Here is a 576,716-nt window from a genome sequence, read left to right on the forward strand (position 1 = left end):
AAGGGGTGAACCAGATACCATGTGTGTCTTTGGGAAAATACACGAGTCTCGGTTCAGTGAAGGATGTGTAATAAAAACCTTGGAAAGAGGAGGATTTTGGTTCCTCCTGTCAACTTCTGCCCATCACACAAATGTGGGGGAAAGAAGGAGAGAGAGTGAGGGAGAGGGCTAGAAAGACAGTAGGAGAAGTGGAGATGGAGACAGCCATAGATAGGGAAAGCGGGGCAGAGAAAAGGAGACAGAGAGAGAGAGAGAGAGGGAGGGAGGGAGGGAGGAGGGAGGGAGGGAGGGAGAGAGAGAGAGAGATGGAGGGGAGAGAGAGAGGGAGAGAGAGAGAGAGAGAGAGAGAGAGAGAGAGAGAGAGAGAGAGAGAGAGAGAGAGAGAGAGAGGGAGGGAGAGAGAGAGAGAGAGAGAGAGAGAGAGAGAGAGAGAGAGAGAGAGAGAGAGAGAGAGAGAGAGAGAGAGAGAGAGAGAGAGAGAGAGAGAGAGAGAGAGAGAGAGAGAGAGAGAGAGACAGAGGACAGAAAGACAGAGAGGTGAATGACTAGGTTACATGATTCCACCAGATGTGGAGATGTAGTCTAATGAAGGAACCATGAGGACTCTCCTCCAGCCGTGGGTAAAATCTGGGTCGGACTGTTCACACACACACACACACACACACACACACACACACACACACACACACACACACACACACACACACACACACACACACACACACACACACACATAGCAGCCAAATGAATGCTCTACTAGCATACATTCAAATGAATGAATGAACATAAGAATGAATGATGAATGAACATGACTATGCTGTGGCCTTTCTTTCTGCACTCATTGTTTTTCTGCACTCATGTGAATAGCTCATGTAAAATCACAGGCCCATGATTTATTAACTCACAGCTTTTAACAGTAATCACAACTAGGTTAAGAAAACTAGGGTAATATTAACACTCTGAGTTACTCTAAATTGTAACTTGGAGACACGTGAGGCTAAATCTAAATCTTATGCATAAAGACATTGTCATAAAAAAAACAGCTCCGCGAGCAAATCACTGTTTCCCAAATGGTGTCTCGGTACTCTGGATGCACTGGTGGGTAGTGGCAGAGTTCTCCTGTGTAGTGGCTTAGATATACAGTATACGTAATCTAGTGGGTAATGACTGAAAGCCTTAGAACAACTGGTATAACTGACATATAACTGTATAACCACTGACATATAACTATCTGTATTAACCACTGGTATAACTGACAACTGACAGTGGCCTGGCGGCTAGCATATGTAATGACATAGAATAACAGACAAGCTAACTTAAAGTAAAATGATCACTTGACGTGAAGATTTTTGACTTAACTTGACTCACTTGACCTGGCAACCTAACACACACACACACACACACACACACACACACAATGACACACACGTTAACGGATATGCTGCGTGACAGACAGTTGTTCTGTCTACTTCTGCTACATGACTTGACAAACATCTCCCCTCTCTAAAATATTAAAGAACCCCCTCCACCCCTCTATCGCCCCCTTAACCCAGACCCCTCTCACCTTTAGCATGAAGTTAATGTGTGTTATGAAGCAATTATGCATACATAACATAGACACACAGACAAAAGACAATTCATTCACAAAGTCACGCAAGCACATATACACTCGAGAAGACAACCTTGCATGTAAATTAGGACATAAGCAGCCACTCACACAAAGTACATGATGCACCTTTATTGAACCCATTATAAACTGGCAGACAAGCCTGGGCATCACTAGGATGACACCTGAGAGAGAGAGAGAGAGAGAGAGAGAGAGAGAGAGAGAGAGAGAGAGAGAGAGAGATATGCTCCTTCCTAACACTTCAGTACTGGTGAGATGTCATCCCTCTACAGGAAAACACTTCAACAGGAGAAGGTCTATTCATATACCTGTCAGACACACTAGAAACAGAGATGGCATCAAGACCAGAAAATCAGAGACCCAGAACCAAAACACGGCCCAGACAATACCCGTTTAAGAACCTAGACCGAAGCCCTCGAGACACAGACCACATTTGAAGACATACACACACACACCAAGACCATGAGATGGAGACTTCCATCTTTGCTATGGGAAACACTTCCGCTTTCAGAGAAGCCAGCTCTGGAGGACCCATAGTACTGAGTGAGGCAGAGACTGGTTTAGTAACGTCTACAAGAGAGGAGGCCTACAGCTCTACACTGACCAAGGAACAGAGGGATGAAGGTTAAATAAATGGATCTAAATACATCCAGGGGCATATGGAGCTCTACTATATAAACACAGAAGATTCGAGCTGAACTGTGTGTGTGTGTGTGTGTGTGTGTGTGTGTGTGTGTGTGTGTGTGTTGAAAAGGGCTACCTAAAAAACAAAGGCATGGCTCCATTCTAGAAACCAAATAAATGAGAGGGTTTGTCTGGCCCCTGTCTGACTCCCTCTCTCTCCCGCGCTCTCGCTCTCGCGCTCTCTGAAATTCCCTTTCTGCCTCTCACTCTCTACTTTATCTCTCCTCTCTGCTCATCCTGTCCCTGTCTCTCTTTCGTTCTATTCCTTACGCACTCCTTCACTCCTTCTTTCTCCTTCTCCCTCCTTTCCACCTTCCCTTCGTCTCTCCATCTTTCTCTTCATCCAGTTTCCCACCATACTGTCATTTATCCCCCTCTCTCGCTTATCCCCCTCTCCCTCCCTCTCTCCCTAGCTGAAATGTGAAAACAGCCCAGCAGCTCATTATCACATCTGGGTCTCACTTCCTCCTCCCCCTCTCCTCCCGCCTTCCTCACCTCAAGTCCCACTTCATCCAATAGAGAGAGACCTGGTCGCCAAGGCTCCTTAGCAACAGCCCCACCAAGGGGAGGCTACCCCCAGCGGGAGTGTGAGGCTGGAGGTGTGTTCCCCATTATCAGACGTACGTGTGTGTGTATGTACGTGTGTGTGTGTACGTACATATGTGCGTGTGTGTATGTGTGCGTGCGTGCGGTACAGAGAAAACATCACCTGCTCCTGACTCAGAGACAAGGTACACTAAACAAAGATTGCCTCCAGTCATGTCTGGTTGCCGAGGTTACGACTGAGGAAAGATCCAACAAGTAGCAAAACATTTCCTTTATCTCTCAGACAGACAAAATCCACTGCCTGAAACAGTCAATATACAGTATGTTACTGATGCTAAACTGACTAAAACCAGGCAGAGAAAACAACATTGATGAACGTAATCTACAGATTTATAGTCATCCATGATCTCCAGTGTGTTGATCATACATAATGAATGAAGATATACACACAGGAGCATGTCATGCAAAGTGCAGAGTTTTTCTTTCTTGATGAACCCAGTTATACTGTAGTTCTATATCCAGCACCTGCTCTAAGCTAACTGACCGATGTGTATGTTCTACCCCTTTGTCTTACAGTTATTATTTGGGATGATAATGATACTGTAGGCTACGCCACACAGAGAGTATGTGCATGTGAGTGTTCTCTGTATGGCATTTTGAGGTCAAGAATAGGCCAGTCATGAATAAGTAATGAACCTCCCTCTGAGGCTGCTGCTCCATTTGAAGGGACCATAGAGTATGTAACACACACTTAGAGGGACCATAGAGTATGTAACACACACACTTAGAGGGACCATAGAGTATGTAACACACACACTTAGAGGGACCATAGTATGTAACACACACACTTAGAGGGACCATAGAGTATGTAACACACACACTTAGAGGGACCATAGAGTATGTAACACACACACTTAGAGGGACCATAGAGTATGTAACACACACACTTAGAGGGACCATAGAGTATGTAACACACACACTTAGAGGGACCATAGAGTATGTAACACACACACTTATAGGGACCATAGAGTATGTAACACACACACTTAGAGGGACCATAGAGTATGTAACACACACACTTAGAGGGACCATAGAGTATGTAACACACACACTTAGAGGGACCATAGAGTATGTAACACACACACTTAGAGGGACCATAGAGTATGTAACACACACACTTATAGGGACCATAGAGTATGTAACACACACACTTAGAGGGACCATAGAGTATGTAACACACACACTTAGAGGGACCATAGAGTATGTAACACACACACTTATAGGGACCATAGAGTATGTAACACACACACTTAGAGGGACCATAGAGTATGTAACACACACACTTAGAGGGACCATAGAGTATGTAACACACACACTTAGAGGGACCATAGAGTATGTAACACACACACTTAGAGGGACCATAGAGTATGTAACACACACACTTAGAGGGACCATAGAGTATGTAACACACACACTTATAGGGACCATAGAGTATGTAACACACACACTTAGAGGGACCATAGAGTATGTAACACACACACTTAGAGGGACCATTGAGTATGTAACACACATACTTAGAGGGACCATAGAGTATGTAACACACACACTTAGAGGGACCATAGAGTATGTAACACACACACTTAGAGGGACCATAGAGTATGTAACACACACACTTAGAGGGACCATAGTATGTAACACACACACTTAGAGGGACCATAGAGTATGTAACACACACACTTAGGGGGACCATAGTATGTAACACACACACTTAGAGGGACCATAGAGTATGTAACACACACACTTAGAGGGACCATAGTATGTAACAGACACAGGGAGGGACCATTCCTACTGCACCAACACAACCAGCCAGGGAATTCAAACTCAGTCCCACACAAAGGACTTGGATGAATTGCATCAATGGCAAATAGTGTTTTGCAGTAAAATGCGTAATATAAAATGTGTAACCGTACGTGTGTGTGTAGTCCCTTACCACAACCAATGTGAGTTTGGCAAAGCGAGACCAGTGTGTGTGCGTGTGCATGCATGTGTGTGGGCATGGCTGCGAGGCCTAATTTACCAGTGTGGGCCCATCTGCCTGGGGTTACCGTGGTGATTAAAGCCATTCTGGAGTGGCTGGTGAGTCCTGCAGTTTTACCTCCTCCTGGGACCTCCTCCCTCTCTCCATCTCTCTCTCTATCTCATCCTTCTACAAAATGCAGTTTTTCAGATGTAATTTGGTTAATTCTGGTGAGAGCCTGGTGGCTGTCGAGTTGTCCTATGTTACATTCTCTTGGGACAGACACATCCCCCTCTCCCTCTCCTTCCCAAATGTTCCTCTCCATTTCTTCCCCTCTTCCTATGTCCCTTTCTCTATTGTTTATTCCTCCCTTATCTCTCTCGAACTCAGATTTTCTGTCTGTTTTTGCATTTTTTCTCTCCCCCTCTCTCCAGGGCTCTCTCTCTCTCTCTCCCCCTCCTCTCTCTGTGATAACAGACTGGGATTAGAGAGGAGAGAGAGAGGAGAGAGAGGAGAGAGGTGTGATTAGAACCCCCAGGGACTCTGGTGCTAAAATGTGCACATGATTATGTTCATCTGCGATGGTTGTGAAGTGGTTAAAAGGTGTGATTTAGAGTGTGTGTGAGAGCGTGTATGTGCGTGTGTGTACGTGTGCTTGTGGTCTGTGCAAACAAAAAGAGTGAGCGTGTGTATGTGTGTCCATCACAGGAGGTTGGTGGCACCTTAATTGGGGAGGACGGGCTCGTGATAATGGCTGGAGCGGAATCAGTGGAATGATAGCAAATACATCAAACACATGGTTTCCATGTGTTTTACGCCATTCCATTCACTCTGTTCCAGCCATTATTATGAGCCGTCCTCCCCTAAGCAGCCTCTTGTGTGTGTGTGTGTATGTGTGTGTGTGTGCCTGTATGGAAGTGCCTGTGTGTGTGTCCATGTGTGTGTGGTTAATAATATGGTGAGAGGTTTTGAAGCTGCTAACAAATCCATTAATTAAAGGCTCAGAAATCTATCAGCGGAATAATAACAAGCCCCAGAACCTCCCCTTACCCCCTAACCCCCCTCACCAAACCCCAAGATACACTCACCACTCCTCCCCCTGAGCTAATTAAGGCCACTAGGCACATCTCTCCTCTACTTTTACCCCCCACCATAGACTTGGATAGACGGCTCTTGTGCCTCAACGCTGCCCATGCTGTCACAGAAGCCATGCATTATGGCAAAGAAGAGACCTCTATCCAACTCTATGCCGCACACTGTCTTTCACTCACAGCACACCATCATCAGCACACACACAAAACCAGCCAGTAAACTCGAATAAGATAAAGTGGGATGCGGCAGAGATGATGTCATTAAGAGACCAGGAAGTATAGGCCTATATATGGAGCCACCAATTCCAGTAATTTTTATCCGTTCCATTCACTGAGTGTTCTGTTAGACTCTGAGTGTAGATGTACTAGGAGAGCCCTGTATATAGAACACAATAGAGCGTAAGTCTGAGTATGCGTTCCAAATTGTACCCTATTCTCTATATAGCACACTACTTTTGACCAGAGCCCTATAATAGCATATATTCCGTATATTATAGGGAATATAGTGCCATAGGGCTCTGGTCAAAAGTAGTGCATTATGTAGGGAATAGGGTGCCATTTGGGAAACAACCTCTCAGTCTGCCACTAAAACACTGTCTATGAGCAGGCTTTTGTTCTAGCTGAGGAGGATGGACTGGCTAGGGTAAATGTGATTACTTCTGTTGACGCTGCTTTACTGCAGACCAGACGACAGATGACTGACACCAAAGACAATCAAATCCTGAGTCCAAGCCTGAAGCCACTGACTGTGTCATTGAGCGAAAGGGAAAAGCACACTGGCTAATATTAAATAAGATAAGATCAAATCAACTTTATTGTCCCCGAACGGTAATTTGTCTTGGACAAATTTCACCAAATGACATTAGTTTAGCCTTTGGATAAACTGTTGTGTATATATAACATAGTCTATGCAGTAACATCTCTGGTTACCAGACATTCTGACTGTAACCTTTTAATGGAAATTCACACAATCTAAGGAAGGCTAGGATCTTTTGATGCTAAAATACTACAGTATCTGTGTACATTAACCTTTCACTTATTTTAAAACATTTTTTCTCCCAGATAATGGTAGGCTATATTTCCTTTACTCCAACTGCAGACATCAGTGTAAGCATTATTCGCAAAGTTATTCCTTAACCGCAGGCTCATCCGACCCTGCCAGGTCCACAGCTCCAGCCGAATCCTAGCAGTACGGTGTGTGTGTGTGTGTGTGTGTGTGTGTGTGTGTCTCCTGATGCCAGGAGGGGGTGGGGTGGGGGGGTGCTGCTACAGTTAGTCAGGAGGACGGCTGGGAATAATATATGCGCATTCTGATGAGCTGCTCTTTCTTAATGCTAACTGTCTGTTTGACTTGAATATCATCTTAAGACTTAAGTCTCCCCCAGCCCATCCTAACAGACAGAGAAGCTAAACGTTGGCTGTGGTTCCTCTCAGACACAAAGACATTAACAGATGACCACTAAGAAAACCCTTCATTATGGTCACCATGTCACAGTAATTAGCATAATTAAGATTAGTACTAAAGGAGTACCCTAGCAGCATCAGTCTTGAAGACCAATGTACAGTATTATGTTTACCCAAAAAGTAAACTCATAAAGCATCCTTACTCAGCCTCAGATGTTTGGTGGAGAAGAGAGGGAGAGGAGTGAGGAGAGGAGAGGAGAGGAGGGGTGTTGATATATTGTGAGATTTAGCAAAGCAGTATTTGTGTCATGATAAGTTAGCTCACACACACACACATACATACACACAGACAGACCGGCAGGCAGAAATGTAACCTTAACAAACCCCACAGTATGCTACATTTTATTAACCTTATAAAATATATATGTGCCACAATCAGAAAGAAAAAGAGACAGAGAGTGAGAAAAGAGAGAGAGAGAAACAGAGAGAGACAGAAAGAGGAGACAGTCTTATGCTGAGGGCCTTACAGTAGAGATATAATTGATGCACACACACACACACATCTGGACAGTCATTGAAGCTATGTAGGTTATCACCATGCTGTCTGGGCCTTTTAGCACGTGTGTTACAGTAGACTATGCTACGGAGTGTAAATGTTTGATAGTGTGTCTTACAGTAGCAGCCGTATCCTAGGGGGCTTTGAGTACGGATAACACAAACATAGACAACACACACACACACACACACACACACACACACACACACACAGATGGAGTAATGTAGGTTAAGCGCCTGGCTCACAGGCACAGCATATGGATCCCATGGGAACAGAAGACTGACTTCCTGCTCTCCTCCTTCATCCCCCTCTCCTCTCCTCTCCTTATCAATTCCTTTCTCCTTTAATATTTTCTGTTGCTGCGGTTAACCTGGCTGTATCAGGGGGTTGCCAGGTAATGAGAGTTACCTTCCTGTGTTCCCCTGTGTCACACAAAACAGTTCTCTGGAAGATTCTAGAACATTCACTAAGGAACATTCACTGCAACTCAGAAGCTGATGGTCAGTTAAACCTCTAACACGTGGGATAAAACATGGCCTTTTCTCCGACTGGCCTTTTCGCTGTATATGGTGTTTTTTATTCTGCTGATGGGTTTATCCCACAACACACACACACGTGCACGCACACACACACAAGCACACGACGATCAGTGTGATGGGACGGAAACGCTTAGCGGGTGTTGTGACACAAACACACACGAGGTGAAAAGCTTAACTTTACATGACAGAAGAGGAGAGTCATCAGCGGCAAAAATCTGTTACATAAAATAGAGGGCTTAGAATGGCAGGGATGGAGGGATGGAGAGGGAGGGATAGAGAGGGGAGAGAGGGATGAGGAGAAAGGGAAAACAAGAGGGAGGAATATGTGGAGAGAGAGCATAAAAGGTTAGAGGAGGTAATTGAGAGACAGTGAGACGTGAACTCTCACACAGGCATATAAACACATGAACAAAATATGCCTACAACATTCTGTGGCCATGCAATACATCATATCACTGTGACAAATTGAGTCCCAGTCTACCTCAGACACTATGCATACTGGACTGACATCTACGGTCTCTTTCCCCTGTCTATTGGAGAGAAAATGGCCAGTCCTATAGTGAGAACATGTTCGGATCTGCCCCCAAGGGTACTTGAGAAGGGGGGATGGAGGAATGGAGAGAAGGAGGAGCAGAGAAAGGGGGGATGGAGGGGTTGATTTGAAGGCTCCAGTCCAAATATTAACAGTGAAAGGCCGTCTGTATCCATTAGGCCTCTCCTCTCCTCTGTCCTCTCTCTCTCTCTCTCTCTCTCTCTCTCTCTCTCTCTCTCTCTCTCTCTCTCTCTCTCTCTCTCTCTCTCTCTCTCTCTCTCTCTCTCCTCTCTCTCCCATCTCTTTCCCCTCTCTCTCCCCTCTCTCTCCCCTCTCCCTCTCTCTCTCTCCCCTCTCTCCCCCCTCTCTCTCCCCTCTCTTTCCCATCTCTCTCTCCTCTCTCTCCCCTCTCTTTCCCCTCTCTCTCCCCTCTCGCTCTCCTCTCTCTCCCCTCTCTCTCCCCTCTCTTTCCCCCTCACTTTCACACTGTGTGCCATACGCTGAGCCACTACTCCCAATGTACGCAACAACCCTCCCACACACACAGTGTCTAAGAACCCATCTGTAACACTGTAACGCTCACTTACACAAGCACACACACACTCACACACGCAGAGAGACACAAACACTACCCCACTGTGCAGTGCACACACACCCCTCTACCGTGTCAGTCCTACCCTGGCACAGCCATGCTCTTGTTTTCGTGTGTTACTTGATGAATAGGAAAATATAGGATGTAGAGGGAACCCTGTGGATGTAGAGGGAACCCTGTGGATGTAGAGGGAACCCTGTGGATGTAGAGGGAACCCTGTGGATGTAGAGGGAACCCTGTGGATGTAGAGGGAAGCATGTGATGTGCCACATCCACCCTACCTTGGAGTAACGTCATTATCGAGTTTGATGGACAGATAAGTATGACCATTAGTATATGCATACAAATGTGAGAGTGTGTATGTGTAGGTATGTCTGCATTATGTTTTCTTGTGTGTGTCTGTTTTCGGGTGTGTGTTAACCTGCTGATGGATACTTGTCTCTTCCAATAATGATTGTCTTTCCCACTGTGTTTGGTGTGTGTGTGTGTGTGTGTGTCTGTGTCTGACTAACGGTCAGCTAAGGTGAGTTCTGACACAAAGAACGGCTCAAAGCTGGTACACCGCTGACATCACAGAACACACACCAATACTGACAGGAGACAGCAGCATCACCACATTACCAAACACACTGGGAGAGACAAGAAGCCATAGGCAGATTACTGTAACACACACACAGACACACAAACACACAGAAACACACACTCATGTGCACACACATGCGGGGGAGTGGTATGACAATGGCATCACCAGGTTTCTAACAGAGAGGTAGATGGAGTAGCCATAGACTGTACACACAGATCACAGGGGGCTGCTGAGGGGAGGATGGCTCATAATAATGGCTGGAACGAAGTGAATGGAATGGCATCAAACACGGAAACCCTGTGTTTGATGAGTTCAATACCATTCCATGTACTCTGTTCCAGCCATTACTATGAGCCTGTCCTCCCCAATTGAGGTGCCACCAACCTCCTGTGACATAGATACACCAGACAGGCAACACACAGACACACTCACTCAGTACAGACAGACAGAGTATGAATGACCACTGTTAGAGAGAAGAGTATGATGGGCAATGGGCAGCAGTGACATGTACACTAGACTGATATGGTTGATAGAGACACGATATAGCCTGTGGTCCCAAAGACATGATCAATACCAGCAATCAACTGTGTCAGACAAACCGATCAGTGTGTATGTGTGTGTGTGTGTGTGTGTGTGTGTGTGTGTGTGTGTGTGTGTGTGTGTGTGTGTGTGTGTGTGTGTGTGTGTGTGTGTGTGTGTGTGTGTGTGTGTCTGGTAGTATTGACACCGCACACGCTGTTATTCTTCATTTTAACTAGCACATGAATCATGATAAATGTCCTTTCTACCTCACAAAGCTTAGAATACAGTAGAATGTCCTTCTAACAATGGTGCACCAGACAAATCTGATAACTAATTAGATACACAAACTAACTACTTCAATGATTTGATGATTGATTAGGCTACATTCTGATTTGTAAAAATAGACAAACACCACAAGACAAATGGAGCCATGTATGACAAGTAAACATTGTTAACATTCCTCAAAAGAGGATTGTAAGTTTTGAATATAAATAAAACATATTTGTTATAAAAGCGTTTTTTCCCCGCCAAAGCACGGTAGAGTGAACATGCGTAGCCACGAGATCTAAATATGAATTAAACGTCCATATGCAAACACACACACAGCGGCAAACGCTCGCTCTACAAATGAGAGCACACACACACAATTACCATCCCTATGTCTGTCTTTGAAACAGACAGAGTGGAGCACTCTAACAAAAGCCTCTTTCCTCCACGCACAGACAGCGCACCACACACACACACACACACACATACAAACACAAACACACACAAACACACTTCTCTAAAGAGAGACAGATTACCTCTCAGTGGAGGGTTCTTGACCAGGTGAAATTATGCTTCCCTAGAGAATACTGCTTCCCCATCACAGGAAGTCCTACTCTGGTCCTCTGGGCTCAGTGTTGTGTCACGAAAAGTCCCCCTGGTACATCCAGATCCAGGAAATAAAACTGACTGACAGATTGTCCTCCAGATCCAGTCACACACACAGGAAGAAACAGAACACAGGGCAAGTTGATTTGATAACGCTACAGAAGGACTGATGCCTCCTCTCACCTCTCTCTTTCACACTTTATTTTCTCTCTCTCTCTCTCTCTCTCTCTCTCTCTCTCTCTCTCTCTCTCTCTCTCTCTCTCTCTCTCTCTCTCTCTCTCTCTGTCTGTCTGTCTCTGTCTCTGTCCTCCTCGCTCTGGTTCGTTCCACATCCACACACACACGCTCACAAACACAGATCCTCCATCTGCCGCCGCCCCCTTGCCTTCTCCCTGCCCACCTCATGAATAATTAATTAGCCCCAGAGCATACACCCTCCCCCCACTTGCTCGGAAACACACACATGGACACTCGTTCACACACACACTCACACACACATAGAGAGAGACAGACAAACACACACACACACACACACACACACACACACATAGACACAAACTCATACACGCGGATGCACTATCACACACACACAGCCAAAACCAGTCAAAGACACACAAATGCATCTACACACAAGCGCGCTCAAGCACACACACGTACATAGATGAAGACATAGAAGCGCAAACACACACATCATCCATGCGTGAACACACATGCAGAGCACACTCATACATATAAGACACAGTCAATCATGCATGAACACACACATCACGAACAAACACACACACACACACACACACCCAGGCTCGTCCATGCGTACTGCTCCATCCTCCCAGACGTAGCTGGGGATGTAGCCCACCGAGGTAGACCCTCAGCTGGGGAGGATTACAGCGTTATTATGGTCGATCCTGCCATGGCTGGAGGTGGGGTCAGGCAGGCCAGAGATAGAGGGAGTGTGTGGTGTATGTTTGTCAGGAGAGAGTGTGTGTACACGTGCGTGGTCCTGTGTGCATGCGTGTGGAGAGGGGGAAGTCAGGGTGAAGAATGTGTGTGTAGAGGGAGTGAGGGTGTGTGTGTGTGTGCGTGTGTTTGTGTGTGTGTGTGTTTGTGTGTGTGTGGGTGTGGTTGTGTGTGTGTTTGGGTATGTATTGAGCGAGGGGGGGTGGGGGTCATAGAGAGGCCTCAGGGATATGTTAAATATCCCCAACAGCGTCTTGAGTAGGCTGGGGGTCACAGAGGAGCAGCTAGAGGAGAGGGGGACAGGGAGTGGGGAGAGGGGGACAGGGTGGGGTGGGGTGGGTTTTAAAGAAAGCAATAGTGTCTTTTTTAATCAGACTGGAGGGTGAAGGAGATTGGGGGGGAGGCGTCTGGGTTTGACCTCCTCACCTCGGCCGGCATCTCACCTCCCGTCTGTCTACCGCTTGCTCAGCCCATCCTCACCCAATCACCCAATCAACCACTCCGGAACACCCTCACCCAGCCAATCAATAACCCCCTCCCCACCAGTAACATGCTAATGACTCTCCTTGCATATGATTAAACCATCCGCTAAGTCGCTAACCCTAACAACAGCTCACCCCCAACCACAATAACAACAGCTCACCCCCAACCACAACCCCCCTCACACACATACTTAGAGATACGCACAAACAGAGACACACTTACACACGTGCACGGACACAGATACACAAACACACTTTCTCTTGACTGACTGATGCTGTTGCTGCACCCAGAAACACACACAAGAAGAGACAAAAGCACTCACAACGCACTCCAGAAAATGGCGACAGTGGCTGATAATACAGAACTATGGGAGACTTGAGCGTACTTTGAACAGCTTTGATGAAAAAATGCATTGGTTGTTTGTTGTTATCACAACCACTTTTTTGGAATGTCCATCTTCCTCCAAGAGTTTGTGTCTATCAACAACAGAGTTTAAGAAGTTATGTTAGTAGCTGATTCATGCTGTAGCTAGAGTGGTAAAATTAGACAGTAGTAGTAGTCTATGATATTAGTGTCTCTCTCTAACTATGAGTGTGAGAAAGATGGACACATAATGAAGGATTTATCCCAGAAAGAAGAGATATGGGGGGGAGAGAGAGAGAGCGAGAGAGAGAGAGACGTATAAAGGATGACAGATCTAAAATAACTGAGCTCACTTTATGCCAGGGACCAAGTGTTAATTAACTTTGTGGTCGACCCCTTTATCACACACATACACACACACGTTACCCCATCCCATGAAATCTGGCATATCTTCCGGTTACTGAACCCTGTATGGGTCCATTCACCCTGGGCGATTTATACTACAATTCCCTTTAATCAACAAAGACAAGTCAGCACAAACAGACACACACAGACACACACACACACAAACATGCACACAACATTTGCAGGCCTCTGAAAGTGGACCAAGGTGACTCATTATTATCCTTATTTGAATGTAAAAATAAATATATATTCAGATGAACAGATCAGAGCATCTCATGATTATAATGATGATCTGGGGCAGAAGAATGCTTTTTGCTTTCCCACTCTGACCCTGTCTGATGACTCAGGTTTTGTTTGTTTCAGGGGCCAAATAAAAGGTGAGATATATAGAACAAACTCATGATTTATCTGGCTAATAGAACAGAAAGGTTATTAAAGGTTCACTCTGCAAGTCCCAGTGCCCTAGTCTCTCTCTATCTCTCTCTAGGTCAACAACCAACAGTGAATGGACAGCAGTGGTATACATACAACTCCAGTCCTGCCTAGAGGGCCGAAGCAATCTCTGTCTGCTAGTTCTCACTACTCATTAACACAGTCAATGGGAGTAATGTAAAGAGCTTTGAACACCTGGGAAAGTTACAGTGCATTCGGAAATTAGTCAGATCCCTTCCCTTTTTCCACATTTTGTTAAGTTACAGCCTTATTCTAAAATGGATTAAATTAAATGTTTCCTCATCAATCTACACAGAATACCCCATAATGACAAAGTGAAAACAGATTTTTTGAAATTTTTGCAAATATATATGAAATATTCAGAAATACCTTATTTACATAAGTATTCAGACACCTTGCTATAAGACTCAGGTGCATTCTGTTTCCATTGATCATTCTTGAGATGTTTCTACAACTTGATTGGACTCCACCTGTGGTAAATTCAATTGATTGGGCATGATTTGGAAAGGCACACACCTGTCTATATAAGGTTCCACAGTTGACAGTGCATGTCAGCTTAAAAACCAAGCAATGAGGTCGAAGGAATTGTCCGTAGAGCTCCGAGACAGGATTGTGTCGAGGCACAGATCTGGGGAAGGTCCCCAAGAACACAGTGGCCTCCATCATTCTTAAATGGAAGAAGTTTGGAACCACCAAGACTCATCATAGAGCTGGCCGCCAGGCCAAACTGAGCAATCGGGGGAGAAGGGCCTTGGTCAGGGAGGTGACCAAGAACCCAATGGTCACTCTGACAGAGCTCAAGTTCCTCTGTGGAGATGGGAGAACCCACCAGAAGGAAAACCATCTCTGCCGAATTCCACCAATCAGGAATTTATGGTAGAGTGGCCAGATGGAAGCCACTCCTCAGTAAAAGGCACATGACAGCCCGCTTGGAGTTTTCCAAAAGGCACCTAAAGGACTCTCAGAACATGAGAAAAAAAGATTATCTGGTCTGATGTAGCCAAGATTGAACTCTTTGGCCTGAATGCCAAGCATCACGTCTGGAGGAAACCTGGCACCATCCCTACAGTGAAGCATGGTGGTGGCAGCATCATGTTGTGGGGATGTTTTTCAGCGGCAGGGACTGGGAGACTAGTCAGGATCGAGGGAAAGATGAACGGAGCAAAGTACAGAGATCCTTGATGAAAACCTGCTCCAGAGCACTCAGGACCTCAGACTGGGGCGAAGGTTCACCTTCCAACAGGACAACGACCCTAAGCCAAGACAATGCATGAGTGGCTTCGGGAGAAGTCTCTGAATGTCCTTGAGTGGCCCAGCCAGAGCCCGGACTTGAACCCGATCGAACATCTCTGGAGAGACCTGAAAATAGCTGTGCAGTGACACTCCCCATCCAACCTGACAGAGCTTGAGAGGATCTGCAGAGAAGAACGGGATACAGGTGTGCCAAGCTTGAAGCGTCATACCCAAGAAGTAATCGCTACCAAAGGTGCTTTAACAAAGTACTGAGTAAAAGATCTGAATACTTACAGTACCAGTCAAAAGTTTGGACACACCTACTCATTCAAGGGTTTTTCTTTATTTGTACTATTTTCTAAATTGTAGAATAATAGTGAAGACATCAAAACTATGAAATAACACATATGCAATCATGTAGTAACCAAGAAAGTGCTAAACAAATCAAAATATATTTTATATTTGAGATTCTTCAAAGTAGCAACCCTTTGCCTTGATGACAGCTTTGCACACTCTTGGCATTCTCTCAACCAACTTCATGAGGTAGTCACCTGAAATGCATTTCAATTAACAGGTGTGCCTTGTTAAAAGTTAATTTGTGGAATTTGTTTCATTCTTAATGCGTTTGAGACAATCAGTTGTGTTGTGACAAGATAGGATTGGTATACAGAAGATAGCCCTATTTGGTAAAAGACCAAGTATAGCAGCTCAAATAGCAAAGTGAAATGACAGTCCATCATTACTTTAAGACATGAAGGTCAGTCAATATGGAACATTTCAAGAACTTTGAAAGTTTCTTCAAGTGCAGTCGCAAAAACCATCAAGCGCTACGATGAAACTAGCTCTCATGGGGACCGCCACAGGAAAGGAAGACCCAGAGTTACCTCTGCTGCAGAGGAAAAGTTCATTAGAGTTACCAACCTCAGAAATCGTCAATTAACTGCACCTCAGATTGCAGCCCAAATAAATGCTTCACAGAGTTCAAGTAACAGACACATCTCAACATCAACTGTTCAGAGGAGACTACGTGAATCATGCCTTCATGGTCGAATTGCTGCAAAGAAACCACTACTAAAGGACACCAATAATAACAAGAGACTTGCTTGGACCAAGAAACATGAACAATGGACATTAGACCGGTGGAAATCTGTCTTTTGGTCTGATGAGTCCAAATTTGCCTTTGTGTGACGCAGAGTAGGTGAACGGATGATCTCTGCATGTGTGGTTCCCACCATGAAGCATGGAGGAGGAGGTGTGATGGTGCTTTGCTGGTGACACTGTCGGTGATTTATTTAGAATTCAAGGGACACTTAACCAGCATGTCTACCACAGCATTCTGCAGTGATACGCCATCGCATCTGGTTTGCGCTTAATGGGACTATCATTCGTTTTTCAACAGGACAATGACCCAAAACACACCTCCAGGCTGTGTAAGGGCTATTTGACCAAGAAGGAGAGTGATTGAGTGCTGCATCAGATGGCCTGGCCTCCACAATCACACGACCTCAACCCAAATTGAGATGGTTTGGGATGAGTTGGACCGTAGAGTGAAGGAAAAGCAGACAACAAGTGCTCAGCAAGTGTGGGAACTCCGTCAAGACTGTTGGAAAAGCATTCCAGGTGACTACCTCATGAAGCTGGTTGAGAGAATGCAAAGCTGTCATCAAGGCAAAGGGCGGCTACTTTGAAGAATCTCAAATCTCAAATATATTTTGATTTGTTTGTCACGGTTTCGGCCGAGGCTACCTCTCTCCCTTGTTCGGGCAGGCTTCGGCGTTCGTTGTCTCCGGAGTACTAGCTGCCACCGTTGTATGTTTCATGTTCGTTTGCTTTTGTCTGAGTGTTGTCACACCTGTTTTCAGTTAGTGTCATTAGTGTCCTATTTAGTTCCCGTTGTGTGTGTCAGGTGTTGTGTATTATTGTTTGTTGTCAGACGTGTTTTCGCTCGGTTGAGCTTCTCTCCACTGCGCTGGAGTTTTCGCACCTGTTTGTGCGCTGTTTGTTTCCATTTCGCCTTCGTGCGTATTTCGCCTTCGGGCAAGTGTTGTCCGTTTGCCGTGTTTCGGCTCAATACAAGTCTATTGGATTATCCGTCTGCGTCCTGCATTTGATTCCGCCACTGCACCTACAGCACGCCTTGACAGAATAATACACCACCTATGGAATCAGCAGGAGCCGCAGCAGCCCAGGCGACTCTGGAGGACAGGGTCCGGGAGCAAGGGGACCAAATCCTGCAGATGGGGACTGCACTGCAGGAGGTGATCACCACCATCCGAGGCTGGGGGACGCCTCCACCGCCACCCTCCGTGCCAGCACCATCGGCCAGTCAGCCTAGTCCCGCACCAGAACCCCGAGGAGTCCGACTCTCGCTCCCGAGGGCTTACGAGGGGACCGCGGCCCGGTGCCAGGGTTTCCTTCTCCAGGTGGAGCTGTACCTGACCACCGTGCATCCGGCACCCTCGGGACATGAGAGCGTGTCCGCCCTGATCTCCTGCCTGTCCGGGAAGGCGTTGGAATGGGCCAACGCGGAGTGGAGGAGGATCGACGCGGACACCAAAACGTTACAACGAGTTCTCCCGCCGCTTCAAGGCGGTGTTTGACTCATCCCCGAGGGGAAAGCGGCGGGGAGCGTCTGGTCTTCCTCCGGCAGGGGAGGAGGAGTGCTCAGGAGTTCGCCCTCGAATTCCGTACTCTAGCGGCAGATGCAGGGTGGAATGACCGGGCCCTCGTCGATCACTACAGGTGTAGTCTACGAGAGGCGTCCGTCGGGAGCTGGCCTGTAGGGACACCAGCCTCACGTTCGACCAGTTGGTCGACATGTCCATCAGGCTGGATAACCTGCTAGCTACCCGCGGGGCGTTCCGAGGGGGTCCGTCCATTTCACCCTCCAGCGCTTCCGAGCCGTGCCCCATGGAGCTCGGGGGCGCTGGCGCTAGAGAGAGGAGGGGTCGGCTTACTAGGGGGTCCATCCCTTGCACCAACTGTGGTCGGGGAGGACACACCGCGGCTAGGTGCTGGGGATGGCCTCCTGGGGAGAGGACGACAGGTCCCGCACTGGGATTCCCTCCAGGTGAGTAGGCGCCCCACTCACCCAGAGCTCTCTGTTGCACATTTTTGTATGCCTGTGCGTTTTCCACAGGTAGCACCTCATTCCCAGCATAAGGCGCTGGTAGATTCAGGCGCGGCTGGGAATTTTATTGATAAAAAGTTTTGTTTAGCGTTAGGGATTCCCCTTCTTCCTGTTGATGTTCCCTTCCCCGTTCATGCCCTAGATAGCCGTCCGTTGGGTACGGGCTTGATCAGGGAGGTCACGGCGCCACTTAGGATGTGTGCGCAGGGGGGTCATCAGGAGATGATTCAGCTATTCCTGATTGACTCTCCTGCGTATCCGGTGGTGCTGGGCATGCCCTGGTTGAGTACCCATAACCCATCCATTTCGTGGCAGGAGAGGGCTCTGATGGAGTGGTCTGCTCAGTGTGTGGGTAGATGTTTGGGCGTTTCCGTAGGGGCTACCTCGGTGGAGAGTCCAAACCAGGTGCCCGCATTGCACGTTCCCCCTGAGTATGGGGATTTGGCTATTGCATTTAGTAAGGCGAGAGCGACGCAGTTGCCGCCCCATAGGCAGGGAGATTGTGCGATAGACCTCCAGGCAGGAGCTGCGCTCCCACGGAGCCATGTGTATCCTCTGTCTCAAGAGGAGAAGAAAGCTATGGAGACTTACATAGACGAATCTCTGAGACAAGGATACATACGGCCTTCCACTTCCCCTGCGTCCTCGAGTTTCTTTTTTGTGAAGAAAAAGGATGGTGGTTTGCGCCCGTGCATCGATTACCGTGGTCTCAATCAGATTACGGTGAAGTACAGTTATCCACTCCCGCTGATTGCGACCATGACTGAGTCGTTGCATGGGGCGCGTTTCTTCACTAAATTAGATCTCAGGAGCGCGTACAACTTGGTGCGCATCAGGGAGGGCGATGAATGGAAGACAGCCTTTAGTACCACCTCGGGCCATTACGAGTATCTGGTCATGCCATACGGGTTGATGAACGCTCCGTCAGTTTTCCAATCATTCGTGGATGAGATCTTCAGGGACATGCAGGGGCAGGGGGGGGTGGTTGTGTACATTGATGACATTCTCGTGTACTCGCCTACCCGTGTCGAGCATGTGGCCCTGGTGCGTAGAGTGTTGCGGAGGCTGGTGGAGCACGACCTGTATGTGAAGGCAGAGAAGTGTCTGTTTTTCCAGGAGTCTGTCTCCTTTTTGGGGTATCAGTTGTCTGCGTCAGGGGTGAAGATGTAGGTAGACCGGGTGTCGGCCGTGCGTAATTGGCAAACACCAACCACTGTGAAGGAGGTGCAGCAGTTTTTTGGGGTTTGCGAATTACTACCGGAGGTTTATCCGGGGTTTTGGACAGGTGGCAGCTCCCATCACGTCTCTTTTGAAGGGGGGTCCGATGCGTCTGCAGTGGTCGGCCGAGGCGGACAGGGCGTTTGGGAGGCTGAAGGACCTGTTTACCTCGGCCCCGGTGCTGGCGCATCCGGATCCCTCTTTGCCGTTCCAGGTAGAGGTGGACGCGTCAGAGGCCGGTCTAGGAGCCGTGCTTTCACAACGGTCTGGCGCGCCACCTAAACTCCGCCCCTGTGCTTTTTATTCTAAGAAGCTCAGTCCGGCGGAGCGGAACTATGACGTAGGGGACAGGGAGCTGTTAGCCGTGGTACAGGCCCTAAAGGTGTGGAGGCACTGGCTTGAGGGGGCTCAACACCCTTTCCTCATTTTGACGGACCACCGTAACCTGGAGTACATCCGGGCGGCGAGGAGGCTGAACCCTCGCCAGGCAAGATGGAATATGTTCTTGACCAGGTTTACTTTTAAGATCACGTACATCCCTGGGTCACAGAATGGTAAGGCAGATGCGCTGTCTCGGCGGTATGACACGGAGGAGAGGTCCGTGGAGCCCACTCCCCATACTGCCGGAGTCGTGTCTGGTGGCACCGGTAGTGTGGGAGGTCGATGCTGAACTCGAGCGGGCGTTCACGCACCGACCCTAGTCCACCACAGTGCCCGGAGGGTCGGAAGTACGTTCCGCTCGAGGTTCGGGATCGATTGATCTATTGGGCTCACACGTCACCCTCCTCTGGACATCCGGGTATCGGCCGGACAGTGCACTGTCTTAGTGCCAAGTACTGGTGGCCCACGTTGGCAAGGGATGTGAGGGTTTATGTTTCCTCCTGCTCGGTGTGCGCCCAGTGTAAGGCGCCTAGACATCTGCCTAGGGGTAAGTTACTACCCCTGCCCATGCCACAACGACCATGGTCCCACCTCTCGGTGGATTTACTTACTGACCTTCCTCCTTCACAGGGGAATACCACTATACTGGTCGTTGTGGACCGGTTTTCTAAGGCCTGTCGTTTGCTCCCCATGCCGGGCTTTCCTACCGCCCTGCAAACTGCCGAAGCCCTATTCACCCATGTGTTCCGGCACTACGGGGTACCCGAGGATATTGTGTCTGATCGGGGTCCCCAATTTACCTCCAGAGTCTGGAGGGCCTTTATGGAAGCGGTTGGGGGTCTCGGTGAGCCTCACCTCGGGTTACCACCCGGAGAGTAATGGGCAGGTGGAACGTGTAAACCAGGATGTGGGCAGGTTTCTTAGAACATACTGCCAGGACCGGCCGGAGGAGTGGGCAAGGTACGTTCCCTGGGCCGAAATGGCCCAGAATTCCCTACGCCATTCCTCCACTAACCTAACCCCTTTCCAATGTGTGTTAGGTTACCAGCCGGTTCTGGCACCCCTGGCAGCAGAGCCAGATCGAGGCTCCTGCGGTGGATGAGTGGGCGAGGCGCTCGGACGAGACATGGAACGCTGCACACGTCCACCTGCAGCGGGCCCTCCGACGTCATAAGGCGAGCGCTGATCTCCACCGCAGTGAGGGACCGGTGTACGCACCTGGTGATCGAGTCTGGCTCTCTACCAGGAACCTGCCCCTCCGCCTGCCCTGTCGGAAACTGGGTCGGCGGTTTGTAGGGCCATTTAAAGTCCTGGGAAGGTTGAACGAGGTGTGTTATAAATTACAGCTACCTGTTGAATATAAAAGTATTAACCCCTCGTTCCATGTGTCCCTTCTCAGGCCGGTGGTAGCTGGCCCACTCCAAGACAGTGAGATCAGGGAGACTCCTCCGCCCCCCATTGGACATCGAGGGGCACCGGCGTACTCCGTGAGGTCCATCTTGGATTCGAGACGTCGGATGGGGGTCTCCCAGTATCTAGTGGAGTGGGAGGGGTACGGTCCGGAGGAGCGGTGCTGGGTGCCGAGGGGAGACATTTTGGACCCGTCTCTCCTGACGGAATTCCATCGTGGGCACCCGACGCGTCCGGCTCCGCGTCCTCCGGGTCGTCCCCGAGGCCGGAGTCAGCGCACGTCTGGAGCCGCGCGTCAAGGGGGGGGTACTGTCACGGTTTCGGCCGAGGCTGCCTCTCTCCCTTGTTCGGGCAGGCTTCGGCGTTCGTTGTCTCCGGAGTACTAGCTGCCACCGTTGTATGTTTCATGTTCGTTTGCTTTTGTCTGAGTGTTGTCACACCTGTTTTCAGTTAGTGTCATTAGTGTCCTATTTAGTTCCCGTTGTGTGTGTAGGTGTTGTGTATTATTGTTTGTTGTCAGACGTGTTTTCGCTCGGTTGAGCTTCTCTCCACTGCGCTGGAGTTTTCGCACCTGTTTGTGCGCTGTTTGTTTCCATTTCGCCTTCGTGCGTATTTCGCCTTCGGGCAAGTGTTGTCCGTTTGCCGTGTTTCGGCTCAATACAAGTCTATTGGATTATCCGTCTGCGTCCTGCATTTGATTCCGCCACTGCACCTACAGCACGCCTTGACATTGTTTAACACTTTTTTGGTTACTACATGATTCCATATGTGTTATTTCATAGTTTTGATGTCTTCACTATTATTCTACAATGTAGAAAATAGTACAAATAAAGAAAAACCCTTGAATGAGTAGGTGTGTCCAAACTTTTGACTGGAACAGTATGTAAATGTGATATTTCCATTTTTATTTTTAATACATTTGGAAACATTTCTAAAAACCTGTTTTTGCTTTGTCATTATGGGGTATTGTGTGTAGATTGATGTGGAAAACAAACTATTTAATCAATTTTAGAATAAGGCTGTAACGTAACAAAATGTGGAAAAAGTCAAGGGGTCTGAATACTTTCCAAATGCACTGTATATCCAATCCATTATCATTATCATTATATTACTGTAGGTCTAGACATCCATTAGCTTCATAAATCACACTGGACCGTTTAAACCCCTTGGGAGGTCATAGTAATATTGACAGAGGAGCGTGTATTGTTATTCATGGTTAAAATGTTTGAAAAAAAGTACTGTAGTATATTGGAGTCCTTGAAAGAAACAAAGAAAAATGTGCTGTAGCCCAACACACACACAGGCGCGTGCACACGCACACACACACAGATTCACACAGCTGGTTGTGTTCTCTCTGTGGGTCTGTCTAAAGGCCACAGTAGGTTTTCTCTACTGGTGGAGGAGAATGTATCACATTCCTTCTCTTCTGACGTCTGTAGTGTGGGCTCCTGTGTTAGCCAGGCCAGAGGTTATTGGGGTGGTCAATGGGGGCTCTGTGTAAAGGCTTTGCATACAGAGAAGAGAGAAGAAAACACATGGGGGGCAAAGGGACTGACCACCAGTGTCCGAGTGGCCAAGCTTGTTTTGTTGTACAGTATGTAAAAGTCTAGCAAAGAAGCTAAGGCGTGCACGCGCACACACACATACACTCACACACACAGATGGTCGAACATAAAAGGCCCCTTCTCTCATTGGCATCAGGTACCACGCTAATTGAGCTGTTTAAATATTTAAAGCGAGAGAGAGAGAGAGAGAGAGAGAGAGAGAGAGAGAGAGAGAGAGAGAGAGAGAGAGAGAGAGAGAGAGAGAGAGAGGGAATAAAATAACAGAGGGAGGGGGTAGCCTAAAACGAGGGAGGGTGAGAGCCGGAGGAGAACAGAGGGACGAGAGAGTGAGAGAGCGAGAGAGAGCGAGACAGAGAGCGAGAGAGAGAGAGAGAGAGAGAGAGCGAGAGAGAGAGAGAGAGACGAGTCCAACATCAGGGTTTTAGAGGAAAATAGAGAGCCTCTTGTTGTTTTCGTGCAGAGAGAAAGAGAAAGAAAAGAGAGAGACATGATAAAGGAAAACAAGTGATAAAGAGAGCAGAGAGGAAGAGAAAAACAAAAAATTGGAACACTAGCTAACAGCATTACAGGGTTTTTAACCCGCCGTGGACCCCTGGAGCGGAACACTGAGGGACAAACAGGATGTCCCAGAAGCTATTGTTTCTCTTCCAGTAACTGGCCAGAGAGGGGCTTCATTAGCAACTAACAACAGGGTTAGGAGATACGCCAAGTGTGTGTGTGTGTGTGTGTGTGTGTGTGTGTGTGTGTGTGTGTGTGTGTGTGTGTGTGTGTGTGTGTGTGTGTGTGTGTGTGTGTGTGTGTGTGTGTGTGTGTGTGGCCTGATAACACTACAGGGGGACTGAACCATAATTACAAGAATGCTGATGAACACGTGAACCACAAAAGAGTTCTAGTCACGCTCAGAATTGGCATACATACAAGCTTTATAACACTTTACAAGCCCTTATAAAGGATGACATAATGGGTGTCTACGCATTCAAGTACACATAGGTTCCTAATGGTGATGCTTGAAAGGTTGAACCACAAAATCACCAAAATCAATTTCCACAGTACATGTGTAGCTAGCTGCTCAAGGCTACTGTGACTATGACTGACTGTCAAAACATTTACACAACATCGATGGTTTAAATAAGCATAAACCATGAGGCATTTTGCCTAGACTCAGTGACACAATGAATTCCAACAAGATCTCAGAGTTTCCCTTCGAAATTTGACGTATTATAAATGAACATCTAATTTTGACCCATTAATTCTGCGTGGTTACAGGGTTTTAACAGAAACAAATTAAAGGTTAACAGTTTAGGCATTAATTCCCAGTGGTTAAGGTTAGGGCTATGGTTTGGGGTGGTCTTAAAACAAAATAATTAAAGACAATGCACTGTTTCCATCAAGTATCATCAAGTATTCTCACTTGCATTTGAGTGCGTATGGTCTAAGCAGCTCATGAGGCGCCAGTGCGGCATTTGTCATTTTTTGAGTATATCAATGTTCTGGGGACCTTTTCAAACGTCCGAAATCGAAGTCTAATTCTAGTGATCAGGCTGCTGAATTCAGTGTTGGGTAAATCCATTTAAGTTCAATCACTTTTTGACAGCACCACTTTTGATTTGAATGAAATCTTCCATACGTATTTGACCATTATAGAAGTACTCAGAAAGTGACTTTTTGGACCTGAATGACAAAACATTCAAGAGATAAAAGTGCTCAAATGTTACCTCTTTTGCATAACCCACCATACCATGAGACATCCATCTCTTCATCATTGGAAAAGATAAACGGTTGAGATTGATATCATTTAAAAGCTTAAGAAACAGGGTTGTCAAACTATTTCATTCTATATTCAGAAAAAATTATTTTTTTAATGTAAAACCGTCAATTCTAAAAACATGTAAACTCATATTCCCATATGTTGTAGCTAAGACCCTATTTTACTTCATCTGAGGTTTTTGTGTTGTGCCCGCCATCGGTTGAGACACAACATGCTCTTGAATACAGGGTGGGTGTCATGTTTTGGCTGATAAATGCACTAAAATGGGAAACAAATTGAAATGTCAACTTTCAAATGGTACCACAAAGATGGTTGGAGGTCCAGACATAAGTACATGACTTGAATGGTGCCATCTTTGTGGTAGTAATTAGACATTAGAAATTATAATTTCAATTCAATTTACATTTCAATGGTGTACCAGATAAATTGGTCTGAAGGGATAGGTCCATTCTATGAATACAATTTCTATGATTGAAATGGGTCAACTTTGAGCACCTCTATCTCTTAATGTTTTGACATTCAGGTCCAAAAATGCACTTTCTTCCATTAGCAAACATGGAAAGTATTGTTTAAAACAAAAGGGATGCTGTCAAAAAGTGAATGAATTTAAATGGATTTACCCTGTGTGATGGCTTGTCATGTAACATCTAGAGTAACTGGTAGGTGTGTGGCTGCAGTATGTGGTTGTATATCATTTTAAAGGACTGGTCATTTGTTCAAGTGTATTATCCTAACATGGCTGTAGCTCCAGTGAGTCTGACTTTAAATCTTTATTGAGTGTAGGCCATGCCAAATAGCCAGCACACAGCCAGAGATGAAACAGCATCATTAACTAGCGTGCAGCACTATCACCCCAGGACACTGACCTCCAGGGCAGCAGGGCACAGGTCAGCGGGCTGAGCCCAGCGTAGAGAGCCCTAGGTGGGGCTGCTGGGCAGCTGGGCAGCTGGGCGCTCTAATGGAGGGTCTGGAGGGCTGCCCTCTCTCCATTCAGCTCTAGGGATTTCTATGAAGCGCCACACTGGGCAGGAGGACGGCCAAGGGACACATGAATCATACACACACAGACGCAGGCAGGCACACACACACACACACACACACAGCATAGACACACACACTCATGCACGGAAGTAAGCAGGCACAAAAATAAACACAAACACTCTCTCTTCCATGTCAACTAAATGAGGCCATAAAACCTGTGAGTGTCCAATCCACTTCCTTGTTCTATTAGATGATACTGTATAACAGACCTGTGCTGGAAAAGGAGCATCCTGTCCAGGCTTCTTTAGATCAATGCTACAGTCACATGTCTCTGGGCAACGACCACCACCGCTTCAGGACCAGGACATTCTGACCTGGCTAACCGGGTTGACTGATGCTGTTTGTGATTGAGACATGACCGCTCACCAAAGGACACAGTGTGCTCAGCTGGCGTACATACACACACACACACACACACACGTCTTCCTGAGGTGTGTTATCACACTACGCACAATCAACCCTCCCCACTCCTGTTGCATGAAAACCACAGATCTACTAGGATTAATAGAAAGAGAAAGCTGACAAAGACAAAGAGAGAAATGATCATGTAGTCCAGACAGAGAGAGAGAGAGAGAGAGAGAGAGAGAGAGAGAGAGAGAGAGAGAGAGAGAGAGAGAGAGAGAGAAGAGAGAGAGAGATAGAGAGAGAGAGAAAGAGAGAAGATAGAGATGGAGGGACGGAGCAAGCCTAACAAGTAATTGGGTAAGCGTTGTCGTGACTACAGTGATGCTCAACACCCACCTCTCACAAACGGCTTCCTGTTGATCTGTCAGCAGCAGCAGAAGGTCCACAAACACAGACCTGACAGACACAGGACAACAGATGAACGTGGAGAGGAAAAACTCTCACTAGACTCTTTGTTCAACCCATGAAAGAAAAGGCTCATTTTAATTTGCTGTCTTGCTATCTTAATGAATGTGGTGTAGGCCTAATGAATTGTCAAGAGCCATTTTCAATTGGATAAATGTCAACGTAACTAACGTAATTTAGACAAACCGCAAAACAATCAACTTACCCGTTACTATAGACTGAAAAACACTATGTGAATTGAGCAGTGAAACACAATAATACTCCAGTAACACATGACACCACAATGACCATGTCATCATCAGGCAGTTAGAGAGGAGAAAGAGAGAGACAGAGAGACAGAGACAGAGAGAGAGCAAGACAGAGAGAGCGAGTTAGTTAGTAAGTTAGTTAGTTGGGAGGTAATTTGATGCCAGAGAGCGAGAGACAGAGAGAGACAGAGAGAGAGAGAGGGAGAGAGAGAGGGGGGGAGAGAGAAATAGAGAGAGAGAGGGAGAAAGGAGAGGATAGGAGAGAAAGGGAGTGAGGCAGAGTGAGGCAGAGAGCGGGAGAGCGTCCCACAAGTGCGACACTGCAGACATGTTTTACACACTCACTCAGTGACAGCAGGCCATGTCTGCCAGCATGTGTGTTTGTCTTGAGACTGCGTGTCAGTCAAACACAAGCTGTCACGCGCCGCCTTATTGTCTGACCCTTAAGAAGCAGCCCCCACCACACACACACACACTAGGGATGGGCATTTGAAATTATTTTACTATTCAAATAATATCATGAAATTTTTTCAGATATCCGGATAGTCAAAGTTCAAATATAAAATAAATGAATAAAATATTTTACTATTGACAATCTACCAATCAGAATGACGCAAATGCACATGGCAGAGGTAAACAGCAGACACGCTGCTTTCTTTAGGTAGTTTGCCCCACAGAAACAGCGAACGTGACGTCAGATATTTTTGCCATGATAGAACAAATTCTGTTACAAAAAGCTAAAAAGCTTTTCTGGCATGTGTTTTGCATTGATCTGTGTCAGGTATTGTGGAAACGACATGGCTTAGCGCCTGTAATTGACATTTGAAGTGGGGGAAATAGCATACCGATGTCAGGGCAGCCTGGAGGGATAAATGCACAACAGTAGCCAGCAGTAGCTCATCGCACCATTATAAAAACTACATTCAAAAGTTTGTTGTTTTATTAAATTAAGAATTTTGAATGTCATAGTATACCTTTGTAGGTAAAAATGTCACAAGGATTATTTAAATTAGACAAAGCTTTTTCATTAAAAAAATTGGCATACAAAAATTACTCTTAAAAAATTAACGCTCACTCAAGTAATCGGATACTAACGTTTGTATATCCACACACACACACACACACACACACACACACACACACACACACACACACACACACACACACACACACACACACACACACACACACACACACACACACACACACACACACACACACACACAGCATGTCTTAAGAGGCCAAAGAGCAACAGGAGGTGCTGTTGTTTCGTCAGTTAATAACTGTCGGGCCAGAAGGCCAGGAGGTGGGCAGGGTCAGAGCGGAGGGCCAGGGCGCCTGCCAGCATGCTTAAAAAAAAATGTGTATTACCCCTCCTCCCTTTACCCTCCTCCTTACCCTCCTCCTTACCCGCAGCTGACATAAGGATCATAAGGATCATATGAACACAGGGTCATACACATACGGTCATACAACACATTTTCTTGCCTCCTTCTCTCCCCATTTCTTATGCTCACATAAACACTGGCTAGGTTACACACACATTCACACCGACTCACACACACCTGCTAGAGCTTTCTCAAACACATAGGCCTACGTGTGCACCCATACACACACAAACACACACACACACAAATATACACACACATACCCCCAGCAGCAGTGTTTGAAGGAACAATGGCGGCAGTAGCAGCTGGGGAGCAGGAGCCTGAGGAGAGCAGAGGAGAGGAGAGGAGGACAGAGAGAGGCCTGCATGTCTAATGATCAGCCAGCCAAGATAACACAGGACAGGACTGGACTGGACCGACTCTGACAGGCCATCTGTAGCATGGGCCATCTGCAACATCTGCCCCAATCAATTTCACATTTACACACACACATGCACACACACACAGCCGGTGGTGAGTACGGCCCAGTACATCACTGGGTCCGAGCTTCCTGCCATCCAGGACCTCTATACCAGGTGGTGTCAGAGGAAGGCCTTAAAAATGGACAAAGACTTCAGCCACCCAAGTCATAGACTGTTCTCTCTGCTACCTATTTTTTTATTGTGAAGATATCTTTTTTTATTGCAGCTGCAGAGTTTTAAAACAGCCTATCACTCGAATATCGTTGCTTTAAATCAGTTTTATAATAACCAACCTGACAGTAAGCCATGATGTCTTTCTCAACCTAAAGTGCAGACTGGGTATGAACCGTTTAGAAATTACAGCACTTTTTGTACATAGTCCCAAAATAATTGGGACAAATTAACTTATGTGTGTATTAAAGTAGTCAAAAGTGTAGTATTTGGTCCCATATTCCTAGCATGCAATGATTACATCAAGATTGTCACTACAAACTTGTTGGATGCATTTGCTGTTTTGTTGTGTTTCAGATTATTTTGTGCCCAATAGAAATTAATGGTAACTAACTCTTTGCACATTTCACTGGCTGTCCTTCAGGTTGTGGCAGGAGGACACATATTTGGCTGCCAAAACTGCACATTTTGGCTTTTCACCCACTAAATATTTTATCTTTCATTCATCTTTTATAGTTTCAAATTCTTTGTACTGAATGATAATTTTGGGAAAGAAAGATTCTCTTATGTCTGAGTATTTGTCACAATGTAATAGGAAATGCAACTCTGTCTCTACCTCTCCCCTGGGGCAGAGTGAGCACAGCCTGTCCTCTCTGGGCAGCCAGGTTTGCCTGTGACGACGTCTCTATAGCCAGACTGTGCTCACTGAGTCTGTACCTAGTCAGTGTTTTCCTCAGTTTTCTATCAGTCTCAGTGGTCAGATAGTCTGCCACCATGTACTGTCTGTTTAGAGCCAAATAGCATCGACGTTTACTTTGATTTTTTTTGTGGTGTCTTTCCAATAGGTGATATATTTTTATTTTTGCTTTGTGATGATTTGGTTGGGCCAGATTTTCTGAGTGCTGTCCTGAGGCTCTATGGGGTTGGTTTGGGTTAGTGAACTGAGCCTCGGAACCAGCTGGCTGATTGATTTAATAACATCATGTTTTCTCTCCAATACCACTTTCTATTGGTTTATAAAAAAGACCTTAGTGCCAAATTGAATCAAATGCTTTCTTGAAGTCTACAAAACACAAGTAGATTTTGCCTTTGTTTTGGTTTACTTGTTTGTCAATTAGAGTGTGGAGGGTGTAAATGAGGTCTGTTGTATGATAAACATTTTTTTAAATCCAATCTGGCTTCTGCTCAGGACCTTGTGTTCATCAAGGAAATTATGTAGTCTGCTATTTAAGATACTGCAGAGAATGTTCCCCAAGTTGCTGTTAACGCAAATTCCGCTCTGTTAACGTAATTATGGCACCTGCTCGGCCTCCGACCACAAGGCACTACAGAGGTTAGTGCGTACGGCCCAGTACATCACTGGGGCCCAGCTTCCTGCCATCCAGGACCTCTATACCAGGCGGTGTCAAAGGAAGGCCCTAAAAATTCCAGCCACCCTAGTCATAGACTGTTCTCTCTGCTACCGCATGGCAAGCAGTACAGGAGCGCCAAGTCTAGGTCCAAAGGGCTTCTTAACAGCTCCTACGCCCAAGCCATAAGACTCCTGAACAGTTATTTGCATTGTCCCCCCAACACACCCAACCCCACCCCCTCTTTTACGCTGCTGCTACTCTCTGTTTATTATCTATGCATTGTCACTTTAACTCTACCCAGATGTACAAATTACCTCAATTACCTCGACTAACCTGTGCCCCCGCACATTGACTCTGTACCGGTACCCCCTGTATATAGCCTTCATACTGTTATTTTATTTTTCTGCTGCTCTTTAATTATTTTTTATTTTTTACTTATCTATTTTTTACTTAACACTTATTTTTCTTAAAACTGCATTGTTGGTTAAGGGCGTGTAAGTAAGCATTTCACTGTAAGGTCTACACCTGTTGTATTCAGCGCATGTGGCAAATAACATTTGATTTGATTTTAATTATATGGGTCAAATTTGTCTCCGTTTTTATAGATTGGTGTGATCAAGCCTTGGTTCCAAATATCGGGGGAAATACCTGCAGTGAGGATAATGTTGAAGAGTTTGAGTATAGCCAATTTGAATTTGTGGCCTGTATATTTGATCGTTTCTTTTAAAATACCATCAGCACCACAGGCCTTTTTGGGTTGGAGAGTGCATAGTTTTTCCAATAATTATTCTTCTGTATTTGGGGTATCCACAGGATGATTCAAGGATTTTAAATTTTTCTTGTATATATTTTTGTTCTGGGCTCTTTGTTATATTGCTGTAGAGGTTTGCAAAGTGATTTCTCCACATATCCCCATTTTGGATAGCCAATTCCTCATGATGAGGTTTGTTTAATTTATTCAAATTCTCCCAGATATTTATTCCAATTCCATAATTCCATCCACCTGATTTCTAATGTGCTGTTCCTTTTTTGTTCTTAGGGTGTGTTTGTATTGCTTCAGTGTTTCCCCATGTTGAAGGCGTATATTTTTGTTGTCTGGTTTTCTGTAGATTTTTTATTAGATATACTTTCTTAGATTTTTGCAATCATTATCAAACCATTTTTCATTATCTATTATTTTTGGTTTGCTCTTATGTTTCTTTAGATTAGCCAAGAAGGAGAATGTTAAGGCTAAAACGTTGTCCAGGAGAGATTGTATTTTTTGGACACTAATTGCTTTTTGGTAGATTTTTGTACTGTTTGCACTCCATCTACAGGCCTGTTTAGTACCATGTAATTTATTGGGCCGTGATACTTCATGGTTGGATTCCGCTCTTCTCAGATACACTGTGATTTTACTGTGGTCTGAGAGAGGTGTTAGTGGGCTTACTGTGAAGGCTCTGAGAGACTCTGGGTTGAGGTCGGTGATAAAGTAGTCTACAGTACTGCTGCCAAGGGATGAGCTGTAGGTGTACCTACCAAAAGAGTCCCCTCTTAGCCTACCATTGACTACGTACAGACCCAGTGTTCGACAGAGCTTCAGGAACTGTGCTCCATTTTGTTTTTCACTTTGTCATAGTTGTTTCTGGGGGGGTATGTGGGGAGGGAAAGGTTGTTGCTTCCCGGTAGGTGTTTGTCCCCATGACTGTTAATCGTGTCTAGTTCTTCTGCTGTTCTAGCATTCAGGTCTCCACAGACCAGCACATTGCCTTGGGCCTGAAAGTGACTAATCTCCCTCTCTAGAATGGAGAAACTCTCTTCATTAAAGTAGGGTGACTCTGAGGGGGGAATGTATGTGGCACAGAGGAAGACGTTTTTATCTGTTAAGATAGCCTCCTTGTTGATTTTTAACCAGATAAAGATTTCTCCTGTTTTGATCAATTCGATTGAATGAGTTAGTTCAGATTTATACCATATTAGCATTCCCCCTGAGTCTCTGCCCTGTGTGATTCCTTTTAATTTGCTGGATGTTACGATTATCTCCCTATAACTTAGTGGACAGCAAGTGGAAACATCACCTCTGCACCATGCTTCCTGTAGTACTACAATATCAACATCATCAATTTATTTCAGGAAGTCTGGGTTTCTGCTCTTTAGCCCAAAAGCAGAGGACTTCAAACCTTGTAAATTCCAGCATGCAAAGTAAAAAGATTTCATAACTGTTTTTATTTTACCTTCAAAATTAGATAAACACTCACAATCCAACAAGAACTATAAAAAAATATTTTTGCAATTCACGTAAACTCGTATTATGCAAATGTGATTTGTTTATCATTTAAGATAGCATTTGTGTCATGCCACTTGGGTGGATGTAGTGTGAGGATGGTGGAGTTCTTGTGCTCATCTTACCATGACCGTGAACGTGCAGCAGGCAGGGCTGGGGAGGCCTGGCTGGTTGAGGTGGGCTCCTCTGCTGTGTGAGGGCAGGTCATAGAGTGGTGATCTAGGTGATCAGCCTGTCCTCTGTTCTCATTCTCGTCTCTTAGTGTGGTCAGCTCGTTTATTACTGCTCTGCCTGTCTTTTTGGAGCTCTCTCACCTCCTTTGTTAGATCAGCCAGCTCTCTCTTGAGTCCGTCTCTCTCTTGCTGAACCTCTTTCAGCTGTGTTGCAAGGCTGCTGTCCTGCTCTGTCCGCACCTTGGTTAGGAGCTCCTCTAAGGTGTGGATGTCTGGTTGCTGTTTGCTCACGCTCTCCCTGAGCAGGACCACCTCCCCCTCCAGTTTGGTGAACTCATCCCTCATGGCAGCCATGGTGGTGAGGAGGGCCTGAGCCTGCTCTGCACTGAAGGGGTCGCTCTCCTCCTGGGGCGTGTCATCCACTATGGTGGTAAGAGAGGTGTTGGATGTGCCTTTTTGGGTGGGGATAGGGGGGTTTCTCTTGTGGGAGGGCATGTCACTGGTGGTGTCCTTCTCTCTCTCTAAACTTCCCTTAATGGTCTGAAAGTCTGTTTCAAACAGCCTAAGATTACCTTGCACCATGACAGTCCCAGTCTTGTAGAGGTTGATTGTTATCATGGTGCTGTCAGGGTCGTCTGTCTCTTTGACATTCAGCTTCCACCCATTACAGATTCCCTCTTTCTTTATGGATGGGTGGTGAGAGCAGACTGCTGGGCGCCATGCATTTGGCTGGTCAGTGAGAAAGATGAGATTACTCACATCACCGTTTTTGTAGAGGTCTGCAAAAAGGGTTTCTGGCCTCCCCTTTAGTAATTTCTGTTTAAAAGCTTTCCTCATTGTGTCATTTTTGGCCTCTGGAGGGTAGAGAATGGACTCAGCACTGAGGGGGAGTGGGGACATGGTGCCTGTGGGCTCTGCTACTACTGCTGCTGCTGCTCTGTTCTGCTGCACCGTTCTGCTGTTGCTAGCTAGCTAGCTATCTCTAATTTAGCTCAATAAACAGCAAAAAGAGCGAAAAATCTTCACACAAAATAACAGAAGATTTGTTTAACATTAGAGTCCGTGCTCCTTTTTGGTTTACTTACTCAGTTTGGTTGTTTGATGTAGTTGTATTAACTCCCCTTGTTAGGTTTGTTCTAGCTACATTTTCTGGCTAGCTTGTTAGCCTGCTGGCTAGGTTTATGTTGTGTAGCTAGCGAGAGTCCAAACTTTTTTAAATATTCTGATTGAATAGTGTTGTTGTTCATCACTCTTTTCAGATTTGCGTGTTTATCTCATTCTAAAAACAAAGAAACAGATAAATAAATCAGGAGCTCATGTTGAGCATGTCTGTAGCTCTCTCTCTCTCTCTCTCTCTCTCTCGCTCTCTCTCTTCCTGAGAAACACCTGCAGGCTTATTATTCCGGGAACAGAACACTTGTGCCTGGACGAGGTTCACACATCTAAAAGCCAATTAGCCAGAATGGAACACACACAATCTCTCTCTCTCTCTCTCTCTCTCTCTCTCTCTCTCTCTCTCTCTCTCTCTCTCTCTCTCTCTCTCTCTCTCTCTCTCTCTCTCTCTCTCTCTCTCTCTCTCTCTCTCTCTCTCTCTCTCTCTCTCTCTCTCTCTCTCTCTCTCTAACACACACACACACACCACCAGCACCAATGGTGCTTACCTGCCTTGACAAAACACCCTTCTTACTACTAACTCTTCACTCTAAACCCCTCAATTATTATGAGTAAATTAACCTATCCATTCCTGGGAGAGAGAAAGGTTGAGAGAGATTTAGAGAAAGACGAGAGAGAAAAGAGACAGAAAGGTCCCTGTCCATGGATCTATATTGTATATGCTGTGAACCCTCCCTCCACCCTGGCATATTATAAAGGGATGATTGTTGGTCTGAGAAGCAGTCTTTCAGTCTGGCCCGAGGCAGTGTCCAGTTACCATCACTAATTACACATGCCTCACTACAAACTAGGGCTGTCCCTGACTTTCAAAAATCTTGGTCGACCGAGATTTGTCTGTTCTTTCGACCAATCGATTGGTCAACATTTTTAAACGTGTATTTGTCCATATATTGACACACCCTATGTTTGAATAAAATCAACTATATGTAGGCTACTGAGCTTGTCTGATGCTTTACGCACTGCGATTAAAAATGAAGAACACAAATTACTAAAGAGGGAGCCACAGATCAATATAGGGTAACCAGAAGAAAAAAACCTGTTCCTGACCCAACCCGCTCCTCCCATTGCCCGCTGCTGCTGGCCTTGGCAGATTCCTGAAGTTGCAGGTAATAGGCTACACCAGCAGTTGGCAACCGTTTCCATTTGGAGTGCCAAGATATCCTACCATTTCTACTGATCTGCGTGCCAGCTATGATTTTCATATGCACATTTTCGTGGAACAGTTTTATTCTCAAAATTCTATCTAAATGAAAATGATACAAATCTAAAAGTAACTTCTATTGCCATTGCCAATATGTAAAAATAGCCTACATAAAGCCAACAAATAAAAACATTGCAGCCCGCAGGTAGAAAACTATCTTGATAAATATCCTATAAATCACATTGGCTATGCATGGCCTGTCTGCAAGGAACTTGAAACATTGTATGAACTATTAACTTGGTCCGGGCCGAAGCTGGTGCTAGCAAACTTGCAACATTGTATAAAATATTCTGGGCACTCAGTGTTTCCAGCGCCAGTGAGCTCCTGACAGACAGACACAGATGTAGGCTATTTACACAAGGGATAAGAAGAAATCAGGTAGGCCTATTTTATGACGCTTCCACCGGATCAGAGCATGACATTTTGTTCCCCTATCATGCTGAGTGGTTATTCAAAGGGAGAGAGATGGAAAGATTCTTCAAATAGGCTACGTTCAGGAACTATTGTCATTCTTGATGGATATAAAAATACTTTTTTACTTGCTGTTTGACGCAAAGATTTTTTTTATTTGAGAAGCTCCACAGTGATGTTGAGTTAAGACAATCAGAAAGAGTATCAGATTCCCAAATGGGCACATTTATAGGCCTACATTTGCACGCAGGCCATGTAGCCTAGGCCTACTTCCATGCACAATCAGGTGCGTGTCTTCTACCGACCACAGCCTATTTCTCCAAATGACAGGAGCGCTCCAAACAAAAGACAATGAATAAATTGACAACTCGTAAATTGAATGAAGTGTGGCCTAGGTTGTGCGCTCTACAAACACTGTGTCCACTCCTACAATGCCAACGGTAAGACTGTAATAATAATATATTGAATGCATTAACACGTGTGCCTTCTTAAAAGTTAATTTGTGGAATTTCTTTCCTTCTTAATGCGTTTGAGCCAATCAGTTGTGTTGTGACAAGATAGGGGGGGGTATTCAGAAGATAGCGCTATTTGGTAAAAGACCAAGTCCATATTATGGCAAGAACAGCTCAAATAAGCAAAGAGAAACAACAGTCCATCATTACTTTAAGACAGGAAGGTCAGTCAATGCGGAAAATTTTAAGAACTTTGAACGTTTCTTCAAGTGCAGTCGCAACGATGCGCTACGATGAATTGCTGCAATGAAACCACTACTAAAGGACACCAATAAGAAGAAGAGACTTGCTTGGGCCAAGAAACACAAGCAATGGACATTAGACCGGTGGAAATCTGTCCTTTCTTCTGAAGAGTGAACTGGATATGGGGGAGAGAGAGAGAGAGCTTCAGAGAAATACAGGGATGGACAGAAAGAGAGGACAGAGAGAGAGGACAGAGAGAGAGATGGTAATAGAGACTGTAGTAATTTCATGCCTCATTATTTGTCTGGGCATTGACCTGTATGAACAAGGTTAGGAGACCGGTGTGTGTGTGTGTGTGTGTGTGTGTGTGTGTGTGTGTGTGTGTGTGTGTGTGTGTGTGTGTGTGTGTGTGTGTGTGTGTGTGTGTGTGTGTCTGTGTGCGTGTAGTGAGGTGGTGGGGTGACCTACATGCATCAGTACACTGCAGGAGACCCCTGGGCCTGGACTATATAGACAGACAACTCTACTCAACCAGAAGGGAAACACACACTAAAACCCCAGAGGTCAGAGATGACCAGACCAGACAGGATTATGTTCCTAACACACACACACTCTACTACAGTATTAATACACCTGATTAAACTAATCCCGGTCTAGATTGAGGATTAGTGGAATCAGGTGTGTTACTGCTTGGTTAGAACAAAAGCCTGCCCTTCCTGTAGCTCTCCATGACCAGTGTTAGCCACCCCTGCTCTCCAGGTCCCTTTCATCTGAATGAAAACAGTTCCAAAATAAAGAAGTTGTCCCTGAGAATATTTCTTAGGCAGGAACATTCTAACGTGAAGGGTACTGTATGTATAACTTGGTGTTCAAAGTTCTGTGTACTCAATTAACCTTTCAATTAGTCTTTACTCAGTTAAACAAAAAAAGAGAGTAGTACTCTTCAGTTCACAATATACTGTTACAATTGCACACTCCCCCAATCAATTGGAAGCAGTTAAAATGTTAACAAATGTTTCCCTTGCACGCTTGAATGCACCTGGCCCATCTATACATAAAACCATGATGCGTATTGAATTACAAATCCCTCCCTACAAATTTCATTACATGAGAGATATCAGTTTATTAGAGCCAAAGGTCCATATTCATCACCTACATAAACCTGTCAACACGACCACTCACATCTGTCTGTGTGTGTGTTTAGGACTTCATAGAGCCTAGAAGGTCCATTCTAAATGTCAGGGTTCATATCATAGTCAGGAAAATCAAGGACATTAAAACCAGACAATCACAGTAACCCTCAACACACACACACACAAATACACACAGCCGTCAAGGCCAGTTTTTGTTGAATGAGGCTTGAAATGCCTGACCACCCATTACATAACATCACTCCACCTCTCATACAGAATCATTGACCTTCAGGGTAATAGCCTTGAACTTCACCATGCCTTCATACGGTTCAACCCAATCTGAGACACTTCATAACACCATTATGAGCATTCACAATGACACATCAATCACAATGACAAGCCATGTGGTGTGTGTGTGTGTGTGTGTGTGTGTGTGTGTGTGTGTGTGTGTGTGTGTGTGTGTGTGTGTGTGTGTGTGTGTGTGTGTGTGTGTGTGTGTGTGTGTGTGTGTGTGTGTGTGTGTGTGTGTGTGTGTGTGTGTGTGTGTGCGTGCTTGCGTGAGGTTCTGTGTGTGTGAGCAGCCATAAAGAGCAGTACAGTCCAATTATTGTACAGTCACCCAACACTGGGAATTCGGGACACCCATCCTCCCTCACCGCATGGCCTTTGCAGTGATTGGCCGTTCATCCTGACCCTGGCGCCAGTGCCTGTCCAATGATATTAGCCACTGGGCCGCGTTGGCCTAATTAAGCTGTTTGAGATAACGAGGTGCGGTAGATAATTGGTTGTCTGGACAACAGGAAGGGACAGATAACTTCTCTAAAATCTGACTGGCCTTTCCTCTATTCACTTCTTCAGCTATTCATCTCTCTCGGCATCCCTCGCTTCATGTCTCTCTTCATCCACTACTACAGTAGGAGGATCAGAGTGACTATATGGGGGATGATGTAGATGTTGCGTAACATAGAAGTTACAAAAATCTAGAGGAAGTGACACGTGAACCCTAAAAGACAGGGTGGTGAGAAGATGGACTAAAACGTGTGTTTTGATTAATGGCCTTTGGAAGGGGGATTGGCTTGGTGGATATCATGTTTGTGTGTTTGTGTACATGCATACGGTATGAGCATTTGTGTATACTATTCATCTGTGTGTCTGCATATGTGAGTTTGTTCATGCGTACTCAACTACTCATGGGTGTGTGTGTATATCAACGTTACTGTAATGTGTGTATCAATGTGTGTACTATGACACACACATACACAACACTATCTCTCATACACAGTGTGAATTAGGGAGAAGGCTAACGAGGACAGCTAGTTGACGCCCTGAGGGCCTTAAAACATTTACATTTAAGTCATTTAGCAGACGCTCTTATCCAGAGCGACTTAGAAATTGGTGCATTCAACTTAGGATAGCAAGTGGGACAACCACTTTTTTTTTATGGGGGGGTGGGGGAGGAAGGATTACTGTTATACTATTCCAGGTATTCCTTAAAGAGGTAGGGTTTCAAATCAAATGTTTTTTGTCACATGCTTCGTAAACAACAAATGTAGACAAACAGTAAAATGCTTACTTATAGGTCCTTTTTCAATGCAGAATTAAATATACTTTTTTTAAAATAGAAATAGTGACACAAGGAATACATACACAGTGAATAACGAATAATGAGTAAAAATAACATGGCTATATACAGGGAGTACCAGTATCGAGTTGACGTGCAGGATTACGAGGTAATTGAGGTAGCTATGTATACATAGGTAGGATTAAAGTGACTAGGATAGATAATAGACAGTAGCAGACAGTAGCAGCAGGTAGCCATTTGATTAGCTATTTAGAAGTCTTGTTTAGCAGTCTTATGGCTTTGTGGTAGAAACTGTTTCGGGTCCTGTTGGTTCCGGACTTGGTGCACTGGTACCGCTTGCCGTGCAATAGCAGAGAGAACAGTCTATGGCTTGGGTGGCTGGAGTCTTTTACCATTTTTGGGACTTCCTCTGGTATAGAGGTCCTGGATGGCAGGGAGTTCGGCCCTAGTGATGTACTGGGCCGTACTCACCACCCTCTGTAGCGCGATGCGATCGAGGGCGGTGCTATTGCCATACCAAACAGTGATGCAGCCAGTCAAGATGCTCTCAATGGCACAGGAACTTTTTGAGGATTTGAGGGCCCAGGCCAAACCTTTTCAACCTCCTGAGCTGTCGCTCCTTCTTCACGACTGTATACGTGTGGTGGACTATTTTAAGTCCTTAGTGATTTGGACACCAAGGAACTAGAAGCTCTCGATCCGCTCCACTGCATCCCCGTCGATGTGAATGGGGGCGTGCTTGCCCCACTGTTTCCTGTAGTCCACGATCAGCTCCTTGGTCTTACTGATGTTGAGGGAGAGGTTGTTGTTCCGGCACCACACTGCCAGGTCAATGACCTCCTCCCTGTAGGCTGTCTCATCGTCGCCGGTGATAGTTTGCAAGCCCTGCCACATCCATCGAACTTCAGAGCTGGCGTAGTAGGATTGAATATTTTCCTGTATTGACGCTTTGCATGTTTGATGTCTCGTCAGAAGTCGTAGGGGGATTTCTTATAAGCGTCCGGATTAGTATACCGCTCCTTGAAACAACAGCTCTAGCCTTTAGCTCAGTACGAATGTTGCCTGACCTGCTATCTGAGGACCAACTAGTGTCACCCAGCCACATAATAACTCACACAGGCACAAACGACCTGAGAGCACAGCAGGAAAGGGTGGTCACAGCACTCAAGGGAGTGATTGAAAAAGCTTCTTCCACTATCCCCAACACATAAGTGGTCATCTCTACCCTGCTACCACGAAAAGACAAGCATTTCCTGTGACTGTGCCTCAAAACCAAATGGTTACCCTGGCCCACCACTCCACCCTGGACTTGAACAGCCTTTATGACCAGGTCCACCTCTACAAAGCAGCAGTCCCTACTTTTGCAAGGACCCTGAAAGACATTGCCCTCAACCACAGCCCTAGCATCTCACACAGGAGCAACAGAGCAACGGACACCCCGCCCAGACCAGCAAGACACCCTCCCAGACCTCCGAGGCCACCAAACGGACCTGTACCTAGAGGACCCACGCCGAGAGGACCCACGCCCAGAGGACCTACATCCAGACAACAGCACCACCAGGCACATCCACCTCAACCAGTTAACACCCTCCTAAACCAACCATGGCCACAATCAATATAGGTCCCCCCAGATCAGCCGTCCAAAATCACCCTCTACAGAATCACACACCCGACAGCATGGAGTCAGCAGGAGAAGGGAATATGCCTGGAGTTGTGGAGCAGGTCCGGGAGCATTCCAACATGTTAGTCAGCTTGGGCGAAGCGATGGATCGGGTTCTGCAGGTCGTCCAACGCATGGAGAAGAGAGGACCGGACCCTTCGGGACCAACTGAGTGACCGGATCCAGCCACCCACACCCCAGCGCCCAGAGGTATTCACCTATCCCGATCGAGGGAGTACAACGGCACAGCGGCCCGCTGCCAGGGATTCCTCCTGCAGCTGGAGCTATATTTTGCCACCATCAGCCCGGCTCCATCGGAGCGGGAGAAGGTGTCCGCCCTCGTCTCCTGCCTCTCTGGGATAGCCCTGGAGTGGGCCAACGCGGTCTGGAGTGAAGGAGGAGACGCATCTGGGTCCGGGTAAAACGAGCGGGCCCTCATCGACCGCTTCCGGTGCAGCCTTCGAGAGGATGTCCGAAGGTAGCTAGCCTGCCGGGATACCACGTTGACTTTCAACCAGCTGGTGGACATGGCCATCCAGTTGGACAAACTGCTGGCTTCAAGAGGACATCCTGGAAGGGGCCTGCACATTTCACCCCCCTCAACCTGAATTACATTCTGATAGAGCTGGGTGGTGCAGCGATCCGGGAGAACGGAGGACGACAGCTCCAGTGTCACTCTTGTGGCAAGAGAGGACACTCTGCTGCACATTGTCGTCAGAGTTCTTCTGGGTCTGGAGGCGGCAGGCAGGGCACTCTCGCGTCACCCCAGGTAGCGCAAACCCACACTCGTTCAGAGCCCTCTGCTGCGCACTTCACCATACACGTCACCTTCCCTGATTACACGGTAGTTCCCCAGTGTAAGGCGCTGGTCGATTCAGGCGCAGTTGGGAACTTCATGGACAGGTCTTTAGCTAATAGTCTATGTATCACATTGCTTTCCCTACCCATTCCATTGTCCATCAAAGCACTTGACAGTCGACCATTAGGGTCAGGTTATGTTAGGGAGGTTACAGCACCCGTTACATCATTATGCAGGAAACCCATAGGGAGCAAATCACCTTTTTTTATTATTGAGTCCCCTGATTTCCCTGTTGTGTTCAGTCTTCCCTGGCTCGCATTACACGACCCCACCTTTTCATAGCCGCAGAGGTTCTCACGGGGTGGTCGCAAGAGTGTCAGGGTAGGTGTCTAACTGTTTCCATTGGTGCAACCACGGTGGAAAGTCCAGACACTACCTCCACCGTGCGCATTCCCCCGAATACCTCGACTTAGCGCACGCATTTTCCAAAACGCAGGCGACCAAATTACCACCCATCGGACGGGGGATTGCGCGATAAACCTCCGGTTAGACGCTGTGCCTCCCAGGAGTCATGTCTATCCCCTGTTGCAGGCTGAAACGGAGGCTATGGAGACATACGTCTCCGAGTCCCTGCGCCAGGGGTTCATACATGCCTCCACTTCGCCCGCCTCCTCAAGTTTATTTTTCATGAAGAAGAAAGACGGAGGACTGCGCCCTTGCATTGATTACCGGGCACATAATCAAACCACCATTCGCTATAGTTACCCTCTACCCCTCATCTCCTCTGTTATCGAATCAATGCATGGGGCGCGCTTCTTCACGAAATTAGATCTCCGGAGTGCATACAACCTGGTGCGTGTCCGGGAAGGGGACGAGTGGAAGACAGCATTCAACACAACCACGGGGCATTACGAATACCTTGTGATGCCGTACGGGTTGATGAATGCTCCATCAGTCTTCCAGTCCTTTGTGAACAAGGTGTTTCAAGACATGCTTGGTCGCGGTGTGGTGGTCTACCTCGATGACATTCTGGTGTATTCCGCTACGCGCGCAGAGCATTTGTGTCCCTGGTTCGCAGAGTGCTGGGCCGACTGTTGGAGCATTACCTGTATGCCAAGGCAGAAAAGCGTCTGTTCTTCCAACAGTCCGTCTCCTTCCTCGGATACCACATCACCACCTCAGGTGTGGAGATGGAGGGAAGACCGCATTTCAGCCGTGCGTAATTGGCCGACTCCAACCACGGTAAAGGAGGTGCAGTGCTTTATTGGCTTTGCCAATTACTATCGTAGGTTTATCCGGGGCTTTGGCAAGGTTGCAGCTCCCATCACCTCTCTGTTGAAGGGTGGGCCGTCCCGGCTCTGCTGGTCTGCTGAGGCTGACAGGGCCTTCAGTAACCTGAGGGCTCTGTTCACCTCAGCCCCGGTACTGGCCAATCCCGATCCATCATTACCGTTCCCAGTGGAGGTGGATGCGTCCGAGGTAGGGATAGGCGCTGTCCTATCCCAACGCACGGGTACGCCACCCAAGCTCCGCCCCTGTGCCTTCTTCTCTAAGAAGCTCAGCCCGGCAGAGCAGAACTATGACTTTGGTGATCGGGAGCTGTTGGCTGTTGTAAGAGCCCTGAACGCGTGGAGGCACTGGCTCGAGGGTACATCTGGGCAGCGAGGAGGCTGAAACCTCACCAGGCCAGGTGGGCCTTGTTCTTCAATCGGTTTGATTTCACGTTGTCATACATACCAGGTACTAAGAACGTGAAGGCAGACGCACTGTCACGGCTGTACGACACAGAGGAGAGGCCCATAGACAACACCCCCATACTCCCGGCCTCCTGCATTGTGGTGCCGGTAGTGTGGACGCGGACATAGAGCGGGCATTACGCACAGAGCCATCTCCACCTCAGTGCCCAGCTGGGCTGCGGTACGTGCCGTCTCTTGTCCGTGATTGTCTTATCTACTGGGCACACACGTCCCCCTCCTCTGGTCACTCAGTTATTGGCCATACAGTGCGCTGCCTGACCGGGAAGTACTGGTGGCCTACCTTGGCTAAGGACGTGAGGGTGTATGTCTCCTCCTGCTCGGTGTGCGCCCAAAGTAAGGCACCTAGGCACCTTCCAGCGGGTAAGTTACATCCCTTACCAGTTCCACAACGACCATGGTCCCACTTGTCAATTGACTTCCTCACTGATCTTCCCCTCTCTCAGGGTAACACCATCATCCTGGTCATGTGGACCGCTTTTCTAAAGCCTGCCACTTCATTTCTCTGCCCGGTCTCCCTATGGCCCTGCAAACTGCAGAAGCCCTGTTTACTCGCGTCTTCCGGCACTACGGGGTGCCAGAGGACATCGTGTCTGACCGGGGTCCCCAGTTTACATCCAGGGTCTGGAAGGCGTTCATGGAACGTCTGGGGGTCTGGGTTTCACCCGAGTCTAATTGGCAGGTGGAATGGGTGAATCACAATGTGGGTAGGTACTGCCAGGACCGGCCGGAGGAGTGGTCGGTGTTCTTTCCATGAGCCGAATATGCCCAGAACTCTCTCCGCCACTCCTCCACTAACCTATCTCCATTTCAATGTGTTTTAGGTTATCAGCCAGTCCTGGCACCGTAGCATCAGAGCCAGACCGAAGCTCCTGCGGTGGAACGCTGCCCACGTCCACATCCAGCGCGCCGTGCGTCGCCAGAAGGCCAACGCTGACCGCCACCGCAGTGAGGCCCCAGTCTTTGTACCGGGTGATCGGGTCTGGCTCTCGACCCGGAATCTGCCCCTCTGCCTGCCCTGCCGGTAGCTGAGCCAGCGGGTTGTGGGGCCGTTCAGAGTCCTGAGGAGAGTAAACGAGGTAACGTATAGGTTACTACTCCCTCCTGATTACCGTATTAACCCCTTGTTTCATGTGTCTCTTCTCAGGCTGGTGGTGGCTGGTCCGCTCCAGGAGTCTGAGGTGTGGGATGTCCCTCCACCCCCTCTGGACATCGAGGGGGCCCCGGCGTACTCCTTCCGTTCCATCCTGGATTCGAGGCGTCAGGTGGGTGTCACGATCATCATACATAGAGGAGGACCAAGGCGCAGCGTTGAAGGCGAACATATTTATTTAGATAATGATCACACGATCAAAACAACAAAACGATGACGTGACAGTCAATGGTAATACACAAACCAAATAAGAACAAGAAACCACAATGAATGAGTGCCAAACGGCTACCTAAGTATGACTCCCAATCAGAGACAACGAGCTACAGCCGTCTCTGATTGGGAGCCACCCTGGCCAACATAGATCTACAAAACCAGAAAGTGAAACCTAGAACACACATAGACTATACACACCCTGGCTCAACATATTAGAGTCCCCAGAGCCAGGGCGTGACAGTGGGGGGTCTTCAGTACCTCGTGGAGTGGGAGGGGTACCGTCCGGAGGAGCAGTGCTGGGTCCCGGTGAGGGATTTCCACCGTCGCCATCCGGCTCACCCTGCTCCACGTCCTCCTGGCCGTCCCCAAGCCTGGTGTCGGCGCGCTGCTGGAGCTGCGTGTCAAGGGGGGGGTACTGTCACGACTTCCTCTGAAGCTGCCTCCTCTCCTTGTTCGGGCAGGCTTCAGCGTTCGTCATCACCGGCCTTCTAGCCACTGCCGCTCCTCATCTCATCATTCCATTTGTTTTGTCTTGTTTATTACACACACCTGGTTCATATCCCCTCATCAGTACCTGTATAAGTAGGGGTGTAACGATCCATCTACTACATCGATGTATCGATTTATATTCATATGATCCAACTACATCGATCTGTGCTCGGCGAGTTGGCATTTTGGACAACATATATCGATCTAACATCGTTTTAAAATGTAATAAATCGATTGTATCGATACTAGGAAATAACCCATTGGATTTAAGCACGTCAGACTTTATATGCATTGGTGCACATAACTGGTACGCAGATACGCAAAGCGCGACAAAAATCAGGAATGCGTAATGCCACTTGTGTTACTACGCGCCTTTGCGTACTTGACCGATCTTCTCATCTAACCTTACACATGACATGTTGCTTGTCAACTACTGTCAGGGATGTCCAAAAAGCAACAGACATTAAGCAGATTCTTTGGCGTTTCGCCACCTACAAAGAAACGCCAACTGGAGCCAGAGCCGAAGAAAATACTTTTTTCGGAAAAGTGGCTTGAAGCTAACGATGAGCGCACTGAAATGTGGTGCAAGATTTGCCGCTCAAATCCACATCTAGCAGACAAAACAGGTGCATTTTATAAAGGCTCAAAGAATTTCAACCATCCTTTATTTGACAAACATGAAAAGAGCAAGGAGCACACGAATGTGGCGCAAGCCATTGCTAAAAGCTAGCCGAGAATAAATGTCCAGTCGCCGAGACAAGCTGAATGAAGAACAGCGGCAAGCTCTGTTTAATATTTTTCTCTTTCCATAAAGCTAAACACGCACGTCCCATGTCTTCCTATTCTGAGGATGTTCTTCCTTCTGCCCCCATGTCTTTGTGTGTGATTGTTTATTGTGGAGGTGACGATAGCTTGGTGGAGCTATATTGTATTTTGTATCGCCGGGATATTTACCCGTGTGCCTCGTTTTCTCCAGTGCGCCGTATTACCGCACTGGAGTGTTTTACGCATTGCTGCGTACCGCTGTATTGCTGAATAAACCATTTATTCTGTGATTTACCCTCCTGCGCCTGACTCCGTCCAAAACCACCCGCTACAAGAACACACTGGATTCTCCAATTGCATTGAATAAACTACAGGACAAATTACAAACCCTCCAACCCAAAAAGGAGTGTGGTGTTGATGGTATCCTAAATGAAATGATAAAACATACATACCACAAATTCTTAAACTTTTAAAATCATCCTCAGCTCTGGCATCTTCCGCAATATTTGGAACGAAGGACTGATCACCCAAATCCACGAAAGTGGAGACAAAGTTGACCCCAATAATTACCATGGAATCTGAGTCAACAGCAATCTCTGAAAAATCAACAGCAGCTAACATTTCCTCAGTGAAAACAATGTCCTGAGCAAATGTTGAATTTGCTTCTTACCAAAATGCTGTGCGACAGACCCCATATACACCAGTGGAGGCTGCTGAGGGTAGGACAGCTCATAATAATGTCTGGAACGGAGCGAATGGAATGGCATCTAACCATGTGTTTGATGTATTTGACACCATTCCACCTGTTCTGCTCCAGCCATTACCACGAGCTCGTCCTCCCCAATAAAGGTGCCACCAACCTCCTGTGGTATACACCCTGCACACCCTTATTGACAAACAAACAAAACAAAAGCAAAGTCTTCTCATGCATTGTTGATTTCAGAAAAGCTTTTGACTCAATTTGGCATGAGGGTCTGCTATAAAAATAGATGGAAAGCGGTGTTGGGGGGAAAAACATATGACATTATAAAATCAATGTACACAAACAACAATGCATGGCCGTGGGGTGAGACAGGGATGCAGCTTAAGCCCCACCCTCTTCAACATATACACTGAGTATACAATACATTAAGAACAACTGCTCTTTCCATGACATAGGCTGACCAGGTGAATCCAGGTGACAGCTATGATCCCTTATTGATGTCACTTGTTAAATCCACTTCAATCAGTGTAGATGAAGGGGAGGAGACAGGTTAAAGAGTGGTTTTTAAGCCTTGAGACAATTGAGACATGTATTGTGTACGTGTGCCGTTCAAAGGGTGAATGGGCAATACAAAAGATTGAAGTGCCTTTGAACGGGGTATGGTAGTAGGAGCCAGGTGCACCAGTTTGTGTCAAGAACTGCAACGCTGGGTTTTTCACACTCAACAGTGTCCTGTGTGTATCAAGAATGGGTGGTGGACCAAAGGACATCCAGCCAGCTTGACACAACTGTAGGAAGCATTGGAGTCAACATGGGCCAGCATCCCTGTAGCTTACGAAAAAATTAGTGCAGTCTAACTGCAGTTCAACTGCAGTACACTGCAATTATTCTGCAATTACTGCGTCCAAAATACCAGTCGATTTCAGTTACTGCACTTTTACTGCAGTTTCAAAACTGCAATCTTTTTTTGTAAAGGGTGGAATGCTTTCGACACATTGTAGTCCATACGCTGACTAATTGAGACTGTTCTGAGGGCAAACATCAAATTATGATTTAGCAAAAAGAGAACTATTTTACACACTGGAAAGAATCAACCAAACAACAGAGCAAAGTGGAATGCTATCTGTCCAGTAACAGAGAGTACACAGTGGCAAAACACCTGACCACTGTGACCGACCCAAAATTAAGAAGATTCTTGATTATGTACAGACTCAGTGAGCATAGCCTTTATATTGAGAGAGGCCACCATAGGCTGGGTATGTGCCCATTGCCCACAAAATGAGGTGGAAACTGCGCTGCACTTTCTAACCTCCTGCCAAATGTATGACCACACTAGAGATACATATTTCCCACAGATCACACAGACCCACAAAGAATTTGAAAACAAATTAAACATTGATAATACCACAGTGTGCAGTCACCGCAACAAGATTTGTGGCCCGTCGCCATGAGAAAAGGGCAACCAGTGGAGCACAAACAACATTGTGAAATACCAACCATATTTATCTGTTTATTTATCTTCCCCTACTATTCGTACTAAAACTATTTGCACACTTGAAATGTCTATCTCTTTTAAACCTTTGAGTGCAATACTTCCTGTTAAATTCTATGTTTTGTTGATTGTTTATTTCACTTGCTTTGGCAATTTAAAAACAGGTTTCCCATGCCGATAAAGCCCCTTTGAATTGAAGTGAAGAGAGGAAGAGACATAGCTGTCTGAACAGAGACCTCAGAAGAGAGAGAGAGAACTGAGGGAAGATATTTTAGATGAAAGAAAGCACTGACATTCACAGTTCAGTTGACCCTCTATGGTCCATTGAGCCCAAATCACAATATGGTCACTATAGTGTCCCATCACACAAAACACAACCAGTAAAATAAATCGAACAATCACTTGCCTCATCTTTCTCTCATTGATTCATCCCCATGTTCAGTGTTCATTTTTCTCTTTCTTTCTTACCAATCAATCCTCCCATCTTTCTCTCATATCCCTCTTCATTTTTCTCTTGGCCCACTTTCAGGAGAACAATGGAGACAATTGTAAGTCCCCTGAGGGCAGCAGAGGGCCAGTTTAAATATCAAAAGACCCCAGCGTCCCCCACCTCACCCCCCTCAAACCCCTCACTCCCCACAGAGACACCCTCACACCTCCTCACGCCCCTCAGCCCGCCACCACTGTCCATCTGCCGGGAGAAGAGAGGAGAGCGGGAAAAGTGGGGAGGGGGATAGAGAGGGATGGAAAGGTTGGGGGACTATAGATGGTGACAGACTGTAAAGATCGAGAGTGTGAGGGAGAGAGAGAGAAAGAGGGGGAAAGGAGAAGAGAGTGGGGGGAGTTGGTGACGGGGGAGAGAGAGGGATGGAGACACTAGTGCAGGCTGTGTGTGTATGGTGACAGACTGCAGTCTCTCTCGCTCTCTCATTTCTGTTTCATTTCTCTCATTGTTACACATGAGCCTGTCGCGCTTGTCCCTGTCAGCTGGAGAGTGATGGTTACACACACACACATACACACACACACACATTAGGGCTGTGACGGTCTTGGAATTTGAGGTTAAGGTAATTGGCCATGCCAATGTACCCCGGGGGGTGGGGGGGGGGGGGGGCATATCTGACTTAAAAGAAACACGTGTCTTTTCTCTGCAACTTCACTATTACCATTACACTTCATTATTATCAGTAGTATTTCATTATTGTTATTCAAGTTGTTACCGCTAAATATTAGTATAGTATACAAATTAAAGAAATGTCAGATTGGAGAGGAATGTCACATTTTCATATTGACACATAGGCTATCAGATTCAAAAGAAACGTGCAATTTCACTAATGCATTACACCTCGTTACTGGTTTTTCCTTTTCATTTATTTTTCATATTGTTTTTTATGTGTCCATTTTCTTTAAATGTACAGTATGTTACTGTTGTCTAAGGCCTATAAGGCCCTATGTAAAAAGGGGAGGTCATAATTCTGTTTGTACACTTGTTTACATGGATAGATATGCTTCTAAATAAAACCTTTTTGAAACAGGCCATTACACTTCGTTTTTATCATGGCATTTCATTATTATTATTCAGGTTATTACTATATAAATATGAATCTACAAATTAAGAAACCAGGTTGGAGAGGATCTGTCACATTTTCGTATTGACACAACATTAACGCATGACAACATTGTTATTATTATTATTATTAAATAAAGATATATTCCTACCTTATCTGTTGGCTATTCTCCCACTTTTCCCAAAATATTTGCATAAAGTCACAAACCCTGCTGCTGCGGTCATTCAATGGCAGTGGTATTGGCATATGTTCTTCAAAGAGAGGACACCGTAATGAGATAAATAATGTAGCCTAAGCTACTGAAAATAGGCCTTTTACAAGATTAAATCATGACAGGAGCGTTTGATTCTTATTAAAGAGTCCAGACAGGCTACTTTAAGAAACTTTCTGAATGGTCATATTAGGCATATAGAGAAGAATCAGTGAACTCACACACGCACACCCCAGTAAAAGGACCCATCAATCAAAGCCACCAGCGTATGTCAGACACAATACCAAATATTTCTCCTTTCCTTAAAATGTATAAAACACCTAGGCCTACCTCAGTCTTTCCAAATGTAGACTATAAGATAATTAATTGACAAAGAAAGTATGAAGGGGAGAGAGACAGCTATGCTATAGTATGAAGATGAAATTGACAATTATTAACATAGAAACAAATACACGCAACATGTCCATAGCCTAAATATTCTGCATCAAATTATACCATGCCAGGTTGGAGAGTATTGGCGCATTGTCCATTTGACAGAACATTAGCGCACTATAGGCCTCAGAGCCAGAACAACCTTGTCGACATCCAACCTTAAAAGAAGACCGATTTATTTATTTACTAAAAAGCAATGAAAACATGCATTGTATAAAATAAAGTCCACACATCAAACAATGTTTTTACTGAAGTGCCATAGCCTATAGGCCCCTGCACATCTAGCGGATTAGCTGTTGGAGCATCAAATGACAGTTGGAAAGAGGAGGAGATGTAGACAGTTTAATAGACAGACTAAGTTAACAAAACAATTGCTTATAATCATTAGTAAACACTCCCGCTATTAGGTCAAATTTATCTACATGAAAATAAAGTTAATAAAACAACTTTATTTTTCTATTTTCTTTATGAGTATTGAATGTGTATTTCATGTCTATTGTGGAGAGGGTCACGTCAAAGACACACACTGTGTAAAATAACAGGACAGTTGATAGTGTGTGTGTGTGTGTTTGTGTGTGTACACTCCAATAGAATCTAACTGCCTCTATAAAGACATTACACAGGCATTCTGTCTACAACAATGACCCCTATGTCACTATAGGAAAACAGACCATCGTCATTAGTTACAATTAGACTTATCCTGTAATTAATTAGAACTGCTTTATATACTGTAGCTGAAACAACCACCTGGAGACCACACACACTCCTCCCTCTGTTTTCCCTCCACCTCTGTGAGGACTGTGACCCCTGACCCTATCCCATCAGCCATCATTAACACTGCAGTGCTATATGGCCCACAGACACACACCTGCCTGAACAGGAGGGGGTTAAAATAATGATGGCAGTCATTACAAACGACAACACTGGGGGTGATGTAGTGGACTTAGAACACACCCAGTGAGAGTACAACCCTGTCACTTGTTCCTTTCCCTATAGGCCCTCCTTGTTAACTACCCCTAGTGCAACTAAAAGGACTGCTGATAGCTCACAGCTACCCATGCCTTCTGGATACATGGGAGGAGGTAACGACTTGAGGATCTGGTAAAGGGAGGAATTGAATCAAATTGAGTCCCTTTCTTTTTTCCCTCAGCTCTATCACTCAACAGCCATGACAGGTGCCACCATGACCCTTTTAGGTTTTGGATCACATTCCTCTAACCCCCCACCCATACAGTACACACACAGCTTGCTTCACCTGTCTCTGTACCCCTAGGATTGGGCATGGGGCGTTTAAGGGGTCAAAATACCCCATCCCTCTCCTAACACCAAGGTGACAAAGCCAATCATATCAGGTGACACCCCCAGTCACACTCTCATTGATCCACTGATGAGTTAAGGTAATCAATAAGGTACAGACAGCTAGCCAGGGGCTAACAGGACACACAATCACACGCACAGGCACACACACACATATGGCTGGGGAAAACCCTATGTGGTTAGTGAGAAATTCAGACAGAGGGAGGGTCTCCTTTGTTGGCAGGTTTGGGACATTCAGACTGACAACAAAACACTATTGTGGTGTCTGCTCCTCACCTGTCCTCTCTACCAGTCATTAATAGTGGGAACACTGTGATAGGCTTATATATCAACAGCTGCTAGACAGGGTGGGAAGGAAGGTAGTTTAGGACGTTAGGTGTCTGATGAACCCAGAACTCCCTGGAAAACAGTGGCAATTGTTACTAAGTGGACAACCTGGATAAATAAATCGCATAAAATGATCGATAACTCACATTCAAATGCTCTATCCAGACCAAAAAATGCTTTGTCATAAAATTTTATAATATTTTACATCTGATGAGATGAATGAACATCACCAAAGTGTGAGGAACCTTACATAAAAAGCAGGTATTTCTGTCATTGATTGATTGATTTGACATGTAATCAATACCTAATAAACAGTGCTTTTAGGGTAAAAACATAAATTTCATCATTTTCCAAATATTTTCTAAAGTCAATATATTGGAGTACCAGCAGCTACAATAGTCGATTTCCTGCACTCACCAAGGGGTCATAAATCTCTGTGGTGAGGAGCGTTAGCCAAGGGGCTACAGATAGACTAGTAATGATTAGAGGATTTACTATAGGCTCATTTCCTCTTTGAAGAACGCCAGATGCTACCTACAGATGTGCCCTAATAAAACTAACCAACACACACACACACACACAGCGCCATACTCACATACAGGCACACACGTACCACATACAGACATGCACACATACAAAATATGCAGCTCTAACTAGGATAGAAGAGTATAGAAGAACATTGAATAGAACGCTTTAATTTAGTGGTGCGTGCTTAGTTGTATGTGGTTTAAGAATATAATAGAATAGGTATAACCACCATAGGGTAAACACAGTGTCTAAAAGCAAGATACATTGGTAACTTATCTGAAAACATTTAGTTTGAGTTTTCCTGCTCTGCTTTTGTCATTATCAAAGCTGAAAAGTCCTGTCGGATTTGTCCTTGATACATATGCATATCCTAATGTTGCAGTGCTACGTGCAGGTGTGAAGCAGAAGAGTGCATACACACACACAAACAAGGGAAGGGAGAGATGCACCTGGTAACTGGAAGTAGATACAGTGCCACAGATGATGAAGTCAGCGTTGTGTATGTAACTATGTGTGTAGCTGCCTTCTACTGTGTGTGTAGCTGTGCTTAACTGTGTACTTAACTGAGTGTGTGTGTGTGTGTGTGTGTGTGTGTGTGTGTGTGTGTGTGTGTGTGTGTGTGTGTGTGTGTGTGTGTGTGTGTGTGTGTGTGTGTGCGTATGTGTGAGTGAGTATGTGTCCCTGCTCTGCCCTATGTGTTATTATTAGTGCGCACATCAGAGTGCACCAGAATCCATTCATGTCTTTAGACCAACAAAAACAAAACATTTCTACTGTCATTGAGGCGTTGAGGGTTTGGGTGGGACTTCCAGAACAAACGAGACAACATAAAATGAGTCCTCTATAATAATATTTTCTAGTAAGTGCAGTCCTCTTTCCCTGCTAGCTTTGATGTAACACTTCAAAACCTGAAGTCAATGGACACTTTGTTTAGTATATGTCTCTTTGTGTCTCTATGAAAAGAAAACATACACACGCTATTGATCAAAGGAGAGACAAACAGACAGACAGGCAGGCAGACAGACAGAGATGGCCACAGGCGTCAAGTGCACTCCCTTGTGCCTTCCAGAATTAGAGATTTTAATGTTGTATAAACGCTAATCTGTACTCCCCATGTGGCTAGCAAGTCATCCAGTTGTCTTTGTAGCTTCAGTGAAATTAATTAATTAGTGCAGTTATTTCGAGTGCTTACTTTGTGTTTGTCTTGTGTGTGTTGGCGCTTCCCGGAGCTCCGTTCGTGCACTTCTGCGCTCTACTACGAGGCACACCTGCGAACATGTCCGTATACATGTCATTTTGTCAATTTATTATTTTGTTTAATGACATCTCTCTGTAAAAAATGTACGTTTGTAAAGTCTTCAGCAAGGAGGTTCCAACCAGTTAAATGGTTATGTGCACCCCTATTAGTTGAGGCAATGGTTTTTCCCAGAGAGGGGTTCAAGGAGGTTCCAACCAGTTAAATGGTTATGTGCACCCCTATTAGTTGAGGCAATGGTATTTCCCAGAGAGGGGTTCAAGGAGGTTCCAACCAGTTAATTGGTTATGTTCATCATTTTGTTGAATTAATTTTTTGCAGACATTATTATTTACCTCTACCACTGCTGCTACCATCACTATTTTGGACCTCATCCTCCTGTCTGCCTTTAAGACCGTACCACATGTTTTCCTTTTCACACACACAGACAGACAGAGGAGAAAGCAAGAACCCAAAACAAAGAGTAACCTTAAGACATAATGCACATTGTATTGATCATATCAGCAATGCACATTTTACACAGAATAAGCCTCAGTCATCCTGTCTGTTCTATACTCTACTGATGTAAGGGCTACATTTGGAACGCCCTGCTTCCCTAAATCTCCAAAGTGTCTGCTAGTTGAAGCTTCTCTCTCTCTCTCTCTCTCTCTCTCTCTCTCTCTCTCTCTCTCTCTCTGTCACGGTTTACTAAGCCAGAACCCAGAAGCAGACCAGGACAAGGTAAGTGGTGTCAAAAGGTGAGTGTTTATTTACTGAACCAAGGGTGAAGGGAAATAATCCAGGAACAGAGCGGCGAGCGTGGAGGAGTTGTAGAGGGTCCAGTGGTTGATCCGATGATGGCTCGGCAGCCGCGACCATCAGGCAGAGGTTGGGTAGAGGTTCCCGGACGAGTGACTGTGGGAAGAACAAAACGGAGGTAAGTACCAGGCAGGTCAACAGGGTGCAACAAAACAACAAAAACTAACTCTAGTACTGAGGCTGATACGCCGGCAAAACATACTGTTCATGGCTAACGATCCGGCAGGAACTGGATGTTGGGCCAGACCCTAAGAAGGGTGATGATTAGGCCCAGGTGTGCCGATTGCTGATGGGAAGCAGGTGCGGGAACAAGAGCGCTTCCCCGAGCGTTCCCGAACCCTCGGGAAACAGGAGCTACGACCAGAAACACTCGTCACCAGACAGGACCCGACTCAGACCGCCGGGATCGTTACAGTACCCCCCTCCGACAACGCCACCGGGCGGACTCCCGAGCGCCAGGATGGAGGCGGTAGAAGTCCCTGATGAGATCCGGATCTAGGACCTGTCGCCGCGGAATCCAACTCCTCTCCTCAGGACCATACCCCTCCCAGTCCACGAGATACTGGAAACCCCGGCCCGCCGTCTGGAATCCATGATGCGCCGCACCGTGTAGGCAGGACCACCTCCGATCATCCGAGGAGGAGGAGGAGGAGGCGGAGGAGGCAACAGAGGACTGAGGAGGACAGGCTTGAGGCAGGAGACATGAAAGGTGGGATGGACTCTGAGCGTCCTCGGTAGTTTGAGTCGAACTGCCACTGGATTGATCACCTTCTCCACCACAAACGGACCAATGAACTCGGTAACAACTTCCTAGACTCAGTCCGTAACGGAAGATCCCGTGTAGCCAACCAAACCCTATCTCCGATGGTATAGGTGGGAGCGGGATCCGGCGACGATTCGCCTGGCGCTGATACCGTCCGAACCTCTCAGGAGTGCCTTTCTGGCCCGATGCCAGGTCCGGTGGCAACGACGAATGTGGGCCTGAACAGAAGGCACTGAGAGCTCCTTCTCCTGAGAAGGGAACAGGGGAGGTTGGTAGCCATACAGGCACTGGAAGGGAGACATCCCAGTGGCAGATGTAGGGAGAGTATTGTGGGCATACTCAACCCAAGGCAACTGAGAGGCCCAGGAGGTGGGGTTGGAAGAGACCAGACAGCGTAGCGTGGATTCCATCTTCTGGTTGGCTCTCTCCGCCTGACCATTGGATTGGGGTGAAAACCAGATGTGAGACTGACTGTAGCTCCAATGGCCGAACAGAAGGACTTCCAGACAGCAGAGGTAAACTGAGGGCCACGGTCGGAAACGATATCACTGGGCAAACCGTGGACCCTGAAAACCTCCCTAACCAGGATCTCGGACGTCTCCGAGGCAGAGGGAAGCTTGGCAATAGGCACAAAGCGGCGAACTTGCTGAACCTGTCCACGATAGTCAGAACGACCGTGTTCCCCTCAGAATCGGGCAACCCCGTGACGAAGTCCAGGGCCAGATCGACCATGGACGCCGGGGAATAGGAAGGGGGTGAAGTAGTCCAGAGCTGGGCCGATTGGTACTCTTATTCTGCGCACACACTGGACAGGCAGCAACAAAACCCCGAGTATCCTCGGCCATGGCAGGCCACCAAAACGTCTGCGAAGAAACGCCATAGTCCGAGCCACGCCAGGGTGACAAGCCATCTTACTGGCGTGGGACCACTTGAGAACAGCAGGACGAACCGACTCAGGCACAAACAACCGACCGGGTGGACCGTTACCGGGACCGGCTGAGTCCGAAGGGCCGCCAGCACCTCCTCCTCAATCTTCCACATGACTGCTCCCACGACGCAGTTCCGGGGGAGAATAGTCTCGGTCTTGGACCCACTCTCCTCCGTCTTGGAGAACATCCGGGACAAGGCGTCCGCCTTGCCGTTCTTAGACCCAGGTCGAACGTCAGGACAAACTTGAATCGTCCGAAAAACAACGCCCACCTGGCCTGAACGGGAGTTGAGACGTTTCGCCGATTGCACGTAAGCAAGATTCTTGTGGTCAGTCCAGACAATTAACGGTTGCTCCGCCCCCTCCAACCAGTGGCGCCACTCCTCCAAGGCAAGTTTCACCGCGAGAAGCTCCCGGTTACCCACATCGTAATTCCTCTCCGCAGGTGAAAGGCGACAGAGTAGTAGGCGCAGGGATGGAGTTTACTGTCCGTGGAGCATCGCTGCGACAGGATGGCGCCAACTCCCACATCAGACGCGTCCACTTCAACAACGAACTGACGGGCCGTGTCCGGTTGAGAGAGAATCGGTGCGTTGGTGAATCGCCTCTTCAAATCCAGAAACGCTCGATCCGCCTCCGGATTCCACTTGAAGGTCCTGATGCTGGAAGTCAAGGCAGTTAATGGAGCGGCCACACGGCTGTAATCCCGGATGAATCTGCGGTAGAAATTCGCAAACCCCAAAAAATCTCTGGAGCTGCAATCTCGTACCGGGCTGGGCCCATTCCAGAATCGCTCTAACCTTCTCCTGGTCCATCCTAATCTCTCCCCTGGAGATGATGTACCCGAGAAAGGATGTTGTGTGGCGTGAAACTCGCACTTCTCGGCCTTCACGAACAGGCGATTCTCCAACAATCGCTGCAGAACCTGCCGGACATGCTGGACGTGGTGGAAGGTTCCTTCGAGAAGATCAGAATGTCATCCAGGTAAACAAACACGAAGAGACCGATCATATCTCTCAGGACGTCGTTCACCATACTCTGGAATACCGCTGAGCATTGGTCAGTCCAAACGGCATCACCTGATACTCGAAGTGCCCCATCGGTGTATTGAAACCCGTCAACCACTCGTCCCCCTCTCTGATCCGGACCAGGTGATACGCATTGCGTAGGTCTAACTTGGTGAACACCGTAGCACCCTGTAAGGAGTCGAAGGCAGAACTCATCAAGGGCAGGGGATACTTGTTCTTGACCGTGATGTCATTCAACCCCCGATAGTCAATACATGGTCGAAGAGAGCCATCCTTCTTACCCACAAAGAAGAATCCTGCCCCCAGGGGTGATGACGAGGGACGAACGAGACCAGCAGCTAGGGACTCCTTGATGTAGGTCTCCAACGCCTCACGTTCAGGTCGGGAGATACTGTATAACCTTCCCCTTGGGGTAGACAGCTCCAGGGACCAGGTTGATGGCACAATCATATGGTCGGTGGGGAGGGAGTGACAGAGCCTTCTGCTTACTGAAAACCTCCCCCAAATCGTGATATGTCTCGGGAACCAGGGACAAATCTGGAGGTTTAGCCTCAATCACCTGACTGGGAACCGAATGGGGGCAGGCAGTCTTGAGACAGTTAGCATGACAATCCAGGCTCCAACTCGTTACCTTGCCCGTCACCCAATCGAACGTGGGATTGTGTTCCTTCAGCCAGGGGTATCCAAGGACCAGAGGAACATGGGAAGACGGCAGAATGAAAAAATGAAATCATCTCAGAATGATTCCCTGACAACCGCATCTTAACCGGTTCAGTCCTCATCGTGATACGTGCCAGACTACTGCCGTTCAGAGTGGTCGCTTCAATGGCTTCCGGCAATTGCTCCTTGGAAAGCCCCAGCTGTTCCACCAACTCGGCATCAAGAAAGCTTCCATCGGCACCTGAATCGATAAAAAGCGTTAAGCGCTAAGCTCTGATTCCTGTTCACAAGGGTAGCCGGGAAGCGGGGTCTGACAGAGGTACTGAGAGGTTGAAACTGGCTCGCTAAAAGTCCTCCCAACTTTAGCGAGCCGGGCAGTTTGACGACCGCCGGGAACAAGTGGAGATGTAATGTCCCGAGCTACCACAGTAGAGGCAGCAGTTGGTCTTACGTCTATGTTGACGCTCCTCCTTGGTTAACCCGTGCCGCCCCACTTGCATGGGTTCCGAATCGGGAGAGAGGACCTCTCCACTAATCCATGGTGGTGGAGAATGATCGATGTGTTCTGGTCCACCACCCGACCCGACTGGGAACTGAGAAACTGATCGATTGGACGGACCCCATTGCTTCTCCCTCCTTCGCTCTCGGACTCGATTATCCACCCGAATGGACAAGGCTACCAAGCTGTCCAGGTCACTAGGCTCCGGATAGAGATCAACTTCATCCTTGAGCTGCTCCGACAGACCCTGGTAGAAGGCCGCTTGCAGAGACTCCTCGTTCCACCCACTCTCCACAGCCAACGTCTTGAACTCGATCACGAAGTCGGCCACGCTGCGAGTTCCTTGGCGAAGCGAAAACAGGCGCCTAGCTGCGTCCCTCCCTCGGACCGGAATGGTCGAAGAGCTTCCTCATCTCGGCCGTGAACCCCTGGTATGAAGCCATGCAGGGATCCTGTCGTTCCCCAAACGGCTGAAGCCCACTCCAGCGCACGACCACGCAGCAACTCAATCACAAAGGCTATCCTAGCCTTGTCTGTGGCATAAGAGTAGGGCTGTAGATCGAACACTAGTCCACACTGCATAAGGAAGGAAACGGCATCCTCCCAGCTCCCCCTCATATTTATCCGGCGTCGGAACCTTGGGCTCACGGATGGCCACAGCTTCAGAAGCGGCAGGCGAGATGGATGAAACCGGTAGTGGATCCTCCACCGGCCACTTGCGTTGGTTCTGGACCTCCGTCAGACCGGTAGAAAGGTTCCGAACTGACAACGCGATCTCCTGTAGTACCGTGCTATGATGGCCCAACATCTTCTCCTGCTGGGTAATAGCATGGCGAACAGAGTCCAGGTCCGCTGGGTTCATTACTGGCCGGATCGTTCTGTCACGGTTTACTAAGCCAGAACCCAGAAGCAGACCAGGACAAGGTAAGTGGTGTCAAAAAGGGTGAGTGTTTATTTACTGAACCAAGGGTGAAGGGAAATAATCCAGGGAACAGAGCGGCGGCGTGGAGGAGTTGTAGAGGGTCCAGTGGTTGATCCGATGATGGCTCGGCAGCCGCCGACCATCAGGCAGAGGTTGGGTAGAGGTTCCGGACGAGTGACTGTGGGAAGAACAAAAACGGAGGTAAGTACCAGGCAGGTCAACAGGGTGCAACAAAACAACAAAAACTAACTCTAGTACTGAGGCTGATACGCCGGCAAAACATACTGTTCATGGCTAACGATCCGGCAGGAACTGGATGTTGGGCCAGACCCCTAAGAAGGGTGATGATTAGGCCCAGGTGTGCCGATTGCTGATGGGAAGCAGGTGCGGGAACAAGAGCGCTCCCCCGAGGTTCCCCGAACCCTCGGGAAACAGGAGCTACGACCAGAAACACTCGTCACCAGACAGGACCCGACTCAGACCCGCTCTTCTCCTCTCTCTCTCTCTCTCTCTCTCTCTCTCTCTCTCTCTCTCTCTCTCTCTCTCTCTCTCTCTCTCTCTCTCTCTCTCTCTCTCTCTCTGCCTCCAGCCTGATGTCTCAGTGGAGCCCTGAGTGAATCCTGGAGCTGAGCCAGTGTTCCAACCCACTACCGGCTGCTCCTCCCTGGGTCAGAGTCTACAGGATGCCCCCTCCCTCCATCCCTTCCTCACTCTCTCCATCCATCCTGGCTCACAGCCAGACTATGCGCTTAAAAGTGACCTCGCCCAAATGCACTTCTCTATGTCTCCTTTTCTCTCTCTCTCCATTCCCACTCTTCTCCCTTTCTCCTCAGCCCTTCCCTCAGGAAGAAGTTGCTATTTCGTGTTTAAAAATAGAAACGGGAAACAAAGACCTCTGGACAGTTTTAGGTACAGTATACATGGGAAACCTGAGAGGTCATGGGGGAGGAAGGGGGGAGGGAGGGCGGGAGGGGGGGGGGGGTGGATTATGGAGGGAGGGAGGGAAGGAGGGAAAATAAGCATGGAGGAGGGAGGGAAGAGAAAGACAAGTTTCTCATGATGGGATGACTCAACCAGTGGAGGCTGCTGAGGGGAGGACAGCTCATAATAATGGCTGGAATGGAGTCAATGGAATGGTTTCAACCACATGGAAACCACGTCTTTGATGTGTTTGATACCATTCCATTGACTGCATTCCAACCGTTATTATGAGCCGTCCACACAGTGGAGGCTGCTGAGCCACCCTTAGCAGCCTCCACAGGACTCAACCTATGAAAGGATGCATTTTGGTGGGTGTGTGTGTGTGTGTGTGTGTGTGTGTGTGTGTGTGTGTGTGTGTGTGTGTGTGTGTGTGTGTGTGTGTGTGTGTGTGTGTGTGTGTGTGTGTGTGTGTGTGTGTGTGTGTGCGTTTGTGTGCTTTCTAGCTTTGAACAAAACACAGTGTGTGGATCTTCCTGACCTACAGAATGAGACTTGAGTGCCAGGTCTGAATTAAAACCTGCAGTTCTTCTAGCTGTCTGGCTCAGTCCAATGCCAGGTGAGCCACTGAGAGGACAGCAGGCTTCTCTAATGCAGATTTAATTGACCTATCGCTGCGCACCGCCACGGGTCTACCCACAACCCACCTGGCAAGGCCAGGACTGACTGCCATCCAGTGCTCCAATCAGCTGACAGCATGTCAGAGATGGGGATCACAGGGAAAAAGGCCATATGGCCCAAAAACAGTGTGAGGAACTGGGATGGGATGGTCGGGTGGACAGGCGTGTGTGTGTGTATGTAATACATAAATTCCCAGTCAAAGGTTTGGACACACCTACTCATTCAAGGGTTTATCTTTATTTTTACTATTTTCTACATTGTAGAATAATAGAGAAGACATCAAAACTATGAAATAACACATATGGAATCATTTAGTAACCAAAGAAGTGTTAAACAAATCAAAATATATTTTATATTTGAGATTCTTCAAAATACCACCCTTTGCCTTGATGACACTCTTGGCATTCTATCAACCAGCTTCACCTGGAATGCGTTTCCAACAGTCTTGAAGGAGTTTCCACATATGCTGAGCACTTGTTGGCTGCTTTTCCTTCACTGAGGTCCAACTCATCCCAAACCATCTCAACTGGGTTGAGGTCGGGTGATTGTGGAGGCCAGGTCATCTGATGCAGCACTCCATCACTCTCCTTCTTGGTCAAATAGCCCATATACAGCCTGGAGGTGTGTTGGGTCATTGTCCAATTGAAAAACAAATGATAGTCCCACTAATCCCAAACCAGATGGGATGGCGTATCGCTGCAGAATGCTGTGGTAGCCATGCTGGTTAAGTATGCCTTGAATTCTAAAGAAATCACAGACAGTGTCACCAGCAAAGCACCCCCACACCATCACACCTCCTCCTCCATGCTTCAAGGTGGGAACCACACATGCGGAGATCATCCGTTCACCTACTCTGCGTCTCACAAAGACATTCTCCAATTTGGACTCATCAGACCAAAGGACAGATTTCCACCAGTCTAATGTCCATTGCTTGTGTTTCTTGGCCCAAGCAAGTCTCTTCTTATTATTGGTGTCCTTTAGTAGTGGTTTCTTTGCAACAATTCGACCATGAAGGCCTGAGTCACACAGTCTCCTTTGAACAGTTGATGTTGAGATGTGTCTGTTACTTGAACTCTGTGAAGCATTTATTTGGGTTGCAATTTCTGAGGCTGGTAACTCTAATGAACTTATCCTCTGCAGCAGAGGTAACTCTGGGTCTTCCTTTCCTGTGGCGGTCCTCATGAGAGCCAGTTTCATCATGGCGCTTGATGGTTTTTGCGACTGCTCTTGAAATTTTCTGGATTGACTGACCTTCGTGTCTTAAAGTAATGATGGACTATCGTTTCTCTTTGCTTATTTGAGCTGTTCTTGCCATAATATGGACTTGGTCTTTTACCAAATAGGGCTTTCTTCTGTATACTACCTTGTCACAACACAATTGATTGGTTCAAATGCATTAAAAAGGAAAGAAATTCCAAAAATGCACTTTTAACAAGGCACACCTGTTAATTGAAATGCATTCCAGGTGACTACCTCATGAAGCTGGTTGAGAGAATGCCAACAGTGTGCAAAGCTGTCAACAAGGCAAAGGGTGGCTACTTTGAATAATCTCAAATATAACATATATTTTTATTTGTTTAACAATTTTTTGATGATTCCATATGTGTTATTTCATAGTTTTGAGGTCTTCACTATTATTCTACAATGTAGAACATAGTGAAAATAAAGAAAAACCCTTGAATGAGTAGGTGTGTCTAAACTGTTGACTGGTACTGTACATACTGGTACTGTATGTTTCTGGGATAGATGCACCTGCTTGTGTAAGCGCTAAACTAAACTAAGCACACACAGTTTCTGGATTTGACACTCAGATTGGAATCAAACAACCGAGTGGCTCCCGAATGGCGCAGTGGTTTAAGGCGCTGCATCTCAGTGCTTGAGGCGTCACTACAGACTCACTGGTTCAATTCCAGGCTGTATCACAACCGGCCGTGATTGGGAGTCCCATAGGGCAGCGCACAATTGGCCCAGCGTTGTCCGGGTTTGGCCGGTGTAGGCCGTCATTGTAAATAAGAACTTGTTCTTAACTGACTTGCCTAGTCAAATAAAGATCAAACAAAAACAAAGGGCCTGTGAGGTAATGGTGGGGAAACATCTAGGATGTGTTCACAAACTACCCTGGGGAGCAGGGTCAATTGGAGCAAACCTGTCATGTTTGACTTGCTCCAGTTCAGATGTCAGCCATTAACATCCAAAAGACATTCAGCATTGAGAGACTGGAGAAGGTCTGTTCTGCTACCAGTCACATCAGTGGAGTAACAACAGAGTTTTACATGGAATATCAGCACCTCGTGGTGAAACATATGTACTGCAACACAGAGATAAATCATAATCCACCACTAGAACACAAGACCTCTAACCACTACTAGACTCATTAAGACAAAGAAGTAGCAGGAGAGCTTCAGGTATTCGAAAATAACCACAGGTCCACTTGGAGGGGAATAGTACTATAAAAAAGTATAAACACAAATAGGTGCCAAGTAGCATAAAAAATCAAAGTCCAGGCAATTGTGTGGGTTTGAAAGTTAAAAAGCCTTTAATGTGTGAGCTAAGACATTATTAAAGTACACCACTAGACTCAGTCTGGTTCTGTTGCCCAATTCCAAATGGACTCCGTCCCTTCTCGATAGGCACTTGTGTAGATCTGAATGGATTGGATAGGTGTTAGCAATGTTAATAACTCCCCCTTGCACTCTTGATAAACCAGGTGGAGCTTTTGCTAAATATATTAACATGACATATCTGGGGGTATAAGAACTTGTGAGTGATTTGGAATCTTACAAGGTCACAGATACCTTTAAAAAAGAAGTAGGGGTCTGGATCAGAAAACCAGTCAGCAAACCGCTCGCCCACACGACACCATACACGTGGTCTGTGGTTGAAAGGCAGGTTGGACGTACAGCCAAATTCTCTAAAACAATGTTGGAGGCGGCTTATGGTAGAGAAATTAACATTCAATTCTCTGGCAACAGCTCTGGTGGACATTCCTGCCAATTGCATGCTCCCTCAAAACATGAGACAAAACTGCACATTTTAGATTGGCCTTTTATTGTTCAGTAGCAATTGATATGGTAATAGATCTATGTTTCTATGCTTCTGCGTCCAAACCCTGATCTGTGAGGTCATTAATGCAAGCTGAGTATATATGGGGTCAAATAAAGTCAGTGAGGACACCATTTTTTCTAGCCTACAGATAAAGTATTGAAATCAAATGATGTCTAATTAATTAGTTAGTTCAGAGCAATTCAGACAAGGATCCTTTGTTCCCTCTTTCCCTCCATTCCTCCATCCTGGCTCCCAATTAAGACCAACTTCCGTCCTTAATAGACCAAAAGGAAAATGTTGTAATTCTCTTATTAGATAAGGAAAGAGATTATCGTTTTTTAAGACTGTCTGTCCATCTGTCTGTCCTTCCATCTGTCTGTCTGCCCGTCTATTAATGTCGCTATCTCCATTGTGATCCACTTCCATGCTCCTCTAGTATTTCTATTCAACAGGAATTTGTCCCTCTCCAAATCATCTGAGCTCAGTCAGTCCATCAGTCTGTCAGTCAGTCAGTCAGTCAGTTAGTCAGTGTGTGAGGGGGGTCTTAGTTATAGTTCCAGCTGACATCTGTCCAGTGCTGCTGCTGTGTTTAAGCTGTCCTAGAGACGGCCTGCTGGGAGGGAGAGAAGAGGGACAGATGTTCCCCTCTATAGCCCTTATGTAACGCTATCAACCACAGGCCACAGCCCAGGTACTGATACACACACACACACATGCACAGTTGCACACACAAATACAGACACACACGCACACATGCAAATGCATGCACTCGTACACACACACACACACACACACACACATACACACACACACACACATACACACACACAGGGTGAACACAGCTACAGCTAATACAGCCCCGTCTAGGTTAAATATTATGGCCCAATGTCACAAGTGATGACCTGATAGCTCATCATATGTCTTTGTCCCTGCAGTGTAAGAGGACGTTTGCCCTGGAATCTGATCACAGGTCAGTTATGCATTCCCCCCTTAATGGTTAAGTTTAGGATTGGAGGTGGATAAACTGATCCTAGATTTGTGCCTTAGGGCAATTTCTACCCAAAGCATGTTGGGCCTACACTACACACTGTCCTCCCTATATGCAGGTGCACCAACATACACAGACCCAAGACAAGACATGAGATAGGCTATTAGTTTGCTCCACTTCTTAGACAGCAGGTAAATTAAACTCAGCTAAAGCACAAGGCTATACATGTTGATGTCCAACCAAATGTATAAGCAGTGAATAGGCCTAGTTAAACTTGTGTCCTTACACAGAGGCCTTGCTGATGGATGAATCAGAATGCTCAACATAATACTCTCCATGAAAGCCAAGGGCCTCATGGCTCGTTTGGTGACATGCCCTGATTCAGATAAACAAACGGATCCCCTGAATTATCTCTGCATGACCAGTCTGCTCTCTGCGGCGACAACACTCACTATCACATCAAGGAGCGCTAGTATCATCCTCCCTCTCTCTAGGATAATTTACAGTACCAGCCATCCAGACCGCAGCCCCCGGACTAACAAAACAACCCTGCTAACAACCATTAAATAGCTAGTTTGTCTCCTCTACAGTTCGATATTGTGTCAAACATCACAACTACCTATAAAGACGTAAATGTGATGGGTGTGTGGAATAAACGACTGTACTTTCCATAGATTCTGGCCCTGTTTATAATTTGCGCAGAGCAGCAAAAATCTCTCACCGCAGCATCTTCCAGCGACGCGCAGAGCATTGGGCTCGGCTCGGCCCAATTCCCGGCCAGGAACGACTGCAGATTAACTACAGGGCCAGGGCTTTACCGAAAACCTCTACCGTCTTTACGGAAGCCGCGGCATCCCTTCACAGCATCATTTCATCACGCCATCTCCAACTCTTCATAAACCCGCTAGCCGCTAGTCAATATGACACCACCCGATGCGCAAGTGAGCTATTATTAGAAGCCTGTTAGATTAATATAGTGCTGCTGTTGCCTACCTGTGTTGCCTGTGCCGTGACAGTGGAGATATCGCAGTTTCTTCTCCTTCTCTCAGCTATGTGTGTCAGCTCTGCAGTAGCATGTGCTGTGTGTGAGAGAGTGTGTGTCTGTGCTCCCTCCTTTCGTGTAATGCGGTACAGGTCTCTCATGGATTCTCTCCTCCTCCCTCCCTCTCTCGCTCTCTCCCTTGCTTATTCACTCTCTCTCTCTCTCCCTGTTCCTCCACTGGACAGGTGTTGATGAGGGGGTAGGGGGGAAGGGAGACAAACTGGTGACAATAGAAACCTGCTGGTGCGGTGTTATTTGTTGAAGGAGAGGTGGAGGTTACAGAGAATAATTGGGTAATATTTGGTTGAGACGTTGATATACCTATATTAACCCACTCAAAAAGACAGCCAAAAGTTAGTTGAATTTCCAATGTGTTATCACTATGCTTTCAGCCATCTAAAAGCACAACCAAATTCCAATGGAAAAACAAAGTCAGATGTTTGGTTTACAGGGCCTCCTGTAGCTCAGTTGGTAGAGCATGGCGCTTGTAACGCCAGGGTTGTGGGTTCGTTTCCCATGGGGGGCCAGTATGCAAAATGTATGCACTCACTAAAACTGTAAGTCGCTCTGGATACGAGCATCTGCTAAATGACTAAAATGTAGTTATCACCCAAATGTCTATCACTGCGCTTTCAACCATTTAACATCTGTAGTGTCTGAAGGTCTATTGATTTTGCTGATGTTTGCAAATGGTGTAATAGATGAACTTTACTCTGCTTTGCTGAAGCATTTGGAAAAGCATTGCTACATAGGTTTCTTGGAATAGAGGACATTTGGAGATATGTGAAAGCCGGGGATTGGTTTATTAAAATCACGCCATATTACGTCACATTGGATATAAATACTGTGTCTTAAACAAAGGACTGGGAGAGAGACAACATATTGGATCAACAGATTGGCCGTTTCTCTCCAGATATAACTGCAGATATCTGTAAATTAATACTGTGAACTTTGATACAATAAATCTTTATAATCAAAGAACAGTGTAAGCGGACTTCTTATCATCACGGCATTATCAGCAACGCTGTCTTGGACACCACACATCACAGCAAAGTTAAAATGGGAATACAATTTTGTTTATTTATATAACAGATTGTGTTATCACTGTGCTTCATCTAGCATGACCAAATTACCTGGACTGCAGTTGAGATTACATTATAAGTAAAATGGTGCAATTGATCAATGCTGTTCGAGATTCTGTGCAGATTATTACAGCAATTGTGAAGATCTCCACAGACCTACAATGACCTATGCATGCTACAGTATATTTATTTTGTTACAGACAGGGAGCTGTGGATTAGTCCATGCAGCCATATCTGTTCCCTCATTGGCCCAAGCCCATTCTATCTCACACAAAGCTCTTCTGTCAGAGAGACAGTATGGTCTTTGACAGCCTGAGGAATCCATATATCAGCCACACACTGGCACATCTTTGTGTGTGTGTGTGTGTGTGTGTGTGTGTGTGTGTGTGTGTGTGTGTGTGAGAGAGAGAGAGAGAGAGAGAGAGAGAGAGAGAGAGAGAGAGAGAGAGAGAGAGAGAGAGAGAGAGAGAGAGAGAGAGAGAGAGAGAGAGAGAGAGAGAGAGAGAGAGTGAGAGACCCAGATATGACTAGTATCAAACGTGGGTCACTTGCTCAGCTCAGGACCACATTAGCCAAGCTGTTAGCTCTGGTAATTCTTCATGTCTCAGGAATGGTTTGTACTCATCACACAGACGTAGTTCACTGCACCACGTCCAGCACACAGATACAGAATATATTTATAAATAGATTTTTACACTAACCGACATTGACACACCGTGTAAGTGGTGGCAGGGGGTAGACAGAGAATTACCCCTCTATTCCATCCCTCCATCCTCCTCCCATCCTCCGTTGATTATGGTGGCAACCATGGGGGGCTGTGGGAGGCTGTGATGGGGGTTCCTGGTGGAGCTTTAAGCCCTAAAAGCTTTCATTACTGGAGGCCTTTGGTAGTAATTAATTTGATACCCCTTACAAAGGATGGGTCGCACACCCCCTATCTTTCTCCATCTCTCTCCGTCTCTCTTCGTCTCTGTCTCCTACTCTCTCTCTCCCTCTCTCTTTTTCTTGCTCTCTTTCTCCTGTCTCTGTCAGTTTCTCTCTCTCTCTTCTAACACCCCCGTTAGGAAAATCCAGACATGGAGAAATCTGGGTGAATGAAAAAAGGGAGGAACAGAAGTACGAGTCTGTTCTGACGTTCAATTAATCTCAAAGTTCATCTGAGCTTTATGGTTGTGTTGAACTGGTAATGAGAGAGAGACAGAGGGGGGAGCTACATTTAGCTACATTGAGAGTGAAAGAAAAAGCTTTTGTCGGATCAGAATTTTTCATGAACCGGTTAACCTACTTTTACTCACTGGTTTCCCCAACATCTGTACAGAAACTACTAGGTCTCTCTATCTCACTATATACTGTATGTGGTTTACTCCCTTATGCTTCTCGACTTAAACTGCTAAATCATAACCCGCCCGCCAAATACACTACCGGTCAAAAGTTTTAGAACACCTACATTGTAGAATAATAGTGAAGACATCAAAACTATGAAATAACACATAGAGTAACCAAAAAAGTGTTAAACAAATCAAAATATATTTTATATTTGAGATTCTTCAAATAGCCACCCTTTGCCTTGATGACAGATTTGGATACTCTTGGCTTTCTCTCAACCAGCTTCATTAGGTAGTCACCTGGAATGCATTTCAATTAACAGGTGTACCTTCTTAAAAGTTAATTTGTTGAAATGTATTTGATTCTTAATGCATTTGAGCCAATCAGTTGTGTTGTGACAAGGTGGGGGGGGGGTATACAGAAGATAGCCCTATTTGGTAAAATACAGCTAAAATAAGCAAAGAGAAACGACAGTCCATCATTACTTTAAGACACGAAGGTCAGACAATCCGGAAAATTTCAAGAACTTTGAACGTTTCTTCAAGTGCAGTCGCAAAATCCATCAAGCGCCATGATGAAACTGGCTCTCATGAGGACTGCCACAGGAAAGAAAGACCCAGAGTTACCTCTGCTGCAGAGGATAAGTTCATTAGAGTTACCAGCATCAGAAATTGCAGCCCAAATAAATGCTTCACAGAGTTCAAGCAGCAGACACATCTCAACATCAACTGTTCAGAGGAGACTGTGTGAATCAGGCCTTCATGGTTGAATTGCTGCAAAGAAACCACTACTAAAGGACACCAATAAGAAGAAGGGACTTGCTTGGGCCAAGAAACACGACCAATGGACATTAGACCGGTGGAAATTTGTCCTTTGGTCTGGAGTCCAAATTGGAGAATTTTGGTTCCAACCGCCGTGTCTTTGTGAGACGCGGTGTGGGATGATCTCCGCATGTGTATTTCCAACCGTAAAGCATGGAGAAAGAGGTGTTATGGTGTGGGGGTGCTTTGCTCGTGACACTGTCTGAGATTTATTTAGAATTCAAGGCATACTTAACCAGCATGGCTACCACAGCATTCTGTAGCGATACGCCATCCCATCTGGTTTGTGCTTAGTGGGACTATCATTTGTTTTTCAACAGGACAATGACCCAACACACCTCCAGGCTGTGTAAGGGCTATTTGGCCAAGGAGGAGAGTGATGGTGCTGCATCAGATGACCTGGCCTCCACAATCCCCCGACCTCAACCAAATTGAGATGGTTTGGGATGAGTTGGACCGCAGAGTGAAGGAAAAGCAGCCAACAAGTGCTCAGCATATGTGGGAACTCCTTCAAAACTGTTGGAAAAGCATTCCAGGTGAAGCTGGCCAAGAGTATGCAAAGCTGTCATCAACGCAAAGGGTGGCTATTTGAAGAATCTCAAATATAAAATATATATATATTTTATTTAACCAGGCAAGTCAGTTAAGAACAAATTCTTATTTACAATGACGGCCTACACCGGCCAAACCCGGACGACGCTGGGCCAATTGTGCGCCGCCCTATGGGACTCCCAATCACGGCCAGTTGTGATACAGCCTGGAATCAAACCAGGGGGTCTGTAGTGACGCCTCAAGCACAGAGATGCAGTGCCTTAGACCACTGCGCAACTCGGGAGCCCAATTTTGATTTGTTTAACACTTTTTTTGTTACTACATGATCCATATGTGTTATTTCATAGTTTTGATGTCTTCGCTATATTCTAGAATGTAGAAAATAGTAAAAAATCTAAAACTTGAATGAGTAGGTGTTCTAAAACTTTTGACCGGTAGCGTATAAAGATTTACAAATGTGTGTGTGTGTGTGTGTGTGTGTGTGTGTGTGTGTGTGTGTGTTTTGTGTCTGTGTGTGTATTTGGGGGTCTTACTGTAATCTTCTTTAATGACCATGCAAGACTGTTTCTGGGGAGAACGTGAACTGTACATGTTGAAAAGGAGCTCATCTAAATGAAGATTTTACCATAGGCTTTGCTATACACACCCAGTGCTGTCTTTCAGATTATTTTTTAAGGGACTAAGATGACACGTAATAATATGTATAATCTACTGTACAAGTTTCCTGTTTAATAAGATTGTGCTCCTTTTGGTTCCCATTTTACAGCTCATTGGAAGTTCTTACAGTGCCTCTGCTTTTAAATGGTTAGTACTGCTACAGGACAGTCTGCATGCTGAACGGCCATAATGCTGACACAGTAGTAATGCTCTATGTGCTAAATATATAAATATTATATAAATGAATTAAATATGTGATGAAGTTCAAAAGTACAAACAGAAACTACAGTGCATGCACAAATGCTAATCTGAAACCAAAATGGTAGATGGCAGAATGGACACACACAGGTAGAATCCATCTGCACATCAATTTAATCCACTTGCCTATATTATTCAATCTCTTTGTAAACTCTTTTGAAATGTTTCATAAGAAAGTCAGAATACTTTAACATCCTCTGGAAATGTCAAAGGGCCTTGCTATCCAGAATCCTTGGGAAGTCCCAACGCTGACATTACCCAGTTGACATTATAAATGTTTAAGGTAAGGGTAATGGTTAAGGTTGGGTAGGGGTTAAGGTTAGGTTAAGGGTAGGGGTTAAGGTTAGGGTTAGGGTATGTCAAATAATAGAGGAAATAGTCTCATTATCTCCTTATCTCTTCCTGTATGAGCATCCTTAAAGAGATCATCTGGAGATAATGTATATAATGGCGGCGGAGGGGATGGCTGCCGTTATATACATTATCTCCAGATGATCTCTAACCAACTGCGCTATTTTATGTGTTTTTTTGCATTGTTTGTAGCTTATTTTGTACATAATGTTGCTGCTACCATCTCTTATGACCGAAAAGAGCTTCTGGATATCAGAACAGCAATTACTCACCTCAAATTGGATGAAGATTTTTTTTTTTAATGAGTCTGACATCATTCACGTGAATAAAAGACGGAAATCCAGGGGGCGGAGATCGGGGTGCCTTGTGAGAATTAGTCGGCGGTGGGTAACCCGCCTCTACCATCCTTTCTATTGGCCAACGTGTAATCACTGGAAAATAAACTGGATGATCTCCGCTCGAGATTATCCTAACAACGGGACATTAAAAACTGTAATATCTTATGTTTCACCGAGTCGTGGCTGAACGACGACATGGATAATATTCAGCTGGCTGGGTTTTCCGTGCATCCGCAGGACAGAACAGCTACATCTGGTAAGACGAGGGGTGGGGGTGTGTGTCTATTTGTCAATAACAGCTGGTGCGCGATGTCTAATATTAAGGAGGCCTCAAGGTATTGCTCGCCTGAGGAAGAGTACCTCATGATAAACTGTAGACCACACTATCTACCAAGAGAGTTTTCATCTATATTTTTCGTAGCCGTCTATTAACCACCACAAACCGATGCTGGCACTAAGACCGCACTCAACTAGCTGTATAAGGCCATAAGCAAACAAGAAAATGCTCATCCAGAAGCGGCGCTCCTAGTGGCCGGGGACTTTAATGCAGGCTAACTTAAATCCGTTTTGCCTCATTTCTACCAGCATGTCACATGTGCAACCAGAGGAAAGAAAACTGTAGACCACCTTTACTCCACACACAGTGACGAATACAAAACTCTCCCTCGCCCTCCATTTGTCAAATCTGACCATAATTGTATCCTCTTGATTCCTGCTTACAATCAAAAACTAAAGCAGGAAGTACCAGTGACTCGATCAATACGGAAGTGGTCAGATGACGCGGATGCTACGCTACTGGACTGTTTTGCTACCACAGACTGGAATATGTTCCGGGATTCATCCAATGGCATTGAGGAGTATACCACCTCAGTCACCGGCTTTATCAATAAGTGCATCAACGACGTCGTCCCCACAGTGACCATACGTACATATCCCAACCAGAAGCCATGGATTACAGGCAACATCCGCATCGAGCTAAAGGCTAGAGCTGCCGCTTTCAAGGAGCAGGACACTAATCCGGACGCTTAAAAGAAATTCCGCTATGCCCTCAGACAAACTATCAAACAGGCAAATACAGGACTAAGATTGAATCCTACTACACCGGCTCTGACGCTCGTCGGATGTGGCAGGGCTTGCAAACTATTACGGACTACAAAGGGAAACCCGGTCGCAAGCTACCCAGTGACGTGAGCCTACCAAATGCCTTTTATGCTTGCTTCGAGGCAAGCAACACTGAAGCATGCATGAGAGCACCAGCTGTTCCGGACGACTGTGTGATCACGCTCACCGTAGCTGATGTGAGCAAGACCTTTAAACAGGTCAACATTCACAAGGCCGTGGGGCCAGATGGATTACCAGGATGTGTACTCAGAGCATGTGCAGACCAACTGGCAAGTGTCTTCACTGACATTCTCAACCTCTCCCTGACCGAGTCTGTAATACCTACATGTTTCAAGCAGACCCTGTGCCCAAGAAAGTGAAGATAACCTGCCTAAATGACTACCGCCCCATAGCACTCACGTCAGTAGCCATGAAGTGCTTTGAAAGTCTGGTCATGGCTCACATTAACACCATCATCCCGGAAACTCTAGATCCACTTGAATTTGCATACCACCCCAACAGATACACAGATGACGCAATCTCAATCGCACTCCACATTGCCCTTTCCCACCTGGACAAAAGGAACACCTATGTGAGAATGCTGTTCATTGACTACAGCTCAGCGTTCAACACCATAGTGCCCACAAAGCTCATCACTAAGCTAAGGACCCTGGGACACATCTGCCATGCTGATCCTCAACACGGGGGCCCCTCAGGGGTGCGTGCTTAGTCCCCTCCTGTACTCCCTGTTCACCCACGACTGCATGGCCAAGCACGACTCCAACACCATCATTAAGTTTGCAGACGACACAACAGTGGTAGGCCTGATCACCGACAACGATGAGACAGCCTATAGGGAGGAGGTCAGAGACTGGCAGTGTGATGCCAGGACAACAACCTCTCCCTCAACGTGAGCAAGACAAAGGAGATTATCGTGGACAACAGGAAAAGGAGGGCTGAACACGCTCCCATTCACATCGACAGGACTGTACTGGAGAGGGTCGAGAGTTTCAAGTTCCTTGGTGTCTACATCACCAACAAACTATCATGGTCCAAACACACCAAGACAGTCGTGAAAATGGCATGACAACACTTTTTCCCCCTCAGGAGACTGAAAATATTTGGCATGGGTCCCCAGATCCTCAAAAGGTTCTACAGCTGCACCATCGAGAGCATCCTGACCGGTTGCATCACCGCCTGTTATCACAACTGCTCGGCATCTGACTGTAAGGCGCTACAGAGGGTAATGCGTACGACCCAGTACATCACTGTGGCCAAGCTTCCTGCCATCCAGGACCTATATACTAGGCGGTGACAGAGGAAGGCCCAAATAATTGTCAAAGACTCCAGTCACCCAAATCATAGACTGTTCTCTCTGCTACCGCACGGCAAGCAGTACCGGAGCGCCAAGTCTAGGTTAAAAAGGCTCCTTAACAGCTTCTACCCCCAAGCCATAAGACTGCTGAACAATTTATCAAATTGCCACCCAGACTATTTACATTGACACCCCCCCCTTTTTGAATTTTATTTTTTACTTTAGTTTATTTAGTAAATATTGAACTGCATTGTTGGTTAAAGGCTTGTAGGTAAGCATTTCATGGTAAGGTCTACACCTGTTGTATTCAGCGCATGTGACAAATAAAATCACTGGCTGCATGCTGATCTAGGATCAGGTCCCCCCTGTCAAAATGATCTTGTTCATTATGAACCAAAAGTTAAATCTGATCCTAGATCATCACTCCTGAATATGTGCCCAGAATCTAAGGACTATTGCTTCCACTGATAAAAAAATATATAATCCCCTTTGCTTCCCTCATCAGAGACAACAAAGTAGTGGCCCTGGGGTGGTCTAGCATTAGGGCCGCTGCTTTCAGTCCACACACATACTGTATTTACAAATCGGACATTGGATAGGTGCTCTAAATCCTTTAGCTATGAATGTTCTTAGTAATTCTGCCACAGCTGTCCAACTCCAATAAAAGAACATACATTCCCACATTTATAAATGACAGTATAAATATGAAGAATGGGAGTACTCACAGATTTGGAACAGAACAGTACATTTAAAGTATTAATAGTGTAGTACCATGTGTACTGCGTACATTTAAATAGTGTAGTACATGTGTACTGCGTGCATTTAAATTGGCATAAGTCGTTTGTCAGCTCCACATGGGCCAACTTGCATTTCTCAGTGACAGGCGCATGTCCAGAATTTACCACTCTGCCATTAAATGCTGTGTCCCTGAGCAGTACTATAGGGATGGTGTGTATCTCACGGATGCGGGCAATGACCTCTTCCTTGAGAGCCTGAGAGCTGGTCTCTCCTCCGTTCTAGCAAGATCCACGCAGTAGTACACACCACCACACTCACTTCCACTTGCCTGCCATTCCACGAACCCAAAGGCTTTTTTAAGAGCCACCTAATAAATGAAAATAAGTGTGTGTGTGTGTGTGTTGGGAGGTGTCTGTCAAAACTATAAACTAAATAATGGTGAAAATGTATCCTCCAGGAGGCGAACCCACAATCTTCACACACTACGAACACTGTTCTTAAAACATTGATTTCGACAAACCATTTAAATGGACAGTTGGGAAGCGTTCGTTCCAAAATTATTTTGTTTATTCACTCAGTACTGATTGAACTTTTATTTATCTTGCTTGGTTAACACACAATAGTCTAAAACAGTTGATTTGTTGAAAACAGACTCATTTAGTCACGTAGCTAACCAAGTTAGCAAGCATGCTATTTTCTTTTGACTGCGCACAGCATGGCGCACAATTTAAGCAAGCAGAAAGGGGGTTCGATTAATCTGTCAAGCCCGTCATGTCATCGGGCAAAAGCGGAGAGGGAAGGCATAAAAAAAGCTTTTTTTTATCAAAAGCAATCACTTTTGCATGTGAAAACAAAGAATCCTACTCATTACTACACTAAGTTTTGAGCTGACTACACCGTCGGATAGAGCAGGGCACCTGGCTCACACCTGGGAGGCAGCCAGGTTCCAAATCGAATTCAATCAACTTTCAGCAGGTGCAAACGCCTACACGGGCACCCGGTTGAGATTAATCGAACCCCCTCAATGATTCTGATGTTGTTTTACCTGAGTGCACTGTGTGCAGCACTCGCACCCCCTGACTACTTTTTACTTGTGGATGGTGATTTAAGATTTTTTGGGAACACACTGAAAAGTAACTTGACACTGTGCTAATCAGTCAGCACAAATGTGGATTATAATGACAAGGCAGAAAATCTTAAATCGCCATCCACAAGTAAAAAGTAGTCAGGGGGTGCGGGTGCTGCATATGCATATGCTGCAGCTGGAATGTATTCTACATGTTTGAAACAGCGATGCTTTCAGTGAGTCTGGTAAGTTGTCTGATGATAGCATGCATTTGCACACTTGCAGTGCACAACTGAACAGAGGCTCTGTTTACATGTGCGTTTGGGGTTCAACCATTGACTATATGCGGTTCATAACTAGCTTACTGTTTCTTAACAAAGCTATTTGTTTTCTCGGCTATGGTTTGTGTTGTGGTCTTGGTTGTTCCTAGTCGAGGAAATGTAGCGTAGCTAACTTTAATTCTACCCACATGTACATATTACCTCAATTACTTCGACTAACCGGTGCCCCCGCACATTGACTCTGTACTGATAACCCCTGTATTTAGCCTTCCTACTGTTATTTTATTTTACTGCTGCTCTCAAATTTTTTTTGTGTTTCTTTCTTTAAAACTGCATTGTTGGTTAAGGGCTTGTAAGTAAGCATTTCACTGTAAGGTCTACACCTGTTGTATTTGGCGCATGTGGCAAATAACATTTGATTTGATTTGATTTGTTAGTCCTGTCTGAAATCTTGCTACCTTGTCTTACCGTAACTTGGTCTATGGAATAGCCTACCTAGCTTGTTTTGCAATGCCCATTGCATGCATTGTAAGGTAGATAGCTAGCAGTTTGAGAGTTTCCCAAAGTTTGGCGTTGGCTTTGATCCTGCTTTGAACCTATTTAGCTAGCTAGCTATGTTTTGTGGAAGAATGTATTATATATTGTGGTGCATGAACTGGTCATAGGCGTTAGCTAACGTTACAGTTTTACGTTGTCTAATGTTACCTAGGTAACGTTAACTGGCGGGTGGGAGGAAATGGCGACTGTGCTTGAATCTGAAAGTGCGGCAAGTGAAGTGTGTGACCATTAATGGTAAATAGTGAAATCAAAGAATGGAACAAAATGAGCAAAGTTGTAGTAGAAGACAAGGACCGGTCCAATAATACATTTCTTATTGGACTGCGCTTTTTGGACAAAGAGTTTCAGTTGGGAAATCCATTTTTAATATCGAGGACTGTAAAGAAAGCAGTGGGAAAGGTGAATTCAATCAAGGTGACTTGAAGCAGCCTTGTTTTGGTTAATTGTGTCGATGAAGAAGCGTGCACTGGATCTGGCAAAATTGTCCAAGTGAGAAGTAACATGTATTGATCTTCAAGGCAGGGCGCCTACCAAAGGGGTTATAGCTGGAGTCTCATTGGATTTAGATGATGAGTACCTTAGTCAGAAAATCCCAGGAGTGGTCAGTGCATGTCACCTGACCCGTATGGTAAATGGAAGGAAGGAGAAAAGCCTATTGATATTATTGTTGTTTTAGGAGACTCTACCTGAATATGTGAAGCTTGGATATGTGAGGTATGCGGTGAGAGCGTTTGTGTCCAAACCATTACAGTGTGGGAATTGTAAAGGATATAGTCACGTGTCAAATATTTGTAGACCAGAGAAGTATGGTATTGAAGAATCTGTGAATGGAAAAAAGTTGCAACTGTGGTGGAGATCATACTCCGGACTTCCTTGAGTGCCCTGTTAGGGTGAAGGAGGATCAGGGCTGTGCAGCGGATCTCTTATGTGGAGGCGGTGAAGAGAATCGAAGGGGCGAGAGACAACAGTGTTGAAGATATGGTGGTGGATGCATTGCAACCAGTTGCTAGTGTTTTAAGTCAATCGAGTGATCTGGATACACTCATTGTGAAGAAAGTGGATTCTGTGGCATTTATAGCCACAGTGATTAATTGTACAGCATAAGTGTCTAAGTCCAAGAAGCTGGATATCATTGTATCTGCAGCCGATAACTTTTTTGGGCTCCAAGACTTTACGGCAGAAGCACTGCAAGGACTATTGTCGCTAGGAAATGTCCCGCCCTCACAGGAGTCTTCTGAGTCTGATTAGAATGTGTTTTTTACAGAAAAGCAGGTTGATTTTGTATAGTTAATTTCTTTTTTATATACAGTACCAGTCAAAAGTTTCGACACACCTACTTATTCAAGGGTTTTTCTTTATTTTTACTATTTTCTACATTGTAGAATAATAGTGAAGACATCAAAACTATGAAATAACACATAAGGAATCATGTATTAACCAAACAAGTGTTAAACAAATCAAAATATATGTTATATTTGAGATTCTTGATGACAGCTTTGCACACTCTTGGCATTCTCTCAACCAGCTTCACCTGGAATGCTTTTCCAACAGTCTTGAAGGAGTTCCCACGTATGCTGAGCACTTGTTGGCTGCTTTTCCTTCACTCTGCGGTCCAACTCATCCCAAACCATCTCAATTGGGTTGAGATCGGGTGATTGTGGAGGCCAGGTCATCTGATGCAGCACTCCTTGGTCAAATAGCCCTTACATTCTTATTCCTATTCCGTGTTAGCCACTGTATGTGCTTCTTCAACTATTTTGTTTAAAATGTATTTAGAGGCTATATTTAGAGGCCTGTGAGCTAGTGTATCTTTTTAAGGGGAGGCTATAATAAAAACAGTTATAAAACACAAATATAGTTCTAAAATTATCCAGCAAGACACCAGTATTCAAAATTATAGCCTAAATTGCATGCCTACAAGTTGAATGCCAATTTTTTTTTTTTTTGGGATAGGCCTAAATTGAACATTGAATTATTAAAGTGATAGACTAAAGAACTTTGGATAATTTTGATAATTTTGAATACACACATGGATTTCAATAAACAAAGGTAAGACTGTTCTATTCTGTTCTATTCTCTTTGATTTAGTTCCTATTGCAACTGTGACGAATGAAAAAATGGATGATATACTGACTGACTGAACTGAATGAAGGATTAATTAAATGTTCAAATATGTTGGAATGATGACTTGTACGCATCATGCATGCTCCGCACTTTATTTGGCTAGTAGGCAAATAGGCCTACATTAGGGTATAAATTAGGACTCTACAGTATGGCTGCATGCCTCCAGAAGGGCATCTTCTGAGGCTGAGGGGTGCTTTTCCGAAGGCACATGGTGCTGTGGTGGTGCATGGAGATCACAAGCTCTTCAACTGGGCAGCAGTGTCGCGATGGAGGGAATAGCCTATACGGAGACCACTGCAACAGAGTTATTGTAAAGAGTGGAAATAAGCTTATGCCAGACTTAGCCTATGTTTAACCTCTCCCTTGTCATTTCAAAGTCCATATGTTCATGACCCGATGTCACGCCTACTCCTGCTCCCTCCCTCGACGTCGCCGGTTTACTAACCACCGGTCCTAGCTTCATTATTACGCACACATGTTCCCCATCATTACGCACACCTGGTCGTCATTCCCTCCTTGATTACTCCCCCTTTATTTAGCCCTCAGTTGTCTTCAGTCACTAGGTGTTATTGTTTTCGCTCACGTTCAGTGCGCTCCTCATGTTTGTTAATCTGCATTGGTTCTTTGTTAAACTCACCTTCTGCACCTGTTTCCTGACTCCCGGCATATACGTTACAGAATAACACCTCGACAATATGGAAGCAGCAGAAGATTCAACCCTCTTCCAGACGGTTAACGAACAAGGTAATCTACTCCATCAACACCACGACCAGCTGGCGAAACTGGGTACGGCCATGGAGGAGGTCCTCCGTGTTCTCCACCGCCTCGACACCACTAGCGAGGTTTTCCATTCCCCTATCAGAGGGCCTCCTACCACTGGGTCGTCACAGTGAGCCAGCCCCCCAGCCTACCCAGCCGTCCGCCCAGGAGAAATATGACGGCACTCCATCGAAATGCCACGGCTTCCTACTCCAGTGCTCCCTCTATTTTGCCTTTCAGGCGGGAGCCCCGACCACCGAGAGGTCCAAGGTTGCCACGGTCATTTTCCTGCTGACCGGACGGGTGTTGGAGTGGGCTACGGCCATCTGGGAGAGAGGAGAGGAGGAGCTAGGTTCCTATGAGAGGTTCATGGTTCTGTTCAGGGCGGTCTTCGACCATCCTACAGAGGGCAAAGAGGGAGGTGAGCGACTTTTCCAGCTCCGGCAGGGTGCCCAGACCGCTGTGGAGTATGCCCTCACCTTTTGGACTGTGGCAGCTTCCAGCGGCTGGAATGAGCCGGCTGTCACGACTTCCTCCGATGCTACCTCCTCTCTTTGTCACCGGCCTTCTAGCCACTGCCGCATCACATCTCATCATTCCATTTGTTTTGTCTTGTCTATTACACACACCTGGTCATATCCCCTCATTAGTACGTGTATAAGTGTTCCCTCTTTTTATTTTGTATTTTATTTAACCTTTATTTAACCAGGTAAGCCAGTTGAGAACAAGTTCTCATTTACAACTGCGACCTGGCCAAAATAAAGCAAAGCAGTGCGATTAAAAACAACAACAACACAGAGTTACATATGGGATAAACAAAACGTACAGTCAATAACACAATAGAAAATCTATATACAGTGTGTGCAAATGTAGTAAGTTATGGAGGTAGGGCAATAAATAGGCCATAGTGCAAAATAATTACAATTTAGTATTAACACTGGAGTGATAGATGTGCAGAATATGATGTGCAAATAGAGATACTGGGGTGCAAATGAACAAAATAAATAACAATATGGGGATGAGGTAGTTGGGTGGGCTAATTACAGATGGGCTGTGTACAGGTGCAGTGATCGGTAAGCTGCTCTGACAACTGATGCTTAAAGTTAGTGAAGGAGATAAGAGTCTCCAGCTTCAGAGATTTTTGCAGTTCGTTCCAGTGGAATGAATGAATGAATGGCGGCCAAAGGAGGTGTTGGCTTTGGGGATGACCATTTACATTTAAGTCATTTAGCAGACACTCTTATCCAGAGCGACTTACAGTTAGTGAGTGCATACATTTTCATACTGGTCCCCCGTGGGAATCAAACCCACAACCCTGGCGTTGCAAATACCATGCTCTACCAACTGAGCTACACGGGACTAACCAGTGAGATAGACCTGCTGGAGTGCATACTACGGGTGGGTGTTGCTATGGTGACCAATGAGCTAATATAAGGTGGGGATTTGCCTAGCAGTGATTTATAGATGACCTGGAGCCAGTGGGTTTGGCGACAAATATGTAGTGAGGGCCAGCCAACGAGAGCGTACAGGTCATAATGGTGGGTAGTATATGGGTCTTTGGTGACAAAACGGATGGCACTGTGATAGACTACATCCAATTTGCTGAGTAGAGTGTTGGAGGCTATTTTGTAAATGACATCGCCGAAGTCAAGGATCGGTAGGATAGACAGTTTTACGAGGGCATGTTTGGCAGCATGAGTGAAGGAGGCTTTGTTGCGAAATAGGAAGCTGATTCTAGATGTAACTTTGGATTGGAGATGCTTAATGTGAGTCTGGAAGGAGAGTTTACGGTCTAACCAGACACCTAGGTATTTGTAGTTGTCCACATATTCTAAGGCAGACCCACCGAGAGTAGTGATTCTAGTCGGGCGGGCGGGTGCAAGCAGCGTTCGATTGAAGAGCATGCATTTAGTTTTACTAGCGTTTAAGAGCAGTTGGAGGCTACGGAAGGAGTGTTGTATGGCATTGAAGCTCGTTTGGAGGTTTGTTAACACAGTGTCCAATGAAGGGCCCGATGTATACAAAATGGTGTCGTCTGCGTAGAGGTTGATCTGAGAGTCACCAGCAGCAAGAGCGACATCATTGATATACACGGAGAATAGAGTCGGCCCGAGAATTGAACCCTGTGGCACCCCCATTCGAGACTGCCAGAGGTCCAGACAACAGGTCCTCCGATTTGACACATTTAACTCTATCTGAGTAGTAGTTGGTGAACCAGGCGAGGCAGACATTTGAGAAACCAAGGCTATTTAGTCTGCCAATAAGTATGTGATGATTGACAGAGTCGAAAGCCTTGGCCATGTCGATGAAGACGTCTGCAAAGTACTGTCTTTTATCGATCACAGTTATAATATAGTTTAGGACCTTGAGCGTGGCTGAGGTGCACCCATGACCAGCTTGGAAACCAGATTGCATAGCGGAGAAGGTACGGTGGGATTCTAAATGGTTGGTGATCTGTTTGTTAACTTGGCTTTCAAATACTTTCGAAAGGCAGGGCAGAAAGTATTCACCCCCCTTGGCATTTTTCCTATTTCGTTGTCTTATAACCTGGAATTAAAATAGTTTTTTGGGGGGGTTATATTATTTGATTTACACAACATGTCTACCACCTTGAAGATGCAAAATATTTTTTATTGTGAAACAAACAAGAAATAAGACAAAAAAACAGAAAACTTGAGCGTGCATAACTATTCACCCCCCAAAGTCAATACTTTGTAGAGCCATCTTTTGCAGCAATTACAGCTGCAAGTCTCTTGGGGTATGTCTCTATAAGCTTGGCACATCTAGCCACTGGGATTTTTTCCCATTCTTGAAGGCAAAACTGCTCCAGCTCCTTCAAGTTGGATGGGTTCCGCTGGTGTACAGCAATCTTTAAGTCATACCACAGATTCTCAATTGGATTGAGAAGCCATTCCAAGATATTTAAATGTTTCCCCTTAAACCACTCTAGTGTTGCTTTAGCAGTATGCATAGGGTAATTGTCCTGCTGGAAGGTGAACCTCTGTCCCAGTCTCAAATCTCTGGATGACTGAAACAGGTTTCCCTCAAGAATTTCCTTGTATTTAGCACCATCCACCATTCCTGTAATTCTGACCAGTTTCCCAGTCCCTACCGATGAAAAACATCCCCACAGCATGGTGCTGCCACCACCATGCTTCACTGTGGTGATGGTGTTCTCGGGGTGATGAGACGTGTTGGGTTTGCTCCAGACATAGCGTTTTCCGTGATGGCCAAAAAGCTCAATTTTAGTCTCATCAGACCAGAGTAGCTTCTTCCATTTGTTTGGGGAGTCTCCCACATGCCTTTTGGTGAACACCAAACGTGTTTGCTTATTTTTTTCATCAAGCAATGGTTTTTTTCTGGCCCCTCTTCCGTAAAGCCCAGCTCTGTGGAGTGTACGGCTTAAAGTGGTCCTATGGACAGATACTACAATCTCCGCTGTGGAGCTTTGCAGCTCCTTCAGGGTTATCTTTGGTCTCTTTGTTGCCTCTCTGATTAATGCCCTCCTTGCCTGGTCCTTGTGTTTTGGTGGGCGGCCCTCTCATGGCAGGTTTGTTGTGGTGCCATATTCTTTCCATTTTTTAATAATGGATTTAATGGTGCTCCGTGGGATGTTCAAAGTTTCAGATTTTTTTTTTTACCCAACCCTGATCTGTACTTCTCCATAACTTTGTCCTTGACCTGTTTGGAGAGCTCCTTGGTCTTCATGGTGCCGCTTGCTTGGTGTTGCCCCTTGCTTAGTGGTGTTGCAGACTCTGGGGCCTTTCAGAACAGGTGTATATATACTGAGATCATGTGGCACTTACAGTTGAAGTTGTTTTTCAACCACTCCACACATTTCTTGTTAACTAACAAACTATAGTTTTGGCAAGACGGTTAGGACATCTACTTTTTGCATGACACAAGTAATTTTTCCAACAATTGTTTACAGACAGATTATTTCACTTATAATTCACTGTATCACAATTCCAGTGGGTCAGAAGTTTACATACACTAAGTTGACTGTGCCTTTAAACAGCTTGGACAATTCCAGAAAATGATGTCATGGCTTTAGAAGCTTCTGATAGGCTAATTGACATCATTTGAGTCATTTGGAGGTGTACCTGTGGATGTATTTCAAGGCCTACCTTCAAACTCAGTGCCTATTTGCTTCACATCATGGGAAAATTTTAAAAAATCAGCCGACCTCAGAAAAAAGATTGTAGACCTCCACAAGTCTGGTTCATCCTTGGGAGCAATTTCCAAACGCCTGAAGGTACCACGTTCATCTGTACAAACAATAGTATGCAAGTATAAACACCATGGGACCACGCAGCCGTCATACCGCTCAGGTAGGAGACGCGTTCTGTCTCCTAGAGATGAACGTACTTTGGTGCGAAAAGTGCAAATCAATCCCAGAACAACAGCAAAGGACCTTGTGAAGATGCTGGAGGAAACAGGTACAAAAGTATCTATATCCACAGTAAAACGAGTCCTATATCGGCATGACCTAAAAGGCCGCTCAGCAAGGAAGAAGCCACTGCTCCAAAACCGCCATAAAAACGCCACACTACGGTTTGCAACTGCACATGGGAACAAAGAAGGTACTTTTTGGAGAAATGTCCTCTGGTCTGATGAAACAAAAATATAACTGTTTGGCCATAATGACCATCGTTATGTTTGGAGGAAAAAGGGAGTGCTTGCAAGCCGAAGAACACCATCCCAACCGTGAAGCATGGGGGTGGCAGCATCATTTACATTTACATTTACGTCATTTAGCAGACGCTCTTATCCAGAGCGACTTACAAGTTGGTGCATTCACCCTATAGCCAGTGGGATATCCACTTTACAAATTTATTTTTTTATTATTTTTTTTTAGGGGGGGTAGAAGGATTACTTTATCCTATCCCAGGTATTCCTTAAAGAGGTGGGGTTTCAAATGTCTCCGGAAGGTGGTGAGTGACTCCGCTGTCCTGGCGTCGTGAGGGAGCTTGTTCCACCATTGGGGTGCCAGAGCAGCGAACAGTTTTGACTGGGCTGAGCGGGAACTATGCTTCCGCAGAGGAAGGGGAGCCAGCAGGCCAGAGGTGGATGAACGCAATGCCCTTGTTTGGGTGTAGGGACTGATCAGAGCCTGAAGGTACAGAGGTGCCGTTCCCCTCACAGCTCCATAGGCAAGCACCATGATCTTGTAACATATGCGAGCTTCAACTGGAAGCCAGTGGAGTGTGCGGAGGAGCGGGGTGACATGAGAGAACTTGGGAAGGTTGAACACCAGACGGGCTGCGGCATTCTGGATGAGTTGTAGGGGTTTAATGGCACAGGCAGGGAGCCCAGCCAACAGCGAGTTGCAGTAATCCAGACGGGAGATGACAAGTGCCTGGATTAGGACCTGTGCCGCTTCCTGTGTAAGGCAGGGTCGTACTCTCCAAATGTTGTAGAGCATGAACCTGCAGGATCGGGTCACCGCCTTGATGTTAGCGGAGAACGACAGGGTGTTGTCCAGGGTCACGCCAAGGCTCTTCGCACTCTGGGAGGAGGACACAACGGAGTTGTCAACCGTGATGGCGAGATCATGGAACGGGCAGTCCTTCCCCGGGAGGAAGAGCAGCTCCATCTTGCCAAGGTTCAGCTTGAGGTGGTGATCCGTCATCCATACTGATATGTCTGCCAGACATGCAGAGATGCGATTCGCCACCTGGTTATCAGAAGGGGGAAAGGAGAAGATTAGTTCTGTATCGTCAGCGTAGCAATGATAGGAGAGGCCATGTGAGGATATGACAGAGCCAAGTGACTTGGTGTATAGGGAGAATAGGAGAGGGCCTAGAACTGAGCCCTGGGGGACACCAGTGGTGAGAGCACGTGGTGCGGAGACAGCTTCTCGCCACGCCACTTGGTAGGAGCGACCGGTCAGGTAGGACGCAATCCAGGAGTGAGCCGCGCCGGAGATGCCCAGCTCGGAGAGGGTGGAGAGGAGGATCTGATGGTTCACAGTATCAAAGGCAGCAGACAGGTCTAGAAGGACAAGAGCAGAGGAGAGAGAGTTAGCTTTAGCAGTGCGGAGAGCCTCCGTGACACAGAGAAGAGCAGTCTCAGTTGAATGACCAGTCCTGAAACCTGACTGGTTTGGATCAAGAAGGTCATTCTGAGAGAGATAGCAAGAGAGTTGGCTAAAGACGGCACGCTCAATAGTTTTGGAAAGAAAAGAAAGAAGGGATACTGGTCTGTAGTTGTTGACATCAGTGGGATCGAGTGTTGGTTTTTTGAGAAGGGGTGCAACTCTCGCTCTCTTGAAGACGGAAGGGACATAGCCAGCGGTCAAGGATGAGTTGATCAGCGAGGTGAGGTAGGGGAGAAGGTCACCGGAGATGGTCTGGAGAAGAGAGGAGGGGATGGGGTCAAGCGGGCAGGTTGTTGGGCGGCCTGCAGTCACAAGTCGCAAGATTTTATCTGGAGAGAGAGGGGAGAAAGAAGTCAAAGCATAGGGTAGGGCAGTGTGAGCAGGACCAGCAGTGTCATTAGACTTAACAAACGAAGATCGGATGTCGTCAACCTTCTTTTCAAAGTGGTTGACGAAGTCATCCACAGAGAGAGAGGAGGGGGGGAGGATTCAGCAGGGAGGAGAATGTGGCAAAGAGCTTCCTAGGGTTAGAGGCAGATGCTTGGAATTTAGAGTGGTAGAAAGTGGCCTTAGCAGCAGAAACAGATGAAGAAAATGTAGAGAGGAGGGAGTGAAAAGATGCCAGGTCGGCAGGGAGTTTAGTTTTCTTCCATTTCCATCATGCTGTGGGGGTGCTTTGCTGCAGGAGGGACTGGTGCACTTCACAAAATAGATGGCATCATGAGGAAGGAAAATTATGTGGATATATTGAAGCAACATCTCAAGACATCAGTCAGGAAGTTAAAGCTTGGTCGCAAATGGGTCTTCCAAATGGACAATGACACCAAGCATACTTCCAAAGTTGTGGCAAAATGGCTTAAGGACAACAAAGTTAAGGTGCTGGAGTGTGTCACGCCCTGGCTCTAGGGACTCTTTTATGTTGAGCCAGGGTGTGTAGAGTCTATGTTTTGTGCTCTTTGTTTTCCATTCTAGGTCTTGTATTTCTATGTTGGCCAGAGTGGTTCCCAATCAGAGGCAACAAGTGTCAGCTGTTGCTGGTTGTCTCTGATTGGGAACCATATTTAAACAGTCTGTTTTCCCTCAGTGTTTGTGGGATCTTGTTCCGTGTTTCCTGTGTAGGTTTGTGTTCGCAATTTTGGACGTCACGTATCGTTTTTGTTGTTTTGTTTGTGTAAACATTTAAATAAATATAAGTATGTTTGCATTCAATGCTGCGCATTGGTCCTCTGTTCCCGACGTTCGTGACAGAGTGGCCATCACCAAAGCCCTTACCTCAATCCTATAGAAAATGTGTGGGCAGAACTGAAAAAGCGTGTGTGAGCAAGGAGGCCAACAAACCTGACTCAGTTACACAAGTTCTGTCCGGAGGAATGGGCCAAAATTCACCCAACTTATTGTGGGAAACTTGTGGAAGGCTACCCAAAACGTTTGACCCAAGTTAAACAATTTAAAGGCAATGCTACCAAATACTACTTGAGTGTATGTAAACTTCTGACCCACTGGGAATGTGATGAAAGAAATAAAAGCTGAAAGAAATAATTCTCTCTACTATTATTCTGACATTTCACATTCTTAAAATAAAGTGGTGATCCAACCTGACCTAAGACAGGAAATTGTTACTAGGATTAAATGTCAGGAATTGTGAAAAACTGAGTTTACATGTATTTGGCTAAGGTGTATGTAAACTTCCGACTTCAACTGTAGATTGCACACAGGTGGACTTTATTTAACTAATTATGTGACTTCTGAAGGTAATTGGTTGCACCTGATCTTATTTATGGGCTTCATAGCAAAGGGGTTGAATACATATGCATGCACCACTTTTCCGTTATTTATTTTTTAGAATGTTATGAAACAAGTCCTTTTTTTAATTTCATTTCACCAATTTGGACTATTTTGTGTATGTCCATTACATTAAATCCAAATAACAATCTATTTAAATTACAGGTTGTAATGCAACAAAATAGGAAAAACGCCATGGTGGATGAATACTTTTGCCAGGCACTGTAGGTCTGTAACAGTTTGGATCTAGAGTGTCACCCCCTTTGAAGAGCGGCAGCTTTCCAATCTCTTGGGACCTCAGATGATACGAAAGAGAGGTTGAAAAGGCTAGTAATAGGGGTTGCGACAATTTCGGCGGCTAATTTTAGAAAGAAAGGGTCCAGATTGTCTAGCACAGCTGATTTGTAGGGGTCCAGATTTTGCAGCACTTTCAGAACACCAGCTGTCTGAATTTGGGTGAAGGAGAAGCGGGGGGGGGGTTAGGGTGGCATGGGCAAGTTGCAGCGGAGAGTGCAGAGCTGGTGGCCGGGGTAGGGGTAGCCAGGTGGAAAGCATGGCCAGCCGTAGCAAAATGCTTGTTGAAATTCTCGATTATCGTAGATTTATCGGTGGTGACAGTGTTTCCTAGCCTCAGTGCAGTGGGCAGCTGGGAGGAGGTGCTCTTATTCTCCATTGTCTTTACAGTGTCTCAAAACCTTTTGGAGTTAGTGCTACAGGATGCAAATTTCTGTTTGAAAAAGCTAGCCTTTTCTTTCCTAACTGATTGTGTATATTGGTTCCTGACTTGAAAAGTAGCATATCGCGGGGCTGTTCGATGCTAATGCAGTACGCCACAGGATGTTTTTGTGCTGGTCAAGGGCAGTCAAGTCTGGGGTGAACCAGGGGCTATATCTGTTCTTAGTTCTGAATTTTTTGAATGGGGCATGCTTATTTAAGATTGAGAGGAAAGCACTTTTAAAGAACAACCAGGCATCCTCTACTGATGGAATGAGGTCAATATCCATCCAGGATACCCGGGCCAGGTCAATTAGAAAGGCCTGCTTGCTAAAGTGTTTTAGGGAGCGTTTGACAGTGATGAGGGGTTGATATTATGTTTTTATAGTGTTATGGGAAACCAGGTTAGAGTTAGTAGATAAGTGACTTGGTGCCACAGAGTCTTCATTCCTTATGTCAAAGGAGATGACTGATGTTGATGGATAGGATATACTGACTTGGGGTAAAGGGTAATAACATTAAAGAAGGGAGTGCCCATTGAGGGTTACCAGATGTTCGTGAAGAAACTTGTAACATATGGTATATAAGGGAGAGTGGCTCTTTGTTCAAGTCAGTTCGGAATAGCAAGAGGCAAAGTTCTGTCTTTGGTATATCGAACTCGGTACTGACTAATTAAACATTTGCATTAACTTTCTACAAAGTGTCTAAGTATATCCTTACATCCTTAATTACTTGATACCTGAGAAACTCATCATAACAGGGGTGGTCGTTTGACCGCGGATCCATTACAGACGCAGGCAATGAGGCAGTGATCGCTGAGATCCTGGTTGAAGACAGCGGAGGTGTATTTAGAGGGTAAATTAGTCAGGATGATATCTATGACAGTGCCCATGTTTACGGATTTAGGGTTGTACCCTTGTCCTTGTAGGTGACTGTTTAATGTGAGGAGAGAGTAGCTCGGTTGAGCTACAGTGGGGAGAACAAGTATTTGATACTCTGACGATTTTGCAGGTTTTCCTACTTACAAAGCATGTAGAGGTGTGTAATTTCTATCATAGGTACACTTCAACTGTGAGAGACGGAATCTAAAACAAAAATCCAGAAAATCACATTGTATGATTTTTAAGTAATTAATTTGCATTAATTGCAGACCTCTACATGCTTTGTAAGTAGGAAAACCTGCAAAATCGGCAGTGTATCAAATACTTGTTCTCCCCACTGTACGTGTATTTTGTGTTGCTAGGGTATATTTTCCCTGTGTGCTTGTTTAGTTCCAGTGTGCCTGTTTTGAGCACTGGACTGTTTGGCTCTATCCTGCATAACTCTGTATTCCGGAATAAACTCTGTATTCTGTGATTTACCCTCCTGCGCCTGACTCCTTCAAATCACCCATCACAGAATCACCCACCAACTATGGAGTCAGCGGGAGAGGAGCGCATGCCTGGAGTCGTGGCTCGGGTCCAGGAGGATTTGACGATGCTAGCCAGCTTGGGAGAAGCGATGGATCGGGTTCTCCAGGTCGTCCAACGCCTGGAGAGGAGAGGACCCAATCTGTCGAGACCAGCTGGGCGACCGGATCCAGCCACCCACACCACAGCACCCAGAGGGATCCATATATCCTGACCAAGGGATTTCGACGGGACAGCTGCTCTCTGCCAAGGATTCCTCCTCCACCTGGAGCTCTATTATTCCAGCATCAGCCCGGCCCCATCGGAGCGGGAAAAGGTGTCCGCCCTCGTCTCCTGCCTCTCGAGGAAAGCCCTGGAGTGGGCCAACGCGGTCTGGAATGAAGGAGGAGCCACGTTGGACAACTACGGGTAGTTCGCTCGCCTCTTTTGGGCTATCTTCGATCACCCGCCCTAGGGTCGAGAGGCGGACGAGTGGCTGGTCCACCTGAGGCAGGGGACGAGGACCGCACAGGACTACGCCCTGGAGTTCCGGACTCTAGCAGCTGGGTCCGGGTGGAACGAGCGTGCCCTCATCGACCACTTCCGGTGCCATCTGCAGGAGGACGTCCGAAGGGAGCTAGCCTGCCGGGACACCATGTTGTCCTTCACTCAACTGGTGTACATGGCCATCCGCTTGGACAACCTGCTGGCGGCCAGAGGCCGTCCTGGAGGGGGTCTGCCCTTTCCAACCCCGCCCGACTCGGATCAAGAGCTGATGGAGCTGGGTGGAGCGGCGATCCAATAGAGCGGAGGACGACAGCGCCAGTATCACTCTGGTGGCACGAGAGGACATTTCACTGCACAATGTCTTCAGTGTTCTTTTGGGTCTGGAGGCGGCTGGCAGGGCACTCTCGCGTCACCCCAGGTATCGAACACCCACACTCGTTCAGAGCCCTCTGCTGCACACTGTACCCTACCCATCTAATTTCCTGATCACATGGTAGTTCCCCAGCGTAAGGCACTAGTCGATTCAGGCGCAGCTGGGAACTTTATGTACAGGGCATTCTCACACAGTCGAGGCATTTCATTGGTTTCCCTATCCATTCCACTCCCAGAGCACTTGACAGTCGACCATTAGGGTCCAGATTTGTTAGGGAAGTTACAGCACCAGTCAATATGGTTACCCATGAGACTCATCGCGAGCAAGTCACTTTCATTATTATTGAGTCTCCTGCTTTCCCTGTTGTATTAGGTATTCCTTGGTTAGCACTCCACAACCCTATCTTCTCATGGCCGCAGAGGGTTCCCACGGGGTGGTCGCGAGAGTGTCAGGGTATGTGTCTCTATGTTTCCGTTGGTGCAACCACGGTGGAAGGTCAGACAGTACCTCCACCTTGCGTATTCCCCCTGAATACCTCGATTTGGCGCACGCGTTTTCCAAAACGCAGGCGACCAAGTTACCACCTCGGTGGATTGCACGATAAACCTCCAGATAGACACTGTGCCTCCCAGGAGGTCACAGGCTGAAACGGAGGCTATGGAGACATACGTCACCGAGTCCCTGCTCCAGGGGTTTATTCGTCCCTCCACATCGCCCGCCTCCTCGAGTTTCTTTTTTGTGAAGAAGAAAGACGACGGTCTGCGCCCTTGCATTGATTATCGATCACTGAACAAGGAGACAATAAGATTTAGTTATCCTCTCCCCCTCATTCCTTCGGTGATCGAGTCAATGCATGGGGGCGCGCTTCTTACCAAACTAGATCTCCGGAGTGCGTACAACCTGGTGCATGTCTGAGAGGGGGACGAGTGGAAGAAAGCATTCAGCACAACCACAGGGCATTATGAATACCAGGTGATGCCTTACGGTTTGATGAATGCTCCATCCGTCTTCCAGTCCTTTGTGAACGAGGTGTTCCGGGACATGCTTGGTCGCGGTGTAGTGGTCTACATCAATGACATTCCGGTGTATTCCGCTACTCGTGCCGAGCATGTGTCCCTGGTTCGCAAAGTGCTGGCCCGACTGTTGGAAAATGACCTTTATGCCAAGGCAGAAAAGTGTCTGTTTTTCCAACAGTCCGTCTCCTTTCTCGGATACCGCATTACCACCTCAGGTGTGGAGATGGAGGGAGAACACATTTCAGCCGTGCGTAATTGGCCGACTCCAACCACGGTAAAGGAGGTGCAGCGCTTTATTGGCTTTGCCAACTACTATGGGAGGTTTATCCGGGGCTTTGACAAGATCGCAGCTCCCATCACATCTCTGTTGAACGGTGGGCCGTCCCGGCTCCGCTGGTCTGCTGACGCTGACAGGGCATTCAGTAACCTGAGGGGTCTGTTCACCTCAGCCCTGGTACTGGCCCACCAAGATCCATCACTACCATTCGTAGTGGAGGTAGATGCGTCTAAGGTAGAGATAGGACAGCACCTATCTCAACGCTCGGGCACGCCACCCAAGCTCCTCCCCTGTGCCTTCTTCTCCAAAAAGCTCAGCCCGGTGGAGCAGAACTACGACGTTTGGGGAGCTGTTGGCTGTTGTCCGAGCCCTGACCATGTGGAGGCACTGGCTCGAAGGGGCGAAACACCCTTTCCTCGTCTGGACGGACCACCGTAACCTGGAGTACATCCAGGCAGTGAAGAGGCTGAACCCTCACCAGGCCAGGTGGGCCCTATCCTTCACCCGGTTTTGATTTCACTCTATCATACATCCTGGGTACGAAGAACATGAAGGCAGACGTACTGTCACGGCTGTATGACACAGAGGAGAGGCCCAGAGACAACACCCCCATACTCCTGGCCTCCTGCATTATGGCGCCGGTAGTATGGGCGATGGACGCGGATATAGAGCAGGCATTACGCACAGAGCCATCTCCACCTCAGTGTCCAACTGGGCTGCAGTACGTGCCTGCTCTTGTCCGTGACCGTCTGATCTACTGGGCACACACTTCCCCCTCCTCTGGTCACCCAGGTGTCGGTTTGTACAGTAAGCTGCCTGACCGGAAAGTACTTGTGGCCTACCTTGGCTAAGGACGTGAGGGTGTATGTCTCGTCCTGCTCGGTGTGCGCCCAGAGTAAGGCACCTAGGCACCACCCAGCGGGTAAGTTACAGCCTTTACCAGTTCCACAACGGCCATGGTCTCACCTAAGTATTGATTTCCTGTCTGATCTTCCCCTCTCTCAAGGTAACACCACCATCCTGGTCATTGTGAACCGCATTTCCAAGGCCTGCCCCCTCCTTCCTCTGCCCAGTCTCCCCATGGCCCTGCAGACTGTGGAGGCCCTGTTTACACACGTCTTCCAGCACTACGGGGTACCAGGGGACATAATGTCTGACCAGGGTCCCCAGTTCACATCCAAGGTCTGGAAGGCGTTCATGGAACATCTGGGGTCTCGGTCAGTCTGATCTCTGGTTTCCACCCCGAGTCTAATGGGCAAGTGGAACGGGTAAATCAGGATGTGGGTAGGTTCCTGCGGTCCTACTGGGGTAGTGGTCGGTGTTCTTGCCATATGCCCAGAACTCTCTCCGTCACTCCTCCACTAACCTAACACCATTCCAATGTGTTTTAGGTTACCAACCGATTCTGGCACCGTGGCCAGACCGAGGCTCCGGTGGTGGATGACTGGTTTCGGCATGCGGAGAAGACGTGGAACGCTGCTCACGTCCACCTCCAACGCGCCGTGCGTCGTCAGAAGGCCACTGCAGTGAGGCCCCGGTCTTCGTACCGGGTGATCGGGTCTGGCTCTCGACCCAGAATCTGCCCCTCCGCCTGCCCTGCCGGAAGCTGAGCCTGCGGTTTGTGGGGCCATTCAATGTCCTGAGGAGGATCAACGAGGTTACTTATAAGTTATTATTTCCCCATGATTATCATTTTAACCCCTCGTTTCATGTGTCTCTCCTCAGGCCGGTGGTGGCTGGTCTGCTCCAGAAGTCTGAGGTTCGGGAGGTCCCTCCGCCTCCTCTGGACATCAAGGGGGCCCTGGCGTACTCCGTCCGTTCCATCCTGGATTCGAGGCGTCGGGTGGGGGGCCTTTAGTACCTCGTGGAGTGGGAGTGGTACGGTCCGGAGGAACGGTGCTGGGTCCCGGTGAGGGATATCCTCGATCCCTCCCTGTTGCGGGATTTCCACCGTTGCCATCCGGCTCGCCTTGCTCCGCATCCTCCTGGCCGTCCCCGAGGTGGGTGTCGGCGCGCTGCTGGAGCTGTGCGTGTATAAGTGTTCCCTCTGCCCCCTTGTCCTTGTGGGTGATTGTTTAATGTGAGGAGAGAGTAGCTCGGTTGAGCTACGTGTATTTTGTATTTACATTTACATTTTAGTCATTTAGCAGACACTCTTATCCAGAGCGACTTACTGTTAGTGAGTGCATACATTTTCATACTGGCCCCCCGTGGGAAACGAACCCACGACCCTGGCGTTGCAAGCGCCATGCTCTACCAACTGAGCAACAGGGGACTGTAGCCAGGGTATATTTTCCCTGTGTGCTCGTTTTGTTCCAGTGCGCCTGTTTTGCGCACTGGACTGTTTGACGCTATCCTTCGTAACTCTGTATTCCGGAATAAAGTCTGTATTCTGTGATTTACGCTCCTGCGCCTGACTCCTTCAAATCACCCATCACACCGACGCTCCGCGCTCTAATCCGCAGTGGACTGCGCGAGGAGGTCCAGACGGAGTTGGCATGTCAGGATAACAATATTTCCTTGAACGCTCTCTTCTCGATGGCCATCCGTCTGGATAACCTTCTGCGGGAGCGCCGGTGTCCACTCCACGGCACTCACCTCCCTCCTTTGGCTGTGCTGAGGCAGAGCCTGAACCCATGGAGGTAGGGGCCACACCGCTCTGCGGCAGAGCGGCGTCGCCGGAGACAGCAGAGGCTCTGTCCCTATTGCGGCCAGGAGGGGCACCAGCTTCAGTGGTGTCTGGTGCGCCCTAACCCTGGGTCCACCAGAGCAGATGGGCGGCCCCATCTCCCAGGGTAGGCGTGAGTATCCAATTTTCATTGTTTTCCGCCAAACCCTTTACGGCTCCTATTTCACTGGCTGGCTGACACCTGCCCTCCGACGCGCATCTATGTTCCCACAGGGGTGAGAAATCGGCTGTTGGCGTGGTCACACACATCCCTCGCCACTGGACACCCAGGTATCACCCACACCATCCAATCCCTCTCCGAAAAGTACTGGTGGCCCACTTTGGCGCAGGACTTCACCCGCTATGTCAACTCATGCTCCATATGTACTCAATCCAAATCACCCCGGCACGCTCCAGCATGGAAACTACTTCCCCTTCCTTTGCCTTAGCGGCCCTGGTCACATTTGTCCATAGACTTTGTAACTGATTTCCCCCTTTATGATGGTTGTACCACTGTTATGGTTATTATTGACAGATTCTCTAAATCCTTATTTATCCCTCTCTGGTCTACCCACCGCTCTCCAGGTTGCTGGGGCACTATTCCAGCAGGTCTTCCGGTACTATGGCCTTCTGGAGGACATTGTTTCCGACCATGGTCCCCAGTTCACATTGCAGGTCTAGAAAGCCTTTATGGAGAAGCTTGGGGTCACGGTCAGCCTCACATCCGGGTACCGGCCTCAGTCCAATGGGCAGGTGGAAAGGACCAACCAGGAGCTGGGGAGGTCCCTAAGGAGTCACTGCCAGGACCGGCAAGGTGAGTGGGCCCGGTTCCTTCCCTGGGTGGAATACGTCCAGAACTCACTTTGACACTCCTCCTCTGGGCTGACTCCCTTCCAGTGCATCCTGGGATATCAGCCGGCCCCGGCTCCATGGACTCCGAGCCAGACCGAGACCCCTGCAGTGGATGAGTGGTTCCGGCGAGCAGAGGAGGTGTGGAAGGCAGCCCACGAGAGGCTTCAGCGCGCTGTCCGCCGTCAGAAGGATCAGGTGGACCGCAACCGCAGTGAAAATCCAGAGTTCCATCCTGTTGATTGTGTCTGGCTCTCCACCAGGAACCTCCCGCTCCGCCTGCCCTGCCGGAGTCCCCGGTTTGTGGGGCCCTTCAAGGTCCTCCGGAGGGTCAATGAGGTAACCTATCATCTCAAACTCCCCACCGGATCTCACCGTTCTTTCATGTTTTCCACCTCAGGCTTGCAGTTCCAGGTCCCCTGGCTGATGCCGTTCTGTCATGCCTGCTCCCTCCCTCCAGGGCTCGACGTCGCCGGTCTACTAACCACCGGCCCTAGCTTCATTATTACGCACACCTGTTCCCCATCATTACGCACACCTGGTCGTCATTCCCTCCTTGATTACTCCCCCTTTATTTAGCCCTCAGTTGTCTTCAGTCACTAGGTGTTATTGCTTTCTCTCATGTTCAGTATGCTCCTCATGTTTGTTCATTTGCATCGGTTCTTTATTAAACTCACCTTTTGCACCTGTTTCCTGACTTCCAGCGTATACGTTACACCCGATTCATAGAAATCATGTCAAATTATTTAAAATTCATGTTAACTCCTCCTACAGAAACAAATCCATCACGTTAGCTACCTAAATGTGAAGTAAAATCAAGTTGATTTGCGAGTTTTCATCAGGATTGGTGTCATATTGGCTTAGATATGATGGTAGGGAGATTTGAATTTAACATTGAGCTTCAATCAATACCTATATATCGCCCCCACAATAATTTGAATCATCGATTGTTTTATGTTTCCAGAGGATGTTACAATACGTAGCCTACGGTACAGCCAATAAGTCTCCGGATAACGGTCACTGTTTGTTGCATTTGGGGCTGTGTGATTGCCATCCACTAGCCAGCCCTGGGCTTGATCAGCAGCCAAGGTCGCCATGGATACAGCAGATCAGGAGACCTCACTGCAGAGAGGCGACACAGCTCACTGCCTTTGTGCATGAGGGATGGAGGAACTATCCTTTTCTGCCACCTACTGGTCCATATGGTGTAAATACTGGGATGAATTGGCCAACCAATGATGATGTCATAAATATAGGCAGAAGTCAGCTGTTTTTTCTACCATTCTTTTATTTTGTATAGATGCATTGTTCGTTAGAAAAATAAAGACAACAAATAAGCCCTTTTTAGAGTAACGTTTATTGACAAATTCATAATAACCAAGCTTTTATTGCCTGATTTGATGTAATATCAGAATTGGACATCATCAAACTTGCTAAACCACAGCTGCACACATGGACACTGGCCACGCCAATATCAGGACCCCTAGTGAAAAATAGTTATAAGGTCAGAACTTGTACTACCAAACATCACCACACAGTGCTGCTGCTTTCCTCCTGTTTAAAACAGATGTCAAATCCAGCTGTTACTATGGTCAATCCTTATCAGCAGCTGGGAGGGAGGGAGAGAGAGAGCTGTGTCTGCCTGTATATAACTTTTTCTAGAACTGATAACTTCATTTCATTTTTATGGAAAGATACAGAATAACGTCTAGATGAATGTGCTCACATAGAATAGGACCTAGTTTTCTACTACAGAACACATAACACATATACATAAATCAGTTCAGTTCCTACTGTATTGTGTCTCCTATTCTCCATTTTAACTCCTACTCATAACAGATGGTGACTGGGTCATGTCATGCAAATTCCACTTGAATCCGGGAGTCAACCCCCTCCATCCATCCACATGTACTTCATGCCCCCTCTAAAATAATGGGTGGATGACGCCCTTGGGTTCCCTTATAGTGTATTTACTATGGAATAATATTTAGGAATGTTAGTTTGCTTGGTGGCAGATTAGCACAGCTTCTAACTGGGCTAATGGAATCTATACGTTGCTCAGCAGCAGTCACTGTGGGTCATTTCCGTATGAGGGAAGACAAGGCAAGTCAGGCAACATAGCAACAAGCGAAGAGGGCGCTGTAACTTACATAAGCTGTCCGCCAGAGGTCACGTTCCCCCAAGTAATTCCCACGCGCCTTCCAGCCCCACACACACTGATGAGAGGGCGCTGCGCAGCCGATCAGCAAAACCTAAAACCTCAGTACCTCGGTGACAAAATAAGCGGGTTTTGGTGGCGAGAGCTGCTGCCTGTATTATTCAACAATTAGGGACGCGGGTGCCTTTTCGACTTGGTTAATGAGAGATATTTCGACAATATCAGACGCCGGATACCGCAGCCGAGGAATTGTTTGATACATTTAGGAAATTTTGAATCATTATTTGAGCTGCCTGAAAGCAGAATAATTCGGATATTATGGTACCAGCCCTGTGGCGGCCATAGAGCTAGAGCAGGTAAGGGATTTTCCACCTGGAATTAACAATCAATGTCCACAGACACGTTAGCCTACATATCAGATTAAATATGTGTGTTTTGTTGCTTGGTGTGTTTCGTGAGCAGTGAAGTTGGCAGCTCGTGTCTACTTGCAGTAAGATATCGACTGCGTTATATTGCTGCCTGAGCAGTGACGCTGTTCAGTGGCCGACGAGGCACAGTAGGCTACAGCCTACGACTATTTCATACAATTCTAGTTATCTGAGAGAAATTATAATAAATACCCTAGGCCTAGATTGTGGGCAACAGAAAAACATAATTATTCAGATTGTAGGCCAACCTTCATGTGGTTACAATGTTATAAACCTCAGCCATGCTATGGCTACAATAGTCAGTGTGACAAGTTAGATGGGCGCTACAGTGTAATAAACCACGCAGGGGTTGCACCAGAAATCTATCTGCTGTGGCATTGTTTTGAAGTCTATCTGCTGTGGCATTGTTTTGAAGTCAAAGCTGTCAAGTTGGTATGTGGTTGTATGCATCTGGCCATGTCATCAAATAGCCACCAAACAGTGATACCAAGCAACTGCAGGTATTCTAGGTTGCTGAGCTAATGGTGGATATGTATAGGAGGGCTGTTGGAGTTTTGACTGAGCAGGGGTGTATTCATTCCGCCAAACAGTTGCAAACATTTTGCAACTAAAGCGGGAGTTTCTATTAGACAAATTCAGTTAGGTCCCTCCCTGCTTCGTTCTGTTTGCTTCCGTTCAAGAAACGTTTTGCATCACAGTAGGCAGAATGAATACACGGCATGGCACATTTGTGACAAGCTAGTGCACGTTTTACTGTAGGCATATAATAAGCAATTGTAAAAACGTGGCTTAATTATAAACAATTTGCAGACAATTTTCCAAGTTGACATCAAGTTGTCATAAGCATTCTGTAAATTACAGAGAAGGAAAGAGAAAGAAAGGTTGTCAATTTATCCTCACACTTCCCCACACACCTTTAGAATGTTCTCTCTGTACTAATGAAAACATGCACTGATAGTCTGGCCTGCTATGGTTGTCTCAGATCTATAGCCTTATGTGCTGCCTGATCCCGTGAGGCTAAGCTATAGGACTATACACTGCAGATGTATTTGTAATAAACTTTCTGGAGGCTGCTGTTATCCTTTATATCGATGTGACCTTTGGAATATGGGATCCAGATGCCCCAACCCAGAACACTCTCTCACTCTCTCTTTCACCACTTCTCTCTCTTTATCTTCTCTCTTTCTCCTCTTCCCTCGATCTCTTCTTGCTATCTCTCGCTCTTTCTCTCTCTCTCTCTCTCTCTCTCTCTCTCTCTCTCTCTCTCTCTCTCTCTCTCTCTCTCTCTCTCTCTCTCTCTCTCTCTCTCTCTCTCTCTCTCTCTCTCTCTCTCTCTCTCTCTCTCTCTCTCTCCCCCCCCCCCCCCAAACTGCAGCTGCTGTAACTCCCAGCTCTGTAACAACTGACATAGGATCAGTTCTCCCAACACCAGTCCAAAGTTAATCAGATGTTTTCATACATCAATGCCTGTTTTTATCAAGCGTCTCCTCCCACTCCATAAATAATCCCTCTCCTATCCTCTGTTGGCTTTCTGTAGTGCAGGCTTATACACTGAGTGTATGAAAAACATTAGGAACACCTGCTCTTTCCATGACATAGACTGACCAGGTGAATCCAGGTGAAAGCTATGATCCCTTATTGATGTCACTTCTTAAATCCACTTCAATCAGTGTAGATGAATGGGATTTATTTGATTTGATTAGGATGTCTTTTAGTCCTCATTTGGACAAATCTTCCAAGAGTCCTTAAACATTAAAATACAATTCATAATACAATCACATTTTCACATATAACACACTGTTACAAACAACAGACATAATACACTGACATATTGACCAGATAAATACTCTGACAGTCTGAAAATATCATCTACCATAGTCCTGCACAAACTTCAAATGTAGTATATTTAAGTGGTTCTAAAGTATTGTTTGAATGTATATATTGAAGGAGAGGAAACAGGTTAAAGAAGGATTTTTAAGCCTTGAGACAATTGAGACATGTATTGTGGATGTGTGCCATTCAGAGGGTGAATGGGGAAGACAAAATATTTAAGTGCCTTTGAACGGGGTATGGTAGTAGGTGCCAGGGGCACCAGTTTGAGTGTGTCAAGAACTGCAACCCTGTTTTTTTTTATTAACGCTCAACAGTTTCCTGTGTGTATCAAGAACGGTCCACCACCCAAAGGACATCCAGCCAACTTGACACAACTGTGGGAAGCATTAGTCAACATGGGCCAGCATCCCTGTGGAATGCTTTCGACACCTTGTAGAGTCCATGCCCGAACAAATTGAGGCTGTTCTGAGGGCAAAATGGGGTGCAACTCAATATTTGGAAGGTGTTCCTAATGTTTTGTACACTCAGTGTATAAGGTCCTATATTAGGTCCTACAGGGCAGCACTGTAGTGGTCTAGTAGTCTACCCTACACAGCCTGACGAACTGGTCTGACAGCTAATCCTAATGGATGTTTTTTATTTTAACTTTATTTTAACTAGGCAAGTCAGTTAAGAACAAATTCTTATTTGCAGTGACGGCCTACCCAGGCCAAACCCAGACGACGCTGGGCCAAATTGTGCGCCTCCCTATGGGACTCCCAATCACGGCCGGATTGTGATACAGTCTGGAATCGAACCAGGGTCTGTAGTGATGCCTCTAGCACTGAGATGCAGTGTCAACAACATTACAGCAAAGTTTTGCTAATGTTAGATCCTAACCTTTGTTTAGTGGAAGGGGCTATAGCCCAAGGTGATCTTCCATCAGTGATAATGATGTCAGTCAACCACACTGTACACCACATAGGCTTTATACCAGAGGATTGACCAGTGGAGTAACCTGCTGTATGTAATTACCCTGTAACAAACTACTAATTGTCTTAGCATTGAGGCTCTCATATTGTTGATTTATATTGAAAACAGGTAGGCTATAAGTAATAGTAGTTAACCTGCCTCGACTAATGCTGATGTAATGTGAAGTGTTGCCATGGTTTCTGTCAGCAGCTAACTCCTCCTACTGTAGACTTGAATACAGTATAGAGAGAAGTGCTGACTAATTCTCTGCCTGAATGAGTTTGTATTGACATTGACTGTATCCAATCCACTGTATGGATACATGCGGACGCACACACACATATCTGTGGGTATGCATGTGTATGGAATAGAGTGAGAGAGCTGCCATGAGATTCATTCTGGTGGGAGAGGAGGAGGAGGAGGGAGGTAGAGGAAGGATGTGAGGGATGAGGGAGGGAGGTGTGGTGCTGGTAAATGTGTGACAGATCATTGCAGCGTCACAACTCTGGACCAGCCCTGCATGGCATCAGCTGGCAGCAGCAGAAAGGGGTGCAACTATGGTGGCATACAGCAGCCTAGTTTGTGTGTTATGGTGTCAGTGTGTGGGTTGGTGGGGGGAGGAGTGTGGGCCATGTGGCGATGACAGCAGCCCCTTTGTCTCTGGACTGCCAAGCCGTGTGAACGTGTCTGTCTGACCCTCCTCACGTGACACACACGTCCTTTGTTCGTCCAATCTGGGACACCCCCCTCTAATTGAATGGGATTATATCCCTATGGGGACAGACTCCAGGGGGTTGGATCTGGCCTTGGTCCCCCGTCCCCTAACCACCCGCCCTTCATCCCTCTCCAAAAATGTGGACCGCCTCCATTTCCACCTCTTCCGTCCCCTCTCCTCAGCCCCACTCTGGTCTGCTACCCCCCCCTCCCCCTCCCCCCCGGGCTACAGGCCAGGCCCTGCTGTCCGTCCTGCACTGAAGCCTCCTCACCCTGGGAACCAAATGGCTGACACTGGCTGAGATTGAAGGATAGTCAATGCATGGACAGTATAAGCAAGAATGGATTGAAGTGGTCTAGTGGAAAAATCATATAATATCGTCTTCTTAGAGGGAGAGCCATTACAGCTGTCCTTTCTGACCACTCAGCGTGTGTGTGTGAAACATTTTTACACTCCAAAAAGTCCTGGCATTTCACGAAAACAAAGCTGTGTGTGTGTATGACTCCATCTGCTGAGGTCTGGAGCTGAGCCTGTGTTTATAAACACGTCTGGGTCTTGGCTGGCTCATTTATTAAAGGAGACACTCACACCTTAGCTGTCTCGTTCATTACAGTAATGATGATCTACACTGAGTGTACAAAACATGAAGAAAACCCTCCTAATATTGAGTTGCACCCCCCCTTTTGCCCTCAGAACAGCCTCAATTCGTCGGAGTATGGACTCTACAAGGTGTCGAAGGCGTTCCACAGGGATGCTGGCCCATGTGGACTCCAATGCCTCCTACAGTTGTGTTAAGTTTTCTGGAGGTTCTTTGGGTGGTGGACCATTCTTGACACACACAGGAAACTGTTGAGCGTGAAAAACCCAGCAGCGTTGCAGTTCTTGACACACTCAAACCTGTGCGCCTTGGCACCTACTACCATACCCCGTTCAAAGGCACTTAAATATTTTGTCTTTCCCATTCACCCTCTGAATGGCACACATACACAATCCATGTCTCAAATGTCTCAAGGCTTAAAAATCCTATCCTTTCTTTCTCTCTGTGTGTATGCAACATTTGTTGAAACACACTGTATTGTTCAGTATCTGCTTATCAAATGGCCCATAGAGGTTAGTTATTCTGAACTGAGTGAGCATATTCTCTCCCTGGGCCCTGGTCTTGACTGTTTGGCTGGGAAAGTGTTTATGTCAGAATCTTCCTCCCATTCCTCAGGAAAAACAAGCTGCACCACAAGGCTCCAACAAAACAGATAGGAAGCTGCCTCCCTCCCTGATCCCTCTCTTTCTCTCTGGTTTCCCTCTCTTTCTTTAGGATTCAGTCACACACATAACATGCGCACAAGCGCACACACGTATGCACATACACATGCACGCACACACACCCTTTGAGAACTTCCTGAAGGAGGGTGTTCTGGGCAGAAGGTCAAACTCTGAGTCTCTGTGGGAGTGGCAGGCCTGGTCTCCATGGTAACCGGGGTCAGGAGAGGTCGCGTGCCTCCATACTCTGCTGTGAGGCCGTAACAGAGGCAGAGGAAACCAGAATGAAAGCTCTGCCCTTTGTCTCATAGAGTTGCGACCCAACAGACGACACAGACAGACATCTGAGTGTTGCCCACACAGCTCTGGCCTCTGTCACAGAGAGAACGTTTTAAGTTTTAATGTCATGTGCACAAGTACAATGAAATGCCTTTCTTGCATGCTCCAAACCCAACAGTGCTGTAATCAATATCAATGTAGCACAAAAAAATAAAAATAAGGTAGAACAAAAACACACAAGATATTAAAATAAGAAGAACACGAGAAAGTATGAAGCTAGGTTAGAGCTGACCCCATTTAGTTGACTGGTCGATTGTTTGGTTGATAGGCTGTTGGTCGACCAAGATTTTTTTAGTCGAGCAGTCTAAAATATATACAGTGCATTCGGAAAGTATTCAGACCCCTTGACTTTATCCACATTTTGTTAAGTTACAGCCTTATTCTAAAATCAATCCCCCCAAAAATTATCATCGATCTACACACAATACCCCATAATGACAAAGCAAACAGGTTTTTAGATATTTTAGCAAATGTATTAAAAAGAAAGAACAGAAATGTCACATTTACATAAGTATTCAGACCCTTTACTCAATACTTTGCTGAAGAACCTTTGGCAGCGAGTCCAGCCTTGATTCTTCTTGGGTATGATGCTACAAGCTTGGCACACCTGTATTTGGGGAGTTGCTCCCACTCTTCTCTGCAGATCCTCTAAAGCTCTGTCAGGTTGGATGGGGAGTGTCGCTGCACAGCTATTTTCAGGTCTCTCCAGAGATGTTCGATCGGGTTCAAGTCCGAGCTCTGGCTGGGCCACTCAAGGACATTCAGAGACTTGTCCCGAAGCCACTCCTGCGTTGTCTTGGCTTTGCGCTTAGGGTCGTTGTCCTGTTGGAAGGTGAACCTTCGCCCCAGTCTGAGGTCCTGAACTTTCTGGAGCAGGTTTTCATCAAGGATCTCTCTGTACTTTGCTCCGTTCATCTTTCCCTCGATCCTGACTAGTCTCCCAGTCCCTGCCGCTTATATAGACAGGTGTGTGCCTTTCCAAACCATATCCAATCAATTGAATTTACCACAGGTGGACTCCAATCAAGTTGTAGAAACATCACAAGGATGGTCAATGGAAACAGGATGCACCGGAGCTCAATTTCAAGTCTCATAACAAAGGGTCTGAATACTTATGTAAATAATGTATTTCTGTTTTAAAAAAATTAAAGACTTTGCAAAAATTTCTAAAAACCTGTTTTTGCTTTGTCATTATGGGGTATCGTGTGTAGATTGATGAGAAAAAACAACAACAATTTAATCCATTTTAGAATAAGACTGTAATGTAACAAAATGTGGAACAAGTGAAGGGGTCTGAATAGTTACCGAATGCACTGTATGTGTGTGTGTATACACACTACCGTTCAAAAGTTTGGTGTCACTTAGAAATGTCCTTGTTTTCGAAAGAAAAGCAATTTTTCTGTCCATTAAAATAACATCAAATTGATCAGAAATACAGTGTAGACATTGTTAATGTTGTAAATGGCTATTGTAGCTGGAAATGGCAGATTTTTTTATGGAATATCTACATAGGCGTACGGAGGCCACCATCAGTCCTGTGTTCCAATGGCACATTGTTTGCTAATCCAAGTTGATCATTTTAAAAGGCTAATTGATCATTATAAAACCCTTTTGCAATTATGTTAGCACAGCTGAAAACTGTTGTGCTGATTAAAGAAGCAATAAAACTGGCCTTCTTGAGACTAGTTGAGTATCTGGAGCATCAGCAATTGTGTGTTCGATTACAGGCTCAAAATGGCCAGAAACAAATGACTTTCTTCTGAAACTCGTCAGTCTATTCTTGTTCGGAGAAATGAAGGCTATTCCATGCAAGAAATTGCCAAGAAACTGAAGATCTCGTATAACGCTGTGTACTGGGGGCGGCAGGTAGCTTAGTGGTTAAGAGCGTTGTACCAGTAACCGAAAGGTCGCTGGTTCTAATCCCCAAGCCGACTAGGTGAAAAATCTGTCGATGTGCCCTTGAGCAAGGCACTTAACCCTAATTTCTCCTGTAAGTCGCTCTGGATAAGAGCGTCTGCTAAATGACCAATTTATTTAATTTTTATTCTATTTACTACTGCCTTCACAGAACAGCGCAAACTGGCTCTAACCAGAATAGAAAGAGGGGTGGGAGGCCCCGGTGCACAACTCAGCAAGAGGACAAATACATTAGTGTCTAGTTTGAGAAACAGACGCCTCAACTGGCAGCTTGATTAAATAGTACCCGCAAAACACCAGTCTCAACGTCAACAGTGAAGAGGCGACTCCGGGATGCTGACCTTCTAGGCAGAGTTGCAAAGAAAAAGCCATATCTCAGACTGCCCATCTTAATGTTTTATTTTTATTGGCCAGTCTGAGATATGGCTGTTTCTTTGCAACTCTGCCTAGAAGGTCAACAAACCTCCAGGCCGTGTAAGGCCAGGTCATCTGATGCAGCACTCCATCACTCTGCTTCTTGGTAAAATAGCCCTTACATGGCCTGGAGGTGTGTTGGGTCATTGTCCTGTTGAAAAACAAATGATAGTCCCACTAAGCCCAAACCAGATGGGATGGCGTTTCGCTGCAGAATGCTGTGGTAGCCATGCTGGTTAAGTGTGCCTTGAATTCTAAATACATCACAGACAGTGTAACCAGCAAAGCACCCCCACATCATAACACCTCCTCCTCCATGCTTTACGGTGGGAACTACACTTTCGGAAATCATCCGTTCACCCACACCGCGTCTCACAAAGACACAGCGGTTGGAACCAAAAATCTCAAATTTGGACTCCAGTCCAAAGGACACATTTCCACCGGTCTAATGTCCATTGCTCGTGTTTCTTGGCTCAAGCAGGTCTCTTCTTCTTATTGGTGTCCTTTAGTAGTGGTTTCTTTGCAGCAATTCGACCATGAAGGCCTGATTCACACAGTCTCCTCTGAACAGTTGATGTTGAGATGTGTCTGTTACTTGAACTCTGTGAAGCATTTATTTGGGCTGCAGTTTCTGAGGCTGGTAACTCTAATGAACTTATCCTCTGCAGCAGAGGTAACTCTGGGTCTTCCTTTCCTGTGGCGGCCCTCATGAGAGCCAGTTTCGTCATAGCGCTTGATGGTTTTTGCGACTGCACTTGAAGAAACGTTCATAGTTCTTAAAATGTTCCATATTGACTGACCTTCATGTCTTAAAGTAATGATGGACTGTCGTTTCTCTTTGCTTATTTGAGCTGTTCTTGCCATAATATGGACTTGCTCTTTTACCAAATAGGGCTGTCTTCTGTATACCCCCCTTACCTTGTCACAACACAACTGATTGGCTCAAAAGCATTAAGAAGGAAAGAAATTCCACAAATTAACTTTTAAGAAGGCACACCTGTTAATTGAAATGCATTCCAGGTGACTACCTCATGAAGCTGGTTGAGAGAATGCAAAGAGTGTGCAAAGCTGTCATCAAGGCAAAGAGTGGCTATTTGAAGAATCTCAAATATAAAATATATTTTGATTTGTTTAACACTTCTTTGGTTACTACATGATTCCATATGTGTTATTTCATAGTTTTGATGTCTTCACTATTATTCTACAATGTAAAAAATAGAAAAAATAAAGAAAAACCCTTGAATGAGTAGGTGTGTCCAAACTTTTGACTGGTTGTGTGTGTGTGTGTGTGTATATATATGTTGATGTGTGTGTATATATATGTTGATGTGTGTATATATATGTATATGTGTATATATGTATATGTGTGTATATACAGTGAGGGGAAAAAAGTATTTGATCCCCTGCTGATTTTGTACGTTTGCCCACTGACAAAGAAATGATCAGTCTATAATTTTAATGGTAGGTTTATTTGAACAGTGAGAGACAGAATAGCAACAAAAAAATCCAGAAAAACGCATGTCAAAAATGTTATAAATTGATTTGCATTTGAATGAGGGAAATAAGTATTTGACCCCCTCTCAATCAGAAAGATTTCTGGCTCCCAGGTGTCTTTTATACAGGTAACGAGCTGAGATTAGGAGCACACTCTTAAAGGGAGTGCTCCTAATCTCAGTTTGTTACCTGTATAAAAGACACCTGTCCACAGAAGCAATCAATCAATCAGATTCCAAACTCTCCACCATGGCCAAGACCAAAGAGCTCTCCAAGGATGTCAGGGACAAGATTGTAGACCTACACAAGGCTGGAATGGGCTACAAGACCATTGCCAAGCAGCTTGGTGAGAAGGTGACAACAGTTGGTGCGATTATTCGCAAATGGAAGAAACACAAAAGAACTGTCAATCTCCTCCGGCCTGGCGCGCCATGCAAGATCTCACCTCGTGGAGTTGTAATGATCATGAGAACGGTGAGGAATCAGCCCAGAACTACACGGGAGGATCTTGTCAATGATCTCAAGGCAGCTGGGACCATAGTCAACAAGAAAACAATTTGTAACACACTACGCCGTGAAGGACTGAAATCCTGCAGCGCCCGCAAGGTCCCCCTGCTCAAGAAAGCACATATACAGGGCCGTCTGAAGTTTGCCAATGAACATCTGAATGATTCAGAGGAGAACTGGGTGAAAGTGTTGTGGTCAGATGAGACCAAAATCGAGCTCTTTGGCATCAACTCAACTCGCCGTGTTTGGAGGAGGAGGAATGCTGCTTATGACCCCAGGAACACCATCCACACCGTCAAACATGGAGGTGGAAACATTATGCTTTGGGGGTGTTTTTCTGCTAAGGGGACAGGACAACTTCACCACATCAAAGGGACGATGGACGGGGCCATGTACCATCAAATCGTGGGTGAGAACCTCCTTCCCTCAGCCAGGGCATTGGAAATGGGTCGTGGATGGGTATTCCAGCATGACAATGACCCAAAACACACGGCCAAGGCAACAAAGGAGTGGCTCAAGAAGAAGCACATTAAGGTCCTGGAGTGGCCTAGCCAGTCTCTAGACCTTAATCCCATAGAAAATCTGTGGAGGGAGCTGAAGGTTCGAGTTGCCAAACGTCAGGCTCGAAACCTTAATGACGTGGAGAAGATCTGCAAAGAGGAGTGGGACAAAATCCCTCCTGAGATGTGTGCAAACCTGGTGGCCAACTACAAGAAACGTCTGACCTCTGTGATTGCCAACAAGGGTTTTGCCACCAAGTACTAAGTCATGTTTTGCAGAGGGGTCAAATACTTATTTCCCTCATTAAAATGCAAATCAATTTCAAAAAAATTTGACATGCGTTTTTCTGGATTTTTTTGTTGTTATTCTGTCTCTCACTGTTCAAATAAACCTACCATTAAAATTATAGACTGATCAAGTCTTTGTCAGTGGGCAAACGTACAAAATCAGCAGGGGATCAAATACTTTTTTCCCTCACTGTATATATATATATTATGGCACTGATTCACACTTATCTCAGTGGAGTAATTCATTGCGGAGGCCGCGGGGATTGCACACCAGTAGTACATTTACCGGTAATTCCCATAATTTTATAATCTACAATGTTTGTTTGGTTACGGTAATTTCTGTTAATGCATTAATTATATTATTATTACAGTCTTTTACCGTTCTCATTGTCGGAGTGGACACGTTGTTTGTGGACCGCACAACCTAGGCTTCTCTTGTGAGGAACAAGTTGTGGTTTATTTCATTCCATTTAGGAGTTGTCAGTTTATTAATTGTCGTTTGTTTGTGGCGCTCCTGTCAGTGTTGAATAACCTGATTACTCAGCACCTGATTTATACATGAAGTAGGCCTAGGCTACCTGACCTGCGCGCAAATGTAGGCTTATAAATGTGCCCATTTGGTGATCTGATAGTATTTCTGATTGTCTTAACTCACCACCACTGTGGAACTTCTCAAAGTAATTCTTTCTTCACCTCAAATGGTAAGTGTGTTTTTACATCCATTGAGAATGACAATAGTTCTGCAATGTAGCCTATTTGAAAAATCTTTCCAGCTCTCTCCCTTTCAATAACCATTTAGCATAAAAGGGGAAAAAAATGTCATGTTCTGATGCTGCGGAAACGTCATAAAATAGGCCTACCTGATTACTTCTTATCCCTTGCGCAAATAGCGTACAGCAATGTCTGGCCAGAGCTCACTGGAGCAGGAAACTGAGGGCCCAGAATATTTTATACAATGTTGCAAGTTCCTTGCAGACAGGCCATGCGTAGCCAATGGGATTTATAGGATATTAATTTTTATCAGGATATGTTCTACCTGCAGGCTGCAATGTTTTTATTTGTTGGCTTTATGTAGTATATTTTTACATAGTTGGCAATGGCAATAGAAGTTACTTTTAGAATTTTTATTAACCACATGATAATGATTTTGAGATGCGAAGACTTTATTATAAATTAAATGAAACTGTTCCACGGAAATGTGCTAATAAAAATCATAACTGGCATGCAGATCGGTAGAAATGGTAAGATAAATTTGCACTCCAAATAGAAAAGGTTGCCGACCCCAGGTGTAGCCTATTAGGAGCGTAACAACAGGAGCGTAACAGCAGAATCTGTGAAGGCCAGCAGCAGCGGGAGGAAGAGGGTTGGGAACAGTTGATCTCTGGCTCCCTCGAGTCGTGTGTGTCTTAATGATTTTATCACAGTGTGCTTAAAGTAGCAGACAAGCTCAGTAGCCTACATATAGTTGATTTTATTAAAACACATAGCGTGTGTCTATATAGGGAAAAATACAGGTTTTAACATTTAGACCAATCGATTGGTCGAAAGAACAGACGACTCTAGGTCAACCAAGATTTTTGTTTGTTTGGGATAGCCCTAAGCTATATACAGGGTCAGTTCCAATACCATATTTACAATGTGCAGGGATACTGGAGTGATAGAGGTACAGTCGTGGTCAAACGTTTTGAGAGCATGGCGAGTTGCAATGCCAGGGTTGTGGGTTCATTTCCAACGGGGGGCCAGTATGAAAATGTATGCACTCACTAACTGTAAGTTGCTCTGGATAAGAGCGTCTGTGTTATGAGATATTTTTGTCAGATGTTACTATGGTATACTGAAGTATAATTACAAGCATTCCATAAGTGTCAAAGGCTTTTATTGACAATTACATTAAGCTTATGCAAAGAGTCAATATTTGCAATGCTGACCCTTCTTTTTCAAGACCTCTGCAATCCGCCCTGGCATGCTGTCAATTAAATTCTGGGCCACATCCTGACTGATGGCAGACCATTCTTGCATAATCAATGCTTGGAGTTTGTCAGAATTTGTGGGTTTTTGTTTGTCCACCCACAAGTTCTCAATGGGATTAAGTTCTGGGGAGTTTCCTGGCCATGGACCCAAAATGTCGATGTTTTGTTCCCCGAGCCACTTAGTTATCACTTTTGCCTTATGGCAAGGTGCTCCATTATGCTGGAAAAGGCATTGGTCATCACCAAACTGTTCTTGGATGGTTGGGAGAAGTTGCTCTCGGAGGATGTGTTGGTACCATTCTTTATTCATGGCTGTGTTCTTAGGCAAAATTGTGAGTGAGCCCACTCCCTTGGCTGAGAAGCAACCCCACACATGAATGGTCTCAGGATGCTTTACTGTTGGCATGACACAGGACTGATGGTAGCGCTCACCTTGTGTTCTCCGGACAAGGTGTTTTCCGGATGCCCCAAACAATCGGAAAGGGGATTCATCAGAGAAAATGACTTTACCCCAGTCCTCAGCAGTCCAATCCCTGTACCTTTTGCAGAATATCAATCTGTCCCTGATGTTTTTCCTGGAGAGAAGTGGCTTATTTGCTGCCCTTCTTGACACCAGGCCATCTTCCAAAAGTCTTTGCCTCACTGTGCATGCATATAAACTCACACCTGCCTGCTGCCATTCCTGAGCAAGCTCTGCACTGGTGGTGCCCCGATCCCGCAGCTGAATCAACTTTAGGAGACGGTCCTGGCGCTTGCTGGACTTTATGGGCGCCCTGACGTCTTCTTCACAACAATTGAACCTCTCTCCTTGAAGTTCTTGATGATCTGATAAATGGTTGATTTAGGTGCAATCTTACTAGCAGCAATATCCTTGCCTGTGAAGCCCTTTTTGTGCAAAGCAATGATGACGGCACGTGTTTCCTTGCAGGTAACCATGGTTAACAGAGGAAGAACAATGATTTCAAGCACCACCCTCCTTTTAAAGCTTCCAGTCTGTTATTCTAACTCAATCAGCATGACAGAGTGATCTCCAGCCTTGTCCTCGTCAACACTCTCACCTGTGTTAATGAGAGAATCACTGACATGATGGCAGCTGGTCCTTTTGTGGCAGGGCTGAAATGCAGTGGAAATGTTTTTTGGGGATTAAGTTCATTTTCATGGCAAAGAGGGACTTTGCAATGAATTACAATTCATCTGATCACTCTTCATGACATTCTGGAGTATATGCAAATTGCCATAATCAAAACTGAGGAAGCAGACTTTGTGAAAATTAGTATTTGTGTAATTCTCAAGACCTTTGACCACGACTGTAGATATGTTCAGTGCAATCGGAAAGTATTCAGACCCCTTGACTCTTTCCACATTTTGTTACTTTACAGCCTTATTCAAAAATTAATTAAATTATGTTTTCCCCATCAGTCTACACACAATACCCCATAATGACAAAGCGAAAACAGGTTTTTAGAAATTTTAGCAAATAAATTAAAAACAGACATACCTTATTTACATAAGTATTCAGACCCTTTGCTATGAGACTCGAAATTGAGCTCAAGTGCATCCTGTTTCCATTGATCATCCTTGAGATGTTTCTACAACTTGATTGGAGTCCACTTGTGGTAAATTCAATTGATTTGACATGATTTGGAAAGGAACACACCTGTTTATATAAGGTCCCACAGTTGACATTGCAAAAACCAAGCCATGAGGTCGAAGGAATTGTCCGTAGAGCGCCAAGACAGGATTGTGTCGAGGTACATATCTGGGGAAGGGTACCAAACAATTTCTGCAACATTGAAGGACCCCAAGAACAAAGTGGCCTCCATCATTCTTAAATGAAAGAAGTTTCAGGGGAGAAGGACCTTGGTCAGGGAGGTGACCAAGAACCCAATGGTCACTCTGACAGAGCTCCAGAGTTCCTCTGTGGAGATGGAAGAACCTTCCAGAAGGACAACCATCTCTGCAGCACTCCCCCAATCAGGCCTTTATAGTAGAGGGGCCAGACGGAAGCCACTCCTCAGTAAAAGGCACATGACAGCCCGCTTGGAGTTTGCCGAAAGGCACCTAAAGAACTCAGACCATGAGAAACAAGATTCTCTGTTGTGATGAAACTAAGATTGAACTCTTTGGCCAGAATGGCAAGCGTCACGTCTGGATGAAACCTGGTGCACTGTCTAGGGGTAAGGTGACTAGGCATCAGGATATATGATAAACAGAGTAGCAGCAGCGTAAATGATGATTGTATATGAGTGTGTGCGTGTGTAGAATCAGTATAAATGTGTGTGCATGTTATTGTATGTTGGAGTGTCAGTGAGTGTGTAGAGAGTGCAAAAATAAAATCTAAGGATCAACTCAGTCTGTGTAGCCATTCTGTTATCTATTTAGCAGTGTTGTGGCTTGGGGATAGAAGCTGTTCAGTAGCCTGTTGGTGTCAGACTTGTTGCACCGGTACGCTTGCAGTGCGGAAGCAGAGAGAACAGCCTATGGCTTTGGTGGCTGGAGTCTTTAACAAGAATAGAGAGGTATGCAGGGAAGAGAGTAATCACATGTACCTTCACAAAAGTGTTTGAATATGTGTGAGAGAGGGGGAGATAGGTGTTTAGGGTTAGAGCAGTGATCACCAAACTTTTCTGACACGAGATCACGTTCTGAGTCAAAATGCAGGGCAAGATCTACTGCTCAGATTGTTTTACAAATATGACTTAAAACACTTAAGCCTATGCAACATTAACCTATTAAACAGGTATTTGTAGCAATGAGGTTTGTGCAGTAGGCTATAGGCCTAATACATTATCACTGCATATTGGTTATGCTTGAATTGCCCTGCCAATGTTGTTCTCAAACAATTTTAAAATAATTTTTCAAAACTTGAGGTATTGGATAACACTGGTAATAGATCATCATTTGTTGTATTATTTGCGAGGCACAGCTAAGTGAGCATAACTTTCTTTATTTTACTTGACTGATGGTGCCTGCATCTACGAGAGCATCAGAGGGTCCACCTCACCGTCTGACAGTCCCTCAGCTCTCCCCCCTATGCTAAAACTGACCAAAAAGGGAACAGCTTCTTCGAGCTGATGGCGAAACTCGAGTCACACCGCATCATTTCTGCCTCATGCACAAATTCATGTTGTTGCTCCTATGACAAGAGAAAGTGAAATATTGCTTGATATTAAAAAACACACAGCTGCTAATAATAACACCAGCCTATCGATACACTTTGCTACTCATTCATTAAAGCAGCAGTGCTGGTTGCAGCACGAGTGTAGAAGCGCATTTCATGACTTATAAAAGGGTTGAATAAAAAGTGTTCACAGTGCTGAATAAAAACATGAACTCACTCATAAAAACAGCAGCTCTTTGCTGTATTCGTTGACACTCTCTCTAGTCATGGTTTTAAACGTTTTGAAATCACAGTACCAACGAGAAAACTGCAGACACGGTGATCTGAGCAATCCAATTGACTAGCGGTAGGCCTATAGGTGCACTTTTTTTTGCTCACCGTGCACGTCGAGTAGGCAGAGTTTGTACCTTCAGACACATAAAATGGGATCACTTCGCCTACCCAGCGCGCAAGAAAAAAGTATGAATGAAAGGCTTTATCGTTGGGTTTTTTATAGAAATGTTTCGCAATCGACCGTTTGGTGACCACTGGGTTAGAGAATGCTGACCCAGCTTCTCTCCCTCACACAGTTTTAGCGAGTCTGCATAGAGCACTTCTGCTGTTTTTTTGTGTGCTGTGGGACATGTGCATGTTGTGCACTTGCATGCATGCTATGTGTGAGGCCATACTATGGGTTAAACATGTCCATGGGAGGTCAGGAATCTGGGCTGTGATTCTGCTGAGCTGCAGTCGCCTGTCTGAACCATCCACGCCTGTTCTACTAAACATTAGTACCTATTCACAGTTTAACCATGTGTCAATTGTTACATAAGGCTTGTCCTGTATAAGACCTTTTGTTCTATAAATAGTGGTTTATAAGCAGTTCATGCAGTCCACCAAATAACAAAAAGTGAAGAAAAGGGGGGAATCAGCTAGTGATGGGGGGAAACAGCTAGTGATGGGGGAAACAGCTAGTGATGGGGGAAACAGCTAGTGATGGGGGAAACAGCTAGTGATGGGGGAAACAGCGATACAGTTACATATCTAGGGCCCAATAAAATCTGTTTTATTTTTTCCTTAATTCCGTTTTCACCATTTAGTTTCTCCAGGTTTCAGATATTTCCCAGTTTTTCAGGTTTTCGCTCTCAAAATCACACTTTTTTACTATAGAAAAATAACTAAATTGGATGTTTTAAGTCCACAACAATGCTTAAACCACATCAGGAGACCACTTTTGATGTCTGGGAAAAATCTATGAAAGAAACATTTTTGGGTATAGATACCCTTTAATTCAATCAATCAATCAAATGTATTTATAAAGCCCTTTTTACATCAGCAGATGTCACAAAGTGCTATACAGAAACTCAGCCTAAAACCCCAAACAGCAAGCAATGCAGATGTAGAAGCATGGTGGCTAGTAAAAACTCCCTAGAAAGGCAGAAACCTAGGAAGAAACCTAGAGTGGAACCAGGCTCTAAGGGGTAGCCAGTCCCCTTCTGGCTGTGCCGGGATAATAACAGTACATGGCCATTAAGGCCAGATTTTTCTCCAGGATGTTCAAACGTTCATAGATGACCAGCAGGGTCAAATAATAATCACAGTGGTTGTAGAGGTTGCAACAGGTCAGTACATCAGGATTAAATGTCATTTGGCTTTTAATTTCCGGGAATTTAGAGGTTGAAATAGCAGGTGCGGTAGAGAGAGAGAGTTGAAAAACAGCAGGTCTGGGACAAGGTAGCACGTCCGGTGAACAGGTTAGTATTCCATAGCCGCAGGCAGAAGAGTTGAAAGTGGAGCAGCAGCACGACCAGGTGGACTGGGGACAGCAAGGAGTCATCAGGCCAGTTAGTCCTGAGGCATGGTCCTAGGGCTCAGGTCCTCCGGAAGGGGAGGGAGAGACGGAGAGAGAGAGAATTAGAGGGAGCATCCTTAAATTCACACAGGACACCGGATAAGACAGGAGAATAACACCAGATATAACAGACTGACCCTAGCCCCCCGGCACATAGACTATTGCAGCATAGATACTGGAGGCTGAGACAGGGGGGGTCAGGAGACGCTGTGGCCCCGTCCGACGATACCCCCGGACAGGGCCAACCAGGCAGGATATAACCCCACCCACGTTGCCAAAGCACAGCCCCCACACCACCAGAGGGATATCAACAGACCACCAACCTACTACCCTGAGACAAGGCTGAGTATAGCCCACAAAGATCTCCTCCACTGCACGAGCACATAAGTGCACACCATCAAGACTTGCAAACAAATAGTCCCACCATTTTAGGGGACCAAAAGTATTAGGACAAATTCACTTGTGTATTAAAGTAGTAAACATTTTAGTATTTGGTCCCATATTCATAGCATACAATGACTACATCAAACTTGTGACTCTACAAATGTGTTGGATGCATTTGCTGTTTGTTTTGGTTGTGTTTCAGATTGTGTCATTTTGGATTGAGAAAGTTACAGACGCACAAATATCATAACCCAAAGACATGTAACCTCTCACCATTACAATAACAGGGGAGGTTAGCATTTCTTTGGGGGGGGGTAACTTCCTCACTCATCATTATTCACGATTAATTCAGGATTATCCGTAATCATGGTAGCATCCACATTAATGTAGAAGTGTGTTTAGAAACATTATATTCTTATTGACAATAAAGTGATTTAAACAAATCACCACTGGATTGATGCAAGTAATCATATCATTCTGTCAGGATGGCATACTCTACTTTGTAGTTAACATTTAATAAAGAAAGGTTTTTGGGAAAGCCTTTCCATCTAGCAGAAAACGGTTGTCATTAGCATCATCGCTAACGGCTACACAAAGTGTCGATGCCTCTTCAGAAAGTTTAAGGAAAATACGAATAACTTGTGCATTTTGTTCATGTCTTATCATAATTAATACCTTTTCTAATAAGTTCAATACAATTAGTTGATTTCCTACTAGGTTCAATACATTTTTGAATATTTATGAATTGCGTTTTAATGTCTGGATTCCGTGATTCCATCCTCGTTCTCCACATCGAGGATTTGATTGGGCCCTGTATATCGCAATATCATTTAGGACAATATTATATAGAAACTTTGACTCCAAGTATCGATTTGTAATAAAAAATAAATGTTTTACCAAAACTCCAATATTTTTCATCCTATAGCTTGTTCACAAACTTATTTTTAAATAGTGAGCCAACATGTTTTCAGCACTTTTATTTCCATGACTGATCAAAACAGGGGTGAAAGTAAGGCGGTCTGGTACGGCGGTAAAACGTGAGCCTATCACAGTTAATACAACATGCCCAAAAAACTATAGGCTATTACACCCATTATTTAACATTGCTGCATGTCAGCCACATGAAAATGTTGCAATTGACTGGAAACCGGGTGGTATACGCTCCAAATTGCATTGTGGTTTGAGGAGAACACTTACATTTTGTCAAGGCGGAGATGAGTGGCCGAGACGCTCGCGGAGATGAGTGGCCGAGACCAAGGCACGCGTGGACAACAGTGGATGCATCAATTCAGGCTACAAGTGTAGGCCTAATGACAATCGCAGAATGTCATTACAATACACGTAGGTGTTTTGTAACTGATGTCTCTTTCCATTCATCAAATTGCGGGTGCACAGTGCACTGTTGGGGTTTGGATGCTGAAATTATTTTGTTAGTGGACCAGTGGAAGGGGAGGACCATCCTCAGTGAATTTCATAAAAATAAAAATGGTCAAACATTGAAAAAGTTATCCTTTTTAGATAAAACTATCCTTAATATATTCACGTCACCAAATAATTGATTAAAACACGCTGTTTTGCAATGAAGGTCTACAGTAGCATCAACAGCACTCTGTAGGGTAGCACCATGGTGCAGCCGGAGGACAACTAGCTTCTGTCCTCCTCTGGGTACATTGACTTCAATACAAAACCTAGGAGGCTCTTGGTTCTCACCCCCTTCCATAGACTTACACAGTAATTATGACAACTTCCGGAGGACGTCCTCCAACCTATCAGAGCTCTTGCAGCATGAACTGACATGTTGTTCACCCAATCAAAGGATCAGAGAATGAATCTAGTACTGAAGCATAAACTACAGCTAGCTACCACTGCAGTGCATAAAATGTGGTGAGTAGTTGACTCAAAGAGCGAGAAAGACAATAGTTGAACAGTTTTCAACAAATTAATTTCTTCATAAATGAAGAAGCAATTTCTTTTCAGTTTCACTTACTTAGCTAGCAAATGCAGCTAGCTAGTTTAGTTACTCAAACACCCGGCTCAAACAGAGGGATGCTATGTTAGCTAGCTGGCTATGACTATCCAACACAACACTGGAACTCTTCCAAGTCTACTCTCCCGAGTGGCGCAGTGGCTAGCTGTGCCACTAGCTGTGCCACTAGAGATCCTGGTTCGAATCCAGGCTCTGTCGTAGCCGGCCGCGACCGGGAGACCCATGGGGCGGCGCACAATTGGTCCAGGGTAGGGGAGGGAATGGCCGGCAGGGATGTAGCTCAGTTGGTAGAGCATGGCGTTTGCAACGCCAGGGTTGTGGGTTCGATTCCCACGGGGGGTCAGTATAAAAAAAGTATGTATGCACTAACTGTAAGTCGCTCTGGATAAGAGCGTCTGCTAAATGACTAAAATGTAAGTCAAGGTAAGCTTTTGGTTTGATTAATTTATTGCCACCAGGGCCCGCCTGTCTAACTGCTTACTGACTATACACTGTAACGTTACTGCATGATTGTAGCGGGTTTACTAACGCATTAGTTCTATTAGCTATGTTGACTAGGACGTTACTTTAGCTAAAATGGGGACAACGATGTAGGCTGTGTGTAGCGGTTATGACATGATTTGGCTGATGTGTTTTTCATTGAAGTCCACAAACGAAGGGAAAAGGTGAGAGGAGGAGAGTGCATAGAGGCTAGAATGAATACAAAGTGGCTGCTATGGAAATGAACTTGGTTTATGCGTGATTAGGGGTGTATTCATTCTGCCGATTCTGATGAAAAAATTGTTTCTTAAACGGAAGCAAACGAAACAGGGATAAACATACCTGAATTTGTCCAATAGAAACTCTCGTTTGCAACTGTTGGACTAATGATTACGCCCTAGATAAGCTAAATGCAGGCAAGAGTGTGCAAGGCGGTATTGAATGTGCCACTGTCTGTCCATGTGGGACAGTCTATCATCTCACATTCTCTCGACCTGTGTGCACCTACGTTTGTAAACTTTCATTCATAGGCTAGGTTGTAGCAACCTCATGATGGGTATAGGGAAAATGTGAGTGTCATGTAGTAGCCTAAACCTATCGATGTTACATTGAACTGGGTGAATGGAATATGAATGACAGTCATCCAATATGCTGTAATAGAAATAAGGTCATGCTCATTAAAAAATAATTAATCCTCCCTCATCATAAACGGCACTGACCGCCACTGGAGTGGACGAATGTGCGTGGGTAGCCTACAGGAGCACCTTTTGTTAAGTGATTATTTGACAATCAGATGAAAACATCATGACTGGTTGTGTTTATGCCACATTAAAGGGTATAGGAGGCGTGTCCATAAGGCGAGAGGGGAAGCTACACTAAAGTCAATTGAATTAAAATGCCAAAGTTATATAGCCTAATTAGATTACTCCTGTCTATACAGAAATAAATAAAATCATTCAAAATAGGCTACTACACCAGAAAGCATGATTTGGCCACAAAGGATCATAAACTTCTTAAAATAAATACGTTTTGGATTGTTTTAAATCGCGTAGCCTACAGTCCGAAGGGCCCGCAGTTTGGGCAGCGCACGCTGCAAATACCAAATAAATGATTGTTGAGTTGCGACTGTCAGTTAAAAGCAGAGAGACCCAGCCAGGCATATCGCAATATTTCAAAATACAATCACAGAAAAACAGTTTGGAGAGCAAATGGCTATTGCTGTAAAGAGATGACAATGAAAAGCTTCCAATCTGTCTTTTAGTTATCAAAATTCTTAACTTTATTGAGCGAACAGAACAGTAGCCTATCATATTGGGCACTAGCGGAGAACATCGGCCATATCCCGGTGAGTGTGCATATTCACTGTCTTTGTCATTGGGTCAGTGCCACTTTTGTTTGTGTTTGGACAATAATTTCCTCCTTGCTTTTCGTAGGCCAATTATATGGATCAGACAACATCGTTTATATCAGGGGTGTCAAACGTACGGCCCGCAAACGGGTTTAATCCGGCCCGCGAGATGATTTAAAATATATATAATAAAAAAAATATATATTTTGTAAAGTATAAAAATGCGCTGCATTTTTTCAATAAAATAAACTGCTGGATGGCGCAATAGCAATTGTGTTAAGCAAGCAAACTGTTTATACCGGGGCAGAGCAAGTAGGTCAAGCACGTGCAGCCAATGAGCTACTTTGTTTTGCCCGCGATATTTATTACGGCTTCTACTTTTAACATTATGTGCTTTGGCACCCTCATTGCCCCAATATGTCTCTGTCAAAAAAGAGAAAAGTGGACGCAGAGTGCAGAGTGTTCCAAGAAAAATGGTCATCCTATTTAATCACGGAATTGAATGGGAAAGCTGTATGTTTGGTGTGTTCAGAGCATGTTGCAGTGCTGAAAGAATATAACCTTCGGTCGCCACTATGTGAGTCTTCATGCCGACAAATATGACAACTTTCAAGGACAGCGGAGATGAGAGAAGGTGAATGAACTGTTGGCGGGTCTGAAGAAACAGCAGTCTGTGTTTACTCACAGCCGAGACATCAGTGATGCTGCAGTGAAAGCTAGCTACCTCATTGCTAATGAAATCGCAGTGGCTTCAAAACCATTTAGTGAGGGTGAATTTGTAAAAACATGCATGATGAAGGCAGCGGAGATTGTGTGCCCTGAAAAGCGGCAGGCTTTTGCAAATATCAGCCTGACAAGAAACACAGTTGCAGACAGGATTTCCGATCTTTCGGTGGATTTGGACAGCCAGTTGAAGCAAAAAGTAAAGTCATTTATTGCGTTTTCGGTTGCAATTGATGAAAGCACGGACATTACAGATGTTGCACAACTGGCCATTTTTTCATCCGCGGAGTTGATGACACATTGACCGTCATACAAAGACAGCAGCTGATATTTTTACCGCACTCGTCGGCGCGCTGGACAGGGTTGGAGTGGACTGGTCCCGCGCTGTCAGCCTGGCTACAGATGGTGCGCCCTCAATGATCGGGAAAAAAGCAGGCGTTGTGACAAAGTTCAGAGAGAAAGTGCAATCTGCAAATGGAGGACGTGATTTTTTGACTTTTCACTGTATTTTGCACCAGGAGGCTTTGTGTTGCAAGTCTTTAAAGATGGATAACGTCATGAAGGTGGTCATCCAAACTGTTAATTTCATCCGATCCAGAAGCCTGAATCACCGTCAGTTTGACAGCCTTCTCAGAGAGAAAGACCACATCTATGGCCTGCCATACCACACTGAGGTAAGATGGTTAAGCCGAGGTGCTGTGCTGAGGCGTTTCTTTGATTTACGAGAAGAAATTGAACAGTTCATGGAAGAAAAGGGCAAACCAGTGTTAGAATTTCATTCCGCAGAATGGATGCCGGACCTTGCATTTATGGTGGATGTTACAGAGCACCTGAATAACTTGAACAAACAGCTGCAAGGGCGCAACAAAGTTGTCACGCAGTATTATGACAGCATACGTTCTTTCAAGTTGAAGCTGTCATTGTGGGAGACGCAACTTGCCGGTGGTGATGCAGCTCACTTCCCCTGTCTGAAAAATGTGTGCGCGACCCAACATGTGGCAGACATGAAGCGGTTCAAAGATAAAATAACGGGACTGTTACGGGAGTTTGAGCAACGCTTTCAGATTTATGTTTATATGTTTTTATGTTGATGTGCTATTGTTTTTAATTGATTTTATTTTATTTGTATATTTAACCTATTCTTGACTCTGTTGTTCTTGCACTTGTTTGGGGAACAGGATTTCATTATTTTTATCTACATTTCTGCCTGAGAAATGACACCCTGATATAGTTCTGTGATCTGTGATATACTTCTGTGAATCACTGAGGCATTGTGTGTTTGTGTGTTCTTTGTCATCAGAACTTTCAAATAACTTGAGGTGTTTTATGATTAATAGTGATGTTGTGCTTTTGGACACTGTCCTCAGGCTCCAGCTTTATGTTTATATGTTTTTATGTTGATGTGCTATTGTTTTTAATTGATTTTATTTTATTTGTATATTTAACCTATTCTTGACTCTGTGGTTCTTGCACTTGTTTGGGGAACAGGATTTCATTATTTTTATCTACATTTCTGCCTGAGAAATGACACCCTGATATAGTTCTGTGATCTGTGAAACAGTTATGTTAATCACTGAGGCATTGTGTGTTTGTGTGTTCTTTTTCGTTAGAATTTTCAAATAAACTTGACGTGTTTTATGATTAATAGTGATGTTGTGCTTGTACTATTTTGGACACACTGTCCTCAGGCTCCAGCTTTATGTTGTATGTTGATCGTATTAAAACAAAGAAAACAATCTGAAGTTGTTGTTTTTAAGTTATATATACCATGATTTTTCCGGTCCGGCCCACTTGGGAATAGATTTTCCTCCATGTGGCCCCTGAGCTAAAATGAGTTTGACACCCCTGGTTTATATTGATCTGTTTTTCAGTGTCAGCAGAGTAGTCTACCCTGTAATTTTAGTAGTAAAAAAAAAAATGCGCGCACGCAATTGAGTGTCCCGTACCGGTATGAAATTAAATCTACTTTCACCCCTGGATGAAAACAAATGTTCTCTTGTCTGTCTGCAGCAGACATACACTAAGTGTACAAAACATTGAGTTGCACCCCCTTTTGTCCTCAGAACAGGCTCAATTCGTCGTGGACTCTACACGGTGTCGAAAGCGTTCCACAGGGATGCTAGCCCATGTTGACTTCAATGCTTCCCACAGTTGTCAAGTTGGCTGGATGTCCTTTGGGTGGTGGACCATTCTTGATACACACGGGAAACTGTTGAGCATGAAAAACCCAGCAGCGCCTACTAGCATACCCAGTTCAAAGGCACTTAAAACTTTTGTCTTGCCCATTCATCCTCTGAATGGCACACATACACAATCCATTTCTCAATTGTCTCAAGGCTTAAATCCTTCTTTAACCTGTCTCCTCCCCTTCATCTACACTGATTTGAAGTGGATTTAACAAGTGACATCAATAAGGGATCATAGCTTTCACCTGGATTCACCTGGTCAGTCTGCCATGGAAAGAGCAGGTGTTCATAATGTTTTGTACACTTAGTGTATAGTGAGCAATATGTTTGGAACATCAAATTACAATAAAATCACAGTATGGCATCGCAATACATATCGTATCGTGAGGTCACTGGCAATTCCCAGCCCTAGAATCAGCTGTGTTTTTGTAGAATACACCTGAAACTGAGAGCACTTGGCATCTGTGGTCTGAATGGTAGAACAGAAACACATCCCTCTGTCTCACTTTGACTTTACTTACTCTTTTTTTACTCTTTCTAATTGTCTCTCTGTCTCTCTCTCTCTCTCTCTCTCTCTCTCTCTCTCTCTCTCTCTCTCTTCTCCACAGAGCGTATTCTGAGCCCCATGTCTCTTCTCTGGAAGCCCTAGCACCAGTGTCCCTCTCCTCCTCTCCTGTTGGTGGTGGCTTCCCTTGTTGGAGCATGTCGGCAGCGCAGACTCAGAAGGACAGTGAGGGTCCCTGGGGACTGGACTCCCTGGGCCTGAGCCAGAGAGAGTTGGTAATGGCTGAAGCTCTACAGATGGAGTATGATGCCCTGTCCAGACTCAAACAGGACAAGGGGGGGGACAGCCAGGGGACCAGCAGCCAGGGGATTGGGAAGTTACCTACGCTACCCCCTAGGGAGGGCCAGAGCCAGATCGATCGCCCCCTCCCACCCTGCCCCAGCCCTATTCCTCCAGGAGGGAGTTTGCTAAGAGGGCTGTCTGGTTCGGACCCATCCCTCAACCACCTCCAGCCTGGGGGGTCCCACTCCCCACGGCCCTCCCCAGCCAGGGCCACTCCTCCTCTGGGAAGTTACAGCAAGGATCCCCTCTATATCCTGGAGAGTTCAGGGAAGGGGGACTACCTGAACTCCAGCTATGGGCACTCAGGGTCTAGCTATGGTTCTCCTCTGACTCTGCCTAAAGGCTTCCCCCCTCCTCCGGATGACCCACCTCCTGCTGTACCCCCAAGGACCCCTCTCCCCCCCTCCACTGAGCCCTTCCTGCCCCTCCGACCCACTATGGCGCCCCGGGATGTCAACCTGTTCACCCCCGAGGTAGACCAGCCCAAACTGTCGTCAGGGGAGACGCTCAACTACGAGAGCCTCAACGACGCCCTATCCAAGCTCAATGGGGATTGGCTGGCGCCAAGGGGTAGGCGGGCCAACGGGGACCAATCAGGGAAGCCGGTGGCTCGGAGTAAGACCCTCCCCCCTCAGGTGCCCCCCCGCACCTACGTACCTATCCAGAAGAGCAACAAGAACCAGCGCAGAGTGTCGGCCGACCCGGTAACTACTCACCCTATGACAGGCTCACGACAGATTCATTACGTGACTTTGCATGACATAGCATTAATTCACATCTAGCGTTGTTACCTCACACCCTCATTCCATGTTTCCATAGTCAAACCTAGACACAAATAAACAATCCTTGTAATGTCTAGGCTTGTCTCCAGCTTACTCCAGTCAAGTCAGTCTATTCCAACGCAGTCCAACTGTGTTTCGTTTCGTTGAGTTCCTTGACTGAATGCTCTGTTACATTCAGTTCTGTGCTGATCCTTCTTGTGTCTTTGTGTGTGATTGGCAGGTGTCTCTGGGCCCCAGGCTCAATGGTTTTGGCTATGAGCTCTTCCAGGTGTCAGAGGAGAGAGATGAGGAGGTGGCCGCCTTCTGTCACATGCTCGACGTGTAAGTGTACGGCCCAATCCCAAATCGACCCCTAAGCCAAACACCCTATGCACTTGTGGAGATCTGAGAGGTTTAGGGGTTGATTTGTGATTGGGCCCAAATGTTACCCTCTCACCCTCAGTCAGGCTGTTTAGAACCATTCCTGTGCTGTGGTTTTGTTGTGGTTGTATTGTGGTCAGGCTGACTATAAGCAGTTATAACCATAACTGTGTGTTGTGGTCAATTCACGGTCAGCTATGTATTACCTTTTAATAACCATCGCTGTGTGGTGGTTGTGTTGTTTTCAGGTTGCGGTCGGCGTATCCAAGCAGCGACCGCTCTAAGAACTCTGGGTTTGTGTGGTCGCCTTCAGTGGGGCCTGAAGAGCTGCAACAGGGGTTAGGGGTCAGCGTCAAAGTTACTGTCATCAGCGACCACGTCAGAGAACCACTCACCTTCACCTGTGATGGTAAGACACGCACGCTCGCACTCTCTCTCACTCACACACACACTCACACACCCCGCAGGTTCATTAGGGGCGGCAGGTAGCTTAGTGGTTAAGAGCGTTGTGCCAGTAACCGAAAGGTCGCTGGTTCTAATCCCCAAGCCGACTAGGTGAAAAATCTGTCGATGTGCCCTTGAGCAAGGCACTTAACCCTAATTGCTCCTGTAAGTCGCTCTGGATAAGAGCGTCTGCTAAATGACTAAAATGTAAAATGTAATTAGCACAGAGATCACTCACCCTTATTTTCAAACACACATCCTCAGCGAATGTCATGTCTGCTTCACTCAGTCCTATCCTGGCCACTGTGGTTTTCCAATGGGAATGTTTTGTACAGTATCAGGAATAAGGGAAAGCATGTGGTTGGAGTTTCCTTAATGAATTACACTGACCGGATCCCAGCCAACCAACTGTCTCATCTGGCCTCTCAATAAAACATGACTGACTCTCATTCATCTGTCTAAGAGAAAGGGGAAAAAGAGGGGGAGTTGAAGAGAGGGAGATTTAAGGGAAGGGGGAGGAGAGAACGCTTTGGAAACATCACTGTTCATGCCATGAAGGTCTCCTCTCTTTCTGCCCATCTTTCTCGCTCTCTGTTTCTCTCTCTACCTCACCCTCTCTCCCTTAGTGTGTGTGAGACTATGCTGTGGGTACAGTCAGGGCAGGTCATGACTCATAATGGCGGCAGAGAGTATGTTTGCTCTCACTCAGAGAGATCGAACTGGCCAAGTAAACAGTCAGAGATGTGAGGTATCTCTCTCTCTCTCTCTCTCTCTCTCTCTCTCTCTCTCTCTCTCTCTCTCTCTCTCTCTCTGTCTCTGTCTCAAAGTGGTTGTTTCCCTCGTATTCATTCTGTAAGATTATTTGAGAAAAACTACAGCAATCAACAACACAGCAGTCAGTCAGTCTGAATCCTTTCTTCCAGTACATCTGTCCCTGTGGCTGATCACTCTTCCTGTCAATAGAATAGTTGGGTCGGTGTACACTGACTCAGGCCAGAGAGGTTGAATCAAAGAACACCCACACACTCTCCACCTATCTCTCTATCACTGTACTCTTCGGTCTACACACTCTCTTTCTCTGTTTGTGTTACTGTAATGTACTGTCATTTAAGTTTTATTCCCTACATCTCTCTCTCGCTCGAAGGGTCATCCACGGTAGACTTGTTGATCTACCAGACGTTGTGTTATGCTAATGAAGACCTGGACCACATCGATGTCGACCACTACCTGCTCAAAGTCTGCGGTCAAGCTGAGTTCCTAGAAAAGTAAGGACAACTTCTCTTGTCCCTTTCTCACCTCAACTTCTTCTCCCTTTCTCCTCTGTATCCCCACTCCTCTCGCCCATCTGTCTACAATATGTGTGATTACTGGAAGAGGCAGTTGGGATTTGGCTTTTGAGTGTTTTTAAAGGGATACTTCGGGATTTTGGCAATGAGGCCCTTTATCAAGTCCAATGTACTCGTGGATACCACTTTTATTAGCATGGGCTCGTGAAACTACCTCTAACTTCCTTCATAATGAACACAGAGACATAGAAATGGTATCCACGAGTTCATCTGTCTCTGGGGAAGTAGATAAAGGGCCTCATTGCCAAAATTCCGACATATCCCTTTAAGTTCCTTCACTGATGGATGAGCTCCACACGTACACATGCCCTGTCAGTCCACACTCTGTTGGCATCGTTACACTATGCTCCTTCCCCTCTTTCTCTCCTCTCACGCCGTCCCTCTCTTTCCCTTCTTCCCTGCCCATCCCCCTCTCTCTCCGGGCTCCATGCCCACCCCATTGTGGATGGGTGCCAGGGGGCAGTCTGCCCAGTAGAGCTCACCCTGGCTGGGCTGCGGCAGAGATGGTGCCCCTCTGTCCCCCGCTCCTCCATGGAACAGGCCAAGCACAGGGTGGAATGAGTAGAGGAGAGCCAACTAATCATAACACATCACCAGCCATGTTAGTTGGGCCCAGAGGGTGGGACTGGGATGTAGAGAGCACATGCACACACACACACACACACACACACACACACACACACACATGCATGTGAATACACAAACAGCTGTTCTGTAAGGCCGAGAGCCAGATAAATTCCCCTCAGATAAACTGAGGAGACCCTTGGCTTTACACTCATAATCTCAGCCCTATGTTTCTGTGTGTGTGTGTTTTTGGTTTTACTATCCTTGTGGGGACATTTTGCCAGTCCCCACAAGGAAAAAGGTTATTTTAGGCTTAGGGGTTAGGGTTAGGGTTACAATTAGGGTTAGGGTTACAATTAGGGGTTAGGTTAAGGGTTAGGGATTAGGAAAAATAGGATTTTGAATGGGAATCAATTGTTTGGTCCCCACAAGGATAGTAAAACAAACGTGTGTGTGTGAGAGGCCCAGGCTATAGGAATGTGTTTAGGCTTTATTGAGATTGACAGGGCAGTGCGTTGGGGGTAGACTGAGGGAGAGAGAGAGCTGGAGTGTGTGTGTGGTTTGTGGTCCAGATATACACACTCATATAACTGAAGGCCTCAATTATGGCCGTTTTGAACAAGCTCTGCTGATGTCTGAGGGTCAACCTAAACCTCAGGGGATTTCCCCACCCAGTAAAAACAGTCTCTTCTATACACACACACACACACTCACACACCACACGCACCCTGACACACACACACTCCCTCCCACTCCTCTCTAAAGTCTTCCTCTAAAGAGAAACAACCAGCTATTGTTTAAATGTGTTTTACAGCAAGCTCCATTCCGGTCCAGTGCAGCTGAGCATATGTGTGTGTGTGTGTGCGTGTATGTCTGTCTTTCCATTTGTTTTTATTTTCCTTGTGGTAAGGGTAGGTAACAACACATCTGCCACGCTGATCCTCAACATGGGGGCCCCTCAGGGGTGCGTGCTTAGTCCCCTCCTGTACTTCCTGTTCACCCATGACTGCATGGCCAGGCACAACTCCAACACCATCATTAAGTTTGCCGACGACACAACAGTGGTAGGGCTGATCACCGACAACGATGAGACAGCCTATAGGGAGGAGGTCAGAGACCTGGCCGTGTGGTGCCAGGATAACAACCTCTCCCTCAACGTGATCAAGACAAAGGAGATGATTGTGGACTACAGGGGAAAAAAAGAGGACTGAGCACGCCCCCATTCTCATCGACGGGGCTGTAGTGGAACAGGTTGAGAGCTTCAAGTTCCTTGGTGTCCACATCACCAACAAACTATCATGGTCCAAACACACCAAGACAGTCGTGAAGAGGGCACGACAAAGCCTATTCCCCCTCAGGAGACTGAAAATATTTGGCATGGGACCTCAGATCCTCAAAAAGTTATACAGCTGCACCATCGAGAGCATCCTAACTGGTTGCATCACCGCCTGGTATGGCAACTAGTCGGCCTCCGACCGCAAGGCACCGCAAGGCACTACAGGGGGTAGTGCGTATGGCCCAGTACATCACTGGGGCCAAGCTTCCTGCCATCCAGGACCTGTATACCAGGCGGTGTCAGAGGAAGGCCCTAAAAATTGTCAAAGACTCCAGCCACCCTAGTCATAGACTGTTCTCTCTGCTACCGCACGGCAAGCAGTACCGGAGCGCCAAGTCTAGGTCCAACAGGCTTCTCAACAGCTTCTACCCCTAAGCCATAAGACTCCTGAACAGCTAATCATGGCTACCTGGACTATTTGCACTGCCCCCCCCACCCCATCCCCCTCTTTTACGCTGCTGCAACTCTGTTTATTATTTATGCATAGTCACTTTAACTCTACCCACATGTACATATTACCTCAATTACCTCGACTAGCCGGTGCCCTCGCACATTGACTCTGTACCGGTACCCCCTGTATATAGCCTCCCTACTGTTCTTTTATTTGAATGCTGCGCTTTAGTTATTTGCTTTAATTTTTTTACTTAACTCTTTTTTTATTTTACTTTTTATAAAAAAAAACTGCATTGTTGTTTAAGGGCTTGTAAGTAAGCATTTCACTGTAATGTCTACACCTGTTGTATTCGGCACATGTAGCAAATAAAATGTGATTTGAATTGATCATGTAAGTGTGTGTGTGTGTGCGCGTGCAGGGACATGGCTGAGCAGCAGCAGGAAGTGTGTTTCCCCTGATAACCTGCAGCTGGAAAGATAGGTTAGGACTTCCTCTGTGTGCTGAGGTCATGGTTTGTTACACAGCTGTGTCAATTCCAGGGCTTGACAGTAGCAGAGACGGAAGAGGAAGTGAGATATCACACGCCCTCCTTTTTGAACTAATTCGACCAGACCCAGCTGCTTTCACATTGGTGTCTATGTGAGAGCCACCCCCTTAAGATTCAGGAACTGAGAATTTTTTTAATTGGTAAACGGCCTAGGTGAACTATCTTAATTTATCATCTTTGACAGTAGCAGGGTTTAAGCTCTCTCTCTCTCTCTCTCTCTCTCTCTCTGTCTCTCTCTGTCTGTCTCTCTCTCTCTCTCTCTCTCTCTCTCTCTCTCTCTCTCTCTCTCTCTCTCTCTCTCTCTCTCTCTCTCTCTCTCTCTCTCTCTCTCTCTCTCTCTCTCTCTCTCTCTCTCTCTCTCTCTCTCTCTCTCTCTCTCTCTCTCTCCCCAGTTCCCAGACGTTGGCAGAGTTGGAGTATATCCAGCTGTGTCTGAAGTTTGACTGGGACATCCGTCTCTTCCTTACCAATAGAGGCTCTGTCAACACAGAACTGGGCCGCACGGTGTGCACACACACACAGCACACAGGCACACAACACGCTTGCACACGACATACAGCACACAGACAATCGTACACACACACTCATTGTGTCGTTATGTTGTGATTGACAGGAGGATGATGATGACACGGCCTCTACGATGAACCACGGCATCCTGCTGCAGGAACGACCAATCAGACAGACCGTTACTAGGTGAGGGGGAGGGGCCTAGATCTCGCACACCACTAATTACATTAAAAAGCAATTAAAGGCCTTAAGCTGGGACTTTGATATCCTTGATACTAGCTAGGTTTCCATCCAATTGGCGACAGATTTTCATGCGAATATTCTAAAATCCGCAATATGCGCATTTTCCCACCAGAAATGTCTTTCCATCAAATTGACTTGTTGCGAATAAAAGGATGTGCGTGATGATGTAATGCACATAAAAATAACATTTTAATGGGAGAACCACACGTCATAGCGTGACTCCAAGCTTTCTTCGATGTGATGGTTATTATATCAATATTTGCGCATAAAGGGGTTTCCAGCGCCATTTCTTGCATAATAAATATTTTACAGACACAAAAAGATCCCACCTTGTCTAGCGTATTTAGTTTTGTCGACATTTGGAACGTTTTTACCAACAAATTTGCTGTTTCCATCAGGCCTGTCATGAAAAACAAATTCCGACATGCACTCTACTCGCATACAAAGGTTGGATAGAAACGTGGTAAGTGTTGTTGATATTTACTTGTGTTTGAACAGAGAGGCTTTGACTCTGCTCCTGGATACGTTTCACAACGAGGCTGAGTCCTTTCTACTATCAGAGGTAACCTACTACACACACGCACGTAAATACACAAGCAGGCACAGACACACACAAACGCACATGCACGTACACACACACACACTGTCACACACACACGAACGAAAGCAAACATGTTTGGCTCTTATTTTGAAAATGTATGTGTAAGGTTGAAATCACTCTGTTCTCCCTCCCCCCTCTGAAGGTGGAGCTTGTGTTGCATGTGGAACGGTTGGTCCAATCAGTGAAGGCTCTCTGCAGCTCACTGGCTGCCGTGGAAACGCCTGACATCACTTCTGCCCTCAACCAGCTCCCAGCATGCCCCTGTCGTCTGCAGCCTAGAGTCCAGAAGGTAAACACACACACACACACACATACTGCCACATTTCAGATATAAATTACCTTTAGACACATATCTAATTTAACCTTTAGACACAGAGAGTTAAAAAAATTAAACTGAGCTTAGATCAGGCATAACTTCATTACCCATACAGTATACTGTACTCCTGTAACTCCAGAACCAAGGTTAGTCAATTTGTTGAATGCATTATGTAACTGTGTGTGTGTCTCTTCACAGGATCCATCAGTGCTGGCCATCAAAGAGAACAGAGGTAGGTTCTTCATGTCTTACTGTGCTACAACACAGAATAACACACAGACAGATACTGTAGGGTAGGGGATGATAGACAGGACAGACAGAGGGGAAGGGGAGAAAGAAGACAGAGAGAGGATGGGAAAGAGAAGAGGAAGGGGGAGGAAAGAAGAGGAGAGATGATATGATACTGTAGATGGAGGGGAGGGTCGCCGGGTTATATGCTCGTGGGATGATGGTCAGGTCTGTACAGTAGTGTAACAGAATTAAAGGGATAGTTCACCCAAATTACAAAATGACACATTGGTTTCCTTACCCTGTAAGCAGTCTATGGACAAGGTATGACAGCAATCCATGCTTCGGTTAAGTTTCATTGGCACTGTTTGCACATGCTAATGTTGTAAGTCATGGGACCGATATTAGCATTTCTCATGTCCAAATAACCCGAAAGTATCTAAAATTGATTGTGAAGCTCAACAAATTCCCTTCTAGATGTTTTGAACATGATGCTTGAAAAATGATAATATCGGTTCCTTGACTTGAATGGGATTTGTGCCACGAATTCTAAAACGTTAGCATGTGGAAACAGTGCCAGGGAAACTAAACCAAAGCATGGATGGCTGTCATACCTTGTCCATACACTGATTATAGGGTAAGGAAACCAATATGTCATTTAGTAATTTGGGTGAACTATCCCTTTAAGATCGTACGTTAAGCTCACTCCACACCTTGAAATGTCTCCACTCGGGTCACCGAATTACTAGCTTTTCAGCAGCGCAAGCACTTTGTCAAGCGGGCGGTCAGGTGTGTTTGCGTGGCATAGGAACCTGGTTCGAGCCATTGTACGGACAGTGTACCCAGATGGGGAGGAAGCTACACTGCTAAGCAGGCACACTGGTCTGTCACAGTAGCACTACCATCATGTCAGAGCGGAAGTGTCCTTGACTTGCTGTGATGTACGCCACGGATGTCCCTCTTTACCGATGTCTCTGGCTGGGTCCCAAATGGCACCCCATGTCCTTTATATTGCACTACAGAGCAGGGCCCATTGTGCTCTGGTCAAAAGTAATGCACTATATAGGGAATAGGGTGCCATTTGAGACATATCCCCTACCTCCCCCAGCTATACTCAGACAAACAGGAAGGATGGCTAACTTCATACAGGATACACAGATACACTAACCACCTCCTCCATCCATCTGCATCTCTATCCGTCTGTCTGCCCTTATAAAGAAAGGGATAACATTTCCGAGAGGTTGGATGTTGTTTTCCCTATAGGGCTGAGCTGCTCCACTGGATGTACAGTGGGGAAAAAAAGTATTTAGTCAGCCACCAATTGTGCAAGTTCTCCCACTTAAAAAGATGAGAGAGGCCTGTAATTTTCATCATAGGTACACGTCAACTATGACAGACAAAATGAGAAAAGAAAATCCAGAAAATCACATTGTAGGATTTTTTATGAATTTATTTGCAAATTATGGTGGAAAATAAGTATTTGGTCACCCACAAACAAGCAAGATTTCTGGCTCTCACAGACCTGTAACTTCTTCTTTAAGAGGCTCCTCTGTCCTCCACTCGTTACCTGTATTAATGGCACCTGTTTGAACTTGTTATCAGTATAAAAGACACCTGTCCACAACCTCAAACAGTCACACTCCAAACTCCACTATGGCCAAGACCAAAGAGCTGTCAAAGGACACCAGAAACAAAATTGTAGACCTGCACCAGGCTGGGAAGACTGAATATGCAATAGGTAAGCAGCTTGGTTTGAAGAAATCAACTGTGGGAGCAATTATTAGGAAATGGAAGACATACAAGACCACTGATAATCTCCCCTCGATCTGGGGCTCCACGCAAGATCTCACCCCGTGGGGTCAAAATGATCACAAGAACGGTGAGCAAAAATCCCAGAACCACACAGGGGGACCTAGTGAATGACCTGCAGAGAGCTGGGACCAAAGTAACAAAGCCTACCATCAGTAACACACTACGCCGCCAGGGACTCAAATCCTGCATTGCCAGATGTGTCCCCCTGCTTAAGCCAGTACATGTCCAGGCCCGTCTGAAGTTTGCTAGAGTGCATTTGGATGATCTAGAAGAGGATTGGGAGAATGTCATATGGTCAGATGAAACCAAAATATAACTTTTTGGTAAAAACTCAACTCGTCGTGTTTGGCATCCAAAGAACACCATACCTACTGTGAAGCATGGGGGTGGAAACAACATGCTTTGGGGGTGTTTTTCTGCAAAGGGACCAGGACGACTGATCCGTGTAAAGGAAAGAATGAATGGGGCCATGTATCGTGAGATTTTGAGTGAAAACCTCCTTCCATCAGCAAGGGCATTGAAGATGAAACGTGGCTGGGTCTTTCAGCATGACAATGATCCCAAACACACCTCCCGGGCAACGAAGGAGTGGCTTCGTAAGAAGCATTTCAAGGTCCTGGAGTGGCCTAGCCAGTTTCCAGATCTCAACCCCCATAGAAAATCTTTGGAGGGAGTTGAAAGTCCGTGTTGCCCAGCGACAGCCCCAAAACATCACTGCTCTAGAGGAGATCTGCATGGAGGAATGGGCCAAAATACCAGCAACAGTGTGTGAAAACCTTGTGAAGACTTACAGAAAACGTTTGACCTGTGTCATTGCCAACAAAGGGTATATAACAAAGTATTGAGAAACTTTTGTTATTGACCAAATACTTATTTTCCACCATAATTTGCAAATAAATTCATAAAAAATCCTACAATGTGATTTTCTGGATTTTTTTCTTCTCATTTTGTCTGTCATAGTTGACGTGTACCTATGATGAAAATTACAGGCCTCTCTCATCTTTTTAAGTGGGAGAACTTGCACAATTGGTGGCTGACTAAATACTTTTTTTCCCCACTGTATGAAGAGACACATGTAAATAGTGGAGCCCAGCCAATTGAGCCGTGTTGACATGTCTGTATCCCAAATGGCATCCTACTCCGTACACAGTGCACTACTTTTGACCAGGGCCCATATTCCCTACATAGTGCACTACTTTTGACCAGAGCCCTATGAATGATGGAATGATGACAGGAACTAATGTTTGACTCTCTGGTAGTGTACAAACACAAGGTTATGAAGAGGTTAAACACACACTGTATGAGAGTTCAAAGGGTCAGTGTAGGAGTAATGAGCTCACAATGATTAGCAGTAAGGTGATAAGATGGCAAACTCTAAGAGCATGGACTTAGTGTGGTGTTGGTTTTGTGTATTGCTCTGACTCTACTCGTGGATAACGAGTAATACTGACAGACAGCTGTTGTGAATCAGGAGAGTTCTTTAGCACTGGATCTTTAAAACATGCTAAATTCTGCACATGGATTGTTACTAACATTTATTATTTAAGGTTTTACTTTTAAAGCTTGTGTTAAGTTGTTGTTTAGCCCTCTTTAATTGAATGCACTTAGAGAGTATCTGCTAAATGAAGGCTATGTGAATCTAAATGGTTTACTTCCACCTTGCAGAGAAAGTGGTGGAGAAGCTGACGGCAGCCATTTTGGATCTGGTGGAGCTGTACTGTAGCACGTTCAACGCTAACTTCCACACCACGGTGCAGAGCAACCGGCACACGGCGCCCACACAGGAAGCAGGCCTGGTCACCAACGTCCTGTCCTTCAGCGTCTACGCTGCTCATCGCATCCCCATCACATGGGCTGCCAGGTAACACACATAAACTCAGGCACGCACATACGCACGTAACCACACACACACACACCAGTAATATAAAGTACTTAAGTACACATATTTTAAAGTACTACTGAAGTTGTTTTTGTGGGTATCTGTACTTTACTATTAATATTTGTGACTACTTTTACTTCAATACATTCCTAAAGAAAATAATGTACTTTTTACTCCATACATTTTCCCTGACACCCAAAAGTACTCGTTACATTTTGAATGCTTAGCAGTAAAGGAAAATGGTCCATTCACGCACTTATCAAGAGGACATCCTTGGTGGCCTCCCGAGTGGCGCAGCGGTCTAAGGCACTGCATCGCCGTGCTTGAGGCGTCACTACAGACCCAGGTTCGATCCTGGGTCTGTAGTCACAACTGCCGGTGACCGGGAGTCCCATAGGGCGGTGCACAATTGGCCCAGCGTTGTCCGGGTTAGGGGAGGGTTTGGCCGGGGGGGCATTACTTGGCTCATCGCACTCTAGCGACTCCTTGTGGTGGGCCGGGCACCTGCAGGCTGACTTCGGTCGTCAGTTGAACGGTGTTTCCTCCGACACATTGTTGCAGCTGGCTTCCGGGTTAAGCTGGCAGGTGTTATGGTGGGTCATATTTCAGAGGACGCATGACTCGACCTTCGCCTCTCCCATCGGGTTTGCTTAATATAAGGAATTTGAAATGATTTATACTTTTACTTTTACTTTTGATACTGAAGTATATTTTAGCAACTACATTTACTTTTAATACTTAAGTGTATTTAAATACTTTTAGACATTTACTTAAGTAGTATTTTACTCTGTGACTTTTACTTCAATAATTTTCTATTAAGGTATCTTTACTTTTACTCAAGTATGACAATTGTGTACTTTTTCCACCACTGACACACACACACACAGAGGGCCAGCTGTTCAGGCTGGATTTCCCCAGTATAATCCATGAGGATTACATGGTGTTATGGAGCATAGCAGCATACACAGAGAATCCTGAGAAACAGCCTCATCTGCCCCCCCTTTTCCTCCCCCTCCCCTTTACCCTTCTCCCCATTTTCACTTCCCTATCCTCACTTCCCTCCCCTACTTCCCCCCCCTCACTTCCCTCCCCTACATTTTCCCTCCTTTTTCCCATGCCATCACTCCCTCTATATTGGCCTGAGTGTATTCAGCTCAGCCCTCCCCCTGAATCTCCATTCATATGTCTTCTCTCAGTAACGGCTCTTTCCTCCCCTCTCTTCTCCCCTGGCACAGCTCCATAACCAGGGCCAGATGCACTGCGATCTCACCATTCCCATACATTCTATCCCATGCATTCTATATACTTGTCCTACTCATTCCCCCATCTTCACCCTACAGCCTTATTGCCTCTACCACTCTCTCTGCCCCTACACTTTCCCCTGTTCCCACTGCTGTGTATTGGAATGGCCCTCCCACTCCCTCACCCCCTTCCAATCATGTGAATGGTCCAGTGCTCCACCCCCCAGTTGGCTGGCTCCATTGTCTCCCCTGAAACTTATGCTGGCACGTGATTGGTTCCTGACAAAGGGTGATTGACAGCCTGGGAACTCTGCCTGACCTCTGACCCGAGGGGTGGGGCCGAGCGCTGACTGGTTGCTAGGCACCTGTCCGGCGTGTGTGTGTGTGTGTGTGTGTGTGTGTGTGTGTAAGAAAGACACTGAAGGTGTGTGCAGGAAAAACAGATAAATTGATACCAAAATATCTGATGATCTCCCACACGAGGTTGATATCATCTGCATTGAGAAGATTTTCAGATAGGGATTTAACTAGCAATAGCACTATTTTACTGTAAGACAAATAACATGGTAACATTATTACCCAATGTTGTTACCCTTTAATTACTATTCAGTCTGTTGGGGATTAATTGAAATAAGTACATCAAAATAATAATCAGTCTGAACATCTCAACGTTAGTTTGGAGTTGACAGCTTTTTTTAAAATTACCATTCTAGCCTATGGCCCTTTTGTGCCATTGAAATGTATTGGTATCCATAGCAATGGCTCCATTTGGGCTGTTCAATGACAAGACCTGAGAGAGCTGGAAGCTGGCATTAGCTATCTACTTTTCGTCAGTCTGAACACCGACAAACAGCTGTAACTTGATTGGTAGCAGATAATTCTGTTCTGGTTCTAGATTTGAATAGCAGAGAAGTAGACCAAGATGTCATACCCTCTAAAGTATTGTCTAACTTGTTGGGAAAGTGGTCAAAGTAGCTGATTTGTGTAAAAAATGGCATTGTTGCATTCACAGTGAATGGAATATTGGAAGTCATGATGTCACAATGGAAGCTTTAGTATGTTGAAGAAATCCCATGAAAGTGGATGAAGTTTAATAAGTTTAATAAAAGTTGTATAGTTTAAAAAGTGTATATAGTAACAAAAAGTTGTATGCAAGCACACTATTCAAATCAAATCAAATCAAATGTTATTGGCCATATGCGCCGAATACAACAGGTGCAGACATTACAGTGAAATGCTTACTTAGAGCCCTTAACCAACAGTGCATTTATTTTTAATACAAAAGTACAATAAAACAACAACAAAAAAGTGTTCAGAAAAAAAGAGCAGAAGTAAAATAAAATAACAGTAGGGAGGCTATATATACAGGGGGGTACCGGTGCAGAGTCAATGTGCGGGGGCACCGGCTAGTTGAGGTAGTTGAAGTAATATGTACATGTGGGTAGAGTTAAAGTGACTATGCATAAATAATTAACAGAGTAGCAGCAGCGTAAAAAGATGGGGTGGGGGTAGGGGGGCAGTGCAAATAGTCCGGTTAGCCATGATTAGCTGTTCAGGAGTCTTATGGCTTGGGGGTAGAAGCTGTTGAGAAGTCTTTTGGACCTAGACTTGGACTTAGACTTGGACTTAGACTTGGCACTCCAGATCAGTCTGCAGGTTTTAAAGTTAGCTTAAACGGTGTAAGAGGAGTAGCGTTGTAAAGAATAATAACCAATAAGTCAGAAATAAGTGGTACAGTATTTAAAGTGTGGCTGCTTTCGCAAGCCACACTAATAATGTAGTAATATACAGTACCAATCAAAAGTTTGGACACACCTACTCATTCAAAGGATTTTCCGTATTTGTACTATTTTCTACATTGTATAATAATGGTGAAGACATAAAAACTATGAAATAACACATATGGAATCATGTAGTAACCAAAAAAGTGATAAACAAATCAAAATATATTTTATATTTGAGATTCTTCAAATAGCCACTCTTTGCCTTGATGACAGCTTTGCACACTCTTGGCATTCTCTCAACCAGGAATGTGTATTAAATATCACAGTTCCCCAACTGGCGGCCCGCGGGACAAATTTGGCCCGCGGGTGGTTTTATTTGGCCCCCCATGTTTTCATTGTTGGACATAAACATTTTAAAAAACACCAAGAAATCAGCTCCAAGTGATTTTATTTTGGGAAATCTGTTCCCAAGTATTTCCACATATAATAGAGAGATGTGATCATATACAAATGTAAGCAAGGTTTGAAATTATTATGTTTTAGTCAAATATTATATATGTTTGTAATTATGTTCCGGCCCCCCGACCATCCGCTCAAGAAAAAATCAGCCCGCGCCTGAATCTTGTTGATGAACCCTGTAATAAATGAAATATGTCTCATATACACTGAGTGTACAAAATATTAAGAACACCTTCCTAATATTAAGTTGCACTCCCACTTTTGCTCTCAGAACAGCCTCAATTTGTCGGCGCATGGACAAGGTGTCAAAAGCGTTCCACAGGGATGCTGGCCCATGTTGACTCCAATGTTTCCCACAGTTGTGTCAAGTCGGCTGGATGTCCTTTGGGTGGTGGACCATTCTTGATACACACGGGAAACTGTTAAGTGTGAAAAACCCAACAGCGTTGCAGTTCTTGACACAAACCGGTGCTCCTGGCACCTACTACCATACCCTGTTCAAAGGCACTTCAATCTTTTGCCTTGCCCATTCACCCTCTGAATGGCACACATACACAATCCATGTCTCAAGAGTTAAAAATAAATATTTAACCTGTCTCCTCCCCTTCATCTACACTGATTGAAGTGGATTTAACAAGTGACATCAATAAGGGATCATAGCTTTCACCTGGATTCACCTGGTCAGTCTGCCATGGAAAGAGCATAATGTTCATAATGTTTTGTACACTCAGTGTATACTCTAACATACACTGATACACACTACACAACTGACACATACTCACAAGAGAACTCTGTTCATTTCCCACAGTCAGAAGGCACTGATTGAATTGAACACAGTCCCATGAAGAAGTCTTGTCTTGTTTGTTTTGCATCATTTTACATGACTCCAACTTGGTCCTCAGTTACTTGTAATTATAGCATTTACATACATAGGCCAATGGGGTTTCATAATGACTATCATCTCCTCTGTTGTCCCATTGGCTGATCTCCTCTTCCTCTTCCTGTTAGCTACGAGGGCTTCTTCCTGTCATGCTCGCTGACCCATGGAGGGGCGGAGCTTTGTGCCCCGCAGCACACCAGCAAACAGCAGGTCAGCAAGTACCTGTTTCACCTGGTGGTCTGGGACCAGAGGTATGTACCCAAACACAGCCTGTTACCACGGGCCTTATAGACATTTTAACCAATCACAGCCAGGTACCTCAACCAACCTCACAGCCTATTACAACAGACCTTATAGACACCTCAACCAATCTCACAGAGATGTTCACCAATCAGAATCCATCTATCTATTACTTGTTGCTTAGGATTTATTAGTAATAATGATATTTGCTATCCACCCACAACATGTATTAATTACATACAAAGTGCACACTTCCAGAAGCAGGTTAGTGTTCCATCCATCACACTCTACTACCAGGTGTTCCATTTGTTCACTGTTTTCAGTTCTCATTAGGACTAACCTACTTTCCCCCATATGTGTCAACTGGAAAGAGCCATTGGTCGTGTGTGTGTGTGTGTGTGTGTGTGTGTGCTTATTGAAGCAGATGTAAACTGTTTACAGTATGTTTTTATTTGTGGGTTGTAACTAATCTCCTTTAAAATAGATGTGAAGGTAGCTGTGCAGCAGCATCCTGGGGCTATTTTCTGATCTCTCCACCTCTACCTCATGTCCTTAAAGCATTGTCCTGGGGCTATTTTCTGATCTCTCCACCTCTACCTCATGTCCTTAAAGCATTGTCCTGGGGCTATTTTCTGATCTCTCCACCTCTACCTCATGTCCTTAAAGCATTGTCCTGGGGCTATTTTCTGATCTCTCCACCTCTACCTCATGTCCTTAAAGCATTGTCCTGGGGCTATTTTCTGATCTCTCCACCTCTACCTCATGTCCTTAAAGCATTGTCCTGGGGCTATTTTCTGATCTCTCCACCTCTACCTCATGTCCTTAAAGCATTGTCCTGGGGCTATTTTCTGATCTCTCCACCTCTACCTCATGTCCTTAAAGCATTGTCCTGGGGCTATTTTCTGATCTCTCCACCTCTACCTCATGTCCTTAAAGCATTGTCCTGGGGCTATTTTCTGATCTCTCCACCTCTACCTCATGTCCTTAAAGCATTGTCCTGGGGCTATTTTCTGATCTCTCCACCTCTACCTCATGTCCTTAAAGCATTGTCCTTTGGCTATTTTTGAAGACACTATTGCTGGGATCTTTTTTTTGCATCTATTGTAAGGATATTTTGAATCCTCTGGTATCTGGGTGGATTTAGTGTCCTGGTGGATTATCAACCCTGAGTAGACCTAGTGGTGCTGAAACCTCCAGATATGACAACAGCAGTGCAAAACCTTCACTCTAAAACACCACTTCCTGAGAAGATTGCTTGACAGTGTCCAGCTTGTTGGAGCTACTTGAGATAAGATGGAATAAACACGAATAGGCCATGTTTAGGGTTGCAAAATTCCGGGAACTTTCAATAAGTTCCCTGGTTTTCCCCAAATCCAACCAGGATTTCTGGAAAACCAGGGAATGTATTAAAAGTTCGTGGAATTTTGCAACCCTATCCATATTTAATTCTGTCCGGAGTGCTTTGGACAGGGAGTGCAGCGAGCTACATCTTTGTAAGGTAGCCTTCCTCAAACAGCACTTGGTTTGTTGGTTGTATAAAAGTCCTGAAAGTAAACTGTTTGGCTGGACATCTTATCTTGAGAGGCTTTTATGAGGCACCCGTCCATACTGTAGCCTACAGTCTGGCCGCATAACTGAACATGTTTTCTTAGTTAGCGAAGCATGCTAACAGAGCCCCCAATGGCAATGGTGTGTGTTTATAACGTTGCTATTTTTTGTTAGCCCGACGCTAGCTCCTTTCATGCTAACTAGTCTTTTGTGGATGACACAGGGCTAAATATAATAGATAGATAATTTACTGTTTACTAACAGTTACAGTGCCACTCCCAGACTACTCTCTTGTAGGAAAAGGTGTATTTACTTTATACTGCATTTCACAAGGACTCAAGTACAACTCTCTCTCTCAACCCCCCACCCTCTTTCCTTTTCTATTCCTCTCTGCCCCTTATATCCTTCTTTACCCTCTTCCTCTCCCATTGCATCTCTCCCTTCTTCCTCCCTCCCCCTGTCCCTCTCTCCCCCCCAGGGTGTGTTTCCCAGTGCAGATTAACCAGTTGCCAAGGGAGACCCAGCTGACGGTGACTCTATATGCCAGCGCTCTGCCACCCCCTGGAGGTGCGGAGGAGAAGGGCAGCAAGCAACGGCGGAGCATCGACTCCCTGGGCTGGGTCACCATGCCCCTCTTCAACTTCAGACAGTGAGTAGCAGTTCAGGAGGCTCTGTATGTCTGTGTGTGCGTGTCGGTGTGATGACTGTCATTCTGTGTCTCCCCCAGCATCCTGACGTGTGGGAGGAAGCTACTGGGTCTGTGGCCTTCCACCCCAGGAAGTAACGCTCGCTCCAGCTCCCCAAACTTCAGCCAGCCTGACAGCGTCATCCTGCAGGTAACTGGCCTATTCGTACACACGCTACACACTCACGCTCACACACACGCTCACACACTCACTCACTCACTCACTCACTCACTCACTCACTCACTCACTCACACACACACACACACACACACGCTCACACACATTCACATTCACATACACACACGCTCACACACATTCACATTCACACACACACACACAGTCACACACGCTCACACACACACACATCGCTCACAGATACACACGCTCACACTCACACACACACACACACACACACACACAGTCACACACGCTCACACATACACATGCACACACACGCTCACACACAGAAAGGCATACACACCTTTTCTCCTCCTCTTCCTTCCTTCCTCTCTTTCTCTTATCTGCGTCAGTTTGTTTTTCAAGGTGTAGTTCCCTATTTATTTCCTATTGTACTCCTCTTTTTTTCACTCCCAATCTCTTTCTTCTTCCTCTTCCTCTGCTCTCCTATCCCTCTCTCTTTCTCTCTCTCCACTCTGCTCTCTGTCCCTCTCTTTCTCTCTCCCTCTTTTATAGTTTACTGTACTGTATGGGGACTTAGAGAGGTTTTAGACTGACCTGCTGGAATAAAACATCTATCTTAGCTCCTGGTCCAAACAGCAATCTATAAAAGACATGCACACACACAGACACATTACAGGTACAATACTAGTCCTCCTGGATGTGTAAAATCTGAACGTTTGATGTCTTTTTGGCCTGTTTTAGAGCTGTGGAGCAGGTATGATGTTAAGGGGATTTTCAGGTGAACAAAAGAGAAGAGCATTCGCGGATATAATAAATCATAAATCAATCTGGTTTAATACAAGTTGCAACAGGGAGACACCTCCAGAACAGAAGCAGAGAAAATGTCTAACTTGGCCTTCGCCGAGAAGGCCCTTATATCCTAATTACACAGCATCAGGAAATCAAAACAACTTTGTCAGCTGCTACAGAATCACACAGTGTTCCACAGAATACACCAACAATCTGTCCTTGGTCTTTGGACCTCCAGTTGGCGTCAATCCCAGTAAACAGATATTAGTTTAACATACAGCGTCGAGTCTAGTGTCTATCAACCCGCACATCCAGAACACTGGAGATCATGTGTATTACAGAAAGGGAAAACTCATAATCCCTGTCTGCATGTACCTATCTACCTCAGTTGAGAATAAAAATACTTTTCAATTCACTTAGAATTCATTTGTTGCCATTCTAGAGTTATGCATTTATTTAGAACTTGTATTTTTCAGAAACATAAAATACTGTCAAAAATGAGAAAAATGTAGTGATATGATACAGTATTTTGACCATATCGCCCATCCCTGTGTAGTACACATACACACAGATGTGGGCCTTAACGCTCACACAGAAGGACATGCGCACACACGTGTGCTGCTGTTGCCTGCAGAAGGGACCTGAAAGTAGGTCAGATAGCTCTGCTCTGGCCAAAACACTCACCCTTCATATTACACTCTCTATACCCTCCCTTTTGACACACATCCTCTTCTCTCTCTCTGTCACACACACACACACACACACACACACACACACACACAAGTGTTTCCTCTCAGCAGTATTCTGGTGTAAACCCATTCCCTCCTGCAGTGCCAACCCAGTGTGTCGCAGTGCCAACTGGCCCGTGGCGCTGGTGCCCAGTGGCTTTTTGTCTCATTGCAGTGGCCTGTGTTCAAATGAGATGTGTGTGTGTTGTTGCAATCAGTCTCCTCATTAGCGTGCTGACATCATTTGAGGCTTCATTCTTCATCACTGACTGCAGAACATGCTTATGCACATACACGAACATCGCATAAGACACATCTGGGGTCTGGCGCACATTAACCTCTCATGAATCTTGTATCTCCTGAGTGGCGCAGTGGTCTAAGGCACTGCATCGCAGTGCTAACTGTGCCACTAGATCCTGGTTCGAATCCAGGCTCTGTCGCAGCCGGCCGCGACCGGGAGACTCATGGGCGGCGCACAATTGGCCCAGCGTCGTCCAGTGTAGGGGAGGGAATGGCCGGCAGGGATGTAGCTCAGTTGATAGAGCATGGCGTTTGCAATGCCAGGGTTGTGGGTTCGATTCCCACGGGGGGCCAGTATAATTTTTTAAAATAATAATAATAATATGTATTCACTAACTGTAAGTCGCTCTGGATAAGAGCGTCTGCTAAATGACTTAAATGTAAATGTAAATGAACCCGAATGTAACCCCCTCACACACACTTCTGCACACCGTCTAACATTTCACGCTATCTGACTTGTTTTCTCCTTTTTTGTTTTTTTTACAGTCCTCTCTTCTTGAGTTTATCCATCTGTCTTTCTTCCTTCCTCCAAAACTCTTTCCCTCAGTGTCCTGCCATGACTTTCAGTCTCATGTTGATCTCTTGGCTTTCCATCTTTTTTTTTTTCTCTCCTTGGATGGATTCCTCACATCGTTCTGTTCCTCTCCTCTCCCCCAATCTCTTCCATCTCTTCATCCACCATTACCTTGTCCATCTGCTCTGTAACAGTCTGGTCAGACGTCTATTTCTACTCCGCATACTCAGTGAGCGTCTTTTCCACGTGTTTATATCTGGTTTAGATTCAGCTGTAAGAGTTACAATGACTTAAATCAAACCATATCAATATTTATTCATTTGAAGTACATTTCCCTCATCACAACACTTCATGAAGAATCATAATGTTGTTGTTAGTGTGACCCCTAACCTCTGACCTCTGACCTTTAGGTGGACTTCCCCACGTCGTCGTTTGAGGTGCGCTTTAGTACCCCCCCTCCCGCAGAGTTCAGTCCCAAGTATGACTTCTCCAGACTGGACCAGCACAGCCAGAGACAACTGCAGGATGTACTACACAAGAAATCACTCTTCTGGTGAGAATACTACACTCACTCACTCCATGGAATGACAGAACAGCCCTGTTAGACTGACATACATTATTACCACATCATTATAACGTCACTGTTACACTGCATTAGAGAGTAGTGAGAGTTGTCACGTATCGTATGTTCTTGTGCTAGTGTTCAAACCCAACAGCTGTAGAAGTTATTGAGGGGTGTTAATAGGTTAGTAGTAGCCTGATATCCAGAACCTGTTTTGCTAACATTCCACTTGATGTACTCCAGGTCATGCTAAACATGGAAAGGAGTGGAATAATATCTCAAACAGAATGGTAGCCAGGCTAGGTTAGTAGTGGACAGAACAGGAAGACAGACAGGAGATATATGGGCAGTGTGGTGCACTGGAAATGGTATTGGGGGGATGGGTGATGAGGGAAGAGGGGGTCCAGTTGATGAGTGATGTCATAGCAGCAGCTGGTGGTGAATCCTCCCCAGATGATATTATACCCCCCCCTCCTCTCTCCCCCCTCTAGTCTCCCCATCCCCCTCTCCTCTCCTCTTTTGTCCCCTGTGTGTGTGTGTGCTGTTCTATAGTGTGTGTGTGTGTGTGTGTGTGTGTGTGTGTGTGTGTGTGTGTGTGTGTGTGTGCGCCATTTACAAAAGTGATGAAAAGGTTACTGAATATTAATCAGACCGATGATCTGAATTCCTAAGAGAGGTAGAAAGAAACGTTTGGGGAGCTCCACTGGCCTTCTCTAAGGAGTGTGTCAACAATGTTTATCTCAGTCCTCCCTGGATATATAGGATATGGTAGGGTGTGTGTCTGTCTTTGTTTGTGTGTGTGTTCTCGTGTGTGTCTATTCTCCATATCTCAGTGTAGTGTTTGGTCCATTAGTAGTTATAATAGTTTATGATCATGTCTCCTGTGTGTTGTGAGAGAGATAAATAGAACAGTGTTTATCTTGGACCAGAGTGAGTTTGTTGTTTACTTCCAAGCAGGATACTTTTTCTGGGGCTTTGGAGCCTTTGAAGGATGGAAGGAAGGGAGATGTGCTGTTTTCTGTGGTGTGTGTGTTTGATGTTTTTCAGTCAATGCAAATAGTCCGGGTAGCCATTTGATTAGCTGTTCAGCAGTCTTAAGACTTGGTGCTCTGGTACCGCTTGCCGTGCGGTAGCAGAGAGAACAGTCTATGACTAGGGTGGCTGGAGTCTTTGACAACTTTTAGGGCCTTCCTCTGACACCGCCTGGTATAGAGGTCCTGGATTGCAGGAAGCTTGGCCCCAGTGATGTACTGGGCCGTACGCACTACCCTCTGTAGTGCCTTGCGGTCGGAGGCCGAGCAGTTGCCATACCAGGCAGTGATGCAACCAGTCAGGATGCTCTCGATGGTGCAGCTGTATAACTTTTTGAGGATCTGAGGACCCATGCCAAATCTTTTCAGTCTCCTGAGGGGGAATAAGCTTTATCGTGCCCTCTTCACGACTGTCTTGGTGTGTTTGGACCATGATAGTTTGTTGGTGATGTGGACACCAAGGAACTTGAAGCTCTCAACCTGCTTCACTACAGCCCTGTCGATGAGAATGGGGGCGTGCTCGGTCCTTATTTTCCTGTGGTCCACAATCATCCCCTTTGTCTTGATCACACGGCCAGTTCTCTGACCTCCCTATAGGCTGTCTCATCGTTGTCAGTGATCAGGCCTACCACTGTTGTGTCATCGGCAAACGTAATGATGGTGTTGGAGTCATGCCTGGCCATGCAGTCATGGGTGAATAGGGAGTACAGGAGGGGACTGAGCACGCACCCCTGAGGGGCCCCAGTGTTGAGGATCAGCGTGGCAGACGTGTTGTAACCTACCCTTACCACCTGGGGGCGGCCCGTCAGAAAGTCCAGGATCCAGTTGCAGAGGGAGGTGTTTATTCCCAGGGTCCTTAGCTTAGTGATGAGCTTTGAGGGCACTATGGTGTTGAACGCTGAGCTGTAGTCAATTAATAGCATTCTCACGTAGGTGTTATTTTTGTCCAGGTGGGAAAGGGCAGTGTGGAGTGCAATAGAGTTTACATCATCTGTATCTGTTGGAGTCGGTCTAGGGTTTCTGGGATAATGGTGTTGATGTGAGCCATGACCAGCCTTTTTCAAAGCACTTCACGGCTACAGACGTGAGTGCTACGGGTCGGTAGTCATTTAGGCAGGTTACGTTAGTGTTCTTGGGCACAGGGACTATGGTGGTCTGCTTGAAATATGTTGCTATTACAGACTCAGTCAGGGACAGGTTGAAAATGTCAGTGAAGGCACTTGCCAGTTGGTCAGCGCATGCTCTGTGTACACATCCTGGTAATCCGTCTGGCCCTGCGGCCTTGTGAATGTTGACCTGTTTAAAGGTCTTACTCACATCGTCTACAGAGAGTGTGATCACACAGTCATCTGGAACAGCTGATGCTCTCATGCATGCTTCAGTGTTGCTTGCCTCTACACGAGCATAGAAGTGATTTAGCTCGTCTGTTAGGCTTGTGTCACTGGGCAGCTCGCGGCTGTGCTTCCCTTCGTTGTCTGTAATAGTTTGCAAGCCCTGCCACATCCGACGAGCGTCGGAGACGGTATAGTACGATTCAATCTTAGTCCTGTATTGACGCTTTGCCTGTTTGATGGTTCGTCGGAGGGCATATCGGGATTTCTTATATGTGTCCTGGTTAGAGTCCCGCTCCTTAAAAGCGGCAGCTCTACCCTTTAGCTCAGTGCGGATTTTGCCTGTAATCCATGACTTCTGGTTGGGTATGTACATACGGTCACTGTGGGGATGACGTCATCGACGCACTTATTGATGAAGCCAGTGACTGATGTGGTGTACTCCTCAATGCCATCAGAAGAATCCTGGAACATATTCCAGTCTGTGCTAGTAAAACAATCCTGTAGCTTAGCATCTGCGTCATCTGACCACTTTTTTATTAACCGAGTACTGGTGCTTCCTGCTTTAGTTTTTGCTTGTAAGCAGGAATCAGGAGGATATAATTATGGTCAGATTTGCCAAATGGAGGGTGTGGGAGAGCTGACCATTAATGGTCAGGAAAAGTTTAATATTACATGACAACTACCATCAGATGAAGAAGAACAGATATATCAGTGTTGACAAATAATTATTTAAAGAACATTCTCTTAAGGTGCAGTGTTTCCAAACAAGTGTACTGGCTTCAGTGCCATCCAATATCAGGCTCCAAGCAGGAAGTAGATTAGAGGCGCTCATCCAATAGCAACAACTGTTGTCCAGCTGGATCATCCTATCCCAACAATGACACAGTATATTCAGCCAATGGAAACAACCGTACCAACCGTTAACAGCCCTCTGCCATGTGTGTGTCTGCTAGAGCAGTTAGAGAAACATGTGTGTTGATTTAGGCAGAGATTCAAACAAACATGGATTAATGTGTGTGTGTGTGTGTGTGTGTGTGTGTGTGTGTGTGTGTGTGTGTGTGTGTGATGAGTATGAATGTGATCACTGACCTTTAGTTGTCAGTTGACATTTTCAGGTATCTCCACAAGATACATATACTGTTTATTCTCCCTTCTCCCAGTCAGTTTATCTTTCTTCCTCTCCCCTCTATCTACAGTTGAAGTCAGAAGTTTACATACACCTTAGCCAAATACATTTAAACTCAGTTTTTCACAATTCCTGACATTTATTCCTAGTAAAAATTCCCTGTATTAGGTCAGTTAGGATCACCACTTTAGTGAAGTGTCAGAATAATAGTAGAGAGAATGATTTATTTCAGCTTTTATTTATTTCATCACATTCCCAGTGGGTCAGAAGTTTACATACACTCAATTAGTATTTGGTAGCATTGCCTTTACATTTTTTAACTTGGGTCAAACGTTTTGGGTAGCCTTCCACAAGCTTCCCACAATAAGTTGGGTGAATTTTGACCCATTCCTCCTGATAGAGCTGGTGTAACTGAGTCAGGTTTGTAGGCCTCCTTGCTCGCACACGCCTTTTCAGTTGTGCCCACACATTTTCTATAGGGCTTTGTGATGGCCACTCCAATACCTTGACTTTGTTGTCCTTAAGCCATTTTGCCACAACTTTGGAAGTATGTTTGGGGTCATTGTCCATTTGGAAGACCCATTTGCGACCAAGCTTTAACTTCTTGACTGATGTCTTGAGATGTTGCTTCAATATATCCACATAATTTTCCTTCCTCATGATGTCATCTATTTTGTGAAGTGCACCAGTCCCTCCTGCAGTAAAGCACCCCCACAGCATGATGCTGCCACCCCCGTGCTTCACGGTTGGGATGGTGTTCTTCGGCTTGCAAGCCTACCCCTTTTTCCTCCAAACATAACGATGGTCATTATGGCCGAACAGTTCTATTTTTGTTTCATCAGACCAGATGACATTTCTCCAAAAAGTACGATCTTTGTCCCCATGTGCAGTTGCAAACCGTAGTCTGGCTTTTTAATGGCGGTTTTGGAGCAGTGGCTTCTTCCTTGCTGAGCGGCCTTTCAGGTTATGTCGATATAGGACTCGTTTTACTGTGGATATAGATACTTTTGTACCTGTTTCCTCCAGCATCTTCACAAGGTCCTTTGCTGTTGTTCTGGGATTGATTTGCACTTTTCGCACCAAAGTACGGCTGCGTGGTCCCATGGTGTTTATACTTGCGTACTATTGTTTGTACGGATGAACGTGGTACCTTCAGGCATTTGGAAATTGCTCCCAAGGATGAACCAGACTTGTGGAGGTCTACAAAAAAAAAAATCAGAGGTCTTGGCTGATTTCTTTTGATTTTCCCATGATGTCAAGCAAAGAGGCACTGAGTTTGAAGGTAGGCCTTGAAATCCATCCACAGGCACACCTCCAATTGACTCAAATTATGTCAATTAGCCTATCAGAAGCTTCTAAAGCCATGACATCATTTTCTGGAATTTTCCAAACTGATTAAAGGCACAGTCAACTTAGTGTATGTAAACTTCTGACCCACTGGAATTGTGATACAGTGAATTATAAGTGAAATCATCTGTCTGTAAACAATTGTTGGAAAAATTACTTGTGTCATGCACAAAGTAGATGTCCTAACCGAGTTGCCAAAACTATAGTTTGTTAACATGAAATTTGTGGAGTGGTTGAAAAACGGGTTTTAATGACTCCACCCTAAGTGTATGTAAACTTCCGACTTCAACTGTATCTCTCCTCTAACCCTCTCTCCTTTACACACACGCTCCGATCACTCTCTTTCTGTCTTTGTTTCATGCCCGTTTCAAATTCAGCTCGATCGTTTTTTATTGGTGTAACCACGTTCGAGTGAGTGTGGCCAAAGCAAGGAGAAACAGAGTAATGCTATCATGAAGACAGAACAAAGACAGCATTGATAGGTGTTGGCCACATTTATACAAGGGTAATCTATCTATTTTTTACAGTGGAGAATGGCCATCTAATGCTGCAGTAAACGACACCTCTTTCTTTTCCTTTCATTGTGAGAAAGTATTCCAAGTATGCATTATTTCACTCTCTCTTCCCCTCTCTACCTTTTACCCTCTATACCGCTCCCCCTCTCCATATCCCCCTCTCTTTCTCCCACTCTCAAGCTAAATATGCATGTAAGGTATTGATATTAGCTTATATTTCTCCTCGCACTCTCCCCTGTGTCTCTCCAGGTTGACTCCAGAGGACAAGCGTCTGTTGTGGGAGAAGCGTTCGTTCTGCCAGTCAGAGAGTGGTGCCCTGCCCCTGGTGCTGGCTAGTGCCCCCCGCTGGGAGTGGGCATGTCTGTCAGACATTTACGCCCTGCTCCGCCAGTGGGCATGTCTCAACCACCACGACGCACTGGGCCTCCTGCATGCCACGTAAGAGGACTGTGTGTGTGTGTGTGGTTGCCAGGCAAGCCAGGTTTCTGGGGCAACACTCGCCAGGGAAATAGCCACCTTGGCAAAAGTCAGCAGGCAACTGTCACCAGAAGACCTGCGGTCGCCATTCGACCTTGTCATGTTGTGTTAGGACTGGAGGTGTTAGTGTGAACAACAGACATGCTGGCAGTTTGGGGTCATGGTCAGAGACAAGAGTGGACCAGACAGGCTTAGAATCCTGTTCTGGAACATAAACACCATGAACTCACCTCAGCAGGGCAACATGCAAGGCATCACATGCATCACTCGCCTTTTAGAATTACAGTTCAATGATTAATGAGGATAAGTCCATGCATTTGTTTGACCTCTCAAATATGTCGTCATTCTGGATTGAAACGATGTAATAATTGAATGCATAATGTATTCAAATGTGTGTGTCAGCTTCCCTGATCAGGAGCTGAGGCGTACTGCAGTACAGTGGATGGACTCCATCTCTGACCCTGAGCTGTTGGACTTCCTGCCACAGCTTGTGCAGGTAACACCTTATAAATGCTTTGTGAATGTCTTATGAACACTTCACAAACACCTTATCAAAGGCTATGTGGAGCTATTTCCATATTTCTTACACCTATTACACTTATTGTTATACTCTTGTGAATTCATGAATGGTTTTTACTAGATTACTTGTAGTTTTTCATGTTGTCTGTCTGTAATTTTTTGTAATGACTTGGTGCTGCCTATCTTGGCCAGGACGCTCTTGAAAAAGAGATTTTAAATCTCAATGAGCCCTTCCTGGTTAAATAAAGGTTAAATAAAAAAAATAAAACCTATCCGATGCGTCTTTCTCTAACCATCTCTCTCGCTTTCTCTCAGGCTCTGAAATATGAGTGTTACCTGGACAGCCCGTTGGTGCGTTTCCTGCTACGGAGAGCCATAGGGGACATGCGCATTGCACACTACCTCTTCTGGTGAGACCTATTCAGATATCAGCCATACACTCAGCCTTCTCTGTCACACACAACTTGATATAGACACAGACATACACAAATGCATACATAACACATGCAGTGCCTTCAGAAAGTATTCACACCCCTTGACTTTTTCCACATTTTGTTGTGTTACACACTGAATTTTAAATGGATTAAATTGAGATTGTGTGTCACTGGCCTACACACAATACCACATAATGTCAAAGTGGAATTATGTTTCTAGAAATCTTTACAAATTAATAAAAAATGAAAAGCTGAAATGTCTTGAGTCAATAAGTATTCAACCCCTTTGTTATGGCAAGCCTAAATAAGTTGAGGAGTAAAAATGTGTTTAACAGGTCGCGTAATAAGTTGCATGGACTCACTCTGTGTACAATAATGTTGAACATGATTTTTGAATGACTACCTCATCTCTGTACCCCACACATACAATTATCTGTAAGGTCCCTCAGTCGAGCAGTGAATTTCTAACACAGATTCAACCACAAACACCAGGGAGGTTTTCCAATGCCTCACAAAGAAGGGCACCTATTGGTAGATGGGTCAAAATAAAATAAGCAGACATTGAATATCCCTTTGAGCATGGTGAAGTTATTAATTACACTTTGATGGTGTATCAATACACCCAGTCACTACAAAGATACAGGCATCCTTCCTAACTCAGTTGCTGAGGAGGAAGGAAACCATTCACCATGAGGCCAATGGTGACTTTAAAACAGTTAGAGTGTAATGGCTGCGATAGGAGAAAACTGAGGATGGATCAACAACATTGTATTTACTCCACAATACTAACCTAATTGACATAGTGAAAAGAAGGAAGCCTGTACAGAATACAAATAATATAATACTGCAAAATATTTGGCAAAGCAATTGACTTTTTGTCCTGAATACAAAGTGTTATGTTTGGGGGAAATCCTCCAAACATGGCTGCATCAGGTTATGGGTATTCTTGTAATCGTTAAGGACTGGGATGTTTTTCAGGATAAAAAATAAACTGAATGGAGCTAAGCACATGCAAAATCCTAGAGGAAAACCTGGTTCCGTCTGCTTTCCACCAGACACTGGGAGATGAATTCACCTTTCAGCAGGACAATAACCTAAAACATAAGGCCAAATCTACACGGGAGTTGCTTACTAAGAAGACCGTGAATGTTCCTGAGTGGCTGAGTTACAGTTTTGACTTAAATCTGCTTGAAAATATATGTCACGACCTGAAAATGGTTGTCTAGCAATGATCAAAACCAATTTGACAGAGCTTGAATAATTTTGAAAATAATAATGGGCAAATATTGAACAATCCAGGTGTGGAAAGGTCTTAGAGATTTACCCCAAAAAATGTATTTGAATCCCACTTTGTAAAACAACTAAATGTGGAAAAAGTCAAGGGGTGTTAATACTTTCTGAAGGCACTGTATGTAAATGAGATATTTCTGTATTTAATTTTCAATAACTGTGCAAACATTTCTAAAAACATGTTTTCACTTTGTCATTATGGGGTATTGTGTGTAGATGGGTGAGAAAAAAAGAAAGAATCTATTTTGAATTCAGGCTGTAACAGAACAAAATGTGGAATAAGTCAAGGGGTATGAATACTTTCTAAAGGCATACAACCACCTCTAATTCACATCAGTCAATTCATGACTCACATTCGCTCACAGACACACCCGCCCAATCACACAGAGCAGCACTGGAGTCCATACATGACAATGCAGTAATGTACAATGATATCATTGACACTTTGTCTTCAATAGGACAAACATGCATACAGGTCGCCACCTGCTGGACAGATTGGGAAATGCCAGAACAAACTTTCTGTAGGATACATTAGGATTTCCAGAATGTATTCTTTAAAATGACTTAACACATTAGCATCAGAACACAAAGTACACCATTTTAAAATATACTCAAGTTTATACATTTACACAGTATACAGTACTGCACAATGGAGAGTTGCAGTCCGTCTTAGCATTGGTGGCTAGTAAAAACTAGCCCTGAACATCTCTAAAACTAAGAGCATTGTGTTTGGTACAAATCATTCCCTAAGTTCTAGACTTCAGCTGAATCTGATAATGACTAATGTGGCTGTTGAGCAGGTTGAGGAGACTAAATTACTTGGTGTTACCTTGGATTGTAAACGGTCATTGTCAAAACATATTGATTCAATGGAATGGTTGTAAAGATGGGAAGAGGTCTGTCCGTGAGAAAGAGATGCTTTGCTTTTTTGACACCATACTTCACAAAGCAACTCGTGCAGGCTCTAGTTTGATCTTATCTTGATTATTGCTCAGTTATATGGTCAGGTGCTGCAAAGAAGGACCTAGAAAAACTGCAGTTGTCCCAGAACAGAGTGGCACATCTTACTCTTCACTGTAATCAGAGGGCTAATATTAATATTATGCATGCCAGTCTCTCTTGGCTAAAAGTAGATGGAGAGACTGACTAAATAATTAAATTCCAAATTGTTTGTAATGTCAACTTACACACAGCACTGACAGACACCCTTACTCCAACAGACATGCCACCAGGGGTATTTTCACAGTCCCATAATCCAGAACAAATTCAAGAGAACATACAATATTATATAGAGCCATGATTGCATGGAACTCCCTTCTATCTCAGATTGCTCAAGTGAACAGCAAACCTGGTTTTAAAAAAACTGATAAAGCAACACCTCACGGCACAACGCCTCTCCCCTATTGTGTGTATGTACTGATATGTAGGCTATGTGTGACATTTGAAATGTATGCAGTTCTGTCCTTGAGCTGCTGTTGTCTATTAATGTTCTGTATTATGTCAGGTTTCATGTTCTGTGTGGACCCCAGGAAGAGTAGCTACTGCTTTGCTGTTCACTATCACAACAGCTAATGGGGATCCTAATAAACTACCAATACCAAGTATGACCAATAGTCAGATAGATATTGGCCCTGTTGGAGTACTTCAGAAATGCATTCTTCTTTCTTTCCTACAAGAATACAGAACTGAATTGGTTGAATTGGTGAAAATGAAAGGGTAACATTGCTTTCGCCACCATCATTTATAGATCTGTGCTTGCCTCAAGGAAAGTATTTGAACACGGCCATTGTTGTAAAACAGTTTCTTTACATGATTTGAACCTCTCTTTCACTCTACCTCTCCCAGGTTGTTGAAGGACACTCTGCAGGACAGTCAGTTCAGTGGGAGGTACCAGCACCTGTTAGCAGGACTGCTGTGCTGTGTGGGTCGGGGTCTAAGAGAGGAGTTTGACAGACAGTGCTGGCTGGTCACCATCCTTGCTAAAGTAGCCCAACGTGTCCGGGATGCCTCTCCCTCCAGCAGACAGGCCATCCTTCGAGAGGGCCTAGAGGAGGTCAAGCAGTTCTTCTCAGTCAGTAGCAGCTGCCGTCTCCCCCTCAACCCTGGCATGCTGGTCAAAGCCATCAACATACAGGTACGTGTTTTTTATAAAACCTTTCTTTTGACAGGGAGTCAATGCTGAGACCAAGGTCTCATTTCCAGATGAGGCCTGTATAGCACCACAATACACATCAAAATATAATATACACATTCAACTACACATTCATATACACAATAAAATACATGAAAAAGAAAACACAATCATAAAATAACAGACACATTCTTCAGTAAAAAGGTCCCCTAACAACCGTCTGAAATGCCCTAGAGGCATCAATTCCTCCAATTTTAAAGTGCATTGTAGATCATTCCACACGTAAGGTGCAAGGAGATTAAAGGCTGGTTTACCTAACTCTGTAGACACCAATAAGTCGGAAGTTTGTGGAGCAGGGCTTTGTAAACAAAAAGAGTGTAATGATGTGATCTAAGTGACTTCAAAGAGGTCCAGCCAACCTTTTGGTAAAGAATACCGTGATTAGTAATAAAACTGTCTCCTGTGATAAAAACGTAGAGGCAGCTGCACTTTGAGAAATAGTATCACCATAATCAAGAATTGGTAGAAAGGTTGACTGCACAATCTGCTTCCTGCTAACTAGAGCGAGACAAGATCTGTTTCTCTAAAAAAAAAGCCCACTTTAAATGTTAGTTTCTTAACAAGCTCAGTCGTATGTTTTTTAAACGATAAATCATTGTCTATCCAAATACCAAGGGATTTGTATGCAAGGACTCGTTCGATTATAGAACCATCCGATGATGTAAGATGTAATCCATCCAAGACAATCTTACAAGAATTCGAAAACATGTATTTAGTTTTGAATCAGTAAGGGCTTCCTGTACTGCAAAATAGGACTGTAGCCTTGTCACAGCCAGGTCAGCAGTCAGGGCAATTGCGTATATAATAGTATCATCCGCATATAGATTAAATAAAAAAAATGTTAACAGATTGATTAATAGCATTTACATAAATACTGAAAAGAACAGGTCCTAGTATTGACCCCTGCGGAACACATTTATGTATAGTACCAGTCAAAAGTTTGGACACACCTACTCATTCAAGAGTTTTTCTTTATTTTTACTATTTTCTACATTGTATAATAATAGTGAAGATATCAAAACTATGAAATAACATATGGAATCATGTAGTAAGCAAAAAAGTGTTAAACAAATCAAAATATATTTTATGTTTGAGATTCTTCAAATAGCCACCCTTTGCCTTGATGACAGCTTTGCACACTCTTGGCATTCTCTCAACCAGCTTCACCTGGAATGCTTTTCCAACAGTCTTGAAGTAGTTCCCACATATACTGAGCACTTGTTGGCTGCTTTTCCTTCATTCTGCGGTCAGACTCATCCCAAACCATCTCAATTGGGTGGAGGTCAGGGATTGTGGAGGCCAGGTCATCTGATGCAGCACTCCAACACTCTCCTTCTTGGTAAAATAGCCCTTACACAGCCTGGAGGTGTGTTGGGTCATTGTCCTGTTGAAAAACAAATGATAGTCCCACTAAGCCCAAAACAGATGGGATGGCGTATCACTGTAGAATGCTGTGGTAGCCATGCTGTGTGGGTCATTGTCCTGGTGAAAAACAAGTGATAGTCCCACTAAGCCCAAACCAGATGGGATGGTGTATCACTGTAGAATGCTGTGGTAGCCATGCTGGTTAAGTGTGCCTTGAATTCTAAATAAATCACAGACAGTGTCACCAGCAAAGCACCATCACACCTCCTCCTTCATGCTTTACGGTAGGAAATACACATGAGGAGATCATCTAATCACCAACAACGCTTCTCACAAAGACACAGCGGTTGGAACCAAAAATCTCCAATCTAGACTCCAGACATAAGGACAAATTTCCACCGGTCTGATTGCTTGTGTTTTTTGGCCCAAGCAAGTCTCTTCTTCTTATTGGTTTCTTTGCAGCAATTTGACCATGAAGGCCTGATTCACACAGTTCTGAGGCTGGTAACTCTAATGAACTTATCCTCTGCAGCAGAGGTAACTCTGGGTCTTCCATTCCTGTGGCGGTCCTCATGAGAGCCAGTTGGTTTTGATGGTTTTTGCGACTGCACTTTTTCCGGCTTGACTGACCTTCATGTCTTAAAATAATGATGGAATGTTGTTTCTCTTTGCTTATTTGACCTGTTTTTGCCATAATATGGACTTGGTATTTTACCAAATGGGGCTATCTTCTGTATACCCCGCCCCTACCTTGTCACAACACAACTGATTGGCTCAAACGCATTAAGAAGGAAAGAAATTCCACAAATTAACTTTTAAGAAGGCACACCTGTTAATTGAAATGCATTCCAGGTGACTACCTCATGAAGAATCTCATATATAAAATATATTTAGATTTGTTTAACACTTTTTGGGTTACTACATGATTCCATATGTGTTATGTCATAGTTTTGATGTCTTCACTATTACTCTACAATGTAAAAATAAAGAAAAACCCTTGAATGAGAAGGTGTCCAAACTTTTGACTGGTAGTGTACTTCAGGAAATTCAAGAAACCCTGTCAGTCACGATGGCCTGAGGTCTGACACTAAGATAATCATAAAACCATGAACAGGCTTCAGAGCTCAGGCCTATCGAGAACAACTTATTCAATAAAATAGCATGATCAACAGTATCAAAAGCTTTTGACAGGTCCACAAACAAAGCAGCACATTTCATTTGAGTGTCTAAAGCATTGCCAACATCATTAACAACTGGTTGCTGTAATAGTCCTACAGTATGCCCAGGCCTAAACCCTGATTGGTTTAAATTAAAAATACACTTCTCAGATGAAAAAGAGCCAAGTTGTATATTTACCAAGGATTCAAGTATCTTAGCAAGACAAGGAGGTGATAATTATTACGATCACTACTCTCCCCGCCCTTATGGAGTGGCAGCACAAGAGCTGATTTCCATACTTTTGGAATATTTCCTGATAGCAATATTAAATAAAAAATGTGGGATATTGAGCCAACAATGATGGGCGCTGCACACTTAAGCAGACCGGGATCCAATTGGTCGCCCCCTGTGGATTTCTTGTTGTCTATTGCTAGCAAAGCATCCAGAACTTATTTTTCTGTAAATAGCCTAAAAGAAAAGCTTTGACTATCTGGTCATTCAGCAAGTTTCCTTTATCAGCATCCAGCTCAATATCATTGTGAATAGGCTTAGCCCGCTGAAATAAAATGGTGATTAAATCCATCAATGATGGAATTTTTTCCGTAATGAAGCCTGTGTCTGAATGAATTTGTTGGCAGAGAGGAAGAAGAACCCTTCAGGGATCTGACAGTTTTCCAGAATTTAGCCGGGTTCCCATTACAATCCGAAAGAGTGGTTACATAATACTCCGATTTAGCCTTTCTGATTTGTCTTACACAATGATTCCTCAGTTGCTTAAAAGCTTGCCAGTCCGGGCCTAAGCCTGTGTTCCTGGCCTTGACCCAAGTATCATCTCTTTTATGAATGACTTCTGATAATTCCGCGGTCAAAAGTAGAATACTGTAGGGAACAGGGACGCATGCCCATGGTTTGTTTGCATAAATGCTAATGCAGAGTGTCTTTGGTTGCTTGGTTGTATGTTTGCCTCTGGGTGTTCTGTGTTTGCCTCTGCGTGTTCTGTGTTCAATTGTAGTATGTGTATGTTCCTTTTGTATTTTAGTGTGTGTGTGTGTGATCTCTAATCCTTTCTCTCATCTCCTGTCTGCAGTCGTGCTCCTACTTCAACTCCAACGCCGTGCCCCTCAAACTGTCCTTCCAGAACCTGGACCCTCGAGGAGACAACATCAACGTCATCTTCAAGGCACACATTCTAAACTACTGAATCAACAAACCACTTCATTGTGCATTTCTGAACCCTTGTTGACCTTTGACCTCTGTGACCTCTGTGTCTTGTGCCGTTTGACCTCTGCTTCCCAGTCAGGTGATGACCTGCGCCAGGACATGCTGACCTTGCAGATCATCCGCATCATGAACAAGATCTGGATCCAGGAGGGACTGGACATGAGGATGGTCATCTTCAGATGCTTCTCTACTGGACGAGGCAGAGGTGAGGAAGGGAGAGCGAGGGGGGGGGGGAGAGATATGAATTGGAGATGTGTTACAATACTGACTCCCCTCTTACCTCTATCCTCCCCCCTCTTTCTCCTCCCTTCTATCCCACCCGCTCTCTCCCTCTCTTCCTTCCCCTCTCTCCCCTTCTCTCTCTCTCTCTGTCTGTCTGTGTGTCTGTGTGTGTGTGTCAGGTATGGTGGAGATGATTCCCCAGGCTGAGACTCTGAGGAAGATCCAGGGGGAACATGGAGTGACTGGTTCCTTTAAGGACCGCCCCCTGGCTGACTGGCTACAGAAACACAACCCTACAGAGGACGAGTACGAGAAGGTACGGTCACTAACGCGCGCGCACACAGTTGCCCGCATGCATGCACGCACTCACTCTCTCAAGCACACACACGTACGCACACACACTCTCTCTCTCTCCTTCTCAAACTCACAAACACACTCTGTCGTACACACTTTGACCTGTAACCTCTAACCCTGTTCTATGTCATGCTAGGCTGTGGAGAACTTCATTTACTCGTGCGCAGGCTGCTGTGTGGCCACCTACATCTTGGGTATCTGTGACCGCCACAACGACAACATCATGCTGAAGACCAGCGGTCACATGTTCCACATCGACTTCGGCAAGTTCCTGGGACATGCCCAGATGTTCGGCAACATCAAACGGTGAGCCCTGGAGGCAGAAAGTACGCTGGGAAATGTATGCCCAACTTCAATTTCTAATCTAGCCGTATCCCCTATCGCTAGGACAGAGGATCACAACTTTAGCCACTTAGTCTTTGTTTTTAGCTATGCCTTACCGAAGGGTCCTTGCTATCTAGAATCCTTGGGATGTCCCAACTCTGATGTCACCCCATTGAAGTTGAAATTTAAAATGGTTAGGGTAAGGGTAGGGGTTAATGTTAGGGCTTAGGATATGGACATCCCAAGGATCCCAAAACTGTATTTTTCTGACCGACACAGATGGTTCTGTTCCTATTGGTAGAGACCAATTGCCCTGTGTTCTGATTACTGTTTCTCTGTGTGTGTGTGATTGGCAGGGACCGTGCTCCATTTGTGTTCACTTCTGACATGGCCTATGTCATCAACGGAGGAGACAAACCTTCCAGTCGCTTTCATGACTTTGTGGACCTGTGCTGTGAGGCCTACAACCTCATCCGCAAACATGCACACCTCTTCCTCAACCTACTGGGACTGGTACGTACATATGGACCGCCATACGTAAAAATTTATGCACACATGACTGTAAGTCGCTTTGGATAAAAGCGTCTGCTAAATGGCATATTATTATATTATTACACGCAGGCACACACACACACGTGCGCACACATACACTCACACACACTGTTTTCCTATGTCTCCTGTGTAGATGTTGTCATGTGGCATCCCTGAGCTGTCAGATCTGGATGATCTGAAGTATGTCTACGACGCCCTGAGACCTCACGAGTCTGAGGCTGACGCCACCATGTACTTTACCAGGTACACACACACAAAAATACAGTGAGGGGAAAAAAGTATTTGATCCCCTGCTGATTTTGTACGTTTGCCCACTGACAAAGAAATGATCAGTCTATAATTTTAATGGTAGGTTTATTTGAACAGTGAGAGACAGAAGAATAACAACAACAAAAATCCAGAAAAAAAACGCATGTCAAAAATGTTATAAATTGATTTGCATTTTAATAAGGGAAATAAGTATTTGACCCCCTCTCAATCAGAAAGATTTCTGGCCCCCAGGTGTCTTTTAAACAGGTAACGAGCTGAGATTAGGAGCACACTCTTAAAGGGAGTGCTCCTAATCTCAGCTTGTTACCTGTATAAAAGACACCTGTCCACAGAAGCAATCAATCAATCAGATTCCAAACTCTCCACCATGGCCAAGACCAAAGAGCTCTCCAAGGATGTCAGGGACAAGATTGTAGACCTACACAAGGCTGGAATGGGCTACAAGACCATCGCCAAGCAGCTTGGTGAGAAGGTGACAACAGTTGGTGCGATTATTCACAAATGGAAAAAACACAAAATAACTGTCAATCTCCCTCGGCCTGGGGCTCCATGCAAGATCTCACCTCGTGGAGTTGCAATGATCATGAGAACGGTGGAACGAGGAATCAGCCCAGAACTACACGGGAGGATCTTGTCAATGATCTCAAGGCAGCTGGAACCATAGTCACCAAGAAAACAATTGGTAACACACTACGCCGTGAAGGACTGAAATCCTGCAGCGCCCGCAAGGTCCCCCTGCTCAAGAAAGCACATATACAGGCCCGTCTGAAGTTTGCCAATGAACATCTGAATGATTCAGAGGAGAACTGGGTGAAAATGTTGTGGTCAGATGAGACCAAAATGGAGCTCTTTGGCATCAACTCAACTCGCCGTGTTTGGAGGAGGACGAATTCTGCCTATGACCCCAAGAACACCATCCCCACCGTCAAACATGGAGGTGGAAACATTATGCTTTGGGGGTGTTTTTCTGCTAAGGGAACAGGACAACTTCACCGCATCAAAGGGACGATGGAAGGGGCCATGTACCGTCAGATCTTGGGTGAGAACCTCATTCCCTCAGCCAGGGCATTGAAAATGGGTAGTGGATGGGTATTCCAGCATGACAATGACCCAAAACACACGGCCAAGGCAACAAAGGAGTGGATCAAGAAGAAGCACATTAAGGTCCTGGAGTGGCCTAGCCAGTCTCCAGACCTTAATCCCATAGGAAATCTGTGGAGGGAGCTGAAGGCTCGAGTTGCCAAACGTCAGCCTCGAAACCTTAATGACTTGGAGAAGATCTGCAAAGAGGAGTGGGACAAAATCCTTCCTGAGATGTGTGCAAACCTGGTGGCCAACTACAAGAAACGTCTGACCTCTGTGATTGCCAACAAGGGTTTTGCCACCAAGTACTAAGTCATGTTTTGCAGAGGGGTCAAATACTTATTTCCCTCATTAAAATGCAAATCAATTTATAACATTTTTGACATGCGTTTTTCTGGATATTTTTGTTGTTATTCTGTCTCTCACTGTTCAAATAAACCTACCATTAAAATTATAGACTGATCATGTCTTTGTCAGTGGGCAAACGTACAAAATCAGCAGGGGATCAAATACTTTTTTCCTTCACTGTACGTCTGTATCATTGTCTCACGTTGAGGGACGAGCGTCACGTAGCAGTGACGCCATCTGACATGAGACTATGACTCATGAATATAACTCTATACTGTAGACTTATAGACCGTATAGTCATAGACTGTGTGTCTCTGTCTGGTTTTTCCATTTGTCTGCTCTGCGTTGTTGTCTCTTGTTTGACTGATCTTTCTCTCCCCCCTCACTCTCTCTCTCCTCACTCTGTCTGTCTGTCTGTCTGTCTGTCTGTCTGTCTGTCTGTCTATCTATCTATCTATCTATCTATCTATCTATCTATCTATCTATCTATCTATCTATCTATCTATCTACTATCTCTCTATCTCTCTCTCTCTCTCTCTCTCTCTCTCTCTCTCTCTCTCTCTCTCTCTCTCTCTCTCTCTCTCTCTCTCTCTCTCTCTCTCTCTCTCTCTCTCTCTCTCTCTCTCTCTCTCTCTCTCTCCCTCCCTCTCCCTCTCCCTCTCCCTCTCCCTCTCCCTCTCCCTCTCTCTCTCTCTCTCCCTCTCCCTCTCCCTCTCCCTCTCTCTCTCTCTCTCTCTCTCTCTCTCTCTCTCTCTCTCTCTCTCTCTCTCTCTCTCTCTCTCTCTCTCTCTCTCTCTCTCTCTCTCTCTCTCTCTCTCTCTCTCTCTCTCTCTCTCTCTCTCTCGCTCTCTCTCTCTCTAGGTTGATAGAGTCAAGTCTGGGCAGTGTTGCCACTAAGTTGAACTTCTTCATCCATAACTTGGCCCAGATGAAGTTTGCCTCATCCGAGGAGCGTCCTGTCCTCTCCTTCGCCCCGCGGGTTTACACCCTCAAGACTGACGGACTCATCCGCAACCTCTTTGTCTGCCGACACATACGAACATACAGCCCCAGCAAAGGATACGTAAGTCTACAGTCATACAGTTGAAGTCGGAAGTTTACATACACTTAGGTTGGAGTCATTAAAACTTGTTTTTCAACCACTCCACACATTTCTTGTTAACAAACTATAGTTCTGGCAAGTCGGTTAGGAATAGTAATTTTTCCAACAATTGTTTACAGACAGATTATTTCACTTATAATTCACTGCATCACAATTCCAGTGGGTGAGAAGTTTACATACACTAAGTTGACTGTGCCTTTAAACAGCTTGGAAAATTCCAGAAAATGATGTCATGGCTGTAGAAGCTTCTGATAGGCTAATTGACATCATTTGAGTCAATTGGAGGTGTACCTGTGGATGTATTTCAAGGCCTACCTTCAAACTCAGTGCCTCTTTGCTTGACATCATGGGAAAATCAAAAGAAATCAGCCAAGACCTGAGAAAAGAAATTGTAGACCTCCACAAGTCTGGTTCATCCTTGGGAGCAATTTCAAAACGCCTGAAGGTACCACGTTCATCTGTACGAACAATAGTACGCAAGTATAAACACCATGGGACCACGCAGCCCTCATACCGCTCAGGAAGGAGACACTTTCTGTCTCCTAGAGATGACCGTACTTTGGTGCGAAAAGTGCAAATCAATCCCAGAACAACAGCAAAGGACCTTGTGAAGATGCTGGAGGAAACAGGTACAAAAGTATCTATATCCACAGTAAAACGAGTCCTATATCGACATAACCTGAAAGGCCGCTTAGCAAGGAAGAAGTCACTGCTCCAAAACCACCATGAAAAAGCCAGACTACGGTTTGCAACTGCACATGGGGACAAAGATCGTACTTTTTTGAGAAATGTCCTCTGGTCTGATGAAACAAAAACAGAACTGTTTGGCCATAATGACCATCATTATGTTTGGAGGAAAGGGGGGAAGGCTTGCAAGCCGAAGAACACCATCCCAACCGTGAAAGACAGGGGTGGCAGCATCATGCTGTGGGGGTGCTTTGCTGCAGGAGGGACTGGTGCACTTCACAAAATAGATGGCATCATGAGGAAGGAAAATTATGTGGATATATTGAAGCAAGCTGAAGTAAATCATTCTCTACTATTATTCTGACATTTCACATTCTTAAAATAAAGTGGTGATCCTAACTGACCTAAGAAAGGGAATTTTTACTAGGATTGTATTTGGCTAAGGTGTATGTAAACTTCCGACTTCAACTGTACGTACCTACAACCCTAGTAAATTAAACATACAGTACCAGTCAAAGGTTTGGACACACCTACTAATTCCAGGGTTTTTCTTTATTTTTGAAGAATAATAGTGAATACATAAAAACTATGAAATAACACACATGGAGTCATGTAGTAACCAAAAAAGTGTTAAAAAAAATCAAAATATGTTATATTTGAGATTCTTCAAAGTAGCCACCCCTTTGCCTTGATGACAGCTTTGCACACTCTTGGCATTCTCTCAACCAGCTTCATGAGGTATTCACCTGGAATGCATTTCAATTAACAGTTGTGCCTTGTTAAGAGTTAATTTGTGGAATTTCGTTCCTTCTAAATGCATTTGAGACAATCAGTTGTGTTGTGACAAGGTAGGGGTGGTATACAGAAGATAGCCCTATTTGGTAAAAGACCAAGTCCATATTCTGGCAAGAACAGGTCAAATAAACAAAGAGAAACAACAGTACATCATTATTTTAAAACATGAAGGTCAGTCAAGCCAGAACATTTCAAGAACTTTGAAAGTTTCTTCAAGTGCAGTAGCAAGAACCAACAGGTGATATGATGAAACTGGCTCTCATGAGGACCGCCACAGGAAAGGGAGACCCAGAGTTACCTCTGCTGCAGAGGATAAGTTCATTAGAATAACTGCACCTCAGATTGCAGCCCAACTAAATGCTTCACAGAATTCAAGTAACAGACACATCTCAACATCAGCTGTTCAGAGGTGACTGTGTGAATCAGGTCTGGTTCACAGCTGGTAGAGCACGGCGCTTGTAACGCCAAGGTAGTGGGTTCGATCCCCGGGACCACCCATACACAAAAATGTATGCACGCATGACTGTAAGTCGCTTTGGATAAAAGCGTCTGCTAAATGGCATATTATTATATTATTATTATTCATGGTCGAATTGCTGCAAAGAAACCACTACTAAAGGACACCAATAAGAAGAAGAGACTTGATTGGGCCAAGAAACACGAGCAATGGGCATTAGACCGGCGGAAATCTGTCCTTTGGTCTGATGAGTCCAAATTTGAGATTTTTGGTTCTAACCGCCGTGTCTTTGTGAGGCCTCCAGGCTGTGTAATGGCTATTTGACCAAGAAAGAGAGTAATGGAGTGCTGCATCAGATGACCTGGCCTCCACAATCACCCGATCTCAACCCTATTGAGATGGTTTGAGATGAGCTGGACCGCAGAGTGAAGGAAAAGCAGCCAACAAGTGCTCAGCATAAGTGGGAACTCCTTCAAGACTGTTGGAAAAGCATTCCAGGTGAAGCTGGTTGAGAGAATGCCAAGAGTGTGCAAAGCTGTCATCAAGGCAAAGGGAGGCTACTTTGAAGAATCTCAAATATAAAATATATTTTGATTTGTTTAACACCTTTTTGGTTACTACATGATTCCATATGTGTTATTTCATAGTTTTGATGTCTTCACTATTATTCAACATTTTGACTGGTACTGTACGTAAGTCTACAGTTGCTTGTATGCAAAGGCCAAGCAAGGAATAAGTCGTACACTATACTAGGTATACACATAGACCCAGCAAATGAAAGCTTTTTAAGTTGGATGTATAAACATATGCACCTACACCAGGCAGTGGCTGTCAGTGCTATTTCAGATGAGCGAGGACAATTTGTTTTCCATGAGCATGGCCTTATTTCTATCACAGGATATTGGATGACTGTCATTCATATTCCATTCCTTGTTTTCGAAAGAAAAGCAATTTTTTTGTCCATTTAAATAACATCAAATTGATCAGAAATACAGTGTAGACATTGTTAATGTTGTAAATGGCTATTGTAGCTGGAAACGGCTGACTTTTTATGGAATATCTACATAGGCGTACAGAGGCCCAGTATCAGCAACCATCAGTCCTGCAAAACACCAGTCTCAACGTCAACAGTGAAGAGGCGACTCCGGGATGCTGACCTTCTAGGCAGAGCTGCAAAGAAAAAGACATATCTCAGACTGGCCAATAAAAAGAAAAGATTACGATGGGCAGTCTGAGATATGGCTTTTTCTTTGCAACTCTGCCTAGAAGGTCAGCATCCCGGAGTCGCCTCTTCACTGTTGACGTTGAGACTGGTGTTTTGCGGGTACTATTTAATCAAGCTGCCAGTTGAGGACCTGTGAGGCGCCTGTTTCTCAAACAAGACACTCTAATGTATTTGTCCTCTTGCTCAGTTGTGCACCGGGGGCTCCCACTCCTCTTTCTATTCTGGTTAAAGCCAGTTTGCGCTGTTCTGTGAAGGGATAGTACACAGCGTTGTACGAGATCTTCAGTTGCTTGGCAATTTCTCGCATGGAATAGCCTTAATTTCTCAGAACAAGAATATACTGACGAGTTTCAAAAGAAAGTTATTTGTTTCTGGACATTTTGATTCTGTAATCGAACCCACAATTGCTGATGCGGCAGATACTCAACTAGTCTCAAGAAGGCCAGTTTTTTTGCTTCTTTAATCAGCACAACAGTTTTCAGCTGTGCTAACATAATTGCAAAAGGGTTTTCTAATGATCAATTAGCCTTTTAAAATGATAAACTTGGATTAGCAAGCACAACGTGCCATTGGAACACAGGACTGATGGGTGCTGATAATGGGCCTCTGTAGATATTCCATTAAAAATCAGCCATTTCCAGCTACAATAGCCATTTACAACATTAACAATGTCTAAAATGTATTTCTGATCAATTTGATGATATTTTAAAGGACATAATAATTGCTTTTCTTTAGAAAACAAGGACATTTCTAAGTGACCCCAAACTTTCGAACGGTAGTGTATATGTTTAAAATATAAACTTTGCTCCAGTATGTAACTCCTGTGTGTCTCTCTCCCCAGGCATTTGTGGTGAAGGTGGAGCGGGAGGGCCAACAGGAGTCAGTGTTGGTACAGAGGAGCTTTGAGGAGTTCTTTGAACTACACAGTAAACTACGCCTCATCTTCCCCTCGTCCAAACTACCCAGGTAACACACACACATACACTTATGCACACACACACACACTGATAATGTACAGAGAACATAACCCTTCTCTTGAAACAACGCTTAACTGTAAGTAGTGATAGAGGAATAGTAAAATATGAGTGATAATAATGGAGTATTAATCTCTCGTGGACAGACTACGCATCTGACCAAATTCTGGGTTAACCGAGATTAATGGAGTCTAAATAACTGAAGGAAATTATGTCAGTGGTATCTATCTGTACCCATACTAACTACCTACAGTAACTAAATGTAGCAACTGTAAAGTGAAACCATGGCAAAGTCCTTTGATGCCCCTCCCAGTTTCCCCAGCCGCTTTTTGATTGGGCGGTCTCGAGGAGAGGCGATGGCTGATAGGAGGAAAGATGAGCTGAACGGATACGTCTGGCATCTGGTGCACGCTGCGCCAGAGGTCGCCCAGGTAACCAGTGACCTTTGGTGTGTTCACTAGACTGACCACGAATGTCATCCTAATCCTGTAACAACCCATTTACAGTGTTTAAGTTGTAGTGTAAATGACTGTATGAAACTAATGTGATTCTTAAAATTACTGTATTATTTTTCTAACTGACATCATAAATATCCAGACGTACACTGGCACAGGCTTATAAAAATAGAGGCAGAATGATCGGTACAGAGTCTCTGTCTGTCTGTGGTTTCAGTTTGACTGCAGGGTTTCTTAGAATTCAGCCCCTCCCTTTTAGAAGCAGCGTCATATCAGCCTTGCAGCCTCAGACACACAAACACACATGCTATCTCAGGGCGGATACTGCAGGCCCATATCAGAGCTGTCCAGCCTCGGAGTGCTGGCAAACTTCCGTCCACTGTATCCGTAATAGAACAGTTTGACAAACTAAAACACAAGCTAGAATTGCTAGCCCCAAATATTGGCATTTAATTTTTCAGTTTGGAAATAGTGCCCACAGTGTTCTGGTGAGTTAATGTGCTACCTGTAAATGAATTAGGCCTCATGGAGGTTGGCATATTGTTGTTTTCTGTCATTAACTGAATATACACTTCCTCCTCCTCTTCTCTACCCCCCTCTCTCTCTCTCTCTTTTGTCTATCTCACAGTGTGACCTCATCTACACTTTCTTCCATCCTCTGCAAAGAGACGAGAAACCTGGAACAGTGGTGAACACACTGCAGAGCAAACCTGCAGGTACACACCCACACAGTGTGTGATTCATCATATTACTCACTGAGAGGATTGATAGCTATTGATTGGAACCATTATTTTAATGAGATCATTTGCACAGCATGTAGGCACAGGGTTAAAGTTAATCGCTTACTAAAAACAAACGCCCACACAGTATATCTACCAGCATCAGCCGACCCCGTGGCTCTGTATCCTTGGCGACGGGAATAGTAGCCTATGTGATAACTTTAACCAATCACAGACTAGGGTCTTATTATGCGCTGTTTGAACAACGTGTCGGGAATCACACAGCATGTCAAACACAGAGGTGTACACGAACACTAACGCTGTTATCTACATTTCTCTTAGACCATGCAGCATTTCTTGCTTTGGGAGCAGTTTTCAGTTCATACTTATTGCTGTTTGCACAGTTGGATAGTGAGATGTTATGGTTGCTGTGTTTGGTTACATTGACCTAAGGATCAGGGTTAGGGTTAGAGGTCAATGGAACTCCAGCTGTTGCTCTGCCTGATTGGCTTTCTAATGAAGATGGATCTACAGCACTTACAGAGGAATAGAATCACCTATCTCTGTAGATCCATCCCTCCCTGGCCCGTCACACACACAATGCATGGACACACACCTCCTGCCACTATAAACACACACACTGTAGGCTATAGACTTATTCAGATCCTACATCATACTCTTTCAGCTCTAAACACATACTCTGTCTGAGTCTCTGTCTCTCTCCCCCACCTCCAGAGATCTGTTGGGCTCCGGTCTCAGGCAAAGTGGTAGGAGAGGTCAAGCTCTCCATCTCCTATAAGAGTGACAAGCTCTTCATCATGGTCATGCACATACGAGGCCTGGTGAGTGTATGCGTTTATGCGTGTGTGTGTGTGTACGCTCAGCATACTGATTGAGAATGTAATGAAGTTGTATACTGTTATTGTGGATATACTGACTATCCCCATCCCCCCTCTGTCTTTCCCAGCAACCCTTGCAGGATGGGACAGACCCTGACCCCTACGTCAAGCTGTACCTCCTCCCAGACCCCCAGAAAACCGGCAAGAGGAAGACCAAGGCTGCGCGACGCACCTGCAACCCCACCTACAACGAGATGGTGAGGAAAGGTTCCTAAGTACAAAATACAACAAATCATTAATCTTACAATGGAGTCAAGAAGGCAAAATTATATTTGTCCCTTCTCTCTCCCCGTAGCTGGTGTATGACCGTATCCCTCGCGGGGACCTGCAGCAGAGGGTGATCCACCTGCGGGTGCTGGGGGAGGGTGCATTCTGGGAAAACACCCTGCTGGGCGAGGCCTTCATCCCCCTGAAGACCCTGACAGCCGGGCAGTGCTGGGCAGACTGGCACCAACTGGGCACACCCAGCACAGACTCCACACGCTGAGAGGTGGAGGGTGAGAGGGAGAGAGAGGAATGACTGATCAGGTTGTGTGTGCACACAGGTGTACGTGAGTGTGTTCAGTTGTTGTGGTCAGAGTTGTCCAGCTTCTCGGGGCTGGTTTATTCCCCCAGTGGGGGTGTGTGTTGACCCGTATCCTGCCCAGGTGGGAGGTGTGTGTTCTATCTAGGTTTGAGGTGTGTTTGTGTGTGTCTGTAGACTCATTGACCGTCAATCGTCACTGGACACTGTATCCATGGGACTGTACTGTACTGTATGGACCTACTGTAAGCCTCTCTGATCAACATAAGAAGGGATAACTGGAGCATGTGACCATAAGGGAAGATAACCAGTCTGTTCTTCTGGTGAATCTGACTACCAGAAGACTTTTCTCTGGTAACAACATGGCCTCCCAAGACCAGGCAGCACAGAGGACCAGTGGAAGGAAGCAGAGGGCATTGTTACTCTGTGAAAACATGGACCCCGCATCTTTCCTCTTATCTAGGGCCAATGGAGAGACGTCCATCTTACCGCCTGACGAAAAAGGGGTGTAGTCCCCTCCAAAGTTGTCTTTTAAAAGAGAACCTTAAGTTATTTATTTTTCAAATGTTATCCTTCTGTTAATGCAGCTCCATTTCGAGCTCGGTTTGGTTGTGTGATGTGTGTATATGATTTTGATTTCTGTGTGTACCCCAGATTTATGCAGATCGTGATATGTGAATTATGTTGGGTCCAGTCTTTCTGATTTGAGAGAGAGAGGGCGTAGATGCTTTTGTATCGTTGTGGGGTAGAGATGTACAGTCATGGTCAAAAGTTTTGAGAATGACACAAATATTAATTTTCACTAAGTCTGCTGCCTCAGTTTTTATGATGACAATTTGCATATACTCCAGAATGTTATGAAGAGTGATCAGATGAATTGCAATTAATTGCAAAGACCATCTTTGCCATGACAATGAACTTAATCCCAAACAAACATTTCCACTGCATTTCAGCCCTGCCACAAAAGGACCAGCTGACATCATGTCAGTGATTATCTCGTTAACACAGGTGAGAGTGGTGACGAGGACAAGGCTGGAGATCACTCTGTCATGCTGATTGAGTTAGAATAACAGACTGGAAGCTTTAAAAGGAGGGTGGTGCTTGAAATCATTGTTCTTCCTCTGTTAACCATGGTTACCTGCAGGGAAACACGTGCCGTCATCATTGCTTTGCACAAAAAGGGCTTCACAGGCAAGGATATTGCTGCTAGTAAGATTGCACCTAAATCAACTATTTATCGGATCATCAAGAACTTCAAGTAGAGAGGTTCAATTGTTGTGAAGAAGGCGTCAGGGCGCCCAAGAAAGTCCAGCAAGCGCCAGGACCGTCTCCTAAAGTTGATTCAGCTGTGGGATCGGGGCACCACCAGTGCAGAGCTTGCTCAGGAATGGCAGCAGGCAGGTGTGAGTGCATCTGCACGCACAGTGAGGCGAAGACTTTTGGAGGATGGCCTGGTGTCAAGAAGGGCAGCGAGGAAGCCACTTCTCTCCAGGAAAAACATCAGGGACAGACTGATATTCTGCAAAAGGTACAGGGATTGGACTGCTGAGGACTGGAGTAAAGTAATTTTCTCTGATGAATTCCCTTTCCGATTGTTTGGGGCATCCGGAAAAAAGCTTGTCCGGAGAAGACAAGGTGAGCGCTACCATCAGTCCTGTGTCATGCCAACAGTAAAGCATCCTGGGACCATTCATGTGTGGGGTTGCTTCTCAGCCAAGGGAGTGGGATCACTCACAATTTTGCCTAAGAACACAGTCATGAATAAAAAATGGTACCAACACATCCTCCGAGAGCAACTTCTCCCAACCATCCAAGAACAGTTTGGTGACGAACAATGCCTTTTCCAGCATGATGGAGCACCTTGCCATAAGGCAAAAGTGATAAATAAGTGGCTCGGGGAACAAAACATCGACATTTTGGGTCCATGGCCAGGAAACTCCCCAGACCTTAGTCCCATTGAGAACTTGTGGTCAATCCTCAAGAGGCGGGTGGACAAACAAAAACCCACAAATTCGGACAAACTCCAAGCATTGGTTATGCAAGAATGGGCTGCCATCAGTCAGGATGTGGCCCAGAAGTTAATTGACAGCATGCCAGGGCGGATTGCAGAGGTCTTGAAAAAGAAGGGTCAACACTGCAAATATTGACTTTTTGCATAAACTTAATGTAATTGTCAATAAAAGCCTTTGACACTTATGGAATGCTTGTAATTATACTTCAGTATACCATAGTAACATCTGACAAAAATATCTAAAAACACTGAAGCAGCTAACTTTGTGAAGACCAATACTTGTGGCATTCTCGAAACTTTTGACCACGACTGTACAGTACCAACCGGACCTGCCTATGGTATGGGTCCACCCTAACACATTAAAGACTCACCAGTGATGGTCTATGGCCCACGTGACTTTAGTCCACTCAGCCTGATTCAGTAGCTACTCTACTGTAGAACTTGTTGGAGTGTGCGCTGGTGTGAGTGTGTGTATTTGTGTCTCCCATTGTTGACTAGCTGTTGTAATCCAAGCTGTACCTAAGCTTCATTTGTCCATTTGATGATAAGTGACAGGTCGCTAATTGCATTTCAAATGTAGTATTGACATAACAAAGTCGTTTCTTATATCAATGCCTTTAAAAAATACTTTTTTTGTTGCATGAGTGCTTCTACCCGACACATACATGTAGGTCTATGTGGGGAAACTCAAACGGTTTGCTGAGGTCACAGATAAACTGTCTGAGCAAAGAAATGCTCTTTCAAACACTAAACTCTCACACATTCAACTGCATGCAGTGTAAATATTGCACTTGGTTTTATTTCTCATGCATTTTGAACTTACATTTGACTTCCATGGCTTTTCAAACTACAAAGGGATCCTGCTTATGTATTATACAGTACTGTAGCTATAAGAGGAAGTGACAATGACAGAAGTGCTGACGAAGCAAATCAAAGATTTGACTACATGTACATTGCGCAACTCATTTGTGTCTTGCCTTGGGAGATACTCAGTAATCTGATACTTTGCCATTTTTGGCAGTGATGTCTCACTCTCGTTTTCGTGTGTAAGAGGTGGACACACTGTCCTTGTTTCACTGGCAGACAGACACTGTGACCTCTTGCAATGCAAATAGTCAATTTTCAGTGGAATAATCTGCTTGTGGGCAGAGTTGTTGCTGTTGAGAGGGGAATATCAAGGTTCACTCATGAATTGAGCAAGAAGGGTTGACCTGTCCGAAAAATATAAATAACTAGGACCAGGTTTATTCCTGGTCAGTAAAAACCAACTCCTGGTGATATATGGTTAATCTGTGAAGGAAGTTTCTATTATAGAGCAGCTATCGTTAAGATAAGGACATCTTGGTGTCCGATGTTTTCAGATCAAAATACAATTACAGACGAATACAGGTTATGGCTGCCTTTCTAAGGTGTTGAAATGTAACACGTATTTGTTTGGATCATTAAACATACCACCATCCATTGCAAGATGGAATATGTAGATACTATTCATTTTGGTTTGGTTGCCTTGGCTTTGACATAACATACAGTTCACCAGCCCTGTTTTAAAAGCATTTATATATTTTTTAGAAATCTGTGAAAATGTTTCTTCATTCAGGATTCATAAAGAGTAGCTACATCACTGTTTTAGAAACAAGGGTAGGCAGTTTGAACAGGTGTGTGTTATAAATGACAAGAGGAGCTCTTCGACTAAAGGTTAGCCTACCTGAGGCTGAAGTGCAGTAATCACACAGAACCAGTATGATTAACCCAAACCAACCAGTTTAACCACTGCACTCATTCTAGAAATACAACACTTTATTTGACTGCCCTTTGAATGTGTCTGGTGGATATTTGCATATTTTTGTTTGATTTCTAGAACAGGAAGAATATTCCCTGTGGTGAGTTTCACAGCAGTCGGAATGGCTGTAATGTGGCAATAGGCTCTTTGTGTGAAGTTTTTAAATTAATAAATTATTGAAAGATGACATTCTCCATATTGAGTGTTGGTATTTGTTGTGTGCTATAAGGCTGATGACAGATATTAAAGTGAAATTGTCTGATTTTATTTCCTTGTGTCAGTTGTACCACTTCAGGGGGAAAAAAGGATGAAATATGGCTTCCTTCTCCATGTCTCCTTTTCTTTCTGGTCTTGATACTGTAGCTGAGAGTAGAGTCATATATGGATCTCTATGCAGTATAGGACTCTGGGTAAAAGTGATATGATAGAAATGTTTCTCTTGCCTCTCAGACCAGTGATTTTATGAATGGAAGGAGACCGGGACAGAGGTTAATTGGAAGGCATTGGGACTTCCAAACCAAGCCCCTAGCACCTACCTGCTAAGTACCAAGTGTAGATCTGAAAAGAATGAATAGGTCTGAGCAATATGGTGAACATTCTACCTATTCTTCCAGAAGGTACCTGCCTAGTTATTTCAGATCTACGTGAAGTGCCTAGGGGTAGGGGCTAGGGGTTGATTTGGGACTGGGCAAGAGTTTGACATGGGTCCTTCCAGTTCAGCCCCAAGGGACTGAACTCCGACCACTATGGAATGCTGGGAAAACGGGACAGAATGTAAGTTCAACATGAACTGGATCTTGTGTACTGTAAATACTGAGAATATCATTAATGTGATTTATTTCTTTTATTCAGGATATAATTTTACCCCACTTCTTATTCTTTAGATTTTAAAATGGTATTGCATTTTCTTATTTTTTGACCATGTTTTGTAATATTATTTGCTCTAAATAATAACAAAATAAACTTGAATCTAAAATACTTGTGTGTGTTTTGTGGTGATGTGGGTGTTTGTGTGAGCACTGTTCTGTTGTGTGTTTCATCTGATGAAAGCGCCGTGTAAGATGAAACATCCACTGACTCCGCAGCAGTCAGTATCATGCAAGATCATTGTACCATCGTGTTTATATGGAAATAACACATATGTCTAATTACCATGAAAACCCAACCAGTCACAAAACCATGGGGGAATGGATTAATGATAATTAATGGCATAATTAAACCTCGACTTCTGTTGCAGATAAAATAATTATCTGCAGATACAGCATTGGGGCTTAGGTATAGCTGGCGATCGTGATATACCCCATTATTTTCGATAGAGGTTGTAAGATTGAATCAATAAATTCCCTTTCTGTATCAGAATACACCCTTCTCTCTGAAACAGTTTCATGTGGTTTATCTGTTAATCTCAGTGTAGCTCAAAGGCTATGCCCTGATAATCATTTTCACAATGAGGGAGGGAGGATAGGCTACGCTTCAGTCAGTCTGCATACCTCTGTGTCTGTGTCCCAGCACACCCAGTCAGTCATCTGTGTAACAATCAGATTATTATTAGAAGTGTGAATCACCCTGGGTGAATCTCTATGTGGGGAAACAAGGCTCACCATTGCAGGGTTGTTGCTCAGACAAGATCTGCTGGCTAAAGCTGAGAGGCCACAGATGATGAACAGAGACATAAATACAGTATGATGAGAGTGTATGGCATTCAACAGCTAGGAGTTCCCATACAGTATCCCAGGCATGGGAAAGATTCAAGGTACACGGTGCTAGGTACTGATACAACAAGTCAGGGCACCCCTATGAGTATTTAAATGTCACTCTGGGTACGAGCAGTGGTCTTGCCATATAAATACAATGTATTATATTGATTTTGGTCTGGCCCACTATGTTTAATGCTACCTCTGGCAACTTTCAGATTATTTTGCTGTAAAATATATACTCTTTCATGTTTGACACAGAGAGAGATTGAAACGAGATGCTTTTTAAAATTAAAATTGATGGATCACAAAGAGAGCACTTACATGAGTTGAGAATTTCCTCCTGATGTGCAACCCTCCTTTTAAAAATGTGGAATTGAAAATGTTCTTGTCATGAATATTTGATGCCTTAGAAAACTGTGCAGGCAGCACTCAAAGAAAATTGAACATTATGCATTCTTCATAAATACATGCATGGGTGGGTGGCCTCCTATAGGACACACTGCTGCATCAAAAATTCAGCAGAGCAGCAGACACCTCTCACCGAATTAACCAGTAGAAAGCTAATGGCTGCAAATGGGACCAAAAACCCATTCTTCCCAGCAATCAGGCCCCCAATGGGTTTGCTGCATCACTTATTAATCACATGCTCCAGAAACATGAGGGATAGGCTATTGGTGTTGTGTGCTGTGTCAGTACAGTTGCCATCCATAGGCCTTCTGTAACTGGAGAGCAACAGAGTGGAATGTTAACTTGATGCTAAACACACTAGTAGGCTTATATGGGCCTATATATGATTCCAATACCTAATGTATGGATTGATTTCAGAAATACTATACCCTATGCCAAAAGTATGACTTCAACTCCTCCTATTAAGACGCAATATTTCTAACTATTCAGAGTGTATCATGAAACCCAGTATTTCCATACACTGCAGGAGTCAGGGCCTTGGATTCACTTCATTATATAACGGGGACACTGGGTGTCATGCAACATCGCCTATGTGGTTTACTGACGCTGGTAACTCTGCGACAGTCCCTAAACAGTTCTACAAAGGCTCTTTCACGACGTCCCCTAACGTTTCTGACGACATTCTCTTGTGAAAAGCGGGTAAACTACTGGCCGTACAAGGAAATGCAACAACGATTGTGAAAAGGGGAGAAAGATAGCCTGAATTCTTGCAACGAAATTATATATTTCGTTGATATCTAGATAAGACTAGTATTTGTCTTACGGTGTCATTCGATGAGGTTCGTTGTAGCGAATGAATTTGAACTATTTTTCTGCTCACGGATTGTGCAAAACCTCGGTTAATGTTAGCAGCTAACTTAGTTTTAGTTACGTTCTGGAATCCAACCAGCTTTTTCTCCAAGCAAGACCAAAATGGCTTGCATATCATCGTTTCACCTGGGTTTATCCCTATGTTATGACTCGTCAAGTCTCTGCTCCGTTTCTACCGTCTCGACCACTGTTTTTACAAAGCTTACTGCTCGAAAGAATATGAGAGCCGCGGACAACATGGACGATGGGATTCAGGAACCCAAGGACAGCTAACCGATATGCTATTGCTAGCCTTCCGTGATGGATAAGGGACCGTAATAGATGTTTCACTTCTAACTATGGACAGTGCTCTGAAGTGCACACCAAGTTAATAGCTACATTTATATTATCAGATGTGTCGCTAACAACTGCCAACGAAACGAACAGATGATCTCAAATCAAGATAACGTTAGCTACTAACGTTAGCTACCTAGCTAGCTACCTAGCCTATTAACAGCTGTGAATACTAACTATCAAGTTGCAAGTTCTTGCTATCCATGATTGCCAGACTAAAGTTTGGTCTTCATATTTATTTTTGCACTCTCAAAATAGTTGTTTCATAACAACGTGTTAACATTGTCCTGGACGTGTACTTAAGTTAGTTAGCTAGCACAGTAGCTAACCAAAAAGCTTTGACAAACTGCACAAGTGCAAGCGGTGTTCTTTATTAAAACATTATTAATTTAGCTTTCTTGCATAGTGACTTTGTTGTCCACAAACCAGTATTAAGAATGTTTAGGAACATGAATCGCGGGGAACACTTTTCTGGGGTGCAGACGCCTCCATCCACTCCCGCCGGGCATGGAGTGGCCTCTCTCCAGCAACCAAACCAGGAGAGCTCGTGGATGGGCATGTTCTCCGTGGTTTCTAGGCCCGCCCTGTCATTTCTGCAAAAGTATTTACCAGGGCGCCCTCGGACTCCTGCCCTGTCCGACAGTGTGTCAGGATGGGTCAGTGGGGATTTCAAGCAGAACTTTGTAGAGGCAGAAAGTGCGTTTTTAGGACAACTGGACATCTTGCCTGGAACTCCGCACCATGCACACCACCTATCGTACCTGCAATACCAGCATGGACGCCTTTGGCTACCAGTGTCAGGTAATAGTAGTATGAGTTGGTTGACAGCAGATTTTCTTAGCGAGTTAGGGATTCGAAATGCTGCTGAAATTGACTTACATTTAAGGCAACAAACTCCGGTAGGATACCTCACAACCGGTTTTCTCAGTCAAGTTTTGTTGAACGCAGCGTCGTCTCAGGAAATGAAACACGCCGAGCAAGGGCACGTACTTGCCGGGGACAGTTTGTCATCAGACGCGGTGACAGCAAGGGCAAAGCGTAGTATCGCTAGTAACTGGTGGGGCGGGCTTTGGGGAACCGATGACGATGCTCAAGGGTTGCTGTCAAATTTGTCATCGAGCAAAGAGGGGACTGAGGCACACAATCACAGCAGCAACGGCCATTGTCGTCAACCAGAGTGTGGCACAAAGGCCGCAGTTACCATGCCAACAGAGCTGTTTGTACAGTGCAATGATGGCGAAAGGACTGGACCCTTCTGCTACAAAGAGGAGCCAAAGGACAATGGAAGCCTTCAAACGGCCACCCGGACAGAATCTCTCCCTAGCCCTGATGGTCTCCCCTTAGATCACAGAGAAACAGTCTGTATCAGTAGTCATATTGTAAGTGTTGCAGCTGTCACTGCCTGCAGTGAGTTGGCAGTTCTCACCCCTGACCAGGATAATGGCTATTCCAGTCTGGAAGAAGAACACTCTACCTCTAGACTGTACATGTTGAGGCTTCCCTGTGAAGAGCTACAGGGGATCACAGAGATAAAAGAAGAGACAGACACACCAACACAGGGGAACTCTGAGAAGAGGGAGCCAGAGAGAGACGCCTTAGAGGAGAGAGAAGAGGGTGAGATGGCCGCCACTGGAGGAACGGAAGGAGAGGAAGAGGTTGAGGACTCGGACGTCACAGACTCTGAGGAAGAGGAAACGGCGGCCGCTCCGCCCCCCTCCACACCTCAGTGCAGTAACAAGGCTATTGCCTACATCATGGGCAGCCCCTGCAGCGATGACAGCCAATCAGACGACTTGCTCAGCGAGGATGACGATGGTTTCGATAGTGATGGCTCGTCAGAATTCTCAGATTCCAAGGCACTGGATGAAGATGATGATGATGATGATGAAGAAGAGGCGAATGCGTCTGATTCAGAGCCGCCAGACTCAGAAACAGAGAGACTGTGGAACTCGCTGTGCCAAAGCAGGGATCCCTATAACCCCCAGAACTTTACCGCCCCCCTCAACACCACCCCTAGGACCATCCTGTCCACACCTACAGCCGCAGCAGCCTGCTCCCTTCAAGCCTCACCTCCAGAGCAACCCCCCTCTCCCTTCAACCCCTCTTCCCCCTCTCCTGCAGAGGAGTTTGGCTCTGGGGATGAGTCCTGCAGCAGTGAGGTGGATGAGGCTGAGAGCCTGAGGCTGTGGAACTCCTTCAGCTTCCCCTCAGACCCCTACAGCCCCTTCAACTTCCAGGTCCCGCTCAGGACTAGAGAGCCGACTGGGACAGGGGCAAAAGCAGGTGCAGGGACACGTTGTAAGAGGAGCAGCAAGACAACCCCATGCTCCCCCCGTCATGAACAGGGCCAGGGACAGAGCCAGTACAGGAAAGAGGTGGCAGAGGAGAGGCTAGACAGTGGCTTCTCAGAGACCCTCGCCATCCCAGAGACCACCACCATGGGCTGTGTCACAGTAAAAAGGGTCAGTATGACTTCAGACACTGCTCTCTCTAGTGGAGAGTTCGTCATAGGCCTAAATAATGTTACATACACTGTTATACATCTCTTCCTTATAATGTTTTTTCTAAAATTGTAGGTAGGCCTATTCTTACTTTTTATTAGTCACATTGTCATCCGTGGACCTTGGTCACTCGCATTCTTGTGACTGTTGTAAAATGTGGAAATCCATTGACTCATAAAATGATGAATCTTCCCACTCAGCAGTCAGAAACTGCTGTATTTGTAAATGAGTAGCTGAAGAGGAAGTGTTTTATCTCCTGTAGTGTACTTGCTGTATTATAACAGTATGTTACACTCTGCTACTCCCCTTTTAATCATTCATAGATGGGTCAAGGAGTTTTTCCTGACCATGTGAGTGAGGTGATGTGACCAGAGTTTTTCTAGGTGAAGTCACGTGGTTTATTTGTTTATTTTTTATTTTATTTCACCTTTATTTAACCAGGTAAGCCAGTTGAGAACAAGTTCTCATTTACAACTGCGACCTGGCCAAGATAAAGCAAAGCAGTGCGATAAAAACAACAACACAGAGTTTCATATGGGGTAAAACAAAACATAAAGTCAAAAAATACAACAGAAAATATATATATAAGGTGTGTGCAAATGTAGCAAGTTATGGAGGTAAGGCAATAAATAGGCTATAGTGCAAAATAATTCCAATTAGTATTAACACTGGAATGATAGATGTGCAAGAGATGACGTGCAAATAGAGATACTGGGGTGCAAATTAGCAAAATAAATAACAATATAGGGATGAGGTAGTTGAGTGGGCAAATTTCAGATGGGCTGTGTATAGATGCAGTGATCGGTAAGGTGCTCTGACAACTGATGCTTAAAGTTAGTGAGGGAGATAAGCCTCCAGCTTCAGAGATTTTTGCAATCTTTATTTGGATCCCCATTAGCTTTTGCAGAAGCAGCAGCTACTCTTCCTGGGGTCCACAAAAAAACACAAAACATGACAAGTAACAAAACACTGATGCACTGTTTTAGGGCTGGGCTGTAGTTAGTCATAGGGCTGGGCTGTAGCTTAAGCAGACAGTAGTACAGCAAATTGACAGCTGTTAGACCGATAGCAGTGAGAGCTGTGAAACGTGCCTGTCCAAGTCAGTGGAATGGAAGATAATCACCATGAGAGTAGACTTAATCAACAATGAGCAAAATCCCACAGATGTCTTTGAAATGCTCTGGCTTCATTCTCCATGCCCTTTCTATTACATTATCCTCCTATTAGGAGCACAGAACTGCCATGTTACTTAGCAACAGTGCTAACTGGGCAAGACAGAGGGAGGGAAATACATTTCTTGAATTTCTCTGATGGCCTTATTTTTTTCCCTTCTCTGGCTTGGTGCATCAGCTCATAACCTTCTCGCAATGCTCCTACAACATTTTCCCAACCATCTATCCCATGCTGTGCAGATTCCAGTGTCTTTCATCTTTAGTTAAGAACCTCAGCTCTGAATACTGTATGTTAGTAGCCCCAGTCTGCAGTACTCAGTGGGTTGCTGCTTATGGAGGCAATTTAGTGTGTCTGTAATGCGCTACGGGCCATCCATCAAACAGCCATTTCATGGTGATACTAATTCAGCTTCTCCCACTCTTTAACTCTACCTCACTTCGCCTCTCCACTTTCTGCTTCTGCCCGAATGGTTGCTGATGTAGTAGGATAGATGTGTAGTGAGTTTTTAAAAAAATAATCTGAAGAGAGCTGGAGCAAGTGTGTTTTTCCTTGTGTGTGAATGTCAGGGTTTAGGCCTGCAGTTCCAAATGAAAGTGTTTTTGGACATAATTGTAGTTCTGGGTTTTGGATGCATTGTGTCCTGCAGTTCTTTCAGAATATTTAGGAATATAACCCAGGTATGCTTTTTAAATATCCCCCAGGTGTTTAGCGATGTCGTTCAAAAAAAGTTAATGTAATTTTCAGTGACGTGTTGGAAGTTGAGATCTCTGTTGTCACATGTCTCCGTAGCAGGTGTGTTTTAGTGAGGAGGTTGTAGTCTATGTTGAGCTGACTTATGTTCTGTCGCATTCCAGGTGTGTTTCCGTGACGAGGTGGAGGAGTTCTACGCCAGCGAGGACGATGAGGACCGGTGCGGGCCGTGGGAGGAGCTAGCCAGAGACCGTGCTCGTTTCCTCCGGCGCGTTCAGGATGTGGAGGACGGCATCAGCTACGTCTTCAGCCCTACCTTCCGCCTCGCCGTCTACCAGAGACTACAGCACCACAGCTGATCCTGACCTCTGACCCCTAATGTCCTACAACACTGCTGATCATCAGTCCTGTTTCTCTGTGACCCCTCTAACACCAATCCCATCTTCAACAGAATGCATCAGAACTTCTAAGTCATGCTGCATCCCCTTCTCCCCTTCCCTGTCAACCCCCACCACTGACCCCCAAACCTCATCTTCAACCTTGACGTGTAGAAAAGACTACATCAGAGCGGTTGAGAAACCCCATACGCCCCTCACCCATCCCTCCTGACCCCCCTTACCGTCAGTCTGGGGTGTTGGAGAAGATTTGATAATAGACTTCTCTCTTCACCGCCCTCTTCCTGATCATTTGCTGTTTTGTTTTTATTTAACCTCAGTGGAGTGATGACCTAATTTATAATGTGATTCAAGATGACTGCATACTGCTAACTAGGAGGTATACTGGTAAAGGTGTACTGGTAATGTGAAGGTATAAGGGCTTACTGGTTCCAGTGGGATAAATTCAGTGGAACACAGAGCAGGTCGTGTGTTGGGCTGTGTGCTCAGTAACCTGACTGAAACGCAGCTCTACTCGAGACACTTCAGTCAAGACTGTTCTTTATCTTTAGTTTTAAAATTGCTTTGATTTTTTTATCCCGTTGATTTAACTGCACCTTTTGGAGTTGTGCTGTCCTTCTCTCTGACATGTGCCATCTGGGTCTCTGCTCTGTAGTGTTCTCAGTTTCATGTTAATCTGATCCCAGGCCTGCCTACTGTCATGTTCAGTATTTAACAGAGGTTCAGTATAATCTCCCTGAGCAAATGTCACACTGCTCCCCGGAGCTGAATCGGGTTGGTTAAGAGCTTTTGGAAAACAAACCTGGTTTGAAATAACAGAAGAAAAATAAATAATTAGAGGCTTCCTGTAAACCATGACATGCAGAGTACACATTAACGTTGAAAGTGTTCTATTTGATTTGATCATAAGCAGAGGGTGTAAACCTACAGTATGCTGATGTGTAAAGCAAGCCTCTAAACTGTATTGATGGTAAAGTGTTGAAACCAAGCCTGTGTTGGTGCGGTGTGTTCCTGGTTTCGTTTATTAGCCATTGACTTCAGTTCTATCGTATGTGTATTATTAACTACCTACAAAGACAAAGACGCCCCTAACTGGCTCTTCCTGTATTTACACCTGCAGACAGAAAGACAGACAGAGGGCACTTATTACTTCCTCATTACAGCCCACAGTATGAATACACTAACCATCATAGAATAGACAATAGCATTGCTCTGCTTGTGGCCTATACATTAATGTCCAAGACACAACAACAACAAAAAATCTCTGGCCGCAAGCCAACGATCAGTAGAGGTCCTCTCTGACTATTTCTTGCTGAAGTGAATGCTTATGGGTAAGGGTGAAGTGAAATTATTTGCATGATCCTTGCATCTTTAGTGGCCTCCTCCTCGTCTACCTCCCTTAGTCATCACTGTGGTTTCCTCTAACAAAACAATATTGCTTTAATCTATCTACAGTTTGCACCAATAGGTTTCCTTCAATGTGTTCACTTTTCTAGAGCTTGCGTCCATCAGTGGTCATCTAGGAAAGGAGACGAAGAAAGCAAGCAATCTAAGACGTCTCCATTTATAGACTACCTATCCCCACTATTTATTAACCCTGTCATGCCTGTACAGACCTAGTGTTGTGTTACTCATTTTGAGGGGTTAATGTCTCCGCTGTGGCTGAAGAGTTAACCTCTGGTGTGACCGGGTGGAAAGAAAGCAGGGATGTGAAATGCACGCTGTTCTGAAGTGATTCTCAGTATGAGGGAGAAAATAAAATATATAAAAGATGTGCTCGGATAATTAAGAATATAACTCATTTAACTTGGTGTTATTTTAGTCAGTACAATTAACATGAAATTGATTTATTTTTGTAAAACAGTTTAGGATGAGTTAGTAGTTCTACACTGTTCCTTATAATATACATTTAGAATTAATATTCAGTGAAAATAAATCAATATTGAATTATGAACGATGTTTATCTCTTTTCTTCTCCCACATCTCCTAGTATTAAAGAAAAAATTTCTGGTCTTATTTGGTTTGAATGTTGACACCCAAAGACACTGGAGGGAGGAGGAGATGGAGGACAGACAGCTCTGGAAGACCCATTTTTCTTCCTGGCGACACCAGATGACCAGATTATGATGATCATCTTCATCATAAAATGGCACTTGACCCCAAAACGGTACTGCGCCATCAAACACGATGGCTATGTTCGAGAGCATCAAATCCATGATGCATTGTGGGTAAATGGTGACTGACTGACTGATCTACGAATAATAATGAGTAGTTATTTAAGCAAGGTGATTTATAGATCAGTCAGTTGGAAGTTTCCTGCACTGTCGGCTGTAATGTTGAACAAGCCCAATTATATAGTGATCCCCTTTCTACCAGACACACAGTAACATCAGTTTTACACAACACATTTCTTTCTGAACATCCTGTAACTTTGCATATTTTTTAGGCGGTATCGGCCCCAATCCTAGTAGAGGCATTCAAAACAAGGTATGAGATTGGTGGCTGAATATATGCAGATAAACAAATCCTTATACAGATCCTTTACACATTATGGATAGCAATCCTTTTAGTGGGATAAGATATTGTCAGTGGTATTTTGTTGTGGTTACTTATGCCCACAGGAGGGAGCCATATTCTCAAGTCATCGTTCTCAACCACTAGAGGTCGCTCTTGCTTGTCATAACAGTAGGAGAGGACCAGTCGATAGAGACAAACGACCAGTCTATGGAATGGAGAGAACTGTCACTGTGCAATGGTTATCAGCTAATTGTGATTTGCAGTGTTATATCATGACCAATTTGTATATGAATGAATTGAAATTCATTGCACTATACTTTTTTGCAAACCAAATAGCATACACTATGTATGTGTTCATTTATTATTGGTAGAAACTGTGAAAATGTGTAGTGGGATACACCCAAATTTTGTTAATTGCTGGATGCAGATTTCTTTAGTTTATTGAGTGTATGTGTGTATGTCCTTCCCGGTTTTTGTGGTTACAATATTATCAAAATATGAAGAACTGATCAAATCTGAACCAGTTCAGTTGAGATTAGTCTATATTTTCTCATATGACGAATGTGGCCTTTATGCTCAAAGTCTGATTTGCATTGTGTTCTTACCATTCCACTGTCTGTTAGCTGCTCTCCTTTTGTCCTTCTTCTTCTTTTGTCGTTCTGAGATCTCTATTCTTCTGAGGTAATGTGCTTCTCCTGCAGGGACATCCTGGAGGGACTGACCAATACTTTCATCTCATTGGCTGACTGGGATGCCTGGGGGTGGTGCTTAGGATGAGATTACAGGTCTCTCTCTCCCTCTCTCTCTCTCTCTCTCTCTCTCTCTCTCTCTCTCTCTCTCTCTCTCTCTCTCTCTCTCTCTCTCTCTCTCTCTCTAATGAAAGGGGGATTGAACAGCCGTGACATCACCACCCACCACTGATCCCAAAATCACTCTCTCCCCCTCCCTCCCTCTCTCTGTCTTCCTCCCTCCCTTCTGCTCCCCTCCATCTCTCTCTATCTTCACTGCTTACAGAATGACTGCAGCCTGGATGGGGTCATGTGACATTTAAATACCCTGGTATTTTCGACTGGGCATGCTCCATTGCATCACTCGGTCGCTCCCCCTCCTCCTCGTCTTCCCCTCATTCCTCCTTTATCCATCCTTTCCTGACGATGCCTGTTATTGTCCTGTATCCCTGCTCAGTCACACTGGTGCCTGTAGCTACTGGGGCTGCTGTCTCTATCTGTCTCTCTCTGTTTCTCTCTCTCTCTCTGGTTCTCTGACTGACTGAGAGCTGTATTTCCCCTGTTATTGTGAGGACTTGGAGGGATAGATAGACAGTGTGTTCTGCCTGGTCACACTCTCTCTTCTCTCCCATCTCCTGCTGTCTAACCTGGCCGACCGACCGCCTGCTGCTCTCTGCTCTCCAGATGGATGGATGTACACTGTTCTAGCCTGACTGTCTGACACCCTCACTGACTGACTACAGAGGAGGAAGGAGGGACACGCTGAACACATCAGCAAGTGGCTGGTAAGGGACACGCAGATTCATAAAATGTATGTGTGTGTGTGTGCACCAATGCATTTGCAACATGTCTTGGTTTTACATAAACAAGCTAGTGAGAGGGAGCGCTAGTGAGTGTGTGTGTTGTCCATTACACTGTTATCTGTGTGTATTTGTTTTAATGCATACTGTGTATTGCTTTGTGTTGATGGTCATAAGACTGTGTCTATATTCATGCACACAGTGTTTGCTCTCTCATACTACAGAAACAGGGTTTGGTCAGAGGGATAGAGGTTGGCTAAGGGTTGAAGTAATGGTTGTGGTTGGGTTTGGGGGCTCAGATGTGGCTGGCACCAGTTACCAGGTTGTTGGTGCCAGTTTTGGGGCCCTGCTGCAGATGGGCACAGTCTGTCAGTCAGGGACCCCAGCAGTGCCACCACCTCTTCTAATGCACACACACACACACACACACACACACACACACACACACACACACACACACACACACACACACACACACACACACACACACACACACACACACACACACACACACACACACACACACACACACACACACACACACACACTCTGCATATACATTCACACATACAAAATACTTGCTATTACACTCCAATCCCATGCATGTTGATGGGTATTGTTTAGCAGTGCTCTGCTGAATGTTAAACACCTCATGGCAGGACTAAGCCCATCCAATCCTATCCCAGACAAGCCTGGCAGAGCCGATCTGAGGCAAAGCAGGGGGGATGAGGTGGACTTTGATTCAGAGGATAAGCGTTATTGACTTCAACAGGCGGTTGTCCTGTGTGCTGTGTGTGTGTGTGTGTGTGTGTGTGTGTGTGTGTGAGTGTATGTGTGTGTGTGTGTGTGAGGCTCTAGGTGTCTGATTAACATTGGCATTAATACACCCTGACAGTGATGGAGGAATTAGACTGACCCTTTAATGCTCTTAACGTTAGGGTATTGTAGTATGTGTGTGTGTGTGTGTGTGTGTGTGTGTGTGTTGTTTCTTTGAGACCCTGGCAGCTGCTGGCAGGTGAGGTGCTTCTGATTTAGGCATTAAACTGGATTTGTGACTCTTCTCTATGAATGCGTGTGGATGGACACACACACACAAACACACATGCACGTTCCCACACACACACACACTCCACACACGTCCTGTCTGTTGTCAGGTCACACTGTGTTCTGAGGGTGATTCCTAGCCCCCTACCAGGGGTGTGGCCTGAAATGATCCCCAGAATAGAGACGTATTTTCGAATGAATTCCCTCTCCTCTGTCCCAAGCACCTCTGCTGACAACACTGCTGTCTGTTTGGCTGTTTTCTCACTGTGTCTCTGTCTGCCTCTCTCACTCTTCCCTCACTCTCTCTCCACTCACTCTCCCCTCACTCTCTTTCTCTCTCTTTCCCTCTCTCTCCACTCACTCTCCCCTCACTCTCTTTCCCTCTCTTTCCCTCTCTCTCCCTCTCTCCCCTCAATCTCTTTCCCTCTCTTTCCCTCTCTCTCCCCTCACTCTCTTTCCCTCTCTCTCCCTCTCTCTCCCCTGATTCGCTTTCCCTCTCTCTCCCTCTCTCTCCACTGACTCTCTTTCCCTCTCTTTCCCCCTCTCTCCCCTCACTCTCGCTTTCCCTCCACCTCTTCTGCTGATTGCTGTGTGTTGATTGATTTGTAGAAGGTAAATAGAACTGTTGTCCTGCATTTCCTTTGGTTGACTAATGGCTGTTTTCCTACGATGACTGCAAGATGTCGTTTGTTATGGTTTTGCTGAGCTGTGAGTGTGTGTGTGTTTCTGCAGGGAGTGGGGTTATTGCTGCAGTGCTTGCTTAATGCACCCGCTCCGGCAGAGGGTGTGATCAGGAATTTAAGCACGTCTCAGTGCACACACACACACACACACACACACACATACAGCCTGCTTTGGGTATTTCAGTAGAATACTGAGCAGGGTGGAGTGAATACAGTGGTTCTCTGCAGAGCACTGCTGCAGAACTACAACAACAACTGCATCTATCTCCCTCCCTCCCTTCGTCTTCACCTCTGCTCCAATCTCAATCATTACCGAGTCGTAGAAATGGGTGTGGGATATGTGTTTGGGAACGGAGCGAATACACACTGAGTGTACAAAACATTAAGAACAACTTCATAATATTGAGTTGCACCTCTACCTTTTGCCCTCAGAACAGCCTCAATTCGGTGGGACATGGACTCTACAAGGTGTCGAAAGCATTCCACAGTTGTGTCAAGTTGGCTGGATGTCCTTTGGGTTGTGGACCATTCTTGATACACAAAGGAAACTGTTGAGCGTGAAAAACCCAGCAGTGTTGCAGTTCATGACACACTCAAACTGGTGTGCCTGGCACCTACTACCATACCCTGTTCAAAGGCACTTAAATATTGTGTCTTGCCCATTCACTCTCTGAATGGCACACATACAGAATCCATGTCTCAATTGTCTCAAGGCTTAAAAATCCTTCCTTAACCTGTCTCCTCCCGTTCATCTACACTGATTGAAGTGGATTTAACAGGTGACATCAATAAGGGATCATAGCTTTCACCTGGATTCACCTGGTCAGTCTATTTCATGGAAAGAGCATGTTTTGTACACTCAGTATATATACTGAACAAAAATAAAAAGGCAACATGCATATGAGGAGATCAGTCAATTGAAATCAATTCATTAGGCCCTAATCTATGGATTTCACATTACTGGGAATACAGATATGCATCTGTTGGTCACAGATACTTTTTTTGAAAAGGTAGGGGCGTGGATCAGAAAACCAGTCAGTATCTGGTGTGACCACTATTTTCCTCATGCAGTGCGACACATCTCCTTTGCATAGAGTTGATCAGGCTGTTTATTGTGGCATGTGGAACGTTGTCCCACTCCTATTCAATGGCTGTGCAAAGTTGCTGGATATTGGCGGGAACTGGACCACGTTGTCGTACACGTCGATCCAGAGCATCCCAAACATGCTCAATGGGTGACATGTCTGGTGAGTATGAAGAAGAACTGGGACATTTTCAGCTTCCAGGAATTGTGTACAGATCCTTGTGACATGGGGCTGTGCATTATCATGCTGAAACATGAGGTGATGGAGGCAGATGAAGAGGGTAGTGCGTACGGCCCAGTACATCACTGGGGCCAAGCTTCCTGCCATGTAGGACCTATATACTAGGCGGTGTCAGAGGAAGGTCCACATTTCTTTCAAAGACTCCAGTCACCCAAGTCATAGATTGTTCTCTCTGCTACCGCACGGCAAGCGGTACCGGAGCGCCAAGTCTAGGTCCAAAAGGCTCCTTAACAGCTTCTACCCCAAGCCATAAGACTGCTGAACAATTAATCAAATTGCCACCCGGACTATTTACATTGATACCCCCCCTTGTAACTTGTAATTTTTTTTTACTTTAGTTTATTTAGTAAATATTTTCTTAAGGGCTCGTAAGTAAGCATTTCACGGTAAGGTCTACACCTGTTGTATTCGGCGTATGTGACTAATACAATTTTATTTTATTTTATTTGAATGGCACGACAATGGGCCTCAGGATCTCTTCACAGTATCTCTGAGCATTCAAATTGCCATCGATAAAATGCAATTGTCTATTTTGTTTGTGGCTTATGCCTGCCCATACCATTACCCCACCGCCACCATGGGGCACTCTGTTCACAACGTTGACATCAGCAAACCGCTCGCCCACACGACGCCATCTGCCCGGTACAGTGTAAACCGGGATTCATTCGTGAAGAGCACACTTCTCAAGCGTGCCAGTGTCCATCGAAGGTGAGCATTTGCCCACTGAAGTCGGTTACGACGCCAAACTGCAGTCAGGTCAAGACACTGGTGAGGACGACGAGCACACAGATGAGCTTCCCTGAGATGGTTTCTGACAGTTTGTGCAGAAATTAATCGCTTGTGCAAACTCACAGTTTAATCAGCTGTCCGGGTGGCTGGTCTCAGACAATCCCGCAGGTGAAGAAGTCGGATGTGGAGGTCCTGGGCTAGCGTTCTTGCAGTCAGCTTGCCAATTGCACGCTCCCTCAAAACTTGAGACATCTGTGGCATTGTGATGTGTGACAAAACTGCACATTTTAGAGTGGCCTTTTATTGTCCCCAGCACAAGGTGCACCTGTGTAATGATCATGCTCTTTAATCAGCTTCTTGATATACCACACCTGTCAGGTGGATGGACTATCTTGGCAAAGGAGGAATGCTCACTAAAAGGGATGTAAACAAATGTGTGCACAAAATTTGTGAGAAATTAGCTTTTTGTGCATGTGGACCATTTCTGGTATCTTTTATTTCAGCTCATGAAACATGGGACCAACTCTTTACATGTTACGTTTATATTTTTGCAGTGGTGAAAAAAGTACTCAATTGTCATACTTGAGTAAAAGTCTAAAAGTAAGAAATTGTGCCATCTGGTTTACTTAATATAAGGAATTTGAAATTAATTATACTTTTACTTTTACTCCGAATGTATAAGTGACAAATGTAAAGTTTGGTGGAAAATGAATAATGGCCTGGGGCTGTTTTTCATGGTTCGGGCTAGGCCCCTTAGTTCTAGTGAAGGGAAATCTTAACGCTACAGCAGACATTGACATTCTAGACGATTCTGTGCTTCCAACTTTGTGGCAACAGTTTGGGGAAGGCCCTTTCCTGTTACAGCATGACAATGCCCCCGTGCGAGGTTCATACAGAAATGGTTTGTCGAGATCAGTGTGGAAGAACTTCACTGGCCTACACAGAGCCCTGACCTCAACCCCATCAAACACCTTTGGAATGAATTAGAACGCCGACTGCGAGGCAGGCCTAATCGCCCAACATCAGTGACCGACCTCACTAATGCTCTTGTGGCTGAATGGAAGCAAGTCCCCGCAGCAATGTCCTAACATCTAGTGGAAAGCCTTCCGTGAAGAGTGGAGGCTGTTATAGCATTAAAGGGCGGACCAACTTCATGTTAATAGCCATGATTTTTGAATGAGAAGTTTGACGAGCAGGTGTCCAAATACTTTTGGTAATGTAGTGTGTATATATATAGCACCAGTCAAAGGTTTGGACACACCTACTTATTCCAGGGTTTTTCTTTATTTTTTTACTATTTTCTACATTGTAGAATAATAGTGAAGACATCAAAACTTTTAAATAACACATATGGAATCATGTACTAACCAAAAAAGTGTTCAACAAATTAAAATATATTTTATAATCGAGATTCTTCAAATAGCCACATCTAAACAACAACTGTTCAGAGGAGACTGCGTGAATCAGGCCTTCATGGTCGAATTGCTGCAAAGAAACCACTGCTAAAGGACACCAATAAGAAGAAGATACTTGCTTGGGCCAAGAAACATGAGCAATGGACATTAGACATGTGGAAATCTGTCCTTTGGTCTGATGAGTCCAAATTTGAGATTTTTGGTTGTTCCGCCGTGTCTTTGTGAGACGCAGAGTAGGTGAACAGATGATCTCCGCATGTGTGGTTCCCACCGTGAAGCATGGAGGAGAAGGTGTGATGGTGTGGGGGTGCTTTGCTGGTGACACTGTTGGTGATTTATTAAGAATTCAAGGCACACTCAACCAGCATGGCTACCACTGCATTCTGCAACGATATGCCATCCCATCTGGTTTGTGCTTAGTGGGACTATCATTGGTTTTTTAACAGGACAATGACCCAACACACCTCCAGTCTGTGTAAGGGCTATTTGACTAAGAAGGAGAGTGATGGTGTGCTGCATCAGATGACCTGGCCTCCACAACCACCCGAACTCAACCCAATTGAGATGGTTTGGGATGAGTTGGACCGCAGAGTGAAGGAAAAGCAGCCAACAAGTGCTCAGCATATGTGGGAACTCCTTCAAGACTGTTGGAAAAGCATTCCAGGTGAAGCTGGTTGAGAGAATGCCAAGAGTGTGCAAAGCTGTCATCGAGGCTACTTTGAAGAATCTAAAATCTAAAATATATTTTGATTTGTTTAACACTTTTTTGGTTACTACATGATTCCATATGTGTTATTTCATAGTTTTGATGTCTTCACTATTATTCTACAATGTAGCAATATAAAAAATAAAGAAAATCCCTTGAATGAGTAGGTGTGTACAAACTTTTGACTGGTACTATATATATATACAGTGGGGAGAACAAGTATTTGATACACTGCCGATTTTGCAGGTTTTCCTACTTACAAAGCATGTAGAGGTCTGTATTTTTTATAATAGGTACACTTCAACTGTGAGAGACGGAATCTAAAACAAACATCCAGAAAATCACATTGTATGATTTTTAAGTAATTAATTTGCATTTTATTGCATGACATAAGTATTTGATCACCTACCAACCAGTAAGAATTCCGGCTCTCACAGACCTGTTCGTTTTTCTTTAAGAAGCCCTCCTGTTCTCCACTCATTACCTGTATTAACTGCACCTGTTTGAACACGTTACCTGTATAAAAGACGCCTGTCCACACACTCAATCAAACAGACTCCAACCTCTCCACAATGGCCAAGACCAGAGAGCTGTGTAAGGACATCAGGGATAAAATTGTAGACCTGCACAAGGCTGGGATGGGCTACAGGACAATAGGCAAGCAGCTTGGTGAGAAGGCAACAACTGTTGGCGCAATTATTAGAAAATGGAAGAAGTTCAAGATGACGGTCAATCACCCTCGGTCTGGGGCTCCATGCAAGATCTCACCTCGTGGGGCATCAATGATCATGAGGAAGGTGAGGGATCAGCCCAGAACTAAACGGCAGGACCTGGTCATTGACCTGAAGAGAGCTGGGACCACAGTCTCAAAGATATATATATATACAGTGGGGAGAACAAGTATTTGATACACTGCCGATTTTGCAGGTTTTCCTACTTACAAAGCATGTAGAGGTCTGTAATTTTTATCATAGGTACACTTAAACTGTGAGAGACGGAATCTAAAACAAAAATCCAGAAAATCACATTGTATGATTTTTAAGTAATTAATTTGCATTGTATTGCATGACATAAGTATTTGATACATCAGAAAAGCAGAACATAATATTTGGTACAGAAACCTTTGTTTGCAATTACAGAGATCATATGTTTCCTGTAGGTCTTGACCAGGTTTGCACACACTGCAGCAAGGATTTTGGCCCACTCCTCCATACAGACCTTCTCCTGATCCTTCAGGTTTCGGGGCTGTCGCTGGGCAATACGGACTTTCAGCTCCCTCCAAAGATTTTCTATTGCGTTCAGGTCTGGAGACTGGCTAGGCCACTCCAGGACCTTGAGATGCTTCTTACGGAGCCACTCCTTAGTTGCCCTGGCTGTGTGTTTCGGGTCGTTGTCATGCTGGAAGACCCAGCCACGACCCATCTTCAATGCTCTTACTGAGGGAAGGAGGTTGTTGGCCACGATCTCGCGATACATGGCCCCATCCATCCTCCCCTCAATACGGTGCAGTCGTCCTGTCCCCTTTGCAGAAAAGCATCCCCAAAGAATTATGTTTCCACCTCCATGCTTCACGGTTGGGATGGTGTTCTTGGGGTTGTACTCAACCTTCTTCTTCCTCCAAACACGGCAAGTGGAGTTTAGACCAAAAAGCTATATTTTTGTCTCATCAGACCACATGACCTTCTCCCATTCCTCCTCTGGATCATCCAGATGGTCATAGGCAAACTTCAGATGGGCCTGGACATGCACTGGCTTGAGCAGGGGGACCTTGCGTGCGCTGCAGGATTTTAATCCAGGACGGCGTAGTGTGTTACTAATGGTTTTCTTTGAGACTGTGGTCCCAGCTCTCTTCAGGTCATTGACCAGGTCCTGCCGTGTAGTTCTGGGCTGATCCCTCACCTTCCTCATGATCATTGATGCCCCACGAGGTGAGATCTTGCATGGAGCCCCAGACCGAGGGTGATTGACCGTCATCTTGAACTTCTTCCATTTTCTAATAATTGCGCCAACAGTTGTTGCCTTCTCACCAAGCTGCTTGCCTATTGTCCTGTAGCCCATCCCAGCCTTGTGCAGGTCTACAATTTTATCCCTGATGTCCTTACACAGCTCTCTGGTCTTGGCCATTGTGGAGAGGTTGGAGTCTGTTTGATTAGTGTGTGGACAGGTGTCTTTTATACAGGTAACGAGTTCAAACAGGTGCAGTTAATACAGGTAATGAGTGGAGAACAGGAGGGCTTCTTAAAGAAAACAGGGCTGTGAGAGCCGGAATTCTTACTGGTTGGTAGGTGATCAAATACTTATGTCATGCAATAAAATGCAAATTAATTACTTAAAAATCATACAATGTGATTTTCTGGATTTTTGTTTTAGATTCCGTCTCTCACAGTTGAAGTGTACCTATGATAAAAATGACAGACCTCTTAATGCTTTGTAAGTAGGAAAACCTGCAAAATCGGCAGTGTATCAAATACTTGTTCTCCCCACTGTATATATATATATATATATACGTTTTTTTGTGGTTTTTTTTTTCTAACGTAGCGGAGTGTTCATATGAAAAGGGGATGATGATTAGGTGATAAAACACACCATCCCTGATGTCACCCTTATCAGCTATCACATGCTCAGGGAGGGCCATTGATGTCAAGCACTATCTTAATGAGTTTAGCTGTTGGTTTAGCTTGAATCTTAACATTTCTATGTAATGGACACCTGTCATTTTGTTATCTACTGTATTTAGATGAACTGGGTTGTGCACAAATATGTGTGGGTCTTTCTCTCTCTCTCTCTCTCTCGCTCTCTCTCTCTCTCTCTCTCTCTCTCTCTCTCTCTCTCTCTCTGTCTCTGTCTCTCTCTGTCAGTGTCGCTGGCTGTGTTATCCTCAACAGCAGGCGTCTGTTGAACTTCACCTTTACTGTAGTTATCTGTCAGCACCCCTCCACTCTAATGTAATGTGTGTGTGTGTGTGTGTGTGTTTGTGTGAGAGGTATATGTAATGTCATTAAGGATAGTGAACACGGCTTCATTCATAGACATTTTACCTATAGACCATATCCCTAGATCTGTACATCTTAATGTGTGTGTGTGTTATATGTGAATGTAATTTCTCTGATGGATACCGGGCACTGGGGATTAAAGGGTTAAGCCTCTCATCCTTCACCTTTCCCTGAGGCCCCCAGGTGTTACCATAGCAACCCCTTAAGTAAGTGAAGCCAGGCAACCCCTCCATTCTGGGAGAGGAAGGGAGGACAAAGGAGAGAGCGAAGAGAGAGAGGGTGAAAGAGAAAGAGAGGGGAGAAGAGAGGGAAAGTGTCCTGACAGAGGGAATGGGGGAGGGTGTGTGAGGGGGGGTGGGGGGAATGAGAAAGGGGGAAGATATCCCCTGTGGGGGGAAGAGAGATAAAGAGTTAGGTGAAGAAAGAATAGGGAGAGAAGGAAGGTTTCCCTACAGGGTGGGAGGAGATAGAGGAGGAGAGAGAGAGAGGGATGAGGGGTCGATAATGCTCTGTGCAATCACTTTGTTCACCCTTAGGCTTTCCTCTGTCCTTGACTTGCACCTTGTTTAAGCTCCCCTCCCCCATACCCTCTATTGATAGAAATGGGACCCTCTCAATGCACTGTGTGTGTTTGTGTGTGTGTGTGTGTGTGTGTGTGTGTGTGTGTGTGTCTTTGTTAGTACTGTATGTGTATCCATGTCTTTGTCTGCTCTGCTCCTCCTCCCATGTGGCGTGTGTGTGTGTCTGTGTTATTAATTCTGGGACAGACTGCATGCTCTGTGGGTGATACTGTGTGTATGAGTGTGTGTGTGTGTGTTTGAGAGAGAGAGAGAGAGCGAGATTGCCTGTGTGTGAGAAAGAGAGAGATGGGCTGCGCTGGGACAGCAACAAGCCCTCACAGTCTTACTTCAGAATCCGATGTTTGTCCATAAACTATACATTTCGAAAGATAAGTTAATCATTAATTCAGAATAATTAGGGTAAGGGTTTGGGATAGAGTTCAAACAAAAACAACTCCACTGTTAAGTTTAGGCATTAATTCCAAATAGTTAAGGTAAGTGTTAAGGTTAAAAAAAATGAGTGCCTCGCACTGGTCTTGAACACGCGACCCTCAGAGCCGGAGCTCATGAGAGCAATTCGTTACATTCCCTAAAGACAAACCTAGATGTCGTCGCTCAACAGAAAAGGGAACTAACAAAGGATTCACTTCGACAACTAAACCAAAACAGAAGGGGTTTCAAATGGGTTCTGAAAGACATCCATGGTGCCCACTCAAAGTTGGCATATCAAAAAGGGTCCTAAAAGACACCTACCATGGATGCCCACTAGATTTGCCTCAGAAAAGACAAACTAAAGGAATAAACCTACACAAACTTAGGATAGAGAGTTACAAAGAATATGGACCAAACTACACACACTCAGAGCTGGAGCTCGCGGTATATGCCTATCCGCCATTCCCGTCCACAACTGCAAGCCTACATCATGGCAATATCGCTCACCGATACCCCTAGTGGCCAGTTTTTGAGTCATCTCCCGACGTCCTGGGTACCTGGATGGACGTCGAATTTCGCCATGGATGTTGAGCCACCTGGCTGGGGACAGATGAGCAGGTGGTGTATCAGGGGACCTGCCAAGAGCCAAGCAGGCTGCATACAGAGTGTGTGTGTGTGTTTGCGTATGTGCCTCTCTCTCCTTCCTCTCTCGCTCTCAGGCAGCAGTTGAAGGATATCCACCTCTAAAATAGGATTACAGTGAGATACCACCTAGAATGCATTTCAATAGTCTAATGTGTCTCCTTGTCTCCCTTCCTTCATCTGCACTGGTATGAACAACCATCCACTGTTTTGCGAACACATTTCTATATTTTCAGAGCAGTGCAGATGAAGGAGAGGAGATGAGGAGAGGAGTTAGTGTGAGTGCGCTTGCCTATATGCTTGCATGCATGTGTGAGGGCTGTGAGAAGACAATCTGCTGGCACGCACAAGCATACACCGGCACACCCCCCTCTCTCTCTCTCTCTCTCTCTCTCTCTCTCTCTCTCTCTCTCTCTCTCTCTCTCTCTCTTTCTCTCCCTCCCTCCCTCCCTCCCTCCCCCCTCTGTAGTTGATTCTGCTCCAGAGCAGGGAGCTGGTTAAGAGTTAGGAGACAGGGAGGCATTGACAAGTCCACTCCCTCTGAGTCTTTGGGTGGCGAGGGCCCGTACAAATGCTCTTTGATTTCTCCAGCCTTCTTAACCCTAAGCTCATTTGCATAGTCACTATGCCATACTGAATAAGCCCACAGTGAACAGTCACATTCTGGTAGAATGGAGGTTTATGTTGCCCCCTCTGGCTTTAGCAGTTTAATGACTAGCAGTTTATGACGTGTAATTTCTGAGGAGGATTTAAAAGCCACATCACGTCAGCGGGTGCTGAGGTTCAGAGCTCAGTATAATCCTCCCAAAGGCCCTGACTCTAGCAGATATGCTCATAATGGGGGTTGGATATGCTCCTTTCTGCTGCAGTGGATAAGACCCATCCCTTTGATGTGGAAGCAGTGTTGGAAAACGTATCCAATTGTCATACTTGAATAAAAGTAAAGATACCTTAGTTCCAAATATCTCTAACGGTGGCCCCAGCGTGAGTTGTTTTATGCACGGGATGTCAGAATGCACTCACTGTTCCAAAATGTGATTGTTACGCAACAGGACAGTTAACACGAGCTGCCTGATAATAATCTGTAGGCTATGTTTCAACTTGTCAATTTCAAATTATTTTCGAACAAGTTTTATTTTCTAACAAAGTTTGAATTGAGGTGTGTTCTGCCTCCTCATTAATTCACATAGAAGTAGCCCATTTCAGTGTTGCGTACAATTTATGTTTGAGGCTTTACTGAGATGGACAAACTTCTCTCTTCGAGAAAGCCCAAGCACTTTACCAATGTTTCCGCAGATCAAAGTAAGTGCCTTATTTTTTGTATATCGTGTTGTCGTTTCTTCTGTAGCATACAGTATGTATGTATGTATATATGTTTGTATGTATGGAGCATAATGTATTTACAGTTTCATTCACATGTTTTCAAGTACTTGTGACAAATGGACACCTATGATGTGTGTAAAATACATTTTGGAAGGTTCTACTGATTATAATGAGCTAATGCTAAGCTATTTGCCAGCTATGTGTGGCGCCATGTTTGTTGACATTATACCAAAGATGTTATAATGAGGTGAAGGGTAAACTTCTGGACGTGAATGAAGGGAAGTGAATGATAGTAGACGACACAACCCCTTCAACATGCATACTGCAAACAGACCAAACTCATCTTGTCTCCTCTTAATGTCCAAGATGGCATAGCAGTGCGGTCGTGTTCTCTGTTGTGTGTCCGTGTAAATAGCCTGTTTTTTGTATTTTTTTGTATTTTTCGTACATATTTCCCTATCACACTTTTCATCCTTCTACTAAATATACTTTCCTGCAACCCGCCTCACTCAATGTGGAACGGATTTCTATTATTGACTTACCTTTTATCTAGAATCTCCAGTTGAAACTAGCTAGCCAGCTAACTAGCTACTTGCTATTAGCCACTGTTAGCGGTTTTCACCCAGAACATAGGAATAACTGAATCAATAGACATTAACACCGGATCGCAACTAGCTAGCCGCAACCGAATGGATGTTGTTGTTGGCTAATCACCACTGCCCCCGAAGAAAGCACCAGTTAGCCTTGAGCTAGCCTCGAGCCAGGCCCATATCCCGGCTATCTACCTCTCTGTCTACCGGACGGGAGTAGCCAGCTAACTAGCTACTTGCTATTAACCACCGTTAGCGGTTTTTCACCATTGTCTGTGGCCTGCACTACCTACCAGCCAGCTCTAGCCTGGACTATTATCGGCCAGTCTGCACTGTCTGCACAGCGCGTTATCGACCCAGAACATATCGGTTTTTCTGCCGGAATCACTGAATCACTGGACCTTTAACACCGGATCATCGCAACTAGCTAGCAGCAACCAAATGGATGTTGTTGTTGGCTAATCAGCCTTGAGCTAGCCTCGAGTCAGGCCCATCTCCCAGCTATCTACCTCTCTGTCAACCGGACGGGACCTCCTAGAGTCGACACGGAGCCCCGCAGATCCATCACAACTGGTCTGCCGACGTAATCGTCTGTGGTTTCAACAGGCTTCCCGTTGCGACGACCACGACGATCCATCTGGTAGCCCCGGCCTGCTAGCACACGCAAACAACAGCCGTGCTTCCTGCTCCCCTGTGCTGTAGCACCAATTCGAACTGCTCTCGGACTCACATATTGCTGTTCACTGGACCTTATGATCACTCAGCTGCACAGCTGATGCCTGCTGGACTCTTCCTTTACATGGTACCCTGTCCTGTTTATCTGTTTAGCCTCAGCCCAAACTCTCATCGCCATTACCAGTTGTTGTCTTAGCTCTCTCGAATAACACCTGTGATTGCTTTATGCCTCTCTCCCATGTCAATATGCCTTGCCTATTGCTGTTCCATTTAGTTCTTATTATACAATTTCACTGTAGAGCCCCAAGTCCCTCTCAAACTGCCTCACATAACTCCTTTGTTCCACCCCCCATACACACGGAGACCGGCTCAATCGGTGCCTCCATCTCTTTCATTGTTACCCAACGCTTAGGTTTACCTCCACTGTACTCATATCCTTCCATATCCTTGTCTGTACATAATTCCCTGAATCTATTCTACAATGCCCGGAAATCTGCCCCCTTTATTCTCTGTACCCAACGCACTAGAAGACCAGTTCTTAAAGCCTTTAGTCGTATCCTTATTCTACTCGTCCTCTGTTCCTCTGGTGATGTAGAGGTTAACCCAGGCCCTGCAGCCCCCAGTATCACTCCTACTCCCCAGGAGCTATCATTTATTGACTTCTGTAACCGTAAAAGCATTGTTTTTTTGCATGTTAACATCAGAAGCCTCCTCCCTAAGTTTGAGTTATTCACTGCGTTAGCACACTCCGCCAACCCTGATGTTATAGCAGTGTCTGAATCCTGGCTTAGGAAGGCCACCAAAAATTCAGAAATGTCCATCCCCATCTACAACATTTTCCGTCTAGATAGAACTGCCAAAGGGGGTGGAGTTGCATGGGCACCCTTATAGATATCATCCTGACTAACTTACCCTCTAAATACACCTCCGCTGTCTTCAACCAGGATCTCAGCGATCACTGCCTTATTGCCTGCGTCCGTAACGGGTCCGCGGTCAAACGACCACCCCTCATCACTGTCAAATGCTCCCAAAAACACTTTAGCGAGCAGGCCTTCATATTTGACCTGGCCCAGGTATCCTGGATGTACATCCATCTCATTCCGTCAGTAGAGGATGCCTGGTTGTTCTTTAAAAGTGCTTTCCTCTCAATCTTAAATAAGCATGCCCCATTCAAAAAATTCAGAACTAAGAACAGCCCCTGGTTCTACTCAGACTTGACTGCCCTTGACCAGCACAAAAACATCCTGTGGCGTACTACATTAGCATCGACTAGCCCCCGCGATATGCAACTTTTCAGGGAAGTTAGGAACCAATATACACAAGCAGTTAGGAAAGCAAAGGCTAGCTTTTTCAAACAGAAATTTGCATCCTGTAGCACTAACTCCAAAAACGTTTGGGACACTGTAAAGTCCATGGAGAATAAGAGCACCTCCTCCCAGCTGCCCACTGCACTGAGGCTAGGAAACACTATCACCACCGATAAATCTACAATAATCGAGAATTTCAACAAGCATTTTGCTACGGCTGGCCATGCTTTCCACCTGGCTACCACTACCCTGGCCACCAGCTCTGCACCCTCCGCTGCAACTTGTCCATGCCAAAATAGCCTCCAACACTCTACTCAGCAAATTGGATGTAGTCTATCACAGTGCCTTTTGTCACCAAAGCCCCATATACTACCCACCACTGTGACCTGTACGCTCTTGTTGGCTGGTCCTCACTACATATTCGTCGCCAAACCCACTGGCTCCAGGCCATCTATAAATCACTGCTAGGCAAATCCCAGCCTTATCTTAGCTCATTGTTCACCATAGCAACACCCACCCGTAGTATGTGCTCCAGCAGGTATATCTCACTGGTCATCCCCAAAGCCAACACCTCCTTTGGCCGCCATTCCTTCCAGTTCTCTGCTGCCAATGACAGGAACAAACTGCAAAAATCTCTGAAGCTGGAGACTCTTATCTCCCTCACTTACTTTAAGCATCAGTTGTCAGAGCACCTTACCGATCACTGCACCTTGTTATGATTTAACTGGATAGAACCCAAATGCAGACAAGTACACCAAGCCAGAGAAGTTTTAACAGGTTTATTATAATGTTCGATAGTCCAGGTTTCCAATAAATGGGGAAGAGCAAGTCCAGGTTACAGGGAGGGTACAGATCCAGGTCAGGGCAGGTGTGGTACCGTAATGTCCTAGTGTCCGTGGTGAGTCCAAAGGAGAGGCCCGATAGTGGAGAGCAGGATGGTGGTGGCAGGAGTGAAGCGGAGGCAGGAGTCAGGTTCCAAATATCTGTGGCACAGGAGAAAAAGTAAATAAACAGTCCAAAAAACACAAGAGCGAAAACAGACAGGTTGAGTCGGCAGCGAGACTAACATGGTTGTCTTGACTATGATCTGACGATGAGTGGAAAGTTTGACCGGGTCTTAAAGGCTGAGGTGATTATGGTGAATGAGCTGCAGCTGGAACCCTGACTCCCGCACACCAGACTTCACTCCTGCAATCAAGGACAGACAGAGGGAGGGGGAAGAGCAGAGAGAGAGCTACCTAGCAGCAGTAGGCCTAACAGTACCCCCTCTACGGACGCCACCTGGCGGCCGACAGGGTTTATCAGGATGTAACCCTATGAAACTCACGAACCAGAGCAGGATCCACAATGAAGCTCCTGGGCACCCAGGAACGTTCCTCAGGACCATAACCCTCCCAATCCACCAGGTACTGGAAACCACGACCCCGGCGGCGAACATCCAGAAGTCGCCGGACAGTGTAGACCGGACCCCCACCCACGATCTTGGGCGGAGGAGGGGGACGAGAGGGCGGGCACAAAGGGCTAACCGACACAGGCTTAATCTGGGAAACATGAAAGGTGGAATGAACCCGTAGGGAGGCAGGAAGCTGTAGCTTAACCGCGCAGGGGTTAACAATAGACAGTATCTTGAACGGTCCTATAAAACGAGGCGCCATCTTCTTCGACTCCACCTTCAATGGAAGGTCCCGTGACTTCAGCCATACCTCTTGACCAGGAGAGTAACCGGGAGCCTGGGACCGGTGACGGTTGGCTTGCCTCTGCATGTACGCCGAAGCTCGGGACAGAGCTACCCTGGCCTTCCTCCAGACCTTGCAGCAGCGGCGCATGTGGGACTGCACCGAGGGTACCGCAAGTTCCCTCTCTTGGGAAGGGAACAGGGGAGGTTGATAACCCAGAGCACACAGAAAAGGAGACAAACCAGAGGAAGCGTTAGTCAAGGTGTTATGAGCATATTCCACCCAGGGGAGCATGGAGCTCCATGACCCAGGGTTAGACCCAGTGACACAGCGAAGTGCGGTCTCCATCTCCTGGTTCGCTCTCTCGGCTTGCCCGTTGGTCTGGGGGTGATATCCAGAGGACAGGCTGGATGTAATGCCCAAAGCTTTACAGAAAGCTTTCCACCCCTGGGAGACAAACTGGGGACCCCTGTCAGAGACAATATCCGTGGGTAGACCATGAGAGCGGAACACATGTTCAACCAAAATATCAGCCGTCTCTCTGGCAGTGGGCAGTTTATAATATGGAATTGAATGTTCTCCTGATGATTTCCCGACACTCTAAGACAAACAGGAACAGTCTGATGGGTAATGCGGGTCAACAATTGTCCATTTAGACCCTTAGCCTGCAGCGGACAGTCCATAGGAACAGTCTCCAAATCCATTTGTTGAGCCCACTCTCTATCCAAAAAGCTTTCGTCGGCACCAGAGTCAATCAGCGCACTAACAGAGAAATTCTGGGACTGCCACTGGAGGGATGCCTGGAGCAGAATGCGGGAGAAGAGGAAGAATCCGCTGCTCGGCTCACCAAAACTTCTCCCATAAATGATGAGCCGGCCCTTTTCCCGGACGAACTGGGCAGGAAGGAACGAAATGACCAGCTTCTCCACAATACAGGCAGACCCGAGCCTGAATACGACGTGCACGCTCCTCTGAGGACAACCGTGCACGACCCACCTCCATGGCTTCGGGTTCAGTGCTCCTCGTATCGACTCGGGAAGACACGGCTCTCTCCGTAGGGACGATGCAGGGAGGAGTTTGTTGATGACAGACAGGTTGCTTGGAACTAACACTCCTTTCCCGGCGGCGCTCCCGAATCCGATTATCCAACCTGATAGTGAGTGAAATAAGATTATCCAGCGTAGGCGATTCATCATATGACACCAATTCATCTTTTAAAGTCTCAGACAAAGCATTGATGAACACTCCTTGTAATGCCTCGTCATTCCAACCACTCACTGCTGCTAAAGTCCGAAACTCCACTGCCATCTCCGCCACACTACGAGCCCCCTGCCGAAGAGAAAACAACCGTTTCGCAGCCTCCTTGCCTCGTACGGGGTGGTCAAAAACCTTCCTCATCTCCGTGGTGAAGGCCACGTAAGCGTTGCAAATGTCCGACTGACTCTCCCAGACCGCGGATCCCCAGGCACGAGCGGAACCGCTAGTAGAGTTGATAAGGTAGGCAATACGGGCTCTTTCTGAGGCGTAGGTGAGGGGCTGTTGTTCAAACACTAACGAGCATTGAGTCAAAAAATCGCCACAGGTTCCCATGTTCCCGTCATAGCGCTCTGGAGCAGGAACAAAAGGCTCTCTGATCTGGGCTGAAGGGGTAGTAAGGACAGACACTTGATTGGTGAGTAATTGAACCTGATTAAGCAGCACCTGACTGTCCTCAGCAATCGTCTTAAACAGGGTATCATGTTGGCCAAGTAGAATGCCCTGATTGGCTATGGCAGTCCAAATTTGTGTGCACTCTGGGGTGGTATCCGAGCTACTGTCTGCTGGGTTCATGTTGGTCAGATCATACTGTTATGATTTAACTGGATAGAACCCAAATGCAGACAAGTACACCAAGCCAGAGAAGTTTTAACAGGTTTATTATAATGTTCGATAGTCCAGGTTTCCAATAAATGGGGAAGAGCAAGTCCAGGTTACAGGGAGGGTACAGATCCAGGTCAGGGCAGGTGTGGTACCGTAATGTCCTAGTGTCCGTGGTGAGTCCAAAGGAGAGGCCCGATAGTGGAGAGCAGGATGGTGGTGGCAGGAGTGAAGCGGAGGCAGGAGTCAGGTTCCAAATATCTGTGGCACAGGAGAAAAAGTAAATAAACAGTCCAAAAAACACAAGAGCGAAAACAGACAGGTTGAGTCGGCAGCGAGACTAACATGGTTGTCTTGACTATGATCTGACGATGAGTGGAAAGTTTGACCGGGTCTTAAAGGCTGAGGTGATTATGGTGAATGAGCTGCAGCTGGAACCCTGACTCCCGCACACCAGACTTCACTCCTGCAATCAAGGACAGACAGAGGGGAGGGGGAAGAGCAGAGAGAGAGCTACCTAGCAGCAGTAGGCCTAACACACCTCCTATTTATTTTGCTCATTTGCACCCCAGTATGTCTATTTGCACATCATCTCTTGCACATCTATCATTCCAGTGTTAATACTAATTGTAATTATTTTGCACTATGGCCTATTTATTGCCTTACCTCCATAACTTGCTACATTTGCACACACTGTATATATATATATATATATATATATATATATTTTTACTTTATGTTTTGTTTTACCCCATATGTAACTCTGTGTTGTTGTTTTTATCGCACTGCTTTGCTTTATCTTGGCCAGGTCGCAGTTGTAAATGAGAACTTGTTCTCAACTGGCTTACCTGGTTAAATAAAGGTGAAATAAAAACATTTAAACAATTATCTTATTATCTTTGGTTGACGCGAAAAAACAAACATGGTGGCACGCAAAACTACCCATCGTCGGATTACTTTTGATTTCTAGAAAGTGTTTTAGTCAATTATTTCGATCAATGGTGAGCTCACCCGTGATGTGATTAATTATAAATGGTAATTGCTATTAGCTAATTCATATTGTGGTTTCTGACAGCCGAGAGTTATCTAAATATGACCGCTTTTGTTACGTCAATCTTTCCTCAGTTAGCGCTAGGACTAATGCAGCCTACATTTCCAGTTTGGATGATTGTGTTATGCTGTCGCTACTTCTGTGAATGTCTGAACATTGCATCCAAAAATAAACTGGTCACATTCAGGACATAACTTTGTAAGGACTGTGTTTGTGCAAAATGTTTCTGTGAAAAAACAATGTGGCCAGCTCAAATGCTGATTGTTGCGTCAATCGAAACTGTACGTTCTAAATAAGCGTTCTAATCACACCGGTTTGAGAGTACGCTGCAGGGACCACTGTAGAATGATCACACCCATTTGTTGGTACGTGTGAGAAGGTTAATAGAAAATGACTCAAGTTAAAGTGAAAGTCACCCTGTAAAATACTACTTGAGTAAAAGTCTAAAATTATTTGGTTTAAAATATACTTAAGCATCAAAAGTAAATGTAATTGCTAAAATATACTTTAGTATCAAAAGTAAAAGTAAAAGTATAAATTATTTCAAATTCCTTTTATTATGCAAACCAGAAGGCACCATTTTCTTGTTTATTTAATTTAAGGATAGCCAGGGGTACACTCCAACGCTCAGACATCTTTACAAACGAAGCATTTGTGTTTAGTGAGTCCGCCAGATCAGAGCCAGTAGGGATGACCAGGGATGTTCTCTTGATAAGTGCATGAATTTGTCAATTTTCCTGTCCTGCGAAGCATTCAAAATGTAACGAGTACTTTTGGGGGTCAAGGAAAATGTATGGAGTTATTTTCTTTAGGAATGTAGTGAATTAAAAGTAAAGTTGTCAGAAATATAAATAGTAAAGTAAAGTACAGATACCCCAAAAAACGACTTAAGTAGTACTTTAAAGTATTTTATGCCACTGTGTGGAAGACGTATTATACTTAGATCAGCATTTTCAGCTCAATCTGCCCCAACACATACACGCACACATTTTAGTCATTTAGCAGACGCTCTTATCCAGAGCGACTTACAGTTAGTGAGTACATACATTTTCATACTGGTCCCCCGTGGGAATTGAAACCACAACCCTGGCGTTGCAAACGCCATGCTCTACCAACTGAGCTACACGGGACACAAACGGGCACCTGCGCGCACACACATACACTATTAGTCTTGTCATTAGCTTGTCCGATCCGTCACCTGGCTCGACCCAGAAAGCCCAATAGAGTCAGAGTCAGTAGACTCCAGACTCCCTAGTCTCTTGTCCCTGAGGTGTCCTTGGTTGTCCTGGGGCTTCAGGGTTAATCTAATCAGAGCTAGTCCAGGACAGACTGGGGGTAAGATATGGTCAGATGTAGTATAGGCACCATGCCAGGAGACTATCCCTACCCCCTTTCCTCTCTCATTACTTCTCTACCTCTTATCCCTGTTTCTCTCTCCCTCTGTCTGACTGTTTTTCATCCTACCCTTCTCCCTCCCCCTTCCCTCCATCTCTCCCCCCTCCCTCTCTGCTGTGTAAGGCTTCACTTCTCTCTCTGCTCCTCCCCTGCTGTAGATGACAGTCTGCCACAGTTGAGTTAGGCTTGATTGGTTAATGTTGAGTTAGGCTTGATTGGTTAGTTAAAAGTTGAGTTAGGCTTGATTGGTTAGTTAAACGTGCGTAATGCAGCTAGTTGTGGAGCAGGCAAAAATAAAAACGAACATGCATGCATACGAACACACACACAGCTGGATGTGTGAGGGAGACGGATAGATTTGGAGAAAAGAAAGCTCAGGGATTGGTTATGTCCATGTGAGATGCTCCTTGACCTAATGGAGGTTCCTAAACCCGAGAAACAATTTAGATTATAATGATCCATTAACGCCACACTGCCCATCTCCAGCGGTGTACTGTCAAATAATCCCTGTGTTGTTAGACCTAAGATTATTCACCTCCACCATTAACCTGACCAGAGAGCACACAGGAAATATAAACTCATGCTTTATAATCTCAACCCTGCATCTCGCCTCTACTTTCATCATGGCTGTGAGGGGACAGTAGGGGTGGACTGGTGGATGGATGCCTTCCATTCCTCTCAAAACCACATCTAATTGTTCTCCACTGTTTCTACATGCCTATATTACATCAATATCTGCTTTTTACTTTCCACTGACTCTGTGTGTGTGCATGTTACTACATAAAACCCCAATCTGTTTTGTGAATGTAGCTTTCACACTCTGTTTTTGTATGCTTGGGGCCCCGTCTACATCTCCTAGTGGATGTGCCAGTTCACACATGATGTCCCCGGGCACTAACAACCAAGAACGGCCATCCTAACACATTGATAACACATCCACAACCCTCTCACAATGCACTCAGACCACACATACAATAGCCTACACAATTATTTATTCAGGCAAATGCCATATGGGCTGGTCCATTTTTTGCCCAGTGGGCCTGTCTAACTTAGGTATTTAGTGTTAAATGATAATTATCTGGCTAATAATGGGGGCCTCAAGGAAATAATTTAGAAATGCCAGGGCTGATCCCTGTCTTCCCCTGGGGGATAGAAAAAATTGTCGGTGGCAGGCGTAATAGATTCCTTTTAAAGTATGGATTGAGAGACAGCGGAAGAGAGAGACAGAGAATTTACTAGTATTAGAGATCCCCCCCCCCTTTTCATATGGACTAATCCTAATACCAAAGATCTACATGGACACAACTCAAACCACGAGACCCAGAGAGGGGTGGGAGGATTACCGCAACAAGAAAAGGCATCAAAGATATGAGAATAGGGCACAACTCCTGTACTCTTCCTCTCTCTCTCTATCTCTCTCGCATTATTTCCAACTCTCGCTCTTTCTAACTACCTCTCTTCTCTCTACCTCTTGTCTCCATCTCCCTCTCTCTACTCTTCCTGTATTCATGTCACGATCGTCGTACGGAATAGACCAAGGCGCAGCGTGATGAACGAACATGTTTATTTATCTATAGTGATAAATACTGACAATGAACAAAACAACAAACGACTCGTAACGTCCTAGGTAACATAGACCAACACGGAACAAGAACCCACAAACACAAAGGGAAAAACAGACAGTTTAAATATGGCTCCCAATCAGAGACAACCAGCCACAGCTGACACTCGTTGCCTCTGATTGGGAGTCACTCAGGCCAACATAGAAACAGACAAACTAGAACTCCCAACATAGAAATATAACACATAGAATGAACACACCCTGGCTCAACATATAGAGTCCCAGAGCCAGGGTGTGACAGTACCCCCCCCTAAAGGCGCGGACTGCGACCGCGCCTCCACTAGAACAAAACGGGGGAGGGCTGGGTGGGCATTCCTCCTCGGCGGCGGTTCTGGCTCCGGGCTTGCCCACCACCCTCCAATAATCCCCCCACAGCGCCCCTGGTCCGGTCTGGCCCCGCTGGCAGGAGCTGAACTGGACGTAGCAGGAGCGGTTAGCTTCAGCTCCGTTGTGGAGCAGTTGAGCGGTACCTGATTAGGCACCGATGACCCAGGCACGGGTTGTGCCGGACTGACGACGCGCACCCCTGGCTTGGTGCGTGGAGCAGCAACGGGCCGGACCGGGCTGACGATACGCACCCCTGGCTTGGTGCGTGGAGCAGGAACGGACCGACCGGGCTGACGATGCGCACCCCCTGGCTTGGTGCGTGGAGCAGCAACGGGCTTTACCCGGCTGGACGCACTCGCACCCCTGGCTTGGTGCGAGTAGCAGGAACGGGCTGGACCAGGCTGACGACTCGCACCCCTGGCTTGGTGCGAGTGGCAGGAACAGGCCGGGCCGGGCTGGCGACGCGCACCGTAGGCTTGGTGCGAGTGGCAGGAACAGGCCGGGCCGGGCTGGCGACGCGCACCGTAGGCTTGGTGCGAGTGGCAGGAACAGGCTGGGCTGGACTGGCGACGCACACCTTAGGCTTGGTGCGAGGGGCAGGAACAGGCCGGGCCGGGCTGGCGACGCACACCGTAGGCTTGGTGCGAGAGGCAGGAACAGGCCGGACCGGGCTGGCGACGCGCACCGTACATTTGGTGCGAGGGGCCGTAACAGGCCGGACCGTACTGGGGACACACACCACTGGCTCTACCCCGGGATCTGGAACGGGCCGGACCGGACTGGTAACACACCCCAGTACCTCTCGCCGTGCCTCTAAACCTTCTTTCCCTACTTTGACCAGTGGCCCCCGTAACCTGGTGGCCTTCTGAATACGCCCCTTTTCTGCCTCCGTCAGCCCCGTCGTCCATGCCCTGTGCCCCCCCCTAAATTTTTTTGGGGGTTGCCTCTCGACCGTCCGACGACGACACTGATCACGCCGTTGCTCCTCTCTCCGTCGCCTCTCTACTGTCTCACTCCATGGCCGGAGATCCATCCCGGCCAGGATTTCCTCCCAGGTCCAGGACCCCTGCCAGTCCAAAATCTGCTCCCACGTCTAGGCTGCCTGCTCCTGGACACGCTGCTTGGTCCTGTGATGGTGGGTTCTTCTGTCACGATCGTCGTACGGAATAGACCAAGGCGCAGCGTGATGAACGAACATGTTTATTTATCTATAGTGATAAATACTGACAATGAACAAAACAACAAACGACTTGTAATATCCTAGGTAACATAGACCAACACGGAACAAGAACCCACAAACAAAAAGGGAAAAACAGACAGTTTAAATATGGCTCCCAATCAGAGACAACCAGCCACAGCTGACACTCGTTGCCTCTGATTGGGAGTCACTCAGGCCAACATAGAAACAGACAAACTAGAACTCCCAACATAGAAATATAACACATAGAATGAACACACCCTGGCTCAACATATAGAGTCCCAGAGCCAGGGTGTGACAATTCACTGTCTCTTCCAACCTCTCTCTGTTCTTCATCCTACCCACCTCTCTCTTTCCCTGAGATCTTGAGTTTTTAATCCAAGTTGCCATGGTAGGCCATGTGGAAAATAAGGTACAGTATGTACAATATGGTCAAGGGGACAATGAACCCAAATATGCTCCTTGAAGACCACTATTTTGGGTCTGTGTGTGTTCAGAAGTTAAATTGGCCACTAGTGGCCAACAGGCAGTAATAGCCTACCCTATGTTCCTTCCCTGTGGTAGAAGTCTATAGCCATATGGGTCGTGTGTCAGCTCTCTCTCTCTCTCTCTCTCTCTCTCTCTCTCTCTCTCTCTCTCTCTCTCTCTCTCTCACTCTCACTCTTACAGGAATGATATATTGTACATATAAAGAGAAAAATTAAGTCTCTATCTATCCATTGATGTAAATATATCCCTTGTCTGATTCCCAGTTCATCCACCAGATAGCAGTAGGAGATCACATGATGTGTCTTGGCCACTTGAAACTAGTTCTGTCTAGTTTGGATGAACAAGTTTTCAAGCCGGACATCTTATAATAACTTTGTTTTTTTTATAAGACACAGACAGGTGAGGAAACTTCAAACTTCTTTCTCATTCACTTTTCCTATCGTAAACAATGAGCTAGATTGGGGTGGGGGGGATTGTAGCTTTCAAAGGACAAGGATTGTAGCTTTCAAATGATATGTCACTTTCTATTTTCGGACAAAAACAATTTGGGGGGGGGTACCGTCCAAACTCGCTGGACCCTGTACCGGGTCCAAAACAACTCTGAGTTTAACAGACTAAGTATAGCCTTCAGTGTTTTATGAAGTGGTGTTGCTGCTGTTCATTCAACTGTGCCGCAGTGAGTTGTGGAATTGTTGTGAATGTGTTGCACTGTAAAAAAAAAATAGAGAGATGTTTCAACTAATTATTATTAAATGACTGGTTCCACAGCCTTTTTTAGTTTACTCAACTTTTCGGTCAAAGTATTACCTGAATTTAAAATGTTTAGTTCTCCCAAACTCCAACTAGAGAAAACTTTAAATTATGTGTTTGCTCAACTATTCATATTCAACTAGAAATGATTATTTTAGACATGGTGGCGTAGCAGGAAGATCGGTATGCTGTGAACCAAGAGATTGTAATTTCAAATCCCAGGTGAGGACATTTTGAATAATAATTACTGTATAAATTAACATGCACAATGTAATCATGTATGTCAACGTGTGTCAATTATGTAAGTTGAAAACGTATGTTAAAAGCACTGTTTGTATGTGTGCAATTAGTTCCTTTTTTTAGATGACGAACATTGTGTTATGAATATGTTAGGATGGCCGCCCCAGTTCTTGGTTGTTCTTGTTGCCCGGGACATGATGTGTGAACTGACCCATCCGCTATGAGTCAGCAGCACACACCAGGGTGTTCTATCTTCTCTTCCTGCACTCCTTTTCTCTCCCTCTCTTTTTTTCTCCTTGAAAACATGTTTTTCAGGGACAGAGCTGGGACATGTAGACGGAGGCCCAAGCATACAAAAACAGAGTGTGACAGCTACACACAGATACGCACGCACACACACGCACACGCACACACACGCACACACAGTCAGTGGAAAGTATAAAGCAGATATTGATTTAATACAGACATGTAGAAACAGTGGAGATCAATAGATGTGGGTTTTGGGAGGAATGGAAGGCCTAGAGAGAAGGTGTGGCAACTAAGGAATGGCTGGAAGGCTTGAATGCCAATGTATATGAATATGTGTGGGTACGCATGAGTGCCTTAAGCCTTAGCTAAGGTGTGGTTGTCTGCCTCTGTGGTAAACACAGATACACATTGCTGTAATAACTAATATTAAGGGCGGGATGAACCGGTATTACAACACCCACCCACGCTTCATCCCTGAAGCAAGCAGGGGCGAGCTCTGAGTGTCTTCAAGTTGGGACATGCTATGGCTTATACCGCACAGACGTCAAAGCCAAATGCTAACATTTAGGTACATTTAACGTTAATGCAAACGGCCACTAATGCTAGAAGCTAACGCTAATAGCTTCCGTTAGCAACGTGGGTACTAACGCTAGTCAGGACTGGTTGCAGCTGATTCATTATACCTGAAGCCATGAAGAGATCCGTCTTTATTGAACAGGGACGCTTCAGGACAGGTGCTGAAACATGACAGGACAGGACAGGACAGATCACTCCTAAAGGTAGGTGGAGAGGAGAGAAGGGGAGGATAGGAGAGGAGAAGAGGGAGAGGATGGGGGAGAGGAGGGGAGAGGATTGATGGGAGGTGGGAGTTAGTTCTGCTGACTCGGTCAGAGATTACAACATATACTGTAGAGCTTCCATTGATTCTCAGAGAGCCGTGTCAAATATGGATGTTGCACTTACATCAGCCTATCTGCTTTATAATTCATCTGGGTGTAAACATTACTAAGATGGAGAAGTAAAGATTAAGGAGATGGAGAGTGAGAAAGGTGGAATAGAGAGCATCATCCACGTCTTCGTAAAAATGTAATGGTGTTCTCCTCACTAAATCCAGATGTGTCTGCCATATATTGAACTGGCAAGGCGTGTATGTGTGTTTGCGTGTGTGTGTGAGTCTCGGTTTGTGTGTGTTATGATGAGATGAGAGATGGGCTGAATTAGCGAGGCGCTGAAGTCTGCAGTACAGTATGTCTTTCTTCTCCTTCTGTCTCTGTCTATTACCTCTCAATGTCTCCATGTCTCAATGTCTCCATTCCATCTTTTTCTCCCCCTTTCTCCTCCCCTTTTCTCCTCCCCCTTTACTTCTCAGTCTCTCTATGAGTGTTTGTGTGTGGTATACTGTGTAGTGATATTTACATTTTACATTTTAGTCATTTAGCAGACGCTCTTATCGATATCTAGTGTATAGTGTGTGTCTGTGTCTGTGTGTATAGTGTGTAGTGATATCTAGTGTATAGTGTGTGTCTGTGTCTGTGTGTGTATAGTGTGTGAGTCCATGTGTGTGTGAGGGGGTGATGGTTTAGATTACAGCCCAGTGAGATAGCAATCTTACTGAGGCACCTGCCCTCTCTCTACACACGCACGCACGCACACACACACCCCTCAACCCCACATCGTCTGTCCCTTTTGTCTCCCTCTTTCTCTCTGTGCCATCCCCCTCTCCAACCATCCGCCACGCGGCTAACACTTGCACAACAGATCTCTCTCCATCTTCTCCTTTCTCTGATATCCACCCATTCATTCACTTACGTATTCTCTCCATTCTCCCTGCTACTCAGCCATGACTGACACACAATGGCTGACACGGACGCACAATGGAGAGGTGGAATGTAGGCTACTGGAGAGCCTGAAAGAGAAAATAGACACGCGACTGCAGCAGAGAGTAGCGAGCTGAGTAGCGAGCAGTTTGGCCAGAAGAGTAGCATCCACTTCTCTATATTCCTCTCATGTGAAATCAGGGGTAAGTAAATAAGAAAGTGTATGTCCATTATATGATGGATTGGGTAGTTTTGGAAAGGCATTGCAACTACATAGCCTTGCATTGTGCTTAGAAGGCATCCAAGTAATTGGCCATGATTGCATGGAACTCCCTTCAGTCTCAGATTGCATGGAACTCCCTTCCATCTCAGATTGCTCACGTGAACAGCAAACCTGGTTTCAAAAACAGATGAAGCAACACCTCATGGCACAACGCCTGGTACAGGTATGTAGGCTATGTGTGACGTTTTAAATGTATGTAGTTCTGTCCTTGAGCTGTTCTTGTCTAATAATGTTGTGGACTATTTCATGTTTTGTGTGGACCCCAGGAAGAGTAGCTGCTGCTAGGTGAAAAATATGTCTATGTGCCCTTGAGCAAGGCACTTAACCAGTTAAATGTAACAAAATGTAATCGGAAATGTAATTTACATCATCCCCAAAAGTTATTATTTATCATGAGGGCCATAAACAATAACTAGTAATGCTGCATACTCCAAGAAAGGTTAAAATCTCAGAAAAAATCATCTTGCCCGCGCTACAGACGGCTATATCGGTCCACTAATACAGGACTAGTAAAAGCCCAGTGCACTGCTTTTGTGATTATACTTTTTTTATTAATAGCTTTTTTTTTTTTTTTTTTTTCAGGGGGTGCTTCAGCACCCTGAGCACCCCTACTTCCCTCAGCTATGATTTCAGCCATATGCTTTGTCAGTGGCTGTGACGTAGGGTTCAGCCAGGAGTTGATGGACAGACGGAAGAGCGAAGGAAATGGTAGGAGGGACATCCCAGCTTCAAGTGGTTTCAGATTTCACATCCTACATCACACAGGCTCAATACACTACTGTGTCCGTGGGAACCAGGGCTATTGCTCAATGCAAGCCACTTCGATCTACGGTGTCCACAGATCGATTTATAACTGAAAATGTCGGTCGGAACTGGTACCAGAACCACGAAGGTCCCCTAAACAGGGGGCTTTACATCTAAGAGGTTTTAACCCTAATTGCTCCTGTAAATCGCTCTGGATAAGAGCGTCTGCTAAATTATTTAAAAAATAATAATATACCAAATACCCATACCAACTACTGTAGGCCTACTGTGGGAAGTGGTCAGATACTGAACATTATGGTTTGTGTGGTCACCTCTAATCTGTTTACAGAACAAATTCATTGTAAGTAAATTAAATCAAATCAGATATTTTTGGAACCAAACAGTCCCGACTTTCAGTACTGATAGTGATTGTCTGCTACCCAATGCTGTTTGGATTGTGTAACTTCATTATTTCAGCTGATTGTGATCACCAATGATGGGTTAACGTGACCAAGCTTGAGTCTTCCTGTTAGAACACAGTTTAGGAGGATGAGCCATGATCAGTGAGTCTTGGAGATATGTATTTGTTGTTTAGCCTCAGGCCTTATAAAGGATTTAATTGGCATGCAAAATAATTTGGCTTGATGATATCTAGTGCTAAAACCCAGCTTGCAGATCATAGTACAATATTATAGTGCACCCCCCACACACACACACACAGACACACTGTTTGAATGCAGTGGGTTGTGAAATCTGATGCTACCGTAGCATCTGTTTTCATTCCCTGCACTCCACATTATGTGAACCAGGCCTCTCCCTCCTTGATCCTGCGTCTCCACTCATCAGGGGGTCTTATGTAGCGTGTGCGTGTGTTTGGCTGTGTTATGGTGCAGTGCGATCCGCTTTCACTGCATCTGTACCCTGTCTGTTGATTTCTCTGCTCCGCTGTAAGAGAGTTCAGGCATGGTGGTCCATTGGGTGTAGTGTGGGTGCAGGGTATCCCATTCCCCTCTCATCATAATGCTGTTTCCTGTGAGACATCTGCCGTGAGGAAAATCGAATCGCTATCTTTAGATGGAGATACATCATTCAGTCTTTCATTTTAAACTGAAATATGTTTGTTTGTTCACCAGTGGAAGATGGTGTGTATTTGTGAAGATTCAGTGATTCATGTAGCTGTGTCTGTGCTTGTTCTGTGGTGAGGGAGGCTGACTATGTTTCTGCAATACTAGAACTGTAATACTATCACCCCTGTCTCATCTAGGAACTAATCCCACCCTTCCCTCCACACACACACACACAAATGCACACAAACGCACACACACACGCCTACTTGCTCAGGGAGTGAAGCAGTGAGACCCAGCTTACCGACGCTTGATTAGTAGTTTCAAGTTTTAATGTCACGTGCACAAGTACAGTGAAATGCCTTTCTTGCATGCTCTAAACCCAACAATGCAGTAATCAATAACAATGTAATACTAAAAATAACACAAGGTAGAACAAAAACACACGAGAAATGAAAATACAAAATAAGAAGAAGATGATAAAGTAAGTAGTCATACAATATATACAGGGTCAGTTCCAGTACTATATTTACACTGTGCAGGGATACTGGATCAATAGCGGTAGATATGTATAGGGGTAAGGTGACTAGGCATCAGGATATACTGTATGATTAACAGAGTAGCAGCAGCGTATATGATGATTGTTTGTGAGTGGGTGTGCGTGTGTGTAGAGTCAGTATAAATGTATGTGCATATTATGTGTGTGTGAGCAAATGATGGGGTGAGTGTTTGTGTGTGTGTTGGAGTGTCAGTGTGTGTGAGTGTGTAGAGCCTGTGAGTGTGCATAGACAGTGCAAAAATAAGGGTAAACTCAGATAGTCTGTGTAGCCATTTTGTTAGCTATTTAGTTGGCTATTTAGCAGTCTTATGGCTTGGAGATAGAAGCTGTTCAGGAGCCTGTTGGTGTCAGACTTGATGCACCGGTACCACTTGCCGTGCGGAAGCAGAGAGAACAGTCTATGGCTTGGGTTGCCAGAGTCTTTAACGATGTTCCAGGCCTTCCTTTCACACCGCCTGATATAGAAGTCCTGGATGGCATGGAGCTCGGCCCTAGTGATGTACTGGGCTGTTCGCACCACCCTCTGTAGCGCCATGCAATCGAGGGCAGTGCTATTGCCATACCATTCAGTGACGCAGCCAGTCAAGATGCTCTCAGTGGTACAGCTGTAGCACTTTTGAGGATTTGAGGGCCAATGGCAAACCTTTTCAACCTCCTGAGGGGGAAGAGGCACTGTCTCACCATCTTCATAACTGTGCGCGCGTGTGTGGACCATTTTTAGTCCTTAGTGATTTGGAGACCGAGGAACTTTAAGCTCTTGACCTACTCCATTGCTGCTTAATTGCTGCCCCCCCCCCCTTTCCTGTAGTCCACAAACATGTTATGATACTGTCAGCCAATCAACATTCAGGGCTCGAACCACCCAGTTTATAATGTGGCATGAAGCCTTAGAGTTATTGGGAACAGGAATGATGGTGGTCATCTTAAAATCATGTGGGAATTACAGACTGGGACAAGGAGAGGTTGAACATTTACGTGAATATGCCTCCCAGCTGTTCTGCGCATGCTCTGAGAAAGCGCCCTGGAATACCGTCGGGGGTGCCTGATTAAAGACCTTACTCATGTCGGTCATGGCTGGCGGAGGAGAGAAAGAAAGGGCGAGAGAGAGAGATCGAAGGGAGAGAAAAACAGCACTGCTGACTCTGCAATGACATTTAATCATCCCCCTCTCATCCTGCCTGAATCCTCTGCTCTACCTCCACACCTGCTCAGTCCGTTCTGTCTTCCTTTCTTCCTTTTCCCTCTATACTGTCCTCTCCTCTTCTTGTTACTAGGCAGAAAGTAAGACTGTGGAATGTCTATGTAATAACATGTGAGTAAAGTTTGGGGCCAGTCAGTCAGCAGCATTAGGCCTTATGTGACAGTAGCATTCACTAGGCCGAGAGGGGTGTAAGCGGAACCATATTACTGTTTTATATCTATGAGTGGAACCATGCCCTTAATCCATCTTTCTCTCCCAATCTCTCTCCCTCTCCCTCTCTCTCTCTCTCTCTCTCTCTCTCTCTCTCTCTCTCTCTCTCTCTCTCTCTCTCTCTCTCTCTCTCTCTCTCTCTCACTCACTCACTCACTCACTCACTTACTCACTCACTCACTCACTCACTCTCTCCTTCTCTCTCTCTCTCTCCTTCTCTCTCCCCTGCTGGCCTACTGTGATTGCGTGCCTAGTGCAGTAATCACTTCAGAGGAGCTGCCATGACGGGGACTAAGGGTCTGGCTGACTGGGAGGCAGGGATCCTTCTGACTGGATGCTAATCAGGCCTGCAAATGCTAACCTTTTAACTCTAATGAGGCGACAGAATTAAAGTTTAAAGTCATGACTGAAGAATGATAGGCCTGTGGCTGTGTGTGTGTGCATGCGTTTGGTAGTCTTGAGAAAATATCCTGCGGTGCTGTGTAGTTCTCGAGGGGGAGAGGGTTGGGAAGTGTAGTTTCTTGAGGGGATGGCGGGGTTGATCAGTCATGGCATCTCTCATTACCCTACAGCCCCCAGTGAGGCTAAGAGATGGAGAGAGAAAATAGGAGTAGAGGATAGAGGAAAAAGGGAGAGGGTTTCAGAGAAACTGAGTAGGGAACAGAGGGGTAAAAAGAGTAATATATTGGGAGAGAGGCATACAGAGAGACAGGGAAAGATAGAGGGAGGAAGAGAGAGCAAGAGAGACAGAGAAAGGGAGATGGATAGAGAGAGAGCCAGAAAGAAAGAGAGAGGAGAGTGAGCGAGTGAGCGAGAGACAGGGAGAGAGAAGGAAAGAGAGAGAGATAGAGGGAGAGGGCAACAGCGCTATTAATAGGATGGGAACTGTTGGCAGTGTGTCTCTCAGGACATGACGGTGCTGCCAAACATCTTCCCAGAAGAGCTTTCTCTGCTGGGTCACTGGGGTCAGCACGGCATGACTGCCAGATGACTGCCCTGTCCTGTCTCACCCTCTCTTCTGCCAAGCTAGATACTCTCTTTCCCTCCCCCACTATCTGTATTAATCTCTCTCCCTCTCTTCTTTCTCTTATGTTTTTTCTCCCTCTCTCTTTCCCTCTCTCTCCATCCAACTCTCTCTCTTTCCCTATTTCTTTCTCTTCCCCTTTCTATGTATTAATCTCTCTTCCTCTCACATTTTCTCTCAACCCCTCTCTCTCTTTCCCTCTCTCTTTCACTCTCCCCATCCCTCTCTCTCCATCTCTCTCTTTCCCTCACTCTCTTTAAGCCTCATGTTTAATCCAGTTGTATCCAGTCCATCCTGCCTCAGTGTTGTGGGAAAGGCAGGGAGGCAGTTTAACCTTTCCTTCCCAGTGCTTGAGGCCATATCTGTCCCTCTATGTAAATGTCAATCAGCTCCAGAGAGACACATCAGACTGGGCTTGCCTCACTTAGTAATGCCCCTGGTCTCATAGAGAAGGTTTCTCTAGTAAGATGGAGAGCTTTGGGGGTGGAGAGATGGTGAGATGGAGAGATTGAGGGATGGAGAGATGGAGAGATGGTGAGATAGATGTATGGAGTGGTATCAGCTGTCAGCGTTGTGTGATTGGCTCGTGAGACTCCCAGAGGAGCAAGTGAAAATAACCCCCATCACACACATGCATGCACATCACACGTCTGTCCCTGACAGCTGGACTCCCATATGGACATAAACATGGATGCGTGCACACACACACACGCACGCACGTACGCACACACACACACAGACCAGGGAGGGCAGTGCCAGCACAGTGATTATCAGCGGGTGTAGTCTCTCCAAGGTGGCGTCTGTTGCTTGGTAACTACACCCTGCTCATTAATATGTAGATTTATACACAGCCCTCTGTGGCACTTTTGGCAAACACACACACACGTCAAAGTATTGCGTAAAAAAACCTTTGCTTAAGTATGTTTTCAGACTTGCCTGCATTAGACTTTGAACCAGGAAGACCATAAAAATTTCAATTTCCGTCTGTGAGTCTGTACCCTTTTTACAAAGTGCTTTACAGTTACCTGGCGTACAGCCCAAAGAGCAAGCAAAGCAGAAGCTTCCAGGACTAACTCCCTAGAAATAAGTAACCTAGGAAGAAACCCAGAGAGGAACCCTGCTCAGAGGGGTGGCTCTATTACAGGACAGTAGTAGAACAGCAGTAGTAATCCTCAGTCACTGTCTCAGACCACCTGAGACTGAGCTACCCAGTATGCTCTAGGGTTAGCTAAGATGATCACACTCTCTGTGTCAATCTACATCCTCCCCAATTAAGGTGCCACCAACATCCTGTGCTTGAGCTTCAGTGATGAAAGGGTATGTAAGGACACAGGTTTGGACTGTTGTTGGGGCTCAGAATCTGTCATAACTTGTCTTGTGGGAGGGGTGCAGTAGTAAGGTTGTGAAATATGCTGTGCCCTATCAGAAGCCTGTTAGCCAGATTTATACCTCTCTGTGCCCAGGGTTGCATCCCAAATGGCACCCTATTTTCTATATAGTGCACTACATAGGGCTCTGGTCAAAAGTAGTGCACTAGATAGGGTTCCATTTGGGATGCAGTCCAGGTCTTTGTCATGAAGTAACAGGATTAAACCACTCTAATGACTCACATGCAATCCTTCAACAGTTCAATGCCCACATCTACCCATCTGGAAAGAAAAGAAAGAGAAAAAGACTGCTTTGTAAAACAAACAAACAAATATGAATAAAAGAGGATAAAGAGAATTCGTCATTGGTCCTCTTTCCCTTCCCAGAACGGTACGTGTCTCTCTGTGTTTCTTCTAATCCTAAAACTAGGGTGTGAGTCTGTAATTGTAATTGTGTTGGGCCTTTTTAAGCTCTACTAACCGTCACACACAGCCCTCTCTCCACCCCAAACCATCTAGTCAGAGGTGAGAAAAGCATAGAAGCTTTTAACATGGAATAAGTTGGTTTATATTTTTTATTTTATTTTTGTCTCTCTCTTTGGAGGACAACTTTATTTGTGTTTGAATAGACTACCTAGTCTCCTCCATAGCTGGGGGATAGAGGCCTATGCTCTGTCATGGAGCTGAATAACAGATACAGTGTGTTTGCTGTGGCTGATGACAGGGACATGTGTGTTTTGTTGTGTGTTTGTTACTGCCTGAAAAAGCAGTGTGTGTGTGCGTTTTGAAAACCTTCCCCATGTTCAATGTGATGTATGGCTCCTGGCTATGCCCAAGGCCAGAACACACCATCCTCTGTACAGGGTGGTTAATGATATAATACTGTGTAAATATGTGGCATATGTGTGAACTGGGAGTGTGTGTATGTAAATATGTGTGTGTGTGTATGTCTCTGCACGTACGCACATTCGCACACACACACACGCATACACACACACACACACACACCAAACAAGCTGATCTGAAATGTTTGAATAGGTAAAGGCAGGGGGCCTATTTTGAGATTTGTTATTTCAAGATGCAATCCACAGTAGGGGAAACAGCGCCACTGTTACGACGGCCATTGTTATTGTTTTTGCTTTATTGAAGAAGCAGAGGTGAGGAGCGTAGTGCAACGTGGTAAAAAAAATTGCAGCACATATTCTGCTGTTCTGTCGCGCGTGCAATGTTGTTGGAGGGAAAAAAAACAGTGTTTGTTGTTTGCCGTAACTTTTTTGTAGTTGTAATATCGCAAACGTACACGGCAGTTTCACCGTTAAGGATTCCAGCTTTGACCTGTTCAGTTTTATCAGACCAGGAGAACACACAGTGGGAGTAAGCAACCATAAAATATTGAGACACGCCCGGTGGCAGTGATCATGGTCTTACCACAGCCTGAAGAGAGAAGAATGGGCAGTTGCAAAATAGTTGGGAAGAGATTTTTGACGTACCGATTCCATGAAACATGGTTTATGAACTGATACGCAAAATGACCCCGGATTCATAACATATAATTTTTCAATTTAAATTATTATACAAAATTCTTGCAACCAATGTAATGTTATTTATATGGGGGATACAACCTTCCCAGCTCTGCAGATTTTGCTGCGAAGAGACAGAATCATTAGATCATTTGTTTTGGTGCTGTCCATATGTAGCTTGTTTTTGGACACAGGTCCAGGAATGGCTGAAGAATTGCAATATTTACCTGGAGCTAACCCTGCAGATAGCACTACTGGGTGATCTGAAAAGTCAGTCAATCGACCAATAATATAATAATACTTTTAGCAAAAATGTTTATTTCTGTATAAGAGCGACTGCTAAATGACTAAAATGTAAATAGAAATCCAATCCAATCAAATCAAATCAAATCAAATGTTATTGGTCACATGCGCCGAATACAACAGGTGCAGACATTACAGTGAAATGCTTACTTACAGCCCTTAACCAACAGTGCATTTATTTTAAACAAAAAAAGTAAGAATAAAACAACAACAACAAAAGTGTTGAGAAAAAAAGAGCAGAAGTAAAATAAAGTGACAGTAGGGAGGCTATATATACAGGGGATGGTGTTAAGAGATAGATGGGAGGGGTTGAATGGAGCTGAAGGTTGGGACTAATAACAACAAGATAACTAATGTAAAACATATATATAGGTTATAGGTTGAGAACTGTTGTGAAAGAGCACACTTTGAAAGATATGGCAAATAGAAATCAAACCTGATGGAAATCAGAAATAGATGGGAGAGCTTGAGGGTAGAGGAAGGACATTACATTTGCCATATATTTTTAAACAAAATAGAGCTATTGAAAAATAGAGTGTGTCCATAAAATGTATGTAGTATGTATAAACTGGAAGTAGAGGCCTAAGCGTTGTTGTTCACTAGTTTACTCCAATTAGGGGAGGCGTGGTAGGGTTAGAAATTAATTGATTTTGTTATGGAGGCAGCTCTTAACTCTAACCTTAACCACACTGCTAGCCCTAATGCCTAACCTAACCTTAACCTTAAATTAAGACCAAAAAGCTCATTTTTGTTTTCATAAATTTTTTGAATTTTGACTTTGCAGCTGGCCCATCTAGCGGAAATCGCTCTGTGCTGCCTCCAGGACAAGACTCATCCCAATAAACATAAACTTGCAAAGAATGGAGCCTTTATAGTCTCACTAGAGTCTACCACAGTCAGGTAGGACAGGCGGAGAAAGAGGAGAGGGGGAAGGGGGAGGGGAGGGGAGGGAGGGGAGGGGAGGGGAGAGGCAGCAATTCTGATGACACACCTTTGACAGATATTGGAGAGAGAGCGAAGAGAGAGAGGGGGAAGGAAGAGAGAGAGAGAGGGAAGGAAGGAAGGAAGGAAGGAAGGAAGGAAGGAAGGAAGGAAGGAAGGAAGGAAGGAAGGAAGGAAGGAAGGAAGGAAGGAAGGAAGGAAGGAAGGAAGGAAGAGAGATAGATAGATAGATAGAGAGAGAGAGAGAGAGAGAGAGAGAGAGAGAGAGAGAGAGAGAGAGAGAGAGAGAGAGGGGAAGGAAGGAAGAGATAGATAGATAGATAGAGAGCAGAGAGAGAGAGAGAGAGAGAGAGAGAGAGAGAGAGAGAGAGAGAGAGAGAGAGAGAGAGAGAGGGAGTGGGGATCAATAGACCTGTTCAACCAGATCAAAGAACATGTTGAGTTTGTTAACTTCAGGGCTGCAGCATGTGCAGTTTGTGTGTATGTGCATTTGTACATGCGTGTGTGTATGAAATCAATGGTGTGAGACTTAGTGTTCTAAACAGTGCCTCCAGCTGTGAGGGTGTGTGTATTGACAGTTTTCTAGCTGGAGCTCCAAGCTGCTCAACAACATCATCATCTAGTAATGAAATACTCTCATGTCTACTACGCTGACAAACATTTTTATACAGCTCAGATATTTCAAACATTTACATGTGATCTCTCTGACTCTGGATTATTTCAACAGAAATTGTATTTTCTGTGGGATGTGTAAAGTGTGTGTGTATGTGTGAGTGTATGAGGCTGCCTGTTTTTCGGCTGCAGTATGTTTTCATTAAAGGGTCTGTCATCACTTAACCCCTGAACTGTTAGCCTCTCAGGGTCACTGGCCTGCAGGCTGGAGAAAGGGGCGGATCACAGTCACACTGTTTCTCTCTGTGTGGTTATGATGTTGTATAGGCTTGTGATGTAGTTGTGTTGCGTCAATCAGCTTGGCATGTTTCTCAGAGAAAACAGCAACGTAGGAACATAAGCCTATATAGCAACAGACAGAAGTTTGTGGTGCATCACCACACACGTGTAACTACATAGCTGTGTGTAGTATATGTGTTATGTAGCAGTTTGTGTAGTTGTCAGTTTGGCTTTTGGCCGTCAGTGATTAGAGAGAGTAGATACACATTCACAGGCTATTTCTGAGTACACACACACAACCCACAGAACACGATGATTTACTACAGAAATAGTAGGCCTACAACAGTACAGCTTTCATGTAGTGAAAAACAACTGTGACGTGAGAACATGTTCTGTTCCATCTTTAATGAATGTTATATATGACACATTGTTCACTTTTATGACTTTTTATGACATGCTTGTGTGTGCGTGCGTGCGTGCGTGTGTTTGTGTGTGTTCTGCTAACAAAGCACATTCTTTAGAAGAGCAGCCCAGTCCAACACAACTCAAGCAATTTGTAATCCTCTTTATCTCTCTCTCTCTCTCTCTCTCTCTCTCTCTCTCTCTCTCTCTCTCTCTCTCTCTGTGCACACCAACAAACCTTGATTGAGTTTGTATACATAATAAGACACCTATGCTGTGTGTGTGACTTTGTGTTAAAGTATGTACTGTATTCTGATGTGTGAGTAATCTGAGCTGAGATGAGTAATCTGAGTTATAGGTCACCATGTTAGTCATGTCTCACTCTGTGATAACCCCTCAAGGCTCTCCTCTCCTCTCCTCTCCTCTCCTCTCCTCTCCTCTCCTCTCCCTCTCCTCTCCTCTCCTCTCCTCTCCCTCCTCTCCTCTCCTCTCCTCTCCTCTCCTCTCTCCTCTCCTCTCCTCTCTCTCTCTCTCTCTCTCTCTCTCTCTCTCTCTCTCTCTCTCTCTCTCTCTCTCTCTCTCTCTCTCTCTCTCTCTCTCTCTCTCTCTCTCTCTCTCTCTCTCTCTCTCTCTCTCTCTCTCTCTCTCTCTCTCTCTCTCTCTCTCTCTCTCTCTCTGAGCCCCCTCATCACACCTGTGTCTGGAACCAGCCTCCTCTAACTAACACTGACTCACCTTAACACCTCAAGTTTAACAACCCTGACTACAACACACATGCACACGCATGCACGCACACACACACACACACACACTCTCTGGTGGTGAAATATGGAGTTTGGTTTTAAATCAGCAGGAACCTACCTTGGTGGTGATATTTTGACAGGCTCCAGGGAGGGTGCAGAACTCTATTAAAGTCTATAAATTGTTATTGGCCAAACTGTGGGAAGAAGAACCTTTTCCCTTTCCACGCCCTCAGACCAAAGGAGGGGTTCACTTTCAAATGACGGAAAGAGAGGGAAAGAGCCAGATGGAGAGAAGGAGGGCGGGAGAGAGAGAGAGGGAAAGGTGATCGGTAGGCGTAATGAAGGTAATGAAGATGAAAGGAAAATACAAGAATAAAGAGAGGCAGGTAGGAGAGACGGGAATGTGAAGGAAAGGAAATGAGAATGAGAGGAGAGAAGAGAGAGAAGAGAAGGAGAGAAGAAGAGAGAGAAGAGAGGGATAGAAGAAGAGAGAGGAGAGAGGGTGAGAAGAAGAGAGAGAAGAGAGGGAGAGAAAAAGAGAGAGAAGAGAGGGTGAGAAGAAGAGAGAGAAGAGAGGGAGAGAAGAAGAGAGAGAAGAGAGGGAGAGAAGAAGAGAGAGAAGAGAGGGAGAGATGAAAGGGCATAGAGAAAGGTAGGGGAGAGGCAAACATGAGTTACAATAAATGATCGGATAAAGAGTTGGAGGGAAGAGAAAGGGGGAAAAGGAGGTGTAGAACGTGGGGGGAAAGCGGGAGAGGGGAGAGAGTGAGCGAGCGGGAGGGGTAAAAGGGAGGGAGAGGTGATTGTTTCAGGACCACTGGTGGTTTCATGTTTCTCCTCTGCCCTGCAGATTTCCATTCTCCCGCTTCCATGCCGACTGACTGACTCTCTCTCCCTCCTTCCCTCCTCCCTTCCTCCTTCCCTCCCTCTCTCTCTCTCTCTCTCTCTCCTCCGCCCCCTTGCAGCCAAGCCTCTCCACGCTGTAGAAGATTACTAAGAGGAAGACTTCAGACTCACTGAGGAGAGCACAAAGAGAAGGAGGGATACAGACAGAGAAGAAAGAAAGAAACTCTGCAAGGTATGTACAGCTGCACACATGCTTTTCATTCTCTTTTCCTCTCAGACGCATAGAAGGGCAGGAAGAAAAGAGAAGGTTTCTGATTTCTCTTTCGCTCTCTCTCTCTCCCTGGGATTCTATGTTCCGTTGTTTCCCTGTTGGCTGATGTAGTCGTGCTTTCTGATCTGTGTTCTTTGTGTGTGTGTGTGTGTGTGTGTGTAGTGTGAAGTGTGTGTGAAGTGTGAAGTAAGTGTGAAGTGTGTTCTGTGTACCATGTCTAGTCAGAGTGCTGCTGATGTGAAGGGATGAATGAAACCATGCCTTTAGGGTGTGACTTTATGTGTATGAGTGAATGCGTGTGTGTATATATTCAGATTTTTATGCATGTGCGTTGCATGTGTGTGAGTGTAAGTGGGGGTAGATGTGTGTGTGTGTGTGTGTGTGTGTGTGTGTGTGTGTGTGTGTGTGTGTGTGTGTGTGTGTGTGTGTGTGTGTGTGTGTGTGTGTATATGAATGTGAGTTGGGGGTGTAACAGCAGGTGTGATTTCAGATGTCAGTTGTCTAGACAGTGAGGTAGGCGGTAGTCATCTTATTGATGTATGGAGGCAGGTCTATCTCCCAGGGGATCAACAACCCTACATAAACATCCATTGACTAAATAGAGGATACATTATGCTTCATAGGACAAACATAGTGGACATACTACGCACATACATAACAATACACAGCACATACAAGAATACACCGTTTTAGGTTAAAATAAAATACTTTTAACCAGTTTCCTAGAGAATTCAAGAACCTCATTGCTGATTTCCTGCAAGAACACATATTGTATACATAATATTGTATTCATTCACTAAACCAAACAGAAAGAACCTTGGTTGCAGAAAGCAGATACACCCATATCAATATCCACTCATACATTGTTTGCCATTGCACTGTGTGCATATTATTTTAGTCCTATGCTGGAGGCTTGGTTAGTAATTACTATTGAATAGGGTCCAACCAGTGTGCAGGTGTGGAATATAGTACCAGGTTTCCCTCTCATTTGTCTGCTCTTGGCTGTGTCCCAAATGGCACCCTATTCCCTACATAGTGCGCTACTTTTGACCAGAGCCCCATGGGCTCTGGTCAAAAGTATGGCACTATATAGGGAATAGGAAGCCATTTGGGACACAGTTTACTGCAGTGTTTACCGTGACTCTGGGACCTATAACCATCAGGTTTTAAACAGCCATGGTCTGCTCTCTCCACTCACATTACCAGGTGGCTGCTGGGTTGCTTACTAGGCTGTTTTTACCCTAGCTTTTTTACTACAGTCAAGCCTGGAGTTCAGCATGTGGTTTTGGTTTAGAAGGTCTCTGTGTGTGTGTGTGTGTGTGTGTGTGTGTGTGTGTGTGTGTGTGTGTGTGTGTGTGTGTGTGTGTGTGTGTGTGTGTGTGTGTGTGTGTGTGTGTGTGTGTGTGTGTGTGCTTATGTTCATTCCAATCTGGCTAGCACTGTAGCAGTAGCACAACAACTCCATCACTAAAGTCCTCCTCAATGATGATGTTAATTTTTATTAGCGTCTGTGGCTAACCCACAACCCACATGCTGTCCCCTTTCATTTGGATGCTAGCGAGGCGGCTAATTGCGTATCCGAATGCTATCCCTTCAAATTAGCATTTGGTTGCTAATTTGTAATTACCACATGCACCAATAAAGACCCTCAGCCTCCCAGTCAGTGATCATCCTTATAAAGGGCAAGAATGTGTTTGGCTGTTCTCAGAAAACATTAATGTATCTCTCTCTCTCTCTTTCTATCTACCCCTCCCTGCCTCAAGGACTTCCTCTGCCTCTATCTTGGAGTTAGGTTTAACATGCTAATTGCTAAGGTATATATATGCTGAGGAAATGCCAAGGTGCTTACTAGGTTGGGGCAGCTAGCCATGAGCCACCATTATCCTTAGCAGTGTGAGAGAGTGAGAGAGAGAGAGAGAGAGAGAGAGAGAGAGAGAGAGAGAGAGAGAGAGAGAGAGAGAGAGAGAGAGAGAGAGAGAGAGATTAAAGCAAGTGGGGTGTCACTAATGACAGGCCTCAGATCACCCCTGGCAGTTCCACTGTCGAATTAGCCTTAACCACCACGCAGAGCCAGAGGACCACAGACTAACCACAGATCACTGGTCTGGGACTGGCCTGTTGGGAGCGTTATCAGTGTCATAGCTAGAGTGTACTGTAATTGCAGTGGTTGTTCTACTGGTCCAAACTGGTAATTTTTTATGGCTATGTTAGAACATATGAAAGTGGAAATGGCTGTTACACAATATCCTGAGCTTTTTGTTTTCCTTTATGATTGGGTTAGGGGCTGGTTATGAAAAATGTATGCACTCACTAACTGTAAGTCGCTCTGGATAAAAGCGTCTGCTAAATGACTCAAATGTAAAATGTAAATGGTTAGTAAGGAATGATGATGATGGTTAAATTCCCATTTGAAGGTAGAAAGTGCCATACTTCCATATTTTCTAGCATGGTCATATAGTGAGAAGTGATTTGGTGGAGGTCTGGCACTGGCAGAGCTCCATGATTAGGCTGCTGTCTGGCAGGACCATGCCCACCCTGGTGATCTTGGCGCTGGGTAAAGGTTTCCCAGTCAGCAGTGTAGCCTGGTGGTCTGAGTTTGGCACCACTGTCCAGGTTAGGACAGACAGACAAAGACCTAGGGCCTGGTAGATGATGGATGACAGAGAGGAGAAGAATACTGCTCTTGTACCCCCGTGAATAGAGGCCTTCTCTCTGTGTGTCTGTGTATGTGTGTGTTTGTGTGCATGCGTGTGTTTGTGTGTGTGTGTGTGTCTGTGCTCGTGTGTGTGTGTGTGAGGAAATGCCCGCCATGAGGGCACCAGCTCCTGAAAGACCAATTTATACCTTGATTTTCTGGAAGAATCTTCTGCTGCTCAGGCAGATTTCCAGATTATTTGGGGAGGGGAACAGGCAACAACCCCCCACTGGGGACAGAACCTGTCTTTCTTTAGATAGTACCACTTGACTTAGCTCTGTGTTTATCCAACTAGCTCTCACAGTCTCACGTCAGAATTAGACGTTCATCCATGTTTCTCAAATGTCAAAGTTGTTGCAAACATCACATTTCAAAGTGTTTAAGGTTAAGTTTAGACATTTACTCCCAAATTGTAAAGTTAGTCATTAACTCCAAATGGTTAAGGTAAGGGTTAATGTTTGGGATAAGCTTAAAACAAAAATATCAAAATCAACTTTCTATCGCTGGATTAGAATTTGCAACCTTTGGAATCAGAGGCAGATGCTTACGCCCGTCCACCATCCCTGTCCACAACACAAAACCAAAACCTACTTGAAGGTAACAGCGCTCACTGTTGCCCCTAGTGGCCGGTTTCCATGTGATCTCCTGACGTCCTCAGACATGGATGGCCGTCGAATACTGACTTGTATCACGGGTGACCTGCCTGGTTTATCACCATAAAAATAACTCTTGGCATATTATGCTGCCCATGTTTTCATCCAAAGCCCTGGTGGTTCAGCCCATAGTGGTTGAGTGGTCTAACCAAACAAAGAGAGCAGTGAGCTGGAGAGAATAGGCATATGGGCCCTGGTCAAATGTAGTGAATAGGGTATGTTTTACATTTACATTTTAGTCATTTAGCAGACGCTCTTATCCAGAGCGACTTACATTCATCTTAAGATAGCTAGGTGGGACAACCGCATATCACAGGCATAGAAAGTACATTTTTCCTCAATAACACAGCTATGTTGGAAAAGCATTCCAGGTGAAGCTGGTTGAGAGAATGCCAAGAGTGTGCAAAGCTGTCATCAAGGCAAAGGGTGGCTACTTTGAAGAATCTAAAATCTAAAATCTATCTATTTTTTGGTTACTACATGATTACATATGTGTTATTTCATAGTTTTGATGTCTTCACTATTATTCTACAATGTTGAAAATAGTAAAATTTAAGAAAAACCCTGGAATGAGTAGGTGTGTCCAAACTTTTGACAGGAACTGTATATATTTCGATGTGAAGAGGAGGATTATTTAAGATACTGTTTGGTTTCAGATGTTTTCGGAAGATGGGCAGGGACTCTGCTGTCCTAGCTTCAGGGGGAAGCTGGTTCCACCATTGGGGTGCCAGGACAGAGAAGAGCTTGAACTGGGCTGAGCGGGAGCTGCCCTCCCATAGGGGTGGGAGGGCCAAGAGACCTGAGATGGCAGAACAGAGTGCTCGGGTTGGGGTGTAGGGTTTGAGCATAGCCTGAAGGCAGGGAGGGGCAGTTACTCTTGCTGGTCCGTAGGTAAGCACCATGGTCTTGTGGTGGATGCGCATTTCGTCTGGAAGCCAGTGGAGTGTGCGGAGGAGCGGGGTGACATGACAGAACTTGGGAAGGTTGAAAACCAGGCAGGCTGCAGCGTTCTGGATAAGATGCAGGGGTTTGATGCCACAAGCGGGGAGTCCAGCCAACAGCGAGTTGCAGTAATCCAGATAGGAGAGGACAAGTGCCTGGATTAGGACCTGCACCACTTCCTGTGTGAGGTAGGGTCGTACTCTACGGATGTTGTAGAGCATGAACCTGCAGGAGCAGGTCACTGCTTTGATGTTTGCAGAGAACAACATGGTGTTGTCCAGGGTCACGCCAAGGTTCTTTGCACTCTGGTAGCGCGACACTGTGGAGTTGTCAACCGTGATGGAGAGGTCTTTGAGTTCCGTCTTGTCGAGGTTGAGCTTGAGGTGTTGGGCCGACAGTCAAGTTGAGATATCTGCCAGGCACGCAGAGATTCGTGTCACCACCTGGTTGTCAGAAGGGGGAAGGAGAAAAGTAGTTGAGTGTTATCCGCATAGCAATTATAGGAGAGACAATATGAGGATATGACGGAGCCGAGTGACTTGGTGTATAGAGAGAAGAGGAGAGGGCCTAGAACCGAGCCCTGGGGGACACCAGTATTGAGAGTACGTGGTGCAGACACAGATCCTCTCCACGTCACCTGGTAGGAGCGGCCTGCCAGGTAGGATGCAATCCAAGAGTGTGCAAAGCCTGAGACGCCCAGCCCTGAGAAGGTGGAGAGGAGGATCTGATGGTCACTGTGTCGAAGGCAGCGGATAGATCTAGGAGGATGAGAACAGAGGAGAGAGAGTCAGCTTTGGCAGTGCGGAGAGCCTCCGTGACACAGAGGAGAGTGGTCTCAGTTGAGTGAACCATCTTGAAGCCTGACTGGTTAGGGTCAAGAAGATCGTTCTGAGAGAGATAACGAGAAAGTTGATCAGAGACAGCACACTCAAGTGTTTTAGAAAGAAAAGAAAGAAGGGATACAGGTATATATTTTTTTATGTCAGATGAGTCGAGTGTTGGTTTCTTGAGGACGGGAGCAACTCGGGCCATTTTGAAGTCAGTGGGGGCGCAGCCAGTGGTCAGGGATGAGTTGAGGGAAGTGAGGAATGGGAGAATGTCTCCAGAGATGGTCTGGAGAAGGGCGGAGGGGATGGGGTCAAGCGGGCAGGTTGTCGGGCGGCCAGACCTCACTTGTCGCAGGATGTCATCTGGAGAGAGGGGAGAAAGAGGTCAAGGCGTAGGATAGTTATTTATGTGGAAGTAAGACCAGTGGACCCAATAGGCTGAGTGAATGAGCAGCGGATGTCGTCAATCTTTTTTTCAAAGTGGTTAACAAAGTCATCCGCAGAGAGGGAGGAGGGAGGGGGAGGGGTGGAGGATTAAGGAGGGAGGAGAAGGTGGAAAAGAGTTTCCTAGGGTTAGAGGCAGAAGCTTGAAATTTAGAGTGGTAGAAAGTGGCTTTAGCAGTGGATACATTTGGGATGCACCCTAGGTCAGATCTAGCCTTCCTACACCTCTCACATAGAACCTCTTAAAACAGGGCTTCCCAAACTGAATTCAGGACCCACTGGTGGTCCCTGCTATTTGTTGGGTCATATGAAAATGAAAAAGGCTTTAGGAGGTTAAGAGTGGGTAGGTGGAAGTGGCTACGGTTAAGTGGTTATGATGTGGGAAAGAACTAAACCAAAGAGCTGCAGACTCTGGGAGGACTTCATTTCAATTACAGTACTAAAAACATCAGCTAGGCTATATAAGAGAACTGCTGGTTGTCTGCCATCTGAGACCCACACACTGAGAACGTCCTCAGACCTAAACCAATTGTTGATTACCCATTACCACTCAGAACCCAGCCCCACCCTGCACAAATTAGAGCCTAGAGTACAGTGTGCTTGTGTGTGTCATCGGACCCCCCTCTATCCCGGACCTATTAGTGTAATTATGAGTCTAACGCTAAATTGTCAGCGCCTGCAGGTCCACAAAGAGAAGAAGAAAGAAAGGAAAAGAGACAGAGGGATGGATAGATAGATAGAGCTCACAGCTCATAACTGTATAGGGAGTCACACATTAGGCCAGCAGAAACCTGTTATGGCCAGTCCCAGTCTGTCTGTCTCCAGGGAGACAAGTATGGAGAGGACGATGAGGGGAGGAGAAGAATAGAGGAAAGAGGAAGAGGATAAAGGGAAGGTGGAGTGAAGGAACCAGGGAAGAGGAGGAGTGGAGGCTGATAGAGAGTTGAAACAGATAATAAGAGGGGAGGGGGAGAGGAGGAGTTTAGAGGAGAGAGGAGGAGGATGGGGTGATGAGGTAGTTTGTGTGTGTGTGTGTATTTTGGCAGGGCAGCTGTTAAACATCGGGAGGATGAGCCACAGGAGTGGAGAAGACAATACTTGTGTTACGACATGATGGCCTGTGGCTAGGGAATAAGTGGGTGATGACAACCTTTTCATGCAAAAACACATAGAACACACACACACACGCACACACACACCTAATCACCCCATCCAAATTCAGCGTCAGCTTCTGACTGGGTTATGATGTCTCAGTGACATGTTCAGTAGTGTGGTGACAGGGTGTAAGTGTTGACCTCTTAGAGGAGAGAGGAGAACTCATACACACTCAGGAGGAGTCACATTGTGTTACAGCATCATGCACACCTTACCGGAACTACTCTCTTACAGCAGTGATATGCATCTGTGTGTGTGTGTGTTTCCGTCTGTGTGTGTGTGTGTTCAGAGGGACCGCCGTCTCCAGCTGTATGAAGTTGAGATGAGCACACATTCCTGTCGTTCCACAAACCTGTCTCTACCTGTTCCACACTCAGCAGAAGGCTATGACCCCTTCCTCCCTCTCCTTCTCCTCCCTCTCTTCCCTCTCCTTCTCTTCCCTCTCCTTCTCCTTCCTCTCCTTCTCCTTCCTCTCCATCTCCTCCCTCTCCTTCTCCTCCCTCTCCTTCTCCTCCCTCTCCTCCCTCTCCTCCCTCTCCTTCTCTTCCCTCTCTTTCTCCTCCCTCTCTTTCTCCTCCTTCTCCTCCCTCTCCTTCTCCTCCCTCTCCTCCCTCTCCTTCTCTTCCCTCTCCTTCTCCTCCCTCTCCTTCTCCTCCTTCTCCTCCCTCTCCTTCTCTTCCCTCTCCTTCTCCTCCCTCTCCTTCTCCTCCCTCTCCCCCCTCTCCTTCTCCTCCCTCTCTTCTCTCTCCATCTCCTCCCTCTCCTTCTCCTCCCTCTCCTCCCTCTCCTCCCTCTCCTTCTCTTCCCTCTCCTTCTCCTCCCTCTCTTTCTCCTCCTTCTCCTCCCTCTCCTCCTCCTCCCTCTCCTCCCTCTCCTTCTCTTCCCTCTCCTTCTCCTCCCTCTCCTTCTCCTCCTTATCCTCCCTCTCCTTCTCTTCCCTCTCCTTCTCCTCCCTCTCCTCCCTCTCCTTCTCCTCCCTCTCCTCCCTCTCCTTCTCTTCCCTCTCCTTCTCCTCCCTCTCCTTCTCCTCCCTCTCTTCCCTCTCCTTCTCCTCCCTCTCCTTCTCTTCCCTCTCCTTCTCCTCCCTCTCCTTCTCCTCCTTCTCCTCCCTCTCCTTCTCTTCCCTCTCCTTCTCCTCCCTCTCCTCCCTCTCCTTCTCCCCCGTCTCCTCCCTCTCCTTCTCCTCCCTCTCTTCCCTCTCCATATCCTCCCTCTCCTTCTCCTCCCTCTCCTTATCCTCCCTCTCCTTCTCTTCCCTCTCCTTCTCCTCCCTCTCCTTCTCCTCCCTCTCCTTCTCCTCCCTCTCCTTCTCCTCCCTCTCCTTCTCTTCCCTCTCCTTCTTCTCCCTCTCCTCCCGCTCCTTCTCCTCCCTCTCCTCCCTCTCCTTCTCCTCCCTCTCCTTCTCCTCCCTCTCCTTCTCCTCCCCCCACCCTTCCTCCCTCTCATTCTCCTCCCTCTCCTTCTCCTCCCTCCTCCCTCCACCTCTACCCATACTCCCTCTTCTTCCTTTAAACATATAGGCCTTCAGTATGTCCTGCAGTATGGTAGTTAACACAAGCCAAGGTGAATATGTTACACCAGTATCAGAACTTAAATTTTACACTGTAAAAAGCCTTGAGCCCCCTCAAAGCTTAATGAGAGAACGCAGCCGGTGTGTGTGTGTGTGTGTGTGTGTGTGTCTTTGTGTGCATGTGCATGTGTGCATTTGTACGTTCGTGTGTGTGTGTTGGTGAGTGTGTGCGCGTTTTGTGTGTGTGTGTGTGTTATTACGTAAGCCCCGTGACTGTCTGAAACCCACACAGTGACACTCTTGCCTTGCGGTTATGTTGCTCTACAGATTAGCACTAAATTAGCACCTAATGGTCGGCAGAGAAAACAAAGGATGGGGCCCTGGAATGTTATAATTGTCCAGGGAGACGGGCAGAAGGGGGGAGAGGACGGGAAAAGGTAAGAAAGAGAAAAGGAGGAGATTTGTGGCTCTCTGGGTGCCATTGAATCCCAAAGGAGAGGGATGGAGAGAGGGAGGAAGAATAGAGAGAGAGAGAGAGAGAGAGAGAGAGAGAGAGAGACCTCAGGCTGTGGTGTGGGCTGCTGACTGTCATAAATAAGGGTTTAGGTGTGTGTGTTTGTGTGTGTGTATGTGTGCGTGTGTGTGTTTGTGTGTGTATGTGTGCGTGTGTATCAAAACAGCTTGCGAAACATTCTTACTTAAGTTGATTTGAAGTTGGGTCACTGACTGATGAAGGTTTACGAGGCCAAGCATCCGTATGGAGACTTGGATCTTTTGTTGTAACGGTTGATATATAAGGCCTGTTGTGTGATTGTGGATCCAAATATAGTAATATGTTTAGAACAACAGTGAAGTGTTCCAAGTGTATAGTCTGGCTATTGATGGAGAAACTGTTGCAACATCGATGTGTGTGTGTATGTGTATGTGTGTGTGTGTGTGTGTGCATGTGTCAATGCGTGTGTGTGTGCATACTGTATATATGTCTGTGTGTTTGTGTACCTACTCACAATATCTGTGGGGACAATGAACGGTCAGGGCATTTTTTATCAGGTCAATAGAGACTGTCTATCTGTACTGTTTCATAATTCACCCTGTTAAGATTGGACTAATACTCTTTAAACGTTCCTATCGATCCTCGTGGATTAAGTGTGTTTTGGCTCCTTAGCTCCATAGTATTTTAGATGGATTCACAGAAGCTGGGTTTCATTGTGATATACAGTCACTTTTGGACTAGTGCATTACTGTACAGTATAGTTGACCAAGCAAATGCTAGGAGGCCTATCTAATATTGAATGTGGAATAAAAGTGGCTTGCTTGATATAATGTTAGCTAGCTCTGGTCCAGGTAATGTGCACTAACGACCTGGACCAGAGCTAAATAGTAGCTAACATTCCCAGCAAACAAAACAACACATGGATTAGTTAACTTGCAGCCTGGGTGAGAAATTCATGTTGTGTTAATGATCTGCTGATGGACTGTTGATATGGATCTAACTGTTGATGACGATTTAAGAGTGTGTCTTAAGGGATGTTGATAAAAGAAGGGAAAACTACCAAAGACATGCACAATTATATTTGCAACCAATTAGCAAAGATCCTATCCTACACAATTGAATACAGTGCTTACCACAGCTTTTGCTCATACATGGTAGAATTATAGACACACATAGTAAACCTTGTGTTGTTTTGGCTTTCTACCATGCCTCTCCTCCCCTACCTCGCGTCGAAAATAACATTATAGTCTGCTCTCATTTAGCAGCATCTGGTTTATGAATGAATCAAGAAACAACAGAGGCTATACACTGTAGTGAGTCATTCTGCTGGAGAGATAGTGAAGGTTGTAAAATGGGAAGTATCAATGAGAAACCGTCTCTACTAGTACAGCTGAGTCTTTGTGTGTGAGGAGTTATAACATTATAGTCTGCTCTCGTTTAGCAGCATCTGGTTTATGAATGAATCAAGAAACAACAGAGGCTATACACTGTAGTGAGTCATTCTGCTGGAGAGATAGTGAAGGTTGTAAAATGGGAAGTATCAATGAGAAACCGTCTCTACTAGTACAGCTGAGTCTTTGTGTGTGAGGAGTTCCTAGAAAACAGTGTAAAAAAAAAACAGAACCCTACTAAGCCAACTTCAATCATACTAGTGTCCCCTGGACTATCAGAGAGACCACAGTGAGTTATGTGGACAGGGCTGAGGAAGAGTTTGTATAACGGGAAAGGCGAGTGGAGACAGTATCTCCAGGCTGTTGAGACAGAAGGTACTACACTAGACAGGACCTCTACATTGATGTGTGCTGTGAGTGACCACGTTAATGTTTCTTGCCACAGCTTAGTATTGCTGGGCCGGAACCAACCGGAACCAACCAGAACCAACCGGAACCCATGACTAAGCTGTGGCAAGAAACTTTAACTGGTCACTTACAGAGCACAACAATGTAGAGCTCGAGTCTAGTGCAGTACCTTCTAACCAGTTATGTTATACCAAGCATTATAGTTTGAACGCCATGTAGCATCAGACTCAGAAGCCTTGCTGAGACAGGTGTGGGTAAGCTGTTGACTCTCCAAGGCCTCCCTAATGTAAAGATGAAGGGAAGGAGGGATGGAGGGATGAGACTGACTGGAATCACTGAGGAGAGGAGAGAGAGATGAAAAGGAAGACAGAGCTGGAACAGAAGGAGTGGAACGTTAGATGGAAAGAAGGGAGGAGGTGGAACAGGAATAGAAAGATAGATGAGAAGTGTGAAACAGTAGAGAGGGGCATCTGTAACGCATTAAGGGTGTGTCTGTCTGTCGGTCTGTCTGTCTGCCTGTCTGGGACCTTCCAAGGACCTGTGGAATACACAAACCCCAATGTGTTGGCCATATGATTTGATCACTTCTACCTTTAGCTTTTGACCAAGCTTTTGAGATTCAACAGATTCTTCAGAGTTCTTCAGAGTTTAGCTTTTTGCCGTTATGTAACATGCAGTAGCTCATCAGCACAGTCTCACATGGATTCTATGCAGGCATGCGTGTGTGTGTCTGTGTCAGTGTCTGTGTGTGTGTACCTTGCCTCAGCTGTGAAGATTACATGATTAGGGGTGGCCTTGGGGTTGGGTTGAGTGTTGGCGCAACAGATAGAGTGAGATGGCGGGAGGGGGGGGGGGGACTGAAGGGGTTAAGCTGGCCACTGTCTGCCTCTGACAAGAGTTAATGATTGGAAAGGAGAAGACAGGCAGAGGATAGCTGGGGGAGTGTGGGAGCACGTGAAGGAGGGAGCGGATGGAGAGAAAGAGGGGAATGAACGTCGTGCTTCAATCCAGCTGTCTGCTCCTCTGGGAATGTAATCCACGAGTTCAGCTCAGGGAGAAAGAAAAAGATATTAGCCGCAAAGGAACAACTGTTTCTGCTCTCTCCCCTGTTTAAATTCCACTCATACTGGCCCCTGGACCTTGGCTCTGAGTCAACTGTCTGCACAGAGAGACAGAGAGAGAGAGAGAGACAGAGAGAGAGAGAGAGGGAGAGAGAGAGGGAGGGAGGGAGGGAGGGAGGGAGGAGGGAGGGAGGGAGGGAGGGAGGGAGGGAGGGAGGGAGAGAGAGAGAAAGTGGGACGACATTGAGAGTTAGATGGCGAGAGGGGAGTAAGCGAGTGGAGTGTGAGGGTAGAGTAAGTGAGAGGGAAAGAAGAGAAAGAGAGGAGAGGGGGAGAAGAGAAAATAGTGGAAAGAGAGAGGGCAGAGCAGACTGCATTTCCAGACTGCGAGAAAGGTGCATTAGACGGAGAGTTCAAGAGAGAAATGAGAGGGAGAAGGGGGGGATCATGGAGGAGTCAGCAGTGAGGTAGGTCTGTCTTCATTCTGCTCTTACACTATATATAACAAAGTATGTGGACACCCCTTCAAATTAGTGGATTCGGCTATTTCAGCCACACCCGTTGCTGACAAGTGTATAAAATCGAGCACACCGCCATGCAATCTCCATAGACAGACATTAGCAGTAGAATGGCCTTACTGAAGAGCTCAGTGACTTTCAACGTGGCACCGTCATAGAGGAGGCTGGAGGGCGTAGATTTAGGAGGACAGGCATCGTAATGACTGGACTGGAATGGATGGAAAGATACTCAAGAGGGGGGGGCAATGCAAAGAGTCTGGGTAGCCATTTGATTAGATGTTCAGGTGTCTTATGGCTTGGGGGTAGAAGCTCTTTAGAAGCCTCTTGGACATAGACTTGGCGCTCTGGTACCGCTTGCCGTGCGGTAGCAGAGAAATCAGTCTATGACTAGGGTGGCTGGAGTCTTTGGTATATAGGTCCTGGATGGCAGGAAGCTTGGCCCCAGTGATGTACTGGGCTTTACGCACTATCCTCTGTAGTGCCTTGCGGTCTGAGGCCGAGCAGTTGCCATACCAGGCAGTGATGCAACCAGTCAGGATGCTCTCAATGGTGCAGCTGTAGAACCTTTTGAGGATCTGAGGACCCATGTACAATCATGAAGATACTTACATGTATACCTATACACACTCACGTCAAGGATGCACACATAGACAAAACAACCTGTATCTCTTTGTGATACAACTGTAGCCAAGAAAGAGGAGACCGCGTGGACTCAATGAGAGAGAGGTGTGTGGGTATGCATCTATGATTGTAGTAATGGGACGTGCTTGTCTGTTTGTGTAGCTCACCTAGGGCAGAGAACATGCTCTCACTCCTAAACCAGGTCAGCAGTAGTGAGTGGTACAGTATGTTAATAGTTGACCAGGTGATTGTGAACTTGCCTCCTGTCTAGCTGTTCTGTTCAAGGTTTCCTTTTATATAACTGCTCTGGCCTTCCTATCAGCATATATCATGGTAGATAGTCTGTGTCCCAAATATAACCCTATATAGGGCACTACTTTTGACCGCCGCCCATAGGTAATAAGGTGCCATTTTGAATGGCCATTCACATGTATTTATTTTCATTTAGTAGACACTCTTATCCAGAGCAATTTAAATACTGGTCCCCCTTGGGAATCTAACCCACAGCCCTGGCATTGCAAGCATGATGCTCTACCTGCCTTACCACATGGCCTGTTCACCTGCTGAGACCTTCACTCTATTTAACAGAGCTGCCGTGTCATAGGTTGGACTAGGTCAGGGGTACTCAGTATTTGAGAAGGTCTGGTCACACAAATGCCTTAGGTGGCAAATGTTCAGATGGATATTGTGATTTGTCGGCATACTAACAAACCCCCACCTCGCAACACAACTGTTCAAACTGTACACACCACGCTTGTTGCCGGAGACAATTTGCTTTTAGTCGGGACACGCTTCTGGTTCCGGATCCAGACCCCGGTCTGCCTTTTGAGTACGGCTGGACTAGGTAATCTGTATGGAGATCTTACAGTAGTAAAGTGACCAATCAATGGCTAGTGCCCAATCAATGGCATTTACTGAGTACCAATGGGCTTCAGTACCAAGAATCATTGATCCATTGGTCTTTCCTGGAGATCCATTGTGACCACCCCTTGTGAGACTGACTAATGATGTTACTGAGGGTGATAAGATAGTTATTCTCCCTGACCTCTTGTTTTGTGGCTGGGTTCAAAGGTCAAAGGAAGGACTCCTGCCTGACTGAACCTTCTGTGAACCTATGCACACATGGACACACACCCCTGCACAGACACACTCACACCAGTGGCGGTTGGTGCCGTTTAAGATGAGGGAGGGTGATCTTTTTTCTTCTTCTACTACAGCATATTGGATGACTGTCATTCATATTCCATTCACCCACCTCAATGTAACATCGATAGGTTTACGCTACTACATGATACTATAATTTTCCCTGTACCCATCATGAGGATGCTACAACGTAGCCTATTAATGAAAGTTTACAACATAGTTGCACAGGTCGAGTAATCAAGTTGACAGACTGTGACACATTCAATACCGCCTTGCACACTCTTGCCTGCATCTAGCTGATCTAGAGCGCAATCATTAGTCCAACAGTTGCAAACAAGCATTTCTATCGGACAAATTCAGTTATGTTTATCCCAGTTTCGTTCCGTTTACTTCCGTTTAAAAAAAAAATTCAACAGAATTGGCGCAATGAATACACCCCTGATCACACGCAAACACAGCACTTTCATAGTAGCCACATACAAACAGCTCGTTGTATATTAAACACACTGAGGGAGTGGCTGTGGGGGGTGAAGAGACACAGTCTCCAACCTGGGCTCTCTGGAGGACAAGAGTGCTGCACGTCCACTTCCATGAGGAATATAAGGATTTGGAGATACTTACCTTTGGGAAATACTCACCTTTGGATATATGCACCTGTGGAAATACGTGAGAGACATTTGGAAGGACTTTTTTGCTGGGTTGGCCACTAGCTGCAACGTGGACTACAGTAAGGCTGGGGAAAAGTTATCTGAGCGAGTGAGAATTATGATTTTGGATGTGGAAGAGACATCCCTGAACTGTTAACCCTTAAAGAGCCACAAGAGAACAGAATTTTGTTATATTTTCAGTTAATTTCCCAAGACCTATAATAAAATCCTTGTTTTGTTTGAACCTTGTCTCCTTGCACTACTTGAGCAATCCCGCTGAAAGCTGTGTAGCCTCTCGTGACGTCACAGATGGTGGAGAATACAGGCACGCTCAAGCGTTAATAGTGCATGTCAGAGGAGGATACCGAAGGTTTGATCACCCAGTTTTCCAAGTTGGCCGTAGGCTCCCCGCCGACTGAAATGGAGGACATATTGAAAGCCCTTGTTGCTGGCCAGCAAGCCCAGATGCAAGCAAACGTGGCTCTCTTGGAGGAGCAAAAGAAAGCCAACCTTCTGAAGGCAGAGGAATTGCAGTTGCAGAGACAGAGGGTGGTCCAAAATACCCGCCCAATAAAGGCAAGTGACTTTATATCTAAGATGGGAGCTACCGATGACATTGAGGCATACCTGCATGCATTTGAGGCCACGGCCACTAGGGAAGCCTGGCCCAAGCAACAGTGGGTTGGTCTGTTAGCCCCCTTTCTAACCGGGGAATCGCTGAATGCTGTCCGGGACCTGGGCCCTGACCAGGTTACTGACTATGATGCCCTGAAGTCTGAGATCCTCAGCAGATATGGACTCACAAAGTTTGGTATGGCCCAAGCGCTTCACAGCTGGACCTTCCAACCAGACCAACCTCCTCGGGCGCAGATGCATGAACTTGTCCGAATCGCAAGGAAATGGCTGGATCCGCAGAGGAATACAGCAGCGGCGGTGGTGGAGGCCGTTGTGGTGGATCGTTACCTACGCGCCCTGCCTTATGAGGCAAAACGGTTCATCAGTCAACAGGCCTTGACCACGGCTGATCTGACCGTGGAAGCTGTGGAAAGTACCAGGCCACAGCGGAGATGCTGAATGCTTCCCGAAAAGACCCCAGGAGTGCGGCCCCACCACAAATGGGAAGAACCCGTCCAAAGGACCCCAAGGTCTCTAACCCAGCCACGTCAGGACTTATCCCGGCTCCAGGGGGAGCCAGAAACCAGGCGGGTCCAAGAAGAGTACACCAGGAGGGGGAAACTTCGACAGTGTTACCGGTGTGGGGAGATGGGACATATCTCCTGGCAGTGTGGGAAACCAGCCGATGAACCTATGCCCACTGCGGAGTCCGCCAGCTCAGCACCCACACACCGTTTTGCCTCGCTCTTGGGAGTCGTAGATGGCGGCCCAGATCGACCCCCACCTGCCCGGTAACTGTGAATCACCATGATGTGGAGGCCTTACTGGATTCTGGTAGCCGGGCCACCCCTGGTGCGTAAGGATTTGGTGGGCCCAACGTGTCTGACCCGGGGAAAGTCCTCCCAGTTTCCTGTGTCCATGGGGACACCAGAGAATACCCCATTACTGAACTTACAATGACCAGCACATGGGGGAACCATACACACGACGGCGGGGTGGTTGATTCCCTCCCCGTCCCTGTCCTAATTGGACGAGACTGCCCAGCCTTTAACCCACTCTGGAGAGAGTCTCAGGAGAGGATAACCCGAGTACCTCGGAAACGGAGAGGCAAGACTCATCCGGGGAAGGCTCCGGTGCAATCCTCCGAGTTACTCACTCCCGCCCCGGGCTCTGATAGGGAGGGCAGGTGCCCAGACCGACACAGAGACGGAGCTACAGAATCTGGACAAAGAACTGTCTGGTCTGAAGGGGACCGCTGAGAGGTATCGTTTGTTAAAGCAACAGTTAGACATGAAGACAGAAGAGTTAGATATCCTCCAGGCTAAACTCCAACAGAGCTCCTTCCCTAAGCAACAGGAGGAGCTGGAGAGGCTGCGCAGGACCATCGAGGAGTGGGAGGAGACCCTGCGCAGTAGTAAGGAGGTCCAGAAGAAGGCAGAGGAGAAGTACAAGGTGTTGGAGAACAAGATGAAGAATGCGGAGGCAGAGAGAGAGAGGGAACTGAAAGCTGCTCAACAGAAGCTAAACTCTGCTAAAACCAAGGCTGATGCGTTCAGTAAGAAACTCAAGGAGAGACAACAGGAGGCTGAGTCCCTGGTCCTAGAGTTGGAGGAGTTGAAGAGAGAGCAGTCTGGCAAGCACCACGGCAATGCGGACGCCCTCTCCGGCGTGATGCCTTCTCCGCTGCCTTTACCCGACGAGGACGTCGGTCCCGAGGAGGGGGATGTGTGATGTCACGAGAGGCTGTGTCCTGAGGGACGTTACATCCCCCTGAGGTGGCTGCAAACCCAGACAGCTATGGCTCCATCTGCTGGTATGGTCGGGAACTCCACCACCTCTATGGCCAAATCTTCCCAATAATTCCTTCTTGCATCTATCTACGTTCTCTCCTCCTCTCACCTTTTCCCTTTGCTTGTGGACTTCAGTGGACAACAAATCAACTTTCCAAGTCAAACCTTCATATCATGAATGCTAACCGCTACACACAGCCTACATCGTTGTCACGTCATAGTCAACATAGCTACTAGAACTAACGCGTTAGTAAACCCACTACATATATATATATATATATATATATATATATAGTAGTATAGTATGCTTACTTACTTAATTGTGTACTTCATATTGCCTATTCTAATTTCTCATGTGTTTTTTTCTAGTAATACATTGTTATTGATTATTCCATTGTTGGGTTTTGCGTTTGCAAGAAAGGCATTTCACTGTACTTGTGCATGTGACATTAAAACTTCAATCATGCAGTACAGTGTACAGTCAGCAGCAAGCAGTTTAGCAGTTACAGCGGCTAAATTAATACAACTAAAAGCTTACCTTGACTTGGAAGAGTTACAGTGTTGGATAGACATAGCCAGTTAGCTAACATAGCATCCCTCTCTGTTTGAGCCGGGTGTTTGAGTAGGCTAAACTAGCTAGCTAAGTAAGTGAAAGTGAAAAAATATATACTACGAAATATACTGTAGCTCTCTCTCTCTCTCTCTCTCTCTCTTGCTTCTCCTTAATTTTGGAAGAAATTAATTTGTTCAAAACTGTTCAAGTATTACATTTTTATTTTTTTGAGTCAACTACTCACCCCATTTCATGCACTGCAGTGCCAGGTAGCTGTAGCTTATGCTTTCAGTACTAGATTCATTATTTGATCATTTGATTGGGTGGACAACATGTCAGTTCAGGCTGCAAGAGCTCTGATAGGTTGGAGGACGTCCTCCGGAAGTTGTCATAATTACTGTGTAAGTCTATGGAAGGGGGTGAGAACCATGAGGCTCCTAGGTTTTGTATTGAAGTCAATGTACCCAGAGGAGGACAGAAGCTAGCTGTTCTCCGGCTACACCTTGGTGCTACCCTACAGAGTGCTCCTGAGGCTACTGTTGACCTTCATTGCAAAACAGTGTGTTTTAATACATTATTTGGTGACTTGTGAATATATTTAGTATAGTTTTTTAATGTTTCACTATTTATATTTTTCTGAAATTCACTGAGGAGGATGATCCTCCCCTTCTTCCTCTGAGGAGCCTCCACTGATTCACACACATACTGAACCTGCTCTTGACCTCCTTTTAAACGTGGCTCATTGTAAGGGAAGGCTAGTAATTCAGTGACCTGAGGAGAGAACAGGAGAGGAGAGGAGTGGAGAAGAGAGGAGAGGAGAGGCCTGGGGTCCTCTGATACACAAACTCTGTCTAGGTGGGTATGGATGTGAACTGGATGTAGGTGGTGTAGGGTTAGAGGAATGATGGAGTTTTGGTGGTTGGATGTGTGTGAGAGATGTTTGTCCTTGACAGTCAGACCCTGTGGACTGTGGAGGGTAAGAGTGTTTTAGGGGAATGGGTGAGAGGAGAGGATGAGGGCTCTAGGGGAGGGTTGACATGGGGAGCTGGGTTGTCAGAGATGAGGGAGGGAGTCTCTCCCACCAGGACGTTTTCTTGGCAAACAGAGAGAGGAGACTGGCCTGTTCCTCTAGTTCAAACAGAGAGAGAGAAAGAGAAAGAGAGAGAGAAGGAGAGGGTGAGAGAGAGAAGCAAGGGAAGTGTGTGATAAAGAGAAAGTTTGAACACAGTTCACCCACAATAAAGTTCAAGAAGAGGAAAGAGTGACAGACTTTTGAGTTCCCCAAGTGAAACCATTTTAATTCAGCTCTATTTACACTGTGCCTCAAGTCATTTATCACTCTATGACTAACAAAGGGCCCATGCCTGTTCCCTTCAAAGTGGGGCCAAACACAACAATGGTATAGTACAAAACATATAGGCTGAGAACTGTGAGAAATAGAAAAGGACCAGATTCTAGAGGGGCAACCCATCCTTCTCTCAACCAGTCTAGGACAAGTATGGTGTTTGATTCTCTGAGACAAATACAACATACAGTAGAGGGGAACAGGAGCAGATAGTAGCATTTCTGGTGATACTGAAAGTCAGACAGATAACTTTCTTCTCTATGGGTCAGTGCTCTGTCTGGGACTGTCTGAATGATTTGTTGACAGGTGAACATGTGAGCAGGAAGCTGTCACATGATCAGGTGTCACTTCTGTTCACATCTCACCTGAGGGTTCAGAGAGGACATTCACCTGAGCAAGTGGAAAACCACACACACACACACACGCACACCTCTGTCTCTCTACAGTAGTAGGTAGTATCTATGTGTGTGTCGTGTGGGGCCTCTCTCTGGCATTGTGCCAGGGATAGAGAGACGGATGGGGGATTTTATGGCCTGGAATGTTCCGGCATCGCCCCTCTGCAGCTGGAATGTACCGGCATCGCCCCTCTGCAGCTGGAATGTACCGGCAATGCCCCTCCGTAGATGGAATGTGCGCTTAATGGGAATCTTCCCTCTGCAAAACCGGGAATGGGATCAAAATAATCAAACTCTTCGAGAGTTTGGGACTATAAGGTTCTATCTGCAAAATGAGGATTCTCAGGTAATTGGTTTTAAAGTTCCAAACCCTCATTGGTTTGAATGGTGTCAGCAATTTAGCAATTGTTATATTGTATTCTTTTGAACTTAACAACATTAATTGGGGTATTTAGAGTACTATATAAGTACAGAACATTGAACAGAACAAGGCTATGTCAATAACTCAATTTGGATAAAAATGCAGCTAGAACCTTCTAGCCCCAAGCTCTCGACTTCTGGCAGGATCTATTAGCTTCTAAGAGTGCATGCTAGAACTTGATTTTGATTGTAGTAAGAACTTCAGTAAGACTGTACTGTCAGTATGTTGTTCTGGTGTCGTAGATAGCATTGGCCTCAGTCAATGCTGGTATGCTGTTTTGAAACGGTATGCTGTTGAATCACTCCTGGAGGTCTGGGACTGGGGTTGGGAGAGAACGTGTTATGCAATGAGCTCACTGTGGGACTGCGGGAGGTCAAACGAGGAGCCAGAAAACTTGACGGCTGAAGAGTTCTTAAGAGTATGCTTTTGCTTTGAGTGCATTGCTGATATCACAATATGTACATTACTATATGATTAGAAAGGTAATCTCTCCATGTACAGTATCTATGTCATAAATACATAGATTGTATTTGTATTGTATAGTCCCTGTGTAGCATTAGAAGCTTGCTATGAGCATTTATTTACTTAAGCCACTGGGGTTCCCCTTGAATGAGGTTTCCACTGTGAGTTGCCACTCATTCACAGACTCCAGTGCCAGAGGAAAGTCACAAACGCTCACGCGCACATACGCACGAGCGCACACACCCACACACACACCCACGCACCCACAATCATGCATGCATGCACGTACACACACACACACACACACACACACACATACACACACACAAGGGGCTCACCTTTGTTTAAGAGCCTCGCCACCATGACCAAGCTGATTAGCTAGTGTGGTTATGTAGGCTCTAGTAGCTAGCCTGAGCTGGATAAGCTCCTAATTGCAAAATGAACAGCAGGGGAATTCCTAACAGACCCGCAAAATCACCTCTTTGTTTTAGCATTCACTCAAACGCATTGGGTCAGGAGGTTTACAAATTTGGATGATGGAGGGGCCAATTTCCTCCAGTTCTATGTGAATGTAATCAGGGAAAGATGCTCCACGCTAGTTAGCCAGGCATTCAGCTCTGGAACATTGGCCAAAAACAGGAACCTCTGACTGAGGTTATTCACCACAACCTGAGTTCAACTATGACTCAGAGCAGCCCTATTATAGACTCCCATGCAACATCTAAATACCAAAGCCATCAATGGCTCCAGGAATAGTCTTTGTACCAGAGTGATTTGTGTAACAAGCACAGTGGAGACTTTCTGAAGTGAATGTTACCATTTACCGGTTTCTCTGTCTTCATGCTGTTTTTAATCCTCATCCTCATTCTCGTTCCTGGGTTGTTAGCAATGAGTTGAGTATTCCACATGTTATTAGTGTGTTTGTTCTCTGTGTATCGGGGCAGTGCAGCAGGCATATGGTTTATGTTAGCAGTTAGCGTCTAGTGCTAACAGGGATGTTATACACTAACTAGCCTGACTGAATGCGTATCTGCCTGTCTTTAACTAAAGGCCAGGGCCATGGCCAGGGCCAGGGGCCAGCCTGTCCTCTGGTTCCCCCTATCCTCTTCTCCGCTTCCCCCTCTATCCTCCTCCGTTTCCCCCTCTCTTATCTGAGATGGAAGATGCCTGTCTCCTAACTCCAGCTGCTGTTTAATCAGATCCGTTTCTTTCTCTTTCTCCATGTTGACACAGGGCTATAATTGGAAACGGGAGCGATTGAAGGGAATCGGATGTCCCTGTCACAGAGAGAAGAAGGGAGGGGAACTAAAGAGGAGGCAGATTATATGTAATGTTCCTTTTCAGCCTTCTGATTTAATGTAATGTGGTGTTTAGAGGATGGAGGGATCATATGGTTTAGGTTTGACGGACAACCAACAGAACAGATTACTTGTTGTTGTATGTTCTATTCAGATCCAGTTTCACAGAGCCAGATTAAGCCTACAGATTAAAAGCATGTTTAAAACCTCTTAAACGTTAACTCCCTTATTTAGGGGACTGAGCGGTTCTGGACCAATTCCGACTGACATTTTTGTGTACAGAGCGCTCTGTGAACGGTGCAACATCAATTGCTGTGCACTCCGTGAACGCTCTGGTTGTCCTGCTTCGCATATCGTTCTCTGCTCTCGTCTGAGATGCAGAATGTGAAATCTGACACCTCATTTGCATAGGTAGCACCACATCACATTTCCTGGCCTATCCAGACAAAGGATCGATTTCCTCTGCCTGTGAACCTCGCAGCTTCGCTTACAATACGGCATATGAAACGGGAGACACTAGCGATTGCAGCAAAAGCAGTCTCGCTGTGATGTTCGCAGATGGATTTAGAGCTCTCAACCAGAAAAAATACAAAATAATTTTGTAGAATTTAAACAAGACCACGTTCTCTTGGTCACATAAAGCTGAATTTGTAACAAGTCAGTAGGCATTTGAATGGCGTCTTTGCGTCGCCCAGAGGACACTGGGCAGCTATATGAAATGGTGCCAATTTTGAACTGTCACTAAGTATGATCATATCTATTTTACAGTTATAAGAAAGGTGAAATATTATAGTAAGTAATTTCTAATTTGATTGTTATTATATTTAGAAAGTATTTCAATAATTTCAAGCCCTGTTCCCCCACTTTTGTTGAGTAGGAAAAAAATAACTTATTTGTACTGTGTACTTGAACTTGTGTCCTCAAAAGTGAATACACGTCAGCAATTTATTAAAACAATTTCACCAGAAAGGTGATATTTTAATATTTACGGTAGTATAAGTATAACTAGGTATTGTCTATGGCATTCATGATAAATAATGACTTTGGGGTATGTCTATTTAGGTGGAAATCTACATTTTGATATTACATTTAACAGGTTTTTAAGACAACTCCCCTTTGAGTCCAGGAGTATAGTTAATCTGTGAAACCATAGAGTAGAACTTAGCCTTTCACACAGAAAAGGTAGACAGACAAATAATCCTTCCCCTATCGCTGCTTTGGATTATGTCCCGTTGGTAGCCAACACAGTCCCAGCGTCATATGAGCCCTTTCTCACTTTCTCTGACAGTGTGAGTTAGCAGGATGAATAGGACATGTTAAAGCAGTAAATGTTAATTCCTTCATAGTTCTGTTTTGTCATGATGCTTTCCTCCTCCTCAGCCTCTCTGTGATTTTATCTTGGACTGTCTTGTTAGCTCTGTAAGGAGGTTGACAAACTCCAGCTGCGTTGGTCCAAGGAGTCATTTGTCTAGAACATTCCAAGGCCTGATCATTCTCCCTCTCTGGGCTGTGTCTTAATCCATCTCTGCTTGTCAGAGATTAGCTAGTCTCTTTGTCTTGGTGGTATGCTGCCTTCCGCCCCACTAACTAACTGGCCTCTAGATGTAGAGGAGGACGAACTTGATCACTGTTAGCACATCACTGTGCCCAAATGAAATGGCAAGTTTGTGTTTGATGATACTGAATCACTGGGCCTCACCGCTAAACAAGGTAGAAAGCTGTCTGTTAGCCAAAACAAGAATGGGTTTCATCAATGACTCTAACATGGCTAGCTGCACGCGTGTGTGTGGGTGTGTCTGGGATGACCCTGTCAGGGTAGAGCAGCTTAACTGTGGCTTGACTGTCAGGATGTTAGAGGAGGGCCCCACTAGAGGCTAAGTGAAGTCATTCGACAAACGTTATCTGGAGGAGGTGACATATACAATAGACTGTACATTTGGACTGCTAAACTGATGAATGTCCTTGAATTTTAGTCTATTTACAGAACATGTTATTTAGTATACTTTAATAGACTGACATCACAAACAAAGTTATCTTGTTGGAGTTATCCTCTAATCAAATTTCAGTCTAATTGGCATCAAGAAAATAGTCTTCAAATTGTCAGTTTCTGTTTAAGGTTGCAACCCCTCTCTGTTAGAAAAATTATAATTATCTATGATTATTTATGCTCCTATCGCTCATTATCTTACATAATTCAGTCAATACTACACCTGCGGCGTTAATACACTTAATACAGGATATTATCTGGTAAACCTGACTGCTTTTTGGATATATCTACAGAGACTGTTGATAGTCCACCTAAACCATGATAGTTTGCTGACTGCTGTACTGTACTGAATTCCAGCCAGTCCACTCCTGTGTTAACTCTGACATGGCTCTGTATGCTGCTGGGCCTGAAGTTTAGGAAATCTCTCCAAATCTCCCCTTAATTACACACACATACAGGATTTAGTTGCCACTTGTAATTAGAAAAGTGTGTGTGTGTTTGTGTTTGTGTCTCTCTCTCATTCTCTCACACGCTCATGTAGAGAACTGCTTTCACTGAGTTTGTGGACGCACTGAGTGACATGTTAGTCTATGAACTTAATCTAGCTGCCTCCAGAAACACATTAACTGCTGGGAGGATTTGCATTGATGTTACCATCACTGATCAATAAAGTTAATTTAGATTAAGGTTTGGTGCGCCAGAGGTTCAACATTAGGTTCTACTTAGGTCATCAGTAAATGACGACGTTGACGGCATGTTTGCAGTAGTTTGTTGCTTGTAGGCTACATTTTACAGTGTTGGTTAACTCTTTTGAAGGCAGTGTGTGGTCAAACAATGTGTTTAGTCCAGGGCTGTTCACTTCCGATCTTGGAGGGCCGAAACACTTCTGGTTTTTGTTTCTACATGGTAGTTAATTCCACTCACCTTGTGTACCAGGTCTGAATCCGCCCCTGATTAGAAGGACCAGAAGTTTGAACTGTGAATGACAGTTTACCACACACTCCAGGATCCTATTAATTAATAATCCCCACTCACTGTTATCGGACCTAGATGGCTCTCAGCTTTCACAGTCATATCGTAACAGTATGGATCACTTTCCTCTCAGCGTCCCGTTAAAAAGACGCTGTCTGACTCACAATAATGAGAGGACACAGATACATTGCTTGTTATGCTCTGCTCTGGGCATCAGCTGATACTCTGAGACAATGGGACTCTCTCTCTCTCTCTCTCTCGTGCTGGGGTCTGTTTCAGTAGAGCTGCAGTGAGTGTGGGGGGACAGAGAGGGACCGCGAAGTGGGCTGATTCAACACTAGAGGGGGCTAGTCTTCTCTAGAATGAGACTGTTCCCCTCACTTGTTTTATGCACCAGTATTAATATCAAAACCATTGGCAGTTGTGAATAATTCCAAAATATCTAATAATTGACACATATAAAAGTGTCTACAACATCTCATGAGCAAGACAATATTGAGTTAAACTTGAACATAGTGGTATAGTTGCAAATGCCATCTCCTCTAGCTAGTATAGTGTGTTCACTACCCTTCTCTCCTGTCCTAGTGCGTAAGTGGATAGTAACCAGTCTGCAGTGCATACTCACTCACCATGCTGTAAGGGTACTAGATTATGTCCCAAATGGCACCCTATTTCTTTAGAATAGGGCACTATTTTTGACCAGAGCCCTATGGGCCCTGGTCAAAAGTACTGCACTACATTGGGAATAGGGTGCAATTTGGGACTCTATTGTCCCCTATAGTACTTCATATCCTCCTGCTATCAGATACAATATTGTGTTGGCTCAGACTTGGCACTCAGCACTCAGCTGCTGCCTTTATATCTGTTGGCAAGCAGGCTGTGGCCATGTGAATCTTATTTAAATCTCAATGATCTTATCTGCGTGTGTGTGTGTGTGTGTGTGTGTGCACTTGTTTGTGTTTGTGAATGTATGTGTGTAGCCTACACACACGTGTGTGCATACGTGCCTGTTTGTGAGATACACTTGATGTTAATGTGTGACAGACCCAGAAACAGACTAGCCTAGTTCCCCTTCAGCCATAATGAAGTCCCATACTATGAAGTGTCCTGGACTAGATTATATGTTAGAGTAATTCATATGGTCATATTCCTGTCAGCAGTACAGCAATCTCATTAAAGAAGCATGCAATTACCATTACAGTATTACAGGCTTGTGTTTGACCTTGTCTACCTAGGGCGGTAATGTCCGACCCTGCTACTCTCAGCTTACTACAGTAGAATACAAATGGTACACAGCTATACTATTTTTGTAGGCCAAGTGTCAATTAGAATAATGTTACAGTATATGCTATGAAAGCAAACACATCATCATGTCATGTAGCTGGCTATCTGGTTGTACTGATGGAAATGCTGTGTTTATTACTTCGTTGTACAGCCAATGACCAGGCAAAATAAATCCTCCAATAGGGGATTGTTGGTGCACTGGCTTTTCATACATTCATCTATCATGGAGGATGAGACTGAAGGTCAAATCCTCAACCTCCACAGAGGAAGCATTCTGTAGGGTGACAAGGAAATAGTAGGATCTCAGGAAGTGATACTGACAGACAGAAATGTGGTGGCAGATAGTCTCTGTCTCTCTCTCTCTCGCTCTCTCTGAGGAGCGACACACATGTTTGTTATTAGACATTTCATTTCTCTGACAGTAGAACTCCCTTCAGACCTCCGAGGCTGTCTGTCATCAGCTTGAGGAAGGCTGCAACCATGTTATAACAACAGTCCTCCTCCTCCAAAGGAAGAGATAGAAAAAGAAAAGAAAGGGAGAGCGAGAGAGAGAGAGAGGGAGAGACAGAGAGAGTGAGAGTGAGAGAGTGAGAGCGAGAGTGAGAGAGAGAGAGAGACAGAGTGAGAGAGAGAGAGAGAGAGCGAGAGGGAGAGAGAGAGAGAGAGAGAGAGAGACAGAGAGCGAGAGAGAGAGAGAGAGAGAGAGAGAGAGAGAGAGAGAGAGAGAGAGAGAGAGAGAGAGAGAGAGAGAGAGAGAGAGAGAAAAGAAAGATCTCTAGACCTGGCACTGAGCCCCCATCCATCTCCCTGGTGGTATGATGTCATCAGGGTGTGTCTGATAGATTTACAGCCCTCTGGGCACACAATGATGACCCGTATCCATAACCGATACATTACATCCAGATCTGCAGGATCAGTTTTATGATGCAGTTACGCAACGCTGCAACCTGTTTACCGAGATTATGGACCGGTTCAAAGCCTGTGATTGGTTGACTTTCTGTGGATTTCTGTTTATTGTTTCACATTGTGGCTGGGGCAAGAGGCTGTAAAAACTCGGAGACCAATAAATACCTGGTCATGATGTTTCTCAAGGGATCTTTCAATGGGACCAGTTTTCTAGGGCAAGAGTCAGCATGTTATCATCTACAAAAGTAGCATTCTCTTGTGCTTGTTATCTGGTGGTGTGTTAGTAGTGTAAACTGTGCTTAGCTGTATTCTGTTAGTGTATCTTAGTGAGATACAGTGTGTACATTTATGATATGTGTTGCTGAGGCATTTGTTGTACTGTGATCTGTGCCATGTTGTAATGCTACTGTATATCGCTTTACTGTGCTGACCTGTGTTGTGCTGTGTTAATGTGTGATTGGTAATTGTGGGGGTTGTTCCAAGGAAGGTCCAGTAAGGTCCAGTCAGCAGTCTGTCTGCCCAGGAATCATTGATCTGTTTGCGGGGAAACTGAGGCCAGAGAAAGCCTCAGTCTCCAGAGACCCAGAGATCAATACCCTCAACAGCCTGTTATCATACATTAGACATGGATACACTCAATACACAATACACCTAAACCCATCTCTCTCTCTCTCTCTCTCTCTCTCTCTCTCTCTCTCAGTTAAATGGTGGCTTAGTGCAGGGCTGGCCAATTATATGGGTTGTATCTCTCTCTCTCTCTCTCTCTCTCTCTCTCTCTCTCTCTCTCAGTTAAATGGTGGCTTAGTGCAGGGCTGGCCAATTCCGGTTCTGCTTTTCATCCTGTCCTAATCAGGGACTGATTCAGACCTGGTACACAAGATGAGTGCAATTAACTACCAGGTAGAAACAAAAACCAGAAGTGTTTGTGGTTCAGTCAGCTCTGTGTATCTGATTAAGTAATTGGAGGCCTTGAGGAATATGAGAGGGAATCAGGAAGCCTTTTCATGCTGGACTGTACTCTCTTCTTCCTTACACAACCAACCTAATAGGGTATTTTTCATATGTGTGTGCGCGTGCTTGTGGACTTTTACGTCTGTGGAATATTTCCGGAGAGGACCCCTGTAGTGTCCCACTAGTTTGCCTTCATCCCCTCAGTTTCACCACAGCAGTGATGTGATCACACCCTGCATGAAGTCATGATAACTAACACTCCCAGGCAGGCATACATTACATTACTATTAATACATTTCCTATTTACCTATTGTGACGTCACGAGAGGCTACACAGCTTTCAGCGGGATTGCTCAAGTAGTGCAAGGAGACAAGGTTCAAACAAAACAAGGATTTTATTATAGGTCTTGGGAAATTAACGAAAATATAACCAAATTCTGTTCTCTGGTGGCTCTGAAGGGTTAACAGTTCAGGGATGTCTCTTCCACATCCAAAATCATAACTCTCCCTCGCTCAAATAACTTTTCCCCAGTCTTACTGTCTTCCACGTTGCAGCTAGTGGCCAACCCAGCAAAACGTCCTTCCAAATGTCTCTCATGTATTTCCACAGGTGCATATATCCAAAGGTGAGTATTTCCCAAAGGTAAGTATCTCCAAATCCTTATATTCCTCATGGAAGTGGACGTGCAGCACTCTTGTCCTCCCGAGAGCCCAGGTTGGAGACTGTGTCTCTTCCCTTCCCAAACCTTCAGCTCATCAGCTCCTCATTTGTTTCAGCTGCGTGGGAAGATTGGCCATAGAGGGGTTGGAGTTCCCCGACCATACCAGCAGATGGAGCCATAGCTGTCTGGGTTTGCAGCCACCTCAGGGGATGTAACGTCCCTCCAGGACACAGCCTCTCGTGACATCACACATCCCCCTCCTCGGGACCGACGTCCTCGTCGGGGTAAAGGCCGCGAAGAAGGCATCACGCCGGGAGAGGGCGTCCGCATTGCCGTGGTGCTTGCCAGCCCTGTGGACAACAGAAAAGTTAAACGGTTGCAAGCTCAAAAACCATCTGGTTACTCTACTGTTTGATTCCTTGTTCTTGGCCATCCACTGCAGAGGGGCGTGATCAGATACCACCATGAAACGTCGGCCCAGGAGATAGAACCGAAGGGACTCCAGGGCCCAGACTACAGCCAGACATTCTTTCTCCACCGTTGAATAGTTCTTCTCTCTTGGAAGTAACTTTCTGCTTAGGTAGAGAATGGGATGTTCTTCACCGTCATGTGCCTGGGTGAGGACAGCACCCAGACCCACCTCCGAAGCATCCGCTTGGACAATGAATTCCTTCTTGAAGTCTGGTGCCACCAGGATCGGACTGGAGCAGAGTGCTCGCTTCAGGTTGAGGAAAGCCGCCTCCGCCGCAGGGTTCCACTTCACCATTCGTGAGTGGCGTTTGGTCGTCAGCTCCGTCAACGGTGCAGCTATGGTAGCAAAATCTGCAATAAAGCGTCTATAGTAGCCAGCGAGGCCCAAAAATGACCTTACTTGCTTCTTGGTGATGGGCTGCGGCCAGTCCTGTATGGCCCGCAGTTTGGCTTCCTGTGGTTTGACCAACCCCGCCCAATGGTGTACCCCAGGTAGTTTGTCTCACTGAAGGCCAGCTTGCACTTCTTCGGGTTTGCCGTGAGCCCTGCTTCCCTGAGCGAATCCAGCACCGCTTGTACCCGGGGTATGTGGCTGGCCCAATCCGGACTTTGTATAACAACATCATCCAAATAAGCCGCTGCGTACCTCTTGTGGGGCGCAAGGACTCGATCCATCAGGCGTTGGAACGTGGCAGGTGCCCCGTGGAGACCAAACGGAAGTCGGGTATACTGGTAGAGCCCCTCCCGGGGTGGCAAAGGCTGTCTTCTCCTTAGACGCCGGGGTCAGGGGCACCTGCCAGTAGCCTTTTGTGAGATCAAGAGTGGTTAGGAAACGAGCATGCCCCAAGGAGTCTATTAAATCATCGACACGAGGCATTGGGTATGCATCAAATTCAGACACTTCATTCAACTTTCGATAGTCATTACAAAATCGTACTGAACCGTCTGGCTTGGGAACTAGTACGATGGGACTTGCCCAGGCACTGTGGGACTCTTCGATTACTCCCAAGTCCCGCATCTTCCTTACCTCCTTCTGTATAACCACTTTACGAGCCTCTGGCACGCGGTACGGGCGCTGGTTTACCGTTCGGCCAGGCATGGTGCGGATCTCATGTTGGACCACCTCTGTGTGACCGGGGAAGGGAGGAGAAGACATCCTGGTTCTGCTCCACGAGTTCCAGGGCCATCTGTCGTTGATGTGGGGACAGATTTGGCCCCAGCTGAACCTCTTCTCGCGCCGGTTCCTTGGTCTCTGTGGGGGTAGACAGCTGAACAGCGCCTCTCTGGCGTGCCACTTCTTTAAAAGGTTAACATGATAAATCTGCTCAGTTTTTCTTTTATCTGGTTGCCTCACCTTGTAGTTTACTTCTCCCATGCGTTCAATGACCTCATATGGTCCTTGCCAGGTTGCCAGGAATTTACACTCAACGGTTGGCACCAGGACCAGCACTCTGTCCCCCGGCTTAAACTCCCTGGGTTGAGCAGATCTGTTGTAGGAGGCTTGCTGTTGCCGCTGACTGGCCTCCAGGTGTTCCCGCATCATGGGATAGATGGCCTTCATTCTCTCCCTCATAGCCCCGACATGGTCGATCAGTGTCCGCTGTTGGCATGGCTGCTCCTCCCAGGCCTCCTTGGCGATGTCGAGCAGTCCTCTGGAACTTTTCGGTAAGGGCCCGACTATGTCTAATCCAATCCTCTCAAAAGGAGTTTCGATAATGGGCAAGGGAATGAGCGGGTTTCTATATGTGGGCTTTGGCGCAACCTGCTGACACTCAGGGCAACTACGGCAGTAGTTCTCTATCTCTTTGTGTACTCCTGGCCAAAAGAAACGTTGCATGATTCTTTCCTTAGTCTTCTCTACCCCCAAGTGGGCCCCCTAGCGGGTGTGTGTGTGCTAGGTTGAGTACTGTGGCCCGATAGGGCTGTGGCACGAGGAGCTGTTCATGCACTTCATCATTTTTCTTGACTATCTGATATACTAACCCCGGTTTACTGCGAAATGGGGGTAAGTAGGGTTTGTCTTATCACCTAACACTACACCTTCTAATACCTGCACATTTCTTAAGGCATTTGCAAGAGTAGGATCTTGTAATTGAGCCGTACCATACTGGCCTGTGAGAGGGGGAAGCTCTTGGGTGCCTGGGACGCCTTCTTCACTGGAGAACGGAGCACTTTCCTGGGCTGCGTTCTCTTCTCCCTTATCCGGACCAGTCTCGGTGTCGGTCTGGGCACCTGCCATCCCTATCAGAGCCCGGGCGGGAGTGAGTAACTCGGAGGATTGCACCGGAGCCTTCCCAGGATGAGTCTTGCCTCTCCGTTTCCGAGGTACTCGGGTTATCCTCTCCTGAGACTCTCTCCAGAGTGGGTAAAAGGCTGGGCAGTCTCTGGTCCAATTAGGACAGGAACGGGGAGGGAATCAACCACCCCCGCCGTCGTGTGTATGGTTCCCCGTGTGCTGGTCATTGTAAGTTCAGTAATGGGGTATTCTCTGGTGTCCCCATGGACACAGGAAACTGGGAGGACTTTCCCCGGGGTCAGACACGTTGGGCCCACCCAAATCCTTCCGCACCAGGGTGGCCCGGCTACCAGAATCCAGTAAGGCCTCCACATCATGGTGATTCACAGTTACCGGGCAGGTGGGGGTCGATCTGGGCCGCCATCTACGACTCCCAAGAGCGAGGCAAAACGGTGTGTGGGTGCTGAGCTGGAGGAATCCGCAGTGGGCATAGGTTCATCGGCTGGTTTCCCACACTGCCAGGGAGATATGTCCCATCTCCCCACACCGGTAACACTGTCGAGTTTCCCCCTCCTGGTGTACTCTTCTTGGACCCGCCTGGTTTCTGGCTCCCCCTGGAGCCGGGATAAGTCCTGACGTGGCTGGGTTCGAGACCTTGGGGGTCCTTTGGACGGGTTCTTCCCATTTGTGGTGGGGCCGCCTCCTGGGGTCTTTTCGGGACGCATTCAGCATCTCCGCTGTGGCCTGGGCACTTTTCCACAGCTTCCACGGTCAGATCAGCCGTGGTCAAGGCCTGTTGACTGATGAACCGTTTTGCCTCATAAGGCAGGGGCGCGAGGTAACGATCCACCACAACGGCCTCCACCACCGCCGCTGCTGTATTCCTCTGCGGATCCAGCCATTTCCTTGCGATTCGGACAAGTTCATGCATCTGCGCCCGAGGAGGTTGGTCTGGTTGGAAGGTCCAACTGTGAAAGCGCTGGGCCATACCAAACTTTGTGAGTCCATATCTGCTGAGGATCTCAGACTTCAGGGCATCATAGTCAGTAACCTGGTCAGGGCCCAGGTCCCGGACAGCATTCAGCGATTCCCGGTTAGAAAGGGGGCTAACAGACCAACCCACTGTTGCTTGGGCCAGGCTTCCCTAGTGGCCGTGGCCTCAAATGCATGCAGGTATGCCTCAATGTCATCGGTAGCTCCCATCTTAGATATAAAGTCACTTGCCTTTATTGGGCGGGTATTTTGGACCACCCTCTGTCTCTGCAACTGCAATTCCTCTGCCTTCAGAAGGTTGGCTTTCTTTTGCTCCTCCAAGAGAGCCACGTTTGCTTGCATCTGGGCTTGCTGGCCAGCAACAAGGGCTTTCAATATGTCCTCCATTTCAGTCGGCGGGGAGCCTACGGCCAACTTGGAAAACTGGGTGATCAAACCTTCGGTATCCTCCTCTGACATGCACTATTAACGCTTGAGCGTGCCCGTATTCTCCACCATCTGTGACGTCACGAGAGGCTACACAGCTTTCAGCGGGATTGCTCAAGTAGTGCAAGGAGACAAGGTTCAAACAAAACAAGGATTTTATTATAGGTCTTGGGAAATTAACGAAAATATAACCAAATTCTGTTCTCTGGTGGCTCTGAAGGGTTAACAGTTCAGGGATGTCTCTTCCACATCCAAAATCATAACTCTCCCTCGCTCAAATAACTTTTCCCCAGTCTTACTGTCTTCCACGTTGCAGCTAGTGGCCAACCCAGCAAAACGTCCTTCCAAATGTCTCTCACGTATTTCCACAGGTGCATATATCCAAAGGTGAGTATTTCCCAAAGGTAAGTATCTCCAAATCCTTATATTCCTCATGGAAGTGGACCTGCAGCACTCTTGTCCTCCCGAGAGCCCAGGTTGGAGACTGTGTCTCTTCCCTTCCCAAACCTTCAGCTCATCAGCTCCTCATTTGTTTCAGCTGCGTGGGAAGATTGGCCATAGAGGGGTGGAGTTCCCGACCATACCAGCAGATGGAGCCATAGCTGTCTGGGTTTGCAGCCACCTCAGGGGGATGTAACGTCCCTCCAGGACACAGCCTCTCGTGACATCACACTATCCACACAAAGCCTGCAGCGACTCTTTTCGGGTTACATTCAGATAACATTACAATAACAGTCAGATAACATTACAACACAAAACGGTCTGTTCAGGTCACTGTAGCCTCATTCCTGCAATAAGGAAATATTTAAAATATTCCTTCATGTAATGCCCAGAAGAGAAAGGCAGAGTTTTTTGTATGGAGCTGAGATTTACAGATCTGTACACAGAGATTGCGGTTGTGCCCATGTGGCAATAAATGTAGTCTTATCTCTGGATAATGTACTGTATGTTATTTGAGAAAGAACGAACAACTTGAATGTTTCGACATTGGTCTTTGCCAGGTTCTGGGTATGAACAATCATTGGGCACTCATTACCAAACTTCCTCCTCCTCCTCCTGTCCTCTTCCCTTCTAGTCCCTGGGCCTTTCTGTGTGATGTGGTTAGGGCCGTGGCCATATTAGGAAGTCAGAGTAGCTATTACATCACTCTGCGACAGAGGCTTTACTGGAAATCTTTGTTTACTGAAATGTTAATATGATTCATTATTTGCCTACCATATCATTAGCATCAGAGCACACTATCGTATAGGCCTTTATAACAGAGTACTGCAGTAGTAGTGAAACAACCCTATGTTAGTAGTTTGGAACAGGCTTGTAGGTACATGCGTTTATCCTGCACTTAGGCCTACTTTTTCTGTTTTACACGTTTTACTGTTTACTTGGATTAAAGTAATTAGCAGTGGTAAGGACTATGAAACTACCTGTACTTACATACAGGTACCTGGTACAAGCTGATTAAATCAGTTGTTGCCTAGAGTATGTGAGGTAAAGCGTTTCCATTGAGGTTTACACAGTAATGGGATGCTTTTAAAAATGTGTTTTTAATAGATTACATATGAGTACTGTGAAAGACAGAGGCTGATATTCATCAGAAACTCCAAATGAGCAATTCAACATTTTTGATGAGGAATTCTACATTCTTAATGAGCAATTCCAAATTCTAAATTAGGAATTCCAAATTACAAGACCCATTACCTATTGTAGAATTATTCCTCTAGCTACACTCTATATCCAGAGCCACCCAGCTCTGATGTTCTAATGCGAGGTGCAGTGTAGCTGTAGTTTCTCTACTTCTGTCTACATCTCTGTAGGTTCGATAAGGATTACAATGCCCAAAGACCATTCTCCTGCTATAGATAAAATCGAGTGATCAAAAATGCATGGAGAAAATATCTTTTAGCTATTAGCTATTCATGAGACTCTGAATATTCATCAATTCACACTGAGCGAGGATGATATTATTCAAGAAAGCCATTTGACAAAATAAAGCATTAATGCTCAAATGAATAATTCAATAAGGACATAAGGCAAGATTAATGGAAAATAAGGCGAAAGCCTTCGTCTCTTTCTCACGCACAATGGAAATGCTAGATATTTCTGGGTACTTTCAACAACTCAGCATTAACTTTTTTATTTTATTTTATTTTAATAATTTTTTTAGGGGGTAGATCAGCTTTAAGATTTCAGATAGATTGTAACTTCCATCAGTGTAATTGTCTGCATCACTTCCAATCCCCCATATGTTTTTTTCTCTCGCAAATATATATATATATATATATATATATATATATACAGTGAGGGAAAAAAGTATTTGATCCCCTGCTGATTTTGTACGTTTGCCCACTGACAAAGAAATGATCAGTCTATAATTGTAATGGTAGGTTTATTTGAACAGTGAGAGACAACAAAAAAATCCAGAAAGATGCATGTCAAAAATGTTATAAATTGATTTGCATTTTAATGAGGGAAATAAGTATTTGACCCCCTCAATCAGAAAGATTTCTGGCTCTCAGGTGTCTTTTATACAGGTAACGAGCTGAGATTAGGAGCACACTCTTAAAGGGAGTGCTCCTAATCTCAGTTTGTTACCTGTATAAAAGACACCTGTCCACAGAAGCAATCAATCAATCAGATTCCAAACTCTCCACCATGGCCAAGACCAAAGATCTCTCCAAGGATGTCAGGGACAAGATTGTAGACCTACACAAGGCTGGAATGGGCTACAAGACCATCGCCAAGCAGCTTGGTGAGAAGGTGACAACAGTTGGTGCGATTATTCGCAAATGGAAGAAACACAAAATAACTGTCAATCTCCCTCAGCCTGGGGCTCCATGCAAGATCTCACCTGTGGGAGTTGCAATGATCATGAGAACGGTGATGAATCAGCCCAGAACTACACGGGAGGATCTTGTCAATGATCTCAAGGCAGCTGGGACCATAGTCACCAAGAAAACAATTGGTAACACACTATGCCATGAAGGACTGAAATCCTGCAGCGCCCGCAAGGTCCCCCTGCTCAAGAAAGCACATATACAGGGCAGTCTGAAGTTTGCCAATGAACATCTGAATGATTCAGAGGAGAACTGGGTGAAAGTGTTGTGGTCAGATGAGACCAAAATGGAGCTCTTTGGCATCAATTCAACTCGCCGTGTTTGGAGGAGGAGGAGGAACGCTGCCTATGACCCCAAGAACACCATCCCCACTGTCAAACATGGAGGTGGAAACATTATGCTTTGGGGTGTTTTTCTGCTAAGGGGACAGGACAACTTCACCGCATCAAAGGGACGATGGACGGGGCCATGTACTGTCAAATCTTGGGTGAGAACCTCCTTCCCTCAGCCAGGGCATTGAAAATGGGTCGTGGATGGGTATTCCAGCATGACAATGACCCAAAACAGCCAAGGCAACAAAGGAGTGGCTCAAGAAGAAGCACATTAAGGTCCTGGAGTGGCCTAGCCAGTCTCCAGACCTTAATCCCATAGAAAATCTGTGGAGGGAGCTGAAGGTTCGAGTTGCCAAACGTCAGCCTCGAAACCTTAATGACTTGGAGAAGACCTCTGTGATTGGCAACAAGGGTTTTGCCACCAAGTACTAAGTCATGTTTTGCAGAGGGGTCAAATACTTATTTCCCTCATTAAAATGCAAATCAATTTATACAATTTTTGACATGCGTTTATCTGGATTTTGTTGTTGTTATTCTGTCTCTCACTGTTCAAATAAACCTACCATTAAAATTATAAACTGATCATTTCTTTGTCAGTGGGCAAACGTCCAAAATCAGCAGGGTATCAAATACTTTTTTCCCTCACTGTATATGAGAAACTGGATAGGAGTAAAAGAGGAGAGGAATTATTGCGTTTTGAGTGAGAAAGCCAATCCGCCTACACACACACACACTCTCTGACTCACATTGTTCTGTAGGCCTACTGTATACACACTCTGTCTCTCTGCCTCTCTCTTTATCCGCCTCTCTCTGCCTCGTTTCTCTTTCTCTCTCTCTCAATCCCTCTCTCTTTATATCTCCTTGTGTTTGTCTGAGTGATAATATAACTCTTCCTCCTCCTACGGCTGCTGTTAACACACTGACCCTCTGGCGGGCCCTGATACTGCTCCCTGAGGGGATTACTGTGTGTGGTTGGAGATACTCAAACATAGTAGAGAAAATACATCCATACAGTGTCCATGCAGTGATTTTTGCGGCACTCTTGTTTTCTTCACGAAAATAATTGATTTTATATAACTAGCCCTTAAGGTACGGGATTATCCTCTACGTAGACACTCTACATGAAAGAAGAACAACTGACACAGGACCCTGCTCCACCCACCCAGCATTGCTACTATACCCTGATTGGTTGGTGGGAGTATAGGTCTGGCAACACTGAGGTTGGGATTTGATTCCCTATGGGTCATATATGTGTGCTAATGATATCTATAAATTGTGTAAAAGCTTATTTTTCCGGGTGGAGGGAATAATTTGAATCATTACTTCCAATATGATTTATATGGAAAAATCGATGTAATTGAAATAAGAGTATATTATGCATCTCAGCCTGGCTTTCTGCATCAATCCCCAATACATCTCGTTTCATCTGTCATCACACACACACACACACACACACACACACACACACACACACACACACACACACACACACACACACACACACACACACACACACACACATTAAAGCCAAGCCTTTGCTACCATAGGAAAAAACTGCCATTAGAAACGGATACTGGACATGAAAAAATAAATGTCTTACATGGCAAATGGTGACATTCACTGCATGAAAAAGCACATGAATGGGTCGATCACTCCAGTGCACAAGTCCGGAAACGTAACATTTCTGGAAATTTGCGGGCACGTGTCCAGCAGTGTTTGGCCCTGCACACGTCCCGTAAATCTCTGATAAAGGACCACTTTTGTTCACGGACGTGTATACGTCCGAAAACGGTTCAGTAAATCACCAGAAACTACCTCTTACGTTCACCCACTTACCAGGATACATCTTGAAATTCCAGTGCACGCCTTTGACATTTACATTTTAGTCATTTAGCAGTTGTTCTTATGCAATACATCTCCATCCATGTCTGTACACGTCTCTCCCATAAATGGCAGTAAATCGCTGTGCACTTGCTCAAGGTTGCGCATGCTTCGCCCCCCACTGAATGCTAATACTAGCCATTGCTAGCTTGTCTTAGTGGCTGGTATATTAAAAACACAATTAATTATAAAATGAAGGAATGAATTACATTGAATTAGGAATTAATTAATTAATAAATGACTTTTAATTATTTGTATAATTCTTAATATCACACATCAGGGTTTCTACACTTTTTCAGAAATAACATTCAAGCACCACTATCAAGGTTTTTCCAGCATCTCACAACATCGCTATACTAAAACAACTCTTATTTCCTTGAATAAAACACACAAATGCACTTCTTGAAGGATGACAATTTCAGTAGAGCAGGAGAAAGCAGGTAATAGCATCTGCATTTAGGCTAAGCAGGGCCAAGCTGGATGACTCCTGCCAGTAATCTGCTCGATTCTTTTGAAAACACTTTCATTCATCTTTGAATTTTGAATGTGCTGCTTACATAAATTAAAGGGAGGTGGGGGGTATACCTCATATGGAGGAATATGAACGAGCCTGTTCAAACTTCAAAGATCAACAAAAGTGTTTTCGAAAGAATCAAGCACAGTACTGACAGTAGTCATCCAGCTTGGTCCAGGGTGAACCTCCATTGGGGGTGCTATAGTGTTGAGGGTTGAGGGATCCGTTGGAATACAGGTTGGCTTGATGAAAACTCCCCAGAAATGATCTGTGTGGTGTGGCTTGCCAAGTAGCTCTGGTCCCTCTCCAAGCAGCTCTGTAGTTCTGGACTAAGGGCAGTGAGCACCTCACTCCAAAAGTAGGGGGGCTTGACGAACCACACTGGTTTGCCGTTTTGCAGGCCATCCTCCTAATCGCTCATCAGGTCCACATTAACTCCTCTTCAAATGTCTCTCTCAACCTCTGCAAGCACTCTCGACCGTGCATCTAGAACCAATTGAATACAATAAACCAATGCATCAGTCTCAAGTCCCACCAACCCCAGATTGATAGTAAAGCAGAATTCCAACCTTTGCCCTTTATCACTTACCTTGATTGTAGTTCCCCCAAACAGTGTTTTATATCTTGTGAAATTAATGAGATTATTGGTATTATTGTATTATTGTGAAAAAAATAGTTGAATTCTATCCACCTGGTTTAAAGTGGCTCCAAATGCCTTTGGCTACATGCACTCGATGTGTCACCCACAAACACCTACCAAAAGGTAATTAAAAGTTTTGCATGTGATACTGTCAGTTCACAGAGCTACAGGCGAGTAGTCTAGAGTAGGAAAAATAATTTTTGCCAAAATGTGTACCAAGCTCATGATTACTGTTATTTTGAATAAAACAGTCAATGCAGTTCTGATATAGAGGCAATTAGTGTTCCAACAAAGTACCGCAATTGATAATTTATGGAACTATGGGGGCTATAGATCTAGATCAGTCAAAAGTTTGGACACACCTACCCATTCCAGGGTTTCTACATTGTAGAACAAAACTATGAAATAACACATATGGAATCATGTGGTAACCAAAAAAGTGTTAAACAAATCAAAATATATGTTATATTTGAGATTCTTCAAAGTAGCCACCCTTTGCCTTGATGACTGCTTTGCACATTCTTGGCATTCTCTCAAACAGCTTCATGAGGTAGTCACCTGGAATGCATTTCAATTAACAGGTGTGCCTTGTTGGTAAAAGACCAAGTCCATATTATGGCAAGAACAGCTCAAATAAGTAAAGAGAAACGACAGTCCATCATTACTTTAAGACATGAAGGTCTGTCAATCTGGAAAATTTCAAGAAATGTTTAAGTTTCTTCAAGTGCAGTCGCAAAAACCATCAAGCGCTATGATGAAACTGGCTCTCATGAGGACCGCCACAGGAAAGGAAGAACCAGAGTTACCTCTGCTGCAGAGGATAAGTTCATTAGAGTTAACTGCACCTCAGATTGCAGCCCAAATAAATGCATCACAGAGTTCAAGTAACAGACACATCTCAACATCAGCTGTTCAGAAGGGACTGTGTGAATCAGGCCTTCATGGTTGAATTGCTGCAAAGAAACCACTACAAAAGGACACCAATAAGAAGAAGAGACTTGCTTGGGCCAAGAAACACGAGCAATAGACATTAGACCGGTGGAAATCTGTCCTTTGGTCTGATGAGTCCAAGTTTTTGGTTTTTGGTTCCAACCAAAAAGTAGGTGAATGGATGATCTCTGTATGTGTGGTTCCCACCGTGAAGCATGGAGGAGGAGGTGTGATGGTGTGGGGGTGCTTTGCTGGTGACACTGTCTGTGATTTATTTAGAATTCAAGGCACACTTAACCAGCATGGCAACCACAGCATTCTGCAGCAATATGCCATCCCATCTGGTTTGCGCTTAGTGGGACTATCATTTGTTTTCCAACAGGACAATGACTCAAAACACACCTCCAGGCTGTGCAAGGGCTATTTGACCAGTGATAGAGTGCTGCATCAGATGACTTGGCCTCCACAATCACCCGCCCTCAACCCAATTGAGATGGTTTGGGATGAGTTGGACTGCAGAGCGAAAGAAAAGCAGCCAACAAGTGCTCAGCATATGTGGGAACTCCTTCAAGACTGTTGGAAAAGCATTCCTCATGAAGCTGGTTGAGAGAATGCCAAGAGTATGCAAAGCTGTCATCAAGGCAAAGGGTGGCTACTTTGAAGAATCTCAAATCTCAAATATATTTTTATTAGTTTAACACCTTTTTGGTTACTACATGATTCTATATGTGTTATTTCATAGTTTTGATGTCTTCACTATTATTCTACAATGTAGAAAATAGTAAAAATAAAGAAAAACCCTTGAATGAGTAGGTGTGTCCAAACTTTTGACTGGTACTGTATGTCGTACTAGTTGTGTATGGATCAGGATTTGAACCGGGTTAGTTACCTAGCTAGTTACCTAGCAACTGTTAGCTAGTTTATCACTAAAGATGGTGGCGTGCAAAACCACTAAATATACACCCATGCATTGTATGGGCAACAGTACAAACCAATTATAGAAGTGGCCTGTGTATTAAATGTAACAAAAACCCATGAACAGCTAGCCAACAACAACATAAACTATAAGTAGCTAGGTAGTAGGGAGAAATGGTAGGCTAGCTAGCGCTTAGCAGTTAGAAATTAGCATACAACCGTTAGATACACATTTCATAAAAAGTAAACTTCTAAAATAAATTTCTTTAGTGTTGTTTATATGTACAAACGTTTATAAAATAAATAAAAATCATCTGAGACGCTATCTTGTTCTCATTAACTTACATACAAAGTGAGCGAGCTTAGCTTGGCTATACTCATATGAATGAGAAAATCTCACTTGTTTTTCACTCGGTCAAAACACTTAAATTATACATCAAAATGAGTAGAAAACTCATCACAGTTTAGATAAACATGTCATCTCCAGACTTTGAAAAGAAACCGTTCGTTTAAATGTTACAAACCTGAAAACAGGATAAATAAGGAGACACAGAGAGTTGGCTTCTTTTCACTGGGCTTCTCTTCCAACAGATGAGGTAGAGAGGCACGCGCCTGTGACAGTTGAGAATGTACGTGATGTGCACAGACCGGAGTAATTGAGGTAGATATGTACACTACCGTTCAAAAGTTTGGGGTCACTTAGAAATGTCCTTGTTTTCGAAAGAAAAGCAATTTTTTTGTCCATTAAAATAACATCAAATTGATCAGAAATGTAGACATTAATAATGTTGTAAATGGCTATTGTAGCTGGAAACGGCTGATTTTTTATGGAATATCTACATAGGCGTACAGAGGCCCATTATCAGCAACCATCAGTCCTGTGTTCCAATGGCACGTTGTGTTTGCTAATCTAAGTTTATCATTTTAAAAGGCTAATTGATCATTAGAAAACTATTTTGCAATTATATGTTAGCACAGCTGAAAACTGTTGTGCTGATTAAAGAACCAATAAAACTGGCCTTCTTGAGACTAGTTGAGTATCTGGAGCATCAGCAAATAACTTTCTTCTGAAACTCGTCAGTCTATTCTTGTTCTGAGAAATGAAGGCTATTCCATGCAATAAATTGCCAAGAAACTGAAGATCTCGTACAATGCTGTGTACTACTCCCTTCACAGAACAGCGCAAACTGGCTCTAACCAGAATAGAAAGAGGAGTGGGAGGCCCCAGTGCACAACTCAGCAAGAGGACAAATACATTAGTGTCTAGTTTGAGAAACAGACGCTCATAGGTCCTCAACTGGCAGCTTCATTAAATAGTACCTGCAAAACACCAGTCTCAACATCAACAGTGAAGAGGCGACTCTGGGATTCTGACCTTCTAGACAGAGTTGCAAAGAAAAAGCCATATCTCAGACTGGCCAATAAAAAGAAAAGATTAAGATGGGCAAAAGAACACAGACACTGGACAGAGGAAGATTGGAAAACAACTTTATAGACAGAAGAATCGAAGTTTGAGGTGTTCGGATCACAAAGAAGAATATTTGTGAGACGCAGAACAAATTAAAAGATGCTGGAGGAGTGCTTGATGCCATCTGTCAAGCATGGTGGAGGCAATGTGATTGTCTGGGGGTGATTTGGTTGTGGTAAAGTGGGAGATTTGTACAGGGTAAAAGGGATCTTGAAGAAGGAAGGCTATCACTCCATTTTGCAACGCCATGCCATACCCTGTGGACGGCACTTGATTGGAGCCAATTTCCTCCTACAAAAGCACAGCTCCAAACTATGCAATAACTATTTAGGGAAGAAGCAGTCAGCTGGTATTCTGTCTATAATGGAGTGGCCAGCACAGTCACCGGATCTCAACCCTATTGAGCTGTTGTGGGAGCAGCTTGACCGTATGGTACGTAAGAAGTGCCCATCAAGCCAATCCAAGAATGCCAAAGGTCTGCAAGGCTGTAATTGCTGCAAATGGAGGATTCTTTGACGAAAGCAAAGTTTGAAGGACACAATTATTATTTCAATAAAAAAGTATTATTTGTAACCTTGTCAATGACTACATTTCCTATTCATTTTGCTATATTTCCAATTCAAACTCATTTAATGTATGGTTTCATGGAAAACAAGGACATTTCTTAGTGACCCCAAACTTTTGAATGGTAGTGTACATTTAACTAGGAATAAATAAACAGTAGTAGCAGCTTATTTGATGAGTCCAAAAAGTTAGTGCAAAAAGGGTCAATGCAGGTAGTCTATGTAGCTTTTTGGGTAACTATTTAACTAAGTATTTAGCAGTCTTATAATTGGGGTTAGAAGCTGTTCAGGGTCCTTTTTGGTTCCAGACTTGGTGCATGGGTACTGCTTGCCATGCGGGAGCAGAGAGAACAATCTATGACTTGGGTAGCTGAAGTCTTTGACAATTTTTAGGGCCTTCCTCTGACATCACCTGGTATAGAGGTCCTGACGGGCAGGGGGCTCGGCCCCAGTTATGTAATGGACTGTACGCTCTACCCTCTGTAGCGCCTTGCAGTCGGATGCCAAGCAGTGTCCATACCAAGCGGTGATGCACCCAGTCAAGATGCTCTCAATGGTGCAGCTGTATAACTTTTTGAGGGTCTGAGGGCCCATGCACTCCTGAAGGGAAAGAGGCATTGTCGTGCCCTCTTCACGACTGTGTTAGTGTGTGTGGACCATGATAGGTCCTTAGTGATGTGGACACCTAGGAACTTGAAGCTCTCGACCTGCTCCACTATAGCCCCGTCGATGTGAATGGGGGCGTGCTCAGCCCTGCGTTTCCTGTAGTCCATGATCAGCTTGGTCTTGCTGACGTTGAGGGAGACAAAGGAGCGGATCGTATTGATGCATAATTGGGAAGTTACTATCCCAGAAATTCCCTTATCACGCAAGTGTTCCGGGATACACAAAAGTCTACAGGAGTCCGCACACTCACATTGGGAAATTCCCACCCACAACCGTGCATCTTAAATTTCACAGGAATATAGCAGATCTGATTTCACACAGAAACTCTGCTTATCATGCAGTGATTGTGACATTTTAACATGGTCGCCCCAGTCGGGGCACTTGGCTCTGTGTTTTAATGCTGAGCTTGTCTCCTTGTGAAATATGGATCTAATTATGACACTATGAGTGACTGAGAAGCTACGTCTCTCTGTTAGGAGGAGGGAAGGAAAGGAGAGGAGGAGAGGGTGAGAAGGGAGAAGAGGAGAGGATGGGGAAGGGAGGGAGTGGCACTGATGTGCTGGCTGTTATACCTGAATGGCAGACGACATACGTCCTTTATTTATCCTCCACCCTCTACCCCGCCATCCCCTGCATCCCCCTCCTCCACCCAGGCTGGGATGCTGTTCCCTGGGGAACAATGCTCATGACTCTCACTGCCAGACTTCCACAGACGCTGGGGATCATTCAGACCTCAATCTGGGGCCCGGCATGACGCCACATGGGTCTCTGTTATACCATCTCCCCACTGGGAGAAAACAATAGCGAGGGAGAGGGATGGAGAGATAGAGAGAGAGTGAGAGTCGGAGAGAGATAAAGAGAGGGAGAGAGAGAATGAGAGCGAGATAGACAGCCAGATCCTGGGACTGAATAAGCTGAGCCTTGCAGTTCTGTTAGGCAAGGGAGCATGAGAGAGAGAGAGCAAGATAGAGAGTAGGGGAGATGCAATGGACAGTGATAGAGAGTGGGTGAGTGTGAGAGAGAGAGAGAGGCTGGTTACAGCATGCGTCCTCAAGGAGAGAAAGGAGGACAGCAATTACTATATCCAACACCCCTACAGCGACAGCAATAAAGCGGCTTTCTCCTGGCACTGTGTTAGCTAGCCAGCTGCTCCCCTCTCTTTATCTCTCTCTTTCTCCCTCTCCTCTCTCTCTCTCTCTCTCTCTCTCTCTCTCTATCCCTCTCTCCCTCTCTCTCTCACTCTGTCTGTCTCATCTGTTATATGATTGATCCGGTGAAGGATGCTGAAGTTTCGCGCGGACCGGAGGGTGAGGTAGGTAGGGGACAGCGGAGTAGCTGAGTCTGGGGGGAAGTGGACTGTGCTGGGGCTGGCTCGCAGCGTGTTGGGGGGAGAGGGAACCAGAAGCTGGAGGTCAGAGAGGACTGCAATGCAGTGCTGCTGGAGAGAAAGCACAGGGAATCTATTTTATGGCTTTTATTTGGCAGTTGTGTGAGGCAGAGACTGATACAGTAAATAGGATATGTGTATAGGATTGTGTGTGTGTGTGTGTGTAGCTGTGTGTGTGTGTTTGTGTGTAGCTGTGTGTGTGTGTTTGTGTGTAGCTGTGTGTGTGTGTAGCTGTGTGTGTGTGTAGCTGTGTGTGCGTGTGTGTAGCTGTGTGTGTGTGTGTGTGTAGCTGTGTGTGTGTGTGTGTGTAGCTGTGTACGTGTAGCTGTGTGTGTGTGTGTGTGTAGTTGTGTGTGTGTGTGTAGCTGTGTGTGTGTGTGTGTGTGTGTGTGTGTGTAGCTGTGTGTGTGTGTTGGGGCTAGTGTTAGTAGCCTAGCAGGAATGGCTAAACACTGCTACCATATGTTTACCCTATATAACGTGAGGGCAGTAATTGGAACTAGTCCATTGTTTTTGTAGTCATTTTGTAGTCCAGTTTGTGGTCATATTAAGGACACTGATGTTACCGTATGCTGTTTAGCCATTTGTTTTTCCATAAGCAGAAGCAGGCAGCGATGTATCTCTCTCTATATAGGTTTGTAGGTTATGCATGAACAGGCATGCTCAGTTGCAGAACCCTCTGAGACCAAGTCACACACACATGTTTGGACCCCAGGAAGAGTAGTGGCTGCCTTGGCAGCAGCTAATGGGGATCCTAATAAAATACAAAAAAACACACAGAGACACACACACACAGAGACACACACAGAGACACACACACAGATCAGCAGCAGCTGTCCCAGTTCCCAGGCAGGCTGTAGGAGGTTTGTCAGTGGTTTGTCAGGGGTTTGTTATGGTTAGCAGCACACAGTCAGAGGGGTGTGTGTATTGTTCCTTTGGTGTCAGGAGGTGCATGCCTTCTGCCTGACTGTGTTCTTGGCTGGCCACCCTCATCCTCTCTACCTATCAGTATGTGTGTGACTTTGTTTGTGTATGTGTGTGTGTCAAGTGTGTGTGTGTATACGTGTGTGCCCAGTGTGTGTCCAATGTGTGTGTGTGTCTGTGAGGAGGAGGATACACAGACTTTCTGCACGACAGGGTCCGGGCCAGATGCCACACACATATTATCATCCAGTAGTGGGTAGAGCCAGAGACAGAGAGAGAGAGCCAGGCTGTGGGGGTGGAGGTGTTTGGCCCTGCCTTACATAGAGCGATGTTCATCAACCCTGGTTCTGGAGACCCCCAGGGTGGTCAGGCTTTTGTTCCAGTCCAGCACCAAAACATCTGATTCAACTAATAAACTAATCATCAAGTTGTTAACTAGCTGAATTAGATGTTTTCAGTGCTGGAACAAAAGCCTGCACAACCTCTGGGCCCAGGAACAGTGCCTTAGTATAATGTACGGCAAAAGACTACCATATGCTGTCTGTCCTCGTCAACTGTTCAAGGCCCCATCTAGTGCTATCTAGAATCTAAAACAGTTATTTGGCTGTGCCCATAGGAGAACCGTTTGAAGAACCCTTTTTGGTTCCAGGTAGAACCCTTTTGGGTTCCAGGTAGAACCCATTTGGGTTCCATGTAGAACCCTTTCCACAGAGGGTTCTACATGGAGCCCAAAAGAGTTATACCTGGAACGAAAAAGGGTTATCCTATGGGGACAGCCACAGAACCCTTTTGGAACCCTTTTCTTCTAAGAGTACAGTATATCTATAGGTAAGAAGGGTGTGTTCCTATAAACATCTTTCTGACTCCAGGCCTTTCCTCCTGTCCTAACAATCTTACCAGCCCCTCATTTGATAAGGCCCTCATGTCTGCAGTCTTTCTTTCAAACTAGCAGCAGGGGAATTCCACAGTCAGCTTTGAGCACACTCCTGTATGTTTTGTAAATCCGCTTAAGAAACAGTCCCTGAGATCAAAAGGGATCCACTGTTATCTTTCACTATACAAAGCACTGTTAGTTTAGCTCCCATAAGGGTACATCTATGTGTACCATATGTGTGTGTGAGCATGTATGTTTTGTCTGTGTGTGCATGCGTGACATGTGAGTGTGTATAGGTATGCATGTAAGTATCTTCATGACTGTACATTACTAGGTGATTAGGGGTTTACATGTGTTTTTGTCAGTGGTGGCTGGTGGGTGGAGATAAAGGAGAACAGGCTCATTGTAATGGCTGGGATGGAATAAATGAAATGGTGTAATAATTGTCTTGAGTATCTTTCCATCCATTCCATACCAGTCATTACGATGAGCCTGTCCTCCTAAATCTACGCCCTCTAGCCTCCTCTGGTTTGTGTTAATGTGAGCGTGCCAGGTTGTTTCTGTATTGAATCCAGTCTACAGTGGGATTGATCAGATGAAATATTGAATAGAGTATAGTATAGCTCTGGTGAGGAGAAGGGAAGGCAGGGTACCACACTGCACCACTCCACCTATAAAACTACAGCTATTTACGACTGGTTAGATTACACTGTGCAGCAGAAACAAGAAAGACGTGCACACACACCAGCCCTTGCCTCGGCTCGCCGCAGTTGTAAAATCAATAGCAGGGAAGGGACACCGACACACAGATCACAGAAACACTTGTACATCCAGACAAACAGAGAAAACCACACCACACCACTCCAGGCATGGACTTATTTCCTATATAGACTGTCTTACTGAGTGCAGACATAATGTTTTAGCATGCTGTCTGATGGACAGAGGAGCTGAGGGAGAACTCATATTGTTTCTTGATCATCTTGACCGTCATATTGATGGAGGTGGTTGAGTAGGACCCTGATTGACCACGATGTCATGCTGACCACTCACCACACACTGATTCTGGATCAGTAACTAATCACCTCTGTTGATAATGAAAAGGTTCTGGTTGCTGAGGTGCTGTGTTGCTGCTGTGATGTCAGGGATCAACAGATCAGCCATCGATCAGCTGCTCTCATCATGTCTTACAGCATGGATCTCTCTCCACCAATATTCACTTCTCTCTTTCTTTTTCTCATCTCCTTCTCTCCAGTCAAAATGACCCGAGCGGACCAGCTGGACATCCAGTGATCCAGATCCAGCTGAAAGAGACCGGACCGATTCACACCTACATAACGTGAGTACAACATTAATCTTACTTTAATACAACCTTACCCTAAGTAAGCATGGACCACTACACGATTACCTGACGTGAGTACAAGCCAATTAAAATCAGAATATAACCTAATCTTAGTTTGAGATTTGGGCAATTCTACTTACCCAGAGTCAGATGAACTCATGGATACCATTTGATGTATCTGCGTGCAGTTTGAAGGACGTTGAATGTCGTTTCTGGATCGATTGCTAACTAGCGTCAGTGCAATGAATGGAAGTCTATGGGATCAGCTAGCATTAGCGCAATTAGAGTAGAAAAAGTAGAAAAAAGGCTTACTGTCCAAATCTCGAACTATCCCTTTAAACCAACGTAACCATAACCAGACAGATACACAAATACTTGACGAGAGTACAATCCAAGCTCAACCTTAATCCAACTTTATCGTGACCGTGAAACAACACGTGTCTACATTGAGTAAAACCCAACCACAACCTTCAAACAACCTCACTCTAACCTAACTCGGACCACTACACACATACTTGCAGGAAGAAACATCAAACGTTAACCCTAACCCTAATATCCGTATTCCCTTTACTTTTGGTTGGCACCACCAGCAATACAAGGGAAAATGTAACGTGAAAAATCTCTGCTGTTTTTTTTCAAAGTGTTGCTGTATTCAGAAGAATTAATAAAACATCCCATTCACTCAACTTTACAGCCGACATTACACTATAGCCTGACACCAGACAAGAGAACAGTTGAGACACACATAATTGTGTCACGCACACAGACAAATGTGCTGTGATTAAGGAGAGGTAGAGACAGTGTGTGTGTGAGAGAGGGTACACTCTTAGAAAAAATGGTTCCAAAAAGGTTCTCCGGCTGTCCCCACAGAAGCACCCTTTTTGGTTCCAGGTAGAACCCTTTTTGGTTGAAGGGAAAACTATTTTGGGTTCCATGTAGAACCCTCTGGGGAAAAGGTTCTACATGGAACCCAAAAGGGTTCTCCTTGGGGACAGCCAAAGAACCCTTTTAGGTTCTAGATAGCACCTTTTGTAGAGAGATGGAATATAGTAGCAGGTTTTCACTGAGTCCCTTTGATCACACCTGTCACTAAGGGGTTTGTCACACAGTCTCTACACAGGAATGCACAGTGCAATTGTTACAGGAAAGCACTTGAGCTGATGTGGCTCAGCAATCTGCTCATATGCAGAGAGCTGGGGTCTGCTTGCTGTCAAACTGTGCATGTGTGTTCGGGTCACCCGGGCTTATCCAAAAAGCTGGCACAAGAAAATACATTAAGGACTATGACATTGAGACCCACCCACCACCCCCCTGCTCAGTCCCCCCCACACACACTCACACAAACACATAACACACTTCATACACTCACACAATGCAACACTGTTTTGCTGCTAGCATATGGGATCCAGGCTCCTATTGGATTTTGAGGGTGGTATTATAACAGTTATACCAATAATTTCACATTCCTGACAGGAAGATAAATGCCCCGGTGGTGTTAAGACAATACTCCCACCCCCTTCAGCTTCTGTTTCCCCACCACAATCAATACTGTATCGAGCTGATGATGAATTGGACATTAATAAGATATGATGTTGCCAGTAAAGAGGTAGTGTTTTATAGCAAGTTATTGTTCAAAGCTACAATATAAAATACTGTAGCTAAACGTTACAATGGGGATATTTACTATATTCAGTATTTACCTTCAGTTTACTAGAGGAGTTGATGAAGAACACTTTTACAGCAAAAACCTGAGGAAGAGCTGCAGTGGAAGGGAAATGGTTAAATTATTGAACTGGAAGTATTTTAAAGGGTCAGGTTGGAAACGTAGTCAGGACACCGCGGGGTGAACATGTTAATTGTCATGTCATGGTGTGGGATTATTTAAAATACTCTCACTATGCGAAAAGCATCAATATCAGGGGATATCTTGATCTATATATATCTGGATATGTGACATTTTATTAGATATAAGGAGTAAACATGCTCCAGATACACATGTCCTTAATTGTATATATTGAGCTAGGATATTCTCCGTAATGGGACAGTTTCTACATACATCTAATCCGGACCTCAGAAATCTCCCTGCTGCCGAATGAGTCCAGGGAGGTACCTGGGGTGAGATCCCTTCAAGACATGCCCCTGATGCGTGTACACATGCTTACATATTTGTAGACTATTTTAACTCCGGAAAGGGTATGTGTCAACATGCTGACATATCTAAGACTTTATACTTAGGCATGAATGAATCCATGTATTTTAAGAAATGTACCACAAGTCATTACCTGATAATTTATGGATCCGTATTTTAAAAAAAAATCTTAATTTCAATAGATATCCTTACATGATCTGTAATATTCATCCTCGTATGTCTGATCGAAAATGGGCTAAATCCGACGCATTATCAATGTCCAGCGCCCAAATTATTTTACCTTTTCAGGCGCCGAAAATCATTGTGCTTCTTCACATGAAGGTGACATAACTGAGCATACATTTCCACTACAAGGCATGGAAAAGCAAACATATTTAATCCAAAGCATATCTATGCTATTTCTGTTTTTAAAAATGCAGCATAGCAACTCCAGAGCTCCATCTCCTCTAACTGAAGCAAATTGTAGAGATTTTTTTTCTATTGATAATGTAAAATTAACAGCCAAACAAAAAGACTCATGTGAAGGTGAAATTACAGAGGAGGAACTTCTGGATGCAATTAAAGACTTTAAGTCCGGGAAAACTCCAGGGTTGGATGGCATACCAGTCGAGGTATACCAAACCTTTTTTTGATATACTCAGAGGACCGTTATTAGCATGTTTTAACCACTCCTATGTAAATGGTAGATTATCAGACACTCAAGAACATGGTCTGATTTCATTATTACTGAAACAGGATACAAGTGGAAAATATAAAGATCCAGTCCATTAAAAAAATTGGCGGCCCCTTACACTTCAGTGTTGTGATGCAAAATTTCTAGCAAAATGTATAGCGCATAGAATTAAAAAGGTATTGTCGGACATTATTCATTCTAATCAGACAGGTTTTTTTACATGGGCGATACATTGGAGATAATATAAGGCAAGTACTGGAAACAATAGAACACCATGAAAAATCTGGGAAACCAGGCCTACTATTCATAGTAGACTTCGAAAAGGCATTTGATAAAGTACGACTGGGGTTTATATATTTGCCTACGCCTAGCGAACAGTTTTTAAAATTATATGAGAAAAAAATATTCCATTTTATTTGGAACGGCAAGCCAGACAAAATTAAACAGGCCTATTTATATAATGAATATGAATTAGGAGGACAGAAATTATTAAATATTAAAGCATTAGACCTATCACTAAAAGCTTCAGTCATACAAAAATTATACTTAAATCCGAACTGGTTCTCTAGCAAACTAGTAAGATTGTCTCACCCAATGTTCAAGAAGGGACTTTTCCCCTTTATTCAGATTACAAACCCTCACTTTCAGGTATTTGAAAAGGAAATCATCTCCCAAATATCACTATTTCTAAAACAAGCCATAGAAAGTTGGTTGCAATATCAATTTAATCCTCCAGAAATGACAGAACAAATATTGCAACAAATATTGTGGTTAAACTCAAATATACTAATTGATAAAAAACCGTTCTTTTTTGAGAAAAAAAAAAAAAAAAAAAAAAGTATAATCTTCGTAAATGATATTATCGGTAGGAATGGTGGAGTTATGTCGCACATGCAGCTAACAAAAACATATGGAAATGTCTGCTCTACCCAAAATTACAACCAAATAATTGCAGCATTACCGCAAAAATGGAAGAGGAAAGTGGAAGGAGGAAAAAGTAAGGAACTTGTCTGTCGGCCTTGCATTAAAGAACATAATTGGTTAAAGAAAATTGTGATAAATAAAAAAGTTTACCAGTTTCATTTAAGGACCACAAGATAGACAGCCGTCCCATATAGATTGCAAAATAGTTGGGAAGAGATTTTTGACATACCGATTCCATGGCATAGTGTTTATGAACTGATACTCAAAACGATGCCGGATTCAAAACTTAGAATTTTTTAATTTAAATTATTATATAAAATTCTTGCTACCAATAGAATGTTATTTATATGGGGGATACAATCTTCCCAGCTCTGCAGATTTGGCTGTGAAGAGACAGAATCATTAGATCATTTGTTTTGGTACTGTCCATTTGTAGCTTGTTTCTGGACACAGGTCCAGGAATGGCTGAAGGATTGCAATATTTGCATGGAGCTGACCCTGCAGATAGCACTATTGGGTGATCTGAAAAGTCATAGTCAATCGATCAATAATATAATAATACTTTTAGCAAAAATGTTTATTTTCAATTCACAAACTGTAGAAACAATGAGAATAGAAAGGTTCAGAACTTTTGTAAAACATCACAGTACAGTTGAAAAATATATGGCAAATAGAAATCCAATATGGATGGTGTTAAGAGATAGATGGGAGGTGTTGAATGGAGCTGAAGGATGGGACTAATAACAACAACTAATAACAACAAGATAACTAGTGTAAGACATGCTGTGTCCATAATAAGTATATAGGTTATATATTGTGAGCTTTTGTGAAAGACCACAGTTAGAAAGATATGGCATATAGAAGCATACCAGATGGACATCATGAAAATGATCGGAGGAAGTTCAGGAGTAAAAACAAACAAAATATAATTATTGACTGTGTCCATAAAATGTACATAGTATGTATAAGCATGAAGTAGAGGCCTAAGCATTGTTGTTCACTAGTTTACTCCAGGTAGGGAAGGGATGGAAAGTAATAAAGTGAAATATATATATATATTTTAAAGGATATGTATGTAAATATATATGTATGTACAGTGGGGGAAAAAGTATTTAGTCAGCCACCAATTGTGCAAGTTCTCCCACTTAAAAAGATGAGAGAGGCCTGTAATTTTCATCATAGGTACACGTCAACTATGACAGACAAATTGAGAAAATAAAATCCAGAAAATCACATTGTAGGATTTTTAATGAATTTATTTGCAAATTATGGTGGAAAATAAGTATTTGGTCACCTACAAACAAGCAAGATTTCTGGCTCTCACAGACCTGTAACTTCTTCTTTAAGAGGCTCCTCTGTCCTCCACTCGTTACCTGTATTAATGGCACCTGTTTGAACTTGTTATCAGTATAAAAGACACCTGTCCACAACCTCAAACAGTCACACTCCAAACTCCACTATGGCCAAGACCAAAGAGCTGTCAAAGGACACCAGAAACAAAATTGTAGACCTGCACCAGGCTGGGAAGACTGAATCTGCAATAGGTAAGCAGCTTGGTTTGAAGAAATCAACTGTGGGAGCAATTATTAGGAAATGGAAGACATACAAGACCACTGATAATCTCCCTCGATCTGGGGCTCCACGCAAGATCTCACCCCGTGGGGTCAAATTGATCACAAGAACGGTGAGCAAAAATCCCAGAACCACACGGGGGGACCTAGTGAATGACCTGCAGAGAGCTGGGACCAAAGTAACAAAGCCTACCATCAGTAATTTGGCAAATCTGACCATAACTCTATCCTCCTGATTCCTGCTTATAAGCAAAAACTGAAGCAGGAAGCACCAGTGATTCGGCTAAAAAAGTGGTCAGATGACGCAGATGCTAAGCTACAGGACTGTTTTGCTAGCACAGACTGGAACATGTTCCGGGATTCTTCAGACAGCATTGAGGAGTACACCACATCAGTCACTGGCTTCATCAATAAGTGCATCGATGATGTCGTCCCCACAGTGACCGTACGTACATACCCCAACCAGAAGCCATGGATTACAGGAAACATCCGCACTGTGCTAAAGGGTAGAGCTGCCGCTTTCAAGGAACGGGACTCTAACCCGGACGCTTATAAGAAATCCCGCTATGACCTCCGACGAACCATCAAACAGGCAAAGAGTCAATACAGGTCTAAGATTGAATCATACTACACTGGCTCTGACGCTCGTCGGATGTGGCAGGGCTTGAAAACTATTACAGACTACAAAGGGAAGCACAGCCGCGAGCTGCCCAGTGACACAAGCCTACCAGACGAGCTAAACCACTTCTATGCTCGCTTCGAGGCAAGCAACACTGAAGCATGCATGAGAGCACCAGCTGTTCCGGACGACTATGTGATCACGCTCTCCGTAGCCGATGTGAGTAAGACTTTTAAGCAGGTCAACATTCACAAGGCCGCAGGGCCAGACGGATTACCAGGACGTGTACTCCGAGCATGTGGTGACCAACTGGCAAGTGTCTTCACTGACATTTTCAACATGTCCCTGACTGAGTCTGTAATACCAACATGTTTCAAGCAGACCACCATAGTCCCCGTGCCCAAGAACTCTAAGATAACCTGCCTAAATGACTACCGACCCGTAGCACTGACGTCTGTAGCCATGAAGTGCTTTGAAAGACTGGTCATGGCTCACATCAACAGCATAATCCCAGAAACCCTAGACCCACTCCAATTTGCATACCGCCCCAACAGATCCACAGATGATGCAATCTCTATCGCACTCCACACTGCCCTTTCCCACCTGGACAAGAGGAACACCTACGTGAGAATGCTATTCATTGACTACAGCTCAGCATTCAACACCATAGTGCCCTCTAAGCTCATCACTAAGCTAAGGATCCTGGGACTAAACACCTCCCTCTGCAACTGGATCCTGGACTTCCTGACGGGCCGCCCCCAGGTGGTAAGGGTAGGTAACAACACATCTGCCACACTGATCCTCAACACGGGGGCCCCTCAGGGGTGCGTGCTCAGTCCCCCTCCTGTACTCTCTGTTCACCCATGACTGCATGGCCAGGCACGACTCCAACACCATCATTAAGTTTGCCGACGACACAACAGTGGTAGGCCTGATCACCGACAACGATGAGACAGCCTATAGGGAGGAGGTCAGAGATCTGGCCGTGTGGTGCCAGGACAACAACCTCTCCCTCAACGTGACCAAGACAAAGGAGATGATTGTGGACTACAGGAAAAAAAAGAGGACTGAGCACGCCCCCATTCTCATCGACGGGGCTGTAGTGGAACAGGTTGAGAGCTTCAAGTTCCTTGGTGTCCACATCACCAACGAACTATCATGGTCCAAACACACCAAGACAGTCGTGAAGAGGGCACGACAAAGCCTATTCCCCCTCAGGAGACTAAAAAGATTTGGCATGGGTCCTCAGATCCTCAAAAAATTATACAGCTGCACCATCGAGAGCATCCTGACTGGTTGCATCACCGCCTGGTATGGCAACTGCTTGGCCTCTGACCGCAAGGCACTACAGAGGGTAGTGCGTACGGCCCAGTACATCACTGGGGCAAAGCTCCCTGCCATCCAGGACCTCTATACCAGGCGGTGTCAGAGGAAGGCCCTCAAAATTGTCAAAGACTCCAGCCACCCTAGTCATAGACTGTTCTCTCTGCTACCGCACGGCAAGCGGTACCGGAGTGCCAAGTCTAGGTCCAAAAGACTTCTCAACAGCTTCTACCCCCAAGCCATAAGACTCCTGAACAGCTAATCATGGCTACCCGGACTATTTGCACTGCCCCCCCCACCCCATCCTTTTTACGCTGCTGCTACTCTGTTAAGTATTTATGCATAGTCACTTTAACTCTACCCACATGTACATATTACCTCAACTACCTCAACTAGCCGGTGCCCCCGCACATTGACTATGCATCGGTACCCCCCTGTATATATAGCCTCCCTACTGTCACTTTATTTTACTGTATATATAGCCTCCCTACTGTCACTTTATTTTACTTCTGCTCTTTTTTTCTCAACACTTTTTTGTTGATGTTTTATTCTTACTTTTTTGTTTAAAATAAATGCACTGTTGGTTAAGGGCTGTAAGGAAGCATTTCACTGTAATGTCTGCACCTGTTGTATTCGGCGCATGTGACCAATAAAATTTGATTTGATTGATTTGATTTGATTTGATTTGATTAACACACTACGCCGCCAGGGACTCAAATCCTGCAGTGCCAGACGTGTCCCCCTGCTTAAGCCAGTACATGTCCAGGCCCGTCTGAAGTTTGCTAGAGTGCATTTGGATGATCCAGAAGAGGATTGGGAGAATGTCATATGGTCAGATGAAACCAAAATAGAACTTTTTGGTAAAAACTCAACTCGTCATGTTTGGAGGACAAAGAATGCTGAGTTGCATCCAAAGAACACCATACCTACTGTGAAGAATGGGGGTGGAAACATCATGCTTTGGGGCTGTTTTTCTGCAAAGGGACCAGGACGACTGATCCGTGTAAAGGAAAGAATGAATGGGGCCATGTATCGTGAGATTTTGAGTGAAAACCTCCTTCCATCAGCAAGGGCATTGAAGATGAAACGTGGCTGGGTCTTTCAGCATGACAATGATCCCAAACACACCGCCCGGGCAACGAAGGAGTGGCTTCGTAAGAAGCATTTCAAGGTCCTGGAGTGGCCTAGCCAGTCTCCAGATCTCAACCCCATAGAAAATCTTTGGAGGGAGTTGAAAGTCCGTGTTGCCCAGTGACAGCCCCAAAACATCACTGCTCTAGAGGAGATCTGCATGGAGGAATGGGCCAAAATACCAGCAACAGTGTGTGAAAACCTTGTGAAGACTTACAGAAAACGTTTGACCTGTGTCATTGCCAACAAAGGGTATATAACAAAGTATTGAGAAACTTTTGTTATTGACCAAATACTTATTTTCCACCATAATTTGCAAATAAATTCATAAAAAATCCTACAATGTGATTTTCTAGATTTATTTTTCTCATTTTGTCTGTCATAGTTGACGTGTACCTATGATGAAAATTACAGGCCTCTCTCATATTTTTAAGTGGGAGAACTTGCACAATTGGTGGCTGACTAAATACTTTTTTTCCCCACTGTATGTAGCTAATGGGTTAAGCTGTAGCATTAGCAATGTTTTTCAAAAATAGATTTTTGTAAATTCTTACAATGATTCTGAATATGACATTGAGGAATCAGATTTTGACAGTGACAGTGAGGAGCTTCCCCCCAACCTTATGGCCATTGAGAACCCTGAATCTGAGGACCCCTTCCCCACCAACAAAGTCCCAGGTCCCTCTGAAGATGCTGGTGGTGATGGAGGCACACCAACAGTGGGTGAAGTACAGGAGGTCTGCGGTAGCTGGAAGGCCTCCAGACATTTCACCCCTCCTGGCACTGCTGTTGGCTTTGATGCGTCCCAGTCTGGAGTGCAAAGCCCCTTGCCATCTCTCTCTGAGGCGTCAAGCTGTTTCTGACAGAGGAGCTGGTGGGAGACATAGTGGAGGAGACCAATCGCTATGGCTTGGAGCTACAGGAGAAGAGAGAGCCTCAGGGAAGGTGGACCACCTGACAGGAGAGAGAAAGATCAAATCAGACTGTGCTTGACCATAATTGCAAAATGGGGGCAGTAGATAAGGCGGACATGATGAACAGCTTTGTGGCATGCCCCCGGAAAACCACCAAGTGGTATAATAATATATGTGACCAAACACCTCTTTTCAGTCTTATGTTGCAAAATTTGAAATTGTGTTGTTTACATTGGATAAAAGTACAGACTCAGAGCTACAAAATGATATATCATACACTGCAGTTCAGGAACAAAGTGAAAGTAATTCTGCCTTGAAAGTTGATAAATTTGTAACCCCACTTTTGAGAAAATGGCCCTTGAATGTTTTGGGACACCTACTGGAGAACTCTTCTTTGTCTACAGCCATTCAGCATCGTTCCTACCATCTTAAGCCTTTTTTCAAAGCTCAGTCAACTTCTTCAGTGACAACAACACTGTTGACCGCCGTATCTTCCCCATCACTGTCATCAGAAGACTACAATGTCTGGTTCAATGAAAATGTTTTTACCTAAGTCAGGGATTTCCTCATCATCTGATTCATTTTCAGAGTCAGAAAGAGTCCTCCAGAAAGTAGCCCATCACAACCTTTTCCCACTGATCTCTGTCGATAGCGCCTGCTAAATTCAGGGCAGCAATGTTGAGAGCAGTAGCAACACTTTTGCAGTTCTTCATGTCTACTATATCTTTCAAAAAGGCTGTGGTAGCAAGGATTATCTACACATGTTATAGACAGAAGCATGCTACAGGGCAGACCAATCAGAACTAATCTCTCGGCATGTCCAGCCCATCCATTATCTCAGCCAATCATGGCTAGCGGGAAGGTTCCTGTATTTTCCAGTGGCTAAACCAACTAGGCTTGTAATTTAACAATTTTATTAATTTTTACAGATGGCATACAAGTTTGTTATTAAGGCTCATGAAAGTTCACATGTTCCAGAAGGCATTTCAGCCAGAAAACGCATAAAAATAAAATAAAATAAATAAAAGTTCAAATGCCTCTCATGTGAAGTAGTGACATGTGACATATGCCTAGCTTCCTGAAACGGGTCACATATTTTTACTGCACAAGGTTTTTTGTAATTGCACATATAGTTAATGTACAAATCAAATACAGTTCCATTATGCAATTATATTGACAATATCTCACCCACCTCCCCACTCCCTCATCATCCCCTCCACTCCCTCATCCTTCCTACTCCCTCTTCAAACAGTATGTTGCAAAATATGTCTCGTTCCAGTTATGATGTTGGCAAGGTATGTTCAATACTGTGTGTGTGTGGTTTCTGAAAGTACAGAATAAAGAGGAATTATTAGTAATTAGAATCAAATATCAGGATAGCAATAAAACAATATTACAAGTAACATAATAACTGAAGAGCTCCACAAGGGCTCCACAAGGGGGCAGAGCTATGCAGGCCAAATGAGTACACAGGCCAAATGCAATGGTCATGATAAGGCCAGGGCAGCTGATCATGGCTAGAAGGGATCCAGCTTTAGTCAAATTAACATCAGAGTTGACTTTTCGTAGCAGGTTAGGAGAACTTACGCAGCAGGTTAGGATAATTAACGTAGCAGGTTAGGAGAATGAGGTTAAGGTTAGGAATAGGGTTAGGGTTAGCTTAAATGCTAATTCTACGTTTGACGTTAATTTGACAAAAGCTGGATCCCTTCTAGCCATGACCAGGGCAACTTCAAAAGATACAACACAAGCTAATACTTATTTGACGCCATTAGCATTAGTATTGTTTTACAGAACTAAATGTAACAACATAACCACAATTGAGTATAACACCATAAAGGTTATGAAATCAGTACCTCGAGGAATACACACAAAATACATTATGCTCCATACATAAATATGGTGTGCTACAGTATAAATACACTACATTACCAAAATTATGTGGACACCTGCTCGTCGAAAATGTATTTCCAAAATCATGGGCATTAATACGGAGTTGGTCCCCCCCTTGCTGCTATAACAGCCTCCACTCTTCTGTGAAGGCTTTCCAGTAGATGTTGGAACATTGCTGCGGGGACTTGCTTCCATTCAGCCACAAGAGCATTAGTGAGGCCAGGCACTGATGTTGGGTGATTAGGCCTGGATTGCAGTCAGCGTTCCAATTCAATCGAAAGGTGTTCAATGGGGTTGAGATCATGGCTCTGTGCAGGCTAGTCAAGTTCTTCCACACCGATCTCGACATACCATTTCTGTATGGACCTCGCTTTGTGCATGGGGGCATTGTTATGCTGAAACAGGAAAGGGCCTTCCTCAAACTGTTGCCACAAAGTTGGAAGCACAGAAGCGTCTAGAATGTCATTTTATGCTGTAGCGTTAAGATTTCCCTTCACTGGAACTAAGGGGCCTAGTCCGAACCATGAAAAACAGCCTAAGACCATTATTCCTCCTCCACCAAACTTTACAGTTGGCACTATGCATTGGGGCAGGTAGCGTTCTCCGGGCATATGTCAAACCCAGATCCATCTGTCGGACTGCCAGATGGTGAAGCGTGATTCATCACTCCAGAGAACATGTTTCCACTGCTCCAGAGTCCAATGGCGGCAAACTTTACACCACACCACTCCAGCTGACGCTTGGCATTGCGCATGGTCATCTTAGGCTTGTGTGCAGCTGCTCGGCCATGGAAACCCATTTAATGAATCTCCCGACGAACGGTTCTTGTGCTGACGTTGCTTCCAGAGGCAGTTTGGAACTCTGTATTGAGTGTTGCAACCAAGGACAGCACTTGGCGGTCCCGTTCTGTGAGCTTGTGTGGCCTACCACTTTGCGGTTCAGCCGTTGTTGCTCCTAGACGTTTCCACTTCACTATAACAACACTTGCAGTTGACCGGGGCAGCTCTAGCAGGGCAGGAATTTGACAAACTGACTTGTTGGAAAGGTGGCATCTTATGACGGTGCCACGTTGAAAGTCACTGAGCTCTTCAGTAAGGCCATTCTACTGCCAATGTTTGTTAATGGAGATTGCATGGCTGTGTGCTCGATTTTACACGCCTGTCAGCAACGGGGTGTGGCTGAGATAGCCGGATCCATTATTTTGAAGGAGTGTCTACATACTTTTGTATATATAGTATAACACGATATAGAGAAACTGTATTATGTTGTGGTAATAAAAGGCACTTACTTTGATAGGAACGCACACACTAATTATTAGTAAGGAAAACAACAGTGAAGGTAATGCGGATGCCAGACTGAAAATGCGCCAGGGGGAAAAGGTTCGGACAGGTTCTGTTCAGACTGGAAATGCGCAAATGTCTGCATACTTGACCTGAGGAAACACTGGTGGAGTGCTTGGGCTCTCATCGAAGAGAGAAGTTTGTCTGGCTGATCTAGCTAATCCTCGCCTGACATTAGCATAGCATGCCTCAAACTTAAGTTGTCCACCACAGTGAAATGGGCTGGAACACACCTAATTTAAAACTGTTTTTAGAAAATAATGTAAAATTGACAAGTTGAAACATAGCCTATAGATAATTAGCAGGCAGCATGCCTTGGTTTTAGGGCAGCGCGGGTTAACTGTCCTGTTGCATAACAATCACATTTTGGAACAGTGTGTGAATTCTGACATCACGCGCATAAGAAAACTTACACTAGGGGGACTGTTACAGATATTTGGAACTCACGGGTGAAAAGGCTAGTATAGATGATGTCAAGCGTATTGCCTTCCTTGTGAGTTGGAGGGGACTGGGAAAGTGTGAGGTGAAAAGAGGCAAGGAGGGGAAAGAAAGAGGTAGCAATAAATTAATTGAAGGCAGAAGTCGGGAGGTTGAAGTCGCCCAGTACAAAGAGTGATGAGCCATCATCAGGAAATTTGCTTATCAAGGTGTCAAGCTCATTGAGAAACTCTCTAAGGGCACCTGGTGGGTGATAGATGACAACAATGTTAAGCTTGAGTGGACAAGTGACAGTGACCGCATGGAATTCAAATGAGGAGATGGACAGGTGAATGAGGGAGAAACGAGAAAATCTCCACCTAGGATAAATGAGCAGCCCTGTGTCACGACTTCCGCCAAGGCTGCCCCCTCTCCTGGTTCGGGCAGGCTTTGGCGTTCGTCGTCACCGGAGTACTAGCTACTGCCGATCCCATTCTCATCACTCCACTTCACACCTGGTGCTCATTCCCCTAATTAGTATGTGTATAAGTGTTCCCTCTGTTCCCCTAGTCTTTGTGAGTGATTGTTTTGTTGTGAGAGCGTGTAGCTCGGTTGAGCTACATTTCACTGTGTTATTGCCAAGGTGGATGTTTTCCCTTGTACAGTTTCGTTTGACGCTTGGGACGTTTGATTTATGCAAATGTATTAAACTCTGGACTCCTGCGCTTGACTCCTTCTTTCACACCTCGTCACACCCTGTGCCACCACCGTGATGACCAGATGCTCTCGGATTATGAGAGAACATGTAGTAAGATGAAGAGAGAGCAGCTAAAGTATTTGATTTCTGTATATATTGTTGTCTTTGTGGCTTTTTCTGTGCATCAGAGCTTCCAGTTTGTTTGTGTCTGCATCATGTGTGTGGGTGTTTGTATGTACAGATGCTATTAAAAATGAATCACACATTAGCTTTGCTAACCTTGCTTATGCAAATAATCATGCTCTGCTCACAATTACTGTACTTTCAAAGCCTACTGGACCAGAGAAAATGAGGGGAGGGGGAGAACGTGAGATATAGGAAAATAGAAAGATGGAGGGAGTAAGAGAATGTGATAGAGGAAGAAAGAGGTGAAGATCATGCAGAAGAAAGATAGAGAGAGAGATGTGGCTATAGAGAGAGAGAGACAGAGGGGGAAGCAGGAGGGAGGAAAATAAATAGAGAGAGGAACAGAGAGGGCAGGATTGGAGGTGAGTAAAATAGATAGATAGAAAGAGAGAGAGAGAGAAAGAGAGGAGATTGTAAATTCATCCCTCCTGCTTGTCAGTGGATCAATATCTTGCAGGGTGGGCAGAGCAGAGCAGGACTTGGCCAGGCAGGGAGAGGCAGAGCATGCCTCTATAGAGACAACACAGAACACAGGGCTGGGCAGGAGCAGAGGAAAGGAGAGAAGTCTTAGTCATTCTCCCTCTTTTCCTCCTCTCTCTCTCTCTCTTTATTCCCTCTCCTCTTCACCCTAAAAGCATTTGAGGGTCATTTTTGACACTCCAACCTCAACTAGGCGGTCTCAAAGATAATGTGTTTACATGTGTTATTAACGTTGAGTGTGTAAGTCACTGACTTTATCTGTCTCTCTGTGTAGGAGCTGTGATTTGGAGATGAATGGGAAGGTGGGAGGTAGAGGACCTGTGAGTTCACCCAACGACATGAACTGCAACTCCAACAGCATCACCATGGTATCAGACCTATCCTCCCCAGAGTCTCAGACCCAGTCTCAGCCCTTCACACCCCGGGTCAGTACACACACACACACATACACTCAAGCATGCCCGCACGCAAGCACTCCCGCACACACATACACACACCTCACGACACCGTTACACCTCACTACACCACACACCACATCATGGTTTCATGACAGATTCAGTGATACAAAGAGGTGCATTTTGTTCTCTCATCTTCCCTCTGCCCCTTTCTCCTTCCCTCGTTTCCTCTCCAGGCATCTCGTACTCCAAAGAAAGCTGCGATGTTTGGGAAGCGTTCTAACTCCATGAGGAGGAACCCTAAAGCTGTAGTAGCTAAGCAGGGCTGGCTATACAAACAGGTAATTCAGCTCTATACACTATACTGCATCAGCATGATGCACTTTCCCTTATGCTTAGTGGTATAAGGGTTTTAGGCTCGGTTTCTGTATAAGAACTTTGTGTCAACTGCTGTTGTAAAAAGGGCTCTATAAATAAATGGGATTGATTGATAGACAAATGCCCCACAATACCCCATAAATATCTCATAACTAGGACCAGATAAACTCTTCTTCCAGTATTGTCATTATTCTCTACATGTTTCAGTTCAATATTCCTTGTCTCTCCCATTTGTTTTGATCCAGTGTGTTTCAGACACTTACTTTGTTTTGGTCCAGTGTTGCTTTCCCTCTCACGTTGTTTAGGTCTCATAGAATTTTTCTTCCTGTCTTTTACATAGCGCATTATTTTTCACAATGTTTAAGTCAAGTTTCTGTGTTCCCCCTGAAGTTGTTTGGTCCAGTCTAAACTGTTGTGTCTACTCTCTGGAGTCCCATCCATTTCAGTGTGTATTTTTAGTCCCCTTGTCTGTCTCTCCCTTTAGGCCAGTCAAACCCATCTCAATGTGTGTTATTCTCTCTGTCTCTCTCTGTCTCACTGTAGGCCAGCAGTGGAGTGAAACAGTGGAACAAGAGATGGTTTGTCCTGACTGACCGATGCCTCTTCTACTACAAAGGTAGGTTACTGTCATAGCGTTGCCGTCTTACTTTTAGTTCTCTTTTATTTTTTTGATAACCCATCGCCACCCTTCATCTGAGGACATCTTTATAATTACGCTTTATTTTATTGCATTTTATTGTATGCTTTAGTCAGAATGGTTTTTTCCTTCTTTCTTGACATACTGTTTCTCTTCTCTTGTCAACAGATACGGTAAGTTAGCTTTATGGTATACATGTGTTTCTGTGGTAGTGTGCTCTGTTATTTTGCCAGCAGGTAGAAACCACAGTAACTGACAGATCCGGTTATTCAACCATGTGTTGGCTACGTCCCAATATACTGTATCTTGTTTACTGAGTGTTTAAAAAAAAAAAAAGACTGGTCAATCTTATCCAACAATCTCTGCTATGCAGATAGGTATCCACATATACATACATGGGGTTGACTTAACATAATATTTACATTCATATTTTACAGTATGTATACATTTTCTATCTAACCTTTATTTGATCCAGGAAGTTCCACGACATGGGTAGCGTCTCAGCTGACATTATATTCCCTATATAGAGCCCTTTTAAACAGAGCCCTTAGTGGCTAGAATCTCCTTTTCAATGGAAACCTGGCCAAGACACCTCACTACACCTGCTACTTCTGTCTCTCTCTCAGAGTCCTACTCTGTGGATTTGTTTGCTTGTATCTGCTTTGGAAACTGGAAAGCTTTGATCCCTCCTTGGCTTGGTTGTACTGTCATAGGCTGGTGTCACATTTAAAACGGCCCCCTTGTTTGTGTTTTTTACCTTAGCTACATGATGTCATGTCAGTGTGTTCTGTTGGCAGAGTGGAGGGCCGTGTGTTATGTGCATGTCACGAATATGTCAAGAGGACTGTTGACTTGTTCAAGGTGCTTTAATACCACACAGCTACGCAAGTCATATTCTCCTAAGTGTCTCTCCTCTCCTCCATGCCAAGTCCCTGAGTCTTTGTGGTCTTCATCTGTCATCTTCTGAGCCACAGCCAGGAGTGGAGAATAAACAATGTGGCATTTGAATATATCACACTGCTTGAGGTATCTTCTTCAAGTTTGATGTACGAGCTAAGTGTGTGTGGGTTTATGTGTGGCTCTGTGTACATATGGAAGTGTGAGAGGGTCATTGTAGTATGTATTGAGAAATGTTTTACAAAAGACATGAGTACATTGGGCTATGTAAACAATCTATTGATGGACATTCAACGCACGCACGCACGCACACACACACACACACACACACACACACACACACACACACACACACACACACACACACACACACACACACACACACACACACACACACACACCTTATACAGCACAGTCTCTCCATCAGGGCAGCGGTGAATGTGACTCAATTCGATTGCACACTACTCTAGAAGTAGAAATTCTGAGAGTGTCGAGGTTGTCTCTGTCTCCTAATGTGACAGATGTTAAAGTCTGTAATTCCCCTGGTCCACCTGCAGCCCTCTGCTCCCAATACAACCCATGGCAAATAGAAGGGGAGAATAGTGACTTACAAGATGAAAAAGAAAGAAGATGATGATTGTCTTTCCCCCTTCCCCTCTCTTTCTCTCTCTCTCTCTCGATGTCCCTGAAGGTATAGAGATTTTTTTCAATTTCCTGTCGGCAATGTATGAAGGGAAAGGGGATACCTAGTCAGTTGCACAACTGAATGCATTCAATTGAAATGTGTCTTCAGCATTTAACCCAACCCCTCTGAATCAGGGGTGTCTTAGTGCCACAGTGTATTGCTCATGAGAAACTCTCTCTACTATTATTGCAGAATAGACAACACTCCTTCTCCAGCGATTGCCCTTAGGTCTACACTTTTGTAGCTTGAATTAATTGATGCATCTTGCTGACAAATTCACCTTTTTTGTCAAAAGGAAAGTTGGGACATCTGAAAAGGGGCTGAAATATGGGACGCAAATACAGCTGTGTTTGTCCTGAGCTCATCAAACTGTTTCAAGTTCGGTAGCGTGCTGGACCCAGTTGATAATGTTGCAAGTTCGCTAGCGGGCTGGTCCCAATCGATACAATGTTGCAAATTTGCTGGCGAAAGATCAAGACAGACAGATAGAAAGGCTGACAGGCAGAGTATAGAGATGAACACGATTGAAAGACCCTGAACACTGAATGATAGAGAGGCGGGGTGATTGTTTAATTTGGAATAAGCTTTTATTTTAATATTTACCACTGTAGTAGTACAAAATAGCATTTTAAACAAATAGGTGACAAGCTAGATCCCTACAATGTCTCATTGAAGATAACCTTTCTGGACCTAATTATGATAAATGTACAATATTGCGTATTGGATCTTTAAAAAATACAACTTTTACATTACCCTGCAGTTTACCTATAAAATGGGCTGATGGTGAAGTAGACATACTTGGTATTCATATCACAAAACATATAAATGAGCACAATGATTTTCAATAGAAAACTAGTAAAAATAGACAAGATCCTGCAACCATGGAGAGGTAAATACCTATCTATTTATGGAAAATTGCCCTGATTAACTCCTTAGTCATATCTCAGTTTACTCACTTACTTATGGCGCTGCCTACTCCTGATTATTCATTTTTCAAACCATATGAGCAAAAAATAATTCGCTTTATCTGGGATGCTAAACCAGACAAGATAAAGCGTGCCTATCTATATAATGAATATGAATTGGTTGGGTTGAGATTATTAAATATAAAAGCACTAAACCTCTCTCTAAAAGCATCACTTATCCAAAGTTTTACTTGAACCCTAAATGGTTCTCAAGTAGATTACTAAGAAAAGCTCATCCAATGTTTAAAAATTGCCTTTTTGCCTTTGTGCAGATTGCCATGTCTCATTTTCAATTAATTGAAAATGAAACTTTTTTCAAAGTATCTCTCTTTTTCAAACAAGCATTGCAGAGCTGGCTACAATTTCATACCCCTGAAAAGATAGAACAAATATTACAACAAAAATTATGGCTGAACTCAAATGTGCTGGTTGATAAAATACCTGTATTTATGGAAAATATGTTTGAAAAGGGTATTTTGTTTTTAATTGATATTGTAAATTGGAATGGTAGAGTTATGTATTTCATGGAGTGATCAGAATTGTATGGGAAGGTCTGCTCAATCCAAGATTACAACCAATTGATTACAGCATTACCCCAAAAATGGAGGTCTGGTCTGTCTGCCCAATATAAAGGATCAAAACTGGCGGAGGAATAAAAATAGCATAAATAGGAAAGTATACCAGTTTCATTTGAGGACCAGGATGCTGTGCCATACAGATTACAAAATAGTTGGGAAGAGACTTTTGATGTACCGATTCCATGGTACAGGGTGTACGAGTTGATATATAAAACAAAGCAAGATTCAAGAATTCTTGCCACCAACAAAATGTTGAATATTTGGGACATACAATCATCGCAGCTCTTCAGATTTTGTTGTGAGGATACAGAATCAATAGACCATTTGTGTTGGTATTGCCCTCAGGTAGCCTGTTTCTGGTCTCAGGTTCAGGAATGGCTGAAAATGCATAACATTGATCTAAAATTGACCCTAGAAATAGTATTGTTGGGATATCTGGAGAGACCAGATATATGGTGCGTAGAAATCCGAAGAGGGTGGCCAGCGGAGATGGTGGAATTATTTAATTTTTCTCAGGGGCAGCTGTTGGGGAACTGTGGGGGGGATCTTGGAGGGCTGGTGGCCTGGCGGTTGGGAGCTTTGGCCAGTGGCTGATGGGTTGCTGGTTCGGGTCCCCGTTTTTGACGTTATGGGAGATCTGTCGACGTGCCCTTGAGCGGGGCGTTGACCCTGGTTGCTTCTGTGGGTTGCTCTGGATGGGAGTCTGTTAGATGACTAATGTGATGTAGATGTTGAGCTGCTTCACTGCAAGTAGATTGTATGTTTTAAATATTCAATATAAAAAAAATATAAAAAAAATATAAATAAACAAATTGGTGAATGGTTAAATTAGAGACCCCCCAAAGTTGAACTTTTGTTGCATTTAGGGGAGCTTATGTGTGTGTGAGCCACCCTTGTTTCTAGGAAATCATACACAAAAGGTATCATTTGTCCAAATATTTAGGAACAGGTCATCATTTCATAGAGTCTGTGAAGGAAGAAACCACATAGAAAAAGTGATTTCCCCTAGTCAAATTAATGTATTGAATTAGAGGTTTCATGATGCTTGCATCTAAACCAAAGTTGATAATTTTAAGATTGTTTTGTACTTGTACGTCAGTTGGAGTCTCTATAAGCTTCAATATGAGGTCCTAAACCTAGCATGAAAGTCATCCTTGTAGCTGTGTGGGCTAATATAGTCAAAATGTGTTTGCCTTGGGGTAAATTGAGCCCATTGTTGAGCCAATAGCAAGTTGAGCAAATTGAAGTGTTTTCTTCCCAGGCGTAATGCAAGGCATTATCGCTGGCATTAGGTAACAACAGGGTCTGGCCTATGTTAAAAGTGTTTAAAAAAGTACAAAGTGTTTGTTGTGCCAAGAAACCACTTTTTTTGGACAGCTATGTTTTCAAAACTGTAATGTTTACATTAATTCTGATAATTATTTCCTGAAATATACACTGAGTGTACAAAACATTAGGAACACCTTCCTAATATTGAGTTGCACCCCCTTTTGCCAATGAGCTAAGATAAGGAGTGGATTTGCCTAGCAGTGATTTATAGATGGCCTGGAACCAGTGAGTTTGGCGACGAATATGTAGTGAGGACCAGCCAACAAGAGCGTACAGGTCACAGTGGTGGGTAGTATATGGGGCTTTGGCGACAAAACAGATGGCACTGTGATAGACTACATCCAATTTGCTGAGTAGAGTGTTGTTGGAGGCTATTTTGTAAATGACATTGCCGAAGTCAAGGATCGGTAGGATAGTCAGTTTTACGAGGGCATGTTTGGCAGCATGAGTGAAGGAGGCTTTGTTGCGAAATAGGAAGCCAATTCTAGATTTAACTTTAGATTGGAGATGCTTAATGTGAGTCTGGAAGGAGAGTTTACAGTCTAACCAGACACCTAGGTATTTGTAGTTGTCCACATACAGACCCGTCGAGAGTAGTGATTCTAGTCGGGTGAGCGGGTGCCAGCAGCGTTTGATTGAAGAGCATGCATTTAGTTTTACTTGTGTTTAAGAGCAGTTGGAGGCTACAGAAGGAGTGTTGTATGGCATTGAAGCTTGTTTGGAGGTTTGTTAACACAGTGTCCAATGAAGGGCCAGATGTATACAAAATGGTGTCGTCTGCGTAGAGGTGGATCTGAGAATCACCAGCAGCAAGAGCGACATCATTGATATACACAGAGAAAAGAGTCGGCCCAAGAATTGAACCCTGTGGCACCCCCATAGAGACTGCCATAGGTCCAGACAACAGGCCCTCCGATTTGACACATTTAACTCTATCTGAGAAGTAGTTGGTGAACCAGGCGAGGCAGTAATTTGAGAAACCAAGACTATTTAGTCTGCCAATAAGAATGCGGTGGTTGACATAGTCGAAAGCCGTAGCAAAATGCTTATTGAAATTCGCGATTGGTGATAGTGTTTCCTAGCCTCAGTGCAGTGGGCAGGTGGGAGGAGGTGCTCTTATTCTCCATGGACTTTACAGTGTCCCAAAACCTTTTGAAGTTAGTGCTATAGGATGCACATTTCTGTTTGAAAAAGCTTGCCTTTGCTTTCCTAACTGCTTGTGTATATTGGTTCCTAACTTCCCTGAAAAGTTGCATATCTCGGGGGCTATTCGATGCTAATGCAGTACGCCACAGGATGTTTTTGTGCTGGTCAAGGGCAGTCAAGTCTGAGTAGAACCAGGGGCTATATCTGTTCTTAGTTCTGAATTTTTTGAATGGGGCATGCTTATTTAAGATTGAGAGGAAAACACTTTTAAAGAACAACCAGGCATCCTCTACTGACGGAATGAGATCGATATCCATCCAGGATACCTGGACCAGGTCAATTAGGAAGGCCTGCTCGCTAAAGTGTTTTAGGGAGCGTTTGACAGTGATGAGGGGTGGTCGTTTGACCGCGGACCCGTTACGGACGCAGGCAATAAGGCAGTGATCGCTGAGATCCTGGTTGAAGACAGCTGAGGTGTATTTAGAGGGTAAGTTAGTCAGGATGATATCTATAAGGGTGCCCATGTTTACGGATTTAGGGTTGTACCTTGTAGGTTCCTTGATAATTTGTGTGAGATTGAGGGCATCTAGTTTAGATTGTAGGATGGCCGGGGTGTTAAGCATATCACAGTTTAGGTCACCAAGCAGTACGAACTCTGAGGATACATGGGGGGCAATCAATTCACATACGGTGTCCAGGGCACATCTGGGGGCTGAGGGGTGTCTGTAGCAAGCGGCAACAGTGAGAGACTTATTTCTGGAAAGGTGGATTTTTAGAAGTAGGAGCTCAAACTGTTTGGGCACAGACCTGGATAGTATGACAGAGCTCTGCAGGCTATCTCTACAGTAGATTGCAACTCCACCCCCTTTGGCAGTTCTATCTAGACTGAAAATGTTGTAGTTGTGAAAAGTGTGATAGGAAAATATGTACGAAAAATAAAAATAAATACAATAATTTACACGGACACACACAGAGTACACGACCGCACTGCTACGCCATCTTGGATCTATTATGTATTATGTGTATGTACATATCTTTGTTCGAAACAATATTATATTTCCCTTAACGGAGTGATGCTGAATGAAAAGGATGGCTCAACCTTCCCCACTCTACCCTATTGAAACCACTCAAACACGTCTTCCTAGTCCTGAGAGAGAGTGAACTCCAGGTTCTTTGGGTTAAAAGTGATTTTGTTAGTGGATCTACCTGTATTCTGTGAGCTACAGGATGCAACTAGGCCAGGTTTTAATTCCCATTTTGCCCTGTAGTTAACCTCCATTCCCTACCCGGTACACACAGATGCAAATCCGACCTGAATAAGGATGTCTTCAAAGCAAAGCAGAGAAATAAAATGATAAGAATAGAATAGAACAGTCAGAAAACGCCCCCACAGGAATTGGAGCTTAGCAGCTTCTAAGAATCTTTCATATTGAAATGTTCCGGCTGTTCTGTGATTCAATAGCTCAGTGTGAAGCGACGGTCAATTTTCCAAATTCACATTCAACAATATTCACAACTGGCCCCGAGCCCTGTTCGCTTTTCTATCATTTCTCCATTTCCTTTCCTTTCCTTTTCTTCCCTCTTCTCTCCTTCTGGTCACAGTGATTCTTCTCTCTGTATTTCACACACGTCTGATGGGATGTTTTCGTCTCCCTCCCTTTTCTCCCAGCTGTGGAAAAAAGAGAGGGAGGAAGGGAGCATGTGTGACTTACTGCCACGATCACCATGCCAGCAAGGAGAGAGGGCCGAGAAATGGCCAGAAAGATGCAAAGGTCTTTTGTTTTTGGGACTTGGGGGTGACATTGTCAAAGCATGTCAGCTGTCTTGGCCAGTAGTTCATCTGTACAAGGAGATTAGGAGTGTGTATAGAAGTCCCCACTTCTTTTAAGTGCCCAGCCAGGGATTCAAACTAGCAACACTCCAGCTACAGTTCTGCAGCTCTAACCTCTAGCCTACATACCACCCCCATCTCCAAAGTATCCCAAAACATCGCAAATATCAAATTCCCAAAACACCTGACTGCCTAATGCTGTACGTACAATCAGGGACTTGACGTCACAAGTTACCAATGTCCTAGCTGACCCGGGTGTACATATAGAGGAATTCTCTGTGAAATAGAGTGTTAGTCCATTACATAACTAACTGTCATCTTCAGAAGCGTTGAGCTGTTGTTGTTTTGAGATGCTAATATATAGCTGTCAGGGAGCTGATTTACTCTCATCCTGTGTCTTAACACTCACACACACACACACACACACACACACACACACACACACACACACACACACACACACACACACACACACACACACACACACACACACACACACAGGTGAGGGAGTCTGTGTGGTGCAAACAGGTGTTACATATAGCAGCAGGAGGGAATGCAGCCAAGAGTCAGACTGCCCTAAAATGAATCAGAATGAGGTGAAATTTCACAATCATTGTAGGCAACCTTTCAAGGACTTTGCTTCTTCAAAAGTGTTTGTGCTAGCAGGAGTGTCTTCAGAAATGTGTGTTTTCAGAGGTGTGTTTTGCCTCTCCTAGCTTCTCTGTGTCTCTGGATGGGGACGACATTTGTTGGTGAACACTGAGAAGCTCTGCCACAGGTTTCACAATCACAACTCTGTTTCTTCTAACCAGTCTTCTCCTCAGGATTATCTTGAGTCGACTGTGAAAGGCTATTTGGCAATAAATCACATCGTTTCTTATTACATCCGTTATTAATGTGTGACTGTGTTTGTATGATGCTGTATATTTCATTCAACTTGATAGCCTATATAAGATATTTCAGTTGTAGGGTAGAACTGTTTGAGAATGAACACATTTTTTTTTGTCTCTTTCCAAGAATATCTGTGAGTTTTGCAATGAAATACAGAACTTCTGAGGTCAAGTTTGAATTTGTTTGAGAGAGAAACAGGGGGAGAGAGAGAAAGAGACGTGGCTATTTACCTGTCTGTGTGTGGCAGAAAACCCTGCTCTCTGATTGGTGGAGAGAGGGCAGGTACAGTTTGCTGAAGGCCCGTATTCAGGATTCCAGCAACACTGAGTCACATGGGCTGATCGCTATCTCAAACACACACACACACACACATACACACAAAGACAGCAGACAGTACTGTATGATTGCACAAACACAACCCCCACAGCTCCCCCTCCCCCGTCCCTCCTCTCGGTCCCTCCCTCCTCCCTCTCTCTCTCTCTCTCTCTCTCTCTGTCTCTCAAACACACACGTGTGCTCAGCAACAGAGGAAGGCTCTTACGTCTACGCAGTACAGCTCTACTTAGAGAGAGGGAACGAGAGAGGGAACAGCCGAGCGAGAGAACAAGAGAGCCAGGCAGAGCGAGAGAGAGAGAGAGAGAGAGAGAGAGAGAAAGAGGGAACGAGGGAACGAGGGAGAGAGAGATAAGGAGGGCAGTAGCTACAGTGGATTCCCTGTCAGCTTCATCTCTAGCCCTCGAAATTGTCATCATCTGCTCCATTATTTAATCAGCACAAGTGCTGCTCTCGCACTCCTCTTTCTTCTCCAGCGATCTGCTCGTAAAAAAACAATATCTGACCACCGTTGGATTTAAGCGAGTGTGTGTGTGAGAGAGTGTGTGTGAGAGTGTGTCACTTATCACTGGACTGCTGGACGAAAATGGATATTTCCCCTACAGTGGGATGTGGGTGTTGTTCCAGGGATGTTATATGGTAGTGCTGACTGAGCCAGCTAAAGCCACAGCTACCACTAGAGGAAAGGGCAAACTGCCCCTCTTTACTTACTATAGGTGTGGAGCCTTGTTATATTAGATCTCTTGCGTTTTTTCAAATATGTGATTTCTTTGTTTATTTTGATCCCGATCTTTATTCTTTCTCTCTTTTTTTCCCTCTTCCTCCCATCCAGACGAGAAGGAGGAAGGAGTGTTGGGAAGTCTTCCTCTGCTCAGCTTTCGGATCGGAGAAGTGCAGGCGTTGGATAACATCAGCCGCAAGCACGCCTTTAAGGTCAGTACCCTCTAGGACTAAGTATGATGATGATGATGATGAGGATGATGATGACAATGATGATGATGAGGATGATGATGAAGCCATGTTATGATGATAAAGCAATGTTTTTTTGGACTTCTTGAGCTTCCAAGAGGTGGGGGATAACATTTGGGGCAGGTGGTCAGTGAGGTGAGAGGGGGAATGACCTTTAGGAAAGTGGTTGGTTTGAGAGGATACAAGTACAAGTACAATGAGTACTGAGTGTACAAAACATTAGGAACACCTGCTCTTTCCATGACATAGACTGAGCAGGTGAATCCAGGTGAAAGCCATGATCCCTTATTAATGTCACCTGTTAAATCCACTCCAATCAGTTTAGATAAAGGGGAGGAGACATGTTAAAGAAGGATTTTTAAGCCTTGAGACAATTGAGACATTGATTGTGTATGTGTGCCATTCGGTGGGTGAATGGGCAAGACAAAATACTTAAGTGCCTTTGAACGGGGTATGGTAGTAGGTGCCAGGCGCACCGGTTTGAGTGTGTCAAGAACTGCAATGCTGCTGGGCTTTTCACGCTCAACATTTTCCCTTGTTTATCAAGAATGGTCCACCACCCAAAGGACATCCAGCCAACTTGACACAACTTTTTTTTTTGGGGGGGGGTTTAAATGCTGGGCAGACACGTGATCGTCACTCATACAGCCCAGTGACAAGCAGTGACATTGGGGGACAATGGGGGATAATAGGGAATAAGCAGAGATGTCTGGCAGCATTTCAAAACCAAACCCCTATATTTACTCTGTGTTTGTGTGTGTGCGCGCGCCCGTGTGTGCATGTGTTTGTGCGTGAGAGAGAGAGAGTATGAGTGTGTGTTTGCTCACACTGTACTTTGCACCGAAGTGCTCATGAATAAACAGAATGCTGAGAGAGAGGGAGACACACACAGACAGCATGAGAGGGAGACACAGAGAGAAAGAGAGAAGGAGTGATAGAGAAAGAGAAAGGGAAGGAGAGAGAGAGTCCTGTCACAGTATATTCCTCTCTGGTCTTCCAGGCAGTAGCTGAGGGATGGTCAGAGGGAGAGAGGAGGGAACAGTCTTACATAAACCCCTACCCAGCACCACCACACCATATTAGCATGATATATAATATCATGTTCATTCATATGATTTATTTATCACAGCCAATGCATATTAATCACCATCTCAGAATGTGGCGCTGCAGTACCATCTAAAAGCTATTTCCCAACATAGTCCCTGTCAGTAGTAATATGTCACTAATCAAAAAATCCTGTCTAGTCCCATAAACAAAAATTATTCCAGATGTATCACCATAAAAGTGCAATCACTGTCAAGCTAGAACGCATCTTTGGTTTTCCAAACACACTGTCTGTTTCAGAAAAGGTGATGCAATACCGTTTTGTAATATTCTACAGTTAGTCAAATCTCTTCTTAAAATATTCGGATTACGTGGTCTCATTTGGGTTCGGTGGTTAAGACAATGTACGGGTTGTACAGTATGTGTGTTGCAGTGTTTCTTTGTTGATATAGTTGCTGTGTGCCATTGGTTGTAGCCCCAGTGTCTCTGTGTGTCGGTGTTGATACGAGACCTGTTGTGACAGCCACGGTGACATGGCATTTGCCTGACAGTTCTACGAAGCAGTAGACTATATACTGTAGACCAGCAGCTAGAGGGTTCAGCTTGTTACACTGGCTCCTCTGTAGACTTTCATATGTCTGTGTGCATGCTTTTAAAGGCAAATAGCAGTAGAAGAAGAAGACACAGGCAAAATAAAGAAATTAACCTTTTCACACATGAGTTCCAAATATCTCTAACGGACGCCCCAGCGTGAGTTGTTTTATGCACGTGATGTCAGAATGCGCTCACTGTTCCAAAATGGGATTGTTACGCAACAGAAAAGGTTAAACACCAGTAAATGTTTCAATGATATGTGTCCAAAAGCCTTTCAGGTACAGTACAGGAGAGACTTAATGTTCTTACTTATTGACACAGTATTCTAGGTAGCCTATTCAGCTGTGTTGTTATGGTGGTGGTGGTGCTGGCTAGTAAAAGGTTATTTGTCTCCTTCCCGCCATGCTGTTATCCTGCTGCTTGGTGTTGATTGTACAGGGAGGCAGTGTGAGTGTGAGACAATATGAGTCATGAGGATGGAGCAGAGCAGCCAGTGGTTTGTAGAGAACTTCAGCCTTCCAGGTATTTACTCTGTGGACTGGAACTGGAAGTGCTGCGTAGGTCTACAAAATATTGTTTGTGGTTATGGTGTTATAACACTGAAGCTTCAGGATCTAGCAATCTCTGCTGAAACAATGTCAACCAAGTACAGTGAGGGAAAAAAGTATTTGATCCCCTGCTGATTTCGTACGTTTGTCCACTGACAAAGAAATGATTTGTCTATCATTTTAATGGTAGGTTTATTTGAACAGTGAGAGACAGAATAACAACAAAAAAATCCAGAAAAACGTATGTCAAAAATGTTATAAATTGATTTGCATTTTAATGAGGGAAATAAGTATTTGACCCCCTCTCAAACAGAAAGATTTCTAGCTCCCAGGTGTCTTTTATACAAGTAAAGAGCTGAGATTAGGAGCACACTCTTAAAGGGAGTGCTCCTAATCTCAGCTTGTTACCTGTATAAAAGACACCTGTCCACAGAAGCAATCAATCAATCAGATTCCAAACTCTCCACCATGGCCAAGACCAAAGAGCTCTCCAAGGATGTCAGGGTCAAGATTGTAGACCTACAGAAGGCTGGAATGGGCTACAAGACCATCGCCAAGCAGCTTGGTGAGAAGGTGACAACAGTTGGTGCGATTATTCACAAATGGAAGAAACACAACAGAACTGTCAATCTCCCTCAGCCTGGGGCTCCATGCAAGATCTCACCTCGTGGAGTTGCAATGATCATGAGAACGGTGAGGAATCAGGCCAGAACTACACGGGAGGATCTTGTCAATGATCTCAAGGCAGCTGGGACCATAGTCACCAAGAAAACAATTGGTAACACACTACGCCGTGAAGGACTGAAATCCTGCAGCATGGTCCCCCTGCTCAAGAAAGCACATATACAGGCCCGTCTGAAGTTTGCCAATGAACATCTGAATGATTCAGAGGAGAACTGGGTGAAAGTGTTGTGGTCAGATGAGACCAAAATCGAGCTCTTTGGCATCAACTCAACTCGCCGTGTTTGGAGGAGGAGGAACACCATCCCCACCGTCAAACATGGAGGTGGAAACATTATGCTTTGGGGGTGTTTTTCTGCCAAGGGGACAGGACAACTTCACCGCATCAAAGGGACGATGGACGGGGCCATGTACTGTCAAATCTTGGGTGAGAACCTCCTTCCCTCAGCCAGGGCATTGAAAATGGGTCGTGGATGGGTATTCCAGCATGACAATGACCCAAAACACACGGCCAAGGCAACAAAGGAGTGGCTCAAGAAGAAACACATTAAGGTCCTGGAGTGGCCTAGCCAGTCTCCAGACCTTAATCCCATAGAAAATATGTGGAGGGAGCTGAAGGTTCGAGTTGCCAAACGTCAGGCTTGAAACCTTAATGACTTGGAGAAGAGTGGAACAAAATCCCTCCTGAGAAGTGTGCAAACCTGGTGGCCAACTACAAGAAACGTCTGACCTCTGTGATTGCCAACAAGGGTTTTGCCACCAAGTACTAAGTAATGTTTTGCAGAGGGGTCAAATACTTATTTCCCTCATTCAAATGCAAATCAATTTATAAAAAATTTTTACATGCGTTTTTCTGGATTTTTTGTTGTTATTTCGTCTCTCACTGTTCAAATAAACCTACCATTAAAATTATAGACTGATCATGTCTTTGTCAGTGGGCAAATGTACAAAATCAGCAGGGGATCAAATACTTTTTTCCCTCACTGTACATTGTTTTCGATGTTGTAGACCTTTGTGCTTAATTGTTTAGTTTTGTAGATAGTAGACAGTACTTGGGGTTAATATACTGTGTGGCACAATTTCTACTTACATGTATAGGAGTGTGTAGCCATGTATGTAGGTCTAAGTGTTGTGTAGGAGACAGACAGTACAGGTATGTCATGGTGTTTACGTGTTCTCAGTACTAATACAGGGTGGTGAACTGGTCTGATTTGGTCTGGCTGTTGTTAGTTGAGGTAAGTGGAGGGAGGGGAGCTTTTGTTTCTGGCCTAGTGGGGCCCCTCGGGGCTGAGGAGGAGAGGAGACAGGATGGGATGGAAGTCGAGTTTGAGCACGATCCTGGAGACTCGGCTGGGATTCCTGTAGAACCCCTTCTTTATGACACCTGTAATTTCAAACTGACCAATGAGAGAGAGTTAGGGTGCGGGGGAGAGGGAGAGGGAGAGGGGGAGGGAGTGAAGACTCTAAACTACATTTTTGCCTTTGATTATAAGATTACCTTTCAGAGGTGGACTGGTTTGACTTGACTTTTCAGTACCGACACCCTTTTTTTTTTTTCATGAAGGCGTGAATGCTTCATTAAATGCTTAACGGAAATTGTGTAAGTTCTAAAACTTTGGATATGAGCCAGGACTGCAAGGACTGTTGTTTTGCTGTGAGCTCCAAACAGAGAGAGCTGCCTGGGTCTGCTGTTCCAACCTGACCGTACCTGCAGGTTCACTAAGTACAGGCTGAGGTAACAAAAACAGAGGTGTGGTTGGAACCTGGAATAGACCTTATTTATGATCGGGGTCACCCAGCCGTTACAACACTATCTACAGTATCTTGGTCCAACCCTATCTGACCACACTTGGTTCAACCCTGCATGGTTTAGACATGTAAAAGGCTATAATGTCTAACAGACGCCTCTCAGCTCACAGCATTTTTCAAAGCAGCCTTTTCCCTCCCGTGGATTGAAGTAAATTATTAAACGAGAACACTTGGCCCGGGTGTGGTGTGGTGTGTTGTACGGTGTGTATGACTGGTTTACTAGCGTCTTAAGACTGAGTTACAGCTAGATGTGTGTGTGTGGTGTGTGTGTGTGTGTGTGTGTGTGTCTGTGTGTGTGTGTGTGTGTGTGTGTGTGTGAGAGACCATACGTGTACACCCCCAGGGAGTGCACTAGTTATTAAACCCCCTGTTGAGAGTAAATGTCATGGTCCATACCACCTTCACTCAGAGGGGTGTCACCTGAGTGTAAGAGAGGGAGAGAGAGAGAGAGAGAGAGAGAGAGAGAGAGAGAGAGAGAGAGAGAGAGAGAGAGAGAGAGAGAGAGAGAGAGAGAGAGAGAGAGAGAGAGAGAGAGAGAGAGAGAGAGAGAGAGAGAGAGAGAGAGAGAGAGAGAGAGAGAGAGAGAGAGAGAGAGAGAGAGAGAGAGAGAGAGAGAGAGAGAGAGAGAGAGAGAGAGAGAGAGAGAGAGTATTAAATTAATACAAAATGTAAAGCTGAAATGTCTTGATGTCAATAGGTATTCAACAGAACTGTCAATCTCCCTCAGCCTGGGGCTCCATGCAAGATCTCACCTCATGGGGTCAAAATGATCACAAGAACGGTGAGCAAAAATCCCAGAACCACACAGGGGGACCTAGTGAATGACCTGCAGAGAACTGGGACCAAAGTAACAAAGCCTACCATCAGTAACACACTACGCCGCCAGGGAGTCAAATCCTGCAGTGCCAGACGTGTCCCCCTGCTTAAGCCAGTACATGTCCAGGTCCGTCTGAAGTTTGCTAGAGTGCATTTGGATGATCCAGAAGAGGATTGGGAGAATGTCATATGGTCAGATGAAACCAAAATATAACTTTTTGGTAAAAACTCAACTCGTCGTGTTTGGAGGACAAAGAATACTGAGTTGCATCCAAAGAACACCATACCTACTGTGAAGAATGGGGGTGGAATCATCATACTTTGGGGCTGTTTTTCTGCAAAGGGACCAGGACGACTGATCCGTGTAAAGGAAAGAATGAATGGGGCCATGTATCGTGAGATTTTGAGTGAAAACCTCCTTCCATCAGCAAGGGCATTGAAGATGAAACGTGGCTGGGTCTTTCAGCATGACAATGATCCCAAACACACCGCCCGGGCAACGAAGGAGTGGCTTCGTAAGAAGCATTTCAAGGTCCTGGAGTGGCCTAGCCAGTCTCCAGATCTCAACCCCATAGAAAATCTTTGGAGGGGAGTTGAAAGTCTGTGTTGCCCAGCGACAGCCCCAAAACATCACTGCTCTAGAGGAGATCTGCATGGAGGAATGGGCCAAAATACCAGCAACAGTGTGTGAAAACCTTGTGAAGACTTACAGAAAACGTTTGACCTGTGTCACTGCCAACAAAGGGTATATAACAAAGTATTGAGAAACTTTTGTTATTGACCAAATACTTATTTTCCACCATAATTTGCAAATAAATTCATAAAAAATCCTACAATGTGATTTTCTGGATTTTTTTCTTCTAATTTTGTCTGTCATAGTTGACGTGTACCTATGATGAAAATTACAGGCCTCTCTCATCTTTTTAAGTGGGAGAACTTGCACAATTGGTGGCTGACTAAATACTTTTTTCTCCCACTGTATATATACACTACAGTTCAAAAGTTTGGGGTCACTTAGAAATGTCCTTGTTTTCCATGAAAAAATACATGAAATGAGTTTGAATAGGAAGTATAGCAAAATGAATAGAAAATGTAGTCATTGACAAGGTTAGAAATAATGATTTTTAATTGAAATAATAATTGTGTCCTTCAAACTTTGCTTTCATCAAAGAATCCTCCATTTGCAGCAATTGCAGCCTTGCAGACCTTTGGCATTCTAGTTGTCAATTTGTTGAGGTAATCTGAAGAGATTTCACCCCATGCTTCCTGAAGCATCTCCCACAAGTTGGATTAGCTTGATGGGCACTTCTTACGTACATTACGGTTAAGCTGCTCCCACAACAGCTCAATAGGGTTGAGATCCGGTGAGTGTGCTGGCCACTCCATTATAGACAGAATACCAGCTAACTGCTTCTTCCCTAAATAGTTATTGCATAGTTTGGAGCTGTGCTTTGGGTCATTGTTCTATTGTTGGAGGAAATTGGCTCCAATCAAGCGCGGTCCACAGGGTATAGCATAGCCTTCCTTCTTCAAGATCCCTTTTACCCTGTACAAATCTCCCACTTTACCACCACCAAAGCACCCCCAGACCATCACATTGCCTCCACCATGCTTGACAGATGGCATCAAGCACTCCTCCAGCATCTTTTCATTTGGTCTGCGTCTCACAAATGTTCTTCTTTGTGATCCGAACACCTCAGACTTCGATTTGTCTGTCCATAACACTTTTTGCCAATCTTCCTCTGTCCAATGTCTGTGTTCTTTTGCCCATCTTAATCTTTTTTTTTTATTGGCCAGTCTGAGATATGGCTTTTTCTTTGCAAGTCGCATCTTCACTGTTGACATTGAGACTGGTGTTTTGCGGGTACTATTTAATGAAGCTGCCAGTTGAGGACCTGTGAGGCATCTGTTTCTCAAACTAGACACTCTAATGTATTTGTCCTCTTGCTCAGTTGTGCACCGGGGCCTCCAACTCTTTCTATTCTGGTTAGAGCCAGATTGCGCTGTTCTGTGAAGGGAGTAGTACACAGCGTTGTACGAGATCTTCAGTTTCTTGGCAATTTATCGCATGGAATAGCCTTCATTTCTCAAAACAAGAATTGACGGATGAGTTTCAGAAGAAAGTTATTTGTTTCTGGACATTTTGAGCTTATAATCGAACCCACAATTGCTGATGCTCCAGATACTCAACTAGTCTCAAGAAGGCCAGTTTTATTGCTTCTTTAATCAGCACAACAGTTTTCAGCTGTGCTAACATAATTGCAAAAGGGTTTTCTAATGATCAATTAGCCTTTTAAAATGATAAACTTGGATTAGCAACACAACGTGCCATTGGAACACAGGACTGATGGTTGCTGATAATGGGCCTCTGTACACCTATGTAGATATTCCATTAAAAATCAGCCGTTTCCAGCTACAATAGCCATTTACAACATTAACAATGTCAACACTGTATTTCTGATGAATTTGATGTTATTTTAATGGACAAAAAAAATGCTTTTCCATAGAAAACAAGCACATTTCTAAGTGACCCCAAACGTTTGAACGGTAGTGTATATACACTACCAGTCAAAATTTTGGACACACCTACTCATTCAAGGGTTTTTCTTTATTTTTACTATTTTTTACATTGTAGAATAATAGTGAAGACATCAAAACTATGAAATAACACATATGGAATCATGTAGTAACCAAAAAAGTGTTAAACAAATGAAAATGTATTTTATGTTTGAGATTCTTCAAATAGCCACCCTTTGCCTTGATGACAGCTTTGCACACTCTTGGCATTCTCTCAATCAGCTTCATGGGGTAGTCACCTGGAATATATTTCAATTAGCAGCTGTGCCTTCTTAAAATTGAATTTGTGGAATTTCTTTCCTTCATAATGCGTTTGAGCCAATCAGTTGTGTTGTGACAAGGTAGGGGGGTATACAGAAGATAGCCCTATTTGGTAAGTCCATATTAGGGCAAGAACAGCTCAAATTAGCAAAGAGAAACGACAGTCCATCATTACTTTAAGACATGAAGGTCAGTCAATATGGAACATTTGAATCATTTTGAAAGTTTCTTCAAGTGCAGTCGCAAAAACCATCAAGCGCTATGATGAAACTGGCTCTCATGAGGACCGCCACAGGAATGGAAGTCCCAGAGTTACCTCTGCTGCAGAGGATAAGTTCATTAGAGTTACCAGCCTCAGAAATTGCAGCCCTAATAAATGCTTCACAGAGTTCAAGTTACAGAGACATCTTAACATCAACTCTTCAGATGGGACTGTGTGAATCAGGCCTTCATGGTTGAATTGCTGCAAAGAAACCACTACTAAAGGACACCAATAATAAGAAGAGACCTGCTTGGGCCAAGAAACACGAGCAATGGACATTAGACCGGTGGAAATTTGTCCTTTGGTCTGGAATCCAAATTAGAGATTTTTGGTTCCAACCGCTGTGTCTTTGTGAGACGCAGTGTGGGTGAACAGATGATCTCCGCATGTGTAGTTCCCACCGTAAAGCATGGAGGAGGAGGTGTTATGGATTGGGGGTACCTCGCTGGTGACACTGTCTGTGATTTATTTAGGATTCAAGGCACACTTAACCAGCATGGCTACCAGAGCATTCTGCAGCGATACGCCATCCCATCTGGTTTGGGCTTAGTGGGACTGTTTTTCAACAGAACAATGACCCAACACACCTCCAGGGTGTGTAAGGGCTATTTTACCAATAAGGAGAGTGATGGAGTGCTGTATCAGATGACCTGGCCTCCACAATCCCCCGACCTCAACCCAATTGAGATGGTTTGGGATGAGTCGGACGGCAGAGTGAAGGAAAAGCAGACAACAAGTGCTCAGCATATGTGGGAACTCCTTCAAGACTGTTGGAAAAACATTCCAGGTGAAAGCTGGTTGAGAGAATGCCAAGAGTGTGCAAAGCTCTCATCAAGTCAAAAGTTGGCTGTTTGAAGATTCTCAAATATTTAATATGTTTTGATTTGTTTAACACTTTTTTTTGTTAGTACATGATTCCGTATGTGTTATTTCATAGTTTTGATGTCTTAACAATTATTCTACAATGTAGGTAATAGTAAAAATAAAGAAAAACCCTTGAATGAGTAGGTGTGTCCAAACTTTTGACTGGTACTGTATATATATATATATATTCCCCTTTTTCTAATCACCATTACTATTATTTATTTTCTACTTTTATTGTTGATGTTATCATCTCAGTGGCCTTGTCATTCATGCTACTAAAGCTTATCTGTCAGAGAGAGAGAGAGAGAGAGAGAGAGAGAGAGAGAGAGAGAGAGAGAGAGAGAGAGAGAGAGAGAGAGAGAGAGAGAGAGAGAGAGAGAGAGAGAGAGAGAGAGAGAGAGAGAGAGAGAGAGAGAGAGAGAGAGAGAGAGAGAGAGAGAGAGAGAGAGAGAGAGAGAGAGAACCTGTGTTGAAGTAAGGCCTTTTATGCTTACCTTGTCAAAGTGATCAGATCAAGTTACAGTACATGCTAACTGGTGTAGCTGTATCAACTGCTGTCATGTGCAACATCCCAATTGTATTAGCTGGCGTTTCATTTGGTTCAGGCAGCCGTGGCCATGCAGTGAGAACACTGATAGAATATTGATGAAGGGGTCTTACATAAGCTTAGTGCAGCAGCAGTGTATCAGTCTGATGGTTCTCTCTCTTCTACTCTGTTAGAACTACCCCCCTCTGAGATACCAACCATGATCTAACCAGGGAGAAGGAACAACGTTATTGTTTGTGTGTGTGTGTCTCTGTAGTGTGCCCAGATTCATATATGTACACAAACAACAAGGGTTGCAAAATTCTGTCTCACTTATAATTCACTGTATCACAATTCCAGTGGGTCAGAAGTTTACATATACTAAGTTGACTGTGCCTTTAAACAGCTTGGAAAATTCCAGAAAATTATGTAATGGCTTTAGAAGCATCTGATAGGCTAATTGACATCATTTGAGTCAATTGGAGGTGTACCTGTGGATGTATTTCAAGGCCTACCTTCAAACTCAGTGCCTCTTTGCTTGACATCATAGGAAAATCAAAAGAAATCAGCTAAGACCTCAGAAAAAAAATTGTAGACCTCCACAATTCTGGTTCATACTTGGGAGCAATTTCCAAACGCCTGAAGGTACCACGTTCATTACATTTTACATTTTAGTCATTTAGCAGATGCTCTTATCCAGAGCGCATACAATCCTTTTTTAATTTTTAATTTTTCATACTGGTACGCAAGTATAAACACCATGGGACCACGCAGCCGTCATACTGCTCAGGAAGAAGACGCGTTCTGTCTCCTAGAGATGTACGTACTTTGGTGCGAAAAGTGCATATCAATCCCAGAACAACAGCAAAGGACCTTGTGATGATGCTGGAGGAAACAGGTACAAAAGTATCTATATCCACAGTAAAACGAGTCCTATATCGACATAACCTGAATGGCCGCTCAGCAAGGAAGAAGCCACTGCTCCAAAACCGCCATAAAAAAGCCAGACTACAGTTTGCAACTGCACATGGGGACAAAGATCGTACTTTTTGGAGAAATGTCCTCTGGTCTGATGAAACAAAAATATAACTGTTTGGCCATAATGACCATTGTTATGTTTGGAGGAAAAATGGGGTTGCTTGCAAGCTGAAGAACACCATCCCATCCGTGAAGCACGGGGGTGGCAGCATCATGCTGTGGGGGTGCTTTGCTGCAGGAGGGACTGGTGCACTTCACAAAATAGATGGCATCATGAGGAAGGAAAATTATGTGGATATATTGAAGCAACATCTCAAGACATCAGTCAGGAAGTTAAAGCTTGGTCACAAATGGGTCTTCCAAATGGACAATGACCCCAAGCATACTTCCAAAGTTGTGGCAAAATGGCTTCGGACAACAAAGTCAAGGTATTGGAGTGGCCATCACAAAGCCCTGACCTTAATCCTATAGAAAATGTTTGGGCAGAACTGAAAAAGCGTGTGCAAGCAAGGAGCAAGTCAGTTACACCAGCTCTGTCAGGAGGATTGGGCCAAAATTCACCCAACTTATTGTGGGAAGCTTGTGGAAGGCTACCCAAAATGTTTGACCCAAGTTAAACAATTGAAAGGCAATGCTACCAAATACTAATTGAGTGTATGTAAACTTCTGACCCATTGGGAATGTGATGAAAGAAATAAAATATGACATAAATCATTCTCTCTACTATTATTCTGACACTTCACATTCTTAAAATAAAATGGTGATCCTAACTGACCTAAGACATGGAATTTTGACTAGGATTAAATGTCAGGAATTGTAAAAAACTGAGTTTAAATGTATTTGGCTAAGGTGTATGTAAACTTCCGATTTCAACTGTATGCTGTAGGGAGTGCCCATGTTGTATAAATAGAGAGAGCTGTGCATTGTAGCGGGTCTTCGATATAGATATGGAGGATCATGTGTTGTAGTCCCTTACGTAAAAAACACATGAATTTCACGTGATCACATGTGAAGTGTTCCAAAAACATGTTTTCATGTGATCACGTGATCATATGTGAAGTTAATGTGATAATGTGACAACATGTAAAGCAACATGTGATATCATGAAAATAAACATGTGAAAACGTGATCACTTGAAGTGTTCCAAAAACAGATGTTTTCACATGATTTCACATGTGAAATTTCATGTGAAATCTTGTGATTTTCCACATTTGAAATCCTGTGGTTTTTCATGTAATGGATAACACAGAGTTGGTGAGAGATGCTTGGCCTGGCGCTATCTCTTTTTCTACCTCCCCTATTGTAGTCCCAAACTCCCTTTCCCACCAGCCTGCCCAACCTCTGATTGTATGTGTTTGTAAAGTTAGTTTGAATGGTTGTCTTTTTTGTGTCTTTCCTCCCTTTGTCGAGTCCCACACTCCCCTTGTCACCACTCTTCCTCGCTCTCTCCCTCTCCCCATGCCGCCCTCTCTCTCTCTCTATTTCTCTCTCTCTCCCTCTCCCCATGCCACCCTCTCTCTATCTCGCTATCTCACTGTCTCTCCCTCCCTTCATCCTCTTCCCAGCTTGGTGTGGTTTCCCAGGGTCAGGGTTGTAGGGTTGTTTATTGCATTACCTTGTCCTCAGCCTGGGAGCAAGACGTGTGTTCTATCTGTGTCTGTCTGTCTGCCTGTCTGTCTGCCTGTTTGCATGCCTGCCTGCCTGCCTGCCTGCCTGCCTGCCTGCCTGCCTGCCTGCCTGCCTGCCTGCCTGCCTGCCTGTCTGTCTGTCTGTCTGTCTGCCTGCCTGCCTGTCTGTCTGCCTGTCTGTCTGCCTGGCTGTCTGCCTGTCTGGCTGTCTGCCTGTCTGTCTGTCTGTCTGTCTACCATGGATGCTCTCTTAGGACACACACACACATAGGGACATATGCATGCGCACACATACAGGGACATACACATGCACTCACACGCACAGGGAAACACACACAGGAACAGGCATGCACACACACACACACTCTTACATACACTTTGGTACAGTGCAGGGAGGTTACAAGTTACACTATTACAAATCATCCCAGCTCATGTCTTGGTAAAGTAGGGGTGCTGAGGGTGCTGCAGTACCCCCTGAAAAATATAAATAAAATAATAACAACATTTAAAAAATCACAAAAGTAGTGCACTGGGCCTTTACTACTATTAGCGGAATGAATTAGAGGTCTGTATTGCGGGCAAACATATTTTTCATCATCTCTCCTTTGGTAGAAAAGGTAGTTGTATAATAACAGCATCTTGCAGGATTCAATAGTTGGAATTGTTGCCCTGTTCCTTTCTCTGCAATTGTCATTCTAGTGGAATCCAGAAAGAACAAAACCCTGTCGTCAAACATTTACATCAAAAGGTGCAAAGTTATGGGAAAGACCCAAAACATCCACAAAATAAAATATTTTTATTGATAAAATAACATGGAATACAACCACTTTTGTGCAGTATTAATTTACCATCCTTACTAACCACTTAATGTAAATGTACATTACTGTATTGTACATAGGCTGGTCATCTAGGTTTATACCTGTAGACCTTCCATCACCATGAAGTAGAACAATGCGCAATACAGTAATTGAGTACATTGAGACATCAAGTGGTTTGTGATCATGTGATGTGAGGTAATGATGTGGCTCAGTTGGTAGAGCATGGCACTTGCAATGCTAGGGTTATGGGTTCGATTCCCACGTGGCACCAGTACAAAAAAGTACAAAAATGTAAGGTCTGGATAAGAACATATACTAAAATGGAAAAGGAATGAATAGACCATTTCAGGTTTCACGTAGAAATAAGTTGCATTTGCAAAGTACAGTGCCTTGCAAAAGTATTCATCCCCCTTGGTGTTTTTCCTATTTTGTTGCGTTACAACCTGTAATTTAAATGGATTTTTATTTGCATTTCATGTAATGGACATACACAAAATACATCCCACAGAGCACCATTAAATCCATTATTAAAAAATTGAAAGAATATGGCACCACAACAAACCTGCCAAGAGCGGGCCGCCCACCAAAACTCACGGACCAGGCAAGGAGGGCATTAATCAGAGAGGCTTCAAAGAGACCAAAGATAACCCTGAAGGAGCTGCAAAGCTCCACAGCGGAGATTGGAGTATCTGTCCATAGGACCACTTTAAGCCGTACACTCAACAGAGCTGGGCTTTATGGAAGAGTGGCCAGAAAAAAGCCTGTTTCAGTCTTCCAGAGATTTGAGACTGGGACGGAGGTTCACCTTCCAGCAGGACAATGACCCTAAGCATACTGCTAAAGCAACACTCGAGTGGTTTAAGGGGAAACATTTAAATGTATTGGAATGACCTAGTCAATGCCCAGACCTCAATCCAATTGAGAATCTGTGGTATGGCTTAAAGATTGCTGTACACCAGCGGAACCCATCCAACTTGAAGGAGCAGGAGCAGTTTTACCTTGAAGAATGGGGGGTATGCACGCTCAAGTTCTCTGTATTTTTTTTCTTATTTTTGTTTCACAATAAAAAATATTTTGCATCTTCCAAGTGATAGGCATGTTGTGTAAATGAAATGATACAAACCCCCCCAAAAATCAATTTTAATTCCAGGTTGTAAGGCAACAAAATAGGAAAAATGCCAAGTGGGGTGAATACTTTCGCAAGCCACTGTATTTAAGGAAACTGGAAAACATATACACTACCGGTCAAAAGTTTTAGACCACCTACTCATTCAAGGGTTTGTCTTTATTTTTACATGACATTTTAGCAGACGCTCTTATGAGTGCATATACATATTCTTTTTTTATACTGGCCCCCCGTGGGAATCGAACCCACAACCCTGGCGTTGCAAACGCCATGCTCTACCAACTGAGCTACACGGGACCACAACATTGTAGAATAATAGTGAAGACATCAAAAATATGAAATAACACATGTGGAATCATGTAGTAACCAAAAAAGTGTTAAATGAATCCAAATATATTTTCAAATAGCCACCCTTTGCCTTGATGACAGCTTTGCATACTCTTGGCATTCTCTCAACCAGCTTCACCTGGAATGCTTTTCCAACAGTCTTGAAGGAGTTCCCACATATGCTGAGCACTTGTTGGCTGCTTTTCCTTCACTCTGTGGTCCGACTCATCCCAAACCATCTCAATTGGGTTGAGGTCGGGGGATTGTGGAGGCCAGGTCATCTGATGCAGCACTTCCCGTTCCATCCCCCGTCTGCAAAACAATCGCTGCACCCACACCCCCAAACTACTTCCCTTAGCTATACTGCTTGCTTTTTGACAGACAGACAGACAGACAGACAGACAGACAGACAGACAGTAGAGAGAGAGAGTTTTGAAAAACCCTCTGCAGTATTATCAACAGCAGACGCCAACATTTACTCAGTTAAAACAATGTCCGGAGCAAATGTCAAATACTGTACGACAGACCACGCATTCACCGTACACACCCTTATTGGCAACCAAACCAAACCAACCAAAACTAAAATAAAGTCTACTCATGCTTTGTTGATAAAAAACAAAAAACATTTGACTAAATTTGGCATGAGGGTCTGCTATACAAATTGATGGAAAGCTGTGTTGGGGGGAAAACATATGACATTATAAAATCTATGTACACAAACAACAAGTATGCAGTTAAATTTGGCAATAAACACACAGATTTCCTTCCTCAGGGCTGTGGGGTGAGAAAGGGTTGAAGCTTGAGCCCTACCCTCTTCAACATTTATATCAATTAATTGGCGAGGGCACTAGAACAGTTTGCAGCACCCGGCCTCACCCACTGGACTCAGAAATCAAATGTCCACTGTTTGCAGATGATCTGGTGCTTTTGTCCCCAACCAAGGAGGGCCTACAGCAGCACCTAGATCTTCTGCACAGATTATGTCAGACATGGGCCCTGACAGTGAATCTCAATTAGACAAAAATAATGGTGTTCCAGAAAAGGTCCAGTAGGCAGAACAAATTATATCTAGACACTGTTGCCCTGGAGAACCTAAATAATTATACCTACCTAAGCCTAAACATCAACACCACAGGTAACTTCCACAAGGCTGTGAACGATCTGAGGCAAGAAGGGCCTTCTACTCCATCAAAAGGAACATAAAACTTGACATCCCAATTAGGATCTGGCTAAAATGACTTCAATCAGTTATAGAACCCATTGCCCTCTATGGTTGTGAGCTCTGGGGTCCACTCACCAACCAATAATTCACAAAATGGGACAAACACCCAATTGAGACTGTGCATGCATAATTCTGCAAAAATATACTTTGTGTGCAACGCAACACACCAAACAATGCATGCAGAGTAGAATTAAGACTATATCCGCTAGTTATCAAAATACAGAAAAGCGATGTTACATTTTACAACCACCTAAAAGGAAGTTATGCCTACACGTTCCATCACAAAGCTCTCATCTACAGAGAGATTAACCTAGAGAAGATTCCCCTCAGCCAGATGGTTCTGGGGCTCTGTTCACAAACACAAACAGATTCTACAGAACCCCAGGACAGCAACACAATTAGACCCAACCAAATTATAAGAAAGCAAAAAGATACAGTTGAAGTCGGAAGTTTACATACACCTTAGCCAAATACATTTAAACTCAGTTTTTCACAATTCCTGACATTTAATCCTAGTACAAATTCCCTGTTTTAGGTCAGTTAGGATCACCACTTTATTTTAAGACAGTGAAATGTCAGAATAATAGTAGAGAGTGATTTATTTCAGCTTTTATTTCTTTAATCACATTCACAGTGGGTCAGAAGTTTACCTACACTCAATTAGTATTTGGTAGCATTGCCTTTAAATTGTTTAACTTGGGTCAAACGTTTCGGGTAGCCTTCCACAATCTTCCCACAATAAGTTGGGTGAATTTTGCCCATTCCTTCTGACAGAGCTGGTGTAACTGAGTCAGGTTTGTAGGCCTCCTTGCTCGCTCACGCTTTTTCAGTTCTGCCCACAAATATTCCATAGAATTGAGGTCAGGGCTTTGTGATGGCCACTCCAATACCTTGACTTTGTTGTCCTTAAGCCATTTTGCCACAACTTTGGAAGTATGCTTGGGGTCATTGTCCATTTGGAAGACCCATTTGCGACCAAGCTTTAACTTCCTGACTGATGTCTTGAGATGTTGCTTCAATATATCCACTTAATTTTCCTTCCTCATGATGCCATCTATTTTGTGATGTGCACCAGTCCCTCCTGCAGCAAAGCACCCCTACAGCATGATGCTGCCACCCCGTGCTTCACGGTTGGAATGGTGTTCTTCGGCATCCACAGGGACACCTCCAATTGACTCAAATGATGTCAAGTAGCCTATCAGAAGCTTCTAAAGCCATTACATAATTTTCTGGAATTTTCCAAGGTGTTTAAAGGCACAGTCAACTTAGTGTTTGTAAACTTCTGACCCACTGGAATTGTGATACAGTGAATTATAAGTGAAATTGTTGGAAAAATTACTTGTGTCATGCACAAAGTGTTCTAACCGACTTGCCAAAACTATAGTTTGTTAACAATAAATTTGTGGAGTGGTTGAAAAACGAGTTTTAATGACTCCAATCTAAGTGTATGTAAACTTCCGACTTCAACTGTAACTATTCGACACACTGGAAAGAATCAACCAAAAAAACAGAGTAAATTGGAATGCTATCTGGTCCTAAACAGAGAGTACACAGTGGGAGAACACCTGACCACTGTGACCGAACCAAAATAAGAAAATCCTTGACTATGTACAGACTCAGTGAGCATAGTCTTGCTATTGAGAGAGGCCCCCATAGGCAGATCTGGCTATGTGCACACTGCCCACAAAATGGGGTGGAAACTGAGCTGCACTTCTTAACCGTATGACCACCTTAGAGATACATATTTCCCACAGATCACGCGAACCCACAAAGTATTTGAAAACAATTCAAACATTGATAAACTCCCATATCTGTTAGTCGAAATACCACTGTGTGCAATCAAAGCAGCAAGATATATGGTCCGTTGCCATGAGAAAAGGGCAACCAGTGCAGAACAAACAACATTGTAAATACCACCAATATTTATCTGTTTATTTATTTCCCCTACTATGAGAGAGAGAGAGAGAGAGAGAGAGAGAGAGAGAGAGAGAGAGAGAGAGAGAGAGAGAGAGAGAGAGAGAGAGAGAGAGAGAGCTCCTGTCCTATTGTCTCAGAGAGAGTATGAGCTGTAGATGCCCAGAGCAGAGCATAACAGGAAGCGTATCTGTAAGAGAGTAGTCTACCTCTTCACCACATGGAAGAGACTCAGTGACATAGAGAGAGAGACATGTTGCCAATGTACCCCAGGGCATGTTTGACTAGTCAGGCACACTGTACTGTATCCCTGAATCTGTGGCCCTGGTGTTTACACACACACACGCACACACACACATAGATTAGATCAGGGGGGAAGTGGGGGGACAGGATAGTAGAAGAGAAAGGTTCAAAGAAATGAGACAAAAATAATGAGGGGAGGGACGAAAGGAGAGAGGGGGCATGTTTGCCGTTTTAACGGTTGAGAACATCTGCACTCGTCTGGCACATCTGTCCGTTCCCTGTTCGTGATTCCCGTTGTCTCCTGCACAGTGTTCAATGGAGCGAGGGAGAGAGAGGAGTATTCCATGAACACCAGCTACACCCCTCACCAGTGTCTATTACACTGTAATCCCTATACACCCCTCTCCCCTCTCCTCCCTCTCTCTCTCCATTCATCGCTCAACTCTCCTCACTCCAGATCCCCCCCTCCATGCGGAGCCCAGGTACAGCAGATAATCATACATCTTCAATCCAGACTCATGTTACCAATGACCTGCATCCCTTATAACAGCTAGAATAAAAGTAGAAAGAGAGAGATCTCTTGAGTAAAAGCCAAATTGGATTTATACCAAAACATTGTATGACCGATCAGATTTACACCCTACACACCCTGATAGATAAACATGTCCACCAAAATCAGACCAACATTTATGCTTGCTTTATCAACTTCCAAAAAGCATTTAATTCTATTTGGCATACAGGACTGTTCTAAAAAAGTTATTGAAAGTGGTGTAGGGGGTAAAACATATGACATAATTAAATTAATGTATACTGGCAATACGTGCAGCATAAAAATTGGGAAGAAAATAACAGACATTTTTAACCGGGGGCTTTTCAATATTTACATCAACGATATGGCAACTATTCTAGAAAAATCCTCAGCCCCTGGTGTAATTCTCCACAATTCAGTGGTTAAATGCCTGCTCTTCACAGATTACCTGTGCCTGCTGTCACCCACAGCGCATCATCTACAACAAAGCCTGGACCTGCTAGAGCAGTACTGCCAGACCTGGGCCATGGCAGTAAACCCCCAAAATACAAAAATAATGATTTTCCAGAGAAGATCCAGATCTCAGGGAATTAGACCAAAGTTCTCAATTGGTACAAAATATATAGAGTACTGCACACACTACAATTACCTTCAAAATAAAAACTTTAACTGACACCTAAATGAGGCAGTGCATGAACTGAGAGAGAAGGCACTCAGGGCATTCTATGCCATTAAAAAACAAATTCAAATTGAAATACCTATTAAAATTTGGCTAAAACTAATTGATTGTGTCATTGAACCAATTGCACTTTATGGCAGTGAGATGTGAGGTCCACTTGCGAAACAAGATTTCACCCAATGGGACAAACAACCCATTGAAACCCTGCATGCAGAGTTCTGTAAGATTCTCCTACCTGATCTGTGGGCCCCGTGTAGCTCAGTTAGTAGAGCATGGCGCTTGCAACGCCAGGGTTGTGGGTTCGTTTCCCACGGGGGGCCAGTAAGAAAATGTATGCACTCACTAACTGTAAGTTGCTTTGGATAAGAGCGTCTGCTAAATGACTAAAATGTAATGTCCAGAGGAAAACTACAAACAATGCATGCAGGGCAGAGTTAGGCCAATATCCACTAATAATAAAAACTCCAAAAAGAGCTATTCAGTTTTGGAAACATCTCAAATACAGTGACCCCCTCTCATATCATTACTAAGCCCTGCAATGCCAAGAGCTGAGCAAAGAAAAGAGTCCCCTCATCCAGCTGGTCCTGGGGCTGAGTTCACAAACCTGTTATACTAACACACTGAAGCATCAGGACCAGAACATCCAATCAATGAGAATAAACCAAATTATTACACAGTCAAAACAAAACTACATTACCTATTGGTTAACACAAGCACAAAGCAAAATGTAGTGCTATCTGACCATAAATCGACAGTACCCCATGGCAAACTGTTTGACTATGGTTACTAATCAAAACCTTGACAAAGTACAGGCTCAGTGAGCACTGCCTTGTCATTGAGAAAGGTAGACACAGAAAAACCTGTCTCCCTGTAGAGGAAAGGTAACCACTGCACCACAGCAGAACCCTAGACAGAGCTGCATTTCCTGACTAAATGTAAAAAATATAAAACAATTAGAGTGTAATTTCCCTTACCCTTATTCAAGGTTTCAAAGACCTCTCTGATGACAATAGGCTACCCATCCTGTTGGGGGAGGATTAACAGAGCTATTGGTTGGCAGCGCACTACATTGCTGCCTGCCATAAGATGGGGGACAGTGTCTGACAGACTAACCTGCACCTCTATGCCATTGTTATTGTTATTGTCCATTGTATGGTTATTTTTACCCGTGATTATTGTTGTTACTGATTGTCCCGTTGACAATCTTGATTGTTATTATTTTAATCATGTTATACTGTAAATAAATTACTTAATTAAAGTACGCCTTGGCAATATGTACATTTATACGTCATGCCATAAAAGCAATTTGAATTGAGAGAGAGCGAGAGAGGGAGAGAGGGAGAGATGGTGAAAAGAAAGATATGGGTATAGAGGAGGGAGTGAGGGCAGACCTTGGTGTAAAGTACCTAAGTAAAAATACTTTAAAGTACTACTTATTCGTTTTTTGGGTATCTGTACTTTATTTTAACATGTATATTTTTGACTACTTTTACTTTTACTTCACTACATTCGTAAAGAAAATAATGTACTTTTTACTCCATGCATTTTCCCTGACTTAAATCCTTTGTCTTGCCCATTCACCCTGAATGGCACACATTACACAATCCATGTCTCAATTGTCTCAAGGCATAAAAATCCTTCTTTAACCTGTCTCCTCACCTTCATCTACACTGATTGAAGTGGATTTAACAAGTGACATCAATAAGGGATCATAGCTTTCATCTGGATTCACCTGGTCAACCAATGTCGTGAAATTAGCAGGTATTCTTAATGTTTTGTATACTCAGTGTGCATACAGTATACCCTACTGGTGCTGATGCTGCTGTTAATATGGTGTTGCCATGGCTTGCATCAGCATCCTCTCTCCAGGGGCAGGTCCCCTAGCACTCTTCAACGTGCACTCTCCACCCCGGGAGGCAAAGACGTCGATGGCATCAAGTTTGCTATCTAGAAACGATAACGACACACATAAACAAATGCATGCGTGTGTGCGCGCACACACACACACACACACACACACACACACACACACACACACACACACACACACACACACACACACACACACACACACACATACCAAACGATGTCTGGACTGCCTATTTCTTCTCACCAGGCACTGATGCCTGTTTTCTAGGTCCAAGTTATAATTACCCACCTGAGGATAAATATAGAGCTTCAGAAACAACAACCTGACAGAAACACTCACATCACAGGCACACACACACACACACACACGCATGCACGAATGCACACAAACTATCACGACTCAGGAGATGACCCAGATGCAGACACAGGAGGCAGACAGTACAGTTCTCAATAATAATTTATTAGAACACTGGGCAGGCAAGCGGCAGGTCGAGGACAGGCAGAGGTTCGTAATCAGGTCAGAGTCAGGCAGGTACAGGACGGCAGGCAGGCTCGGGGTCAGGGCAGGCAGAATGGTAAGAATCGGGAAAACTAGGAAATAAACACTTGAGAAACAGGAAAACGGGAAAGTACGCTGGTAAGACCTGACAAGACAAGACGAACTGGCAACAGACAAACAGAGAACACAGGTATAAATGCACAGGGGATAATGGGGAAGATGGGCGACACCTGGAGGGGGGTGGAGACAAGCATAAAGACAGACGAAACTGATCAGGGTGTGACACAAACACTGAGAAGAGTGGATGAGAAGAAGGAGAAAAGAAAGATAAGGGAGGATGGCTTGGATACAGGCATTGGTCATCATGGCTATGGCATTGGCCTCAGTGAATCACTAGGCCTGGGAGAGACACTGGTCTTGTGGTTGTCTTTAACAAGCATGACTCACAGCTTGGTACTGATTTATATCATTAGACCAGGGATGGGCAACTTTGATGGGGATGGGGGCCACAAAAAGATCTGAAATCATGATGAGGGGCCGCATAGGCTCGGAGGTCTGCGTACCTACATCCATACCCACACATGCAGTCAGAGCCGGCCCTAGCCTTCTGGGGGCCCCCCTCCCCCCCACCTTGCAAGCAAAACGTTAGCTGACGTGCTAATTGAGTGACTGTCAGTGACTGACATAACAAAATAAAAACTGCTGATTCACAACCAAATTTCGAAATTGCACCTCGTGTATTCTACTATTCTAACTCTCAACAGTAAGTTGAAACCCCGACTGAGTTCCTAAAGAATATATATATACTCCGTAGGTGGAGTGTGTCACATGTGTGGTAGTACAAAACCAAGAGACAGACAAGGCAGTTCAGCACTCAAAAAAATTGTTCACAGGTAGCCTGGGGAATCTTCATGTCCCAAAAGAATGTTCTCACAAAAAAACAAGGCAAATACTCAAAATCAACAACTGGCCCTTTATGGCAGTAATTGAGCGTAAACAGTGGGGAAGATCATCTTTTAACCCAGGGCAGAGAGAGCCTCAAACCTTCAGCATTGGTTGCTTACTGGTCCAATGTTTGCGACAGAGGTTCGGCGTGTCCTCCTCACGGCTCTCTCTCTCCCTCCCCGAATACCACTGCCTCCCCATGTTCTGCTGCCCTAATTGCAGTCAGCTGTCCAAGATGTGCAGCTGCAGTCATTTAAGTCTCTGTGGAGATGCCACACCTTGTAATGAGTGGTTTAGCCACCAGGTGGGGCCAAAAGCCGGTCTTTCCCACCCCTACATACCTCGGGTGCTCACAATATACAGTATACATTCACTACCGTTCAAAAGTTTGGGGTCACTTAGAATTGTCCTTGTTTTTGAAAGAATATAATAGAATAGCCTTCATTTCTCAGAACAAGAATAGACTGACAAGTTTCAGAAGAAAGTGATTTGTTTCTGGCCATTTTGAGCCTGTAATCGAACCTACAATTGCTGATGCTCCAGATACTCAACTAGTCTCAAGAAGGCCAGTTTTATTGCTTCTTTAATCAGCACAACAGTTTTCAGCTGTGCTAACATAATTGCAAAAGGGTTTTCTAATGATCAATTAGCCTTTTAAAATGATAAACTTGGATTAGCAAACACAACGTGCCATTGGAACACAGGATTGCTGGTTGCTGATAATGGGCCTCTGTACGCCTATGTAGATATTCCATTAAAAATCAGCCATTTCCAGCTACAATAGCCATTTACAGCATTAACAATATCTACACTGTATTTCTGATCAATTTGATGTTATTTTAATGGACAAAAAAAATGCTTTTCTTTCGAAAACAAGGACATTTCTAAGTGACCCCAAAGTTTTGAACGGTAGTGTGTATATATATATATATATATATGTGTGTGTGTTTCATTATTGTTTTCTTAAAAATTGATCCGCTGGCCTACAAAAGGGGGACCGCTGCCGCATGAGGCTCGCCTGAGGCCAGTTGCCCATCCCTGCATTAGACCTTTTATTGACTTATTGTTACTGTTGTTATTTTTTTTTTTACTTCTTTGATATTTAACTGCACTGTTGAGAGGTAGCAAGTAAGCAGTTCATAGCACAGTTTACACCCCTCTGTATCCTGTGTATATGATGAATAAACGTTGATTTGATTGGAATTTTAGTACAAATATTGAAAATGATTACTTTGAATATCATGCCTGTTATACTATCTAACTGACTAGCTGCTGTTTCTATAATAAAGGGTATTTTGCTGAAGTTCCTAGACCAAACTGTAAACTATATAAATCATGCAAACCAACAACTGCCAAGTAGCACCCTGTCGACTTCAATCTAAGTAAAAAGGCTGTAGCTAGCTAGCAGGAGCTGCTGTGCCATGGCCCTTATAGTGAATGAGTCACAACACAACACAGGAGGGGGTGTTATTCTCCTCAACACTGACTCTGGGGTGAGTTCTGCCCCAGGTGTGTAAGGGATCCTGGTGATCACGCATGCACACTCACACTCACACACACACACACACACACACACACACACACACACACACACACACACACACACACACACACACACACACACACACACACACACACACACACACACACACACACACACAGGGCTCACAGTCTGTGCAGGACTGGTTTTGCCACTGCACTGGGGTGGTGTGTGAGTTGAGCAACAGTTTGAGATCACACACACACTTGAACTTATGGTTGTTTTGTCTTGTTAAAGGACTATAGAGCTAACTTTATCTAGCCAGGTCATCCATTTGAGATTCAAATCTCTTTTGCTGCTTTCTTCCTGTTGTTGTTTTGACCTTGACGATGTACAATAACAATTCCGACAATGTTTTATAGATAAAATAGCAGAGAAACCATCTCTGAAACCGTCAGTCAGGCTGTCAAGCTAAAACAGCCAGTAGTGTTCTATGTCTTGGGACTAGAATTGTGTTGTTGTCCTTTGGTCTAAGTTTTTAATAGCAGTTTTAATGATTGTGTTGAGTGTGTGTGTGTGCAATGTGTTTGTGAGTGTGTGTGTGGGTGAACGTGTGTGTGTGTGTGTGTCTCAGCCCTCCCCATTCCCAGTCCTTCCGGCTGGTGTGGAGTTGCTCTGTTCACAGGCAGACTGCTAATGTGCTGACAGAAGGACAGAGAGCTGAAAAGGTTGTTATAGCTCAGACAAACACTGACCTCAGAGACAACTTGGCCGACTTGGTTTTACATTTAGAATATTAATGTACAACATGTTGACTCTCAGAGTTCCAAGACAGTTAGGCTACATTCTAGTTAGAATACAAAAGAGAATGTTGTTGTCGTGATTGGTGTTTGGTGCCAACATGGAAGCTAGTTTGGCAGCCACTGTACTGTATACAGTGTCTATAAGCCTACTGTGCTCTGTCAAACACTAGTTTGCTGTTGCTACTGCTCAATACTTCTGTCTCATACTGTATCTCCTTTCGTTCAGAGAGTAGTTCTCTGTACTGACCGTTGTTGACTGTGTTCTCCCCACTGACTAACCGTCTACAGAGGCACAAGGTATCAGGAGGGCTTTCACTAGGAAGACTAATTACTTTTAAGTCAACATTTGCTATGATTGAGCAAATCAATGCTTTAGGTTTTCTTGACCTTCTACTGATTAGGATGTATGCTGTGTACCAGTGTATGTGTTCTCACACTACTCCCTACGTATGGTGCCTCGTTAGGCACTCCCTGTCTCCCTATGTTGGACTGCTGCCAGCCAATACCATCTACTAAGAGGCAATATTACTCACATGCGTGCCAAATACTTAGGGGTTTCTAGTTGAGGAGTTTGTCAGGTGTGACTTGGGGAAAGATAGAGCAGGGGAGAGGATGGGTTTCTCTCATGACTCTTCCTGATCAGGGTTATTCTTTGTTGTCTTGGATTGCTGTCTTTGGGGGCTTTGGGTTGCTGTTCAACACCTAGTGACAAATGCATGGTTTAAACCTCCGTAGTAGTCAGGGACCATGGACCTTTGACATAGTGCTTTATCTATTAATATGTTCCTGTGTGTATTATTGCCTTATCTGTACTGTGTCAAAGATGACTGGGGTCAGTGAACACCTGTCCAAGGTCTATATGTAACTGGCAGAATGTGTACTACTAGCCGTCATGTTTTGGACAAAGTGCATCGAAATAGATAGTTTGATGGCTCAACTTACTTGCACCCCTTTTACTGCACATCACACTTGTTTCCACACACCTGTGCCCTCTTGTCTCAGTAACAGATCATCATTGTCTCATTCCTCTCTGTAGACATGATTGTGCACAATGAAGTTATACTTTTACATACTTATCTGAAGCTGATATGCCTCTACTGCCCTCATTTGGCAGATGAGAGAAATGATGGTATTACCCACATTACCTTTACATGTTGATGTTGTGTAGCTTAGAATGACCTGTGAGCTAGCTAACCAAGCACAGTGGCACCAGGAAAGAGAAAGGACATGAATGTATTATTATTAACCAGTATTTCTTTCAGGATACCAGTCCTTGCAGGGTATTTGTGGGTCCTTGAGTTTCACAGAAATATAAGACATATACTGTAGGTCTTACTGCACCCTTACCTCTGTCTAGGATCCTCACCCATCCCCTTGCCTACCTTTACCCTCTGGGTACCCCACCAATCAATGTGCTCTGACCTCTGAACTTTGACCTTTATAACCTCTGACCCTCACCGATCTCTCCTCTCCACCCTCTCACCCCAACCTGTGAGGACCCCTGAGCATAGCTGTCCTCCATTGTGCGTGTGTAGAGTTCCCCAGATGATCTTGTTTCATGTAGGTAGTATTCCCCCTTTATTCCCCCTTCATTCCCCCTTTTTCTTCACCTCCTCCCAACCGCATGGTTCCTCTGCTCACTGCATGGTGTTTGTCTCTAACTGTTACAGAGTGAGAACCTGGATTCACCTTGTTGGTTTTACTGTCAAGCGTCTGTGGATGCAGTGACTGTTTTTAAACTGCATGTTAATGGGCTTGTTCGACATTGCAGCCAGCATTGTAGGCAAGGCGCGATTGACCAATCTACAAATCACCTTGCATCATAAATAACAACTTCTTATTACTTGTAGATCAGTGAGTCACAATTTACCCACAATGCATTACGGATTTGATATTTTCAAACACAGCCATTGACTGAGTTCTAAATGGCTTCATTGATATGACCATCCTTAACTGCTGCGGTGCCATTCTAAAGGCTGGATATTCACCACTAACCTGGGCTATTTTCTGTCTGCTCTAAACTGGCTGTGGTTTGCATGCTCTAACTCACCAATAATACATCAGTCAATGAAACAGTTTGTGCAGTATTTGCTTATAATAGAAACCAAATACAGCTGTTTCATCATACTCCACTATACTAGTCATGCTGTGTATGAAAGGTTTGTTGGCCATTGACAATTATTCAATGCAACATTAAAATACATGCTTTTTATATGCATGTGTTTGAGACCTGTGTGCGTATTTTTTGCTTCAAATGCATGAACGTGTGTGATGATGCTGCTGCTGATGGTGATGTTTCACGTGAGGAAGGCTAACGCTGTATCTCCTCTCTGTCTGTTCCAGGTTTGGTACGAGGAAGAGGAGGAAGGTGAGATTAAGGGCCCAATTGTGTTCTGTATGCAGGCTGAACACGCAGGAACACGCACGTACTACTTCAGCGCTGAGACTGCTGAGGAACAGGAGGAGTGGGTCGATGCTATGAACGAGGCTGCACACGTCCAGATACAGCCTACACAGAGGTAAGCACACACACACGCACTCACTCACGCATGCATGCATGTACGCACACACACACACTTTCTAACTCTGTCCCTTCCCCACAGGACCACCAACTCCGAGGCCACCACGCCCACAGCAGAACTCCATGGTAACACGTTGGTAACCAAAGGACCTGAACCACACACCCAGACACACACACACATCGAGGACAACGGCCAGACGACTGACCTCCTAGACCCCGTGCGCGGACCACGAGAACCTGCACATCACAAGGTCAACGGGGTCAATGCCATGGAAACTCCCCCTCCCTCCACCAGCCACTCAGAGAAGGAGGGGAGGATGGGGGGAGAGAGAGGGGAGAGGGGGGAGAGAGGAGTACTTGGACCTGGGGGTGCACCCTATCACCAGCCCAATGGGTGGGGCCCCTACGGCCCCCCAAACGGGCCCCCACACCATGGAAACGGACCACCCCAGGGTAAAGGGTGGCCACCCCAGGGACCTCCAAAGGGAGGGACGCGAGAGGGGAGGGAGGTGAGGGAGCAGCCTGAGAACGTGGTGCTGAGACGGGGCTTTGTGCCACGGACGAACCCTGAGAGACAGGCCCAGAGGAAAAGCTCCATGACCCAGCTACAGCAGTGGGTCAACCAGCGCAGAGTCATGGCTGTACAGGAGGACTTGAACAGGTGAGAGAGACAGAGGTAGAGAGAGAAAAAGAGAGGGGTATGGGAGAGAGTGGGATGAGAGAGAGAGAGAGAGAGAGAGAGAGAGAGAGAGAGAGAGAGAGAGAGAGAGAGAGAGAGGAAAGGATGGGAGAGAGGATGAGTAAGAGAAGGTGAGAGCGAAGGTGAGAGGAGCAAAGACTTTTATGTATTTTTGTGTCTACAACTACATGTTTTCCCTTCAACCATCTCTCTCTCGCTCTCTTCCCCCAGTCCATCTCAATACTATACAGTGAACCGTGGCGTACCAGCTGACTACTACAGCGTCTACAGTAGCGTGGGGGGCGGTCCGGGCTATGTGGAGGAGTACCCCCTCTACCCTCCGGGCGTACGCCCTGACAGCATCTGCTCCGTGTCAGCCGTGGGCTACGACCGCCTGGGCCCCCCTCGCTGGACCAACGAGGAGAAGAGACGCTCACTGCGGGACGGACCCCCCTTCTACGGACCCCCGCCCCCCCGAGACCCATACGGCCCCCCACCCGGCCCTGCCTATTACGGCCAGATGGATGCAGCCCAGACCTCCATGAGGCGTCTGTCCATCCAGCCTAGGTCTAGGTCCGTTCCCAGGTCCCCTTCCTCGTCCACGGGTGGTCCCTACTCTCCCAGCCCCCATAGCTTTGCCTCACCTGTCTGCTCGCCCTCAGCCCGGTTTGACAGAGGACCAGGCAGGCTACGGGAGGATGTGATCTACGCCGACCCCTCGGTGTATGGACTGAGGAGATCACTGAGTTCTCCCAAGGTGAGAGAGGGGAGAGGGTGTGTGGGTATTTGTGTGTGTGTTTCAGTCAGGAGTCAGCCGTTAAGATTGAAGATTTTTGTTTGTGTTGCTAGGCCAAAATCACAGTGATCCAAGAACATCCTGGTTATTTATCTTATTTCAGTATGATTACTCTGGAGACAGGAGGTCGCTAAGCCAAGGAATGTACCACTACAACTACCCTGCCTCCCCCTCTCTACACAGCAAAATGGTACGTCTTCCCACATCATGTTACACTGTCAAGAGATACAGACCAACGAGTCCAATGTCAAGTTTGGGAGACACTTGACTATAGCACTCACACACACTTTCACACACCTACACTCGCTTAGCGGGGGTAAGGTCCTCGACAGCTACCTCTGCTTAAAGTTTAACCAGCATCTAAAGGTATGCTATAGCTGTGCTTTCCTGTTGTATCTGGTTTGAGTTCTTATGTCTGTCCTCCCTGTCTCCACTATCTCACTGTCTCTTTTTCTTTCTTTCTCTGTCACTCTCTCTCTCCCTCTTTTTGTCTCTCTCTTTATTTCTGGCTCTTTAACTCTCTCTTTCTCTCTACACACACTCTCTCTCTCTCTCCTTACACTCTCTCTGTCTGTCACTGCGTCTGCTGGTGCCACTGATGCTGCTGCTACTGGTTTCACTGGTGTCTCTGGTACTGGGTCTTACATTGTCCTTGTCCTTGTCACTGTTGCTGCTTATGCTGCTCTATTAGGAGGACATTTTAGACCTGCAGCTCCAGAGAAACCTGGAGTACCTCGATCAACAGGTACGTACCGTAGGCATCTCTGGACACACCTCTACCCCTGCACAGGAACACTCACACACCAATCGTTTTATACATTCTACGTCACACATTTCGTTGATTCAACCAGTTTGTGCCCAGTGGGGAAGCTTAGGAACTACTGACTACAGAGAAGAAGTCGTGAGAAAATGTGAAGAGTGACATTCGGATCATCCATAAACTGTTGGTTATGTTAAACCCCATCCCATAGTGTTGGTGACAGAATTTGTGTGAGGTTTACCACATTGTCATGTGGAAGATTGTCCATGTTGTCAACTCTACCACCTGCTAAACACCTGTTTCTCACGAACACAGTCCACATTCACTCCCACTGTCTTACCTTCTCTCCCCTGTCTCACTGTCACTGACTGCTTACACCTTATGATAATGACCAGTCCATAGTGATCCAGTATACACACTACTTCAGATCACTCTACCACAGTACTGGAACTCTTTGTTGAACATTTTACACAAACAGAAATGTGCCTCTTTGATGTATCCGATTTCATTCTCAAATGTAAGTAAGATTTTTTTTTTCAAATACTAGTCAGGGATTGTTACTGCTAGACGTCAGGCTCCTGTCATTACTGTGGCAACCAGAAGAATGATGGGCAGTGTGTTTCGCCCCAGGTGACCGGCAGAGATCACCTTATCGGCACGGTAACCAGAATGGTGGAGCGATCCTCCCCTAGAGCAAAGCTCTTCGCACAAGTAAGAGAGGAGAGAGTGTCCCAGAGAGACAGGCTTCAGCTAGACCCACAGCCCCCCACAAACAATGGTTTTCCAAATGATTTTCCACCTAAAGCCTTTGAACTTTTCATATAAGTAACCAAGTAAAAATTATGTTTCTAACCATGACCCAGTCATACACCATACCCAAAGGAAGGCAGTTCCAACCCAGTATTTGTAAAACACTGCTCCACAAAGACTCCCATACCCTCACACTATCCCCCTCCTCTAATACTAATAATAAGACACATGTATCTATGTAATAAGACCAGTAAATGTCTACTAATGCTTTTCCAAGATGCCTGGACCATTATAGCACAGATTGTAGCCACAGGGTTTCTGCTTTCAGAGTGTAACTAAGCTTGTGCAAGGTCTCTCTTTCCACAGAGGTCAACTACTGCCCTCTTCAGGGCTTTTCTAGTCACTAGTGATTTAGGCTAGGAGGTTCAGCTGTTGTCTAGACAGAATCAAGGTGAAGGATTCCCCCCCCCACTCCACAGTCTCCCCAAAGATCTACACGGCCCAGCCCAGCCCAAGCCTGCCTCTCTCTCCTCTCTCCAGTACCCTACTCTAGCATGTGGATGTTAGAAGCTAGGCTCTCTTCTAGCTTTCGGTTTCTTTGTCCAACCAATTCGATGGCGATTTTAGTTCTCAATTTTGCTTCACCATGCAGTGTTTTATGTGTCTTTGTTATGTTCCTTTGTCATCCCATCTGTGTTCTGTATCATATCCTGTCTTGTGCTGTAGCCTTATTGTGTCTTGTTACTTCACAACAACCGCCCCTCTTCGGCGTACCCATCTCTCTTCACTGTGATGTCATATCCTCCTTCACATACTATCCAATCACAGTGCTCCATAAGGACATGGACAACCTGGATATGACCTTTGACCTTTTGACAGAGGGGTTTGGCATTCCAGCTCATCCTGTTGGCTCTTACTGCTCGATACTGTAAACAACACAGATTTATATATGCTTTTTTAAAGTTATTGTTTTGTTATTATTATGATCTTATTTGTCCACTATATCAGTATTAATATTGATGCAATACGTATTGTCCTGTGTAGTAGTGATGTTCTATGTACAGTATGTACTATGCACATGGTATGGTGTTTTTACACTTATTCTGTTTGGTTCTACGCTATTGATAAAGTGTTGTTTACAGCCGCATGGATCTGGGCCATTCCAATGGCTCACTCTGGCTGTGAGTTGTTCTACAAACCCTTGGTCTATGAAGGATTTGTTTGAATAGGGTTCTGGTTGATATAATGTTAGTATTAAGAATGAGTCCTGCCTCTGTTTTTCCAGGTGCCTCCGTTCCATGACCCATACAGGGATCTTCACCCCACACTGAAACTCAATGAGATTGAGACCAGCGTAAGGCCACATCCCTCCATCTAACCATCCCATAAACAACCTCACTCCTCCCCTCCTAAACAATCAACCTTCAGTCACCATCCTCTCCCCTGCAAACACACTCTCTCTCTCTCTCTCTCTCTCTCTCTCTCTCGCTCGCTTTCTCCTCTGTTAGAAACTCTTGGGTCGTCTGTGTGAGCAAAACAGGATTCTAAAGGACCAGGAGGCAGTGGTTCACAGGCTGAGAATGGACAAGGTACTGTACGAAATACAAAGCTGCTAAAGAAAGTAAACATAAAAGTACGCGCCGGGGTGAAGTTTCCCCTAGGTAAAGACTTAGGATCAGCTTCCCCTCCCCCTATCCTAACCTTAACCATTATCAAGTGAGAATGCAAAACTGACCCAAGGTCAGCGTCTAAGGGCAACTTCACCCTACTCCCCAACCATTGCCTGACATGTCCCCTGTTACCTGCTGTTCCCAGGACAGCCTAGAGGGAGCGCTGGTGGCCACACATCAGGAGATGGAGCTGTACCGGGATCAGCCGCTGGCTGCAGACAAACTACAGCTGAAGAAGGAGACACTGCAGAACCAGCTCATCAATATCAGAGGAGAACTCTCCCAGGCATCCAGCGTAAGACACATACAGGAGATTATAACAATCCATGATAATCCACAGTGATCCCATTATATATAATCTCAATTATATAAGTAAATCAAGGAGATCCCTTCAACGTATCCTGTGTAAGAGATATGGAGGATAACCAATATCTCTAAATCTAAAATTTGATTATCTATTTGTAATCTATAACATCTGATCACCATCAGATGACAACTCTCCTACTCCAGTGTGATAGATACTGTATAGTCAATGGATTCAACATACAGTCAGGGTTTTTCATGCTTAGGAAAAAACGCTTGTGCCCACCAACTAAGCCCCTTTTTGATCTAGGAAAAACCTTGATAGTGTTCATAGTTCCAGGTCCTGAGTGTGTGTTCTATCCCCTGCTGTCCCCAGGCTCTGACCACCACTCGGATGGAGTTTGAAGCTCTGGAGGACGAGGTCAACGCTATCCATGGGGACCTGTGGGAGCAGCTCAACGCAGGCGGGCAGGTACACGGACACCCTCTCTTCATCAGGACCCTACACTGGCCATCTTCTCTGTGACCCACCTAAATCTTCTGAAGTTTTCTTGTGGCTTACAAAGAAGAAGAAAAAAGTGTTTTTAACCAGTCACCAATTGAACACTGAATTTGAAGCCTAGAAATGAAACGACTAGAATGCATCTGATCCTATAATCTCACCTGCTCATAAACCCACCTGCATGGTTCCATTCTAGAGTTTCTAGGGCTTTTCTTTGGCTGTTTTCCAGTTACCATAGTGTTATCCTAGGTTGCTAATAGCTGAGTGGAAACCTTCCTTCTAATCAATAATTTAAACAGTATATGAATCCCTCATCTATAATAAATTAAGACAATTATGAATTTTCATAATGACCTATTTATCATCGTGTAGTCAACCTGCCCCATTAAACACCTGACTGTCCCTCCTTTCCATGGAATATAACCTGGCTCATGGTGGTGAACTGTGAAGAGACTGTCCATAAGAGTGCAGTGTCTGTGACCCACTCACTAACACAGTCGTATTCACTAGGAACGAAATGGAAGCAAACGGGCCGAAACTGGGAGAGAGTACTTGAAAGCATGTTTTCATTTTCTGTTGCGAAATGTTTTTCTACGTTTTGCTACGGTGTGCACTGATCAATGCAACCCTGTTTTTTTCTAAGACAATAATGCTACCTGGTGTCACTCTCTCACACCACCTCTGGTCTTTTAACTGAGCCACCTACTGTAACTGCTCCTGCATCACTCACTAACTTATTTTCTAACAGAAGACTTGATAATAACAAAAACAAGTTATTAACAAGTTATTATTCAGTATTATACTTAAAATATTATTCTCTAACATTTTTCTCTCCTCTATCCTTCTCGTATCACCTTTCCTTCCCTCGTCTTCTCTCCATTCTCTCTTGTCCTCCACCCCTACTCTCCTCGGTCAGAGTGAGATGGTCCATAGACACATTCAGAAGGAGTTCTGGAGAGTTCAGGATGTGTGGGAGGGACTCCACAAGAGCAACCTTTCCAGAGGCACAGACACAGCCAAACACAGGGGTACGCCTGCACCTCACAACAACAGAACATACAGTACAGTCTTACACACATATAGTCATTGCCACCCCAACACAACACCTCTGATGTTTTTTTTTCAATCTGTCTGAAATGTACATTATTTTTTTTAAACCCCTTTTAGACACAGTAGATGATATTCAAAAAAAGTAATAAATATGAGTATATGGATGAACAGTATGCTGCATGCATATTTCACTCCCTTCTCTCTCTTTTTTTTTTATCAATCTCTCCTCTCTTTTTTTGTTTATGCAATTCTCTTTCCTCTCCTCTTCTCTCATGTCCCCCATCTCCCTTTTCCCTCTCTCCCACAGTGGCCAGTGGGGCATCAGGTTCCTTTAGCACCAATAGTCCTGCCAGTCCCTTGAGTTCAGTAAGCCTCACCAGTCCACTCAGCCCCTTCTCCCCAGTGCCTGGCTCCCAGGCCTCCCCCACCAAACAGCTGGGTCCGGAGGTAAGCACTGGCCCTTCCTACCACCCACGCAACCACCCAAATACCCACCTGGGTCTCCACCTGGGTCCTCAACCTAACACCCAACCAGATCAAAGTGTCCAACTAGATCCTGAATCCAACACCCAACTAGGTGCTGATCCAAATAAACCAGTTTCTAAGCCAATAACCCACCCGGGTCCTCAACCTATCATCCACCTTGGTCCTGATCCATACACCAAAGACCCCCATATACACTCCTTACCTCACACCCAGCACAGGGCCCCCAGTCCTGAAACACAGTACCAAATCCTGTACTTAGCCACCCAGTCTCTTCCTAAACTGAAATCCCCTACCCCTACTGAAATCCCCCTACTTAAAACCCAACTAAGTCCTGAGCCAAGTAGGCACCCTGGTCTTGAACCAAATGTCCACCCTGGTCCAGAGCCAAACTCCCACACTTGCACAAGCCAAGCCAACCAGCTTGCCCCTGTAGAGAGTACAGACACCCAGCAACATGCACAACCGTACACCTCCCAAGCCAACCAGCATGACCTTAGAGACACTGAAGACACCCAACCAAACACCAACCCCACCCCCAGCACCAGCCAAGTCAACCAGCCTGACAATATGGACAGTACACATCCAGAGCCATACAGCCACAGAGCCAGCGCTGGATTTCCACTCCTCCGAGTAGACAGCCATAGCTTTACCCACTCACCCACCCACCCTGCCAAACTGACCAATCAGCAAGCACCTACAGGCAGTAACCCCAACCACCAACACACCCAGCTAGCCAATGAGCTTTCCCCTCAGCCAGAACAGCAAGCCATTGGCTACAGGAAAGATGTTATCCCAGACCCACCTTCCTACCGAGCTAGCGACCCTGTCTTCCTCAGGTATCCACCTCAGCGCACCCACCTGACTGTCCCTGAGACCCAGTACTCATTGTCCCGCCAAAACTCCTGTCTGGTTAGCCAACAAGCCTATAGCCATTGTCCAGATCCACATAAACACTCCCTAACACCTCGCCCCAGGTCCAGGGTTCTCAGTACTGAAACACAGTACCGGGTCCTCTACTTAGCCACTCAGTCCCAAGAACAATCCCAAGAACGATCCCGCTCACGTACCCGTACCCGCACTCGCCCACTCACCTTCCCCAACAACCAGCTAGATGTTAGCGATGGTAGTTACCCTACACCCCACACCCTGTTACCACCACACACCCATCCAAACAACAGGCCTTAGGTCAAAGTGTACGGGAAGACCTGGTGGACTGTACTGTACCACAACTGCAGCAGTTGTAGCCCACACCAGACAGACTTGATACAACAACAGTTATAATATGATGTTGCACTGTGTTATGATGATGCAGCTTATATTACTGTGTATTGCCAATAGTAACAAGCAAAGCTAGAGGTTTGAAACAGAATGTGTTATGCTTTCTGAGGTAAAGTATAAGGCTGAAGGTGACTAATGGTCCTAGTCAGTGGTTAATAAAGTTAAAGGTCCGTGTCCAGCAGGCTCAGGGAATCCTCACTGAAGGACATTCCCAGGAGTTCTCAACCTGCATAACATGTCGTTAAATAATTATATATAGTGCCATTTCAACATCAATGACCTCTTCCACTGCCAGAAAATGTGAGATAAAAGCGATGTAAAAAATAAATAGCTCTGAAGTTTGTGTAGCGCTGTTATTGATCAGGGTGCACGCACACATTTTCCTTTGATCTCTAATCTAAAAAGCATGACCTGGTTAGGACATCCAGACTAGCGGTATGTGTGTCCACCGGCCAACAGACAGCCTTCACATATCTCCTGATCCACTTTGCTAAGATTCAGTTAGAGGCAGTTAGGATGACAGGTTATTTAAAGTGTGCTGCGTAATCCCCGGCCAACTACACAGACACACATTCTACGGCAAACCAGCTAGCACTGTCAGAAGCCATTATGGAGATGACTTTAACGAATATTGGAAAGCAGACACGCCTGTTTACTGTAAATTATTTATAGAAACATAATTGGGAGGTGGATTAGAAATGTGGCTAATATTCACCTGTTTCTTCATGGCGTCACTCACTATGTGGAACATGGCACTGAGTGGTGTAGGTCTGTAGGATACAGGCAGACGGTCCGTTCAGTTCCGCACCACTGACCAATCAGGAAGTTGTGTTTTCATCCATCATATCTGTGGTTGGATGGCCATGTGATGTAGTCCTTCTGACCTATACTGTAGTAACAGCTTACAAAAGTTTAGCTCCGTATAGCTTCTCTGGTGCTCCTCCTCCCAACTCCAGTCCTTCAGTGTCTGCTGTTCTTCTTTCCTCTATGGTGCTTAATCAATCAATAGATCCATTATTTGATATCAAGGAATATGACAGGCCAAGATATCACCTCAGCGGGTTTCCCAGGTCCTTATCAGCTGATTGATTAAAAGAGAGGGATGTAGTTCAGAAGATACTGAGGCGCTCTGGCACTGGGGTTGGATACTCCTGTTTTAGTATAAAACCCTGACTCTCAGCCAACTCTCTCTCTCTCTCTCTCTCTCTGTTGGGAATGGAGTTCATAATGACGCTATGCTGAAATTTGAATTATAGTGCAGAAAGAGCAGAAAATAACAGTTGATTTTGTGAATCATATAATCCTACGTATCATTTGTGTTGCGTAATGACTGTAACTGATTACAGTGTCTGTACTCATTCAAAATGGTGGTGCTACTTTCTATCTTGTTTTTCCTATTCAGCAGCAATCAGTGGTCTGTATCAGTACTACTAATCTGATTTAGAATGCATCAGTGTGTGCGTTCATGCTAGCTCTCAGTCCAGGCATCTCATTGGACGCCTGTGACCCTTCACCCCTGAAGTTCTTGGGGTCAGGGCTCCATTCCTCAAATCGTCCCATAATCCTCTATGCTCTGCACTCCGCCTGGCTTTTGTCACTCCTCCTGATGCACAGCGCTCTCTCTTCCTCCTCCTCCCTTCCTCCTCCATTCTTCCTTCCTTCCCTCTCTTCCTCTCCTCCTCCCTCCCTCCTTCTCGTGGCTGTAGGACATTGGCCCGCCACGGCCACCACTTCCCAAATCCTACTGCCCCCTGGAGTCACCCCCCTCCGTCCCCCCTCTGCCCTTCGACAGCTCCGCCTGGCTACGCAGCCTGGGCCTGGATGACGGTTACCTTGACGACGAAGAGTCCCACGGCAGAAAGGTATTTGGTGACGGTGGGAGGGAGGGAGTTACCGTCCCTGCCATGCCCCCGGCCACGCCCCCTGGTCACGCCCCCAAGCAGGTATATGTCCATAACCACTGATTCAGGGACAGATTTATTTTCATCCCCCTACTGGGTAAAGTAAGGATAAGCGGTAGAATAAACGGATCCTAGATCTGTGGTTAAAGGCATCTTTTACCTCAAGCGCAGTTGTTACCTGTCCTAGAAGCCATCGCTGTCCTCCCCAAAACACTCCCGGACCCCTAAACAACAGAGCTCCAAAGCTCTCTCATTCCCCATCACCCGCCTCACCATCACCCCATCCCTCCACCATACACACTCTCACACCCCTCCATCTGTTCTAGTGCTTCACTACTCATGGCTCCTATTCCAGCTTCTCGTCCTTCTTTCTCTCTCTCTCCATCTCGGCCTGTATCAGCTCTCCAAAAGCACCAGCACTAGAAGTGATTATTCTCCTCTGTGACTCTGGTCTCACCTTAGTCTGCTCTTACACATTGGACAACAGCTGTCAATCAATCACTTTCTGTGGTTGATACTGCAAACTCTTCATGCATTTAACAGCACATTCGGTTATTGTGTGGCTAACAATATATTCATTAGTTGACCAGTAATCAATCAAACAAGTTCTAAAGCAACAATATCAAACAAAAAGTACAAACAAAATGCAGTATTTTAAATATAATCTAACAAATCAGTCTAGTGTACTGGGTGCTTTTGAATGCTAAGGCTTAGCTAAGGGCGAGTTGCAGGTTCCCATAGGAATGCTAAGGTTGTGAGTGGAGTTCTGGATCCATCCACAGCTAGTGGTTCCTTTACCATGTTGTCTGTGTGCCAGTTGGTGTAGTGATGTGGTAGTGATGTGATTGTGCTAGTCCCTGTGCTAGTGCTCTGTCTGTGCTGTAGTGTGTAGACTGTACGCTTCCGCTTATGCCAGATCTACTTCCAACCATTGAACCATTTAATGAATCTGCCACTATATCTGGCAATAACCCCATCATTGCTATCCACACTAATGCATATTATCTAATGCATTCTGTGTTTGGGTAACCATATGGCTAATAGCTACCTGCGTAGCTGGGTATGATGCTATTGCCTGAATAGTGCCAACACTCTCCTGGTGTGTAAATCTCTTACTTTTGATGATTCATTAGCTCCTCCTCGTGCTCTGTGTTGCAGCAAAAGTATGGTTACCAACAGGACGTGTCGCTGGGAGAACGGACCAATAGCAACGAAGCTCAGGAGCTGGATCAGGATCGGCAGGCTAACATGAATAAAGGTACAGGAAGCAATGGAGCCTGGGTAATGAAGTTCTGGTTTGTCAGTCTGCATAGACAGCAATGATGAATACATTGTAGTCTACTGCTTGAGGCCTGTGTGGGTAAAAATGTAACGCTACCTTGCATGTAAAGTAGCAGAGTTATACAATCTCTATGGCGCCGAAAAGGGGAGTTCTATCTCAGTTCACTAAACCTGTACTGGAGCTACTGTGAGTTTTTTTTATTGCTATTACTATGACTTATTTCCCAAATATATTTCTGACCTAATCCCAAACTGTTCGATAACGCTAAACCTAAAAAAAAAGAAGTCTCCCCGTTGGAATGAAATCCTGTTCAAATGTCAAGACAAATCTAATAACAGGTCAAATTACATCATAATCGAAAACAATACAATTAGATTACTAATATGGTCCTCATGACTAGCTGTATCTTATAAAAGTAAATCGTTTATAGAATAATAGATTGGATTATAGCCCCCATGACTCATCCTCTGTGTTTTGTGTCCCAAATGTCACCCTATTCCCTACGTAGTGCACTACTTTTGACCAGAGACTATATGGGGAATAGGGTGCCAGTTGGGACGCAACATGTGTCATCCTCTGAAGTGCTGTTTGTCTGTCCCCTGACCAGTGGGGATTGTTCCTCCCAGAACTAAGTCTCCCATGGAAGACCAGTGCCACTCCTACGACCATGGAATCACCCGACGCAACGGCAAGCTGCCCAATGGAATCTCCAGGGTAGGCAACATGTCGGAGAGGGCATTATGTAACTCAGGAAGCTTACATGCTATGTGCATGATGTGATATGATCCATAGACATTATGTATTATAACTATATTATGATAGTGTTACTGATTGATGTTGCCTTTATGTTGTGGGCCTACGTCTGGGATATTGATGGGTGCAATCAGATTTATCCTTTAAAGATCAAGACATTTGATGGTTTATCGTATTCCCGTGTCATTCCCATGTCACAGGAGCGTCCGAAGAGTGCAGTGTTCCCTGCGGAGGTCAAGTCCAAGATGAGCATTGAGGAGCAGAACGAGCGTATCCGTAGGAACCAGAGCAGCTCTGTCAGGGACAAGAGACGCAGCCTGAACCTGGGTAGCCAGGCAGGCACCAACTACAGAGTGGTAGGCTCTCATAACTATTTACATGTACATATACATTGATAGCCAGCCACCAAGAATATGTACTGCACGTTGAATTGTAACTTGAGGAGGATCCAATATATTGTTCTGGCTAGAGGTTTTCTCGGGTCCAGAAAATTTGACCTGGACCCGAGGACAATTCAGACCCGGACACGATAATTTTTTAAAAAGGGGAATCTGGACCCGAACAGACCCGAGAACAATCAGACCCGAACCTGAATGGACCCGACGACAACCAGACCTAGACCTGAGTGACAAGAAAATAATGTTTATTAGCCAATTTGCTCTTTTGATTAATGAATAGGTCTTTATATGTTGGCTAGGCCTTCTAAAGGTCAATCAATTCACTTAAATATGCAATAGGCTATGCAGAGCTGTGGTCGGGTCCATTCAGTTCCACTCGGGTCTATCAGCTGTAGTTACATAGACCCGAGACCCGATGACAATCAAACAGGATCCGACCCAGACCTGAGGGAAAAGTTAGAATTTTGGACCCCGACCTGCTCGGGTCCCGGGTCGGGTTTCGGGTATTCGGGTTCGGGTGGACCCATGAAGACCTCTACTTCTGTCTCCTTGGCTGTCTCTCCTGGCCTTGTTGATTGGCTGAGCCTTTGGTCCGGCCTCCCAGTCTCTTTCCCGATTAGTTATCTCTGTGCGTGTCCAGGTGAAGCGGAGGCTAACGGCCCATGAGGTGGACATCAAGGACCTGGAGGCTGCAGTACGGGGCGAGGGGGTGCAGGAGTCACCCCGGGAGGAGATTGCTCGCCTCAGACGGTTACAGATGGTACCTGACCACTACGACCTGGACATCGGCAAAGAGGTGAGACACACTCTGGAAAACCAAACGGTGTAATAAAATCCTTATGTGACTATGATCCAGTCGTGATATCGTATCCCAGTAAACATGACCCCATGTGGGTATTTGGTGGGGAAGGTGGGCAAGGGTTAGCCCACAAATGTACACACCAAGCCCACACCAGCCAAACTCGGGTTAGCCCAGCACAGGCTAGCCCAGAGCAATCCCACATTTACATTTACATTTTAGTCATTTAGCAGACGCTCTTATCCAGAGCGACTTACAGTTAGTGAGTGCATACATATTTATTTATTTTTTTCATACTGGCCCCCCGTGGGAATCAAACCCACAACCCTGGCGTTGCAAACGCCATGCTCTACCAACTGAGCTACATCCCTGCCGGCCATTCCCTCCCCTACCCTGGACGACGCTGGGCCAATTGTGCGCCGCCCCATGGGTCAGATCAGCCCAACACCGTCTAACCCAGCATGGGCTAGCCCGCACCAAGCCCAGCACAGGCTAGCCCGCACCAAGCCTAGCACAGGCTAGCCCACAACAAGCCCAGCTACTTCATAATGTAGAGGCGTGGGCTCATTCAAATATTTGGGGACGTGGTTTGCAAATACCCGAATTCATGTTGTTTAGTAACACAATTATACAATATAAAAATTGCTGACACCATTCAAACCAATGAGGGTTCAGAATTTTTTCAGCTAGAACCTTGTAGTTCTAAGGTGACAAGTTATTTTTGTGCAACCATTACTGAGAATGTAATTCCAATTGAAGTGTTCTGTTGTGTAATGTAATCTTTGTCATCTTGTACAATGCCAATGATGAAGTCTGTAAAAATATTTAAATAAGTACAGTGAGGGAAAAAAGTATTTGATCCCTTGCTGATTTTGTACGTTTGCCCACTGACAAAGTAATGATCAGTCTGTAATTTTTATGGTAGGTTTATTTGAACAGTGAGAGACAGAATAACGACAAACAAATCCAGAAAAAAATAATGTTATAAATTGATTTGCATTGTAATGAGGGAAATAAGTATTTGACCCCCTCTCATTCAGAAAGATTTCTGGCTCCCAGGTGTCTTTTATACAGGTAACGAGCTGAGATTAGGAGCACACTCTTAAAGGGAGTGCTCCTAATTTCAGCTTGTTACCTGTATAAAAGACACCTGTCCACAGAAGCAATCAATCAATCAGATTCCAAACTCTCCACCATGGCTAAGACCAAAGAGCTCTCCAAGGTTGTCAGGGACAAGATTGTAGACCTACACAAGGCTGGAATGGGCTACAAGATCATCGCCAAGCAGCTTGGTGAGAAGGTGACAACAGTTGGTGCGATTATCCGCAAATGGAAGAAACACAAAAGAACTGTCAATCTCCCTCGGCCTGGAGCTCCATGCAAGATCTCACCTCGTGGAGTTGCAATGATCATGAGAACGGTGAGGAATCAGCCCAGAACTACACGGGAGTATCTTGTCAATGATCTCAAGGCAGCTGGGACCATAGTCACCAAGAAAATAATTGATAACACACTACGCCGTGAAGGACTGAAATCCTGCAGCGCCCGCAAGGTCCCCCTGCTCAAGAAAGCACATATACAGGGCAGTCTGAAGTTTGCCAATGAACATCTGAATGATTCAGAGGAGAACTGGGTGAAAGTGTTGTGGTCAGATGAGACCAAAATTGAGCTCTTTGGCATCAATTCAACTCGCCGTGTTTGGAGGAGGAGGAACGCTGCCTATGACCCCAAGAACACCATCCCCACTGTCAAACATGGAGGTGGAAACATTATGCTCCAAGTCCCTCTCAAACTGCCTCAAATAGTTCCTTTGTTCCACCCCCCATACACGCCGAGACCGTCTCAATCGGTGCCTCCAGTGATGCTATCTCTTTCATTGTTACCCAACGCTTAGGTTTACCTCAACTGTACTCATATCCTTCCATATCCTTTTCTGTACATAATGCCCTGAGTCTTTTCTACAACGCCCGGAAATCTGCCCCCTTTATTCTCTGTACCCAACGCACTAGAAGACCAGTTCTTAAAGCCTTTAGTCGTATCCTTATTCTACTCCTCCTCTGTTCCTCTGGTGATGTAGAGGCTAACCCAGGCCCTGCAGCCCCCAGTATCAATCCTACTCCCCATGAGCTATCATTTGTTGACTTCTGAACCGTAAAAGCCTTGGTTTTCTGCACGTAAATATCAGAAGCCTCCTTCCTAAGTTTGAGTTATTCACTGCGTTAGCACACTCCGCCAACCCTGATGTTCTAGCAGTGTCTGAATCCTGGCTTAGGAAGGCCACCAAAAATTCTGAAATTTCCATCCCCAACTATAACATTTTCCGTCTAGATAGAACTGCCAAAGGGGGTGGAGTTGCAATCTACTGTAGAGATAGCCTGCAGAGCTCTATCATACTATCCATGTCTGTGCCCAAACAGTTTGAGCTTCTACTTCTAAAAATCCACCTTTCCAGAAATAAGTCTCTCACTGTTGCCACTTGCTACATACCCCCCTCATTCCCCAGCTGTGCCCTGGATACCATATGTGAATTGATTGCCCCCCATTTATCCTCAGAGTTCGTACTGCTTGGTGACCTAAATTGGGATATGCATAACACCCCGGCCATCCTACAATCCAAACTAGATGCCCTCAATCTCACACAAATGATCAACGAACCTACCAGGTACAACCCTAAATCCGTAAACATGGGTACCCTCATAGATATCATCCTGACTAACTTACCCTCTAAATACACCTCCGCTGTCTTCAACCAGGATCTCAGCGATCACTGCCTTATTGCCTGCGTCCGTAACGGGTCCGCGGTCAAACGACCACCACTCATCACTGTCAAACGCTCCCTAAAACACTTTAGCGAGCAGGCCTTCCTAATTGACCTGGTCCAGGTATCCTGGATGGATATCGATCTCATTCCGTCAGTAGAGGATGCCTGGTTGTTCTTTAAAAGTAATTTCCTCTCAATCCTAAATAAACATGCCCCATTCAAAAAATACAGAACTAAGAACAGATATAGCCCCTGGTTCTCCTCAGACTTGACTGCCCTTGACCAGCACAAAAACATCCTGTGGCGTACTGCATTAGCATCAAATAGCCCCTGCGATATGCAACTTTTCAGGGAAGTTAGGAACCAATATACACAAGCAGTTAGGAAAGCAAAGGCTAACTTTTTCAAACAGAAATGTACATCCTGTAGCACTAACTCCAAAAAGTTTTGGGACACTGTAAAGTCCATGGAGAATAAGAGCACTTCCTCCCAGCTTCCCACTGCACTGAGGCTAGGAAACACTATCACCACCGATAAATCTACAATAATCGAGAATTTCAACAAGCATTTTGCTACGGCTGGACATGCTTTCCACCCGGCTACCACTACCCCGGCCACCAGCTCTGCACCCTCCACTGCAACTTGCCCCCCCCCCCGCTTCTCCTTCACACAAATTTAGACAGCTGATGTTCTGAAAGAGCTGCAAAATCTGGACCCCTACAAATCATCTGGACTAGACAATCTAGACCCTTTCTTTCTAAAACTAGTCGCCGAAATTGTCGCAACCCCTATTACTAGCCTGTTCAATGTCTCTTTTGTAACGTCTGAGATCCCCAGAGATTGGAAAGCTGCCGCGGTCATCCCCCTCTTCAAAGGGGGTGACACTCTAGATCCAAACTGTTGCAGACCTATATCCATCCTGCCCTGCCTTTCGAAAGTTTTTGAAAGCCAAGTTAACAAACAGATCACCGACCATTTCGAATCCCACCGTACCTTCTCCGCTATGCAATCCGGTTTCCGAGCTGGTCATGGGTGCAGTTCAGCCACGCTCAAGGTCCTAAACAATATTATAACCGCGATCGATAATAGACAGTATTGTGCAGCCGTCTTCATCGACCTGGCCAAGGCTTTCGACTCTGTCAATCACTGCATTCTTATTGGCAGACTAAATAGCCTTGGTTTCTCAAATGACTGCCTCGCCTGGTTCACCAACTACTTCTCAGATAGAGTTCAATGTGTCAAATCGGAGGGCCTGTTGTCTGGACCTATGGCAGTCTCTATGGGGGTGCCACACGGTTCAATTCTTGGGCCGACTCTTTTCTCCGTGTATATCAATGATGTCGCTCTTGCTGCTGGTGACTCTCAGATCCACCTCTACGCAGACGACACCATTTTGTATACATCTGGCCCTTCATTGGACACTGTGTTAACAAACCTCCAAATGATCTTCAATGCCATACAACACTCCTTCAGTAGCCTCCAACTGCTCTTAAACACTAGTAAAACTAAATGCATGCTCTTCAATCGAACGCTGCTGGCACCCGCCCACCCGACTAGAATCACTACTCTCGACGGGTCTGACCTAGAGTATGTGGACAACTACAAATACCTAGGTGTCTGGTTAGACTGTAAACTCTCCTTCCAGACTCACATTAAGAATCTCCAATCCAAAGTTAAATCTAGAATCGGTTTCCTATTTTGCAATAAAGCCTCCTTCACTCATGCTGCCAAACATGCCGTCGTAAAACTGACTATCCTACCAATCCTTGACTTCGGCGATGTCATTTACAAAATAGCCTCCAACACTCTACTCAGCAAATTGGATGTAGTCTATCACAGTGCCATCCATTTTGTCTCCAAAGCCCCATATACTACCTACCACTGTGACCTGTACGCTCTTGTTGGCTGGTCCTCACTACATATTCGTCGCCAAACCCACTGGCTCCAGGCCATCTATAAATCACTGCTAGGAAAATCCCCGCCTTATCTTAGCTCATTGGTCACCATAGCAACACCCACCCGTAGTATGCGCTCCAGCAGGTATATCTCACTGGTCATCCCCAAAGCCAACACCTCCTTTGGCCACCATTCCTTCCAGTTCTCTGCTGCCAATGACTTGACAAATTGCAAAAATCTCTGAAGCTGGAGACTCTTATCTCCCTCACTAACTTTAAGCATCAGTTGTCAGAGCACCTTACCGATCACTGCACCTGTACACAACCCATCTGAAATTAGCCCACTCAACTACCTCATCCCTATATTGTTATTTATTTTGCTCATTTGCACCCCAGTATCTCTATTTGCACATCATCTCTTGCACATCTATCATTCCAGTGTTAATACTAATTGTAATTATTTTGCACTATAGCCTATAACTTGCTACATTTGCACACACTGTATATATATTTTCTGTTGTATTTTTTGACTTTATGTTTTGTTTTACCCCATATGTAACTCTGTGTTGTTGTTTTTATCGCACTGCTTTGCTTTATCTTGGCCAGGTCGCAGTTGTAAATGAGAACTTGTTCTCAACTGGCTTACCTGGTTAAATAAAGGTGAAATAAAATAAAAAAACAAGCTCACAGAACGGGACCGCCGAGTGCTGAAGCTCGTAGCATCTGTACTCGGTTGCAACACTTACTACCACTCACTCCCGAGTTCCATGCTGCCTCTGGAAGCAACTGTTCATCGGGAGCTTCATGAAATTGTTTTTCCATGGCTGAGAAGCCGCACACAAGCCTAAGATCACCATGCGCAATTCCAAGCATCGGCTAGAGTGGTGTAAAGCTCGCCGCCATTGGACTCTGGAGCAGTGGAAACGTGTTCTCTGGCGTGATGAATCACACTTCACCATCTGGGAGTCCGACGGATTAATCTGGGTTTGGCGGATGCCAGGAGAATGCTACCTGCCCGAATGCATAGTGCCAACTGTAACGTTTGGTGGAGGAGGAATATAATAATAGGAATAATGGTCTGGGGCTGTTTTTCATGGTTCGGGCTAACCCTCTTAGTTCCAGTGTAGGGACATTTTAACCCTTCAGCATACAATGACATTCTAGACGATTCTGTGCTTCCAACTTTGTGGCAACAGTTCGTGAAGGCCCTTTCCTGTTTCAGCATGACAATGCCCCCGTACACAAAGCGAGGTCCATACAGAAAAGGTTTGTCGAGATCAGTGTGGAAGAACTTGAGTCCTGACCTCAACCCCATCGAACACCTTTGGGATGAATTGGAATGCAGACTGCGAGCCAGGCCTAATCACCCAACATTAGCGCCCGACCTCACTAATGCTCTTGTGGTTGAATGGAACCATGAGATGTTCGATGAGCAGGTGTCCACATACTTTTGGTCATGTAGTGTATATATACACTGAATAAAAATATGAACGCAACATGTAAAGTATTGGTCCCATTTTTCATGAGCTGAAATAAAACATCCCAGAAATTTTAGTGAGCATTTCTCCTTTGCCAAGCTAATCCATCCACCTGACAGGTGTGGCATATCAAGAAGCTGAATAAACAGCAGGATCATTACACAGGTGCACCTTGTGCTGGAGACAATAAAAGGCCACTCTAAAATGTGCTGTTTTTCACACAACACAATGCCACAGATGTCTCAAGTTTTGAGGGAGCTTGCAATTGCATGCTGATTGCAGGAATGTCCAACAGAGCTGTTGTTCATTCCTCTACCATAAGCCACCTCCAATGTCGTTGGCAGTACATCCAACCGGCATCACAACTGCAGACCACGTGTAACCACACCAGCCCATGACCTGCACATCCTGCTTCTTAAGGGTGGGCTTATGTCAGGCAAAGTGAGGGCTGCCCTTGAAGCCACCTATCTTGGTGCCAATGTGGAGCCGATGAGCAAAGGTGCATCGGCCGAATGCATGTGTCCAATGTTTTAACCCTCATCTACATGGTTCCAATGTTTTTAACCCTCATTGGGCCCACATTGTGCTAATGTGGGCATTGTTTGCTGGGAAAAGATGGGCTTATTTCAAGCAAAGTGAGGGCTGCCCTCACAAGACATGGGCTGCCCACACTGGGACACACTGGGGCAATGCCTTGCGGGCCAATGTGGAGTCGATGAGGAAAGGCACATTGGCCCAATGTGGGCAGCCTACTTGAGGCCAATGTTTTAGCCCGCATTGTGTCAATATGGACATGTTTGCTGGGTTAGTGCTTAATGCAAAGTTAATGAAACACTTTGAAAACAGCCTGAAGCGATTTCAGTAACACTTAATTCTGTGGTGCTGTCTCAGATGGTATTTCAAAATGACGTGGTAATTGATACATTTTGTACTGGCTTCAAAGAATTCCCCATAATTGGCATTTAATTGTATTCGTAATTTTGGTTGTTTATGTAATGAATCATTTTACAAGGTAATTTCTATCATTGCATACCAAGTATAATGAACAAGAATATAAACGCAACATGCAACAATTTCAAAAATGTTACTGAATTACAGGTCATATAAGGAAATCAGTGAATTGAAATAACTTAATTAGGCCCTAATCTATGGATTTCACATGACTGGGAATACAGATATGCATCTGTTAGTGACATACAGTATACCTTATGTCAGAAAACCAGTCAGTATCTGGTGTGACCACCATTTTCCTCATGCAGCACGACACATCTCCTTCACATAGAGTTGATCAGGCTGTTGATTGTGGCCTGTGGAATGTTGTCCCACTCTTCTTCAATGGTTGCTGGATATAGGCGAACTGGAACACGCTGTCGTACACTTCGATCCAGAGCATCCCTAACAAGCTCAATGGGTGACACATCTGGTGAGTATGCAGGTAATGGAAGAACTGGGACATTTTCAGCTTCAAGGAATTGTGTACAGATCCTTGCGACATGGGGCCATGCATTCTCATGCTGAAACATGAGGTGATGGCGGCAGATGAATGGCACAAACAATGGGCCTCAGGATTTTGTCACGGTATCTCTGTGCTTTCAAATTGCCATTGATAACATACAATAGTGTTTGTTGTTCATATTTTATGCCTGCCAATACCATAACCCCACCGCCACCATGGGGCACTCTGTTCACAATGTTGACATCAGCAAACCGCTCGCCCACACAACGCCATACACGTGGTCTGTGGTTGTGAGGCCGGTTGGACGTACTGCCAAATTCTCTAAAACAATGTTCGAGGTGGCTTATGGAAGAGAAATTAACATTAAATTCTCTGGAAACAGCTCTGGTGAACATTCCTGCAGTCAGCATGCCAATTGCACGCTCCCTAAAAACTTGAGACATTTGTGGCATTGTGTTGTGTGACAAAACTGCACATTTTATAGTGGCCTTTTATTGTCCCCAGCACAAGATGCACATGTGTAATGATCATGCTGTTTAATCAGCTTCTTGATATGCCACACTTGTCAGGTGGATGGATTATCTTGGCAAAGGAGAAATGCTCACTAACAGGGATGTAAACACATTTGTGCTGAACATTTTGGAGAAATAAGCTTTTTGTGCGTATGGAACATTTCTTGGATCTGTTATTTCAGCTCATGAAACATGGGACCAACACTTTACATGTTGCGTTTATATTTTTGTTCAGTATAAAGGACCCATAAAATAAATGGTTACCAAACCTCCTCTGATGTGTGTTGTGTCCTCAGCTTTGTGCTCCAGACAAGGTTCTGATTCCGGAGCGCTACCTGGATATGGAGCCCACCACTCCTCTCAGCCCAGAGGAGCAGAAGGAGAAACAGAAGAAAGTAGAGAGGATCAAGACTCTCATTGCCAAATCAAAGTAAGTACAAACACTACCAACTACTGTCCAATACACCTCTCACACACACATACGTACAGTAGTGTATTTACTCAAATTTTGGCAAAACTTTCTCTCCTCTCCATCCTCTGTTTCACATCAGTTTTATGGAATGCCACATGTTCTGTATTAAACATTCTCATTTAATCTATTTTCTCTTGCTCTCTTTGTCACACTCTCGCCCTCCCCTCTGCCTCTCTCCCCTGCCACCTCTCCCTCTCCCTCCAGTCTCCAGAATGTGGTTCCCCTATTGGACGGTCCTACTGAGGGGGGCGGTCCTCATCACCAGGGCAACCCAGAGCAGAAGATTCAGGAGCAGGAGAAGAGGATCGAGATCTCCTGTGCTCTGGCTGCCGAGGCCTCGCGACGCTCCCGCCTGCTCTCCGGTGAGGACGCCTCCGCCGCCTACCGCTCCACTGTCACCACCCCGACCACTCTGTCACCACGGTTAACGCCCTCAAGGTTACCGTTGCCAACCTCGACCGCGGCCCTGTCGCCCCCCTGCCACTGAGGGGACCCCCAGCGACGAGAGGCGATGTGTTGCTGCAACACCTCCTCCTTCCTCCAAAACCCCTTCCCTCCTCCCCTCTATGATACACATTTCCTTTATCAATCACTGAAATGTTCAATCCCTCTCCAACTGTTTGCAACACACTCAACACCCAATATCAATGACAGCTTTGTAGGGGTTCAATTGGAGGTGAACATAGTGGAACTGCCTTGTTCGAAAGAAAAACATTTTGATAAAATATATACAGTGAATTTTTGAAAAGGTTCTAAGGGCCAGTTTCATCAACTATAAAATCCCAATGTAACCCCTAACTCACTGTAAAATGTCTGCAATATATTCCACTATCCGCTGCTTAAACCCAGCCAACCACACTCCTTCACTCCCTCACTGTCTGCTGTACTGCAATATAATCCACTATCCAGTGTCCACTACCCAATCACTACCTAACCCCAGCCAACCACACCCTCACTTCCTCACCGTGTGCAGTAGTTTCCACCTGGGGTGTTTTCACTAGAAACCAAAAGAAGCAAATGGGACGAAACGGGGAGGGACCTACCTGAATTTGTCCAATAAGAAACTCTCGTTTTCGTTGCGAAACATTTTCCATTACAAAACATGTTGCTACAGTTTGCAACAGTGTGCATTAATGAAGAAAAAAAACTGGTGACAGATACACACATTGCTATTCAAGGATCTGTATTTGCGCCTACAAAAACGGTTCATAAACCTTGTCCATTCACAGGGCATCCCAAGACAGTCCCACATGTTACTACCTTTCCCTGTCCCCAGAGCAATAGATTAACAGAGATATGATCAACTCAGATGAACCGAGATTTAGAATCTGTAATGTCGCCATGTTACCACCAGGCGTTCTAAAATGATCATCTTCTATTGAGAAATTCAAATTAGAATGGCATTGTTGTGGAAAGTCTGGTGCCAGCAGGGAAGATATTTTACCAAACTGTTTTCTCTAACTCTGGCTGTCTCGCTGTCTGTTTCACTAGTCCACTCCTATCCATGGGTTGCACGTTTGGCCACAATATTGTTTTGGACATTCGTTTTAGGACTCATGCCCAACTGAGCATTCTACTCAATGCATTCTCAATGGACGCTGATGAAGATTCTGTCTAAAGTGCATTACAGGGGCTTGGAAACACGATGACGTATCAGAAGTTGGCAAATAATGAGTAGGCAAAACTTTTGTCATCATTGTGATGTCGCCAGATTGCCTTTAGAGGCAGTATCACTTTAGCTAGCTAGCTAAGACAGGGGACAGCATCGAATTTTTGCTATGGATGGAAACGTTGCCATTAGCTAGCAAAGTTCATCAAATGCAGCAATGCTAACGTTAGCTAGCAAAAATTCGATGCTGTCCCCTGTTTTAGCTAGCTAGCTAAAGTGATACTGCCTCTAAAGGCAATCTGGCGACATCACAATGAAACAGTCGTTAGCCCCTGTTCAGAGTGACTGGACACCAGGAGCCGTTTGCACCAGTTGGGCATAAAAAAGTTGGTCTTAAATGCTAGGTCGGGCGTAGATATGTCCGACTTTGGGATCAGAATTTACACTTGTTGCACCAACCAAAAATATGACTAGTCGTAGCTAAGTCCGGCATAAGCAATGCGCGTTCATGACATTTTATTCTTCATAATGATGGTTGCTAGGCAGCACCTGTTACTAGGCTGTTACCATCCTTGTGGCAGTTCTAAACTTTGCGAGGCATGTCCCTTCACTTCGCAAAGCCCACCACTATGCATGCAAATTTCTTAACCACAACTGGCTGGATCAATCAATAATAGGCCCTTTTCACGATGACGTCATCTAACTTCCGCCTTTCCGCGTAGCAGGTTAACTTCACTTCCGTTCGCCCGTAACCTGAGACTTCTCAACGAAAATACAACTGTTGACCACTAACTAGCAAGCTAGCTACTTGAAGAAATTCCAAAAGGTACGTTTAAGTTAAATTAGTAAAGTTAAGAGTAATAATGTTTACGTATATGCAATGGTTTGTAACTTGCTAACGTTATTGTTAATTCATAATTGTTCACTGCCTTAGTTACTTAAAAGTGGGCTAACGTTAGCTAACAACAACTTAGTACCAGATACCGATAACGTTAAAGGTAGCGTTACATTGCTGCCTGGCTGTAATGTAACAAGTTTACTTAGCTAGCTATCTAACCCTTTGTTAGGCAGTTAGTTTATTCATGAATGTATAGTAACTCACCTATTCAAATACTGTTGTGCATGATAGCTAGATAAATATTGATTCCTGGTCAAAGCTGAATGTTAATTTAGCTGTTTCTTTTCTCTCGGTGTCTGTATCGCAACAGTATCCCATCCAACACCGAAGCATGGCACAATCTTCGAGAAGATGCTATTGCAGTGTACCATTTTGTTCAAACAACAAACAGAAATTCCCGTATCTGAGTTTTCACGATTTCCCTGTTGATGGAGAAATACGTGCCCGTTGGGTGAGGGCGATCAGGAGAGATGAGGGACCAAGTTTTAAGATTCTTCGTGGGAGCACCTTTGTTTGCAGTCAGCACTTTCCCCCTGAGGATAGCTTTATCAAGCTTCGATCTTGAAGTAAGGGACCACTTGTCAGCAAGTCGTTCTACGTCGTTAAGTCGTATTGGTGGCAGATGTGAAAGGGACTGGGTGAACTCCATAATGATGTGCTACTAGCTAAGCGTTCCTAAGCGACACCGGATGTAAACATAACCTGCATCGCGGCAGAACGGAAGTTGTCTGACGTCACGTGAAAAGGGCCTATTGCTGTGGGAATGAATATCACTGAATGACGAAAATATTGGAATAAAGTACGCTAATGCCATTGAAGGCATTTATCATATTATTGCTTAAGACATCCAAATTAAGACATCCAACCGTTTTAAATACTTTAAAGCAATAGCCGTGTGTGGTCAACTATAATTTCAGCAACGTTATGTTTGGGACAGCGTTATTGCGCTGCATCGAGACAAGCATGGGGACTCGTATTGATAAATCAATCAATGTCATATTTTTGTTTTCACGGAATCTCCATTTGGATATGTGTTTACAATTAAGCTGGGAAAATGTTTGCGAAATTGAGGTGTGTTCATGATGACAATCTTTAGTCTAGTTTACTCGTCAAATAGTGTTTTCAGAACATTTTGCTAGCGTGTTATGTAGCCTACGTTAGTTAGCCTAGTATAACAGGTGGATTAATTTGCTCGTCACTCACGTAGTAGCCTAGGCTATATCCCGACTAAAAGCCTTTGACTTGTCTGATAATCAATCAATGTGATTTTGTTTCACTCAATCTCTGTCTGTATATTTGGTTATTTGATCTCTGGCTGGGCAAATTAGTGGAGGTGGCAGCTGTTATATTATACTCAACAAAAATATAAACACAACATGCAACAATTTCAAATATTCTACTGAGTTGCAGTTCATATAAATACATCAGTCAATTGAAATAAATTCATTAGGCCCTAATGTATGGATTTCACATGACCTGGCAGGGGCGCAGCCATGGGTGGGCCTGGGAGGGCATAGGCCCACCCACTTGGGAGCCAGGTCAACCCACTGGGGAGACAGGCCCATCCAATCAGAATTTGTCCCCCCCACCGACGATCCCGCAGGTGAAGAAGCCAGATGTGGAGGTCCTGGGCTGGCGTGGTTACACGTGGTCTGCGGTTGTGAGGCCGGTTGGACATACTGCCAAATTCTCTAAAACGACATTGGTAGAGAAATGAACATTATATTCTCTGGCAACAGCTCTGGTGGACATTCCTGCAGTCAGCATGCCAATTGCATGCTCCCTCAAAACTTGAGACATCTGTGGGATCTGTGACAAAAAAAATCACATTTTAGAGTGGCCTTTTATTGTCCCCAACACAACGTGCACCTGTGTAATGATCATGCTATTTCATCAGCTTCTTGATATGCCACACCTGTCAGGTGGATGGATTATCTTGACAAAGGATCAAATGCTCACTAACAGGGATGTAAACAAAGTTGTGCATATGGAACATTTCTGGGATCTTTTATTTCTGCTCATGAAACATGGGACCAGCACTTTAGATGTTGCATTTATATTTTTGTTCAGTGTAGATTGATAATATCTGCTCAAATACATTTAGCATGCTATAATGTAGCATAAATCAAAAGTATTATTTTGCTATTATTTTCTGTGCAATTTAATACCCTACACCTGCTCCCTACTAGGTGTAGAATCTATGCCCAGGCGTAGTTCATAGAAGGCCTTATGCCCAGGTGGTCCAACAGGTATAATTTTTAGGTCCTGCGTAGAGCACATTAGAGTTACGACCCACTTACGACCAACTGGTGCAACCGGCCCCAGTAGCCTTTTGGGCAACAATATGTTGGAGGAATCTTAAGAACGTTCATAACAATGGCATGACGTGACTGAGTGATGGAGGCGCAACCCATGAATAGTTAGATCGACAGAGTTTCCGTTTGCTGAAAACTACAGCACAATCGCTCACTGCTTACTACATATCACTATCTCTGTCTCTACCCTACCCACAACCAACCACATATCACTTATGCATAGTCATCACAAATTACTTTATGATAAGGGGAAATTGAACATCAACTTGTCCATGTAATGTAACGAACTGAAGGAAAACAAATCTGGGTTTGATTTATCAAGTCTTATAGGACTGTTAAGTATTCAATCATACTGTGTGCTGACTGCTGTCAGTCGCGGTCATAACATTGTCATGAAACCATACCTTTGAGCATGCGTCACCCTAGACTGGACAGATACTGTTATTGTCCAGCTGCACAGAGTTCAAACCAGTTCAAACCAAGTTTGTACTGTATCTGTTACGCTGGTGCTGCCAGATAGCAGACTTTATTTTATCTTGCCTCCAGAAAAGCACTTTGCTAAATTTTCCACCGTATTACCTTTATAGTCATAATATCCTATATATACAGTGGGGAGAACAAGTATTTGATACACTGCTGATTTTGCAGGTTTTCCTACTTACAAAGCATGTAGAGGTCTGTAATTTTGATCATAGGTACACTTCAACTGTGAGAGACGGAATCTAAAACAAAAATCCAGAAAATCACATTGTATGATTTTTAAGTAATTAATTTGCATTTTATTGCATGACATAAGTATTTGATCACCTACCAACCAGTAAGAATTCCGGCTCTCACACAGCCTGTTAGTTTTTTTAAAAGCCCTCCTGTTCGCCACTCATTACCTGTATTAACTGCACCTGTTTGAACTCGTTACCTTTATAAAAGACACCTGTCCACACACTCAATCAAACAGACTCCAACCTCTCCACAATGGCCAAGACCAGAGAGCTGTGTAAGGACATCAGGGATAAAATTGTAGACCTGCACAAGGCTGGGATGGGCTACAGGACAATACGGCAAGCAGCTTGGTGTGAAGGCAACAACTGTTGGCGCAATCATTAGAAAATGGAAGAAGTTCAAGATGACGGTCAATCACCCTCGGTCTGGGGCTCCATGCACGATCTCACCTCGTGGGGCATCAATGATCATAAGGAAGGTGAGGGATCAGCCCAGAACTACACGGCAGGACCTGGTCAATGACCTGAAGAGAGCTGGGACCACAGTCTCAAAGAAAACCATTAGTAACACACTACGCCGTCATGGATTAAAATCCTGCAGCGCACGCAAGGTCCCCCTGCTCATGCCAGCGCATGTCCAGGCCCATCTGAAGTTTGCCAATGACCATCTGGATGATCCAGAGGAGGAATGGGAGATGAGGTAATGTGGTCTGATGAGACAAAAATAGAGCTTTTTGGTCTAAACTCCACTCGCCGTGTTTGGAGGAAGAAGAAGGATGAGTACAACCCCAAGAACACCATCCCAACCGTGAAGCATGGAGGTGGAAACATCATTCTTTGGAAATGCTTTTCTGGGGGACAGGGACAGGACGACTGCGCCGTATTGAGGGGAGGATGGATGGGGCCATGTATCGTGAGATCTTGGCCAACAACCTCCTTCCCTCAGTAAGAGCATTAAGTTGGGTCGTGGCTGGGTCTTCCAGCATGACAACGACCCGAAACACACAGCCAGGGCAACTGAGGAGTGGCTCCGATGTGAGGCATCTCAAGGTCCTGGAGTGGCCTAGCCAGTCTCCAGACCTGAACCCAATAGAAAATCTTCGGAGGGAAGCTGAAAGTCCGTATTGCCCAGCGACAGCCCCCGAAACCTGGAGGATCTGGAGAAGGTCTGTATGGAGGAGTGGGCCAAAATCCCTGCTGCAGTGTGTGCAAACCTGGTCAAGACCTACAGGAAACTTATGATCTCTGTAATTGCAAACAAAGGTTTCTGTACCAAATATTAAGTTCTGCTTTTCTGATGTATCAAATACTTATGTCATGCAATAAAATGAAAATTAATTACTTAAAAATCATACAATGTGATTTTCTGGATTTTTGTTTTAGATTCCGTCTCTCACAGTTGAAGTGTACCTATGATCAAAATTACAGACCTCTACATGCTTTGTAAGTAGGAAAACCTGCAAAATCGGCAGTGTATCAAATACTTGTTCTCCCCACTGTGTGTATGTATATATATATATATATATATATTCTGCAACTATACCTACAATTTGTTACTGACGTTCATGCTTTCTGTCATTTACTTTGTAAACCTAATCTAGATAACAGCTGTTCAAACTATTCCATTTTCTAAAGTGTTCTGAATGTGTGTAGCCAAACTCCAGATCCAGGTGCAATGGCTTTATCATAGCATTCTTGCTACATTCCCTTGCTTCCTCAGTACAAAGCTATACAGGCTTAGCACCATATCCCTACAGATGTCATGTTCCTGTTATGCTTGTGGGGTGCAGTGAGGGCACAGTCTTCCCTGTTGTAGCTGCCTCACCCCTTTATTATTGCTTTACACCTTCATGTTTTGCTATTTGTTTTGCTAGTTCTCACCTCACACCCCCATTCCATTCCAGCCCAGTGCGCCCCCAGCCCCCCCCGCCTCCCCGACCAACCTGGCCCCTCCCCCGTCCTCCGCCGACTTCTCCGACTCCGTTCACATCATGAAGGTGTGAGTCTGTGAAGGTGAGTCCCCGCCCACCAACTACACTTACATCCCCCCCACCCCCACCCTTCCTCACCCCCGCTCTGGTTTCCTCCTCCTACCTCACACCCCCTCCTTCACCTCTCCTGGTTTGGGCAGGGCTCTTAGTTTTTCCATCAGGTGATGTCTTGACCAATGGCTGCAGGTGGATATTTTATTGCTATCTGCTTTGCTCAATTGTTTTATGAACTGGAAAATAGTTCAGAATGCTCTCAATGAACAGTGCTAACATGATATTTATGTTTACTATACCGAAATAACCGTACAACAATTGTATATTACTACCAGTCCTCATCCACGTACTGTACGCATTTCTATGTACAGAAACGATGAATCAATACAGATATGACAGTGAACTATCCCTTGAAGATTTGTGGAGGCCTCCCCCTGAAGTCGGGATTATCTGTCTCTCAGTTTGTGCTGATGTAGGACACAGAGAGGAAGTGAGGCTGAAGTGATGCTGTTAGAGAGAGTGATGACAGCTGACTCGGATGTGAAGTTCTGTACCCTGTACTTGTACACAGGGTTAAATGAGTAGGGCTAAGCTGGGGCCATTCAGGACGGGGCCTCTGTTTTCTGCCATGGACCAGTCAATTTAGAGCTATACGCATTGAATGAAGCCAGGCTGCCACGTACAACACATACTCAGCAATACAATCCAATAATGATAAACTGCTGTTTCAGATTTGGAGCTAACAGCCATCACATTCAACTAATTGGATGATCAAGCTTCCTGTCAGCACATTTTTCATTAGTTTAAGTGGTTGGTTATGACCATAATCCTTACAAAGAACACGGTCCTGTCATTGCTGGTCAAAAACTCACACCTCACAAACGATCCTGATTTATTTCCCTGCAATGTGTTTGGAAAAAACAACTTGAGATATCCGCCATACTTTTAAACATTGGTAGGGTCACACATGGCCCTTCCAAAAGCCAGGAGCACAAACTGAATGCAGACTTACACAAATGGCACAACAATGCAATACCTTAAAAGAGCTTGAAGTCCATGGGTAGTATCTTCAGTTCCAACCTAATGTCTTCCTGGTTGACTTACGGTGTTCAGGGTCTATTGTCTGCATACCCACACCAAACATTGTTTTATTCTAAATGTATTATATAGAGCGGCGGTCATACTCCCATGACTTTCTATGATCATTGTTGTTGTTTTGAAGCTGATGGCAGTTAAATGTGTGTCTTGTGAAAGCACCATTGTGGACTTGTGTACCCAAATTGCAACCACGCAGAGTATGTTCAGTGGAAAATGTTGACAAGTTGACGTTGCACTGCAGCTTTCTCAGCCTTGTTGTGACAACTATTGAGTCCCCTCAATAACCACTCTCAAACATAACAGGGGCACATCCTGTACTCAGTGACAGGATCCTCAGCAGTGATTGGTACAAACTGGCTTGGAGTGGTTTACCAAAATGAGGCAGCACAGAGAATTGTCCTGTGGTCAAATAAGCATTTAGAGAGTTACACAAACAAATTGTAGAAAGGGAACTAATCTGAGTCTGGATACGTTTCCTTTCTCTGCTTTCAGTTTCCATTGTGTCTTTGTTTGAGTGTTTTGTAAAAGTGAGTTGTACTGGGGTTAAAGTATGTTTTCTCTCTCTCTCTTTCATCTCTCTCTTTCATCTCTAGCTCAAGCTTTGGCTGCCGTCAAGTTTGATGGAGCGTCCTTCTGACGATCCACCGGAATATAAAGAAAATGCCCAAAGAAACTGGTTATGTTTAGAAACTGGTTAGTCTCCCAGACCACCTGCCCGCCAGTGTATAAACCCAACGACCTCCACAACAACACAACAGGAAACAGGAAGCTGTCACAGGAAGTCTGGGAAGTTGGCCACCTGAGGACTTTTTCAAGGCAAACAGACTATGATGGAGGTCCATACCTCCCACCTCAAGGGGCTCTATAACAGCACCCTCCACTCTCCCTCTATCATTCACCACACTTACACTCTTCTTCTCAGTCTAGGCCTGGCAGAAAATAGCTTCTCTATAAGGGCAGGTAAAGCAAACTAAACAAAAGCAAATAAAACACAATGCTGTAGTTTTTAACTATTTTGGGGGTGATGCGTTTGACACAGAATTTGATGCTACTAAACTAGCCAGAAAGCAGGGGTGTATACAGCACTCTAACATGCTCTCCGCCATGCTACACAGACAGTGAGACTGTTTCGACAGTTTTTCTCCATTACTCAGCTCAGGACGGTGTATGCTATGGAGAGATTAGAAGGACCACAGAGACTAGAAGCCAAGGACAGTAGAGTTTTGTGACTGAACGGTTCAGGAGGGGACTTATCGTACGTGATGCACGGATCTCTGTTAAGATGAACAGGGAATAAGACTGCCGGAGCTGGACTTCAGGAAGAGGGACTGGGGAGTGAGAGCTTCTTATTGGTGCAGAGAGCAGTAGAACCAATCAGAGGCTGATGTTACAGTGTAACAGGAAATGGTCACAGAGGAGGAGGAGGATGCGGACTGATGGTAGTTGAAGAGCCATAAAGAGATATAGGAGTGGGAACAGTAACATAACACAGGGTTTCCCAAACTCGGTCCTGAACCACCACCCTACCCCAACCCCCCCCCACCCCCCACAGCTGGTAGAGCATGGGGGCCAGTATGAAAATGTATGCACTCACTAACTGTAATTCGCTCTGGATAAGAGCGTCTGCTAAAATGACAAAAAATAATTTACAAAAATAACCAACTCATCATCAAGATTTGATTATTTGAATCTGCTGTGTAGTGTTAGGGCAAAAAACAAAACGGGGGGGGGGTACTGTATGAAAGCACACACACACCATCCCAGGTGAGGAACACGCCTATTGAACACCTGACACACTGTGACGCCTGCCTCCCAGCCCTTTCTCTAGGCTAGCCTACACCCCCTCTGTCCCCTTTCCTTCCTACACCCAGGGCTGGTTGGGACCTGTATGTGTATGTGTGTGACTGTCTGCAGGAAGACCCATCCTGCCTCACTCTGAAACTACTGTTAGTTCTCTGGTAACTGTGTGTCTTGATGTGAGTACAGCCCACACACCGTTAGCGTTAAAGCCATTGGAATCCTCTTAGTTCTCTCACTGCTATAAGACCTTACTTCAGTGGTACAGTATATCAATAGATACATGTGTAGATAAAATCTCTCTATATCTACATTTATATATATATACAGTACAGAATATAGTATGTGGAAAGACGTCAGTGAAAAAAAGAAGTGACCTTAGAATTGTAAGTCTGCTAGTTGAAACACATGTTTGTGTTAAGATGGGCCAGCAACTTGCATCACAGCCAACTTACAGTGTACTGTACATATCAGAAAGCTAAATACATCCTACATTTATTATATCCCTAATATTATACAGTGCTATGTTGAAGTCTGAACCTTTTTAGCATATAGAGATGATTTATTCGGATCAACACATTTTTACCTCTCAAAATACATCTAATTATTTTTCTATGACCCATCACTTCTAACGTGATCAACCACTTTGGGTGAGACAGATAGATAGACACATATATAGACATATTACTGTCCTGGTCAGGGTTGGAGGAATTCTAAATGCAAGAAATATAAACATATGTTACATTTCTTGTCTAAATGGAATGGATTGTATGAGTTCTACATTGTAATTCTAAAGTCACTCCACATGCTATCTGAAGTGGAGAACGTATCATGGTGCATTTATGTGCCACATACTCCTCCTCCTCCTGTCCTCTAATATAAGTTGCTGACCCATCATTTGCATTTTGGCTGGAAAATGTGTTTGAACGTGCATGAACGTCAGATCACTGTTAGTGTCTCCAGATTTAACCTGTGGCCTCTGAAAGTACAGCTCTTTTTATTTCTGTCTTCATTCCTCCCTCCATCACTATCCACCCATCTCTCCCTCTCTCTGTCTTTTCCCCCATCCCTTCATCCGTTTCTCCCCCTTTGTCATATTGGCTCAGAGGTAATGTTGTGTCTGTACAGGAAGATATGTTTCTTCAGACTCAAGCCGCCATGTTTGAAGGCAAGTGAAACATTTGTATACACACAAAAAAAACAGAAGTCTGAAGAAAATAATTATATTTTTTCTTGTTTGAGAAAGGGAAAACTAAGGTCAAAAAGATGCAGTACATATTTTTTTAGACGCATGGGATTTGATGACTAAAATAAGGTTTCAGCCGACAGGTTACATTTTTAACACGTAATCTGGAATGTTTTGCGTTTTACATGATATTGGGGGAAAATTATTATTGCAAAAATATATTTTTTTTTTTTGCTTTTAAGAATTGTCTTGAAGGGCCTGGTTAAAGATGATTTTGAAAATATTGGTATTTTTTGGAACAATTGGCCTCATATGTGTTGCCTCATACGGGGTGTCCAATATTTGATTAAACATGTAGCATTTGTGGCTAATATTGATGTGGAAGGATTTAGCACATTGGTCTATGTACATATTTCCCATTTCAACTATGTATATCTTAATAATAACATCAACTGTTGCTATTTTGGCGAAAATACACAAACTGCTTGAACTATGCAAATAAAAAAGTGAAAAATCATATGCTTGCTTTAGGAAAACCTTATTGCAATAAAGTGAATGTATACAAATATATACAGTATGTGTTTCTCTTTAGATGCTTTCGTAATATCCCGCCGTACTTTATAAGAACATTTATTATTACCGTTATTGTTTTGATCATGTTATTGATGTTGAGTATCACTGCCAAAATAATCATACTACTGATCATCATACTTTCTCTGTTATATTAATAGACCTTTACTGACAATATCATAAGGACTTTGTTATATTCTATCATGTGTATGTCTGGATAAATAAACCTGAAGATATCACGTAGACTTTGAAGAGTGCCTGGATGTGTGGAAAACACAGTATGATATCAACTGTCATTTTACTTTCCGTATTCCTTTGAGACATTCTCTTCTGCGACCTGAGTTCGAAGGTTAGAGGTCAAACCCATCATTGACATGGTGAACCTATGGAGCTCGGATGGGAACACTTTCTGGACTGTGCTATATGGTCAACAATACTGCACTTCACAGGGATCCCATTTACAACCTCCAATAAAGTATATTTGAATTATTATAAGGTAAAGCTATCATCTGTTTGTTCTTACTGGCATCGGTATCCTAGTGGTAGAGTTTGGCAAACTCTGACTTTTAAACTTCTAATGAAAGATCCAATACATTAGGCTTGCTTTCTAGGAAGAAGTCAAATTACAATTTTATATCTTGGGGCGGCAGGTAGCTTAGTGGTTAAGAGCGTTGTGCCAGTAACCGAAAGGTTGCTGGTTCTAATCCCCGAGCCGACTAGGTGAAAAATCTGTTGATGTGCCCTTGAGCAAGGCACTTAACCCTAATTGCTCCTGTAGGTCGCTCTGGATAAGGGTGTCTGCTAAATGACTAAAATGTAAATGTAATATCTGGCAACAGCAAAACAAATCTGTAAAATTCCCCAAAAGAATGTTGTTGTCATAGAACATGTGTTGCTAACACAGAGAGATGTATGCCCAAACTCTGTTTAGCAGCTCTGGGTATTGGGCAGTCTTTGGACCACTGGAATTGACCCAAGCCTTCCTCAAGAGGGCACTCTGTGTGTGTGTGTGTGTGAGTGAGTGAGAGAGAGGGCCCTTACCCTAACCTTAACCCTAGAAATAGCATTTGACCTCATGGGGACTAACAAAATGTCCAGAGTTGGTCAAATTTTTGTTTTGGCCCCCACAAGAATAGTTAAACACATCCACACATTCTCTCTCCCTCACATTCTATTTCTCTCTCCAATCTACACTGAGTATACCAAACATTAGGAACACCTTCCTAATATTGAGTTGGACCCACCTCCTTTTGCCCTCTGATCAGCCTCAATTCATTGGGGCATGGACTCTACAAGGTGTCGAGGTGCATTCCACAGTTGTGTCAAGTTGGCTGGATGTCCTTTGGGTGGTGGACAATTCTCGATACACACAGGAAACTGTTGCCTGTGAAAAACCCAGCAGCGTTGCAGTTCTTGACACATACCGGTGCGCCTGGCAACTACTACCATACCCTGTTCAAAGACACTTAAAATGTTTGTCTTGCCCATTCACCCTCTGAATGGCACACATACACAATCAATGTCTCAATTGTCTAAAGGCTTGAAAATCCTTCCTTAACCTCTCCTCCCCTTCGTCTACACTGATTGAAGTGGATTTAGCAAGTGACGTCAATAAAGGAGCTTTCATAGCTTTCAACCAGATTCACCTGGTCAGTCTATGTCATGGAAAAAGTATTCTTAATGTCTAACGCTATACCACAGGATGAAAGATAAAAACACCCATGTTTTTGTGTGCAAAGATGTAGTCACTGGGTGGACATTTGATGTTCTAATTCAGCCATACATTATATAAGAACATTGACAATAGGCTACTTTTATTCGTAAGAACTGAACGATTCATTTCTACACAATCTAATATCACCCTTTTGGGGCATTTTGGGGTCACGTTTTCTAAACACTTCTACATGAATGTGGATGCTACCATGATTATGGATAATCCTGAGTGAATCGTGAATAATGATGAGTGAGAACGTTATACATGCTCAAATATCATACCCGCCTAAAAATGCTAACCACCCCTGTTATTGTAATGGTGAAAGGTTGGGGGTATGATATTTGTGCGTCTGTTACTTTCTGACTCACCATTATTCACATTTAATTCAGGATTATCCATACTCATGGTAGCATCCACATTAATGTAGAAGTTTTTAGAAACATATAATATTCTTATTTACAATAAAAGTGACTCCAAAATGAAACAATACATTATTTATCATTCATTTCTATTGGGCACAAAATAATCTGAAACACAACCAAAACAAACAGCAAATGCATCCAACAAAGGCGTAGAGTCACAAGTTTGATGTAGTTGTAGTGTATGATGAATTATGACTTTGCTAATGTTTTCAAGTGGAACCTGAGAGGAGGTTTATTCAGTGTTAGAGGGAGTAGTTTTAGGGTGACACACCATAGAACAGAGGAAGTCTGGTGTGTGGACTACTGGGATTGGTCTGTAGGGAACACCCATATCAGATTACATAGCATATATACCACAGTTGGGAGAAAGGAAGACAGAATAATCATATTAGAGATGGGGCGATTATTCTCCGGGTATCTGCAGGTATCTGTAAATCGACGCTGTAACCCTTTGTTATGAATAAACCTTATGATGAAAATACAGCGTCAGCGGGTCCTCCTTGGTCATCACAGCATAATTAGCAACGTTAACTCGACACTACATAGTCATTGTGCGCTATGAATGTGGGACCAAATACTTAACTTTTTACTACTTCAAGTGAATTTGTCCCAACACTTTTGCTCCCCTAAAATGGGGGGCCAATGTACAAAAAGTGCTCTAATTTCTAAATGGTTCACCAGATATGGATGAAAATACCCTCAAATTAAAGCTGACAGTCTGCACTTTAACTTCGTAGTCATTGTTTGATTTCAAATCCACACTTTTGGAGTAGAGCCAAAATAAGAAAAAATGCTTCACTGACCTAATAATTACAGAGGGCACTGTAATTCATATCATAGACCTAATATTACTGTAGAGCTCTTTTCACTTGCACACAATATAGCTGGATCGCGCCATCCTGCCCCTAGGGGTCCACCGCCCTTTAGTGCCCTAACCCAACACACCCCACTCAGCTTTAGGATCTTTAGTGAAATATTCATTACTGGTTTCAGGTGTGTTAGGCCAAGACCAGAGTGACAGCCAACAGTACGGCAGACGCCCAGGGCCAGGACTGAGCAGCCCAGCAGCTAGGGATTGCCTAAAAAGGTATCTCCCCTGACGTGGGCATGTTTTCAATACAGACTCCTTTTGTAGTACAGTATTCCATATAAGGCATCCAGACCTTATGAAAGTTGCTCAGTATACCTTTAATCTAGTAATAACTAATATCTAGTGATACATACCTTGACATTTCTGACATTGTGGGAGGATAACCAACCTTCCAATTAATGACAATGCATTTCTTATCCGCTATAAATGCTAGATTACACCGTTTCTTCTGATAACAGTCTCCAGTATCAACATTTCCAAGCAAACAAAAACAGGGAGAAGGGAGAATCTGAAAAAAAAGAACATACTCTTTGCCAGAATTCAGCCAGCCTTCACAAGAGCATAGCATATGCAAATATGTCCCCTTTTGTGTTTTACACCTCCAGCAGAGGAAATACATTTCAGAATGCATGATATTCAGAATGCATGACATTGGCATATACAGTGCATTCGGAAAGTTACAGCCTTTTTCTAAAATGTAGTAAATTATTGTTTTCCCCCTCGTCAATCTACACACAATACCCCAAAATGAAAAGCGAAAACAGGTTTTTAGAGAAATTGTTGCAAATGTATTAAAAATAAACAACTGAAATAACACATTTACATAAGTATTCAGACCCTTTACTCAGTACTTTTTTGAAGCGCCTTTGTCAGCGATTACAGCCTCAAGTCTTCTTGGGTATGACGCTACAAGCTTTGTACACCAGTATTTGGGGAGTTTCTCCCATTCTTCTCTGCAGATCCTCTCAAGCTCTGTCAGGTTGGATGGGGAGCGTCGCTGCACAGCTATTTTCAGGTCTCTCCAGAAATGTTGGATCGGGTTCAAGTACGGGCTCTGGCTGGACCACTCAAGGACATTCAGAGACTTGTCCCGAAGCCACTCCTGCATTGTCTTGGCTTTGTGCTTACGGTCGTTGTTCTGTTGGAAGGTGAACCTTCACCCCAGTCTGGGGTCCTGTGCACTCTGGAGCAGGTTTTCATTAAGGAGCTCTCTGTACTTTACTCCGTTCATCTTTCCCTCGATGCTGACTAGTCTCCCAGTCCCTGCTGCTGAAAAACATCCCCACAGCATGATGCTGAGACCACCATGCTTCACCGTAGGGATGGTGCCAGGTTTCCTCCAGACGTGATGCTTGGCATTCAGGCCAAAGAGTTCAATCTTGGTTTCATCAGAACAGAGAATGTTGTTTCTTATGGTCTGAGAGTCCTTTAGGTGCCTTTTGGCAAACTCCAAGTGAGCGGTCATGTGCCTTTTACTGAGTAGTGGCTTCCTTCTGGCCACTCTACCATAAAGGCCTCCACAGAGGAACTCTGGAGCTCTGTCAGAGTGACCATCGGGATCTTGGTCACCTCCCTGACCAAGGCCCTTCTCCCCGATTGCTCAGTTTGGCCGGGCAGCCAGCTCTAGGAAGAGTCTTGGGGGTTCCAAACTACTTCCATTTAAGAAAGGCACACAATTCCTTTGACCCCATGGCTTGGTTTTTGCTCTGACATGCACTGTCAACTGTGGGACCTTATAGAGACAGGTTTTTGCCTTTCGAAATCATGTCCAATCAATTGAATTTACAACAGACTCCAATCAAGTTGTAGAAACATCTCAAGGATCATAAATAGAATGCACCTGAGCTCAATTTCTAGTCTCATAGAAAATGGTCTGAATACTTATGTAAACAACAAGTAACAAGTTTATTTATTTTAAATTTTAAATTTTCTAAAAACCTGTTTTTGCTTTGTCATTATGGGGTCCATTTTTGAATAAGGCTGTAACGTAACAAAATGTGGAAAAAGGAAAGGGGACTGAATACTTTCCGAATGCACTGTAGTACCTTCTGTGGATGGTCTTAAACTGCAGTAATTTATGTCTGAGATTATATGAGCAATCAAACACATCTGTTTCCATTCATCATCATCAATAGTGTCTCCCAGTTCTTCCTCATATTTTTGTTTTGCATGTTCTCTGTCATTGGGAAAAGGTTCTATCAACCCTTGATACAGTTTAGAAATCAACTTTAGAGGTTTGTCAGACTGCCTTAAAATAGTTTCAATCTTTGATGTTTCTGGATTGTCCAGTGTTTGGTGCACAAAGAATAAAGTGTTTCATCTGCAAAAGTTCACCTCAGCGCCATCACAGACTGGTCTTCCCTGGTTGCCTGACCCAGCTGAGACCCCTGTCACCATCTGATCCTGCTCAGATAAGGCATGACAATGAATTACCTTGGTGTACATTTATACATTATATTATCCAAGAAAATAATCAATTGTTCAATAATTGAAATTAGCATTATTCCCAGATCCCAGAATGTAGCCCACCCATCAACTCAAGATGGAACTTTGTATCCATTCACTGGTTGTTATAATATACTGCAAAATTCACCTGAGCTGTCTGACCCTGCTGGGACACCTGTCACCATCTGATCCTACTAAGATATGATGAGCATAGGGTGATGTACTGACCGTGCACCATGACAGTGATGCCTGTAGGGCTGTTTATACCGTGTCAGTGTGAAAGGTAGGGAATTAGATTCAGAAACTGACAGATCAATAACATTACATTGCTATACTGACAATGCTGTCTTTTTCTGTCGCTAAACCAACTAGGCTTGTAATTTAACAATTGTATTCGTATTTACAGATGGCATACAAGTTTGGTATTAAGGCACATGAAAGTTCACATGTTCCAGAAGGCATTTCTGCAAAAAAAAAATTATGTTCAAATGGCTCTCCTGTGACCCGCGACATACTCCTAGTTTCCTGAAACGAGTCACATACAGTGCCGTGAAAAAGCATTTGCCCCTTTTCTAATTAAATTTATTTTTGCATACTTTTGAAACTGAATGTTATCAGATCTTCAACCAAAACCTAATATTAGATAAAGGGAACCTGAGTTTACAAATAACAAACATAAGGGATACTTATTTTATTTATTTCATCAACAAAGTTATGCAACACCCAACTCCCCTGTGTGAAAAAGTAATTGCCCCCTTACACTCAATAACTGATTGTGCCACCTTTAGCTGCAATGACTGCAACCAAATGCTTCCTGTAGTTGTTCATCAGTTTCTCACATCGCTGTGGAGGAATTTTGGCCCACTCTTGCATGCAGAACTGCTTTATCTCAGCGACATTTGTGGGTTTTCAAGCATGAACTGCTCGTTTCAAGTCCTGCCACAACATCTCAATTGGGATTAGGTCTGGACTTTGACTGGGCCATTCCAAAACTTCAAATTTGTTGCTTTTTAACAATTTTCATGTAGACTTGATTGTGTGTTTTGGATCATTGTCTTGCTGCATGACCCAGCTGCGCTTCAGCTTCAGCTTCCACATTTTTATTTTCGACATCTCACTAGTGGGATGTGGGATATGGCCAACTCCTGTATCGCACATGCTCTCCGAAGCCAGGTAGCCTCATATATCGACCCTCAGAGGCCTGACACTGAGGACAGTATGTGCCAATGAAGGTACAGTGAAGTCTAGTTGGTAGAACCTCATAAAAGTATGAGGGGATTCCCAACAAGCTGCATCACACATTTCCTGTAAGGAGATGCCCTTGAACAGTGCCCAAGAGGTAGCCATACCTTTGGTGGAGTGAGCCCTCAGGCCCTCCCGAGGCTGTAACCCCTTGCTATTATAGGCCAAAATAATAGCTTTCACAATCCAATGTGACAACTGTTGATGAGAAAGGGGCCTCCCATTGCAGGGAGGCACCTAGGACACAAAGACTTGGTCGCTCTTGCGCAAAGCTCTTGTCGTATCCAAGTATATGCGTGTTAGAAATTCTCTCTCAAACTCTCTCTCTGGCCCTAGGACACAGAGGCACAAACTTTAGAGAGAAAATCTCCCGCCCAGCATAGGATATCATCCCCCGGTTTCACACCTCTGGCCCTGGCCTTCCGGAACACTCTCCCATTGCTAGAGTCATCTGACCTGGTCAGCCAATCCAGGCTGTACCTGGTGGGGATCTCAAACTCCAACACAGTCTCGAATCAAATCAAATCAAATGGTATTGGTCACATACACCTATTTAGCAGATGTTATTGCGGGTGTAGCTAAATGCTTGTGTTCCTAGCTCCAACAGTGCAGTAGTATCTAACAACAATACACACAAATCTAAAAGTAAACGAATGGAATTAAGAAATATATAAATATTGGGACGAGCAATGTTGGAGTGGCAATGACTAAAATACAGTAGAATACAGTATAAAACAGTATGTAAGTATTATTAAAGTGACCAGTGATTCCATGCCTATGTACATATGGCAGCAGACTCTAATGTGCAGGGTTGAGTAACCGGGTGGTAGCCGGCTAGTGATGTCTATTTAACAGTCTGATGGCCTTGAGATAGAAGCTGTTTTTCAGTCTCTCGGTCCCAGCTTTGATGCACCTGTACTGACCTCGCCTTCTGGATGATAGCGGGGTGAACAGGCAGTGGCTCGGGTGGTTGTTGTCCTTGATTATCCTTTTGGCCTTCCTGTGACATCAGGTGCTGCAATGGCACTGGAGAGGATGGCTGCCGTTTTATGGACTCTTAACCAACCGGGCTATTTTGTTTGTTTTTTCGCATTGTTTGTAATTTAATTTGTACATAATGTTGCTGCTACCGTCTCTTAAACCGAAAAGAGCCTCTGGACATCAGAACAGCGATTACTCACCTTGAACTGGATGTATCATTTTTCTTTAATGAGTCGGACGAGAGGGATTTTCTCCAGACACCCGATAGGACCCTCATCCCAGTCATTCGCAGTAGAAAGAAAAGGAGATATTGCGGCAGGAGATCGGAGTGCCTGATAAGGAGCCGGCGACGATTGGCTAATCTGCCTTTGCCATCGATACTATTGGCCAAAGTACAATCGCTTGATAATAAAGTGGACGAACTGACGTCATGAATAACATACAGCTGCCGGGTTATACACTGTATCGGCAGGATAGAACAGCAGCCTCTGGTAAGACAAGGGGTCGCAGCCTATGTATATTTGTAAACAACAGCTGGTGCACGATATCTAAAGAAGTCTCAAGGTTTTGCTCGCCTGAGGTAGAGTATCTCATGATAAGCTGTAGACCACACTATCTAGCAAGAGAGTTTTCATCTATATTCTTCGTAGCTGTCTATTTACCACCACACACCGATGCTGGCACTAAGAACGCACTCAATGAACTGTATACGGCCATAAGCAAAAAGGAAAACGCTCATCCAGAGGTGGCACTCCTAGTGGCCGGGGACATTATGCAGGGAAACTTAAATCCGTTTTACCTCATTTCTACCAGCATGTTAAACGTGCAACCAGAGGGAAAAAAAACCTAGGCCACCTTTACTCCACACACAGAGATGCATACAAGGCTCTCCCTTTTCTTCCATTTGGCAAATCTGACCATAATTCTATACTCCTGATTCCTGCTTACAAGCAAAAACTAAAGCAGGAAGCACCCGTGACTAAAAAAGTGGTCAGATGAAGCAGATGCTAAGCTACAGGACTGTTTTGCTAGCACAAACTGGAATATGTTCTGGGATTCTTCCAATGGCATTGAGGAGTACACCACATCAGTCACTGGTTTCATCAATAAGTGCATCGATGACGTCGTCCCCACAGTGAATGTACGTACATACCCCAACCAGAAGCCTTGGATTACAGGCTGTGGAAGGGCTTGCAAACTATTACAGACTACAAAGGGAAGCACAGCCACGAGCTGCCCAGTGACCCGAGCCTACCAGACGAGCTAAATTACCTCTATGCTATTTCAAGGCAAGTAACACAGAAACATTCATGAGAGCATCAGCTGTTCCGGACGACTTTGTGATCACGCTCTCCGTAGCCGATGTGAGTAAGACCTTTAAACAGGTCAACATTCACAAGGCCGCAGGGCCAGACGGATTACCAGGACATGTACTCCGAGCATGCGCTGACCAACTGGCAAGTGTCTTCACTGACATTTTCAACCTCTCCCTGTCTGAGTCTGTAATACCAACATGTTTCAAGCAGACCACCATATTCCCTGTGCCCAAGAACACTAAGGTAACCTGCCTAAATGACTACCGACCCGTGGCACTCCATGAAGTGCTTTGAAAGGCTGGTCATGGCTCACATCAACACCATTGTCCCAGAAACCCTAGACCCACCCCAATTTGAATACCGCCCGAACAGATCCACAGATGATGCAATTTATTTAGCGCTCCACACTGCCCTTTCACACCTAGACAAAAGGAACACCTATGTTAGAATGCTATTCATTGACTACAGCTCAGCGTTCAACACCATAGTGCCCTCAAAGCTCATCACTAAGCTAAGGACCCTGGGACTAAACACCTCCCTCTGCAACTGGATCCTGGACTTCCTGAAGGGCGCCCCCAGGTGGTAAGGGTAGGCAACAACACATCCGCCATGCTGATCCTCAACACGGGGGCCCCTCAGGGGTGCGTGCTCAGTCCCCTCCTGTACTCCCCGTTCACTCATGACTGCATGGCCAGGCACATTTACATTACATTTACATCATTTAGCAGACGCTCTTATCCAGAGCGACTTACAAATTGGTGCATTCAACTTATGATAGCCAGTGGGACAACCACTCTTCTTTTTTTTCTTTTTTTATGGGGGGTGGGAGGGGGGTAGAATGATTACTTTTATACTATTCCAGGTATTCCTTAAAGAGGTAGGGTTTCAAGTGTCTCCGGAAGGTGGTCAGTGACTCTGCTGTCCTGGCGTCGTGGGGGAGCTTGTTCCACCATTGGGGTGCCAGAGCAGCGAATAGCTTTGACTGGGCTGAGCGGGAATGGTGCTTCCGTAGAGGTAGGGGGGCTAGCAGGCCAGAGGTGGATGAACGTAGTACCCTCGTTTGGGTGTAGGGTCTAATCAGAGCCTGAAGGTAAGGAGGTGCCGTTCCGCTCACATCTCCGTAGGCAAGCACCATGATCTTGTAGTAGATGCAAGCCTCAACTGGATGCCAGTGGAGTGTGCGGAGGAGCGGGGTGACATGGAGCGGGCAGTCCTTCCCCGGGAGGAAGAGCAGCTCCGTCTTGCCGAGGTTCAGCTTGAGGTGGTGATCCGACATCCACACTGAAATGTCTGCCAGACATGCAGAGATGCGATTCGCCACCTGGTTATCAGAAGGGGAAAGGAGAAAATGAATTGTGTGTCGTCTGCGTAGCAATGATAGGAGAGACCATGTGAGGATATGACAGAGCCAAGTGACTTGGTGTATAGAGAGAATAGGAGAGGGCCTAGAACTGAGCCCTGGGGGACATCAGTGGTGAGAGCACGTGGTGCGGAGACAGATTCTCGCCACGCCACCTGGTAGGAGCGACCTGTCAGGTAGGACGCAATCCAAGAGTGAGCAGCGCCGGAGATGCCCAACTCGGAGAGGGTGGAGAGGAGGATCTGATGGTTCACAGTATCAAAGGCAGCAGATAGGTTTAGAAGGATAAGAGCAGAGGAGAGAGAGTTAGCTTTAGCAGTGCGGAGAGCCTCCGTGACACAGAGAAGAGCAGTCTCAGTTGAATGACCAGTCTTGAAACCTGACTGGTTTGGATCAAGAAGGTCATTCTGAGAGAGATAGCAGGAGAGTTGGCTAGAGATGGCACGCTCAAGAGTTTTTGAGAGAAAAGAAAGAAGGGATACTGGTCTGTAGTTGTTGACATTGGAGGGATCGAGTGTAGGTTTTTTGAGGAGGTGTGTAACTCTCGCTATCTTGAAGACAGAAGGGACATGGCCAGCGGTCAAGGATGAGTTGATGAGCGAGGTGAGGTAAGGGAGAAGGTCTCCGGAAATGGTCTGGAGAAGAGAGGAGGGGATAAGGTCAAGCGGGCAGGTTGTTGGGCGGCCGGCCATCACAAGTCGCAAGATTTCATCTGGAGAGAGAGGAGAAAGAAGTAAAAAAACAGGGTAGGACAGTGTGAGCAGGACCAGCAGTGTCATTTGACTTAATAATTGAGGATCGGATGTCGTCAACCTTCTTTTTAAAATGGTTTACGAAGTCATCCACAGAGAGGGAGGAGAGAGGGGGAGGAGGAGGAGGATTCAGCATGGATGAGAAGGTGGCAAAGAGCTTCCTAGGGTTAGAGGCAGAGGCTTGAAATTTAGAGTGGTAGAAAGTGGCTTTAGCAGCGGAAACAGAGGAAGAGAATGTAGAGAGAAGTGAGTGAAAAGATGACAGGTCCGCAGGGAATCTAGTTTTCCTCCATTTCCGCTCGGCTGCCCAGAGCCCTCTTCTGTGAGCTCGCAATGAGTCGTCAAGCCACGGAGCAGGAGGGGAGGACCGAGCCGGCCGGGAGGATAGTGGACATAGAGAGTCAAAACTCCAACACCATTATTAAGGTTGCCGATGACACAACAGTGGTAGGCCTGATCACGATAATGAAGAGACTGCCTATAGGGAGGAGGTCAGAGACCTGGCTGTGTGGTGCCAGTACAACAACCTCTCCCTCAACGTGATGAAGACAAAGGAGATGATTGTGGACTACAGGAAAAAGAAGATGACCGAGAACGCCCCCATTCTCATCGACAGGGCTGTAGTGGAACAGGTTGAGAGCTTCAAGTTCCTTGGTGTCCACATCACCAACAAACTAACATGGTCCAAGCACACAAAGACAGCCCTGAAGAGGGCACAACAAAACCTATTCCCCCTAAGGAGATTGAAAAGATCTGGCATGGATCCTCAGATCCTCAAAAGGTTCTACAGCTGCACCATCGAGAGCATCCTGACTGGTTGCATCACCGCCTGGTATGGCAACTGCTCGGCCTCCGACCGCAAGGCACTACAGAGGGTAGTGCGTACGGCCCAGTACATCACTGGGGCCAAGCTTCCTGCCATCCAGGACCTCTATACCTGGCTGTGTCAAAGGAAGGCCTTAAAAAGTCAAAGACTGTTCTCTCTGCTACCGCACGGCAAGCGGTACCGGAGCGCCAAGTCTAGGTCCAAGAGGCTTCTAAACAGCTTCTACCCCCAAGCCATAAGACTGCTGAACATCTAATCCTGACTCCTGAACATCTAATCCAGTACCCAGACTATTTGCATTGCCTAAAAACTGCATTGTTGGTTAATGGCTTGTAAGTAAGCATTTCACTGAAAGGTTGTATTCGGCGCATGTGACAAGTAAAATTTGATTTGATTTGATATGTAGGTGTCCTGGTGGGCAGGTAGTTTGCCCCTGGTGATGCGTTGGGCAGACCGCCAACCCTCTGGAGAGCCCTGCGGTTGCGGGTGGTGCAGTTGCCGTACCAGGCGGTGAAACAACACGACAGGATGCTCTCAATTGTGCATCTCTAAAAGTTTGTGAGGGCTTTAGGTGCCAAGCCAAATTTCTTCAGCCCCCTGAGGTTGAACAGGCGCTGTTGCGTCTTCTTCACCACCCTGTCTGTGTGGGTGGACCATTTCAGATCATCAGTGATGTGTATGCCGAGGAACCTGCTCCACGGCGGTCCCATCCCATGTGGATAGGGGCGTGCTCCCTCTGCTGTTTCCTGAAGTCCACTATCAGCTCCTTCGTTTTGTCGACATTGAGGGAGAGGTTATGTTCCTGGCAACACACTCCCAGGGCCTTCACCTCCTCTCTGGTGGCTGTCTCGTCATTGTTGGTAATCAGGCCTACTACTTTTGTGTCGTCTGCAAACTTGATGATTGACTTGGAGGTGTGCCACGCAGCCATGGGTGAACAGGTAGTACAGGAGAGGGCTGAGCATGCACACTTGTGGGGCCCCTTTGTTGAGGACCAATGAAGTGGAGGTGTTGTTTCCTACCTTCAACACCTGGGGGTGGCCCGTCAGGAAGTCCAGGACCCAGTTACACAGGGCATGGTTCAGACCGAGGGCCCCAAGCTTAATAATGGGCTTGGAGGGTAAAATGGTGTTGAATGCTGAGCTATAGTCAATGAACAGCATTCTTAAATAGGTATCCCTCTTGTCCAGATGGGGTAGGGCAGTGTGCAGTGTGCATGCGATGGGGATTGCATCATCTGTGGATCTATTGGGGCGGGAAGCAAATTGAAGTGGGTCTATGGTGTCAGGTAAGGTAGAAGTGATATGATCCTTAACTAGCCTCTCAAAGCACTTCATGATGGCAGAGGTGAGTGCTACAGGGCCATAGTCATTTAGTTCAGTTACCTTTGCTTTCTTGGGTACAGGAATAATGGTGGACATCTTGAAGCAAGTGGGGACAGCAGACTGGGATAGGAAGAGATTGAATATGTCCGTAAACACTCCAGCCAGCTGGTCTGCGCGTGCTCTAAGTACGCTGCTAGGGATTGTGTCTGGGCCGGCAGCCTTGCCAGGTTTAACACGCTTAAATGTGTTATTCACGTCTGCCACGGAGAAGGAGAGCCCACAGCCCTTGGTAGCGGGCCACTTCGGTGGCACTGTGTTATCCTCAAAGCGGGGGAAGAAGGTGTTTAGCTTGTCCGGAAGGAAGACGTCAGTGTCCGCAACGTGGCTGGTTTTCCCTTTGTGGTCTGTGATTGTCTGTAGACCCTGCCAAATACACTTCTGGTCAAAAGTTTTAGAACACCTACTCAGGGTTTTTCTTTATTTTTACTATTTTTTACATTGTAGAATAATAGTGAAGACATCAAAACTATGAAATAACACATATGGAATCATGTAGTAACCATAAATGTGTTAAACAAATCAAAATATATTTTATATTTGAGATTCTTCAAAGTAGCCACCCTTTGCCTTGATGACAGCTTTGCACACTCTTGGCATTCTCTCAACCAGCTTCACCTGGAATGGTTTTCCAACAAGGAGTTGCAGGAGTTCCCACATATGCTGAGCACTTGTTGGCTGCTTTTCCTTCACTCTGCGGTCCAACTCATTGGGTTGAGATCGGGGGATTGTGGAGGCCAGGTAATCTGATGCAGCACTCCATCACTCTCCTTCTTGGTAAAATAGCCCTTACACAGCCTGGAGGTGTGTTGGGTCATTGTCCTGTTGAAAAACAAATGATAGTCCCACTTAGCCCAAACCAGATGGGATGGCGTATCACTGCAGAATGCTGTGGTAGCCATGCTGGTTAAGTGTGCCTTGAATTCTAAATAAATCACAGACAGTATCACCAGCAAAGTACCCCTACACCATAACACCTCCTCCTCCATTCTTTACGGTGGGAAATACCCATGCGGAGATCATCCGTTCACCCACACTGCGTCTCACAAAGACACAGCGGTTGGAACTAAAAATCTCCAATTTGGACTCCAGACCAAAGGACACATTTCCACCGGTCTAATGTCCATTGCTCGTGTTTCTTGGCCCAAGCAAGTCTCTTCTTCTTATTGGTGTCCTTTTGTAGTGGTTTCTTTGCAACAATTGGACCATGAAGGACTGATTCATACAGTCTCCTCTGAACAGTTGAGATGTGTCTGTTACTTGAATTCTGTGAAGCATTTATTTGGGCTGCAATTTCTGAGGCTGGTAACTCTAGTCTCCCGAGTGGCGCAGTGGTCTAAGGCACTGCATCGCAGTGCTAGCTGTGCCACCAGAGATCCTGGTTCGAATCCAGGCTCTGTCGAGCCGGCCGCGACCGGGAGACCCATGGGGCGGCGCACAATTGGCCCAGCGTTGTCCAGGGTAGGGGAGGGAATGGCCGGCAGGGGATGTAGCTCAGTTGGTAGAGCATGGCGTTTGCAACGCCAGGGTTGTGGGTTGGATAAAATAATGTATGCGCTAACTGTAAGTCGCTCTGGATAAGAGCGTCTGCTAAATGACTAAAATGTAAATGTAATGAACTTATCCTCTGCAGCAGAGCTAACTCTGGGTCTTCCATTCCTGTGGCGGTTCTCATGAGAGCCAGTTTCATCATAGTGCTTGATGGTTTATGCGACTGCACTTGAAGAAACTTTCAAAGTTCTTGAAATTTTCCAGATTGACTGACCTTCATGTCTTATGATGGACTGTCGTTTCTCTTTGCTTATTTGAGCTGTTCTTTCCATAATATGGACCTAGCAAATAGGGCTATCTTCTGTATACCACCCCTACCTTGTCACAACACAACTGACTGGCTCAAACTCATTATGAAGAAAATATATTTCCACAAATTAACTTTTAAGAAGGCACACCTGTTAATTGAAATGCATTCCAGGTGACTACCTCATGAAGCTGGTTGAGAGAATGCCAAGAGTGTGCAAAGCTGTCATCAAGGCAAAGGGTGGCTATTTGAAGAATCTCAAATATAAAATATATTTTAATTTGTTTAACACTTTTTTGGTTACTGCATGATTCTATATGTGTTATTTCATAGTTTTGATGAAAAAAAAAAAAAAAAAAATTGTAAAAATAAAGAAAAACCCTTGAATGAGTAGGTGTGTCCAAACTTTTGACCGGTAGTGTACATGTCAGTTGTTTTGCTCTAGGACGCCCACAGTCCTCACAAGACTTGTCTGAAGGTCCCATGGTACCAGTTGAAAATGAATGGACGTACTGTATACAGTATATGTATGGACGTACTGTATACAGTATAACTCCCGAGTGGCGCAGTGGTCTAAGGCACTGCATCGCAGTGCTAGCTGTGCCACTAGAGATCCTGGTTCGAATCCAGGCTCTGCTGTGACCAGGAGACCCATGGGGCGGCGCACAATTGGCCCAGCGTCGTCCAGGGCAGGGAATGGCCGGCAGGGTTGTAGCTCAGTTTGCAACGCCAGGGTTGTGGGTTCGATTCCCATGGGGGTATGAATAAAATGTTTTTATGTATGCACTCACTAACTGTAAGTCGCTCTGGATAAGAGCGTCTGCTAAATGACTAAAATGTAAATGTAATATGGACACAGTTTAGTGCCATAAATAAGGGGTTACAAATATCCTGATCTTGCTTATACTGTATCTCTCAGATGTAGGACAGACACTTCAGAACAAACTTCCTTTAGATTTTCTTGGGGGGGACTATTAGTTGTTCCATGTAGTGAATATTTTATTCAATGCATTTGCATGGGCTAATAGAACTTTGGCAAAATAAAATGTTTAATCAAATAATGTTATAATATTTTTTTGGGTACTTCAAGGGGTCTTAAATTCTAAATCAAATAGCAAAATGATCTTTGGTATGACCGTCTTAAAACAATTCCATATAGTAGAACCATGTCATTATGGGGTATTATGTGTAGATGGGTGAGGGAAAAAAAATATTTCATCCATTTTGAATTCAGGCTGTAACAGAGCAAAATGTGGAATAAGTCAAGGGGTATGAATACTTTTGCACTGTATGTGTAAATGTACTTTGCAACACTCATGCAAGCAACACGGACGGTTTAGTCAGCATGTAACAGAGAAATTGCGCAAAATTCCAAAAACTAAATCTTAACAGGCCCAATCCGCCCCTGGCTCCTTTTTTCAAACTAAGGGATTGAGTCAAGCTAGGAAATCCCATTATGATAATCTGGGTCCTTTTCAAAGAGATACCTTTTCAGGAAGGCATCTCCAGTAGAAATGAATGGATAAACAGACACTATTGCCAATCCCAGTATTGATTGATGACTAAATGACTCATCGCTAAGGACTGGTGACTTTTGGAGGTTCCCTCCATCTGCATGCCCAACCCCGGTCTGATTAATGTTCACCCTGTGACAGCCCAGTTCAAAGGTCACCGCAGAGAAGGAAGGAGCACAGATCTACACCGATCTCCCAAGGAGAAGGAGCGAGTGAGATACACAACAGGGGGGAGTGAAGGAGAGAGAATTCAGGGGAGGACGAAGACATCATGGTTTCAATCACAGAGACTCAGAGTAAGTGGTAACAGCTGTCCATACGATCACAGTGTGTTTTGTTTTTTTCTTCAGCTCTGAGACTTGCGTTAAGCAACATGTACTTGGAATTGAATGATGTCATTGTGAAGACTTTGAACTTTGAAGTGTGTTATGGTGAAAGCCTTTATGGATATCAATACTGTGAGTTTTAACTCTGGAGGTTGTCTAAATGTATGAACAGTCTGTAGGCCTATAATTGATTTAACTACCCGGGCTGACTCTCACAAATGTTTGTTTGTGTGTGTGTGTTCCAGAGATTGGTGTTGGTCTCACAGGCTTCGGCCTCTTCTTTCTGCTCTTTGGCATGCTGCTGTACTTTGACTCTGTCTTGCTGGCGTTTGGTAATGTGAGTAATAATCTCTATCGCACACTGACACTGTGCTCCCTTCTCACCACCATGCAATGTTCCTTCACCGCCTGGCTAGAGGATGCAGGTAACAGGTCAACTGAGGCCACTGATATAACATGATGTTGCACAAAACATGACTTTTACTGTTTTTATATTGCACTCTGTAATTCTATCCCCAATATTTTGGAATTAATACAGAACTGCACTGTACTATATAAAGATTTCTTCATAGCGACTGTGGAACTCTAACGGCAATTGGGTTGCTTGACAATAGTCACAGTAACAGGAAGTAATAGTGACAGGGACAATATTAGCAGCACAAACAGGAAAACTGTATTTTCTACGTATTCAAACAAAGCTTGCCTCGTCCTTCTTTCCTTCAGGTTCTGTTTCTGGCTGGCCTGGCGTTCATCATTGGCCTGAGAAGGACGGCAGGGTTCTTCTTCCAGAGACAGAAGCTCAGAGGCTCCACCTTCTTCCTGGGGGGCGTGGCCTTGGTGCTGTTCCGCTGGCCTATCATCGGCATGGCTGTGGAGAGCTACGGCTTCGTGCTCCTGTTCAGGTATGTAAAAAAAAAAGATCACCTCTGGGATAGTGATAAAGAGGATTTTAGTAATTCAGCAGACACTTTCATCATTGAGTGCCTAAGACATACAGAGAATCTTAGAAGACATGCGTTATAGGAAGCAAGGTGGAACAACAACTTAAAAACAGAATAGCTGGGAGAGGATTAGGTTATATGAGAGACATACAGTACCTTGGCCGCAGCACCGTATTTTTAAACGCCTGCCTCGTTTCCTCTCTTTCATACCGACTGTTTGAAAGTTCCAACCACGTAAAAAACGGCGCAAAATTTGTTGAAATCGATGGCAGCAATTATTTGGGCTGAAGCAAGAGAATATTAACTCAGATTTCGGAATGGAATGTTGCCCATTCACATATCATATGTTGCCTGAATACAATATTTTATCTTGATATGTTAATAAATGCATTCTGTTTTAGTTTTTGCATGTTTACATGCCTACAAAACCTACTGTGCCTAGATCGCAACCCCATAGTAAGTCAATAGGGCTAACTAGCTAGCTAGCCAAGATTAATTGCTAGTCATCTACCTTGTAAGATGTTAGTTGTAGTTCATTTTGGCTGTTAAACTAGCTGGCTAGCTAGATTATTACGATTCATATGTGACCGACCGCCTCGAGTCGGTCTTATGTAGCAAAATTTGAAATTTTGTTTTTTACATTGGATAAAAGTAGAGACTCAGAGCTAGAAAATGGTATATCATACACTGCAGTTGAGGAACAATGGTAAAGTAATTCTGCTTGAAAGTTGATAAACTTGTAACCCCACTTTTGAGACAATTACCCTTGAATGTTTTGATACACCTACTGAAGAGCTCTTCTTTGTCTACACCCATTCAGCATCGTTCACACCCTCTTAAGACTTAGCCCCACCCAACTCTTTAAGGTTTCACATGTGAGGCCATGTAGTAAACACATGATATATCAAATAAAATCTATGTTTATTTGTCACATGCACAGGATACAGAAGGAGTAAACGGTACAGTGAAGTGGTTACTTGCATAGTAGCAATATCAAAAACAGAAAGTGTCCAGATAAAATTATTGTATAAATATTTCATCATTATTAGATGACTCTTACCTGACACACTTGTCTAAATTGATGGGTCATGTGAAGGAAATGCTATAACCACCCCCCAGCCACATCTAGCTAAGTGGATGGGTCGCTATTGTCTAGACATGTACATCTGTTCATGAAATACAATAGATGGCTGTAATCACCCCCAGACACACCTGGCTAATTTGATGGGTTATGGAATAATCCGGCCGAAGTGCTAGCTAGCTAGGTAAACAACAAACCGGCATAATCCCAACTCATACTACTACCAATACAAACATTGTCATAGCTGTAGTATGATTCTGCAGGTAGCTAAAGCTAACAAACTAGGTTCAATGTTAGCTAGCTAACATTAGGCTATAACTAGTAATGCAAATGGATTCTAATAATATTACTACACAGATCATACATGTAACATTAGCTATCGAGCCAGCAAGCTAACGTTTGCTAGCTAACTAACAGTACGCTTTAATTTGCAATAAAAACGGCTTTCTGACAAAATTAGAAACTTATATCTGAAAATGTAGCTAGACTCTTACCCGTATACATGGATGAATGCTTCACGGCAGACTGGAACCATTTAACTCCATTTTGTTTGTAGATACATCTTGTTTGGCCACCTTTCTGTCAAGTCACTCCGGTTCACACTGACCGTGGCGTGTGCAGAAAGTAGCCCATCACTTTTTCCAACTGATCTGTTGATATTGCCTGCTATATTCAGGGCATCAATGTTGTTGAGAAAAGTAGCAATACATTCGTAGTTCTCGATGGCTAACGTTATATCTTTCAAAAACGGGGCGGTAGAAAGGACTGTCAACACATACTGAACAGCTCACATTATAGACAGAAGCATGCTACATGGCAGACCAATCCGAACTCATCTCCCGGCATGTCCAGCCCATCCATTATCTCAGCCAATCATGGCTAGCGGGAAGGTTCCTGTCTTTTTCCGTGGCTAAACCAACTAGGTTCGTAATTTAACAATTGTATTTGTATTTATGGATGGAATACAAGTTTGTTATTAAGGCACATGAAAGTTCACATGTTCCAGAAAGCATTTCTACCAAAAACACATTTCGATAAAAAATAAATGTTTACATTCAAATTACGATCCTGTGATATAGCTAGCTGATAGTTATGAAGTTTGTTTATGTAGTTATCTTGTGTCGTCTGTATTGCAATTAGCCTAGCCGGCAGCATATTGAGAGTTATAGGCAGTAAAGTTACAGGGCATAGTTGTGCTGAGGTGACTGTGAGGCATGCACCTCTCATCTCCCGACTCCTGATATGGATCAGGCGCAAGCCAGGGATATATTGTTGGATGATGTTTATTTGTAGTGTAGCTAGTACCAGGTTACATTAGCATGTTTTCCCAGGGTTGACAAAGTACTTGTAGGCTGTGTAGTAGCCCAAGTAATGTTAGCCATGGATCATGAGGAGTGATAGCTTAGCTAACCAGCTAACTTGGGCAGCTTGCTAAATAACCATGGATCATGATGATGGATAACCTATAGCTACAGCACTAGCAAGTTACCTTTTGTTAGTAGACAAGTAGAGTCATTATCTATGCTAATGTTAATGTTACAGTGTATTCTGAAAGTATTCAGACCCCTTGACCTTTTCCACATTTTGTTACGTTACAGCCTTATTCTAAAATTGATTAAATAAATACAAATCCTCATCAAACTACACACAATACCCCATAATGACAAAGCAAAAAAATTGTTTTTAGACATTTTTTAAAATGTATTAAAAATACAAAACTGAAATATTACATTTACATAAGTATTCAGACCCTTTACTCAGTACTTTGTTGAAGCACCGTTGGCAGTGATTACAGCCTTGAGTCTTCTTGGGTATGATGCTACAAGATTGGCACACCTGTATTTGGGGAGTTTCTCCCACTCTTCTCTGCAGATCCTTTCAAGCTCTGTCAGGTTGGATGCGGAGCGTCGCTAGACAGCTATTTTCAGGTCTCTCCAGAGATGTTTGATCGGGTTCATTCAGAGACTTGTCCCGAAGCCACTACTGCATTCTCTTGGCTATGTGCTTAGGATCGTTGTCCTGTTGGAAGGTGAAGCTTCACCCTAGTCTGAGGTCCTGAGCACTCTGGAGCAGGTTTTCATCAAGGATCGCTCTGTACTTTGCTCCATTCATCTTTCAGTTGATCCGGAGTAGTCTACCAGTCCCTGTCGCTAAAAAAACATCCCCACAGCATGATCCTGCCACCACCATGCTTCACCGTAGGGGATGGTGCCAGGTTTCCCCCAGACATGATGCTTGGCATTCAGGCCAAATAGTTCAATCTTGGTTTCACCAGACCAGAGAATCTTGTTTCTCATGGTCTGAGAGTCCTTTAGGTGTCTTTGGCAAACTCCAAGTGGACTGTCATGTGCCTTTTACTGAGGAGTGGCTTCCGTCTGGCCACTCTACCATAAAGGCCTGAGTGGTGGAATGTTGCAGAGATGGTTGTCCTTCTGGAAGGTTCTCCCATCTCCACAGAGTAACTCTGGAGCTCTGTCAGAGTGACCATCAGGTTCTTGGTCACCTCCCTGACCAAGGCACTTCTCCTCCAATTGGTCAGATTGGCCGGGTGGCCAGCTCTAGGAAGATTCTTGGTTGTTCCAAACCTTTTCCATTGAAAAATGATGGAGGCCACTGTGTTCATTGGGAACTTCAACGCTGCAGACATTTTTTGGTACCCTTCCCAGATCTGTGCATCAACACAATCCTGTCTCGGAGCTCTATGGACAATTCCTTCGACCTCATGGCTTGGTTTTTGCTCTGACATGCACTGTCAACTGTGGGACCTTTTATTGACAGGTGTGTGCCTTTCCAAATCATGTCCAATCAAATTGAATTTACCACAGGTGGACTCCAATCAAGTTGTAGAAACATCTCAAGGATGATCAATGGAAACAGGATGCACCTGAGCTCAATTTCGAGTCTCATAGCAAAGGGTCTGAATACTAAGGTATTTCTGTTTTTTATTTTTAATACATTTGCAAAGATTTCTAAAAACCTGTTTTCGCTTTGTCATTATGGGGTATTGTGTCTAGATTGATGAGGAATAAAACAATTTAATAAATTTTAGAATAAGGCTGTAACTTAACAAAATGTGGAAAAAGTCAAGGGGTCTGAATACTTTCCGAATGCACTGTATACAGTAAGCCAAGCGGTGACTTCTGGGCTAACACCGTCGCTGACGTTAAGACCACCAACCATGCTGCAGCTCACTGTGGTTCTGATGTTAGTAGCTTCGCTAACAGAGGCCTTCCCCGCTAGCAGCCTCAGATACTCCCACTGTACCAAAAGTACTGGCACCCATTAATGAAAAAGTGTCTGTAAAGATTTATATGCCTAAAGAGGACGCACCCATTAATGAAAAAGTGTGTGCATTTCCAAATCATGTCCAATCAATTTAATTTACCACAGGTGGACTCCAATCAAGTTGTAGAAACATCTCAAGGGTGATCAATGGAAACAGGATGTACCTGCATTCAATTTCGAGTCTCATAGCAAATGGTTTGAATACTAATGTAAATAAGGTATTTTTGTTTTTTATGTTTAATAAATTAGCAAAAAAATGTACAAACCTGTTTTTGCTTTGTCGTTATGGGGTAGTGTGTAGATCGATTAGGATTATATATTTTTTCATCCATTTTAGAATAAGGCTGTAACATAACAAAATGTGGAAAAAGTCAAAGGGTCTGGATACTTTCCGAATACAATGTATGTTAAAGCATGTTGCAAGCTAATGCAGATAATGTAAACACGAGTCGTCTCTTGCTAAAGTTGGCTAGTATAGCTAGCTAGCTAGCTAGCTATATTTGTTAACCAAATGTCTATGTAGCTTAATAATACAAAACACAAATGGATTAACAATCTCAATTGCTTTACTGACAATAATATAATAATAAACAAAATCAGATCTACAAATGTTTGACATATAACATTTGTTACAGAGGGTAGTCGTGATCCAGGAAAGTCCAGCATAGATGACGCAATATACTCTAAAAGGTCAAAGGTAATGCAGAAGCACAGGAATGCGAGGTGCTTCTCAAATGTAAAATGTATGTGTTCTCTTGTCCTAATAACAACGTGCTCAAGAGAACGACCTCAAGAGAACGCCCTCTAAGAATGCACTCATACATATCTACCTCAATTACCTCGTACCCCTGCGCATCGACTCGGCACTGGTACCCCTTGTATATAGCCAAGTAATCGTTACTCATTTTGTATTTATTCCTTGTGTTATTATTTTTCTATTATTTCCATTTTTTTCTCTCTGGGAAAGGCCCATAAGTAAGCATTTCACTGTTAGTCTACAGTAGTGGTCAAAAGTTTTGAGAATGACACAAATATTAATTTTCACAAAGTCTGCTGCATATACTCTAGAATGTTATGAAGAGTGATCAGATGAATTGCAATTAATTGCAAAGTCCCTCTTTGCCATGAAAATGAACTTAATCCCCCAAAATCATTTCCACTGCATTTCAGCCTTGCCACAAAAGGACCAGCTGACATCATGTCAGTGATCTCTCGTTAACACAGGTGAGAGTGTTGACGAGGACAAGGCTGGATATCACTCTGTCATGCTGATTGAGTTAGAATAACAGACTGGAAGCTTTAAAAGGAGGGTGGTGCTTGAAATCATTGTTCTTCCTCTGTTAACCATGGTTACCTGCAAGGAAACACGTGCCGTCATCATTGCTTTGCACAAAAAGGGCTTCACAGGCAAGGATATTGCTGCTAGTAAGATTGCACCTAAATCAACCATTTATCGGATCATCAAGAACTTCAAGGAGAGAGGTTCAATTGTTGTGAAGAAAGCTTAGGGGGGCCAAAGAAAGTCCAGCAAGCGCCAGGACCGTCTCCTAAAGTTGATTCAGCTGCGGGATCAGGGCACCACCAGTGCAGAGCTTGCTCAGGAATGGCAGCAGGCAGGTGTGAGTGCATCTGCATGCACAGTGAGGCAAATACTTTTGGAGGATGGCCTGGTGTCAAGAAGGGCAGCGAGGAAGCCACTTCTATCAGGGACAGACTGATATTCTGCAAAAGGTACAGGGATTGGACTGCTGAGGACTGGGGTAAAGTCATTTTCTCTGATGAATCCCCTTTCCGATTGTTTGGGGCATCCGGAAAACACCTTGTCCGGAGAAGACAAGGTGAGCGCTACCATCAGTCCTGTGTCATGCCAACAGTAAAGCATCCTGAGACCATTCATGTGTGGGGTTGCTTCTCAGCCAAGGGAGTGGGCTCGCTCACAATTTTGCCTAAGAACACAGCCATGAATAAAGAATGGTACCAACACATCCTCCGAGAGCAACTTCTCCCAACCATCCAAGAACAGTTTGGTGACGAACAATGCCTTTTCCAGCATGATGGAGCACCTTGCCATAAGGCAAAAGTGATAACTAAGTGGCTCGGGGAACAAAACATCGAAATTTTGGGTCCATGGCCAGGAAACTCACCAGACCTTAATCCTTTTGAGAACTTGAGGTCAATCCTCAAGAGGCGGGTGGACAAACAAAACCCGACAAATTCCAAGCATTGATTATGCAAGAATGGGCTGGCATCAGTCAGGATGTGGCCCAGAAGTTAATTGACAGCATGCCAGGGTGGATTGCAGAGGTCTTGAAAAAGAAGGGTCAACACTGCAAATATTGACTCTTTGCATAAACTTAATGTAATTGTCAATAAAAGCCTTTGACACTTATGGAATGCTTGTAATTATACTTCAGTATACCATAGTAACATCTGACAAAAATATCTAAAAACACTGTAGCAGCAAACTTTGTGAAGACCAATACTTGTGTCATTCTCAAAACTTTTGACCACGAATGTACACCTGTTGTTTAAGAAGCATGTGACCAATAACATTTGATTTGATTGAGTGTGGCGCACGGTAGTGTGCATATTGAGAAACACCCAGTGCATTTAACACAGCACATATACAGTATGACAGATCACTCCCAACACTGTCAAAATGGACGCCCAGTTTGGGAGATCACAGACACTGCTACCACATGTCAGAGATTCTCATTATCCTTATCCAAGGTTCTGACATGACTGAAGGGTCAATGAAGCCTACGTACACTCAGTGGCCAGTTAATTAGGTACACCTATCTAGTACCTGTCTCCAGAACCTCCTGAATTCTTTGGGGTATGGAAACGTTGCTCAATTTGTATCAAAGGACCTAACGTGTGCCAGTTAAACATTCCCCACCCCATTACACCACCGCCACCAGCCTGTACCATTGACACCAATGCCAAATCCTGACCAGAACCAGGATTCGTCGGACCAGGCAATATTTTTCCACTCCTCAATTGTCCAGTGTTGGTGATCGCGTGCCCACTGGAGCCGCTTCTTCTTGTTTTTAGCGGATGGGCGTGGAACCTGGCGTGGTCGTCTACTGCAATAGCCCATCCGTGACAAGGACCAACGAGTTGTGCGTTCCGAGATGCCGTTCTGCACACCACTGTTTGCTTGTTTGTGGACCGCCTGTTAGCTTGCACGATTCTTGCCATTCTCCTTCGACCTCTCATCAAAGAGCTGTTTTTGCCCACAAGACTGCTGCTGACTGGATATGTTTTGTTTGACTATTCTCGGTTAACCCTAGACACTGTCATGCGTGAAAAGCCCAGAAGCTGGGACGTTTCGAAGATACTGGAACCAGGCACCTGGAAGCCTGGCACCGACGATCATACAATGCTCAAAGTCGCATTGGTCGTTTTGCCCATTCTATCGGTAAATCGAACAGTAACTGAATGCCTCGATGCCTGTCTGCCTGCTTTATAGAGCAAACCATGGCCACGTGACTAACTGTCTGTAGGAGCGAACCATTTTCATGAACGGGGTGGTGTTCCTAATAAACTGGCCACTGAGTGTATATCACTTTACTGACCAGCCTTGAACCACTTTCTAGGACAAACATTTTACCGTGGCCGAATCACGTGAGAAAGCTTCAATTTTAAAAATCATGAATGTCTGATACCTCCCTGTGGTTCTAAGAGAAGATACATTTAACTTCATATTTCCCAAAGGGACATTTTTCTTGGAAACCAGGGCAATGTTAAAGACAGAATCACTCTGTGGTAGTTCTAAGCTGAACTGACAGTGTTTGCTGGGTCAGAACGTTCTCACTTCATATTTATTTGTCTATCTCCCTCCAGGTCATTCTTCCCTGTGGCGTTTGGATTCATTTCATCTTTGGTTAATATCCCCTATCTCAATATGGTGAGAGCAAGAATCTTTCTTTTTTTTCAACTGTGACTGTGACTAAGCAAAATAAGCATGATTTTTATCATTCTCCCATAATATAACGGAGATCCATCAGTACATTTGGGAACCGTTGTTTGAGCTCAGAAAGCAATGGAAAAAAACTACAATGCATGAGCCCACTCCAAGAATGCTTGACATTTGGGTAGACACCCCCAGATGTTTCAACAAAGAGAGGATTATTCCGCATAACATTTTCACAATGTGTCTAGTGGAAAGCTGTAGTCTCCCAATAGTCCTGCTTCATGAAAACTTACATCTCTATTTCTTCTCTTTTTTTTCCTTCTCCCAGGGAAACAGCTCCTCTATGGTCTGAGAGAAGAGAAAGGGAGTGGAAGTTCTCTCTACATTTCTCTCACTCACTCTATTCTTTCTCTTTCTTATCTCAGTTATACAACAACTTCCTAGGAAGTAGCATTTCTATGGTCTGAGGGAAGAGAAAGAGATGAAAAGAGGTTGCAAAGAAGGGAGGAGGAATGAAAGTGATTGATTTAAAAAGGAAAAGCGTATTTGGGCTCAGACTGGCTACAACCTTTGACAGAGACTGACAGAGAGGGCGGAGTGGTGGAGACCAGGTAGCTAAGAGCCTTCTCCATCAAGAAGTATTAACCGATGGACTTGAACTATTCATCTTAAAATGTTTACATCAAACATGAACTACCAGAGAAATCATGTGTGGCAATGAGTGTCTGCCATTCCACTAATGTATTTATAATAAAACCATATTTTTGATCTACAGATTATCATATCCTGTATTACAGTTGAACTAAAGCAACACACTTTATTTGAAGGTAAACATGTCATCTATTACTTTAAGTGTTGTGTGGTGTAAGTATATAATTTATAAATAGATATGCCTTCTATTATTCAGAATGTCTAGTGAATACATTTTTTCACTTATTTTTAAGCAAGGGGAAATGGACTAGCAACTGTAGCCAGTGCTATTTTGTAACACCCTGACCCCCTTTTGTGCAGTTTAAATACAAGAACAAGGAACACTATCGTGAAGAACACTATGGGTATGAGGCTACATATTCATCAAACCACTTCTCCTTTGCAATGTTCCATTATTTTGTATATTTTCCGGATGATCTCGACATTCAACTCAATTACCCTGCATTGTGTGCTGGACGGGTTGGAATAAAACTCCATTGGGGTCAATTCAGGGGATTCACTTCTAAGGGATTTTGGCAATCATCGGACAGAATATGTACCCAGAAAGAAGAGGGGAATGAAAGGAGAGATAGAAAGAAGGGAGGGTGTCCAACCACACTAGGTTATACCACAGGAATGATGACGCAAGTGGTGTCACCCTACAAAAGCCCCTTTGGGTTGGGTAGTGAGGACACACGTGGTCACGTATCCTTCCTCTTCAACCGACTCCACAGGGAAACAGGTAAGACAATGTTGTTCCTTCCCTGCTCAATCTGTATGCTATTGCCATGGGCCAGGAGTGGAGTGGAGCATGGACATGGACAGCAGATAAACTACTGGGTTACAGGCCTCGTTAGTGTTTAACGAGCCATAAGAGTCTAGGCTTGGCCCAGTGACAGAGGCCAGATCCTCACAGAACCAATGATGCTTTAATCTAAAACCACGATCTGGAGGTTTCTGGGGAATTGGAAAATTATATTATTTGTGGGCTATTTTAAGTTATGAATAATATGTTGAATAGACAAATGCAACTTGTTAATGAAAATATTCTGTGTGGATCCAAAGTGGCAGGCTCACAAGATTTGATTGAATAGGGGCATGAATATAATTCAGGATTTAAGTCAGAAACAAAATATTGGCTTATCAAAAGTGTTTCAGGGCCCACTTGAAAGCTTACTGAAGGATTTCAAGGATGTGGAAATGTTTACTTTATCATCGTTAAGTAAAGTGTTTGGACAGAAATGGGTCTCTAGCAGAGAGTAAACAGGCTACTTGAATATTACATTTTAGTCATTTAGCAGACACTCTTATCCAGAGCGACTTACAGTTAGTGAGTGCATATATTATTTTTTTCATACTGGCCCCCTGTGTGAATATCAAGCGCATCCCTTCAGTTGAAGTCAGCTAGAGATATCTGAGGTAGTAGGGGTTGGTGATGATGTCACAGACCTTTGATGTTGCTGTTTGAAGTCAAGTGTTGAGTTCTGAGTTATGCGGTGTGTGTGTGTGTGTGTGTGTGTGTGTGTGTGTGTGTGTGTCTGAAAGAGTTAGGCTGAATCTCAAACCAAACACTGAGCACTTCGAGCACTCGATCATTCGATATGCGCATTCACGAGTCAATCGAAAAACACTAGTTGTCGAGTCATCGAGGGCTCCACTGCGCCCTTCGGAAGCCTCTTTATCGAGTTGGCATCCTATGTTGACTCGGCGCCCTTGGTAGCAACTTCTTCCCATTAATCTCATGTTACCTGGCAACAACAGTCACTACTACTAAATAGTCCGAATGAATGTGAGGTCTTAGTCGCACATTTTTACATCTAGCTAAGGAGGTTTAGTGTATTTCTGAAGTTTGGCATTATTAACTTTCTAGCTAAGCCTGAGCCAGGCACTTCAAATGAAACGAAAGAGAAGCTAACCAACCAGCTAGTGCAGTTAGCTAGCTACTGTAGTAACATACTTTTATCACAATTAATTAGTTTTATTAAAGCAGCAAACAGCCTGCTCTGCCCTGAGTCAGTACAGTGTCGAGTCTGCTGCTGCGTGTTTAGCAGACCCAACGTTACAACATAGCGATTGATGCTTTCGAACCATACTGAAGTACAGACTGACTGATGATGTGAACATGTCTACAACTTCATCAGCAAGCTGTTAAACTATCGTAAATAAGACAAGCTACATGCTGTTTATCAGTGCAGTGCCCAACTTCCATCCCTGTGTTTGTCAGTGAAGCTAGCTAGCAGCAGGCAGGCTACACCAAGCTAAAATCAGCTTTGTCAAAATCCAAGTGGGCTGTCATGTACCTTTTACTGAGGAGTGGCTTCCGTCTGGTCACTCTACCATAAAGGCCTGATTGGTGGAGTGCTGCAGAGATGGTTGTCCCTCTGGAGCTCTTTCAGAGTGACCATCGGGTTCTTGGTCACCTCCCTGACCAAGGCCCTTCTCCCCCGATTGCTCAGTTTTGCTGGGCGGCCAGCTCTAGGAAGAGTCTTGGTGGTTCCAAACTTCTTCCATTGAAGAATGATGGAGGCCACTGTGTTCTTGGGGACCTTCAATGCTGCAGACATTTTTTGGTACCCTTCCCCATATCTGTGCCTCGACACAATCCTGTCTCGGAGCTCCACGGAGAATTCCTTCAAACTCATGGCTTGGTTTTTTGTCTGACATGCACTGTCAACTGTGGGACCTTTTATTGACAGGTGTGTGCCATTCCAAATCATGTCCAATCAATTGAATTTACCACAGGTGGACTCCAATCAAGTTGTAGAAACATCTCAAGGATGATCAATGGAAACAGGATGCACCTGAGCTCAATTTCGAGTCTCATAGCAAAGGGTCTGAATACTAAGGTATTTCTGTTTTTTATTTTTAATACATTTGCAAAGATTTCTAAAAACCTGTTTTCGCTTTGTCATTGTGGGGTATTGTGTGTAGATTGATTAGGAAAAAAACAATTTAATCAATTTTAGAATAAGGCTGTAACTTAACAAAATGTGGAAAAAGTCAAGGGGTCTGAATACTTTCTGAATGCACTGTATACAGTAAGCCAAGCGGTGAGTTCTGGGCTAACACCGTCGCTGACGTTAAGACCACCAACCATGCTGCAGCTCACTGTGGTTCTGATGTTAGTAGCTTCGCTAACAGAGGCCTTCCCCGCTAGCAGCCTCAGATACTCCCACTATACCGAAAGTACTGGCACCCATTAATGAAAAAGTGTCTGTAAAGATTTATATGCCTTAAGAGGACGCACCCATTAATGAAAAGGTGTCTGTAAAGATTTATATGCCTTAAGAGGACACACTATCTGTCGATTCGATCAAATGTCATCAAAGGTCATGGTTAACACAAGTGTTTGTCCTGAAATCATTATTTTACTATGACATGACAGCATTATAACAAAAATATAAAGGGTGACTGACTGAAGGGCGATGTGTTGTTTTTGCTGTAGTCCACAGCTCAGTATAACCTTTCTGTTTCCACAGGGGTGAGTGCAGACCATATATATATACAGTGGGGAAAAAAAGTATTTAGTCAGCCACCAATTGTGCAAGTTCTCCCACTTAAAAAGATGAGAGGCCTGTAATTTTCATCATAGGTACACGTCAACTATGACAGACAAATTGAGAAAAAAATCCAGAGAATCACATTGTAGGATTTTTTATGAATTTATTTGCAAATTATGGTGGAAAATAAGTATTTGGTCACCTACAAACAAGCAAGATTTCTGGCTCTCACAGACCTGTAACTTCTTCTTTAAGAGGCTCCTCTGTCCTCCACTCGTTACCTGTATTAATGGCACCTGTTTGAACTTGTTATCAGTATAAAATACACCTGTCCACAACCTCAAACAGTCACACTCCAAACTCCACTATGGCCAAGACCAAAGAGCTGTCAAAGGACACCAGAAACAAAATTGTAGACCTGCACCAGGCTGGGAAGACAGAATCTGCAATAGGTAAGCAGCTTGGTTTGAAGAAATCAACCGTGGGAGCAATTATTAGGAAATGGAAGACATACAAGACCACTGATAATCTCCCTCGATCTGGGACTCCACGCAAGATCTCACCCCGTGGGGTCAAAATGATCACAAGAACGGTGAGCAAAATCCCAGAACCACACGGGGGGACCTAGTGAATGACCTGCAGAGAGCTGGGACCAAAGTAACAAAGCCTACCATCAGTAACACACTACGCCGCCAGGGACTCAAATCCTGCAGTGCCAGACGTGTCCCCCCTGCTTAAGCCAGTACATGTCCAGGCCCGTCTGAAGTTTGCTAGAGTGCATTTGGATGATCCAGAAGAGGATTGGGAGAATGTCATATGGTCAGATGAAACCAAAATATAACTTTTTGGTAAAAACTCAACTCGTCGTGTTTGGAGGACAAAGAAAGCTGAGTTGCATCCAAAGAACACCATACCTACTGTGAAGCATGGGGGTGGAAACATCATGCTTTGGGGCTGTTTTTCTGCAAAGGGACCAGGACGACTGATCCGTGTAGAGGAAGGAATGAATGGGGCCATGTATCGTGAGATTTTGAGTGAAAACCTCCTTCCATCAGCAAGGGCATTGAAGATGAAACGTGGCTGGGTCTTTCAGCATGACAATGATCCCAAACACACCGCCCGGGCAACGAAGGAGTGGCTTCGTAAGAAGCATTTCAAGGTCCTGGAGTGGCCTAGCCAGTCTCCAGATCTCAACCCCATAGAAAATCTTTGGAGGGAGTTGAAAGTCCGTGTTGCCCAGCGACAGCCCCAAAACATCACTGCTCTAGAGGAGATATGCATGGAGGAATGGGCCAAAATACCAGCAACAGTGTGTGAAAACCTTGTGAAGACTTACAGAAAACATTTGACCTGTGTCATTGCCAACAAAGGGTATATAACAAAGTATTGAGAAACTTTTGTTATTGACCAAATACTTATTTTCCACCATAATTTGCAAATAAATTCATTAAAAATCCTACAATGTGATTTTCTGGATTTTTTTTCTCATTTTGTCTGTCATAGTTGACGTGTACCTATGATAAAAATTACAGGCCTCTCTCATCTTTTTAAGTGGGAGAACTTGCACAATTGATGGCTGACTAAATACTTTTTTCCCCACTGTATATGGTCCTCTGTAGCTCAGCTGGTAGAGCACGGCGCTTGTAACGCCAGGGTAGTGGGTTTGATCCCCAGGACCACCCATACATAAAAAACGTATGCACGCATGACTGTAAGTAGCTTTGGATAAAAGCGTCTGCTAAATGGCATATTATATTATTATTATTATTATATATATATATATTGTGACGTCACAAGAGGCTACACAGCTTTCAGCGGGATTGCTCAAGTAGTGCAAGGAGACAAGGTTCAAACAAAACAAGGATTTTATTATAGGTCTTGGGAAATTAACTAAAATATAACAAAATTCTGTTCTCTTGTGGCTCTTTAAGGGTTAACCGTTCAGGGATGTCTCTTCCACATCCAAAATCATAATTCTCACTCGCTCAGATAACTTTTCCCCAGCCTTACTGTAGTCCACGTTGCAGCTAGTGTCCAACCCAGCAAAAAGTCCTTCCAAATGTCTCTCACGTATTTCCACAGGTGCATATATCCAAAGGTGAGTATTTCCCAAAGGTAAGTATCTCCAAATCCTTATATTCCTCATGGAAGTGGACGTGCAGCACTCTTGTCCTCCAGAGAGCCCAGGTTGGAGACTGTGTCTCTTCACCCCCACACACTCCCTCAGTGTGTCTCTTCCCTTCCCAAACCTTCAGCTCATCAGCTCCTCATTTGTTTCAGCTGCGTGGGAAGATTGGCCATAGAGGGGTGGAGTTCCCGACCATACCAGCAGATGGAGCCATAGCTGTCTGGGTTTGCAGCCACCTCAGGGGGATGTAACGTCCCTCCAGGACACAGCCTCTCGTGACATCACACATCCCCCTCCTCGGGACCGACGTCCTCGTCGGGGTAAAGGCAGCGAAGAAGGCATCAGCCGGGAGAGGGCGTCCGCATTGCCGTGGTGCTTGCCAGCCCTCCGAAGCATCCGCTTGGACAATGAATTCCTTCTTGAAGTCTGGTGCCACCAGGATCGGACTGGAGCAGAGTGCTCGCTTCAGGTTGAGGAAAGCCGCCTCCGCCGCAGGGTTCCACTTCACCATTCGTGAGTGGCGTTTGGTCGTCAGCTCCGTCAACGGTGCAGCTATGGTAGCAAAATCTGCAATAAAGCGTCTATAGTAGCCAGCGAGGCCCAAAAATGACCTTACTTGCTTCTTGGTGATGGGCTGCGGCCAGTCCTGTATGGCCCGCAGTTTGGCTTCCTGTGGTTTGACCAACCCCCGGTTTACATACTGGCCTGTGAGAGGGGGAAGCTCTTGGGTGCCTGGGACGTCTTCTTCACTGGAGAACGGAGCACTTTCCTGGGCTGCGTTCTCTTCTCCCGTCTCCGGACCAGTCTCTGTGTCGGTCTGGGCACCTGCCATCCCTATCAGAGCCCGGGCGGGAGTGAGTAATTCGGAGGATTGCACCGGAGCCTTCCCAGGATGAGTCTTGCCTCTCCGTTTCCGAGGTACTCGGGTTATCCTCTCCTGAGACTCTCTCCAGAGTGGGTAAAAGGCTGGGCAGTCTCGTCCAATTAGGACAGGGACGGGGAGGGAATCAACCACCCCCGCCGTCGTGTGTATGGTTCCCCGTGTGCTGGTCATTGTAAGTTCAGTAATGGGGTATTCTCTGGTGTCCCCATGGACACAGGAAACTGGGAGGACTTTCCCGGGGGTCAGACACGTTGGGCCCACCAAATCCTTACGCACCAGGGTGGCCCGGCTACCAGAATCCAGTAAGGCCTCCACATCATGGTGATTCACAGTTACCGGGCAGGTGGGGGGGTCGATCTGGGCCGCCATCTACGACTCCCAAGAGCGAGGCAAAACGGTGTGTGGGTGCTGAGCTGGAGGACTCCGCAGTGGGCATAGGTTCATCGGCTGGTTTCCCACACTGCCAGGAGATATGTCCCATCTCCCCACACCGGTAACACTGTCGAGTTTCCCCCCTCCTGGTGTACTCTTCTTGGACCCGCCTGGTTTCTGGCTCCCCCCTGGAGCCGGGATAAGTCCTGACGTGGCTGGGTTCGAGACCTTGGGGGTCCTTTGGACGGGTTCTTCCCATTTGTGGTGGGGCCGCACTCCTGGGGTCTTTTCGGGAAGCATTCAGCATCTCCGCTGTGGCCTGGTACTTTTCCACAGCTTCCACGGTCAGATCAGCCGTGGTCAAGGCCTGTTGACTGATGAACCGTTTTGCCTCATAAGGCAGGGCGCGTAGGTAACGATCCACCACAACGGCCTCCACCACCGCCGCTGCTGTATTCCTCTGCGGATCCAGCCATTTCCTTGCGATTCGGACAAGTTCATGCATCTGCGCCCGAGGAGGTTGGTCTGGTTGGAAGGTCCAGCTGTGAAAGCGCTGGGCCATACCAAACTTTGTGAGTCCATATCTGCTGAGGATCTCAGACTTCAGGGCATCATAGTCAGTAACCTGGTCAGGGCCCAGGTCCCGGACAGCATTCAGCGATTCCCCGGTTAGAAAGGGGGGCTAACAGACCAACCCACTGTTGCTTGGGCCAGGCTTCCCTAGTGGCCGTGGCCTCAAATGCATGCAGGTATGCCTCAATGTCATCGGTAGCTCCCATCTTAGATATAAAGTCACTTGCCTTTATTGGGCGGGTATTTTGGACAACCCTCTGTCTCTGCAACTGCAATTCCTCTGCCTTCAGAAGGTTGGCTTTCTTTTGCTCCTCCAAGAGAGCCACGTTTGCTTGCATCTGGGCTTGCTGGCCAGCAACAAGGGCTTTCAATATGTCCTCCATTTCAGTCGGCGGGGAGCCTACGGCCAACTTGGAAAACTGGGTGATCAAACCTTCGGTATCCTCCTCTGACATGCACTATTAACGCTTGAGCTGCCCGTATTCTCCACCATCTGTGACGTCACGAGAGGCTACACAGCTTTCAGCGGGATTGCTCAAGTAGTGCAAGGAGACAAGGTTCAAACAAAACAAGGATTTTATTATAGGTCTTGGGAAATTAACTAAAATATAACAAAATTCTGTTCTCTTGTGGCTCTTTAAGGGTTAACCGTTCAGGGATGTCTCTTCCACATCCAAAATCATAATTCTCACTCGCTCAGATAACTTTTCCCCAGCCTTACTGTAGTCCACGTTGCAGCTAGTGTCCAACCCAGCAAAAAGTCCTTCCAAATGTCTCTCACGTATTTCCCACAGGTGCATATATCCAAAGGTGAGTATTTCCCAAAGGTAAGTATCTCCAAATCCTTATATTCCTCATGGAAGTGGACGTGCAGCACTCTTGTCCTCCAGAGAGCCCAGGTTGGAGACTGTGTCTCTTCACCCCCCACACACTCCCCTCAGTGTGTCTCTTCCCTTCCCAAACCTTCAGCTCATCAGCTCCTCATTTGTTTCAGCTGCGTGGGAAGATTGGCCATAGAGGGGTGGAGTTCCCGACCATACCAGCAGATGGAGCCATAGCTGTCTGGGTTTGCAGCCACCTCAGGGGGATGTAACGTCCCTCCAGGACACAGCCTCTCGTGACATCACAATATATATATATATATATATACAGTACCAGTCAAAAGTTTGGACACATCTACTCATTCCAGGTTTTTTCTTTCTTTTTTTCTACATTGAAATAACACATACGGAATCATGTAGTAACCAAAAAAGTGTTAAACAAATCAAAATATATTTTATATTTGAGATTCTTCAAATAGCAACCCTTTGCCTTGATGACAGCTTTGCACACTCTTGGCATTCTCTCAACCAGCTTCATGAGGTAGTCACCTGGAATGCATTTCAATTAACAGGTGTGCCTTCTTAAAAGTTCATTTATGGAATTTCTTTCCTTCTTAATGCGTTTGAGCCAATCAGTTGTGTTGTGACAAGGTAGTGGGGTATACAGAAGATAGCCCTATTTGGTAAAAGACTGAGTCCATATTATGGTAAGAACAGCTCAATTAAGCAAAGATAAATGACGGTCCATCATTACTTTAAGACATGAAGGTCAGTCAATACGGAATATTTCAAGAACTTTGAAAGTTTCTTCAAGTGCAGTCGCAAAAACCATCAAGCGCTATGATGAAACTGGCTCTCATGAAGACCGCCACAGGAAAGGAAGACCCAGAGTTACCGCTGCTGCAGAGGATAAGTTAATTAGTTACCAGCCTCAGAAATTGCAGCCCAAATAAATGCTTCACAGAGTTCAAGTAACAGACACATCTTAAAATCAACTGTTCAGAGGGGACTGTGTGAATCAGGCCTTCATGGTCAAATTGCTGCAAAGAAACCACTACTAAAGGACACCAATAAGAAGAAGAGACCTGCTTGGGCTAAGAAACACGAGCAATGGACATTAGACCAGTGGAAATTTGTCCTTTGGTCTGGAGTCCAAATTTGAGATTTTTGGTTCCAACCGCCGTGACTTTGTGAGATGTGGTGTGGGTGAACGGATGATCTCCGCATGTGTATTTCCCACCGTTTGGGATGAGTCGGACCGCAGAGTGAAGGAAAAGCAGCCAACAAGTGTCAGCATATGTGGGAACTCCTTCAAGACTGTTGGAAAAACATTCCAGGTGAAGCTGGTTGAGAGAATGCCAAGATTGTGCAAAGCTATCATCAAGGCAAAGGGTGGCTATTTGAAGAATCTGAAATATAACATATATTTTGATTTGTTTAACACTTTTTTGTTTACTACATCATTCCATATGTGTTATTTCATAGTTTTGATGTCTTCACTATTATTCTACAATGTCAAAAAATTTAAAATAAAGAAAAACCCTTGAATGAGTAGGTTTGTCCAAACCTTTGACAGGTAGTGTATATATATATATACTCACTACATGACCAAAAGTATATGGACACATGCTCATCGAACATCTCATTCCAAAATCATGGGCATTAATATGGAGTTGGTCCCCCTTTGCCTCTATAACAGCCTCCACTCTTCTGGGAAGGCTTTCCACTAGATTTTGGAACATTGCTGCGGGGACTTGCTTCCATTCAGCCACAAGAGCATTGGTGAGGTCGGAAACTGATGTTGTGCAATTAGGGTTGGCTCGCAGTCGGCGTTCCAATATATCCCAAAGGTGTTTGATGGGGTTAAGGTCAGGGCTCTGTGCAGGCCAGTCAAATTCTTCCACACCGATCACGACAAACCATTTCTGTATGGACCTCGCTTTGTGCACAGGGGAATTGTCATGCTGAAACAGGAAAGGGCCTTTCCCAAACTGTTACCACAAAGTTGGAAGCACAGAATCGTCTAGAATGTCATTGTTAAGATTTCCCTTCACTGGAACTAAGGGGCCTAGTCCAAACCATGAAAAACAGCCCCAGACCATTATTCCTCCTCCACCAAACTTTACAGTTGGCACTACGCATTTGGGCAGGTAGCATTCCCTCGCATCCGCCAAACCCAGATTCGTCCATCGGGCAGCCAGATGGTGAAGCATGATACATCACTCCAGAGAACGCGTTTCCATTGTTCCAGAGTCCAATGGCGTCGAGCTTTACACCACTCCAGCCGACGCTTTGCATTGTGCATGGTGATCTTAGGCTTGTGTGCAGCTGCTTGGTCATTGAAACCCATTTCATTAAGCTCCCGATGAACAGTTCTGGTGCTGACGTTGCTTCCAGAGGCAGTTTGGAACTCGGTAGTGAGTGTTGCAACCAAGGACAGAGGATTTTTACGCGCTTTAGCACTCGGCGGTCCTGTTCTGTTATCTTGTGTGGCCTACCACTTTGCGGCTGAGCCGCTGTTGCTCCTATACGTTTCCACTTCACAATAACAGCACTTACAGTTGACCGGGGAAGGTGGCATTCTATGACAGTGCCACGTTGAAAGTCACTGAGCTCTTCAGTCAGGCCATTCTACTGCCAATGTTTGTCTATGGAGATTGCATGGCCGTGTGCTCAGTTTGATACACCTGTCAGGAACGGGTGTGGCTGAAATAGCTTAATCCACTAATTTGAAGGAGTGTCCACATAATTTGGTATATATAGTGTATGTGATGGGATGTATAGGCATTATGGACAGTATGTGGATAGAATATGTAGTATATCTGTAGAATATGTAGGATAGAATAGTATATATACAGCAATAGGTGAATAGGATGGCATTGACTAGAATACAGTATATACATTTGAAATGAGTAAAACAGTATGTAAACAATATTAAAGTGATGAGTGTTCTATTATTAAAGTGATCAGTGCTAAAAGACGACGCAATGCTAAAAGTCCTGAGAGATTTATCCACTGCATCAACAGAGGGCCCCTGACAAACTTCCAGCTCTTCTACCCGATGTAGTAGACAGTCCACTGCAAGGGGCAGAGCCACGCAGAGGGGTATGGTGGTGGTACACCGCGAATCCCCACCCACAAAACAGGATTTGTCAGAATCCAGAGGGGATGTCCTCATACAACCATAACTCCTTCGGCCTACATTACGGGAAATTATAGTTACTAGGAGGGGCTTTAAGTCTCTTAGTTATATTATATGGAAACTCTTGAGTAAATGAGGGATACAAAGCATATTGAAAGCAGCGAAGCACAGGTGTTGTTCCTGAGTTAATTAAGTAACTAATATATCATCATGCTTAGGGTCTTGTATATAAATGCTGGGCAGTCCATTATTTTGGCCATTATTTTGTCGACCATGGCTATGCGCCCATAGGATGACAATGTCCCCATCCACAGGGAACGAATGGTTTGAGGGGCATGACAATTATGTAAGTGTCGGGTGCGGCAGGTAGCTTAGTGGTTAAGAGCGTTGTGTCAGTAACCGAAAGGTCGCTGGTTCTAATCCCCGAGCCGACTAGGTGAAAAATCTGTCGATGTGCCCTTGAGCAAGGCACTTAACCCTAATTGCTCCTGTAAGTCGCTCTGGATAAGAGCGTCTGCTAAATGACTAAAATGTAATGTAGACCATATGCCAAGGCCATCTCAGTCACCAGATCTCAACCCAATTGAGACAACAGGACCTTTACCAGGTCAGAGACCTGAAAGACTAGGGGCTAGATTAAATCTGTGTAAAGGTAATTTCCGATTGAGCTGACATAGAAAGAAAGACCTTGGTTCAACAGACCACAATGCATTGAGTTAACTGGCTCTTGAAATCATAATATCTGAATTTGATAAGCAGCATTTTCTTAAAATGAAGAGTTTCATTCCAAAACTCTATATATCCATTTTCAGAAATGGTAAATTAGCTTTTATTGTTTAAAGACATTATGGAAGAGATTGGTGTGTTTTTTTACTATATCTATTCATTACATTTACGTCATTTAGCAGACGCTCTTATCCAGAGCGACTTACAGTTAGTGAATATATATATATATTTTTTTATACTGGCCCCCCGTGGGAATCGAACCCACAACCCTGGCGTTGCAAACGCCATGCTCTATCAACTGAGCTACATCCCTGCCGGCCATTCCCTCCCCTACCCTGGACGACGCTGGGCCAATTGTGCGCCGCCCATGAGTCTCCCGGTCGCGGCCGGCTGCGACAGAGCCTGGATTCGAACCAGGATCTCTAGTGGCACAGTTAGCGCTGCGATGCAGTGCCTTAGACCACTGCGCCACTCAGGAGATTCATGGCATGGGGTTGGTCAATGACAGACACGTATTTGTTTAAAATCTATCACTTGATGGTTTCATTTCAGAGAGCCAAATAATCGTGTTTTTTTGCTAAACGCTATATATGTGCCTCACTCTCAGAGAAATAAGTAGTTCTGCTAGGTTCTACACAGTCAAATATAACAAATATCCACATTTTTAAGAATGAAGTGTACAAATGATACATTTGTGACATCAATATATATAAAACAAAAATGTGTTCACGGCGATACACCCTGATGTTAATGCAACTATATGGACTACTGCATACAGATTGTTTGAGTAATGAGGTCACTTTTACTCTCAAATCAAATCAAATGTTATTTGTCACATGCTGCGTAAACAACAGGTGTAGACTAACAGTGAAATGTTACAAGCCCTCCCCAACAAGGCAGAGCGAAAAAAAAATGTTGAAAAAATCAAACAAAATTTAGGGTAGCTATTGGATAACTATTTAACCCATTACAGTCAATGTACGCGTTCGTGAAAGTCTCACCCTTCCACAGAGCGGTCATATAAGTGTATAGCCCAAACTGTTCGAACGCTAAAGACAGAAGTTGGCAGATTGGCTGTACCGACTTCAGACGAGTCCCAAAATGCTTGTGGGGGTCTTGGGACTGGTAGGGAAAACCATCGTGTTCGTGAGAGTCTCATCTTTCCATATAGGGGTCATAATAGTTTGTAGGCCAAACCGTTCTGATGCTACAGACAAACACAACTCTAGCTCTGTCACCTTTCACCGCATATGGAATGCAAAAAACCAGGAGATTTGTGCATGTGCTGACCAACTGGCAAGTGTCTTCACTGACATTTTCAACATGTCCCTGACTGAGTCTGTAATACCAACATGTTTCAAGCAGACCACCATAGTCCCCGTGCCCAAGGACTCTAAGATAACCTGCCTAAATGACTACCGACCCGTAGCACTGACGTCTGTAGCCATGAAGTGCTTTGAAAGGCTGGTCATGGCTCACAACAACAGCATTATCCCAGAAACCCTAGACCCACTCCAATTTGCATACCGCCCCAACAGATCCACAGATGATGCAATCTCTATTGCACTCCACACTGCCCTTTCCCACCTGGACAAGAGGAACACCTACGTGAGAATGCTATTCATTGACTACAGCTCAGCATTCAACACCATAGTGCACTCTAAGCTCATCACTAAGCTAAGGATCCTGGGACTAAACACCTCCCTCTGCAACTGGATCCTGGACTTCCTGACGGGCCGCCCCCAGGTGGTAAGGGTAGGTAACAACACATCTGCCACACTGATCCTCAACACGGGGCCCCCTCAGGGGTGCGTGCTCAGTCCCCTCCTGTACTCTCTGTTCACCCATGACTGCATGGCCAGGCACGACTCCAACACCATCATTAAGTTTGCCGACGACACAACAGTGGTAGGCCTGATCACTGACAACGATGAGACAGCCTATAGGGAGGAGGTCAGAGATCTGGCCGTGTGGTGCCAGGACAACAACCTCTCCCTCAACGTGACCAAGACAAAGGAGATGATTGTGGACTACAGGAAAAAAAAGAGGACTGAGCACGCCCCCATTCTCATCGACGGGGCTGTAGTGGAACAGGTTGAGAGCTTCAAGTTCCTTGGTGTCCACATCACCAACGAACTATCATGGTCCAAACACACCAAGACAGTCGTGAAGAGGGCACGACAAAGCCTATTCCCCCTCAGGAGACTGAAAAGATTTGGCATGGGTCCTCAGATCCTCAAAAAAATTCTACAGCTGCACCATCGAGAGCATCCTGACTGGTTGCATCACCGCCTGGTATGGCAACTGCTTGGCCTCCGACCGCAAGGCCCTACAGAGGGTAGTGCGTACGGCCCAGTACATCACTGGGGCAAAGCTTCCTGCCATCCAGGACCTCTATACCAGGCGGTGTCAGAGGAAGGCCCTCAAAATTGTCAAAGACTCCAGCCACCCTAGTCATAGACTGTTCTCTCTGCTACCGCACGGCAAGCGGTACCTGAGTGCCAAGTCTAGGTCCAAAAGACTTCTCAACAGCTTCTACCCCCAAGCCATAAGACTCCTGAACAGCTAATCATGGCTACCCGGACTATTTGCACTGCCGCCCCACCCCATCCTTTTTACGCTGCTGCTACTCTGTTAATTATTTATGCATAGTCACTTTAACTCTACCCACATGTACATATGACCTCAACTACCTCAACTAGCCGGTGCCCCCGCACATTGACTCTGCAACGGTACCCCCCTGTATATATAGCCTCCCTACTGTCACTTTATTTTACTTCTGCTCTTTTTTTTCTCAACACTTATTTTGTTGTTGTTGTTTTATTTTTACTTTTTTTTGTTTAAAATAAATGCACTGTTGGTTAAGGGCTGTAAGTAAGCATTTCACTGTAATGTCTGCACCTGTTGTATTCGGCGCATGTGACCAATAAAATTTGATTTGATTTGATTTGAAAACCCCCAGATATCTCTATCTTAAATTCACGGATTTTAATGGGGATTTCTAACTAATTAGTCTTATAGATTCGTGGTAGAAGTAATTCAGGGTCCTGTTGGTTCCAGACTTGGTGCATCGGTACTGCTTGCCGTGCGGTAGCAGAGAGAACAATCTATGGCTTGGGTGGCTGGAGTCTTTGAAAATGTTTAGGGCCTTCCTCTGACACCTCCTGGTATAGAGATGTGCTGGGCCGTACGCATTACCTTCTGTAGCGCCTTGCGGTTGGATGCCAAACAGTTGCCATATCAAGCGTTGATGTAGCCAGTCAAGATGCTCTCAATGGTGCAGCTGTATAACTTTTTGAGGATCTGAGTGCCCATGCCAAATCTTTTCCGCATCCTGAGGGGGTCTCTGACCTCCTCCCTGTAGGCTGTCTCATCGTCGTCGTTGATCAGGCCTACCACCATCATGTCGTATGCAAACTTAATGATGGTGTTGGAGTCGTGCGCCGCCATGCAGTCGTGGGTGAACAGGGAGTACAGGAGGGGACTAAGCACACACCCCTGAGAGGCCCCTGTGTTGTGGGTCAGCGTGGCAGATGTGTTGTTGCCTACCCTTACCATCTGGAGGTGGCCCATCAGGAATTCCAGGATCCAATTGCAGAGGGAGGTGTTTAATCCCAGGGTCCTTAGCTTAATGATGAGCTTGGAGGGAACAATGGTGTTGAACGCTGAGCTGTAGTCAATAAACAGCATTCTCACGTAGGTGTTCAGTTTGTCCATGTGGGAAGGGCAGCATGGAGTGCAATAGAGATTGCATCATCTTTGGATCTGTTGGGACGGTATGTGAATTGGAGTGGGTCCAGGGTGTCTGGGATGATGGTGTTGATGTGAGCCATGACCAGCCTTTACAAGCATTTCATGGCTACAGATGTGAGTGCTACAGGGTGATAGTCATTTAGACAGGTTAGCTTGGCATTATTGGGCACAGGGACTATGGTGGTCTGCTTGAAACATGTAGGTATTACAGACTGGGTCAGGGAGAGGTTGAAAATGTCAGTGACGACACTTTCCAGCGCATTCTCTGAGTACGCGTCCTGGTAATCCGTCTGGCCCTGCGGCCTTGTGAATGTTGACCTGTTTAAAGGTCTTACTCACATCGTCTACGGAGAGCGTGATCACGTAGTCGTCCAGAACAGCTGGTGCCCTCATGCATAATTCAGTGTTGCTAGCCTCGAAGCATGCATAGAAGGTATTTAGCTGGTCTGGTAGGCTCACATCACTGGACAGCTCGCAGCTGGGTTTCCCTTTGTAATCCATGATAGTTTGCAAGCCCTGCCACATCCGATGAGCGTCAGAGCCAGTGTAGTAGGATTCGAGCTTCGTCCTGTATGAATACTTTGCCTGTTTGATGGTTCGTCGGAGGGCATAGCGGGATTACTTATAAGTGTCCGAATTAGTGTCCTGCTCCCTGAAAGCGTCAGCTCTAGCCTTTAGCTCAGTGCAGATGTTGCCTGCAATCCATGGTTTCTGGTTGGGATATGTACGTATGGTCACTGTGGGGACAACGTCGTCGATGCACTTATTAATGAAGCCAGTGACTGATGTGGTAAACTTCTCAATGCCATCGGATAAATCCTGGAACATATTCCGATCCATGCTAGAGAAACAGTCCAGTAGCTTAGCATCCGCTTCATCAGTCCACCTCCGTATTAAGCGCGACACTGGTACTTTCTGTTTGAGTTTTTGCTTGTAAGCAGGAATCAGGAGGATAGAGTTATGGTCAGATTTGCCAAATGGAGGGCGAGGGAGAGCTTTGTATGCATCTTTGTGTGTGGAGTAAAGGTGATCTAGAGTTTTTTTTGCCTCTAATTGCACAGGTGACATGCTGGTAGAAATGAGTTAAAATTGATTTCAGTTGTCCTGCATTAAAGTCACCGCCCACTAGGAGCGCCGCCTCTGGGTGAGTACTTTCTTGCTTGCTTATGGCCCTATACAGCTCATTGAGTGTGGTCTTAGTGCCAGCATCGGTTTGTGGTGGTAAATAGACAGCTACAAAAAATATGGATGAAAACTCTCTTGGTAAGTAGTGTGCTCTACAGCTTATCATGGGGTATTCTAACTCAGGTGAGCAGAACATCAACACTTCCTTAATGTTAGAGATTGCACACCAGTCGTTGTTAACAAAGAGACACACACCCCTCCTCTGAGCTTCCCCGACTCAGCTTTTCTGTCCTGCCAGCTAGATTTATATTTACCATGTCCTTGTTCAGTCTCGATATTACTGTTCTTCAGATCACGTTGATAGGATAGTGTTGAACGGACCTCATCCAGTTTATTCTCCAGTGATTGCACGTTCGCCAAATAAAATGGAGGATAGAGGCAATTTATCCACTCTCCAACGTAGTCTCGTCAGGTATCCTGTACGCCTGCCTTTATAGTGCAGTCTCCTACTCCTTCAAGTGTCAGGGATTTGGACCTGGTCCGCGATAGTCAATGTGTCTTTCCCCTCTGACTCATTGAAGTAGAAGTCCTTGTCCAAATCGATGTTAGTGATAGCTGATCTGATGTCCAGAATCTCTATGGCGGAAACATTATGTACAAAAAAAGTTACGAAAAATAGCACAATTGGTCAGGAGTCCGTAAAACGGTCGCCAACCCCACTGGCGCCATTATAATCATATAATTATCTGTGACTCAGGAAGATACATCTGTGGACAAAACACCACAAATGTCCTAATATCTGAGAGATGGTATAAATTAACCCCCTAAGGTCGATGTCCGCGCTCCCACTGAAATCTAATTAGCATAATACAAAAATCCCCATAGAAATCTGTCAGCTAAAGCTAGAGATATGTTTTTTTTTGCATTGGATGCATCTCAATCAGCTTTCACCTATGTCACACTTCAGCATCTGCGGTGAAAGGTGACAGAGCTAGAGCGATGTTTGTCAGACCATGAGACATCCCGAAAATCGTCCAAACGGTTTGGCATAAAAACTATTATGACCCCTCCATAGAAAGATGAGACTCTCACGAACACGATTGTGTTCTCCATTTTGCTCTATATATTTATTTATTTATTTATTATCCCAGCAAACAGGGGATGTCCTGAGACATTTGGTGACATTCCCATTAGGTCCCTTAAGGGTTTTGGTGCAACGTTATCCTCACTGATGTTCTGAGAACGTTCTAAGACAAACCGTCCCTAGGAGGGGTGCATCACTTGAGTGGGTTGAGTCACTGGGGTGATCTTCCTGTCCGGTTTGTCGCTCCCTCTGGCTCATGCAGTGGAGGAGATCTTCGTAGGCTATACTCAGCCTTATCTCAGGGTAGTAGGTTGGTGGTCTGTTGATATCCCTCTGGTGGTGTGGGGGCTGTGCTTTGGCAACGTGGGTGGGTTTATATCCTGCCTGGTTGGCCCTGTCGGGGGGTATCGTCGGACAGGGCCATAGTGTCTCTTGACCCCCCCTGTCTCAGCCTCCAGTATCTATGCTGCAATAGTCTATGTGCCGGGGGCTAGGGTCAGTCTGTTATATCTGGTGTTATTCTCCTGTCTGATCCTGTGTCCTGTGTGAATTTAAGTATGCTCCCTTTAATTATCTTTCTCTTCCTCTCTCCCTCCCATCCTGGAGGACCTGAGCCCTAGGACCATGCCTCAGGACTACCTGGCCTGATGACTCCTTGCTGTCCCCAGTCCACCTGGTCATGCTGCTGCTCCAGTTTCCACTCTTCTGCCTGCGGCTATGGAACCCTGACCTGTTCACCGGACGTGCTACCTTGTCCCAAACCTGCTGTTTTCAACTCTTTCTCTCTACCGCACCTGCTATTTCAACCTCGAAATGCCCGGCTATGAAAAGCCAAGTGACATTTACTCCTGATGTACTGACCTGTTGCAACCTCTACAACCACTGTGATTATTATTTGACCATGGTGGTCATCTATGAACGTTTGAATATCTTGGAGAAAAATCTGGCCTTAATGGCCATATACTGTTATAATCTCCACCCAGCACAGCCAGAAGGGGACTGGCCCCTCCTCAGTGCCTGGTTCCTCTCTACGTTTCTTCCTAGGTTTCTGCCTTTCTAGGGAGTTTTTCCTAACCACCGTGCTTCTACATCTGCATTTGTGATGAGTGTAATAGAAGGAGTCAGGCGCAGGAGGGTAATCACCGAATGCAGAGTTTATTCCGTCGTACACAAATAGCGCTGGAATAGCGACAAACGAAACAGGCACAGGGGAAAATCTACCCTGGCAATACAAGGTAACGGTAGCTCCAACAATAACAAGCACAGGGGAAATATCTACCCTGGCAATAACAAGGTATGAGTAGCTCCACCGAGCTACCCTACTCTCACAATTAACAATCACCCACAAGGACAAGGGGGGCAGAAGGAACACTTATACACGGACTAATGAGGGGATATGAACCAGGTGTGTGTGATTGTCAAGACAAGACAAATGGAATGATGAATAATGGAGCGGCAGTGGCTAATAAGCCGGTGACGACGAACGCCGAAGCCTGCCCGATTAAGGAGGGGAGGCAGCCTCGGCGGAAGTCGTGACAGCATTGCTTGCTGTTTGGGGTTTTAGGCTGGGTTTCTAAATAGCACTTTGTGACATTTGCTGATGTAAAAAGGGCTTTATAAATAAAATGTCACCTTCCGCAGCAATTACAGCTGCAAGTCTCTTGGGGTATGTCTCTATAAGCTTGGCACATCTAGCCACTGGGATTTTGCCCATTCTTCAAGGCAAAACTGCTCCTGCTCCTTCAAGTTGGATGGGTTCCGCTGGTGTACAGCAATCTTTAAGTCATACCACAGATTTTCAATTGGATTGAGGTCTGGGCTTTGACTAGGCCATTCCAAGACATTTAAATGTTTCCCCTTAAACCACTCAAGTGTTGCTTTAGCAGTATGCTTAGGGTCATTGTCCTGCCGGAAGGTGAACCTCCGTCCCAGTCTCAAATCTCTGGTGACTGAAACAGGTTTCCCTCAAGAATGTCCCTGTATTTAGCACCATCCATCATTCCTTCAATTCTTACCAGTTCACCAGTCCCTGCCGATGAAAAACATGCCCACAGCATGATGCTGCCAACACCATGCTTCATTGTGGGGATGGTGTTCCTGGGGTGATGAGAGGTGTTGGGTTTGCGCCAGACATAGCGTTTTCCTTGATGGCCAAAAAGCTCAATTTTAGTCTCATCTGACCAGAGTACCTTATTCTATATGTTTGGGGAGTCTCCCACATGCCTTTGGCGAACACCAAACGTAATTGCTAATTTTTTTCTTTAACTAATGGCTTTTTTCTGGCCACTCTTCCGTAAAGCCTGGATCTGTGGTGTGTATGGCTTAAAGTGGTCCTATGGACAGATACTCCAATCTCCGCTGTGGAGTTTAGCAGCTCCTTCAGGGTTATCTTTGGTCTCTTTGTTGCCTCTCTGATTAATGCCCCCCGTACTTCTCCACAACTTTGTCCCTGACCTGTTTGGAGAGCTCCTTGGTCTTCATGGTGCTGCTTGCTTGGTGGTGCCCCTTGCTTAGTGGTGTTGCAGACTCTGGGGCCTTTCAGAACAGGTGTATATATACTGAGATCATGTGACAGATCATCTGACACTTAGATTGCACACAGGTGGACTTTATTTAACTAATTATGTGACTTCTAAAGGTAATTGGTTGCACCAGATCTTATTTAGAGGCTTCATAGCAAAGGGGGTGAATACATATGCGCGCACCACTTTTCCGTTATTTATTAAATTTTTAAACAAGTTATTTTTTTTATTTCACTTCACTAATTTGGACTATTTTGTGTATGTCCATTACATGAAATCCAAATAAAAATCCATTTAAATGACAGGTTGTAATGCAACAAAATAGGAAAAATGCCAAGGGGGATGAATACTTTTGCAAGGCACTGTACGTTCAAAACACTGTATTTGAAAAGCACTTTATGTGTCGGTGTCCCTAGCTGTGACTGTAGTGCGACTTACAAAAAACATCTAGTCAGCGGCAGTCCTGTGGGCGGAAACTGCTCGTTGATGACAGATGTTGAAGGAGAATGGCAAGAGTCGTGCAAGCTAACAGGCGGGCCACAAACAGACAAGTAATGGCGCAGCGCCACAGTGGTGTGCAGAATGGCATCTTGGAACGCACAACTCGTCGGTCCTTGTCATGGATGGGCTGTTGCAGCAGACAACCAGAATGGGTTCCACTCCAATCAGCTAAAAACAAGAAGAAGTGGCTCCAGTGGGCACACGATCACCAACACTGGACAATTGAGGAGTGGAAAATCTTCACCTGGTCCTACGAATCCCGGTTCCTGTTGCGTCATGCTGATGGCAGAGTCAGGATTTGGCGTAAGCAGCATGAGTCCATGGCCCCATCCTGCTTGGTGTCAACGGTACAAGCTGGTGGTGGTGGTGTAATGGAGTGGGAAATGTTTTTCTGGCAAACGTTAGGTCCCTTGATACCAATTGAGCAACGTGCCCCAAATAATTCAGGCTGTTGTGGAGGCAAAGGGGAGTACGACCCGGTACTAGATGGGTGGACCTAATAAACTGGCCACTGGGTGTATATTCTGTAATATCTCACTTACAGTGGGGGTAAAAGTATTTAGTCAGCCACCAATTGTGCAAGTTCTCCCACTTAAAAAGATGAAAGAGGCCTGTAATTTTCATCATAGGTACACGTCAACTATGACAGACAAATTGAGAAAAGAAAATCCAAAAAATCACATTGTAGGATTTTTTATGAATTTATTTGCAAATTATGGTGGAAAATAAGTATTTGGTCACCTACAAACAAGCAAGATTTCTGGCTCTCACAGAACTGTAACTTCTTCTTTAAGAGGCTCCTCTGTCCTCCACTCGTTACCTGTATTAATGGCACCTGTTTGAACTTGTTATCAGTATAAAAGACACCTGTCCACATCCTCAAACAGTCACACTCCAAACTCCACTATGGCCAAGACCAAAGAGCTGTCAATGGACACCAGAAACAACAATTGTAGACTTGCACCAGGCTGGGAAGACTGAATCTGCAATAGGTAAGCAGCTTGGTTTGAAGAAATCAACTGTGGGAGCAATTATTAGGAAATGGAAGACATACAAGACCACTGATAATCTCCCTCGATCTGGGGCTCCACGCAAGATCTCACCCCGTGGGGTCAAAATGATCACAAGAACGGTGAGCAAAAATCCCAGAACCACACGGGGGGACCTAGTGAATGACCTGCAGAGAGCTGGGACCAAAGTAACAAAGCCTACCATCAGTAACACACTACGCCGCCAGGGACTCAAATCCTGCAGTGCCAGACGTGTCCCTCCTGCTTAAGCCAGTACATGTCCAGGCCCGTCTGAAGTTTGCTAGAGTGCATTTGGATGATCCAGAAGAGGATTGGGAGAATGTCATATGGTCAGATGAAACCAAAATATAACTTTTTGGTAAAAACTCAACTCGTCGTGTTTGGAGGACAAAGAATGCTGAGTTGCATCCAAAGAACACCATACCTACTGTGAAGCATGGGGGTGGAAACATCATGCTTTGGGGCTGTTTTTCTGCAAAGGGACCAGGACGACTGATCCATGTAAAGGAAAGAATGAATGGGGCCATGTATCGTGAGATTTTGAGTGAAAACCTCCTTCCATCAGCAAGGGCATTGAAGATGAAACGTGGCTGGGTCTTTCAGCATGACAATGATCCCAAACACACCGCCCGGGCAACGAAGGAGTGGCTTCGTAAGAAGCATTTCAAGGTCCTGGAGTGGCCTAGCCAGTCTCCAGATCTCAACCCCATAGAAAATCTTTGGAGGAGTTGAAAGTCCGTGTTGCCCAGCGACAGCCCCAAAACATCACTGCTCTAGAGGAGATCTGCATGGAGGAATGGGCCAAAATACCAGCAACAGTGTGTGAAAACCTTGTGAAGACTTACAGAAAACGTTTGACCTGTGTCATTGCCAACAAAGGGTATATAACAAAGTATTGAGAAACTTTTGTTATTTACCAAATACTTATTTTCCACCATAATTTGCAAATAAATTCATAAAAAATCCTACAAGGCCTCTCTCATCTTTTTAAGTGGGAGAACTTGCACAATTGGTGGCTGACTAAATACTTTTTTCCTCCACTGTATCTCTGCTGGAAAGCACAGAAAGTGCTTAATTTATGGCTAGTTGAAAAACCCTGTCAAGCATTTCAAGAGATCCTTTTAATATTGCCCTAGGTCTACTAAGCTAACATATGGAATTGTTTTAAGATGGTCATAACATGGATAATTTTGCTATTTGATATAGAATTTTAGGACCCCTGTAGGTATCTACTATAGCCCATCGAAATGCATGAAATACACATTCATAAATGGAAAAACAGACAGAAAAAAATAAATCATAAAGAATTAGGTTTTGAAGTGTATTTCCTATATCTAGGAGATATAAGAAAGCTAAGGAAATTGTTTTGTTTTTGGACACATATTTAACCGTTCGGACTGTGCAACGTTTTTGTGAGAAGAATGATTTTCAGGATGTCTTATGGTCTGACAAACACAGCTGTAGCTCGGCCACCTTCCACCGCAGATGCGAATGACTGGTGGATTGAGATTGAGACAGATACAGTATCTCTAGCTTAAACTGACGGATTTTGATGGCAATTATTTTACTATGTTACTTAGATTGACGCACGAGTGTGTCAATATACTCTTAAAGCTGTTATGAAAAGCCAGTTAATAATTTAAAAGTACGTCTAAATGCATTTTTCTTTTCAATTTGTGGGTTAGGCTACTGTTGAATGAACATGAGAATAGACAAACCCTTTGAATGCATTTGATTTATCAAGGTAGGATTTTGTTTTGATGAGACACTTTTTTTATGTTTCAAACTGAATTTTTCAGTAATTTGATTGTTGATATGGACATTTTGTTAGAACCTTATTCATTATGTTTTGTGCGCCGCAATTGGAAGAATTGTAAATCCAATGTGAAAGGCGATGGAGTTTGGGTTGCAAATTATTAAATGAAATGTTGGTATTTACATTTGGTGAACATTTTGGTTAATAGCCTATGTCACTCTGGTTGTTGGAGCAACAGTATCTGTTGTTTGGTGAACTTGGGCTTCATCAAGGTTTATTTGTGAACAATAAGCTTTCATAATAGCCCGTCCCTATCCAGCCACTGACCTCACCGCACACATTTTAGTAGACGCTCTTATCCAGAGCGACTTACAGTTAGTGCATACATTATTTTTTTCATACTGGCCCCCCGTGGGAATCAAACCCACAACCCTGGTGTTGCAAACGCCATGCTCTACCAACTGAGCTACATCCCTGCCGGCCATTCCATCCCCTACCCTGGACGAATTGTGTGCCGCCCCATGGGTCTCCCGGTCGCAGCCGGCTACGACAGAGCCTGGATTCGAACAAGGATATCTAGTGGCACAGCTAGCACTGCGATGCAGTGCCTTAGACCACTGCGCCACTCGGGAGGACAAAATACACACACGCACGCACGCACGCACGCACGCACGCACGCACGCACGCACGCACGCACACACACACACACACACACACACACACACACACACACACACACACACACACACACACACACACACACACACACACACACACACACACACACACACACACACACACACACACACACACACACACACACACACACACACACACACTGATTCAACAATGGTAAAAATGTAGGGTAAGGGTCAGACACACAGAGAAATATGACTGCGGATAGGTACTTAGCACCTCTGCCCAGAGTGTCGGCAGTTTTTTGTTGTTCACATACAACAGTTTTACCTCCGATTTGCATCGTTTAAATACTCCAGGCCACAAGGTGGCAGTAGCTTGTTTGGCTTGTGCCTGTTGTAGCTAACGTAAGCTAACTAACAAGCTGTGCTAATGTTGTTGCTAGCTCGCTAGAATTTGGAATAAACCCTTGTTGATACTAACCAGATGGCCACAACTAGATAACTAGCAACATTATAATTAAATCCCAATGGACTCGTTTTTCAAAGAAGCAGCTGCCTTTTAGTTGTCAAGAGTCAGTGGAGTAGCTAGCTAGCTATGTTGTGCTAAATATCGATGCTAACCGTAACGTTAGCTAGCAAGCAACTGGCACTTGCTAGATAAATACTGTAAATACTGTAGCTTGGTAAAGCTTTTGTATTATGTGCATTGTGCTACACTTTCTAACCCATTCGTTGCATATGATGTGTGTGTGACTGTTTGCCTCAGTTAGCAAGCTAACATTAGCTAGCTAGCTAACTAATGAGCAGGTGCACATTATCAAACTGAACCTAACAGAAAAATCCTTCTTCAATCACAAAACTCCTTAGCTAGATGTAAAAGATGTAAAGACTTAATCAATGATTTTTGTTTTTATTATGCAGCTTTATTGTTTTAGTTAGAACAATTTTGATGAAAAGGGGGTGGATTTCACTGGGAAAAGTACCCTATTTCTCCCCTTTTCTTGTCACTTCTGTCAGCTCCTTCACGTGAAGGTTTGTGCTCTCTGATTGTCTCAAAGCCAAGTTCTCGGCCACTGATGAGCATTGCGATACGGCAGGTCGTCGGTACACAGCAGGGACGTTTTTTGTTCTAGCAAGATAAGGAATGGCCTCTTACTGTGCTAAGTAGCTATCAGCAGTCAGATTTCTCTGTGTGTCTGTACCATTACTTGCGTAATCCCGGTTCTATGAGAATATGAGTGTTTCACTATGGGATACGCCTGGCCTTGTCCACAAGTTTGAAGTAACCAATCACACAGCATCTGTTGGAGACTGACAGGTTGAGTTGTGTTTGATGTGATCCCCTCTCCTCCATAAAGGGAGCCACTCGTCCGCCAACTGGTCATCGAGCATGCCTCTCTTCCTTGCACTCTTGCCAGCAGGGAAAAGCTGTGAGACATCTCACTCATATTCTCATAGAACCGGGTTTAGGCAAGTAACCCTAAATTCTATTTCAAATACTCGTTTCGATGTCTCACTATGGGATATGGCCAACTCTCGTAATACAGACATGCTCTCCGAGGCCAGGGTCAGTTCCAACAGCATGACCCCTCAGAGGCGACATCTAGTCGGTAAAAAACCCTCACGCAAATCTCTTGTAAAGAGATGCCCTCGCACAGTGCTCAAGAGTTAGTCAAACCACTGTTAGAATGAGCCCACAAGCTCTCCGGCGGATGTAACCCCCCTTGTAAACCAATATAATAGCCTCCATTATCTGAAGGGATAGCCGTTAACGAGGAGCCCACCTTTGCAGGGGGCGGGGCACCCCAGACAGGAAGAGTATGTCACTCTTGCGCCATGCTCTCGTTCTATCCAAATAGATTCACAACGTGTATACTGGACACGGTGGAGATGCCCTTCTTCCATAGAGGAGAAGGGCAGCGGGTGTAAAACCATAAGGATCTTTCTTTAAACTAGGGTACCAGTGAGCATTTATTGTAGTGGACAACTTTTTGGAGCTGTTACAAAGTCATGGATATTAATTAGATTTTTTTTTCATTCAAATAAATAATTATATAAAGGGAGAACATAGACACATTCAAAATGTAGCCTATGACCCCTGGCTTGTGCTGTGCAGCTCCCCTCTCAGCTCATACTGGGTGTCTGTTTCTTCGCACTCCCCATATTTTTTAGCATCAACACCAAGTTTGTGTAGCCAAAAGGCTCACGATTCCTTTATTTTATGCTATGGCTATATTTGGATATTATGTAGTTTTGTGTTTTGACCAAGATTTTATTTTGTTAAAAGCCTGATTTATTCTTGGCCTACTGTATGTCGGGTACTGATGTACACTACCAGTCAAAACTTTGGACACACCTACTCATTCAAGGATTTTTCTTTATTTTACTATTTTCTACATTGTAGAATAATACATATGGAATCATGAAGTAACCAAAAAAGTGTTAAACAAATCAAAATATACTTTATATTTGAGATTTGTCAAATAGACCCCTTTGCCTTGATGACAAATTTGCACACTCTTGGCATTCTCTCAACCAGCTTCATCTGGAATGCTTTTCCAACAGTCATGAAGGAGTTCCCACATATGCTGAGCACTTGTTGGCTGCTTTTCCTTCACTCTGCGGTCCGACTCATCCCAAACCATCTCAATTGGGTTGAGATCGGGGGATTGTGGAGGCCAGGTCATCTGATGCAGCACTCCATCACTCTCCTTCTTGGTAAAATAGCCTTTACACAGCCTGGAGGTGTGTTGGGTCATTGTCCTGTTGAAAAACAAATGATAGTGTCACTAAGCCCAAACCAGATGGGATGGCGTATCACTGCAGAATGCAGTGGTATCCATGCTGGTTAAGTGTGCCTTGAATTCTAAATAAATCACAGACAGTGTCACCAGCAAAGCATCCCCACACCATAACACCTCCTCCTCCATGGTTTACGGTGGGAAATACACATGCGGAGATCATCTGTTCACCCACACCACGTCTCTCAAAGGCACAGCGGTTGGAACCAAAAATCTCAAATTTGGACTCCAGACTAAAGGACATATTTTCACCGGTCTCATGTCCATTGCTTGTGTTTCTTGGCCCAAGCAAGTCTCTTCTTCTTATTGGTGTCCTTTAGTAGTGGTTTCTTTGCATCAATTCGACCATTGATGGCCTGATTCAGTCTCCTCTGAACAGTTGATGTTGACATGTGTCTGTTACTTGAACTCTGTGAAGCATTTATTTGGGCTGCAATTTCTGAGGCTGGTAACTCTAATGAACTTATCCTCTGCAGCAGAGGTAACTCAGGGTCTTTCATTCCTGTGGCGGTCCTCATGAGAGCCAGTTTCATCATAGCGCTTGATGGTTTTTGCGACTGCCCTTGAAGAAACGTTCAAAGTACTTGAAATGTTCCAAATTGACTGACCTTCATGTCATAAAGTAATGATGGACTGTCGTTTCTCTTTGCTTATTTGAGCTGTTCTTGCCATAATATGGACTTGGTCTTTTACCAAATAGGGCTATCTTCTGTATACCACCCCTACCTTGTCACAACACAACTGATATTAACCCAATGAGTCCCACCATAACGACGGCGCATTTTGGACTTCTAACCCATTGTGTGTTTGAGCTACATACCTCCGGATTGTACCATTGGATGTGTCTATTTATTCTGCATCCGTAGATACCAACCATTAGTGCAATGAGTATACCAAACATTAGGAACACCTTCATAATACTAAGTAGCACCCCCCACTTTTGCCCTCAGAACAGCCTTAATTCGTCGGGGCATGAACTCTACAAGGTGTTGAAAGCATTCCACAGGGATGCTGGCCCATATTGACTCCAATGCTTCCCACAGCTGTTTCAAGTTGGCTGGATGTCCTTTGGGTGGTGAACCATTCTTTATACACACGGGAAACCGTTGAGCGTGAAAAACCCTGCAGCGTTGCAGTTCTTGACACACTCAAACCCCCGTTCAAATTAACTTAAATATTTTGTTTTGCCCATTCACTCTCTGAATGGCACGCATACACAATTCATGTCTCAATTGTCTCAAGGCTTAAAAATACTTATTTAACCTGTCTCCTCCCCTTCATTTACACTGATTGAAGTGGATTTAACAGGTGACATCAATAAACTATCATATACAGTGATTTCAGAAAGCATTCAGAACCCTTGACTTTTCCACATTTTGTTACGTTACAGCCTTATTCCTAAATTGATTCAATTGTTTGGTTTTTCATCAATCTACACACAATACCCCATAATGATGAAGCTTAAACAGGTTTTTAGTAATTTGTGCAAATGTATTTAAATTAAAAACTGAAATATCACATTTACATTAGTATTCAGACCCATGCTGCCACTACCATGCTTCACCGTAAGGATGGTGCTAGGTTTCCTCCAGACGTGAAATTTGGTATTCAGGCCAAAGAGTTCAATCTTGGTTTCATCAGACCAGAGAACCTTGTTTCTCATGGTCTGATAGTCCTGTAGGTGCCTTTTGGCAAACTCCAAGCTTCCATCTGGCCATCCTTCTAGAAAGTTGTCCCATCTCCACAGTAACTCTGGAGCTCTGTCAGAGTGACCATCGGGTTCTTGGTCACCTCCCTAACCAAGGCCCTTCTCCCCTGATTGCTCAGTATGGCCGGGCAGCCAGCTCTAGGAAGAGTCTTGGTGGTTCCAAACTACTTCCATTTAAGAATGATGGAGGCCACTGTGTTCATGGGGACCTTCAATGCTGCAGACATTTTTGGCACCCTTGCCCAGATTTGTGCCTCGACGCAATCCTGTCTCGGAGCTCTATGGACAATTCCTTCGACCTCATTGCTTGGTTTTTGCTCTGACATGCACTTTCAACTGTAGGACCTTATATAGACAGGTGTGTGCATTTCCATATCATGTCCAATCAATTTAATTTACCAAAGGTGGACTCCAATCAAGTTGTAGAATCATCTCAAGGATGATCAATGGAAACAGGATGCACCTGAGCTCAATTTTGAGTCTCATAGCAAAGGGTCTATATACTTATGTAAGAAACATTTCTAAAAACCTGTTTTTGCTTTGTCATTATGGGGTATTGTGTGTAGATTGATCAGGGGAGAGAGTATTTAATCAATTTTAGAATAAGGCTGTAACGTAACAAAATGTAGAAAAAGTCAAGGTGTCTGAATACTTTCCGAATGCACTGGATTTCACCTGGATTTTCCTGGTCAGTCTATGTCATGGAAAGAGCAGTGTTCCTAATGTTTTGTACACTCAGTGTATTTGTGATCAATGGGGGCTGAGCTAGAGTGGTGATGGTGAGATAAGGGCGGATCCCGAAGGGGCCCGATCTTTTTACAAAACGTCTGTACAGTCCGAATGGTTTGTGCTACAATCTATTGAAAGCCATCTATGAAAAGCTGAGACTCTCACGAACACTTACATGTAACACACAGGCCAATTTTTTCTTGAGCGGATGGTGGGGACCAGAACATAATTTAAAATTATTTATAGACTGCAAATTGACCGCAAGTAGACCAAACAGATATAACATTTAACTAAAACATAATAATTTTAAACCTTGCTAACATTTGTATATGATCACATAAATCTTTCTATTATGCATGGGAATACTTTGGAACAGATTTCCAAAATGTAAATCACTTTGAGCTGATTTGCTGGTGTTTTAACAGTATTTTATGTCCAACAATAAAAATAAAGAAATACTTGTTTTGTTATTGAATTATGTCCAATCATTGTAAAGGGGATTCCCTCTGGACAACAATTCACTCCCATGTTCAATGCAACTGGGACATGAGTCACGCGTATTGAAAATAGGTGCCCTGCTCTACAGAATAATCTTGATAGTTAGTCTGTGTAGATACAAAGAGCAAGTGCCACTCTGGCAGTTTATGTATGCCACTACAATCGTATCGTCTGTCCTGTTACCAAGATGTGACTATTCCATAGGAAATGCAGGAAGTGTGTCAGTTTTGCATTAAACACTATCAGCAGTTCATGGTAATATGAGCGTGGCGGAGCTGTGGGATGACCACAATCCATTTGTTGCGCCTTTCCTGTGAACTGTGTGCGTCCTGCGAGTGACGCGTTTGTCGTCACCTTTCTCCTCAATGACATTACCCTTTGGGTCTATGGTCACCGATATTTACGATTAAGGGTACCATGGCAGAGATAGGTGATGGGCTGTAGCCCAATGCTGAAAGTCTCTCATTCTCAGTGATCCTCTCAGTACAGCTGAGATGGTGGACGCCATCAACCCCAGCACTCGAAAATGCACGTATAGAGCAGTGTTGTAGTACTCGAGTCCGGTCTCGAGACCACATATTGAGTGTCTCGGTCTTGTCTCGGTGTCGGATACATTTGTACTCGGTCTTGACTCCGTCTTGTACAGTGAGGACTCGTTATTTCTTCCCGAGACCAGCGGAGTAAAAAACTCATAATTATCGGCTTCCATTCACTCAGGGAATAAAACCGCTTCACCAGGCCAAATATGTACACCCCTTTCTTGAAACATTGATATCTTAAGTCTTTATATCTATTATAGACATGTTTGCACAGTGGCGAACCTATAGGCCTTCAGTGTGTGACATGTTCGTGATTCTGAAAGGATAGCAACCCTAATACCAGCGCACTCATGTAAGAGAGTGCATCTTTTGTAAAACACAAAGGGCCAGTGGTGTAGTGGAGGGTATACGCAGGTATAAACCGTAAAGATAGCTAACAAACTTTTGTACATCGCGCTGTTCCGTACATTTTAATTTATTTTAGCACCAAGAACGTAATACTTCCAGTTCAACTGTAAGATGAATACCATTGTAAAGCACAATTTCTCCCCTTTCCAGCAAAATCAATGACGAGACCTTCATACTGCCCGTCTCTGCATGATTGAAGAAAGCAATGGAGCTCCGCTGGGTCTTTTTCAAAATGGCAGGTGGGGAAGCGAACGCTACTGCGTGATAGTGAAAGGGGGACATATGTTGTGTGGGGAAACAACTTTTTTCACCTGATTTGTCCAACTTATCACCTCTAAAATGTAAATAAAACACTATAAAGAGTTTATATAATGTTTGAGTAGGGTTTTTAGGGCGGCGCTAAATTTATCTTCACAATTAAACTGCTGCTGTCATGGTTTTTGAGAGCAGTGACTAAGCAAAACATTTACAATTGATTGAATTAACTATTGATGAACTCACAAGTAATTAACTTTATAATCACCATTACACTCACCATTGATCATTTCTTGTTTTTAATCTGCGAGATTTCCTGGTGGAAAGAGGCTGTATGGCTCAGAATTAGTTTCATAATGTGTGCCGTATGTTATGTCGTGACACGTCACAATTTAAAGTACAGCGCCAGAGGGGTCAGTTTTTTCAACTTTTCTCCAATACTATTGGTCCATTACCATGTCAATCAACGCTTGAATAGAAACGTAGTTCACACCCCGGATTTTGATGCCAACACAGTTGCTACAGTCCCATTAGTTTTCATTGCAGCCTCGTTTGAATGCCGCTGTTGTACGGATTGGGGTTAGTCACCCTAATACCCTTTTTTTTTCAGTGGGCACTCACTTCTTAATCCCTATTGATGCGTATCAAAGTAGTGTTATGGAGGTATACGACTTATCAATTGTGTAGTACAATAGAGAAATTATGCACAAAGTAGCCTACACAAACGCAAAGCACATGAAATATTTTCACATGCGCGCCGCACACAGCCTAGTTTCAGCGGAAAATCATCTGCAGGCAGCACCAGTGTGCAGCTATCAACTGGTTTTGGTATGGAGCAACTCACAGAAGAATGACATCGATAGCCGGTAGGGTAGGAAAGATGTTTCAACTTATGATATCTACCAGTAAACGCTAACTTAGGCAACAATGGGTATGCAAACCAGGTATTGAAAAAGTTTAGTCCAAAGTGTTTGTTAGTAGGCTATTTGTGATGCACAATAGGCCCTTTTCACGATGACGTCATCTAACTTCCGCCTTTCCGCGTAGCAGGTTAACTTCACTTCCGTTCGCCCGTAACCTGAGACTTCTCAACGAAAATACAACTGTTGACCACTAACTAGCAAGCTAGCTACTTGCTACTATGTAGTTGGGCTCAAAATCAATGGGAAATTTAAAGTTGTAACCTTCAATAGGCAACTGAGGAAACTCACTGGCACCAGGGTGTTTAATAATATCTCTACTTAATTCTAGAGGGCACTGGTAAGAAAGACAGACCCAAATGGCACAGGGCCAAATTTAGAGTCCACCAAATTAAGGCCCTCAAGCCCGTGCAGCAATTTGCAAATCCCTGGTTGTGGACGGATGTCTTTCAGTTTCTCAGCACTGGCCATGACGTGAGGATCCGGAATAGGCCCTGGCATGAAAGTGAGATATGTCAAGTTTAGATTTCATTAAATGCCACCTTATCTTTTTCACTAAAAAAGACAACCACACTCATCCAGTCTCGTACATGCTTCTAACACAAATAAAAAAATATCCACTGAAAGTCTATATAAAAAGTAACAAATAATAATCACTTTTATGTTTGTATTATTTTAGAAATGCACTAAAGTCTTTGTGCTCTAGTACAGGCGGGGGCTCATTCAGACTCACCATCATAGGCTCGGTACAGTGTGCACTTCACACCAGCTCTGACACTTGTTTTTTTCTTAGCCGCTGGTTTACACCCGCCATATCATTGGTGGCCTCTGGTACAATTCCCTGTGATATAATAATGATGAACAATACATTGTCAAAAGTCAATACAAACTGCAAAGTTCTGCATCAGTGTAACAAATAATGTCTGACCTGTGTCCTAGGCCGGTGCCAGGTCTGCAGTGCGCTGGTGCATGACAGAGGCAATGGCACTGTCTTAAAGCCCATGGTAACATAGTGAGCACTTTGAAAAGAAGTGCTACTATGTGATTACATAGTGCTTTCCCAGCAGAGCAGGAACATGACATGTGATTGAGTACCACAGGAACCTCTGCAGAGTCTAGTGTAACCTGTTCATAGAGACATAACAATTAGTGCTGTACTTACAAAACATTTTTTCTGCGTTTCATTATAAACTACTGTACACAATTTTCAAAACCCAATTTCTTTTTTAATTAAGAAAAATTGGCTGTTCTGAAACCTTTGACAAGTAGTGCCAACACTTATCGAAAATTTGAACATTTTGAGTTATCACAGAATCTTTCCCAGTCTTTATTGCCGTCAACAACCCACATCGGTTTGTAAGAATTTCGTTGTGTATTAAGTTTAATGATACAAAATCAGAGCTCAGACTGAGAAACAAACTGATCCACAGTGGAACTTTGTGGAATCATTCTTATTAAATCTGCAACCGCAGCAAACACAACAAAAGAAAACTTATCTATCGTAACCTATCTTATCATAATGTTAGAGAACTGTTTATCTGAGAAACCTGAAAGCCGATGAGCCTCCTCATTTTTCTTCATGGACCTGTAACATCGCCCTCTCACTGTCACCTCACCGTTAACTACACTTGAGACTGTTTCAATACAGTGATTGGGAGAAAGGGCGCAGCATTAGCCATTAATACATTACTGACTCTTATCTTACGGTCGATACAAACAGCAGTAATATTAAAAAGAGGCTGCAAAACAGAAACTTCGTCAGCTCATAACCTTCGCTAGCATAGGGCTAATTTAAGCTAAATAAAGATAAACACGTACCTTCATAATCAAACAGGTAACCTTCAACGAAGAACTTGTAGCCTTTATCAAGCTTCGATCTTGAAGTAAGGGACCACTTGTCAGCAAGTCGTTCTACGTCGTTAAGTTGTATTGGTGGCAGATGTGAAAGGGACTGGGTGAACTCCATAATGATGTGCTACTAGCTAAGCGTTCCTAAGCGACACCGGATGTAAACATAACCTGCATCGCGGCAGAACGGAAGTTGTCTGACGTCACGTGAAAAGGGCCTATCGTCATCATGGCTGTTTGCATCAGGGGCGTAGACATGGATGGGCCTGGGTAGACACAGTCCCACCCACTGGGGAGCCAGGCCCTGACAGGCCCACCCAATCAGATTGATGTGGTTTAAGCTTTGATGTGGACTTATACCATCACAAAAAAAGAGATTTTAGGTTCGATGACGCCGGAGAAGATGGCTGCCGTTTTACAGCCCTCTATTATTATGTACTATTATGTGTGTTTTTTCACGTTATTTGTAATTTATTCTGTACATAATGTTACTGCCACCGTCTCTTATGACCAAAAACAGCTTCTGGATATCAGGACAGCGATTACTCACCTCGTATTGGACAAAGATTTTTTCTTCAACGAGTTGGAGGCGAAGGATACAGACACCCGACAAGGCCCAAATCCCCGTCATTCGCATGAGAAAGAGACGGAGATATCGTGGACATAGGTCGGGGTGCCTTGTAAGGATCTGACGGCGAGAGAGTAAACTGCCTCTTCCATCAATCCTATTAGCCAATGTTCAATCATTTGAGAACAAATTGGATGACCTAAGACTAAGGTTATCCTACCAACGGGACATTAAAAACGGTAATATCTTATGTTTCACAGAGTCATGGCTGAACGACGACATGGATAACATATAGCTAGCGGGCTATACGCTACATCGGCATAATAGAACGGCTGACTCCGGTAAGACAAGGGGTGGCGGTCTGTGTATATTTGTAAACAACAGCTGGTGCATAAAATCTAATATTTATTGTAGCTGTCTATCTACCCCCACAAACCGATGCTGGCACTAAGATTGCACTCAATGAGCTGTTTAGCGCTCCTAGTGGGCGGGGACTTTAATGCAGGTAAATTTAAATCCGTTCTGCCTCATTTCTATCAGCATGTTAAATGTGCAACCAGAGGGAAAAAAAAACTCTAGACCACCTTTACTCCACACACAGAGATGCATACAAAGCTCTCCCTCGCCCTCCATTTGGCAAATCTGACCATAACTCTATCCTCCTGATTCTTGCTTATAAGCAAAAACTAAAGCAGGAAACACCAGTGACTCGGTTAATAAGGAGCGGGACTCTAACCCAGAAGCTTATAAGAAATCCCGCTATGCCCTCCGACGAACCATCAAACAGGCAAAGAGTCAATACAGGACTAAGATTGAATCATACTACACCGGCTCTGACGCTTATCGGATGTGGCAGGGCTTGAAAACTATTACAGACTACAAAGGGAAGCACAGCCGCGAACTGCCCAGTGACATAAGCCTACCAGACAAGCTAAATCACTTCTATGCTCGCTTCGAGGCAAGCAACACTGAAGCATGCATGAGAGCATCAGCTGTTCCGGATGACTATGTGATCACGCTCTCCGTAGCTGATATGAGTAAGACTTTTAAGCAGGTCAACATTCACAAGGCCGCAGGGCCAGACGGATTACCAGGACATGTACTCCAAGCATGTGCTGACCAACTGGCAAGTGTCTTCACTGACATTTTCAACATGTCCCTGACTGAGTCTGTAATACCAACATGTTTCAAGCAGACCACCATAGTCCCTGTGCCCAAGGACACTAAGATAACCTGCCTAAATGACTACCGACCCGTAGCACTCACGTCTGTAGCCATGAAGTGCTTTGAAAGGCTGGTCATGGCTCACATCAACACCATTATCCCAGAAAACCTAGACCCACTCCAATTTGCATACCGCCCCAACAGATCCACAGATCCTGGGACTAAACACCTCCCTCTGCAACTGGATCCTGGACTTCCTGATGGGCCTCCCCCAGGTGGTAAGGGTAAGTAACAACACGTCTGCCACGCTGATCCTCAACACGGGGGCCCCTCAGGGGTGCATGCTCAGTCCCCTCCTGTACTCCCTGTTCACCCATGTCTGCACGGCCAGGCACGACTCCAACACCATCATTAAGTTTGCCGACGACACAACAGTGGTAGGACTGATCACCGACAACGATGAGACAGCCTATAGGGAGGAGGTCAGAGACCTGGCCGTGTGGTTCCAGGATAACAACCTCTCCCTCAACGTGATCAAGACAAAGGAGATGATTGTGGACGACAGGAAAAAAAAGAGGACTGAGCACGCCCCCATTCTCATCGACGGGGCTGTAGTGGAACAGGTTGAGAGCTTCAAGTTCCTTGGTGTCCACATCACCAACGAACTAACATGGTCCAAACACACCAAGACAGTCGTGAAGAGGGCACGCCAAAACCTATTCCCCCTCAGGAGACTGAAAAGATTTGGCATGGGTCCTCAGATCCTCAAAAAGTTCTACAGCTGCACCATCGAGAGCATCCTGACTGGTTGCATCACTGCCTGGTATGGCAACTGCTCAGCCTCTGACCGCAAGGCACTACAGAGGGTAGTGCGTACTGCCCAGTACATCACTGGGGCCAAGCTTCCTGCCATCCAGGACCTCTATACCAGGCGGTGTCAGAGGAAGGCCCTCAAAATTGTCAAAGACTCAAGCCACCCTAGTCATAGACTGTTCTCTCTGCTACCGTATGGCAAGCGGTACCGGTGCACCAAGTCTAGGTCCAAAAGCCTTCTCAACAGCTTCTACCCCCAAGCCATAAGACTCCTGAACAGCTAATCATGGCTACCCGGACTATTTGCACTGCTGCTACTCTGTTTACTATTTATGCATAGTCACTTTAACTCTACCCACATGTACATATGACCTCAATTACCTCGACTAGCCGGTGCCCCCGCACATTGACTCTGTACCGGTACCCCCCTGTATATAGCCTCCCTACTGGTATTTTATTTTACTGCTGCTTTTTAGCTAGTTTGGTTTAATTTTTTTATTTTTCATTAATTAACACTTTATTTTACATTTTTCTTTAAAAAACTGCATTGTTGGTTAAGGGCTTGTAAGTAAGCATTTCACTGTAATGTCTACACCTGTTGTATTCGGCGCATGTGGCAAATACATTTTGATTTGATTTGAATTGAAAATCTGAAAAATCTATAGGAAAACATATGATTTTTCACACAGGGTGCTTTCCTTTGCTGGGTGGGCCGTTTGGGAACATTTTGGCAAAATTAAAGTATACCCACTTCTCCAGGCACCACTACACCACTGCATAGGGCCGATGGAAAGACAGCAGTCACACACAGCATGATGTTAAAGGATAAGCAGTCCATAAACTCAGACATAATAAGCCAGTAGTTCCCAATCTTAAGAATACAAAAACCCAACAATTAAGCATTTCCCAATCGAAATGTACAACTATTACTTAACATTGGAAAAAACATTTCACATTTAGCACACAAAATGACCAGTGACCTAAAGTTTAAAGTGGAAATGACAGTGTTTTAACTACTTTGCAGATATGAAACAAACAGTTTCCCAGTTTATTCTACAAAACCAACTTCATAAGAGGTTTTAAAAATAGGTTATATTTGACTCAACGTTCGATGACGTACACAAAGGTATTTCTTTATTTATTATTATTATTTGATCCCCTGCTGATTTTGTACGTTTGCCCACTGACAAAGAAATGATCAGTCTATAATTTTAATGGTAGGTTTATTTGAACAGTGAGAGACAGAATAGTAACAAAAAAATCAAGAAAAACGCATGTCAAAAATGCTATAAATTGATTTGCATTTTAATGAGGGAAATAAGTATTTGAAACCTCTGCAAAATATGACTAAGTACTTGGTGGAAAAACCCTTGTTGGCAATCACAGAGGTCAGACGTTTCTTGTAGTTGGCCACCAGGTTTGCACACATCTCAAGAGGGATTTTGTCCCACTCCTCTTTGCAGATCTTCTCCAAGTCATTAAGGTTTCGAGGCTGACGTTTGGCAACTCGAACCTTCAGCTCCCTCCACAGATTTTCTATGGGATTAAGGTCTGGAGACTGACTAGGCCACTCCAGGATTTTAATGCGCTTCTTCTTGAACCACTCCTTTGTTGCCTTGGCCGTGTGTTTTGGGTCATTGTCATGCTGGAATATCAATCCACGACCCATTTTCAATGCCCTGGCTGAGGGAAGGAGGTTCTCACCCAAGATTTGACGGTACATGGCCCCGTCCATCGTCCCTTTGATGCGGTGAAGTTGTCCTGTCCCCTTAGCAGAAAAACACCCCCAAAGCATAATGTTTCCACCTCCATGTGGGGATGGTGTTCTTGGGGTCATAGGAAGCATTCCTCCTCCTCCAAACACGGCGAGTTGAGTTGATGCCAATGAGCTCCATTTTGGTCTCATCTGACCATAACGCTTTCACCCAGTTCTCCTCTGAATCATTCAGATGTTCATTGGCAAACTTCAGATGGGCATGTATATGTGCTTTCTTGAGCAGGGGGACCTTGCGGGCACTGCAGGATTTCAGTCCTTCACGGTGTAGTGTGTTACCAATTGTTTTCTTGGTGACTATGGTCCCAGCTGCCTTGAGATCATTGACAAGATCCTCCCGTGTAGTTCTGGGCTGATTCCTCACCGTTCTCATGATCACTGCAACTCCACGAGGTGAGATCTTGCATGGAGCCCCAGGCCCGTGTGGCAAATGGCTTGTTTGTATAAAGGCCTGCTCTAGCTCTGATTGTCCTGGACAAGACAGATGTTTTTATTCAGTTTCATTTACTGCTGTGATGAGGTGATTTCTAAGGAGTCAGACGCAGGAGGGTAAATCACAGAATAACAGGATTTATTCTGAAACACAGAGTTACGCAGTAATGCGTCAAAACACTCCAGTGCGCAAAACAGGCACACTGGAAAATGCAAGGCACATGGGGAAATATCCCGGCGATACAAAATACACGGAGCTCCACCAAGCTTCTCTATCCTCCACAATAAACAATCACACACAAAGACAAGGGGGCAGAGGGAACACTTATGCAGGTACTGATAAGGGGATATGAACCAGGTGTGTGTAATAAACAAGACAAAACAAATGGAATGAAGAGATGCGGAGCGGCAGTGGCTAGAAGGCAGGTGACGACGAACGCTGAAGCCTGGCGTCATGTTCCAACATTCGGGCCAGCACTTTGCGAACCAGGGACACATCCTCGGCGCGCGTAGCGGAATACACCAGAATGTCATCGACGTAGACCACTACATCGCAACCAAGCATGTCCCAAAACACCTTGTTCACAAAGGACTGGAAGACAGATGGAGCATTCATCAAACCGTACGGCATCACCAGGTATTCGTAATGCCCCGTGGTTGTGCTGAATGCTGTCTTCCACTCGTCCCCTTCTCGGACACGCACCAGTTTGTACGCACTCCGGAGATCTAATTTTGTGAAGAAGCGCGCCCCATGCATTGATTCAATCACAGATGGAATGAGGGGTAGGGGATAACTACAATGTATTGTCCCCTTGTTCAGTGCTCGTAATCAATGCAAAGGTGCAGACCTCCGTCTTTCTTCTTCACAAAAAAGAAACTCGAGGAGGCACATCGGTGGAGGGACGTATAAACCCCTGGCGCAGGGCCTCGGAGACGTACAGTATGTCTCCGTCGCTTCCGTTTCAGGGGATACACATGACTCCTGGGAGGCACATCGTCTACCCAAAAGTTTATTGCGCAATCCCCCGCCCGATGAGGTGGTAATTTGGTCGCCTGCGTTTTGGAAAACGCGTGCGTCAAATCTAGGCATTGGGGGGGAATGTGAATGGTGTAGGTACTGTCTGGACTTTCCACCATGGTTGCACCAACGGAAACACCTAGACACCTACCTTGACACTCTCGCAACCACTCCGTGAGAACCCTCTGTGGCCATGAAAAGGTGGGGTTCTGTAGTGCTAACCAGGGAAGACCTAACACAACAGGGAAATCAGGAGACTCAACAATAAAAAAGGTGACTTGCTCTCTATGGGTCTTGTGCGTAACCATAGGGACTGGTGCTGTGACCTCCCTAACGAATCCAGACCCTAATGATCAACTATCAAGTGCTCTGATGGGGAGTGGAATGGATAGGTGAACCAATGTAATCCCTAGACTGTGCAAATGACCTGTCCATAAAGGCCCCTTCCAGGACGTCCTCTAGAAGCCAGCAGGTTGTCCAACCGGATGGTCATGTCCACCAGTTGATTGAACAGGCTAGCTCCCTTCTGACTTCCTCTCGTAGGTGGCACCGGAAGTGGTCGATGAGGGCCCGCTCATTCCACCCGGACCCAGCCACTAGAGTACGAAACTCCAGGGTGAAGTCCTGCGTGGTTCTTGTCCCCTGCCTCAGGTGGACCAGCCGCTCACCCGCCTCTCTACCCGTAGTTGTCCAACGCGGCTCCTCCTTCACTTCAGACCAAGTTGGCCCACTCCAAGGCTTTCTCCGAGAGGCAGGAGATGAGGGCGGACACCTTCTCCCGCTCTATTCCGAATGTCTAAAGAATCCATATGTTGTTCTGAAATATGAACACAGAAATACTGGACATTTTGAACTCTTATTATGGTGGTGGTTTGACAAAATTACAATCATGGTCTGGTCTCGGTCTTGACTCGGTCTCGGACCCCTTGTCCCCTTCCCGGTGTCGGACTTGACTCGGTCTTGACACCAACGGTCTTGATCTTGACTCGGACTCACTTTAGGTGGTTTTGAACATAACACTGGTATAGAGCGTGACCAAGTGCCCCCTGTTGGACAGGGAGAGGTATAGTCGGAACGATGGTATTGCCAGATAAGAGAAATAATCTAGCTTGATGCCTTGGTATTCGCTTCTCTGTTCGGGAACCAAACAGCTCTTGAACCCTAACTCGGAGAGATGGGTCTTTTACAAAACGCTGTTGAGCATCCGTAGGTCCGGAATGGGCTGTATCCCCCACCCCCTTTTTGGGAATCAGTAAACACCGGGCATGGGAGTGAATATGGCTCCCTATTGCTGGTGTTGCTCTGATAGCCCACTTGCCTAATAGAGAGGAGATATCCTACTCCAGAATGCAAGCCGAGTCACGAGTCGCTATTGGAACAAGAGTTAGTGAAAACACTAGGATTTGGGGACAGTGCTTGCCAAAGTGCAGAGGGGAGAGCTCTTGCACGGGGCGCACTCGGTGGTTGATTGAGACCACCCCCCTCCCCCCGTCTTCCCTGTGAGCGGACACATCGAGATGAGCCGCTGCACGAGCGGCAGGGTTAAATGAGGGTGGAAACAGGACAAAGGGTGACTGTTGGCTGCTCCTCTCCGCCGCTGGGGAAGTACCCCTAGGTCGGATGCTCCTTCTTTCCCCTGCTTCCCCCATTGTTGACTTCTGTTAGGCCAAACTGTGGGTTTTCAGCCTGCTGCATCAATGGGGGTTTTGCGTTATGGAAAACCTTGGTGCCTGCATTTTGCCCTCTCCCTACTGCAGAGCATTGGCTCAGATCTGAAGGGCAAGCAGAAGTTTAAGGCTTCGCCTTCCTTATTACAAACTTCACAAGGCCCAAACAGTTCCTTCGGTGCGATAGCGTCGAGGAAACCTGCCTTTTCCTTGTCTGAAAGGCTAGACAAGTCGAGCCACAAGGCTCATCCCATAGCCTCTGGTTGACTTTGCCGAAGAGATCCCACATCTCTAGTTGTAAATCTGGCTGGTAAGCCAACAGTAAGGACGTTCCATTTAAACGAAGCCAATCTGCTTCATGTCCTGTATGTCCAAGCCCAGAAAATGCATGGTTTGGACACTACTGGACAAGGGCTTGACCCAGTTGCATTTAGTTTTCACTAAGCATGCTGGGGCTGCTGGGGATGCTTGGAGAAATTGCATTCCAGGGATGGTGCGAGAGGAGAGTGTGTTCCTGTCGAACCAGACCCTTTCGTTGCTGCCACCCCCTACAGGTACGAGCCACTCAATATTGAGTCTAGTCGCTGCCAGTTTTCAGACATAAGCCCATGTTTGTCATCGGGTTCCGAAGCTCCACTGAGGGAGGAAGAAGGCCTTGAGCCTGTGGCTTGGGCTTCCTCTTCCTCCTTTTCTTCCTCTGGAAAGATGCCAGGCTCTTCCCTGCCATCAAACTCGTCAATGACGAGGTACCCTTCTCCTCCATCTGCTATCATATCATAGAACAGCAGCTGGAGGTCCTCAGGGTAACCCTCCACTACCTCCACCCAAGTGGGTTGAGGTTGCAGGGTAGTCTCCTCGCACGTAGCTTTGGAGGTTGAAGGGGTAAGCACAGCTGTTTACGCAGCCTTCACTTGCGGGGGGACCTGGTAAAGTCCCTGCAGTCAGTGCACTCAATACTCCGGGTTAGCGAGAGTGCTGCTCTAGTGTACTCTTTTCCCAGGCAGTGCATTTAGATTATTTTTACATCTTTGGAGGGAGTTGACACGGACTGTCAACTCCCTCCAAAGATTTTCTATGGGGTTGAGATCTGGAGACTGGCTAGGCCACTCCAGGACCTTGAAATGCTTCTTACGAAGCCACTCCTTCTTTGCCCGGGCGGTGTGTTTGGGATCATTGTCATGCTGAAAGACCCAGCCACGTTTCATCTTCAATGCCCTTGCTGATGGAAGGAGGTTTTCACTCAAAATCTCACGATACATGGCCCCATTCATTCTTTCCTTTACAAGGATCAGTCGTCCTGGTCCCTTTGCAGAAAAACAGCCCCAAAGCATGATGTTTCCACCCCCATGCTTCACAGTAGGTATGGTGTTCTTTGGATGCAACTCATCATTCTTTGTCCTACAAACACATATTTTGGTTTCATCTGACCATATGACATTCTCCCAATCCTCTTCTGGATCATCCAAATGCACTCTAGCAAACTTGAGACGGGCCTGGACATGTACTGGCTTAAGCAGGGGGACACGTCTGGCACTGCAGGATTTGAGTCCCTGGCGGCGTAGTGTGTTACTGATGGTAGGCTTTGTTACTTTGGTCCCAGCTCTCTGCAGGTCATTCACTAGGTCCCCCCGTGTGGTTCTTGGATTTTTGCGTGGGGTGAGATCTTGCGTGGAGCCCCAGATCGAGGGAGATTATCAGTGGTCTTGTATGTCTTCCATTTCCTAATAATTGCTCCCACAGTTGATTTCTTCAAACCAAGCTGCTTACCTATTGCAGATTCAGTCTTCCCAGCCTGGTGCTGGTCTACAATTTTGTTTCTGGTGTCCTTTGACAGCTCTTTGGTCTTGGCCATAGTGGAGTTTGGAGTGTGACTGTTTGAGGTTGTGAACAGGTGTCTTTTATACTGATAACAAGTGCAAACAGGTGCCATTAATACAGGTAACGAGCGGAGGACAGAGCAGCCTCTTAAAGAAGAAGTTACAGGTCTGTGAGAGACAGAAATCTTGCTTGTTTGTAGGTGACCAAATACTTATTTTCCACCATAATTTGCAAATAAATTCATTAAAACTCCTACAATGTGATTTTCTGGATTTTCTGGACAATGTGATTTCCCAGCTTTGATGCACCTGTACTGACCTCGCCTTCTGGATGATACGGGGTGAACAGGCAGTGGCTCGGTGGTTGTTGTCCTTGATTATCTTTTTGGCCTTCCTGTGACATCGGGTGCTGTAATGGCGCCGGAGGGGATGGCTGCCGTTTTATGCACTCTTAACCAACCGGGCTATTATTTTTTTTTTTGCATTGTTTGTAACTTATTTTGTACATAATGTTGCTGCTACCATCTCTTATGACTGAAAAGAGCTTCTGGACATCAAAACAGCAATTACTCACCTTGAACTGGATGAAAAATATTTATTTAATGAGTCGGACGAGAGGGATTTCCTCCAGACACCCGACAGGGCCCTCATCCCCGTCATTCGCAGTAGAAAGAAAAATAGATATCGTGGAAGGAGATCGAAGTGCCTGGTAAGGAGCCGGCGATGAGTGGCTAATCTGCCTTTGCCATCGATACTATTGGCCAACGTACAATCGCTTGATAATAAAATGGACGAACTACAAGCACGTATATCCTACCAACGGGACATTAAAAACTGTAATATCTTATGTTTCACCGAGTCGTAGCTGAACGACGACATGAATACCATACAGCTGCCAGGTTATACATTGTATCGGCAGGAGAGAACAACAGCCTCTAGTAAGACAAGGGGTGGCGGTCTATGTATATTTGTAAACAACAGCTGGTGCACGATATCTAAGGAAGTCTCAAGGTTTTGCTCGCCTGAGGTAGAGTATCTCATGATAAGCTGTAGACTACACTATCTACTAAGAGAGTTTTCATCTATATTCTTCGTAGCTGTCTATTTACCACCACACACCGATGCTGGCACTAAGAACACACTCAATGAACTGTATACGGCCATAAGCAAACAGGAAAATGATCATCCAGAGGTGGCGCTCCTAGTGGCCGGGGACTTTAATGCAGGGAAACTTAAATCCGTTTTACCTCATTTCTACCAGCATGTTAAATGTGAACCAGAGGGAAAAAACTCTAGGCCACCTCCTTTACTCCACACACAGACACGCGTACAACGCTCTCCTTCATCCTTCATTTGGCAAATCTGACCATAATTCTCCTGATTCCTGCTTACAAGCAAAAACTAAAGCAGGAAGCACCAGTGACTCAGTCAATAAAAAAGTGGCCAGATGAAGCAGATGCTAAGCTACAGGACTGTTTTGCTAGCACTGACTGGAATATGTTCCGGGATTCTTCCGATGGAATTGAGGAGTACACCACATCAGTCACTGGCTCCATCAATAAGTGCATCGATGATGTCGTCCACACAGTGACTGTACGTACATACCCGAACCAGAAGCCATGGATTACAGGCAACATCCACACTGAGCTAAAGAGTAGAGCTGCCGCTTTCAAGCTTATAAGAAATCCCGCTATGCCCTCTGACGAACCATCAAACAGGCAAAGCGTCAATACAGGACTGAGATCCAAACGTACTACACCGGCTCCGACGCTTGTCGGATATGGCAAGGCTTGCAAACTATTACAGACTACAAAGGTAAGCACAGCCGCGAGCTGCCCAGTGACAGGAGCCTACCAGACGAGCTAAATGACTTCTATGCTCACTTCGAGGCAAGTAACACTGAAACATGCATGAGAGCATCAGCTGTTCTGGATGACTTTGTGATCACGCTCTCCGTAGCCGATGTGAGTAAGACCTTTAAACAGGTCAACATTCACAAGGCCGCAGGGCCAGACGGATTACCAGGACATGTACTCCGAGCATGCGCTGACCAACTGGCAAGTGTCTTCACTGACATTTTCAACCTCTCCCTGTCTGAGTCTGTAATACCAACATGTTTCAAGCAGAACACCATATTCCCTGTGCCCAAGAACACTACGGTAACCTACCTAAATGACTACCGACCCGTGGCACTCCATGAAGTGCTTTGAAAGGCTGGTCATGGCTCACATCAACACCATTATCCCAGAAACCCTAGACCCACTCCAATTTGGATACCGCCCCAACAGATCCACAGATGATGCAATCTCTATTGCGCTCCACACTACCCTTTCACACCTGGACAAAAGGAACACCTATGTGAGAATGCTATTCATTGACTACAGCTCAGCGTTCAACACCATAGTGCCCTCAAAGCTCATCACTAAGCTAAGGACCCTGGGACTAAACACCTCCCTCTGCAACTGGATCCTGGACTTCCTGATGGGCCGCCCCCAGGTGGTAAGGGTAGGCAACAACACATCTGCCACGGTGATCCTCAACACGGGGGCCCCTCAGGGATGCATGCTCAGTCCCCTCCTGTACTCCCTGTTCACTCACGACTCCAACACCATCATTAAGTTTGCAGATGACACAACAGTGGTAGGCCTGATCACCGACAACGAAGAGACTGCCTATAGGGATGAGGTCAGAGACCTGGCCGTGTGGTGCCAGGACAACAATCTCTCCCTCAACGTGATCAAGACAAAGGAGATGATTGTGGACAACTGGAAAAAGAAGAGGACCAAGCACGCCCCAGTTCTCATCGACGGGGCTGTAGTGGAGCAGGTTGAGAGCTTCAACTTCCTTGGTGTCCACATCACCAACAAACTAACATGGTCCAAGCACACCAAGACAGTCGTGAAGAGGGCACGACAAAACCTATTCCCCCTAAGGACACTGAGAAGATTTGGCATGGGTCCTCAGATCCTCAAAAGGTTCTACAGCTGCACCATCGAGAGCATCCTGACTTGATGCATCGCTGCCTGGTTTTGTAACTGCTTGGCCTCCGACCGCAAGGCACTACAGAGTGTAGTGCGTACGGCCCAGTACATCACTGGGGTCAAGCTTCCTGCCATCCAAGACCTCTATACCAGGCGGTGTCAGAGGAAGGCCCTAAAAATTGTCAAAGACTCCAGCAACCCTAGTCATAGACTTCTCTCTGCTACCGCACGGCAAGCGGTACCGAAGCGCCAAGTCTAGGTCCAAGAGGCTTCTAAACAGCTTCTACCCCCAAGCCATAAGACTCCTGAACATCTAATCCAGTACCCAGACTATTTGCGTTGCCCCCCTATTTTAATCTGCTGCTACTCTCTGTTTATTATCTATGCATAGTCACTTTAATAACTCTAAGTACATGTAAATATGACCTTAATTACCTTGACTAACCGGTGCCCCCGCACATTGACTCGGTACCGGTACCCCCTGTATATTGCCTCACTATTTTTATTTTACTGCTGCTCTTTAATTATTTGTATTTATTTCATTTTTTATTATTTCATTTTTTGGGTCTTCTTTCTTAAAACTGCATTGTTGGTTAAGGGCTTGTAAGTAAGCATTTTACTGTAAGGTCTACACCTGTTGTATTCAGCGCATGTGACAAGTAACATTTGATTTGATTTGATTTGTAGGTGTCCTGGTGGGCAGGTAGTTTGCCCCTGGTAATGAGTTGGGCAGACCGCCCACCCTCTGGAGAGCCCTGCGGTTGCGGGCGGTGCAGTTGCCGTACCAGTCGGTGATACAGCCCAACAGCATGCTCTCAATTGTGCATCTCTAAAGGTTTGTGAGGGTTTTAGGTGCCAAGCCACATTTCTTCAGCCTCCTGAGGTTGAAGAGGCACTGTTGCATCTTCTTCACCACCCTGTCTGTGTGGGTGGACCATTTCAGATCGTCAGTGATGTATACGCCGAGGAACTTAAAGCTTTCCACCTGCTCCACGGTGGGCCCATCGATGTGGATAGGGGCGTTCTCCCTCTGCTGTTTTCTGAAGTCCACGATCAGCTCCTTTGTTTTGTCGACATTGAGGGAGAGGTTATTTTCCTGGCAACACACTCACAGGGCCTTCACCTCCTCTCTATATGCTATCTCGTCATTGTTGGTAATCAGGCCTACTACTGTTGTGTCGTCTGCAAACTTGATGATTGAGTTGGAGGCGTGCCACGCAGCCATGTGTGAACAGGGAGTATAGGATGGGGCTGAGCACGCACCCTTGTGGGGCCCCTGTGTTGAGGATCAGCGAAGTGGAAGTGTTGATTCCTATCTTCACCACCTGGGGGCGGCCCATCAGGAAGTCCAGGACCCAGTTGCACAGGGCAGAGTTCAGGCCCAGGGGCCCGAGCTTAATGATGGGCTTGGAGGGTACTATGGTGTTGAATGCTGAGCTATAGTCAATGAACAGCATTCTTAAATAGGTATCCCTCTTGTCCAGATGGGATAGGGCAGTGTGCAGTGCGATGGCGATTGCATCGTCTGTGGATCTATTGGAGCAGGAAGCACATTTTTAGTGGGTCTATGGTGTCAGGTAAGGTAGAGGTGATATGATCCTTAACTAGCCTCTCAAAGCACTTCATGATGACAGAAGTGAGTGCTACAGGGCCATTGTCATTAAGTTCAGTTACCTTTGCTTTCTTGAGTACAGGAACAATGGTGGACATCTTGAAGCAAGTGTGACAGCAGACTGGGATAGGTAGAGATTGAATATGTCTGCAAACACTCCAGCCAGCTGGTCTGCGCATGCTCTGAATACGCGGTTATGGATGGTGTCTGGGACGGCAGCCTTGCGAGGGTTAACAAGCTTAAATGTCTTACTCACGTCGGCCACGGAGAAGGAGAGCCCACAGTCCTTGGTAGCGGGGGTAGAAGGTGTTTAGTTTGTACGGAAGCAAGACATCAGTGTATGCGACTTGGCTGGTTTTCCCTTTGTAGTCCGTGATTGTCTGTAGACCCTGCCACATACACTACCGGTCAAAAGTTTTAGAACACCTAGTCATTCAAGGGTTTTTCTTTATTTTTACTATTTTCTAACATTGTAGAATAATAATGAAGACATGAAAACGATGAAATAACACATATGGAAACATGTAGTAACCAAAAAAGTGTTAAACAAATCAAAAAATATTTTATATTTGAGATTCTTCAAATAGCCACCCTTTGCCTTGATGACAGCTTTGCACACTCTTTGCATTCTCTCAACCTGAGCACTTGTTGGCTGCTTTTCCTTCACTCTGCTGTCCGACTTATCCCAAACCATCTCAATTTGGTTGAGGTCGGGGAATTGTGGAGGCCAGGTTATCTGATGCAGCACTCCATCACAATCCAGGAGGTGTGTTGGGTCATTGTCCTGTTGAAAAACAAATGATAGTCCCACTAAGCCCTAACCATATGGGACGGTGTATCCCTGCAGAATGCTGTGGTAGCAAAGCTGGTTAAGTGTGCCTTGAATTCTAAATAAATCACAGACAGTGTCACCAGCAAGCACCTACATACCATAACACCTCCTCCTCCATGCTTTACGGTGGGAAATACACGTGTTGATCATCCGTTCACCCACACCGCGTCTCACAAAGACACGGCAGTTGGAACCAAAATCTCCAATTTGGACTCCAGACCAAAGGACACATTTACACCGGTCTCATGTCCATTGCTTGTGTTTCTTGGCCCACGCAAGTCTCTTCTTCTTATTGGTGTCCTTTAGTAGTGTTTTCTTTGCAGCAATTCGACCATGAAGGCCTTATTCACACAGTCTCCTCTGAACAGTTGATGTTGACATGTGTCTGTTACTTGAACTCTGTGAAGCATTTATTTGGGCTGCAATTTCTGAGGCTGGTAACTCTAATGAACTTATCCTCTGCAGCAGAGGTAAATCTGGGTCATCCATTCCTGTGGCGGTCCTCATGAGAGCCAGTTTCATCATAGCGCCTGATGGTTTCTTGAAATGTTCCGTATTGACTGACCTTCATGTTTTAAAGTAATGATGGACTGTCACTTCTCTTTGCTCATTTGAGCTGTTCTTGCCATAATATGAACTTGGTCTATTACCAAATAGGGCTATCTTCTGTAAACCCCCGCTACCTTGTCACAACACAACTGATTGGCTCAAACGCATTAAGGAAGGAAAGAAATTCCACAAATTAACTTTTAACAAGGCACACCTGTTAATTGAAATGCATTCCAGGTGACTACCTCATGAAGCTGGTTGGGAGAATGCCAAGAATGTGCAAAGCTGTCATTAAGGCAAAGGGTGGCTATTTGAAGAATCTCAAATATAAAATATATTTTGATTTATTTAACACTTTTTTGGTTACTACATGATTCCATATTTGTAATTTCATAGTTTTGATGTCTTCACTGTTATTCTACAATGTAGAAAATAGTATAAATAAAGAAAACCCTTGAAATATTAGGTGGTCTTAAACCTTTGACCGGTAGTGTAAGTCTTGTGTCTGAGGCGTTGAATTGCGACTCCACTTTGTCTCTATATTGATGTTTTGTCTATTTGATTGCTTTACAGAGGGAATAATCACACTGTTGGTATTCAGCCATATTCCCAGTCACCTTGCCATGGTTAAATTCGGTGGTTCGCACTTTCAGTTTGGTGCGAATGCTGCCATCTATCCACGGTTTTTGGTTAGGGTAGGTTTTAATATTCACAGTCGGTACAACATCTCCTATACACTTCCTAATAAACTCAGTCACTATATCCGTGTATTTGTCGATGTTATTCTCGGAGGTTACCCGGAACATATCCCAGTCCGCGTGATCAAAACAATCTTGAATCGTGGATTCCGATTGGTCGGACCATTGTTGAATAGTCCTTAGCACTGGTACTTCCTGTTTGAGTTTTTGCCTATAAGAAGGGAGGATCAAAATGGAGTCGTGATCAGATTTGCCGAAGGGAGGGCGGGGGAGGGCCTTGTAGGCATCCCGGAAGTTGGAGTATCTGTGGTCGAGTGTTTTAGCAGTGTGAGTACTACAGTCAATGTGTTAATAGAGCTTTGGTCGCGTTTTCCTCAAATGTGCTTTGTTAAAATCCCCAGCTACAATAAATGCGGCCTCAGGATATGTGGTTTCCATTTTGCATAAAGTCCAGTGAAGTTCTTTGCGGGCCGTCGTGGTATCGGCTTGAAGGGGAATATAAACGGCTGTGACTATAACCAAAGAGAATTCTCTTGGGAGGCAATACGGTCGGCATTTGAATGTGAGGTTTTCTAGGTTGGGTGAACAAAAGGACTTGAGTTCCTGTATGTTATCACAATCACACCATTTGTATTTGTATTTATTATGGATCCCCATTCCTGGTGTCCAGCAAAATTAAGGCAGTTATACATTTTAAAAACATTACAATGCATTCATAACAGATTTCACAACATATTAAGTGTGTGCCCTCAGGCCCCTACTCTACTACCATATATCTATAACACCAAATCCATGTGTACATGTGTGTATAGTGCGTATGTTATTGTGTGTTTGTTTGCATGTGTCTATGTTTGTGTTGCTTCACAGTCCCCGCTGTTCCATAAGGTGTATTTTTATCTGTTTTTTAAATCTGATTTTACTGCTGGCATGAGTTACTTGATGTGGAATAAATTCCATGTAGTCATGGCTCTATGTAGTACTTTGCGCCTCCCATAGTCTGTTCTTGACTTGGGGACTGTGAAGAGACCTCTGGTAAAATGTATTGTGGGGTATGCATGGGTGTCCGAGCTGTGTGCCAGTAGTTCAAACAGACAGCTTGGTTCATTCAACATGTCAACACCTCTCACAAATACAACAAGTGATGAAGTCAATCTCTCCTCCACTTTGAGCCAGGAGAGATTGACATGCATATTATTAATGTTAGCTCTCTGTGTACAATTTTTTTCCAAAAGTTTACTAAGGGTTGGTAACAGGCTGATTGGTCGGCTATTTGAACCAGTTAAGGGGGCTTTACTATTCTTAGGTAGGGGAATAACTTTTGCTTCCCTCCAGGCCTGAGGGCAAACACTTTCTAGTAGGCTTAAATTGAAGATATGGCAAATAGGAGTGGCACTATCGTCCACTATTATCCTCAGTAATTTTCCATCCAAGTTGTCAGACCCCGGTGGCTTGTCATTGTTGATCAACAATAATATTTTTTTTCACCTCTTCCACACTTACTTTACGGAATTCAAAATTACAATGCTTGTCTTTCATAATTTTGTCAGATATACTTGGATGTGTAGTGTCAGTGTTTGTTGCTGGCATGTCATGCCTAAGTTTGCTAATCTGCCAATGAAAAAATCATTAAAATAGTTGGCAATATCAGTGGGTTTTGTGATGAATGAGCCATCTGATTCATGAGTGGTTAATCATGAAACAAACACCCCCGCCTTTCTTCTTCCCGGAGAGTATTTAATTTCTGATATACTGAGAACGCAGCTGGCTGTATGGACAAAGACAGTATATCCAGAGAGAGCCATGTTTCTGTGAAAGAGAATATGTCACAGTCCCTGATGTCTCTCTGGAAGGAGATTCTCTCCCTGAGCTCATCTACTTTATTATCCAGAGACTGAACATTAGCGAGTAATATACTCGGAAGTGGTGGATGGTGTGCGCGCCTCCTGAGTCGGACTAGAACACCGGCGGTGTTTTGGATCAGCCTCTGGAATCAGTTCAATTGCCATGGGGGGTACGAACAAAGGATCCAATTCGGGAAAGTCGTATTCCCAGTCGTAATGCTGGTGAGTTACTGCTGCTTTGGTATCCAAAAGTTATTTCCGGCTATATGTAATAACACAAAAAAATTCCTGGGCTATAGAAATAACACGCCAAAAAACAAAATACTGCAAAGTTGCTTAGGAGCTAGAAGCAGAGCTGCCACGTCTGTCGGCGACATTTTCCTAAAGGGCACATCGACAGATTTTTCACCTAGTTGGCTCGGGGATTTGAAACAGCGACCTTTCGGTTACACAAAGAGTGTGTGCCCATGCCCATGGGCGCCTAACTTTGCCTGAAAAACCATTTCCTGCAATTCTAGACTGTTTCTTCACAGGGGGAATCCATATTTATGAACAGAACACAACAATTATTATTAGGTTTTGCCACAATAAATTATATTGAAAATGTGTTTTAATGACTAGATTACTAATCTACTGCCTTCCTTGAAAATCCCACCCCCAATAATTAACTGACAGGTCTGAAAACCCTACCAACCCTGTGACTCTCACAAATATCCTGTTCCTCCCCTGACAATCCCACCCACAGTGATTGATTGACAGGCCAAACTGTTAAGAACGTGGCCTGGATAATGCATGACAATGAGGAAATGAAAGGGGTGGAATAATATTGTTTTACCCAATTCTGGCACCGTTGTTTGAAACGCTGTCACAGTGTCACCATGAAAATGTTAAAAACTTGCTTCAGGAGCATTCATATTTGATGCAAAGAGGGTAGAAATTGCTTATTTGGTCAATATTACTTACCAAGCAAAGCAGAGCTATTTTATCGAGGTACAAATATCATGTGCTTTTTCATTTTGTGCATATACTCATACAGACACACACACCTTGGTTACATTGTAACCGCGAGAGGCCACCGTGGGGCTTGTACAGTGGGGAGAACAAGTATTTGATACACTGCCGATTTTGCAGGTTTTCCTACTTACAAAGCATGTAGAGGTCTGTAATTTTTATCATAGGTACACTTCAACTGTGAGAGACGGAATCTAAAACAAAAACCCAGAAAATCACATTGTATGATTTTTAAGTAATTAATTTGCATTTTATTGCATGACATACGTATTTGATCACCTACCAACCAGTAAGAATTCCGGCTCTCACAGACCTGTTAGTTTTTCTTTAAGAAGCCCTCCTGTTCTCCACTCATTACCTATATTAACTGCACCTGTTTGAACTCGTTACCTGTATAAAAGACACCTGTACACACACTCAATCAAACAGACTCCAACCTCTCCACAATGGCCAAGACCAGAGAGCTGTGTAAGGACATCAGGGATAAAATTGTAGACCTGCACAAGGCTGGGATGGGCTACAGGACAATAGGCAAGCAGCTTGGTGAGAAGGCAACATCTGTTGGCGCAATTATTAGAAAATGGAAGAAGTTCAAGATGACGGTCAATCACCCTCGGTCTGGGGCTCCATGCAAGATCTCACCTCGTGGGGCATCAATGATCATGAGGAAGGTGAAGGTCAGCCCAGAACTACACAGCAGGACCTGGTTAATGACCTGAAGAAAGCTGGGACCACAGTCTCAAAGAAAACCATTAGTAACACACTACGCCGTCATGGATTAAAATCCTGCAGCGCACGCAAGGTCCCCCTGCTCAAGCCAGCGCATGTCCAGGCCCGTCTGAAGTTTGCCAATGACCATCTGGATGATCCAGAGGAGGAATGGGAGAAGGTCATGTGGTCTGATGAGACAAAAATATAGCTTTTTGGTCTAAACTCCACTCGCCGTGTTTGGAGGAAGAAGAAGGATGAGTACAACCCCAAGAACACCATCCCAATCGTGAAGCATGGAGGTGGAAACATCATTCTTTGGGGATGCTTTTCTGCAAAGGGGACAGGACGACTGCACCGTATTGAGGGGAGGATGGATGGGGCCATGTATCGCGAGATCTTGGCCAACAACCTCATTCCCTCAGTAAGAGCATTGAAGATGGGTCGTGGCTGAGTCTTCCATTATGACAACGACCCGAAACACACAGCCAGGGCAACTAAGGAGTGGCTCCGCAAGAAGCATCTCAAGGTCCTGGAGTGGCCTAGCCAGTCTCCAGACCTGAACCCAATAGAAAATCTTTGGAGGGAACTGAAAGTCCTATATTGCCCAGCGACAGCCCCGAAACCTGAAGGATCTGGAGAAGGTCTGTATGGAGGAGTGGGCCAAAATCCCTGCTGCAGTGTGTGCAAACCTGGTCAAGACCTACAGGAAACGTATGATCTCTGTAATTGCAAACAAAGGTTTCTGTACCAAATATTAAGTTCTGCTTTTCTGATGTATCAAATACTTATGTCATGCAATAAAATGCAAATTAATTACTTAAAAATCATACAATGTGATTTTCTGGATTTTTGTTTTAGATTCCATCTCTCACAGTTGAAGTGTACCTATGATAAAAATTACAGACCTCTACATGCTTTGTAAAAGCTAAGGCAGTGTCTCAAATACTTGTTCTCCCCACTGTATATTGGGCTCAGCCAAGACTGCTACTTTTGTAACTGAATTAAAACATTTTAACAATGTGATTTAACTAATTGATGTTGGGAAAATAGATGGTAAAAATGCCGAATGGTGTTAAATGCCTGATGGAAGGCTACTCAGTCAATGGGAGAATCTCAATTGCTCGTGTCCGCTCGACCTTCTCAAAATCCATTGTGTGAGAAAGCCACAGGTCAGATGATCCCGCAGGTGAAGAAGCCGGATGTTGAGGTCCTGGGCTGGCGTGGTTACATGTGGTCTGCGGTTGTGAGGCTGGTTGGACTTACTGCCAAATTCTCAAAAACGATATTGGAGAATTTATGGTAGAGAAATTAACATTAAATTATCTGGCAACAGCTCTGGTGGACATTCCGGCAGTCAGCATGCCAATTGCACACTCCCTCAAAACTTGAGACATGTGGCATTGTGTCGTGTGACAAAACTGCACATTTTAGAGTGGCCTTTTATTGTCCCCAGCACAAGGTGCACCTGTGTAATGATCATGCTGTTTAATCAGTTTCTTGATATGCCACACCTGTCAGGTGTACGGATTATTTTGGCAAAGAAAAAATTCTCACTAACAGGGATGTAAACAAAAGATTTTAGAGAAATAAGCTTTTTGTGTGTATGGAATGTGGGGATATTTTTTTTCAGTTCATGAAACATGGGACCAACACTTTACATGTTGCGTTTATATTTTTGTTCAGTATATTTGTTACCTTTTGTCTTTTATGACTGGTTTGTGGGGCTGTACTTTAGCTGAAGGCAAACTCAATGGCATTGCTCAATGGCCTCACTTTCCATCCATCCAAAACCGCAAAATGTGCCAGATTTTTATCAAGTCCAGTTCCTCAAGGTTTTAGCTGGTTGCGTTGGTAAGGGGTTAGTCAGGGGTGTTCTGGGGTGTTGGAGCATGTTACAGGCTGATCTCTCTGCGGTGGAGAGGAGGAATGTTGTGTAGGTCATCCCCTGTCAGAATTGGAGAGATTATCTGGCTCTTCCTGTCATATATCTATTTTAATGATGCAGGGAAAGTGATGGCGCTTAACCCTGCTCTCCTTCTCTTCTCCTCAGTCGCTTAGCCATGGAAGTTATCAGATGGGCTGGCTGGGTATTTTACAGTTCAACCACAGCCCTGTAGCATTTTCATTGTCAGAAAGGAACTTCTGCACACTGGTCTTGTGTTTGTGCCAAATGTTGCTGTGTGATATCCAGTTCTTGTCTACAACAACTGAGGTTTTCAGCTACACCATGTCAGCAGCAACAATGAGCACCTATTACAATAGCCTGATGAGACAGTAAAGGAATAACTAGACAGTAAACTAATAACGTCATTTAGGCTTTCAGACAAGAATACGCAAATAATTGCTGCCGACTTCTAGTCTCCTGGAATAGCCTTTACATCCAGAGAAACTGATTGATCCAATTATGAGTCCAATAAAACTGAGTGTCTCTTGCTAAATTTGTTTGGAGTCTGACCATGTATCTAACGTACAGTATTAAACCTAATTACCCAGTTCAAAAGCTAGCTCAAGGTAACCCACCCCCACCCAAGAAACACACCAGTTTAGTTTATACACAGTGAGTGTACAAAACATTAAGAACACTCTTCCTATGACATAGACTTACCAGGTGAATCCAGGTGAAAGCTATGATCCCTTATTGATGTCACTTCTTAAATCCACTTAATCAGTAAAGGGGAGGTGACAGGTTAAAGAAGGATTTTAATGCCTTGAGACGATTCAGACATGGAGAGTGTATGTGTGCCATTCAGAGGTTGAATGGGCAAGACAAAATACTTAAGTCCCTTTGAACGTGGTATGGTAGTAGGTGCCAGGCACACCGGTTTGTGTCAAGAACTGCAACACTGCTGGGTTTTTCATGCTCAACAGTTTCCCGCGTGTATCAAGAACAGTCCACCACCCAAAGGACATCCAGCCAACTTGACACAACTGTGGAACGCATTGGAGTCAACATGGGCCAGCATCCCTGTGGAATGCTTTTGACACCTTGTAGAGTCCATGCCCTGACAAATTGAGGCTGTTCTGAGGGCAAAAGTGAGGGGTGCAACTCAATATTAGGAAGGTGTTTACTTCCAATAATTTTTTCAACCGGTACCGGGGGACCTTCAGACGAGTCTTGTGAGGCCTGTGGGCGTCATAGAGCAAAACAGCCGCCATGAACGTGTTCGTGAGATTCTCACCTATTAGTGTGTAGCCCAAACTGTTTGGACACTACAGACAGAAGTTGGCATATTAGCTGTACCTACTTCAGACTAGTCACAAGACGCTCTACTGTCACTCTACACCAAACACCTCAAACTGACACAAACTGACAAACTGGCATCCTCATGAACTCGCCTGGGGAGATCTCACACATAAAATTACCCCTTCCCAGAACTACTTTCAAATAACACCTTTGATCCATACCTTAGGGCAATATTCTGGTCAATGTGATGTGAAGTTAAATACTATTATATTTAAACCATCTTTTAATATATAACAGAGGAAACCGAGTCACAATTACCTTTGTTATATGCATCTGGTAGAATATTTGGTGTAAAATATACAGTACCAGTCAAAAGTTTGGACACACCTACTAATTCAAGGGTTTTTCTTTATTTTTACTATTTTCTACATTGTAGAATAATAGTGAAGACATCAAAACTATGAAATAACACATATGGAATAATGTACTAACCAAAACAATGTTAAATATATCAAAATATATGTTATTTTTGAGATTCTTCAAGTAGCCACAAGATAACAGCTTTGCACACTCTTGGCATTCTCTCAACCAGCTTCACCTGGAATGTTTTTCCAACAGTCTTGAAGGAGTTCCCACATATGCTGAGCACTTGTTGGCTGCTTTTCCTTCACTCTGCCGTCCGACTCATCCCAAACCATCTCAATTGGGTTGAGGTCGGGGGATTGTGGAGGCCAGGTCATCTGATGCAGCACTCCATCACTCTCCTTCTTGGTAAAATAGCCCTTACACAGCCTGGAGGTGTGTTGGGTCATTGTCCTGTTGAAAAACAAATGATAGTCCCACTAAGCCCAAACCAGATGGGATGGCATAGTCCTGCAGAATGCTGTGGTAGCCATGCTGGTTAAGTGTGCCTTGAATTCTAAATAAATCACAGACAGTGTTACCAGCAAAGCAGCCCCACACCATAACACCTCCTCCATGCTTTACGGTGGGAACTACACATGCGGAGATCATCCGTTCACCCATACCACGTCTCACAAAGACGGCGGTTGGAACCAAAAATCTCAAATTTGGACTCCAGACCAAAGGACAAATTTCCACCGGTCTAATGTCCATTGCTTGTGTGTCTTGAACCAAGCAGGTCTCTTCTTCTTATTGGTGTCCTTTAGTAGTGGTTTCTTTGCAGCAATTCGACCATGAAGGCATGATTCACACAGTCCCCTCTGAGCAGTTGATGTTGACATGTGTCTGTTACTTGAACTCTGTGAAGCATTTATTTGGGCTGCAATTTCTGAGGCTGGTAACTCTAATGAACTTATCCTCTGCATCAGAGGTAAATCTGGGTCTTCCATTCCTGTGGTCGTCCTCATGAGAGCCCGTTTCATCATAGCGCTTGATGGTTTTTGCGACTGCACTTGAAGAAACGTTCAAAGTTCTTAAATTTCTGCATTGACTGACCTTCATGTCTTAAAGTAATGATGGACTGTCATTTATCTTTGCTTATTTGAGATGTTCTTGCCATAATATGGACTTGTTTTTTCCCCAAATAGGGCTATCTTCTGTATACCCCCCTACCTTGTCACAACACAACTGATTGGCTCAAACGCGTTAAGGAAAGAAATTCCACAAATTAACTTTTAAGAAGGCACACCTGTTAATTGAAATGCATTCCAGGTGACTACCTCATGAAGCTGGTTGAGAGAATCCCAAGAGTGTGCAAAGCTGTCATCAAGGCAAAGGGTGGCTATTTGAAGAATCTCAAACGTAAAATTTATTTTGATTTGTCAAACACATTTTTGGTTACTACATAATTCCATATGTGTTATTCTACAATGTAAAAAATAGTAAAAATAAAGGAAAACCCTTGAATAAGTAGGTGTGTCCAAACTTTTGACTGGTTGTGTACATTGTAGGAAATACTTCTAAAATAAGTTGTAGTATTGGATTGTTCATTTGAAAATACTCAAATACACAGAAAAGTGTATTTTCAAATACAAATACCTAAATACACATGTATTTCAGCCGGGGCCCGGATTCACAAAACCTTCTTAAGAAGAAATGTATTCCATTTTTAATTAAAGGAAAAATCCACCCAAAACCACTCGTTCCTTTAATTTACAGTGTTAAATAACGCTAATATGTGAGAACAATATATTTTGTGAACAAATGTTTAATTTTTCCATTATAATAAATTTGGTAGCAACATGGAAAATCGTTGTGGAAATCTGTTGCAGCTCAAGTCGACTAAAAACTCCATGATGCAATGCTCTCTCTATGGGCTGGCTGGCTAGCAAACTTAGCTACACATAATAATGCCAAAGACAATATTAGCACGTAAAGTAGGTAGTTAGTTTTAAAATTGCCTAAATAAACTGCACTATCAATTTAGGAGCCTACAATCTCACCATGTTCCACCTGCAAATCGATGTGCCTCACGGTGGAGTCTGACATTCGCAACGGCAGATATACTTTTGAGGAGATGGGAAACGTTTCCCATCTACGTCACTGGCCACGCGGTGCATTCTCGGTGATTCTGGAACAAGGAGCCCTTTCCTTCAAGAAGTGAATGGGAGTCTATTGGGCGCTGTCTCAAAAACCCAACATTAGCACGAATTTCGTCAACAAGCAGTACAACATTACATATATTTTCCTAGATGTGAGATAAGTAACTTACTTTCTGTAATATAGTATAGCATTGGAATCGTGACATTACATACTTTCAAGGAAAATAGGCAGGTTTCTCGATATAGACACTGACTTTGAGAAGGGATTGCATGACGACTAGCTTAGCAACCACATGACGCATCATGACAACGTGAACGCGATTGGTCGACAGTCTGCTGGGTGGGGTGAATACCTTCTTCTTTCATTGGATTCCTATCTCCTTTCTATAATATCTCTAGCAACGGCACAATGCAATGCACCCTGGACTAAAGAAGCAGATAAATAAGAAAATGTACTAGACCCTCTGTTAAATTACTAATTTCTTGAGGTAGGAATAACGCAAAAATATGACCAATGGCTCATTCGAGAAAAGACATCCTCCCGAGTTATGACAGTATTGAAATCTGACATGTATGATAGCCGTTTTCGCAATCTTATTTTTTATTATTGAAATCATCTTACACCTTGATGACATTTGCATAGGATACAAGACATCAAAGCAATAAGGAGCTGAACAGAATCATCACAATAACAGACAACACCATTAATCAGTCCAATTGTATGGAGGATTCCTTTAATATAATGTTCTTTCTGGATTAAGACACTAAGACCGGGATTCAATATGATTGCTCATGTAGATAATGCCGCTTTTAAAGACAATGTTCCCGCTTTTCTGGAGATTGTATTCACAGTAAACGCTGCAGATGCCGGATCAATCGTATATTACCTTTAAATGTCGACTCAAGCGAGCTATAACTCAGATCTAACGCGGATCAGATTGAATCCCGGCCTAAAATATGAGGGTCTACCTATATAAAGCAAGGCAAAATGGACCAATATAAACAGACCACCCCTCAACTTCAATTTACTGCAATTGTACATAAGTCAAAATATTTAACAGGTGTCAACCTTCATTTATTTTATTTTATTATTATTATTATTATTATTATTATTATACAGAAGTAAAGTAATACATACATGATCCTGGGGCTTACCATTATATAATAATAATACATACATGATCCTGGGGCTTACCATTATCTAATACATTGCGTTGAATCATCCCATTTCTTAGAAATACAGCATAATCCGATGGTGACACACATGGGTTATCGCAGTCATGATGTTCAATTGCACTTATTACAGGGCACAAGTAATATTGAAACATTTCAGAATTTAGGTAACATACTGAAAATCTAATTGCAGTTTCTATTTAAGTGTGTAAGCCTAATGCTAGTTAAAGGTTCTAGACACAGTCATCAATTAGCAGAACTAAAAATGTATTCTCTTACTTCACAAACTGTAGTATACAAACTGACAGAGAGGTTACTTAAGCAATAAGGCATGAGAACCCATGTATTATTGTAAATAACACACGGCTAAGGTTGCCTTGCTACCCAAACTCCTTGCTCCGGCCAAACGCTATGCCACGCCCACAGACATTCGTTTCTTCTCCACAATGAGTCTCGATCTGAGTACCTCCCTGACGATTTCTAGAACGCAAACACATTCTAACCGTTCTGATTGGTCCCATAAACCGATGGGTTGTGCCAGAGCCAGAACACATATGGGTAAAGCTGCGTTTTGAAAATTCATAATTGTCGTTGATACTCTGATTGGTTAGAGATGATCCATGCGCTGATTACTTTGTTTTGTACAACACCCCTCATTTTAACGTCAGTACAAACAACTTCAACAATGGCAATAAACTTTGATTTGATTTCTATTGCAACGTGGCACAGATTGGAGAGGCAGACAGAAAGGTTTATACAACCCCCCGCTGTTGAAAATGAAATGATAGGCTAGAAGTAATAGCAAAACATTATACAGTGAGGGAAAAAGGTATTTGATCCCCTGCTGATTTTGTACGTTTGCCCACTGACAAAGACATGATCAGTCTATAATTTTAATAGTAGGTTTATTTGAACAGTGAGAGACAGAATAACAACAAAAAAATCCAGAAAATGCATGTAAAAAATGTTATAAAGTGATTTGCATTTTAATGAGGGAAATAAGTATTTGACCCCTCTGCTAAACATGACTTAGTACTTGGTGGCAAAACCCTTGTTGGCAATCACAGAGGTCAGACGTTTCTTGTAGTTGGCCACCAGGTTTGCACACATCTCAGGAGGGATTTTGTCCCACTCCTCTTTGCAGATCTTCTCCAAGTCATTAAGGTTTCGAGGCTGACGTTTGGCAACTTGAACCTTCACCTCCCTCCACAGATTTTCTATGGGATTAAGGTCTGTAGACTGGCTAGGCCACTCCAGGACCTTAATGTGCTTCTTCTTGAGCCACTCCTTTGTTGCCTTGGCCGTGTGTTTTGGGTCATTGTCATGCTGGAATACCCATCCACGACCCATTTTCAATGCCCTAGCTGAGGGAAGGAGGTTCTCACCCAAGATTTGACGGTACATGGCCCCGTCCATCGTCCCTTTGATGCGGTGAAGTTGTCCTGTCCCCTTAGCAGAAAAACACCCCCAAAGCATAATGTTTCCACCTCCTTGTTTGACGTTGGGGATGGTGTTCTTGGGGTCATGGGCAGCATTCCTCCTCCTCCAAACACAGCGAGTTGAGTTGATGCCAAAGAGCTCGATTTTGGTCTCATCTGACCACAACACTTTCACCCAGTTCTCCTCTGAATCATTCAGATGTTCATTGGCAAACTTCAGACGGGCATGTATATGTGCTTTCTTGTGCAGGGGGACCTTGCGGGCGCAGCAGGATTTCAGTCCTTCACAGCGTAGTGTGTTACCAATTGTTTTCTTGGTGACTATGGTCCCAGCTGCCTTGAGATCGTTGACAAGATCCTCCCGTGTAGTTCTGGGCTGATTCCTCACCGTTCTCATGATCATTGCAACTCCACGAGGTGAGATCTTGCATGGAGCCCCAGGCCGAGGGAGATTGACAGTTCTTTTGTGTTTCTTCCATTTGCGAATAATCGCACCAACTGTTGTCACCTTCTCACCAAGCTGCTTGGCGATGATCTTGTAGCCCATTCCAGCCTTGTGTAGGTCTACAATCTTGTCCCTGACATCCTTGGAGAGCTCTTTGGTCTTGGCCATGGTGGAGAGTTTGGATTCTGATTGATTGATTGCTTCTGTGGACAGGTGTCTTTTATACAGGTAACAAACTGAAATTAGGAGCACTCCCTTTAAGAGTGTGCTCCTAATCTCAGCTCGTTACCTGTATAAAAGACACCTGGGAGCCAGAAATCTTTCTGATTGAGAGGGGGTCAAATACTTATTTCCCTCATTAAAATGCAAATCAATTTATAACATTTTTGACATGCGTTTTTCTGGATTTTTTTGTTGTTATTCTGTCTCTCACTGTTCAAATAAACCTACCATTAAAATTATAGACTGATCATTTCTTTGTCAGTGGGCAAACGTACAAAATCAGCAGGGGTTCAAATACTTTTTTACCTCACTGTATATATATTTTTTTGTGGAGATAATGTTTATGAATTGCCTGGCTGGTCTGTGGGACAGTGGATGCACAGTGATAATTAAAATTTAAAATAATTAAAATGGATTATCGTGAATAACTAACGCCTATCAACCAATCAGCATCCAATATCCAAATTACCCATTTTATAACATACACTTTCATTGGCATCAGCGCTAGGGTTGAATATGTTTGTGGTATTTTACAAATGTTCCATCCAGAGAATAAATTACTTTTCTTCCGGGTAACCCGGTATTTCCCGCCAAAACCGGAAGGGTCATTCAAAAGCATTATGAAGCATATAAATAGGCCTATATTATAAATATATTATAAATATATTAACATTCATAATAAATAGGCCTATTAGCTCCAGTAGTGAACTGTATTAATGTACTGCAGTGGTGGAAAAAGTACCCAATTGTCCTACTTGAGTAAAAGTAAAGATGCCTTAATAGAAAATCACTCAAGTAAAATTTAAAGTCACCCATTATAATACTACGTGAGTAAAATTCAAAAAGTATTCAAGGCAATTCAAGCAAAGTCAATATGCGGTGATAATGTATTGGGCCTATAGCCTACTACACAAACCTCACTGCTACAGTACTGTTGTTTATAGGTTAATGTTGCATAGGCTTAATTTTTTAAAAGTTATGTTAAAAAAAATCTGAGTGGTAGATCTCTGCTTGAATTTTGACTCAAAGTGATCTTGACTGAAAAGGTTGGTGGCCACTGGTGTACAATAATTACCGACAAATTCCCTCAAACCTTTTTGACAGCAAGAAGGGAAGTAAGCCGATATTGTCTAACTTTAATAGCGTAAGATTCTGTGTTCGAAAACATTTCAAGCAATAATAAACAAGCATGTTTAAACCTCCTCTGTTTAAAATCTAATGATAGGCTGGCAAATAATGTCTAGATGCTTTTACTTTGATATAATGTTTATGAATTGCTTTTCTCAGCTGTGGGACAGTGGATGCAAAGTGACAATTAAAAAGGAACTGGCATTTGTCGTGGATTATCGTGAATAACTAATGCTTATCAACCAATCAGCATCCAGTATCCAAATTACCTTTTTATAACATACACTTTCATTGGCATCATGGCATGAGAGACAGGTCCTTATATTCATTTGGTAGGGATAAAACAAGAGAATATCAGAAGTCAAATTAATCTAGTATGCTGCATGGCGTGTACACTCAAAACAAATAACTTTGGGTGTTCTGTTTGTATTTTATCTGTTTGTATTTAATCTATTGATTCCCCAAAATACATCCTCTGTCCACTTGAGGTGATGACACCTGGTCTTGCTTTGGCTCAAGGGCCCAACTCCATTGAACAATGTCATGAGACTCTTTCAGTCACATGGGAAGACTTCATTTAGTTTAATGTTGACTTGCACTGTTGCTCTAATGGCTACTATCCCCACTGGGAGACATATGCTGGTCAAAACACAGATGCCATTGTAATAAAGAAGGGGGTGCTTCCCCTCTAGAACTCTGAGTCTCACTCTGAGGAGCTATCAGTCACGTTGGAAGATGATAGGGGAGTGTCAGTGAAAGAAACAGGCTAGGGTGAAGTCGTTAACCCCTGCCGTGACGGAGAATCCTTGGTGGATTGTTTGGTCCATTCTATGTCATGGAAGATCAAAGTTGTGTGTGGTGTGCATGACACCGTCCAAACAGTCTTTGAGAGTCAAGTTACCGCTGTGTCTAACAGATCAATTCACTCAAACCTTTTTGACAGTAGAAAGGGAAGCAGGCAGATATTGTATAACTTTGAGAGCATTAGATTCTCTGTTAAATCTTTCAAGCAATATAAACTTAATTTGTATAAAAATAGGTACCTTTAGACATTTGTTGATATTTATATAAAAAAACGATAAACTTTAACATGAGGAAAATAGTTGCCAAATTTCCATGTCTTCCACATGTTTAACGAATTACGTGGTTGTTGGTCTCTTACTGGCAGGTAAAACCAATCCTGCAGATAGAGAGAGAGACAGAGAGAGAGAGAGAGAGATGTTACTCAGAGTAAAAGTAAATGAGTTTAAACAAAAACATTAAGGTTAACTGAATGTTGCAACACATTAGCTTTTCCATGCAATAAATTGAAAAATGTAAAGTACTTTAATGACATTTTACTCAAGTAGAAGTAAAATTACTGACTTTGAAAAATACTCAAAAGTACAAGTACTCAGAAAAGCTACTCAATTACAGCAACGAGAGTAGTTGTAATTAGTTCCTTTACACCTCTGGTTATGGGCTATCATGTGACATTACCTAGATTGTAACCTTTTATTTTAAGCATTTTGTAGGAAAGAGAATTACACAAAAAATGAAGTGAATTGTCTGAGGATGATGCTGGACCAATTGACATAAAGAAAAGGGGACAGTTGGATGAAAAAGCTTTAAAAAAGGTTAGAATCCAGGTCATGTGACATGATTATCCAAAACACAGGATCCTAGTCATATTATTACGCTGTTACCCTCAGATCTCAATAGCGGTCCATTCAATCCCAAATATGGGGCTTCAATCCCAGATACCCTTCTTCAGTAATTGAGACAAATAAATACCATTTGAAATGAAAGGCTCAAAACAAAACCAGACCCTGGCCATTTTAAGGGCTTGTAGAGGAATAAGAGTTGAAGATTATATTTCCACAAATTTTTCACATTTGTGTTTTGTAAATCTGAAATTATTGCTTTGTGTGTGTAAAATATAACTGTTCTCAAAAACGTTTTAATTAATAGATTTTAGATGTGTATGATATATTTTAAACACTATATATCCATTGTTTAGCTGAAATGGAATGTTCGTATATCTGTATATTTGACTGTGATAGTGATAGGCTCACCTATCTATCGCTCTGGATAAGAGCATCTGCTAAATGACTCAAATCGAGAGGTTCTATCTGCATTTTTGTCCAAATTAAGTTATTGACATTGCCTTGTTCTGTTCAATGTTCTCTGTCTTATATAGTACTCTAAATACCCCAATTCATGTTGTTAAGTTCAAAACAATACAAGATAAATTGTCTCAGAATCATCTTTTTCCAGATAAAACCCTTACTCATACTGTATTGAATCTTTTTACAGCCTTTTTAAATATTGATGTCACAAATGTATAATTTGTACAATGTATCATTTGTACAACATTTAGTTATTTGTTACATTTGACTGTGTAAAACCTAGCAGTACTACTGATTTCTCTGAGAGTGAGGTGGATAGCATTTAGCAAAAAACAGATTATTTGTCTCTCTGAAATGAAACCATCAATCAATAAAACCTAGTTTACCAATATTTATGAAAATTGATATATAGCGTTTTGGAATGAAACTCTTCAGATGTTCTCTAATGACATCCATAAATCATTTTGCATTTCACTCTCACTGAAGAAGTGGGAAGGAAGGGTAGTGGCTCTTACCAGCTCTCTCACTCCTTGGCTTTATAATACTGTAGCTCAACATCCTCAATGCTGCTGCATGCCCTGTGGAACATATTACACGGGTTAGGTTTCAGTGCAGACTAGTCAATGGCATTGTAAGGGTGAGGTATCGTGATCATTATGTAAATATAGGCTACCTAAGTTTGTTTTTTAAACAGACAATTGCTGCAGTTTTATCCTAATCAATTATCTGGAACAATACATTCATTGATCTGAACATGGGGAAGGACACCATGATCACTAGGACAACACTGAACATACAAATATATGTTGCTGCTGTCTAACATTTATATAGCCTATATTGTAGGTTTCCAGATAACTTTTGAGGAAAAATCAATATGACTGAGTTGGAGTTGATTTATAAGTTGTAAATGATCTTGAGCCAAAACAATGAGTTCATCACCTGACGATTTCTGTAGCTATTGACCGCACCAATACCATGTCCGAATATTTGTGTTGTGGTTATTGTTGCCTAGCAATAGTGCCGCACTGATTAGTGTAAATAGTCTTCAAAGGACTCCATTGTCTTTTAAGTTTTCTGTTTTTACCACCATGACATTTAAGGATATAATTAAATAAATGTACCTCTGGTTTTCAATTATGCTGGTACTGTGGAGAAGGGCTCGGAGTCTCTGAAAAAAAAATAGTTATTAGATTTTCATGTAGGAATTAGAGAGGGAAGGGTTAGCATGGTTTCTCCCTACTGTTAGAGGTAGATGTAAACTACCACTGAACAAAAATATACACGCAACATGTAAAGTGTTGGTCCCATGTTTCATACGCACAAAAAGCTTATTTCTCTCAAATTTGTTTATATCCCTGTTATTGAGCATTTTCTCCTTTGCCAAGATAATCCATCCACCTGATAGGTGTGGCATTTCAAGAAGCTGATATAAACGGCATGATCATTACACAGGTGCACCTTGTGCTGGGGACAATAAAAGGCCACTCTAAATTGTGCAGTTTTGTCACACAACACAATGCCACAGATGACTCAAGTTTTGAGGGAGTGTGCAATTGGCATGCTGACTGCAGGAATGTCCACCAGAGCTGTTGCCAGATAATTTAATGTTAATTTCTCTACCATAAGCTGCCTCCAACGTCGTTTTAGAGAATTTGTCAGTACGCCCAACCAGCCTCACAACCGCAGACCATGTGTATGGTGCAGTGTGGGCGAGCGGTTTGCTGATATCAACGTTGTGAACATAGTGCCCCATGGTGGGGTTATGGTATGGGTAGGCATAAACTACGGACAATGAACACAAGTGCATTTTATCGATGACAATTTGAATACACAGAGATACCGTGACGAGATCCTGAGGCTCATTGTCTTGCCATTCATCCGCCGTCATCACCTCATGTTTCAGCATGATAATGCACGGCCCCACTGCACTGCATAAGACAAATGGTGGTCACAACAGATACTGACTGTTTTTTTGATCCACACCCCTACTTTTTCTTGAAGGTATCTGTGACCAACAAATTCATATCTGTATTCCCAGTCATGTGAAATCCATATATTAGGGCCTAATGAATTGATTTCAATTGACTGATTTCCCTATATGAACTGTAACTCAGTAAAATCTTTGAAATTGTTGCATGTTGCGTTTATTTCTGTTCAGTATAGTTGTCTCACAGCTTGTTGGTACAGGGGGGTATAGCTTAGTTGAGCACCGCCATTGCTTGTTCAGTGTGTGATCTATCTTACCTTCTTCTCACTGAGACAGAATAGGGTTTTGATCAGGAGTAGTCCACCACACACGGCTGCAATGATAAAGGCTGTCTGGTAGGAGATGCTTGAATCGGAATGACCAGTTTTCCCATTCCGGAATTCCTTCTCTGAGCCTTCACTGGGCCTTTCTGGAGGAGCATCGTCCACATCTGTCCTCTCTGACAGGATATCTGAGGGAGAATGAGGAAGAACATGAGCCATTGTTTAGAGAGGGAATCTTAATTCAAAGCTCAAGGGCAGTTTATTTGATAGTACAAAGTGCAGTGGGGAACCGTGAGGGCCTTCTAGGCCTTCAGAGAAGACCAAAAAAGTTATACATTTATACAATTTAAAACAAAATGTTAATAATCTTTACAATACTTTTAATGATCTTCTGATTTTATCTATTCAGTTTGTGTTGGAAAGAGAAGGGTTAATGCTGAAAATAAAAGAATATCCCATCAGGATTTTCTTTGGTGGTCTCTGGGTAGAACAATCTAGCTAGCTCAGCCAGCCATTGGCTTGGTCTTCAGAAGCTGGACAGAAGGCCTCTGCCATTCAACAACAGAGTTCCTAAACCCAGAGGTGCAACATCGCGAGCGAAACCAACCAAAGGCCGGGGTTTGGGCTTCGAGAAGTGAAAAATTATGCCTTAGTTATACATTTTCTCAATCTAAAAGCACAACCTAGATTCGAGCCAGTCTTAAGTAGTTAAACATGTTATTACTCCAACCCCATGAAAGTGACAAACTGACACATATCGAAGGAGTGCCTTTTGATTTGACGGCTTGCACATGGCAGTTTGGCGAGAGACGACCGTTAGTAGACCCGATTAAGTGTTTCTAGTACGCATGATCTTTGCTAGCCAACATTGCCATGACATTGTCTAAGTGTGATAGGGGATTCTATTGTAGAAGCAGTTTTAGCTTCATACTGTACTGTCTTTGATTAAACTGTATTAGAGCAGAATTTTGGAGTGACAGTGGAGTGAACCAATCACATTTTGACTTGCAATGGGTGGGACCGTTTAAAACAAAAAGGGACGTATCTAGGCCTTCTCGTGGCGCAAGCAGTAGTTTTCCCATGCTAACGGTAGTAATGTTAGCTAGCTTGTGTAGTAGTAGAGTGACAATGATGACAGTGGCTGCAGCAGCTGTTATCATCTTCAAGGTGGATGTTGTTACTAATTTGTTAGCATCACCCTTTTCAAGATTAACTTTCACACTTCATTCAAACTTCGTTTACAAATGATCATCATCTGGTGAGTGGCACTGTTTTTTGTTGCAGCTCACTTGCTATTAGCGATCTCTTTGAAAATAATGAAACATAATTTAAACTTTAGATCACCGGTTAGGGAGTGAACATTATTTATAATAAGGGTTACATGGAGAAAATCGTACCTCACTGAAATGAAAATGGATGGCCCTCCCTAAATGCTTGAAAAAAAACAAGTGACCCTCCCCTATACCCAAAATAATAATAAAAAGTGGATAGCAGAGAACATGGCTACCATTTACCTTCACTTCCTGGACAGACCAGCGCCTTAGATATGTAGTTTTAGAAACTGTTCTTCGTCCTGTAAGCATTTTATGGCAACGCAGGAATTTTGATAGTGCACAGGGCTACAGGCCAGAAGGTTGTGTGTTCGCAGACCACCGTGGACAATAGTAGGGCTGGAAAGATCTCCTTTATAGTAAAAGCATTGCATGAATCTATCATGTTATTTGCAGGTCTGAGAAAAAATAGCCTTTTATAAAAATGTCATGCAATTCTGTTTCATTTTACATATTAGCTGAATCTTTTTTTTAATACCACACAAATTACCAAAATTACAGGCTAAGAATGGACATAGAGATAGGCCTATGTGTTCATCTTATCATATTTCTCCAATGCCAAATCAGAGTGTCTTGTTTACAACAAAACTGCCCCTGTTTGCAAATAATTAAATCCGGGACGTCATTAGGAATCCGAGCATGGTACTTTCAAAAGTTAGGCCTATTTTTCCACCCCAGACAGAGTAGGCCTACCGGCGCAGAAAAATGTAAGCTTTAACTGCTGGCTACTCTTTTTCCAAGGCTTAACGCAACGAGGGGTAGGACTGTGCTTTTTGCCATTTTCTTTTGATAAGGTGGCCTATGGCATACCCCCTCAATTCGAGTCTTGGTTTTAACTTAACAGCCCTTCACTGACACGGAGGTAGGCTATTTAAAGAGTGCATGGTGGGCAGAGGAATTGACCGACAAAAACAGGTCGGCCTATATGGTAGGCCTACCTGTTCTTTCTTAAAAATAAATAAATATTATCCAACACAAAGCCTTCTTGTTGTTAGTCTAATTCAAATGAAGACTGTTGAAATGAATTATGCCTACTCGAATTTGCCTACTTTCAGCACCAGCTGTCAATTTCTGATTGATTGTGCCGCAGCTGCTGCTTCAAGTTTCAGCACCACAACGTAAATTACTAGAATCTGGCTTATTGTGAGGTCAATAATTCTGATAAATACATCCTCGGCAAGAAACATATTGTATTTAATAAAATCTATTATAGTAGTAGCAAGCTATCAAAGTTGACCTTCGGTCCTCTTTATCTTCGCGCTATCCGTCTCAAACTGAACAGAATATATATAGGCTAGTCCGCACGCAAGATGGTGCATTTCTGGATTAGGCCTAATCAAAAAGTACTTTCGGAAGAAACCTTTGACTCTCCTCCTGAACTGCCACCGTAGGCCTACACAGCACAGCCATTGGTTAAGCAGCACACAACAAAGTTTTTGATCAGTAAGAGCAGAGCAGGCCAGGGCTCAGGGTTGGAATATCCATTGCAGTGTGAAATGCAGCCTCGTTTTATTTACACCATCCCAGCAGCTATCTTAGAAATATAAACTTCCTCTGTGCTTATCGGAGCATGCACTTCATAGCCTATAGGCTATGGATCATTTGATTGAGACCACAATAAATAGCCTATAGGCGAAATTGATATTGCGTGCCCAGCGGAGAATCTAAGATGAGGGGCGGCATCGGGCACACATTGATATATAGCCTAATAACCAACTAGTTCTAAAACACTGAGAAATATTGAAATTTCATCAATTACAAATTACATGACCCTCCCCTGGACTAGATTGAAAAAATGTCAAATCCTCCCCTTGACTGAAATTGAAAAAGCATGACCCTCCCCCATTTTCCTCCAGGTAACAATTCTGTCCCTTAGTGTGATGAACGTGATAAAATATATTTGCAAGGGAAGTAATAGCTGGTTTGTTCATTTTCATTAAAACAATTATTAAATTAAAATAATTAAAAAATCCCCATCAAAATCTGTCTGTTTAAACTAGAGATATCTGTTGTTTTTTGCATGGGGATTTTTGCATGGGGATTCTCAATCCACCTCATCCGCCGATATTGCCCTCCAACATCAGCGGTGAAAGGTGGCAGAGCTAGAGCGTTGTTTGTCAGACAATGAGACATCTCGAAAATTGGTCATCTCACGAAAACGTCTGTAGCGTTCGAACGGTTTGGCCTATACACTAATATGACCCTCTGTGGAAAGCTGAGACTCCCACAAACACGATGGTGTTCTCCAGAAGCTTCAAAAGACTTGTCTGAAGGTCCCTGGTACAATATAAAAAAATGAATGGAAGTACAATATTCAGATCCCTTGACTTTTTCCACATTTTGTTACGTTACAGCCTAATTCTAAAATGTATTACATTAAATGTTTTCCTCATCAATCTACACACAATACCCCATAATGACAAAGGGAAAACAGAAAAAACTACCATATTTACATAAGTATTCAGACTCATTGCTATGAGACTCGAAATTAAACTCAAGTGCATCCTGTTTCCATTGATCATTCTTGAGATGTTTCTACAACTTGATTGGAGTCCAGCTGTGGTAAATTCAATTGGTTGGACACGATTTGGAAAGGCACATGCCTGTCTATATAAGGTCCCTTAGATGACAGTGCATGTCAGAGCAAAAACCAAGCCATGGGGTCAAAGGAATTGTCCGTAGTGCTCCGATACAGGATTGTGTCGAGGCACTGATCTGGGGAAGGGTACCAAACATTTCTGCAGCATTGAAGGTCCCCAAGAACACAGTGGCCTCATCATTCTTAAATGTAAGAAGTTTGGAACCACCAAGACTCTTCCTAGAGCTGGCCGCACGGCCAAACTGAGCAATTGGGGGAGAAGGGCCTTGGTCAGGTAGGTGACCAAGAACCCGATGGTCACTCTGACAGAGCTCCAGAGTTCCTCTGTGGAGATGGGAGAACCTTCCAGAAGGACAACTATCTCTGCAGCACTCCACCAATCAGGCCTTTATGGTAGAGTGGCCAGACGGAAGCCACTCCTCAGTAAAAGGCACATGACAGCCCACTTGGAGTTTGCCTAAAGGCACCTAAAGGACTCTCAGACCATGAGAAACATTGATTCTCTGGACTGATGAAACCAAGATTGAACTCTTTGGCCTGAAAATCAATTGTCACGTCTGGAGGAAACCTGGCACCATCCCTACGGTGAAGCATGGCCTCAGACTGGGGCGAAGGTTCACCTTCCAACAGGACAAGGACCCTAAGCACAAAGCCAAGACAACGCAGGAGTGGCTTTGGGACAAGTCTCTGAATGTCCTTGAGTGGCCCAGCTAGAGCACGGACTTGAACCCGATCGAACATCTCTGGAGAGACCTGAAAATACCTATGCAGCGACGCTCCCCATTCAACCTGACAGAGCTTGAGACGATCTGCACAGAACAATGGGAGAAACTCCACAAATACAGGTTTGCCAAGCTTGTATACCAAAGAAGACTTGATGCTGTAATCGCTGCCAAAGGTGCTTCATCAAAGTATTGAGTAAAGGGTCTGAGGACTTACAGTACCAGTTTTTTACATTGTAGAATAATAGTGAAGACATCAAAACTATGAAATAACACATATGGAATCATGTAGTAACCATAGAAGTGTTAAACAAATGAAAATATATTTTATATTTCAGATTCTTCAAATAGCCACCCTTTGCCTTGATGACAGCTCTGCACACTCTTGGCATTCTCTCAACCAGTTTCACCTGGGATGCTTTTCCAACAGTCTTGAAGGAGTTCCTACATATGCTGAGCACGTGTTGGCTGCTTTTCCTTCACACTACCTTCCGACTCATCCCAAACCATCTCAATTGGGTTGACGTTGGGGGATTGTGGAGGCCAGGTAATCTGAAGTAGCACTCTATCACTCTCCTTCTTGGTCAGATATCCCTTACACAGCCTGGAGGTGTGTTGGGTCATTGTCCTGTTGAAAAACAAATGATAGTCCCACTAAGCCCAAACCAGACAGGATGACGTATCGCTTTGGTAGCCATGCTGGTTAAGTGTGCCTTGAATTCTAAATAAATCTCAGACAATGTCACCAGCAAAGCACCCCCACACCATAACACCTCCTCCATGCTTTACGGTGGGAACTACACATGCGGAGATCATCCGTTCACCTACACCATGTCTCACAAAGACACGGCGGTTTGAACCAAAAATCTCCAATTTGGACTCCAGACCAAAGGACAAATTTCCACCTGTCTAATGTCCATTGCTCGTGTTTCTTGGCCCAAAGTAGGTCTCTTCTTCTTATTGGTGTCCCTTAGTAGTGGTTTGTTAGCAGCAATTCGACCATGAAGGCCTGATTCACACAGTCCCCTCTGAACAGTTGATGTTGATATGTGTCTGTTACTTGAACTCTGTGAAGTATTTATTTGGGCTGCAATTTCTGAGGCTGGTAACTCTAATGAACTTATCCCCTGCAGAAGAGGTAACTCTGGGTCTTCCATTCCTGTGGTGGTCCTCATGAGAACCAGTTTTTGAAATGTTTCCGTATTGACTGACCTTCATGTCTTAAAGTAATGATGGACTGTCTTTTCTCTTTGCTTATTTGAGCTGTTCTTGTCATAATATGGACTTGGTCTTTTACCAAATAGGGCTATCTTCTGTATAACCCCTACCCTGACACAACACAACTGATTGGCTAAAACGCATTAAGAAGGAAATAAATTCCACAAATTATCTTTTAACAATGCACACCTGTTAATTGAAATGCATTCCAGGTGACTACCTCATGGAGCTGGTTGAGAAAATGCCAAGAGTGTGCAAAGCTGTCATCAAGGCAAAAGGTGGCTATTTGAAGAATTTGTTTAACACTTTTTGGTTACTAAATGACTCCATGTGTGTAATTTCATAGTTTTGATGTCTTGACTATTATTATACAATGTAACAAAATAAAGAAAAACCCTTGAATGAGTGTGTCCAAACTTTTGACTGTTTTGTTTTACTCATAAATTTGCTAACATTTCTTAAACCCTGTTTTTGCTTTGTAATTATGGTGTATTGTGCGTAGATTGATGAGGGGGAAAAAACAATTCAATCCATTTTAGAATAAGACTAATGTAACAACATTTGGAAAAAGTCAAGGGGTCTGAATACTTTCCTAATTTACTGTGTGGAGGTAGTTTAGTTCTTAAAATAAGGGGATAAATACATGTTTAAAAAAAGACTAGTGGAAACAGTACAGTAAAATAAAGTGCTAAGCAAATCTCTATGAAAGTGAATTTGTGTAGTTTGAATCAGTAGGAGGACACAAAGTAGATCAAACAGGGTTCTTTGCTTTACCTGTGCTGAAGACATCCTCATAGGATGTCCTGCTATGGTTTGGCTCAGTCTTCGTTACTTGGTCCAGTACCTCTGTAGTGGTGTGTAGTTTGTCTGGCTCCTCCGCTGTCGTCTTCAAATGTGGAAATGCTTTGGTCGTAGTGCTTTCAATCGGAGGGTTCCAGTCATGTAAATATCTCTCTGTGCCTGGATATTTTTCTCTAGTGTCCTCTAGTTGAGGGGTCTCTGTTGAAACCCCATCCTGAAGTATTCCATAGTTCCTGGCGTCCAGCGACCTCTTGGCCAACACATAGGCAGTGCTCTCATCACTACTGGGGGTGATGCCAATAACCTTGTACAGGAAAGGGACAGGTGTAACCAGCTTGGCCCCAGCAACAGCGACGGGACTGTGGGGTGAGCCTGCTGCTCCTCTCCCTGCTGATCTGTCTGTGGAAGCCTCTCTTGTCTTCTCAGTCTGGGGGTAGTAAAAAGTCTCGTCATGGGAGCCAACGGTCCCCAGGAGAATCAGACTGGGAGGGGAAGATGTGGAAGCGTCGTTCGTGGCAGAATGGGGGTCTGCAACTGTGTGGTAGAGTGCAGAATCTGACTCAGTTCCATTGGGTGAAGGTGGACGAAAGTCCCAGTGTATCTCCCCCTCTCTGCCCCCTTCAAGTGAACGTCCATCGGGGACAGTCCGCTGCAGCTCCCTGGGGAAGGGAGGTCTTACGGTACCAGAACTTGCAAGGAACACCTGGGGCTCAGCGCTCTTGGTACCCAGGGGTAGGTGAGTCGGCCTGGGAGGCACAATCGTGTTGAGTTGGGAGAGGGTGGGCTGTGGGGGACTGCTCCATACGCTGTGGGACACCAGGGAGACATCAGGGGTCACCAGACCCACTGTTGGACATGCACACTTGTGTTCAGGTTCAGCTAGGGCAGAGGAGAGGGACATGTAACATGGGAATGGTTAGGGTAAATAAGACTAAGAGAACAGTCTGAAAACAGCTTGGAGTAATAATGGGTGGCCAGATGTTTGGTTGCGAAACAGCAAATTATACAGTGCCTTGCAAAAGTATTCATCCCACTCGGTGTTTTTCCTAATTTGCTGCATTACAACCTGTACATTAAGTTGATTTTTATTTGGATTTCATGTAATGGACATACACAAAATAGTCAAGTGAAATGAAAAAAATATCTGAAACTTTTAACATCCCACGGAGCACCATTAAATCCATTATTTAAAAATGGAAATAATATGGCACCACAACAAACCTGCCAAAACTCACGGACCAGGCAAGGAGGGAATTAATCAGAGAGTCAACAAAGAGACCAAAGATAACCCTGAAGGAGCTGCAAAGCTCCACAGCGGAGATTGGAGTATCTGTCCATAGGACCACTTTAAGCCGTACACTCCACAGAGCTGGGCTTTATGGAAGAGTGGCCAGAGAAAAGCCATTGCTTAAAGAAAGAAATAAGCAAACACGTTCGGTGTTCGCCAAAAGGCATGTGGGAGACTCCCCAAACATATGGAAGAAAGTACTCTGGTCAGATGTGACTAAAATTGAGCTTTTTGGCCATCAAGGAAAACGCTATGTCTGGCGCAAACCCAACTCCTCTCATCACCCCGAGAACACCATCCCCACAGTGAAGCATGGTGGTGGCAGCATCATGCTGTGGGGATGTTTTTCATTGGCAGGGACTGGGAAACTGGTCAGAATTGAATTAATGATGGATGGCGCTAAATACAGGGAAATTCTTGAAGGAAACCTGTTTCAGTCTTCCAGAGATTTGATACTGGGACGGAGGTTCAGCTTCCAGCAGAACAATGACCATAAGCATACTGCTAAAGCAACACTTGAGTGGTTTAAGGGGAAACATTTAAATGTTTTGGAATGGCCTAGTCAAAGCCCAGACCTCAATCCAATTGAGATTTGTGGTATGACTTAAAGATTGCTGTATACCAGCAGAACCCATCCAACTTGAAGGAGCTGAAGCAGTTTTACCTTGAAGAATGGGAAAAAATCATAGTGGCTAGATGTGCCAAGCTTATAGAGACATACCCCAAGAGACTTGCATCTGTAATTGCTGCAAAAGGTGGCTCTACAAAGTATTGACTTTGGGGGGGTGAATAGTTATGCACGCTCAAGTTTTCTTTTTTTTTTTTTGTATTATTTCTTGTTTGTTCACAAGAAAACATATTTTGCATCTTCAAAGTGTTAGGCATGTTGTGTAAATCAAATATACAACCCCCCAAAAATCAATTTTACTTCCAGGTTGTAAGGCAACAAAATAGATAGATAAAATGCCAAGGGGGGGTTGAATCCTTTCGCAAGCCACTGTACACAGAAACTCTTAATCATTTCCAGGAGCATTGCTGGATTTGAAAAAATAGGCATTGTTTAGGTGTGTGTTTTCCAGATTTTCTGGTGGTAATTTAGGTATTGACTAGTTTTTATATGGGATATAATGTTATTTTCCTCATAACATGGAAGCTAACACATCCAAATGAAAGATGATCCTTCCAGCCTATGCTCATAAAAGATTCCACTACGGGAGACAAACAGCAATAACAATCAATAAAGTCTGTGGTAGTTATGGGAGACTGAATGTCACGTTCGTTTAATGACGGGTCAGACCAAGGCGCAGTGTGATATGCGTACATGTTTATTAACATAATAAACAACACGACAAACCTGCAACGGAAACGAAACGTGAAGTCCAAGGTAGTACAGAACAACAAACCTTACACGGAACAAGATCCCACAACTAGACAGTGCCAATAGGCTGCTTAAGTATTGGCCCCAATCAGAGACAACGAGCGACAGCTGCCTCTGATTGGGAACCACACCGGCCAACATAGAACTAGACATACTAGATCCTCATACATAGAACAAGCACAACAATGAATATACACACCCTGACTCAACATATACAGTGGGGAAAAAAGTATTTAGTCAGCCACCAATTGTGCAAGTTCTCCCACTTAAAAAGATGAGAGAGGCCTGTAATTTTCATCATAGGTACACGTCAACTATGACCGACAAATTGAGAAAGAAAAATCCTGAAAATCACATACAGGTAACGAGTGGAGGACAGAGGAGCCTCTTAAAGAAGAAGTTACAGGTCTGTGAGAGCCAGAAATCTTGCTTGTTTGTAGGTGACCAAATACTTATTTTCCACCATAATTTGCAAATAAATTCATTAAAAATCCTACAATGTGATTTTCTGGATTTTTGTTTCTCAATTTGTCTGTCATAGTTGACGTGTACCTATGATGAAAATTACAGGCCTCTCTCATCTTTTTAAGTGGGAGAACTTGCACAATTGGTGGCTGACTAAATACTTTTTCCCCCACTGTACCAAAGTATTGAGAAACTTTTGTTATTGACCAAATACTTATTTTCCACCATAATTTGCAAATAAATTCATTAACAATCCTATAATGTGATTTTCTGGATATGTTTTTCTCATTTTGTCTGTCATAGTTGAAGTGTACCTATGATGAAAATTACAGGCCTCTCATCTTTTTAAGTGGGAGAACTTGCACAATTGGTGGCTGACTAAATACTTTTTCCCCCCACTGTAAGCGTCCCCTGAGTCAGGGCGTGACAGTACCCCCCCCCCCCAAAGGTGCGGACTCCAACCGCACAACATAAACATAACAGGGTAGGGGCCGGGTGGGCATTCCGCCTCGGAGGCAGATCCGGCTCGGGGCGTGACGACCTCTCATTCTCCGCCTCCCTGTTGCGCCCCTGGTCTGGTCTAGACCTCGGCGCGTTGCTTTCCCTCTCCTTCCTCCCACGATACGCCAGGCCCTGTCTGGACCCTGGTGTGGGAGACCCCGAACCTGGAGAGGGGCTGACGTCATGGTCTGGACTGGAGCCACTGACCGGAGCCGGACTAGGCACCGGTGGAGCGGACTGCTTTGGCTCCGGAGTGGAGCCGCTGACCGGAGCTGGATCAGGCACCGGTGGAGCGGACTGCTCTGGCTCCGGAGTGGAACGGCTGACCGGAACTGGATCAGGCACCGAACCAGGCACCGGTGGAACGGGCCGCGCCGGACTGGAGAAACGCACCACTGGTCTGGTGCGAGGAGCAGGCACGGGCTGGACCGGACTAGGAACACGCACCACTGTCTTGGTGCGAGGGGCAGGAACGGGCCGGGCCGGACTGGCGACACGCACCACTGGCTTGGTGCGAGGAGCAGGAACAGGCCGGGCCGGACTGGCGACGCGCACCACTGGTCTGGTGCCCGGCCGGGCCGACTGCGCCACCGAGCAGGAACGAGACGCACTGGCTTGTGCGAGAGCAGAGGCGGGGCCGGACTGGCGACGTTCACCACTGGCTTGGTGCGAGGAGCAGGAACGGGCCAGGCCGGGCTGGCGACGCGCACCACTGCCTTGGTGCGAGGAGCAGGAACGGGCCGGGCCGGGCTGGCGACGCCCACCACTGGCTTGGTGCGAGGAGCAGGAACGGGCCGGACCGGACTGGCGACGCGCACCACTGGCTTGGTGCGAGGAGCAGGAACGGGCCGGGCCGGACTGGTGACGCGCACCACTGGCTTGGTGCGAGGAGCAGGAACGGGCCGGGCCGGACTGGCGACGCGCACCACTGGCTTGGTGCGAGGAGCAGGAACAGGCCGGGCCGGGCTGGCGACGCGCACCACTGGCTTGGTGCCAGGAGCAGGAACAGGCCGGGCCGGACTGTGGAGGCGGACTGGAGGTCTGGAGCGGAGAGCTGGCACAACCCGTCCTGGCTCAATGCCTACTTCCGCACAGTATGTTTGAGGCATCAGCACAGGACGCACTGGGCTGTGCATGCGCACTGGCGATACAGTTCGTAGAACTGGCGCAGGATATGTGGGACCGAGGAAGCGTACTGGAGACCAGGAGCGTTGAGCTGGCACACCCCGTCCTGGCTGGATGCCCATCTTCGCACGGCACGTGCGTGGTGCAAGCACAGGTCGTACAGGACTGTGCCGGCGCACTGGCGACACAGTACGTAGCTCCGCATAACACGGAGCCTGCCCAGTCATACGCTTCCTCGCGTGAGTACGGGGAGTTGGCTCTGCTCTGACACTAGGCTCCGCCAACCACCCTGTGTGCCCCCCAATTTTTTTTCCTCCTCGACCGGCCTCCTCCGTGTTGCCGTTGCACCTCTCCTGCCTGTGCATCTACCTTAGCCCATGGTCCTCTCCCCGCAAATATCTCTTCCCATGACCGCAATTTTCCCACCTGTGACATGGCTATTCGCTCCGCCTGGGCACGCTGCTTGGACCTCGTTTGGTGGGATCTTCACAGACCAAGGCGCAGTGTGATATGCGTACATGTTTATTAACGTAATAAACAACACGACAAAACAACAAAGGAAACGAAACGTGAAGTCCAAGGTAGTACAGAACAACAAACCTTACACGGAACAAGATCCCACAACTAGACAGTGCCAATAGGCTGCTCAAGTATGGTCCCCAATCAGAGACAACGAGCGACAGCTGCCTCTGATTGGGAACCACACCGGCCAACATAGAACTAGACATACTAGATCCTCATACATAGAACAAGCACAACAAGGAATATACACACCCTGACTCAACATATAAGCGTCCCCTGAGTCAGGGCGTGACACTGAAACCACCAGTAAAACTCTACAAAATGACTAACTATCTCTTTTAATGGATATTATCATAATTATTGTATATCTCCTGCTACCTGTGGTGGGGGTGGTGGATTCTAGGTAATCCTCGGCGTACTCTTCCTCGCAGTTCCAGTCGATGGGCCCGTTGCTCTTGTTCAACAGGGTTAAGTACATCTCAATGACCCCCCGGGCTTTTGTCAGAGCCTCTCTGGGCGAGGTGCTTTGCATTTTGACAAACTTCACTGGGTTGTCCTTTGACACGGACAAAAGGAGAGAGGGAGAGAGGAGACAGAACAGGTCACATTCATTCCCTACTAACAATTCAAAACATCCTGAAACACTTTCAAGTGGTTTTCAATGGCACTTATTGAATAATACCTCATGCGTAATGAATTTTTCTAATGATGAAAACTCAGATCTCTGTGAAGGGCTGCCAGAGAAAAAGGCTATTGTAGATCATTATATACAGTATTCTCACAAAATAAAATCTTGGCTTAAGTCTTAGAGTATTTAAACGTTTGAAAGGGTTTTGTAAAGATCTCTAAAAGTATTTCAAAATATGTTTTTGATTGCAGGAAATCAACTGAGAAATTATACTCTGATTGACTCTGATTGGGTCAAGGAATTTGTTTTGTATAGGGGTTAATTTAATATTTGAAAGGGACAGGTGTGACCAGCTTGGGCCCAGCAACAGTGACGGGACCGTGGGGTGAGCCTGCTGCTCCTCTCCCTGCTGGTCTGTCTGTGGAAGCCTCCCTTGTCCTTTCAGTCTGGGGGTAGCCATTCACATTTACTGTAGCTAGCCCAAACTTCACAGTGAAGATGTTGGACAAGGGGTTTCCTTAATAAAGGAAAAATTAACTCAAAAACTATCTTTTGGCATTTTTTCCTTTGGTCCACTGTTGATACAGTTCCAAAATGTTTGGCATGTCAGCAGCAAAGATTATCCATTATATTGACAAGATAGTCAAGTGACCGCTCTTATGGAAATACATGGAAGGCAAGCGGGGGAGGCGAGATTTGCTGGGACAATTCTATCCAATGAGAGGGCAGATGAGTGTGTGAAAACAGGCCCAACTCCGATATAAAGTTGTATTTTGTTAAGTTGCCGAAATGACACTTATATCAGTGCATTCGTAACAACCTAACTTGTAAATTTAGTTGTTGACCAAATTCAACACTAATTGACCTCCATACAAAATTATTCACTTTGTGGTTTTATTTTCTTGGACAGATTTTAGGCAGAGTAAATCCTCTCGCTTCGCCTGCCAGCAGTCCAATTTTCAAGACATAGGATTTTCAAGAAGCAAAGTGTCACTTGCCACATCGTCATGATGTGTTTTACATCATATGATGCATTTTGCATCATCATGATGATGTGGCAAGTGACACTTGAAAGTCCAATATCTTAACTTGACTGCTGACATGAAAAACATTTCTGGGACTGTATTAACAGTGGACTAATGAAAAAAACAAAACCATTTAAGAGACAAAGGTCTATTGAAGAGGGACCATTACCTATACCAGCGTCACAGGGTACCCAGAAACATACTGGGGCACCAGTCCCATCTCTGACATTAATCTGACACTAATCTAATATAGACAGAAGATGATTAGCCCAGACTTACTGGCTTTTTGATGTCTGCAGTGTAAATGTTATGCACGGTGGGTGCTGTGCAGTGCATAACCATCTCCTGGAGTCTGCCCTGCCCAACGTAATTCAGATCACATTTTTGGCGTACTCTCAAACATATTCTATTAACCTGCCATATCTGAGGTGGCAGTCTCCTTGAAGAAAGAATTGTATTCTAAATTGAACATTTAGAATTGAACACATGGTGACTTTCATTGTCGTATTTCTGTAACTTCAATTTAAGTTCAATTGATGGTATCTTTATCCTATCTATTTTATCTATTTAACGACCATGACCACTGAACAGCTTAACATGTTTAGAGAACATATATCAAAGTAACAAGCCATATTGTAATTATCAATGTGTTTACAGTTACCGTGTCCTATTAGAAATTAGGACAAAGGCTTATGTAGTCCATAAACTACAGTGTGTGGAGGATTCCCAGTGGAATGCTAATTCACTGAATGCATCAAAATAGTTTACCATTATTGGGTACTTTTAAAATGGTCCCGTTTAATAAGGCTGCCACTGCATGTTCCAACCTCCCAAGCCCTGCTTAACTTTGTTTATTTCTGAGAGGTTATTTATGCTTCCATCAATAAAAGTTTAATTCTGGCACTTCTTCGCCTTGGCACAATCCAACACACCTTTGGAAGAGACTGTTCCTGGACTAGAGTAGCAAAGCTCATAAGTAAGTAGCACTCACCTCAATCTCCTCGTTGATTTCAGGTATACAGTTTTGGGAGTAGAGGTCATATATGACCTTTTTCAGGGCTTTGACATAGCGCCCATTGTCCGATTTTCTGACATACTTGAAGTGTGTGTTCAGAAGCTCCAGGATTTGTGGAAATGCTGCTTTGATGTAACAGGCTTCACTCTGTGGTTCAAAGCGAAAAGAAACCTATCGTCACTGCATTTTTTAACACTGGTTTTTTATTGAGGCTTGAACCTCCTTTCCAAAGCAAACCAGAGTTAGGGCTTTTAGAGCCATTTTTTAAACATTAAGTAGATGTGGAAATGGCTGGCAAAATGGGCTTTTGGATGTCACATCCAGGCCTGTGCTTAACATAAATGTAGTCTTACTCCACCAATATAGAAGTCCAATTTCAAATTGGACATGCTGTTTTTACCTCTAGGGGGCACTCCACTCAGTCCTCCAGCAAATAGTAGGTGTAGGGATGGACTTAGTAAGGGTCCAATGCCAAGTGTAATCCATGGATGCTCTGATTGGCCAAGAAGTCTGTGGGGGGGTGTCTGGGGGCGTGTCCTATACACTTTCTGGACCTAGTAAGGACTAAGATCGAAGTCTAATCTTTCATTGCTCTGATTGGCAGAAGGAATTTATAAGGCCAATTCTAATATATATTCAACGATTGGCCAAAGACTCAAGTATGCTGATGGAGTGGCCACGCCCATCTCGTTTATGTGCTTTATAATGGCCATTTGTAATATATTGATACTGCGATTGGCCCAATACTCAAGTATGCTGTTGGCAGTGCCACGCTCAGCCACCCACTGAAGTTACAAGTGTCCAGGGGCAAGCCTTCTGATTGGCCCGAGACTCACATATGCATCTCCACACACACGTTTGAGTGAAAACCCCCCAGAGAAATCCACCCAATGGCTTGAAGGGTTTATAGACTACATATGGATACATACCCTTACTTAGATTACATTTGGAAGTCTTCATAAAAAGGGCTAAAAAAGGCTCAGAAACACCTGGTTTCAACATGTGACTTGTTTCATCCCTGCAGACAAGTATCTGAAGAAAAAAGTGGGAAATTCCCCCCTTTTAAATGTCTTGCCACCTCACTCAATGGGTGTTAGGCTTATACACTGCAAGACCTTTGTGATGACATCTGAAAAACAGTCAAGAGTTGAGCATATTGCAATGTTTAAAAAATTATTCTGGTGTGAAAGACAAGTCCCTGTTGACACCCCTGGTGTAAAAATCCACTCTGTTTGCCCCCCATCCCTCTCTGTAGTCAATCAACCCATTGCGAGCTGTTATCCTACTGACAGTCAAAATCTTGACCCGACAACTTCAGAGACAGCTGATCTTCACATATATTACCCCTTAGATGCCCCCCCCAACAATAATCTGGGGAAAATTTTAATTCAGACAACCCTAAAGGCTTGAATAGTTTCATTGACTACATATGGATAAATACCCTTACCTAGATTGAATTTGGAAGTCTTCCAAAAAGGGCAAAAAACCCTCAAACACCTGGTTTTCACATCTGTGCCAGTTAATGACGGTCGCCAAACCACACATATGACATTTTGGAAAGATTTGACATTTTTAACCCTTCGAAATAGCCCCTATAACACCCATTGAAGGCACTTCCTGCTCTGCTGGATCACCTGTAGTTCATGTATCGCTCAAAGAGAGGTGTTGACGACGCCAAGCTGTTTTTAATGGATACCATCGACAGCCATCTGGAGAACAGGAGGGCCTTTGTCAGGCTCCTATTTGTGGACTTTTCGTCTGCATTTAACACCATGCAGCCGGCCAACTTCACCAGAAAACTTGACTCAGTTCAATCTCGACCATGGCCTTATCTCATGGATTATGTATTTTTTAACTGACAAGCCACAGAGAGTCTGTTAATGGTGCCATGTCAGACACCCTACTCACTTGCACAGGTTCACCACAAGGGTGTGTACTGTCGCCCCTCCTTTTTATTCTCTACACCAATGACTGTCAGAGTGCCCATGCCCAACGCCATCTTGTGACGTTTGCCAATGACACAGTCCTCTAACTCCTCTCAGGGTCTATGCAGGACCACGGCCCAGCCCTTCAGAACTTAATTAACTGGTGTGACAGTGCACTGCTGGAGTTGAATGTCTCCAAGACGAAGGAAATGGTTGTTGACTTCAGGAGGAAGCCCCCCAGAATGGACCCAGTGATCATCCATGGTGAGGAGGTGGACATTGTGGACCAGTATAAATATCTTGGTACCATCTTTGATAATACCCTGAAGTTTGAACAAAACACAGACACCTTCATCAAAAAAGCCTACCAAAGACAATACTTCCTCAGGAAACGGAACACATTTAGTGTCCACAAATCAGTATTGCAAACCTTTTACAGTTCTTTCATCAAGAGCATCCTGTGTTTCTCTTTCAAATGCTGGTTCACAACCCTCTCTGTCAAGAACAGGAACGACCTCCAAGCCATTGTGAATACCTTATTTTATTTATTTTTATTTATTTTTCTTGGGGGGGAATGGATCAGCTTAATATTGCAGATAGATTGTATCTTCTATCAATGTAATTGTCTGCATCACTTCCAATCCCCCATGTTTTTTATATATATATTCCCCTTTATTACTTTTCAACCCCACCATCCTTTCCCTACTTGGAGTAAATTAGTGAACAGCAATGCCCAGGCCTCTACTTCCGGTCTATACTTACTATCTACACCTTATGGACAGAGTTAATTTTACAATAATTCTATTATATATATTTTATTAATTTTTTGCTCCTGAACTTCTTCTACTCTCAACCTCTCCGATCATTTTCATGATGTCCATCCGGTTTGCTTCTATATGCCATATCTTTCTAACTGTGCTCTTTCCCAAAAGCTCCCAACATACAACCTATATACTTATTATGGACACAGTGTGCTTACATTATTAGCTATCTTTGTTATTATTTGTTGTTATTTGTTATTAGTCCCATCCTTCAACTCTATTCAATACCTCCCATCTATCTCTTAACACCATCCATATAGGATTTCTATTTGCCATATATATTTCAACCGTACTGTGATGTTTTACAAAAGTTCTGAACCTTTCTATTCTCATTGCTTCTACAGATTGTGAATTAGAAATAAACATTTTTGCTAAAAGTATTATTATATTATTGATTGATTGACTATGACTTTTCAGATCACCCAGTAATGCTATCTGCAAGGTTAGTTCCAGGTAAATATTGCATTCCAGTCCATTCCTGGACATGTGTCCAAAAACAAGCTACAAATGGACAGAACCAAAACAAATGATCTAATGATTCTGTCTCTTCACAGCAAAATCTGCAGAGCTGGGAAGATTGTATCCCCCATATAAATAACATTCTATTGGTAGCAAGAATTTTATATAATAATTTAAATTGAAAGATTCTAATTTTTGAATCCGGTGTCGTTTTGCGTGTCAGTTCATAAACACTATGCCATGGGATCGGTACGTCAAAGATCTCTTCCCAACTATTTTGCAATCTATATGGGACGGCTGTCAATCCTTTGGTCCTTAAGTGAAACTGATATACTTTTTTATTTATCACAGTTTTCCTTAACCAATTATGTACTTTAATGCAAGGCCGACAGACAAGTTCCTTACTTTCTCCCCCTTCCACTTTCCTCTTCCACTTTTGCGATAAGGCTGCAATTATTTGGTTGTTATTTTGGGTAGAGCAGACATTTCCATATGTTTTTGTTAGCTGCATGTGCGACATAACTCCACCAGTCCTACCGATGATATCATTTACGAAGATTATACCTTTTTTAAACATTCTGTCAAAAAATAAAGGTTTTTTGTCAATTAGTATATTTGAATTTAACCACAATATTTGTTGCATTATTTGTTCTGTCGTTTCTGGAGGATTAAATTGAAATTGCAACCAACTTTCTATGGCTTGTTTTAGAAATAGTGACATTTGGGAGATTATTTCCTTTTCAAATAACTGAAAGTGAGAGGTTGACTTCAGGAGGAAGCCCCCCAGAATGGACCCAGTGATCATCCATGGTGAGGAGGTGGACATTGTGGACCAGTATAAATATCTTGGTACCATCTTTGATAATACCCTGAAGTTTGAACAAAACACAGACACCATCATCAAAAAAGCCTACCAAAGACAATACTTCCTCAGGAAACTGAACACATTTAGTGTCCACAAATCAGTATTGCAAACCTTTTACAGTTCTTTCATCAAGAGCATCCTGTGTTTCTCTTTCAAATGCTGGTTCACATCCCTCTCTGTCAAGAACAGGAACGACCTCCAAGCCATTTTGAATACCTGCTCTAAGATCACTGGGGTGCCTCTCAGAAGTATGGCCTCATTCTTTGAGCAGCAGGCCAGGAGGAAGGCGTATGACTTCCTGGGGGAGATCACCCATGTCCTCAACCTGCAGTTCAAACTGCTCCCCCTTGGACGCCACCTGCGCTGTCTCAAGTGCTCCACCAATAGGCGTAGGGCCTCATTTGTGCCAGAGGCCATCTGCCTGGTTAACAGGACCATCAAGGAAGATCTAGGGACTATTCTAGAGATAGTTTAGCCCTGAAATTAAGTAAGAACTGTGGCTACCATGAATTTGTAGTTTCTTAAATTACGCCACACACTTTTCATTAATTCCTTGAGTGTTTTATATTTTATTCTTTATACTGTCTGTGTGTGTTTGTCCTATTTGATGCACCCTTTCAGCCCTGAATGAATTGCCCCTCGGGATTTATAAAGTTGTACTGTATTGTAAAATCACCTTAAATTTAGGCCAGGCTTCATTTTGGGCCTTGTGGGGGCGTGTCCTAGGACCTTTCTGGATGTATCAAAGGGTCCAGATCCCATAACTAATCTCTGTTTTGATTGCCCAAAGACCCAAGTATGATGTCGGGCCAGCCACGCCCATCTCGTCTATGGACTTTGAGGGCCTAAGGATGCTGTGATTGGCCCAATACTGAAGTATGATGCCGGGAATGCCACGACGAACCACCCACTGAAGTTACAAGTGTCCAGGGACTCCTGGCAAGACTTCATGTATCCATGCTCTGATTGGCCCAAAACTCACATATGCATCTCCCCGCATCTCCACAGACACGTTTGAGCTAAAAAACAGAGAAATTCTCCCAATGACTTGAAAGGCTTCATAGACTACATATGGATAAATACCCTTACTTAAAAAAGGCTCAGAAACACCTGGTTTCAACATATGTGCCTCGTTTCATCCCTGCAGACAAGTATCTGAAGAAAGAAGTGGGAAATTCCCCCCTTTGAAATGTCTTGTCACCTCACTCAATGGGTGTTAGGCTTATACACTGCAAGACCTTTGTGACAACTGAAAAACAGGCAAGAGTTGAGCATATTGCAATGTTTAAAAAAAATAATATATATATATATATATATATTCTGGTGTGACAAATAAGTCCCTGTTGTAAAAATCAACTCTCAGTTTGCCCCCATCCCTCTCAGTAGTCAATCAACCCATTGTGAGACGTTATCCTACTGACAGTCGAAATCTTTCCCCAATAACTTCAGAGACAGCTGATCTTCACATATACTGCCTCTTAGATGCCCCCCAACAATACTCTGGGAAAATGTTTAATTCAAAAAACCCTAAACGCTTGACAAGCTTCATAGACTACATGTGGATAAATACCCTTACCTAGACTGAATGTGGAACTCTTCCGAAAACAGCAAAAAAAAAACTCAAACACCTGTTTTTATTGTCCTATGCTGTTTATGGACTTAGTAAGGGTTGAGGGCCAAGTCTAATCTAAAAAGTCTAATCCATGTTCTGATTGGTCAACGAGTTAGGGGTGGTGTGTCCTAGGACCTTTCTGGAGGGTCCAGATCCACATCTAATCTATCTGTGGTCTGATTGCCCCAAGACTCTGTGATGATGTCGGGGTGGCCCATCTCATTTATGGACTTCATGAGGGCTTAAAGCCATTTCTAATATATTGATGCTGCAAGCTTTGGCACAAGACTCAAGTATGATGTTGGCAGTGCCACACCTGGCAACCCACTGAAGTTACAAGTTTCCAGACAAATCCCCCAAATAGATCAAATTTGGATGTCATAGATCAGATGTGGATGTGTAGATCAGATTTGGATGTCATTGATCAAATGTGGATGTACCTTCTATGAGTAACCATAGATCATATTTGGATGTCATAGATCCGATGTGGATGTGTATATCAAATCTGGATGTCATAGATCAAATGTTGACCCTAACTCTAGATCATTATGAGTCCATAATGGAATTCTATCTATCCCCTGTTAACCCTAGATCAGATGTGGATCACCAAAGGGTTGAGTGCCATTTCCAATCTATTGTTTCCTAATTTCCCAACACTCAAGTATGATGTTCAGTGTGCTATGCTGAGTCACCTATTCAATTCCCCAGGCATCAGAGCCCAATTTACTATATCTGTACAGTGGCTTTTTAACCCCCTTGGCATTTTTCCTATTTTGTTGCTTACAACCTTGAATTAAAATGGATATTTTGGGGGTTTGTATATTTGATTTACACAACATGCCTACCACTTTGAAGATGCAAAGTATTTTTTATTGTGAAACAAACAAGAAATAAGACAAAAAAAATGAAAACTTGAGCGTGAATAACTATTCATCCCCCCCAAAGTCAATACTTTTGTTAGGCCTACTGCTGCTAGGTAGCTCTCTCTCTGCTCTCCCCCTCCCCTCTGTCTGTTCTTGATTGCAGGAGTGAAGTCTGGTGTGCGGGAGTCAGGGTTCCAGCTGCAGCTCATTCACCATAATCACCTCAGCCTTAAAGACCCGGTCAAACTTACCACTCATCGTCAGATCATAGTCAAGACGACCATGTTAGTCTCGCTGTTGACTCAACCTGCTTGTTTTCGCTCTTTGTGTTTTTGGCCTGTTCTAGTTACTTTTCTCCTGTGCCACAGATTATTGGAACCTGACTCCCTGCCTCCGCTTTCACTCCTGCCACCACCATCCTGCTTTCCACTACCGGACCTCCCTTTTGGACTCACCACGGACACTAGGACGTTACGGTACCACTCCTGCTCAGAACCTGGATCTGTTACCCTCCCTGTAAACCTGGACTTGCTCTTCCCCTATTTTTGGAAACCTGGACAAATTGAACTTTGTAAATAAACCTGTTAAACCTTCTCTGGCTCGGTGTAGTTGTCTGCATTTGCGTTCATATCCAGTTAAATCGTGACAGTATGATCTGACCCACATGAACCCAGCAGACAGTAGCTCGGATACCACCCCAGAGTGCACTCATTCGGACTGCCATAGCCAATCAGGGCATTTTACTTGGCCAACATGATACTTTGTTTAAGACTATTTCTGAGAACAGTCAGGTGCTGCTTAATCAGGTTCAATTACTCACCAATCAAGTGTCTGCCCTTACTACCCAAGTTAATAATGCACCCCTCGTTCATGGCATACAAACTGCTCCTTCTCCTGCTCTGCCTGTTTTTCCGGCTCCTCCAGCCCAGATCAGAGAGCCTTTTGTTCCTGCTCCAGAGCGCTATGACGGGAACATGGGAACCTGTGGTGATTTTTTTGACTCAATGCTCGTTGGTGTTTGAACAACAGCCCCTCACCTACGTCTCAGAAAGAGCCCGTATTGCCTACCTTATCAACTCTACTAGCGGTTCCGCTCGTTCCTGGGGATCCGCGGTCTGGGAGAGTCAGTCGGACATTTGCAACGCTTACGTTGCCTTCACCACTGAGATAAGGAAGGTTTTCGACCACCCCGTACAGGGCAAGGAGGCTGCTAAACGTTTGTTTTCTCTTCGGCAGGGGTCTCGCAGTGTGGCGGAGATGGCAGTGGAGTTTCGGACTTTAGCGGCAGTGAGTGGATGGAATGACGAGGCATTACAAGGAGTGTTCATTAATGCTTTGGCTGAGACCTTGAAAGATGAATTGGTGTCATATGATGAATCGCCTACGCTGGATAATCTTATTTCACTCACCATCAGGTTGGATAATCGGATTCGGGAGCGCCGCCGGGAGAGGAGTGGTAGTTCCAAGCAACCTGTCTGTCGTCAACCAACTCCTCCCCGCCTCTTCCCTACGGAGAAGGCCGAGTCTTCCCGAGTCGATACTAGGAGCACTGAACCCGAAGCCATGGAGGTGGGTCGTGCACGGTTGTCCTCAGAGGAGCGTGCACGTCGTATTCAGGCTCGGGTCTGCCTGTATTGTGGAGAAGCTGGTCATTTCGTTCCTTCCTGCCCAGTTCGTCCGGGAAAAGGGCCGGCTCATCATTAATGGGAGAAGTTTTGGTGAGCCGAGCAGCGGATTCTTCCTCTTCTCCCCGCATTCTGCTCCAGGCATCCCTCCAGTGGCAGTCCCAGAATTTCCCTGTTCGTGCGCTGGTTGACTCTGGTGCCGATGAAAGCTTTTTGGATCGAGAGTTGGCTCAACAAATGGATTTAGAGACTGTACCTATGGACCGTCCGCTGCAGGCTAAGGGTCTAAATGGACAATTGTTGACCCGTATTACTCATCAGACTGTGCCTGTTTGTCTCAGAGTGTCGGGTAATCATCAGGAGAACATTCAGTTTCACATAATTGACTGCCCACAGACCCCCCTGGTCCTTGGTATCCCCTGGCTCATAAGACACAATCCACACATTGATTGGGTGACAGGTAGAATTGTTTCATGGAGCACATTTTGTCATGTGAATTGTTTGTGTTCTGCTCAGACCCCTGCCAGCACTGTGCCTCAACCTCCACTGGAGTCCATGGATCTCTCTGCTGTCCCTGACGTGTATCATGACCTGGCATCCGTTTTCTGCAAACACAGAGCTACTTCTCTTCCTCCTCACCGGCCTTACGACTGTGCCATTGACCTCCAGCCAGGAGCCCCTCTCCCTAACAGTCGCCTGTACAATCTCTCCCGCCCGGAGACGGAGGCTATGGAGAACTACATTCGGGACTCCTTGGCGGCAGGTATTATTCGTCCTTCCTCGTCACCTGTAGGAGCGGGATTCTTTTTTGTTGGTAAGAAGGATAAGACCCTCAGACCCTGTATTGATTTCCGTGGACTTAACAACATCACCATTAAGAACAAATATTCTCTGCCTTTAATTAATTCAGCTTTTCCCCTCCTTCATGGTGCAACTATCTTTACCAAACTGGATCTACGAAATGCGTATCACCTGGTGCGCATTCGTAAAGGTGATGAATGGAAGACTGCCTTCAACACACCCTTGGGACATTTTGAGTATCTGGTTATGCATTTTGGGTTGTCCAATGCCCCTGCTGTTTTTCAGGCACTAGTGAATGATGTCCTTCGGGACATGTTGAATCGTTTTGTTTTTGTCTATCTGGATGATATCCTGATTTTCTCAGAGTCCTCCCAGGAACATGAACTGCATGTGCGCCAGGTGTTGCAAAGGTTGTTGGAGAACAAACTATTTGTGAAGATGGAGAAATGTGAATTTCATGTGTCTGAGACCTCTTTTTTGTGTTACATAATAGCTCAGGGGGAGTTGCGGATGGACCCAGCTAAGATCTCTGCTGTCACGGACTGGCCAGCCCCCTCCACCCGCAAACAACTTCAACGATTCCTGGGGTTTACGAACTTCTACAGGAGGTTCATCAAGGACTACAGCCGCATTGCGGCGCCACTCACCGCTCTCACCTCCATCTCACTACCGTTTGCTTGGAATGAAGGGGCCGAATCAGCGTTCGAAGAACTGAAACATCGCTTCGCCTCGGCTCCCATTCTGATGCAGCCGGACCCCGACCGCCAGTTTGTCATGGAGGTGGATGCATCCGACACTGGGGTAGGTGCGGTGTTGTCACAACATTCTCCTGAAGATAACAAACTGCATCCCTGTGCTTTTCTTTCACGGAAACTTTCTCAGGCAGAGAGGAATTATGATGTTGGCAATCGTGAACTGCTCGCCGTTAAGCTGGCTCTCGTGGAGTGGCGGCATTGGTTGGAGGGGGCGGAACAACCCTTCATCGTTTGGACGGATCATAAAAATCTGGCATACATCCAGTCAGCGAAGCAGCTCAATCCCCGTCAATCCAGGTGGGCACTATTTTTTGGTAGATTCAATTTTTCTCTGTCTTACCGTCCTGGGTCACGCAACGTCAAGCCTGACGCCCTGTCTCGTGTTCATTCTGCTGTTGATACTGGTAGTAACCCTGAGATCATCTTGCCTCCTACCTGCAGTATTGCGGCCATCACATGTGACATCGAAGGGATTGTTAGACAGGCTCAACATCATCAAGCTGACCCTGGGAGGGGTCCTCCTAACCGGTTGTTTGTCCCTGAGTCTGTTCGCTCCCAGGTACTTCAGTGGGTTCACTCGTCTCCCCTTACCTGTCACCCTGGAGTTACTCGGACCCTTGACTTTGTGCGACGGAAGTTCTGGTGGCCCAGGATGGAGGCGGACACTCGAGCCTTCATTGCTGCTTGTACGGTATGTGCGCGAAGTAAGAACTCCACCCAGGCCAGCGCTGGTCTTCTACGACCTCTGCCAATACCCAGCCAGCCCTGGACCCACATTGCATTGGATTTTGTCACTGGACTTCCCCCTCGTCTGGAAAGACTGTCATTCTTACTGTGATTGATCGTTTTTCTAAGTTTGCTCATTTTTTGGCCCTACCTAAACTGCCCACTGCCAGAGAGACGGCTGATATTTTGGTTGAACATGTGTTCCGCTCTCATGGTCTACCCACTGATATTGTCTCTGACAGGGGTCCCCAGTTTGTCTCCCAGGTATGGAAAGCTTTATTTAAAGCTTTGGGCATCACATCCAGCCTGTCCTCTGGATATCACCCCCAGACCAACGGGCAAGCCGAGAGAGCGAACCAGGAGATGGAGACCGCTCTCCGCTGTGTCACAGGGTCTAACCCTGGGTCATGGAGCTCCATGCTCCCCTGGGTGGAATATGCTCATAACACCTTGACTAACGCTTCCTCTGGTTTGTCTCCCTTTCTGTGTGCTCTGGGTTATCAACCTCCCCTGTTCCCTTCTCAAGAGAGGGAACTGGCGGTACCCTCGGTGCAGTCCCACATGCGCCGCTGCTTCAAGGTCTGGAGGAAGGCCAGGGTAGCTCTGTCCCGAGGTTCGTCGTACATGCAGAGGCAAGCCAACCGTCACCGGTCCCAGGCTCCCGGTTACTCTCCTGGTCAAGAGGTATGGCTTAAGTCACGTGATCTTCCATTGAAAGTGGAGTCTAAGAAGATGGCGCCGCGTTTTATAGGACCGTTCAAGATACTGTCTATTGTTAACCCCTGCGCGGTTAAACTACAGCTTCCTGCCTCCCTACGGGTTCATTCCACTTTTCATGTTTCCCAGATTAAGCCTGTGTCGGTTAGCCCTCTGTGCCCGCCCTCTCGTCCCCTTCCTCCGCCCAGGATCGTGGGTGGGGGTCCTGTCTACACTGTCCGGCGACTTCTGGATGTTCGCCGCTGGGGTCGTGGTTTCCAGTACCTGGTGGATTGGGAGGGTTATGGTCCTGAGGAACGTTCCTGGGTTCCCAGGAGCTTCATTGTGGATCCTGCTCTGGTCCGTGATTTTCATACATTACATCCTGATAAACCCTGTCGGCCGCCGGGTGGCGTCCGTAGAGGGGGGTACTGTTAGGCCTACTGCTGCTAGGTAGCTCTCTCTCTGCTCTCCCCCTCCCCTCTGTCTGTTCTTGATTGCAGGAGTGAAGTCTGGTGTGCGGGAGTCAGGGTTCCAGCTGCAGCTCATTCACCATAATCACCTCAGCCTTAAAGACCCGGTCAAACTTGCCACTCATCGTCAGATCATAGTCAAGACGACCATGTTAGTCTCGCTGTTGACTCAACCTGCTTGTTTTCGCTCTTTGTGTTTTTGGCCTGTTCTAGTTACTTTTCTCCTGTGCCACAGATTATTGGAACCTGACTCCTGCCTCCGCTTCACTCCTGCCACCACCATCCTGCTTTCCACTACCGGACCTCCCTTTTGGACTCACCACGGACACTAGGACGTTACGGTACCACTCCTGCTCAGAACCTGGATCTGTTACCCTCCCTGTAAACCTGGACTTGCTCTTCCCCTATTTTTGGAAACCTGGACAAATTGAACTTTGTAAATAAACCTGTTAAACCTTCTCTGGCTCGGTGTAGTTGTCTGCATTTGGGTTCATATCCAGTTAAATCGTGACAACTTTGTAGAGCCACCTTTTCCAGCAATTACAGCTGCAAGTCTCTTGGGGAATGTCTCTATAAGCTTGGGACATCTTGCCACTGGGATTTTTGCCCATTTTTCAAGGCAAAACTGCTCCACCTCCTTCAAGTTTGATGGGTTCCGCAGGTGTACAGCAATCTTTAAGTCATACCACAGATTCTCAATTGGATTGAGGTCTGGGCTTTGACTAGGCCATTCCAAGATATTTCAATGTTTCCCTTAAACCACTCAAGTGTTGCTTTAGCAGTATGCTTAGGGTCATTGTCCTGCTGGAAGGTGAACATCCATCCCAGTATCAAATCTCTGGAAGACTGAAACAGGTTTCCCTCAAGAATTTCCCTGTATTTAGCGCCATCCATCATTCCTTCAATTCTGAGCAGTTTCCCAGTCCCTGCCGATGAAAAACATCCCCACAGCATGATGCTGCCACCACCATGCTTCACTGTGGGGATGGTGTTCTTGGGGTGATGAGAGGTGTTGGGTTTGTGCCAGACATAGCGTTTTCCTTGATGGCCAAAAAGCTCAATTTTACTCTCATCTGACTGGCGTACCTTCTTCCATTTGTTTGGGGAGTCTCCCACATGGCTTTTGGCGAACACCAAATGTGTTTGCTTATTTATTTCTGTCCTATGGACAGATATTCCAATCTCCGCTGTGGAGCTTTGCAGCTCCTTCAGGGTTATCTTTGGTCTCTTTGTTGCCTCTCTGACTAATGCCCTCCTTACCTTATCTGTGAGTTTTGGTGGGCGGCCCTCTCTTGACAGGTTTGTTATGGTGCCATATTCTGTCCATTTTTTAATAATGGATTTAATGGTGCTCTGTGGGATGTTCAAAGTTTCTGATTTTTTTAAATAACCCAACCCTGATCTGTACTTCTCCACAACTTTGTCCCTGACCTGTTTGGAGAGCTCCTTGGTCTTCATGGTGCCGCTTGCTTGGTGGTGCCCCTTGCTTAGTGGTGTTGCAGACTCTGGGGCCTTTCAGAACAGGTGTATATATACTGAGATCGTGTGACAGATCTTGTGACACTTAGATTGTACACAGGTGGACTTTATTTAACTAATTATGTGACTGAAGGTAATTGGTTGCGCCATATCTTATTTAGGGGGGTCATAGCAAAGGGCGTGAAGACATATGCACCCACCACTTTTCCGTTATTTATTTTTTTGAATTTTTTTAAACAAGTTATTTTTTAAATTTCACTTCACCAATTTGGACTATTTTGTGTATGTCCATTACATGAAATCCAAATAAAAATCAATTTAAATTACAGGTTTTAATGCAACAAAATAGGAAAAACGCAAAGGGGGATGAATACTTTTGCAAGGCACTGTACCTAGACCCTTAGTAAAGCCATATGAGCTGGGCGTGGCCTAACAACCATTTGACCGAACTCCAATGAGATCACAATATACTATATCTGTATCTAGACCATTACCAATACCATACTGTATATGAGCTGGGGTGAGCATGGCCTTAGAAGTCCAATGCCCCCTATAGCACTAGTGGTACTGCAACCAAATACCAGAGTTTGAAAAATCATAATTCCTTAACCAATTAAGACATTTAAAAAATTCAAAATTCTACTCATAATCCACATCTCCCTCTAACCAATGGAGGTGTCATCTCCCCACCCCCCAAAAAAAACTAAAAAAACTGTTTTCATTTTCTTTCAATCAAAGTCCACTTTGACATTTTCAAAATCCCAAAATAAGAGAAAAAAAAAAACCTGCCAGGCCATTCTTAGTGCCCAGTTTCCAAGGCTTATGAGTGTTTTAACTATACATATTTCCTGTAACATGAGTTTCCTAAAACACCACGCCGAGAGAACGTTTACATGTCTCAAAACTGATAGGATCGAAAGAAAGGCAACGCTGCTCTCAGATCAGCATTCTCCATTCAACTCTGACCTTAACATTAGTATTAATCCACAATACTGACAACGGATCAGCTTCTACGGAGAATTTTATTTTATATTTAATATTCTTCTAAGTAGCCACCCTTTGCCTTGATGACAGCTTTGCACACTCTTTTCATTCTCTCAACCAGCTTCATGAGATAGTCACCTGGAATGCATTTCAATTAACAGGTGTGCCTTCTTAAAAGTTAATTCATGGAATTTAATATGTTTGGGCCAATCAGCTGTGTAGTGACAAGGTATACAGAAGATAGCCCTATTTGGTAAAAGACCAAGTCCATATTATGGCAAGAACAGCTCAAATAAGCAAAGAGAAACTACAGTCAATACGGAAAATTAAGAACTTTGAAAATTTCTTCAAGTGCAGTCGTAAAAACCATCAAGCGCTATGATGAAATTGGCTCTCATGAGGACCGCCACAGGACAGGAAGACCCAGAGTTACCTTTGCTGCAGAGGATAAATTCATTAGAATAACTGCACCTCAGATTGCAGCCCAAATAAATGCTTCACAGATCTCAAGTAAAAGACATATCTCAACAAACATTAACTGTTCAGAGGAGACTGCGTGAATCAGGCCATGGTCGAATTGCTGCAAAGAAACCACTAGTAAAGGACACCAATAAGAAGAATAGACCGGTGGAAATCTGTCCTTTGGTCTGATGAGTCCAAATTTGAGATTTTTGCCAACCGCTGTGTCTTTGTGAGACACAGAGTAGGTGAACAGATGATCTCCACATGTGTGGTTCCAACACTGAAGCATGGAGGAGGAGGTGTGATGGTGTGGGGGTGCTTTGCTGGTTACACGGTTTATTTAGAATTCAAGGCACACTTAACCAGCATGGCTACCACAGCATTCTGCAGCGATACGCCATCCCATCTGGTTTGCACTTAGTGAGACTATCATTTGTTATTCAACAGGACAATGACCCAACACACCTCCAGGCTGTGTAAGGGCTATTTGACCAAGAAGGAGAGTGATGGAGTGCTGTATCTGATGACCTGGACTCTACAATCACCCGACCTTATCCCAATTGAGATGGTTTGGGATGAGTTGGACCGCAGAGTGAAGGAAATGCAGCCAACAAGTGCTCAGCATATGCAGGGACTCCTTCAAGACTGTTGGAAAAGCATTCCAGATGAAGCTGGTTGAGAGAATGCCAAGAGTGTGCAAAGCTGTCATCAAGGCAAAGGGTGGCTACTTTGAAGAATCTCAAATATAAAATATATTTTGATTTGTTTTACACTTTTTTGGTTACTACATGATTCCATATGTGTCATTTCATAGTTGATGTCTTCACTATTATTCTACAATGTAAACCCTTGAATGAGTAGGTGTGTCCAAACTTTTTACTGGTAGTGTATATCGCTACTTCCTGTGCTTAGATTTACCATTGTATTAGGTTTGTTAAAATAGAGCCCATAGCATTGAAATGTATTACATTTTGAGTTTGCATCCCAATATTACACTTTATATGCATCACAAAAGACTGAAATATAACAAAACCGTTTGACATAGAAACACCAGATTTACTGCGTTACATTTTTTTATAATGATGTTATGAAAAATATTAATAACATTCCACCCATGAAGCCACTAGAGGACGATTTGGTCATTTGACTGCAGGAAAGGGATACTAACGATGGTTTTGGAAAACAGCTTGGAGATTTAACAATGCTCCTACAAAGGTTCTAACAATGAACTTAGCCTTAAGATGCTTTGGGGAAACCGGCCCCGGCCACTCATAACTCAACAGATAGTCCTTTCCTCTTAGCCAGAGCAACTTTGCTTCCTGTACCGCTAGACTGAAATGGAGGTGCAGTAAAAGTGACCAACATACCAATAGCTTCTCATGGTAGTATTATGGCCTGTCTGTCAGGTACAGCACTTACCCACACACCTTCCTAAAAATGTCTTACATACTTTCCTCTGTCCAAACACTTTCTAACTCCCTCAAATCCCCCTAAAGACATCCCCTGCATGTTCCCATCCCTAGGGCACACAATATATATGCTAGTATTTGGTCTGTCTGTAAGGTACATCACTTGCCCACACTGAAGTGATTGTTTCTCTCCCCAGGGGAGAAAACATTTACATTTACATTTACGTCATTTAGCAGACGCTCTTATCCAGAGCGACTTACAAATTGGTGCATTCACCCTATAGCCAGTGGGTTAACCACTTTACAATTTTTTTTTTTTTTTTTTTTTTAAGGGTGGGGGGGGGGGGGTAGAAGGATTACTTTATCCTATCCCAGGTATTCCTTTAAGAGGTGGGGTTTCAAATGTCTCCGGAAGGTGGTGAGTGACTCCGCTGTCCTGGCGTCGTGAGGGAGCTTGTTCCACCATTCAGACCTCCATTTGTCAGATACCTTGTTAACCCATAAACCATAAACTGGGGCAAGTTAAACTGTTAAACTGGTTAAACTGTTAACCAGCAAGTTAAACTCGGGGCAGGGGTCCCGACTCCGTGCTGCCACACAGCTCTCTCGCTCTCTATTTACCTCCAGTAACTTGGCACAGTTCAGAGGTATTTTCAAGCCATTTCCCTTCTACGTTATTAACAACCAAGGGCTCTTTCATGGGATTACATTTGTCTTCTAAATGCAATTAGATTTTTGTGTAAAGGCCGAAGGGAGCAAGAGATGTGATGAACTTGAATCTCCTTGACAGATGTGAGAGCATTAGTTTGATTCAGTTTTCCAGCCTGGCACAACTTGAAAGCGCATGACTATCTTAACACTGACTGATTGTGATGTTGTTTATCTTTGGTATACCATTCTTTATCTGCACACATCAAAGTTATTTTGTTGTGAAAGATGTAATTGCAGTGTAGTAGGAAATACTCACCAAACTCTGGCGCTCAGTGAATACGAAGGTTATTGACCAGCCATTCTCCAACTGATTATCAATCTGCATCGCAAACAAAGATACAAACAGTGAAATTTAAAACAGAAGCATGGAATTGGGTTGTTATGATTCTCCAGGATGATGGTGGGAGTAGTCATGCCACCGTAGAGAATTAATGTCAGCCACATATAGTACTCATTAGTTATGTGTGTGGGTCACATAAGGACAAACATTTACCTTAGAATAATAAAGTAAGTCTAACTTGGGAGGAAACGTTATCATCAATACATTCAGGCATGACTTACAGTGCATTCAGAAAGTATTCAGACCCCTTGACTTTTTCCACATTCTGTTCTGTTACAGCCTTATTCTAAAATTGATTAAATCACTTTTTTCCCTCATCAATCTACACACAATACCCCATAATGACAAAACAGGTTTTCAGACATTTTTGCAAGTGTATTAAATATAAAAAACGATCACTTATACATAAGTATTCAGACCCTTTACTACTTGGTTGAAGCACCTTTGGCAGCGATTACAGCCTTGAGTCTTCTTGGGTATGACACTACAAGCTTGGCACACCTGTATTTGGGGAGTTTATCCGATTCTTCTCTGCAGATCCTCTCAAGCTCTGTTAGGTTGAATGGGGAGCGTCGCTGCAATGCTATTTTCAGGTCTCTCCAGAGATGCTCGATCGGGTTCAAGTCCGGGCTCTGGCTGGGCCACTCAAGGACATTCAGAGACATGTCCCAAAGCCACTCCTGCATTGTCTTGGCTGTGTGCTTAGGGTCGTTGTCCTGTTGGAAGATGAGACTTCGCCCCAGTCAGAGGTCCTGAGCGCTCTGGAGCAGGTTTTCAGCAAGGACTTCTCTGTACTTTGCTTCGTTCATCTTTCCCTCGATCCTGACTAGTCTCCCAGTCCCTGCCTCTGAAAAAGATCCCCCAATGCATGATGCTGCCACCACCTTGCTTCACCGTAGGGATGGTGTCAGGTTTCCTCCAGACGTGACGCTTGGCATTCAGGCCAAAGAGTTCAATCTTGGTTTCATCAGACCAGAGAACCTTGTTTCTCATGGTCTGATAGTCCTGTAGGTGCCTTTTGGCAAACTCCAAGCTTCCGTCTGGCCACTCTACCATAAAGGCTTGATTGGTGGAGTGCTGCAGAGATGGTTATCCTTCTAGAAAGTTGTCCCATCTCCACAGTAACTCTGGAGCTCTGTCAGAGTGACCATCAGGTTCTTGGTCACCTCCCTGACCAAGGCCCTTCCCCCCTGATTGCTCAGTATGGCCGGGCAGCCAGCTCTAGGAAGAGTCCTTTAGGTGCCTTTTGGCAAACTCCAAGTGAGCTGTCATGTGCCTTTTACTGAGGAGTGGCTTTCGTCTGGCCGCTCTACCATAAAGGACTGATTGGTGGAGTGCTGCAGAGATGATGGTCCTTCTGGAAGGTTCTCCCATCTCCACAGATGAACTCTGGAGCTCTGTCAGAGTGACCATTGAGTTCTTGGTCACCTCCCTGACCAAGGCCCTTCTCCCCCGATTGCTCAGGTGGCCAGCTCTAGGAAGAGTCTTGGATGTTCCAAACTTCTTCCATTTAAGAATGGTGGAGGCCACTGTGTTCTTGGGGTCCTTCAATGCTGCAGACATTTTTTGGCACCCTTCCCCAGATCTGTGCATCGACAAAATCCTGTCTCGGAGCTCTACGGACAATTCCTTCGACCTCATGGCTTGGTTTTTGCTCTGAAATGCACTGTCAACTGTGGGACCTTATATAGGCAGGTGTGTGCCTTTCCAAATCATGTCCAATCAATTTAATGTACCACAGGTAATCAAGTTGTAGAAACATCTCAAGGATGATCAATGGAAACAGGATGTACCTGAGCTCAATTTCAAGTCTCATAGCAAAGGTTCTGAAAACTTATGTAAATAAGGTATTTTTTAAATGTATTTATTTATAAATTGCAAACATTTCTAAACCTGTTTTCTCTTTGTCATTATGGGGTATTGTGTGTAGATTGATGAGGATTTTTTATTTATGTAATCAATTTTAGAATAAGGCCGTAACGTAACAAAATGTGGAAAAAGGGAAGGGGTCTGAGTACTTTCCGAATGCACTGTATATGACAGTTTGAGTGATTGTAATCAACTGTATCTCAAGTTGATATTTAGTTTGTGGAGTCTGTTGATATTACAGCATGATCTTAGTGTGGTATGAGGTGTCCTCACCAGGCAATTGAGGTTGAGGAGGTGACCCCTTGTCACAGAGTGCCGACATGGACCAGGGACGCCACCCCACGCCAAAGGGAAGCACATGAGGAGGAGGAAGCACAGATGCCTAGCCTACAATGGACAGAACATTATTATTACATAACTATTACCACTTTTACTGCTACTGCTGCTGCTACTACTACTACTTCTGCTATTACTACTACTAGTACTACTACAAACTACTACAGTACTACTACTATTACTAGATAGCACTACAACAACAACTTATGTTTACACTACTACTACTGCTCAGGGATCTACAAAGTATTATTGTTCACTGTGAAACATACGGTCCCATAAAGAAGAGCAAAAGCCAGGAATCTTGCTCAATAATGTTCAATAGTGAGTTCTAAAATTGGTGCCTTTCATCCACACTTGGTAACTTAATATCATATTAAGTGAATACAATTCTAAGTCACATGGGGTATGTTTTATATGTTTTTGAATTTGATATTCAATAAAATCATGCTATTTTTCTTTCATAGCATCTTGGGGCCTGTCTATTTGAGAACACGTTTGAGTTGTTGATGACAGCAAACTTTTAAAGGCCATGTTGAAAGAGCTTGGAAAGAACTACAGTCACTCTGCTACCAATTCCATACTGTTGCAGAACACTGGTTATAAACATCTGGAAAAGCTAACTGCTAACAATATATACTAAATGTCATAATGCTTAATGCCCAAAATCGCTGATAGTACAGTTTTTTCGCTTTATCACAATTACAATTGTATGCAACATTAAGATTTAACTAAAGGGGGCAACAGAAAAAGAGGGATGAGAGAGAGAGAGAGAGAGAGAGAGAGAGAGAAAAGCGAGAGAGAGATTATGAAATTCTAGCAACAGTGAACTTGCTCTATGAATTATTTGTTTTTCACTTGATTGAAGAGAATTGTTTCAAGACAATGTTATCATTGGTTATGCGTAACTGATTAGAAATGCTACAGATTTTAGAGAGTCAGTGTAATACCATGGATTGTGAATTTAATTGAAAAATATTTTCAAAAAAGGGCAGACATATTCGCTTAGTAATGCCTGTACATATGAAATACTGTAAATGAGTAAGGGGTGATCGAGATGCCATATGGATATCACATTCATGTAAGAGCCAGTATAATGCATCTAAGCTGCAATCTATTTGGAAAACAAATATTGTAGATGGAACCATTGCTAGTCAATGGGTTCATATTTGCACCTTTGGTTAGTCGAGGGGTTCTTGGAGGAACCTTTTTGCTGGCACGTGCGGAGCATTTAAAATGTATTTCGCTGTTGGATTTGCCTGACGGGCTCAGACTCAGCAACCAAGTCAAGGACTGAGATAAAGAAATGTAGCTAGTGTAAGGCTTAATCCCAATACTCCCCCTTAGCCCTCCCCCTCCATTTTGTGCTATCCCACAAGCCGTATGGATTGGGAATTGTGTCCCAATTCAACTTTGAGCGAGGCGTAGTACCTTTTCAGCCCTCTAGTTGGCCCTCCAAATGAAGCGAATCGAGCATGTAATGATAGGTTAAAGGCTGACATACTGGCGTAGGATCTTAATTTGATCACACTTTTGTAGCTGAGAAATTTCATTCGCCGCAGGAAATGAAGATTAGCTTTGTGATTTACATAAATTCACTGAAAACCTGTACTAACACACGGTTATATAAATAGTGTTGCACTTTTCATATAGCCTACTTTTGTCCAGCTAATAGCCTAACCACCAATCAAGCAACATTATGGACTAAATGTTAAAATCCAGTTGCTGCATTATTTTGCTTCAACAATACTGGTCAAATGAAGATCCTATATCTGTAAGATTATGTGATCCTAAAGAGCCAAATAGCCTTCCATTGTTACAAGTCACCATTTTGTTACAATATAATATTGATTATGTTCAAATATGAATGTATAATACATTCATATTTACAATAACAATGATAATCATGTAAATAACAGTAGCAATACATTATTAAAAAGGATCAAAATGGAACCCTAACCCTGTAGCTCAGCTGGTAGAGCACAGCGCTTGTAACGCCAAGGTAGTGGGTTCGATCCCCGGGACCACCCATACACAAAAATTTATGCAAGCATGACTTTAAGTCGCTTTGGATAAAAGCGTCTGCTAAATGGCATATTATTATTTATTATTATTAACTTGAAATAACCTTTTCAGAGAGGTTCCTTAAAGAACCTTTTTGAACTGAAAAGGTTCCCCCACAGTGGCAATCGATTTGAACCCCAAAAGGTTATTTCAGGCTCCTTTTCTTGATAGAGTGTACTTCAAGGTCATTGCAGTAATAGTCCTCCCAGCACGGATCCGGCAATGTGTCAGGGAAAACTTTGGCACTTTCCCATACTTTATGGAGATGGTTCTTCTCCCCATAATCATTGCCAGATGGAATATGTGGGCTTATTTAGTTTCCTTTCTTTCAAAGCAGAAAACTGCATATTGTATCTAATTGATGAAGTATGTTTTGCAACAGTGTTATTTGGATTCATAAGAGTTTGTTACTTATGGTTCCGGTGGCATACATTGAAACTTGTGGCTTTCTCGTAGCTTTCCTTTGCAAAATACCTATGAATTAACAGACTTATTTTCAAATAATTGTCAACACATAACACCATAATATGGTGTGGGACGTTCATTGTATTACAAGGAACAATAGCAGGTCTATTTTGCTCCAGCATCTGGCATATTCTGTCCGTTCACAATTCACCTGTGGGAACATGGCGGCTCTCAACACCCGACAACATAAAGAGTTGGCCACTACTATCCGAGAGATTGTTTGTGAGGAAATTACCTCTGCCATCGACTTGCAATTAAAACCGGTAAATTAATCTCTTGCACTGCTCACTTCTAAGGTGGATACCTACTCAAATAAAGTGGAACGTTTGGAGACAGCGGCCAATGTGAGAGAGGAGCGACAGTCACACTTTATTTGGATAGTCCAGATTTTTCATCTGTAGATGCTATCAACAAACTATCTGTTGATAAGCAACTGCTTGCTAAGGTTAGGGTTAGGTTTAGAATAAGGGTTAGGATAAGGGTTAAGGTTAGGGTTAGAGCTAGGGTTAGTAGATAGTTAGTTGAAATGTTACTCATAGTCAGAAGGTATTCATACCCCTTGACTTATTCCACATTTTGCAAAATTGATTAAATCTACAACAACAAAAAATTCCCATACCCCATAATGACAAAAGTGAAAACATGTTTTTAGAAATGTTAGCAAATGTATTGAAATACAGAAATATCTCATTTACGTAAATATTCACACCCCTGAATCAAATACATGTTAGAATCACATTTGGCAGCGACTACAGCTGTGAGTCTTTCTGGGTAAGCTTCTAAGAGCTTTGCAAATCTGGATTGTACAATATTTATACTTTCTTCTTTTTTATTCTTCAAGCTCTGTCAAATTGGTTGTTGATCATTGCTAGACAGCCATTGTCAAGTCTTGCCATAGATTTTCAAGCCAATTTAAGTCAAAACTGTAACTAGGCCACTCAGGAACATTCAATGTCGTCTTGGTAAGCAACTCTATTTGGCCTCGTTTTAGGCTATTGTCCTGCTGAAAGGTGAATTTATCTCCCAGTGTCTGTTGGAAAGCAGACTGAACAAAGTTTTCCTATAGGATTTTGCCTGTTCTTAGCTCCATTCTGTTTCTTTTTATCCTAAAACTCCCTAGTCCTTGCTGATGACAAGCATACCCATAATATGATGAAGCCACCGCCATACTTGAAAATATGAAGAGTGGTACTCAGTGATGTGTTGTGTTGGATTTGCCCCAAACATAACGATTTGTATTCACGACATAAAGATAATTTAATTTTTTTAGCAGTTTTACTTTTGTGCCTTATTGCTAAAAGGATGCATTTTTTTTGAATATTTTTTATTCTGTACAGGATTCCTTCTTTTCACTCTGTCATTTAGGTTATTATTGTGGAGTAACTACAATGTTGCTTATCCATCCTCAGTTTTCTCCTATCACAGCCATTAAAACTTTTGTAACCATTTTAAAACCACCCTTGGCCTCATGGTGAAATCCCTGAGCAGTTTCATTCCTCTCTGGCAATAGAGTTAGGAAGGGCGCCTGTATCTTTGTAGTGAATAGGTGTATTGACTCAAAGGGGTGTCTGCTTTTTTTTACCCATCTATCAATAAGTGCCCTTCTTTGCGAACCATTGGAAAATCTCCCTGGAATCTGTGCTTGAAATTCACTGCTCGACTGAAGGACCTTACAGATAATTGAATGTTTGGTGTATAGAGACAGGGTAGTCGTTTAAAAATCATGTTAAACACTTATTGCACACAGAGTGAGTCCATGCAACTTATTATGTGACTTGTTAGGCACATTTTCACTCCTGAATTTATTTAGGCTTCCCATAACAAAAGGTTTGAATAATTACTGACTCAAGACATTTCAGCTTTTCATTTATTATTAATTTGTAAACATTTCTAAAATCATAATTCTACTTTGACATTATTGGGTATTTTGTGTAGGTCAGTGACACAAATCTCAATTTAATATACACTACCGGTCAAACGTTTTAGAACACCTTCAATTTTACTATTTTCTACATTGTACAATAATAGTGAAGACAGCAAAACTATGAAATAACACATATGGAATCATGTAGTAACCAAAAAAGCGTTAAACAAATCAAAATATATTTCATATTGGAGATTCTTCAAATTGCCACCCTTTGCCTTGATGACAGCTTTGCACATTCTTGGCATTCTCTCAACCAGCTTCACCTGGAATGCTTTTCCAACAGTCTTTGAAGGAGTTCCCACATCTTCACTTTATTCCACAATGTAGAAAATAGTAAAAATAAAGAAACACCTTTGAATGAGTAGGTGTTCTAAAACTTTTGACCGGTAATGTATATACACAGTGAGCTCCAAAAGTATTTGTACTGTGATGTTAAATTGCAGACTGTCAGCTTTAATTTGAGGGCATTTTCATCCATATCGGGTGAACCGTTTATAAATTACAGTAATAATAATCATATGCCATTTAGCAGACACTTTTTTCCAAAGCGACTTACAGTCATGTGCTCATACATTTTTACGTATGGGTGGTCCCGGGGTTTGAACCCACTACCCTGGTGATACAAGCACCATGCTCTACCAATTGCGCTATTCAAATTCACTGGCACTGTGGTATGGAACCTGGCTCAAACTGTCCAGACACAGTGTATTCTGCAACATGCAACAGTGGTAACCCCAATGGAAGGGTATCATGTACAGAGTTCAGACAGTCACATTTTGTGACGCAACATTTTTCCATTATTCTGTTAGTATCTGGGTACGATGGAAGGATTGATTGATGGAATGTAACTTATTTTTTTGTAAGCAGGATGAAGAGAAGATTTTGGATTATGCTGCGTTCAAAATGTGATCCATACATTTCTGAATCTGGTCAAAATGATTGTCTTTGTATGTATGGCAAGCTACTAATAAAATGATTACAACTTTTTGACATGAGGCGCTTTTCTCAGAAAGGCAATTTCAAGTCTACCTCTTTCAGGAAATAGCTTCAAGATGTAATACGATTATTTTATTAGTATTCGTTTTTTCATGAAAAAGACACAACTTATTCGTTTTAAAGCTGTCATTGTGACCAAAATAATCTCTAGTTGGACTTTTTTCAACAAAAGCCCTGTTTGATAAAGTGGCTCACAAATAGTCTTTGTATTAAACAAGTAACTCCTGTACTCATATTGTAGAGATATTGGAAGCAGGGTGTTTACATTAGTTGAGTTATTTGAATAAGCAACTCTTTAAAAATACTTATCTTCAGCACTGTTGGAGTGTTTCATTAGAACAACAGCCACCATGTACAATATCAAGAAAGTTAAACAAGAAGTGACGAGAGGGTCTTAATTTAAGGACGCAAAGGGACATTGTATGGATGCAACACTGTTGTTTTTGGCCTCCACCGTGCTAGCCAATAGGTACATTAAGACATTTTTCACATGAAGTGTATATAAACTATATATTATATTTTCTATGTCAAAGATGGACTGAAAGTGACCAGTGCCTGATGTCTGAGTGGGTTTTTGAAAGAAGTGCTCTCTGGTGTATGGGATGGGCCATGTCGGAGTCATGCAAAATATTGTATCTATTATTTAAGACAAAACATTTCTTAGGACCAAATTGTTATATATTTTGTCATTTTTTTGTTAGGGAAAAGGTGGGGGGGTCAACTTTACATTAATGTTTTAGTACATTAATAAACATAAGTTAACTTGTCCAAATACTTTTGGTCCCTTAAAAATGGGGGGACTATATACAAAAAGTGCTGAAAAGAGGAATCCCTAGACTTGAAATTGCCTTTCTGAGAAAAACGCCTCATGTCAAAAAGTTGTAATCATTTTCTTAGTAGCTTGCCATACATACAAAGACAATCATTTTGACCAGATTCAGAAATGTATGGATCACATTTTGAACGCAGCATAATCCAAAATCTTCTCTTCATCCTGCTTACAAAAAAATTAGTTACATTCCATCAATCAATCCTTCCATCGTACCCAGATACTAACAGAATAATGGAAAAATGTTGCGTCACAAAATGTGACTGTCTGAACTCTGTACATGATACCCTTCCATTGGGGTTACCACTGTTGCATGTTGCAGAATACACTGTGTCTGGACAGTTTGAGCCAGGTTCCATACCACAGTGCCAGTGAATTTCATAAAATATTGCAGGGAGCGAGAGAAGGAGAGAGGGAGAAAAACAAAACACATTAAATCCCATTAACATTGTAAAATGTCAGTCTAAAGCATTTAGCTAGGCTTTTAGACACGCAAAGCCGCTGCCGTCTCTTCCTGTTGAACGTGGAATGAGGGAGAGATTGGTTTGTTGTTTTGGAATGTTTTGAAAGTCTTTTGAAAAAGCTTGCTTACTAGCTAGCTACCTTTTGAGTTTGGATCCCGTGACACGGTTGGCATCAGTTGCTGGGACCGCTACTATCTGTCCATTGATCCTGCCGACCAAGGCCGGGTCTGAGGAGCTGTTTGGTGTAGCAGCTAGCCTAGCTACTAGCTAGCTGGCTATCAAGCTAGTGGGCTTGAACGCAGCCCGCAACGTGGTTAGCCATTGTGGCTGGGACCGGGAATTGTCCCGGGCTTGTGGCGGTCTAGACCCCTGCTGTTTGTTGTTTTCAATCTTCACTGCGAACTGCCCTGTCTGGAAATGCAAGGAGTAACAGCATATCACAGGTGAAATATATTTTAAAACAAACAAAAATAGTTCTACAAGCAGTTGTTACAATAACAAGAAAATAGCTTCATGTGTTTTGTCCAAATACTGGTGGAGTCAACTCATAAATGAATGGAGGACCTGGCCAGAGAGGTCCGGTAACTGAAGAACAGTTTACAGTTCTCCCAGGGTCAGCTCGATGACTTTAAACAGGAGAACGGCAATCTGTAAGTCATTGTGAGAGGACATCAGTTCTGTATGGGAATCCATGATAACAATGACAGAGAAATCAGATTATCTCGAGGGACAATGAAGGCGGAACAACATGGTTGTGGACATAATTGCAGAATCTCCACGTGAGACCTGGACAGAGTCTGAGGACAAAGTGAGGGAAATGATCTCGGAGAAACTGAGGGTGGACCACAGGAAGATTGAGGTGGAGTGCACCCACAAGACTGGAAAGCCCACCACCGGCCAAGGTGACAGGCCCAATAGTGGTCAAGTTCCTGAGGTTCAAGGACAAGGTGGCTGTTCTGGAAAGAGCCAAGAACTTGAGAGGAACGTATATCTCAAATCAAATCAAATCAAATGTTTTGGCCACATGCGCCGAATACAACAGGTGCAGACATTACAGTGAAATGCTTACTTACAGCCCTTAACCAACAGTGCATTTATTTTTAATAAAAAAGTAAAATAAAACAACAACAAAAAAAGTGTTGAGAAAAAAAGAGCAGAAGTAAAATAAAATAACAGTAGGGAGGATATATTTACAGGGGGGTACCGGTGCAGAGTCAATTTGCGGGGGCACCGGCTAGTTGAGGTAGTTGAAGTAATATGTACATGTGGGTAGAGTTAAAGTGACTATGCATAAATAATTAACAGAGTAGCAGCAGCGTAAAAAGATGTGGTGCGGGGGCAGTGCAAATAGTCCGGGTAGCCATGATTAGCTGTTCAGGAGTCTTATGGCTTGGGGGTAGAAGCTTATGAGAAGTCTTTTGGACCTAGAATTGGCACTCCGGTACCGCTTGCCGTGCGGTAGCAGAGAGAACAGTCTATGACTAGGGTGGCTGGAGTCTTTGACAATTTTGAGGGCCTTCCTCTGACACCGCCTGGTATAGAGGTCCTGGATGGCAGGAAGCTTGGCCCCAGTGATGTACTAGGCCGTACGCACTACCCTCTGTACTGCCTTGCGGTCGGAGGCCAAGCAGTTGCCATACCAGGCGGTGATGCAACCAGTCAGGATGCTCTCGATGGTGCAGCTGTATAATTTTTTGAGGATCTGAGGACCCATTCCGAATCTTTTCAGTCTCCTGAGGGGGAATAGGCTTTGTCGTGCCCTCTTCACGACTGTCTTGGTGTGTTTGGACCATGATAGTTAGTTGGTGATGTGGACACCAAGGAACTTGAAGCTCTCAACCTGTTTCACTACAGCCCCGTCGATGAGAATGGGGGCGTGCTCAGTCCTCTTTCTTTTCCTGTAGTCCACAATCATCTCCTTTGTCTTGGTCACGTTGAGGGAGAGGTTGTTATCCTGGCACCACACGGCCAGGTCTCTGACCTCCTCCCTATAGGCTGTCTCATCGTTGTCGGTGATCAGTCTACCTACCCTTACCACCTGGGGGCGGCCCATCAGGAAGTCCAGGATCCAGTTGCAGAGGGAGGTGTTTAGTCCCAGGATCCTTAGCTTAGTGATGAGCTTTGAGGGCACTATGGTGTTGAATGCTGAGCTGTAGTCAATGAATAGCATTCTCACGTAGGTGTTCCTCTTGTCCAGGTGGGAAAGGGCAGTGTGGAGTGCAATAGAGATTGCATCATCTGTGGATCTGTTGGGGCGGTATGCAAATTGGAGTGAGTCTAGGGTTTCTGGGATATTGCTGTTGATGTGAGCCATGACCAGCCTTTCAAAGCACTTCATGGCTACAGACGTCAGTGCTACGGGTCGGTAGTCATTTAGGCAGGTTATCTTAGTGTCCTTGGGCACGGGGACTATGGTGGTCTGCTTGAAACATGTTGGTATTACAGACTCAGTCAGGGACATGTTGAAAATGTCAGTGAAGACACTTGCCAGTTGGTCAGCACATGCTCGGAGTACACGTCCTGGTAATCCGTCTGGCCCTGCGGCCTTGTGAATGTTGGGACCTGCTTAAAAGTCTTACTCACATCGGCTACGGAGAGCGTGATCACATAGTCATCCGGAACAGCTGGTGCTCTCATGCATGCTTCAGTGTTGCTTGCCTCGAAGCGAGCATAGAAGTGGTTTAGCTCGTCTGGTAGGCTTGTGTCACTGGGAAGCTCGCGGCTGTGCTTCCCTTTGTAGTCTGTAATAGTTTTCAAGCCCTGCCACATCCGACGAGCGTCAGAGCCGGTGTAGTACGATTCAATCTTAGTCCTGTATTGACTCTTTGCCTGTTTGATGGTTCGTCGGAGGGCATAGCGGGATTTCTTATAAGTGTCCGGGTTAGAGTCCTGCTCCAGCTCAGTGTGGATGTTTCCTGTAATCCATGGCTTCTGGTTGGGTATGTACGTACGGTCACTGTGGGGACGACATCATCGATGCACTTATTGATGAAGCCAGTGACTGATGTGGTGTACTCCTCAATGCTATCTGAAGAATCCCGGAACATGTTCCAGTCTGTGCTAGCAAAACAGTCCTGTAGCTTAGCATCTGTGTCATCTGACCACTTTTTTATTAACCGAGTCACTGGTGCTTCCTGCTTTAGTTTTTGCTTATAAGCAGGAATCAGGAGGATAGAGTTATGGTCAGATTTGCCAAATGAAGGGCGAGGGAGAGCTTTGTATGCGTCTCTGTGTGTGGAGAAAAGGTGGTCTAGAGGTTTCTTTCCTCTGGTTGCACATTTAACATGCTGGTAGAAATTAGGTAGAACGGATTTAAGTTTCCCTGCATTAAAGTCCCCGGCCACTAGGAGCGCTGCCTCTGGATGAGTGTTTTCCTGTTGACTTATGGCCTTATACAGCTCATTCAGTGTAATCTTAATGCCAGCATTGGTTTGTGGTGGTAAATAGACAGCTATGAAAAATATAGATGAAAACTCTCTTGGTAAATAGTGTGGTCTACAGCTTATCATAAGATACTCTACCTCAGGCGAGCAAAACCTCGAGACTTCCTTAGTATTTGATTTTGTGCACCAGCTGTTGTTTACAAATATACACAGACCGCCACCCCTTGTCTTACCAGAGTCAGCCGTTCTATCCTGCCAATGTAGCGTATAGCCCGCTAGCTGTATGTTATCCATGTCGTCGTTCAGCCACGACTCAGTGAAACATAAGATATTACAGTTTTTCATGTCCCGTTGGTAGGATAACCATAATCTTAGGTCATCCCATTTATTTTCCAATGATTGAAGATTGGCTAACAGGATTGATGGGAGCGGCAGTTTACTCGCTCACCGTTGGATCCTTACAAGGCACCCCGACCTACGTCCACGATATCTCCATCTCTTCCTCATGCGAATGACGGGGATTTGGGCCTTGTCGGGTGTCTGTAGGATATCCTTCGCGGCCGCCTCGTTGAAGAAAAATTATTCGTCCAATACGAGGTGAGTAATCACTGTCCTGATATCCAGAAGCTCTTTTTGGTTATAAGAGACGATGGCAGAAACATTATGTACAAAATAAATTACAAATAACGCGGAAAAACACACATAATAGTACAATTTGGTTAGAGGGCTGCAAAACAGCAGCCATGTTCTCCGGCGCCATTGAGAGGAACGTATATCTTTCTCAATGAGGACTATCCTGAAGCTGTGCGCCAGAAGAGGAAAGAACTTATCCCAGCCATGAAACCTGCCAGAGCGCGTAGGGACATCGCTTACATTCACTATGACAGGCTCATTGTCCACCCTCCCTCCCTCCCAAAAGCCTGTAAGGGATGAGAGAGCCAGTCCTATGGGTTTGTAGCTTCAACCCCGCAGCACACACACACACACTTACACACACCAACTGATTAATGGACTGCTGACTGTATATTTTTTTATCTTGCTTTGTTTGCTCTTTTTCAAATTAAGTCTATCTCTGATAAGCTACCAAGGAAAGGGCTGACAATTGCCCATATTAACATATGTAGCCTTAGAAATAAGGCTCATGAAATCAATAACTTACCAACATCAGATAACATTCACATTAGCCATTTCTGAGACTCACTTAGATAATTCATTTTGTGATACAGCGGTAGCAATACAAGGATATAATATCTATAAAAGATACAGGAATGCTTATGAGGGAGGTGTTGCTGTATATATTCAGAGCCATATCCCTGTAATGCTTAGAGAAGATCTTATGTCAAATGTTATTGAAGTGTTGCGGTTGCAGGTTCACCTTGCACATCTAAAGCATTTTCCTTTGGGGTGTTGTTATAGGCCACTAAGTGTCAGTATCTAAATAATGTGTGAAATGCTTGATAGTGTATGTGTTGTAAACAGAGAGGTCTACTTTCTTGGGGACCTGAATATTGACTGGTTTTCATCAAGCTCTCCACTCATGAGGAAGCTTTTCACTTTAACCAGTGCCTGTAATCTGGTTCAGGTTAATAATCAACCTACCAGGGTGTTTACAAACACTACAGGAACAAGATCATCCACATGTATTGATCAAACGTTTACTAATACTGTAGAACTTTGTTCTAAAGCTGTATCCGTACCCATTGAATGCAGTGATCACAATATAATGGCTATATCAAGGAAAGCCAAAGTTCCAAAAGCTGGGCCTAAGATAGTGTATTAGAGGTCATACGAAACATTTTGCTCTAACTCTTATGTGGATGTAAAAAAAAAAAAAGATTGTCTGATGTGATTAATAAGGAGCATCCATACGCTGCACTTGATACATTATGGAATTGCTTCTTCCAATAATTGTTAAACATGCACCTGTTAAGAAACTGACTGTTAGAACTGTTAAGGCTCCATGGATTGATGAGGAATTGAAAATCTGTATGGTGGCAAAATAAGTGGCTAATAAGTCTGGCTGCACATCTGACTGGCTGACTTAATGCAAATTGAGAAATTACATGACTAAACTCAACAAAAATATGAAACTGTATTATGAAGCCAAGATCAATGATATAAAGAATTATGGAATTTTGTAAAGTGAGTGTGGGAGAGGTGGGAAAATTGTTATTTATCAATAATGACAAACCTCCTGGCATTGACAACTTAGATGGAAAGCTACTGAGGATGGTAGCTGACTCTATAGTCACTCCTATCTATCATTACTTTAACCCTTTGACGCGTATCAACACATGGGTGTTGTCATTCTACAGTGGTCCCTGCAGTGTACGCTCAAGCCGGTGTGATCAGAACGCTTATTTAGAATGTTCAGTTTCGATTGACGCAACAGTCAGTATTTGAGCCGGCAACACAGTTTTTTTCACAGAAACATTTTGCTCAAACTCGGTCCTTACAATGTTATGTCCTGTATGTGACCAGTTTATTTTTGGATGCAATGTTCAGACATTCACAGAAGTAAATGTAGGCTACATTAGTCCTAGCGCTAACTGAGGAAAGATTGACCTAACACAAGCGGTCATATTTAGCTAACTCTCGGCTTACAGAAACCATAATATGAATTAGCTAATAGCAGTGGCAATTTTAGCATGTAAATCTTGGGGGTGCAAACTCAAATATTTTTTGGGGATGCATGCCAGCAAAGCCACTACACAACACAACACTAAACAATACATTAATTGCACTATAATGGTGACAAATGGTGCCCACAAACTGTTAGGGCCTACATAAAGCTGTCCCAAAAGCAGAGCTTTCTTTTCAGCACCTTGGAGTGAATCCTTACCACCGCTACACGCAGACCCTTGTCTGGCAGTGAAACAGTTCATTCGGCCTCATTTTCTGCCTTTTTAAAAAACATAGCTGATATGGCTGACTTGCTTAAACAAATGTGGTTTCTACTCACAACTGAGATGTACAAACTATGGCATAAGGGAACGATAAGCGGATAAAGACATTAATGAGCGAGCTAAGACGGACGTAGTCAATTTAACTATTTGTTCAGCACTTTTTAAATGTACAGCGACAGAATTCAGAACATTGGCCGTTCTTACAGTATTCTCCCTGTACACCAAGTCAGAACCGTAGGATAAATAAAAGGGGCATGTCAGCAGACAATGAAATCTCTTACAATATTCGATGATTACATTTCTCTAAAACAGGCTATAGGCTAAATGTGCACCACCAAGTCAGAGCAGTAGGCTAAGTTATGAGGGGGAAAGGGACCAAATTATTAAGGTGAGGCACATGGGCTGCTAAAAGCTTGCTACAGTATATACAGTGCCTTGCGAAAGTATTCATCCCACTTGCCGTTTTTCCTATTTTGTTGTATTACAACCTGTAATTTAAATTGATTTTTATTTGGATTTCATGTAATGGACTTACACAAAATAGTCCAAATTGGTGAAATGAAATGAAAAAAATAACTTGTTTCAAAAAATTCTAAAAAATTAATAACGGAAAAGTGGCGCGTGCATATGTATTCACCCCCTTTGCTATGAAGCCCCTAAATAAGATATGGTGCAACCAATTACCTTCAGAATGCACATAATTAGTTAAATAAAGTCCACCTGTGTGCTATCTAAGTGTCACATAATCTCAGTATATATACACCTGTTCTGAAAGGCCCCAGAGTCTCCATCACCACTAAGCAAGGGGCACCACCAAGCAAGCTGCACCATGAAGACCAAGGAGCTCTCCAAACAGGTCAGGGACAAAGTTGTGGATAAGTACAGATCAGGGTTGGGTTATAAAAAAGTATCAGAAACTTTGAACATCCCACGGAGCACCATTAAATCCATTATTAAAAAAGGGAAAGAATATGGCACCACAACAAACCTGCCAAGAGAGGGCCGCCCACCAAAACTCAAGGACCAGGCAAGGAGGGCATTAATCAGAGAGGCAATAAAGAGACCAAAGATAACCCTGAAGGAGCTGCATAGCTCCACAGCGGAAATTTGAGTATCTGTCCATAGGACCACTTTAAGCCGTACACTCCACAGAGCTGGGCTTTACGGAAGAGTGGCCAGATAAAAGCCATTGCTTAAAGAAAAAAAAAATGGTTTGCCAAAAGCCATGTGGGAACTCCCCAAACATATGGAAGAAGGTACTCTGGTCAGATGAGAATGAAATAGAGCTTTTTGGCAATCAAGGAAAACGCTATGTCTGGCGCAAACCCAACACCTCTCATCACCCCGAGAACACCATCCCCACAGTGAAGCATGGTGGTGGCAGCATCATGCTGTGGGGGTGTTTTTAATCGGCAGGGACTGGGAAACTGGTCAGAATTGAAGGAATGATGGATGGCACTAAAAACAGGGAAATTCTTGAGCGAAACCGGTTTCAGTTTTACAGAGATTTGAGACTGGGACAGAGGTTCACCTTCCAGCAGGACAATGACCCTAAACATACTGCTAAAGCAACACTCGAGTGGTTTAAGGGGAAACATTGAAATGTCTTGGAATGGCCTAGTCAAAGCCCAGACCTCAATCCAATTGAGAATCTGTGGTATGACTTAAAGATTGTTGTAAACCAGCGGAACCCATCCAACTTGACTGAGCTGGAGCAGTTTTGCCTTGAAAATTGGGCAAAAATCCCAGTGGCAAGATGTGCCAAGCTTTTTTTGTCTTGTTTCTTGTTTGTTTCACAAGAAAAAAGATTTGCATCTTCAAAGTGGTAGGCATGTTCTGTAAATCAAATGATACAAACCCCCCAAAAATCCGTTTTAATTCCAGGTTGTAAGGCAACAAAATAGGAAACATGCCAAGGGGGGTGAATACTTTCGCAAGCCACTGTATATCTTCCTGGCATATTACATAATTTATTCAGCAGTATTCAATACATTTCAACAGGAAGGTGGTGTGGTGGTCCTCCTTGTGGGCAAATTTTGTCATTACATTTTGTCATCAAAGTCTGGCATTCTCTGGATTTATGGTGCAGACAACTGGGAACTCTGAGAAAAACAAGGTCGAATCGTGACGTCAGGGATCTTCAGGTCAGAGCTCTAGAAAGAGGCCTGAGTCCCCGACTTGGAATTCGGAGATGGATGACCGTTCAAAACTTTTTTTCCCCAGTTGGAGCTCGTTTTTTTCTCGAGTTCCCAGTTGTCTTGAACTCACTGAAGTCTGAGATTTCCCAGATCCGAGTTTCTAGTTGTTTTGAATGCGGCAGAAATCATGCTGGATTGACAGCATGGCCAATGTATTCAACCTTTTCTGGCCCATGGTGTTGCATGTGAATGTTTATCATTTTAAGCTTGGAAAAGAGACCCTTAAACCCAGACTTGAACCACACATCCTCTCCACCGAATAGCAGGCCGGGGAAGCAAAATAGGGATTGTTTTGCAATGCCTGCAGTTAGCTACTGATTCCTTCCAAACCTCTCATTGTTGAATTTGCGATTTACAACTTGTTGTGTAATGTTTATGTCCAATGGCCGATGAGCACCGATACGTTTTATCTATAATTTCTCTTCATATGACAAGGATTGAAAAGGATTTACCAGTAGATTGTCGACCTGATTGATGATGATGACTGATTGTCTAGCTTGCTAGCTATGATTTTGAAAGTATGATGTTGACATGATCAGTCCAATCAAAGCTATGGTAGATATAACGTGATTTGACATTTTATCTGTGGTCAATGACATTAAGCCTTCTTGGATGGGCACTTCTAATGTAAATCTATGTCCCCATGAGTGACAGAACACTGAGCCAATCACGGCGCAACTAGAGAAGATTACCAACCCCTATGCTCTGTATTTTCCACTGGCTGCCCCTCCACCACAGAAGGCACAGAGCTAGGCTGAAACACCTGCATTTTGGAGCTGCCTTACTCAAGAAAGCGGCTTTATTAACTAAATATATCTATTATTTTACATTGTTTGCAAACTGATATATGACACGTATTAATTCCAAAATAACATGCAAAACACGCAAACAGGTGGGGCTCAAAACAGGTGGGGCTCTGTCCCAACTGCCCTTAATGACGGGTCGCCACTGGCTAATATAAATTACTATTTACAATTCATCACATCACGGGTGAGCTCACCATTGATCTAAGTCATTGAGTAAAACACTTTTCGACCAAAGATAAGAAGTGGAGACAAGATGAGTTTGGTCTGTTTGCGGTATGCATGTTGAAGGGGGTGTGTCGTCTACCATCATTCACTTCCCTTAATTTACTTCCGGAAGTTTACTCAAAAGATGAGTGAACCATCTCTCACCTCATTTGTTTTACATTTTGGGTCTGACAGACGTTTACGTGACACCCAGAATGCATTGTATAATGTCAACAAACATGGTGACACACATAACTGGCAAATAGCTTAGCATTAGCTCATCATAATCAGTACAACCTCCAAAAAAGTATTTTACACACATCATATGTGTCCATTATAATCTATGCAAGAATAGGAATTAATAATTTGTCACCAGTACTTAAAAACATCTGAATAAAACAGTAAATACATTATGCTCTATACACACATACATACGTTATGCTACAGTAGGAATTACAACACGATATACAGAAAATAAAGCACTTACTTTGATTGGAATGCACACATGTCCACAGTTATTATTTGTAAGGTAAACAACAATGAAGGCAATGCGAGCGCCAGCCAGAAAATGTGCCAGGGGGGGAAAGTTTGTGCTAGACTGCGCAAATGTCTGCATACTTGACTGGGGAAACACTGGGGAAGTGCTTGGGCTCTCATTGAAGAGAGAAGTTTGTCCGGTTTAGTAAAGCCTCAAACATAAATTGTCCGCAACAGTGAAATGGGCTACATTCTATGGGAATTAATGAGGCGGAACACACCTCAATTAAAACTGTTGTTACAAAATAAAACTTGTTAGAAAATAATATATCCTACAGATAATTAGCAGGCAGCGTGTGTCTTTGATTTATATTATTCCGATTAAAGACGCCATGTCTTTTTTTTGTTCGCATGAATGCTGAATACAGTGATCAAAGTCTCAAAAATCTGAATAGAATGGAAATTTTGGTTAGAACCACTTATAACTTTAGCCTTGTAATGGGCAGTGTTCAAATATTTCCAAAAATAGGGTCCATGAACTGAAGTCTGAAGTTGCCGTGAAGTCCACACTGCTTCTTTACATCATTCAAAAGGTCAGTCACAGATTCAGGTAGTCAACAAGGGAAGGTCAGTCTCTGGCAGCTGCCATCAATCAGGATGATCTTCATGATTGCAGGAGTTGACATCATCTTGCTTCTTAGTCTGCAAAGAAGACAGACAAGAACGACAGGCAAGGATTATTCTTCATGGTCCATAAAAAGTTAATTATATTTAAAAGTTGTAAGAAATATAGTTTTCATATCTATTTTCTACTGATTAGGCAGGCATTCATATTAATTGATATTCAACCAGTCTGTGCTAAACATACTTAAACTGCGGACTGATCCAATGATGTAGTCAACCAGTGGATAACTGTCTGCCAATTCACTTAGTGCCACTAGAGTGACATCTCCTGTGGGAGCAGGATAAGTTCAAAGGCTCTATAATGTTCTCTGTACCAACCACACAGTTCCTTGACAATGAAAAACACACTCTCATCAAATTTGAAACATTTCACCAAAATCTGGTAATCCACCTGCTAACTTATGGGCAACTATCATTCCCTTCATGTAGGTTATGCACTTACTTGTCACACACTGGGAGAGATGAACCTCAGTTGTTTCAGGGTACTTCTGTCGAATGGCTTCAGCTATTTCATTTTTGAGTAAATCCACTGGGAGAGTGGAGACAGTTGAGACCTCAAGTTCAGACTTGCTAAGATATTGAGAGCTCAACTGGTAAGCAATCATCATCTGATGCTCAGAGGCTAATGAAAGAGGCAAATTTTTTAAGCACCTTGTGTGTCTGATAACTTGCTTAAAAAAAGCTATTTTTAGCCTCAAACCGCATTGTCCATAGCCTTGCAAGAGGACCAAAAAACCTAATCAGGGAACATCTCTTTGTATCTATGCCTGTGCTCAATTATTTTGCTTTCTAGATAAGAAATAGAGTCATCACTATGCACAGGGGCAACAACAAGCTCAATGATGTCTTTCAGGTCCATAAGTACCAGCCATGCTGGCTCATATTCAGGTACAAAGGGGCCGATCAAAAATGGTAACAACCTTAGCAAGCAACAGATTTCATGAGCATTTCCACCCACAAATGAGATAAGTTGCTTGTGAAAACAGTCTTTCTTCACCCAAAACATTTTTGTACAAGTATCTTGAGCTTGTTTAACATGAGTCTCATTAAGTTATTTTGTTCTCAAGCTGAAAGCACCAGATGCAACTTAATGTAACTGAATATCACAACTCTTTCCTGTGCAAAACCTGCAATAGTACTCCCCTGAGAAACTCTAAATGAAAACAGCTATGCTTTGAGCTCCCAGATTGTCAGCCATTACACTCTGTACTGTACCTTTGACAGATACACCTAATAGAGGGGCATAAACACCACATTCCTCCAGAGTTCGTAGATCTCGTAGAAAAGGTTCTAAAACCTTACCATAACCATAGGTTTTAACATCATTGCTCTTGCACAGAACCGCTAAATAAATGGATGATTAAGAGGAATGAGACCCATGGGGCAAGTTAGCCAACACCCAAGTCATCCACATAAAGACCTAAGAGTGTCCTTAGCTCTTCTCCAGAGAGAAAACAGTTATCTTTAAAATGTGAGCCATCTTTGTAGGACGTGTATTGATATGATGGTCCAATATTAATGTCCTGCTGTCCCCAATGACTCTCAACTACTTTATCAACAATGTCTCTTCTACTTAAAAGCTTCTGTAATGACTTTAGTATTGGGACATACTGGAAAGTGTGTCTCTTTTTAGCGTTGAGTATGTATTCAATTGGCTCCACAACACTGAAGTTCTCCTTGTAATACTGCTTACGCTGATAAGCAGTGCTAAGACGACCACCTTTTTCAATAGACTTGTGTACAGGATTACCAGAACAAACTGCAACAGCAATTTCTTTAATGATCGATTCATCCACTTGGAGGTTATGTTGACGAAAGATGCCACTTACAAAGTCACTAGATAAAGGGACAGGTGTGGAACAAATCAAATGATGGAGCTCCCTTAAAACCTCATTAATAGCTGAGCTTGGCACATGGACCAAATGCTCTAATTTCAGTAGAGAAGCTGCAAATCTTTCCTCAATAATAGTTGCTAAGCCTTTATCTGTACAATACAAATCAGAAGAAGCATTGGCATCATCAACAAACTCTTCTTCCTGATTATTTGCAGGTGATTAATCTGCTGATGGTGAAGATACTCTAGTAGTTGTGACTACTCCAGGTTTAAAATCCAACCATGTATGAGAGCAATGTTTGCGATTTTTGTGAGATTTAAAGGTACCATTAATGTTTGTCTGAAAATTACAGCATACAAACATATAAGTGATAGTTTCATTACTCTTGAGATGGCTGTTGATGTGTACAAAATAATCATTTTCTGATGCTAAATCATCACAAGCACATAGATGACAACTGAATATTGCCAAATTTGTGAGATTGTTAGTAACCTCTGTTGAGTGGACTTTACTTTGGTGCACAATTAAGGCATTCCAGGTCTTAAATGTGCATGGACAGTCAATGTATGTACATGGGTAACGGACAGTACGGCCGTAATGTGGGTGCTTTAACTTGTAATGATGCAAAATTTGGGAACTACTTGACCCCAATTCTGAACAACCCTTACATTTCCACATTCACACAACACTGAAAAAAAGAGAACAGAAATACCATAAGACCTAAAGACTGACATTTGGAGCGACATTTCTTTTGATATTAAAACAACCTCTGATAAAAGTACTCACCAACACTATATAGCCTTTGAATGGGTAGACAAAGCAGCACAAATGTAGTAGGCAAACATGATGGACCTGTAAATATACATTTTGTTCATGAAATTATTATTTTTTCATTATGAAATGTTTCATTCAATTATCTATTGATGTATGCATGCATCCACTCATATGCACATATGTTGAATTATTTTTATTTTTGTCAAATAATGCTAAAATGAACTCCACATCCCATTTCAATAAGTCTGTATTTCACCTTTGCACCACGTTTTACAACATGGAGGCAGCCATGGGCAAACTGTTAAACTGCACGAAGTACCAATGTCATAGGATTAGGTGTATAATCATTAGATCTTAAATATGTAATGAAAACATTTACAATTTTTCTGACTACAACCACACAGACAAACGTTGAATAGAATCAATCACCATGCTTACCTTGACCAAGATTCTAGGTACTGTCTTCTCCGCTAACGCTCCAGCGTTCTTTCTGGAAAATTCTTATCTCGCACGGTTTTAATTGTTCCTCATTACTCGTCATGAATTAGCTTTATTGGTTCACACTGCCCCTACATGATTCAAACTAGTAGATCTTATTTTGATTTGTGTTGCATTGATTGCAAGCAATGAAATCGCATTGAGAGGAGAAACTACATATGTTAGAGTAAATCACACATAATATGTTTTCGTAAAACTGACAGCCCATCTTGTCCGGTTTTTTCAGTGCAGATTGTGGCAAGTTTTTCATGCAAATCACTAATTCATCCCATAGATGTAGTCATGCCATTGGAATTATTTTATTCCTGTCTGGTTTCAGCCATCTGAAATGTGACACCTTTAGTTTCAGCAGGTCCTATATGGCCGATATTGCAACTACAGGCTTTTCTGTGTCCCAGGTTTAGTTTTTATTTTATATACACTACCAGTCAAAAGTTTGGACACACCTACTCATTCAAGGATTTTTCTTTATTTTGACAAATTTTTACATTGTAGAATAATAGTGAAGACATCAAAAACAATGAAATAACACATATGGAATCATGTAGTAACCAAAACAGTGTTAAACAAATCAAAATATATTTCTTCAAATAGCCACCCTTTGCCTTGATGACAGCTTTGCACACTCTTGGCATCCTCTCAACCAGCTTCACCTGGAATGCTTTTCCAACAGTCTTGAAGGAGTTCCCACATATGCTGAGCACTTGTTGGCTGCTTTTCCTTCACTCTGTGGTCCAACTCATCCCAAACCATCTCAATTGGGTTGAGGTCGGCTGATTGTGGAGGCCAGGTCATCTGATGCAGCACTCCATCACTCTCCTTCTTGGTAAAATAGCCCTTACACAGCCTGGAGGTGTGTTGGGTCATTGTCCTGTTGAAAAAATAATGATAGTCCCACTAAGTGCAAACCAGATGGGATGGTGTGGTAGCCATGCAGAATGCTGTGGTAGCCATGCTGGTTAAGTGTGCCTTGAATTCTAAATATATCAACGACAGTGTCACCAGCAAAGCACCCCCACACCATCACACCTCCTCCTCCATGCTTCACGGTGGGAGCCACACATGCGGAGATCATCCGTTCACCTACTCTGCGTCTCACAAAGACACGGCGGTTGGAACCAAAAATCTCACATTTGGACTCCAGACCAAAGGACACATTTCCACCGGTCTAATGTCCATTGCTCGTGTTTCTTGGCCCAAGCAAGTGTCTTCTTCCTATTGGTGTCCTTTAGTAGTGGTTTCTTTGCAGCAATTCGACCATGAAGGCCTGATTCACACAGTCTATTCGGAACAGTTGATGTTGAGATGTGTCTGTTACTTGAACTCTGTGAAGCATTTATTTGGGCTGCAATTTCTGAGGCTGGTAACTCTAATGAACTTATCCTCTGCAGCAGAGGTAACTCCATTCTTCCATTCCTATGGTGGTCCTCATGGGAGCCAGTTTCATCATAGCGCTTGATGGTTTTTGCGACTGCACTTGAAGAAACTTTCAAAGTTCTTGAAATGTTCCATATTGACTGACCTTCATGTCTTAAAGTAATGATGGACTGTCGTTTCTCTTTGCTTATTTGAGCTGTTCTTGCCATAATATGGACTTGGTCTTTTACCAAATAGGTCTATCTTCTGTATACCCCCTCTACCTTGTCACAACACAACTGACTGGCTCAAAGTCATTAAGAAGGAAAGAAATTCCACAAAATAACTTTTAAGAAGGCACACCTGTTCATTGAAATGCTTTCCAGGTGACTACCTCATGACGCTGGTTGAGAGAATGCCAAGTGTGTGCAAAGCTGTCATCAAGGCAAAGGGTGGCTATTTGAAGAATCTCAAATATAAAATATATTTTGATTTGTTGAAAACTTTTTTGATTACTACATGATTCCATATGTGTTATTTCATAGTTTTGATGTCTTCACTATTATTCTACAATGTAGAAAATAGTAAAAATAAAGAAAAACCCTTGAATGAGTAGGTGTTCTAAAACTTTTGACCAGTAGTGTATATTAAGTTGACCCTAAAATAACCGTCAACTTTAAACAAAATATATTTTTAAATATGTTTTTCTGTTCATTTTCAAGAGCATTTTATTTCAGGGTTTTACTGTTTCGTATTGACAAGGCAGTTGTCCCAGAACCTGACTTTTGAACTTCTTCTATATGTTTCAACATGAACATTTTTAATAATACATTTTCAATGTGCATAAGCACTAAATCAATATTTTCCACGAAATACAGTTGTCCCACAGATGTCCCACAGTATTGCGTCGTTACCATCGCACTGTGCTTTTTCAACATTATACATATCAAGTCACACAAGAACTGGGAAGTGACAGTGAAGAACAAGGATATGACATATGATATTATATCTCCACCTCCAAGAAAAGTCACTTTGAATGCGTCAAATTAGGAAAATATTTGTGTATTCTGCGTCATTACCACAACTGTTGTAACTCATCTAGATTGTCCTCTATTTGGAAGAATACATCTCATTCTATTGTGGTTGGAGTATATCAAATGGGAGCTGATCATATTAACAAAGTAAACCTCATGGCCTGATAGTTAAATCCCAAAAAATAGTATCGGTAATGACAATTTCCAGGTTATTACCATCAGAAAATAATGACATTTTGTATAACTTTTGTATAAAATGGGTAAACCCCTGCTTAATACTGCTTATCACATAATCTTTTACGGTTTTTATAGCAATCGATGATATTGTAAATACCCATTTCCATGCAGTTTTTTTTAACAACTAATGCAATTGATCATTACCCTCTCATTACCGCCACACAGTCATTACCACCACAATCTACACATATTTTTGAAGAAAAAATATATTTACACATTAAATATCACACTCCTGTTTTCATCAAGTGTAAAGCACTTACTTATCCTCAATAGATCAACTTAAAATTGAATAAATACATCACCATTTAAGCAGGTAATCGCAAATACATTTTAACTAGGTTCCCGCCCCCTGACCTTCCCGATCAAAAAAAAATTGTCCCGCGGCTGAATCTAGTTGATGATCCCTGCCCTAAAATCAACGAGCCACTTTCCAATGGCACCACTTCTTAATCAAACTATCTTCCTTCCCTAAAACCAAACAATTAAACCTGTCACATATGGGCACATGGATTTCAGGGACGTACAGACAAAACTATCTTACTATATTTTTAAAAGTTGGACTTGTGAAGTCTTTGTGCAGGAAATGGACAAATCCTATTGATGGGGCTCTTTGTCTAGTTCAGTCACTCCTCTTTTCACAACACATCCCTGCATCCAGCCCATCCAGTACGGCCCCACATATACATATATAAAACAACTAAAGGATTTACTTTCTGGCATTAAAATAGTTACACAAACTAGCAGCTCAAAGAACCAAAAAGAACCAAAGACGAGAGAGCTCCCTTTTGAGTTGAGTTATTGAGTCAAGAAAATACATTTAAAAAGATACATATATCATAGATGTTTTGAGTGTGATACTGTGTGTTCTAACTGCGCCACAGAAGTTGTTTCATAAACCTGTGACGCGTCCTGGGCTCATTTCATAAACATAAAAATGCTTACAATATTTATTGTCACTCCCCTAAAATCTACTGGCTACACATCTGGGTTTCACGTTACAGATCATGTACTTCACAGTAACCACTCTGTGCATTCGCTAGGCTACTACAGTAAATTACTCAGATAATACAATTCAATAACTGTCTTGTCAAATTCACACATGCATCAATGGCTTAATAAAATAGTTATAGTAAGTGCTTACTATTTGCAGCCCATCATTTATTACCTTTAACAAAAAAGCTTGGAACGATTACTATTTGCCCAAAATGCGCAGGTTCCAGAGTAGGGGACCTACCTTGGCTTTGTGGGCTGGTTTGTGTGTGTTCATCTGGCTGACCTAGGCAAGTAGAACAGAGTAGAGTCCACTTTTAGAGTCATTGGAGCAGAGTTCCTGTCTCTGGTGAAGATTAGATTATTTCCCACTTGATGTGCATAACGATGAAGAGCAAAGAGAAGGAAATGAGTGATATTCCGAATGAGGGAATGATCAATGTCCGGATGTTGACTTACAAGAAGTCTAGGGTCCAATGATCAACTTTGCTTAGCCATCTCTGTCTTCAATGACTGACTGAGCGAGTATGGGTGTTGGTGTGTGTGTGAGTGACCGCCTCTCCTCACTGGTACCTCATTGAGAGGCAAAGTCTTAAAACACCTCCTCTTTCTTTCTTTCTCTCTCTCTTTCTCCCTCCCCCACCCTCTCTCTCGATCTTGTTCCTCTGACTTGCGCTCTCATTTTCTGACTCACTCTTTCCCCTCTCATTCTCACCCTCACTCTCCATCTCTCTCTCTAACTTGTTGTCAATGTCCATCAATCTCTCTCTCAATCTTGCTGAAGTCCTCATACTTTCCTTGCGACATGGAGCGATACCCCTGTTGACCACTCATTAAACACAATGCAGTCCTATTAGATGTTTATGTTAGTTTAACTTCTTCACACAGTACGACCTCTAGTTACTTGTCTTGTAACTTGCCCATAATCTTTTCAAGACACTATGTGAAGCTACTTTGAGCAGCTCTAGCGACACGAAGGGTCTTTTCTCATTCAACTCGTGTAGAGACAAGCAAAAAGCTCTGTTTTTGTGTTTTAATAATTCTCAAGAAGTCTCACATGATCAGGGTGAATCCTCTTAGCTACAGTTGACCATGGTGAACATTGTGGCGGTATGCAGGGGTGGAAATGGAAACAAATCACTCTAGGAACCCTAAAATTTTAAATCCTTGAATTCAGTGCATTTTTACATATCAAAATGATTTCACTCATTGAATTCAATTTTAAATGCTGAGGGTTCATATTTAATTTCCCTTGCCCTCAGTTCAGAAAATAAACATTTCCAAAATTATATAATTAGACATGATTGATGTCATATTGTACAATATGTTTGTCTCCCCTCTGTTTATAAACAGGTTATATTGGTTATATTCAAGACAATGTTGTTTTGATTGATCTCAGTTGTCCAGTATCAAAGTAGCCTGTCATTTGGGTCATTTTTGTGGTATTAAAATATATTCTGTTAATGTCTCCAGTCTGTAAAATGAAGTATAATTGCATGAAATGCATTTATAAAAGGACACCATTTGACTCTGGGGCTGAGCCCCAAATGTACGCTCTTTACAGAACGGTCTTTTTTGCAAACAGTCTTGAGTTAAATAACTTCTTAACCTGCAGTGACTAGGCTACTGGTATCCAATCTAGGCCTAGGCCTACTCATCACATTAGGAATTGTATTTTAATGTTAGTCTGCAAATGCAACAATACAGGTAAAAGTCAGTAAATTAGAATATTTTGAAAAACTTGATTTATTTCAGTAATTGCATTCAAAAGGTGTAACTTGTACATTATATTTATTCATTGCACACAGACTGATGCATTCAAATGTTTATTTCATTTAATTTTGATGATTTGAAGTGGCAACAAATGAAAATCCAAAATTCCGTGTGTCACAAAATTAGAATATTGTGTAAGGGTTACATTTTGAAGACACCTGGTGCCACAAACTAATCAGCTGATTAACTCAAAACACCTGCAAAGGGCTTTAAATGGTCTCTCAGTCCAGTTCTGAAGCCTACACAAACATGGGGAAGACTTCAGATTTGACAGCTGTCCAAAAGGCGACCATCGACACATTGCACAAGGAGGGAAAGACACAAAGGTTATTGCAGAAGAGGCTGGCTGTTCTCAGAGCTCTGTGTCCAAACACATTAATAGAGAGGCAAAGGGAAGGAAAAACTGTGGTCAGAAAAAGTGTACAAGCGATAGGGATCACCGCGCCCTAGTCAAGATTGTGAAAAAAACCCCATTCAAAAATGTGGGGAGATTCACAAGGAGTGGACAGCTGCTGGAGTCAGGGCTTCAAGATCCACCACCAAGAGACGCTTGAAAGACATGGGTTTCAACTGCCGCATACCTCGTGTCAAGCCACTGTTGACCAAGAAACAGCGCGAAAAGCGTCTCACCTGGGCTAAGGAAAAAAAGAGCTGGACTGCTGCTGAGTGGTCTAAAGTCATGTTTTCTGACGAAAGCAAATTTTGCATTTCCTTTGGAAATCGAGGTCCCAGAGTCTGGAGGAAGACAGGAGAGGCACAGGATCCACGTTGCCTGAAGTCTAGTGTAAAGTTTCCACCATCAGTGATGGTTTGGGGTGCCATGTCATCTGCTGGTGTCGGTCCACTCTGTTTCCTGAGATCCAGGGTCAACGCAGCCGTCTACCAGCAAGTTTTAGAGCACTTCATGCTTCCTGCTGCTGACCTGCTCTATGGAGATGGAGATTTCAGGTTCCAACAGGACTTGGCGCCTGCACACAGCGCAAAATCTACCCGTGCCTGGTTTACGGACCATGGTATTTCTGTTCTAAATTGGCCAGCCAACTCCCCTGACCTTAGCCCCATAGAAAATCTGTGGGGTATTAATCCCTTTTTTGTATTAGCCTTAAGTAATATTCTAATTTTGTGACACACGGAATTTTGGATTTTCATTTGTTGCCACTTCAAATCATCAAAATTAAATGAAATAAACATTTGAATGCATCAGTCTGTGTGCAATGAATAAATATAATGTACAAGTTACACCTTTTGAATGCAATTACTGAAATAAATCAAGTTTTTCAAAATATTCTAATTTACTGACTTTTACCTGTATATGCATATGGTTTATTATTAAGGTGAATTCTTCAGTGCTGGTCATGTGTTTCAACCATAGCCCTGGGAAGATGTTTTGATTAGGGGTGGGGGGTCAGCACCCCCTAACCTAACCCTTCCCACAGCTATGGTGAAAACTCAAGACCAGAACTGATGAATACTAGCCCTAGGCTTTGGGTCAGCCAATTAATCTATAGACATGTGTCTGCATGTCCTAGACAAGACAACTGGTTCCATGCCTTTTTCATTACATATTGACGTTCAAAATGTCCAATTATGACCACTAAATCATGAGACCAGGCTGCTGGGGCAGAGTTTTTCCTGATCTGGTAGTAGGCATACCTAACCAACTCCGGACCTAAGTTGTAGCGTATGGCATAGTCATAAATCAGCTGTAAAAAATTGCTTTATGTGGGCTATGATGGGACCAGATAATTTTTCTAAAAAGGTACTTATACAATATGGCATCACTATTGTGTTGATTGATTAATTCCAGTCAATAATTTTGGGGAAAAAAGGCCTAGGTAGCCCAGCCATGTCACGACTTCCTCCGAAGCTGCCTCCCCTCCTTGTTCGGGCAGGCTTCGGCGTTCGTCGTCACCGGCCTTCTAGCCACTGCCGCTCCATATCTCATCATTCCATTTGTCTTGTCTTGTCAATTACACACACCTGGTTCATATTCCCCTCATTAGTTTGTGTTTAAGTGTTCCCTCTGCCCCCTTGTCCTTGTGGGTGATTGTTTCATGTGAGATGAGTGTAGCTCGGTGGAAATACCTGTACTTTTTATTGCCGGGGTATATTTTCCCTGTGTGCCTGTATTTGTTCCAGTGCGCCTGTTTTGCGCACTGGACTGTTGACGCTATCTAGCGTAACTTTGTACTATGGAATAAACTCTGTATTCTGTGTTTTACCCTCCTGCGCCTGACTCCTTCAAATCACACTCTCACAAGCCACCCAAAGTGTGAATATAAAGCAAATTTGATCACATTCACATGTTCTAAGAACACAAATAAAAGGGCCTATTTTAGGCTATTAATACATAGCTTAGGCTATAAAAACATGACGTTATGTTTCCCCTGGCTATGCTACCTACAGATGTAGTTGTTATCAGTAGACTACAGTTGATCAGACTGAAACACAGACTAATTGTGCATGTTGACAAATCATGAGGAAATGTAATTAATTTTGTAAAAAATTGTGGCGGGTATGAGCTTCTATATAAAACAGCTCATCACGGTGAATTCACTTATACCCACATTTTCAGTCGCAATTTGCTTTTACCACATGTAATAATTTGCATGATATTGATAAAAATGAAGCTTTGTTTGTAATCTAAGGTAGGTCTACTGTACTTTTATATTCGAATGACTGGGACAAGTTATTTCCTCTTCTGGTGCACATCTTCAGGATACAGTGCCTTCGGAAAGCATTCAAACCCCTTGACTTTTTCCACATTTTGTTACATTACAGCCTTATTCTAAAATTGATTAAATCATGTTTTTATTTCAGAAATCTATACACAATACCCCATAATGACAAAGCGAAAACTGGTTTTTAGATGTTTTTGTAAATTTATTAGAAAAATAATAAAACAGAAATACCTTATTTAATTAAGTATTCAGACCCTTTGCTATGAGACTCGAAATTGAGCTCAGGTACATCCTGTTTCCATTGATCATCCTTGAGATGTTTCAACAACTTCACACACCTGTCTATATAAGGTCCCACAGTTGACAATGCATGTCAGAGCAAAAACCAAGCCATGAGGTCAAAGGAATTGTCCATAGAGCTCCGAGACAGGATTGTGTTGAGGCACAAATCTAGGGAAGGGTACCAAAACATTTCTGCTGCATTGAAGGTCCCCAAGAACACAGTGGCCTCCATCATTGTTAAATGGAAGAAGTTTGGAACCACCAAGACTCTTCTTAGAGCTGGCCGCCCGGCCAAACTGAGCGATCGGGGGAGAAGGGCCTTGGTCAGGGAGGTGACCAAGAACCCGATGGTCACTCTGACAGAGCTCCAGAGTTCCTCTGTGGAGATGGGAGAACCTTCCAGAAGGACAACCATCCCTGCAGCACTCCACCAATCAGGCCTTTATGGTAGAGTGGCCAGACGGAAGCCACTCCTCAGTAAAAGGCACATGACAACCCGCTTGGAGTTTGCCAAAATGCACTCTCAGACCATAAGAAACAAGATTCTCTAGTCTGATGAAACCAAGATTGAACTCTTTGGCCTGAATGCCAAGTGTCACGTCTGGAGGAAACCTGCCACCATCCCTAAGGTGAAGCATGGTGATTGCAGCATCATGCTGTGGGGATGTTTTTCAGCTGCAGGGACTGAGAGACTAGTCAGGATCGAGGCAAAGAACTGAGAGATCCTTGATGAAAACCTGCTCTAGAGTGCTCAGGACCTCAGACTGGGGCGAGGGTTCACCTTCCAACAGGACAACGACCCTAAGCACACAGTCAAGACAGCGCAGGATTGGCTTCGGGACAGGTCTCAATGTCCTGAGTGGCCCAGACAGAGCTCGGACTTGAACCCGATTGAACATCTCTGGAGAGAGCTGAAAAAAGCTGTGCAGCAACACTCCCCATCCAACCTGACAGAGCTTGAGAGGATCTGCAGAGAAGAATGGGAGAAACTCCCCAAATACAGGTCTGCCAAGCTTGTAGCGTCATACCCAAGAAGACATGAGGCTGTAATCGCTGCCAAAGGTACTTCAACAAAGTACTGAGTAAAGGGTCTGAATTTATTTTTAATAAATTAGCAAACATTTATAAAAACCTGTTTTTGCTTTGTCATTATGGGGTATTGTGTGTAGACTGATGAGGGAAATAAAACAATTTAATCAATTTTAGAATAAGACTGTAACGTAACAAAATGTGGAAAAAGTCAAGGGGTCTGAATACTTTCCGAAGGCACTGTAGTCCTCGTTGAGAAAGGTGTAAGTTCCTATCAAGTTCTTGTCTCTTTCCAGAACATCTACCTTGTCCTTGAACCTCAGTAACTTGACCTCTATCGGCCTGGGCCTGTCACCTGGGCCGGTGGTGGGTTTTCCAGTCCTGTGGGCGCGCTCCACCTCAATTTTCCTGTGGTGCATCTTCACTTTCTCCAAGATCATTTTGTTCACTTTGTCCTCCGTCCAGGTCTCATGTGGAGATTCTGCATTCCGTCCACAACAATGTTGTTTCACCTTGATTGTCCCTCAAGATAATCTGATTTCTCTGTCATTGGTATCATTTATTCACATACAGAACTATTGTCTTCTCTCATTGACTTACAGATTGCTGTCATCTTGCCGTTCTCCTGTTTAAACTCATCAAGCTGACCCCGGGGAAATGGCAAACTGTCCTGGACTTCTCTGGTCAGGCCATCCATTATTTTATTAGTTGACTCCACCGGTATTTGGGCAAAACACTTGAAGCTATTTTCTTGTTATTGTAACAACTGCTTGTATAACTATTTTTGTTTGTTTAAAAGATCCTTCACCTGTGATAGAGAGACACCACTGTCCTCAACGGTACTCCCGCCGGCTTTGGTCTTTGTCATTGAAACAACGTAGGTTACACTATTTCTACTCGCAGTTCCAGACAGGGCAGGTCTCAGGGAAGATTTGAAACAACAACAACAAACAGTAGGGATCTAGACTGCCACAAGCCCAGGACAATCCGCTGTCCCATTCACAATGGCCAACCGCGTCACGGGCTGCTTTCAAGCCCTTAAGAAAACCCTGCTAGCTTGATAGGCAGTTAGCTAGCAGCTAGGCTAGATGCTATGCCAATCAGCTCCTCAGACATGGCCTTTGTCGGCAGATCACTGGACAGATAGTAGTGGTCCCAGCAACTGATGCCAACCACGTCACAGGATCCAAACTCAAAATGTAACTAGCTAGTAACTAAACTTTTTCAATAGACTTCCAAAACCCTCCAAAACAACAAACCGAGCTCTCCCTTGTTTCGCGTTCAACAGGAAGTGATCAAGGAAGTAATACTTTTTTCATTGCCAAGGTTAGCAAACTTAGGCATGCCATGCCAACAACAAATTCTGAAACTACACATTCATGCATAACTGACTAAATTATGAAATACAATAATTGTAATTTTGAATTCTGTAAAGTGAGTGTGCAAGAGGTGAAAAAATCAACAATGACAAGCCACCTGTGTCTGACAACTTGTCACTATTTGCCATCTCTTCAATCTAAGCCTACAGAAAAGTGTGTGCCCTCAGGCCTGGAGGGAAGCAAAAGTAATTCCGCTACCCAAAAATAGCAAAGCACCCTTTACTGGCTCAAACAGCTGACCAATCAGCCTGTTACCAACCCTTAGTTAACTTTTGGAAATAATTGTGTTTGACCAGATACAATGCAAACAAATTAACAACAGATTTTCAGCACACTTATAGGTAACAACATGTACAACACTTACACAAATAACTGATTGACTGAGAGAAATTGATAATACAAAGATTGTGGGAGCTGTTTTGTTAGACTTCAGTGCAGCTTTTGACATTATCGATCATAATCTGCTGCTGGAAAAACGTATGTGTTTTGGCTTTACATTCCCTGCTATATTGTAGATAGAGAGTAACGTATCTAAAAGAACATAGAAGGTGTTCTTTATTGGACGCCTCTCCAACATAATCCAGGTAGAGTCAGGCATTCCCCAGGGCAGCTGTCTAGGCCCTTTATTTTTTCAGTCTTTACTAATGATCTGCCACTGGCTCTGAGTAAAGCCTGTGTGTCTATGATTGCTGATGACTCAACACTATACACATCAGCTACCACAGCAAGTGAAATCACTGCAACACTTAACAAAGAGCTGCAGTCAGTTTCGAAGAAATAAGTTAGTCCTAAATATTTCAAAGACTAAAAGCATTGTATTTGGGACAAATCATTCACTAAACCCCAAACCTCAACAAAATCTTGTAATTAATAATGTGGAAATTTAGCAAGTTGAGGAGACTAAACTGCTTGGAGTAACCCTGGATTGTAAACTGTCATGTTCAAAATATATTAATGCAACAGTAGCTAGAATAGGGAGAGGTCTGTCCAGCACGGCTGGCCCTTAAATGTAGACGGAGAGCTAACATTAAAAATATGCATGTCAAGCTCTCCTGGCTTAAAGTAGAGGAGAGATTGACTTCATCACTACTTGTATTTGTGAGAGGTATTAACATGTTGAATGCACCAAGCTGTCTGTTTAAACTACTAACACACAGCTCGGGAGGCACACAGTACTATATAGAACCATGACTACATAGAACTCTATTCCACATCAAGTAAGTCACGGAAGCAGTAAAATTAGATTTAAAAAAAAAAGAAGATAAAAATACACCTTATGAAACAGTGGGGACTGCGAAGAGACACACACACAGGCACAGACGATGCATTCACATACACATAATAACATACTGTATGCGCTATACACACATGTACACATGGATTTTGTGTTCTAGATATGTGGTGGTAGAGTAGTGGCCTGAGGGCACACACTTAATATGTTGTGAAATGTATTGTAATGTTTTTTAAATTGTATAACTACCTTAATTTGTCTGGACACCAGGAACATTAGCTGCTGCCTTGGTAGCAGCTAATGGCGATCCATAATAAATACAAATACAAATATGTGTGTGTTTTGATTTTCCGTGGCAATTCTGTGTCTGTACGGTTAACCTCAAAGTACAGATTTCTGGTAGACATCATTCTGGGTGGATGGGGTGAATTACATAATTTGATTTAAAGTGCTATAAATATCGAATTTACTTTTGTAAAAGACAAAGAACAAAATGTACATTGTGGACCCAGAGGATAGCACTTGAAAGTATTAATTAAAACACTTGTTTCCAAAGCTGTCCTCAAAAAGTGCTACATAAACGCTATACATTATTGTTTTCACCTGTTGCTCAACACAAGCTCCTACCAGCTCTCCAGTGGAATGTGAATGGTGTTGGTTTCTCCCTGCCACAGCTGGAAGCCCCCAGGTCTCTGCCAGTTTACACTCCTCTTACACATCCAAGAATGGGCTCCTACTGGAATGTCAGCCTGGGAGAGCAGAGGAAAACTTCCCAGCAAGCCAAAATTGGTTCTGTGAAAGTTCCCAGAACATTCATTAGGTTGCGGCAAATGTTCTCATAACACAAAAACTGTCCATTTGTGCTCATGATTATACTTTTTTTCCACTTGACGTTGCAAGAAAATATATGTGCATATGTTCTGACATATATCCATAGTTTGGATCATAATTTAAGGATTTCAGTACAAAGGGAAATACACCAGAAACATTAGGATTCTGGTGGCGCAGCAGACTAAGTTGCCTACTGGGCTTGAAGATGGCAGAAAACAGTTTCAAATCTGCTTGATTACCATTCTTTAAAAAAGCTGTAGCTACAGGTAACTGCCAAAAATAATTGAAACATTTGAGTAAATGAGGGATACAAAGTATATTGAAAGCAGGTGCTTCCACACAGGTGCACTCCGAATTAATTAAGCAATTAAAATCCCATCATGCTTACGGTCATGTATAAAATGCTGTACAAGCCATTATGTTGGCTACCATGGCTATGCCCCCATAGGATGACAATGCCCCCATTCACAGGGCACGAGTGTTCACAACCCAATTGAACACTTATGGGAGATTCTGGAGTGGCGCCAGAGACAGCGTTTTACATCACCATCAACAAAACACCAAATGATGGAATTTCTCTAGGAAGAATGGTGTCGCATCCCTTCAATACATTTCCAGACACTTGTACAATCTACAGTGCATTTGGAAAGTATTCAGACCTGTCACGCCCTGGCTCTGGGGACTTTTATATGTTGAGCCAGGGTGTTAGTTTCTGTGTTAGTTTCTGGGTGTTAGGTTCTATGTTTCGTTTTCTATGTTCTTGTTCTAGTTTATGTGTTTCTATGTTGGCCGGGGTGGTTCCCAATTAGAGACAGCTGTGGCTCGTTGTCTCTGATTGGGAACCATACTTAGGCAGCCTGTTGTGCACTTGTCTTTTGTGGGATCTTGTTCCGTGTAGGTTTGTGTTTATGACCGAGGACTTCACGTTTCATTTTGTTGTTTTGTTGCTGTGTGTAAGTACTCAATAAAAGATGTCCGCATTGTCGTTTGTCTTTTATCGGTATATGTTGTGCTTAGTGTAGTTTACGCGTTGCGCGTACTCTTTGCCTCCTGTGTGTTCGAGGCCATTTATTTTGGATTGTCTTTGAGTCTCAGTAAAGTCTTTTTGACTTATCCGCTGTGTCCTGCGCCTGACTTCACCACCACATCCACAAATATACCGTGACAGAAGATCCCACCATACAAGGACCAAGCAGCGTGTGCAGGAGCAAACGCCGGGTAAGGAGCTGGAGAGGTTGGCGATGGCCCAGGTGGGCCAATGGTGGTCCTGGGAGGATATGTTCGCGGGCAAAGGGCCATGGGCTAAAGTTAAAGCCCTGGCGAGAGAGGAGGTACAGCGCCAACAGTGTCGTCGTCGGACAGGCGAGAGGCAACCACAATACATTTTTTTGGGGGGGCACATGGCATGGACGACGGGGCTGCTGGAGGCAGCTACAGGGCGAGATTGTGGACTAGGAGAGAAGGCCACCAGGTTACGGGGTCCATTGGTCATTAGAGGGAAGGAGAGTGTAGAGGCACGGCGAGAGGTACTGGGGTGTGTTACCAGTCCGGTCCGGCCCGTTCCTGATCCCCGCACAAGGCCAGTGGTGTGTGTTCCCAGTACGGTCCGGCCTGTTCCTGTCCCTCGCACCAAGCCTGTGATGCGCGTCGCCAGCCCGGCCCGGCCTGTTCCTGCCCCTCGCACCAAGCCTGTGGTGCGCGTCGCCAGCCCGGCCCGGCCTGTTCCTGCCCCTCGCACCAAGCCTGGGGTGCGCGTCGCCAGCCCGGCCCGGCCTGTTCCTGCCCCTCGCACCAAGCCTGGGGTGCGCGTCGCCAGCCCGGCCCGGCCTGTTCCTGCCCCTCGCACCAAGCCTAGGGTGCGCATCGCCAGCCCGGCCCGGCCTGTTCCTGCCCCTCGCACCAAGCCTGTGGTGCGCGTCGCCAGCCCGGTCCGGCCTGTTCCTGCTCCCCGCACCAAGCCAGTGGTGCGCGTCGCCAGCCTGGTCCGGCCTGTTCCTGCTCCCGCACCAAGCCAGTGGTGCGCGTCGCCAGCCCGGGTCCGGCCTGTTCCTGCTCCCCGCACCAAGCCAGTGGTGCGCGTCGTCAGCTCGGTCCGGCCCGTTCCTGCTCCCCGCACCAAGCCAGTGGTGCGTGTCATCAGCCCGGTCCGGCCCGTTCCTGCTCCCCGCACCAAGCCAGTGGTGCGCGTCGTCAGCCCGGTCCGGCCCATTCCTGCTCCCCGCACCAAGCCTGTGGTGCGCGTCGTCAGTCCGGCACAGCCCGTGCCTGTTTCACTGGTGCCTGGTCAGGTACCGGTCAGCTGCTCCACACCGGAGCCTAAGCAATCCGCTCCACCGATGTCCAGTCCAGCTCCAGCCAGCGGGACCAGACCAGGGGCGCTACGGGGGGTTAGTTAGAGGGTGGTGGTCACGCCCGGAGCCGGATCCGCCTCCGAGGCGGAATTGCCCACCCGGCCCCTCCCCTGTTGGGTTTAGTTGGCGCGGTCTCAGTCCGCGCCTTTGGGGGGGGGGGTACTGTCACGACCTGGCTCTGGGGACTTTTATATGTTGAGCCAGGGTGTTAGTTTATATGTGTTAGTTTCTGGGTGTTAGGTTCTATGTTTCGTTTTCTATGTTCTTGTTCTAGTTTATGTGTTTCTATGTTGGCCGGGTTGGTTCCCAATTAGAGACAGCTGTGGCTCGTTGTCTCTGATTGGGAACCATACTTAGGCAGCCTGTTGTGCACTTGTCTTTTGTGGGATCTTGTTCCGTGTAGGTTTGTGACTATGACCGAGGACTTCACGTTTCGTTTTGTTGTTTTGTTGCTGTGTGTAAGTACTCAATAAAAGATGTAAGCATTTCACGCTGCGCCTTGGTCCAATCATTACGACGATCGTGACAAGACCCCTTGACTTTTTCCACATTTTGTTACGTTACAGCCTTATTCTAAAATGGATTTTTTTTTAAATTTCCCTCATCAATCTTCACACAATACCCCATAATGACAAAGCGAAAACAGGTTTTTAGACATTTTTGCACATAAAAAAATAATATATATACCTTATTTACATATGTATTCAAACCCTTTGCTATGAGACTCGAAATTGAGCTCAGGTGCATCCTGTTTCCATTGATCATCCTTGAGATGAAACCAAGCCATGAGGTCGAAGGAATTGTCTGTAGAGCCCCAAGACAGGATTGTGTAGAGGCACAGATCTGGGGAAGGGTACCAACAATTTTCTGCAGCATTGAAGGTCCCCAAGAAGACAGTGGCCTCCATCATTCTTACATGGAAGAAGTTTGGAACCACCAAGACTCTTCCTAGAGCTGGCCGTCCGGCCAAACTGAGCAATCAGGGGAGAAGGGCCTTGGTCAGGGATGTGACCAAAAACCCGATGGTCACTCTGACATGGGAGAACCTTCCAGAAGGACAATCATCCCAGTAGCACTCCACCAATCAGGCCTTTATCGTAGAGTGGCCAGATGGAAGCCACTCCTCAGTAAAAGACACATGACAGCCCGCTTGGAGTTGGCCAAAAGGCACCTAAAGGACTCCGACCATGAGAAAATATATTATCTGGTCTGATGAAACCAAGATTGAACTCTTTGGCCTGAATGCCAAGCATCACGTCTGGAGGAAACCTGGCACCATCACTAATGTGAAGGATGGTGGTGGCAGCGTCATGCTGTAGGGATGTTTTTCAGCGGCAGGGACTGGGAGACTGGTCAGGATCGAGGAAAAGATGAACGGTGTAAAGTACAGAGAGATCCTTGATGAAAACCTGTTCCAGAGCGCTCAGGACCTCAGACTGAGGAAAAGGTTCCCCTTCCAACAGGACAATGACCCAAGCACATAGCCAAGACAACACAGGAGTGGCTTCGGGACAAGTCTCTGACTGTCCTTGAGTGGCCCAGCCAGAGCCCGGACTTGAACCCGATCGAACATCTCTGGAGAGACCTGAAAAAAGCTGTGCAACGACGCTCCCCATCCAACCTGACAGAGCTTGAGAGGATGAAAACAAACTTTATTTGTCACATGTTCCGAATTCAACAGGTGTAGACCTTACTGTGAAAAGCTTACTTACAAGCCAACAATGCAGTTCAAGAAAAAGTTAAGTTAATATTTACCAAATAAACTAAAGTGAAAATTAATAAAGAGTAACACAATAAAATAACAATAACGAGGCTATATACAGGGGGTACCGGTACAGAGTCAATGTGCAGGGGTACAGGTTAGTCGAGGTAATTTGTACATGTAGGTAGGGGTAAAGTGACTATACATAGATAATAGACAGTGGGTAGCAGCAGTGTAAAAACGAATGGAGGGGGGCTATCAATGTAAATAGTCCGGATGGCCATTTGATTTATTGTTCAGCAGTCTAATGGCTTGGGGGTAGAAGCTGTTAAGGAGCCTTTTGGTCCTAGACTTGGCACTCCGGTACCGCTTGCCATGCGGTAGCAGAGAGAACAGTCTATGACTTGGGTGACTGGAGTCTTTAACAATATGTTGTGCTTTCCTCTGACACCGCGTAGTATATAGGTCCTGGATGGCAGGAAACCTGGCCCCAGTGATGTACTGGGCCGTACACACTACCCTCTGTAACGCCTACGGTCAGATGCCGAGCAGTTGCCATACCAGGCGGTGATGCAACCGGTCAGGATGCTGTCCATGGTGCAGCTGTATAACTTTTTGAGGATCTGGGGAGCCATGCCAAATATTTTCAGTCTCCTGAGGGTCAAAAGGTGTTGTCGTGCCCTCTTCACGACTGTCTTGGTGTGTTTGGAACGTGATAGTTTGTTGGTGTTGTGGACACGAAGGACCTTGAAGCTCTCTACCCGCTCCACTACAGCCCGTCTATGTTATTGGGGGCCTGTTCGGCCCGCCTTTTCCTGTAGTCCACAATACGGTCCTTTGTCATGCTCACATTGAGGGAGAGGTTGTTGTCCAGGCACCACACTGCCAGATCTCTGACCTCCTCCCTGTAGGCAGCCTCATCGTTGTCGGTGATCAGGCCTACCATATCTGTAGAGAAGAATGGGAGAAACTCCCCAAATACAGGTGTGCCAAGCTTGTAGCGTCATACCCAAGAAGACTTGAGGCTGTAATCGCTGCCAAAGGTGCTTCAACAAAGTACTGAGTAAAGGATCTGAATACCTATGTAAATGTGATATTTCTTTTTTGTATTTGTAAATTAGCATACTTTTTTTTTGTGGCTTTTTCATTTGGGGTATTGTGTGTAGATTGATGAGGAATAAAACAATTTCATCCATTTTAGAATAAGGCTGTAACGTAACAAAATGTGGAAAAAGTCAAGGGGTCTGAATACTTTCCTAAGGCACTGTAATAGCCTCCACTATCCAATGGCATAGCCATTTCCGAATGCACTGTATACCGAGGTGCATTGATGCTGTTCTGGCTCGTGGTGGCCCAACGCCCTATTAAGACACTTTATGTGTGTGTTTCCTTTATTTTGGCAGTTACCTGTATGTTTTGACAATACCCTAATAATATATAACAATATAAGAAGATTGAAATGTAATTTGATTAAAAGTTTGAGAACTTCATATAATAATATTACATTACACATCAATATTAGCAGAACATTGCAGCAATGTTTTCAGAACTACTCCCATTATCGTTGAAATATGTTTTTAGAACAATTCTGGATCATCATGTCATAACCTTGCAGGAATGTTTCTTGTTTGGTCTTATAGTTGTTAGTAGTAACATCTCCATCAACATTAGCTGAATATTCCAGGAATGTTTTTTTAGAAAAACTTCAATTGCTCCAACATTGTTTTGCTGAAGTATATTCAGGGAATGTTATTGGAACCATCATGTCATAATGTCACACTATAACTTTGTGACCATTGTAGGAATATTCCCTGTTTGTTATTATGGGTGTTTTAAATCACATATCCATCAACATTAATAGAAAGTTCCTGTAATGTTTCCTCAGAACCACTTCCATTGGTAGCACATTTTGTTGAGGCAGTATGTTCTAAGAACATTACCTGAACATTGTGTTATTAGATTCCCTGGCAACCTAATGAGAACCTAAGGGGAATGTTGTGTGGTAGTTTTTACAGATGCTGTGGACAATATTTTTGTGAACTTTATATAATTTCTAACATTTTCTTAGGGGGAAAAATGTGGTGATCAAATTTTTTTTTTTTGTGGGACGTTATCATCCTATTGTTAGCACAAACCATAACTAGAACTCAATGGGAATGTTCCATTTTTGTATCAACCCATACAAAAATGTCCATGAATTATAATCCACATAGTAATTCACGTTTCATGTTGCTGCAGGATTATTCACCTGCTGTGAGAAATTTGTCAAATTAAGATCCTATACCTGGGTAGCTGTCTCGGATGACATCTCCATTCATATTAGTGGAACGTTCCAGTAATGTTTTCTCAGATCCAATTTAATTAAATCCAGACATGATTGCTGAAGAATGTTTAGGGAACGTTAATGGAATAATCATTTCACAACGTCACAATATAACTTTATGAGAGCATTGTGGGAATTTGTTGTTATGGGTGTTTTTAAATACATCTCCATCAACATTAGCAGAAAGTTCCCATAATGTTTTCTGAGAACATTTTCTTACTATCACATTTTGTTGCGACAGTATGTTCTAAAAACATGACTGGTACATTGTGTCATTACCTGGAAACCTGATGAGAACATTTGGGGAATGTTCTGTGGTGGTTGATACAGATGTTGTGCACAACATGTTAGTGAAAGTTAGGAGAACATTCAAAGAATATTTATATATATATTTCTTTACAATTCACATTTTTTAAAAACATTTTTATTTATTTTAATGTTTTTGGGATGTTATCATCCTAATGTTAGATAAAACCCTAACTAGAACTTAATGGGAATCTTGGGTAATGCTGTGTTAGTACTCCAAGGAAAATAAGGTAGGAAGGAAGGGTAAAGGAGAGGAAGAACATTGAAGGAATGGTGGAAAGAAGTTATATACTGACAAAGATGCACCTAGGCCAGACAGCATGGAGCTACTGAACACTTACTCTCTGACTCTACTGACTATGTCAGTGGTCATAGTTGATTATGGTTCTCCATGACACATCTTTACCCAGAAATACATCCTTCTTTTGGGAAAGATGATAGATCTAATGAATTGAACAGGAAGAGGGGGTGGGGACTCATCAAAGAATGTCCTGATTAGGAAATGTTCCAGTGTTTTTGCAATTCGGGTACTTCTCAGCTTTTAAAGGAATTTGTACATCCCACTCCCACTCCTTAGTTTTTGTGTTATTTAGAAATAGAACCAGTCTGAAATCTCTATGACCCTATGACCTCCTCCCTACTGAGGGAGTGAGAGAAGTGGGTGCTGACAAATTCCTTTAAAAAAAAAACAGCTGGGGAAAGTACACTAACCATATTAACATCTGAAAAATGTTGGTCAGGATACTGCACGACTATACTGCACTTGCATTTGTGTCTGAATAAATTTCTCTGAACATACCATGAAATGTTCCAAAAAGACTGCAACAACAAGAGTTATATTTCGAATACTTGTTCCTGTTAGGCGTACTGCTGCTAGGTAGCTCTCTCTCTGCTCTCTCCCTCCCCTCTGTCTGTCCTTGATTGCAGGAGTGAAGTCTGGTGTGCGGGAGTCAGGGTTCCAGCTGCAGCTCATTCACCATAATCACCTCAGCCTTTAAGACCCGGTCAAACTTGCCACTCATCGTCAGATCATAGTCAAGACTACCATATTATTGGAACCTGACTCCTGCCTCCGCTTCACTCCTGCCACCACCATCCTGCTTACCACTACCGGACCTTCCTTTTGGACTCACCACGGACACTAGGACGTTACGGTACCACTCCTGCTCTGAACCTGGATCTGTTACACTCCCTGTTAACCTGGACTTGCTCTTCCCCTATTATTGGAAACCTGGACTAATTGAACTTTTGTAAATAAACCTGTTAAACCTTCTCTGGCTCGGTGTAGTTGTCTGCATTTGGGTTCATATCTAGTTAAATCGTGACAGTATGATCTGACCAACATGAACCCAGCAGACAGTAGCTCAGATACCACCCCAGAGTGCACTCAGATTCGGACTGCCATAGCCAATCAGGGCATTTTACTTGGCCAACATGATACCTTGTTTAAGACTATTTCTGAGAACAGTCAGGTGCTGCTTAATCAGGTTCAATTACTCACCAATCAAGTGTCTGCCCTTACTACTCAAGTTAATAATGCACCCCTCGTGCATGGCATACAAACTGCTCCTTCTCCTGCTCTGCCTGTTTTTCTTGCCCCTCCAGCCCAGATCAGAGAGCCTTTTGTTCCTGCTCCAGAGCGCTATGACGGGAACATGGGAACCTGTGGTGATTTTTTGACTCAGTGCTCGTTGGTGTTTGAACAACAGCCCCTCACCTACGCCTCCGAAAGAGCCCGTATTGCCTACCTTATCAACTCTACTAGCGGTTCCGCTCGTTCCTGGGGATCCGCGGTCTGGGAGAGCCAGTCGGACATTTGCAACGCTTACGTTGCCTTCACCACTGAGATGAGGAAGGTTTTCGACCACCCCATACGGGGCAAGGAGGCTGCTAAACGTTTGTTGTCTCTTCGGCAGGGGTCTCGCAGTGTGGCGGAGATGGCAGTGGAGTTTCGAACTTTAGCGGCAGTGAGTGGTTGGAATGACGAGGCATTACAAGGAGTGTTCATTAATGCTTTGGCTGAGACCTTGAAAGATGAATTGGTGTCATATGATGAATCGCCTACGCTGGATAATCTTATTTCACTCACCATCAGGTTGGATAATCGGATTCGGGAGCGCCGCCGGGAGAGGAGTGGTAGTTCCAAGCAACCTGTGTGTCGTCAACCAACTCCTCCCCGCCTCTTCCCTAAGGAGAGGGCCGAGTCTTCCCGAGTCGATACTAGGAGCACTGAATCCGAAGCCATGGAGGTGGGTCGTGCACGGTTGTCCTCAGAGGAGCGGGCACGTCGTATTCAGGCTCGGGTCTGCCTGTATTGTGGAGAAGCTGGTCATTTCGTTCCTTCCTGCCCAGTTCGTCCGGGGAAAAGGGCCGGCTCATCATTAATGGGAGAAGTTTTGGTGAGCCGAGCAGCGAATTCTTCCTCTTCTCCCCGCATTCTGCTCCAGGCATCCCTCCAGTGGCAGTCCCAGGATTTCCCTGTTAGTGCGCTGGTTGACTCTGGTGCCGATGAAAGCTTTTTGGATCGAGAGTTGGCTCAACAAATGGATTTAGAGACTGTACCTATGGACCATCCGCTGCAGGCTAAGGGTCTAAATGGACAACTGTTGACCCGTATTACTCATCAGACTGTGCCTGTTTGTCTCAGAGTGTCGGGTAATCATCAGGAGAACATTCAGTTTCACATCATTGACTGCCCCCAGACTCCCCTGGTCCTTGGTATCCCCTGGCTCATAAGACACAATCCACACATTGATTGGGTGACAGGTAGAATTGTTTCATGGAGCACATTTTGTCATGTGACTTGTTTGTGTTCTGCTCAGACCCCTGCCAGCACTGTGCCTCAACCTCCACTGGAGTCCATGGATCTCTCTGCTGTCCCTGACGTGTATCATGACCTGGCATCCGTTTTCTGCAAACACAGAGCTACTTCTCTTCCTCCTCACCGGCCTTACGACTGCGCCATTGACCTCCAGCCAGGAGCCCCTCTCCCCAGCAGTCGCCTGTACAATCTCTCCCGCCCGGAGACGGAGGCTATGGAGAACTACATTCGGGACTCCTTGGCGGCAGGTATTATTCGTCCTTCCTCGTCACCTGTAGGAGCAGGATTCTTTTTGTTGGAAAGAAGGATAAGACCCTCAGACCCTGTATTGATTTCCGTGGACTTAACAACATCACCATTAAGAACAAATATTCTCTGCCTTTAATTAATTCTGCTTTTCCCCTCCTACATGGTGCAACTATCTTTACCAAACTGGATCTACGAAATGCGTATCACCTGGTGCGCATTCGTAAAGGTGATGAATGGAAGACTGCCTTCAACACACCCTTGGGACATTTTGAGTATCTGGTCATGCCTTTTGGGTTGTCTAATGCCTCTGCTGTTTTTCAGGCACTAGTGAACGATGTCCTTCGGGACATGTTGAATCGTTTTGTTTTTGTCTATCTGGATGATATCCTGATTTTCTCTGAGTCCTCCCAGGAACATGAACTGCATGTGCGCCAGGTGTTGCAAAGGTTGTTGGAGAACAAGCTATTTGTGAAGATGGAGAAATGTGAGTTTCATGTGTCTGAGACCTCTTTTTTGGGTTACATAACAGCTCAGGGGGAGTTGCGGATGTACCCAGCTAAGATCTCTGCTGTCACGGACTGGCCAGCCCCATCCACCCGCAAATAACTTCAACGATTCCTGGGGTTTGCGAACTTCCACAGGAGGTTCATCAAGGACTACAGCCGCATTGCGGCGCCACTCACCGCTCTCACCTCCATCTCACGACCGTTCGCTTGGAATGAAGGGGCCGAATCAGCGTTCGAAGAACTGAAACATCGCTTCGCCTCGGCTCCCATTCTGATGCAGCCGGACCCCGACCGCCAGTTTGTCGTAGAGGTGGATGCATCCGACACTGGGGTAGGTGCGGTGTTGTCACAACGTTCTCCTGAAGATAACAAACTGCATCCCTGTGCTTTTCTTTCAAGGAAACTTTCTCAGGCAGAGAGGAATTATGATGTTGGCAATCGTGAACTGCTCGCCGTTAAGCTGGCTCTCGAGGAGTGGCGGCATTGGTTGGAGGGGGCGGAACAACCCTTCATCGTTTGGATGGATCATAAGAATCTGGCATACATCCAGTCAGCGAAGCAGCTCAACCCCCGTCAAGCCAGGTGGGCACTATTTTTTGGGAGATTCAATTTTTCTCTGTCTTACCGTCCTGGGTCACGCAACGTCAAGCCTGATGCCCTGTCTCGTGTTCATTCGGCTGTTGATACTGGTAGTAACCCTGAACCCATCTTGCCTCCTACCTGCAGTATTGCGGCCATCACATGTGACATCGAGGGGATTGTTAGACAGGCTCAACATCATCAAGCTGACCCTGGGAGGGGTCCTCCCTAACGGTTGTTTGTCCCTGAGGCTGTTCGCTCCCAGGTACTTCAGTGGGCTCACTCGTCTCCCCTTACCTGTCACCCTGGAGTTACGCGGACCCTTGACTTTGTGCGACGGAAGTTCTGGTGGCCCAGGATGGAGGCGGACACTCGAGCCTTCATTGCTGCTTGTACGGTATGTGCACAAAGTAAAAACTCCACCCAGGCCAGCGCTGGTCATCTACGACCTCTGCCAATACCCAGCCGGCCCTGGTCGCACATTGCCATGGATTTTGTCACTGGACTTCCCCCCTCGTCCGGAAAGACTGTCATTTTTACTGTGATTGATCGTTTTTCTAAGTTCGCTCATTTTTTGGCTCTACCTAAACTGCCCACGGCCAGAGAGACGGCTGATATTTTGGTTGAACATGTGTTCCGCTCTCATGGTTTACCCTCTGATATTGTCTCTGACAGGGGTCCCCAGTTTGTCTCCCAGGTATGGAAGGCGTTCTGTAAAGCTTTGGGCATCACATCCAGCCTGTCCTCGGGATATCATCCCCAGACCAACGGGCAAGCCGAGAGAGCGAACCAGGAGATGGAGACCGCTCTCCGCTGTGTCACAGGGTCTAACCCTGGGTCATGGAGCTCCATGCTCCCCTGGGTGGAATATGCTCATAACACCTTGACTAACGCTTCCTCTGGTTTGTCTCCCTTTCTGTGTGCTCTGGGTTATCAACCTCCCCTGTTCCCTTCTCAAGAGAGGGAACTGGCGGTACCCTCGGTGCAGTCCCACATGCGCCGCTGCTTCAAGGTCTGGAGGAAGGCCAGGGTAGCTCTGTCCCGAGCTTCGTCATACATGCAAAGGCAAGCCAACCGTCACCGGTCCCAGGCTCCCGGTTACTCTCCTGGTCAAGAGGTATGGCTTAAGTCACGTGATCTTCCATTGAAAGTGGAGTCTAAGAAGATGGCGCCGCGTTTTATAGGACCGTTCAAGATACTGTCTATTGTTAACCCCTGCGCAGTTAAGCTACAGCTTCCTGCCTCCCCTACGGGTTCATTCCACTTTTCATGTTTCACAGATTAAGCCTGTGTCTGTTAGCCCTCTGTGCCCGCCCTCTCGTCCCCCTCCTCCGCCCAGGATCGTGGGTGGGGTCCTGTCTACACTGTCCGGCGACTTCTGGATGTTCGCTGCCGGGTCGTGGTTTCCAGTACCTGGTGGATTGGGAGGGTTATGGTCCTGAGGAACGTTCCTGGGTGCCCAGGAGCTTCATTGTGGATCCTGCTCTGGTCCATGAATTTCATAGGTTACATCCCGATAAACCCTGTCGGCCGCCAGGTGGCATCCGTAGAGGGGGGGGTACTGTTAGGCCTACTGCTGCTAGGTAGCTCTCTCTCTGCTCTCTCCCTCCCCCTCTGTCTGTCCTTGATTGCAGGAGTGAAGTCTGGTGTGCGGGAGTCAGGGTTCCAGCTGCAGCTCATTCACCATAATCACCTCAGCCTTTAAGACCCGGTCAAACTTGCCACTCATCGTCAGATCATAGTCAAGACTACCATATTATTGGAACCTGACTCCTGCCTCCACTTCACTCCTGCCACCACCATCCTGCTTACCACTACCGGACCTTCCTTTTGGACTCACCACGGACACTAGGACGTTACGGTACCACTCCTGCTCTGAACCTGGATCTGTTACCCTCCCTGTTAACCTGGACTTGCTCTTCCCCTATTATTGGAAACCTGAACAAATTGAACTTTTGTAAATAAACCTGTTAAACCTTCTCTGGCTCGGTGTAGTTGTCTGCATTTGGGTTCATATCTAGTTAAATCGTGACAGTTCCGATGTGTCACTTATGGGCAGTGCTTAATTTATAAATCGTGGGGAGCTCTGAGGTACTGGAACGCATGGAAGAAAAAAAAACTTTCATTATGGGGGTTCCATCTGTGCCAATACAGTGTCTAATTTATTGCATAATGCATTTGCTGATGTCTATTGTTATGTAGTTTGCTATTCACCATTCACAGGTTGATGTCGATTGCTATTAAAGATGTGTACATACAGTGCATTCGGAAAGTATTCAGACCCCTTTAAGTTTTCCACATTTTGTTAAGATACAGCCTTATTCTAAAATTGATTAAATTGTTGTTGTTTTTTCCTCAATCTACAAACAATACCCCATAATGACAAAGCAAAAACAGATTTTTAGAAATGTTTGCACATGTATTAAAAAACAACAACTGAAATATCACATTTACATACAGTGAAGGAAAAAAATATTTGATCCCCTGCTGATTTTGTACGTTTGCCCACTGACAAACACATGATCAGTCTATAATTTTAATGGTAGATTTATTTGAACAGTGAGAGACAGAATAACAACAACAAAAATCCAGAAAAACGCATGTCAAGAATGTTATGAATTGATTTGCATTTTAATGAGGGATATAAATATTTGACCCCTCTGCAAAACATGATTTAGTACTTGGTGGCAAAAACCTTGTTGGCAATCACAGAGGTCAGACGTTTCTTGTAGTTGGCCACCAGGTTTGCACACATCTCAGGAGGGATTTTGTTCCACTCCTCTTTGCAGATCTTCTCCAAGTCATTAAGGTTTCGAGGCTGACGTTTGGCAACTCGAACCTTCAGCTCCTTCCACAGATTTTCTATTAAGGTCTGGAGACTGGCTAGGCCACTCCAGGACCTTAATGTGCGTCTTCTTGAGCCACTCCTTTGTTGCCGTGTGTTTTGGGTCATTGTCATGCTGGAATACCCATCCACGACCCATTTTCAATGCCCTGGCTGAGGGAAGGAGGTTCTCACCCAAGATTTGACGGTACATGGCCCCGTCCATCGTCCCTTTGATGCGGTGAAGTTGTCCTGTCCCCTTAGCAGAAAAACACCCCCAAAGCATAATGTTTCCACCTCCATGTTTGACAGTGGGGATGGTGTTCTTGGGGTCATAGGCAGCATTCCTCCTACTCCAAACACGGCGAGTTGAGTTGATGCCAAAGAGCTTGATTTTGGTCTCATCTGACCACAACACTTTCACCCAGTTCTCCTCTGAATCATTCAGATGTTCATTGGCAAACTTCAGACGGCCCTGTATATGTGCTTTCTTGAGCAGGGGGACCTTGCGGGCGCTACAGGATTTCAGTCCTTCACGGCGTAGTGTGTTACCAATTGTTTTCTTGGTGACTATGGTCCCAGCTGCCTTGATATCATTGACAAGATCCTCCCGTGTAGTTCTGGGCTGATTCCTCACCGTTCTCATAATCATTGCAACTCCACGAGGTGAGCCCCAGGCCGAGGGAGATTGACAGTTTTTATTTATGTTTCTTCCATTTGCGAATAATCACACCAACTGTTGTCACCTTCTCACCAAGCTGCTTGGCGATGGTCTTGTAGCCCATTCCAGCCTTGTGTAGGTCTACAATCTTGTCCCTGACATCCTTGGAGAGCTCTTTGGTCTTGGCCATGGTGGAGAGTTTGGAATCTGATTGATTGATTGCTTCTATGGAAAGGTGTCTTTTATACATGTAACAAACAGAGATTAGGAGCACTCCCTTTAAGAGTGTGCTCCTAATCTCAGCTCGTTACCTGTATAAAAGACACTTGGGAGCCAGAAATATTTTTGATTGAGAGGGGGTCAAATACTTATTTCCCTCATTAAAATGCAAATCAATTTATAACATTTTTGACATGGGTTTTTCTGGATCTCTATGTTGTTATTCTGTCTCTCACTGTTCAAATAAACCTACCATTTAAATTATAGACTGATAATTTCTTTGTCAGTGGGCAAACGTACAAAATCAGCAGGGGATCAAATACTTTTTTTCCCTCACTGTAAGTATTCAGACCCTTTACTCAGTACTTTGTTGAAGCACCTTTGGCAGCAATTACAGCCTCGAGGGGTATGACACTACAAGCTTGGCACACCTGTATTTGGGGAGTTTCTCCCATTCTTCTCTGCAGATCCTCTCAAGTTCTGTCAGTTTGGATAGGGAACGTCGTTGCACAGCTTTTTTCATGTCTCTCCAGAGATGTTAGCTCAGGCTCAAGTCTGGGCTCTGGCTGGGCCACTCAAGGACATTCAGAGACTTGTTCCAAAACCACTCCTGCGTTGTCTTGGCTGTGTGCTTAGGGTTGTTGTCCTGTTGGAAGGTGAACCTTCGCCCCAGTCTGAGGTCCTGAGCGCTCTGGAGCAGGGTTTCATCAAGGATCTCTCTGTACTTTGCTCCGTTCATCTTTCCCTCGATCCTGACTAGACTCCCAGTCCCTGCAGCTGAAAAACATCCCCACAGCATGATGCTGCCACCACCATGCTTCACCGTAGGGAAGGTGCCAGGTTTCCTCCAGATGTGACACTTGGCATTCAGGTCAAAGAGTTCAATCTTGGTTTCATCAGACCAGAGAATCTTGTTTCTCATGGTCTGAGAGTCCTTTAAGTGCCTTTTGGCCAACTCCAAGCGGGCTGTCATGTGCTTTTTACTGAGGAGTGGCCTCCGTCTGGCCACTCCACCATAAAGGCCTGATTGGTGGAGTGCTGCAGAGATGCTTGTCCTTCTGGAAGGTTCTCCCATCTCCACAGAGGAACTCTGGAGCTCTGTCAGAGTGACCATCGGGTTCTTGGTCACCTCCCTGACCAAAGCCCTTCTCCCGCAATTGCTCAGTTTGGCTGGGCGTCCAGCTCTAGGAAGAGCCTTGGTTGTTCCAAACTTCTTCCATTTAAGAATGATGCAGGCCACTGTGTTCTTGGGGACCTTCAATGCTGAAGTAATTTTTTTGTACCCTTCCCCAGATCTGTGCCTCAATACAATCCTGTCACGGAGCTCTACAGACAATTCCTTCGACCTCATGGCATGGTTTTTGCTCTGACATGCACTATCAGCTGTGGGACCTAATATAGACAGGTGTGTGCCTTTCCAAATCCAATGAAATGTCCAATGAATTGAATTTACCACAGGTGGACTCCAATCAAGTTGTAGAAACATCTCAAGGATGATCAATGGAAACAGGATTCACCTGAGCTCAATTTGTGAGTCTCATGTCAAAGGGGCTGAATACTTATGTAAAATGTATACATTTGCAAAAATATCTAAAGACCTGTTTTCACTTTGTCATTATGGGGTATTGTGTGTAGATTGATGAGTGAAAATGTTTTATTTAAACCATTTTAGAATATGGCTGGATAAAATCAAGGGGCCTGAATACTTTCCGAATGCACTGTATGGCTATGCCTTTTATGAAATATTGACATACTTTTGTTAGGTAGGAGTGCGTAATAGTATCCGATTTTCTATTTATTGTGTCCCCATCAATGGCTCATTTTCGGATGCATGGTGCTCATAACAGAAAGTTAGTTATTGCCTTGCATTGACTCCCGAGTGGGGCAGTGGTCTAAGGCACTGCATAGCAGTGCTAGCTGTGCCATCAGAGATTCTGGTTCGAGTCCAGGCTCTGTCGCAGCCATCCAAGGTAGGGGAGGCTTTGGCCGGCAGGGATGTGGGTTCGTTTCCCACTGGGGGCCAGTAAGAAAAAACACACAAAAAAACGTATGCGTTCACTAACTGTAAGTCGCTCTGGATGAGAGCGTCTGCTAAATGACGTAAATGTAATGTATTGTCTTGTCATTCTTCAGCACCGTTGTGGCGTACAATGGCTTATTAGGTGCCTTATTTTGCGCAGAGAGAGGAAGCTCCCGTCTCACTTTGTTCATGGTGCCGACTAGGCTTGTTTATTTGCAGACTAGGCTTGTTTTATTTGCAAGTGTTGTGTCGAGAAAACGTTGCTAATTATGCTGTGAGACCAAGGAGAACCGCTGACGCTGTATTTTCATCATAAAGGTTTATTCATAACAAAGGGTTACAGCGTCGATTTACCGATACCTGCAGATATCTGGAGAACAATCGCCCCATCTCAAATATGATTATTCTGTCTTCCTTTGTCCTAACTGTGGTATATATCCTATGTAATCTGATATGGGTGGTTCTTCCTACCAACCAATCCCCTGTCTCCACACAACATACTTCCTCTGTTCTATGGGGTGTCCCCCTAAAACTACTCCCCAGATGCTCCCTCTAAGCTGAATAAACCTCCTCTCAGGTTCCATTTGAAAACGTTAGCAAAGTCATAATTCCTCAGATACTACACAAGCAACATGTTCGCAAGTGACGTGAAGAAATTGTCCATAGTGACATTTCTCTCCTTGCTAACATAACGTTCCACAAGCCTCATCACCACATTATCTGACACTCGCTCACCTGCTGCCCGATGTGGATATTTTCCCAGATGTGGAAAGCAATTAAGCACGTCAGCAGCGAACCTAAACTTAATTCCAAACTTGTCGGCTTTACTCACAATATATTGCGTAAAGCCGCAATGAGCTTTTGTTGGGAACAATTGTTAATCAACAGGGATGTTCTCTCCTGGTTTGTAACATGAAATGCTGTTCTGTACAAACTTGTTCCAAACATCGAATACCATGGCAAATTTGTCCGTTTCCTGGCGTCGCATTCTCATTTCTTTGTCATCAAAACGGAGGTAACGCATGATCTTTCTGAAGCGATCCCGTGACATGGTTTCTCCAAAGAAAGGTATCCCATACATGTCTGACCAGAAGCTCTCCATATACACGGTATTTCCGCCGAATGCTCCACGGACATGCAGGATTGAAATGAATGCTTCCAGCTCATCAACAGACAGTTCCCAGGCAGTGTCTCATTTATCCCTGTGCGCCACAGCACAGTCCCTGATGTGCTCTAGTATATCCATGTCACATAAACAACGAAAGCTGGTGAGTGCGTTGCTGATGTTGTTTTTTGCTTGAGATGTAGGGCCTGCTCTCTCAGTGATTACATTTTGTGTGATGGATTGTTCTATCCAAACGGTACCATCCCTTCGTCTCTCCTGTCTCACCTTTTCATTTGGTGGTGGGGCGGGCACCTGCTCAGAGTGTACCATTCTGGCTTTTTTGTGCTTAGGCCTCGGAGATGTAGGTTCGGGCTGGGGCTCAGAATCAGAAGAATATTCATCAGAGATGTCATGATTAATTTCTTCCCCGCCATCTGAGTCGTTTTCATCCAGATCTTGTAGCAGCGCAAACGCAGCATGTGCATCCATTCATCTTGGTCTTCCTGCCATTGTAAATTACGCACGCTCTCAATGTGTAATCCAATAAGGCCAGAGTAGACTGATAAGACTGCTTGGATTTTGTGAACTGACATTTGGTGGACATACCATTTTGAGATTATAATTAGAAAATAACAATACCATAGAATGGCCCGCCCTGTTCTTCATTCACAATTGATGATAACATAATTATGCATCGTTAGCTTCCTCTCGCTTATCAACTTACCCATTCCCCTCTTTTCTCCCCCATCAAACTTTATTTCATCTGTTGTTATATATGTGTAATTAGTTTAGTTATAGTTTAGGTTCAGTTTCGAGGCAATTATGGGGGTAATTATCAATTGGGAACTAAACCTTCCAATGTTGGGAGAATGAGCAGAGCAGGCCCTACTGTCGGGAGAAGGAGGGCCAACGGGGGAAAACCATTAAAATAATGACATGCCCTCCTAAAACTGGTTATAACTCCAGTTCTGTTTGTGATAACGGAAGTGGGTTATTTAGACTTACAGTGCCTTGCAAAAGTATTCATCCCCCTTGGCGTTTTTCCTATTTTGTTGCATTACAACCTGTAATTTAAATTGATTTTTATTTGGATTTCATGTAATGGGCATACACAAAATAGTTGGTGAAGTGAAATTTAAAAAATAACTTATTTCAAAGATTTATAAAAAATTAATAACGGAAAAGTGGTGTGTGCATATGTATTCACCCCCTTTGCTATGAAGCCCCTAAATAAGATCTGGTGCAACCAATTACCTTCAGAAGTCACATAATTAGTTAAATAAAGTCCACCTGTGTGCAATCTAAGTGTCACATGATCTGTCACATGATCTCAGTATATATACACATGTTCTGAAAAGCCCCAGAGTCTGCAACACCACTAAGCAAGGGGCACCACCAAGCAAGCAGCCCCATGAAGACCAAGGAGCTCTCCAAACAGGTTAGGGACAAAGTTGTGGAGAAGTACAGATCAGGGATGGGTTATAAAAAAATATCTGAAACTTTGAACATCTCACGGAGCAGCATTAAATCCATTATTAAAAAATAGAAAAAATATGGCACCACAACAAACCTGCCAAGAGCGGGCCGCCCACCAAAACTCACAGACCAGGCAAGGAGGGCATTACTCAGAGAGGCAACAAAGAGACCAAAGATATCCCTAAGGAGCTGCAAAGCTCCACAGCGGAGATTGGAGAATCTGTCCATAGGACCACTTTAAGCCGTATACTCCACAGAGCCGGGCTTTACGGAAGAGTGGCCAGTAAAAAGCCATTGCTTAAAGAAAAAAAATAAGCAAACACGTTTGGTGTTAGCCAAAAGCCATGTGAGAGACTCCCAAAACATATGGAAGAAGGTACTCTGGTCAGATGAGCTTTTTGGCCATCAAGGAAAACACTATGTCTGGCGCAAACCCAACACCGCTCATCACCCCGAGAACACCATCCCCACAGTGAAGCATGGTGGTGGCAGCATCATGCTGTGGGGATGTTTTTCATCAGCAGGGACTGGGAAACTGGTCAGAATTGAAGGAATGATTGATGGCGCTAAATACAGGGAAATTCTTGAGGGAAACCTGTTTCAGCCTTCCAGAGATTTGAGACTGGGACGGAGGTTCACCTTCCAGCAGGACAATGACCCTAAGCATACTGCTAAAGCAACACTTGAGTGGTTTAAGGGGAAACATTTAAATATCTTGGAATGGCCTAGTTAAAGCCCAGAACTCAATTCAATTGAGAATCTGTGGTATGACTTAAAGATTGCTGTACACCAGCGGAACCCATCCAACTTGAAGGACCTGGAGCAGTTTTGCCTTGAAGAATGGGCAAAAATCCCAGTGGCAAGATGTGCCAAGCTTATAGAGACATACCCCAAGAGACTTGCAGCTGTAATTGCTGCAAAAGGTGGCTCTACAAAGTATTGACTTTGGGGGGGTGAATAGTTATGCACGCTCAAGTTTTCTGTTTTTTTTGTGTCTTATTTCTTGTTTGTTTCACCCCCAAAAATATTGTGCATCTTTAAAGTGGTAGGCATGTTGTGTGAATCAAATGATACAAACCCCCCCAAAAAACATTGTAATTCCAGGTTGTAAGGCAACAAAATAGGAAAAATGCCAAGGGGGCAGGGGCGGTGTGTTCATTAGGGCGATATGGGCGACGCACTGCCAAACGGGAAAAGGAAGGGATTTTTTTTCTAATCAATTATATCACGGCAACAGTAGTTATCAGTGTTCTAATCTAGACGTCTGATCTGCCACTAAATGTCCAATCAGGCTAAAGTCGTGCTTCAAATAGCCCCGCCCCTTTTGGGGCGATTTCAGTCAGGTTGAGAATCGCCCCAGAAGTCTCTCATAGACTCTCATGTAAAATCTTTTTTTTTCAAATATCAGAGCTTTCAATACAATCTCTATGGGTTCCAGGAGGGCTTGCACTTACGCGCTTTCGTCATACGTAACATAACCATGAACGTAACTAAGAAAAGAGCGGGTAGCAGCGTCAATCAATTCACGTACTACTGTCAAGATGGCTAGCGTTCAGTGCAACTCGATTGTCTCTTTGAAAGAAGTTCCTTTTTGTCGGCGAACAAATCAAGATAAATTGGCAACGAAACAATTAGGACCTCCCAGACCAAATTTAATAATTCAACAAGTTTCTACTAAAGGGGGAAAGTCCTACACCCGAGGATTTTCCAAAAATTGGTACGAACGAAAAACCTGGCTAGCAGGCTGCGATGTAGCTAATGCAGTCTTCTGCTACCCCTGCTTACTCTTTCACCCTGAAGGCGGCACGGCAGACAGCACCGCTTGGACAGCGACTGGTGTAACGGACATGCACCATCTTTCAGAAAAGATTAAGAAACATGAGCTGTCAAAGACCCACATGGATAGCTGTTTGAGATTGTCTGCTTTGGGGAGAGTGAACATTGCCACTCAACTGGATGAGGGATACAGGCTAGCTGTCCGCCGCCACAACGATGAGGTTAGCAAGAACCGCCACATCCTCAGCCGGCTAATCCAGTGTGTGAAGTTTTGCTGAGTGTTTGAGTTAGCTTTGCGAGGCAAAGATGAAACTGAGGGCTCCACCAACCCTGGTATTTTTCTTGGACTTGTCAACTTTGTGGCACAATTAGATGAGGTGTTTTATGGAAATGCATATTGTTTATGCAGTGTTGAGGAATGTGAAAGAACACCCTTGATTATTTTTACTCTGATAACTTATTTTGCTTTTGTAAGCCAACACTTTTGAGATCAGTCAATAAATGCTTCTGGTATTGACTTATATGCTGCCCCTGTCTTCATGTTGTTGCTGGACATATCTTTTTTAAAATGTGTGTAGGTCACCTAAATCATCAGAAAAATTGCCCCCCCTGAGAATTTTTTCAGGAGCCGCCACTGCAAGGGGGGTGAATTCTTTCGCAAGCCACTGTACTAAGGAAAAGTCAAGGACAGAGGGGGCATGACTTAAAAAATGGCTGAATAATAAAATAAATAAATTCACGAGCAGTAAAAATGACTGCTGTAGTGGTTCTAGTGTTAATCATACTATTGTCCCCGTCACCTTGCCAAGTATTTAAGTAGCATCTCTCTCCTTCAGTTTCCCTTTGAGGCTGCCATCAATCCACGTTTTTTGATTTGTTAAGTTTTGAAAGACACCCGGTATCCCATTTATGCATTTATTTTATGAATCCGGTAAATGAGTCGGCGTATTAATTTATGTTATCCCCAGAGGCGACCCGGAACATATTCCAGTCGAAGTGATCAAAACAGTCTTGAGGCATGGATTCTGATTGGTCTGAACAGCATTCAGGGTCCAATGAAGATCTTTGAGAGCATTTCCGGTGTCGGCTTGGGGCAGGATGTACACAGCCATGGCGATAATCCCAGAGAACTCTCTGGGAAGGTAAAAAAGGGCGACATTTGTTGACCAAGTATTCCAAGTGACCAGGCTCGGTAATGACTGGCCTGCACCCTTGGGGGGTGGCAGCGCCGAAAGGGACTGGTTTGACTGGAAAAAACTTCCCCTCTCGCACCATCCCGGGAAAAGAACTCCTCCCAGCGGTTACAGCATGTGTGGTGGTAGCCAAAGGTAAGTGGGACAGGCCTCTGTCATGGAAATCCAAGGCATTTATTTAACCAGGTAAGCCAGTTGAGAACAAGTTCTCATTTACAACTGCGACCTGGCCAAGATAAAGCAAAGCAGTGCGATAAAATCAACAACACAGAGTTACACATCAATAACACAATAGAACATCTATATACAGTGTGTGCAAATGTAGTAAGTTATGGAGGTAAGGCAATAAATAGGCTATAGTGCAAAATAATTCCAATTTAATATTAACACTGGAATGATAGATGTGCAGAAGATTATGTGCAAATAGAGATACTGGGGTGCAAATGAGCAAAATAAATAACAATATGGGGATGAGGTAGTTGGGTGGGCTAATTACAGATGGGCTTTGTACAGGTGCAGTGATCGGTAAGCTGCTCTGACAACTGATGCTTAAAGTTAGTGAGGGAGATTAGTCTCTCCAGCTTCAGAGATTTTTGCAGTTCATTCCAGTCATTAGCAGCAGAGAACTGGAAGGAATGGTGGCCAAAGGATGTGTTGGCTTTGGGGATGACCAGTGAGATATACCTGCTGGAGTGCATACTACGGTTGGGTGTTGCTATGGTGACCAATGAGCTAAGATAAGGCGGGGATTTGCCAAGCAGTGATTTATAGATGACCTGGAGCCAGTGGGTTTGGCGACGAATATGTAGTGAGGGCCAGCCAACGAGAGCGTACAGGTCACAATGGTGGGTAGTATATGGGGCTTTGGTGACAAAACGGATGGCGCTGTGATAGACTACATCCAATTTGCTGAGTAGAGTGTTGGAGGCTATTTTGTAAATGACATCGCCGAAGTCAAGGATCGGTAGGATAGTCAGTTTTACGAGGGCATGTTTGGCAGCATGTGTGAAGGAGGCTTTGTTGCGAAATAGGAAGCCGATTCTAGATTTAACTTTGGATTGGAGATGCTTAATGTGAGTCTGAAAGGAGAGTTTACGGTCTAACCAGACACCTAGGTATTTTTAGTTGTCCACATATTCTAAGTCAGACCCGCCGAGAGTAGTGATTCTTGTCGGGCAGGCGGGTGCAAGCAGCGTTCGATTGAAGAGCATGCATTTAGTTTTACTAGCGTTTAAGAGCAGTTGGAGGCTACAGAAGGAGTGTTGTATGGCATTGAAGCTTGTTTGGAGGTTTGTTAACACAGTGTCTAATGGAGTCGTCTGCATAGAGGTGGATCTGAGAGTCACCAGCAGCAAGAGCGACATCATTGATATACACAGAGAATAGAGTCGGCCCGAGAATTGAACCCTGTGGCACCCCCATAGAGACTGCCAGAGTTCCAGACAACAGGGCCTCCGATTTGACACATTGAACTCTATCTGAGAAGTAGTTGGTGAACCAGGCGAGGCAGTCATTTGAGAAACCAAGGCTATTTAGTCTGCCAATAAGAATGCGGTGATTGACAGAGTCGAAAGCCTTGGCCAGGTCGATGAAGACAGCTGCACAGTACTGACTTTTATCGATCGCGGTTATAATATCGTTTAGGACCTTTAGCATGGCTGAGGTGCACCCATGACCAGCTCGGTGGCCGGGGTAGGCGTAGCCAGGTGGAAAGCATGGCCAGCCGTAGCAAAATGCTTATTGAAATTCTTGATTATCGTAGATTTATCGGTGGTGACAGTGTTTCCTAGCCTCAGTGCTGTGGGTAGCTGGGAGGAGGTGCTCTTATTCTCCATGGACTTAACAGTGTCCCAAAACATTTTGGAGTGCTACAGGATGCAAATTTCTGTTTGAAAAAGCTAGCCTTTGCTTTCCTAACTGATTGTGTATATTGGTTCCTGACTTCCCTGAAAAGTTGCATATCACGGGGGCTGTTCGATGCTAATGCAGTACGCCACAGGATGTTTTTGTGCTGGTCAAGGGCAGTCAAGACTGGGGTGAACCAGGGGCTATATCTGTTCTTAGATCAGATTTTTTTGAATGGGGCATGCTTATTTAAGATGGAGAGGAAAGCTCTTTTGAAGAACAACCAGGCATCCTCTACTGACGGAATGAGGTCAATATCCATCCAGGATACCCGGGCCAGGTCAATTAGAAAGGCCTGCTCGCTGAAGTGTTTTAGGGCGCGTTTGACAGTGATGAGGGGTGGTCATTTGACCGTGGACCCATTACGGACGCAGGCAATGAGGCAGTGTTCGCTGAGATCCTGGTTGAAGACAGCGGAGGTGTATTTAGAGAGTAAATTAGTCAGGATGATATCTATGAGGGTGCCCATGTTTACGGATTTAGGGTTGTACCTGGTAGGTTCCAGGGCACAGCTGGGGGCTGAGGGGGGTCTGTAGCAAGCGGCAACAGTGATAGACTTATTTCTGGAGAGGTGGATTTTTAGAAGTAGAAGCTCAAACTGTTTGGGCACAGACCTGGATAGTATGATAGAGCTCTGCAGGCTATCTCTACAGTAGATTGCAACTCCGCCCCCTTTGGCAGTTCTATCTAGACGGAAAATGTTGTAGTTGGGGATGGACATTTCAGAGTTTTTGGTGGTCTTCCTAAGCCAGGATTCAGACACTGCTAGAACATCAGGGTTGGCGGAGTGTGCTAACGCAGTGAGTAACTCAAACTTAGGGAGGAGGCTTCTGATGTTAACATGCAAAAAACCAAGGCTTTTAAGGTTACAGAAGTCAACAAATGATAGCGCCTGGGGAGTAGGAGTGATACTGGGGGCTACAGGGCCTGGGTTAACCTCTACATCACCAGAGGAACAGAGGAGGTGTAGAATAAGGATACGGCTAAAGGCTTAAAGAACTGGTCTTCTAGTGCGTTGGGTACAGAGAAAAAATGAGGCAGATTTCCGGGCGTTGTAGAATAGATTCAGGGCATTATGTACAGACAAGGATATGGAAGGATATGAGTACAGTGGAGGTAAACCTAAGCGTTGGGTAATGATGAAAGAGATCACATCACTGGAGGCACCGATTGAGCCGGTCTCCGCGTGTATGGGGGGTGGGACAAAGGAGCTCTCTGAGGCTGGTTGAGCGGTACTGGGGGCTCTACAGTGAAATTGTATAATTAGAACTAACCGGAACAGCAATAGGCAAGGCATATTGACATGGGAGAGAGGCATAAAGCAATCACAGGTGTTATTCGAGAGCGCTAAGACAACAACTGGTAATGGCGACAAAGGTTTGGGCTGAGGCTAAACAGATAAACGGGACAGATAAACAGGATGGGGGTACCGTGTAAAGGAACAGTCCAGAAGGCATCAGCTGTGCAGCTGAGTGATCATAAGGTCCAGTGAACAGCAATAGGTGAGACCGGGAGCAGTTCGAATGGCTGCTACAGCACAGGCGAGCAGGAAGCACGGTTGTTGATTGTGTGTGCTAGCAGGCCGGGGCTAGCAGATGGATCTTTGTGGTCGTCACAACGGGAAGCCTGTTGAAACCACATCAGACGATTACGTCGGCAGACCAGTCGTGATGGATCGGCGGGGCTCTGTGTCGACACTAGGAGGTCCCGTCCGGTTGACAGAGATGTAGATAGCCGGGAGATGGGCCTGGCTCGAGGCTAGCTCAAGGCTAACTGGTACTTGCTTCGGGGGCAGTGGTGATTAGCCAACAACATCCATTCGGTTGCAGGTAGCTAGTTGCGATGATCCGGTGTTAAGGTCCTGTGATTCACTGATTCCGGCAGAAAATCCAATATGTTCTTGGTCTTTAGCGCAATGTGCAGACAGTGCAGACTGGCCGATAATAGTCCAGGCTAGAGCTGGCTGGTAGGTAGTGCAGGCCACGGACAATGGTGAAAACTGCTAACGGTGGCTAATAGCAAGTAGCTAGTTAGCTAGTTAGCTGGCTAATTTCAACTGGAGGTTCTGGATAAAAAGGTAAAATAAATAATAGAATCCGTTCCACATTGGGTGAGGCGGGTTGCAGGAAAGTATATTTAGTTGAAGGATGAAAAGTGTGATTGAGAAATATATATACGAAAGAGACAAAAAAACAAAAAAAACAGGCTATTTACATGGACACACTACAGAGTACACGACGCACTTCTACGCCATCTTGGAAGATGAGGCTAGACACTTGGCTAGCCCCTTCAACCCCAGTGCCTCGTCTATGACCGGCACTGCTCTCCATGTGAAGACAGAGCGCTTCACCGCTTCCATATTCCAAAAGGTCTGTCGTGCCAGGCAGATTTTCTACAAGAAATGAGCACTCTCTTAGTCAAATGCACAGCCAGCCAACTAATGGGACGAGATCTGTGTCATTGCAGACCTCAACCTCCGAGCCTCCATAGGTGCTATCCAAGGCTGTGGGTGCACCATGAGCCTTGTGGTGGTGGGGGAGAGAGCCCTGTGGCTCAACTTGTCCAGCCTTTCGGACAAGAAAAAGGCAGATTTCCTTCACTTTCCTATCGTAAGAAGGAACTGTTTGGGCCTGCTTGCCCCGTAGACCTGGGTACCATAGCAACCCGGTCTCCCCATACATGAACCAAGGCTTCACGGCAGGGAGAGGGCACCTCGCTGGCACCAGGGTTTTCCGTAACACAAAACCCCCAGCGATGCAGCAGGCTGCAAACCTACAGTTCGGCTCTGCTAACAGAGTCCGACGCAGGGGAAGTTGTCCTTAGCTGCTACCGCACTGGGATCCCACCCACCTGATTCCCCCGGGGGGAAGAAAGGCAGCCCAACCTAGGGGTATGTCCCCAGCAGTAGAGAAGGGCAGCCAACAGTTCACTCCGTGTCCTGGCCTGCCTTTGCTCGGGTTAGACACAGAACACCCTCCCCCTATCAAAATGGGGGAGAAGCACATCTGTAATCCTAAAACCCTACCCTCGTGCAGCGGTTCATCTCTATGCATCCACTCACAGGGAAGACAAGGGGGTCTCACTCAACCCCTGAGAGTCTCCCGTGCCACAGCTCTTCCCTCAGTGGTTTCACAAGCAACCGAGGCAGGAAGACAATTTGCCATTCTCCACCAAGCACTGTCCCCAAATCCCAGTGTTTCAACATTGCCCTTTGTAATAAAAAAGTATATTTCGCATCCAGGCGTCTTGCAAAGGGAAACTCGCTCCAATGCCACCAGAGGGTACTCTGGCACCACTAGTGAGCGAGAGTCATCCGACTTGCTGCAAGAGCAGGGAACTGACGTGCATGCGCAGTCCAGCCGTGGTTCTTGTCCTCAGTCACAAAGGGGTACAGACTGCAGTTCGAGTTTTAGTTTCAACAGTGAAGGGCGACTCAGCTCGCATACTAGAGCACAAAATCCTCTCTATTTAGCAAAGGGGCTATCAGAGCAGTATCAAATGCAGAGAGACATCAAGGCTTCTACTCCCGGTACTTCATGGTTCCCAAAAGGGACCCAGGGTTCCTCAACCACTTTCCTCAATTCAAGATCCGTATACTTACGCTCAACGTGCTGTCTCGCTCTATTCACAAGGTAATGTTATTACCCAACTCCGCTTTTATGCCTAATGTTAGCTGCAATTACAATTGTCTCGCCTTAGAGTTTATGGCTTTCCATGCGCTGCCCTTCACTTACAGTTTATGGAAGTTTATGTCCAGTATGCACTTTGCTCATCTACTTGGATAGGACAAGAGCATGGCGTAAGAATGACCAACTCTTCGTGTCTTGGGCGCCACCATGCAAGGGTGGGACCCTCTCTTGTCAACGGCTATGCCATTGGATAGTGGAGGCTATTACAGTGCCTTTGGAAAGTATTCAGACCACTTGACTTTTTCCACATTTTGTTACGTTACAGCCTTATTCCAAAATGGATTAAATTGTTTTTATTCCTCATCAATCTACACACAAAACCAAATAAGCAAAGAGAAATGACAGCCCATCATTACTTTAAGACATGAACATCAGTCAATCCGGAAAATTTCAAGAACTTTGAAAGTTTCTTCAAGTGCAGTAGCAAAAACCATCAAGCGCTATGATGAAACGGGCTCTCATGAGGACCGCCACAGGAAAGGAAGACCCAGAGTTACCTCTGCTACAGAGGATACGTTTATTAGAGTTACCAGCCTCAGAAATTGCAGACCAAATAAATGCTTCACAGAGTTCAAGTAACAGACAAATCTCAACATCAACTGTTCAGAGGAGACTGCGTGAATCAGGCCTTCATGGTCAAATTGCTGCAAAGAAACCACTACTAACGGACACCAATAAGAAGAATACACTTTCTTGGGCCAAGAAACAAGAGCAATGGACATTAGACAGGTGGAAATCTGTCTGTTGGTCTGATGATTTTTGGTTCCAACCGCCGTGTCTTTGTGAGACGCAGAGTAGGTGAACGGATGATCTCCGCGTGTGTGGTTCCCACCGTGAAGCATGGAGCAGGAGGTGTGATGGTGTGGGGGTGCTTTGCTGGTGACACTGTTAGGATGGCTACCACAGAATCTGGTTTGCGCTTAGTGGGACTATCATTTGTTTTTCAACAGGACAATGACCCAACTCACCTTCAGGCTGTGTAAGGGCTATTTGACCAAGAAGAAGAGAGATGGAGTGCTGCATCAGATGACCTGGCCTCCACAATCACCTGACCTCAACCCAATTGAGATGGTTTGGGATGATTTATTTATTTTTGTGTGTGTGCAAATGTAGTAAGTTATGGAGGTAAGGCAATAAATAGGGCATAGTGCAAAATAATTACAATTTAGTATTAACACTGGAGTGATAGATGTGCAGAAGAAGATGTGCAAATAGAGATACTGGGGTGCAAATGAGCAAAATAAATAACAATATGGGGATGAGGTAGTTGGTTGGGATAATTTCAGATGGGCTGTGTACAGGTGCAGTGATCGATAAGCTGCTCTGACAACCGATGCTTAAAGTTAGTGAGGGAGATTAGAGTCTCCAGCTTCAGAGATTTTTGCAGTTCGTTCCAGTCATTAGCAGCAGGGAACTGGAAGGAATGGCGGTCAAAGGAGGTGTTGGCTTTGGGGATGACCAGTGAGATATACCTGCTGGAGCGCATACTACGGGTGGGTGTTGCTATGGTGACCAATGAGCTAAGATAAGGCGGGGATTTGCCTAGCAGTGATTTATAGATGACCTGGAGCCAGTGGGTTTGGTGACGAATATGTAGTGAGGGCCAGCCAACGAGAGCATACAGGTCACAATGGTGGGTAGTATATGGGGCTTTGGTGACAAAACGGATGGCACTGTGATACACTACATCCAATTTGCTGAGTAGAGTGTTGGAGGCTATTTTGTAAATGACATCGCCGAAGTCAAGGATCGGTAGGATAGTCAGTTTTACGAGTGCTTGTTTGACAGCATGAGTGAAGGAGGCTTCGTTGCGAAATAGGATTTGGACCGCAGAGTGAAGGAAAAGCAGCCAACAATAGCTCAGCATATGTGGGAACTCCTTCAAGACTGTTGGAAAAGCATTCCAGGTGAAGCTGGTTGAGAGAATGCCAAGAGTGTGCGAAGCTGTCATCAAGGCAAAGGGTGGCTACTTTGAAGAATCTAAAATATATTTGGATTTGTTTAACACTTTTTGGGTTACTACATGATTCCATAAGTGTTTTTGATGTCTTCACTATTATTCTACAATGTAGAAAATTGTAAATAGAAAGAAAAACCCTTGAATGAGCACGTGTGTCCAAACTTGACTGGTCCCGTAAGTATTCAGACCCTTTGCTATGAGACTTGAAATTGCGCTCAGGTGCATCCTGTTTCCATTGATCATCCTTGAGGTGTTTCTACAACTTGATTGGAGTCCACCTGTGCTAAATTCAATTGATTGGACATGATTTAGAAAGGCACACACAGGTCTTCATAAGGTCTCACAGTTGACAGTGCATGTCAGAGTAAAAACCAAGCCATGAGGTAGAAGGAATTGTCCGTAGAGCTCCGAGACAGGATTGTGTCGAGGCACAGATCTGGGGAAGGGTACCAAAAAATGTCTGCAGTATTGAAGGTCCCCAAGAACACAGTGGCCTCCCTCATTCTTAAATGGAAGAATTTTGGAACCACTAAGACTCTTACTAGAGCTGGCTGCCCGGCCAAACTGAGCAATAGGGGGAGAAGGGCCTTGGTTAATGAGGTGACCAAGAACCCAATGGTCACTCTGACAGAGCTCCAGAGTTCTTATGTGGAGCTGGGAGAACCTTTTAGAAGAACAACCATCTCTGCAGCACTCCACCAAATTAGGCCTTCATGGTAGCATGGCCAGACAGAAGCCTCAGTAAAAGGCACATGACAGCCGGCTTGGAGTTTGCAAAAAGGCACCTAAAGGACTCAGCCCATGAGAAACAAAATTCTCTGGTCTGATAAAACCAAGATTGAACTCTTTGGCCTGAATGCCAAGCGTCACGTCTGGAGGAAACATGGCACCATCTCTATGGTGAAGCATGGTAGTGGCAGCATCATGTTGTGGGGATGTTGTTCAGCGGCAGGGACTGGGAGACTAGTCAGGATCGAGGGAAAGATGAACGGAGCAAAGTATAGAGAGATCCTTGATGAAAACCTGCTCTAGATTGCTCAGGATCTCAGACTGGTCTGAAGGTTCACCTTCCAACAGGACAACGACCCTAAGCACACAGCCAAGACAATGCAGGAGTGACTTCAGGACAAGTCTCTGAATGTCCTTGAGTGGCCCAGCCAGAGCCCAGACTTGAACCTGAGCGAACATCTCTGGAGAGACCTGAAAATAGCTGTGCAGCGACACTCCCAATCCAACCTGACAGAGCTTGAGAGGATCTGCAGAGAAGAATGGGAGAAACTCCCCAAATACAGGTGTGCCAAGCTTGTAGAGTCATACCCAAGAAGACTCGAGGCAGTAATTGCTGCCAAAGGTGCTTCAACAAAGGACTGAGTAAAGGGTCTGAATAGTTATGTAAATTTGATATTTCAGGTTTTTAAGTTATATACATTTGCAAAAAATTCGAAAAAGCTATTTTTGCTTTGTCATTATGGGGTATTGTGTGTAGATTGATGAGGGAAAAAAAATAATTTAATCCATTTTAGAATACGGCTGCAACGTAACAAAATGTGGAAAAAGTCAAGTGGTCTGAATACTTTCTGAGGGTACTGTATTTCTGGAGGTAAAAACTTGGATGGTAAGATGCAGAGTCCTAGAACAAGGAATTGATGTGCTCAACTCAAAAGTTTGTAGTAGCAAAACGTATTTGGGTGCCGGGTTCTAAAGGCATACACCGGAGAAAAGCAAACGGGCGCATTTCGGCGACAGCCTTTGTCAGCCTCCATTTGCTCTGAGCTCTCCTGCAAAAAAAATATACATTACATCTTAAAGTATATTTCAGTGAGTGCAAGTTGTTCCTTTTCTCTAAAATGGAGCGCCCCAACATCAGTGGAGGCTCCTCAGAGGAGTAAGGGCAGGACCTTAAAACATACAATTGATTAAAACATACTATTTTGCAATGAAGGTCTACAGTAGCCTCAACAGCACTCTGTAGGTTAGCACAATCGTGTAGCCAGAGGACCGCTAGCTTCTGTCCTCCTTTGGGTACATTGACTTCAATGCAAAACCTAGGAGGCTCATGGTTCTCACCCCCTTCCATAGACTTACACAGTAATTATGACAACTTCCGGAGGACGTCCTCCAACCTATCAGAGCTATGCATCATGAACTGACATGTTGTCCACCCAATCAAAGGATCAGAGAATGAATCTAGTACTGAAAGCATAAGATAAAGCTAGCTAGCACTGCAGTGCATAAAATGTGGTGAGTAGTTGACTCAAAATGAGAGAAAGACAATAGTTGAAAAGTTTTTAACAAATTAATTTCTTCCAAAATGAAAGAGAAGCAAGAGAGAGATGTCATTTTTTTTCAGTTTCACTTACTTAGATAGCAAAGGCAGCTAGCTAGTTTAGCCTACTCAAACATCCTACTCAAACAACTGGATGCTATGCTAGCTAGCTGGCTCTGACTATCCAACACAACACTGGAACTCTTCCAAGTCAAGGTAAGCTTTTAGTTTTACTCATTTATTGCCACGGGGCCCGCCGTTGTAAGTGCTAAACTGCTTATTGACTGTAACATTACTGCATGATTGTAGCAGGTTTACTAATGCGTTAGTTCTATTAGCTATGTTGACTATGAAGCTACTTTAGCTAATATGGTGACAACGATGTAGGCTGTGTGTAGCAGTTATGATATGGTTTGGCTTGGAATGGAATGGTTTTATCGCCTGGTCACATACAGCTGATGTGTTGTGCATTGACGTCCACAAGCGAAGAAAGGAAAAGATGCGAGGAGGAATACAATGTGGCTGTTATGAAAGTGAATTGTGTTTACGCGTGGTCAGGGGTATATTCATTCCGCAGATTCTGTTAAAACTTTTCTTAAACGGAACAAAACTGGGCTGAACATACCTGAATTTGTCCATTAAAAACTCTTGTTTGCAACGGTTGGACTAATGAGTACACCCTATATCAGCTAGATGCAGCTAGAAGGAGGTTTTGAATGTGTCACTGTCTGTCCATGTGTCACTGTCTGTCACCTCACATTTTTCTCTCGACCTGTGTGCACTTACGTTGGAAACTTTCATTCATAGGCTAGGTTGTAGCAACCTCATGATGGGTATAGGGAAAATTAGAGTATCATGTAGTAGACTAAACCTATCGCTGTTACATTAAACTGGGTGAATGGAATATGAATGACATTCTTCCAATCTGCTGTAATAGAAATAAGGCCATGCTCATGAAAAAAATTAATTGTCCTACCTTATATTAAACGGCACTGTGGTTATGGCTATAACATGATTATGCATATAAGAAAAAGCATATTTCAAAAGGAAGATATGATGTTGAATATGGCGATTGAATTGAATGCGGACTCAGCTTTCGAACACTTCTGAGTTATGAAAGTATTTGATGTTGGTGTGAATTACTCTATAATAAGTTTGAAGGTCTCTACTCGAAAGCTTACTCCCTGCAGCCATTGACACACACCATGGGGTTCTCTCTCTCTCCCGTCTCATTATTTTAGTTTTTCAGATTCACTAGCATGCTTCTTAGTCATCATTTGTTGCAATCTGACTAAATCATGAACACATTGGTGTGTTGCATGGCACTACATAGCACAGAGCATTCTCATGCTTTCAACGGCAGTACAAGAGCAAAACAACTCTGTAAACAGAAGCTAGTTCTTTTTTGGGTTGCTATTGTTTTGCAGCTCTTTCTTCTCAATCCAATATTCAAATTCGATTTTGGAGCTATGCTGCCTTGAAGTGCGTCCAAATGTTTCTTAATTTGTTGTGCTTTTACAGACCTAAAAACCTATTTTATTGGAGGTTCTGGGCTGCGGGAATGGAGGTTATGGAACAGGCATGTGATGTTTCTACTTTATCGAAAGCCAGATTGGGGCGTTAATAATGATATAAAATGGTTTGTCTCAAACACTGTGGACACACAGCCTAGCCTTGTTCGATCATCCTGATCTCGCAATTCTGTTTCGCTACACGGATTCAAGAAACGAGAGTACTGCGGTCAGGGTGGTGGATCAGGCTACACAGAGGCTGGAAATCAATCAAACATTGCTATGGCGTGTTTATGTCATTATGTGGCATCTTGTCTGCACGCACACTCCTGCCTGCACACAAATACACACTCCCATCTGCACACTCACACTGCTGCCTGCACACACACACTTCCTATTCAGAACAGTGGAAGCAGCATCCACCTGTGAAGGCAGTCTACCTGGTAGTATAAGAGGTATTTTACAGTACCCCAAACTATTCTTTCATTTAATTTGACAGTGAGATACATACTGTGTAATTACTACAATGTGGCTTCCATTGAATTGAGTACTCAGGTCTTACATACAAGAGTCAGAAGCTGCCAAATCACCACTTAGAGATATTGAAAGGCTTAACAGCTATGGTTTTTAACATTCTTTGTGGCTTTTGTACATTGATGTTGATGTACTTTCTTGACCTGATTGAGTCATCTGTCTTTTTGTGTGTGTACAGTTTGCTCTGTCTGAAAGTTGGATGCCTTTATCATATCCACGTTTCTTGCAGGCATACTCCTCATTCATCTACATGTTTCCTATAGCAGAGATTTGGAATGAATAATGAAATATAGTGAGCTCCAAAAGTATTGGGACAGTGACATTTCTTTGTTGATTTGGCTCTCTAATCCAGCACTTTGGATTTGAAATGATACAATGACTATGAGGTTAAAGTGCAGACTATTATTATTATTATGATTACTTTTATGGATGTTAATACCACTATTAACATGATCCTCATTATTGGTATTATCATGATTGATACTATGGTATTTGTATTATTATTATTATCAATATCAGTAATTTTGTTTCTACTTATATTTAGCATTGGTACGAGGTATGACCAGAAATATGGACCACATTGAATCTTTTGATATAAAATAAAATAATATCTGTTTGCTTAAATGCTGTATTCCTACTGACTGCTCCTGGTTAAAGGTAAGTGCCTTCATTATTATGTGTATTATCTGTCCATTTCAAAGGAATTCATGCACTCAGGGAGTTATAAAAAGTACCAGTCAAAAGTTTGGACACGTACTCATTCAAGGGTTTTTCTTTATTTTTACTATTTTCTACATTGTAGAATAATAGTGAAGACATCACAACTATGAACTAACACATATGGAATCATGTAGTAACCAAAAAAGTGTTAAACAAATCAAAATATATTTTATATTTGAGATTCTTCAAATAGCCACCCTTTGCCTTGATGACAGATTTGCACACTCTTGGCATTCTCTCAACCAGCTTCATGAGGTAGTCACCTGGAATGCATTTCAATTAACAGGTGTGCCTTGTTAAAAGTTAATTTGTGGAATTTCTTTCCTTCTTAATGCGTTTGAGCCAATCAGTTGTGTTGTGATGGCATGAATTAAAGAAAAACCCTGGAATGAGTAGGTGTCCACACTTTTGACTGGTACTGTATCTTGAACCAAATACATTTAGTTTTAGAAATGTTCAACACCAATTTGTTAATATCAACCCACTCAGACACCATTCTTAGTTCACAACTCAATACATCTGTCACACCCTGGCTCTGGGACTCTATATGTTGAGCCAGGGTGTGTTCATTCTATGTGTTCTGTTTCTATGTTGGGTGTTTCTAGTTCGTCATTTTCTATGTTTGACTGAGTGACTCCCAATCAGAGGCAACGAGTGTCAGCTGTGTGCTGGTTGTCTCTGATTGGGAGCCATATTTAACTGTCTGTGTTTCACTTTGTGTTTGTGGGTTTTTGTTCCTTGTCGGTCTTTGTCACCGTGGACTTCACGAGTCGTTTATTGTTTTGTTTAGTGTGCTTATTATCACTGACGGTAATAAAGTCAATCATGTTCGCTCAACACGCTGCGCATTGGTCTACTCCTTACCCTGACGGTCGTGACAGAAAAACCCACCATACCAGGACCAAGCAGCGTGTCCAGGAGCAGGCAGCCTGGTCATGGGAGGAGATATTAGACGGGAAAGGGTCCTGGACCTGGGAGGAGATCCTGGCCGGGATGGATCGCCGGCCATGGAGTGAGACGGTGGAGAGGCGACGGAGAGAGGAGCAGCGGCGTCAGCAGGGTCAACGTCGGACAGGCGAGAGGCAACCCCAAAAAATGTTTAGGGGGGGGCACACGGCAGGGACGACGAGGGAGCAGGAGGTAGTGTTGCAGAGGATGGAGCATTTGGAGGCGATAAGGGAAAGGGTGAGAAATGAGGCACGGCGAGAGGAACTCGGTAGGCAGCTGAGGGAGCGGGGGGTTATGACTAAACCCAGTCCCGCTCCTCACACCAAGCAAGTGGTGTGCGTCGCCAGCCCAGTCCGGCCTGTCCCTGCTCCACGCACCAAGCCTACGGTGTGCGTCGCCAGCCCAGCCCGGCCTGTTCCTGCTCCACGCACCAAGCCTACGGTGTGCGTCGCCAGCCCAGTCCGGCCAGTTGCTGCTCCACGCACCAAGCCTACGGTGTGCGTCGCCAGCCCAGTCCGGCCAGTCGCTGCTCCACGCACCAAGCCTACGGTGTGCGTCGCCAGCCCAGCCCGGCCTGTCCCTGCTCCACGCACCAAGCCTACGGTGTGCGTCGCCAGCCCAGCCCGGCCTGTTCCTGCTCCACGCACCAAGCCTACGGTGTGCGTCGCCAGCCCAGTCCGGCCAGTTGCTGCTCCACGCACCAAGCCTACGGTGTGCGTCGCCAGCCCAGCCCGGCCTGTCCCTGCTCCACGCACCAAGCCTACGGGGTGCGTCGCCAGCCCGGCCCGGCCTGTCCCTGCTCCACGCACCAAGCCTACGGTGTGCGTCGCCAGCCCAGTCCGGCCTGTTCCTACTCCACGCACCGAGCCTACGGTGTGCGTCGCCAGCCCAGCCCGGCCTGTCCCTGCTCCACGCACCAAGCCTACGGGGTGCGTCGCCAGCCCGGCCCGGCCTGTCCCTGCTCCACGCACCAAGTCTACGGTGCGCGTCGCCAGCCCGGTCCGGCCTGTTCCTACCACTCGCACCAAGCCAGGGGTGCGAGTCGTCAGTCCGGCACAACCCGTGCCTCGGTCATCGATGCCAATTCAGGTACCGCTCAACTGCTCCACTAAGGAGCTGAAGCCTACCGCTCCTGCTACGTCCAGTCCAGCTCCAGCCAGCGGGGCCAGACCGGACCAGGGGCGCTATGGGGGGTTTGTTGGAGGGTGGTGGGCAAGCCCGGAGCCGGAGCCGCCGCCGAGGAGGAATGCCCACCCAGCCCTCCCCTGTTTTGCTCGTATTTAGGCGCGGTCGCAGTCCGCGCCTTTAGGGGGGGGTACTGTCACACCCTGGCTCTGGGACTCTATATGTTGAGCCAGGGTGTGTTCATTCTATGTGTTCTGTTTCTATGTTGGGTGTTTCTAGTTCGTCATTTTCTATATTTGACTGAGTGACTCCCAATCAGAGGCAACGAGTGTCAGCTGTGTGCTGGTTGTCTCTGATTGGGAGCCATATTTAACTGTCTGTGTTTCACTTTGTGTTTGTGGGTTTTTGTTCCTTGTCGGTCTTTGTCACCGTGGACTTCACGAGTCGTTTATTGTTTTGTTTAGTGTGCTTATTATCACTGACGGTAATAAAGTCAATCATGTTCGCTCAACACGCTGCACATTGGTCTACTCCTTACCCTGACGGTCGTGACAACATCTGAGGCAAGCATAGCAATAGGTAGGCTAATATATTACACATTTTCCTTTTTCATACAATGTGATAATCAACCCGAGTGCACAATAAATAAATAAGTGGATAATTTTGTTTTGGGTATTTATTATGGAAAAGATTACTGTGAAGAGACCTCTGGTGGCATGTCTTGTGGGATAATGCATGGGTGTCCGAGCTGTTTGCCAGTAGTTTAAACAGACAGCTCAGTGCATTCAACATGTCAATACTTCTTCAATACTACAAAAACAAGTCGTGATGAAGTCAATCTCTCTTCTACTTTGAGCCAGGAGAGATTGACATGCATAGTATTAATGTTAGCTTTCCATGTACATTGAAGGGCCAAACATGCTGCCCTGTTTCCTAAGTCCCTCTTTGTGGCACCTGACCACACAACTGGGCAATAGTCTAGGTATGACAAAACTAGGGCCTGTAGGACCTACCTTACTGTTGCATAAATATGTTTTGAACATAACAGTTTACAATCCAGGGTTACTCCAAGCAGTTTAGTCTCATCAACTTGCTAAATTTCCACATTATTAATTACAAGATTTAGATGAGGTTTAGGGTTTAGTGAATAATTTGTCCCAAATACAAGGCTTTTAGTTTTTGAAATATTGTCACGTTCGTTCATCGACGGGTCAGACCAAGGCGCAGCGTGATATGCATACATGTTTATTAGACTCATAAACACAACGACAAAACAAGAAACGAAACGTGAAGTCCAAGGTACACCAACAACATACCTAACACGGAACAAGATCCCACAACCCACTAGTGCCAATAGGCTGCCTAAGTATTTTCCCCAATCAGAGACAACGAGCTACAGCTGCCTCTGATTGGGTACCACACCGGCCAACATAGATCTAGACATACTAGAACTACAACATAGAAATACACAACATAGAAACTACACACCCTGACTCAACATATACGAGTCCACTGAGTCAGGGCGTGACAGTACCCCCCCCCCCCCCCCCCCCAAAGGTGCGGACTCCGACCGCGCAACATAAACATAACAGGGTAGGGGCCGGGTGGGCATTCCGCCTCGGAGGCGGATCCGGCTCAGGGCGTGATGACCTCTCACTCTTCGCCTCCCTGTTGCGCCCCTGGTCTGGTCTAGACCTCGGCGCGTTGCTTCCCCTCTCCTTCCTCCCACTATACTCCAAGCCCTGTCTGGACCCTGGTGTGGGAGACCCCGAACCTGGAGAGGGGCTGACGTCTGGGTCTGGATTGGAGCCGCTGACCGGAGCTGGACCGGGCACCGGTGGAGCGGACTACTCAGGCTCCGGACTGGAGCCGCTGACCGGAGTTGGACTGGGCACCGGTGGAGTGGACTGCTCTGGCTCCGGAGTGGAGCCGCTGACCGGATCTGGACTGGACCCCGGTGGAGCGGACTGTTCTGGCTCCGGAGTGGAGCCGCTGACAGGCACCGGTGGAACAGCTTGGTGCGAGGGACAGGAACAGGCCGGACCGGGCTGGCGACGCGCACCACTGGCTTGGTGCGAGGGACAGGAGCAGGCCGGGCAGGGCTGGCGACGTGCACCACTGGGGCAGGAACAAGCCGGGCCGGGCTGGCGACGCGCACCACTGGCTTGGGGCGAGGGTCAGTAACAGGCCGGACCGGGCTGGCGACGCGCACCACTAGCTTGGTGCGAGGGGCAGGAACAGGCCGGGCCGGGCTGGCGACGCGCACCACTGGCTTGGTGCGAGGGGCAGGAACAGGCCGGGCTGGCGACGCGCACCACTGGCTTGGTGCGAGGGACAGGAACAGGCAGGAATGGGCTGGCGACGCGCACCACTGGCTTGGTGCGAGGGACAGAAACAGGCCGGACCGGGCTGGCGACGCGCACCACTAACTTGGTGCGAGTGCAAGGAACAGGCCGGGCCGGGCTGGCGATGCACACCACTGGCTTGGTGCGAGGGGCAGGAACAGGCCGGGCCGGGCTGGCGACGCGCACCACTGGCTTGGTGCGAGGGACAGGAACAGACCGGGCTGGCGACGCGCACCACTGGCTTAGTGCGGGGAGCAGGAACGGGCCGGACCGCACTGGCGACACGCACCACTTGCTTGGTGCCTAACCAGCTCCTCTCGCCGTGCCTCTACACTTTCCTTCTCCCTTTTAGCCTCCTGTAGCCTCGTCATCCACCCCGTGTGCCCCCCCAAAAATGTTCTTGGGGTTGCCTCTCGGGTCTCCGTCGTCGGCACGGTTGGCGCCGTTTCACCTCTCCTGCCTGGGCATCTACCTTCGCCTATGGCCCTTTCCCCGCAAATATCATTGGCCCACCTGTGACATGGCAATTCGGTCTTCCTGGGCATGCTGCTTGGTCCTTGTTTGGTGGGATCTTCTGTCACGTTTGTTCATCGACGGGTTAGACCAAGGCGCAGCGTGATATGCATACATGTTTATTAGACTCATAAACACAACGACAAAACAAGAAACGAAACGTGAAGTCCAAGGTACACCAACAACATACCTAACACGGAACAAGATCCCACAACCCACTAGTGCCAATAGGCTGCCTAAGTATTGTCCCCAATCAGAGACAACGAGCGACAGCTGCCTCTGATTGGGAACCACACCGGCCAAAATAGATCTAGACATACTAGAACTACAACATAGAAATACACAACATAGAATCTACACACCCTGACTCAACATATACGAGTCCCCTGAGTCAGGGCGTGACAAATATTTACGACTAACTTATTTCTTGCCACCCATTCTGAAACTGACTGGAGCTCTTTGTTATGTGTTGCAGTGATTTCACTCACTGTAGTAGCTGACATGTATAGTGTTGAGTCACCAACATACATAGACATACAGGCTTTACTTAGAGCCAGTGGCAGGTCATTGGTAAAGATTGAAAGTAAGGTGCCTAAACAGCTGCCCTGGGGAATGCCTGATTCTATCTGGATTATATTGGAGAGGCTACCATTTAAGAAAACCCTCTGTGTTCTGTTAAACAGGTAACTCTCAATCCACAGTATAGCAAGGTGTGTGAAGCCATAACACACACGTTTTTCAAGCAGTATAGATCGATAATGTCAAAATACGCACTGAAGTCTAACAAAACAGCTCCCACAATATTTGTATTATAAATTTTGCTCACCCAATCATCAGTTATTTGTGTAAGTGCCATGCATGTCGAATGCCATTCCCTATAAGCGTGCTGAAAGTCTGTTGTTAATTTATTTAATGTGAAATTGCATTGGGTCTGGTCAAACACAATTTCTTCCAAAAGTTTACTAAGGGTTGGTAACAGGCTGATTGGTTGGCTATTTGAGTCAGTAAAGGTGCTTTACTGTTCTTGGATAGTGGAATGACTTTTGCTTCCCTCCAGGCCTGAGGGCACACACTTTTTTGTAAGCTTAGATTGAAGAGATTGCAAATAGGATTGGTAATATCATCCGCTATCATCCTCCGTAATTTTCCATCCAAGTTGTCAGACCCAGGTGACTTGTCATTGTTGACAAAAAAAATTTGGTCAGTTACAGTGCCTTGCATTACAACCTGTAATTTAAATGGATTTTTATTTGAATTTCATGTAATGGACATACACAAAATAGTCCAAATTGGTGAAGTGAAATGGAAAAAAATAATAATGGAAAAGTGGTTGGGTGCATATGTATTCATCCACTTTGCTATGAAGCCCCTAAATAAGATCTGGTGCAACCAATTACCTTCAGAGGTCACATAATACGTTAAATAAAGTCCACCTGTGTGCTATCTAAGTGTCAAATGATCTGACACATGATCTCAGTATATATACACCTGTTCTGAAAGAACCCAGAGTCTGCAACACCACTAAGCAAGGGGCACAACCAAGCAAGTGGCACCATGAAGACCAAGGAGCTCTCCAAACAGGTCAGGGACAAAGTTGTTGAGAAGGACAGATCAGGGTTGGGTTATAAAAAAATATCTGAAACTTTGAACATCCCACGGAGCACCATTGAATCCATTATTTAAAAATTGAAAGAATATGGCACCACAACAAACCTGCCAAGAGAGGGCCGCCCACCAAAACTCACGGACCAGGCAAGGAGGGCGTTAAATCAGAGAGGCAACAAAGAGACCAAAGAAACCTGAAGGAGCTCCAAAGCTCCACAGGGGAGATTGTAGTATCTATCCATAGGACCACTTTAAGCCGTATACTCCACAGAGCTGGGCTTTACGGAAGAGTGGCCAGAAAAAAGCCATTGCTTAAATAAAAAAATAAGCAAACACGTTTGGTGTTCGCCAAAAGGCATGTGGGAGACTCCCTAAACATATGAAAGAAGGTAGTCTGGTCAGATGAAACTAAAATTGAGCTTTTTGGCCATCAAGGAAAACACTATGTCTGGCGCAAACCCAACACCTCATCACCCCGAGAACACCATCCCCACAGTGAAGCATGATGGTGGCAGCATCATGCTGTGGGGATGTTTTTCATCAGCAGGGACTGGGAAACTGGTCAGAATTGAAGGAATGATGGATGGCGCTAAATACAGGGAAATTCTTGAGGGAAACCGGTTTCAGTCTTCCAGAGATTTGAGTCTGGGACGGAGGTACACCTTTCAGCAGGGAAATGACCCAATGCATGCTGCTAAAGCAACACTTGAGTGGTTTAAGGGGAAACATTTAAATGTTTTGGAATGGCCTAGTTAAAGGCCAGACCTCAATCCAATTGAGAATCTGTGGTATGACTTAAAGATTGCTGTACACCAGCGGAACTCATCCAACTTGAAGGAGCTGGAGCAGTTTTGCCTTGAAGAATGGGCAAAAATCCCAGTGGCTAGATGTGCCAAGCTTATAGAGACATACCCCAAGAGACTTGCAGCTGTAATTGCTGGCAAACCGTGGCTCTACAAAGTATTGACTTCGTGGGGGTGAATAGTTATGCACGCTCAAGTTCTGTTTTTTTGACTTATTTCTTGTTTGTTTCACAATAAAACATATTTTTGCATCTTCAAAGTGGTAGGCATGTTGTGTAAATCAAATGAGACAAACCCCCCAAAAATCTAATTTAATTCCAGGTTGTAAGGCAACAAAATAGGAAAAATTCCAACATTGATGAATACTTTCGCAAGCCACTGTATACTTGGATGTGTAAGTTCAGTGTTTGTTGCTGGCATGTCATGCCTAAGTTAGCTAATCTTGCCTCTGAAATAAAATCAAGTAGTTGGCAATATCTGTGGGTTTTGTGATGAATGAGCTATCTGATTCAACGAATGATGGAGCTGAGTTTGCCTTTTAAAAATGTCCTTTAAGCTGCGAAAAAAGCTTTTACTATTACTCTTTATATAATGTATATTTATTTAATAGTATAGTTTCTTATTTTTGTTCTGTTTAGTCACATAATTTCTCAATTTACAGTATTTTAGCCAATCGGTTATGCAGCCAGACTTATTTGCCAGTCCTTTTCCCTCTCAACCATAACATTTTTCAATTCCTCATCAATCCACAGGGATTTAATAGTTTTAACAGTAATTTTCTTAACCCTTTGACACGTACCAACAAATGGGTGTGATCATTCTACAGTGGTCCCTGCAGCGTACTCTCAAACCGGTGTGATTAGAACGCTTATTTAGAACGTACAGTTTCGATTGACGCAACAGTCAGCGTTTGAGCTGGCCACACAGTTTTTCCACAGAAACATTTTGCACAAACACAGTCCTTACAAAGTTATGTACTGAATTTGACCAGTTTATTTTAGGATGCAATGTTCAGACATTCACAGAAGTAGCGACAGCATAACACAATCATCCAAACCGGAAAATGTAGGCTACATTAGTCCTAGCACTAACTGAGGAAAGATTGACGTAACACAAGTGAACTCTTGGCTGACAGAAACCACAATATGAATTAGCTAATAGCAATTACTATTTAAAATTAATCACATCACATTTCCCTCATTAAAATGCAAATCAATTTATAACATTTTTGACATGCGTTTTTCTGGATTTTGTTGTTGTTATTCTGTCTCTCACTGTTCAAATAAACCTACCATTAAAATTATAGACTGATCATGTCTTTGTCAGTGGGCAAATGTACAAAATCAGCAGGGGATCAAATACTTTTTTCCCTCACTGTAGGTGACCCAGAAAATATATCTCTCTGTTGACATCACATGCATTTCACACACATGATCCAGATACTGACTGTTAGCACTTGGTGGTCTGTTGCAACTTCCTACAATAATTGGCTTTAGGTAAGGCAGATGAACCTGTAGCCATATTATTTCAACAGTATTTGACGTGAGATCCTCTCTAAGCTTTACTTGAATGTGGCTCTGAATATAGCAACACCCATCCCCGTTGGCATTTCTGTTTTTCTGTAGATGTTATATCCATGCATTGTTACCACTATATCATCAAAGGTATTATCCAAGTAAGTTTCAGAAATATGTCAGTATGTGAATGTCATTTGTTACTAGCAAGTTATCGATTTCATGAACCTTCTTTGTTAGGCTCCATGTGTTAATGTGGGCTATTTTTAGCACTTTTCTGGGATGCTTGATTGTTTTGATTGTTTTACTGAGCGGTTTATCAGAACTAGACATGACAGTGATATTTATGTTGGAGCTGATGTTGGAGCAGGGTGAGCTGCACACAGCGAACTTCCTACTAGCGCACACCGCCTCAGTGCTAACAGTATAACTCTGGTCATAGACACATGATAACTGCATACAATTGCTATAGGATCTAAAGAGGCAATCAGGTAACTTAGGACATAAATTAGGTTACTTAGGGTATGACTTCCAATGCTGGGAGGCAGGTGAGATGGTAGGGGAGAGGTGACTTCACTAGGGAGGGGTCTTTGCAGGGCAGCCCTGGCCAGTCAGTCAGAGAGTGGCAACATGGTGGCGAGGCAGTGGCACGACGACCAGGCTGAGGAGTAGAAAAGGAAAAGCTCTTAGAGTGGGACCTATCCAGGATACACTGCAATGTCTCAATTTGCTTACTCTGGGCATCCAGTACAGACATATATTCATCAATAAGCTGACAGTTTCCACATTGAAAATTTGTCCGGCCAATATTATCCCGGAACTGTGCAAAATAGGTGCAGCTCCTACATGTGATGAAACGTTCACCGTAGTCTCTGAAGGTGGTTGCTGCCAGTCTGGAAAAAGTCAGTTTCCCCGTATCAGCTAAAAGTCACACAGTTTGTAGGATCGCCACAGTTATAGGCAGCAAGCCAGAACCTAAAAACAGACTAGAAACCGGCCAGCACTATGACCCACAATAAACACAACCAAGGCACAAATCTCAACAGCATAATAGTAGCAAGGAGAGAGCGGTGACTAGGGCTGTTGCGGTGACCGAATTACCACCAAACCGGCGGTCACGAGTCATGAAGGCAGTCAAATTCCACGTGACTGTTTAGTCACGGTAATTAGGCTTCTCCAAGCTCTGATGCTGCTGCTGGTCATTAGTAGCCAACCAAACTTGCTAACTGCCCGGTACGCAGCACTCTATTGTCCCTCTAATCATTCTGACATCAATGCAAATGTGATGAAAAATCTAATCAAACACTTCATGAGAGCCCATGAGCTCATGTTGCGCAACATTTCTATAGGCTATGCAATGGCGCGAGAAAACAGAGTGATGGCCTCTACTAAGAGGAGGATCCTATCAGCTTTTTATAGGCTAGGCCTACTATATTTATTTTTCGACTTTCGATACAGGTGCATGATAATGGTCCATTCTAAATCAAAACAAATTTCATATATATTATTTAGTATACAGTGATCCCTCGCCACTTCGCGGTTCACTTATCGCGGATTCGCTATTTCGCGGATTTTCATAATGCATTTTTTTTTTTTTGGTGCATTGTGCTCTGCATTCTGATTCGCTAAAAACTCACTCCCGCTTCTTGTATCAAAACATGCTTCGAATTGTGCTATCATTTTGTCGTCTCGTGCAGTTATGTGTACGTACATAAAACAGCTTGGCAAATTTACATTAAGTTGGCCAAATTATCTTGTAATTTCGAACATCTCCTAATGAAATGGGACCCTTTGATGAGCCGTTCGTTACAGTTCTCCAACGTAATCGATGGTGGCATGTCGGTGTACAAGGATCTTTTTGCAAAGAAGAAAAAAAGAGCGACAACAGCTGCCTATCACTATGTTCTTCTCCCGAACAAACACACCTGCACCGCGGGCTTCAGAAGAAGAGAACACTGCAGAGCGCAGTCAGGATGCAGCGGCCCAGTCTGAAGAGCAGTGAAACGGCCTACACGTGAGTCACTGTATTTGTATACATGTAATAGTTGCTAATTGTAAAAAAAAAAAAAGTTTTCTATTTCGCGGATTTCACTTATCGCGGGTCATTTTCGGAACGTAACCCCCGCGATAAACGAGGGATTACTGTATGTGAAAACAAGATTAAATCAAGAATAGTCTGATGGGTGACAATATTAGCCTATCACTTGTGAATGATATATATCACTTGTGAATGAAGCCCAGCATAAGAAACAATGCCTTTTTTGTGACTTTTTTGAATAATAGTCGCACACCTCATGTAGCCTAGCCCATAGGCCTATATGTTTTGATAAGGTTTGTATCACAACTAAAGTGGCGAAATAACTTCTTGAAATTAAGCACATTAATCCACTTTACAACGAGTGTAGAGCCTAACTGGCATACAGTGCATTGGGAAAGTATTCACACCCCTTGGCTTTTTCCACATTTTGTTACGTTACAGCCTTATTCTAAAATAGATTAAAGTATTTTTTTTCTCATCAATCTACACACAATACCCTATAATGAAAAAGTGAAAACAGGTTTTTAGAAATGTGTGTAAATGTATAAAAATAAAAAACAGAAATACTTCATTTACATAAGTATTCAGACCCATTGCTATGAGACTCAAAATTAAGCTCAGGTGCATCCTGTTTCCATCGATCATCCTTGAGATGTTTCTACAACTTGATTGGAGTCCACCTGTGGAAAATTCAATTGATTGGACATGATTTGGAAAGGCACACACCTGTCTATATAAGGTCCCACAGTTGACAGTGCATGTCAAAGCAAAAACCAAGCCATGAGGTCGAAGGAAATGTCCGTAGACCTCCGAGACAGGATTGTGTCGAGGGACCAAAATATTTCTGCAGCATTGAAGGTCCCCAAGAACACAGTGGCCTCCATCATTCTTAAATGGAAGAAGTTTGGAACAACCAAGACTCTTCCTAGAGCTGGCCGGCCGGCCAAAATGAGCAATCGGGGGAGAAGGGCCTTGGTCAGGGAGGTGACCAAGAACCCGATGGTCACTCTGACAGAGCTTGAGAGTTACTTTGTGGAGATGGGAGAACCTTCCAGAAGGACAACCATCTCTGCAGCACTCCACCAATCAGGCATTTATGGTAGAGTGGCCAGATGGAAGCCACTCCTCAGTAAAAGGCACACGACAGCCTGCTTGGAGTTTGTCAAAAGGCACCTAAACGACTCTCAGACCATGAGAAACAAGATTATCTGGTCTGATGAATGCAGTGAAGATGCAGGAAAATAATATAAGAAAAACAATTTACGATTTCTCAAAAGCTCAATGGTGAACATTTCACTTTTAAAACCCTCTACAGTCTAAGCCCTGTCTATGCCGGGGTTCTGCTAAGCTAACATTTTGAATTGTTTTAAGAAAGTCATACCAGGGATCATTTAGGAAATTGATTTAGAATTTTAAGACACCTTGAAGTATCAAAAAATATATAAAACAATGATTTGATGAACATTGAATTTTGCATTACTGCTATTAACCATACAAACGCACTGAATAACAGATTCACTTCATTGAACAACAAATAGTCCCCCAAAAAATAATCAAAAGGAAGTTTGTTCTGAAGTGCCTGTCCCATATCTGAGAGATATAAGATAGATCAGGAAACTATGATTATACTTTTTAATATATATATATTTTTTAACATGTATTTAACCCATATGTTTTTGGCACTAAACTATCTCCATATATACTTCCATGAATTCCTTTAACTGATACGGGGACCTTCAGATGAGTCTTGTGAATCTTGTGTGTGTCCTAGTAAAAAAAACGACATTTACGTGTTCGTGAATGTCTCACCCTTCCACAGACGGGTCATTAATGTGTAGCCCAAACTGTTCAAACACTAAAGACAGAAGGTGGCAGATCGGCTGTACCACCCTTATAAAACAAGATTGCAGTTTTAAAACTGCAGTAAAGGTGCAGTAACTGCAGTCGACTGTGGTATTTTGGATGCAGTAATTGCAGAAAAACTGCAATGCACTGCAGTTGAACTGCAGTTATACTGCACTAAACTGAGGTTTCACCGCAACATTACTGCAGTTAAACAAACTGTGTTATTTGGGATGCAGTATTTGCAACATACTGCATTTATACTGCACTCTAACTGCAATGTACTCCAGTTATACTGCACTCTGACTGGAATCTTTTTTCTTCTTCAGACAAGTCCAAAGACGCTTGTGGGGATCGTAAAGCAAAACGGAGAACACCATCGTGTTTGTGAGAATCATCTTTCCATAGAGGGGTCATTTGAAACTGTTCAGACTCTACAGACGATTTAGTGAGAAGACCGATTTTCAGGATGTCTCATGGTCTGACAAACGCCGCTCTAGCTATGCCACCTTTCACCATAGATGTGGAAGTGCGACATCGGCGGATGCGGTGGATTGAGACGCATCCGATGCAAAGAAAACAGATATCTTTAGCTTAAACTGACAGGGATTTAAAAAAAATGCTAATTAGATTTTCACGGGTCGCAGAAATCAACTCTAGGAGGTTTTAAACATACTAACTAGTAACCAATCAGAAGAAGGTAGGTACATCTAAGTACAAGCTAATAATTATGTAAATACCTAGTCACGCCACCATTTCAATATAATATATAAAAAACACCATGGAACATAAAGTCACAAAATTTTATTGTATAGTAAACACATTTTAATCCTTAAGTACAAGTAAGAACCAGCTTACTACTATGTAAATACATATTCATGCAAGTCTCTTTCAAAGTAATACCTGAGAAACACCAATGGACATACATGGTCATTTAAAATGTATTACCACGTAACTAAATAAATACCTCCAAGTCATCCTCGTGTTGATGTTATCTCCCGTTATTTCTATGTACTTAACCTTTACCTACAGTGGCTTGCAAAAGTATTCACCCCTCTTTGGCCTTTTTCCTATTTTGTTGCCTTACAACCTGGAATTACATTTGATTTTTGGGGGGTTTGTATCATTTGATTTACACAACATGCCTACCACTTTGAAGATGCAAAATATATTTTTTTGTGACGCAAACAACAAATAAGACAAAAAAAACTGAGAACTTGAGCGTGCATAACTATTCAACCCCCCAAAGTCAATACTTTGTAGAGCCAACTTTTGCAGCAATTACAGCTGCAAGTCTCTTGGGGTATGTCTCTATAAGCTTGGCACATCTTGTCACTGGGATTTTTGCCCATTCTTCAAGGCAAAACTGCTCCAGCTCCTTCAAGTTGGATGGGTTCCGCTGGTGTACAGCAATCTTTAAGTCATACCACAGATTCTAATTGAATTGAGGTCTGGGCTTTAACTAGGCCATTCCAAGACATTTAAATGTTTCCCCTTAAACCCCTTGAGTGTTGCTTTAGCAGTATGCTTAGGGTCATTGTCTCAAATCTTTGGAAGACTGAAACCAGTTTCCCTCAATAATTTCCCTGTATTTAGCACCATCCATCATTCCTTCAATTCTGACCAGTTTCCCAGTCCCTGTTGATGAAAAACATCCCCACAGCATGATGCTGCCACCACCATGCTTCATTGGGGGGATGGTGTTCTCGGGGTGATGAGGTGTTGGGTTTGCGCCAGACATAGCGTTTTCCTTAATGGCCAAAAAGCTCAATTTTAGTCTCATCTGACCAGAGTACCTTCTTCCATATGTTTGGGGAGTCTCCCACATGGCTTTTGGCAAACACCAAACGTATTTGCTTATTTTTTTCTTTAAGCAATGGCTTTTTTCTGGCCACTCTTCCATAAAGCCCAGCTCTGTGGATTGTACGGCTTAAAGTGGTCCAATGGACAGCTACTCCAATCTCCGCTGTGGAGCTTTGCAGCTCCTTCAGGGTTATCTTTGGTCTCTTTATTGCCTCTCTGATTAATGCCCTCCTTGTCTGGTCCGTGAGTTTTGGTGGGCGGCCCTCTCTTGGCAGGTTTGTTGTGGTGTCATATTCTTTCAATTTTTTTTATAATGGATTTAATGGTGCTCCGTGGGATGTTCAAAGTTTCAGATGTTTTTTTATAACCCATCCCTAATCTGTACTTCTCCACTTTGTCCCTGACCTATTTGGAGAGCTCCTTGGTCTTCATGTTGCCGCTTGCTTGGTGGTGCCCCTTGCTTAGTGGTGTTGCAGACTCTGGGTTCTTTCAGAACAGGTGTATATATACTAAGATCATGTGTCAGATCATGTGACACTTAGATAGCGCACAGGTGGACTTTATTTAACGAATTATGTGACTTCTGAAGGTAATTGGTTGCACCAGATCTTATTTAGGGGCTTCATAGCAAAGGGGGTGAATACATATGCACCCACCACTTTTCAGTTAATTTTTTAGACATTTTTGAAACAAGTATTTTTTTTTATTTCACTTCACCAATTTGGACTATTTTGTGTATGTCCATTACATGAAATCCAAATAAAAATCCATTTAAATTACAGGTTGTAATGCAACAAAATAGGAAAAACGCCAAGGGGGACGAATACTTTTGCAAGGCACTGTACCATGTATGTTTGTAGTAATAGGGCTGTAAAATAAAGTGGTGTCTGTTTCCACGTAGATACAGTACTTGTGAGGTACCACTTCATTGGATGACTCCATCCCATAAAAACAACAGCAAATCTGTCCGTGATCTTAAAACCTGTTGTTACATGGTACCACCTTAACATTTACAGGGTTGGTAGTCTCTTAGTGTTTGAAAATTACTCTTTAAATGTTTTACTTTTGATGATGTCATCTGGTAAAACTTTTTAACTTTTTCTACTATTATTAATTTTTTTGTCATTTAGCAGACACTCTTATCCAGAGTGCATACATGTTTTTTTTCATACTGGCCCTCCGTGGGAAAAACGATCCCACGACCCTGGTGATGCAAACGCCATGCTCTACCAACTGAGCTACACGGGACCTACTGAACTTAGACATGCATTGTTTTCACTGGTATTGTGCTGGAGATAATGAAAATGAGGTTGAAAAGTGGTGGAGTTGCCCTTTAACCGATCAGGATAATGCAACTGTAGGTAACACTCAAACTCAGGGTCCTGAGCTTTGTGATGAGCATGTAGGGGACTATGGTGTTAAATGCTAAGCTGTAGTCAATGAACAGCATTCTTACATAGGTATTCCTTTTGTCCAAGTGGGTGAGAGCAGTGCGGATTGCAATAGCGATTGTGTAATCTGTGGATCTGGGGTGGTATGCGAATTGGAGTGGGAGCAGGGTGTCTGGGTTGATGTGAGCCATGACCAGCCTTTCAAAGCATTTCATGGCCATAGATATAAGTGCTAGTCATTTAGGCAGGTTACCTTTGAGTTCTTAGACACGGGGACTATGGTGGTCCGCTTGAAACAAGTTGGTATTACAGACCGCGTCAGGGATAGGTTGAAAATGTCAGTGAAGACACTTGCCAGCTGGTCAGCGCACGCTCTGAGTATACGTCCTGGTATTTCGTTTGGCCCCACAGCCTTGTGAATGTTAACTTGTTAAAAGAGCTTACTCACAACAGCTACAGAGAGTGAGATCACACAGTCGTCCGGAACTTCTGGTGCTCTCATGCATGGTTCAGTGCTGTTTGCCTCGAAGCGAGCATAGAAGGCATGTAGCTCCTCTGGTAGGCTCGCGTCGCTGGGCAGCTCGCCGCTGGGTTTTCCTTTGTAATCTGGGATAGTTTGCAAGCCCTGCCACATCCGTCGAGCGTCAGAGCCGACATAGTAGGATTAGACCTTAGTCCTGTACTGAGGCTTTGTCTGTTTGATGGCTTGGCGGAGGTTGTAACAGGATTTCTTATAAGCATCCAAATTAGAAAGCAGCAGCTCTAGCCTTTAGCTCAGTGCGGATGTTGTTACAGGAGGGGGTCGCAGTTCCGGAGCGACCCACTAGGTGTCATCCTCCGACAACGTTATGCACCTCCTCACTCACAGTCTGGACTAATCATCATCCTATTGGTGTCACCTGTGTCTATCTGTTCACCTGTGTATTTATGCCCTCACTTCCCTTTGTTCCTTTGCCCAGTTTTCTCTGCTAGTTTCTCTATGTCCAGCAGTACTACTCAGTGTCTGATCGGAGACCTATGTACAGGTACTTGAGAAGTGTTCTCTCTGTATTTCGTATTTTGGCTGTCAGCCGGTTTGATGGCTCCGCCTGTCTTTTATCGTGATAAGTCCGTTATTTTGTATTCTGGCTTCGGGACCACCAGTAAAGATCCTTGTTTCACCATCTCTGCCTACTGTATATCCTACACCGCACCTGGGTCACACCTCACCCCAACCCTTACAGATGTTGCCTGTAATCCATGGTTTCTGGTTGGGGTATTTACGTACCATCATTGTGGGGACATCGTCTATGCACTTATTAACCTTTTCACACGTAAGTTCCAAATATCTCTAACGGTACCCCCAGCATGAGTTTTTTTATGCATGTGATGTCAGAATGCGCTCACAGTTCCAAAATATGATTGTTAAGCAACAGGACAGTTAACCCACGCTGCCCTCAAACCAAGGCACGCTGCCTGCTAATCATCTATAGGCTCTTTTTTTACTTGTCAATTTCAAATTATTTTCAAACAGTTTTATTTCCAAACAACAGTTTGAAGTGAGGTTTGTTCTGCCTCCTCATTAATTCACATAGAAGTAGCCCATTTCACTGTGACAGACAATTTACATTTGAGGCATGCTAGGCTAATGTAAGGCAAGGTTTAGCTAGATGAGCCGGACAAACTTCTCTCTTTGATGAGAGCCCAAGCATTCCCCCAGTGTTTCCCCAGGTCAATTATGCAGACATTTGCGCATCTTCAGTCAGAACAGAACCGAACCTGGCCAAATATGTTTATTATTTATTTGGCCTGTTTAGCATAGCACAGCTCTGCCCTGCCCCCTTGTGGAGCTCTTCAGTTATGCTTTTGTATATCATGCAATTGTCAATGCCACTTATACTGAACAAATTTATAAATGCAACATGCAACTATTTCAAAGATTCTACATTTTAGTCATTTAGCAGACGCTCTTATCCAGAGCGACTTACAGTTAGTGAGTGCATACATTTTCATACTGGCCCCCTGTGGGAAACGAACCCACAACCCTGGTGTTGCAAGCACCATGCTCTACCAACTGAGCTACAGGGAGTTCACATAAGGAAACCAGTCAATTGAAATAAATTCATTAGGCCCTAATCTATGGATTTCACATGACTAGGAATAAAGATATGCATCTATTGGTCAAGGATACCTTAAAAAGAAAGGTAGGGGCGTGGATCAGAAAACCAGTCAGTAACTGGTGTGATCACCATTTGCCTCATGCAGTGTGACGCATCTCCTTCGCATAGAGTTGATCAGGCTATTAACTGTGGCCTGTGGAATGTTATCCCACTCCTCTTCAATGGCTGTGTGAAGTTGCTGGATATTGGCGGGAACTGGAACACGCTGTCGTACAGATCCTTGCGACATGGGGCTGTATATTATCATGCTGAAACATGAGGTGATGGTGGCGGATGAATGGCACGACAATGAGCCTCAGGATCTCATCATGGTATCTCTGTGCATTACCTTTCCATCGATAAAATGCAATTGTGTTAGTTGTCCATAGCTTATGTCTGCCCATACCATAATCCCACATCTAGTCTTTTTCTCTAATTTTCTTAATCAGTTTGTATCATCCATTACTACACACACCCCGGTAGAACTTTTGGAATACGAATCACTGGGTACTAATCGTCCACCCGACCTCCCCGAATTCCCTGAGACAGCAGAACAATGGACTAGCTTCTTCGGCGAGGAGCCGAGCTGCTTGGAGAAAAAGAAGTGAAGACGCAGACGGAGCTTCAGACGTAGCGAGGACTTAGTGAGATTAAGACGCCGGGCAACCCGTCCTCCATTTCCGAGTACACTACTCCCCAATGTTCAATCATTAATGAACAAACTTGAACTCAGAGTGAGGATCTCCTTCCAAAGGGACATCAGATCCTCCAACATGCTCTGAGACTTGGCTTTCCTCCGACATCCAGACGGATTATATACAACCAGCGGGTTTTACAGTTTTTCGAGCGGATAGGAAGCAGGCTCTCGCTGGCAAGAGAAAGGGTGGTGGGCTCTGCTTTATGACCAAAAACACATGGTGCGACAGGGGAAACGTACAGGAACTTGCGAGTTTCTGCTCCGCCGACTTGGAATACTTGGTTGAGCACAATGACCCTGAGCTGCTGAGGAGAGCCCTCGATGACAACGTGGGCTATACACACACAGTCTGCACTGACGACGTGTGTAAGTTATTCAAACGTGTTAACCCTCGAAGGCTGCCGGCCCAGATGGCATCTCTAGCTGTGCCCTCAGAGCATGTGCAGACCAGCTTGCTGTTGTGTTCTCTGACATTTTCAATCTCTCTAGCTCAGGCCTCTATACCCACCTGCTTCAAGATGTCCACTATCATCCCTATGCCCAAGAAAGGGAAAGTAATTGAACTGAATGACTACCGACCAGTAGTACTCAATTCCATCATCATGAAGTGCTTCGAGAGGCTAGTCAAAGACCATATCACCTTCTCCCTCCCCTCCAATTCACCTACCGCCCTGACAGATCCACGGATGACGCAATTGCCATTGCACTGCACACTTCCCTTACCCACCTGGACAAAAGGAATGCATATGTGAGGATGCTGTTCATCGACTACAGCTCGGCCTTGTCACACCCTGGCTCTGGGACTCTATATGTTGAGCCAGGGTGTGTATATTCTATGTGTTGTTGTTCTATGTCGGGATTCTAGTTTGGTATTTCTGTGTTGGCCAGAGTGGTTCCCAATCAGAGGCAACGAGTGTCAGCTGTTGCTGGTTGTCTCTGATTGGGAGCCATATTTATACAGGCTGTTTTCCCACAATAGTTGTGGGATCTTGTTCCTTGTGGATTATTCCGTGTTGGTTGTGTTAACCTTTGGATGTCACGGTATCGTTTATTGTTTTTGTTCGTGTGTTCAGTCATTAAATAAAGTATGTTCGTTCATCACGCTGCGCCTTGGTCCACTCTCTCTAACGATCGTGAAAGAAGATCCCACCATACCAGGACCAAGCAGCGTGTCCAGGAGCAGGCGGCCTGGACATGGGAGGAAGCGTCGGGAAAGGAGCTGGAAAGGTTGGCGATGGCCCAGGTGGGCAAATCGTGGTCCTGGGAGGACATGCTCGGGGGCAAGGGGCCATGGGCTAAGATTAAGGCCCTGGCGAGAGAGGAGCAACGGCGTCAACAGTGTCGTCGTCGGACGGACGAGAGGCAACCCCAGAAATTTTTTAGGGGGGGGCACACGGCATGGGCGACTGGGCAGCAGGAGGCTGCCACAGGGCGAAATGGGAGACGAGGAGAGAAGGCCACCGGGTTACGGGAGCCATTGGTGAGAGGAGGGAAGGAAGTTGTAGAGGCACGGCGAGAGGTACTGAGGTGTATTGCCAGTCCGGTCCGGCCCGTTCCTGTTCCTCGCACCAAGCCTACGGTGTGCGTCGCCAGCCCGGCCCGGCCTGTTCCTGCTCCTCGCACCAAGCCTACGGTGTGCGTCGCCAGCCCGGCCCGGCCTGTTCCTGCTCCTCGCACCAAGCCTACGGTGTTCGTCGCCAGCCCGGCCCGGCCTGTTCCTGCCACTCGCACCAAGCCTACGGTGCGCGTCGCCAGCCCGGTCCGGCCTGTTCCTGCCCCTCGCACCAAGCCTACGGTGTGCGTTGCCAGCCCGGCCCGGCCTGTTCCTGCCACTCGCACCAAGCCTACGGTGCGCGTCGCCAGCCCGGTCCGGCCTGTTCCTGCTCCTCGCACCAAGCCTACGGTGCGCATCGTCAGCCAGGTCCGGCCCGTTCCTGCTTCACGCACCAAGCCAGGGGTGCGAGTCGTCAGCCCGGTCCGGCCCGTTCCTGCTCCACGCACCAAGCCAGGGGTGCGAGTCGTCAGCCCGGTCCGGCCCATTCCTGCTCCACGCACCAAGCCAGGGGTGCACATCGTCAGCCCGGTCCGGCCCGTTCCTGCTCCACGCACCAAGCCAGGGGTGCGCATCGTCAGCCCTGTCCGGCCCGTTCCTGCTCCACGCACCAAGCAAGGGGTGCGAGTCGTCAGCCCGGTCCGGCCCGTTCCTGCTCCATGCACCAAGCCAGGGGTGCGCATCGTC

General features: G+C 44.6%; 6 protein-coding genes across 20 annotated transcripts in view; 4 read left to right on the forward strand and 2 right to left on the reverse strand.

Moving 5' to 3' along the window:
• LOC121575398 (neurofascin) overlaps positions 1–66,092 on the reverse strand; it is a 151,480-nt gene extending 85,388 nt beyond the window's left edge. For 8 of the 11 annotated variants that reach the window (XM_041888470.2, XM_041888472.2, XM_041888478.2 and 5 more), the window contains exon 1: positions 65,924–66,092. In XM_041888470.2, the coding sequence (XP_041744404.1) occupies positions 65,924–66,073 (150 nt within the window). In that variant the 5' untranslated portion in view covers positions 66,074–66,092. Of the gene's footprint in view, positions 1–11,496; positions 11,805–65,923 lie in introns of those variants that run through there. The other 3 variants (XM_041888475.2, XM_041888474.2, XM_041888473.2) reach the window with 2 other exon arrangements.
• A 31,154-nt stretch (positions 66,093–97,246) lies between these two features.
• LOC121575399 (phosphatidylinositol 4-phosphate 3-kinase C2 domain-containing subunit beta-like) lies at positions 97,247–169,641 on the forward strand. The gene is made up of 32 exons (XM_041888479.2): positions 97,247–97,487; positions 122,413–123,355; positions 123,654–123,754; positions 124,042–124,202; positions 125,382–125,502; positions 128,817–128,928; positions 129,038–129,117; positions 129,673–129,736; positions 129,918–130,064; positions 130,290–130,323; positions 133,797–133,992; positions 138,443–138,565; positions 140,581–140,751; positions 140,830–140,938; positions 143,671–143,813; positions 149,425–149,613; positions 150,055–150,148; positions 150,487–150,581; positions 153,741–154,029; positions 157,697–157,789; positions 157,906–158,035; positions 158,232–158,368; positions 158,543–158,712; positions 159,087–159,243; positions 159,416–159,525; positions 161,845–162,046; positions 166,091–166,215; positions 166,537–166,654; positions 167,307–167,394; positions 168,133–168,239; positions 168,365–168,493; positions 168,592–169,641. Exons 2-32 carry the CDS (start codon positions 122,507–122,509, stop codon positions 168,781–168,783), a joined length of 4,836 nt encoding a protein of 1,611 aa, XP_041744413.2. The 5' UTR covers positions 97,247–97,487; positions 122,413–122,506; the 3' UTR covers positions 168,784–169,641.
• Positions 169,642–175,397: 5,756 nt separating this feature from the next.
• LOC121575401 (protein phosphatase 1 regulatory subunit 15B) lies at positions 175,398–182,631 on the forward strand. The gene is made up of 2 exons (XM_041888480.2): positions 175,398–178,380; positions 180,447–182,631. Exons 1-2 carry the CDS (start codon positions 176,356–176,358, stop codon positions 180,639–180,641), a joined length of 2,220 nt encoding a protein of 739 aa, XP_041744414.2. The 5' UTR covers positions 175,398–176,355; the 3' UTR covers positions 180,642–182,631.
• A 1,688-nt stretch (positions 182,632–184,319) lies between these two features.
• Positions 184,320–356,055, forward strand: plekha6 (pleckstrin homology domain containing, family A member 6). 5 transcript variants are annotated; one of them, XM_041888481.2, is made up of 29 exons: positions 184,320–184,707; positions 224,035–224,147; positions 245,509–245,602; positions 271,638–271,721; positions 286,316–286,466; positions 286,673–286,777; positions 287,358–287,430; positions 296,939–297,039; positions 324,521–324,636; positions 324,721–325,299; positions 325,549–326,074; positions 326,217–326,303; positions 326,805–326,858; positions 327,504–327,584; positions 328,909–328,977; positions 329,132–329,212; positions 329,439–329,588; positions 329,973–330,068; positions 331,015–331,126; positions 331,456–331,595; positions 334,619–334,774; positions 335,972–336,071; positions 336,703–336,809; positions 337,049–337,204; positions 337,887–338,042; positions 346,444–346,577; positions 346,824–346,981; positions 354,065–354,173; positions 355,837–356,055. In XM_041888481.2, exons 3-28 carry the CDS (start codon positions 245,547–245,549, stop codon positions 354,169–354,171), a joined length of 3,735 nt encoding a protein of 1,244 aa, XP_041744415.2. In that variant the 5' UTR covers positions 184,320–184,707; positions 224,035–224,147; positions 245,509–245,546; the 3' UTR covers positions 354,172–354,173; positions 355,837–356,055. The 5 variants fall into 5 exon arrangements, with proteins under 5 accessions (XP_041744415.2, XP_041744416.2, XP_041744419.2 ...); XM_041888482.2 differs by lacking the exon at positions 327,504–327,584 and having other exon boundaries at positions 324,461–324,636; XM_041888485.2 differs by lacking the exon at positions 245,509–245,602 and having other exon boundaries at positions 184,321–184,707; positions 324,461–324,636.
• Positions 356,056–375,582: 19,527 nt separating this feature from the next.
• LOC121575986 (vesicle transport protein GOT1A) lies at positions 375,583–385,744 on the forward strand. The gene is made up of 5 exons (XM_041889287.2): positions 375,583–375,715; positions 375,991–376,082; positions 376,469–376,647; positions 384,899–384,962; positions 385,297–385,744. The coding sequence occupies exons 1-5, from the start codon at positions 375,691–375,693 to the stop codon at positions 385,318–385,320; spliced, it is 384 nt and encodes a 127-aa protein (XP_041745221.1). The 5' UTR covers positions 375,583–375,690; the 3' UTR covers positions 385,321–385,744.
• Positions 385,745–448,646: 62,902 nt separating this feature from the next.
• LOC121575403 lies at positions 448,647–487,735 on the reverse strand. Its single transcript, XM_041888487.1, has 9 exons — positions 487,627–487,735; positions 485,401–485,463; positions 468,455–468,625; positions 466,189–466,366; positions 460,505–461,410; positions 453,855–454,048; positions 452,732–452,778; positions 452,126–452,188; positions 448,647–450,682 (listed from the first exon to the last, which is right to left on the reverse strand). The coding sequence occupies exons 1-8, from the start codon at positions 487,711–487,713 to the stop codon at positions 452,134–452,136; spliced, it is 1,701 nt and encodes a 566-aa protein (XP_041744421.1). The 5' UTR covers positions 487,714–487,735; the 3' UTR covers positions 448,647–450,682; positions 452,126–452,133.
• Positions 487,736–576,716: the final 88,981 nt, after the last annotated feature.

Source organism: Coregonus clupeaformis, chromosome 10 (genome assembly GCF_020615455.1).
Source record: "Coregonus clupeaformis isolate EN_2021a chromosome 10, ASM2061545v1, whole genome shotgun sequence".
NCBI lineage: Eukaryota > Metazoa > Chordata > Actinopteri > Salmoniformes > Salmonidae > Coregonus > Coregonus clupeaformis.

Coding starts and splice junctions, on each gene's coding strand:
- LOC121575401 (XM_041888480.2), top strand. CDS start 176,356: ATGTTTAGGAACATGAATCGCGGGGAACACTTTTCTGGGGTGCAGACG. Junction 178,381..180,446: donor GCTGTGTCACAGTAAAAAGG/GTCAGTATGACT, acceptor GTCGCATTCCAG/GTGTGTTTCCGTGACGAGGT.
- LOC121575399 (XM_041888479.2), top strand. CDS start 122,507: ATGTCGGCAGCGCAGACTCAGAAGGACAGTGAGGGTCCCTGGGGACTG. Junction 130,324..133,796: donor GGCCATCAAAGAGAACAGAG/GTAGGTTCTTCA, acceptor TCCACCTTGCAG/AGAAAGTGGTGGAGAAGCTG. Junction 168,494..168,591: donor ACCCCACCTACAACGAGATG/GTGAGGAAAGGT, acceptor CTCTCCCCGTAG/CTGGTGTATGACCGTATCCC.
- LOC121575403 (XM_041888487.1), bottom strand. CDS start 487,713: ATGTGCTTCCCTTTGGCGTGGGGTGGCGTCCCTGGTCCATGTCGGCAC. Junction 461,411..466,188: donor ATCCACCACCCCCACCACAG/GTAGCAGGAGAT, acceptor CCTCTGCCCTAG/CTGAACCTGAACACAAGTGT. Junction 454,049..460,504: donor TGAGGATGTCTTCAGCACAG/GTAAAGCAAAGA, acceptor ATTCTCCCTCAG/ATATCCTGTCAGAGAGGACA.
- plekha6 (XM_041888481.2), top strand. CDS start 245,547: ATGTCCCTGTCACAGAGAGAAGAAGGGAGGGGAACTAAAGAGGAGGCA. Junction 326,304..326,804: donor CCTCTCTACACAGCAAAATG/GTACGTCTTCCC, acceptor CTGCTCTATTAG/GAGGACATTTTAGACCTGCA. Junction 330,069..331,014: donor AGCTCAACGCAGGCGGGCAG/GTACACGGACAC, acceptor CTCCTCGGTCAG/AGTGAGATGGTCCATAGACA.
- LOC121575986 (XM_041889287.2), top strand. CDS start 375,691: ATGGTTTCAATCACAGAGACTCAGA. Junction 376,648..384,898: donor GGCTTCGTGCTCCTGTTCAG/GTATGTAAAAAA, acceptor ATCTCCCTCCAG/GTCATTCTTCCCTGTGGCGT. Junction 384,963..385,296: donor ATATCCCCTATCTCAATATG/GTGAGAGCAAGA, acceptor TCCTTCTCCCAG/GGAAACAGCTCCTCTATGGT.